At 27.8% G+C, this 526,622-nt stretch overlaps 2 protein-coding genes across 3 annotated transcripts; both read left to right on the top strand.

Annotated features, from left to right (window-relative positions):
• The first annotated feature begins 78,370 nt into the window (after positions 1-78,370).
• On the top strand, positions 78,371-78,961 carry LOC139426479 (uncharacterized). The gene has a single exon (XM_071185538.2). It carries the CDS (start codon positions 78,371-78,373, stop codon positions 78,959-78,961), a length of 591 nt encoding a protein of 196 aa, XP_071041639.2.
• Positions 78,962-149,277: 70,316 nt separating this feature from the next.
• Positions 149,278-472,381, top strand: LOC107454174 (complexin). 2 transcript variants are annotated; one of them, XM_016071265.5, is made up of 5 exons: positions 149,278-149,558; positions 363,520-363,693; positions 451,844-452,013; positions 460,721-460,859; positions 462,232-463,178. In XM_016071265.5, the coding sequence occupies exons 2-5, from the start codon at positions 363,639-363,641 to the stop codon at positions 462,303-462,305; spliced, it is 438 nt and encodes a 145-aa protein (XP_015926751.1). In that variant the 5' UTR covers positions 149,278-149,558; positions 363,520-363,638; the 3' UTR covers positions 462,306-463,178. The 2 variants fall into 2 exon arrangements, with proteins under 2 accessions (XP_015926751.1, XP_015926750.1); XM_016071264.5 differs by lacking the exon at positions 149,278-149,558 and adding an exon at positions 273,962-274,207 and having other exon boundaries at positions 462,232-472,381.
• Positions 472,382-526,622: the final 54,241 nt, after the last annotated feature.

Here is a 526,622-nt window from a genome sequence, read left to right as displayed (position 1 = left end):
TTTACTGTATTTGAATAGATAACACTGGGGAAATTTTTTTTTGTTAGCTGCTGCATAAGAAAAAATAAACAGATTTTGGATATTTTTATGTCATTGATTTCAAATCTGCAATCGGTTTCTTTCTCCAAGCTGCAGTTTCTTTTTAACTGACTTTTTTTTTTGTGGAAATGCACAAGTTCTTATCTTATATGTGGGTTTCATAAATGTTGGGACAAACTTCTAGGGGAGTTGGGACTCATTATCAGGATTGAAATCATATAAGAACCCATGCCCATAAACATCATCGCACGTGACTTGGGGGTGTTTCCCTATTGTCACCTATTCAGAAGCGCATGAGGGAACAGTTCATAATTGGGAAGCGTCCCTAGCTGCGTATGGCGACATTTCAAGGCATGGGTTCTTGTTCAATTTTAATCCTGATGAAGTGCCCTAACTCCCCTAAAAGTTAGTCGCAACATTTATGTGACCCCCTATTATATATAACGCAGTTAAACTTGCACATTTCGACAAAAAATAGACTTAAAATGTAATTAAAAAAAAAGGAAGCTTTAGAGGAAAACTAATTTCAGATTTGATACTACCACTTCTAAATTAATCAAGCTGAAGTATTTGTATAAATGCAACGAAAAAATTTATTCCACAATTTAATTTAACAGTATGAACACTGTAGAAATTCTCAAGACTTGGTTTCCAAATAGGCTCACCTTTTCTTCTGGATAGGTACAAGTTTCTGCAAGATGAACGATTTTATAGGTTAGCTTTCTACCACTAAAAAAAAAAAAATAGCAGCTATGTAGCACAATTAACTTACAAGTTAATATTAAATGGTAGAAACATTTCATAAACGTTAAAGGGGTCCAAACGTTCGGTCGCTCCTTGAACCAAATTATGTATGGATTGGGACCAAATTTTCTGCGACTTATCACCTCCCCATATCAAGAATTCGTCCTCACAATGTTCATTCAGAATAGTATATTTTTAAGTCTTATTTCGTAACTTTAAATATCGTGTGCAATAATTAATTAGTATATTTAAGGTTAAGCACTCGAAACATTAAGACGCCATATCGGTAAGTGTTAAATTACTAAGCTATTCCGTTTTTTATTTTACACGCTGTATGTCAAACATTGGGTTTTCTTAAATGCGCAATTAATTTAATATTTTCAAAAAAAGGAAAAAGAGAAAAAAAATCAACACTTTAACGTGATTTATGTAACTAAAAATAGATTGTTGAAATTTTTTCTTACGCTTCGTTTGCTAATTTTAAAGGCGTAAGTTTTTGTGTCTGACTTCGTATTTTAAATTATCATTGGTAATGAATAATTATCGTATTTATGGTAAAAATTTCGAACTACTCAGTATGCAAAATTACCCTTGCGGATCGATCATTAGACCGAAAGTTATTGAGTATGATTCATTTCTGTTATGAACAATTGTTTGACTTCAAAAAGTTAAATTTGTTGATTCGAATTAAAAAAAAAAAAAAAATAAATAAAGCATATTCAGGGGAAGCGAGTTTTGGTGTCTGATTTTGTAGCCTAAATTATCATGGGAAATAATTAATTATCATTTTTAAGATAAGCCTTTCGTTCTATAAAGATTCAAACTTTTTAAACTTCAAAAAGAAAAATTTATTGACTGGGACTCTTTTAACTATGGCAGATTCAATTCTCCCCTTATTTTTTATTTCTTTTATTTCAATTTGATTCTATATTTAATATATTCGTTTAAATTTCTTTTAATTTTGGAGCGATACGGGGAAAATTGGTATGGGATAACCATATAAAAGATTAATTATACATATTGATTTTAGATTTTGTGGACGACATTTAGCCTTTTCAAATAGCAGCATAGAAAATGCATTATAAAAAGATATGTCTTGAATCGCTCGAACAAATACGGAAGGAAAAAATACGTATCAGTTTTTCTTAACTATAACTTAAGATGAAGAAAGAGAAAAAAAAAAAAAACCAAAACCCAGCTCCGTTGGGCCGGGATAAACGGATACGACCAAGAGCAATGCTTTGAAAGAAAGAAATATGGCGTAATGACTGTAAATTTCCAGGCTTAACTCGAATCATTAATCATAAAAACTCAAAAGAAGTGTCTTAAAGTGCTTTATGCTGCACTTTTTTGTTATATTGATAAATGATGTGTATTTGTGAGGAATAATAATTTTCGGCACAATTTCATTCTCTTTTTTAAAAGATAGTATTTTGTATTCGGAAATTCTGAAAAATTGTTCTATTGCAGAGAACAATAAAAATAGCTCGCGCCTAAAACAATGAAATTTTACCTGCTTTGAAATATTTTATAAATATGCCATTTTATATTATAGATGCAAAAAAATAAAATTCTCTGCGCTCTTTTGAATTGAGGTTAAAGAGAAATTTATTAACAATAACATATAACTCCATAAACAATAAACTGTAAGCTAGGATTTTTGTTGAACTTCAAAATTATAATATGTTCTCCTTTCATATTTGAAAAATGACATTTAAGGACCATTGAAATTTATTTTAAATTAAAGAAATTATTAAAATGATATAGAAAACATTCAAAATGTAATTACAAAATATGTTGCAATACACTAATTACAGTGAGGAGAGGAAAATGTTATGCCATTTGCAACTTAGATGCAGAAAAATTCTTTTATATATTTAAAATTCATACATAATGAATGAGTAAATTTTTTTTCCTTCTTTTTTTCTGATTTAGTTTTTTATTTTTAAATACATTCAAATTGAAATCGATGCCATGTCTTGGCAAGTTAAAGCAACGTTTTTTTGTAAATCAAAACTGTAGTATTTTTTAAAGTCTTTATAATAAGTTTTTACAATTAAAACTATCAAATGAACAAGATGATTGATACAGGATTCTCAAAAGGTGTATCACCAGCTTTCTTCAAGTCCATTACAAATTTTTTTTTATTTTTAAAAATTGAATAGAATTTAGGGTATGCCCACAGAAAGTAATAATAATATAGTGTAAAAAGTATAGTTAACAAAGAAATTTTTAAGAAACAAAGTCGTGAAACAGTGATTCAAGTTTTAAAGCTACTGTAGCTGGATGTGATATGAATTTTATAAGTTTTACAAGTTAGTTACTAGTGCGGGGCGCTGTAATTTTTAAATTATTAGTAACTATTATAAAAAAGTAGTTACTAATAATTTGAAACAACAGCAGAGCCTCTTAGTCTTAAACTCAGTTATATGCATTTTAACGGTGGATTTGATGAATAATAATTGCACCTATGGATACTTTTTTAAACAAATTCCTGCTTCTTTCAAAATTTAATGCACTTTAAAATTTTATTTATATTATATTTCTGGTTGATTGATAATAATTATTTAACTTATATCAATTTTAATTTACTGCCTATGACTTCCGGCGTGTTGTACTTCTTATTACCTTTTAACTATTTCGAAATTGACAATAATACTTTCACATAATACCACGATATTTTCGAATCTTAATTATTTTGTGTCCCTTAAACCATTAAGACTGAGTCTTAGTGCATGTATAATCCGATCATTAGGTAAAAAGTTATTCATGGTGTTCCGTTTTTTCTTTCTTTTTTTGTGTACCTTGTTCGTTTAAAAGACGAACGCTTAAAGATATCCTATCACGCTATCTCATCCTTACGCAAACAGTTCAAACGTGGGGGGTGGGCATAAACTTGATTTTTTCCGAAAATAAAAATTATCTTCTTTGAATCTTCTAATCGATTATTATTTGCAAAACAATGTATTAAGAAAATTTTTTGAAGTTTGAGCTATTGGAAGAATTGCAGCGATCGATATAGAGTTGTGTTGCGTATTATAGCCACATGAATCTCTGAAATTTGATCGCGTTTTGCGGAACAACTATATTTTTTAACATCATTCTATCTTTCAACAATAGAATCAACAACTTGAAACTTTAAAACATAAACATTCGACTATAATTTTTAGGGAATTTAAATTTTGTTAAGATTTTGATATCCAAGAAATGTTTTAAAAAAATTAAACTGAATATTTTCTTCAAAATAAAGTAAAAAAAAAGAAGAACAAGTTTTTTTTATTAAAATATAATCTTAGATGTAATTTCAACAATTTAACATCAATTTTTAAATTTTTTTTATATTTAAAAAAAAAAGAAATGTGAAATGTTTCTCAAGATTTCTAACCAAACTTGTGTTCTTAGCAAATTTTGAAAATTTAATTTGTGTTTTTAGAAATGGATTTTGTTCAATTGTAAGTATAAGTAAGGTATTCATATATATTTATATAAAATCCAAGCATACAGTATTTTTAAACATTCTTCAAGTATTCTTAAAATTTCAATAACACTTATGGAAAAACCTGAAGCCCAAACTTATTCTTTTTAGGAAATAAAATCGTAAAATCTTCAAAATGAACTTCAATTATCTTACGTTTCTGGTAAAAAGTTATGAGCTCAAAGTAAAAAGAATTGCTAAGAAAAAAAAATTGTGTTTTTATTATTAGAAATTGTCTGATTTAAAGTATAAGTAAAGCATAGATAAATATTTATATAAAATCCAAGTATTCATAGAAGATAAAAAAATTTATTGAAAAATATACAGCATCTTCAAACTTTCTTCAGCTTTTTTTGAAATTTCAATAACATTTCTGAAAAGAGCCTTAAACCTAAACTTTTTCTTTTTGAGAAATAAATTCAAAAATCTTTCAAAATAAACATTATCTAATGTTTATGGTAAAAAATTAAAGACTTAAAATTAAATTATAGATAAGTATAAAATTTTATATTTTTAATATTTGAAATCTAAAAACTTAATGAAGTAAGTTACATTATTAAACATGATTCCTGTATTTTTAAAATTTTAATAATCTTAAAAATACGAAAAAAAAACTTCTCAGGTAGGATGAAACCTAAATTTATTAGTTTTAAAAAATAAAATGGAAAAATCTTGAGAGTAAACTTTAATTATCTAATGTTTACGGTAAAAAGTTATAAGCTCAAAGTAAAAAGAATAGATAAGAATTTACGTAAAAGGGGCATTTTGTCTATCGAATCCTTAATACAATTATCAGAAATGACAGTTAAGTAAATATATGTACTAAGAACAAAATAAGCTAATCTTCTTACGCAGAAAAGAATAATAATATGCTTTGTAAAAAGAAAGATGAGAAAAAATGTCGGCAATATTGGAGACTGCAACTTTTGGATTAAATTAATTAAACTGTGTTGCTTTTTCCTGTCTTTTAAAAGCTTGCCTAATTTCGTCTTTATTCCTCTTAGACAAAAATTTGTTTATCTTTAGGTCATAATATATTCTCATTTAAAAAAATTATTTCGTTAAAAAAGTTGAAAATGTTTTTCGTGTTCACAGATATCGCCTTTTTTTATTCCCCACAAAAACTTTTTAATAAAGAATAATGACTTATGAATCTAATACTCTAATGGGTTCTTAAATTCCATTGAAAAAACTTCTTATCGCAATAATTTTTTCAAGCTATGAAAAAAATCATGATTTTAAACAAAGCAAGTGAAAAAAAAAGTCTTTTTAAGTACATTGAATTCTTTAATGATATGCCTTGTAAAAAGTATATATTTTTTTCGTTCGAAAAATGCATTAACTAAGAGCTTTTCTTTATGAAATGAGTTCATATGAAGAGCTTCTTATCATGTGTTTTTTATCCTTTATTTCACAAGTATGAGCACATATTGATGCTATTTTTTTAAAAAAAATATTTGGCAAGTTTTCTTTGTTATTTTGTCAATAAGATAATTTCCCAAGCTTCCTTGTTTATTTTATTTTTTGTTTATTATTATTTTTTATAAATAATTTAGTTTGAAAGAGTTATTTTTCCAATCTAATAGCTTATAAATAGAAACCTAAAAAACGCGTTTTCAAACTGTTTTTTTTTATAATTATTTTTTATTTAAAGTGCTTTCGATATTGGTTTAAATAAGATTTTTTTTTAAATTTTGAAATATGTAATGAAATGGAAATATATGTTTCACATAATTTAATCATTTCAGTTAGGAAAAAATAATTTCGATTGAGAAGACAATGATGTAACTTTTTTTCGTAACGGATTCTGACCCATGATCCGTCTATTATTGAGGATATTTTACATCAGCACTGCAGTTGATGCAAGCCGGGAGCGGAATTCGTATCGACTAGGCAATGTTGGGATTCGAACCTGGTTCACTTTATTGGGTGGCGAGCGCTCTATACCCTGAAACACAGCGGCTCTCTACAAAATATTGTCAAAAAGTTTCGATTTGGGTATTAATGAGCAAGTATATAATAAACAAAATTATAAGGAATCATGGAATGGAAACAAGCAATAGCCGTGCCTATAAATGTTAGTAGAAAAACACTTAAATAGTGAAATTAAATGAAAATGACAAGAACTATGTATTAAGTAGATTTGGGAAGTGAAAATAATTCATTTTTGTCAGATCTGAAACGAAAAACCTAGGGCTCATAGCTTTCAAAATAGATGAGTGAATTTTCGGTTATTACAAAAGCATTGAGTCCTACTTTTCTTGTTTTAGGTCAGAAAAAATATCATTATTCTCTCCTTTCTCAATTAGTCTATTTGAATTATTAATAAAATTACTAGTATGTTAATAAAATACTAATAATTTTATATTAATAAAATTAGTCTATTTGAAAAACGCAATTTTTAACTTTTTTTTATTTTGCTTCATTATTTTTTTTCTTCACTTTTTGGTCTTTAAAAGGCTGCTAAGTTGGAGAGTGTTCAAAATTTCTATTATCTATAAATTACAATGCAAGTTTATACATTGTCTATAAATATAAATTTTGCTTTCACCATTTTGCATTACTGCCAGGCCATTCTAAAAGCACTGTTCAAATTCGGCTCACCACTGGAGGATATCCTATATAGTTCTCAGGCTCCAGAACTTGCAAATTTCATCCTCCAAAGTTTAAGAAATATTTAGCACTGATATAGACAAGACAACAACAACCATTTTACAAATTTTATTGTCATCAAACACAACATTTCAGTTGAAATTAGAGTATCCTAGATAGTTAAAAATTTCAGTTGACAATAAATTTTACTTGGCAGTATAATAGTGAGATAAAATTTGCCTGTAGTGGTCAGGAAATGATTAAAACTTGAGTCATCAAGCACAGAGCTTGAGATTGGATCTCTACTTAACCGGAAATGGATCGAGATTGTGATTATATGGAATTAAAAGCGAGTTAACGAATATAATTTAATAATAATTTAGAACAGAAAATAGTCATTTAAAAAAGAAAAAGAATTTTGTACGTTTATAAATTTCTCTAAAATCAATAAATTTTGATAGATCGCAATTATTTTTTTGTACTTTTATTGTTAAAGATGCATGTGTTTACATTTGTAAATAAATGATGAAGAATCAATAGAATTGATCAAAATAGGAGCATTTTTCAATTTTTTTTAAAATTTACAATTTTGTCCTTTTATTTTAGCTTCAATTATCAGTCTCCTCAAAAGTTATGGATTAGATTTTTAATTAAAAACTATACAATTTAGGATTGTTTTTGCTTCGAAGGAAATATTATGGTTATTACTATTATGAGCTTTATAATTTTTGATGAAAATGAAAGATTATACAGTAAACTTTCTATTTATCACAAAACTTAATATTAGAGCAACTCATTATATATTTTCTCAACTAATAAACTCATTCCAAATGTCTTCCCAGAGACTCAAAGCTGAAGCTAATTTCTTTCAGGATGAGTTTTTTTCTTTTCATGTCCATTAAATGGAAGAAGAGCTAAATTTAGTTTGCGTGGTTGGCTAGTATTAAGCTTTTGTTATAGTAGCTATAGCTAATAAAATTTTATCTCCCTCTTCCAATATTTACCAATGTATTCAAATATAAAAGAGTAATAAAATCATCAAAACCTCTTCATTGCTTAATGAGATATGAAAGGAGCACGCAATATAAGTTAAAAAGAGGACTCCATCTCTGTTTACGATGTAATAATGATCTTCACTTGTATGGGATATAATGGGAAAAAAAAACAAAATTTTTAAACATCTTTTTTATCATTAGTTAATGTAGTGAAATTTTAGTATCCAAGTTTCAGATGAACATGAATTGAAGAATTTATTTTTCCTTTTTATTATAATTCTTTTACGGTGGATGGCATTTTATTGCTCCATTTGCAAATTTGTTGTATCTGATGAAGTAATAAATGTTTAAGAGTTTATAGTTCTTAGCACTGGATCCGATTTATGAGAAAATGGGTTCAAGTCAAATTGAGATTTTAGCGCTTTTACTTATTTTTTTCCTCATTTTCTATTTCAACTCATTAACATACATAAATTTGCTGTCTCCCCATAAAATATTAGTTTATTTTTAGAAAAGTTATAAAATTAGAAATATGATTTATCGTAAAATTGCAAAGTATTGAAATAAAGCAAAAAGAATTTGTTAAAAAATATCAGCTGGTTATTATTTATTATTACCGGCGTTGAACAGCCAACTCATTTTTGAATTTACGAATCCGATCTAGAAGACAAGGAAGCTCCTCGATTAAGCATTAGGACAAACTAGTCTTCGAGGTAGACTTTTTAATGAAATTAACTCACATTTGCATAACATGGGGAGGAAAAACACGAAAATTTCCCACAGTGAGTGTGACGGCACGGGGATTCTAACCCATGATCAGTCCAAAACTGAGAATATTTTATGTCAACGCTGTGGCTGATGCTATCTGGGAGCAGAATTCGTTTCGATTAGCCATCGCTGGGATTTGAACCCGCTTCACCTTTTGAGGCGAGTGCTCTATTCCCTGAGCCACCACGGCTCTAGATAGTTGTATATTATATTATATTATTTTATAACCGTCGTTGAACAGCCGAGCCAATTTTCAAGTTTATTACTAATGCTCAACTATATAGTGTTGCAATTTTGAAATCAATCCAGAAGACAAGGGAACTCCTGAATCAAGTATTGACTGAAATTTGTCTTTGTGGAGAACTTTTTGATGGAACTAACTCGCATTTGCGTTACATGGAGAGGAAAACCATGAAATCCTCCCATAGTTAGCTTGACGGAAAAGTGGACTATCACCCATTATCCGTCTACCACTGAAGATATTTTACGTCAGTACTGTGGTCGGTGCGAGCCGGGTGATGAATTCGTTTTGACCAGCTATTGCTGAGTTTCGAACCCGGGTGAGTGCTCTAAATTAGTCAATTTTGTACGTTTTTCCAATTCTATGCATATAACAGTAGCCTCTCTTGTCATAGCCTTACTACTCCACTGTGAAACTTCAATAGTCTACTGATTTCTCCAATAGTCTACTGAAAATATATGTAGTGAAAATGAGCGTCATTACTAAATCTCCAAAGTCAGTTTTTTTAAATCCTGTAATATAAAATATCAAATGAATTTGAAACTTTTACAACCAAGCATGTACAACCTTAAGTTGTGTATGTATGCAACAATCGTAAAAATCCGCGTAATTTTTTAAAATTTCTGTTGGAATTGGATTAGATATTGTTCCCAGAACAGAAAACTAGATTTTCTATGTAGAGTTCTCGTGATAGCTGGATTGCACATAATATAATCTCTGTAGATTTCAATTCTTCCTATGCTGCTTATTTCAACTTCGATAATGATTCACCAGAGTTTGAAAACGTTTTGGTTTTTCTCTTACTAAATATTAATTTCCGACCTCTAATAAGATATTTTTATAAAAGACTTGAAAAATGCGTAGATTAATGTATGTATATTTTTTAACTTAAAATTAACTTACAGCTTACAATATTATTTACAAAGAGATTCCCTTACATTGTGTTAAAAGTGAGTTTAAGTTTTCTATTAGACTTTACTGTCTTAAAACGAACTATTTATTCTAAAATAATTTTCTTTACGATCTTGGCGGTGTTCCTGTGAGCCTATGGTAATCTATTGTGGGCTGCCAAACCAAATACAATTGCAATTTATCGCAGAGCTAGCATTAACTCTAAAGAATACAGGTTTCAAAATTTTTTTTTCTCCTTGAAGAGAATCCTGGTGGAAAAGAACCGATCACTTCAGATTGATGTCTTCACATGAGAAAAGTGCAAAAGGGAGCGGAATTTTGAAGATGGTGTGTCATTCATTTTCTCCCTAGCTTAGCGAAATTTTCGAGGCATACGACAAAAAACGCTCCAGAGGAAGGAAAAAAAATAAAAATAGAAGAAACAGGAAAGATAGATTGATGAGAGTTTAAAAGGCTTTTTTTTTAGCCTTTTCTTTTTTTGCATTAGAAAAGAAGTGAAGCGAAGTCAACAAACGTTACACACTTTATAGGACATATGAAGAACTTGTTTTGTTTGATTTAGTACGATGATATTAATTCAAATTGTGTTTAACTAGTTGATGTAACATTGATGGATGTTTTAAGATTTCTATGGAATTTAATAAAAAATTATGTTTCAAAGAATATTGATTTGAAGTTAACTTAGTTTAATGCTCACACGGTATCATATTTAAGGGAAAAAAATCAATCAATAATTCTCAAATTTTGATGCTTGGTTAATATTGAGATTATTGAGTTATGCAGGATATAGTGCTAGAAGGAAAGTACCAGTTCAAAAGTAATAAAATTTACTAGCAATAGCCTGTAATGTTTTTTTTAAAAAAATATATTCAATTTCATTAATTAAAAAACTATTTTTATTATAAAATATAATAATTTTACCTTATTCTGGTAGTTTTGACCATACTTTTTTTTCTGTGTATAATTCGAGGGTTCAACCTTATATAATTAATATGTGCAGACGACATTTTTAGTTACGCTATCAGCAAAAAAGTAATTTTCTCTGAATTATTTGGCTTTTGAGTTTTTTTAACCCTCAAACTATGGGGAATACCCGTTTAATAGGTTTAGGCAAGAGAGTGGTAAGTAAGTTTGATATTCTTCTAACTTCAAACTTGTATAAAAACCAGAGCTTAAGAAAACTATCCAGCTTTTCCTTAATTATTTCCGTATTCAACAACTTATAACTTGAAACTGGTCTATTAGCTATTTCTTTTGATTAAAATTATTAAAAATAATAAATTTTTCACACTTGTTTCTTAATAATATCTTTACAAAATTTAGTTTCTTCAATAAATTATTCTTAAAGTTCTCAGTTATTTTCATCAAGACAATTCACTTAGAAATTTTTATTTATTTACCCTCCGACTAGATAGATTTAAATTAAATCTTCAAGAAATAAAATGTTTTATTTCCTTTGAAGTAGTTTAAAATTAAACTACAGTATTAATAAACTCATTAGTCTCATGCATCCGAAAGACCTTTTTCAATTACATATCACTAAAACGAGGAACCGATGTAATCACACACGACTAACGAGTCTGCACGTCAAAGTAAATTGCAGAAAACATAATTTACAAATCAAAGTAATTACGATCAAGTCTGAAATTTACAAGAGTTTCATCCCAGCGATGAATATGACTGGGGGCGATAAATGGTCGTCGTGTTATTAAGCTTTTAAATTAAACACCAGACAGCTGTTGGAAAATGCTAAACTACTGCTTTATGAATCTAATTAAATACTAATGGTTGGCCTTAAATAGTTAGCTGTAGAAGCAAAGTTTTCTTCGCAATGTTTCTGATAGTCTAAGAATCATTTCCAAGAGAACTAATTTTGAGAATTGAGGAGTTGCTTTTAGTTGATGAAAATCAATATCTTAGTTGACACATTTAGCATCATTTTAAATTATGCTCGGGAAGTTCAGTCTACAAAAGGCGAGATTAAACTGAGTGATTTTTATTAGCTATTTCATTATTAATAGTTGATTATTTGCTGTATGTCATTTTGATTTAGTCATTCAAAATAAAATTTTAATCTAAATCTCCTAATTTTATTAATAAGAATTTTCAATAAAGAAATATAAATAAATCAATAAGCATCTACTTGTAAAACAGGCCCTATAAAGCCTATCAAAGATATAAATTAACGCCTTAGTGAACTTGATAAAACTCAGTCTTCTAAGTTCCAGTTTTGAATGTATTATGACGCATTAAATTATTTCAAAAACTTCTCGGCCAACGAAAAAACTACTTTTCTTATTTAAGGAGATTTAGATTAAGGGAACTGATGAATCCGCCATTAAGAATTCAATGACTCATCTCTTGCCACATATTGTTGATACCTTGGACACACATTTTATTTCAGTAATGTCGAAATTCTTCCTACCCTGGTCACATCAGTTCATCTTGATGCCCTGGAATCTTTTTTTATTCATATCGATGTCAAATCCACAGTTAAAGCCATGAGATCTTCTCTATCTCCTCATAGCGTTTGGAAATTGATTTGCCTCTAAATTACGGTTTTTCTATATCTGTTTTTCAAAATTATTTTATTTCTATTTTTTAGTTGAAAACTTTGTGGTCCGTTTTTCAAATCTGTTTCATTCTCCTCATTCACACCGGGTGAGTTTAAAGAATGGGTGCCTATTATCGAGAGCTCGAAACATGCCAACTTTTTCCGTCTTTATAATTTTGGGAGAAAAGAAGTCTTAACATTTTCAAATGATATAAATTATTTTAACGCGTTTCCCATTTCTTAAATTATGTTATAATCAATTTGGGGAGTGGATGGCTCAAATATTAGTTTGTGATATTTAATGCGAGATTTTTGTGACCATACTTTTGACAAGAATTTTAAAAGCAAGTATTCAAGACTGAATACACATTTTGTACACTAGTTATAAAAATACTCTTGTTTTGTTTATTTATTGCATTTATCATTAATACATAAAAAGGTTATTTCCATAAATTTTATGAAACGATTTGAAGGCATTTCCAAAAACAAAAATCTGATAATTGAATATTTTCTCCCCATTTTATAACGAGATAAAACTAAATTTTTCCTGACTGCAACAACTTAATAAGATTTATTACATTTTCATTTGCATAGTCTTGCATTCATAAGAAATTTCAAGATGAATAGTTCATGGAGAAAGAAATTATGGCAAAATTACCAATCTGTATGGTAAAGACATTTCTAAAAAAATAAAAAAAAGTACAATTCTGAATGATAAAACCAAAATTTACGGTATTTAAAGCATTCGTTTGGTATTTTTTTAAATTTAAATGGCAACAGATTTTAGGAAATTCTGGTTTTTGAAATTATAATTCTTATTACCACACATTTAGTAAAAAAAAAACAAGCAAAAAACAAAACAAATCTGAAAATAAACTTAACGGAGTAAATGGTTTTCATGTCATGCTTTCAGATTTCATGATAAAATAACTAAATTTTACTACATTAACCGAATTTTATCACATGTTATAAAAGTATCTTTTCTTTTCCAATTTAAACAAAATGATTATCAAAGTGCTTCGGTAAAAATGACCGAGTTTTTTGGTGTTTCCGGAGAGTCAGAAACATGGTAAATTTTATCATATTCTGGTAGTTTTGACCATCCATTTTTCTTAGAGTAGACCTGTGATAGTGACCCTCGGCAGTATTACCGCTGGTCAGAGTGATTAGAGTTAATTATCCGTTCATCTTTAAAACAACTTTATGGTTGCTAAATAAAAACTTTCATGAGGAAATTTATAAGTTTTCATATGAAAATATTATTTTAACCTACAAATAAAAGTTTTATGTCTTGTAGAATCTGAATTCAAAACCACCTTGCAAATGTGTAAAATACTGATAGAGTAAATATTGAAGTCAAATATCAGATTCAAGTATAAAAAGGTAACGGAACTGAGAATGCCATTTCATAAGATAAAAAGAATGATTTTATTTTTTCATTCTCAAACAACATCAAAGCTAAAGTTGGCGTCAAATCTAAATCTGGCATTTGATTGACGAAAATAACAACTCGATGAAAGAAAATTGTAGAATCTAAATTCAAAACCATTGCAAATACTTGCGACGAATACTGATAGAGTAAATATTGAAGTCAAATACCAGATTCAAGTATAAAAAGGTAACGGAACTGAGAATGCCATTTCATAAGATGAAAAGAATTATTTTATTTTTTCATTCTTAAACAACATCAAAGCTAAAGTTGGCATCAAATCTAACTCTGACATATTATTGACGAAAATAACAACTCGATGAACGAAAATGAAAGAAAATTGTAGAATCTAAATTCAAAACCATTGCAAATACTTGTGACGAATACTGATAGAGTAAATATTGAAATCAAATACCAGATTCAAGTATAAAAAGGTAACGGAACTGAGAATGCCATTTCATAAGATGAAAAGAATTATTTTATTTTTTCATTCTTAAACAACATCAAAGCTAAAGTTGGCATCAAATCTAAATCTGACATATTATTGACGAAAATAACAACTCGATGAAAGAAAATGAACATTGCGAGGCTTAAGTCAATAGCTCGCAATAATGAAAAAACCCACAAACAAATCAGAGATATTATTGATTACACGATATGGCATTATCTCAAGAAAGTGGATTTAAAATACGGAAACTTTTTGAACTTATTTTTAGTATACGTGACATAGCCTCCGTGTATTTCATAGACAGTTACGAAAATAAAAATGTTGTTTTATTCAATAAAAATCGATATTGGTCTTCGTGCCATTTCGTCTGAATCGGCTTAACAATAGACAAGAAACATTTCCCTTTGCGTAAAGGGCACTGGGGCATGGTATGCATTCTAAATCGATACCCACCCGTATCTTAGCTTGCTCTAGTACTGAAATATCGGTATTCATATTGGCAGGCCTATAATTGTATTTTCGGTCACAAAATGTAAATAAAAAAGTCAGTTAAGTATTTTTATTTATTCATGTCTTCCATTTATAAATACTAGTATATTTTTTTTGTTCGGAACATAAACAGCTTTTATGGAAATAAATTATTGAAATATTAGACATGCGTTCCTCCGTTCTTTTTTCATGGATTTACAAATGCGTCTGGAATATTGTTTTTTCTTTAGTAACTTTTAGCTTTATATAGAATAGGATTTTTATTTTACCCTTTGCTATTTTTATGCCTTATAATTATTTTAGCAAGAATTATCGTTTGTGAAATTTTTAGATTTTTTTTTATTTATAGCAAAAAAAAAAAAAAAAAAAAAAAGCAGTTGAGTGCTTTTTATTTGTTTGTTCCTCTTTTCTGAAAAGTATAATTTTTTGACTTAATAAATGTTTTAAATATTAGACTCGTGACTTTTTTACAGGTTTACAAATGAGCGTAGAATATTATTTTCTTATAACTCTTAGCTTTATACAATGTAAAGATTTTCCTTTTACCTAAATTTTATTTTATCAGTTTCTTACTTATATTTATTTTATTTAGGAAATATGAATAATGATGATCTTTTTTAGCTCTTTTTATTTCCTGAAAAAAGACAACTCTGCATTTTTAAATTATCTATGCTTTATATTAATAAATAGTATACTTTTATGTTTAGAACATATATTGAGAATTAAATTATTTAAGGATTAGTCATGCATCCTACTGTCTTTTTTTCTTCAGTTTGACAAATGTCCCAAAAATTGTTTCACGGAACCATAGGGTTTGGTTAAAGGGTCTCAGAGGTTTCGAGAGTTATTAATTTTTTTCAAACCAATAATGATTTTGTAAACATACAATTATTAACCAATCATCAATCCATCATCATTATCTTGTTATTTTTATGAAATTTTTTAATAAAAATGTAAAAAAATGCTATTTTTAAACAAATACTTTTTTAATAACAATATATTGAATAAATTAATAAGAAATTGGCATTATAAAAAGGAATTGCATTAGTATTTCCTATCTACTTTTTCAATTCAAGAAAAATAACGAAATTCTACCATAAAGAAATGTGTTTCGTTGATTAACAATCTCAACTTTTATAACAGATAATTAAACCTTCGGAATTTATTTACATTTCAACGAAAAGCATAATCCAGCTTATTTTATTCCTTTTCATCTAATGCATATACCAAAAACAAATTTATTACTAGACCAGATGCCGCTTCAGTCGAAACTGTCTAATATAAAGCCGAATTTTTAGAATATTATTGACAAAAGATGAAAAAATTAACATTAATATTTTCAAAATGAATATTAATGTTTCTTAAGTTCAAATGTTTACGATTGCTAATAAACTTTATTTGTTAAGTCGGAGTTCCTTTGAAAGTAAGAGAATAATTTGGGGTTCCGTAGACAGAAAAAATAGAGAACCGCTGGTCTAGACTATTATTATTTTATGAACCCATGCAATTTTTTATTTTACTTCAATTTTTCTTTGCTATTTTCCTACTTTACATTTATTTTAACATGAATTGTTGCATTATGTTTATTTATTTTTGTTGAAAAGGCGCAGTATTAAAAATAGAAATTTTTTCTTGTCGACTGGTGGTTTCAAATCATTTGAGTAGTAGTGAATTTAGTAATAGCTTACTTAAATGAAAAAAAAAACCGAACCTTGAACGATGGAAGGGATTTTAGTTCCAAAACGCTTTCATGCGTTAAAGCGAGAGTTTGTTATACTGTCAAACATAAATTGCAAATATTACCAACAACATGTAAAAATGTTTAGCTGTGTTAGTTACAATTGTTAACCAATTCTTAAATGGTGAATTACGTAGTTAAATCAGTTGTGCGTATATTTCAGTGAATATCACACGGAGAATAAAATCCTGGTAAACTTAATGTACCAAATGGTGCTGACATTTCTGGTAAAAAAGGACTATAATTGGTAAATAAATCAAATTATACAATATTTCAACCATTTATTTGATCATTTTTCCATTCAAATGGTAAAAGTCTTTTGCAAATTCTAGTTTTTAAAATAGTTCTTATTACCATACATTTAGTAAAAAATACAAAACTCGATAAATGCAAGCAAATAAATGATTTTTATGCACGCTCTAAGGTATCATGATGAAATACCAAATTTTACCACGTTTACCAAATTTTATAAGGTATTATATAATCGCATGTTATAAAGTTTACCAAAATCATTACCAAAGTTTTGTGGTAAAAATTACCGAGCTTTTTAGTGTTCCTATAGAGCCAGAACGCAAAAAGGGATCAACCTGAATATTTTTTGATTTAATGATAGAATATTCACATTCTAGGACTCAATATTAATGGTTCGAGGGGTTGACCTCAAATAGGCTAATTAATTAGTTGATGTGATATTTTAAGTTACAAGGTCGGACCCAAAAACGTACTGTCTCTGAATAAACATACCTTTTCTTGACAGATTCAAATTTTTGACCCTCTAAAATATAGGTGGTAGTCACAATCTGATAAATATGTCTCCGATGGTTTGGTCAGGAGGGTGGTTTAAGGTTAGGATCCATTAATGTTAATTTTGCTTTTTGCGTATTTATTAAATAAAATAATAAAAAAATAAAAATATTCAGTGAAAGTTATTTTTTGCATGGAATTATCTTTGAATCAAGGAATTTTCGAACTGAGTTTAATGATTGAAAAATTTGAATTGAATTTTATAATTGAAAATTTTTTTGCTCACTATTATAAAATTAATTTATGGAAAGATAGTTTCAAGCGAAAAATAAGTTTTGATAAGTAATAATTATTTTATTTAATATTAGTGAAAAAATGTTAAATTTTAATGTATGAAATTTTTTGCATCGTTTTCAAGAAAGTAACTTTACATAGCAAAATAGAAAATTTTAGTGAAATCGGTTTAATAGTTCCTGAGAAATCAAACTTTAAATATACGACTTTTTTAAAATTTGATTTCCCAGGAATTAATCCATCGATTTCTTCAAATTCTGCATTTCGCTGTGGAAAATTACATTCTTTAAAATTACATTCTTTAAAATGATGCTTACATAATTTTAACATTTGTAATTTTAAATGGCAAAATGCAAAACTGGAACCAAATTGGTCGAATAGTTCTAAAGAAAAAAAAAGCATAAACATACGACTTTTAGAAATTAAATAACTCAGCAATTGTTCGACCGATTTCTTTCTAGTTTGTTTTTTATAGCTGCATACGTGAAAATAATGTTAAAGTTTGCGTATTCATATTGATGTTAAATTTGCACTTCAAAATTATTCTAACTGCTATTAAATAAAATAATAAAGAACAATAAATATTTATAATTTTTTTTGCATGGAATTATCTTTGAATAAACGTATTTCATGATAATTGCGAGACATAACTTTTTGATTCTTAAAAAAGGTTTCTGCAATATGGTGAAATACACACAAAAAATTAACATTAAGGGCGAAGTACACAGAAAAAAAATTAACATTAACAGATTGAGGTTACCCATTATATGCCCAGACAAAAATCGAAATCCATCAGAAAAGGTATGTTTATTAAGAGAAAGTACGTGTTTGGGTCTTATTTCTTAACGTAAATTATCGTCTGCACTAATTAATTAGAATATTTAAGGTAAAGCGCTCAAACTATAGTGAGATTGAATCCTAGTATGTGAAAATCTGATCATTAGATCGAAAGTTATTCAGGGTATTCACTTTTTTATTTTAAACATTGTGCACTAAAATGGTCATTTTTAAACAATATGCATATTTTTCCATAAAGATATTAAATTTAGAAAAATATAAGAAAATTCAACTGTAGGAGCTTTCGAGTTCGAACAGTTCAACACATTTTCTTGCTACCAAACCACTAAGTGTATCGACATTTCGACATTATTAAACATTTCGTCAAGTAGATAATTCATAGTTTGGCAAGCAACTGCAACTGATTATTATTAATATTATGGTTCTTCTTACAAGCTTAAAAATTTCAAATGTGCTGATGGTCAAAAGTTAAGAACAACCATTTGATAAAATTGAAATATTATATCTACCATTTAACAGTTATAGAATATTCATCGTAATGTTTTCGACAGTTGTAGAAAAATAATATGGTCTACAACAGAATTTGATTTCCACTCAAATGCGATTACATTGAGAAAAAGCTATGAAAAATATTTATCGAAATTCAAATTTAATTGTTAAACATAAAAATATACTATCTTTTTATTTTGGCATGAAAGCAAAATATCTTATTTCAAACTTACATATTTTTAGACCTTAATGGCTACTCTATATTATATTTCAAATAAAAATTTATTATTTGAAAGTTTTAGTCCTTTAAAAATTATTTTTGGAGAAATATGAGGCATAAGATGTTTTTATTTTGTTAGAGTTTCTTGCTGACTTAATTTTTCGAATGTCATATAGTTTTAAAAATAAAGTAAAGAACGCATTAAGATAATGACATTTGTACATACAGCATAAAACTATTTAAAAGCATAAGCCATAAATTGTGGCTCCAAATCGATACATAAACTATTTTCTCCAAATATAATTTATAAATTCGGAGAGACTCCATGAAGACGTTTGAATTTTTATTGCTTTAAGTAAAATAGATAATGGAGAAAAATGACCTGTTATTAGTAGCTGGCACTGTTGACAATTTAATGAAGACAAAGATATAAATTTTGATTAGGCTAATTTATTTTTTAAAATGAATTATTTGAAAGGATTTATTGTCTTAAGGGTATAACTTAAAAAGATTAAGGAGCTTTCGTTGCAAGTCATCTATAAATGCAAACTTAAGAAAGTGATTTAGATCGAAAGATATTAACTATACTTTCATAAACGAATTGTACGGGTTCAAATTTTTTTTAAAATTTTATGCGATGACTTTTTAATAATAACATCGCTGATTATAGATAAAGTAATAACTATCATTCTGAATTCATATTGGCAATTCTGTAATACATAAATTATTTCATTTCAAGTTTTGAATTGATCCTTTTTTTGTTTCATTTTTCATGGCGAGGTAATTTGGCATTTTTTTAAACTTTCGCCATAAATATAAATCTCTATTGCGACCCAATTTTTTCGAAATTTTTTGTCTACCCCACTATTTCAAGGGTCAGGATTCCAAATATGGAAAAAAAAATCTGTTTATTCAGAGAAAGTGCGTTTTTGTGTCTTATTTTGAATCTTACTTAATAACTAGCATTAATTAATTAGCATATTTAAGGTCATCCCCAGGAACCATTAAGATTGACACCTAGTTCGTGAAAATCCGATCATTGCAGCAAATGTTATTCAGGGTGATACCTTTTTTTTGCCGACTGTACAACTTCATAAATATAATTTTATGAAGTTCTGCAAGTAGCGTATTACATGTATTTAAAGTTGTTTTATATGCTTTCAAAGTTGTTACTTGTAGCATAGACTTAACGATTTCCTTCTGTCTGCTTTTATAATCAAATAATGTGTTTTTAGCTTTTTTTTCCTCAGTGAAGTACGTATAATTATGTAAAGGGTTCTATTTTGAAGTAATAAATAATGTATAAAATCAAATTTTTGAACAATGAATTGCACATTCGTTTTAACATTTTCATAAGCTAAACAAATATCAATATATTTTTTAAAACCTAGGGTTCTTTTAGGGTATCCAGTGACTAAATTTTATTTTTGTTTCAAGTAATCATATGTTATTTTATTTCCCAGTTATGATCTAGTTATTGTTATGAGATCAGTAGCTGTTTGCTTCTTTGGTAGTATTGATATTATATAGAAAAAGATGATTATAAAAAAAATATGAGAAAAAGAAATATGGTCAAAACCACAAAAATATGGCATAATTTCACGTGCTTTTGCTCTATGGCAACTCCAAAAAGCTCGGTAACTTTTACCAATGTGCTTTGGTAATGATATTGGAAACATTATGACTAAAATATAGTTTAATAATATGCGATAAAAATAGGTAAATGTGGTAAAATTTGATAATTTTATCAGGATAAATTAGAGCATGGCATGGAAACCATTTATTTGGTTAAATTTACTGTTGAAGTTTTGTATTTTTTACTAAATGTGTTGTAATTAAAACTAAAATTTTGAAAACCGGAATTTCTGGTAAACCATTACTATATGAGCAGAAAAATTCCTAACTGATTGATTTGCTCCGTATATTTTGTGTTTTATAAAAGACATTATCATCCCCCCCCCAGAAATGTTAGTACCATACAGTACGGAAATTTTACTGAATTTTTTTTCTCCGTGTAGTAATTCTCATACATCTCTGACTCATGGGTTCAATGACGTATTAAAAACTTCACTAGCGATAAAAAAAGTATTGTACCTTATGTATGTTTCGTATGCTTAACCAAATGGAATCAAACACCTGACGATGGAACTGATTGCTTTGAACTTGCAAGGATTTTTATGTATAATAAGTGCTATTTTTGATTTGTGCTTAGATCAATTCTAAATCTCAAACTTTTCCATTCTATTCAATAGAAAAAATGCATCGAAAACTATTTCAAAGCTGCCTAGATATTTAAATTTCTCCCTCTTTATCTTATTTCTCCAATGAATGAATATTAAATATTAAAATGTACATTATTAAATATTAAAATGTAGGAGGTATGGAGCTTCTTAGAACTATGATGATTTTTCATAATTAGTGAAGCAACTTTTTGAATGTAAAATCGACAGTTGAATTGGAATTTGGGAAGTGTAGTTTTGGTTTTTTCCTTAATTTTCACTAGTAAAGATTTTTAACAACAACGACAAGATAATTAATTAAAATAATTATTTTGCGTAGATAAAATTTGACATTTACTATTGATTTAATATGCAAGTGATTTAGATTAAGGATTAGTATTAATATTTAAATCATAAAAAATATTACTTTTGTTATGTATTTATAAAACAAGTTTACAGTAAATCTGTTTGAAAGTGCTATAAAAAGTGTTATGCTAATTTTTTCAATTTCAAAATTAAAAGCTTGCTAGACTTAAAAGTTTTGGACCACATATATGCATGATTTATTTAAATGAAATCATTTTCTTCTTTTCTTTAGTATAAAAATAAAAATAAACCACAAACCGGTGAAAACATTCAACGTATTTTAATATGAAAATGATCGAAACTTGACGACGACAAATTTGTTATTCAAATAAGTTGGATATAAAAGAAAGTAAAGGAAGGAAGGGCGAGATTAAAATATTTTCTTATATTCTACTTTTACTGGATAAAAAAAAATGATTAACTTGTTTTTAACTGTGACTGGAAAAAAATAAAAATTAGATTAGAAGAGTATAAAGAAAATCTTTAAACATAAATATTTATTTTATTTCAAAGTTCTTATTTTGATAAAAAAGTTTAGTCTTTCTCTGAAACTTGTTTAGTTATTAATTAAAAATAACTTTTTAACTATCTTTAGTAACCTAATTTATTCTGATCATTTTCTATATGGAATAAGTTCCTAAACTTTTGCTATTCTAAATACAGATGATGTTTTCATGTATTTTTTTCATGTATATTTCATATATATTTTGGACATACTTTTTTTAAGCGTATTGAAAGATGTTTTTAAATTCACTACCACATTTACTTTTATAATCTTATTTTATGCTTAATTTGGAAATAAAAATAAGCAGCCACAAATAAAAATGTACATTTATATTGGAAATTATAGGTATTATGCATATTTTTTGCAAACTTTTTGACCACAATAATCCATTTTATTGTTTCTACACTGATAAAAAAAGTATGGTCAAAACTAAATAAATATGGTAAAATTTACTGTGTTTTTGGCTGTATGGGAACAACAAAAAGTTTTTAATTTTTGTCGAAGCTCTTCAGTAATGATTTTGGTAAAGTTAACAGCAAGATATGGCTTTATAATCTGTGATAAAATTTGGTAAATGTAGTAAAATTTGGTAATTTTATCATGGTATCTTACAGCATGGCCTAATAACTTTTTTCATTCGGAAAAAAATTACTTTTCAGTTATGTATTAATTATTGGATGTGTGGTAACAAAAAGTATAATTTTGAAAACCGGAATTTTCGATATAAGCTATTGCCATATGAATGGAAAATTTACCAAATGAAGGATTTTAATTCCGTTTATTATAGCTTTTATTACCAGAATTAGGATTTTTTTTCCAGAACTACACACTGCGTTAATTTTACCAGAATTTATTTCTCTTTACGATATGAGTCTAAAGCTCAAAGGATTAAAATTTTCATCTGTGGTTGACTTTTTGTTCTATGTTAGTTAGAGCACAGCTTAGAACAATTTTTTTAAACAAGTAATAAAAATAGTTGTTCGTATAAGTTAAATGTTTAAATCCGCATATTATACACTGTATAAAAATGTATACACGAGAATCTACTGGAAACCATTTATCAGGAGTCTCTTTCAAAATTAAAAATAATTAAAAAGAAGAAGCTTTTGTAAAAATTCAGAAAATTTCACACGAGGCACGGGAAATTAAAATGAGTACTTTAATTTAATTCATTTCCGGGATCCTTAGAAATTAAGCCTTTCTCAGTTATCCAATCGCCGGGACGTTACATTGGAGTGAAATCAGATCCTCTAAGACACTATCGGATAACGTGAAATAAGAAATTAAGCCTTTTTTTAGTTCTGAAATCGACAGGGCATTACATTAGACTGAATGAGAACTACTAAAACACGATCGGATGAAGTAAAATAAGAAATTGATCCTTTTTCTAGTTCTGAAATCACCGGGGCATTATATCAGAATGGAATCAAAGCCACTAAGATATGATCGGGTAAATTGAAATAAGAAATTAAGTCTGCTGCTTTAGTTTTGAAATTGACAGGATATTACATTAGAGTGAATCAGAACCTCTAAGGCATGATCGGATAAGGTGAAACTCGCTCAGACATACAATTTTCAACTAGGGGAGTTGATCTCCGTCCGAAGCCCTGATAGGCGAAACTCTACCCACCACATCGAGTGGGGGGCTAATTATGTATGAAATAAATAACGGTATTTCAAAATAACAGAGAAAAAAGTCCCGTTATAGAAATGCACTGGTATTTCCAGTAATTCTGTGAAGGAAAAACTTGTTTATAAGCAGAAGTCGGTTTGATCAAGAACTTATGTAATTTGACAGAGATCTTTGTTTTCACTAGCTATCGAATTTCTAACTACCAAATTTATGAGTGGCCGTCCTACTTTATACTAGATTCATTCAGACAATTGTGATAGTTCCTGTGCTCCTTCACTCTTTTTACTTTGATTTAAATATATATTTTTTCGTTCCATTAATAAAAAGTATTATCAGTCAGACAGATTACAACATAACAGGACACTTAGACGTAATCTGATAAAAAAAAATAATTCCCTTTAATAACTTTTAATCTAATGATTGAATTTTCACATTTTAACTAAAAATTTTAACTTCTTAAAACAGATATTGAAAATTCTAATTTATTAATACAGACGTTAATTTACGTATAAGACTCGTTAGCGCATAAAAAATTCATACAAAAAATCATTTTGAATCTTATTTACTTCTTATTACTGAGTTGAAAATCAACTACACACATCATTTTTGACAAATAGGATAGGATTAAATGGGTACAAGTTTGATTTAAGCAATATGAAATTTGATAATGTAGTTGATAAATGACTTTCGTAAGAGATAAAAATGCTTGCTCTTTTATCGTTGTCCATAAAGACAAGAAAGATTTAGTCTTATCCCTTGACTCTCGAAATATGGAAAGAGTCAATCATTAAACAGCATTTCAAAATCTTTCTGATAAAATTCCTCTATTTTAAACTTTTTAAGGGGAGTCTAAGGGGAGTCTAAGGGGGGAAAATAATTTTTAAAAATATACATTCAATTGAAAATAACTGTGAACAATTTTAAACAAGGAGTGAAAGAACAGCTATTGTGTTGGCGAGTTTTTAAGCGAGAAAGCGAACAGAATTTTGTAACTGTAAAATATCATCTACGAGTATAAAGAAAATAGATCTGGATAATATTTGTACTTCAAAAAATATTATTTGACTTACTGCCATAAAGTTGGTAATCTAACATTGCAGAAGATGTTCAACTTCTTTTTTACTTATTATTTATTTTTACTATTCAAAGTTTAAGTAATTGCTTGCGCCTACATTTAAAACTTCTTTTTTAATTGTCAGGATCTATGAAAAAATTGAGAACTTCAGTGCTTTGAAACGAAATTAAACGCGATTGCTTTAAAGCAAAAGAAATTTAAAATAACGCAATTGCAGTCATACAAATTTTTACGAATAACTTAAAAGCCATTAAAACTGATTAATTTTCATTAACATTGAAAAAAATCCTGATTGGCTTGCTAGTATCGATAGAAAAATAAGCTTTGAGATGCTGAAAAAAATGCTAATTTAATAAGTTAATTTAAATTAAAACTATACTAAATGTACTGAAGAATGTAAATTGGCTCGATGAAAATTCTTTAAAAGCGAAAAAGAACATAAAATGTTCTTTATAGGGCTTAAGACATTCTTTCAAAGAATATTCGAATTCTTTACAATATTGTTTTTTCAAATTAATTTTGATAAAAATTGTTTTTCATCAATTACTGCATTTTTTTATCCCACTTCCGCAACCGAAGATTATATCTTTAAACAATTACATTTGGTCAAAACAGTTAAACATATTAATGTTAACCGTTCCTCCGAAGTTCACGGGTGGATACCTTTCGATGTTTAATTAATTTTTTTTGGAATAAACGCTCCACTTTCCAAAGGAAATCTAATTTAAGAATTCTTTCAATTAATTAAATGTTCACGCAGATATCTACAAAAGGAAAAGAATTAAAAACAAATAGGAAGAGAGAAAAAGTTGCTATTTAAATATTGAAAGAAAAGGATTTAATCGTACTTTGCCAAAATTTGCACGCAATTAAACTCTTTGCTCACATTTTTGTTCTGATAAAGAATAAAATTTAACAACATTGTAGGATCTAACCAAAAGGAAGATAATCCTTTAATATGATTAATGGAAGTTATGATAATACTTTGTGGAAGTTTGACTTTTGTAGCGATGCTAGTTTTTATTTATACAGTTAAATTCTTCGAGTCTGATAAGAAAAGAAAAACTCCGCGGAAGCTTTTGGAGAATTGGTAATTACTTTAGGCATATTTTCTTTAGAAAAAACATTAATGTAGATTCTCTTATTAGAAATAGTGTAATTTCTTAAAATTAAATATTTAAAGAACAGAAAAAAGACTTTTATAATTTTTAATACAACACCGATGGTACAGTCAATGCTGTGGAATACCGGCATTTTATTAAAAGCCTAGAGTTATTGTGACAAATGTTCTTTAGAATAAGTATGAGCTATGAAAACTTAATATTTAAAGAACAGAAAAAGGACCTTTATAATTTATTTTAATACAACACCAATGGTACAGTCAATGTTGTGGAATACCGGTATTTTATTAAAAGCCTAGAGTTATTGTGACAAATGTTCTTTAGAATAAGTATGAGCTATGAAAACTTAATATTTAAAGAACAGAAAAAAAGACTTTTACAATTTATTTTAATACAACACCGATGGTACAGTCAATGCTGTGGAATACCCGCATTTTATTAAGAGAATCGAGTTATTGTATAGAATGACAAATGTTCTTTAGAATAAGTATGAGCTATGAAAACTTAATATTTAAAGAACAGAAAAAAGACTTTTATAATTTATTTTAATACAACACCGATGGTACAGTCAATGTTGTGGAATACCGGCATTTTATTAAAAGCCTAAAGTTATTGTGACAAATGTTCTTTAGAATAAGTATGAGCTATGAAAACTTATGTATACTCTTTCTATTCATTGCATAAAATGCTTGTAAGTTTGTCTTAAATCATATTACACGGAGAAAATATGGCTTAAACTACCAGAATATTGTAAAATTTACCATGTTTCTGGCTCGACGAGAACACCAAGAAGCTCATAACATTGTAGGATCTAACCCAGGGGTTTCTAACTTACATGAGGTCGGGGGCCACAATTAAAAACACAAATCAAACGGCGGGCCGCAACTTTATCAAAATCTTATGTAGGACTCTTTTATGTTTGAAGGAACATTATATATTACTGTCAGATTTTTACCAAGTTGTACAAGACAAAAGTATTGAATTACAAATTAAAATAAGAAGTAGATTTCTTAAAATATTTATTTGCATATTAAGAAATTCGGGCTACAATAACTTTAATGTGCACCTGTGCATTAAACAATTAATGTGCAACAGATATCTAATTGTTAAGATATAAAACTTTAAAAAGGTTGGTATTAAAATTTACATAGTAGCACACAAAATGTTCAATGAGAAAATTGAGGTTTCTCTGCTGCAACCAACAGAGAATAGATATTTACATTTTAAATTTAAAACTTACAAATGCGTGTGTAAATATTTTCGTCGAAAATGAGTGGTTTCAAAAAGTTAAATAGGAGAATTTCTTCGAGAAAATTTCTGATACACACATGCTAAATTATATTCACAAAATACAAAAAAAAAATGAAATAAAAAAGAGCAACATACACGATTATTTTTGAATTTCAATAAATATTTTGTTGGATGCAAGACCCGAGAAATTTCTTTTTTTGCACCGTTGGTATTTTAAATTTCACAGAAACCAAGAAATTAGGTTTTTATTAGCGAGAAAAGTATTTTAAACCCATACAGATTTTTTACGAAAATTGTCCTCCAAAAAATGACAACTAATATATTTTAGTTCGCGGGTCACAAAAAAAAGCTTCGTGGGCCGGATGCGGCCCCGGGCCGCCAGTTGGAAACCACTGACCTAACCAAAAAGAAGATAATCCTTTAATATGATTAATGGAACTTTTCTGGTTACTATAATACTTTGTGGGAGTTTGATTTTTGCAGCAATGCTAGTTTTTATTTCCACAGTTAAATTCTTCGAGCATGATAAGAAAAGAACTCTTGGAGCATTGAGGAAGCTCTTGGAGCATTGGTAATTACTTCCCGCATATTTTCTTAAGAAAACATATTAATGTAGATTCTCTTATTGAAAATAGGGTAATTTTTCTAAATTCAATATTTAACGATCAACAAAAGGCTTTTATAATTTATTTTAATACAATACTCATGTTACCGTCGATGTTGCGAAATACCAGCATTAAATGGTTTTATAACCCTAGAATATAATATAATATAGTTTTATAATGCCTAGAGTTATTGCATAGAATAACAAAAGCTCTTTAGAATAAATATAATGTAGGAAAATTAATATATACTTTTCCTACTCATTGTATGGAATGCTTGTTCGAAAGACAGACTACACTGAGAAAAAGGTGTGGTCAAAATTACCAGAATATGGTAAAATTTATCTTGCTTCTGGTTCTACGGGAGCAGCAAAAAGCTCTTTAATTTTTACAAAAGCACTTTAGTAATGATTTTGGTTAAATTAACAATTAAATATGATTTTTATAAAAAATGATAAAATTTAGTATATGTGGTAAAATTTGGTAATTTTAAAATTATACCTTAGAACATGCATAAAAACCGTTTATTCGGTTAAATATACCTTTCAGTTTTGTATTCTGTTACCAAATGCGTAGTTAAAAGAACTGTAATTTTGAATACCAAAATATCCGGTAAAACATTACTAATTATGTGAATGGAAAATTTTTCAAATGAATGGTTTAAATACCGTATATTTTGGTTTTAACCAAAAGTGTGGTAATTTTACCAAAATATCTTTTTCTGCGTATGATAGTCTAGACAATGTGTGAAATGATAGTCTCTTCATTTTCATTCGTTAAGATTTTAGGGAATCTAAACAATAAAAAGGTAAACAAAAGGCAATGTGCATTAATCAAAAATATATAAATTTGTTTTTAAACTATGATGCTAAGAATTCAATAGTTAAAAGATTAAAATTTCAATTTTATGGAAGTAAAACATAAAACAAAAAAGAACACGCAATTTTGCATAAACCACACAGAATGTAAGATGACAAATTAAAAAAAAAATAATCCTATTTTCTTCATAAAGAATTTTCCAAAAATAATTATTTAATAAAAAAGAAAATTTATAAAAATTTAATGAAAAACTAATTATTTAGAAAATAAATCTTATGAAACCGAGTTTTTATTTTTAAACCATGACATCACACTGAATTTGTGTATGACATGTTAAAATATTTATCATGCAAAATTATTGTATTTCATACAGTTAATCATTAAAATAAATATTTCCATGCTATTATTGACAACTTTCTACCTTGCACAGAAATAACTTATTACCTCAAGTTAAAATATATCTCAAGCTTGACCGATTTTTAAAAGTTTAAGAGAATAATAGCTTCATGTAAAGATATTCAAAAATTTGTTCCATCGCAGAAATTTGGGACCGTAAATTATAGGTAGTTTCAGTTTCATAATTTTATTCATCCATGAAAAATCAATAATTAATGGTAAGCTTAACGGATATATAAGTTTAATTTTATTACTTTTTCAAAGATGAAAAATGTAGATTTTCTTGATTGTTTGCGTTTTAGACAAAAAAAATCGTAGATTGATTTATGTAAAATGAAGCAATATGATGAAGAAAGTTTTAAAGTTAAATTAATTTCGGATGTTTACTTTTGTTAACAGGTACAGAACCCCTTACCTATTAAGTTAATTGGAGCAGTTCTTAACGCATTTGGGTTAATTGGTATAGAAAACTTCTCCCCAAAAATCATTTTCTTTGGGTAAAATCAAGGGGTAGTGGTGATTAAGCTGGAAAAATAACAATCCAAAAAATGTTTTTTAACAGTAGCAAGTACTTAATAAAAAATCGAAAATAGTAATAGAACTTTTCTGTTTCTTAATTTCAATTTTCTAATTTAATTTTTATTACTTATAAATTTTTTAATTCCATTTTTCTAAAATTGACAAGCTTTTTGGTGTTTTCATAGAACAAGAAACGCGGTAAATTTTACCATATTCGGTAGTTTCCTCAGTAAATTAAAGTATTTATATAAAAAGCCAATAAAAATATTTTTCTATAATAACAACACAATGGAAAAACTTTACAAAAATTATGTATTTACAAAAACTTGCAAAGATATTTTCCGTCGAAATTTTAATTTTTAAAATTAAATAAATAAACTTAAATATAAAATGTGCTTTACTGATAACCATTTCTCAAGTTTATAATATTTCCCTCAAATTTCTTTCAACGAAAAAAATTTAATTTATTCATTTCAACATGTACTAAAAACAAATAAAGAATTCGAATAAATGCTGCTCTTGACGTGAGATTTGAAGACTATTCTTGATAAAACGATAAAAAAATATTCAGTTCTTTACATTAGATATTTTTAAAATAATTAATAATGAAATCACAATTCAAAAAATAGTTAATGATTGATAATGGATTAATAGCCTGTCTTTCTTTGGTTGAATATTTAAAAGGATAATGAACTTGATAAATCGGGATTTTCTGTTAAAAGAAACGTCGATCATTAAGGGTTTAATAGCCGAATAAATTTGGGAACTGCTGAAATAAATTGGTAAAAAATATTCTCTAAAAATTAAGTTGAAATCAATGATGCTGTAGATTATAACTATTGGGTTGTTCGGAAAATAATTTTTTTTTCCAACGGAAGACTTAATTATATTTTTTCACAGCCAACTTCACACTTAAGCCGCATAATCATTGTATATTTTGACAGCTGATACAGTGCAGCTTGCTTGCGAAAAAATTTCGATTGATTATATGCACTAGTTTCTGGTTGGTGCCCTTTTAAATATGGAAATCGAAAAGCAGCATTTTCGGCATATTTTTCTTAAAAATGTTTTTAAAAATGCTGTTCAAGTAAGAAAAAAAATTATCCAATTCTTATGGAGAAAATGTATTGGCATTACGCCAATGCCAAAAATGGTTTGTAGAATTTCGATTAAGATGCGCGAATATGCACAATACAGGTTAAGCTGATAAAGACACAATAAAGTCATTAATTGGTACAAATCAGCTTATAACAATTCATAAGATCCCTGAGACATTAGATTTTTGAATTTGATCGTTCATGATCATTTGAAAAACTTAAGGTTTAGTCTCAAAGCTCTGCATATGAGTTCCTTTGTGGAATGTTGCAGATGAGTTCCTCATGGAAACCAATTTGTGCCGTCGCATTGACGTCGATTGTGATTTGCTTCTCAAACGTCAATAAAATTATTCATTTTTGAAGTTCATCATCACTGAGGACGAGTAAATGAGCTGTCTGCAACTCTGCTCATGTCTCTACAATTTTTTTAACTGTCAAACCTTCACTCCAAATCCCCTGGATCATTTTTCTGCCAGCAAAAAACAAAAATTTTATGCGCGTGGCATCATGCTACAGCCAGAAAAATGGTCAAAGGTATTGTTCCAGAATTGACAATATATGAATCAATGAAATATTTATTCACTTAAGGAAAATCGCCTTTCACTTTCAGAAAAAAATTATATTACTTTCCGAACAACAAACTACATTAAATTGAGTAATTAAACAATGAATTGACTGATTACACATGTTTGAAGAACAAAATGTCTAGCTTTAATGACAATTTAAATACAAAAAGAGCAACAAAATTTTTCTTTGCAATATTTTTTTCTAATTCAAACAATTTGACAATAAAATATGTCAGCTAGTTAAAGAAGAAGTTTCAAATTGCCTCCAGGTACAAAACCGTGTAGTACTTTAAACTCCGCAAATTAAAAAAAATGTATGAGGCAGTTGAAATACAAAAAATGCAAGTTAAGACTAAGGTAAAACACTATTCCCATTTACACCCCTGTTATTTAGTATTTTTTAAAACCAAAAACATGTTAATTTTTGTGACAGGCCAGTATCAGTCTATTGATACTCACCTATAACAAGTTATTATGTTGATAATTTGTTTTGTAACTGTTCTGTTTGAAGCAGAATCTCAACTTAAAGACGTTGTGCTATTATATTAATCCCAATTTAAAATTTAAATCAAAATCATAGAAACTATAATGACATTTTCTTTTAATTTTCTACTTAAGTCTTTTCTAAGACTGATACCATTACTCTTTACAATTGTAAAATATATAGCGAAATATCTTCAGTAACTCGTAAAGTTTTGCAGCAGATATTGCTGATTGGAATTAGTTAATCACTGAATTTTTAAAATTGAACCTATTTCATTCTTCCTTAAAATAGGACTAACAGTTGCTATGTAACATTTAGCCATTTCAATGAAGAAGCACATATACTCATTAGATAAATATATATAGACATTATATTACTTGAAACTTACCCAATGCACATCGAGAAAGAAAGTATTTTATTTTATTTTATAACCGTCGTCGAACAGCCGATCCAATTTTTGGGCTTACGACTACTAATGTTCAACTCCGTAGCCTTGTAATTTTGTACCCAATCCAGAAGACAAGGGAACTCCTGGATCAAGTAATGGAAGAAATTTGCCTTTTCGGAGGACTTTTTGATGGAACTAACCCACATTTGCGTTACATGGAGAGGACGACCACGAGAACCTCCCACGGTTAGCCTGACGTCAAGGGAGCTCTATCCCATGATCCGTCTACCACTGAGAATATTTTACGTCATCGCTGTAGTCGGTGCCAGTCGGATGCGGAATTCGTATCGACCAGCCATCGCCGGGATCAAACCCCGGTTTACCTCATTGGAAGGCAAACGCTCTATCCCCTGAGCCATCGCGATTCGAGAGAGAAAGTATGGTCAAAACAACCAGGATATGGTAAAATTTGCCATGTTTCTGGCTGTATGGGAGCACCAAAAAGCTCGGAAAATTTTTATCCAGGCACTTTGGTACCGATTTTGCTAAAATTAACAATAAAATATGGTTTTATAATATGTATTAAAATTTTAAATGTGGTAAAATGTAGCAATTTTATGATGACACCTCAGAGCAGGGCATAAAAACCATTTATTCGGTTGCATTTACTTTTTAATTTTGTATATCATACGAAATATGTGGTAATAAGAACCATAATTTGGAATAACAGAATTTCCTGTAAACCATTACCATATGAACGGAAAAATTACCAAATGAATGGTTTAAATACCACGTATTTTGGTTTTATTAACTAGAATTGTGTCTTCTTTACTAAAACTAATTTTATTACCTAGAATTACGTTTTCTGTACTTTGTTAAATGTATTGGTAATTTTACTAGAATCGCGCAGCTGAAATATAAACGCTTTGGATAATTTATTATTAAAAATTCGTGGTGCTCAAAATTTTAACAAAAAATGTCTTGAAAACAGCAGCTCTTATTAAAAAGTGTAAATAGTAAAATAATAAAATAGTAAAATAATAAAATTAACTAAGAGGAAAATTTTTTCTTTCTTTAGTTAAGCTGAAATTTTCTTCTCTTCAATTACTTTCAGTTTTTAATAACTATAATAAGTAAAAACTGTTTTATCTGAACTTTTTAATGAACTGAAATCCTTTACAAATGTTACAAATAAATCAGAAATCATTTTGAAGACGAAATTTCTTCCGTAGCTATTTCATTTAATGATCTGTCCAGAGAATTGTCGAGTTTGCAAAGAGAAAAGAAAATGTTTCTTTTGAAAAATACATGGATCTTAACTGGGGAGAAGTTCTCTGTTAAGTTTATAATTACATCCGTTTGAAAGGACTTGTCTCGTTAAATGACTTTTCTTACCGTTATCAGTTCGTAAATGGAGAAAGTCATATTTGATCTGTCTTGGGGAAAAAAAACGAAATAAATTTTATATTTAAATTTCTCTAGAGAGAGTAAAAAATAAATAAGTGCGCTGATAAGAGATGGCAAAAAAAGTGAAGTTGATGCTCAAAATAAAGTTGATGGTGTGACTAAAAAAGTAAAGAAAAAATTAAAATTCTAATTCTGGTCTATTTTTGTTATTATTTCAAAATTTTAGATTTAAATCATTAAGGATTATAGAATTTTAGATTTGCTAGAAATTGGAATAAAATATTTAACAGAAGAACTTTTAAATATTCTTTAAAAAGAGTAAAGAAAAACTTATGTTAACAAAAAAAGCGTAGTAATTTTGTATTTATATGTAAATATCCAAGTAATTAAAAACAAAACACTTTTTTAACTTACACAGTGAAATCTCTCAACTTTATCACTTTTGTAAGATGATCAGCTATCAAAGGTGATCTGAAACAACAAGAATAGAATTCATCCTATTTAATAAAAGAGAGTCGACCGCTGCAGTTGAGAAAAAAGTGTGGTAAAAATTACTACTAGGATATGGTAAAATTTACCGCGTTTCTGGCTTTATGCGAACACCAAAAAGCACTGCAATTTTTACTGAAGAGCTTTGGTTATGATTTTGGTAAAATTAATACTAAAATATGGTTTTATTGTATGTAATAAAATTTGGTAATTTTTTATACCTAGGTATGACAAAAAAGCCATTTATTCGGTAAAATTTGCTTTTCAATATTTCGTTTTTTACTAAATGTGTGGTAATAAAAATCTAATTTTAGATACCAGAATTTCCAGTTAACCGTTAATATATGAACGGGCAACTGAGAAAAAAAGTATAGTTAAAAAGTAAAAAAAATGCTCTGTAAGGTAATGCACTGTGTAATGCACGTCATCAAGCTAAATGCACTGTAGGCTAAAGCAATGCACTGTAAGGTAATAACTTTCACAGGTTTTATTGTATTAGAATATGTTATTTCTTAAAACAAATGTAGAACAAAATTATGAAATTATTTTGTTTTGTTATAATGTAATATTAAAAGCTAATTATCACATTAAAAGCATATTAGCACTTTAATACCAAATATCCTAATTTTAAGCAATTTTTATAAATTTTACAATCCATTTAGTGAAATATTTGCTATTTAAGCTTGTTTAAAAACAAATTTTGATGAAAATACAAAATTATTCAAAAGTTAATGATTTTTCCACCACTTTCAATTTTTAGTGCAAAAATTGAGAGATTCGAAAAACGTTTCCATCCCATTAATAAGAGAATTATTATTATTTTTTTAATTTTAATTAACAAATCACAAGTCATTGGCTCACTCTTATTTCCTTTTGATAGATAACTATCGTCTTTTATTTTAAGTGTAGGTTTTTATGTTATGTACAGATATTATATTATTTTCATTATTTGGTTGCAAAAGATTTTTTGACAAGAAAAGCCATTCAAAAGTCAATGTCAATGTCGAGGAAAAGTACCTACACTGAGAAAAAAAGTAGGGTCAAAACTACCAGAATATGGTGAAATTTACCGAAATTTCGGTTCTGTGGGAGCACCAAAAATCTCAGTAATTTTAATCAATCATTTTTTTAGTGATTTTGGTAAAATTAACAATAAAATGCAGATTTCTAAAATGTAATAAAATTTGGTAAATGTGGAAAAATGTGATAATTTTATCATGATACTTCACAGCATTGCATACAAACTCTTTGGTTGGTTAATTTTACTTTTTAGTTTTTTATTTATTTTACTAAATGTGTGGTAATTAGAGTTATAATTTTGAAAATCAGAATAACTGGTAAACCGTTATTATATGAATGGAAAACTACCAAATGAATCGTTGAATTAAAAACTGTATATTTCGGTTTTATTAGCTAGAATTATTATTTTTTTTAGCCAGAAATGTCATTACCATATATCAGAATTTCTTTTGCCGTGTAATATGAGATGGTTATTTTATATGTGACACTTTTATTTCAGCCTAAGGTAATGGCGGACTCATCCAAAAACAGTCTAAAACACATTTGTAGTGGTATGCAAAAACATCAGTAAAAAAATTGCTCGTAGTGCGAGGAATGATGGTGGATTAAAAATTCTCTTTTTGAGACTTTAAGTTCATAATTGATTTATATGTTTTAAGACAAATGTGAGTGAATACTTCGTTACGTTTTATTTATACATTTTTAATTAAAAAAAATCAATAAATGATAGATTATTAATAAAGTTTACGTATTTTATTTTTATTATTATCCCAAAAGACTTATTTTCTTTATTGTTAGAGTGTTAGGAATTGATTTTGGTTAGTTAAGACAATTAGGAAAAATTACATTATTTGATGTAGGGAAGATTAAACATTTAAAGTAAAAGTGAGTATTAAACATAACAAAAAAAAAGGACTGAAAAGTAAAAGTTAATATTTTCTAAATAATTAAGGAAAAAACAAGTGAAAAGTATTATTAAATAAAGATAGTAGTTAGTACATGGTTCGACAATAACCATGGAAGGATCTTGTAGATCAAGAAATCGTTAGACGGAAGTAAAAAAAAAAAGAAATTAAATTAAATTAGGGATGAGGCATAATTGTTTGATTAGAGAACTAAAATCACGTGGTTAAGGGAAAAAAAGGAACACAAAAAAATGAAATTAAAAAAATTTGGTTTGTTCAGTAGTAAATATGTGCAATAGAAAACAGAAAAATCTATGACAAGATTTGTCCGAGGTTAAGATCTGAGACAAATACACAAAAAATCAAGAACACTTGATTACTCACCCTCGTTGGAGAGACATTTCCTTTGGTTACGTCACATTAATTTTGGCTATGTAGACAACAAGGAAATAGAGTATAATCTTGGCGAGTAACAATTGTTTTGTTTTATTCAATAGGCTGTAAACATTTTTCACATTCGTTATCACATCTTAAGAGACTCACACTTCATATTCGAAGATGTTCATAGAATCCAAATAAAATACACCTTCCTAATCGTTATCGAGACAATTTCACTATTACAACTTAATACACCGGCAAATACATAGTCAGTGTTGTTAATTTAATCAAAAAATTAATTCATAGAGAGGAAATAAAAGGTATACTTGCACAAAAGGCGAAACAGGTATGGAATATCCTGGAAAATTATTGAAAGCTTATTATAAAAAAATCGTGAATACAAACTTTAAAGAAGAAATTCTAAATAAGAAAATAATTAAATGAAATAAAAGAAGTAGAATAAGGCAGAAAAAATGCAATACGAATAAGTTAAAATGTCGCAGGTCACTGTGATATACATATTTCAGGTTTATAGTTCTTTCATTTCTTCGAAAAAAAAACTCTGAGGTACTTTTGATCCCTTATGATTCGCACCAGAAATTTGCACATTAGATACAATAACTTTAAAAAAGAATATGTCACATTAGGAACTTTTCAACTTTAATAATCCAAATTTGTAATTCGTGTTGGTAATTATAAAATTGACGCCCAGTGGCTGAGCGGTAGCGCTTTGCGCTGGAACATCTGCTCCTGCACCCCAGAGCCCAAGGTCAAGACAACTGAGATGGGTACAGAAGGCCTTGGCCCTCTATGGGCTGTCGCGCCACTGAGTATAGTAATTATAAAATTAATTCTTAAAAACAGTAATAACAGTTTTAGTTAAAATTAAAATCCATATTAGTAAAAATTAGGTATTTATATAATTGCTACTTGTTTTGTTTCACTATTATTATGAAATTTTTTTTTACTGTATTTTGAAACCAAAAATAAGACACCGAGGATAGTTCTGGGCGCAATGAAACAATACAAATATTCCGGAACACTTCTTTTGATGTAAAGCAGTTTCAAATAATGTTTAGTAACAACAAAACATGCGACAATGAAACCTGAAAATGAGATAGAATTCCTTTTAAAGTCAGTAGAATTATTTTTAGGATATAATTTAGTGCAAAAAATATCAATTTAAAATGCATACATCCTATGGTTTTTGTAATAAAATGAATTTGCTTATCTACCCTACATATGTCATTTAGAGAACATTAAAACAAATCAGAATTAGGCTTAATGGATCTTAGGCACATAGAAATTAAATGCTTAACATATTTAACTTGACTGACAAATTCAAGCAAGCATTCTTAAGAGAACATAATTAACTTTATCATACACATCAAACGTACATATTTTTTGTAACAACGAACTTCTCTTTCTCTGGATTGTTTAGTAGAGTGCGAGTCGACAATAAACGTTCTACAAAACCTTTTCGTGCATGATAGTAAACAATCTATTGTTTTTTGCTTGGCGATTTTCAAATTGAGCCGAAATTGGCGTTTTTGGAAGCAAAAAAAATTATGAATAGTGTAAGGTGTGATTGGTATAAGCATTTAACAATCTAGGTGTAGATATAAACACACCCTTTAAAATGTAAACAAACGCTCGATTCAGTGTTAATTCAAAATAAAGTATTCGTTCACGCAATTGTTTTTAGCACCAAATGTGGGGAAGTATTGCATCACAGTTTTTAAAGGGAAATAACTAATGCTCAAATATAAAATAAAGTTTTAATGCTAAAATATTCTTGAAAAAGAAAACTAGAGCCCAATTTTTTAAAGCCAGTTTTGACGTTTCGAGTTCGAAGCTTAAAAATGTTATAACAGAACTATATTTTAAGTCAAACATTTCGTTTTTTATTCAAATAAAACTTTTTAATGCCTTTTCTTACCTGAGCTTCAAGCGAATAAAGTATGTAGTTTCCAATTGAGCGGTTTCTAAAAAAATACCGAAAAAAGGTATGTTTACCTAATGTCCAAAATTTTCTTTTAGCTTTGTAAAGTCCAAGTTTTTATTTCGTGCTAATCCTAACATGAAGACTTTTTAAACGGTCTATTATTTTCAGGTCAGTTGCGTTGTCATGTCCAAAAGTGCAAAAAAAGAAAAGGAAAAAAAAATTACAGGAACAGTTTCTTCTTTTTTTCTTCTCTTGGAAGTTTAGTTTTTCTGGCGCGGCTTAAAAGCTCACGGCAATATTCAAAGAGCTTTAAGACTTTTGAAACTTCAAAGAACGTTTTTCTAGATTTTTAAAGAGTAAGTTAAAATAAAAATAAAAACTCTTCCCTATTTACAATTCTTTCTTATTGTTGTAATGAATTTGTTCAAACATTCTTTTTTTTTTCCTTGAAAACACTTGCAGGGTATTAACCGAATTTCATTTCAATCAAGAATGAATTCAAATTTAAGTAAAAAGGAATTTAAGAATGAATGATTACACTGTAATTTTTCAAAAAAGGAATTAAAGATATAAAAGTTGGAGCATTTGGAAATATATTTTTGAATGCCAAGTTTAGAATTAGTTTTTTTTTTAAAGTCATGAGTACATATTTTTTATTTTTACTATTCAATTGCTCTGAAATTCCAATTTACTGAAAGGGAATTCTTTCAAAAATCACTGTTTCATTAATTTAAAAGCTTATAATAGGCAGTAATGAATTTTTAGAAGCCTAATTTAGTTTTTATTGAAAGTTGAAGAAATATTGAAATATTTTACTAAGATTTAGCGCTAAGTTCAGTACGTCATTTGCAGGAAAAATATCGACGTAAAAAGTTTTCTTGTTCTGGAATTAGGATCAAGGATATTTTATTTTATGTTTAATAACCACTGTTGGACAGCCGACCCAATTTTTGATTTACGACTATTAATGTTCAACTCTTTAGCCTTGTAATTCTGAACCTAATCCAGAAGACAAGGAAACTCTTGGATCAAGTAGTGGGAGAAATTTGCCTTCGTGGAGGACTTTTTCATGGAACTAATCCGCATTTGCGTTACGTTGAAAGGAAAACCATGATAACCTTTCATGGCAAGCTTGATTGCAAGTGGACTCTAACCCGTGATACATCTAACACTGAGAATATTTTATGGTAGCACTGTAGTCGGTGCTATCCGGGTGCGAAATTCGTGTAGACCAGCCATCGCTGGGATTCGAACCCGGCCACCTCATTGGAAGGCAAAAGCTCTATCCTTTGAGCCAACACGGCACTGGGTCAATATATAAGATATATAAAGAAAGATTTTTAAATATATGATCAAATAGGCTTTTCAATGAATGGAATGTTTTCTAGTAGAAATAGCCTCGAGTTCTACTGTTCCGTGCAAAAACAGAGCGACCGATTTCATCAGGGCAGGGTTCGAATCTCTACAAAGAATGAGTGGCATGAATTTAATTTTGTTTCATTCTTTGAACACATTTGTAATTTTTATGATGCCTTTTCGAAACTTAAATAAAGATACTTTAATGCAAAATAATATTAATAATTAATAATAATTATTATTGAAATAAATTAAATTAATAATAATTAATATTGAAATAAATTAAATTAATAATAATTAATATTAAAATAAATTAAATTGATATTAATTAATAATTAATAATAATTAATATTAAAATAAATTAAATTGATATTAATTAATAATTAATAATAATTAATATTAAAATAAATTAAATTGATATTAATTAATAATTAATAATAATTAATATTAAAATAAACTAAATTGATATTAATTAATAATTAATAATAATTAATATTAAAATAAGCGAGCATTTCTTTATTTAGAGGAGAAAATAAAAATGTTTTCGGAAATTTATAAATGATGTTCAAAAGTTATGAAGTATTATTGCTAATATTACAAATGTGAAGTATGATAAACTTAAAGCAAAATTTTTATTTATTCAGATTTTTAGTTATTTTGCTTTGTATTTGATTATGCCTTTTATCTTACTTAAAATGAAATAAAGGACATATTCCAAATATTTGTTAATAAAACTGAAATAAAGAACTATGCTACTTTTTACTATGATTTTGTTAAATTTCTAGTTTTTTAAAAATTTAACACGACTGAACTTTTGCAGTTTTTTGTAAGAAATAGTTGTCTAGAATTAAAAACAGTTCTTAAAGGATAGTTTTTAAGAGAATAAAAACTCAATGTGAGCTCTCAAAACTCACGTTTTTAAATGCTTAGAAATGTAATAAAATTTTTTGTATTTCGATGAGAATTATGCAGTTAAAAAAAGGAAAAAGAAAATATACGTTTCTTCTAATTTTTTTTAGAATTCATTTAGTTCTTATTAATTGAATTAATGAGTCATTTGAAAAAAATTTATATCTTTTACACATCAGCACACATAATCACCAAGAAAACTACTTCCTAAAACATAGTAATTTTTCTCGATTAATATTTGACAAGTTTTGAGACTCATTTACAAGCTCTATAAAAAGCTTTACACGATGATCGATGAGAATGTTATAAAAAGACTTGTCTATTAGACTATCGTAAAAACTTTGTTTTTGATTCGAGGCAAATGTTTTGGAGATACATGAAAAAAGAAAACTTCACAATTTGCAACTTTGTGATACTTTGTAAAACTTTACGAAGTATTGCAAAAAAGAACATTTTTAATCTTTTATTGCTTTAAAAATATTTCACGTTGTGAAACAATTGTACTTTTATTTTTCTATAGTTAAATTAGTTTTGATCGTTATTTATCTTAATTAAATATATTTTGAAAGTTCTTAGAATTCAAAAATGGAATAAATTGATTCATCGTAAATAAATGGACATGATATGCTTAATAAATGATTGTTAATTAAAATAAAACTGAAAACAAAAAATAGCATTTTTTTTTGTAATAAGAAAATATACAACATTAGTAGTTTTGGAACTGTAGTGGCTGATTGATACGAATTCTGCACCCTGTTCACACCGACCAGAATGCTGACATAAAATATTCTTAGTGGTAGACGGATCATGGGTTAGAATAATCTAGCAGTCGAACTAACCATGTGAGGTTTTCGTAATTTTCCTCTTCATGTAACTCAAATGCGGGTTAGTTACATCAAAAAGTTCTGGAAGGCTAGTTTATCTCAATGCTTGATCCAAGAGTTCCCATGTCTTCTGGGTTGGGCTCAAAATTTATAATGGTATAAACGCAATAATTAAATACCCATAAATGTATGTATAGAGTTTGTTGGATTTATTAATGTCACTGTAGAGCTGCACAAATGGGCGACTGGCGATGGTTTCGGATTCATCTTACAGTATATATTTAAACGTTAGTATATTACCATTAGTATACAACCATTAAAAATAATTTTTATTAACTGTGATAACAAATGTTTTAGAGCTATTTAGGTTGCTTAGAAATAACATTTAGTTTTTAAATAATTTTTTTCCTTAGGTTAGTGAGAATGTAAGTACATTATCATAAAATTATATCGAATTAAGCAAATTTTAAAATAAAAAATTTAAAAACAAAAAAGGGAAATTTAAAAAAATATTATTCAACAAGTATAGATACTTTTTTCCCATGGAATATTGAGAAGAAGATAATGTTTCTAAAGGATTTTTTTTCAATCTGTTTTTCTAACTACCTTTTCCCCACACAAAAACATCACGACACGCATGCTTAATTATTTACTTTTTGAGTATGATTGCTATTTTTTTTATACGAATCAATTCAAATTCTGTATTTCTTGTTGTAGGGTTTCTTTTATGATGCATTATTTTAGATTTAGCTACTCCTTTTTATTTCGATCATGAAAAAAAAAAAAATTCTTCGTCTCCCGAAGAGAAATTCCCGATATGAATTTATTTTTAATTGAAAAAAAAACTAAACATTTTTTTCTCATTTAATGAACTAAGCAGTTATTTATTTGTTTCATATTAAAATGTAAGCAAAGTTGAGTTGATAGAAGTAAACAATGCTGTGTTTTTAATGACTGCAACAATTTTTTATTCTATTACAATGATTGCGTTTTTTGTTAAATATATCGCTAAATTTTTTTTATTGAAAATAAGTAACAGCAACAGTAGCTGCATAAATTTTCAGTTTCTCTTCGCGTAGAACAAACATTTGAATCCATAGTAAAATGAAATATAATAAAAAATAATGGCAAATTAATACAGAATAAGTTTATCGTAAAAAATATCAAAAAATAAGGCAGAGCTTTGGGCAATTTTACAAGCCATTTTCTGGATTAAAGAAAATGAAATTAAGGACACAATAAGAATATACTCAGACTCATTTTCAGGAATACAAGCCTTAACTAAACCTGCCGATAGTGACTACATGACTACTATAATCAAAAACAATTACACACAAAATATAGTCTTACACTGGATTAAAGGAAAAAGGCATGTGAAAAGGAAAAAATAGACATATTCAATCTCCCTTCCAAAAGATCGTTCAGACTAGAATGTCGAAACCAAGACGTGATAACATGGCAGAATAGATGGGACAGCTCAACCTCACAGGGCAGACATACTCATAATTTAATACCTGAGGTCTCTTATAAAGTTCAATATAGCGACTTCTATATAAACCAATTTTTAACCAATCACGGCACACAAAAAGACTATCAACGAAGATTTCATAATAAACCTTTAAATTGCGATCAATGCAGAGTTACAGACGACTTGGAACACATTCTACTAAAATGCCCAACTTATGAACATAAAAGAAAATTATACTTTCCCAAAAATCTTAGCTACGAAAATTTAAAGAAATACTGGAACCAAAAAAAGATAAAAGAGGGTATAAGGGAAATCATCAAAGATCACTTTGAAAATAATACACCAGAAATAATATAGTTAAGATGAAAACCAACTAATTCCCTAAATAGAAGTCAATGGAAACGTGTGCAAATAATAGAGTGAAATATATGACGAACGCAATATACCTCATCATGTTCATCTTTTCATCTGTATAAAGAACATTTTAGCTCATCATGTTATAATTTTTGTAAATATTAATACCCGGATGCCCCCATAGGGGGCGGGACGGGGTATAGCAATATGTAAAAAATATCAATATTTCTTAACTTTTTCAACTTACTTTGTATAGAATTTAAAGCATTTCGCTATGCATAGCAATATGGTGCTGTTAGAAATTATGGCAATGTACCACATTATCTTATTTGTAGGGAAGTGTTTCGATTTTGTAACAATGGCTTAAATGTGTTTTCATTGAATCTGATAGTAAAGATTTAATATTATGTATGATGGTGATTCGGGAAGATTTTTTATGCTCGCTAAAACGTGAATATTAATTAATTCGAGCAATATAAAAATTCAACGTACATAAATGCAAAATGTTGTTTTGTTGCTTAAAAAACTTAATATCATTATCATTAACATTTGCAAATAGTTTACTTTTGCTTATCACTGGTACCTTTTGCACCACTCATTTGTGGTGCAAAATTTGCATTCATAACAATGACCTAAACGCATTTTCATTGAATCTGATTGCAATTAGTATTACGTATGACTGAAACAATTAATATTATGTATGATGATGATTGATGAGGATTTCTTATGCTGCTAAAACTTGAATATTAATTAATTTAATCAATATGAAAATTCACATACATAAATGCAAATTTTTTTCCGCTTAAATGTCCAACTTACTTATAATTTTCCAACTTAAATATCATTATCATTTATGAATAGTTTATATTTACTTATCACCGACACTTTTTGCACCACTTATTTGGGGTACAAAAGTTACATTTATAACAATGACCTAAAGGTATTTTTATTGAATCTGATAGCAAAGACTTAATATTATGTATGATAATAATTAGTGAAGATTTTTTATACCGGAAAAACTTGAATATTAATTAATTTAAGCAATATAAAAATTCAACGAACTTAAATTCAAAATTTGTTTTTGTTAAAAATGTTTTCGAAGTTTAACATAATTATCATTTGTAAATAGCTTATTTTTTCTTATCTCTGGTAAATAATTCGAAATATTGAATTGCATTAGTTCAATAGCTGAGTTTCCAAGTTTCATTTTCTTTCAATTGAAACTCAATCAAGTTAAATGAATAAGATATTGTCTTTACGTTTCAATAAAGTATTTTATATCTCTTCTTTATAATCTAGCTTCGTTGCTTTTGAAAATGTTTATCTAAAAAATAATGAAATGAAAGAGGTTTACTGAAAAAATATCTATTGTGAAATCATGAAACGGAAAATAAAATATTTATTTAATATAATTGTTTATTTAAGGATTCTGTAGTTTGTTTGAGTTTCAAGATTCTTCCTCGATTTCTGAAATGAAAAGAAAGTTCAGTTTGCGAAATATTTGTTTTAAAAAATAAGTGCTTACTTTTGAGACAAAATAAATTTATAAATAATACGCAACGACACTATCTTATCTTAATTTATAAAAGTGTCTTTTAACTAGTGAACTGAATATAAAACGTGGTAATTAATTCTCAAGCATAATGAATATTTTCTTCAAACAATGGTTATAACAAACAAAACATAATAACTATTTATTTAATTATGGATAATAAAAGAATGAAGTGTGAATGTCAATTACTTTTTTCAATGACTGGAATAATCTATTATAATTTTTCACTTTCCGTTTCAGATATTTTTGTAATGAAACACATTTTAAATAGGCTTGTGTATAACAAAGAAATTAAGCAAATGAAAATTGCCATTCCAAGAAAAAAATGCAAATACAAAAGTTTTAATAGTTTAAGCATAATTATTCTACCATAGTATGAAAAATTAATTTTAATATGGTCGAAATAATTAAAACATATTTGTACTTAATGTTTTTATTAAAGCTAATGATAAATGTATATTTTTTTATTGCATACAATCTTCAATGATAAAAATATTGAAAGAGCTTTCGCCACTGCCGCTGCTTTGGTCGTTTATTTTTACATTTCATTTTGCTTTAATGCGCGAGATATATGAGACTTACAAACTTGAAATTGCAAAGGAGTGTAGAAAATTGCCTAGGGACAACGGAAAAAAAATTAAAACTGGCTAATTGAAGACCACGCAGAGTTGGAACTGCTTATATTTACAATAGCAGATTCGGATTTTGCCAGCTGCAAGGAAGGCTTTACGGTACGGCCCATCTTCACTGTGTAATAACTCTCGAAGCGAACTGATATTCATGAATTGAAGAAAAGATTTTTTGATACTTATTTCTGTTGACGTAATATTATTGTAATTAAATTATTTTTGTATATGAGTGTTAGTAAGATAACTCGTCCGATACAATTGTTAGAAAATGTTATTGTTCTTAGTATGCACTGAAGAGCCAAGAAAAAAAAACTGGTATACCTGCCTAATATCGTGTAGGGCCCCCGCGAGCACGCAGAAGTGCCGCAACACGACGTGGCACACGCAACACGACGTGGCAGATAATTGACACCATGAATCCTGCAGGGCTGTCCATAATCCAGTGGAAGTAAGAGGGGGTGGGGATATCTTCTGAACATCACGTTGCAAGGCATCCCAAATATGCTCAACAATGTTCAATAATGATGTTTTACCGGATTTCCGATACTCACGGTATACTCGTAAAATGGTCGTACGTGAAAATCCAAATTTCATTGCTATCTCGGAGACGGTATGTCTCATCTCCCATGCGCCGACTATAACACCACGTTCAACCTCACTTAAATCTGTATAACCTGGAAATTGTAGCAGCAGTAACCGATCTAAGAACTGTGCTAGACACTCGTTGTCTTATATACGCGTTGCCGATCGCAGCGCTGTACTTTGATTGGCTCCATTATTTGCATACTCATTCCTGTACCAGTTTTTTTTTGTGGCTCTTCAGTGTAAATGAATAAAAAGTGTAAGTTGCTTTGGTTTTCTTAATATGAACGTAGAATATTCTAAAGCAATTAGCAATACATTTTAAACAATGCAAATAGTAATTGAAATTTTTAATATTTAATCGATATTTTGTTACATGATTAGGGCTTCATTTTAGAACATTCATTAATGCTAATGGTTTCGATAAGTATTCTGGCCCTTTGAATCATTGTTTAAAATTAACTCGCCGAATGTCGATGGCACAGTAATTAAGAATAAACCATTAATAAATTTGGCGAGAAGTATCCAGAAGTACAAAACCCTTTGGTTTTGCCTTCTTTTCCTCGTAAAACCTTTGAGACCACATTCCACTTACATTCAAAATGAATTCAATGAAACCCTCGTCTTCCAGATTAAGCAACGTATTAACGTTATTTAGAGAACAGTTTTTCGGGAATGGTTCGTCAAGTCTAACCTTGGATTAAATCAATTCCTATTTTTGGCTAATTTTTCTCTCTCGATTAAACTTGTATTAGAATTAATGTTATTGCTTTAGATAAAAGGCCGTTGATGTGTATATTCTCCAGTTGATCTGCGGATTAGCGAAAACGATCTGTTGAAGCGCGGAATTAATAGTTTTTCCCATTTTACCCAGGTAATGTGCATATTTACTTTTAGGTACCGTTAAAGTTCAAAACTTATTTCTCTAATTTTATCAACTAATTTGTTGAATGTTTAAACTTAATGTAATCGATAGCAAAAGAATAAATAAATTATAATATGTTAATTTCTTGAATTGTAATAATATCTTAACAGGTTGACTCTTTGTATCATAGAGTTTAAATTAATTGATTATTGATTAAATCCGATTATTTTTTGGTTGTTTTATTGTATTAAATTGATTCTTAATGTCTTAAAAAATAAATAGGTATTTAGATTTAAGCGTGCAGAAACATTGCTGTTGTCCTGGTAAAGATTTTATTTTTATATTAACAAGTGACTAGTAGGAAAGGAGCAGATTATCTAGGTAATTCACAAATTACGAAAGTAATTAGAGAAATAAAACGATTTTCGATACTACACTTTAAGAAATTACCCTAGATAATCTGAACATTACCAAGATAATCTAAAGAAAATATGATTAGCGGATTTACATTAGCATAAAAATATATATCATTGTATTATATCCAATTAATTTTTCAGTTTCCCAATTCTTTTTGAAACATATCATGTTTTTGTCTTAATTGTTTCAGAATTTGCTATTTATCTGTAAGTATTTGTGATATATTTGTACATAACTAAAAATTCTGGTTTAAATTCCGTACTGACATTTCTGGTTAAAAAATCATAATTCTGGTTATTAAATAAAAATGTTTGAAATGTAAACCATTCATATGTTAATTTTTCTTTCCTTATAATGACACTTTACCGGAATTCTGGTTTACAAAATTCATAGTTCTTAATACTTAGTAAAAATTACAAAACTGAAAAGTACATTTAACCGAACCAAATTAGTTAAAATCATTGCAAGTTAAATTTAATTAATCAAAATAAAACAGTAAAGCCTAAATTGTACTACCTTTTTATTTAAATTATTCAAGAAATTTACCCCGCTTAAAGCAAGAGTAATTGTCTTAACCCTTACAAAAAAATATTTAAAAATTTTTATTTAGCGCTAAATACAAAAAGACGAGCAACTATTAATACGAACATGAAACCTTATGAACAGTTAATTATATACTTTAAATAACGTAAATTCTGGCTTTAACCTTTATTATTTATTTTAAATTTTATTCCACAAATGGTAGTTTGTTTCATTACATTCATTAACGCTAATGATTTTAAATACAATTTCCAAAAGCAAGGTTTTTATTGTTTAAAATGAAAGGAAAATCAATGCGCACAGTGTTTATTGAGCAGTAATTGAGAATAAAATCAATTATCCATAAATATTTATCCATTATTTATTGTATGTAGTAGTAACCAAGACCACTGCAAATTATATTTAATCAGAAATAAAATGGTAAAGTCTAAAATTTATTAACACTTTAAATATTCAAGAAAAATCAGCGGCCAAAAGTTGGAAAAATTGGTAAATATAAGTTAGCAATTATCAAAACAAAATTTTAAAAATTTTACTTAGCATTAAGCAAATAATAACAAGTAACTTTGCAACCATTAGAACGAATGTGAAACTTTATATGCCATTAATTATATACATTAAATAACGCAATTTCCAACTTTAACTTTTATTTAATTAAAATTTTGTTCCACGAATGCTAGTTAATTTCATTACATTCATTAACGCTAATGATTTTGAACACAATTTCAGGCAGTATTCATTGTTTAAACTGAATAGAGAACTAATGCGTACAGTATTGATTGCTCATCAATTAAGAATAAAACCAATTAACCATTAGGCGAAAAGTAGCATAAAAACCCAACCATGAATAATTTGTTCGTCAAGCTATTTTGTCTCTTTTTCGTATGAAAACCACTAAGACCACATACCACTTATATTCCAAACGCTTTCAACGAAACACACATTTCCTAGATTGAGCAACGTTATAACATGGTATTTAGAGAACAGTTTTTCGGGAATGATTCGTAAGGCTTTACCTTGATTAAATCAGATCCTCTCTTTGGCTCATTTTTTTCTTCTTTTCTCGATTCAGCTCGGATGAATGATTAAAATAAAACACCGCTTTGATTTGAATAATGGCTGGAGCATAAATGTTGAATAGAGAAAACAACAAGGAAATTTAATTATGTGTAATTCTATTTAGAATTCTTTTCTTGGCGAATAAAATCGCAGGATTTACGGAAACAAATTATTGCTTTCAAAGAGAAGACCATCTCTTTCATCATTTATGGGTAAAATCGTTAATTGTTTTGGAAGAAACATTTATAATCCTTGGTTGGAATAGGTTTATAATGGTACAATTTGTTTAAGTTATTTTTATGGTAGAATGATTTAAAGCGGCTGCATATGTGCAGTTACTATTTTAAACAATGTAGGGAAGCGTCTAAGGATATCTGAAAATTATTTCATGCAATAACAAATGTGATTAAATTGGTAATGAATTAAATTTTGAAAATAAAATTTCATTTAAACTAGTATTCCATTCAACGCTTTTCAGTGTACAACAATTTAAAAGCCTTTTTTTTAAAAAAAAAAAAATCATGTAAAGTAGCTATAATAGTAATTTTGTTTTTCAGCTCATTCCTTTTTTAAATTTTTTTTGTTGAAATCATTATCCTCGGGTAATCAAACTCTATCCGAAGCTCCGTCATAAAAGAAGCTACAGTCCACCATAACAACTGAGGGTCTACACTGTAAAACATGGATACTCAAATTTCACGAACTTTTTTGTTTTTAATGAAACTGTTTCCTGGTATATGCTCCCAGCGAAAATTGCGTCAAAGTGAAGAAACAAGTTACTGCTCCAAGGAAACGAATTCAAAATTAAAGAAATTTTTTGCCATTCCATTTTTTTTCCAACGAAAAAACCTCTTAGTGCAAAATCTATCTAACTTTCCTCACAATCACTTTATCGTGGGGACCATATAGGTGGATCAATGTCGCAACAGAGACTGATGGATAAATAACAGCTATGCCCAGACCGAGATTCGAACCCAGAATCTTCTAGGTTCGAGGCGAATTTCTTAACAATCATGCAAGACGGTCGACATTTATCGTCCCGTCTTTTTCAATAGTCTAGTCTTTATTCTGGTTTTGTCATTCTAGACAATTATCTCCCACAATGCACTGCCAGGAATTTGCGTAATTGAGGAAACATTTTCGTCATATATTTGAGAGTTCGTGTTTTGCCCCAAATCACGATTTTTCGCAGACGGAATTATTCTCAAGTTTTTCATAACTGCAAATTCGGGTGCATATGTTTGAACAAGGAGTTAAGTCATTTAACAGAGATTCTTGTTCTTCTTTTTAAACTTTTACAGAAAGTTTTTACAGTTTATGATTAAATTTCAACTTGTTTCTCTGAGAGTGTAGGAATAAATCCGTAAAATGAGTTTAAAGGGTGAAATAAGCTAAAAACTTAGTTAATATGTCTCGCTGGGAACAAGTGAGGCAATGTCTTTAATGTTTAATCTTACTCCACATTTTCGGGAGATGCCGAAAGTCAAAACATAAATATCTTTTATGCAACTAAAAACATACATGCAGCTTCTAACAGTTTCTATGAGTAGTTTGTCAAATCAATCCATTAAAAAGAATGAGATTATTTATCAAATAATAGACCAGAATCAATATTTTTTATTAATCATTGTGTAGGATTGATAATTACTTGACTGTTACCAGTTTTTCACTAAAATCCGACAAAAAGTACTCATATTCCAACAATTGACTTGGTGTAAACAAACCGCTTCTTTCAACCATATTGACAGTATCTTGAAGTTCCACAATTATGAGCCCTTAATTTGTAGTAGTGGTCAAAAAGCATTTGTTGAAAGTTAAAAAAATTCCAGACAAAATTCCGGTAAAAATTACTGGCATTCAAAAATTGCCGATTGCCGGTATTTTTTACAGTAAAATCCATTTTTACTGGAACATGTTACGAAACAAAAATTTGATATACCGTAATTTGTTTAATAATAATTACAGTAAAATCACTGATTCACTTTAATCAAATAAATATTAATGTAAAAATTACTGTATAATATTTTACATTACAAATGGAAGTTACGTTAAATAGAATTTTATGCATGATGCATCCAAAGTAATACTTTATACCGTAATTTGATTCGGAATTATTTACAGTGTTTAGTTAACGTTTGCTGCAAATAACTAAAAAATAAAGGATCTTGCTCAATGAAAGGTCAACCCAATGGTCATCCTTCCTCAAATTAGCATATTTTAGATTGTGCCTTTGAACCATTTTACAACCATTGTTGAACAACCGATCCAATTTAGAGTTTACGACTACAAATGTTCAAGTAAGTAGCCTTGTAATTTTGAACCCAATCCAGAAGACAAGGGAACTCCTGGATCAAGTATTGGGAGAAATTTGCCTTCGTGGAGGACTTTTTGATGGAACCAACCCGCATTTGCGTCACAAGGAGAGGAGGACCACGATAACCTCTCATGGTTAGCCTGACGGAACAGGGACTCTAACCCATGATCCGTCTACCACAGGATATTTCACGTCAGCACTGTGGTCGGTGTGAGCCGGAAGCGGGATTCGTATTGACCAGCCATCGCTGGGATTCGAACTCGGTTCACCTCAGTGGAAGACGAACTCTCTATCACCGCTCATGAACCATTAAGAAAGCATGCTAGTTCATGCTAATCTGATGATTTAAAAAAAAGTTATTTAAATATAAGTTTTGTTATAAATGTTATGTTTTACGCAGGAAGTTATAAGTTCATATTTTAAAAGTTAAAAATTATAAGTTTTATATTTTAAAAGTTAAGAATTATAAGTTTTATATTTTAAAAGTTAAAAATTATAAGTTTTATATTTTGGTCATATTAAATAAATATTTGTGTATTAAAATTGTATAAATGTACATAGATGGTGAATTTTTAGCGTTTTCGACTTATACTTTGCACTTTATGTAATCAATAAATAATGTAATATATTTTTCTTTAATATATCATGTACAATTCTTGTTACAGGGTAAAATCAGTTTTCCATTTAGACTTTCAATTTAGTCAAACAATTTCAACAAAACAATTTCAATTTAGACTTTCCAATGTTTTAAACATTTCTTTTTATTTTAGAAAAATGGACAAGAATACCGCGTATTTTTGAACATATTAAAAAGAGCATTGTTTATTTTGTAAAGATAAAAAAAGTTTAATTTAACTACTTCTTCCAGATAAAAAGCTCATTATTTTTTATTATTATGGTAAAAGTGATGATTAAATGATAAAAGATTATGAAAGTCCTTAATGATGTGGTTCATAAAAAGTGAGTTAATGGTTTGGATTATTTTAATGATTCTTGTGAATCTCTTTCAAGAAAAGTAATTTAATGAGGGCATATTTTTGTAAAATATGACATTTGTACTGTGAATTTTTTTAAAAAAAGTATTTCTTAAGATGAAAGAAGTTTCAGCCCAAAACAGTTATTTAAATTGAAAATATTTTTTCAAGTTATACATATCTTTAGAAATTTTTTTCCAATGAGAATCGCGTAATTTATTTCTTAAGAAATTATAATCTAAAAGTGCAACATTAGCTTTTTTTAATCAAATTATATGCAGTTTTAGAATTTTTACTTTATTTTATTACGCTACATGCTGGTTTTCGAAATTTATCTTTTTTCAATTTATATGTAATCCTTTTATTTGTCATTTTACCAAGTTCAATGCAGTTATAAAATTTTTTTACATAAATTTATATGTAGTTAGAGAAATTCCTTTTTTTTTTTATCAATTTATATAGTTTCAAAAAACATTTTTTACTGACTAAGTTGATTATTTTAACTTTGTTTATGATTAAATCTTTGTTGAAACTGAATAATTATTTAGACTTGATTAAAATTTTTTTTTAAGTCATGCTTTATACCTAGTATTAGGCAATTAGTATTAGTACCTGAATGAAGACTCTCATTGACTCACGTTTTCTCATCGGAACTGCATTTCATGTAGATTTTGTCGTGTTACCTACTCTTTCAAAAGAAAACTTCAGGCTGATATTCAAGAAGAGTATAACGAATAGTTCATAAAATACTTAATACTGAAAAAAATTAATATTATTAACAAATTAGAAACTTTGGTCTTTATCATAAATGCGAAAAACGTTTCTTGAAGTTTTATGAAGATTTTTATCAGAAAATGAAATATTTGTTGCATATGTACTTATGAGTGCCTCACTAAGTTTCAGGAAGACATAAGATTAAAGAAAAGGAAAATATATATTCATTTTCAAAAGCTGCAAAACCAAATTCTATACAGAATGAAAATGAATATATTTCTGAAACGTATAACAATAGTTCAGCAAAGCTATTATTTTGATGTTAAGCTAAGACAAACTTTTCTGTTGGCATGAAGACAAAAGATAAGAATAAGTTTGAATTCTCCAGAAAAGTTCCATCCATAATCTTTTGACACGAATCGCTTACTCTTCTAGTTCCATATATCCTGCTTTTGTTTCCCTTTCTAAAGAACATACGAATTCTAGTTTATTATTTGGAGGATGGAGAAAGCAAATTTGAATAGATATAAGCAACTATTTGTCTGCGTCACAAAAACGGAGACATGATTTCTTCAGGCTGCACACAATCTTTCATTTCACTAAACTAAGTTATTATTATTAATATTGTTTTGGTTCGCATAATGCATACCAAGCACACAATTACTATGAAAAACATGACCTGAATGTTTTAAAATATTTGATTCCACACATTCAAAATTAATGTGATATTTTTTTATAGTATCAATATTCTTAAAACTATTTGCGAATTTTATGCTGTGGATGTTTGATTTTTATGTTACATTAAAATTGTATGTTTGTAGATTACGGGTTTGGAGAGGATTTCAACAAATTTCGCTTTTTAAAAAAGTTTATGCTTGTTGAAAAAAAATATACCTTAAGTTTAAATATGATAAAAGCTGCCTTCTGAATTAATTTTATTTAAAACGATGTAAGTCTGTCTCTCAAAACAATAAATAAATTATATATATATATCTGTTACGCTTTGAAAGCCTAAACATTGTAAGTTCGTAGTGTGGCCGGTGCTTCTTGAAAAAGATACAGGAAAATACAGGAATCATAATATAATTTTATTAAAGTAAGGGCCAGAGCCCCAGAATGACAACCTTACATGCTGGTGGATAGGTATAGAATAGCACATTTGACCTTGGAAAGAGGGTTTTTATATCTTTCTGGACAATATATTTAAATGTTAATGGGTCTCAGTAGCGTGGGACTGATCAATTTCCCAAGCTGCTAAAGCCACATCATCACATTTTTTGAGATAATTAGATCAATATTATTACTTTCTTGTGGGAAAGGTTTTTAAACGTTTGCGCGTTGGATAAATGCTCTATTTATGGATTATATTTAATATATAATTGTTTTAACATTACATAATATTCCCCCCCTCTGAAGAAAGGTCTGATCAATATGCTAGCCTATTGGTCAGAACTTCCCTTTCACGCGATTTCAAATTAAAATTTGTTATTTTTGGTATATTGTCCAATATTATACATTTATAAGTAAAGTATTACAACAATAACATTTATATAAAAGTAACTAAATATTTCTGCATAATTTTGAATAACAATAATTAATAACTTTATAATAATTAATAATGATTATGTACATTTTTCCTTTTCCTGTTGAAAAGAATAAGAAATATCAAAACAACTCTAGAATATCTAAAACAAAATATACCATGACATATATAAAATAAAAATAAATCAAACCACAATTTCACAACTTGTGAAAAGTTCTTTTCTTGAAATAAACTGGATCCATTGTTCGGGCCTAAATTTATTAAGTTATTCATCCATTTCAGAAGAAAAAAAAAGTTTATGTTCTTAATCATCATTGTTTCATTTTCGAAACAATTATTATTCATAAAGTCATTTAAATTCACTTATCATTTACACAGTTTTTCTTACTTTCTCATTAGTAATTATGTATTTTCACAAATATTGTGTAGAATTATTCACAACATATGACATACACTTGAAGAAATCAATACAAATAAAATAATACAAATAATATAAGTAATCTAATTTAAAATGTTTACTTTTCCACATGATAATTAAGTTCTTCGATAGCATAAAAATTTACATACAAAGTGCATTATAAATCTTTGTAGAAAATGATATGCTTTATTCCAAAATAATAAAAATATAAGCGTTATCCATTGATAACAATTGATATTCTAAGTTGGGTAAAATATTCCCAACTAGATGGAAAAAAATAGGGTTTTAAGTTTGTTTACTCATGCTTGATCCTTAATTGAGGAGAAAACATCAGTAAAGAAACATTCTATGTGAGGAGTCCCACGGTTCTAAAAACCATTTCTATATATTTCATTTGCAAAATAAAATTTAGGAAATTTACCTAAATCTTCCGAAGTAACTCTCAAACATCATGTAATAAAAAATTCAGACATAGATGCATTAAAAAAAATAACGGGACTCCAAAAATAGGGGCAGAAAATAAAAATGAAAAACATATGAAAATACCAGCATTGAAAAGCTATTGTGAATTTTTTACATACAATTGAAACTGTTGACTTGGATAAAATTTCCTTAATTTGTTTACATGTACTATTTCTGATTCTTTCTTAGTGAGAAAATTAGGTTTATCAATTTCAAATGACACCTCAGATAATTTCTTTAAAATTTTGTATGGACCAGAATATGGTGAACTTAATTTCCTTGTGTTAGGATAATGGAATTCTTCGTAAATTACTAAATCATTAACTTTAAAATTAGGTTCCAAAAAATGAGTGTCATAACGAATTTTGGTTTTCTTAAAAAACTCTTATTTTGAACAGCTATTTTTCTTGCTTCATCAACTGGAGGATAAATATTTTGATTTACAAGAGAATCACAAGGTAATTTTCCATACATTAAATAAGCAGGAGGAAATTGTGTTACAGAATGAGGGGTGTAATTATATTCATGTGTTACTTCTTCTAATAACTTTGTCCACGGAATTTTTTTACAGTTTTCGTTGATTTTACATCTTAACCTAGAGATTATTGTCGCATTAGATTTTTCAACTTTTCCATTTGTTTGCGGATGATGAGCTGAAGTCAATAATTGTTTAACATTATAGTTTCTAAGAAATCTTCTAAATCTAGATGCTGTAAATGCAGCATTACGATCACTTAAAATTTTATCTGGAACTTGAATTTGAAAAATTTGTTTTAAGCAATTTGTATATGTTTCAGTTGTTACACTTTTTGAAGGAAAAGTCCAAAGATATCGAGTAGCATGATCAATAACTAAATGCAAATATTTTTTAGTTGAGTTGTAATAGTTGAGCCCTCCGACAGTATCAATTGATAAAATTTCAAATGGTTGCTCTGTAGGGGGCATACTTTGTAACAACCCAAATCTTTTTTGGTGAGATTTTTTGTTAATTTGGCAAGTTTCACAACATTTAACATAGTTAGAGATATCAATTATTATATTAGGCCAATAGTAGAAGGGTGAGATTAAAGCAATCATTTTTTTAATACCAACATGACCAAATTGAAAATGAGTTTTTTCTAATATTTTTGTTCTCAAAGAAAATGGTATTACTATTTTATGCAAACCTTTTTTCTTAATCGTTAACAAATCGTTAATTGTTATGAATTTAGGATTACTTAAATTTTCATTTAGTTGTGCTTCTTTAATTTCATCATGAGTCACAACTGGATTATTATCAAATAAACTAAAAAATACAGAATATCTAGAAAGCATATCAGCTTCATGATTATTTTGACCCTTAATATATTTCACTTCACAATCATACATTGATAGTTTTAAAGACCATCTAAAAAGTCTACCTGTAGGATTTTTTATTTTCTTTAACCAAGTTAACGCGGAATGATCACTATAAATGATAAATTTATTTCCATGCAAATAACAGTGATATTTATCTAAAGCATTAATTATAGCTAAGCATTCCAATTCAGTAATAGAATAATTTCTTTCATGTTGAGATAAACATCTGGAGTGAAAAGCTATTGGATGCAATGAGCCATCGGGATGTTTTTGTTTTAAAACAGCAGCAATTGCTTCTTTTGAGGCATCAACAAACAAATGACATGGATAATTAGGATTATACAAAGTTAAAACAGGTTTAGAAATTAAAGACGATTTTAATTGATTAAATGAGGTATTGCATTCTATTGTCCAATTCCATTTAACATTTTTCTTAAGAAGATTATTAAGTGGCAATCTAAGTTCTGCATAATTCTTAATAAATTTATGGTATACATTAATACTACCAAGAAATCGTTGTAGCTCTTTAACATTTTTTGGAGGTTTTAACTGTCTAATAGTTTCGATATTAGCATTTGCAGGTGAATATTGACCTTTTTCTATTTCATATCCTAAAAATTTTATTTTAGTTTTATCAAATTGACATTTTGAAAATTTAAGTTTTAAATTTTCAGTTTCACATATTTTAAAAATTTTCTCTAAATGATCTAAATGTTCTAAATAATTATCAGAATATATGATAATATCATCAAAATAGTTTAAATCAAAATCAACTTTATGTTTCTGTAAAATTTGACGAATAGCTCTTTGAAAAATAGCGGGTGAATTTTTCCAACCAAACGGTAAACGTAAAAATTCATAAAGGCCAAAATTGGTTGTAAATGCTAATTTTTCAGTATCATTTGGATCTATTGTTAAATTCCAGTAACCACATTTTAAATCTATAGTTGAAAAATATTTAGCATTAGACAATTTATCAATTAAATCATCAATTCTAGGTACAGGTTCAGAGTCAGTTTTGGTTATCTGATTAAGTTTTCTAAAATCTACACACAATCTGGTTTTATTACCTTCATCTTTTTTGTAAACAAGAGTAACTGGGGAAGAGTATGGACTATAGGAGGGTTTAATTATGTTAGCTTGTGATAAATTATCTATTTGATTTTTAATTTCTGCATTATCTTTAACAGATGCTCGATATGGACGCAATGATATGGGCAGTTCAGAAGTTAACTTTACTTTAACAGGTTGAAGATTTAAGTTGCCAATATCAAAATTATTTTTGGAAAATACATGATCATAACTAGATAAAAGATAATTTAACTTTACCCTATCCTCTTCAGAAGTTACAGGTATTTTACCCTGAAATTCTGAGGGTGGGTTGAGCCTATGCTCCTGAATATTTAAACTATTGACATTTCTTTCATCATAAAAATTATTAGTTTCTATATTTCTAGTATTAACACAATCATTTACATTACAATTCACATTTTTAAGAACAATTTTTTGTTTATTGTTGTAAAATATATTAGCATGATATTTATTTTTAGCACTATAATAATTATTAGACTGAGAAAATTTATCATATGTAACATCTTTAAATTTTTGAAAAACTCTAAAATTTTCAAAATCAATATGTAACTTAAATAATGAAATTTCATTAAGACCAAGTATTGCATAATTAAGAGGGGTGTCTATAAAGGCGCATGTTATTACTTTTGTAATGTTTCCTATTTTAACACTTACCTTTTGGAGGTTTCCTTTGATATTTCCTTGAAATTGCGAAATTAAAATCCTAGTAGAGTTCGAATGTTTTTTTGATTGTCGTATAAAATGTTTTGGAATTATAGTGATGTTGGATCCTGTGTCCAATATAGTTAGTAAGTTCTTATTGTTTACTCGCGATGTCACACATAAATAGTCATTTGATGGTCAGCTGTTGTTATTGCTGTGCTGCGGAGGCTGGGAATCATGCTGAGGTACACCATAGCGATTAAGAGAATTCACAAACCTTGGCTGCTGCACTCTGTACTGATTTTGGGGAATCCACTGCCTTGGCTGCTCCATTCTGTACCGATGCTGGGGAATCCACTGCCTTGGTTGCTCATAGTATCTTGGATTATCATTCCAATTGTGTCGTTGGGGAGTAGGTCTATTGATGGCACTCTTTTCATTTTTTTCTAACTTTGAACACAACTTAATTAGTTCTTCAACAGTAGAAGGAGATGCTATACTCAGAAAATTACGAAATTTTTCTGGTACGTCAGCTTTGATGGATTCTAGCAACAGCTCCTCGTCTATGCTTAGATCCTTCGACGCTCTCCACTTCTCTGTAGCATATTCAGAAAATGTCTTTTTTGGAGATGGCCTCATAGATAGAAAAAGTTCATACTTATCTTCTCTAGAAAGAGAAAATTTTTCTTGTAGTTTTTCCTCGAGTTCAGTCCATTTTTCAATTTCTATGCATTCATTAATGTAGAAGGTAAATAAGTCTCTTTTCAGGTATTCAGATATGTTATTTATTTTCCAGTTTTCTTCCAAATGTAGGTTTTCACATTTTTTATTGAAATACTTGATCCAGTTGGGAAAATTATTTTTATCCTCACACGGAGAAATATTAACGCGTGCTGGAGCATCCACCTGTTTTTCTTCTGAATCAGACATTATTCGTTTAATTTTTCTGTTTCTTAATTCCAAAGTCATCAAAATAAAGTTCTAATCGGTGATTAAAGCGAGAAGAAGACAAAACAAAGAGAGAAATAACAGTCCTCGTTCTTCTTTACCACACCCACGCATTCGAATTTCTAATCCAAGGTTACGAATCATTTAAGAAGCGAAAGTCGATTATCAAAAGATGTATTCCATTATTAAATTAAATATCATTTTCAGTTTTCAATAATAATTTTTCGCGACAGGAAACTATCCTGCCGACTTATCTGTTACGCTTTGAAAGCCTAAACATTGTAAGTTCGTAGTGTGGCCGGTGCTTCTTGAAAAAGATACAGGAAAATACAGGAATCATAATATAATTTTATTAAAGTAAGGGCCAGAGCCCCAGAATGACAACCTTACATGCTGGTGGATAGGTATAGAATAGCACATTTGACCTTGGAAAGAGGGTTTTTATATCTTTCTGGACAATATATTTAAATGTTAATGGGTCTCAGTAGCGTGGGACTGATCAATTTCCCAAGCTGCTAAAGCCACATCATCACATTTTTTGAGATAATTAGATCAATATTATTACTTTCTTGTGGGAAAGGTTTTTAAACGTTTGCGCGTTGGATAAATGCTCTATTTATGGATTATATTTAATATATAATTGTTTTAACATTACATAATATATATATATATATATATGCTTTGTATATATATATATATATATATATACAAAGGCATGGTATTTATGATTTCAAATTTTTTATTTCATCATATGTACTGTACTTTAAAAACTTAGCTTCTTATAAAAGTAATTTATATGAAATCCTTTAATTTACTTATTTATTTAATTAAACCTCTTAAGCTTTATAGTTTTTTACATTTCTAAATTTCGCATTTTTACTTTAAATATTCAAAAAAGTTATAGCTCTTAAGGAGCATTTAATAAATTTTTTTGTTAAAAATATTTATCTTTTGCATCGAATATTTTTTTCAATAAACTAGCTAAAAATATAAAGATTACTTATGCATAAGTTGGAGAACATAAATTAAAAATCAAAATATTAAATTTAAGCTAAAAAATGAGTGCAACTATTTAACCAACGTTTTTGAAACTTTTTATTTATTGCAATGAATTTATTTTTCCTTCTTGAACTAAAATAAATGAATTATTCAGGAGGATTATAATAAAATGAAACTGCTTCATTCAAAATTAATTTAAAATTATTTTTAATATTTTATGATGAAATGTTTTCCTTATTATTTCATAAGGAAAAAATAACGAATTGAGTATTCCAATTAAATTTTTCATTCAATTGTTATGTTCAGATTTTTTGTTTGGAGATATATAAAGTTTTTGTTAAATAAATATAATAATTTAATTACATTTTAATTGATTAATCGAATCGAGGAAATAAATGCTATACATTTTACTTTATTTACCAAGCATTTTATAGAAATTTCTGAATTACTTTACATTAAAAATGCTCTCACTTTCGATTAATTTACACAAAACAACAATTTTTTTCAAGAACCAGTTTCCAATTTCCTTTTTCCATGAAAATAAAAGGAATTTATTCCACTGATGTACTACAAAAGGAATTTGCACTACTTTCAATTTATTAATGTTGTAAATTAATATGTATTATTGTTGCAGATAACTGTCATTTAAATTTTTTTTTGAACAATACAAAAGTATTTATGAGGAAGGTAAGAAAATCCTTTGTGAACTGATTAGTTAATTGATTGTGTACAACTATTAATTTACACTTGTAATTAATATTATCTAGAACAATATAATTAGACGTGAAAAGCGTTCTGCTAATTTTAACTGTTATCGATATGCTTATCATCAAAGTTTCGCTTTCAAAGAAGCCTTTCTTTTTCTCATAATGTCGAATTGTATTTGTTGACTTTAAATTTATCTCGGATATACCGTAAATTTCTTTTAGTTAATTGCATTTTCCCCCTAAATCAAACTTCAGAGCAATTTTTTATTGCAAAACTCTCAAAAACTGAGTGAAGCAATCTTGTTAAAACTCCTATTTTGAAAGATTTACAATATCATAAAAATAGCTGCCAAGGTAAAATGGGCAACCTTTCTTTCACTGAAATTCCCAAGCTAAAATTATGTATAAACTAAAATTTATCATTATTGGATAGTGTATAAGAACAACTTTTATTTTCCACCATTTAAAATTGAAATGAGCAAAAGTAGGGAGAGATGTTCTATACTTAAGTTTCAGTATTAAATTCATTAACATTTGTCGCGCAGACCACTTAAAATGTCGTAAACACTTGTAGCTTTTACGTTGAAAGAGCTTTTAGACTTGGCACAAAGAAATGAACTTTTTAGTGTCTTCCTAGCTCGTTTATAAAAGTTAATAGCGTATCTGTCGTGCATGTTTCTAAATCTAAAGTTAATTTAATTCAAAAAATAGATATGAAATAACAATATATTTTCTGCATCGAAACATCTTATCCAAGACATAAACATTTTTAACTGTTTCTTTTCGTGTATTAGGCAATCTTCACGTATCGATAAAAATTCTATTAGTGAGAAGTATTTTATTCTACTTAAACCTTAGGGAAACTTACTATTATGTTAATTATTATAAAAATCAGGAAAAATGTAATTCAAGCATAGAAAATAGTTCACACAGCAATTTATTTTTGTTATAAAATTGTAACCTTTTGCAATTTCGCATCACGATCTTCATAAAAATTATCCGCCTGTTTGTACAATGCTTATAGTTAAATCTTGTAACTCCTAAAATTAAAAACGAGATAAATTTTAAGGACTGATCGATATTTATTGCAAATCTAATGAGCCTTGCGGTTTTCGCACTATTTGAGACAAAACTGTTTTGTAAACTTGTAAGGCGTAGTTTTATTAAATTTTTTAAAAATCTAGTTATTGTTTTATTTTTATTGTAAGCGTGTTAGTTAGTTTATGTTGAAAAACGAAAATTCAATTCATGATAAGTTGTATTTGGGATAAAATATCTATATATTTCGCTCATTGCGGGTCGAAACAGATTTTAATTTGTACTGTCATTCTGCACAAAATTTCAATTTATATCGAAACACAGCCAGCAATAAAATAGTCCTATGATCTCCCTATTATTATTACAAGAACAAAAATACATGAAAGATAGTATGCTCCGATTTCGTAGTAAAATAATTATGTATGAATGAATTATACAGGATGGAATTTCTTCTTTTGAAATTGAACAATGTTTAAACTATTATTTGTTACCTTAAGATTATCCATTCGAACAATAATTTCGTAGGAGTTTTCTTTTAGTTCTTTTCCTTTTAGTGTACTCATACATGTCTTTTCTTGTTTCTAAGTGCAAAACCGTGCATAAAAGAAAAACTGCTGTTTAATTCCTCCCAAGGGCAAAAGGCTGAAAGGTTTTTAACAAACATCTAACTTTCTTCAACTTTCTTCCATCTTTGCACTTAAAGATCTGGAATTGTGGTAATGGAATTTCTTAGCAACTATAATTAACTTAGTGAAGACAAGTAGATGTAGAATCCTCATGCTTTTCAATGCGAAATTTCATGAAGTTGTGCTGTTCATAGCACTGTAATTTACGATGAAAATATTAGTTCACTCAGTCTTCTTGATGGAAAATATGGTATATAGAATCAGGTAGTTTTTGTATTTGTTGATGTTGAGCGGCATTTAGGAATTATAATACATTCGAAATGTCTATCATTTTCCATAGAAATACATTAAATTTTTGTTTAAAAGAAATCAAATGCCTTATATTAGACGTTCCCAGAGCCATGGTTGATCAAGGGATGGAGCACTCGCTTAACATTGAGGTGACCCGAATTCGAATCCCAGCGATGGCTGCTTGCTTCAAATTCCGCATCCAGCTTGCATCGACCGTAAAGCTGCTGACGTAAAATATCCTAGTCGGCAGATGGATCATGCGTTAGAGTCTCCTTACCATCAGACTAACCATGGAAGGTTTTCGTGGTTTTCCTGAAAAACTAGTTGCACAGAGAGGATGTTACTGTCATCAGAGAAGTCTTCCACGAAGGCAAATTTCTCCCAATACTAGATCCAGGAGTTCCTTTGTCTTCTGGATTGGGTTCAAAATTACAATGCTACGGAGTTGAACATTGGTAGTTGCAAACTTGAAATAGGGCCTGCTGTTCAACGACGGTTATAAAATAATATTAAACGTTGTTAAATATAATTAAAAAAAAGGTATTTTTTTTTTCATCACATGTCACTCAGAAGATACTGAAATAACTTTGAAAGAGAAATCAAATGTATTTACCTGATTTTTTTAAACTTAGATTTCGTGTATTTTGATCCCGAAAAAAAAACTATGACTACGAGGGGAAGAAATTATAATTCTTATTACGGCATTTTGTGAAGGAAAAGCCTCGTAATTTCTGTGCAGAAAAGAATTTAAACATTTTAGACACTGTTATAGAAAATTATAAAGAGTTTATTATTAACAAATAAATATTTGTTAAATGATGAAAAAGTATTTAGTTTCTAATCGGGAACGAACTTAATTATTTATTAAACAAAATAAAATTATTCATTTTATATGGGAAAATGGAAAGCTTCTGCTCCCCAATAAAAATCAAATTTTATTTTAATACCACATGAATAAGTATGATATTAACCTTTTTAATTCATCGCATACTTTGTATATGGTTGATACTTAAAAAAAGGAAGCACGAAGGAAGGCGTCGAATTATAATAAATAATATAGTTCATAGATAAAAATAAATTATTAGAGTAATAAACGTAAATAAACTAATAGTTAAAAAAACTCAACAGTAAGTAGTAGTTAACTACAAGCATGTCGAAATAAATGCACAACTTTTTAAAATAATCGTATAAAATTTTATGTGTTGTTCTAAAAATTATATTATGTTAATATTATAGTTTTATGTTGAGGATATTGGGGTTAGACCGGTTAACTAAGATTCGAAGGTAGGTTGGAACAAAATTATTCGACATAGAAACTATCAGATTTAATCAAGATACTCATTGCATAGTAATGCACATTCTTGAAAAATCTGCGATGTACGATACTGTTAAAAATTCCTGATCAAATTACGTTACAAAGTACCGGCACTTTGGGCCCTTTATCAGTAAAATTCATTTTTATCGTAAAATATTATGCCGTTATTTTTACAGTAATAGTTATTTAATTAGAGTGATTCGGTGAATTATTACTGTAAACATTAAGGTATATTAGATTTTTTTTGTTCAGTAACATGTTCCACTAAAAATGGATTTTTCGATAAAAAGTACCAGCAACCTAAGTGCCGGTACTTTTTACCGCAATTTGATCCGGAGTTTTATTACAACGTACCTTTCTTACAGGTAATTTGTTAAAGAAAAAAAATCCAATCTTCCGGTTTTACCCCATTTGTAGGAAAAGACCGGGTACACATGCATAACTCTATGAAAACTTGTCTCTTATAAATGCTAGAGTTTCAATTCCTATTGTCATTGCTCGGCCATCGATTATCCATCTTATCTTTTGGATTGCATTGGTGCCTCTGTGAGGCAACAGATGAGTGATGGAGAGACTGTCTATGACTTGCTGATGCGACATGATCTTCTGGACTTGGTCTAGGGCTCTAGACCAAGGGGATAAGCAACAACAACAACAGAATTTCAATAAAAAAGTAGCAGACACTTCTACTTTATACCATAATTTATGTATGATGTAGCAAGTAGTCATCTTCTTCTTCCACTTTACTGCAACTTTCGTGGGTTCAGCATAGACACATATCAAGGGGGGAGGGAGTCATGTAGTTCCCGGTTTTACCCGGAGAACAGAGGTTATCGAAACATAACAGAACATCGCAACTGTTGGATCCTTATTGTTGTTTGGGTATGAATTTTTAATAAGCGTACATTAAACTTACGTAACTGTAATGCCCAATGAATAAGTTAAGTTTAAAAACAAAGGAAGTTTAGAAAATTGACATATTAAGACAAACTTACATACACACACTGTTCGAATTTTCATTCTAAAATTATGGTAAAATAACTGGCAGCTGTCAGTCCATCCGATTAACTATAAAGTTTACGGTAAAGATAGTTTTTTATCTTTATGGTTTTGTAACCGTTTACAAATAGTATGGTTGTGAATACAAAACTATACTGTTTTTTAACCATTTACAACTAGCATTTTTCAAAAACGTAAAAGAAAATTTAGCTAAGCCTAGGAGCTCGGCTTTTCGTAAGGTAATAGGTATTGGATAGTGCTGAACACTGGAAATTCTTCGTGTGTTGAAGGGAATGGAGGAAATATTGTGGTGCCAATACTGCGACTCGAATCCCAGTTCCGTCGGTCATGAGATTGACAGATTATCCAGCTTGGCTATGATAAGTACGCAGTTGCAAAGAACTAAGTGGCTTTATTAAGTGGTCCTTGTTGGTGAGATAAAATTCTGGCAACAAAACAACACTCCAATATGATATGTCCTTCTTCTAGACTAATAAAGCGTAATTCAGAGTTTTTTTTGGGCTTAAATTGCCATAATGGAGATATACAGTTTCACTTTATTGCCCAGTCTTATACCACTCTCCCTAACATGTTTAGTGAACTTTAGAAGTTAGAGCAGAGAAAGAGACAGCTTGGTTTTTTTAAGGGTAAGAAAAAATTTCTCTTTAAGTCGCGCATATTATTAACGTTTTTATTTCAAATTAGTTAAGCATTTCGATATTAGATGCAAGAAAGTTTAGAAAAAGCTCTCATATAAAAAATTATTTCAAGACTTTCGTATTCCTCATAAAAATGCAAGAATGGTAGCGCTTTTGTTTTTTCTCCAGAAGTGTATTCCTTCACTTTTTATAGAATGAACTAATTTCAAGCTTTTTAATCAAAATAATTTTATTTCTAAGTAGATTTTTATTTACATTAATTTGAATTAAACAGCCTTTTTTCAGATAATTTAAGTCTTTTAAAAAAATCTTAAGAGAAAGTACTTTAGTCGAATTCCTTAAAAATTGAGACTTATTGAAATATTTTTTTTTAAATTTCACATTGAAAAAACCTACTAAAATGCTTCCCATTAAAAGAATCTTTAATAAAAGAGGCCGAAGAGAATTATAGCTGGTAGGGCAGGTTTTCAATGAGATTTAGTTTAATTAGGAGAAATCAATGACCATTTTAAGGATTTCGCTTGAGAAAAACTTTCTTTTTGTGAAAACTAATGACTTGCAAATTTATAGGATTTAATTAGTGAATTTAAAAGACTTTTATAAAGAGCAGCGAACAAAGCTTAAAAATTTAAAATATCACCTATGCTAAAAAGAAAAGAAAAGAAAGAGGGATAAAATAAAGGAAAAAAAAATAATCATAATGCAGTAAAGATCCATAAACTATATAAAAGATAACTTTGAATTAGCTGCTAGAAATTAAATTTAATATTAAAACTAACCTTTTATGAAACGTAATTAGTATTAACACTAATCTTGAGTTTTTTTGTAGTTTATAGTTATCTTGATTGGAATTTAATTATCTTAAACGAAATTAGAAAAGTATAATTTAAAAAAAAACAACCCATTATTATCATTTATACACGAAGAAAAAATTCAGGTAAAATTACTCTACTGTATGGTTAGTGACATTTCTGGAAAAAAGCGCATAATTCTGATAAATGAAACCGAAATATACGGCATTTTAACCATTCATTTGGAAATTTTTCCATTAGTATGGTAATGGTTTACCGGAAATTCTGGTTTATAAACTTGAATCATAAAGTTTTTACGAATGTTTAATTCAAATTAAAGAACTTTATCTGAATTCAAGAATACGCTTTTGAACTCTAGTTTACTTGCATTTTAAAATTTTATGGACAAAGCCTTAAGCTTTACATTTATTATAACGTTTAACAAGTTTCTGTTTTGTTTTGCTTTTGGACGTAATTTGGCTCTGGCTCTTACAGGTTTTTCTCTGCCCTTTTCACAGACAAGATTAAAAAAAAAACTCTTGCTTTTTCCACAATTTCCTCGGCAGATGTTTTTTTTTTATTACCGATAAATAATTTGTTAAATATAAATAAACACTATTCATATGATTCATTTTTTAAACATTGACTTGGTTTCACAGATTTGGATCCCGATTTTGTTGAGACATTATGCAGTACCACTTTTTGTGCATCTGTTACCACTGCAACTTTTTTTTTTATAAAATTTTGCTTTATAAATTCCCATTTAATTTTAGGCTACTATACAATTTAGACAATGATATTAGAGTTTTTTCCCCAGAAGAGATTATTTAGTAATAGTGTAATCTCTTTAATGAGCATAGTTAATGAAACAAACTAGTTATTAGCTAAATTACCACAAATATTATTTTAAACATATTTTTGCGTCTTTTTCTCATAATATTCATTGTATGTCTTATTTTAGGTAATGCGAAGGCACAATTGTTTGAACTTACATAAAAAAAAAAAGGAAAAAAGATTTCCGAAGTAATAGAAGATTTAATTTTATTACAAATATTATTATAAAAATTATTATTACAAAAAATATATTAATATAATTCTAAAAATATTAATATAATTCTAAAAATATTAATATAATTCTAAAAATATTAATATAATTCTAAAAATATTATTATAAAAATTAAATCAATAACGCGCACTTGAAGAAGAACATAAAGTATGTATATAGAAGAAGAAATGCATCGAAAACATGCATATTGTAATTTCACCAAAGCTCTTTGGAAATGACTTTGGTAAATTCAACAATAAAATAAAGTTTTAAAATAAATGATCAAATTTGTTATATTCCGTTCCAAGTTAAGAAAAGACTATTGCGTTAGTGGATTTAAGTAATCATCCGCCACTGGATATAGTTCCGTTTTATTTCGTTTTTAAATTATACAAATATGCTTTCAAAACAATATAAGAGCTTTAAAAAGTTAAGTGTGTCAGACATAAATTTAACACATGCTATCTTTTATGATATATATTAAATAATTATTAAAAAATAATTTCTTTTCCTTAGTCCTACTGGAATCCTAGACTTGGTGACATATTTTGATAAATTAGGAAAAACAACAACTATGTGACGTTGCAAAAGCATTGGATTTGAATGGACAACTAAAAATGGCGCGTCTTATGCTAACATGCTCGTAACAAATCAAATTTTACTTTCGTTTCGCTATCGAAGAACCGTTTTTGTAAGAAACAATTTTCATTATTTTTCATCAGTTTCAATAAATGCCAACAGATTTACGTATATTTGTTACGATTTTTAGGTATCATTTTTATTAATTCTTAATACTTGTCAATTGATTTTCATTATTAATAACTCTAATTTGTGCGTTATCGTTAACAATTTTTGATTTGAATTTTCAGATTTTGAATTGATCAAGCAAAAAGACGCAACTTTGTATCAAAAGTTGGCGATGTTGATTTACGTTCCCGGTGAGAGCTTGGCATTCACTTGGTTTGTTCTTAGATGAAAACAGGCTCTCTCTATAGGGATAATGGTTTTTCTTAACCCGCAGGGGATAAATTTGGTAATTTTGTCATGTTACTTTAGATCATGACATAAAACCATTTGTCTGGTTAAATTGATCTTTTAGTTTTATATTTTTCTCTAAATATGTGGTATTAAGAACTTTAATTTTGAAAAGCAGAATTTACGGAAAAATTGAACCTTACGAATGGAAAAAATTCCATATGAATTGTTTAAATATCGTATATATTTGTGGGGATAGTAGCTTTTGATCGGTCATGGTCGATCCTGTGTTGCCTTTGGCAGTCGAGTGTGTACAAGCCGACGTTGTGTATGATCGAGACTAGACGGAGCAACGGTGCGAAGAGTTGGTTAATGTCGCAGTCACAAGTAGCTAGTCAACAGTTCAATGTGGGCCATCCACTGAAGTAGGCGTTACTGCCAAGGTAGGCGTGTTCATATCGCAGTAGGAGTTTCGGTCAAGTAAGGCTACTATCCCCAGATCGCTTCCGGCTCACCAAAGTGGGAAGAATAGCTTCTGACAATGTCAACCTTCATCTATAAAAAGGTACCCCACCATAGAATCGAGTTAACATGCCTTATATACTAGTGAATTGTAGTTGCATTTTCGTAGTGGTAGATACGCTACATATTTAAAAAAAAAAAAAAAAAAAAAAAAAAACAGAATACTTTTAATTTTCTCTCCGGAAATGCCTCTACCATACAGTAAGGTGAAATTTCACCTTACTGTATGGTAGAATCATTGGTATGGTAGGAATGTATGGTAGAATCACTGTATGGTAGAATCACGGTATGGTAGGAAATTTCACCTGAGGTGAAATTTCATACACTACGTGAAATTTTTCCTCTGTGTATGATATCAAAAGAATGGAGAAGAATAAATGAAATAGATTTCAGTTGCGACGTAGTACTTTTTCTTTTCGAAAGAATAAGAAAACATCTTTTTTATAAATCGGAAGAAAGAAGAAAGGCCAAACATTTCATCCATTCCAAATAGAAACTGGATAGTTGATTTTGGAGTGAATTGAACCCAGTCCAGTTATTTATCTCCATCTTGAAAGATGCTAACATCTAAGAAAATAGAAATACATAAAATACAATTTGCATAAAAATAACAGCAAATTTCATGGAAGATATTATAAAGTTTCACTGTCCATAGGTAGCTGGAGGCTCATTTGCAAAAAAATATCATTACTGGGTGGAGCTACTTTCCTCGGTATGTGGCAGCAGTGATCTTAGAATTGATAGTACTTAGTCCTTAATCACTTTTGATACAATTGAAAAGTTTTCTTGTTTTATTAGTAGATTTGTCAGTTTGTCTTCAATGGGAAATTTATTGATCCGAGTTTTTGCTGGAGAGTCATGGATGCGGTGGGAACATTCAGCAGGTATAGATCTATTCTTAGGGCTGGAGTCTGTAAAATAGGAGCATATTAGAGTCATCTTGGTTGGAAAAGTGATAACGAGTTTTTATTTTCTGAGCATGATGGAACATTAATTAAAAAAAAGCGAAATAAAAAAATTACCGTTCATAGGAATGTTTGAATAAAATTAAAAAAAATTATATTAGCTTAATATCGTACAATAAAAAATATTTACTTGCAGATGACAAGCTATTTGAAGATATTAAGAACTGAGAAAACAGGATAAATTTATTCTATTAAGTGCTTTAAATCTAGGAATAATTTAAATGATTATTTTATTTAGTAAACAATCTATATAACTTTTAATTATTTAACTGTTTAATTTCTGTTTACTATACTTTGTATATGTGGCTACTTAGTTTTCGATAAAAACTCTCCTTTAGCGAATATTTATTCATTTGTTTGTAAGGTGCAGCAGATTTGTTCAACCCATATTGCACCTTTAAACAATAGTTTTTTAAATAATTCATTCAGGATTGATTAGTCAGAAAACTTTCAGATTTAGTTTTATTAGTTAAAAAATGCATAAATAATTTTAATGCAATGTTTTATTTACACTGTATTAAGTTCGAAAATTCAAAAGATTTATCTTCCGATAAATTTGTTCTAGGTACTCCCCACAAGAGAGCAACTTCGAACTAAAATTTAAAAGTCTTTAAAAACTTTTATTTTTTTTAATCATTCAGAAAAGTTTTAGCATTAGTATTATGAGTTAGGTAATATATTAGTAATTTTAATGTGCTGTTTAATTTAAACTATATTATAACTTTAATTACATAAAATCTGACTCTTTTAGCATTTTATACAGAGACACCACTTTTTTTCCAAAACATTGGTTCAACTTGCACAAAACCACGGTTCATTTAAACACTATATTTTACAATAATTCAGTTGGAAATACTCATTTCATGGCTTAATAATGAACGATTTTTCTGAAATTATTCTTTTTTAACCTTTTGCTATCTCTCACTGAAGATATGGAAACTTTATTTTCTGTTCTTAAAGTTTACTAATTACGCATTGAAAGTAATTTATTACAATGGTATTACACTTTTATTAATATTTGTTAAAATGTCCATCATGATTTAAATGTGCACAAATCTTGAAAAGTTTCCGGCAAAATTTTTAAAATGATACCATTAAAAGATATAGTATTTTAGAGCCAACTTTAAAATACATTACTCTAAAATTGTGATCGTAGATATATACTTTCATTTAAAGTTAGGTAAAATATATATATTAAAACTCTTCATATATAAGGTTTCGTTTAAGTTATTATAATTGTTTAAATATACAATAGAATTTTTTAAGACACTTTTTCAAGAATTAGGTTTCGAAAATCCGAATTTTGATTTAAATTTTTGTAGAATATCTTCTGAAGTTATTCGTCTTTTACAAAAGTTAAAAATCAAAACTTTATCTTTTGAAAGACATTATTCTTATACGTGATAATATTCTGAATTCTGATGAATTCGCGAGAGTTACATTAAATATTGACGAGCACTGCATGAAATTTTATATTCTGCACATAAGGAAGAGCTTCAGGGTCTATATATTCAGATTTATCTTTTGATAATGCTGTCATATAATTTCCATACTTTTGTAATATTATGCATTGGATGCTTTCAAAGTAGTCCACACATTATCATAGATTTTTATAACCTATTGTTGGCAATAGGAATATACTTTCTTAAAAAAACTAGCTTTCTATTGATAAATTTCTCCTTTAAAGCATTTACGAAAGGAGTAAAGGAATACTTATTCTTTAAATATAAAAATTAAGGGTTTTTATGGTGTTTATTGAAACAGTGACATTTTATATTCTACTATAACAGTGAAATCTTTGTTTTGTAAAACATAAGTCGTTGTTTTATAATCCATAAACCCTTGTTTTATAATTCTTGTTTCAAGTAATATTGTTTTATTTAGTAAAATAAATGCATAACTCATTACTACTCATAAATAGTTTTATTATCAAGCGGAAGAGACTGACCTTAAAATTGCATGCTTTCATGATGTTGGATGGGGTATTGTATTCTACATCTTTAAATTGAATCCATATACACTGAGAAAAAAAGAATGAGTAAAACCCCTGGAATATGGTTAAATTTACCGTGTTTCCGGTTTTACGGGAGCACCAAAAAGTACGTAAACTTTTCCGAAGCGAGAAGCGATTTGGCAATGGTTTTAGTAAAATTAAAAATAAAATATCGGGTTGAGTAAAAAGTTTTCCACCAAGGGGAGATACCTCCGTGCCAGCAGCAGCCATTCCCGCGGTAGTTAACCTTTTCTGAAATGGGCTTTTGCATTTTAAAGCTGAAAGTTGGAACTACACAACTGTGTAATTTGTTTGACAAAACTTTATCATCTTGTGCTCCAGAAAAGTGTTTGAAATGGAGCTATCACATAAGCAGATCAGAACAATTATGTACTATGAGTTCCGAAATCAACTCAGTGTAACTGAATGCCACAAGAAAATGTGTGAAAGTTTAGGTTTCAATACTGTTTCTTATAATACAGTAAGAGTTTGGTTTCGAAAGTTTAATAGTGGAAATTTCAGCATTGAAGATGAACCACGTTCCGGTCGCCCTATTGAGATTGATTGCGACCAATTAAAGCAAATTATTGATCAAGGGAGAAATGTTTCAACACGAACCATTGCGTTTGAGCTTGACGTTTGCCAAAAAACAATAGTAAATGCCCTCAAACGTATAAATTTAACATTTAAGTTTAACCGCTGGGTGCCTCACGAATTGACTGCTGAAGACAAGAGCAAAAGAAAAGCGACCTGTTTGGTTCTGCTCAGAGATCAAAGGAAAGAGAACATTCTGGGCAGAATTGTGACCTGTGATGAAAAATGGGTATACTACAACAATACTAGACGTAAAGGAGGATGGTCAGCACTCGGGGAATCAGCAGGTTCGTTTGCAAGACGAACGCTAACTAACAAGAAGGTCCTTCGCTGTATCTGGTGGGATTGTCGTGGAATTATCTACAAGGAGAACCTGAAAAGCGGTCAGGCTATCAACAGTACAATATACAGCAATATGCTAATCAATGTTAGCGATGCCATTCGCGAAAAACGAAAAATCGAGTTCAGAAGGAAGGTGGTTCTCTTTCATCAAGATAACGCCCGGCCACATGTCAGTGCAGTGACCGGCTGGATCCTCTACACACTGGAGTGGGATTTGATGTAACATCCACCATACAGTTCAGACATGGCACCTTCGGATTACTATCTGTTTTCACATCTGCAGCTGCATCTTGATGGCACAATCTTCCGTTCAAATGACGAGGTGATAAATGAGGTTGATCGCTTTCTGGACTCGCGCACCCCCCAGTTCTTCGCAGAAGGGATTGAAAAGTTGCCAAAACGTTGACAGACTATTGTTGATTTGAATGGAGATTACTATCCTCATTAACTTTGCTGATTTTCTATCTATTTATCATTTTACAGGATTGTTTTTTTTGGCGGAAAACTTTTTACTCAACCTGATATTATTTTTAATGTGTGTTAAAATTTAGTAAATGTGGTAAAATCTCGTAATTTTATTACGATTCCTTAGAATTTGGCATAAAATAGCCATTTGTTCGGTTAAAATTATTTTTCAGTTTTATATTTTTAACTAAATGTGCGGTAATAAAAACTATAATTTTCAAAATCAGAATTTTTAGAAAACTGTTACCATATTAACAGGAAAAATGCCAAACCAATGATTTAAATATCGTATATTTTGATTTTATTATCTCTCTCTCTCTCTCTAATATATATATATATATATATATATATATATATATATATATATATATATATATATATATATATATATATATATATATATATATATATATATATATATATATATATATATATATATATATATATATATATATATATATATATATATATATATATATATATATATATATATATATATATATATATATATATATATAAATCTCTTGTCACAGTTTTAGTGGTTAAACTCCTCCTAAACGGCTCGACCGATTTTGGCGAAATTTTATACGTATATTCAGTAGGTCTGAGAATAGGTTTATAACTAATTTTTTTTTCATTTTTTGGACAAATTTAACGTATATTTTAAATATATCTTTATTTAATCGTATTCGGATCCAAACTAGACATAGAAACATAATAAATCAAAAGTAATATTCACGCACGTTGCAACAAGTCATATTAAACTTTAATACTTATGCTCACCCTTAAAAGAAGAGCATCAAACATATTTGCAAGTATGTGAATGAAGGCAGTGATATGGCAGTATTTCGAATCGAAAATACTGCTCTTCCAGTGAATAACAACGGCGAAATAACGCTGTACCAAATTGGCCGGTACATCAGCTCCAATGAAGCTGCTTGGCGTAACTTTGGATTCCCAATTCATGATCCAACCGTTAGTCATTTAGCCGTCCATCTTGAAAACGGTCAGAGCGTATATTTCACGAACGAGACTACGATTGACCGAGCTATAAATCCACCAAAAACTACACTAACCGAATTTTTTTGAATTGTGTAATCGTGCGGATGCTTTTGGTGCCTTTGCACGGACATTACTCTACTCAGAAATACCACACTATTTCACATGGTCTCAAACAAAAAAATGGACACCCTGCAAGCAAGGCACACCGATTGATGCATGTCCCGGTTTATTCAAATCAAACACCGTAGGGGAGAGTATTTACAGTCAATCCAAGGCAGACTGAGTGCTTTTATTTTCGACTGTTGTTGGCTAATGTCACCGGCTCATTGTCATTTCAATTTAATAGTTGAAATCCTCCCCCCCCCAAATCTAACCTGAAAATTTACGTCTCCAGTTAGTAATCAATGACCGGTAGACTCTGATAACTTAGTAGCTACTTTTTCCTCAAACCTAATAAGTCGATAGGTCCTTTTCCTTTAATAGCCACTTTTTGAAAACTTTTTTAGTTGCTTGGATTGAATAATTTTTTTTTAAAAATCACATTTGAAATAATCTGTGGCTATAAAAAATTAATTCAGTTATAAATATAATATAAATATAATATAAATATAGTACAAAAGTTAGTTAAACTTATAATTTTATGGAACTTTACTTAAAAATATTTGTGAGGAAAAATACTTTCAATGTATACATTACAACTTTTGAAATATTCGGATTGTTAAGGAACTCTCCTTTCACATGAATTTTTTTTAACCTTAAATTGATGGATACTGAAGTATCATAATTTTCATCGATGTAATTTTTTAAATTAATTATGAAAATAATTGCTAAATTTTCTTTCTTCATTGATGTACTTTTATCATTAAACAATCTTAATTAGAAAAATAAAAAGAAGTGATAGGAAAAGTGACTGTTTGCTTATTCTTTTGTTGATTCGCCATGTGGCGAGTGGCGAGCGGTTGCTTGCATGTCTAGCAGAATTATATTTCAAAAGTATATTATGACAATTTTTTTACTACTTTTATTTAGATAATTTGTATAAATATCTGAATATAAGTCATGATTTGAGTTTTATAAAATATTATATCTGCATTAAACCTTAATCAGTAAAGAGGAACGAATCTAGTATAAAAGTGCCCACAACATCCAAACTTGATGAAAATAAATGAATCTAAAGTCATGTCCTGAAAACGACTCAAACGCAATCATTAATCTCTAAGAGAGATTGTTATTCACCGACTTTGAAAAAATAAACAAAAAAAAACTTTATATTTATAAGAAAAAGTTTAAAAGTACTTTCACGTCAAAACATTTATACTCTATTCATTTTTTATTCATGGATTTTTGTCTTTGTTTTTAAATGCCATCTAAAGAAATAATCGAAATTCTCTAATGATTTGAATTGGTAGTCAGGCTAAAGTCGCTTTTTCTCCTCCTTTTAGATATGCCTCGTAAATCAAAGTTAAAATATTGACTTCTTTTTTTAACCACTTAATAGATAATTTTTTTTCCCACATGAAAATTTAAAAAAAATGTTAGTTGCGAGTTTAAATTTTTTTCCTTTATTTAACTTTGCGGTACATAAATCATTCCTTAAAAAGGAGTTTTTTTAATGATATAAATAATGAGATATTCAAGAAAATTTTTGTCTTCGCAGCATTTTTTTCAAATATATAATTAAAATTATCGAGTCAGTATGTTTGTTATTGCCATTTATAAAATGTATTTCTTTCAGTAAAAATTTAATTTAATATTTTGAAAATTTGTTTTGGTTTAAATATATTTTTTGGTAATAAATATCCAAATCATAAAAAAGAATTATTAAATATTAACTAATGTTTGAGTAAGTTTTATTAAGTAATCTACTTATATTGCACCGTTAAAGAATCTGTCTATAATTTAACTAATGAATAATAATGATTAAATAGAAATTACTGGACCAATGGAATCATTAGGGTTAAATGTGTACTTTTATAGTACAAGAACCTTATTATAAATTACTGCATCGTCAAAAGTAAGCGATATCACTACATCAAGGGAAGATGATCAAATGGTGCTTCAAACTATGTTTGATTCGAAAATGGTTTGGTGGTAGAAGCAAGTTAAATGAACTATCACTGGGTTATGGGTATTGATTTAACATAAAGAAAGTCAACTACGTAGAGAAGTAGTGGTGTTATCACTAAAATAATTTAATGAACTATAGACTGGAGGTTCTGGCTTGGTTTGGCTGTTAACGTTGTACTAGAGCATTGCATAAAAATAATTTATTTGGTAAAATTTACTTTTCTGTTTTGCCTTTTTTTTCCACCTAAGTGGTAATAAGAGCTATAATTTTGAAAACCAGAATTTTCTCTAAACTGCTACCATATGAACTGAAAAATTGCAAAATTAATATTTTCAAAATCACATATTTTGGTTTTATTAACTAGAAATGATTGATTTTTTCTGCCAGAAATGTCATTACAGTGCGGTACAGTAATTTTACTAGAATTTTTCCTCCGTGTACATAAAAAATGAAGTACTGAAAATTAAAAGTCTAAAATAATATTTTTAGCTAAAGTTAAATATATGAATTGTGTATAGTTTAGCTTAATTCAAGTTAATCTTCCATTGTTATCAAACAAATAAGGAAAGCGAAAAATATTTAGTTTTTGAGAACAAAAAGGCCACTGTTACGATCATATGATTGTTATAGTTTAGTAAATTCAAGATATTGGGCAGCAAACGAAATATTTTACTTTTATAAAAAATAAAGCTTCCTTATTACAGAGGAATTCTTTCGATGATGTTGAGGAACTAGAACTTTATATTTCAAAAAGTTGAAATAATATTATATTTCAAATAGTTGAAATAATAAACGGATCAAAGTTTTTCTTTTTTGATTGTTAGTGCACTTAAAGTTTTCATAGTATGCTGTTGTTGTAAACACTAGTACATATACTTTTTTAGGAAACTATTTATTCGCATATTACTAAATGCGTAATTCAAAATTTAAAATAACAGTTTTGAAATCTACTTTTTAAGTTGGCATAGTGGAGATAAATAAATTATCTTAAATTTTCACTCTTTTTTTAATACAATTTGCATGTTGGATGCAGCTGAAGAAGGAAAATCTGGTAAAAATACCGTACTATATCGTAATGATATTAAAAAAAAATCATAATTGTGGTATAAAAAACTGAAATATACGGTATATAAACCATTCTTTTTGTAATATTTCCTTTCTTATTGTAACGGTTTACCAGAAATTCTGGCTTTTAAAATTATAGTTCTTATTGCCACATATTTAGGGAAAAATACAAAACTGAAAAGTAAATTTAACCAAATAAATAGCTTTTATGTCATGCTTTAAGGTGTCGTGATAAAATTACCAGATTGTCTCACATTTATAAAATTTCATCCCTTGTTATAAAATTATACTTTATTGTAAATTTTACCAAAGCGCTTTGGAAAAAATTACCAAGCTTTTGAGTGTTCCCATAGAGCCAAAAACTCGGTACATTTTGCAACATTTTGGAAGGTTTGACCATGCTTTTTGTTTCTTAGTGTACATATCAAAAAATTTGATTTTAAACGAAATTGTTCTTACACATACCAGTATTAATAGTGATTACAAGGGCCTATTCAACAACTAGCACTGAGGCTCTCCAGATACTGGCGGGGGTGAAACCCATTCATTTAAGAATTATTGAGAATACTTGTATAAAGAGGTTAAGATGGAATTACAGAATTGAGGAATACGACCGTAATATTCAAGAAATTCTAAGAGCAACGATACTCGAGAAACCAGTTATTAATATTCACCCTTCTCTTTATAAATCCGTCCCCTTTGGTGGATTGACCCCAACTAACAAGGGAATTGAGATTTTTACGGACGGCTCGCGGATGGAGGTTGCCGATGCTATGAATAATACCTCTGAACATAGAACAGGAATGGGAATGATAGTCAGGAGAGATGGAAAACTCATTCTGGCAACCTCCATCAGACTGAGCAATAACTGCAGTGTTTACAAGGCCGAGATGATGGCGATTAACACTGCTTTACAATGGCTTGCAAATAACCAATATCCCAATGCAACTATTTACTCTAATTCGCTCTCCTCGTTGCAAGCTTTAAAAAATCCTAAACCCGATTCCGAATTGGTAGAAAACACCAAACAAATCTGGAAAAATAATATTCTTCTCGGATGGGTAAAAGCCCACATTGGTATTGAAGGCAACGAGGAGGCGGATCGAGTTGCTAAAAACGCCATCAGTCTCGGCAATGTTGACATTGAGGTCCCGAGCTCCACCGCCCAAGTGAAAACATTGGTCAAAGGCTATAATCTCATGCGTTGGAAACAGGAGTGGCGGGATTCCGAGAAAGGCAGACAAACGTATAAGTTTATTAAGGATCCTAATATTAGTAGACTTCAGGCGAATTTTTATTTTAATCAATTTCTTACGGAGTGTTCGGTGAGTATCAGAATAGATTAGAGCCCTTGATTGCAATTATTGTGGAGAAATTCAAAGCATTGATCATTTAATTTTATACTGTCCACGCTTCCGAACGCTCCGTGGAGAACATTTTAAAAATTTCTATCAAATTCAATGTTTTGCTAATTCGACCTGCAGGGGTATTATTAAATGTATCATAAAAAAGACACTTGAAGATATTTTGGGTGGTGACACTTAAGGATTCGGAACCCCGCCCTCCAAATTGGGTGTCTCAAGCTTTTTTATGTACGTTTATTGTTAATTTGATTGGTTTTATACCTGTGTGACTTGGTTTTGAGTCATGTTTTTAACTGCTAGTTTTTTTTTCTCCCCAAATTTGTTCTTAATGTAATATTTCACTTTTACTTATTCCTCTTATATGATCGGTTTTATTCATGTTTGACTTGGTTTTGGGTCATGTTTGTAAATTTTGCTGTAAATTTTATTCCAGTTTGTTCCTTATGTAATCTTTTACTTTTATGCATTGCTTTTACCACGCGCGATATGGATGTTTTATTCACTTTTATGTATATATTGTTTTTACTCTTTTAATTATGATCTTTGCGATTTTCAATGTGTTGGCTGGATTTGGGGTCATGTTTTTAACTGTTGTTCGCTTGTGTTTTATTCTTTTTCTTCTTGTTGTTGATATAATTTCTGATGTTTTGTGTAAGTTTTATGTATGTTGTATGTATCTACTCTCGCATGCCCTTAAATAGGGCGGGGCGAGATACAAATAAACAACAACAACAATTACACATACCAGTAGTATATTCAGTTTCTCATTCACATATCTTAAACCAGTGTGTTTTTTTCCTAGTGTTAAGCTATAGGAAAACTTCGGATTTACTTTTAAAATAGTTTCACATTTATGAAATTCATAAATACAATAAGTATCCACTTATAATAATGTAGTATTTTTTATTTAAATTAAATTTCCAAACAGTTTTTTGCTTTGTCCAGCAGAAAAAGGTAAATTTTCTTTAGTTTCCAATATTAATTTCTTTTTAATCATAAAGGGCTCCACAACTTGCTCCCTGTTTTCCCCGATTTTCCACTATGCATTTCCTGTATGGAGTTTTACCCTCTGATAATAAAATGCTTAATAACTAAATCGTGGATGCTTTATCTTCAAAAGCTTTTAATGCTTTCAACAAAATGGTTTGTTCGATTGCAAAGACAAGTTCCCAATTTTTTTCGTCATAACAAAACCAGCCTTACAGAAACAATCCATTATTAAAATTTATTTAAAATGAACATAATATCTGGAAAACTAGACCGGACTATATAAATTCGATTTTTCTAAGTTACATGAGACAATTTATGTATAATTTTTTTCTAGACCCATAGAAAAGACCCAATTTTTGAAAATTATTCCATTTCATACTTTTTTGTCTTAGGATTGAGTTTTTTTTTTAAAAGAAAATTTGCATATCTTCTAGGTATCATATAGTAGTTTTAGTTAATTTTGTGATACCTTGATAATTTATTTGGCATTAATGAATTAAAAAAAACACTCCAAAACGCATGCCTCAGATTTTTTTTAAATTATAAAAAAAAATATCGATCAGAAAAAAAAATTGCAAAATGAAATTCTTATCAAGTGCATTTTTCATATTCGAGTCAATGCAGTTAAGGCCTTATTACCGCAATGGCAGAAAGGTCACTTGAGCTGGACTCCAAAATTTTAGGGACTCCTAAATATCATTTTTTTAAAAAAAATTTGAGTTTACGGTTATCAATCTTGCACTTTATTCAAGGTTATACCTCGCTGATTCATCACAATATTAGAATAATTTAGTTTTTATCTAAAAATACCAATTAAATTATTGACACATATTTGCAAATACATACTTTTGCTTCTTTAAAAAAGTAATTACGCATCGTATTTTTATTTAACTAAAAATTTAAGACTGTCTTTCAACCTGGTGCGTAGAATATCGTCCATACTACTCGTATATATCATATGCGTATTATGTGCGTTGAAACAATGTATCAATATACGTCTCAATCATTGGGGTTTATCAGACAAATTTAGAATCTGATTAGTGTAGCACTGAGGCGTATGATGCATATAGGTAGTATTAAGTGGAATGGGGACATAGTGATAGACGTGAAAAAAATTTTGGTAAGATAAAAAAAGTAAAAATTTTAGTCAGTAAAAATATTAATTTGTATTTGTCACGGGTCTCAGCTTGTCTTAATCGAGACTTTTCGATTATTAAATAACGCTAGTATTTTATATATTAATCATTACATTTTAATAATATATGAAATTATTTTGAGTTGCTTCATAAATGAAATGGTACAGAAAGTTTTCTATTTATTGTTGTCTTTTTAAATTTACACTGAGAAAAAAGTATGGTAAAAGATACCAGAATAAAGTAAGAAAAATATAGAATATCTGCATTTATGGAAACATCAAAATCATGGTAAATTTTTGATAAGCTGCTTATAAAAGATGATGTAAGAAATTTCATATTTTTTCGTCTCATTCTTGTATGCAATTATATGTTTGCGAAAATTTAATTTAGATGAACCATAATATTTACTTTTTTTTGATTTTGAAATTGAATGTTTCGTAAATTTCATGGCTAAGATTGTTGGTTTAGTACATAGCGCCCTTAAATAATTATATAACTGTAGAAAATTTCTGATGTGCCTATGTAAAGTTAGTTTTGCATTATAAAAAATAACTGGCAATTTTCATAATATTAGATGCTTTCCTGGTTTCACTCCCTTGAAAAATTACTACGTTGCGTTTGGGTTTTGTTTCAGGTATTTTGTTAAGTAAAAATTCAGATACTAAAAAAATAAAGTTATATGAGTATTTAGCCATTTAATTTCAGCGAAAAAAGAAGTTTAAGAAAATATTTGTTTAAATAAGTAATTTGTATATTTTTAAATTATATTATTTATTGCGTCAATTATTACAAAAAGAACTAAAATTTGATCAATTTTATTTCAGGATTTTAAAGAAAAAAATTTAAAGTTAAAATTTCCACTGAATTCAAATGCATTATAATTATATAATGTTATTTTTATTATATAATTTTAGAATATGAATAATGTATGATAATTGTGAAATTATAAATTGACAGAGGAAAATGAGAAGTGACTAAAGTTAATAAAATTGACAGAGTGATTAAATTGGTTTGTTTCCAAAGAAAAAAAAAATAAAGAATTCATCTGAAATTAAAAATGAACACTTGGAAATGACTAATGTTATAAAATGTTTCAAAAAACTCTTTGTAGAAGGAACAGAAAAAAAAGATCAATAAAAGTTTAGCAACTCAAGTATTATTTCCTAATTAATTTTTAAATATTCATTCCAAAAAATTAACTGGACACAAAATATACTTTGGAACAATAGAGAGAAAAATGGATGGTAGAAGAATTTGGTAATGTAATTTTATTTAGTATTTCTGTATTGCTAAGTAAATAATGAGTTTAATGACATAATAAAACTATTGTTCCATTAACTATTGTGTAGCTATTGTTTCACTGCTTCACAACATTACAGGAAATTATGTCAAATTATATTGCCAAATGATTCTACTGTCATCCAAATCTTCCCCTTGCTAACTCCAAAAATATAATGCTTCGCAAGATAATATCAGAAAATGCGAAATTTAATATTATATAGCATCCAAACCAATGCAAAATAATGTAATGGCGAACGCCAGATAATATTAGTTCGTATAGAGTCTAATGCCGTTGATTAATTTGCGCTTATGATTTAGATACATCATTTATAAGCTGAATTTTGTTTTTCATTTTGAGAGTTAAGAATTTTTATTATATTTTTTCAAGAAATATTTCATTACTGTTTAGTGATGAGAAATTTCCACGCCGGTGTTGAGACTATTTTATGATGGAATTAAATATATTTTAACTTTATACGTAGAATAGGAGTTTTTTTTGCTGATATTATTGTTCGTTTTCAAAATGATGCATAAAATAACAGCTGCTCCTTAAATTATTAGTATTTTTCCCCCTATTAAATTTTTTGCTACTGGATAAGTCCAGGAAAAATGCTCTTTTGTTTCTAGAAAGGAACACCAAAAGCTACCAATAAAAAAGAACTACTTTTAGATCTTTTAGATATTTGACTTTAAGATTTGGTTAAAGAGTAGATAGTTCTAATATTAATTTATAAAACTAATGACAAAGAAACATATCTGTATGCTTTTTTTATTCTTGATTTACTTGCCCAATAAGAATAATGACTGGGAAAGACCGAGATAAGGTGATCCCGAAATTGGAGTCATAGTTTCATTTTCTTCGAAATTCATATTTAAAATTGTCAAAATAAACCAAAACTCTCATTCATATTTTGTTCTTTCTATTAGGATTATATGAAAACTTTTTTTAAGAAAGAATTTAAAAACTGTCAATAGTCTAGAAATATTTCAAACATAGCTGACGATAATAATTGAGTGGCGCCACCTAGTTATAGGGAGAGAAAATTTAGCTAATAAAAAGTCTGAAACATTGTAATAAACTGCTAAAAATCTTATTAGCGACCGTGAATAAATATATGAGGAAGATGCGTCGAATCACTAAGGAGGAAGGAGTTGTTAGTTAGGCTCCTATAGTTTTCAGCATGCAAATAAGTTTGCGACACCTAATCAGTTCATTTTTTAAAAATTTTATTTTTTGAAGGATGAAAAAAAAACTGTATAAAAGATGGTTATTAAGAAATACCTTGCATAAATAGGACCGTTTGTGACAGGAAAATTTTAACTAATAGCTGGGATATTGTAATTAAATTTCTAATCTTTAAAAATCATGATAAGCAAAATCTAGAAGTTGAAGTAAAATATAAAAGTGTTAAATCTATGATGTCTTTAATAACAAAATACGAAACTCAATAAATAGTCTTTATTTAAATTTGAATTTAAATTATCTTGAAAACAGCATTTAATTTTTATAAGAATAAGCCGATTATCTATTTAAAATTTTCAGAACGGAAAACTTTTATTCTAAACGTGTTTTTATTTTAACGAAATAAGCCGTCTGAATACATAAATAATAACAAGTGAAAGTTACAATGCTCAATTTATTTTTAAACGCATATTATCTAGAATAAAACTTGCAATTTATAGTAATTATGAAAATAAGCGAAGCAAGATGTTATTTTATTAATGCGAAAGTATTAGGAATCTTAGTTCTTTGTCGCTACTTTTGACGCTTTTTATTAATCATTAAAAATAGCTTATCTCACTTCGTGTTATTCCGAGATAAGAATTCTCAAGAGTCTTAATTAAAATTTAAAAGCAAAACTTCTTGTATCTCTAATTTGCACTTGAAGAGAAAGCTCTGTTTATTTTCATGTTTATGTGAGATTTTACATTCCTCTTTTCATTCTTTTTAAATTGTTTTCAGAGAAATATTTTAAAAATATTTCTGAAGTTTTTAGTAACATATAGTGAGATTATGTTATTGAATTTATTTTGTTTCTTAAAATTTCAAGTTTTAAGTTTATCTTAATAAAAATTTTATGTAAACAATTTTATAATCTAATATGAATAAGAAATTCGGTAATAAAGACCAAAACTAAAAGTAAAAAAAGTTTAAAAATATTTTGTTCGTTACAAGAGCGTCAGGAAAAGCATGACAAAAATATAAATTACATAGAAAACGTTAAATTATTTTAAAAACTACATTTTTGAATTCTATTAAAATGGAAATAATAATTCTATTTTTGTCACGCTTAAAGGAAAAACGTTAGAACACGAAAACATCACGAAGTCTATTACGAAAGTGAAGCTCTCCAATGTTATTTATTTCAGATCTGACATAAATAAAATTATTTTCTCTTTTTATATCTACTTGAAAAACACACCTCTTTATTTTACTATTTCGTTTAGGTCGAAAGAGATTTTGGTTGACCATTAACTGAAAACGCATGTAGCAAAATAACTTACTTCCATTAGCATCAAACATAGATTTTCTGTTGAAACTTGAGCCCTTTAGTTAGTTTGAAAATGACCGAAATTATTTTTTTAATTATAAATTATACACGGTGATAAAACCTAAATTTATTCTTCTTGTAGCATTTATAAAATAATTTGAGTATATATTGTCACTGTTAACAATTTTGAGTTTCCCCAGCTTATCAGAAAGTGGTCAGAAACTTAATTTCAAGTAATATTTGATTACATTTGGTACATGATAGTCAATTTTTTTTATAATCAAACCAGTTTTTTTGATGAATTTGCAATTTCAATATTTAGTTTTTTTATTTTTATTTCAGTTGCTCTTTAACTTATTAAGGTTTATCTAATCACGTTTCAAATCATAGTTTAAAAAAAAATTCAACGCAGGGCTTTTAAAAAACGTCAACGACACATGCCACCCACATTGATTTATCAGTACTTAAATCAACGATAAATCTGAACTTAAATCAACGACTTATTAAAGGATGCATTATTATCTCTCAGCAAAATAAAAATTACTGTATGATTTAGAGCTGGAAAATATCGCTTAGTTTAAATAATTTAAGAGAAAGAAAGCTTACAAAGAGCAATTAAGTTTGGCCTTAAATAATTTAAGTAATTTCAATTTGTAAACAGCAAAGCGTATAGCTAATTCTATTGAAAAAATTTCTTTTTCACAGATTACCTTGGAAAGGACTAAATTAAAATTTTAGAGCTACTTTTTTTATTGCTGTCCAAATTTCTGAGTCTCAACACAAGCAGCTGGAGTTATATGAATGTAGCACAGATATACAAATTCGCTTTTTTTAAATATTATGGATTTATTGTTAAGCACATAATTATGTTTTATACACTGAGAAAAAAAAGTAAGAACAGAGCTACTAGATTGTGGTAAAATTTACCGTGTTTCTAGTTGAACGCATAAAAATTAGTAATTCTTACCGAAGCGCTTTGGTAAGGATTTTGGTAAAGTTAACAATGAAATATGGCTTTTATAATGTGTGATAAAATTCGGTAAATGGTAAATTTGGTTATTTCATAGTGATACCTTAGCTCATGGTATAAAACTCATTTATATTCGCTTAAATTTGCGTTTTAGTTATATATTTCTTGTTGCTAAATGCGTGGTAATAAGAGCTATAATTTTGAAAGCAAAAATATCTGGTGAACCGTTACCATATGAATGGAAAAACTATCAAATGAATGGTTTAAACATCGCATATTTTAGTTTTGTAAACCAAAATTATTATTTTTACTAGAAATGTTATTAGCAAACAAAACGGAAATTTTAGTAGAATTATTTTCTCTCTGCATATATTGTTTTAGTGTTTCCATTAGATATTCTACCTAAAAGTTAAATATGACAAAAATATATTTTTTCATTAGAGCTTTTTGTTTATGTTTCTTTTTTTAAAACATAATGAAGCATTTTACATTTATTAAATATATTTCATTTTATGTGTCAATTACGATTAAGAAATCAATAATCGGAGTTTGTCAGTAACATAAATTTATTCCATAAACTTCCTTTTTTCCAAAATGGCTCTAACAATGTGAAATACTACGTGAAATGTAATGTAAAGTCTGTAGATGGTTTCAATCATAATGTGTAGAAAGCATTAAATTAAATTAGATATTTCTGTTTTTTAAATTTTAATATTTGTGAAGATATCTCAATTCTAATAATCTATTGAATGCAAGTAGGCTATTATATCTTGATTTTTCCAATATAAATATGCTATAATGATAGTAGAAAAATACAATCTTTCATGCGTTCTATTAATTTAGATTTCTTCTTGTGTATTATTGAAGTCATTAGCTAAAATATTTAATTATCAACCTCATAGCGTGAAGCAGGTCGTTAAGAAAGTCGTTAAATATATTGAAAGGGAAAAATTATTATTTTGTTGAGAAAGGATTCATGAAATTAGTTGTATTTTATTGGAGAGTTAATATTTTAGCCTTTAGGAGTAATAAAAACTTTTTCCTCCTTAACTATTTGAGAAAAGATTTTTCTTTTCATTTTTTTACAAAGTGCCTCGAGAACTTGCTAAAAGTAAAATTTAATCTATTCTATAAGATTAAGACTAGTTAAAAGGATTTTTGAAAACAAGAAGAAAAAAAAAACAATAAAGCACAGTATTATGTTACGTAATTTTTTAATTTATATTTTTTAATTTTTATTTTTAGTGCAATAGCACTTTAATATTTAAATTTTAAATTTACATTTTAATTTTGTTTTAGAACAAGTTTCGTTCTCCAAAAGGAAGAAAAAACTTTTTTTTAAAAAAAATATTAGTTTGAATTTTAAAGCTATTTCATAACGATAGCTAGGAAAAAAAATCTAATACTTAAATTACTAATCAAATTTACGAAAAATAAGCTTAATGTTTCTTATTTAAATGATGACATTAATGTTTTATAATGTTTGCAAAAGATTCAATAAATCTCTTCCTGTCTTTAGTTTTATCTAAAAGAACTTATTTAATCCAATTTTGATAAGTAAAAAATATATTACAAAAGTATTAAATGGTTATTTTATAAATTATAATACACTTTATTAATAACTAAAATTATATATTTTTATTACCCTTCGTAACTGCTGATTTAATTTGAAAACTAAAATATAAATATGTGAGGTGTGTTCAGTTAAGACAAATTAATTAATTAATTTATAAAATAAATATCACATGATGAATTAAACGTTTGATTCATCCATTTTTCTTTGGAATTTAAGAAATTCTAAAAATGAAAAAAAATATTCTTTAAACAAATATCCCTCGTCTGAGATAATTTATCAACAATATATTCAAAAAGAGCAAACAATGGAATGGGATTAGAAAATAAATGAAGTGAGTATTTATTTTAAAACTTTGTTTAAACTTATAATTTGCGAATTAACAAAGCTTGATCGCAATTAGTCACGCCTTCGCGTCAGCAGTCAAATATTTACAATTTCTTTTGCATTTAAATATTGTGACTGTTATCTGTCATCCTTTCCTTTTACTGCTTTTCTTGCAATTAAAACTTATCTGGAATAAAAGCCGGCTGAATGCAAGGCAATCGAAGCGACTTAAAATAATTATCGGTTTCGTTAATTAATTTTTCTCGCTATTTGAGCCATCTATTGCAGTAATTGGTAATACAGAATACTTGAATTTTGTCTTGAAACCACAGGAGGCAGCATTTACCTTAAAATCAATAAATCTGGGGAGATCATATCAGCAGGGAACAATAATCTAACTAATTTCGGTTTTATTTTTCTCACTGTAAATTTAATTAATGAAAATTCCGAAGTGTTATTGTCGTCGTTCTATTTACCGATGGAAGCAATAGAAATTCCAGCTCAAGTAAAGCTGAACAATATATGAAATAATATTAGTTGCAAATACTTATACACAATTACTATTATACATTTAAAGGTATTATTCATTTGATGATTTTAAACGACATTTTAATTTGTATAGATTTACGTAAATTTATTATGTTTGTAACTGAGAAGTTTTATTTGCTAACGTTGTTTCGCGTTTTAATATAAAATAACGTGATAGTTTAAATACTTTTAATTTTGTAACTATATTTTAATTTTTGCATTCAAGGAAACAATTTAACTTCTTTAATGTGGTGAAATTAAATTAGTTAAATTGAAAAAAAAAGAAATACCATCTTTCTTGCCCGATGGATCTTCTTTAGAGTTTGATCTGATCAAGCAATATGCACTTCCGTATAAATTCAGTATAAAATTACGGTACAATGTACCGGCGTTCCAGCAGTCGATATTCTTTACTAGAAAGCGTTACGGGACAAAAAAATGTGACATACCGTAGTTTTTACAGTAATATAATTACCGCAAAATCAGTGAATTACTCTAATTAATTAAATAAGTAAAATTTACTGTATAATATTTTACTGATTATATTTGACTATTATTTTTATATTATATTTTATTACTTTTTTATATTATTTTTACTATTATTTACTACTATTACTATTATTAATATTTTACTATTAAAGTGGATTTTATGGATGATGTGATGGTAAGTACTGGTACTTTAAGACGTAATTTTTGACGAAATTTTATGCAGTGTGCTCGCTTTGTAGTGTTTCAAAAAACAATGGAAAAATCCTCTCATAAGTTTTTAAAACCTGCCATTGATATTTTAGATGTGATGTGGGTCAAAGAAAAGTTGATGACAGAAACATGTTAAAAGATTGATGGTAGAATTTATTTTTATTGACCATACCATACACTGAAACATAACACACACTGAGAGTAAAAAGTGGGGTCAGAACTACCTGAAGTTGGTAAAACTTACCCTTTTTTTGGCTCTATGGGAATGTGCAAAAGTTCCATGATTTTTAACAAAGCGTTTTGGTAAAATAATTAATAAAATATGGTTCTATAATGTGTTATAAAATTTGGCAAATGTGGTAATTCAATCACGATATCTTAACGCAAGGCATAAAAACCATTAATTCGGTGAAATGTGCTTTTCTGTTTCTTTCTTTTTTTTTTTTTTACTAAGTATGTGGTAATAAGAAATATAATTTTGAAAGTCAGAATTTCCGGGGAAACCGTTACCGCATGAACGGAAAATTTACAAACTGGAATGGTTTAAACACCGAGTATTTGTTTTTTTTTAAAATTATAATTATGCTTTTTCTTGCTTTTTTATTATCAGAAACGACATTACCATACAGTACGGTAATTGTAAAAGAATTTTTTTTCGTGAAGACACCTCTGAATCAAAAAATAATAAAAAAGCAGTCGTATCCACTAAAGAAGTCTCTATAAGTTAATGCTTTATATTAAATATAATTTCAGTAAATATAAGAAAACTGTCCGTAATATTACATTCTACTGTATAACACATAATCAGTAAATGTAAAAGGACTGTAAATTAAAGTGCACTTTTAAAAAAAATTCCGATTCAAATTGCGGTAAAAGTACCAGTACTCAGGGTGTCAATATTTTTAACGTAAAATCCATTTTCAGTGTAAAATTTTATGGAACGAAAACTGTGATTTAGCATGATTTTTGCAGCAACAGTTACTCCAAAATTACTGAATCACTGTAAAAACTAAGGTAAAAATGGATTTTGAGGCTGCAGTAGTCAGGGTGCCAGTACTTTTTACCATAATTAATCCTGAATTTTTTATCGTATAGCTTCTTAACTAATAATACTCAATTGAAGACACAACAATCTGATCAGAAGCATGGCCTTAATCACCTGTACTGCTAACTAGAAAAATTATAAAACACTATTTTACTGCATGTTAGACCTTTATAAATGAAATATTTACTCAAGAGTCTTTTCATTTTGCCTTCATATTATTCTAAGTTGTTGCTACAATATTTTGAAACACTGTATTATAGTTAATGCTGGTGCATAAATTTAGAAACACTGTTTTATAGCTTTTAGTAGTTAACAGTGCCATCTCTTGATTAAATTTGAACTTAGCTCTTAAACTTGGCGGGAATAATGAATAGTTTTTTAAACAAAACTTAGCAAATTATAAATTTTTATATAAATTTTTATATTTTTAAAACGTCTATAATTTTTCAAGCACCTGGTTTATATATATTTATTATTGTAATTTCAAGTCTTTTGTTATTTATTAAACTGAACGACTGGCTTTTGAAAACTAAATAATTAAACTTATGCATTTGAGAAATTCCTTTATCCGTTCTTCATATGACATCCGAGCTTTCAGCATTATTTCTTTGAAAAATAATGGTCCTTTTCATCACATGGTGCATGTTACAAAGTGAACTACATTTAAATAAAATGTTATTAAAATGAAAATCTTAAAATATATGCTTTAATTTATTTTCTTTCAATGAATTTCCCTCAAGCAAACTAAATGTTATCAAAAGATTCAAACTACAAAACATCACAGAATTGCATTTGAAAGTTTTCGTTTTTGCATAAATCTCATTTCGTAATTCTTTCAACAATGATATTTCATAGAGACATCTACTCAAACTCTCTTTGTCATATTCAAAATACTTTTCTTCAAAGGAATTTCAAACAAAAATCAAGAGCTATGCTTCTTAAAATGAAACATAAAGTGAAAAGTTTTATTTTCAAAAAGAACTTACTCTCTTCGCGTTGCGTATTAGAAGTAAAGATGAATATGCTTTTTAAATTTAATTAAGACTCGAGGAAATATTTATCTCTTAGCAACAGGATGTATGATAAGCGCATTTTTAAAATCCATTTAGGGGAGCGTGAACAATTGCTAGGAGGTATATTTTGTTAATGCCACATAGTTTTATTTAAGCCATGCTTTTCATTTAAAAGCGCATCTGCTTTTCGTTTTCCTATTTTGTTGAAACTAAAACAGCAGCTTTAACAAAACATCTAAATAAAGAGATGCTTTCAACCAACCCTGCAGTAATCTGCATTTCGGTTTTCAGAAACGTTCTGTTTAGTTAAAAATGTTCAGTTTTATTTACCAATTAATCCCAAAGGGAATCAGAATTGTTGATATGACAATCAAAGGTAAACATTGAATTTATAATATTTAAATCTTTTCTAAGCTGATAAACCCTAAGGGGAATTAGGAAAGTAAACTCCTTGCTTAATGTTTATTTTCGCATTTATGTAATGTAAAACTAATTAGTTAACAAAATATTTTGGGAAACCAAATAACACATTATTTTTAAGAAATCTTAGTTAAACATAACAACTTTCGCAGAATAAGTTTGTGTCAATAGTGATGTGATATTTTTATTAAGTTTGGGTATTAAAAATATTCTGTAAAGTAAGCAAGTAGGAATTCTTTAACCTTAGTAAAACTCTCATTTTCGTCGATTCAGCAATCTTCGTTATTTTTGACGATTAACGAAATCGTGAGATTTTTGACGAAATGTAAACTTTGAAATATTTATTGATTAATTTCTGAGCATTCTGAGAGTTCTTTAATACTTTTTACTTGAGTTTAAAATTTTGTAAGCTATATGAGAGGAAGGTGCAGAGGTTAGTGCTCCTGCTTGTAAAGAAGGCTTCCCGGGTTCGTTTCCTGACGATGACGGTGTATATTCATATTTATTTAATTTCATGTTTTATTTTACTTTTATTTTTTACTGAATTGTGTGGAACGATATGTTTTATTAAGCTTAACGTTGTTGACGAAGTTTGAAATTTTAATCAAATAAAGGTAAAACTTTCTCTTAAATGATTGAATATTCACTCGTTTTTGCCAAAACAATGAAAATTTTGTGAATTTTGAGAACATGAACTTGTAAAATTATTAGTTGCTCTCAAGGAATTTCATTTCAAGTTATTTATATTTATCGAACTTTGTTGCTCTAAATTTTATCTAACTTCCTTGCAATCTAAAAGTTTTTAATTGATCTACCTGAAAATAAAGTATTTTGTTTCTTTAATTTTCTCTTTTAGTCTGATGTAGTGATGAACACATAAGTAAAGTAATGCTCTGAGTACACTGCGAAAAATTCCGGATTAAATTACTGTATAATGTAGCGGTACTTTGCATCACACGTAAAATCCATTTTTGTGTAAAATATTATTTTACATCAGTATTAGAGTAATATTTATTTAATAAGAGTGATTCATTCGTTTCACTGCAATATTATTACCGTAAAAATTACTGTATATCAGATTTTTTGTTCCGTAACATTTTCCGGTAAAAATGGATTTTACGATCCGGCATTTTAAAATGGATTTAAGAACTGGCACTCTGATTTTTTACCGTAATTTAATTCAAAATTTTTCATAGTGTATTTCAATATTTGATAATATTTTATTAATCAACTTACTAAAATCCAACATGTTATTCATTTAATTTTGCATCATAATACATCAGATGCAGATGCATCATAAAGGTCTTTTGATTAACAAAAAAGTTGCCCTTCGAAAAATTTCTTCGAAAAAGTGCATGAAAATGTCCTAAAGAATGATAAGAAGAGGTTGCTTGTTGCTAAACCCCCTCATTTTTTTAATAGAATTTGCAATGAATATAGAATTTAAACAAAATATTTGTAATACTATGATTTTGATGTAGTACTTTACTAACTATGACTATTTTAATAATAATGACTATAGTATTTGAATAAAAAGACAACATGGTAAGTCTTTATGCGATAAAAAGTATTAAAAATTGTTTTTCTAAAAAATATTTAAAAACATTGATAAAAAAAATTGAAGGTATAAAACGAAATAGAAATGTTATTATTTTTTTAAAGTACTCCACGAATAAAATTATTATTAAAGTATCCCCAAATAAATCAATTTCTTTCATAAAACAGTGTAAATGTTAGTTTTAATTCCTAAAAACTCCTAATTTACAATTAAGATTTTATTCTCTTTTGACTTAATTAATTTAGTATTTAAAACTACGTTGCGTAGAAAACAAAACAATTAGTGAATTGAGAAAAATAATTGGCATGATTCTGAGATTTTAAAAAATGGACTCGTGAATTAATTGCCTTTATAAATGATTGATTCAAGCATTCGAGTTTAAGATTTTCTAATTATTCGTTCTTTTTTTTTTTAACGAATATCATAAAGTTAGATTTGTTGAAGTGTGAAATTTCTCCAGGGAAGTGTAAGTTACCTAAATGAAAATTTTCATTTGTTTTAATCCTTGTTATTATTTTTTAGTTACCCTCTTTTAATGAAAAAGTTCATTTTATCAGTCCCTTAGTACAAATTGATTATGGTTACCTAAATATTGATTGTTTCAACGAATTTCTTTGCTAAAAGTATAATTTTTATTTTCCAAATAAAAAAAGTATTAATAATATTTGATTCAATTATATTTAAAATGCTTTTTAACTGTAGCCTTATTAATAAATTTTTTTTTAGTGAATAAGATGATACTTTGTTAAATGCCAATTAAAATATGTTTAATTTAAATGTTTTTAAAAGTTTAAGTTTCACTAGAGTGTAATATTGGGAGTTTAATGTAGTCGAAAAGGAAAATAATTTCGGTAAATATCTGTAATTTTTAATGAATTCCTTGTTTATTTGAATTAATTTTAATCATTATTATAATCTTAATATGGATACCTGTGATACATATAATTCTCTTTTAAACATTTAATTCATAACTCAAGTACTTTAGTTCAAAGTTTTATTTATCTATTGTTCTTTTTTAAACTTAAGTATGTCATTTGAAAAAAAATAACATAAAGCTAATTGGTATAACTATATAAACACTTAAGTAACAGAGCTCAATATTAAATTTACAGACTCTTATGAACAAGAACTATTCTTATCATCAAAGTACATTATTTAATGTGGTATTCTTTTACATACAGAGTGCTTTAGAATAACGTTACCAAGATTGAAGAGCAAAGAATGTACATAAATATTAAAAAAGTCATATAGAAATAGGGTGTCACGAACGTTACACTTAAAAATTCCGTATCGAATTACTGTAAAAAGTACTAGCAACCTGGGTGCATCAACCGTAAGATCCATATTACCGTAAAGTCCAACTCTACTATATTTTTTTACTGTTTTTACAGTGATATTTATTTAATTACAATGAATTAGAGATTTTACAGTACCGATTGTTTGTAAAATCACAAATTGTAAAAATTACGGATTTTAAGAGTTTGTATTCCGTAAAACTTCACGGTAAAAGATATCGGCACCCAGAGTACCGATTTTTTTACGGTTTTAAATTAACGTTAATTGTAAAATATGATAATAATGCGAACATTACCGGAATAAGTAATGAAAATGATATCATAAATGCTAATATTTTTCTTTAGTTACAATAAGATAATGTAGATTAGTTTACATAGAAAATATCGTGAAATGTACTATTGATATTTCTCGACGATATATCATATTATAAAGTTCCAATGTTACCTAAATCTTAAATCTTTACGCAAATTTTGATTACATTTACAATTTTTGGTTTACAAAATTTGAGTGAATTCAGTCGATTAGTTCTTGAGAAATCTAAATTTTGAAATATGACATTTTTAAAATATGATTCCTCAGGAACTATTTGACCAATATTCCTCAAATTTTGCATTTTACTATTTAAAATTGCATTCTTTAAACTGTTCTAAAAACATTTATACCCTACAATTCACAATTTTCGCGACTATTATTTAATTAAATAATAATAAATATTTAATGAAAGTTATATTTTGCTTATTTATCTTTAAATGAACGGATTTAATAATTTTGCGCAAAAATTCTTGAATTCTTTTAAAAAGTTCTCGAGATATTGTGAAGTACGCAAAAAGTAAAAATAACATAAGGTTCCAAACTTAGGATCACTCTCCTGACCATACTGTCGAGACCATTGCTTAGCAATATTTGAGATCATCCCCTTGAACATTTAAGATTGAGTCCTAAAACGTGAAGATCCGATCATTAGATCAAAAATTATTCAGGATGAACTATTTTTCATTTTGCACACTGTCAATTAAAGAATTCATAGAATCTTCTTAAATATTTATTTTACTTTTATTTGTATTCTCAATAAAATCTATGTGATTTGATAAAAAAATAATAGTTTGTTTTAATAGGCTGAAAAGGAAATATTTTATTTTAAAAGTTCATTACTTGGTTTATTTAACAAATTTTAAAGAAAATTCTTTCCTTATTTTTTATGATCCAAAATACTTTTTTTCCATAACTAAAACCATATTTCATTTGCTAATAAAAAATAAGTACACATATCTAACACTTCAATCCTTGACATTTAGTGTTTTTCTTTTGAGAGAATTCCAGAACAAATTATTCATGATATCTAATTTTGTATTCTTTAAGCGATAAATTTGCGTAATTATTGTTGTTACAATCTTCCTTGCCGTACTGAACATGAAAATAGCATGATTTGTCTCTTTAATTGGATTTGTTAATTACATCTTATGAATCGGAGATAAGCTTTCAGTTGTTATTTAAGGATTTTTTCAGTCATCTTTCTGTTTACTCTCATTAGGTTGTTAGGCTCAAATGGAACTGTTTATTTTCTTTGTTAAATATCAAGTGCATAAATTTTTTTTTGTAGTTATGGAATTTCCTAGCAAATGTGTGTTGGTAATTCGTAAATTATAGATAGTAGATTATTTGAAGTAAATGGAACTATTTATCTTTTTTGTTAAATATAGGGTACAATTTCTTTCCTTTTTCCCTTTAAGTCATGACATTTTCTAGTAAACATGTCCATATAACTCACAAATTAAAGAGTGTTCTATTTTCTTTTAGTTTAACATCTTCAACTAAACTAATAATAGAGAAGAGTAAAACTATTTGGAATTGCTTCTAGTTTTTGATTTTTTTCCTCGATAATACTTGCACCAAATATAACAAATGCTGCAACTATGTGGCTATTCAAAAATTTGACAACAAACTAAAGAGGTTTCGAGAACTTAATGTTTTTATACATTAAAATAAAACTAATTCAACCCTTTTCATTTCCGGTTTGTAAAGTGAGTTGGCATAGCATAATTACTACAATAAAAACACTAAGTACTTATTTTTCATCTCAAATTAAATATACGCATATACTTTTTTTACTTGTACATTAAAATTGCAGTATAAATGCATATATGACTTTTTGATTTGTATAGTAAAAATAATTCAATCGTTGAATGGTTGTTCCTTAATAGTATTTCAGTGGAATCAGAACATTTTGAGTAAAACAAATTATTTTTAATTTCAATTCAATAATTTTAAAGAAAACTTGATAAAATTCATACAAAAATAAAAATTATTTATTTGAAAAAAAGTTAATTCATGACTTTACATTCAGAACTACAGAGCTTTCATACCCTTTTCATTTATTTTGAAAGTTCGGAAAAATATGAAAAAAGTCACCAATTTTTTTTAAATAATAAAATTTGGCATATGACAACATGCTCTTGTTTCTTAAGGCCAACTTGTTCCATCATTACTGTTTCCAAAACAGAAGCCTCATTTTTCCATAAAAGGTTTTTTGAAATATTTCAGAAGGATCACAAAAGGATTCCTATAAAATAAATTAAAAAAATATATTTAATTTATTTTAGAGCTTGAAAGAATAATAAAACACTCAATTCAATAATTTTTATGAAGCTTTTATTTTCACTGGAAAAAAAGTATGGTCAAAACTACCAGAATATGGTAAAATGTACCGTGTTTCTGACTCTATAGGAACAGCAAAAAGCTCAATAACTTTTACCGAACAGCTATGGTAATGAGTTTAGTAAAATTAACAATAAAATATGATTTTATAATAGGTGATAAAAATTGGTGAATATGGTAATTTTTCCATTATACCGTAGAGCATGACATAAAAACTATTTGTTCGGTTAAATTTACTTTTCAACTTTGTATTTGTAATTAAATGTGTGTTAATCAAAACTAAAATTTTGAAAACCAGAATTTCTAGTTAACTGTTACCATATAAACCAAAAAATTGCGTTTTTTAAAAGTACCGTTTTTATAAGTTTCGATGCTAGTATTGTATTTAATATTTTAATGGCTAAATTAAGAATAGTTGAAATAAAATGTAAGATTCATAGTACATTAGTTTAGAATGTTGTTGTTGTTGTTGACGTATGTCTGCTTAGGCACAAGGGGTGCGATTGTTCTTGTTTTCCAGTAGCGCCATCTATGGCCAAGAATTCGATTTCAGTTATTTCAGTTACAATTATTTTACTTCAATTAATTAAGAATAAAGAATATATTTCGATTCATAAGGTTACACATTTTTTAAGCTTATCGATATTAAATTTGCTTGACTTTTGAAATTTTTTTCTAGAGAGAAGTTGTGAAATTTACAAAAAACATGTTTTATAAATGTACAGTGCACCAAAAGAAATCTGACCACCCTGAATAACTTTTGATCTAATGATCCAAGATTCAATGCGTTCTAGGATTCAATCTTAATGGTTCGAGCGAGTGATCTCAAATATGGTAATTAATTTATAGAAGATATTTTAAGCTACGAAATTAGACACGAAAGCGTACTTTCTCTGAATTAACACACCTTCTTTTCAACGGATTCGGATTTATGACCCCTAAAATATAGGGGGTAGCCGCAATTTGGGAAATATGGTTTCCGTAGTTATGTCAGGTGAGGATTCAAAGTTTGGAGCCCTTAATGTTAATTTTACTTTTTGCGTATTTCAACAAATCTCGCGAACTTTTTAAGCGAATTTAAAAATTTTTGCACGCAATTATAAAATTCGTTGAGCAAAAAATAACTTGATTCAAAAAATAACTTACACATAGAGTATTTACTATTTTTTATTATTTTACATAATAAGGGTCGAAAAATTTGAATTGTATGGTATACAATTTTCTATGTCATTCTGAAGTATTTAATTTTACAAATCAAAATACAAAATTTAATCGAAATTAGTTGAATAGCTCCTGAGAAATCGAATTTTAAGGAAGTCGAACGTAGAAGTCGTATCGTAACTTAAAATATCGTCTGCATTAATTAATTAGCATATTTGAGGTTACCCCCTCGAATCGTTAAGATTTTGTCCTAAAACGTGAAGATCCCATGATTAGATAAAAAGTTATTCAGAGTGGTTCATTTTTTTGACACACTATAAGGTACACTTGCACAATGAAACATCTAATTTGCATTATTACATAAATTCAAGCATTGATGCAATGCGTCGTATACCATTAACCACTATTACTAGGTTTGAATATTTTTCAAAAAGAAGCAAGTTAATCACAATAAATAAGAATAAACATGAATGATAAAAAGTTTTTAATATTAAAACCTTTACGAGCAACAGGAAACTGTGCATTTCAGGAAAATGTGAATTGCATGAAAATGTTAACGTATATTAATTTAAACATTTATACTCAGTAAAAAATTTTCTTTGAAATACATTTATTTTCATGAAAACTTTTATTTCCCAAATTAAATATTTCAAACAAAAATATTTTACAAAATATAATAATTCAAAACCTTTTATTAAATTAAAATTATCGAAATTATTTAATTAAATATATTTTGATATAAAATGAAGTAAAACGTGTTTTAACGATACTGTTGTTATACAATTGATTTAGTTTGTTTATCGAAACTTTTGTAAGCTATTATTGACTTGATTCTTTTATATATAAACTACTTTTATGTATTTTTTATGTTACATCCTTAGACGATGAGCAAAACAATTATATATATACTACTTTTATGTATGTTTTATGTTACATCCTTAGACGATGAGCAAAACAATTATATATATACTACTTTTATGTATGTTTTATGTATGTTTTATGTTACATCCTTAGACGTTGAGCAAAACAAATGTGTTGATTAAGTTTTACCAAGATTATTTAAATTAAGAAAAGGCTAAGTAAAAAAAGTAAAGTTTTTTCTTGAAAATGATAAGACTGAGTGTTTTAAATAAAATTAAATAAACAAAAATAGCTTTAATAAAAGCACATTTTTCAAACTGAGAGATTAAACAACTAATACTACCCATAAATTAAAAAACGAAGGAGTATTAACTTCTCATTAATTATTGTAATAACTTTTATTATTTACATCCAAAGAGTCAACGAGAAAAAAATAAATAATGAGCACAAAGTATAAATTATCACAGTTTCTTTAATAATGAAAGCGAATTTAAAAAGAAGCAAAATTATTTTAAGGAAATATATCTTAAGAAAATTTAAAACTAAGCAAATATTGTTTAAGCTTAGATATATGTTTCACTTTAGAATCATACCAACGGATAAAATTTATTAAGCAAACAGGATCTTTTTCTCATTGCAACTATATGCCCTTAATGGAAGTGAAATTTTTAATGCTTTTTTTGCGTTAAGTTAAAAATTTTGAAGCATAAAAGTCAAAACTGTTAATGTATTCAAAAATAAGACTATAATATAATAAGTGCTAATTGCTTCAGTTATTTTTCTTATCTTATTATAATAACAATTTTTGTACAAAATATTATTTAGATCAAGTGTATATAAAAAATTGTGAATTTTAACATAAGCCCTTTCAAAAGAGGAGCTCTCAAAAGATTTATTTTAAAAATTTAATCTCTGAACCGAGAATGAATTTTTTCAAACCTTCAAGCTTTCTTAAAATGGTTTGCTTAATTAGTTTGAGCTAATAGTTGAACATTATAAGTTAAAATTATCTTTTCTTAAAAGTATTGGAGTCTGGTTAAAACATTATTTTAGTTAAGTGAATAAGTATAAAAACTTTTTTTATGAATTTTCAATGTGTTATATATTTTAGTGATACTTGTATATTTTTTATGGTTTTCATCACTATATTTCGGCAGAAAAATTAGATTTTAGGATAACTTTTTCAACTGTTTTTTTTTCTGTTTCAGGATAAAACATGCTATTAAGTAATTATTTGTCAAGGTTAAGCAAGATTAAACAAGATTAAGCACGAAATTATCCGCTTTTAAACTTTTTTTAAAACTTTTATTTTTAACTTTTGTCTAAAAATCACTGATTGAAATGTGGCTTTTGGATTTTAAAAAAAGTCAAATTATGCAAAAAAGATCTGAAAAAATTTTTGAACTATAATTTTTAAATGACCAGGATTTAAGGAATTCAGCTAAATTTGTTACAAAAACTTCAGTATAATATTTGAAAGATAATAAAAAAAATTCCGTTAAAGGATATTAAGAAATGTGAATATTTGAACATTAAATTACATTCTACACTGTACTGAATCATAATAATTTGGAATAAAAACCTATTGAAACATATTAAACAATCGAAAGAAAACAACTTTAAAATAAACTTTAATTTACCCGGAGAAAAAAAATTCCGTCAAAATTTCCGTATTTTAAGGAACTTTTAGGTTAAAAGAACCCCGGTAGTTTAGGCAATAAAATCAAAATATACGATATTTAACCCATTTATTTTTAATTTCTTCCGTTTATATAGAAACGGTTTACCGGTAATTCTGTTTTACAAAATTATAGTTCCCATTAATACACATTTAAAAAAATACAAAATTGAAAAGCAAATTCAACCGAATAAATGGTTTTTTTTGCCATATTCTAAGGTATCATAAAAAATTGCAAAATTTTATCAAATATTATAAAAACTTATTTTTTTGTGGCTAATTTTTCCAAAATAGTTACCAAAGTGTTCGGTAAAAGTTTACCCAGCTTTTACATGTTCCCACAGAGCCAGAAACGCTGTAAATCCATACCACTTTTGACCATACTCTTTTTCTCAGTGTAGAGAAGAAAAAAAAATCATAAGGGAATCAAGCTAAGCAAAAATGAAAATCCAAAAAGTTTTTCCTATAGAGTTGGATAGGATAGTTAGGAACGTATAATATACTAAAATAGTATTTGGTTTAAAACTATGGTATTTGTTCAATTATTTATTCAAAGTCAAAAAAATTCGAATACTATTTGTTAAATAAGGTTTGAAATTTTTATATTATCAAAATAAGTAGTAAAATTTATTTTCTTCCTTTTAAAAAATAAGCATGTTATTTTAATATTGTAATTTTATATTTTGTATAGAGTAAAAATGAGTTTTTTTACAATCGAAATATCCAAACATCCAAAAAAGTTAGCGTTTATGAAGGTTAAGGTCCATGATAAGGTTGAATTAACAATATTATGGTTCAATATTCATTTTTTACTATATGTTTGATAAAGTACCCCTTAAACATCCTAAACAGTTAACATTCCTGAAGGTTAAGGTCCTTGATAAAGTTGCATCACCAATATTATGATTCAACATTCTATTGATTTTCTTACAATATGTTTGATAAAGTACCCCTTAAACATCTAAAACAGTTAACATTCCCGGAGGTTAAGGTCCTTGATAAGGTTGCATCAGTAATATTATGGTTCAACATTCTGCGAAATTTTAAGAATCTGTGTGATATCTAACAAAGAATTATAGAAAATAGTGCCTTTTCATATTTCAAAATATTAATACTTTTGTGATATTGAAAAGGAGCTATAATTTTAGAGTGATATGATACAAGTAAGATAAAAAATATTTTAAAGTAAAATGAAATTTGAAATATATAAATATTTAAATGCAAATTCAAAATATTAAAACTAAAGATTATATCTCACAACTTATTTTTACTTCGCACTAATGATTAAATGTCTACCACTTGGGAACAAGTAATTTAAACCTACAATGTCAAGTAAATATATATTTAAGATATAGTATTTTCAAAATAATATTGCTGATATTAGTTTGTTGCTTTTTATTTGCAGTAACTTTGATTAATAAAATTATATTTTTTCAAACGAAAGTAATAGTCCAGCATTAAATTTTCAATTTTAATATTTCTTACCTAACATTAAGAAAATCAATATTTTTGATGTAATATTTAATAAAAGGATTCAATATTTTGAAAAGCAAACTATAATCTATTAATAATGTTTATTGCATTTTTTATTTACTTGTACTTATAATTCTCGCAAATAAAATTATATTTTATGCATTATAAAAAATCATTTCGCTTTTCAATCAACCAGCTTGTTAGTTCAAATATTATTTATCGAAGAATTATTTTTTCACTATTACCTTGTGTTGTTGAACTTTATCTGCACTTTATTATTAACTCATAAATAATAGGTAATTCTGTATTTATGTTTAGATCAATAATTACCATGAATATCCAGTAAAAAAACATACTACAAAATATCAAAGTTTACGATGGTTGCATTTTTTACTTAAGACTCCGTATGATATGATTAATTAGGTTTCTAAATGTAAGTCCTTCTGACGTTAAATTAAAAATTAAAATAAAATAACTCTCGATAAAATATTTTGATATTTATGCAAAAATATTAAACCTATTTGTATATGCAATTAAGGACATTTCTTTATGATGTTATAATTAATATTTAAATAAATTTATTGTTCTTTTTTTAAAAAAAACCTCAATGTAAGCATTGCTTCTATTTGAGAAGTTATTGAAATCTTAATCAAAAAATTGATAAATTAGATAAAATTTATGATCAGTTTTGAGTACCTGTTTAAACAAATTGTGTTTTTTTAAACAGTATATTTATCTTATTATTATCTTATTCTTATTTCTCATTACTTTTAAAGCAAAATAAATATACGAAAAATTAAGTAAATGAAAAAAAAATATTTATATCTCAAAAAGTTTCAATTCTTATTCATCATATTTAAATAATAATGAACTGTATGAATTTTAAATTTGAATAATAATATATCAAATGAAAAATATGATACGTTAAAAAATATCTTAGACACGAAACGTTAAACATTTTTCTCGATTTTTCAAATAAATATTGTAAATATTTAAAGAATCATGATGTTAAGTTTTATTTTGAGTTTTATAGAAATGATTAGTGTACAATTTAAACTAGCTAATAGAGTTGCTTCATATTTTCTTTTAATAAAAAGGTTATTTTGGATTTAAAAAATCTATGCACCCAACCATTTAATTAAATTACTTTTCTTTGTACTAGAAATAATAGAATGGAAACGTATGTAGTTTGGGAACTTTTGAAATTTTAAAGCATTGTGTCATGATAAAGAGGAAATTTTTTTTAATTTACATTAAAAAAAACTTTCGAAACTGTTAATTTGCAATTTTTTTTAGAAAAATTGAATTTAAAATATTCGGTTTTAACCAGACTCACTAACAAATATTACACATGCATTGAAGAATTGTATATATTCAAAAGCAAGTATCATTTAATTTTTGTTTCTTACATAATATGAAATAAAATCATAAATATAATTTTTTTCTTTACCTGTCATTATTCATATTTTATGTAATTCTTTTTTATAGTGCGGCTGTGATTATGTGATTTTACTTTTCTTTACAATCATTATCATTGCTATTGTCTCCAGTTCTTTTATCCTGAAAACTATTATAATATTTCTTCCTTATCTTGAAAATACTTTCCCTTTAGACATAATTCTAACCCAATGAAACTACTTAAAAAATAAGATTATAACGAAAATTGTAGCTGATTTTCTAGTCTAAAACGCAAATAAATTTCTGAAAACATATAGGAAGACTCAAAAAATAAGTAAAATATATCTATAATTTCTTTTTGCAAACCTAAATCGGTTTTCTTTCTCTAAGCGTTACTAAAATAATTGAGTTGTAATTTACTACAGATTTTCAGAAGTTTCTTTATTAGACCTTTTCATGTAAAAACCTGAGGTAAGGAATGTTTTTTTTTTTTTTTTGCTTTTTCTCAATTTTTAAAGCTTGGAATAATGTTTGTTTTAGTTTTATCTGAGAAGCCTACCACAAAAATGTTATTGCCTTGAGGGTAGACGAGGTAATTAATTTAATGTAAGTAAAGTCGTGTAATGAAACTTATTATTAATTGTTTAATGTCTGAAGAGCTAATATTAATTTTCATGAGCAAGTGAAAATGTTATTGGTGAAATGTTGTATCAAGTAGATTTTTTTTCCAAATTCTTGATTTTTAGCTTAAAATTTAGGAAGTTTTTACATGGCCACTTTTATTATGTATTTTAGAAACCTAGTCAAAATTAAGTCAACAAAGTATATTGATCAAGGGTCCCAAATTAATATTTAAACGAGGAAAAGCAAATATGCTATCAAAATCTAAGAGATCATTTTCTTCTTTTTATTCTGAGAAAGGTGGTATTAAAAACATTTAAACTTGTTTGATTGCCTGATGAAACTTGGAGGTTTTTTTTGAAATTTATTTTTGTTTTCCATGGCAATCAAACAGATCATGTTTTCGTCACCACATCAGTAAGCAGTTATTTATGACAATTTTATGTCCCTTTGGTGAAATATTAAATTACAGTTTCTTATGGGCATATTTTATTTATTTATAATTAGACGAGAATTTACAAAAAAATATAAAGGCTGTAAGTGTGGAACATGTTGTATACGTATTTTGACCTTTAAAAACTGTTTGATTTTATTTTAATTTGGAGTACATTATGCAACGTATAGAGGAATGAAAATATGCAAAACTAGTCAATTTTTTTTAACCTAGCTGTAGAAATAAAAGCACCCCAACGAAATACATACAGTAATTCAAAGGTTTTAAATCGAAATTTTAGTTTGAAGCATAGTACTATTTAATGTAATATTTTTGCGAATGTCGCCAATAAGAAGAATGATGTTGGAGGCGGGAGGCGATATGTTTACATTATAAATACTTGAAATATTTAACGAAAAGAAAAACGTGTGAAATAAATGTTTGGTTTCCAGCGAGGTTGGAGGAAGTAAGAGATATGGTTGAATCATAATAACCATCTGGAATATTCAAAGTAAAAATACGTATTTGGCTTCCAACGTTGCTGGAGGCGATATGGTCTAATATTAGCCGCCTGGAATATTTATAGAAAAAATGAATAGCTATGCATGTGATGTTTAAAAAATACATATTTGATTTCTGAACTAAGTTTGAGGAAGGAAGCGATATGGCTGTATAACAACGACCTGGAATATTTATGGGATAAAAATGTTGGGACAATTTAAATAGAACATGATTGACTTCCAACGATGAAAGACGTAGGAGACGATATGGTTGCATTTAAATAATTAAGAAAAAACGTATTTGTCTTCCAACAATGATGGAGGCGATATGGCTGTACAGTTATCACCAGGAATGGAATATTAAAAAAATGGAATATTAAAAAAATACATTCGACTTACAGCGATTAGGGTGAGGGGAGATATTGTTGTATAACAATTACCTGAAATATTTATTAAGAATTACATGAACTATTTAAAAAACGTATTTGACTTCCAGCGATGTTGGAGGTGGGAGGCGATATATACTAAACTAAACTAAACTCAGTGGCACGACAGCCCATAGAGGGCCAAGGCCTACTGTGCCCATCTCAGTTTTCTTGACCTTGGGCTCTGGTGTGCAGGAGCAGATGTTCCGGTCAGGTGGTCAGCCGAACGCGGAACCCCCAGTGTTTAGTTCCCAAGCATGCTTGGTACTCACTTATCGACCCACTGAAGGGATGAAAGGCTGAGTCAACCTTGCCCGGCCCCAGGATCGAACCAGGGACCTGTGGCACGACAGCGAGGGAGGCGATATAGTTTTATAATAATCATAGTTAAGAAAAAAGTTTATGTTTACTAAAAAAAAAGGGTATTTGACTTTCAGTGATGCCTGAGTTCGAAATCTACAGGTTTTTATAATAAATACTTAAAATACTTAGCGAAAGAAAACAAATAGAACATAATGAATAGAATATTAAAAAATTGTTTTTCATTTCCTGCGATAATGAAGGTGGGAGGTGATATGGGCTTATAATAAAGACATGGAATATTAAAAAAAGACTTCAAGAGAAGCTGGAGATTATATGGTTGCCCAATAACTACTTGAGATATTAAAGAAATGTATTTGATTTTTATTTAAAATTTAAATTAACAAGATTCAAGAGTTGTTATTTCTGTTATTAAGCCTTTTTGTACAATGTTCACTGAACAGTTTTTTTTTTATAGCGCAGTAAAACATTTTTATATAAGCCTAAATGTTTTCTATACTGTTCTATAATTTAAAATGAAATATTAACTACATAATGCTAGTAAACAAAACTCTTTCCATTACTGAAATAAAAGACAATTAATACCTGTTCACCGTCTATTTCTGCAACTCTTTGTTAAAATTATTTTTTCGCAGTCTGTTTAATTGTTAAATATTTTCTAAAAAATTCAATTAGGTTGAAACGATTTTACGGACACTGATTGTGCTAATTATAACAATGCCTCTTATAAATTTTGCATCAATCTGGATACTTTTCTTCTGTATAAAAACAATCTATCATGTAGAAATCTTTTATTTTACTTATTAAAAGCAATGAATAAAAAGTAATTTTAATAACAAATATGAAGGTAATAATTTTGTATTGAATTGGGATAAAAATATTGTATGTTTTAAATTAATTTCGATAGTAATTGCTTCAAAGAAAAAATATTCTTTTGTCTTCATTGTTTTCTCAGAGCTTCCAATTATTATAATTAAACAAAAGTTCTGAGAAAAGATAATTTTTTTTATAACAAAGGACGAGTTTTTGTAACAAAGTTAAAGTAATTGGAGCCTGAAAAGGTTCCAGAAGGCGAATGGATTTCTATGAAAAGATAAAAAAAAATATTTACGTAAGTTTTTTTTATTTTTTTTTATCAGGAAATAAAGTTTTGTTCCCTAGCGAGGATAACCTTTGTTATTGCAGAAATGCAATGCTAAATAAGATAGAATTTCAAATAATTCTCGCAGTTCTCGTTAATTAGACTTCTTTGAAAATAAGGTCGGATTTTCTTTTATTTTATTTTGAACATCAATGCGATATTTTAACTTAAGTATAGTCTTATAGATTATTTAAGAACTATTATAATTTTAAAAAAAAATTTCTTGCTTCCTTAGAAACCTGTTGTATAGTTCAAAAAAAAAACAATTGCATAATGAAAATTTTTTTGTTTAATATTTTCAATTATTTTTTTTAATGATGAAAATGAAAGTTTCATAATTAGAAGAAACCATCAAAGATATGTTGATTCATGTCGTTGCGCATGCACCAAACGGTTTTATTGGAAGATCACAGATAGTTCTTTAGTCAGTTATATTTTACCGAAAACCACATTAGAGAGAGACACAGTTGAAACCAAAGTATAGAAAACCACAGTAGAGCTTTTTTATAAACTTATGTCATTTCTTTTTTTCTTGGATCACTCCTTAACTCTGGTTAACAATTTTTTCTGCAAAAATAATTCTGCAAAAATAATTCTTAATTGCTACAAAATTAAAAAAAATAGAGATTGAAAAATTCTAGAAGGAGAAAGTTCTTCAATAAAAATATAAAAAGTATTATACAGAGGTGTTTGTTATTGTTTTCATCATAAAATGAAGTTCTGTTTCCTCACAGGGGTAACTTTAGTTATTGCATAAATGCAATGCTAATTGGGACAAAATTTCAAATCTTTCTCAGAGATCTCCTTAACTTATTTTTAATGTGGTTTTCTTTCACTCCATTTCGAATATCAATACGATATTTGAACTAAGATACATCTTTATTGAATATTGAAAAATTACTTTTCTTCCAGTTTCTAGAGTTTTTAGAAGTTTGTTAAAAAATACAAAATGTTAAAATAAAAATCAAATAATATTGAAAATATCTACCCATTGAAAGACTTTTCACCTGATGATCAATTTTTTAAAGATTAATATTAAGATTCTTTCTACGTTATAATCATGATTAGAGAGAGGCATTTATGATATATGTATCATATATCATTAGATAAAATTTTCCTGTTATCTTTTAATGGTTTTGAGTAATTATGTAAATGTATTAACAGTCAAACACAGAGAATATTATTTTATACATTCTCTGTGGATATTTTTATCTCTGTGGTTTTATATGTTCTCTATATAGTTTTTGATTTCAGGTACCAGCTTTTTCTGAGGAAAGTTTTAATGGATATTTATATGAAATGTAATAGCATTAGATGCAAATCTAATTTTTAATGATAAGAAGCATATATATTACGCCTAATTTGGAATTCTCGTAAGGGTTAGAACAGAGAAGGCGAAATTTTTTCGATCAGTGTGCCAGTTATGTTACTGTTTGTTATTTTCAGTAGTCGAATGCAATAATTAATCTTTCAAAAAATGTGCGAATCACTGCTTTGATTTCAAACTGCAGAGCTATAATAAATAAATATATTTTCTGTTTAATTATTAATTTGCTTTGAATTTGAAACAAGTCGATTTCTTGCCATCAATTAGATAGAATTTATCCCTTAGAAATTTCTAGGTAAAATTGGTTAAATAGCTATTTCTTTAATTATTATTTCACCATGTTCAACCTAAACAGTCAAAACAAACTGTTCAGTGGGAGAAAAAACTTTATTGATTGCTTTTATCTAACATGGTTTAACAACCAGAATTCTTTCCTCGCCAATAAGACCAGCTTATGAAGCCATTTTGTGCCTTGCAGCTGGGTTTATACTGTAGCTGTCAGGGCTAATCAGTCAATCTCATGACCAGCTGAACGGGGGCTCGACCCCCAACATTTATACAACAATATATCTTCCATTCTATCAATGCATAAGAAGTTTCTAGTGACTTGTACTCTTCGATTGGTGACTCTAGACTACTGGAATACGAAATTATCATTCACGCAGAAATGGCGCAGCACCCACAGAGCTCCAATGTCCGTTTAAGTTTCATTTTAGCAACTATGCTAGATGTTGATGGTTAAAAAACCGTTTAGTTTTAAATTCAAGGATTTTTTAACTGTACCAGCTGTTATGATCAATCGAATGCAAGCATCTCTTTCTGAAGGTGAAAACTAAGTGTCGGGACGAGGTCTCGGACGCTGCAACAACCACGATGGCAAAATATCCACTCCTTAAATTTCGGACAGCAGAATGTTCATTCCTAGCCGCGGTAATCGGTTGTGTTCATCTGCAAGTATCCTTCCACTCAGGAATTATTCTGTTTGTCTTCCTACCTTCGGCCTTCGACCTGAACCTCGATCCTTCTACCCCGGAATTCCATGATTTCCTAGCTGTCACAATTAACAGCCTCTACAAACATTTTTTCATAATTTGTAATTTAGATTCATTCCTTCTTAACTCGCATTCACATATTTTGCAAGAAAAAGCCAGTCTTCCTTGAGACATGGTTACTAGTCTCTTGAGTACTGGAAAATTGCAGAATGGTGTTGAAATAATCGTACAAATCAAATAATCGTATTTCTGAATAAACTTGACTGATTTTTTATTGTCTTCTGTGAGTATGATTGAATAAAAGTTATTTAAAAATGGTTGTGTGCCACCAAAATACTTGTGACGTTACACCAAGTGATACGTCAACTAACTCTGTACTAGAATATAAAAAAAGATCATTATGAAATCGGAAGAGGGAGTTGAGTTGTTAATAGCTGCTTGCAAGGCTAGAACAAATTCAGATAAGATCTATAACTTTTGTAATAATACTTTCTTGATCATGTAGGAATAAAAAAAAGGAGACAAAATATTATTTCGAAAATTATTATTCTTCCTATCTAGTATTAGTCATAAAAATATGAATATTTCAAAAACAAGAACTAAATGTAAAGAACTTTATTAAAATAATTTAAAAGACACATACCGTAATCATAACGCTGCAGAATATTTTTTAAAGGTTTGAAAATGATATTTCAGTTTTAACAGAAGAGTGAATGCGAAATTGAATGAAAATAATATGTTATACATCAGGAGAAAATTATAATTTTCACTGATATATGATTTCCCGATAACAATATTTCTTTCGAAAGTAGAAGATCAGATGTTTTGAGCTTAAGAAAATATAAAATTATTATTTTTTCATCTCATCGACGATCAACGAACACAAGGAATACATTTTTCATCTAAAAGTGCTATTTCTTTACGAAGTGAAAAGATAATTGGATTTTTACTCTGAAGATAGTTTAAAGAATGTAGAAAATAATTTTGAAACAAATATCCTCAGGCAAATTGAGTAATAAATGATGGAGTTTTCTTTTGAGTATCAAATTAGAAATTTTTAAAGTGCCGTTGCAATATAAATTTTATATTTTGTTAAATTAAGTGTTAAATTATATCTTTCATGAAAATTTGCTTAATAACTGAAAAACCATAACTTTGAAAATATTTTAATTATTTTTTCAAATTATATAAATTTTGACTCAAGTTGTCAATCCGTTACTCTTATTAACATTGATAACATTGTTCAAGATAATTTATGTGCTGAAGATATTACTCGTTTAGACTTGTCAGAACGTTCTTTGAGATATGCTGGTCAGTTTATAAGATGCATGGATATGTATCTACAATATATGCTTGTTTGAAAATTTGCAGGACATCGAGAAATTGATTGGCAAAACTACTAAACGAAGAAACGTTTGTCCATGAAGAAGAGGAGGAGAGATTTGTATCAATAGCCTTTAGATCCAGTTATTGTGGCATAACGTGTTGAAAGTTATCTTGCAGTGAATGGTACCTTATGTCTATGTTTAATGATTATAACATTTGTTTCTAACTATATTTTTGTGTTCAATGAATATAAAAAATGGGTTTCATTATTATGTTTAATGATAACAAATTTTGATTTTTAATTAAATCAAAATTTAGGTACGGTTGGATGATATTTCCAAACTTATCATATCACAAAAGTTATAAGCATAATACTATTATGAATATAGAACTGCTCATGATTACTGCCCAAAGTGCCGGTTCTTTATACCGTAATTTTTTATGGTGTAAACTTTCCAACACCTTAACCTTTGTGCTTTCTGTTTTATTTTTGTCTGGCTACCGTGGCAGATGATGCTCTTTAAACTTTAACTGCAAAAGGCTTTTTTTTAAACTATTGTTTAGCTGATTTTATCTGATCCTTTGAAAAATTGCACCATTTTTGCTTGTTCTGTTTTGTTAATAACTACGCGCTACGTGCTAAAATTGTACAAAACGTATCTCATTATAGGAATTGCTCATTTTTTTAACCTATTGTCCACTTATTTTGCATTTGCCTTCATTACTCTCTTTGATGACTGGGTGTATGCTTGTCATTTCTTATTGAAACTAAAGCGAAAACTTCGGAAAACCTTTTTGCTGCTCGAAAAAAAAATCTTTCTACTAACAAAGAAAGTGTCATCCACGAAGATTTACACGAAAGGGACGATTTGTCTTAATAGATCATCGATCAATTTATTGTAAGCATAAGTATGCCATATTGTTTTGAAAGTTATTTTAAATTATTAAGTTGTCAAATTCATTTTTGACGGGATGTTGATGATTGTTTGTTAATTTTATTTTAGAGCTATGAATTTTTGTATACGAATATGTATCTCTCATATCAACAAGATCTTGTAGCAATCTGTAATCCTTTAGAAATGATATTTTTTGATATTGTGTTGAGCATACTATCAGTGAAAATTATATACCTTTTTATCTACATCCACGTGTGTGCCCATTTCTTTTTCGTCTCTTAACTATTTTATTTTTATTATTGACTTATTAAGTTTTCAAATGTAATTTAAGCGGTATTAGTTCTGTTTGAGAATATTTGTAAACATTTATTAGATAATTTAATGGATACCATTGTAGTACGAGATTAACTGAAAATCATACAGTAACTCTAGAATGTCTAAATTATACTTTGTAAAATTGTTTTCCAACTGTAGCATGAAATAAAATGAAATTCCTTAATTGTTAACCATAATTACAGATATCGCATTGAAATCTATAGAAAACAATGTTATCTTTAGAAGAAATATTTGCATTGTTGATTGTCTTGCTTATTTCACTTGTTATTTGTTCAGTAAACAAAGTACAATAATTCTAGTTCATTTGAATAAGAACAACGATCTTATTATCAAAGTTACTAAATGAAAATGAAGCTCTATTGGCACTGATTAAAATCAATTATAGAAGTAAGTTTATGAGCTTTATCAATCTAATGATATACATTAATTTTTAATATCGGTTCTTAGTAATTTATTAAGGTAAAAGTACAATTAATTTATTTGATAGATTTGTATTTTAATTATTTCTGATAGTATCGTGATATATCAGAATTATTGATATACAGAATATTGGAAATTAAATTTTCAAATTTTTCGAAAATTTATAGTAATAAATAAGTTTTTATTTATGCTGTGGAATCGGTGTTTTGCCAGTTGACGTTGAAATCAGCTAGAATTAATAATACTCTGTTTTGCATTCAATCTTGTTCAGCAAGGAGAATATTTTACATATTTGTCTTTGTAACTCGCCAGTAAAAGAGCTAATTTTTTTATGCGTTCGTATTTTTGTTTAAAAGGAATGTACTTTTGTTTAAACAGGTATATAAATTTTCGCCATCAATTTGTATACATAAAGCATTAATGTGTGGAGTTTAAGTGTTTTCTTAATTAAATTGACGTTTTTCAAAATAAATTATGTCTGGAGAACCGTCAAGATTAAAAAAAAACATTCTTACAGCAAATTTATGTCACAGACAATAAATTTACCTCTTAGAACTCTTGTTTTTGTTCAAAAACTTACCAACAGATGACTCTGTAAATCTTTTTGATAATTGTTTTGTTGCGATGGAAGTTTTTTTTTTCTTCTTTTTTTCTATAATATGAATTCTTGCGATGAATGATTCGAATACAGTAGGAATTTTTCTTTTGTTAACGGAATTTTATTTGGTTTATGGCGGAATTTTTTAATTTATTAAAAGATCTGAAACTTTTTAAGCATGGGACTTCAAAGTATTTTTCTTTGATTTGAATGCTAACTATCTAGTGTGCTATCTGTTTAAAAATGTACGAATCTAGGCCAGGAATTCCATTCGAAAAATATGAGTTCTTTGTCACGAATGTTTAGCAAGAATTATTTTAATTATTTTTTTAATATTAACAAATTTGTTGCTATAAATTTTTTCAATGTTATGATTCTGAGTTGAACAAAGGATACTCTTTCACAAATTATTATGAAAGAAAAACGTTAAAATTTTTAACACGATGTTTCTAAGGTAATTATTTTATAAAAAAAACTCTTACATTATATTTCTTTCCTTTAATGGTATTTTATTTTAAGCAATAATTGATTTATATTACTTTTCACTTAGTTTCTACAAAAAAACACAACAAAAAACTTCTTCTTTGGTTGAGGGATCTAAAATGAAATTGCTTTTCTACTCATCCATGGTATTTTTCTGCAAAATATCTCGCAATTCTATTGGAATGTTTACGTAAAATATTTTTTTCTTCATAAAAAAAATCATTTATCCATCCCAAATGTTATTTTTTTCTCTTTATTTCAACATCCAGAAGCTACGCTTGCGGCATCTAGAGTGAAAAGTGAAAAAAATTTCAAGCAAAAAATTTCAAATCCATTTTAACAACCACTTTGAAGAATACCTTCGTATGATGAAACACAGAAAAATTCTCGGGAAAAATATAAAAAGGCAGCATAAAAATGAAATAGAGAAGGAGTTCTCAACCTGTTTTGACGCTTCGTCGCCAAATCTCATTTCCCGCCTATATCCCCAAAAGCGAAAGATCCGAAGAAGTCATTTTATACCCTTGAAGTTCTATTAAAGACATAAAAAAAGAAGCTAAAAAAGTTCTTAGAAAAAAAATACAACCTGAACGATGATTGGATACGTGTCAGCCTATTTCACTACACATTTTTGCAAGAGGAATCTCACCAGATTATCGATAAAGAGTGCTACGTGTGTATATACATATATTCCGTCAGCTTATCTGGTTTTTTTTTTTATCAAACCAAATTATCTTCGAATTCTGGATCGGAAATTCAGGAGGAATACAGAGGGAAGACTTTTCAGATGAATTCGCACTGGTGAAATGGAATATTTTCATAGCACTTCAACTGGGCTTAAAGCCTTCCAGTAAAGTTCCGGATGATACTTTTATGTGATTAAAAAACAATCTTTTGAATCATATTTTTTTGTTCAGTTTTGTACCCAATTTAAGGATGGACTTTTAGAAATTTGTAATTAAAGGAAACTTGTTTAGAACTTTCATGAACTGAAAAAAATTTAATCATGAATTGAAAAAAAAATTCAGATGCACTTTTATTAATACATGTTTAGTTTAAATATTTTATACATAAAAAAAACATGAACAATGATTGGATTCATGTAAGCCGATTCAATCATGCAGTTTTTCAAGAAAAGTATAAAGGCTGGTTTGCAAGGCTGATTGCAAATTGTTATTTGGTAATTTTGAAGGAATTCTATACTTTCCCTTTGAATTTACAGGCATAAGATGGGATAGTTTCATAGCTCATATATTATATAATTTTTTTTGTATCATTTCTCTCTCTCTTTATTTATATATATATATATATATATATATATATATATATATATATATATATATATATATATATATATATATATATATATATATATATATATATATATATATATATATATATATATATATATATATATATATATATATACAAATTAACATGAAAAACATGAATAAAATAAAAATAAAAAACTAAATGGTAGAGAAACAAGAATGGTATAAGCAAATAGTCGTTGTCAAGACACATCTAATTGCCATAAATAATGCGATATTTCTGAATAAAGAATAATTATCCTAAGATGAAAATTATTCTTTATATGTGTCGATATCGCAAAAAACCTTATTTTGAAAAAAATCATGAAATAAAAGCAAAATGTAAAAGGAAATCAAACTTACCGGCGTGAATTAAAACGCGGTTTAGGTTTAAAAGTACAATAATAAAACAGTTAACAAAAATCGCGAAGATGTAAAATATTGCTGGCACTATATATATATATATATATATATATATATATATATATATATATATATATATATATATATATATATATATATATATATATATATATATATATATATATATATATATATATATATATATATATATATATATATATATATATATATATATATATATATATATATATATATATATGTAGTGCCAGTTCCTATCTGTAGTGCCAGTTCCAATCTATAGTACCAGTTCCTGTGCTGTAAGCTGATCTAGCTAGAAATCCAACCAGATTATGTAAGCTGCAAGTTAGACCCCGTGCGAATTTCCCTAAGACACGAGAGACACTGGAGCGCGTAATGGAACTAACCAAAAAGGAGACGCTGATGAATTCCAGAGAGGAGTAGCTATGATGATTTTCTTTTAACTTCACTATGACGAACTCATTTATTTTGTGTTATTTCTGTGTTTGTTTATCGTCCATCTTTATGTAAATTTAGCGTTTAATATATGTTTTGTTAAAGTACAGTGTCTCTCATTTTCAAAGACGACCACTCATGCCGTCCCCACAAAATCAGAAGTGGTTTCAAGAACAAATAACAAATTGATGGTGAAGAAATTAGATTGAGAAAAAATTGCTAGTAAAAAAAAAAAAAATTATTGGCGATAAAATTGGATGCCGAATGGTTTCATTCTTGTGAAAGTAAGTGACGGAATGGCGTTGTGATGAAACTTTCGTTTCTTTTTTGAATTTCATCTCTGCAACTACAATTGGGGTACGTATTGTACATTTGTGACATCTACATTTATTATTAGACTTTTATTTATTAATCAAAAAATGATTCTTAACGATATTAAGCAAGTAAGCAAAGCATTGAAAAATTTTAAGAAAGACAAAATAAGACTTTTACATAAATTTATTTTCGATGTAGAAGGCGATCGTTCAAACAGAAAACGATTAAGAAATTGAAACAGACGTTAAAGAAAAAAAAAGGACGAAAGATGTTAAGGAAAAGTTGTTGAAGAAGAAACAAAAGACTTGTAAAGACAGAAGAGTGAACGTGCCTGAACCGATTGACTCTTACTCGAAAGATTTTTTTAATGAAAGATACTAACCTAAAACATTTATTTTTCAGTTATCAATTTTATTTGTCAGTCTGTTCTGCTTTTTCTTTTTTATTCTTTTTAGAGTCGCTGGAGGACCAGCCGAAATGCAGGACGGCCGATTCTGTAGTGCCAGTTCCTATCTGTAGTGTCAGTTTCAATCTATAGTACCAGTTGCTGTGCTGTAAGCTGATCTAGCTAGAAATCCAACCAGATTATGACAGATTATGTAAGCTGCAAGTTAGACCCCGTGCGAATTTCCCTAAGACACGAGAGACACGGGAGCGCGTCATGGAACTAACCAAAAAGGAGACGCTGATGAATTCCAGAGAGGAGTAGCAATGATGATTTTCTTTTAACTTCACGATGACGAACTCATTTATTTTGTGTTATTTCTGTGTTTGTTTATCGTCCATTTTAATGTAAATTTAGCGTTTAATATATGTTTTGTTAAAGTACAGTGTCTCTCATTTTCAAAGACGACCACTCATGCCGTCCCCCCCACACACATATATATATATATATCCATATTTGATATTTGCTTCTCAGGAGCGTGCGGGCCTATTCACCATCCTGAACCTATCTCTTTTTAGACAGATTGAGAGGCCAAGAAATAGGCTTGCAAATGGTGGCATAATATTCTTTTTGGCCTTTGCTTTGCGACTCCACATTGTGTTCATTTAAATTCTATACCCCCTTAGATATGGGGCGATTAGTTCTGTTTCTCTCAGTGAAATTTTAATAAGGAATAATCGATATTTAGCAACAAAAAAAATTACTCCCTTATCAGTAACTTAAATTTTTTGCTCTACATTCAAAAACCTAACTTAAAATTTTTTGAAAAAAGTAAACCCCTTAAATTCAATCTGTTTTTTAAACCTGAAAGAAACTTTAAATCAGTATTATCTTTCCATAAAAGGAGCGATGATGAGCAGAGTTACAATTCCAATGGATGGTGACTTTATTTTTACAAAATAAACACAAGCCATTATGATTTTCTTTACAAAGATAACCATTTCTTTACCACGAAAATCTTTCTTTGCCCATTGGAAGAAAATATTTACCAGCTTAAACTGCACTCGAGCGTAAGTTATATCGTCAAGAGAAAACAGCTTGCTCACGATAAGGCTGTATATCACATCTAACTGCATTCACACATGATCTCAAGACCCATCTTGAATGGTCCCAGTTGGTAAGAATAGTCTTGTAACAAAGCTTCAAGCCCCACTGGATCACAGGATTAGGATAGAAGACATTCTCAACATTTGATGATGATCCAGGAGTCAAGACTTCTTTGCTCTAAAGTTCCAAAGTGCTCCTTTGTTCGTATATCTGACAAAAGAATGAGTTTTGTCCCTAAAAAATTGTTTTGAGGTTTTAGCCTCAGTGGCATTTATGTTTAGACTTAGAATATGTCTACATTTTTATATTTTTTTACTATATTCTATGTGTGATGTCATTATAGGAATACATATTTCCCAGCACTTAAATTTTCTTAAATTTAATAAATTAAAATTTTAATCAATCTTAATCCTGTTAGGATTAAATTAAACCAATTACTTACTTTTTATTTATTTTTATAAAAAGTGGATATAAAATTTTTTATTCTTTTCTTAGTAATCAATGATACTTTTTTTCTTAATTACCAATGATTTTTTTTTTCAATGCCCACCTGGAGAATGTCCTACGTCATACAGGCATCCGAAGGGCAGATTTGTTGGTCACTCTTTCAGGGGCACCATATTAGGTGGGCCAATGTTGCTTCCACAGTAAGGACAGATAGTACTGAGAAGGAAAGAACATCCATGCCTTGCCCGGGATTCGAACCCAGGACCTTTCAGATGCAAGAGTAGTTCCCCAACCCTTACACAGGCCGGTCGGCTAATTACCAATGATATAATCAATGATACTTTTTCCCCCTAAGAATCAATGATCTATACTTTTATTCTTTTCTTTTCTTAATGCCATAAGTTTTAATAAACCCGATGAAATTTTAAGCAACTACTAACTTGCTTGTTACATGCCGCATCATTTGTCATTATGTATACTTCTTTACTGCTTAATTTATTTATTTATGGATAAATAGCACACTCTCTTATTATTTTAGCCACGTCATCACTTACTAAAACTTGGCATTCGATGGTCATTCTTAGAAAACTAGAGTTTGAATCCAAAGTGTATGGCATCATGTTAAGCATAATAATTACTTAAACCGTAAAATATATGTTTTTCGAATGCAAATACGCGAAGCAAATTTCTGAAGTTTATTATTGAAGTTAAAATTAATCCCCGTTTTCATCTTTTTGAAAGTAATTACTAAACTTCTTCGTTGTGCAATATTTTTTAACTTAAATAACTTTTTCACTTTTATAACTGTCCTAAAAATACAGCCTTTGAGTTTGCAATTGGTAAAATCAATTTGTAAAGTATTCTTTGTGACTTTATTTTTTGCTTCTTCATTTAGGAAATTCAACTGTCGACAGCAGATTTTACAAAAAAATATTACAACTTAAACTGAAAGTGTGGGACGCAATTTTGAGGAACGACACTTGTAAGGAATTATGTCATATTAAAAACATAAGTTTCACAGTACAAGTTTTTGAAATTAATTTCTTAATTGATATGGCAGTGGTGCAATTTTTTAAATTAAATTTTCAAATTTGTGAAAATGGTATTTTTTACAAAAATATACAGCTTAAGTGTAGATTATTAATGCATAAATTTAGAGACACTTTTAAAAATATGTATGTCTCTTAAATAGTAAAAGTTTTTCATTTTGTCTCTGTTTTGACAATTTTTTGAATTTCCTTATAAAATGTAATAAATTATGCTATACATTACTGATTATTAACTTTAAAAGTTTATGACATTTTGAAAATTAACTTTCTTTCGCATTGTTGTAAATATTATAGGTTGAAAATAAAGAATGTTTTAATTCGTAAGAAATTGGAATTTTTTTTTCTTTTAGTGGAACTAAATGTTTTTGGTTTTACTTTTAGACTTCAAAACGATAGTATAATAAACCATTTTAGTACATTTTCATCATAAATAATATTTAAACATTGGTTTTCAACTTTTACTACCAATAATGGTGCATGTCATTAATACTCTTTAAATTTAAAAAAAAAAACTTTTTTAATGTATTATACCTAAATTTAAAAAGACTTTTAAATATTTACTCTTTATTACTTTCTAAGATTACGATTTATGTTTCTTTGCTTTTCTCGAAAGATCTAAAATATTAGTAAAAATATTTTTCAGCATATTATTCTCCCGAATTAATAAATAATATTTATTCTGCTTTATTTTCTTTCTACTCAAAATAATAATTCATTGGAGACTTATTTATTATTAACGAATCTTATATTTATTTCAACCATTTAGTTGTCAGTTTTACAATAATTTCGCTTTTGAATGTTTATTAGTTTTTAGAAAAAAACATTCCTTTTATTTTTACCTTTCGTTGAAGTGATAAATATGCGTTATTTGTCAAGATATATTTTTTCTTTCTGACTAAACTTTGTAGAATGACAATTTCAATTCCCAAAGTTTTACCATTTTAAGAAAAAAATTAAATAAAAATGATGCATTCGTTGCATAATTATGATTTATTCTTTGGCAGTTTATATTTATTTATTTTATGTTTGAAGGAATTCCTTTTATGTAAAACCATAATGAGGAGTATGAAACTATATATTTCATTAGTTTTTCATCACTTATCTTATTAATTATATTAAACTGAAAAAAATCTGAGTAACGAAATTGAGGTGTAAATTAAAAGAGAAATAAATTCATAAAAAGCAAAAGAAAAAAAAAAAACCCAACAAAAATAAGGGTATCTTAGGAAAGTACGACAGACTGAATTACTGTTTTTTTTTATTAAACATAATGAACTTATTTCAAAGGACATAAGTTTAATATTTTATTCTTAAATTTCATACTTCGTAAATTGAATTTCGTACAAAATTTTTGAAATTGAATTTTATAATAAATTTAAACTTAGAATTTTATAATAATGAAACTTAACTTATTTATAATTATTTTATAAGTATAAAACTTAGAATTTTGATAATAATATCTTTCTAAAATTACTTTACTTTTGATTGTACTCTAAATATTTGATAAGTTATAGTAATTTTCGCGCAAGGTAATAAAGAGGGTAGACTAATGATTTTGAGTCTTTAAATGAGTTTATCTCAAAATCAGATTTTTTCACGTTTTTCACCACCTATAACACGATATCTCATGTTGTTTTTAAAATAATTGTCTGCAATTTTTCATGAGTGTTTATGATTATAGCACATATGCTTTAAAGTACAGACTAAGAAAAAAATGAGGAATTTTACTTTTTATGTATGTTTTTTCTCAAAGAGAAGTGAGGAATTTTTTTAAAAAATACTCTTTTTTAACTACATTGATCCCTAACTCAGTAGTATATGCACTGATTTTTAAAATAACAGTTCAAAACACAGTTGATAGCCATCTAAATAATATCGTCAATGTATTTTTTGTTTTAAGAGAGAAATTTTTTTGTGTTTAGCGTATATATATAAAAAAGTGCTTTATTTTTACCTAAAAATGATATTTTATGAAACAAGAATGATCATAATAATATGTTTTTTGCTAGTTACATGAGTTTTTGCACATAGTAAAACAAATAAAGCAGTTTTTAAGAACTTATATTAATATTTTGAAAAAAGTTGGTGAAACTAGTTAGATACCTTTGAAAGCAACAAAAAAATTATTTTGAATTATTTCAATTTGATTTTAATTATAAAATTCATTATTTTTTAAATATTGAATTACATTTGCGTCTTTAAACGTAAATTAAAATAATGCAATTAAATGTATGAAAAGAAAATTATTTTACTCAATGCTGTCAAAGAAAGTAAAAATATTACTTTTAGTATAAAAATTTATTATATTATCCTGAAAGTAAATTTATTATATTATTTACTGTATTATCTTACCTTATATTGAATGTGAGTTGAACTAATAAGGAAAATAATAATGTCCTGAAACAATTTCGATATTGAACTTTAATTTATTTCTTTTTATTAATTTCGTTCTACATACTTCTGCTTAAATTGCTGTGTAAAATAAAACTGGTTTGTATCAGATATTCACAGTAAAATAATTATAAAAATAAAAAATATGATTAGGGATATAAATCTTAAGTGAAATTGCAACGTATTTAAAAAGATATATTTTTAAATAATGATAAGTTGAAAAATGAAATTAAATTTAATATATAACAATTAAAATTAAATATATCTGCAAAGATGAGATAGTTAAACAAATTAGTGTTTCCAACGTTCTTTCTTGTACATTCAGAGTAACCTGGAAGTTGGAATAAACATAATGGACCAATTCAGATGGTTGGATAGAGATGCAAAGCGGAGGTGCGTTAACTGATTACCCCAGAATATAAATGAGCCTATAGTATGATATCGCTATTTTTACCAAGTGTTCCAAAACTGATGAAATATTTGACAAATGCAAAAATGCAAACAGATAGAAATGTACGCTTCCATTTGTGTTTGCCTAAATAACCAGACTTTCCCACAAATCTTCGAAATTTGTCTTTAAGTTTGTTAACACATGGCGCTGCTAACGGAGAAAAATTGTTCTCAAAGCCACCAATTATAAAAACAGCCTTTTTTTTTTAGTCGGAAGCTTCTGTAACTAATTTTAAACTTCATGGTAATAAATTTTCTGGACCTATGAAGACAGCAGCAAACTATATATTTCTGCCATATTCAGTTTTTTTTTAATGGTTTTTTTATTCACAATAAATATAATATTATACACGGAGAAAAAAATTCTGGTAAAATTACCCTACTGTAAGGCATTGATTTTTCTGGTAATAAAACAAAATCTGCGGTAATTAGGTAATTTTTCCTGTTCACATGATAACGGTTTACCGGAAATTCTTAATAAAAATTCAAAACTGGAAGTAAATTCAACTAAATAAATGTTTTTTTATACCATGTTCTAAGGTTTCCGGATAAAAATATCAAAATATTCAAAATTTACCAACTCTTTTAACATGTCATTACATTATACTTTATTGCTAGATTTACCAAAACCATAATCAACTCGCTTCGGTAAAAATTACCAAGCTTTTTGGTGATCACATGGAGCCAATTACCACGTCATATTATCTACCATATTATTAATAAACATGATTTTACCATATTATTAATAAGCATGATAGTTTTCAATTAAATATTTATGTACTAAAAATAAATTAAGGTTGATGAAAATATTTTATGCATGGTAACAGATATGCATGTTAGTCTGCAACCAGAATAAGCCTAAAAATATTTGAATATTATAAAAAAAGTAAAATTAAGTAAAATGAAAAAAATATAGTTACATAAATTTCAAATTTGGAATGTTGATTCTTGTTATTTATTTTTTCCAATATAACTAGCCTGCTGTACAAATAGAGCTAGCCCGTTGTTGATTTTCCTTATCTATGTTCGTCTCAGAATCCCCTCTGTTATGCGTTCCCTCTCTTTTGACGATTTTGGCGGAGAAAGAAGAGTATCGTGTTATAGTTGAGTTAAGTTGTTTTTTTTCCCTGGTAGATTCGAGTTTTGTGTTAATACAAAGAACGGAGGAAAGTTAAAAGATTCAGGAGTGTTAAGATTAGCAGGACAGTAAAATATTTTATTAGTTTTCGACAAGTCTTAACTATATAAAAAAATATTTTAGAGTTTTAATTTTTTAATCGGAATAAATTGTACAAAATTGTTTACATTTTACAAAATAATGAAAATATTAATTTTTGATTAATTTTGAAGACGGTAAAAATGTATCTCTTAATAAAAATTATTATATTTTGATTCAATAGTTTCGGTAAACTTCTCGTCTTATAACAGGCCCATATAATAATTTATTCATTGATTTATCAGTTTTGAAGTATAAATTTTAATCTTACATAGATAAGTAAGATTTAAAATTTAAGATGAAAAAATTATGAATATATTTTTGATGTATTTAGAATTTTTTAAAATGTTTATAAGAAATAGTTTTAAGCATGCTAGAAAATAGAAAAATAAAACAAAAACTGAGAATAGAAACTGCTGCCTAGCTTTAAGACTTTAAGAAAATCCACTTCACTCTCTGAAACTTTCCAATTTTATTTAAACTTTACACTGGCGTTGATAAAGTTAACCAATTTTAATACCCCGGCTGGTACTCTTAATTTTTTTCATGTGTTATTTCAAAGTAATAAGATTAGACAATTTTATTTTAAAAGACAAAATTTCATCAGAGAACTTATAATTACGTGTTGAAAAAACTTTATCCTATTTATCGAATGGTTTTCTCTCGGACTAAATTGTAGAATTTATTCTTTTAAAACCATTGTAGAGAGTAAAACTTACAACATTAATAAACGAAGAAGGAAATAAACAACAATGTTGCCAAAGCTTCGCCTACTACATTTCAGCACAAAAATTTTAAAAAAAAGAAAGATGTATTTGGTAAGAATAATTTATGTAATTATTACTTTATGGCTAAGTTGGGGTTTTGTTTGGTACATTTACAGTGATAAGATTGTTTTAAAAGGATAAATTTCGGTTTTATCCTTTTAAAACAATCTTATAAAAAGGTTTTAAATGAATAAAATGGAATAATCGGGGTTGATATGATGTTTTTAGGAAAATGAGAACTTGCTAGAGTTCATTTATATTGTAAATAAAACATTTGTAATTCTAAAAAGGGATAACCCAATTTACAGCATTTGTACAGTATTATATTTTGGCAAAATTTCAAAGTGTTACGGAAATATACTAAATAATGTTTGTTTAGCAAAATTCTTTTCCTGCAAAATTAAACAAGTAAATAAAGATAGAAAATGTTTTGTACTAATTATTTGTATAAGTATAAAATAGTTACTAAAAATAAAAAATATATTAGGTTAATTTCGCGTTTAACCAAAGATGAAATCTAGGTGACAGATTCATTTCATTCTGTCAAATAATAAAAATTGAATATAACAGAGAAATGCGAAAAAAAATAATAATAATAAATTTCTATTTCTGTCATATTGTTAAATTGTTGTTTAAGATCAAATTAAAGTAATTTTCTGTACACCAACATTTCGATTTCGATTGTACATGGCTAGCAAAACATATAAATGAATAATAAAAAGCTGAATGGGAATTAATGTTAGAAATGTAGGGAATAAGACATCCACCAAAAGGCAACCAGTAATTTCCTCTTCATCTTAACCTGAAAAAGATACATTTTTATCCTTTATTTTGTTATAAAAAAGGAGTCGAAGAGACAATTTCCTAGAAGAAGGATTTCTTTCTGTACTGTATTTTTATGGAAGATTCGCTTCCTTTGTCATATTTTCCTTCGTGATCAAAACGACAAGAACTTTACGATCGGAAATTATTTTCACGTTTTCCCTCCCCCAATAGTATCAGTGACAGAGGAATTTGAGGATGAATAAACATTGTCAAAAAAGCTTAAGGCGTTTCAAATTTATCTTGAGGTTGAATGAGGTTTTTCTCCTTTTTTTTATCTTAAAAAATGGAATTTTCGAAAGATAAAACAGAGATAAAAAACGACGTAAATGCATTTTAAAAACTCCATCGACCGGCAAATTTTGTTTTGATAAGTGTCATGAACTACTGTTTTGTATTTCATATGCAAAGTCTTTTGCATCTTATCAGAGTTTGTGGCTTTTTTCCCCTGCAGATTGAAAGGAAAAAAAAAGTTTTTTGCTGAGTTATGAATTCGTTTTGTAGTTTCTTTTCACTATTTCAAAATTCGTAATAGTTAGCTGTATTTTTTAGTTAAGGTAATAGGATCACTCGTTTTTTAGTGTACTCAGTTCTATGTAGTTTTTATGATATAATCAAGGAGTTAATATGATGGTCAGAATTGTTTATATAAATACAACAAAAATATATTACTGTCTTCAACTATTAAAATATTGTAAAATAATTTGGTTAAACATTAATTATATCGTTTTTTTCGACACACTTTCAGAAATAAAACTTTCACTTTTGACGTTTTAATAATCCTCCACTAGTAGTTCGTTAATTTTGAACATTCTTCACGAATATTTTTTTTTACGAAATCATGCGATTTTTGACGAAACGCGAACTCTTAAATATATAATGAAAATGTTTCCTCAATTCGAAACCTCATCGAAGTGCATTGTGGGAGATTGTTAACTCAAATGACGAAACTAGAATAAAGACTAGGCAATCAAAAATATAGTGACGAATGAAGTCGCCTAGGCTGTATGGTGGTCAAAGAGTTGGCCTCATACCAAAAAGATCCACGGTTTGAATCACGTTTCGTGAGCATAGATGAAAATTTTCCTTCCTTGTTATGTTGTGTCACTTATATGGTCTCCCCCGCTAAAGTCATCTTTAGAAAATTTAGATACATTAGATGCTACGAGTTTCCTTTTGAAGAAAAAATAGAATGACGAGATATTTCTTTAATTTTAACGAAATTTGTATCCTTGAAGATGTGTGACGATATTTATTTCGATAATTTGACGAAGTTTGTACTCGGATCATATACCAGGGAATGGTTTCGTCAAAAACGAAGAAAGTTTCTTGATATTTGAGTAGCCATTTTTTTTACCATACAATGCATATTTGTATTAACACGTTGTGGATTTTCTTATGCTACACCACACCGTATAAAAACAAATTAAAACTCATTGTGGTATGCCAAAAATCAATATCCATCAATATTTGGAATCCTTGCAGCTATAAAAATATTAAGTTAAACTGAATTATTTTTCGTGTGGTAAAGCATAGTAAAATTACATAGGAGAAAGCAATTTCCATTATTTTGTCGTTATTGTCAACAACTGCTTCCTGTAGACTGATTAATATACTTCATGAAATTTGAAAATGTCCTTCTTGACAGAGAACCAATTTACGACTAAACAAATTTCTATTACAAAGAAGTACAAGTTTCGTACTTTTTTCCTAACTTTTCAATGTACGAAAATCATGGATAACAGAGAGATGCTAAAAATGTTTCGAATATTACTGATAATGCTTATAACTGTGCTTAGTCAATGCTGTTTCGAAAATTAACAATAATGAGAGCCGACCGGCCTGTGTAGGGGGCAGGGAACTGTCCTTGCATCAGAAAGATCCTGGGTTCGAATCCCGGGCAAGGCATGGGTGTTTCTTTCTCTCTCTTTGTGTTCTATGTCCTGTCTCCTTTGTGTGCGAATGTCTGTGAATGTGACCGGCCCTATAAACGGGTTGTGTGAATGGCGTGGCAGAAGTCGAATTCGTGGCCATAGATGGCGCCACTGAAAAACAGGACCAATCGCACCCCCACTGCCTAAACAGGCACACGACAAAAAACAAAACAAAAACAATAATGTCAACATTGCAATAGTGAAAGTCAATTTTAACTGTAATTAAAGGAGAGAAAATGATTTTCTTAATTAGATTAAAAGTTATACCAATTTATAACTTTATTATTTTATAATGAATGTAACTTATATAACGAGTATTTATACGAGAGATGTATTTTTTTTAAAATCCAGAAATAGTTTTATAAGTTGCAAAAAACTGGACGTAAATTTTTTGAACTGTAATGTATGCAAGTATACGTCCCTATCATTATAAATATTCGTTAGATGTTTCCTTTTTTCAAACTGTAAAACTAATGCAAATAAAAAGTTTCGTAAATTTAAAATATTTGAAAATAAATTTTAATGCCAGCTGCATTTTATCAGTTTTGTGTTTTCATTTATTGCTTTTAAAATAAGAAACATATTTCATTTTTGAAAAGATATTAAAAGTTATTTCTTTCGAAACATTTTGCTTGTTTATTACATTTTATTCCTTTTTTACATTTTCAACAAAGGAATAATAATAAAAAAAGAAAAATACTTTTCAGAATTTTTTTTTTTTTACATTTTCATACTTTTTGATAAATGATTTATTCAAAACTTTTGAAGTAAAATAGATAATAACCAAACTTGCAGTTGTTACAGTGCTAAAAGGAAGTGTTTGTATATTCCTTATTTAATAAAATTTTATTAATATTTCATTGCACGATTCAGGAATATTAATAAATAAATGCAAGTTAAAAATTGAACAATGTACGAAAGAAACTATTTCAAATTATTAAATAGTTATTTCTTCTTAATACAATTTTTTACCAAAAAATATTGTTAAAATTAAATGTTGTATAAAAACTCTGGGATTTCATTATATTACTTTCTTTGTGTTAAGATTATATTAACTTTTTGATAAATCTCATTGTTAAAGAAGAAACTTAAGTAGTATTAAAAGCATTTTCTTAAACTTTAAGTCAAATATTTTTAATTATTTCAATTTGAATAATTATTTGAATGATAAAAGTAATAACTATTTAATTTATTTCATAATACTGTTAAATAATACTGATTTTTAATACTGATTTTAATTTTTTTACACTAAATTGAAATGAATAAAAGTTTTTAATGTAGTTTTAAAATGCAAAATATTTTTTTAATTATTGCTTTTTGATAATTAATAAACGTGTTTAACAATTTTGAATATAATTCTTAAAATATGTATTTAATTCAAAGAATCGTATTGTAATTTATTAAAATAAATAAATTAATGAGCTTTTAAGAAATAAACTATCAATTATACATTACATCAATGGTACATTATTTTTTAAACTCTTTCTTGTCTTCTTTCTGCAACTAAACAGCTTATAAGCTTTATTTTACTAAAAAAACGTCATTTCTTTTCTATATAATAATTATAGTACAACAATTGTGTAAACAAATTAACATATTTCTTGCATAAAAACTCCTAGTATATTTAATAGTGTTTCCAAATATATTAGCAATTAGCCAAACCAAATATATTAGCAATTAGCATTCTACGACATTTCAAAATATGCATAACAGTTAACTTATCTTTCCGGAGTCTCATATTTTTATAAGGCTTTTATAAAATTTAGAAAATGCATGCAAAATTCTATCGAATAAAAAAAGACAGAAACTATTTTGGTATCAGTTAATTCTGCTGTATATATTAATTTCATTTCAGGTTGCTCAGTCAGAATGATGGGTAACGTCATCATCTACCATGGTTTGGACTGGGTATTAATTCCCCTTACTAAAGAATGAATTTCTGATCGCATATAAAACTCTCTGATCATTCCTTTGTGGCTTGAAATCTCTTCTAACGTTGGTTGGTTGGTTCTAATGCCACTTGCCATACTAGCAAGCCTGCTTGGTGAAACCGAGGAGATTCAAGGCAGAGGGAGCGCTTCTTGTTTTTCACTGGGGCCATCTATGGCCAAGAATTCGACTTGTGCCACATCATACGTCACACCTGTCTGTAAGGCGGACATATTCATACATCCATTCATTCATCCACAGATCGTAATTTTGACCCGAATCAGAGAACGATCGATCTCCAATCCAGTACCCCCGGAGGTATTGATTTGTTATGGGAACATGGAGGACTTTGCGACTCGGCAGAATTTTTACGTGCATCAGTCACCAACTACACGGGGAGTCTTCGGCCGGCGGGGCTCGAACCCACGAACTCTCGGACATAGGCCCAGCTCCCTACCGACCAGGCTATCCTGGTAGGGCGCTGGTAATGTCCCCACGCGCTTCTAATGTAATGTCCCCGACAGTTTCAGAGCCGGAAATATCCACGCACAGTTGGGTGTTGAGGAAGTGTGGTGCGTAGACAAAGTTCGATCTAAACAGTGTACTTACAGAGTGTGTCTTTGGATAGTTATTAAGGATAAATCCCAGACCATGGCCAATAATCACTTAGTTTAGCAACATTAATACTCAAATAAAGACAAACCAATTTTAAAAAAAAATTATATCCTAAAATTTGATTTTTTAATAACTAAGTATACGTAAAAATAAACGGTCAAAAACTTTTTTCTCCGATGAATTCTAACAATAACCTAACTTGCGGGTATCAAACCACAAGCATAAGTAAACAGTAAAAAGCAAAAATTAAAGTGAAACCATTCCATCTAAATTCATAAATGTTATGCTATCTCTCATGTTTAAACCCCTTTTATAATTAACTACATACAACTACAATCCAGTTAACCCACCTCCCTGGAGCTGAGCGCAGTCGAGTCTAACAACTACGTTCTTCATGTTAATATTCGCGACACAATGGCAAGTTGCTTCATCGATTCTATCATCATTTCCTTGACACACGTCTTCGGCCACTATTAGATCTTGAGGACATTATCCGCCTTGGGATAAACACGCTTTTAGAATGCGGTAGTTTCAGCAAGTTCTATGTTATTCTATGAAGAGAAGAATCTGTTTCTACTGAAAGCCTTTAAGGTTTGTGTGTCCTATCAATTCTCATATTTAATTTCCCTGATGTTGGTAGCTGTCGCATTTCATCTAAACTAATGCTTGCCCCTTCTTTATTCGATTTTAAGTTTGAAAAGTTTTCTGTAAGTCGACAAACTCAGTTTTGTAATCACCACTGGAAGATCTACACTGAGAAGAATTTTCCTTCTAAAATTATGGTAAAATTACCGGTAGCAGTCTGTAGCAATTCACAGTAAAGTTTACGGTAAAGAGCGTTTTTTTATGATAACGGTTTTGAAATTGTTTACAACTAATATGGTTAAAAAATCAATAATACGAAACTATAAGGCTTTTTAACCATTTACTACTAGCATGGTTTCAAAGCCATAGAGAGGAAATTCATTCAACCATTAGAGTTGGGTTATGTAAGGCATTTGTAGATTGGTGTTAGGTTACGGTTGTGTTGTGTTTTGTCAAATGAGCCGTGGAATGCAGCTTATTTAATGTATCATCTTATTTATGGCTATTTCACTGTTTTGTTGGAATACGCTAATATAACAATTAAAAAAATTGTTATTGAACCATTTTTCAGAGAAATTTCTAGCAGTGTAAGCAATTCGGTGAAGGAATTAATGCAATTTGTTTTAATATTCTCTATCAAAGATACATGCAGCATTTGCTACATTTTAAATTTTATTGCTTTTCTTAATTATTTTATATCCATCGTTTTATTAGCCATTTTGATAATATAGTTTTATAATTTAATTTATTGGTCTTTTCATTACCTTTTTTTCATTTATATTAGGTGTTTACCACCCCTTTGTTTGCTATTGCACGCAAATGCTCGGAACCATCATTTATCAGATTCTATCTGTAAGTCTGAATTGAAATCTGTCAGTCTGTATTCTCATTTAGGGAATATGTTTCTAAACAGTTGCTAAACAGTTGAAAATTGTCGGGCATATTTATAAAGGACTCAAGCAACGAAATTATGCATTTTAAATAATTAATTACAGTAATGCGCACAATAAACATAAGTGTCGATATTTCTTCTTTTTTTTTAATAAAAAGTTGCTTACTAAATAAAAAGATCCTAAATAAAATATTTGAGTAAAAATATTTATAGATAAAACTACTATCGATTAAAATGTTATCGTTTTTATCCAGAACGACGAGAAAAGCTAGAGAATTCGATCACCTCGTAACTTATAACTAAACACACTAATTATTTAAGTTTTTTAATAAAATTTTGGCAGAGTTTTTTTTAAATGTGCGAAAACAAATTCTGCTCGGTTACATTAACCTTTTATTATAATAATTTAGATGTGTTTATTAATAGCAAAAGTTTTTCATGCAAGAACATTGAACAGAGCATATAATGTGGAAGTAAATGAAAAGTATTAGTGCTAATTTGTGCTCACGTACAGAGAATCTGTTTAATTTCATCAAATAATTAAGAATTCAGGACTTAAAGTGAAGATTTTTAATAAAAATTTAAAGGAAATGTTTTAAGCAAAAATTGATTTAATGAATCATAAAATATTTTTAAATAAATAGCTTAAACTTCATTTCGAAACAAAAATTAAACATCTTGTATTTAGTATAATTTAATTAGAAAAGAAAACAAATTAAATTGATATTCATATTTTTTAAAATAATGCATATATGTTTTCCTTATACATAATTTGATTCGGGAGTTTTAATTTAAGTTTAAATTTATTCGGCTATGTTTAATACCCTTCTGTAAAATTAATTATTCATATAAATTTTTGAATAATCACTTCATTAGTAAATCTTAAATCTTTTAAATCTATTTAGCATCTCATTAAAATACGATGAAAATTTACAAATATTCAAGAGTAATATTTATTCTGGTAGCTAAGATAAATAATCCTACCAGCAACACCTGAAGGCAAATATATCATTAGAAATATGCTTAATGCGATAATTTGCAAATCAAAATACTTCATTTATAAATACGAAATAATTATTCCCATTAGCTGTAACGAAGAAATTCATAGTGAATTAGAATTTAACTTAATTGTAACCATCGGTTTTTCTTGTGATACATGAAGGCAAGTATGTTTTATTTGATAATGGAAATTCAGTTTTAAAAGCTATTATTTATCTAAAATACCTTCTGGAAACAATGTGCTTCCTTCATCTTCTTAACTCACTTAACTTGTTTTATGTGGGTTGGCGTAGACACGCGATATTTACGAGAGTATTAAAACATGTCAACTCACCTTTCAGCAACTGACGCTTAACATATGACTCGTAAAATAATCACTGGCACTATGTATTGTAAAGAGCGGAACATAAATTAATACACATAATTCCATCGTTAGGCGACTTGACATAGACTATTAAATTTTTATTTTAGTCTATTTCCATAACAAATTGTGACTGTCAAGTAGCAGCGTCAAATAGAGAAGTATTTTTATGAAACAAAAGTGCCTTATTTCTATCATTATTTGTGTAGTTTGAAGGGTATAGCATTCCTGATTTATTTTCTGTTTTAAATTTAATCGCATTTAAATGTTTGTGCAAACACAATGCAGCAAGAAATAAAATGGGCAAACAAAATAAAGAAAAAAGTACACATAATAGTACACAAAAGTAAAAGTCAAATGAAAAAGTGCTTTTTTATCAAACAAAAGTGCCTTATTTTAATCATTTGCTGTGTAGTTTGAAGGGTATAGCATTTCTGATTTATTTTCTGTTCTAAATTTAATCACATTTAAATGTTTGTGCAAACACAATGCAGCAAGAAATAAATTGGATAAACAAAATAAAGAAAAAAGTACACAAAAGTACAATTCAAATGAAAAAGTACTTTTTAATGAAGCAAAAGTGCCTTATTTTAAACATTACCTGTGTAGTTTGAAGGGTATAACATTTCTGATTTATTTTCTGTTTTAAATTTAGCCTCTTTTAAATGTTTGTGCAAACACAATGGGACAAGCAGTAAGTTGGATGCTCAAAATAAAAATGCGTAGTTAAATATAACTTCAATAATTCAAATTAACATGAAAATATTCTGATCTGTAACTTATTTAAAGTGAACACCTTAAGTTAAATGCTGAGATGTAAATGCATTACTAAACTTTTTGTTGCAGACTTCAACTGATCTAATCTTTATTTTTTTGAGCCAGTAGATTTTTTCAGATACGGAAAACTTTCAGGAGGTTTAACACAAGTTTTGGCCGAAGATAGAGCAAACGGAAAAACCTATTGAATTCAAGTCTTGTGAATAAGGTGGCCATTCTTCTACTGGATAAAAGTAAGAAAAACGTGATTTTACTATGCTTGAAGGAATTAATCCTATGGGTCAAACCAGAATCCCGTTAAAAGGTCAATTTTGGTTTACAAAAATTACCTTGGACGTATAGTATTCTTTATAACGAGGCGATACTTTTCAATTAAAAATATTTGGTTTGTTTCATGTAAGCATTATTTCAAAAGTAAATTTTATTTCTATATCATCGTTGAGGTTTAAAAAATAGACATGGCTAGAAATACGAATTGAATGAATATGTATACGTATAAAATGAATGTATACGCATAAAATGAACAAAGCTCAAAATGTGTGTTTACGAAAGACAAAGCTCAAAATGTGTGTATAAAAAATGGACATGGCAAGAAATGTGCATTTGCGAAAATGGACAAAACTGAAAATGTTTATTTACGAAAATGAATACTGCTCAAAATGTACTTTTACAATGATAAGCAATGAGGTCAGAACTTTGACGTCATATCGTATGTATTGTAGATTGGTACATTTTGTACATATTTACATTTAACATACGCACTTATGTGTCAAATTGAAATGTATAAGCATTTGCATTTGCCAAAAATATATGTACGTATGTATATACCTGAAATTTAAGTGCGTATGTATGTGAAAACAATATAAACAAGTATGGGTGTATTTACATATCATGACTTTACAGTGCTAAAAGGAAAACGAACCTGTCTAAATAACTTTTGCTCTAATTACTGGATATTCACGTTCTAGGACTCAATGGTTCAAGAGGGTGATCTCAAATATGTTAATTATTTAGCTCAGACGATATTTTATGCTACAAAATTAGACACAAAAGCATACGTACTCTAAACAAACATGCATTTTCTTTTGCTATTTCGCTATTTCTCGAGAACTTTTAAGGTGAATTAAAAAATTCTAACTCGTAATTAGGAAGTTCGTTAATCCAATTATAATTCCTTGCAAATATAACTTTTAGTAAATAATTATTATCTTATTTAATAATAGTTGAAAAAAGTGGAATCATAAGGTGTAAAATTTCTTATATCATTTAAAAAAAATGCAATTTTAGATGGGAAAATACAAAATTTGAGAGATGGTTCCTGAGAAATCAAATTTTAAACGTATGAATTATTTAAAATTCAATTTCGTTGGAGGGATTCAAAAGATATCACTCAAAATCTGTATTTTATCATGTAAAATTAGTCTTAAAAATGATTAAAAAAACAGTAAAAATTTCGTTTTGGCATTATCGGAGTAAAATTCATGCTTAAGGTCACAATACAAGATTTATTGACATTTGTGGCAGCAATACAAGATTTATTGAACTCGTAAAGAAGGACATATCTCTCGGCTCCCTTATCTAAATTTTAAACTTAAAAGCAACACAATTTGACATATTACCAGCTATTATTAAGGGACTTAAATTTAATTTTGCAGCCTGAAAACTTTAAGACTGAAATGGGACAGGATATTTAAATTTTTTTTGCCAAATATTAAACTTACTGTTTCTCTGTAATGATTAGAGCAAGAGACCTGTTTGGGTTCAGTTCCAATCTTTCTAATCTAAGTTTCGCATGAGTCTAATCTAAGTTTCGCACTATAGAAGGGTTAAACCCACGCTTAGCAAGCAAGTGGAATAAAAATTAAGTTCGAAATTTCAAAAGGAAGAATCGAAGCAGATGTTAAGTTTGTGGGAAATATTAATATGCAATGAAGAAATATTTCACTAATTAAGATGATTTGAAACAAAATATCCAGGATAAACATGCACGTTAAAAATTATCGGAGTGTTCAATTACCAGGAATTCTAGTGATTATCTCGGTGAAAGTGCACAGTAATACCTCATTGAGAGCCAAAAATATTGAAATTGGAAAAGGAGTCGTCCAAAGAAAAGAAATTAGACTAAAATATTTAAAATGTATAAAGTTACATAATAAAATTATTTTGCAATGCATTTTTAGAGTGAGAAATAATATTTTGCCAATTTCTTAAGCAACTATTAAAAGAGTTACAATTTTATAGTTAACGCTTTCAAATATTTTCTCCAAGAGGCCTATATTTAAAATTAAGCACAAATACAATCAAAATTATATTTGAATCTCTTGAGCTGGTAATTTTCTTTGGTTAAAAAGAGCCAAAAATCTGTCAAATAAATATATCTTAACTTATTAATTGATTAAAAACTTCATTTCCTTAAATAATCGCTTCAGTCGCCAAAAACATGCAAATTGGGAAAAACAAACAAACAGTCGACTTGTTTCTTGTGCTTGGAAATATGCACCCATTTTAAGGATTTGCCAAACTTGAGTGCGAAGAAAATTTGAAATATTACGCATTAGGAATTGCTAACGTAAAATTGCCAAGGGAAAATGGAAAAATAAAGATGAGAAACAAAACTAGAAAAACCACAGTAGCCGAGGAGGAAAAAGAGATGAAAACAAAACAGAGAAATAGAATTCTTTTACTCTCCCTTGGCTTCTATGGTTCTTTTTGTTTTGCTTTCACCTTTATTATTCCATTTTTTTGTACGCAATTTTATGTTTTATACTTCAAATCACTTTTGTTTCTTTTCATTCACGTCTGGCAATTGACGTCTATTTTTGAGAGATTGAAACATGCCGACTATTATTTCTAATTTGCATGTTTTTGAAGTGAATGAATTTCTTAATAAAGTAATATTTTACTAATTCAGTTTCTTGGAATTACTTATTCAATATTTATAATTTAACTTTTAAATTAGAACTAAAATTAAAAGGAAATGTAACATCAAACGTATCCAACAGTATGAAAAGAAATAAATACTTTTTTAGTACTTTCGTTGCTAACTTAAATTGCATTCGTTATTTCCCTGAAGGTACGTATTAATAATCTAGTTATAATTCTCTTCAATGCTTTCTCCACATCGATGACAGTAGAAGCCGAATAAATCCCTCTTTTGTTGCATTACAACGGAGGCTTCTTTGCTTAGAGCTCCGCAAAATTAAATAAGCTCAACTCACGGCGTCACCTACAAGAGAATGGCAAAATAATTACCAGATATGATTTCATCTAAATTGTAATGAGGTCTTCCTCCAAAACACCCTCTTAATTACATCGTATAAATGCTGATACGTAGAGTTTCATTTGACACTTCGAATCGCTCTGAATATTAAACTTTCCATTGTTCCTTACTCTCTGATAAGTTTGCCCACCCATTGATATTCGAATTTATCCCAGTTTTCTTCCTGTCTGTAACTAGTTATTGCTTGAAGAATGTCAGCTTCTGGATACTTATTTGGAATTCTCATCCCATGGCACGGTTGTATGGATTCTACAAGTATTTTCTCGTCTTTTGTAACTATATGTAACTCTTTAAATGAGAGAGCCCGCAGACATGTTTTGACATATTTTATGAAAGTCACGGAAATGATTGTTTCAGCATCATTTATACAAGAATTATTGTTTCAATTTGAATATGCATTTAAATATATGTTGTATGTTATATTGTTGTAGATTTTGAAAAGTAAAGATAAATTTAGAAATAAGTTGAAGTAATTGTTTTATTTATTTAATTTTCTAGTATCATACTTGATTTTTTACGAATATTTATTTGAAAACGCTGAATATTTAAATTTATATTATGGTTTCTCTTGAATAAAAATTACGCTTTCTCTCGGTATTAAAAAATTATAAGAGCCACTGCCTTCGCCACTGTTTTGGATGCTCTGTCTTAGAAACTGAAAATTCCAATAGTGTATAGAAAAATATGCTCGTCCATTAGTGTCAAAAAATATAATAAGAAAATTAATTTTAATAATTAGTTCGAGAATTATTAACTATTAAACTTGAAGTAAAAAATAACTTTTCGAGCCTCTCAGTAGCCAACTCATAGACAACTACAGAATTGAAACTTGACAGGTTGAAAGAGCCATTACATTTGTAAATTTAATGAGAGTTCTTTCAAACTTCAAATTTGTTTGAAAGTTATTATAATTTTAAGTGCTTTTTTAGGGAATTTTTTTCTGGTTCTTTTTTTTGTTTCTTTAAATAATGATCTATTGAAGTGAAAAATTTTACTTTTCTCTTTCTCTCTCTGCAAAACTTTACATTATAAGCTCGCCCTTGGATTGGTATCAAAAATAACAAAATATGAGAGAGAGGAAGAGAGAGAGAGAGAGAGAGAGAGGAAGAGAGAGAGAGAAAGAGGAAGAGAGAGAGAGAAAGAGGAAGAGAGAGAGAGAGAGAGAGAGAGAGAGAGGGGAGAGAGAGGGGAGAGAGAGAGGGGAGAGAGAGAGAGGGAGAGAGAGGGAGAGAGAGTTAGAGATTGACAGATAGAGGGGCAGAGAGAGAGGGGGGCAGAGAGAGGGGGACAGAGAGAGATGGGGCAGATAGAGAGGGGGACTGAGATAGAGAGGAGGACAGAGAGAGAGAGGGGGACAGAGAGAGAGAGGGGGACCGAGAGAGAGGGGGACAGAGAGAGAGGGGGACAGAGAGAGAGGGGGACAGAGAGAGAGGGGGCAGAGAGAGAGGGGGCAGAGAGAGAGAGGGGAAGAGTGAGAGGGACAGAGTGAGAGGGACAGAGTGAGAGGGACAGAGTGAGAGAGGGACAGAGAGAGAGAGAGGGGCAGAGAGAGAGAGAGAGAGGGGCAGAGAGAGAGAGGGACAGAGAGCGAGAGAGGGACAGAGAGCGAGAGAGGGACAGAGAGCGAGAGAGGGACAGAGAGCGAGAGAGGGACAGAGAGCGAGAGAGGGACAGAGAGCGAGAGAGGGACAGAGAGCGAGAGAGGGACAGAGAGCGAGAGAGGGACAGAGAGCGAGAGAGGGACAGAGAGCGAGAGAGGGACAGAGAGCGAGAGAGGGACAGAGAGCGAGAGAGGGACAGAGAAACTCGATGCTGCTATATAAAAATATACCTTAAAATTTAATTTAATTTAATATATTTTTTATAAAAAGTTCAAATCAAGCTAGATAAAAACCCTTTGTTACATAAAAGTATGGTTAACGAGTAAAATTACTTCTTTTTTTTTCTGAATGATTCTCACCATCTATATTCTTAGCTAATTTTTTTTCAAATGCAGTTGACTATTTCTTTTTAAATTCAGGTAAGCGTTCATCGCGTTTCAATTAACATATAAAAAAATGTTCTTTCTAAAAATTACATTGATTATGCATATTTTTTTAACAAAGTGTTCTTTGTCCAAAATGTAGTAAATAATTTCTATAAAGAAAAACAAAAATGAATGAGAAGCAAAAATGGCATAAATGAGAAAAAAAGTAGGTGAGCAGACGGAACTAGAGATTGAACCTCCTAATTACTTAAAACGATGAATAATTATCATGGAATTTATCAATGGTTAAAAATGAATAATGAATATTAATGAATATAACAACATGCAAATTTTTTTCTGTTTAGGATTATGGAAATATTGTTTTAGCATCATCTCTATAGAATTTATGTTTTATATCAAATCTGTAGTTTTAAGAAAGTTCCTTAAAATGCTGTGAAACGGAGGAATAAGTAAATAGCTATTGTTCTTCAATGTCACAACTTATTTGATAATTTTTGAAAAATATTCGTTTATAGTTGAATTGACTAATACTGCGATTCTTCACTATTAAAACTTAATTTCTCGCTTTAAAAAAATAAGAAATGTATCCTGAATAGGAAATAGTTATTTTATTTGTAATTTTGAAATCAAACTAATGAAAAGTTTTGTTAAAAGGATATCTTTTATACATCACGAGAAAAAAGAGAGAGCAACTTAAAATAATATTGGGCTCAATTTAAACGGAAAAAACTTAAATGGATGTAAGAATTGTCGCAAGAAGATATATACGATTCGCGATCGCAACGCTCGAGTACGCCGTCTAGCGGGAGCCTGTAAATATCGGACATTAATTTATCACGTTTTCATTTAGTTCCATCGAAATCATTGACTGAATCAGACGCCATTTTTTAGCAGCAAATAAGAAACAAAATTTCCCTAAGGAAAAGGCCGAAGAACTTGAAAAAAATCTCCAGAATATTAGTAAATCCTTCAGGAACAGAACACGCCAAACATTTGAAGAAAAATTCCGCAATAATTTTTAATTTCTATTATCAACAAACTTGCAACTGATGACTTCCGATTTCGGATACTGTTACAGATGTGTGTATTAAGGTAAAATGCATTTCTTCTGTCTTCAATTCATTACGAATTAAAGTGAAGTCAACATTGCTTTCGTCATTCCAGTGAATAAATATGAATTCAGAACATACAAAATTTTAATAGTTATAACATATTCTTCTTCGTTATAGAATAGTATATATTTCTGTATCCATATAATTCGGAAAACAACAATAAAAAATTATCCAAGTTACTTGAAATAGTGCCATTTGTGCTGATTCTTAATTAAATTTAATCGCTTTCTTGGTAAGTATTTTTTAGTTTTGAAAGAATAAGTTCAACTAGAATTCAGCTATTCTGTTTTTAGCTACATATTCAATTTCATATCTATTATAAAATTTTGCTGTGTAGTATGTTATCTAAAAGTAATGAAGGGATAAACTATGTATCTATTATTTGAGAATAAAGTTTTCAAACAAGGAACTTATCATTTTGGAATTCTCCGGGAATTATAAATCAGGTAAGTGCAATGATTTTTACAATAAAAAATTTGACTGTAAATATTTTTTTTTCATTTGATGATGGTTCTCTACAGAATGGTTTTTTACGTCTGATTAAGAACTATAAGAATAATAAAAAAAGAAACAATATGAAAGTTTTTATTTCAATGTAAAGAATTCTTGAAATCGTTTTTTTATCCTAAGAATTCCTTATTTTCCGTTTTTTAGTTTATAATTTTTTGATAAAAATTGTTCTCAAGATACTTTTTTTGAAAAATTAAATGGTATAACATTATGTGTTTATGTATACTTCTTGTATATTCCAATGTTTGAAGTAATATGATTCAGAAAAGTATGGAATAAAAATTCGGTACTTACTTATTAACGCCACCGCCGCTACAGATTTGGCGGTTTTTAAGTGCCACTAATCTACACTTAAAATTTTTGTGACAATTCATAAAATAAAACACTTTATTTGAAATCAAAATAGTCAATCGGATTTCGGTGGAAAATGAGCCGATACAGAGTTTAGCAAAGATTCAAAACAATCATATCGCCATATGAACTCTGATAAATAAGATTCCAAATGAAATAACATTTCCAAAACGTACGTTTACCAAGATAAAGTTTCATGTTGTGGGAATTGGTACATTTTCGTTTTTTCGGTAAAATATTTCCCTCCTAAAAAATACAATTGCATCTTGTTTTGTTTTTGGCAAATCCCAAAGACGAATTTTCGTAGCACTAAAAATGGCGACAAAAAAGAATTGTTCAATTGTTTTTGTTTCGTCAGCATTCTTTATTTTACGTTTATTAGTTTCTAAATAATGATTTTTATTGAAACTTGAAATTTTTTGATAAAAATTGTTGTCAGAAAACTTTGTTTACAAAATTAAATTTCATAAAATTATGAGGCTTATGTATACTTTTTGTTCATTTTAATTTTTGAAGTAATATGATTCTTAAAACTATAGAATGTAAAGTTTAAATAGGCCTTTCATGTTATATCATTAAATTTAGTAAAACTATTTCTCGGGCATTAGGTTTTAACTCTTATAAGAATATGCATATTTTTTTCTGTTAATGTACAAATATTTTTCCGATGTGTTTTGGATATTCCTTCTCTAATAAAAAGAGATACCATTTTGTTTTCGTTTGCATAAGAAAGAATATCAAGCATTTTTCTTTTTTAAATTTAATTAGTCACAATAAAGAAGGAACGTTGCAATGCTACATGCTACATTAACGACGTCTCTAGAGTAACTGAATGACGGTTCATGTAGAAATCGCAGGTATGCGTCTCATACAACAACGCCCCCTATAGTTCGTTGCGATCGCGAATTACGTTTAAGATTTATTTTATTTGAACCAGATTTAATTAAGCTCCAAACTGTAGAACTGGAAATCAGTTCTAGTTCCTGTTTGCTTTCCCGCCCAGAAAACAGAAATTTTGCACTTTGTTTCGTCATAAACTGCGTTTCATAAAAAAAAAGTTTTGTACAAATTTTCCCTAATACGCTAATGTTAGAAGAATAAACCTAAAAACACATTTTTTTATTAATTTAATATTCTATTTGTACTAAAATATTAAAAAATATGCAATTTGCAGGTCGCAGACGATTTAAAATATGTTAACGGTAGCTATAGCAACCGCTTATTTAAAAATTGAAAACGATTTCTTTCATTAAGTTTATTTTGAAGAATGATCTTGTTATTCTTCGAGCAAACATTTAAAATTTGGAAACAAAATGATTCTATAAAATATTCTTTGAGATGTAAATAAAAGTAATCCATGAAGTTTTCACCAATTTTCTTCAGTCATGTAGTTCATCATGTCTTCAATCATGTTCTTCATCAATGATTATTTCTTCAATCATTTATTGATTTCAGTTCTCACAATTCGTCGAAATCTGAGTTTGCTTTTATGGCCAAGGTGAGTTCTGCTTTTCTTCTTTAAGTGATACTGGACATTGATTTTACGTAATGAAGAATTTTTAAAATAAATCGTGGCTTATAGATAAAATAATGCAGATTCAGCATAACTTAAAATTTTTGATACGAAGATAAAAGAAATATCAAGGTATTTTGATATTTTACATTTTTTCAAATCTGAAGATCTAATCTGTTATGTAAATAAAGAATGAAGGTTCGCTTGATAAAATGGTTTAGTTTAGATACTCTATGTTCCTCGGATTATCACCAAGTTGTTCGCCGGAATGAACGATGTTTTTTTTTATTTATGGTAACCTGAGTATTTAATTGTACATCTCGCTTTTTATGTTCTTTTGTGTTCTTATGTTATGCCATGTTTTATATAATGGGATACCTGTAAGTGATGTAGTATAGGGTATCTAGATCTTGATTAGTTGTTAAAATGTGGCATTTGTTTGCGTTGGCAACTTTTCTTTCCATACTATTTCGAGTAAGCTAAACCCACCAAGCATCAATTCCTTTAAGTGACACATTCTATATTCTTTCGCAAAGATTTCAATTCTTTCACTATACATTCCCTACTTAACACAAAGACAGGCATGAAGCCATGTGGAACATAAACAAACTAATTATGTATCGAATTTGTCAGGTACACAAAACAAAAATATATCATGGTTAATTTTCGTTTCATTGCTTATTATTGGATTTATAAAATAAATAAGGATTGAAATTTAATTTTAATTATCTAATTTATTTATTTGTAAAATAAATAAATTTGATTTAAAAAGTAAATAAATCTAAGTAAGACGTTGATGAGATTGAATATTATTTCAATAAATTCGATGTGCGATACCGGCACTGTACTTAATTAACTTCACTTAAATTAACAATCAAACATATGAGGAGAAACTCGACTCAACTTTAACACGCCATTTTGCTTATTGTTTATAAGCAATCAGCTGGTGCTGACGTCATAGGTCACATGTGAGAGTATCCGGTGGTCTTATTCCTCTTGAAGTGCAAATACCAAATTATGTTTTATTACATTATATTTTCGGCAGCTTCACGTTAACACAATTAACTAAAAAAAACTCCACCAATTTTTGCCTAAGGGTGCCTACAAATGTGCATTTCTCTATGAGTTAATGATAATGAATGATAGTAAATAAGTTCAAACTCCAAATGATACTCAAAATAAAGAACTTCAGTTGCCTACAATCTCAAAATTAGCAGTGAAATTGATGAATTGGGTAATTTTAAAAATATATTTATAGCTAGTGTGATAAAGAATATTGCCACTTTAACTGCCATGGAGTTGGGTTTTATTGCAATGTGTTAAGGCCAACTGTGTATATGAAGTCCTGAAAGTAATACAGTGATTTCTGCATTGGATGCTAGTTTTGAAATTAAGTGTAAATTTTTAGAAGACAGGTACTTAAATAAACGAAACTTTTAAATATTATTATTTTGAGCTAATCAAATATAGTGAAGCACATATTTCTAATTTAAATTTATTTGATTTAAAAGTCAGTGCTCTTGAGTTTGACGCTTACATAAGTTTAAAATAGTAAATTAATTTAAAAATATGCCTGTATTTTTAATATTTGAAAAATGGAATTGTTAGGCTATTATTAGGGTGAAAAAAATCTTAAGGGGAGTCGCTTGGGCATGCAATAGGGCATATATTAATAATGCTATAACTGACCTATTTTATGTACTTTTTCTAAGAAACTACTTTATGGCGTTGAAGTGCTTTGGGGATATTTGAGATTATATCAGCTGTATGCAGTGACAGTGTCTTACCGTTAACAGGAATACTTTTTGGGTTATGAAAGTTTTTTTTAAAGATGGTGAAGCTTTTAAAAAAATTACAGTTCTCAGTTCATAATTTAAAAAAAAATCTGTTAAAGATATTAGTTAGCAGTTATCTCAGTGCAAATATGTATATGTAAATATTCAGTGAAAAAAACTGAAGCAATATCTTGTTTGGATGCTAACAAAAGGTACATCGAAAAAGGTCAGTTTTAGCATTATTGGTATATGCCTTACCGACTCCTCATAAAAATTTTACGAAACTTTTACTTTGGAGCCAATGTTTTTATTTATATAAGAATCACTTCAAAAATTCAACATTTAAAATTACTTCAAAATAGTGTTATGATTTTGTCAATAACACTTTTGGCTGCTCCATAACACTACTGTACAATTCACATGATTTCGAAATAATTATTATATTAGTTAGATTACTATATAATCAATGAAATACTGAAAGCTATTACTCGAGTTTGATGATAAGAATTGATAATCACTAAAGTTGCAATTCAAATGTGGTGATTGTTTTGCAATTATATCTAATTGTTTGCAAATAAGTTAATTTTTTTTAAAAACAAAATATATTTTAGTAAAGGAATTAGATATTTTTGAAATTTTGATTACCATTACTATTACATCAGGTAAATCAGGCTATGGATAACAATTACATGGATTGCCATTAAAGAAAAGACTAAGTTTTACGTTTTAAACTGATTTTTGATTGCAAATCCACTTTTGATTTCTGCACATTTATGCCGAATGCAGTCTACTTTGATTACAAAGCAATACTAAAGAAATTGACATACAAAGTATCTTTCAAATCTTTTTGACAGCCAGAAGAAACAAATCTTTTTTTGCACTTTTGACCATATTACTTTTCCTATTTATATTCAACAAAAAAGTATTATTAGAATGGTAACATTTGTAGTTTGATAAAAGAAGTTAATATTTCTGAGTAGATATTTCGAATCATACTGGGTAATATTCCTTTATTGAAAAAATAAACATGTGAAGTACTTCGCACATTTTAAAAGGTGTTTGAAGAAATACATAGAAATTACGCAATTTTTTACTAAAATGCACATAAGCAAATTTATTGTTAACAGAGTTACGGAAAATATCAGTTTTTACAAGCACATTTCTCTAATGGGACTCTATTTCAAATTATTTATTCAAAGTTATTTATTTTAAAGGTAAGTAACAATCCATTTGGTTGAGTAGAAGTTTCGTCTATTATGACTCCGATCAGGGTTCGATTCCCAGTACTAAAAATTAGAGTGTCTGATTAATTGACACTTTCTCTGATCAAATCTTGGTGGATTGGATTCCACTCAAATGTAACGCCCGTTACATTTTCAAAACTGTGAAATAAATTTACAGAGTTTTAATTATCTTTTCTATAAAATGACTGATTATCTTTTGAGTATTACGTATGTATTATACAGAACATTTGAGTTTTTAATTCTCCGCTATTTTATAAAAGAGTCATGATAAGGGATCCCCGGTAGATTCTCATATTAAAAATATTTGCTTTTTACTCTTGAAATTTGGGAAAAACTCTGCTCAAAACAAAATTAATATGATGAGATAAATGAAATGATAAAAGCAAAAAGCTCCAAAAAATAACTCTTGAAATTTCAGTAACCATAGATTCCAATTAAATGTTATAAGAACTTTGCTGCATTCAGACCAGAAAATTACTCATTTTAATTTTGCTAAATTTCACAACTCTATCAAGAGCTGTCCCTTACAAAGCATCTGTAATGTCTATCAACTTTTACGTCATGATTTCAAAAACATCTAATTTTAAACTTTAGAAATTATTAAAAAAAATAAATTTAAAAATGTAGAACTAGTTCGAAATTCCAAGTATTTTTCAAGTACTGGACACTTTAAAATTTTTTACGATTGTTATTATTCAGTTTTAAAAGTCGAAATATTCAAACAGAGGTTTTTTAAATAGAACTTAAAGATTTAAAATTCTTATGGAAAAGAATATTTGCTTCTTGATTTTATAGAAATAGCACAATTTAAATGTATATGTAAATCATAAAAGATGTTTTCTTTATAAAAGCGCTTGCTTTATCAACATGTCTTATAACATACTTCATATTTCAATTCTTTTATTTAATTATAAAGTAAAGACTTCTTGGGGCTTTCGACGCATTTGATAAGGGACTACTTCTTAATAAAATAAAGCACTGTCTCAACTACAAACACTTCCTTCTATTAACACTTCCTTTGTGACTAGACGCATACTATTATCATAACTATTACTTAAAAAAAGGATTTAAACTCTTCGGCATAAGCTTTTATCATATATTAGTCATTTAATGTTTATTTATGAGATTTTAATAAAAAATTTAAGCAACCGTGTACTTTTAAAGTAGATTCTAATATTGAATTTATTCTACATAGAGTATTGATGCATAGTATTAAATTAAATTTTATATCCTTCTTCATTATTTCTTGAGAAATATCAATTTTTTTAAAATAACCTATCATTTTAAGAATTCCTGGTAGGGTAAACCACCCAGTGAAGGAACAATTCATATATACTGATTAAAAATAAGAATTTGAAAGTTTTTCTTCAGATTGATTGGTAACAATAGCTTACTGCCAAAAAATAGGAAGTCTTCTAACAATGTTTTGGATTACCTGGTCAAATAGACTTCTCTGGAAAAATTTTTGAATTTGTTATTATCTCTACAACACCTTGTTTCTTTGAAAGAATTATAAGGTGAGTGTTTGTATTTATATGTTTGAAGTGGAATTAATTGCATGTAATAGTTTTATTTTTCTCTCTGTGAAAAAGAGAAATCAAAATATAGTTATTGAAGTTAAGTTTTATTTTTTTTAAGCATCATAGCATAATAAATTACTGAGATAAGGGGGGTGTTTATTCACTGGATCATCAAAGAATGAAAAACCAGCGAAGGAAGTGTTCCTTTACTGGTTTTTTTCTAAGTTAATGAAAATAAAATATAAACTTTAATTTCCTTGTACCTTTAGTGATGTTCCGCATCAAACGTATGTTAAAAATACAAAAAACAACTTCTAACCAGTGAGGGAACAGGCATGTTCCTTTACAGGGCATAGATTTCCCAGTAAATGAACAGTATGCGTTAATATGTTTACGCTTTAATTTTCAATTCATGATTACAAAAAAAGTTAACATTTTCCAAGTATTTATATGTTATAATTTCAAGAATAGGCCTGTTTTTAAATATTTGTATGGCTTATAAATTCATAAAGAGCATTAAAAAATAACCAAAATTAAGTGTTCCTTTACTGGGTAATTTTATGTTCCTTCACTGGTAAGAGCTGTTTCTTCACTTGGTCCTCTTACTACTAGTTATTTGAACCTCCAAGACTTTAAAACAATATTATGCAAGTTCTCTACAATATTTTTACATAATTTGCAATTAGTAACAAATGTGTTGACACTGTCATTTAACTAAAATTACGAATTTTGAAATTAATATGATTTTTTAAAAGGCAAGTGAAGGTTAAGTGTTCCTTCACTGGTTAGTTTACCCTATGCACATATAGGTTCTTACTTTTTTTTATATACATGTGAAAAAGAAATTTTTACTTGAATTAATTCTCATAATTTATGCCTACTTATAAAATTAAAGCAAACAGCATTTTACGCTGATGGCAAGAATTGTCTGGACAGTTTTGTGATAAAATTAAATGAAATATTTTATTAAGTAATAAAAATAATGAATATGAAGTGATAACAATTTTGTGCTCAGAACTACGGTTACATAACATTCGGAATACATACTAAACATCACCCATATACTTTTTCTGTCAATCCATTTGGTTTACTGAAGCATTGTTTAAAATACACGATTGTTTGGAAAGATAAGAATAATCTATGCAATTGAGCATATTTAAATTCTTTTTTAACACTTTGGTTAAAGTTAATGTTAATGAAAAAAATGCCCTGACATCCGAAATATGAAATGACGATTTATCACTTAATACTTAACGCGATAGAAATTATGTTCAAACACTGAAACTGAAACTTTTTCGAAGCGATCTCTTAATTTTAACAGATATAAATATGCCTAGGTTTTTTAGCAACATTTGGAGCTGTGAATCTAAATGTGAACTCGAATTTTTAAGATACATTTATTTATCGATCAACGAATTTTTTTCCTATTAAGTCAAGAACGCATTCAAGCATACGTATTGCACAATCAATACCCATTTCAACACACTGTTTAGTATCTGAGATTTTTTATATTTGATTTTGGCTATGGTTAGAGTGCTGATTTCAAATGTGCAAACATCCTTTGTCTATCAGCTTTACTTTCAGAAATTTAGATTTGCAGAAAATGTAAATTTCATAGCTTTACTAAATATGTTCATAGAATTATTAAACGAATTTTGACCATATTTTGTATGCTGATTTCGAACACTTAATTCATTGTAAATGTCTGTAAAAATATTAATGTTTAAGGACGTTTTTCTTTTAAATTCAAACTTTATGATTTTAGCTTCGCTACTGAATTTGCCCCAAAATCTGATGTATTTAAAAAAGTTACAATGATTCATTAAAAAGAGAATTTACTGAGAAAAATTGTTGTTTTGTAATTTGAAATTAAACGTAAAAACATTAGGGTTCCCAGCATAAAACTTGTGTATATAGTAAAGCTGATAGAAGAAAAATGTGTACATTTACGCAGTTATCAATTTAGATAAATCAGTTAAGATAATCAGACAATTCAGATAGATCAGAAAATTTAGATAGATCAGCTTATATCTATCAGACAATTTAGATAGATCTGTTAAAGCTTTCTATTCATCAAATCGCGTTGGACAGAGTAATAATTTTATGTCCATTTTATAGTTATTATAGACGTTCGAAATCCAATTGTTTTTAAATTAAATTATGAAACTAAGGAAGTAAAAATGTAAATAGTGACAAGATGAGGAGTTATTTCAATGTCATAAGAAGACGCTTCATAGATTTAAGACAGAGGACATAATATCTTATTGCTTTTTTAATATTTTTTCTATAAGATTTAGCATAACTAGAATAATAATTGCTTTCTGGAAACGAAAATTCTAACATTCAAAACATTTCAGTTAGGTTAAAAATATTCACATGCAATGAAAATTTTGATTTTTAACTCTTAAAAATAACTGAATAAGTAAAAAGAAGATATTATTTTAAAATATAAATAAATCAGTCAATTTAGTCTTTTTAGAAGTGATTTTGATTAAACAGAAGTTAAATTTAAAATTTTTGTTTAAAAAATCACTTTAATTGCATTTATACTCTTGCTTTATTATGAAATATAATTTTAATGAATTTACAATTTATTAATGCATTGTCAACTTATAAAAATTGTTACAGACTGAAACTTAAAAAATGATATAGTTTAAAATATTGGAAAATTTCTAATAAGTTCTCGGAATTGACTTTAGAAAAATTAAACCATGATAAAAAAAATCCTTAATTCTGTACAAGATACTTTTTCTTTAAATCTTGTTGGTACGACTTAATATTTAAATGCTGTTTCAACAATCACTAATATTTTTATAAAAAAAGCGAAAAAATCTAATATGATCTAATATCTAAACTAAATTTAATTTAATATGAACATATATGATCTTTATTTTTATTAGTTATGTTAAAACATTGTTAAAACTTTACTATTGTCAAAGTAATTTCCAATAGTTAAGGATAAAATTAATAAAACGAAAACTAACATTAAGATTTTTAATTGTTTGATATGGAATTGAGTTGCCGGATTAATTTTTATCCCATCATATTTAAATTTAATAGTTTCAGGAGAAAAAAAAACCTTTCTAGTTTTTATTAAAAAATAAATGTTGAAGACAAACAAAATGTATATTTTTTATAAGCAAATCTAATTTGTTTTAAATCAGAAACAGAATCGATGTAACCTTCGAAAAATAAATTTTTATTTCACTTTATAAATCCACTCATTCAAAACAGTTCTCGATATTCTTTTTGTTCCAAATTATCGGTTTTTCCCTCAACGTTGTTCTTTTAAGTCCTTTGCCCTTTTTCCTAATTTCGCTTCTCAGCAATTCCCTTTCAACGATCCCTACCTACAACTCGGCTTTCCCGCTACACGTGATATTTATTGAACTTCTAAACTCCTCTGACTGCCGATAGATGGCAGGGTTTAATCCAAAACATTGCTGTGTCGGGGTAGATGTCGGAGGTAAAAATCGATGCTCGATTCTCTGAGTCAAGCCAATGTACTGGTAGGGCGACGGTTATAAACGGTTAACTACAACTGCCGGTTCCTCCTCCCCCCATAACGACAAAAACTTACGAAAAAGTGAGCGATCGCAAACAACCGCCTACACATCTTTAACTCTCCACGTTGCTTATTTGAATCAAACACACAAAAAGCAGCATTCTCCTAGAATCGTGAAAATTCCAACTTAAAGGGCCGTCCACTTATTTCCAAAAAAAAAGGTAAGCACACAAAAAATCGACTTTTTCTGTAGTTTAGTGTAAATGTAGAATAGTTACTCTTTTATAATTGCTCTTGATCTTCCGAAATGATCAGTTATATATCACGATGCCCTGGCTAAAGATGAGGATGCGATGACATTATTAAGACGTTGAAGAGGAGGATCACGGTCTTGACCTAAGAAAACAAAAATTATAATGGGATTGGGGTGATAATATCTTTGTTAACTGGTGGTGGGTTTGTTCACAACTGACATGCTTTACTTAGTCATTGGGCGTTTTGGGGGAAGAGGAAGAGTTGGCGCAATGCCTTGTGGGAATAATACTAACAGCTGATGCTGTCGGAATGATTTGTAGCGGTCTGTTTGAAGTTTGGGTGACAAAAGCAAGTAAAGGTATTGCGACAGTTTTGTTAGTTTCCATCCAATTTCTCATAGATAAAATTGTGGAGTTTAATAACATATAACAAATTTACTTAAATATTAATTACCTACTTTTGGTTTCGTGATTTTGAAGCTACAGAATAGTCGAGGATCAAGTTTCAAAGTAAAATGCTACCTGATCTGCATTAAAGTCAAAAACATAAACATGATATACATATTAACATCAAAGATTAGCATGAAATCCGACTATCTAAAACCAGTGCTTATTTATTTTTTGAAACTCAATTTAGCATAGAAATTTTTACTATTCCCTTAATTAATATTATGTAGCAATTTATATCGATGCATTAAGCAATCTCTTTACTTCTCTAATGAGTAACTTTTAGATCTTGTTGATCTACTTCTGCAACTATAGTAAGTTGACATAAATAAAATGAGAGAGTTCATTGGTTTAAAACAATAAGAGCTATTGATTTAAAACGTAAAAAAAAATCGGTTAAAAAGTAAGTTTAAAAGTTTCAAAGTTATATATACTTTAAGTCAAAATTAGATTTAATACATAAATATTTTTCTAAGTTGTACATACTTGGTGAAATTATGGAGAATATTATGTACAAGAGAGTGGCGTTGTAATAATATAGGAAGTTTGAAAAAAAAAACATTAAAAAAAAGAATTTGTTGATTTCAAAAGTTAAAAGTTATTGGTTTAAAACATTTAAATATATTTCTTTAAAGTTGATGTAAAGGTTATATAAATAGCTTAGCATTAAGTCAATATTAGATTTAAGATAATTTTAAAGAAAATCATTATTTTCGGAAGGATTTAAAGGAAACATTATCTTAATCTTTCAATAATTGAAATAAGCTTTTAAATTTTGGATGGTTTCAACAATTCGTTGAATTATTTTATCATTTTATACACTTTCGATCTTTTTTAAACTTTCTACTTTAAAATAACAGTAATTTGATTAGTTATTGAAGTTGCAATGTTTAATAGGTATAAGTTAAAATTGTAAAATTACTGAAACAAGCATACTTAGTTTGTCAATTATAACATATCTCGAAATCATATTATCAACGAATATTTTATTTCTATTTTTCAGTTTACTCTACATTAAAGAAATTTGATTCCAAAATAACTTTTTCAGAGTTATATTATAAAATTTGATTTTTTTAATGTAATTTGATAACAATTATCAAAAAATTAAATAAAAATACTATTGCCATATTTTACAGCATCACACAATTCCAAAACTTATTTTGAAATCCCACAATTCCAAGCAGTTTTTTCCTGAGGAAATAATGATTGACAAAATAGTTATTCAACAAACTAAAACAATCAATTAATTTTTTGTATATTTTCAATAGACAAAGGGGCTTTACCCTCTGTTTTCTCCTTATATCAAACACCATAATTGCTCCGAAATAATCATAGTTTCTCCATAAAATATTGAAAATTTTCCTTGAGGACAAACAAATGTTTGTTAATTTAATATAGTTATTAAGCAAAAAATAAAATATATCATTCTGTAGAAATTTTTTTAAAATCTTTTAATACTTTTAATTACAACTCTAATTTAATGTAGATCTTATTTCATACAAGTCTGAATCCAATTATAAAGACAAGTATTAAGACAAACTTATCTTCCAGAGAGTTGCCAAAACGTGAAAACCTCCTGTATTTTTCTAACGGAAACATGATTCTAACCATTGATTTAACTACCTCTGAGGATAGTTTTTGTCAGCAGAGTAGTTTTATATGAATTAAATGTTACCTTTTATAGTAGCACAAATTCTTTTTGCAATAAAAAAACAGTTACATAATTGAATGGAAATATTTGCTATTCTCACAAATGATGTACTTAATCTTGGCAAAAAAATGTGGGCTTAATCTTGGAAGAAAAATAACTTGTTTTAATATATAAATTGCGCATCTTTTAAAAGAAGAGAAAAAAAAGCAACCCGTCTTTGTAAGTTCATAAGCGAAGACCTTTTAGAAGGTCAAACAGCAATTCTGTGTTTGAAAATTCTCTGGACTGCACGGCTCTTGTGGTATTTTTTTAAAACTATAATTATATTTGTTTATAATTCTCGAAATAACTACCGATTGTTAAGGGCTTTTATTCCATCCCATTTTTGATAAATTTTTCTGCCTGCAGTTATACTCTCACGCTTCCAAGTTTTACAGCTTTTTACTGCGAAACAAAATCAGAGAGTAACGCAAAGTTGATCATTCGAAACAACGGAGGCTCTTATGAATTTTTAACATAGAGAAAATTTAAATTGCTTAGATTGTAACAACTTCATGGATTTTAAGTGGTTTAAAGATGATTATAGAATTACTATAAAATATAAACAATAAAAAGTTCTCTATAAGCAATGTAATATACTAGATAATTATGACTCTTAAATATATTAGTAAAATTTCTAAACATTCTAATTCATAAATATGGTTTAACATTCTAAGAGTCGTGTTCCTGATTAAAATTAAACCAAAATCATGTTAAATGTATATTTTTGCACCTAATTGACCAGAAAATTGCTTTTTGTTTATCCCATTTGATGTGCAGTGACAATTTTAAATATTAAAAAAAAAAACTATGTCACATTATATTTGTGCAAAATCACAAAAGTATTTCACTTATTACAATTTTCTTAACGAAAGGAGAGCTGTAGTAAAAATAAGGCTCATGAAAATACGATTTATATGGATAGTTCTACTTATTGAATATATAGAGGTTAAGGTAAATGGAGTAAAATGGACTAAGGTAAACGAAATATTAATTCAGGTTTAATGCTAATCGGTGGAGAAAGTTTGTAAGGTAACCGTCTAGTCACATATGCAATATTTTATGTAAAATAATTAAAAAATTTAACTATAAAGGATTTCAAAGACACCTTTACACACCTAAAAAAATTTAATTGAAGATTCTTTGTATAAACATTGCTTTAGGGAAAAAAGATCACTTTAAATGGCGTAATTATAATAAAATTAGAGATTCATGCTCTGGCAAAGAGTTTTTCGACATGCACAATTGTTTCACATGTGCTAAATTTGAAATGCATGACTTTAAAATGTGCTATCCTTATCGATATCAATGATCTCAAAACTACAGTAAGAGACATATTACTATTAAAGTTCAAAATCTGACAAATATCTGTTAGAAACTGCATTGTTGCATTCGCTAACGTGGGGTTTTATATATCAATGTTTTTTACTTTTGCCAACATGCATTATTGTAAATGTTGCATACAAGCTTTTTACATCTCTACCATTACTGAAAACTAAATGCTGACTTATGCTAATATAAAGAAGAGATTTTGATATTGATTAAAATTTTTTATTCAACTCAGTAAATGCTAATTGTCAGCATTTGCAGATGTGTGCGAGAAATAATCATATTTAAGAAAATTTCGTTTTTAACACTTATTTGGGATGTTCGTTAATTGTCCATATTTACCTTTTTCAATAGAAAGTGAAACAAAACGTAATGACGAAATTTGATGATATAAATGGGAAATAACGATATTAAAGAAATTTTATTTTTTACCACCCGTAACTATTAGTACTTGTCAATATCTACAATTGAACATAAGTAGGAAACTAGACAAATGAACTGATTCAACATTAGCTCTCAGAGCCTGATGAATGTCAATATTTATTTATGGGAGTAAGAATTAATGACATTAAAAAAAGCATTATTTTCTTATCATTCAATGTAAGTGCTTGCTGAATATCAATTTTTGCCAACGTGAGTACGCAATGAAAGAGACAGAAAGGGAGAGAGGGAGGGAGAGAAAGGGAGGGAGGGAGAGAGAGAGAGTAAGAGAGATAGAGAGAGAGAGAGAGACTGAGAGGGGGGGGTGTTTTATTAGTACATTTAGGCTAAAAGTACTAATATAACATGTCGCCTAAGTGAATGCTTAATGTGAAAATTTCTTGATGTAAAAGTGAAATCAGGCTAATTTAATTCTCATGATTCAATGTTAGTGTATGTTGAATATCGACATTTATCAATGTAAGGGAAAAAAGAAAACAAATGATTAAATTTTCCCTATCAGTGCATGTTGAATGTCGAGATTTCCTAGTGTACGTGTACGTAAGAAATTATGATATTTAGCACACATGTAGGACATTCATTGGACCTCCAATTTTTGCTTTTCACAGAAATATATCTGCAAACTAATTCAGTATCCATCTATATAAGGTGTAGCGCATGATTATTTTCACAACCAAGAAATCTGCTTTTCCTTGTTAGGACTTCCACTGCAAAGAAACACACTTTACACACTTATGAGTGGTTTCAGCTTAGTTAAAAATGCTTAATCACCAGAGTTGCGTTGAATTTTTAAGCTTCTATACTATTGCAAGCAAAGCATGAATGTTCCTAATTGTATAAAACTAGGGGATTGGGTTCCTTGCTAGCATTACTTACTAATATACGCGATTGCTGCAATTTTATTTCTTGATAATAAACATATTGCTATTGTTAAATTAAAAAAAATCAATTAAAATTTTAAAAAAATATATTTTATTGCATTCACATAAATTTGATTTTACAGATTTAGGTCATGATATTATTGGGATAAAATTTATTTCTAATCATTTTGCTTGGTTACCGTTGCAACTTAATAAGAAAATTGGTCTTTAAAAATTCTATTTAATTTCTGTATATAAGAACTCGTTAAATGTTTTTCATCAATGAGATAATATGGTAATATAGCGAAAAGTTAATTCCAAATCACGTTTAATAACTGCAAAAAAGTTATTATACAGTAGATTTAGATATATATTTAAAATTGTCTATCATAAAATATTTCGTACTTAGTTAATATCATAGGATTGCTTAACAATAAAGAAAAACCCAATTTAATTTTAAGTATTATGGTATATGAATTAAAATTACAAGTGTAATATTTAGAAAATATGATAAATAAACATACAGCTACTACTGTTAAATTTAGGATAAAGAAATGTTTTACTGGTAAACAATATCTCAATAACTATTTTAGAGTTTTATACTGATAACAATCAAACAAATCTGAGGATTCACCTGGGAAAACTGAATCATGCCTAGTAATTTTCTGGTCAATATAAATGCACAGATATCATTAGAAAACCATTCATTCTTCATTATATTGAAATATATGATCATTAAATATAGAATGTGCATCAGCACATGAATATTTCGGGGAGTTACCTATTTAAGTGTTTCATAGTAGAAAATTGAATTTCCCTGTTCTATTTTGCTATGATTATAGAAATACTTTTTATATTTGTTAATAGCTGCATTATATTTTAAAAATTAACGTTTCGTATCGTAAATTTGGTTTTCAAATCATGTTTTTTTCGGTTCGTTATATGCAATTTAGCTTCATAAATTTCAGTTAAAAGCAGAACAAAATCATACTGAAATAATGCAAGCTGATTTTAAAGCAGGAAGTTCTAAAATTTTAATTCATTCCATATGGATTTATTTGCATTTATTATGAAATATGACATGTTAACTCAAATTTCAATTTATTTTAATGATTAAGATGCGTTATTCTGCTGAAATGTCATAATTATTCATGATATAATTTAATAATATTTGCTATTGATTCTTTTAGTTTAAACACTTTACTCAATCTATAAAATTTGTTATTGTTATAGAAAATTGTTATAGAAATTTATTACGCAAAAGCGTAGTTCACAAAGTCTGCATCTATGTTTTGTGAAAAGTTCTTTTTAATGAATTTCCAAAAAATATAATTTTTAAAAAAATATTTTTTAGTAAAGATGCATAAAAACTTTCTATAAATAAACTTTCTTTGAATACAGATTAGGTATTTATTGAACTTAAAAGGTGTTTTCAATTTTTATGAAAAGTTATTTTTTATTATTTTTATGACAAGTTATTTTTTATAAGACAAAATGTGTAAACAATATCATAAAATAAAATATAAGCTAACTCGAAAATAAATGCATCTTATTTCGCTGCAATCTGTACTTTTTAATGCCTTTTGTGAAAAGGCAAATTGATAGCCTAAAACTTAATTATTATTAAAAAACAGTTTGAAAATGCAAATTTTTAAAGAATAAAACAATAATCAGCTTTTTTTGCGGATATTCTAAGTAAATAATTTAAAAATAATATAATTAAAATGGGCAACTTCGACAAAATAAAAAAATCTTTAAATAACTGTATATAGCGATGGATTAATTTCTTACAAAAATTACTAAATTACTTAAATATTAAAATTTTTTTGAAATGAAATGTATGTATGATTTACTTTCTGATAGAAATATACTGTAGGTCAAGAAAATTAATAAAATATTTTGGGATGTATTTATTATAAAATGTGTTGGAATAATGCATGATCATAAATATTGTTTTCTTATTTTCGAGCAGTTTTTGTATTGTATAGTCAAAACTTTTGCTATAAATTTAGATTAAAATTTTAATACTTTTTAGGTATAATAAAAATAAGCACTAAACTTTTTTGGAGTGCATGTTCACTTTTGAAATATTTATTTAGTTATACGGTAAATTTTTACTTAGATTACTTTCGCATTTTCATAGAAATTAAACTAAAGAAATGATTGAAATTAAGTAATGTTTAGATTTAGTTTTGTGTTCCAAAATTGTAAAGAATTGTAACATAAAAGCTGTTATGGTGCTGTAAGTTGATTTAACAATATAACGATATAGGAGCTCTTGTAGTGTTTAAGCAATAGTAAATATTTATTATACGATACTCACGTTATGTATTGAGAGGAGAACGAGAAGGTCTTGAAAAACTAGAATATTTAAATACAGTGTGTTGTACATTTGAATAAATAACGATTGAAATTTAAATGTTGTACAAAATACTTTTGAAGGTTATTAAGTTGGCTGCTAGAAGTGACTAGTTGAATGGAAAAGTTTGGTATAAAATACATATTAAATTTTCTTCAATGTGGGAGAAAAAAAACCTGAAGTTGAATATTTTGTCCGTGCATTAATTTTAACATTTGTGTTCCTCTTGATACACGAGAAAGGATCTAGAACCAAGGATTAAAACACACAATAAATACTTTAGTAATATTATTTTTGGAATTCAATTTTTATGAACTTTTATTAAGTAAACCATTTAAAAAATTCGTGTATAATCTACCTTGCAAAAATACTCTATAGAGATTAGAAACTTTATCTATTGAATTACAGTTTCTGAATTTTTTTTATATGAAATTGTAATTGAGTTACGAATTTATATGAAAAAGTGATGTGAAAAAAACTATTCAATATCTATTTGCTTACATCTATAATAAATGTTGGTTGAATCAATAATTCAAAACCGTTTTTTATTACTAAATAATAGCACTTGGAGAAAAAAATTAAATAAAAAATAATATCGTTCTGAGTTTTAATCTTCACTACTCGAACGCTTTACTAACAGAGACTAAAAAACAAATAAATTAATTCACTTTTCTATTTCCTTCTTTTTTAAACACAGTTGCCTATACAGAAACTCAAATTTAGTAAAAAAATCTTAATCCAGTTTTAAGAATTTATTATCTTATTGATTATTAAAATTTCAACAATCCCTTCCCAGAAAGATTTTAAAATGCCATATACTTTTAAATATTATTTTTTGCTCGTTTTTTTTAAATTTGTTTTAGATAGACGCTTCGAATGCTACTTTGTATTTACTATTAAACTACAATTGATCATTTTGTGGTCCTGTTAGGAAACTTATTTCAACTAAAATTCCGTAATTATGCATTTATTTGAGAGGTAACGAAGGCTAAAGAAAATAGTAATTAATGTATATATATATATATATATATATATATATATATATATATATATATATATATATATATATATATATATATATATATATATATATATATATATATATATATATATATATATATATATATATATATATATATATCATAAAAAAAATATGGAGAAGTACCGTGAGCAATTCACTTAATTGTGAAAGTCAAGTAAAATGTTTACATTTTCTTGATGGGAAAGGAATCTTCTTTTCCCTCCTGTCACATCACAGATAAAAGATGTCAAATAGAAAAAAACCTCTGTATTAATAAATTCACTTACTCATGGCAAAAAATATGGATACTATGAAAATAAATAAATAAGTTTGTTAAAAAGATAAAAAATAAGGCAAAACTTATGAAATAAATTATAATAAATATGTAAAAGTTTAAGAGAACGTTATAAAAATGCTTAAAAATATAATACAGGGTTAGACTAAATGACTCATTTAGTTTCAAAGGACAAGGTTTTTAGTACAAAGATGGATGATGTATGGAAAGTCGCCCACAGACACCTACCATCTGGTACAAGAGCCACGGTGACCTACGGGATAGAGCAGTTGTCTCCCAAAGAGGTGACCAAAGTTCGAATCTGAAACGAATTCTGCTTCCAGCTCACACTAACCGTTGTGGAAGCAGAAAAAATATCCTCAGTAGTAGACGGGTCATGAGTAAGAATCTCCTTGCCATCGGAGAGGTTTTCGTGGTTTTCCTCGTCATGTAAAGCAGATGCGGGTTAGTTCCATCAAAAAATCCCCCAAGAAAGCTAGTTTGTTCCGATGCTTGATACATGAGTTCTCTTGTCTTCTGGGTTGGGTTCAAAATTACAAGACTACGGAGGTGAACATTGATAAGTCGTAAATTAAGAATAGGGTCTGGTGTTCAACGCTCACTATAAATAAATATATGGTATAAATTACAAATGCTCAATGATCACCCTTGATCATCAGACACTCATCCCTACCGTAATGCAATTCTCATTTTTGCTCAATGCTATGCTTCTATCAATGTTCCTCACAAGAAAAGATGTGCTCATCTTCAGTGTTGTTAGCGTCTGAGGCACATAAGTTTACCCATTGCAACTTTGCATTCGGGGTACATATACACTTTTCCTTAACAAGTTAATGTACCGTGAATGCTAACAACATTAAAGATACGAGTCACTGCTCAATTGATGGATATTGATAGAAACCTGTTATTTAGCGAATGGCCAAAACTGTATTATTGTTACATCGGATGTTCAAGGGTGTAAGCATTGAATATGTATCACAGAGTAGCTGAGTGTGCACATATCTTCATAAACCACCCTTTTTTGCTTGTCATATATTTATAAAAAAAACATTCCCTTTAAACCGAATGTGTTATTTAGACTAACCCTGTATTATAGAGAATATATACTTCCCTTTAAAAAAATACTTGGTTCTATTTTAATTCGAAATTCAGCACAATTTTTTTCTATCACCTGATGATTAATTGCAATGAATCGTAATTGTTATTAAATTAAAATAATCTTCTTTATAACAATTATTAATCCTCTTATAAAATAATCTTCTTATATCTTCAATCTTCTTACAATAAAATAAACAGCTTATAATCTTCTTATAAAACAATCACCTTTAAGTTATTTTTTAAAAAGAAATGAAACAAACGACGAAAATCTGGAAATCAGAATTATTTCAATTTTAACAAAATTACTTTTAGGTATCTTTTTTACAATAAGTGAAAAATAAGTTTTGCATAGAAATGAACAGTTTTCGTGAAAAGCAAAATGTTTGAATCTAAATTTAGGAGAGAAAGTGGGAAAATCTTGCAATTGAGTAATCAGACCTATCCATTTTCTCATGACCGTATGTTTTATATACGTTATGGTATTATAGATATTTTAATGAATAGTAATTATTTCAAAAATTTAGAGGAAATATTTATTTTTAATCTTCCCGCATAAAGTGAAAAAACAGCTCTAATTGTGTTTAATTATTATAGTTTAGAGTAGCATAAATATATGAATCTTCTTTATAAAGGTTGTTATACATGAATTGTATATTGTTTTTTAACAATAGAAATATTGGGTTGTTTTCTTAACCATATTAAATATATTAAACAGTTTAAATTCTGCCTATAAACTTTCAACTGTTATGATCGAATATTTTGTTTTTAAACATTTCATTTTTAGAAGCTCTTTCAAACTGAAATAACTTTTGCAATTAGATCTTAAATCATTTTTATGTATTATTTTTATGTATTATTTTTTTTGTTTTACTTGTCACCGTTATAGCTACATGTTACATTTTTGCACATTATTCTGAGTAAATTATAAAACTGAAATTAAATCTGAAAACAGCACAGTATAGAAACGTCTCGCTTTTAGACAATGAATGTAATTTTTATAGTCACAGTTTCGCCTCAACTGATTAAATGTAAGGTGTTAAAATAAATTTTCTAATAAGAGATTACTTTAATAATATTAAAGAAAACAACACCATTTTTTACGATAAAATAAGTTACAACATGATACATTTAAAAAAAATAACGCTTTTATAATTATGTCTTTATTTTTAAATGTTTTTAGTTTAAGCTAGTTATTAGTATTAAATATATTAATAACCATTATTTCAATTGTATTGGTAATTTGTCATAAAATAGGAAGAATTCGCATATTTACGTTAGATTCCTTACGCGTCCATACGTAAGATTTGAAGCAACCACGCATGTGCTTACGTTTTTAGATTCTACGTATCGTTACGTTTTGTCGGCGTGGTTTTACAAAGCTACAAGCACGCTGTACATAACTGCTGAATACTGTTTTCTGTTGAACCCTACATTCAAGTTAACAACATGGATATGTTACCGAGAAACTCCAGCATAAAATGAATATGGAGGATTCATTATAATAAAATACTAAAATGAATCGTGTGATTACATAGATATTGGCGAATTTAATAAAAATATAACTTTCATTTCTTTTAGTTTAAATTTAAGGTTGTATAAATGTTTTAGGACATAAGAAGCTAAATATGCTTTATTACTTACAATTATAGAATATATTTATTTTAATTATACAGTTTAGGTGGTAGAAGTTTAATTTACATAATATACACGTCCATTGTATGTGTTTGTTTAGGTTTTGTGGTCGATGGCAGGATAATAATTCACTACGGTACTGTTTTTAACTGATGGGTTTTGGAAAAATCGGTTATTTTGATTCATGTGAGTGATATATTGTTTCATGGGCGTATGCACATTTCACCAAAATTGACGCATCGCACTTGAAGTGCGCATACACAATTACTTCAAAGCTTACACACAAAAACGTATGGAATTTAATGTAAGATTGAGAATTCTTCCAAATGAATACGCAATAAAAGGTTTCCTGATTTTATTTTTTCATTTAAATAAAAATGTGAATTTCATTTGACATTCGCATTTGATCTTATGAGTGTGGATTCAGATTTCATTTGGATTTGACCTTATGAGTATCTTTGGCTATGCATTCTGGTAAAAAATACCACCTCAATAATTTAAACATTAAGAGTGACTTTTTCCACGCATATTTCAAAATTAGTAAAATAAATTTAGTTCTCATGCTGTAAAATATTTTCCTGTATCTTAATACCATAGTAAAATACCATGATAATAGTAAAAAAAATAATTATAACGTATACAAATACTTACATCATTTTGAAGAATAATTTTATGTGGAAGAATACAAAATTTGAATGAAATTTGTTCCTGTGAAATCGAACCTTAAAAAAAGTCAGATATTTAAAACTCGATTTTTCCGAAACTATTCAACCGATTTTATAAAAATTTTGGTCCAAACTTTCGATCACTCCCTTGATCATATTTTGGTCCATATTTATTATTTGGGACCATATTTTCAGACCAAAACAATAGGATCTAGAATGTGGATACACCTTATATTTTGGGAGTCTGAAATTATAATGCGTCGAAAAACAGGTATATTACTCAGAGAAAGTAGTGATTTCGTAAATTAAAATTTCGTCTACACTAATTAATTAGCATATTTGTGAAATACACCTTTGAACTCGATGATTGAGCTGAAATATATGAAAATTTGATCATTAGATCAAAGGTATTCCGGATATTATTTTTTTTGTGCTTAATTTACCAGTGACCCTGATTGCAACCCTGCAAAGCAACCCTGATTTACATGTTCACAGTGACACTACTATCGCCAAATTCATGCACCAAGCGTGAAATTTGAATAGGCATCATCCCTTAGTTGTATAAACAAGCATACTAAATTTAGTTTATCTAGCACAACTCGTTCGTGCGGTGTTGGAATTTTTTTTCTGTCAGTGTATAAATTCACAGTAATATCCATCCTTTATCTAATATTATTTGACTTGGATAAAATAAATGGAGCTAAATTTGTTCAGCACTTTTTGTGCTGCTCAGAGTGAATTGTTGCGTTTTCTTACGACTTTTTAGAACTGGTATATGTATGAGTTACTTATCTTCACTTGTTTTAACCACTATGTTGATTATGAAATATAGAAACTGTTAGGGTGTCTGTCCATCCTTCTTCGCATTTCTATTTTCTCCAATTCATCATATCTTTGGAGTGTACAATGCGCAAAAATATAAATACCATAAATAATTTTAGACTTAGTGATTGTAAAGTCACAAAATAGGGCTCAATTTTAGTGATTTAAAAACCAAATTTTAAATGCGCTTTAATGCTAACGACATAGTCAGACGCAAAAGTATTTTCCAAAAATAAAATAAAAATGCATTTGGATTTTCCTCAAAATGTGTGGGGAGAAGGGGCAGTTGCATTCTAAAAATAGTCCAAATGGTTTAGATAGGAAAGTATTTGAATGTTTCGACCCTTTAACATAAATTTCTCCTCTTGCGCATTCTCAAAAAAAAGGAAAAAAAATCAAATGAAAAAAAAAAGAAAAGCTATACACAATTATAGAAATTGTTTATCCGAATGTAATATCCATGTAAAACATTGTTTTTTACTATAATTTATAATATTTTTTTATTAAATGTTCTATCTTTAAATAGTTTTTTAGAAATGAATATTTGAAAATACTACTTTTTTGATACTATTCAGTGACCGAGTGTTCTGCCTTGACTATTAGGACCATATTCCAAATAACGGCTACCTCTATATTTTGCATATTTATTAAGGGAAAGTATGTTTTTGTGTCTGATTTCGTAATTAAAAATATCATCTGCACTAATTAAATAGCATATTTCAGGTTAGACAACTTGGATATGCGATTGTTAGACCAAAAGTTTGAGGTTTTTATTTTTTATTTTTTTACAATTATTTGTGTAACTTATCACCAAATAAATGTTTATTTTTCGTTTTTAATTTTGATTAGTTTTAGATTGCAGTATTTAAAGAATAAAGTGAAAAATACTTTAATTTATTGCAGCAGAAAAATGAAAATTGTTAAACTGCCTAATATAACACCATAAGAACAGAAAATTCAAGTTAATTAATGTGTCAAATACTTAAACCTTATGACACATTCTTATTTTTATATTGATTCTTTTTGCGAAGTTGATGGATCGGTTCTATAAGTTTAATATTTTAACATAAAAAAGAGGAAAAATGATTCACCTTTCCGATCATTTTCACAAGACTAATTTTTGTTATGCAAATTTGGAAGAAATGATTAACAAAGTTCAAAATCAAATTATGTTGCTAAAGATATGAGTCTTTAAAGTTGACTGGCATGCAATAATGAATGTTCAGCATTTCATTCATTATTGCACAAGCATTCAAAACTATCAATTTTAAAGGATTATAGATTTATCACAATTTTTATCTCGAATTAAGTGCAAAAGTGTTAAAATTAAGTTCAAGTGAATGAAGTAACATTATCACATCGGGCAAAAAAATAGTCAACTTCTAGGTAATCATGAAAAGCATTATTAAATACTTCTTTTGAGTGATATTTTGGGGTAGTTTTCTTTTTTAAAGATTAAGAACCGCTCTTTGTAATGGCGACTAAAATGAGGCATTATATTTATTTTAACATTACTAGGTGTTTCCTTTCTCAGTAAACATTTTCATGATTAATATGAAGTTATGCCCAGATTTTTCAAGATGGCATCAGTAAAGTTAAAATCCACAGAGCTGGAAGAATATGTAACCCGTTTTATGAATATTCAGATCCTATTACATTTCGATTGATCTACAAAATCGCCTGATTTGATTACCATTGGACATCTTTTTAGGAAAATTGTCAAATTCAACATCACCCTAATTTAGGCAATTTCGGATTAAAGCCTAAGATGGGAGATTTCGTGATCAAGACCTAAACAAGTGAACTGTATTTATAGCAGGTCTAGAGGTAACGTAACATTGTATTAAATAATATTTTGGTTATAATATTTTTCAGGAGGGAGAATTTCTTTGCCCAGTAAACTTAAGTATCAGAAATATTAAAAAACTCGAAAACATAATTTAATGCTAAGTAGGTTTTTTTGGAAAAAGAAATATGGTTTTAGAAAGCATAATTATTCCCAGAATTTTTACCTCCTTTGAAAATCGGATACATCATTATTATTTAATTCTGACTCATTTGCCGAAAAAGCTAAGCAATGTAATTTCATATAAATCTAAATACTTTATTCAAATCATTTCGCGTATTCTAAATAAAATGCTATATAAGAAAAATACAGAGCTCTTTCGATTTATCCCATTATTATACAAAAAATTCCAAGGAAACCAAGTTAGGATCATTCTCTATTTTTAAGCATGCTAATCATTATACGAATCCTTATGCTTTTCAATAAAGATTTAGTTAGGAAAAAATTTAGGGAACTAGTAATATTTTTAAGGTACAAAAATTACCTTTTAAGGAAATATGCCTAAATAATTAGAAATCAGCCTGTAACCTTATGCATTTGGTTACGTTAACATTTACCACAATTAACGTTGATGTTCAGAATGTATTTTTTTTTAAAGAAAAAAGTGGAAAAAAAGTTACTCTAAACGTTGTCGCAAAACTCTCTTAATTTTAGAGAAATTTCGTTAATTATATTTGACCAAAATATCTTACATTCGCGTCTAATACGGAGGATTCTACTAGAACTATGTCAACTATTTAGTGCTAAATATGAATGCACACAAAGAAGATCACAAAATTTTTTTTGAAGTAAATTTATCTTGTTGGTGGAATTTGAATTTTGGTATGTATGACATGAGAAGGGCGATAATTTTTTTACATTTGTTCTTTGGAACTTTTAATGACTCTAAAATTTACAACACATAATAAAAGTCTTTAGATAAATATAAAAAATCATAAATAGGAAAATCATAATTATGAATACATATGAGAGTTTTACATAAAAAATAATTTTTAATGTTTAAAATTTTTATTATAATTTAAGTAAATGGCAACAAAATATTAGTTAAGATTGATTTATATAATTTTTGAATACTAAAGTTAAAAATTTTAAATGAATAGGTTGAATTACTTCTAAAAATTATTAATTTGATGTAAAACTTTTTCATTAGAAACATAATTTTTATAAAAAAGAATAAACATTGGAATACGTATATTTTTAGCAGCAACAGAATTCAATATGATGGAAATGCAAATCAAAATAGTTTTATTTAATTTATTACATTTGAGGAAATTAAATGAGCTAAAATTGTCATTTTAAGCTAAAATTTTTTTTTATTTCGTTGGATTTTGACGCACAAGTGTAATTCTGAATGAAGAACGTTTTCTTATTAGCAAGCATATTTTTATACTTTCAATTTGACATTGTTTAAAAGCGTTTATGAATTTTATTAAATGTTTGCATTTCCTATTTTGTCCATGACAGGTAAATTATTATTGAATTTAGTGGCTTACTACAAGCTTATATAAATGTTGGAAAGAATGAATGTTCAGATTTTGATTATGATTTATGCTTCAACTAATTGTACTTTTTTAAATTTCAAATCATGCTCAAACAAATAATATTCGATACATTGACTGCTATTAAAGTAACTTCTAACTCTCACGTGTTTTAGTCAAAACTAGGATGTGCATTCTAAAGATATGCAGATTTAATAATGATTCTGGAAATTAAGACTAATCTGATTAAATTATCTTCATTTAAAAGTCTTTATGACAAATGTGTTTCATTTTAAATTTAGTACCATTTTTAAATTTATTCAATTATTTAATCTTAGAAACCGAATTTGGTAGAAATGTTTAAACATGCATTGTTTCTTTGTGACATAAAGTAATTAAAATCAAAATATTGATATTCAGACAAGTCAAAATAAAGATTCTTAAAGCCTCAATTATGTTTTCTTTTATCGTATAATTAGTTTTAAGATGTTTGAAGTTTGTAAAAGAAAAAAGAGATTCAAATCATAATAATTTGCAATTTAATAAAATGTGACAAAAAGCTAATTTATGCAAAATTTTGTTGTCACATTATATATTATTTGCTTTACTTTCAAGAGCTAAGTAAAGCCACTGTGAGGTAACGAAGCTTAAAACTAAAAAAATTAAATTTCCTATTTATAATTTTTTTCAAATTATATGTTTCAAAAATAATTAAAACTTAAATCAATGCAGAATTACATTTGCAGTTAGTATAAATTAAAACTATATTTAAATTTATAAGGTTTTTAGATAGTTGAATGCAGGAGAAATTTATATTTTTATTTAAATGAGCTTTTAAGTTGTAAAGTCTTGAATATATCAGCAAAAGCTTGCTAATTACAATTATAATTGAATATGCATAAGCCCTTAACTTCCATAAAAAAATAAAATAACTTTGTTTAATTGAGAGCTCTAATGTAGCTGATTTCACAAAATAATTTGCAAAATATGTTTAAAATAGCTAAACAATTTGAATTAAATATAATAAAGTTTAATATCATAATTAGAAAATAGGTTCTAATTAAGAGGAAATACATAGTGAAAATTTTATCTTAAAATAAATTAAAAACTGATTTTAATTTTTATATAATATTTTGTCATTTTAATTATCATACTGCTAGTAAACATATGAAGCTCTCATAAAAAATAAGTGAGGTATTTTATTTTAAATTCTGCTTATTTTATTGTTTATCCTTTTTGTGTGCTTTTTTGAGTGAATTTAATTAAATTATCTTCATTGAATATTTCCAAGAAGTTAGAAAAATGCATGTGTGTGAAACATAATATAAGAAAAGTTGATTAAAATTTTAATTAATATATTTATCGCTACACAGGGTGTTTCATAATGACCATTCTTAACATATAATTTTAGAATTTCTGTTGAAACAGAAGTAAAAATGCGTCTACATTAGGGCTGCAGTTCAACATTTAAGTTATGAAAATACACAATCTCAAAATCTAATGAATCAGTACAAAGAAAGGTGTAACTGAAAACAACAAAAACAACATGATCGTTTAATGCAAGTTTTTGGTACTTCTAATTAATAATTTTACCTTTCAACACCCTCCTTTTTTTCTGGAACTTCTTCGGACAGGTTTCCTTGCATTACTTCTGTTTACCTCACTTAAAATTCAGTAGAATTTGATAGCATTTTTTCTCACTTATACATTTTTGACTCCTCTTCTGAAGTGTATTTTAAGACGACACATAAAGAAATGTCATTACTCCTTCCTTTTAGAAGTGCAAAGCTTCAGTATTCTCGCAGCTAATTTTCTTAAATCGTTGAACGAAATAGTAATTTTTCCAAAGTAGTAGTTGTTTTGAAAATCCAGTTTAATAAAATAAATGAAAAATACATATTTAATAAAAGTGTTTTATATTACTTATTAAAAAATGATGGACCTTTTCAATAGACCTTAAAAGTTTCATACATTTTTAAAAAAAATTATTTAATTTTATAAGCTTATTTGTATTTAATTTCTCATGAACGTACGGTTATATAAATATCTGAAAAATAAATTTCATTGAGTTTTCCTATTTTCCTACGTTAAAAAATTAATTTGCTTCATAGTTTAGTTTGTTTGCTCAATTGATGAATAATACTGCCTCGAGATAGTGGATTCAAATCCACTTTTTCATGTTATATTTGCCAAATGAAATAGCAATGAGAGAAACACGCGATCGTTTAATACCGTATAAAAATTTCAGCAATTTAATTTTTGTTGCTTCTTGATTAAAAAGAAGAGTTGATGAATGCATTTAATTTTTCTTTTGTACATAAAAAAAGCAATAATTCTACATATGTCTATTTACACAATATGTTTTCGTATTTTTCGTAAAAATTCGTCATTTAGAACTTTTATTTTACTTTTTAACGACTCTTTGCAATTTAAAACTCAATTGCATTAAACTCAAGGAGGTAACATGCATTAATGAGTTTGTCTAGTTTTGTTTTGTTCTGTGTTTATTTAATTCGAGACGATGCAATTATTTAATATATTTTAGAAAATATGATTAGTAAAATTTTTTTTTATTTGTTTATAATTAATGAAAAAAGCATAACTACATATCTGTTTTATGCAATATTAAGTTACTATATTTTATTATTTTTTCCTCGTTAAATTAAAATTAGTATTTGAATCATACTTTTCAAAGCTCGAATTAATTCTGTTTTAGTAGAAAACTAAAGCAGAGATACAAGTTTGAGAAAATAATCTCCTGGTTAGAAAATTTAGTTGCAAACGATGTATTCTATTTATACATTTATTCAACTGAAATAATAATTATTTTGTGTAAATATCCTTGTAGTGAGTTTAATATTATTTTAAACTATAAAGATTTATATCAGTTAATATAGATTATAAGGAATTATAGTAGTTCATTTCTTTTTAAAATTAGATTGCATTAAGACAAAAAATTTAATAATAAATTTAATAATTTAATAATATAAAATTTAATAATAATTAGTAATTTTAATGAAAAGAATACTTTTTATGAAATTAATAGTTTCACTGGAAACCATTTGAAGTAACAAAATGAACATTGAAATTGAATTTGCATTGTAACTCGATATAAATTCTGTTATAGAATAAATTTAAAATAAAAATTTTTAATGTTTAATCTTTTAAATTTTCATATAACTAATCAGTAATCAGATATATCAAAAGTTGACGCACAATTTTTTACACATGAATTTTTTAAGATATGACTAATTGCTTGATTTATCTATTATATATAATAGAGTAAGTCTAGTATAGATTGAGATAGTCTTTTCAAATTGAAATAAAAATTACTGAGATTTGAGATACATGAAATTTTCATGCATATTTTAAATTTTCAAACTATTTCAAACTATAACACTTTCAACATATTTTGAGAGAAACAATGATGAAATATTAAGAACAAAATATGAAAAAATTTGTTTGAAATAAAACAAATGGCCATATTTTCTTTATGTTAATGTTGGATTTCATCAAATGCAAGTTAAGGAAATGTGAATTTAAAATGTGGACAATAACACATTTCGTACAGTTAACCATGGAAAACCTACAATATGCAGTAAGGAATGAATTTTATCCTGGAAAATAAGTAAAATCTAGTGTACAGATTTAATCAATAACTTTCAAAAAAATCTTTAGCACACAATTTTGGCAAAGTTTTTAAAAGTTTGTATACTCTTCATAGAGCCATTGCATGCACAGATTTAATCGCTTTTAGTTGTGGTATAGCATTCCTCTCCACAGCTAACACATTCAACAAATTCTGAATCTCTAGATTAAGATACTATGCACGGTTGAGTAGCTTATAGGGCGCTATCGGATAATATTTTAGGTCTGTATTATGCAGGGTTAGAGCTATCTTCCAAAATTTAAAAAAAATGGCTTCAATATTGTAATAAATAAACCAAATATTTCTTTTTATTAGCTTACATCATAAAATTACGAAACGAAATAAAAACCATTAACAAAAAAAAAAAAATCCGTACTTAGATTTATTAATTTATTTAGAGATATTAAGAGCGTTGGGGAAGACTAGTCTAATAAAGTACACCTTATTTTCTTACTTTTGCAATATATTTTTTAATTTTATTAAGGTCCCTACAATTCTTAATGTCTGAATACATATTAATGAAATGTGGCCTTTTTTCTTAAAGTTGATGAGGATAAGGAGTCAATAAAATGTAAGGTATTCTTATTTCTACTATTCAAGTGGATGAAAGGCAGTTAGAGTTGTTTTAATAGTAGTACTGTCGTAACATTTAACACTAATGATAGCAATAACAATTTATTTTCTTTGAAACATTAATACTAATCCAAAGACTTAAGAGAAAAGTCTCGTCATTGTTAGTTTTCACAATAAAGGTAATTTTTAATTTCTTTTTATGTGAGGGTTTAATTTGCAACTTAATCTTGTTGTCTATAGAACACGACTTAATGAAAAAAATCCAGATAGATTTCGAACTGAATAACAAGTTCATTGCATAAAAGTTAATTTCCATTTTATTTCATAGCAGTTAGACACCTATCCTTTAATCTATATCGAGAGAAAGTTATGGTAAGGACTAATTTTTTCATTAAACTGAGATTTATGTTAAAAAAGCATTTAAAAATTTGTATTCATAAAATTCAGCCATTCTATATGTTTTTGTTTTTTACATTTTTCTTTCAATTCTAAGTTTTTTTACTATAAAGATTTTTCATACTATTTTGTTCCACATGTGGAGTAAAAGAATAAAGTGATTTAAATTTTATGGATTTAAGGCTAATGAATATAATTGATTTATAATCGTTCTTATTAAGCGTCAACTTACGTATTTATAAGTTAATAATTCTAAAACTATTCGCTAAATATGACAAACTTTTTAAATTATTATTTAAGAAATTTTTAAAGAAATTTTCAAAAATCACATACTATTTTAAATTTAAAAAAAATTACTTACATTTTAAGAAAATGTCTGAAACGTTTAGAAAATATTAACATTTTCAAACTTAGTTTTTTTCTATTTTTACATGATTTAAGATTCAATCGAATTAGCCAAGTCATTAAAAAATCAAATTTGATTATCGTCAATGCTTAAAAAATGTTGAAGGTTTATAAAGCATTTCTTTGAAATTTTTAAAGAAGAAAAACAACTTTATTAAAAGAATAACATATTTTGAATTTTGTGGTGGTTTTACCATTTTATACCACTAACTAACAAGGCAAGTTCCCTTCTTAAACTTCAAATAAAAATTTATCTAAAAGATTACTTAAAATAACGTTGTGTTTCAATGTATAATAACTATTCTGTCATTTTGTTTTAAAAATTATATTTTCTCTATTTCAAACACTTAATAAATGCATTTTGTAAATTATTTCGCTCTAATAGTGTAATCAACCGTAATAACATATTATTCAGTTCAGATTTTTGTTCAAGTTTTGGCACTTACGTTACATTATTTTGTTGGGTTAATATTTGTTTTCTAATTATGTTACTGAGCTAAAAGTATTTAAATTTAGTTATGTATTTTTCAACATTGTTTCATTTCTCCATTTAAGATAATTTGAATACATTATTCATTTGGCTTTTCATTTGACTCTTAATTGTGTTTCTGTATTAGAATTTAAATTTAATAATGCATATTTTAATCTTATTTTATTTTTCAGCTTATAATATAGTAAAGATTATTACATTAATAAATATTAGTAAAGATTCATCTTATATAAACGGTTTATTCTCTAAATTCATGTAATTTGTTTATTTGTGTTGCAAAAATAAATATACTAAATTAAAATGATATATATATTTTAATGGAGAGGGAATTATTTCCATCAATATATTTATTATGATGTAGTTATCACAAAAGACCAACAAAAAGTTTGTTCTGTAAAAGTTTTTTTTTTTATTCTTATTATTCTTTTGTCGACTATTTTTCCGTGGAAGTCTTTATCTCACTGCGCAAACTTTATTTTCGAAAAAAAGAAGTGTTAGGAAAAAATTGTCTTTTTCCCTCTAATATATTTCTTATTGATTTCGAATGAAGCTAGTGTTCCGTCATAAGCTCCTTCACACATTTTTCTGTGGAAAAACGCCAAAAAAGCGTAGCAGACGGTGCGAAAAATATTTCTACTCTCCGAAAAAAAGGAAGCCAAATAAAAGAAAATGCAAGAGAAAAGAAAGGGAAAAAAAGAGAAAAGGCGCAAAGAACGAAATAGAGCAAGACATCGATATTTTGCGCCCCTGTAAGACTTGCTTCGCTTTACTACAACGGAATAGAGTATTGGTGCGCCTGACCCACTTTCTTGAAGTCTGAGTTCTTTGGAGTGAAGCCAAAAGCAGTGGCTCAGTCGGTCAAAAAGGCTTTTAGCATCCGAAGTACGCGTGGAAGTATTCACAGCAGCGCCATCTGCTGGATGGAAGACTTGGTATCACACAGTATTAAAAAGTACCGCACCAGATGGCGTGGGGGATTTATGAAACTTTTTGTGGTTTGAAACTCTTATATTAGATACGATATATAAAGTTTTATTTATTTATTTATTTTAAGATATTTTCCAAATTATGAGGAAAAAAAAGCTCTGTCTTATATGAAATGCAAATAAATAGCCTTTACTTTATATTAGAAATAATTTCGCTTTTAGTTTTAGCATACTGATTAATGTACAATATTTTTGATTAAAATATTTTCATATTATTTTAAACAGAAACTTAGAATAATAATTATAATATTTTATAGTATTTAATTATAATATTATAATATTTAATTATAAGTAATTTCAAATGACTTTTCTTTCTGAACTAGATTTTCTTTCATCATAAACTAAAACTTAAAATCTTTATTAAAAGTTGATTAGGTAAACAAAAATATGGAATTTAATTTGCTTCAAAAAATCTGTGATAAATCTGTGAAAGTTGTTAAAAAATTTTATTACTTGCTGACTAATAAATTTTTAAGATCAATTTTTTGTTTGACTGATATTTCTAATGTAATATGGAGTTAAAAGGGAGCTCTTGATTCTAAAAACCAATTAAGCAATCTTTTTTTTAATAAAATCAGCAACTTTGCATATTATAACCAAATGCGCTTAATTAAATTTTTTACGACATAGTCCATTAGATTGTCGGAAAGAAAATGCAATAAAAATTTGAATCTGCTTATAAGAAGCAAAAAGAAAGAAAGAAGTATTAAAAAAAATGCTTAACTTAAAGTTAATTTTATAATATATTGTATAAATATATTTAAGTGTAATTATAGAATTTATCCAATTATAAAAAAAATATGAGAGAAATCACATTCTTTTTATGATTTTTAATAGAATTTTTAACTATCTAATGCATTTACCTGAATGATATTATAAAAAACTAATCACTGTTATGAAAAAATACATTACTGTTTTAGATAAATAGTTGTGTAAATTAAAATAGTTTTTTTTTCAAAAATAAAAGTCTTCGTAATTCAGCACAAGCATTGATAAATATATTCCGCATTATAAAAGCATTTATTTCTTGTCGTCGACAAATAAAGTGTATTTTTTAGTGAAACATTCGCCATTGCATGAAAAACTTTTATTGGTAGGAAAACTCAGAAACTACACCATATGCTATTTTACAATAACATTTCTCTACGCATTAAATATAATATCAAATTTTAAGCCAAAATAATAGCGTAAAAAGTTTTACTGTAATAAGCATATAAAGAGAACGCAATTGAATTTTAATTTTTATTGTGAAGATACATAAGTCTTCATTAAATATTGAGAGAAAATTAATAAGAAAAATTTCAAGCGTTTAGAATTTAATATTAGTTGAATTGTTTAAGAGACTTCTATTTTAAGCATAATTTATTTATTACACTATATGATACACTATTATTATAATTAGCAAATACTTTTTCCAATGTTTCACAAAACAAAATCGGTATTTAATAGAATTCAGCTAATTAAAAGTTCTTTCATGAAATATAAGCATCAAATACTTATCGTGAAAATAATTTCAAATATGTATTTTGCTTTATTAAAGTTCCGCATTCTACGCATAGTGCTCAAATTTTCAAAGCTAAATAATGATTCTTTTATTGTATACCATGCCGATAAAAAAGTAAATTATATCATTTCTGAATTATGAGCAATTTTTAAAGCCGATGATATTTAAAGCAAATTAATTATAAATCAAAGAAGAAAAGCTAAAAAGTGAATTTTTGAAAGATTTCAATTAAATGCCTTTTAGTAAGAGCCATTAGTTTTATAAAAGAGCATGCCAGTTATTTCTGCTTCTAATTAATCATTCTCAGTGTTGTTCACAATTTCAAATCTTGTATTTTACTTTTTATTTAAGCATAGGAAACCTTATTTAAACAAATTTCATAAAAAGAGAATGTAAAAAAAATTGGAAATTGTGATTTTTATAATCAAAAATGTTATTTTTGAAAAATAAAAAAAAATTAATGCATTGAATGCATTATTAAATTTTTTTTTCTGACAAACTAAATAATCAATGTAATTCTATATGCGTTATCTTAAATGTCTAATAATTTAAAAGTAGTTTATTATTACATTCGTACCTTATTTATTTTTATTTTAAATTATGTACTAAAGTTTATCAAAAATTATATACTTTTTTTTAAAGAAAGGGCTTTAGTCTCTTTATAGTATTACCTTCCGAATTTTCTCTATCCACTATGTTGAATGCCTATTTTGTCTTGATAAACTATTTTTTTTAAATAAAGAAAAAATTATTTCGAGTAAAAGGCACAATATGCTTAATACGCATTATAATTTTGAAAATGCCTTTAAAAGACTTTCTACGTTTACTGAATTGACTTAAAAAGGGACTTTTTAATACATCCAGGTATATACGCTGGAAGGACTAAGAGAATTGTTTCCCTCTTAAATAGCAATTGGACTAGCTGCATAGTTTTAGATAATTTAATCAAATATATGTAATTTTATTTTACTTGCTGAAGTATTTTACAACGAAATATTATTTATTATTATCTGCAATAAACAGCTCATAATTTAATGACTATTCCCTTAAAAAGGATTGTATGTTTGGTTTCAACTTACAAATAAAAGGAGATTTTGGGGTCAAGAATTGAAACTCATCTCCCTAAAGTAGAAATGTTTTTAAGTAAATCTATTATGCATTCGCCTTACAAAAAAAAAAAAATAAAAAAAAAAAAATCACAAAATCTCTCAAGATAAGACCCCTCCCCCCTCATGTGGACTCTAACCTTTGATCCATCTGCCGCTGGGTTATTTGTTTTCAAGTTTATAGCAGCATAGGATCAAACTAGCTAGATTTGAATTTTACTCCTTCTAAATAGGAAACAAAAACTCTTTTCTCCAATTTATTCTGGCTTAATTATAATTAAAAGTTTTAGGTAATTTTTATTCAAGCAGTTATTATTCATTCGAACATTGCTTGTTTCATTTGTTGAATTAAAATTAATTCCTAATCTTAAATTATTGTTTCTTTTGTTAACTATCAAATTAATATAGCTTTTTATAATATGTGAGTTTACTTTCTCGGTAGTTTTCTTTTTTTTTATGGATGATTCAATCTCTCAATACCTATTACATAAATTAAATCCAGGACAGTTTTTCTTTATAAAAAGAAATGTTTAATTTAGTTTTTGAAAAAATATCATGCTATAAGTTATTTTTTTCTTCAATAGGAGTAAGCAAAGAACTAAAGGAACATGCATTTTTTTATAACACAAACTCAGCGCCTCGGTGATGCCATTCAATCCAGAAACTTTTATAAGTTCTCGTTTGCATTAGAATTTAAAACTCCACATTTAGCTATCGATTCTGGGAAGTGTTCTTTTTCTGTTGTCAATTTAATCCTTTAGGAGCCATTTCCAGGACGCCAGAAGGTCGTTCGTGTACAAGTAGCTTTTTGGCAGGGGTCCAAAGACGAAGGAGAAGGGGGGCAAAATCACTCCAACCCTCAGGACATTCGAGATCCTTACTTTATATGTCCGGCCGAGTATTCATTAAAGGATTCTATGTCCGGATTCGCCGCTTCCTGCACTTACCAATATCCTTTACAATGGCTTCAGATTCTGATTGTATATCGGGTATTAAATTTCTTCTTGAACTCCGCCTTCTGCATGTATCGTTTTTTGAAGCCTTTATTTTGGCCGACCCTCCTAAGAAAAACTAAACAAATTGGAGATATTTCATTTAAGACAAACAGTGGAACGCAGATTATAGTTTAATGATATCCAAGGGAGACGTTAAAGTTGCGCTTTTGCTACGGGGATATTAATGATTCAGTGCTTGCAAACTTAACTTTCATTCTTTATGCTCGTTTCGACACCGATAAAGACAATTAACTCACTTTGCTATCTCACTTTTTGCTTTTTTCTTTGTAGGATTATGTCTTTTCAATAAAATAGCTCAGGAAATTTAAATTTACGAAATCATCTTGTTGAGTCAAATTCTTCCTTGTTTAATTAAAGTTTAACGATGTGTTTTGTACATTAAGCATGGGGAGAAATTTAATTTTCCTTTACCAGCTCCTTCTTAGTTTGGCTATCTGGATTATTGAGAAATGTATAAAGTACATCTTTTAAGAAATAGTAATTAAGCAAAAATACTATTTGCTGCTGTTTGTGTTTAACTTGGATAAAATACGATGTTTTGTAAATGTTGACGATGAAGTTATTGCCCAATATTAGTTCTGTCTAATTTAAGGTGTAATTATAAGTATACATGACCATAGATTCATTTTTCCTTTAGTCCTCTGTGGTGAGATATTTTACACAAATGCTTTAAAACATGTCATAGCGTTTTATAAATATAATCAATTTTCAATTAATTCATACCATGTTATAAAAAAATTCATTTTTATTTGAATTACTGCCTTAAGGAACTTAAATGTACAAACGAATATCAGAAATAGCAAATGTAGAGTAAAATTAAATAAACATTCCTTAGCATCTAAATTGCATAACATAAAAAATATTTTTAAATTATTTGTAAATTTTTTGACAAGCATCTATAAGGCTAAAACTCAGATGGAAATGATACCGGTGCATTCTCATCACGCAAGTAAATCACAGGTTAATATACAGTTTGTGGGAAAATCCAACTTTCTTGGACAGTCATCAGTAAAAATTTAGTAAAAATTATAAAGGTATTTTTACTTCTCTTTATCCCTAATTTAGAAAAGGTGTTTCCCTGCAATGTTTACTTATCATCCTTAGTTGTTTATGCTATTTTATTTTTTACCGTTGCTGAACAGCCGATCCAATTATTTTGAGTTTACGACTAATAATGTTCCGTAGCCTTGTCATTTTGAACCCAATCCAGAAGACAAGGAAGCTCCTGGATCAAGCATTGAGAGAAATTTATCTTCGCTGAGGACTTTTATGTTGGAACTAACCCACATTTGCATTACATGGGGAGGAAAATCACGAAAACCTCTCACGGCTAGCCCGATGGCAAGGAGACTCTAACCCATGATCAGTCTACTACTGAGGCTAATTTTACGTCAGCACTGTGGTCAGTGCAAACCGGATGCCTACCGACCAGCCATCGCTGGGATTTAAGCCCGGTTCACCTCATTGGAAGGCGAACGCTTTATTTCCTGAGTCATCATGGCTCTGTATATGCTATTATCATGTTTTTGAATTTGTGCAATAATCCAAATACGAATCAGCATTTCTTTATAATAATGTATTCCTATAATATCACTTTTTAAGCCGATGGTGTCATTTTAGTATTCACTTAGCTAAATCGGGATCTTATATTATCTGTTTTACAATTATTAAACAATAAATAAATTAGATTTGTTGTTATAATTTTTGCAAAAAACTATGTCTAGTCAACAACATGTGCAAATGAAATATGAACAAAAAATTGTAATACAATATTTCTGCCGTGTAATTGAAAAAACAACCTAAGTGTCTTGCGGTAGATGATTTTAAGAAAAATTGCTTGGCTGGTAATTTTCTTCTATTGTTAATGCTATGAACTTTAAAATAGAATTAAAGAAAAAATCTTATGGAACAAAATTTGATTTTGAAAGAAAATGTTTTGAAGTAAATAACTTATCGTTCAAAATTGCCAGATGTGTAAGAACCTCAATTTTGAATTTGTCACTTGCGCTGATATTTCTATTGTACGTCAGATAAGGAATTAGACTAAAGCACCATTATTTCTTTACGAAAAATATTGAATGATTTTTTTAGTAAGCAAGAAGCAAATAGAGATTAAAAAAAAAAACAAATTTGTGAGGGAAGTTGAAATGATTATTGAGCATAATGATAAGTTTGATTATCCTAAGACAATTAGATAATAATGGAAAAAAATAATGGAACATTTTAATTGAATAATTTGTAATTATGTAAAATAAGTTTATGGTTTCAATCAAAAATAACTGTGTAGTGATCAAGGGGCATGTGAGCAAAGCAAGCAAGCGATAGGATTTCCCGGTTTATGAATAATTCATTTTTATGATTATATCAAATGTATTTTCAATTAAACTAAAATTGTTAATTACAGAAAATATTGAGCACTTATTAAGAAATAACATTTTCTATCAAAACTTATTGCTTTCTTGTCATACAAAATCTTTTTTTCTGTCTTTTAGTAACAGTATTATTTTGTAAAGGTAATATAATACTGATTTTGAATTTTCTCGCTTTATTATTGTCGACTCACTGTCTAGTTACGTATCTGCTTTCTCTTTCTTTTTCTTACTTTTTTTGCATATTGAATTTATATCTTTCCGCTTTTAGAGCTATAAAGATATACATGATGCATTTTGCAATAATTATCATGTTGTCCACAAAAACAATTAATAGCACCATATTTTGGATATAAAACGTATATCTGAAGTATGAAGCATATACTTAAGGTTCTACTTCCGCGATCACTAACTCGTTGGAAATAATAATAAGACTAAAAAATCGTTTTCATCTAAAACATTACATGCAATTTTTGGTACAAGTGAAAAGATAGGTTTTTAATATTTTTTCACTTTTTCCCGTTATTAAGCTGCGTTAATTTACTGTATCAACCAGTAAGTCTATTTTTTAAAAAAAAACATTCTTTAAATAAGGTTTCTACCCATATATCTATCAAAGCATCAATCGATCATACTTTAATATGCCGTTTTCTTCACATTTTCAGCTTAATCTATCATAAACTAAATCACCAGGAACATAAAACAAGCATTTTACGAAGAACATTGCAGATTAACTTTCAAAAAAGTAACGTCACTAACTTCCCATTCATTTTATATTCGGAAACACCAATGATATATCCTCAGTTTTCTCATCAGTTAGTTGCCACTCTAAAAGCACTATGCGGAAAAGATTAAAAACATAAACCTGTCGGAAAAGCAAAGCAGCCAGATATCCACCCATGAACAGTGCGTCGTTATTTGGAGTGACAAAAGCTTCCTCAATGGCCTCGATATCAGCATAAATTTTTAAATGATTTGGGTGTGGTTCACTGTTTTTTTTTTACACCCACTATAGATTAGAGATACTAAACATGTATGATACTAAAGACTGTTTTGCGAAGAAATATTTATTTCCGTTCATTTGTGAAATTTGGCATTAATGAGGACTAAAATATGTAAATTGATTAATTCACTACACGAAGTAATCGTAGAAATTTACTTAGAATTCATATATTTATGGATGTGTGCACTGTATTTGTAATGATACATATACACCCATACTAATTTTAAAATAGTATGTTTAATTTGCTGGATGAAGGAAGTGTATATATATATATATATATATATATATATATATATATATATATATATATATATATATATATATATATATATATATATATATATATATATATATATATATATATATATCTTTTTACCCCGAAACATGTTACAGAAATAAAAGTCTGAATTATGTACCGTAATTTTACAGTAATAATTACCGTAAAGTCACTGAATCACTCTAATTAAATAAATCTGTAATAATTATAGCATAATATTTTACGGTGAAAATGGATTTTGCTGTAAAATGGATTCTATGAATGTCCAAAAGTGCCAGTACTTTGTATCGTAATTTGATCCGGAACAATGATTTGTAGTGCATATCATTGAGATAAATTAGGCGGAGTATTTTTACTGGTTTAAACAGAATAGTCAGATTACCAGAATAAAGACGACGGTCTACAAAACAATGTTGTTTGTTTTAATTATAAAAACCAGCGAGTGAAAGTATTTTAGTATGAATGGAAATAGGAATACAATTTTATTTCTTAATAAATATCTATATATTTGATCATAAGCATGAGATCTTTGACAAAATGCCAAAATAAGGATTATTTTAAATCTCTAGGATATTTTGAATTCAAAAGGTATTCACCAATAACATGCAAGCATAGTACTAAGTATTATGGAAAAGGCTTGCTTCAACATGAACAATGCACAAAATTCAGTTTCATTTCTAAGCTATCCCCTTGTTATTCAATTTATTAAGAGGCATAATTGCAGCAAAAATCAGGATTCCACATTATTTTATCACTTTTGGAAATATAAATGTATTTCGTAATGTATAATAAGAAATCTAAATGTATTAAAGTAAAAATACTAAATTCTTATCTTTTGATTCCAAAAACTTGTAAGTGGCGCCATGCCGTTGCTGCTTTAGGTGTTCTACTTTACATTAACTTTAGTTCGGCTTCGCAAGACCATAAAACTTGGAATCATGAAATTATAAATGTGTGTAGAAAAATGCACAGGATGTACGAGGGAATTTATTATTGGACAATTAGTTCGAGAATTTTTTACTGCTTAACTTGTAAAAAATACCATTTCAGTTGCTCTGCAAACCACGGAAATGCAACTGCAAAGTTTGAAATTTGAATGCTTAAAGATTATTATTATTCATTATGGTTATTCTTATCCTATTTATTTATTTTTTTTTCTTCAAAATTCTAATTTGTTCGAAAATTAGTGCGAACTTAAATGCAAAGTCACGTTCTTCCTTCATATAACTGTACTTTTCATTTTGGTTTGCTACGCAAAAGCTATATGACAAGGGGGGGGGGAGACAAAGAAAAGGGGAAAGAAAAACATGTATTGAGTAATGAATGATTGAAATAAAATACCATGTGATAATTACTTTCAAAATTATTTACATTTAAACTTGTAGTGAAAAATACATCGCAATAATACTCTGCATCTCACAGGAATTCAATAAAAGCCATTTTTATTTGTGATTTTAAGTCAAGTTATTTTTAAGTTATTTGATAAGTTATTTTTTCGAAATTTCAATTTGTTTTAAAGTTATTGCAATTTCAAATGCATTTTTTGCTAATCTTTTCTCTTTTTCTTTTTGTTTTTTAATAATGACTATTCATCCATTGTTGTAGGAAAATTAATTTATCGCTCTCAAGATAAATGTTTTATATGCTCGTACTTGAGTTGATGTCAAACGCACCAGTAAAACATGAAAATAGGGGGGTTACATATTGTCATATATAAATCTAAACATTTAAAACGAATTTTTGAAAAGCATTAAATATCTTTATTTCTTCATTAAGCCACATAGACTGCAATCCTACGTTTAATATTTTATTTATAATACATATATAGCTTTCCCAACTAAATCTCGTTAATGTTGCGGAAAATATCGCCTTTCTTGAAAATAAGAAACAATAATGAGTGAGATGTATATACGGAGGTTGGTGAGCGGAGCCTTCTAGTTTTGATACATTTATTTTATTATTGAAAAGACTGCTAATATACTTTTTCTGACATATTCCAGTCTCTTCAATGCTTCATGCGATAAAAGATCCAATGAAATTTTCATTGAGATAAATTTTTTTCAATATATTTTTATTAGAACTCACGATTTTTCCAATAATATTCATAGATATGATAGTTTCTTACATGACACATATTTAGGAGAAGACGTCCAATTTTCTTATATATTATTAGTGAATTTTATGCCATCAGAACAACTAAACGTTCGACGCTAGTGGAATTCTTGCTTCTGCATTATTCTCCGGGTTTTTTTAAATTGTTATTTAATAATTCAAAATATTACGACTTGTTTTTCTAGAAAATGTAATAACTCAATTTGAGATTTTTTTAAGAAATTTTAGTATTGGTCATTTTCAATTATTACTTAAAGAAAATTAATTACTGTTAAAAATAACATTCAAGATTAATTAAAAAAAACAACAACAACAACAAAATAAAGCTACCAGTGAGTTATTCGATTTATGGTACTGCATTTAATATCTTTTTTTTGCATTTGTGCATTGATTTATTTATGAAAAACTTATAAATTTTTTGTACAATAATTTCAATTTTGAGCACGTCAAAACAATTTTCATCCCAGTTGCATCAGCTTATCTTGATACCCTGGAATCTTGTTTTATTCATATAAAGGCTTACTACCTTGTTAACTACATTAGTTCCTCATTAACTCACCATAGAGCGTGGAAATGCATTTTACCATGATTTTACCCTTTTGGCTAATTTTGCTTTTATTATTATGCTTGTAATATTTTTTCTTTCTCGACTGCTGTGGTTTTTCTAGTTTTGTTTCTCACCTTTATGTTTCCAATTACCGTTGGTAATTGTGCGTTTTATAATATTATTTTTGTCTTATCTCATCCACGTCTTGCAAGTCTTGAAAATGGGTTCCTGTTTTTGAGATCTTGAAACATGCCCAACTGTTGTTTCGGATTTGTATATTTTTGAAGGGAAGGACATTTTCAATCAAGTAATATCTCACAGCTTCAATTTCTTGGAATTGTTTACTTAAGTCATTGTTATTGCTGCGAAAATTATATTGTCGCTATTTTTATAGCAAATAAATAAACAAACAAAAATAAAATCGAAACAAACAAACAAAAAAAACACTTCTTTTACTCGAAAATTATTGTGCCTTTATGGTAAAAACTTCTTACAATAAGTTCATTATAAAAAAGATAAAAATATGGAAAATGAGTGTGCATTTTATATAGCAGAATAAAATACAAAAATTGTTAAATAAAAGAACACATTCCAATTCCTAAAGACAGAATTTGAAAGCCCTTCACTTAACATTGTTATTTTTATCGGATAAAAGTCTAAAAACTTTGAAAACAGATAATATTTTAGAAGAGAATTACAAATCTTCATTACTTAGACAATTTTAATCCTTTTTCAATTTATTATACAATTATTCTATATTCACTTATTTTTGGAAAAGATAAAACTTACGTTAGACAAAAATGAAATTTAATTTGCTGCTTTTTAATTCCCAGTTCCGTTGCCTAATTTTTATTCATAATTTTGATTATTTGTTACTTAATAGATAGTTTCATTGGATTTAAATCTCAAAACATTCTACGGAGTTCTTATTTTAAATCGGAAACTTAAATCTCCATTCTATGAAACCTCTATTTATCTCCAATGAAGCACACTAATCTTCATTAAATACAATGTTTTATCCAACTTTAGTAGATAAATCTGATTTATATTAAAGTTTCTCGAAGATCCTTACACACAATCCTCCATCGGTATTGGCTGCTTTTATTTGTTTAGTTCCCTCCAGTAAAATCTTTGTACTATTCACGTGATAGAAGAGAAACTCAACTAGGGACCTTCGTATAACATACTATAATCAGTGGGTTAAAACCGAGTACAAATCCAGCTAATTAGAACTGCGATCCCTGGAGATCCGTTCCGCCTGCCTTAGCACAGCCCCTAATTAAACTGCTCCCATAACAGATTCTCTATTTCTCTAATTCTGAGAATAACAGAGGAAAACTTTTGATAAACAGGGTACTGGATTCATGCTAAGGGAATAATAGACCTCTTTTAAGTTTGCAACCTGATTTACGTGAATAGTACAGATATGTAAAATTCAAAATTTTATTGCAGCACGAGATTGTTAGAGAATAGATGTTAAAGCTGAATACTATACATGTTTTGAATTTATCAGTTTCGAAGGATGAATTTAAAGTTTTTGATGTTGTTCTTAATGTAAAGTTGCTTAATTTTCAAGCAGATTATATCCCTTAATAAATTCTACCGGGAATTAGGAAGTTGTTCAAGAAAGTTTGAGAAAGTTATTTATAGATTTTCTAAAATATATAGTGTTCTGTAATCTCGTTTAATGCAACAAATAAAAAAATGAAAATTTAGTTTAAGTATATATTGATAAAATATATTTCGATAAGTACTTTTATATTTTGACATGATTTTGCTTTCCTTAAACCGAAATTTTATTTTTTTACCGAAATTTTATTTAGGCAAATTTTACTTTTAATTTTGGTGGTCTCTGATAAGCAATAAAGTTGGTTTCAGATAAGTAATGAAATCACCAGAAAATGACAGTTGACATGATGATAGTCAGTTGTTGTATTATGCCATTGACATATTTCAAATCATATTAAAGTATTTTTCATTGTTTATTCCTTTACAAAATTTAGAAAAAAATATTTCAACAAAATATATAAAATGAAATAACAATTTTTTTCGTATAAATTCATGCAATCATTTTTAGAACAAATTTTTCTCGTTTTTTAAGTTTGTAAGAGTTTTCTTATTGTATTTTTATGTCTAATAACTTTTACTCTAAACCCCTCTGACTAGACAAAGCAATGTTATTGTTAAGAAAATTATATCACCGTTATATTTTTATCAAATATTTAAGGTTTTAAACACTTCTCTTACCTAAAAATTCTTAACATTTTATTGTAAGATTTTCTCACAATAAGTTCGTTATCAAAAGATAAAAGTATAGAAATACATTTTATATAAAAGAATAAAGAATTGTTGAGGGAATTGAACACATTCAAACTCCCATAGACAGAATTAAAACGGATTTCCCCAGCATTGTTAGTTTCATCGGATAAAAGTGTGAATACTTTAAAAGAAGATGCTATTTTTGAACAGAAATATAAATCTATAACATTTAAATCTTTAATCTTTTCGGAAATTTATTATAGGATTATAGTTTAATGAAGAAAACGAACAAAAGAACGCTTAGAAACGAAAAAAAAAAATACATTAGGCAAAAATAGATTTTTAGTGAATTCTGTATGATTCCCATTTTCGCAGCCAAACTTTTGTTTCAATATTTCTATTATTTGTTATTTTATAGTTAGTTTCCTCGGATGTCAATCTCAAAACATTCTAAGGAGCTATTGTTTCAAATCAAAACACTAAATCTACATTTTACGAAACTCCTACTCCACTAAACCCCTGAAAAATTATAGCTCGGAGAGAGAAACTGATAACAGATTTAAAATCAGTGATGCTAAAGTATTTAAAGTCTGTTAAAGAATCTCATTCAACAGGAAAAAAGTATTCTCCAGTGTAATTGGAGTAAAGATTTACCTTTAAAGTGTATATGAACACTCGATTCGGTAACTTAAAATAAAGTAATCATCCTCGCAATTTGCAGAGTATTTCCAAATACGAATAAACATTGCACCACAGTTTTTACAGTGTAGAAGCAAGATGGTTCAGTGGTTGAAGCTCTGTGCTGTCATTTGAGATCGATCAGCTATGGCTTTTTTAAGTCCACCCATAATAAGGTCGACGAGTATCAGCTTTTCTGAGACGCAAACGCGGTTGGTGCGCAATTTTAACCACATTTCCACTCTTATCCCGATTATCCCGAAATTCAGTCTTATCTTCCAAGACCCTTCAGGTTCTGAATTGGCTGTTACGGGAATGCTTTACTTTCACATATATGCGACTCATCATTTTGTGTCTTAACTCACAAATTTAAGTAAACATAATAGCCACATCAATCGATTTTAAAAACATTATAATATTTTATAAGGAAATACTAATACACAATAAGGGATAATTCTAGAGTATTTTTTTAATCCTTTTTTAAGTTGTAATTTCCAATATCTAAAGAAGCATGTCCATTATAGACGAAATTAATGAATAAATGATATTGCTTCCAGAGCGCTATAAATATTTGATCTTACAGAAATATCCTATAAGTAAAATAATGATTAAAAGCAAATAGCTCGATAAAAGAGCTTTAATGATATTACTGTGCACTTATTATCGCTGTAAGAGCCCAATTATGCTACTAATTTTTGCCACTTTGTTATAATATCAAAAGATCGCTTTGTTCCAGTCAAAGAACAACCTTTCATTAAACCATTCGTTTAATGAAAGGTTTAACATTAAACCATTCGTCGCTTCATATAATCCATTTTATGCATTGTCACAAAATATTTTATTATTGCTTAGTACGTACTAGTTGAATAAACAAAGTGTTGTATGCATTTGACAACTGTGGCGTTTAGTTTTCTTTTTGTTTTCGATGGAAATGGAAAGTGTAAGGTTACACATGCTAGAGAAACGCATTTTCTCATGGATAATAATCTTAGTTGATCTTTTTTGGGCGTAGACCAAGAAAGAAAGAAAATTGAAGATGATATCTGTGTGCTTTTGACAGTTTTCACAATTGTACTAGAAATAAAATTAAACACCCTTTAGAAAATTTCCTACTTCAGAATCAGCTGTCTGAGTGTGAAGTTTCATTTATTTTTCTTGTCCAGGGGCTGCAGACTCAATTTCTGAAGCAAAATGTTCTCGTGTTTCGTTACCCGCCTCTATCACGTTGTTTAAAATAGAAAAGGATATGAAAGCGATAAATATGGAAAGTTTGAGATTTAATTCTTGTTTCAAGATATAAATTTCTTTATTTTTCAGTTAAGTTTATTATGCTGTAATCACAGTTTTCAAAATATTTCATGGTATATTTTAATTTATAGTACTTCCGTCAAAATTAATATAATTTTTTTTAAATTCTGTAACACCTGATGCCTAGAATACAAAATCTAATTTTCATGAGCTATTATTTATGTAAATTTTGCTTTGTACCTATTAAGAACACAAATGTACATTTCTTTATATGTTTCTTTTTTACCGAAGACGTTATTACAGTTTCAATAATTTAATTTAAAATTATACTTTGGAAATGATTAGTGGTTTTATCAAAAGAATTTAATGATAACTATTTCTGGACCTTAGTTTTCTGAAATAATATAAGATTATCATGATGCTACATTATCATACTCAACAAACATTCTTATGAACATATTATCATAATTCTCAAACTGGATTATACGACGCTATGATTTAACATGAAGCAAAAAATGGTAAAATTTGATACTTTATTAAGGGTACAGCAACAAATGCACATTCTGTTGAGATGGAAGGTACTGATTTTATGTTTACAACATCAGCATGTTATGTTACAGCATGATTTTAGGTTATGTTTATGTTTTATATCAACATTAATCTGAGTTTTCCGAAAATGCTTCTATAAACTATGTTTCGTGATCTTAAGATTGCAAATTCTTATTAAAATTTGCATAAAAACTTTTGAATTTTCTTATATTTATATATTGGGTTGTTAGTAAAGTTCTTAGTTGGGTTGTTTCTCATGAAAATCAATTTCTCATGAAGTTTTTTTTCTTATGAAAATGAAAGATAATTTTTTTGCAGTGAATAAATGCTTATTTCATTGAATTTTATATTGTCTTTTTTAGTCAATACCTTCTGCCTTCTTCCTGGTAGTAGCATGAATGCTCACTCGTAAAATTTTTGTTATGTAACAAACTGATCCAAGTGATATTTGATGTCCTTGTCTGAAGTAAAGGTCTTACCTTTACTTTAATTATTTCTAATCTCTTTAGAGAATCGAAATATTTCCGTAGAGAATCGAACAAATATTGAACTTATTTCTCGTCCCCAGTGATGATTCAGCTCAAAAGTGGATAATTTGCTTGACGTTTGAGAAGCAAATCATAGACATGTAATGCGGAGGTATACATTTCTCTACGTAGGAACGGAATCTACATGCGGAACTTTGAGAATACACCTAGGTGTCATGGAGCGTCAAATTCGACAAATTTAATCTCTCAGAGGTTTGCATTAATTAATTCCCTTATTGTATCTTCATCATTTTAAACTGGCACACGATATCTTCAGGCATCTCAATCGAAAATTTGCAAACTTAGTTTTGGCACTGGCGTACTGTCAATACATTTTTTCCATACTCATCGGATATTTTTTTCTTGCTTGAACAGCTCTTTTATCTTTTCGATAATAAAAAAGTAAGTTATGCCGAAAATGTTGCTTTTCCATTTCGATATTTGAAAGGGCACCTACCAAAAACTACTGCCTAGAGTTAAACGCACTTTTTCATAAGTAATCCTTCCTATATCAGTTTTTAAAATTAGTATTGATTTACGACTTGCATGTGAAGTTTACTGTAAAAAAAAATTAAGTCATTTGTAAAGAAAAAAAATTTCTTTCCGAACAACTCACTAGATTGGGGAAAAACCATAATTTACTTCAACTCTATGCTTATATTACTTATTAGTTATATATGCAATGATTTGTTACCGAAACAAAAAGTAAGTTATTGTTATTAAAAATAAACTTATAATAGTATTTAAGTTAAGAACAGATTTATAACTGCAATTAAAAGTATAACTCGTGAAAAATAAAATCCCAGAAAAAAGTTATAATCAATAAAAACTTGTTATAGTTTTTCAATAATTGCATTCCTGTTTTATTAAATTGTGAGATGGTTTTGAAAATGACCTTGTAAGGATCATTCTACTATAAATTCTCAAAATGAAAAACTAATCTCTTACACATATAAAAAAAAACAATATTAAAACTATTCACCACTGATGTAAGAATGAAAACGGAAAAATATAGTGTAGATTAATTTTAAAGGAAACTCCATTTCTAAAAGAAACGAAATGAGTTTAATCCTCGGTAGGGGAGGATTAAGGTCAGTACAGAACGGATAGGTACAAATTGGTCTTCTACATTCGATTGTTCTGCGTGTCGAATGATACTTTTTTTTATTATTTTCATTTATTTTTTTTCGCAGCGTCATCTCAACCTAAAGTAATTGTAGGGTGGACAACTTTTCTGTTGAACTTCCATTATTTTCAGTACTCCTGGGGATTTTCTCCAGCTAGTAAATGGGTGTCAGTTTTTCTGGAAGAGGATTAATCGGAGACATCTTCTGATAGTGTTTACTTTTGCTCCACCCTCCCTTGCCAACTTGGAATGAGTAAGAATGTTTCTAAATTTTTTTTTTATTTTCAGTTGATTACAAGAATGTCTCCCATTGCTTATCAAATATTTCTTTTAGGGTATTCCGTGTAGGATTATTTGATGATCCTAAAAAATCATTAGATAAATCGCTCGATACTTTGGGAAATTCCCGTAAGAGTTTTTTCATTTCACATTCCACCACGTTTAAGTAAATAAGAAAACAGTTTTACATTAGTAATGTGCACTGGTAAAATTGTTGTACTATAGGGTAATGCTATTTTTGGTAAAGAAAACAATAATTATGATTAATAAAAACAAAACATATTATGGTATTTAAATCATTAATTTGGTAATTTTTCCGTTAAAATGGTAACTGTTTGCAATTCACTGTATAGTTATGCCATTTCAGAAGTAAATATAAATGCTATTTCAGAAGTAAATATACTGTACCTAAGACAAGAAATTAAACGATGTTTTAAACTGTGTTTGATATAAGGAGAAGACGAAGATTACTAGGTTACCCCAATATCGTGGGTTCTGTTTTTTCTTCTTCTTTTTTTTAAAGGTAAAACCATTCTATTTACATTCAAGATATCCTAACGATGGATCTTTGAAATTCTAAAAATAGATTTCAAAGATCCTAATGAAGAACATTTGAAATCCAAAAAAATAAATCTCGGACATCATATTTATGGTTCTTTGAAATCCAAAAAACGTATCTTAGACATCCTAATGATGGATCTTTATTTATTTTCAGTTAACTACAGGAAGTAAAACCACTAAGTTTACATTCAAGATATTCTAATGATGGATCCTCGAAATTGCGAAAAAAAAAAAAAAAATTCCGAAAGATAAAAATGAAGCATAGTCGAAGCCCAAAAAATGCCTCGTAAGAGGACGCCATACCACGGGAGAAACTTTTCGTCGCAAATTCTCTCTCACCTCTATTATTAATTTAATATTCCAAAGGAAGAAAAAGCTAGTTCAGGAAAACCTAGAGCAAGCCATACAGTTTCAATTGCAGAATTGATTCATGGATTACTCTAGATATTACTCTAAATATTTATATTTTAAATTAGTTATGGAGGAGAAAGATAATTTTCGACGAAAATTTTCTCCCGTGGTATGGCATCCACTTAACGATCCCACTGATGAATCTTTGATATCCGAAAAATTAATCTCAGCCATCGTATTGATGGATCTCTGAAGCCCAAAAAATGTCTCTTAGTCATCATAATGATGTATCTTGGAAATACGAAAATGGATCTTAAGCATCAAAATGACTGAATATTATGATTTGAAATCAATTATGAACTTTTTATACTATCACTTAATAGATGTCACTACAAATATACTTAATATTTAGATTTTAGTTTCCATATTCTTTTCATTATTGGTTTATGAAGCTTAAGGAGGGTGGAAAATCAAATAAAGTTAATAAGTGCTTGTTGATTCTTCACCAAAATATATTGTAGCAGGAATACCATTATTCTGAATTTGAAACCCCATTAATGATGAGATTATAAGTTTTCAAAGTAAATTTTCAAAGTTTAAAATAATGAAAAATTTGTTAACCAGGGAATTAAAATTTTTTTCTAATGATTGCTAAATTAAATAATAATAATGTTTAACAATTTTTAGAAAATCAGGCTTTATAATCATGCTGAAGCCTTATGAATTTTGTGCATTCTCTGTAACAGTTTCAGAGAATACATAAAAATTAAAGTTATCTTTAAATTGCTTTAATTTTCAACCATTATCCTGATTAAACTATGGCCACATTATTTTCCACATTGCAACTACCTGTCATATTTTTAATGTCAGAAATCGAAAATTTTTGAAAAAAGTTACGCATATTTAGTAAAAGTGCTTTTTTGGTTCATTAATTAGGCCATTTAATATCTAGCCCGCAATCTATCAAGATTGTATATTGTGACGAGTACTAGCATATTAAAGTTTATTCAAGTATTTTGTTTTCAATTATATTTTGTAGAGCTTCTAAGTTGTATATAACTATATGTGCAAATAATTGAAAATATTATGTACAAATAATTCTCGCGTTTTATAATACATATTACATAATTATTTCCGTACCCAAAAATATTGAGGAATAAACAAAAATTAAAAGTAGCAAAAAACCTCATATGTAATGTTTATACTAAGTTAAAAAGTAATTTATCATATTTGTTATAAAATAATTTGTAGTAAATTGTCACTTTAACACTTTTTTTAATATAAAACTTTAACAGCATATCACTTTAACAAGACTTTTAAACTTAAAACCATGTACTTTTCATTCAGAATATTTTGAGGTAATCTAGTGTTGAATGACATTTATTTTTCTGAGAATATAATTAAAATAAAAGCCACTTTGTAATTCATTTTAAAAACATATAAAGCTTAGGTTTCTAAGCTTTTCTCAGAAGCATAGATTTTTATAATAAGACAAATGAGAATTTGAGTTGCTTTGCAAACAATCGAGAGTTCAATCAAAAATATATATTACATCATTGAAAATTAAAAATTTTAGTTAACGTAAAAAAGCATTTACCTTTTTTTTTCAATACAGGAATATCTTTATTCTCCCATTATCAAGTAATTTAAAAGTGCTTGATATTAAGTCCCTTTAGTTTCACAAATAAACATTTCTCATAAGAAACTACATCACGACTATCTTAAAAATTGCATATTTTGAGCTGTTTTATAATAAATGGTGCCCTGCATCGAAAAGAATATAACATTTCGAGGGAAATTATATTATATTGCTAACCATTGTATTAGAAAAGCGAGAAAAGTATTTCAGCTATAAGAAAAATCTTTGAATCCTGAGAACCAACTGACAAGTCAATGGGTTGAGAAAGTTTAGGAGACGTAAATGAAATTACGAGACGGGAAATTTTATCACAAATTAGACACTTAAAAGTTTACGCCAAAACAATTCAAAGAGTCGGTTTCGATTTTATCCCAAGCTTCAGATAGACCTTTGTTTTACCAGGAAAAGAAATGACGTTAGCGGAGTTAAAGGAAACTTGGGAAAAGTTTAATCGGTATGGAAGAAAAATGGCTTAGTTCATTTAAGTTAAATTGAGAATATTGAAGATTTATAGGAATAGAAATTAGCGACCGTTGAGAGTCTTTTAATCATTTAAGCTTTAGATCATTTACTCTAATGGATTATCTTGGAAAAGGTTTCATACTGATATAGGTTAAAGTTTTTAAATAAAAGATTCTTTTGTTGCTGAAGCTACATTAAAAAATATTATCATGAAATTGATAACATTTATAAAGAGCCATGAAATACAAGACTAGACAACAAATAATACTACTAGACCACAAAAAGACTGTAGTATAAATCTACTAATAAATAGCTAAAAAAGGCTCTGTCTCTTGATCTCTGACGCTGACCTTTGGAGGATTGCTTTTTAGCTTTATTTCGATTTTTTTCAGTGATTTGATTACAATATTTATTCTTGGGCACCATCGTAGGTAGGCCAATGTTGTTGCCACAGTAAGAACATACAGTACAGAAAAGAGAAGGAAGCAACATCCATGTCTTTTCAGGAATTCGACTTCTGACTTGATATTTTATTCTTATTAAGTTTTTCTTTATATAGTGACTCTCTGTTACGTAGGGAAAACTTTAAACTCCAAATTAAGCTTACTATCATTTTCATCCCTGAAATCAAATTATATTTTGCCAAACTTGAAGATGTTCTCGCTGATATCATTAACTGGGGTATTAAGCAGTTTTCTTCCTAGTCTGATTTTCTGAACTCTAAACTTTAGCTGATGTATAAAAAACTAACAACTCCACAAACTAAACGTACTCTTACGCCTCGACTTGAAGAACTTGAAAGACATGTTCAAATTCAGGATATTATATGATCGTCTTTTGCCGAACATATTGAGTTTTCTTCTGTTAACGTCATTTAACACTGCTCTTCAGCAACTACCTTTGAATTCTGGAAATAATTTCAAATTGCACAAAATTCTAACGAATTAGCTAAGAATCTTTTAGCATCCCATGTCTTCTTAATGTTTTTAAATCTATTTTAATTTAACCTTTGCATCTTTCACTCCTCAGATTCTCCTCCTTCCTTCAAGCATGTTCTCAAGCATGTTTCTTCATTTGTTTAACTCCAAATTTATTCTTTTTCCTCTATTAACTGAAACACTTTTTTCTTTATTCAACTTTTTTGTCCAGAGTTTTTTCTATCATTTCGTGACATTGAGAAAGGTTTTTATTTAAACGGCATGCTTATGTCTATTTTTGTACAATTATTCGAGGTTTATGCTTTGGCTTTACCTCTCTTATGCTTTAGCTTTATTAAGAAACTAAAGCATAAGAGAGGTAAAGCCAAAGAAATTAAAGACTTATTTGCTGTTTTTTATTACACTTAACTTTTTTTTTCAAAATTTTAGTAAAAGGTTAATAAATTTAGTAAATTTGGGAAAAAAAATTCAATTTTATTATTTTAAGTGATATTATATATCAGAAATTCATATGGAAACTGTATAATTCTGCTCCCTCTTATTTGATTGAGTTTTCTTTTTTGATTTCTTTAAATTATCGTTTTTTTAATATCCGGTAACTAAAATTGTTTTTCAGTTAGATCCATGTAAGTTGACTACTAGCGGTTAATAGCTGTAGTCGTCAAATTAGCGGGTTGTCACTTTATGGAGGAATATTGTTTCTTTTATCATTTATCTTTTATCTGAGTCATTGTTTTTAATATAGAATTTGATCATATGTTATTAACGATTTTATTAAGTATTAAATTAATAAGATTTTTTTCATTGTTGAACCAGATTATAAGGGATTTTACAAACTATCATTGTGTAGAATTATCGTATAGTATCATTGTATAATATTTATTGTCATTTATTGATACTCGATTGTAGACGGGTGATAAACTTAAAATAGTGGACATATTTCACTATTATTCAATTACAAAAATATTTTATATACGCAAAAATCCTACTTCAAAATTAATCTCAGCTATTTTTCATAAAATATTATATTATAAGCTTCAACGCTCTATATTTTTCAAATAAGAATTTAAATTCGATTTTTATTCTTACCTATTCATTTTACCACCAAAATTCAAATGAAATTAAACCTTAAAGTAATCCTTTCAAGAGTTGCTTTTCAGCAGGAATGAAATAAACTCTGAAAAGGAAAGGATTAATTTCGGGAAGAATCATCAGTTCAAGATCTAATGCTGTATTTTGTGGGTAAAAAGCTAAGAAAATTGATTCACTTATTATTCAACTTGTACTTTCTCTCCTCCATACTTTTGCCATTAGAAATCAACCTTCAATTTTGGTTAGGGGAACAAATGAATAATGCATGAAAAATCTAAGGGGAATGAAAAATCCTCGCTTGATTCTGCAGATTTTTCTTTTTGCAATTATTTGCATAAGCGGTTTTCTGAAATTCTTTATGAGAAAAATCTAAACTCGGCTGAGTTTGGGATAGGATTCATTAATGGTTCACTGTTAAGCTTTATTTCCTGATTGGATCTTTGTTAAGCAGAAAATTTGCTACTTTGTAAAACTTATATGATTGTATTGTATTGCATACAAATGCTAATGTATTTTAAAACTTGCTTTGGTGTTTCGGAATAATATATAAGGAAATATTTTATAAAAGGAAAAAATTAACATATAAAGTGGACAATATTTTGATTTGAAATATCAAATATTTACACTTAAATCAAATTTTCTTCATATATTTTTTTTCTAAGAGAAATGCATTTGTTTATCCAGTTACTAAATTTAAATTTTGATCTTTAGAGGGAAACTTCATTTTTATCATGCGTAACATTCTTCATATAATATTTTTATATAACAAATAGTAAAAGCTGAAATTATTTTATTATAAAAATTAAGAATTAGATTTGATAAAATTCGGCGATTGGGGTTCAACGATGTCAACAGAAGCAAATATTTTTTAAGACATCCACATACATTGTAAACTAGTTTATTAGTTATTTATATAAAGCTGAACATAATTAGTACAAAAAAGTGTATGTCATAACTTGTTGTTAATAAACGAATTTTCTAAGAGCATCTATATGAACACGAACTATTTCTGAACACAACGATTAGTTTTAATATAGTTATATAAAATACATACTAAGTGGTTCAAGAACAAAGGGCAAGATCAAAAATCATTTAAGAGAAGCGGAAGAAAGCTTGATAATGTTCTGCTTTTTGCTTATGAAATCATAACCATTTATAATAATCATAATCATTTTTTATTATAAACAGGTTTGAAAATTAGTTATGTAATACAATTAGTCAACAGTTGACTGAAAATTCCGTATATTTTGACTGCATATAAAATTATACGAATTGAAAAATTTATAACGTGTATCTCTTAAATTTGATCTAAAACTGGGGTCAGGCGTTCATAAGAAAATATGTTTATTATTTTTCTTTTAGTATTGATAAATTGTTTCTATCAGTTGAGAATCCAACGTAACTATTTGACGAATTTAGAAACTAATTTGAAAGCCTTTCAGAATAAATTAATTGTTTTCTAAGCCGAAAGATTTAAACTATACATTTTTATATCCTTGCATTATCTAAATGCTATTCAAACTCAAATTGCCAGTTTGGAGCATAAGTTATAAAAAATAAGTAGTTCGGTGTTTAGTTTTTGTGTGCCCTTAATTACTAAAGTTCGCATTATATGTACTCCAATATTTTCGTGTAGAAACTCCAATATATTGTGATAAACAACAATTATTTAATATTTTGTATAAAAACTCCAATATTTTATATCGCCATTTATTATTTTATATTTTCACTGGCTTTTAAGCTTGAAGAAATGCTATGTACATGGAGTAAAACGTTTTAATTAAATGTTTACATTAGGTAATGTTTAAAAATAGCAAAAACTTCCTTAAGTGTTAGTAAAGTTTTATTGACAGTTGAGTTATATTGTCAAAATGTTAAAAAAATCGAAGATAAATAGTCAGAGCTAAAATAAAAATTTCTTATTTTATACCTAAACGATGAATATTAATTGACATGAAGCCATTGTTAATTTACAAAATATGTTTTTTAAAATTTTTTTAAATATTTGCGATTATAGTGAGAATAAAAATGTAGTATGTATCTAAACATATTATTTATGTGTTTTCCGAATATTTACAGTTGTTAACTAAAATGAAATATACAAATGTGCAAAGGAATACTAATTTATTGTTCTAAAAATAAATTCTGAAATATTTTAGTGTAGCTCAGGTTTAGTTTTCTACTAACCATAAACATTTTCAAAAACTTTCCATTGAAAATGTTTAATTTAAGAAACGGAAAACTTTCGTTTTGCAGCCAAACCTCTAGGGCGTTTAGTAGAGCCTTGCACGAAAATGTTTTTAAGGGTGTGATTTCCCAAGAGGAATTTTTATTCTCTCGTCATCCTTACATATTTTGTTATGATGTACTTGCATTTCAGAAATTCAGATATATTTTATATTTTCTTACGGTTTACATGAAACTGTTCATATATAGCTATAATATTTAAATGTTGACTATTTCAGAGAAATTAATCTAAATCTTTAATGATAAAAGTACATCATATTTGCCATTATCTACTGCTGATTTTGAAATCAAGCGAGAAAGTTTCGTTTCGTTATGTGAATAAATATAATGTTATAGTAGTACAAATTACCATATGAAAGTTTGTGAATATGCTTTCCTCATATTGCTCAGTGTGCTGTATTTATTCTTGTATGAGATGGATGTTATTCAAACAATATGCTTTATTTAAAATAACAAGATTATAAACAGTTATAGATATGTGTTTGGCAAGATTTTTGCGTTTAGATCTTTAGCGAGATCCCTTATTGCCACCGTTCAATTATTTTCTTTTAGCTATGGAACTCTAAATCTTCGAGATTCTTATGATGGAATACAACCTTTATAATTAAAGCTCTAGCAGCATCTGTGAATATGCTAACCAAAGAAAGATGAATTATTTTGAAATCATTTAATGTGAAGAATGAAACTTTTAAAAATTATTTTATCAATGATAGTCGCAAAATTAAGTTTTATGTCCAACAGTTAAATTCACTGGTTTGCAGTGGCAACTGAATTTATTTTTGATGGGGTATTCGAACATTGTATTTTTTTAAGAAATGCACATACTGTGAAAAATTGAGGATCAAGTTACGGCATAAAATACAATGTTACAATAAAATACAAATACAATGTTTTGGGAGCATTGTTTTTAAAATCTATTTTTGAAACAAAATATTATACTGTATACTTTTGCCATAAAATATTATAATTTTATAGTAATATTTATTCAATTAGAGTGATTTAGTTATTTTACGGCGATTATTACTGAAAAAATTAAAGTATATCAGATTTATTTATCTGTAACATGTTCCGATGAAAATGGATATTTTGGTTCAAAGTACTGGCACTTTGAGTGCCGGTACTTTTTACCGTAATTTGATTCTGAATTTTTTACAGTTTAGGCAAGCATATGAATAATCAAACACTGAATATAATAAGCTAAATTATAGTTTTCGAAAAGAAACTGTTATAAATGTTGAGATAGCTTTTAAAAAACATGATTCTTTATTCATAAATCGTGTAATTTTATTTTGAATTGAAAATTTTAATGAGAAACACTGACGGAATTTTTTATAAATGCATATCCTTTTAATAATTTATACAAATATAATTCATGTAAATAATATTAATTTCATAATTTTATTCATAATTTATTATTAAAAATATAAGTATACTTCTTAATTTTCGAATTTCTTTTTTTATTGGTTGTTTAATTAATCAATTTTATAAAAGGAACTGAAATATTAAATTACTTATGATTGGATATAAATATAGTTTCTGGCTTTAAAAATCATTATTGGTTAAAGAATAAAATCTTTGAGCTCTTGTGACCCTTCCGGGAATCCTAGAAAACCATATAACATCTTTCCGAAACAGTCTTTCGATACTCATCCTGAAAATGGTGCAAAATGTTAGTATAACAAAGCGACTGTTTTGTGATAAGGAAAAGCCTTTGTAATCTGATAATGGTATTTGAAAATTACACTTATGATACATTGTTTTATTCCATGAAAATATGCAAAAATTTAAAAAAAAACAATTTTGCCTTATTTATTTTCATCTGATTTGAAAAACTACCAAATTAGCACATTTTTAAGAAGTTTATTGAAATTTTAAATTACTAAAATGTTTTCAGTTTTTAAGTCTCGAAATTCTTTTCAGCAAGATAGTATTCATAGTTAAATTTTAAAACTTCTCACTCACATAGTGGCTTTTAATTACTCTCTTATGTGAAAAAAATTTGAAGAAAACTCTTTAAATATTTTAAATTGATTTAATGTAAAATTTGTTGACAGTGTGGAAAAGCAATGCTTTTCCACACTGTCAACACAGATATCTGTAATTGAATTTAACTTCGGTCTATTAGACACAACGTTCGAGGAAAAAAAATTAGATATTTTTTCATCGAAAATTAATATTTTTCTCATATAATAATCTCCATGACTTGATAAAATTACCAAGTATTGAAATTTGGTTCTGTTACAAAAAATGAATATTTATAACATATATCTCTAGTCAGAGCAAGTTCTTTTGCATTGAATAAGAGCTGGTGTAGAAGCCTTAAGTTGTTTTGCAAGTAAAATACTACCAAGGAAATTTAATCTATTCTATTCAACAAACATTCGTGTTTGAGTTTAGCTTCATTCTACTTCCTTACAGTTTTAATGCATTTTAGAGAAATAGAATTACAAAATTAAATTTTACTTATTAAATTACAGAATACAGAGCTAAAAATGAAATCAGATTAAAAAAAATGCATACTTTTCGAAATGAAAATGTTGTGGAATGAAAAGCTAGATTTTGTAATACTACACTTTAATTACAAAAATATTACTTTGAACTAAGAATTAAAATATGTTTTTATTGTAGCAGGAAATTTAATTAAAATTAGCATTTTAACGAGTGATACATAATGTGTATGTAAGTAATTCATGTTTTATAGTGAATTGTTTATGCATGAAAAATTTTAATTTAACTTTAAATGAATTTTGGATATAAAATTATCGTTTACTGCGTATTTTTTTGCTATAAATTATATTTTGTAATTAAATTTTCTAATGTAAGTTGTTTCTTAGTGAAAATACTGTAATGAATCTTCACTCAAAATTTTAAATTGATTAATAACTTACTTTCAAAACGTATAATTTCTGAACCAAACGACTGTGAGCAGTTATTTTAGCTAACTAACAGTGTTTCTTTTTATTAAATTTCCTTGTTTTTTTTCATAAATCAAAGAGAAAGCAAGATCAATAATTAAACACTTACCCTTTTATGCATTTTCGTCACAATTAAAAAAAAATAAAAATAATCACTTAGACGGTTATTTTATTTTAATAACAGAATGATGTAATTCTAATTTTCAAGAATTTTTTTTTTGTTTTGTTGTGTAAGTGAAGAATTTCTAAGAAGTTGCGTGGAGGTAAATATACTTTAATTGTTATTTCTTTAAAATTATAATTTTAGTTACTTAACTTTCAGTTCAGTCACTTAACTAAGAAGGATCGATAATTAGACGCCTATCTTTTTATGTATTTTTGTCTCAATCAGCAGAAAGTATAAAAGATTTACTATAGAATAATATTTTATTTCCATAAAAGAATCGGGTAATTCTGAGCTTCATCATTTTCAATTTATGAATGTTTGTTAATGTTTTTTGAACTCAAATATTGACGATACAAATTTAAAAATGACTATTCATGTGATAAGTGCATATTTCAAACGCATGACTGCTTTATTCTTCAATGAAAAAAGAGTCACAAGTTAAATTTATATATTTTAGTTTGAAAAAAAATTACTGAAATGTTTTGTAATTTTTTATGATGAAGAGGAGCTGAAGCAGTAAAAAAAACTGCATTTTACCACCAGATCGTGATCTGATATTCGAAAATCATTCTTTGGGCCACAACTGCGCGACATACTATTTTTATTATATGAAAAAAAATTACATTTCCTAATGATTTCATTACTTCTACAATTAAGAAACATATCATTTCAACCTATTCTTCAGGATAACGTTAGCTTTCATGCATATAGATTACAAATAAATAAAAAAATCTTAATTTTAAAATTCTAAGGGGAAAATTTGAACCTCAATATAAATTTCACGGTATTTTAAGAACATTTTAATCCGTTTACGATCTAAAGGAAATGTCCTATTGGTATACGATTCTCAAATTTTTTACTTAATGTTAATTACTGTTTTTAAAATATCGTTAATTAAATTAATCACATAATGATGCTTCTTACTTGATAAGATTAATAATTCAGAATTTTTTAACTTGAGAACAGAGCTCGTCAACGAGTAAATGAAATGTTTTTAACAAAGAACGCTAAAATAATGATGTATTGTGACTAACTATTCTAATGAAAGTTTTGATGTTTATTGCATTTAAATATTTAAATATCCATCTTATAAATTTAAACTTTACCATGTATGCGATGTTACTAAAAAGTAAAAAAGAATATACTCGAAAAATAAACTATATATACTCGAATTTAATTACCAAAATCTTATAATATAAGTAAAAAAGGAAAATTTCAAAATTTCAAAATAAACATAACGTAACGGATTATAAAGAACAATTAAATTTTGAAAGAGATATTCTGTTTGAATACAATTAGCAAATTTCCTCCGTATGTTAACTTCCCGGTTCTGAAATATCATAAAATATATCAATTTTACTAACCACCTTTATAAGGCTTCCTACACATTGAGATTAGTATGCTTAAGAATTGCAGATCAACATACAGTAAAATATAGCAAAAGTAGAGTAATAATTCATCAAGCATTACAATTAAAAAGCATTTATTTTCATTGCTTTTAAATATCGAGTATACCAAGCAATGTAACTAAAAAAAAAAAAACGCATTGCCAGAAATAAAAACTCGTCATGTTCATAGGTATTTATATAGCATTACAATTAAATCAACAAATTTTCATTACAAATCCATGTATTCAAAGGAGAAATTTCTAAATTCCGAAAATAAATTTCACGGAATTCTAAGAACTTTTTAATCCAGTTACACTCTGAAAGAACTATCCTGTTTGTATACGCGATGCGCAATTTTCTGCCTGATGCTAGCTGCCTGTCTCTGGAATATCGTAAAATATGTTAATCGTATTAGCCACCTTATAACGTTTCCTACACGCAAAGATCAGTAATTTAGAATTGTTTACCTTGAGGAAGGGAGAAGGAGGGAGCAGTGTTATGTTTATTACCCCTCTGGGATTGCTCCGTTATAAATAATGGCAGGTTGACAGCAAGTCGTAGAATTTAATTGTTCCCTCGGAATTTTCCATTAACATTCTTTTAGTACGGGGGCTTTTAATATACCTCGTTTAAAATTGGATGTAAAATAGAAAGGTGAATCTTAAGAAATGTTCATGAAAATAAAATATACCTAGTCTGTATGCGTAACATTTCTCATTTTATGCATTAAGTATAATTTAGAATCAGAGTTAAGTATTTTTTATTTATGCTTAATTTTTCACATTTTAATTTATTTCACTTTGATACTATTATTGTCTTTAAAAAAACAACTTTTTTTGTTTTCACAGCTTTTTAACCGAAAATCATAATAATCATCTTAAATATATAATGTAGAAAGCACTGTTCTGCTATAGTTTTAACAAGTTCATTTTTTTAACAATTTCGTTAAATTTAGATTTATTAAATTATTTTTGTGGTAGCTCAGTGAGAGATGGTTCAACTTCAATAAGTGAGAAATATGAAAATGTTTGAAGAACATTAATCATTTCGTTGCAAAAATATAATTTCAATAGGAGCAAACCTCGGCTCGAGAGTTAATTATAGTTGGCATGGTGTTTAAAGTTTCTTGAGTTTAAAATTGAATACTGCTGCCTCAAATTTGCCTCTAAGATATTATTTGTCATCCTTAGTAATAGTAAAAAATAAATTGAACAATATTTGGTTTTGATGAGAAAATATATTTTGCTTCAGAAGATAAAAATTGTTACTACGATTATCTACTACGGTGATAGTTTGTTACTAAGGTAGTTGTGGTTGAAGCAAGCAGATACAGTAATGAGTGAAGACAATATTGCAAGTACTAATAGTAAGTTAATCTGTATCTGTATAAACCAACATTCTGAATTATATCGATTGATAATTCAAATTATATCGATTGATAATTAGATCAAAGATTAATGGAATTCTGTTATTGTTTATTGTTGGGCAGAAGATTCTGTAGCCTTCTCTCCATATAATTGTCTTGGCTTTTGTTAGTCTCTATGATGTCGGTGCTGGTTATAATTATAGTTGTTTCGAAGTTAAATTTAAACAGATGGAATAAATTTCACATTCACTTAGGAAAAATGTATGGCCAAAATTAATCCAATATAGTAAAATGCATGATGCTTCAGAATCTATTTCAACAGCAAAAAGTTCGGTAATTTTTACCGATCGTAATGATTTTGGTAAAACAATGCAATTAAATAAAATTATATAATATATCATAAAATTTGGTAAATGTGGTAAAATTTGGCAATTTTATCAAGATACCTTAGAGCATGACATAAAAATAATTTATTCCGTTAAATTTACTTTTCAGTTTTTTCATTTATTACTGAATGCGAGGGTAATAAGATCAATAATTTTGAAAACAAGAATTTTCCGTAAACCATTAGCATAAGAATGGAATAAATTACCATATGAATGGTTTAAATACAATATATTTTGATTTTATTACCAGAATTATGATTTTCCTTACCAGAAATGTTACTACCATAAAATGCAGTACTTTCCTGTTGTATACATAAAATCTTCACGAATTTAAGCGAATTAAACATCTCATGTTTTCTGGAAAAACTTGAACACCTTATAGATAAATAAATGTTAAACAAGTTAAGTATTTTTTATACAAATAAAAAAATAAAAACAATGCCTACTTTATGAATTACTTTCGTAAAAAATCCCTATCTTTTATTTTTATCGATGGGAAATTTAATAAGCAGTTGTAAACCTAAACAAGTTTTTTAATTTAATATGAGCTTTGTTACAACTTTTAACGTGAAATACTTTGGTGTAAAATATATACTTTTCTTTTAAAAGTAATAAAACTTCCCCTAAAACATTTTCAACTAACTTTGTTCTGCTAAAACATTAATCTGAATGTCATAACCATATGAAAACTTTCTTTGTTATAAGCTATTAATTACTTTAAATTAGTTTCTGACTCTAGGAACGCCTTTCTGTTTCAGTTTTAATCTAGGAAGCAATTTTTAATATTATACACGTTACATATTCAATTGTTTACGTCTACAACACATATTAACATTTGTTTTAGTAGTATTAAACGGAAAAAAATTATTTGTGATTAATGAGTGATATGTATCAACTCTAAAGCATTGTACTAGGACACAAAAACAAATTTTATAAAATAATCTAAAGTTATGACTTTATACAATTAAAGAACCTTTTTCTAATTTCTGAGAATAAGATATGTATAATCAAATAAAGGTCTGAAACTATAGCCTTTATTTTGGTGTTTGTAATAGTAGGTTGATATAAATAATAATTCTTAATTATGTAATATTGTTTAAATAAATTTTAGTAGAAAAACAAGATTTAATACTCGCTATAAATAACGATAGTCTCTTCATTGCATGTAATATGAATGAATACATTGGGGAAGAATTTTTTTTCCATTTATATAATTACTTGATATTGCCTGATTTGGTTATGAGGATTACAAATCAGAAATTAGTTTTGTTTCTAAAGCTACATATTGTTTTTAAAGTGCCGTTTTAAATCTATTTTATGTCGTATTAAAACGTTTAAAAACATATAACCGGTTATATGTAGCTGATATTTGCGTAAAAATTGGGACAAACATCTTGACGACTTCTCACATCATTATGATTAGCATTGCCTTTGGAACCCATGCCTGAAAAAGTTATCTTGAGGTACTTTCCAATTGTGACCTGTTTAGAAACACATGAAGTAACAGTCCTTAATAGGAGCGAGCCCCTTGCCACCTACAACGAAATTTCCGGGCATGGGTTCATATGCAATTTTAACCCTGATGATTTGCCTAACCCTTCTTGAAATGAACAACTTTGCGATCCCCAGTTATATTTAACGTTTTTAAACCCTTATATTTCAATAAAAACTGAACTGAAAATGTAATTAAAAAAAACTGTTGACTGGAGGGAGAAACTGATTGCAGATTTAAAGTCAATGATACGAAAGTATCTAAGATCAGACAAAAAATTTATGCAACAGGAAACAGTGCTATTCATAAGTATTTTGATTACGTAATTTATTACTTTATTTTAAAACATATTACTTAATACATAAACGTAATGTGAAAGTTTGATGTAATACAGTACGTTGATAAGTATTAAATCACATACCAGTTTCTTCAGACTAGGTAGCTATTGTTCCTCTGTACGGAGAAGAAAATTTCTGGTAAAATTACCGTACTGTATGGTAATGATACTCCTGGTAAAAATAAATATAATTCCGGTTAATAAAACAAAATATATGGTATTTGAAACGCCGATTGGTAATTTTCATTTCATATGGTAATGGTTTACCGGAAATTCTTGCTTTCAAAATTTTAGCTTTTATTACCACACATTCAGTAACAAATACAGAACTAAAAAGTAAATTTAAAAGAATAAATTGTTTTTATGCCATGCTCTAAAGTATCATGCTAATTATTGAATTTTATCCCATATAATTAATTTTATTGCATATTACAGAACCATATTTTACTCTAAATTTTATCAAAACCATTACTAAATCGTTTCGGTAAAAATTATCGGGGTTTTTGGAGTTTTTATAGAACCAGGAACACGGTAAATTTTACCATATTCCTGTAGTTTTTATCATGTGTTTTTAGGCCTATAATATCTTCCAGGTTTAAATATCACTCTCTTAGAACAATCGATTCAACGTTGAGTTTATAATATGGGTGATTTGTAGGTTGATTATGTGGGTGCCAAATTTGGTTTAAACTTAATTTTTTGTTCTAAAAAATCATGATTCAGTTTAAGTTGAACCATAGTTCCGTGTAATTCATTTTAAGAGGCATGATTTTACAGTTCAATTTAGCACATTATTAAAGCTACTTCAAACTTGAACAACAGTGTGTTTCAAATTTTCTAACATGGTAACAATTATAATTATATCATTTACATTATTTATAAGATTTTGTGACAAAAATTGGATTTATTGAATATAAAAAGTCCCAAAAAAAGTTTCGTTTCACAGTAACTGAATGTTCCTTAGTTTAATATCTTGCCATTTTAAATAAAACTAAAATAACACCGCATATTTGTACTTTTTTAACACTCCTTACCAATTGAAATTAAAAGAATTCAGAAATAAAAATAAAAATATGAACGTATGAATAAAGCAAAAATTAAACAAATTAAGCGCTTAAATTTATAACTGTTCTTAGTACGTAGAATTTCAAAGAAAAAGATTCATGTAAAATATAATTTCAAAATAAGAATAGAACGTGGAATGCGCAGCAAAATTAAATCTAACACGGCAGGGAACTTTATTATACTTATGAAAACAATCGTGCTTATAATTAGGTTTTATTATTCTCCATATCTCTGGGTAGAGTTTTAATTTAATTAAAACTGAAAAAAAAAACTTTGCTAAAGAAAAAGCATGAAATGTAATTAAAATTTTAGTTTACTCAGCAAAATTAGAAAAATAATTTCTGTCTTCTGTCTCGTTTTGACCACATGCGAAGAACTTTCTGAAATGGTTAAATAGAGAAAATATTTTCTTAAATTTTCCTTTTCCATTAAATTTTAAGTTCATATTAAAATACAAATTTATTAATGTGCTTAAAAAATGTTTTAAAAAGCGTTTCAGAAATGACACGCTTTGCTAAGTTATGTAATTAAATATGTTAGTATAAAAATAACTTAAGCAGGACTTAAGTTTATTGATGCTGACGGGTGACTATAAAAATAAATTTTTAATTTGTAATTAAATTTTATATCAGAGCACTATAACATAATAAAAATATTTACCAACAAGAAAAAGATTATGTCTATGAAACTGTAAAAAATTCCGAATAAAATTACGACAAAAAGTACCGTAATTTTTGTCGTGAAATCCATTTTTAACGGAACATGTTTCGGAACAAATAATCTGATATACCGGAAATTTTAGAGTAATAATTCTCGTAAAATCTCGTAAAATCTTTTGGATTACGAAATCAGATATGAAAAAAGTGACAAACTTTCTTTGAATAATAAATCTTTTTTTCATTCTTTTGACCTTTAAATGTAAGTGTTAACTGAGAAATATCTAGCAACTTAAAGAAGATAGTGATCGAAAGTTTTATATCCTTAATGCTATTAATAGTGCCAAACTGTGTAAATTTTCTGTAAAAATAAGGTAAGAAAACAAATTTTTTTTTAAAAATTGCTAAGTTCTTGTTCATGCGTATATAAACGAGTTTCTGGTTAAGAGCTTGTAGATTTTCTTGTGCATTTCTCTAAAGAAACTTGGACATTTCATTATGATGTTATTTATTCAGAAGCTTGGTAATTCGGACGTTTTATTATAATGTTAGTTATTTCGTATGTCAATATAACCCAAGTGGTGTAATGGGCAAAGCCTATATCTACTAAAACACAGTTATAGGTTTGACTTCCTTTGACAAAAGCAGAATGTTGCACTTTCTCCGATCCTGTTTTAATGGTTTGGATTCGACTTTCATTTAATGTCTCTGGTTGCTTCAGAGTGTAAAGGCTTAAATCTCAAGAACCAGGCAACTTACTCTGTTACTGAGTTTCCTGAGAATATTGTTCTGTATTTTTACATAAATTTTCCATTTTATTCTTTGTAATTTTGCAATGGAGTAATGAAAAATGTTTTCTAATGGATTCTCGAACATTTTAACCGGTTTGTTTTACATTGCTTGCATGTTTTACGTACATAAAAAAACTTTCATACATTTTGATACTAGAACAAAGCACCTTTTAATAGCGTCAAAACACAGAGTGATATAAGTTAGAATTTGATTAAATTAGATTATATGTTTTATTTATTTTTAGATAAATGTTACTAAGAAACACATTAAGTTGTTCTACAAAGTCGTTACCGTATTTATTTCTCTTTCAAAATATGTCTCCAAAAAACGCTGAAAAATATTCAAAATGTTAATTTTATTTTTGAATAACAAAGCATTTTTTATAATAACAATATATTTCTTCATCCGTATTTAATAATAATATTTAAAAAAATACTGTTTAGCAATTAAAGTTTATCGTTGATTTTAACATTCAGAAACCGATAACTTCAATAGAATGTTCATACGAATCTACAGATTAACTGTTTCAAATCTCTGATTTGAAGCAAAATATCCCAGACAGATTCATTTTATACATGAGTAAATGAGCTGTCCGCTTATTGGTTGACTGAATTTTATCCTCATTAAAATTTTTCAAAGAAAATTTCAGAGAACTGATATGTCACTCTAGTATTCGTTAGAGAAAATGCCCAGGGGTTACGAGTAATTCAAAACTTTTCAGTTTTTTTCTCTATCTATCCATTTTCTTTGAACCATAGGTTCCATATACTTATTTAAGTGCAGGATGTCATTTGAAATAGAACGTCTCTGGAAGGATAATGAAGTGCATACAGAATAGTTTTCATTCTTTTCTTTGGATAATTTGAAGGGATCGATAACTCCAAGTTATATATTCGTTCTTTGGAACATGTCTGTCAAGATAATTTGTTTAATTTTTTTCCTTCTAAATTCCGAATTCTTAGAACATTTTTGGAAACGAATAATTGATTATAGCAGCATAAAGTGGATCAAGTTAACAAGCAATAGTTAATATTTTTTTTCAAATATTTAATGAAAAATTCTATTTTTTGGTATTACAAAAAATAGAACTTTCTGAAATCATTTTTAACCTTTTCAATTACGATTTTAATAAATTTATACAGTGAGACTTTGAACTGATGAAACTCCATTTATCTTGAAAAATGAATAAAACTCTGTTTTAATTTACAAATCCTAAGAGGCTTTTGCTCTAACGACGGAATTCAACTGTTAAAGGACTGGAGATGGGAAGAGATACTCCCAAATATGCTTTATTTTCTCTTTATTTAATTTTCACATATAATTTGATATTTACCCTATTTGGCAACATTCTTCGATGCATGTAAAATACCAGGGGACCATCCAGTCACATACAATTTTGCCAATACAATTTGGCAATTAACAAGTTTTTATGGATAGTTAAATAGTTCATAGTTGCTTTCTTTGATATTTTTAAAAGAATTTCGCAGCGTTATCCAAACCGGTTTTCATCAGTTTAAACTGTAATAAAATTAGAATTGAAAAAAAATTGAACTGAAAAATGTGTAGTTTTGAATTACTTACTTCAAACGAATGGGAGGCTGAGAAAAAAAATGATCAAAACTACCAGAATATGATAATATTTGCTGTGTTATTGGCTCTCAGGTAATACCAAAAAGTAATGATTTTGGTGAAATTTACAATATTTTTTTAAATAATATGTGATAAAATTTGGTAATTTTATGACAATAATTTATAGCATAGCGTAATTGGCTAAATTTAAATTTCAGTTTTGTATTTTTCACTAAATGTATGGTAATAGGAAATATAATTTTGGAAACTAGAATTTCCGGTAAACCGTTACCATAAGAAATCTAAAAATTACCAAATGAATGCTTTAATACCGCATATTTTGGTTTTATTAACATGATTTATTTATAATTTTTTTTATTAAAGATGTCATTACCATATAGTATGGTTATTTGATCAGATTTTTTTCTCCTTGCACAAATCGCACCATTTTTTTGCTTTAAAGTTTTGAGGAAAAATTTGGAGAAGTTATGAAAATTATCAAGGGCCATTTTTCCTAATCTAATTAAGTGACTCTTTTATTTTCGACCACTTTTTGAAAAGTATTGTACTGCCTAATAGAATAAAAAATATGTATGTACAGGGTAACAAAAAAGTATAGGGATCACTTTTGTGGTTATCTACCACTAAAGTTTTAAAACCTTTTTACATATATAGCATACTGATCTAAAGCTCTGCTTTTAGACTTTCAATTGCAATACTATTTCATAAAATCACAAAAATGCCTTTGAAGAAATTTGACAAAAAGCTAACTGGTCAAGTACAAGCATTTTTAGAATTTCAATGGAGCCACAGGATTATGCAAACTCATTTTAAAAAGAAAGGTATTGCGATTTCATCAGTCACATCAAGAATTTAAAACTGGGATAGATGCAAAATAATGCAAAACCAAAAAGAAGTGGACTGTCAAGCAAATTGAAGAAATCGTATTTGCAGAAGCTTGATAGGATGACATCAAAACCGGATCCACCAACACAGGCAAGCATGGCTAAAGCTCTTAACGTGAGTCAGCAAGTTGTATGCTATCAACTAAAACAGAAGTTGAAGAAAAAATGCCATAAAAAACCTAAATGTCATCATTTAAGTGAGAGATTGGTGCAGATTAGGAGGCAGCGTTCATGGCCCCTCTACAAGCTTCTCCGTAAGGACAGATGGCGAAAGTTCATTACGACTGATGAAGCTTGGATCTATCTATCTGATACCAATGCTAAATCTAAAGTTCAATATCTTAGCCGTGGGTAGAACAGGCGAGATTTGACACCATCAACCACGGTGCCTCATCCCAAAGGCGTAATGGTTTGGATGGGCATTGGATTGGGACCAAATCTCGGTTTGTGAAAGCTGGGGCCGAAATGAATTCTGAGTATTACATACAGAAGATATTAAAACCCTTTCTTAAGGATGATTACTGAAGAGTGTACCCTGATTTTGATACTATGTTCCATCAGGACTCTGCCCAATCGCAAGCATCTAAGGTCACCCAGAAATTCCTAACAGATCAGCAAGTGCAATTCCTGAGACCAGTACAATGGATTCCAAACAGTCCTGATGCTGCACCATGCGACTATTTCTTTTGGGAACATCTGAAAAACAAACTAAATAAGCGAAGAATTTCTACATTGAGAGGCCTTCAAAGAGCTATTAGAGAAGAGGTGAAGAAAATCCCCCAGGAAATCATTTTGCGGGCTTTAAAATCATGGCCGAAGGGTTGTAGACAAATCTACTATTCCGGAGGTCGACATATTGAGAAGCATCGCTGAATTTATGTTATAAATTTCGGAAATAAAAACATTCAAAAATGATCCCTATATTTTTTTGTTACCCTGTAAATATGTATAAAAAGGAAATTAAAATTTTTACCTAAAATCAACGATGGCGATAGCAGAGACATCTTCATTTTATGCATTTCCGTGGTATACACTACATACAATAGTGATGGCATTTTTTATCTGCATAGTATCTTAACAATATACTAGGAGATTCTCGATATACCAACTCATATTTCCATTGTATATGCACAGTTGATTTTCTTTTGCAAATTATGTTAATTTCCTTTCATTCATAGCCTGTTTAATCTTGCAATACGCGTTAGAAAATGGACAAATTCTTTTGTAAGTTGGAATTTACAACCTTGTTTTCCTAAATTTAAGTAGCATATTTTTACAATTTTCTCTTTATAGTACTTTATAGAGTAATTTTAGAAAGAGAAAATCCCGTTATTTGCTGCAGTGCTACTTCAGTTAAAGATTGACCTTTTGATCAAATTGACATCATTGAAGAAGCTAACGCTGTTTTTGTATGTCTGCACCGTAAAAAAAGTTTATGTTAGATCTATTGGTAATCCATTATCAGGAGTCTCATGAAAAATTGCAGAAAATTAGTAGCTGAAAGTTTCTGTAAAAATACATAAAAAAAATTTACTTACTCTGTTAACTCATAGAAATAAAATACATAAAACTCTATGAACTCTATACTAATCGCTTGATTTACAATTGATTATAACTTAATTTACAGTTAATAATCATTTGATTCTGTACTTTTTTGCCTTTAATTTTCACACCAGAAACAGCTGCTATTTCTTGTGAGTGTAAGTTGCACATAAACAGTAATTCTACGTTAATATAATTTTAAAAAAATATTTTTATCTCAAAATTTTATTTCAAAAATAGAATGGGAGTGGGGTTCAAAAATAGAGAGTGAATTAAAATAGTGTATGATTTAGATCACAGTTCTCGATCATAAATTACGATCCTAACAAAGTTACAAATCACTTCATTAAAATAATCATGAGTGTATCAGCCTCATCAAGTAGCGATATATTCATGAAACTCTACAACATAATTTTACGTCTAAAATTATTACTTATGCGCATCTACTTCTAACACTTACTGATTAGTAAAATCTCGAGATTTCGAGAAAATAAATAACTAAAACATTTGTTAAAGTAAGATCTGCTTTTTGTTTACTTCTAGAAAAATCTCGAAGGGCTTAGAGACGAGAAGTTATAAAAATGAATAAATTAGTTTATAGCTGGCATACAATGAATTAACCAAAAAATTCAAATTGAAATTAAAATGAAAATAAAAACGCTAAAATAAGGTAAAGAGAGAAAATGTGGGACGAGCAATATCACAATTCTTTTACAATAATTTGATTGGGATTTTTATGTATTTTTTTCAAGAAAGTTTTAGATTAAGCAGAAAACTTATCTGGGATTACGTTTGTAATACCTATTTATTCTTGATAAATGTCTAAAAATGTAGCAACTTAAACACAAATTTTAATATTAAATAAATAGTCCTATGAAACTTGAAGCAGTAAGAAATTACTTGATTAAAATCCTCATTTGCTTTAAAATTATATAAATTGGAAATAAAGTCACTGAAGTGCTCAAAAACAAGCAACCATTTTCGAGACTTGCTAGAACTTTTCGATTTATATTACAAATCAGTTCTGTTTCTTCTTATTCATGTCTGACAAGTCTTGAAAATAGGCGACTGTTTTTGAAAGCTTGAAACATGTCGACTTTTACTATTAATTTTCATAATTTTGAAATGAGCAATTAAGGAATTTTAAAAGTTTGAGTATCATGCAATAAAACGTTTCTCCTAAAACTAGAGTAAATCATGGAAAAACTTAACAATAAATATTGTTTTTAGTATTTACTATACCTTGCTGATAAAGTAATAATAATTTTAATACTAAAATGTGAGTAAAATATTTTAAACAAGGTTAAGCAGAAAAAACACATAAAAACTATGAAAGCAATTTAGAGCAATAATTCAATTATAACAGACGGTAGAACTCGTCAACTGTGCAATTTTCGAGTTAATTTTAAGTGACATATAAAATGTACAGTAGCTGAAGACTTTAGCGAAAACACAAAGTTTATGACAGTTTGACGTTTTTCGTTCATTTCCTTAAAGACGCTGTAAGGCATTATGACATAGGTTTTTATAAATATTTTTAAATAATTTCGTAACATTTTTAGAGTAAATGTTAAGCTTAAACTTGAGTTCAATTGATTTAACTTCAGCTTTTTTGATTAAATGATTAAATTACAATATTTCATTTAATTACTGAATTGATATAATACGTTATGGCATGTTATAAAAATTTCCTTGATAAATAACATTTTTGTAATTTCTGTTTTAAAAACAAGACAAAATAAGGCAACTATTATTTCATTTCAACTCTTTCATTAGCTTAATATTTTATTTTTATTTTATAACCGTCGTTGAACAGCTGGCCCAATTTTGAGAGTACGATTATCAATGTTTAACTCAATAGCCTTGTAATTTTGAACTTAACCCAGACGACAAGGGAACTCCTGAATCCAACATAGGAACAAACTAGACTTCGTGAAGGACTTTTTAATGGAAAAACTAGCATTTGCTTTACATGGAGAGAAAAACCACTGAAACTCCCACGCTTAACCGGATATACTTAATGAAATTCCAGCAAGAAATTTCAACTTGTTCTGCAATTACCTGCTAATAATCTTTAAAAAAACATCATTAATTGTGGTCAATTGCCCACGAATCTCAACTGGATTAATATTCCGCTTATTATAATTATAATAGCATCGTCTTTTGGTAAACTTAATGGAAAGTCCAGCATTTGCGTTACATGGAGAGCAAAACCAATGAAACTCCCACTGTTATCCCGATATACTTAATGAAATTCAAGCAAGAAATTTTAACTCCTTCTACAATTACCTGCCAAAAACATCATTGATTGTCGTCAAAAGCTCACGAATATCAGTATTCCGCTTATTATAATAATAATAGCTTCGTCATTTGGTAAACTTGTACAAAAACGTGCATTAATTAGTTAATCAGATTGACCAGTATACACTTAATAATGACCAATAACAAATATTCTGGATAAAGGACAAAATTAGAACGTCAATGCGGAGTCTCCAATTTCACTTAACTTTCACCAATTTTGATCTTTTATCGTAATACATAAAAAAAATTCCAAAAAATATTACTTTCTTATACAATTTGGCCACATTAGTATTGTTAAAAACCTAAACAGTACTGAAAAAGTACATTTTGTTTCAAAATAATTTAGCCAGTTTTCATTTTTCAATTTCCAGTGAAGCTTCTTTGGAGCATTGATTTCATTCAAAAACTCTCCCGAGACAGTCGTGGTAAAGTTCTTTCTTTTACCATTAAGGTCGGCGGAAGTAAAAGCAAATATTTTGAAGCCGTTTCGTCTCCAAAAAAAATAGATGGGTGCAGGAAGGATGTATACTCTAGTGTCTTGTTTTTCTTTTGTAATGTTTCCTACTATTTTATATTTATATACAGTATATTTTGTTGGAACTGATCTCAACGATATGACTGGCTCAGTTCCAGTTGCTGGACTTGTTTCTACCTTAGGATTTGTTCTCTACGTTTATTTTCACTCAGAAAGAGGAAAATACATTACGTTTGGTACATATCTCTGGGATATAAAAATAAAAAAAGGAAATTCGTCATGATTGATAATGATTGCTTCAGGAGGATATGCTGTTAAACAAAGAAAAGTAAAGTTTCTTTTTAAAAATGTTTTTTTGAGTTATCTGGGGAAGCATTGTTGAGATGTATGTTTCATAACAAATAAATAAATAAATAAACTTATAAAAACGTCTAAACTTATTCCTGAAAACTTTATTTTGTACAAGAATGCAATTAACATAATATAAATGTGTTGAAACCAACTTATTGCAATCGTATATTAATATTCGCATTATAATCAGCTTATTTGCATTTTTAAGCAAAATTAAACATATTAAACGGTTTCTTATAGCTCCAAATTTTGAAATGCTTATTCACAATATAAAGCACGTTCTTTGAATCTCGTAATTATTATGATAGTTATTATTATAATTGCATATTAATCACTATTATGAATAAGAGTATAATTGTTATAATAATTGTAACTACAATTAAAAAATTAAATCACTAATATACGATGAACAGTAAAAATATTACAATGTTTATGATATATTAGTTGTTTAAAAGTCTTTTCAATTGGGCATGGAAATAGAACATGTTTTTAAGCTGGATTAATTGTTACTTTTTCAAAAAATGTAAGTTGAAAATATACTTACTTCTTTACTAAAAGTCATGGACTAAAACTGAAAAATACTTACTTCTTTAATAAAAGCCAAAAAGCTTGGCAAAAGATCTTTGTTGTCCTCTTTTGCTTTAATAGTAATGGAATTTCAAATTACTATTAACGCGAAATTAAATTATAAATTGTTTGAAAAATTTCTGTTTTGTATTTGTTTTCCTTGTATATCATTTGACTGTAAATGTTCTGTCCTAGCCTGATACCGAATGAGCCACATCACATCCTTCTGGAAAAAATATCAATTCATCAATTGTGTATTTTTTTGTCAATTTTTAAACTTGCCTCTGAACGGTTCACACTTTTCAGTATTACTTTTAGTATAGAAATTCTATTCAGTACGAATGGTTTTGAATTTCCTCACAAACTGCATAATATGTTTCTGCTATCTGAATTATTGTTTAAAAAAAATTGAAATGAGTGATTAATCGGAATCAACGTAATCAACTATATATGAAGTCTTTTTTTATTTTCAGAGGTCTAGCTTATTGCAATACTCACTGAATAGTGTGTGGTTAAGAAAATATTATTTAGATTTATGAAATCTGATTGTTTTACTTGGGTTTTAAGGTTAAATTAAAAAAAGTCCCTTGTTTTAGTGAATCTCCACTCCTTAGTGAGTCGATCCCATTCGAATGCAAACTCATCACCTGAGTAATTATAAAGCACTTATTGACTTTAAATTGAAAATTGGAATTTATTAATTTGTTTTCTAAGTAAATAATACAAAAATAGTTTCAATTCACGTATGTAAATTTTATTAGAAATTTTCATGGCGAAAAAGTTTTTCTATAGATTTTTAAAAAATAAAAATCCTCCATATCTTTATTCGTTTTTTAGAATGCAAAACAATCTAAATAATGCAAATATGTATATAATCATTTTTTTTAATCAAATAGTTTTTTTTCTTGATAATATCATCGCTGCATAAAGAAGTTACTTGGTTACCGAAACTAGATAAAGTAATTCAATTTAAGGGAGAACATATTTTCTAATAAGAATATCTTCAAGACAAAGTAGTAAAAAATACAAATTACTCACTTCTTGCAGATTTGTTCCGTAAAAACAGACTCCAGAAATAGCTTTTTTTTCATTTCATTTTATCCTGGATCCGCATCACTTGTTTGCTGTTTGTAGATTGAAACGAACACGGATATGTAGCCTGTGGGGGATTCAGTAAAAAAAGAAGAAAGAAAAATAACTTAAAAAATAAGATTTAATTTCAGAAAGCGGAACAGAATAAATAGTTTTTTTAGAGCAAAGTGTTTTATTCCTTCTTACTTCATTTCGCAATTTTCTTCTCAGCTTGAGGTACGAAGCCGACTTTTAAATTAAATCAACTTTGCTTATCTTCTTTTTTTTCAAATCCACAAGAATTTCTAGTCATGTCGTACAGTTATCACAAGTCCTGCATAAATAACCCCAAGCAACGTTAAGAAAACGTTGCTTTTAGATTTTGAGGTAACTTGTTATTTCAAGATAAATTGAAAATATTTAATAAGACCAATAAATAGATTCGATATGCAATAAGAGCAATTTAGCTTTAAGGCAATACATAGATTAATCTTATTAAATATGGAATAAAAATAGACATGCATATTTACAAAAGTCTCTTATTCTTCTATACTATATAAGCATTTATAAATTTATAAAATTATTATTAGATCATTTAAAAACAGTAATCAAATTATTACAAATGCCTTCAAAATTTGTGTTAAAAAATATTTGCAAAAGTGTTTATGTCTAATTTCCATATTGTTTGACGAGTGGATTTAAAATATGGTAACGCTTTTTTTAATTACACATAAGAATTCTTCTAGCATGTAAGGAGGAATTTTATATTTTTTGTATTATATTTAGTTATATTATATTTTGGGATGGGGGAAAAATTAAACCATAGATATATAGACAGACGAGGTGTCTTGTCTTATGCATATTTTTACGTTGAATTGAATACGATTAAACTCTATGTTGATAGTAATATTAGTTTAGAAATTATTAAGAAAACACAGTTTTGTGTTTATGCCTATTAACGTGTCTGACGTTGCTATATATATTATGCATATTTTCTCGCAGAATAAGACGTAAACAGTGTCGATGTCATTAATAGTTTAAAAAGTTTTATGCATTAAAAGTATGATTTTGAACTTATACCTATTTACACATTTCACATTTTATATAGACAAGTGAAGCAACGTGTCTTAAGAATTTTTTATGCTCAATTAAATGGAATATAAATAAAAGCAATGCAACTAATAATTTTGATGTTATAAGTTATTTTTACGTAGACGGGTATAAATCAAAAATTATAATTTTTATACCTAATTTATTCTAAACTATTAGAACTACTGACTTAATTTTGATTTTATTGTACTTTGCAGAAAAAAAACATGAACAATATTTTTATTTTCTTGATATTGCATAATAGAATATGATTCATAAATAGATCGAAGTAAACTGGACTGGAATATAAGAACGTTCTACGTCTTATACAAAATTAACTTCTTAAATATTAACGTTATAGAATTGCGATTGGTTATATTCAATTCAGCGTAATAAAATACAATCGAAACAATGCCTCGCTTACGTAGATTAGATTATTCAAATTTTACCTCTCTTATATCTGAATGACAAATCATTAATTAAAAATGTTATGCAGAGTATGAGATTTGAAAATGCGAAATTGTAAATTTTCTATGAGTGAAATGGATGTATGCTGGCAGCAAAAAAAATTTATGAGTTTCCAGATTTTGTCTTAAACTAGAAAAAAGTCAACACTTTAGTATTAAAATGTATTTTTCAGAAAAGTTGCGTGGTCAATAATAAACGTGGAAACTGAGAAAAGTGCTATAAATTGAAACTCACTATAGCAAATAATAGAGGAAAAAGTCTAGCTATGCCAACTATGCAGGAAAGTACTCGAAGTACTTAGCGCATCGATGCAATCTTTAAAAAACCTTTTATAAGGGAAAGAATATACTCAGAAATCGCGCACTCATTTAAAAATCTTGTTAAGCTGTGAAAACACATAGTTATTATTAAGTACGGAGCAACACCATATGTATTTGTGCTTTATTGAGGATGTCTGTATTATTAGCATACAACATGACTAGCTAAACTCAGCAAACATTTTTATATGAATACTATCATGGATGGCTTTGATGGCAGATTTCATCAAATTACCACTTACTTTAATATATATATATATATATATATATATATATATATATATATATATATATATATATATATATATATACATAATCGTCCCACAAATCTAACGGTAAAAAAGGGTTGCTTAGGTAAACCTGTTTCAAGATATAACTGAGAGCTGTTGTGCACCAAAATAAGGCTTCAAAAATCAGTACACACTCAGTCATGAGTGTTCGGTTTACAATATGTTTATAAAATCTGGTCTTTTACACTAATTCTTATTATTGATTTTAAAACTAGGAGGATCTAGTTTTATTTTCAATTACTTAGAAACTGATCAGGCTGGACTTAAATAGCGACTAGTTAATATTTATTTAAACATCCATACACCATACACAAGAACTTTCCTATTGCTTTAAAATTATGCTCTTTCCTATACATATATTAATAATTCTTCATTCAATTTATTAGCTATAATAAATTGATTTCAAAGCTTAGAAAAGTAAAATATAAGTACTATTACATTAGAATATGGTAATTGCAATTTTTCCGAACCAACAAACTCTCCTATGTACTAGAGCCATTACCCTTTGGTGCAGTAAAGAGCGCTTCATTTGTGCAAAGTATGATGGGAAGTTGCTAAGCTATATTAAGAGACTAATTTGCTTTGTAGATGAGTCTCTTAACTACTTTCGCTTTTCTATGAAAAGGAACAAATTATCCCTTACGACTTCTTCCAGATTCATGAAATAGATTATGATGGCAGATGAAGCAAGATTCTCCCAAAGGGAAAGATCTCTGGAGGCAATTGTTGCCTTTATTGCTGTGCTATCTGTCATGTACAAAAAATATTTTTCCTACTGATTATTGAAGAGTTTGGATAAAGTAAACTAGATTAACGGGATTCTCGATATTAATGGAATGAATAAGCTTTGCAATGGTACAATTTTGTTAGACATGAACTATTTTTATAGTTTGGAGACCTTCTTGATCTACAAGAAATTTTAGCAAATTTGGTCGAACAGTGTAAATGTTTTTTCTTCTCTGCTTTATGAAATATTTGTTCTACTTATATGCATATTTTTTCAAGGAATTTTTCATCTGTCTCAGCTGTAACTGCTTTTTAAATCTCTATTGTATTTAATTGATACAAGTTTAAAAACTCGTTAAAATGTTTCAAAATTTTCTTTGGAATAAAGTTTTGTAGGGAGATATTTTAAATTGAAAAAAGACTGTTAAGCAAAAGGAAACAATAAATCAATGTATTAAATATGGATAAAAAATACTATACAAGTTAATAATGTCAAATGTTGACAAAAAGGAAAAAAACAAAGATATCATTTAAAAATGAACGTTTTTCGAAATAAAAATAGTTGTATAAAAAAAAAAAAATAATGCACGTAAATCACATGTATACTTATCGAATGATTAAAAATTAAATCCTGTTAATTAAAATGTTTTTTTTTTATTTAATGTACCATTATTTTAGTAAAATATTTTTAAAATATCCTACATTTGTCAAATCTATATTAATAAAGGTTATCGAAAGTTTAAATACGCCTAATGAAAGATTATTTAATTATAAAACGCACAATTAGAAGGTCCCACCACTTCACGCAAAGTTCTATATTAATCATTCTACGTCAGAACAATCATCCCAAATTTCTTCTAGAAAAATTTTTTAAAATTTGTTTTCTCTAAAAATAAAAGCAAATCTAAAAATAAATAAGTTTTATTCACATAGGTGCGCTATGAATTTCCTTAAATCTATATCACGTAAAATATTTCTCCAATAGAAAATTATACGATACGCATAATGTCTTATGAAAATATTTTACCTGGCCAGGTAATAAATTCAAGTTTTACAGAGGATACCCGGACCCGGTGAAATTTTAGAACCTGGTTTGAAAGTCTTACGTGGTGTCATAAATATGCATCTTATATAATCGCTATTTCTGCCTTCCGCATCAATATTAGGTTCCTCAGAAGATCTTAAATTTATTATCTTAAGTAGTGCGTAGTGCTCAGTTCTGTTTTAATGACACTTCAACTTAGCTGCAAATCTTTTTACAGATTGAATCTTCCTTTTGGAATGAATCATGTTTATGCTCTGCTCTCTGCAGATTCTAAACAACGAATGAGTTTGTGAACTAATCTGTTTCAATGTTTCCACGGAATATGAAAGCAAATTTGTTTTAGCGTTTGTATATCACAAGCATTCATATTTATTACCTGAAATGGTGCGTATCACCATTTTACTTTTATTTTACTTTTGTCTCAAATAGTTTCACTAATTTAAAACTTTTTTTCTGAATGAAGAATCGTGCTATCAGTAAATTTTCAGCGCCACAAGAATTTGAAAAACAATCAAAAAAATAAAAATTTGCTTAAAGCTTTTACAAAATTCAAATCAAATTTCATATTATATTTAATGCAACACACTGCTGAACAAACAACATAGCTGAATAACTTACTTTTATCCCCCTGATTCGTCTAAGTAAATTAGAAGTGTAAAATAAACTAATGACATTAATGGCATGTTCAGCCAAAAAAGAAATACGCCTTTGGGACATTTTTCCTTTTCAAGATTACCAGCATCTAGAGACATTAACCAAATTTTTTTTGTTCCGAATCCCTTGCAGCATTAATTCTCGGGAACGTTAATTAATGAGCTAGAGTTGGACTGTCACATTGCAATTCCTTTTCCAAAAGCAATTTTTATCTTCTTTTTGGAGTGGTAACCATCTCTCTGTCCATAGCTATGATTAAGCTGCTTCTACGAGTTGGTCAATTTGTAGCTTTTAGGGAAATTAAACTGAAAACCAATAAAGTATATATATTTTTTGTTTCTTTTTATTGCGCGATCCATTACTCCAGAGCTTAATTAGAGGGACTAATGAGCTCTTTGGCTGTTCAGTGTTGGACGAAATGGAAAAGTGTTTGTTTATTTTAATCGGTTTATATGCTCTATTTTTTGCATTCTTCTTAAAGATTTTCTGCTGAAAGAAACTAATTAACTAATTGATATATAAATAAAAAAATGTTTTTATAATAGTATTCTTTGAACTTTAATTATCACCCATGATGGTGTTTAATGATGATTAATTTAATTTGTATAACATAGTGCATTTGTTTAGAGTATTTTTAGTGCATTTTAAAAAGATACATTTTGAAAAGATGAAATACGAAATAAAAAGCTATTTTTATAAATCAGAATTTTTTATTTCAAATAAAAAAGCTTACTGTTTTTTTTTAATTCTTAGCGAATCTTATATCCTGCAATTAAAGTTACTTTTTTATGAATAATAATTACATATTGGTATATACTACTCTAACTTTTTACTTATATATAAATATATAAAAGAATAACAATAAATGAACATCTTTTTTTGAAAAAAACCCTGTTATGAATTTTCCCCCCAAATATTTTAACTTATTTCTTTAATATCAAAAAACATATCTAATTAGCTTAAAAGGAAAACTCGTTTTTATTACAATCTGCGAAATAAAATTGCTACATAAATAAAAAGAGATGAACCAGATCATTATAGTAAGTAAAACATTTTAAGTAATCAGTTTTTACTACAGAATAATTTATGAATATTTTTATAAAAATTCGAATGTTCTAAAGTTAATACATTCTCAAGTTGTTAAAAATGGAAGTAATTGCAAAATTATCTGAGTAAATTTCTATGAAAAGAAAAATAATTCATGTTTTTGGAATTACGAACTGTTTTTTTATAAATAAAGTTTGATAGATTAAAATATAGTGCGAATTTTATTTTTCTTAGGAATGTGAAAATAAATTTAAAGTCTTACAAGATTAATGACAAATTACCTCTCATTTTTGGGATTTCTTTGTGGTATTTCAAATTTATCCTGTGAGCACTAGTTTTGCATTTTTGAGGCTTTCAACGTGTGTTGTTTGTTAAGATATAAATTTTTTGGAATTTTCCATCATACAGGCTACTGGAATAGTCAGTACAACATGCAATAGAATTAATACTTAGAATAGGAGTTTCCAGAAATTTCAGCTTGAAAGTCAATCAACATTTCATCTAAGCTTTTTAAGAATCAAAAAAAGTAATCTAAATCTCTATTTAAGGTTAGTAGGTCTTATTTCCCTTTAGCTTTGAAATTTAAAAAAATGAAGACTGCAAAGAATTTGATGGTTTTGAAACTACAATTTTTCTTAATTAAAACCTTTTTAACATTTGTATCATTGCTGACTATAGTTATCTCATTATACTAACGTTTCATAGATTTAAAATGATGGCATTTTTTGCTCGAAAAAACAAGGGAGTAAGACATGACGTTGGAATACTTCATTGCAAGTTTTGTAGCAAATTTCATATCAATCATTCAAATTAAGATTTCCAATTTCATCAGTTATTGTCATTCTTCTGATCATTTGTTTGCAAGATTTACTGACGCTGTAACTTTTAGAATGTAATGAAAACAAAGCGCGATGTCTGCCTTGTATGTTCTGCCAATGTGGGCAGATTAGTAATACTAGTGGGCCTTAGTTTCAAGATTTCTCTTATAAAAAAAACGCATATCCACAGGCTTCACTTTATCTAAGAATGAAAATATTTTCTTTTATAAATATACACTAACTTAATCCCACACAAACACTACAAGATTTTTCTGCCCGTCAAATCTTCCATAATATTACATCTTTTTTCCACTAGTATTTTATGGAGCAAGTTGCGTATAAAATTTTGTAAGATCATTTTAATTATTGCTGAACTATTATAATATTAAATCACTTTCTAATTAGTAAGTAATGCAATAACTTTCCGTTAGTGTCAATGATTAGAAGTATAAGTGTCACAATCAATATGTCAAAATTTGTGTTTTATCATAGATGTCACTTAACTGTTCCATCGATAAACTCTATCCATATCCAGTAGCCAGAGTTGGCCGTTGATTACAGTAATCGATTACAACTGTAATTGATTACAGATAATTACAGCCATGTAATCAATTACTTGTAATCACGATTACAAGTAATCAATTACTTGTAATCGTGATTACAACTTTCAAAAAATTTTGATTACAGCTGTAATCATGATTACAATTTTGATTACAGTAATCAATTACTTGTAATCACGATTACAAGTAATCAATTACTTGTAATCGTGATTACAACTTTCAAAAAATTTTGATTACAGCTGTAATCATGATTACAATTTTGATTACAGTAATCAATTACTTGTAATCATGATTACAAGTAATTGCGATTACAAGTAATCACAACAAAAACGATTACAAGTAATTATGATTACAAGTAATCAAAATATATGATTACATGGAATCATGATTACATGTAATTTGATTACATGTAATTGTGATTACTTGTAATCTAACTATACGATTACAAGTTATTACGATTGTATACTATAGTCAAATTTTTTATGTAAGTATTCATGTGCTTACATATTTTTATGTACATAGAATGTACGCACGCATGAACGTACAATTTGCGATTCCTATACATACAATGTATGCACAAACGTTGTTTGTACGTACAATATTCATGATTATATTGTAATATACTTAATGCAATGCGCATATGCTTAGTACATATAATTATACATTTATGATACATGTACGCATGTATGTTAGTTCGTACAAAAAAGCAATGCTTTGTATCTTTGTATACATAGACAATGTATGTATGAACGTATATGAAAATAATGTTTATGCGTTTGCATGCTTTTATGTACTTAAGTGCATATATTGTATAAATTTACGATAATAGCACGTATATACAATGTACGTTTGTATATAAAATTGTACGTATTTGCGTACAATATGTAAAAATGTTATTTAAAGGTACAATATATGCACATAGTTATGTAAATAAAATGCGTACATGTATACATGCATATTTATATGTACATCGATATATGTGCACGCAAAGTACGTACTTATGTACAACTTACGTATGTACTTGTATAACTACATGCTTTGTTAATACTTATGCGCATGTAATGCATGGATGTACAAAAAAATAGTTATATGCACAATGTATGCATGTGCATACAACGTATACATGTATATAATTACAAGAAATGTACAAATACGTGCGTACATTTAAATATATGTAATTACAATATACACATACATTGTGCATACATTAAAAAAATTTATATGAGTAAAGTTATTAAAATTTGTTTTAAAATTATTCTAAGGTATATGAAACTCGACCTCATATTTTTAAGAAAGCAAACGACAATTTTATTTGGAATTTCTAAATATTAATTCCACACATAAAATTTACCGTTTTTCTTACCATTTAAAAAATTTCTATGAATCATGCATTATGTTATTAAAAAAATAAATCTGTATTGTCAAACATTTCATGTAAATACCTGAAAATAATTTTTTATTCAGAGAATTTCAAAATGATCTAGAACAATTAAAGCTGAAAACTAAATTTAAATATCGTTTGATTTTGTCATTTAACTTGCTTGAGTCATGTTAACTTACATGCATTTTATTTATTGCATTGTAAACATATTTAGACATAAATGTAATGTACATATGTATACGTGTAATGTATGTACGCATGTACAATATATGTACATACATTCATGTATTGTACGTGCATATATAGTACATATGGATGTGCATACATGGAACATAGGTGTATTGTACATGTGTGGATACATTCATTGTACATATATACATTGCACCATATGCATAGATAGGGATAGCATGCATGTACACATGTAAAATTTGTACGAAAGAATTATGACCAATATATTTATGCACATACGTACTGTATATGTACACACATATGTACATTATATGAACATTATATGTTCATTTCATAATATGTACATTATATGAATATACATCTGTACGCTATATGTATATACATCTGTACGCTATATGTATATGCATCTGTACAATATATGCATCTCAAATGTGTGTATGTACGTACGTTATGCATGTCGAATGCATGTATGAATATATGTGAAATATAATGTACGTACAATGTACGTACAATAGTTCACTAATGTATTATGCATATTTGGATACTTACATTGAGCATGAACATATTATGTACATGTACATAAATACACTGGACATGTATATCATGTACATGTATACATACATATATTGTACATCCTACAGATATACCTATATTGTACATGCATACATATATTGTACTGTTCATAAATAAATTGCACATATATGCATGGGACATACATTGTACAGACAATGTATGTATGTTCGTACAAACACAAGTACTTGTATATACATGCGTACATGAACATAGATATACATTTTACATACACAAATATTTGCATAAAATGCATATATTCATTGTGCATAAATGTACATGCCTACATTGTTTGCACATACATACGTAATTATTATCTATATACATACGTACATATATTTTATACCTACAATATAAGTGTATGTACATGTGTGTGATACTAAAATGTCTGAACATATGCACTAGATAAAATCATATGTACATACATTTCAGTTACATTCATTTGTATACAAATACGTACAAAATGCAGTACATGCTAATACGTGCAAAATGTATCATTATAAAATACATTCTACTATCTACTATAAAATATAATCCTTTATAAGAATACAATAGTCTTGTAATCGTGTAATTAGATTACATGTAATCATAATTACATGTAATCAAATTACATGTAATCAAATTACATGTAATCAAATTACATGTAATCAAATTACATGTAATCATATATTTTGATTACTTGTAATCATAATTACTTGTAATCGTTTTTGTTGTGATTACTTGTAATCGCAATTACTTGTAATCATGATTACAAGTAATTGATTACTGTAATCAAAATTGTAATCATGATTACAGCTGTAATCAAAATTTTTTGAAAATTGTAATCATGATTACAAGTAATTGATTACTGTTATCGACTATGTAATCATGATTACAGCTGTAATCAAACTTTGTAATCACGATTACAAGTAATTGATTACTGTAATCAATATTGTAATCATGATTACAGCTGTAATCAAAATTTTTGAAAATTGTAATCATGATTACAAGTAATTGATTACTGTAATCAAAAAATGTAATCGATTACATTTTTGGCCAACTCTGCCAGTAGCTATATACAGATAACACTTTTATGACTGTAAATATGAGTCTTCAAATTTTTATGATAAAAGAAAATATGCTGAAAACCATGCATAGAATATTTATAAACACTTATCTTAAGACTCCGGGGTTTTATCTCTGATAATGCACTGTAAAAAATTCCTGATTGAATTACGATAAGAAGTACTGGCACTCAGGATGCAGTACTTTTCACTGTAAAATCCATTTTTACCGGAACATGCTACAGAACAAAAAAATCTGATATACCGTAATTTTTACAATAATAATCACAGTAAAACCACTGAATCAGTGTAATTAAATAAATATTACAGTAGAAATTACGGTATAATTTTTACAGTTAAAATGGAGTTTCACGATAAAATAAATTTTACTGATGATGTACCCAAAGTGCCTGCCAATGTACCCAGATTAGTATTGCTGATTAGCATTAGTTACGAGATTTATTCTTTTAATTAACATATATGCCTAAGGCTCGAGTTTATCTAATAGCTAAAATCTTTTTTAATAAATTACGAAAAAAAGTACTTAAAAGAGGAAGTTGGAGGCGCAAAGTGACACAAGATTTTTATGGCTGTCAAAACTTCCATAATATTCATCTCTTTTTTCCAGTATTCTATCGAATAAGTCCTGCGTAAAAGTTTTTTAATTGCTGCCAAATTATTATATCTAATCACTTTTTAATTATAAGTAATCTATTTCCTTTCCATTAGTGTCAATGGTTAGAAGTAGTGTCAAAATCGTTTTGTGTTTTCTCATATGCATCACTAAAGTGGATGCTAATAAACTGTATCCACATTAATTAGTTATATGTAGATACCACTTTTATGACAGTAAATATGAGTGCTTAATTTTTTCATGATAAGAGATCTATACTGAAAACCACGCGTAAAATATTTATTATCGCTTATTTTTAAACTCTGGGGTTTTGTCCGTGATGAAACAGTTGCAAAAAATTCCGGATCATATTCCAAATCAAGTTGTAACAACTTCAGATGAGATGAAAAAATTCCGGATTAAATTATGGGATAAAGTACTGGCAGTCAGGATGCCGGTACTTTCTACCGTAATGGAACAAATCTCGTTATAGTTACACACGTAACACAAGTTGGGGAACAAAAATTCTGATAAACTATAATTTTTACAGTAATAATTACAATAAACTCTCTGAATCAGTCTAATTAAATAAATATCACTGAAAAATTGGCGGTATAATATTAGACGGGAAAATTGGTTTTAAAGTGAAATAGATTTTACGGATGGTTCACCCAAGGTGGCGTCACTTTCTACCGTAATTTGATCCGGAATTTTTTCGCAATGTGGTTTGAAACCTATCTAGTATCAAATCAACAGCTTGTATAGAAAGTAAAAATAACTAGGGTACATCACTTATCAAATTGACACCCCCAACACGACAGTCGTCTCGAAATTATGAAACCTTAGCCTCCATTACTCTCTAGGTTTACGACTGGTTATTGCAAGAGTAGTTTACTTCTTTATGTCACGCATTACAATTGAAAATTTTGAAGTGTTGTGTTGCAGAAAATGTTTTGAAAAATTTGTAACAATAAAAGTGGAATTATAGATTTTTAAAAAGTGAAGTAAATTAAAAAAATAAGGTGTTAGTAAGTTCCGAAAAGAGTAGATTAAGAGAAAGAAGAAAAAAGTATGGTTAAAACGACCACAATATAATAAAATATACTATGATTCTGGCTCTATGTGAACACAACTCAGTAAAATTCACAGAAGCACTTGGGTAATGATTTTGGTAAAATTAAAAATACTATATGGTTTCAAAATATGTGATGAGGTAAATAAGGCAAAATTTGATAATTTTCTTTTATTACCTTAGTACATGTCATACAAATCTTCAGTAAAATTTGCCTTTGAATTTTGTATTTTTTACTAAATGTGTGGAAAAAAGAACTATTATTTTGAAAACCGGAATTTCTGTTAAGCCATTACAAATGAATCGTTAGCAAATGAATTGTTTAAATACCACATTTTGATTTTATGACCAAATTTAGTGTTTTTTTTTAACCAAAAATGTCATTGCAGTATAAGAAATTTTCGAGAATTTATTTCTCAGTGTTTAAAGCTTTACATTAAATTTGCGTTAACTTTATCTAACACAAAAGTAGAAGATATTTTCGAAAATTACCTTCTCTAAAAACAATGGTTACTAAACATGTTTCATAGCCGAAACAATTTTTAATGCTCCAAAATTTCCTGAATTATGGATTTAATAAGGTGACCCCTACCCCAAATATGAGTCGAATTGGCGCTGAATTTCAGATAAGAACAAAATTTAAAAGCAATAAAAAAGCTCAAGTTGATTCCCGACATCCCTCTGTAGATTAAATTGAAAATGTTTTATTCATGATTTTACCTCATTTGTAGAGAAGTTATCTCTTCAAAATGAAACTAGAAAGTCTTATGAATAGTAAAATATTTATTCTCAAACTTATTTGAAAAGTCTTTTGTGATAGATAAAACTATTCCGAATTTTATTGATGTTATTTAAGTGTAATATTTTAGAGAATATTTTTTAAATTTCAATATAACTTGTACATGAATTTTAGATAAGTTTCAAAGCTTAAATTTATGACATATATTTTGAGATGATTCATAAATTTATTTCGAATAAGCGTGTGCGTGTGTACAATAATAAACAGAATATATGATTTGTACTAAAAAAAGGAAAATCTTAATAAATTTTTTCTGTATTCATATTTGTATAAATGCTTAATTTATAATCTTCTTTGAGTATTTGAATATCGCTTTCTAATTTGAAAGTAATGCAACAGTTAAATTCGAAAACATATGCGTGCTTTTGGTAAAAAAATTCGTTTAAAAAGAGTTTGCATTAAATATTGTACAATATTTTTCACTCGATTCGACAATCTAATAATTACGAAGGTCTTAGATTAAACAGTGTAAGGGTACTAATTTTTTCTAATGCCCACCCGGAGAATGAACTTTGGTCATACATGCATCTGAAGGGCAAATTTGTTGGCCACTCATTCGGGGCACCCTATTAGGTGGGCCAACGTTGCTCCCACAGTAAGGACAGACAGTACAGGGAAGAAAATAACATCCATGCCTTTCCCGGGATTCGAACCCGAAACCTTTCTGATTCAAGATTAGCTTCCTGCCTCATGCACAATCCAGTCGGCAGGGTATCAATATAAACTTTAATAATTCATTATGTTGATATGATAAGCAAATAAATTTTAAATAAAAACTATAATAGTTATGTAATGTTTGAAGTAATTATAAGAAGAATTATAAATTATTTAATTTGCTATTTAAATCACCCTGGAATCCAAAACTTTGTTGCATGAAGAATAATTTAGCTTATGATAAATATAAGCGACAAATCTTAGAATAAATAATGATAGCTAATTACAAATATAAACATTATGACAAAACATTATGACGTGTTTAATAATATATCTCTTCTTTAAAGAAAAAGAAGTTAAAGAAACGCAAATGACTAATTTTAAAAATTAAAAAAATGTCTTTACATTAAATTGGTTTCGACACTGTTTTCAAATAATTATTAAAGGCTATATTATAAAAATGTGCAGAGAGCAAAATAAAAAGCAGACTATCCTGAATAACTTTTGATCTAATGAACGAATTCCAGGATTAATTAGGGTAGACGATATTTTAAGTTGCGAAATCAAACACTAAAACGCACTTTCTCTGAATAAACGTACCCTTTTTTCGACGGATCTGGATTTTTAACGCCCAAAATATAGGGGATAACCGCAATCTGGGAAATATGGTCTCGATAGCTTAGTCATATAAGAGCGGTTTAAAGATTAGACCCCTTAAGGTTAATTTCACCTTTTCCGTATTTCGCCTAATCTCGAGAACTTCTTGAAACTTTTTTTGCATGCAATTCTAAAATTCGTTTATTTAAAGATAATTCCAAGCAAAAAATATTTTTAGTATTTATTTAATATTTTTAATACATTATTTAATAGTAGTCGTAAAAATTTTGAATGATAAGAATGATAAGATAAATAGTCTTTTAAATCATTTTAATGATTATAATTTTGAATAGAAATGCAAAATATTTGGGAAATCGGCCGGTAGTTTCTAAGAAATTGAATTTTAAAAATACGATTTCTTTTAAGGTATGTTTATTCGAAGAATAACTTTTTTGTATCTGATTTTATAACTTAAAATAACGTCTGCTCTAATTCATTAGCACATTTGAAGTCACACCCTATAACCATTAATTTTGAGTCCTAGAACGTGAAAATCCGATAGTTAAATCCAAAGTTATACTGGGTAGTCTGTTATTTTTTCTTTATTCAGGGCTTTTAAAATGCATTAAACACTTAAAGTATACAGAGATGATTTTAGGAACAAAAACCTCAATTTAAACAATATGATAATTTTAACTGCAACCTTCAATTTTGTTGTAAATTGTCATTACCGTGAAATATATGAAAGTGGTATAATGTATCATAAATTTGAAAATGATTAGAAACATTTCCCATTGGACGTTAGATTAGAAATCTGCCAGAGCAAAATCTCTCATTCACGACAATTTTGATCGCATTACTTCCGACGTATCGTAATTTCAAATTATCTGCTTCAGCTCACCATCAATCAATGGAAGTTAAACTAATTAAAATATTTATTCACGAGTAATATAATTTATACGGTAAACAAATGGCAGTTAAGCTTGAAATTCCAAAAATATTCTATATAATCATTTAACCTTCAATACCAGGCTTTTATTTAAAGCAATAATATGGAACCTTATTAAATGAAACATTAATTCGAATATTGTTAAAAGCTGGATGATTTTGTTTTCTCTCGCCTATGCAACAAAGTGTTTAAAACTGAAATATCAAGCAAGTAAGCTGTCATAAGCCTGAAAAAATAACATCTATTAAGTAAGACATCAGCCAAACAACATGCTTTTGCTAAAAAAAGTATCAGCATCTAATTTCAGAGTAAATTATTTCCTTGTAAACTTGCGTTTTCAATTACCTTAAGTAAAACTTTAAGACATGTCTTTCTGGAAGAAAAAATACTAATTCATTACTTACCTTGATTACTTCTAAATGACAAAGTTGCAATTGTGCATTTAAATGTTTGGAATAGCCGAATTTTTTCTACTTATTTTGATTGACGTTGATTAAAATCACTATTTTTGTTTAATTTTTTTAATTTACATACATTATACAAGAGAAATGTAGATTTGATTCCAATTTGGAATGTTCTAAAGCATCGAATGTTCATTAGGAATGTTCTAAAGCACTGTTATGAATTCCAGTGAAAACTAATTACTTATATTAACATGTACTACATGCATTTTGCTTGCAGGTACTTAATATACTAATAGAGGTATTGTGTTTATAGGCTTTTGCAGCCCACTGACGTGTAATAGTACCGAATGAAAGGTTTTCACAAACTGCACACGTTTCATATTTTTCAAAATCCTTTAAAAAGGAGTATCAGCATAAGTACAATGATGGATTAAAATACAGCAATCTAATGATCAAGTGAAGTGAATTCGAAAGAGCTGTGAAAGCAGTATTTGGAGTTGGCGAGCACAGCGAACATGCGATACCTATGGAAGTGAAACAGAATTTGTCATGGAAAGTTTCTTTCGTGGTATAGCGTCCACTTGAACACTGTAAAGCGATGTTTTGATTATGTAAATCGATAATTTAAGATTATAATTAATAATAAATAATAGTAAAAAGATCATAAATAATAGTAAAAATATTCAAATTCTTGATATGTAAGCAACCTTTATTTATAAAAAAATACATATTAAATTCAAAGCACGTGCATTATGATTTATTGGTAATTTTATCACCAATTTATTAGTTCACAACTTTCTTAACATGACAGAAAAAAATGAAACTAAGCTTCAAACAGTCTATGAAAAAGGGAGAAGACATTAAAACGAGAGATCTGTTCTTAAGCTTAACTATTAAAACACTTTTTGTTTTGTTTAGAAAATTTAGCTACAATAGTTTAAACTCAAAACACGTTGCTCAAAAACAAGCTTTCTCGAGATTGATTCACCCTTTCATCCCACCAGCTAAACTCTGCGTTTTAGATTTTTTTTAAGAAACGCTATAAGATAGGTATTCTGTGTGCTAAAAGTTAGATTAAGCTTTGAGGCCCATTGTTAAAAGTGTTTTAAAACATCCATAGCTCGTGGTCTCGAGAAATTCATATTTGTACCTGTAAGCTACGTAAGAAAGTCGTCGAAGAATTCAATCTTAGTAATGTGTTGTTTTCCAGAAGCTATAATAGTATCACGTTCCCAATTAAGGAAGAATGTATCTTAAACTGGATTCTTGTGGACCACCTTGAACTCTGGAGTGGCAGATTACATCAAAGTTAAGAGGCCGACAGACCACGGGAGAAAAACTCCATGGCATTTTTTTTTCACTCAACATAATTGATTTAAAATTTAAACTATAGAAAAAGTGGAACTTAGACAAATCTACAATAAACCAAGAAGTTTTAAATGCTGAATTTTTTTTTTTTAAAATCTGAACATACAAGCAAATTATTCAGAGTTTCGCAGCGGAGAAATAATTGTGCAATAATTTACTTAAATAATGACTTCAATCACTTCAAAAGTATACGAATACGAAATAACATTCTATATGTTTCAAGCGCTCAAAAATAAGCACCCATTTTCAAGATTTGCCAGACGCGCATGAAAGAAGTAAAAGTGATTTGAAATATAGAAAGTAAATTTTCTCTCCTCAGTACTTGTGTTATTTTTTCATCCTTTTCCTCTCTCGTTCATTGTGGATTTTCTTGTTCTGTTTCCTTTTTTCATTCTTACATTAACAACTTAATGTTTTATATTTAAAATCACTTCTGTTTCTTCTCATTCACGTCTGGCAAGTCTTGAAAATGGGCAACTATTTTTGAGTGCTTGAAACATGTCGACTGTTATTTCTAATTTGCATATTTTTGAAGTGAATGAAGTTTTTGATCAAGTAAATTATTGCATGATTACTTGCATTTTGAATTTTTTTTTAAATTTTTTCAGTATTCGAACTTTTATGGTTTACTTAAGGTTTGCTTACCTGAATTTGCTATTTTTTAGACTTAAAACTTTGAAATGCCTGAGGAGGGGACACAGAATTGCCATAATAAATTTCTCCAGTGGTATAACGTCCTCTGGAACACTGAAATATTGTAAATGATTTTCCCATGGAGGTAAAACACTAAATAGAACAAATATTTATTAAATGGAAAGAAAATAATTAAATAATGAAATATCGGTTCTTGAAAATCAATTTATTTTAACAGTTAAGATTCTTCAAACAGTTATTTTTATTAAATTAATATAAAGCTATCGCATAAATTACATATAAAACAACAATTTTCCTCGTAATACATTATATAAAATATTCATAATGTATCTCAAACTTAAAATCTATAAACTATTTCAAATGTTAATCTATTTAACCCAATGTATCTATTTAAATTCACCTCAAAATGCAGCAAATTAAAGTAACTAAATATGTGATTAAAATCTTCTAAATTTCCTATACAGAAATTGTCTTACACAATTTGACGGAAGAGTAATTCCGAATTTCATGCAATTAAAAAGCAGACCAAGCTTTAGATCAACAATCTTCTATCTTCTAAATTTTTCTCCATCAAGGCAGCAGAAACATTGATTACTCCGGGCATCTTTCCTAGTTTTAAAACTTATCTCTAACTCGTCATCACCAAATCTTATTAGAAGATCCTGATTAAGTTAGGGCGTCTGAAATTGGGTATCCAATCAGGGTATTAGAAGCGGAGTCATGGCTGATAAATAAATCAACTTTCCCTTAAAGCCTTAAGCCCCTGTGCCGGTATCATGACCAAATGACAAAATTTGCTCGAGTGTGTGTAATCAGGACAGCGAATACGGAGAATTCATTAAAATGAGATATTGTTGAAAGCAAATCATTTTTCTGTAATTAATGAGTTACAGAAAGTAGTATTTCTGTTCCAGAAAAGTGGAAGTAGTCGAATCTGGTTGCTTATGGTAAAAGAAATTCTGACTTAGGAAATAAATATAGTTTTGCGAGTATTTTTATTAATATAGAACACAGAAATGTGTATTTGGTTTTCTGTTGAGTAGGAAATTAGAGTAATAAATTCTGTGTGTTCCTGATCAATTGTCAATCAATCACAGAAAATTGATTTTTAAAATGGTGGTGAGGTTATTGAGTTATATATTTTGAAGTGTCTTCTCGTAAAATTAATTGTAGCAGATGTAAGAATTCTAGTCTTTTTAAGAAGTATTAAGTAGCTTGACAGATTTATTAACTAAGTATTACTATTTGTTAAACATTGTTTAGCCATTATTTTAAACTTAACTATGATATCTAGCGATCCATAAGTGATATTTACTAGCTTGTAGCTCTGTTTGATCAGAAAAGTTAATAACAAATTTGTGCCGTATATACTGTGCCATCGAATATATTGATATATAATTCTTTCAATTCTACGTGTTTTATTCAACTTGGATTTATTATTTGTTTATGAATTTTATTGTAACTGTGATATATTTTTGTTTTGTGTAAATGGCAATTTCGATGCATAATTAGTTTGTTCATGTTCTACATGGATTCGTGCCTGTCTTTGTGAGTAAGAAATATATAGTGAAAGAACTGAAATGTTTAAGAAAGAATTTTTGCGAAAGAATGCAGAATGAGTCATTTAAGAGAATTGATATTTAAATGGCTTGGCATACTCGAAATAGAATGCAAAGAGCATTTGCTAACGTAAACAAATGTTCAACATCCAATCAGGATTGAGATACCCAAACACGTCATTTGCCACATATTGCATTAATTTGGTAGCATGGGACGATTGCGTCACCCTATTTATAAGTTTATCTGAAACCGCGTGTTACTTTGTTTATAGTAATGGGGCTAAAACGTGTTACTATAAAAGTAAATAATTTAAAATCAACCATAGTTGAAATGAAAAAAAAAAATAGTTACGTATTGAAAGACAAAAATTAATGGGAAAGTGGTACTAATTCGTTTTGATAAAACGTAAAAATTCGCAATAGCATTATTGCAGCCAAGATTTCCGTATTAATTTAAGTAATAGAGGCTCAGTAAAATTAAAAAATAAGCTCACATATAGTAAAGAGCGAAATTTAAGAAGTGAAGGTACTTATACGTTCAGGAAAACCCTAAGAAAGAGCCAAACTATTATTGGCAGCACTGAAGTTTAATTACTGACGGTAATATGTATTAATAGAAATGAAGAAAACCTATACACTAAAAATCAAAGATAACGGTGAAATGATATTTATTCGTTTTGAGAAACCGTAAAAAATCGTCATATTATTATTGACACCAATGCCTAATTAATATTGGTAATGTGTATTAATTGAAATTAAAACTAGAATTAGCTATGTACTTAAAAATTGAAAGTTGATGAAGAAAATGTACTTATACTCGTTTAGGAGAACTGTATATATATATATATATATATATATATATATATATATATATATATATATATATATATATATATATATACACAAATTAACATGAAAAACATGAATAAAATAAATAGAGAAACAAGAATGGTAAAAGCAAATAGTCGTTATCAAGACACATCTATTGCTATAAATGCGATATTTCTGAATAAAGAATAATTATCCTAAGATAAAAATTATTCTTTATATGTGTCGATATCGCAAAAAACCTTATGTTGTAAAAAATCATGAAATAAAAGAAAAATGTAAAAAGAAATCAAACTTACCGGCGTGAATTAAAACGCGGTTTAGGTTTAAAAGTACAATAATAAAACAGTTAACAAAAATCGCGAAGATGTAAAATATTGGAAGTTGTGCTTATAGCTTGAATCGAATAAAATAAAATTAAAAAAATATATTTGATCGAAGAAGAAGAAAAAAAAATTTTTTTTAGGAAAATATTAGTGCTGCCATCTATGAGAAACAATTAGTAAAAATGTAATAAAATTGAAATAATAATAAAAATATTTGACGGATTAATTAAATTAGCAGACTAAAAAAAAAAAAAAAATAAATAAATAAATCATTTATAGGGAAATTAATTTAAAAGTCAGTCTGTCAGGATAGAAAGCCGTTTATAGACTTATCCTTCATTCATAAATCCTTACATAATTTTACAGAATACACATATCCAACTTTCATAGGGTGACTTATTTAAAAATCAGAGCCTGCATACAGGGATAGAAAATCGTTTATAGGTTTTATCCGTCATTCATACAACCTTACATAATTTTAAAGTATACACGTATCACCTGCATTCATTTGGGATGGTTCTTTACGAACCAGAGCCCATTCCACTTATACAAAATTAATAAATAAATAAATAAATAAATATATAAATAAATAAACTGTTTATTATACTGGACAATTAAAATTAAATTAATTTTAAGAGGCTACAAATATTAAAAAGTAACTAAAAAATATTTAACTAATCCAGTATAAAAGGTCATACATCCAAACTATACCGTTATATATATATATATATATATATATATATATATATATATATATATATATATATATTGTTATATTGTAATATTGTAATTGTAAGTAGTAGTATTAAATCTTTCCTTTTATCAACAATAGTTACATTTATGAACGTTTACGACACTTCAACGTTCTTCAGCTTTAATGCATTTAAATAAACAGAATTGAATTTAGTTCGAAATATAATTATTTGTTCCCATAGCTTGCAATTTTAATATCTGATAATATATTTTGCAATAAAAATAAGAGTTAATAACATTCAAATTCAGATTGCCTATTGTCTAACTGAAATTACTTATTTTTCAAGAAATTTTAAGTTATTACATTACGCATAAATCAAACATTTATATGCTGCTCAAATATTTATATTTAATGCAATGAATTTTAATAAATCCTTATTTTAACAGACGTTTGTTGTATTCCGTAATTGTAAAACTATTAGTACGAATTTTGTGAGATACTTTTACTTACAGAGCGTGATTTTAAATAATTTATTGTTCGCTTTTTCTATCAATTTATTTTGTTATAAAATTTATATTAAAATGCTATTTTAAGCATGTTTCCTTATATAAAAAAATATAATAAACACTTTTAATAAAGTCTACTTAATTTATACTACTTTTGTATTTCAGTGAATTTATATTTAATTTGTAAAATAAAGTCTTTTTGGACACCCTCAGCATTATTATTTGACATCTATTTAATACTTGCTTTAAGATGGATGATTTGTTATAATTAATATTTATAAAAGTTAGGCAATACACTCATTTTTAAAAATATCTGAAATGTTAATAGTCAAATATGTTATTTCAAGTATTTAAAATGTACACGTTGTTATAAAGCATGCTTGTATGAATATGAATTTTAATAATAAAATATGCACATTAAATAAAATGGAATGCGTTCTCAAGTTATAGAGCCAAATATAAAAACAAGATTATAGTCACAAAACAATTTCATTCTAAAAAATAGAGCCATTTTCTTAATAAACATTCCATTGAAAAGAAAAACTATCTAGTTGTAGAAATAGGCTGCATAAAATATGTTATATCAAGTATATAAAATGTACACGTTGTTATAAAGCATGCTTGTATGAATATGAATATTAATATTAAAATATGCACATTAAATAAAATGGAATGCGTTCTCAAGTTATAGAGCCAAATATAAAAACAAAATTATAGTCATAAAACAATTTCATTCTAAAAAATAGAGCCATTTTCTTAATAAACATTCCATTGAAAAGAAAAACTATCTAGTTGTAGAAATAGGCTGCATAAAATATGTTATATCAAGTATATAAAATGTACACGTTGTTATAAAGAATGCTTGTATGAATATGAATATTAATATTAAAATATGCACATTAAATAAAATAGAATGCGTTCTCAAGTTATAGAGCCAAATATAAAAACAAAATTATAGTCATAAAACAATTTCATTCTAAAAAATAGAGCCATTTTCTTAATAAACATTCCATTGAAAAGAAAAACTATCTAGTTGCAGAAATAGGCTGCATGAAATATGTTATATCAAGTATATAAAATGTACACGTTGTTATAAAGCATGCTTGTATGAATATGAATATTAATATTAAAATATGCACATTAAATAAAATAGAATGCGTTCTCAAGTTATAGAGCAAAATATAAAAACAAAATTATAGTTATAAAACAATTACATTCTTAAAAAATAAAGCCATTTTCTTAATAAACATTCCATTGAAAAAAAACTATCTAATTTAGAAATAGGTTGCATAAAATATGTTATTATGAAAAAAATTTAAATTTTTATTTTGTTTTCGGAGCCTTTGCATGTTACATTACTACGATAAAGCTATAATTAATAATGAATTACTCATGCTAATTACAAAGACGATTGTGATTCATCATTCTACTGCTGCGACATTAATATTAATTGCTTGGAATTTCCGTTAGAATATCGATAAGTATTCTTTTCCATCACATAATGCAATAACGTTAAATGGTAATTCTAATTTTAGAATAGAAAGTTTTATCGAAATCATTTGCTGTGACCGTATAATAGGCACTCTATTTCCAACGTGATTGATCTCTATTCAATTGCTGAGCAAAGATTTGCTATGATGATGAAAAAAGAATAATATTTAAACAAAATTAACGCAAATTATAAATATAACTTATATTTCAACTTAGGTTTTTAACTTTTTTGTGGTATGCATAATTCATGAAAATAAAAATTTGAAGTAAAAATTACCAATATTTCACAAATTCCAAGACGATTTAATGTATATTTTTTTGTAATACGTGTTGGAATAAATTAAGTACTTTTTCTATAATTCGATAATCAATTCTCTATGAGTAAAAATGCATATTTTTTTAATTGTCTAATATTGTTTATATATTTTAACTTAAATGTAAAAAAGAACTTAGAGTTTTTTTAATAAGGCTCTAAAAATATCTAATTAAACGCTTGTTTTTTTAGTTATTTTAAATGCTCTTATCTATACACAAATAATATATTTAATGCATTTCAAAATGAATTTAAAAAATGAAATCATATGTTAATTAATTTTAATTTAATGAAATTATAAATAAAAATGAAATGGATTAAGGATGTCTTTTTCAGAAAAGTAAAGACTATAAAATATGATCTCTACTTAATTTCTAGAGTAATGAAAACTTTATTCTCATCCGCTAAGACGTTGCGACTGATTTTTGTTAATATTTTGTCGACTTTTTTAAGAACATCTATACTATGTGCACTGCAAAAAATTCTAAATCAAATTACTGTATAAAGTACCGGCCTTTTGGGTGCATCATCCGTACAATCTATTTTTATCGTAAAATAGTATGTTAATTTTTACAGTAATGTTTATTTAATTAGAATCATTTAACGGTAGCTATTATTGTAAAAATTACGATCTATTAGATTTTTTATTTCATAACATGTTCCGTTCCGTAAAAGTGTACGGTTGTCGGTTTTTTACCGTCATTTGATCCTGGAATTTTTACAGTGCGACGGGATAGTTCAGGTATAAATGTGCTAGTTAGGCTCCCGTGTTCAAACTCTGGTTATGAATGAGTTGTCTTGCACCTAGGAAGCAAAAGGAAGTATTTTTCTTCTATAATATTTTGGGTATGTATTCAAGTTCGAGTTCTGGGAACTTAACAGATTTTAAGAGGGAAGTATAAAATCAGTTATAGCCAAACAAAGTTACATTTTTTGTTGGGTTTTCGTCGCAATGCGTGTCTACGAATTCGTGTGTACAATGTTACAAATTCACTGAAACATGTCACAACATGTAAATGCAAACAATATAATCAATGTAAACAATGAGCAGTCACTGCTAACAGAATGTAAACAAGGACTATGAAGTTCCACTCTCTAAAGGTGGTATGTCAGGAATTGTAATTTATTTTAAGGATATTTAGTTCAGAATAACAATTATCCCTCTTATTGAAATAGCAGTATGTAGCCAAAAAGAAACAGCATGGACTTTAGCTTTGAAATTAGCACAGACTGGTGATCAATACTTTCCCCTTATAAAGACAAGTATCTTATAAAGCAATGTTAAATTATAAAAGGCAGTAGTGATAATCCAATTCAAACTCTGCTTTGCAGATACGCAAAAGGGCTCAGTGAAGGGTTAATTGCTCTTATTTAAGAATACATTTTCAAAATTTAACTTAATAATATTTTGTTCTTAATATTTGCAGATTTTTATCATAATTTTTTTTAATTACTTAACTTAATGTTATATTAACAAGCAGGCTTATCAGTTTTTTTAATTTACTATTTTTACTCAAAACATGAAATCTATTCCTATATCATAATATTTTATATAATACCTATGCATACTACGGAATGATCTTTTTATTCAAACATATTTTTTGCGAGTACGATTTCGTTTAAAAAAAGTTATTTAAATAGAACCCCATCAGAAAAAACCCCAGGAAATAACGTATACCATACTTGAGTTTTTCATTTCCTTTTTTGCGCTTAAAGCTTCATTTCTATTGTACCTTATTGAACATCTCTTTTTCGGTTACTTGCAATCACGGTGATCTACTTCTCCCTTGAATTGCGTCAGAAAATGACCACGATCAACAGACAGTAATCAAAACAAGCGACGCGAGAAACTGTGAAGGTAGTAGGGATTTGAGATAGAAGATAGCTTCCAGACGCAACCGTTAATGCCTGTTCGAGTATTGTACCAGAAAATCTTTTCCTGGCCTTGGGGAAAAACATCGTCAACTCTGTTTTCTGCTCAAATGTAGGACGGGAAATAGCTTTTACAATACTGAAATGTTGACGATGATGTTGCAGGAAATGCAAAATAGAGTTCTTAGAAATAGATGTTATGTGATGCTTAGAAATGATTAGATTTTGGAATGGATATGAGGTCATTTGGCTTTATGTAGTGCAGTTTTTTATTTGTGAGATTCATGTTTTATTCTTCAAAAATAAGAACTGTCTAGTCTATAGATTTAAATAACAAGAAAGATATACGTTCAATTAAGATACTAGAGTTATTAAAATTCTTTTCTTTGCTTAAAAAATTACGGATAGTTAAAGAGCGTAACGATCATTGATAATGTATTTATTGTTTTTTTAAATAATTCGAACTTTAAAAATTGAAATGGTAAGAAATTTGAAAAATTATGTTTATAGCAATAATTTATATTATACATAGAACAAACTTAAAGAAAAAATGCTCTTAAAGAAAAAAAAGTATTATTCTAGGCACTTTTTACCTAATTATTTTTAAATACTGAATATTTGAATTTTTTTCTGTTGATCAACATTTATGTAAAGTTGTAAAGATTTTCAAGACATAAGGATAAATATGGGATGTTACTTTAACATTACAAATAAGAGAATTTGTTTCATTTCTATAAATCATCTTTGTATCGTACATTCTGAAACAAAAAAAAAAGAGATTTCTGTTGATACTAAAAAAATATTTCACTTTTAATCTATAAAATTTCTTATATTGAATTTCTTATATTAAATTTCTTATTCTAAATTATATACATTAACAATTTCTGTTGTAAAATACTAAACATATAAGTAAAAATTTAAGACACAAAATAACGTTTCGTATAATATATCACGTAAACATATTTAATAAAAATATGTTTTTCTTTGCAGAAAAATGTTTGTAATAGAAAAAGAAATATTTCTATAGAAAGTGTTAGAAAATAAAAAAATATGAAGATAAAACTGTTTTTTAATTAATTATTTTTCTTTTGTTTTATTTCTTTATAAAACCACTTTTTAATATTCTAAGTACTTTTTTTGCTTTTTACAAATAAGAAAGGACCGAAAGATCAGACAATGCATAAAAACAAGTATTTTATTGCACAATAACTAAATAAAGTAAAAATTTAAACATTTTTGAAGTAAAATTTTCATCAACTAAATTAAAAGACTGATTTGAAGATTTTTACTTGCAAAAATTATTTTAAATCTAAAAAAGCATTTAATAATCATAACTTTATTTGAAATGCAAAATATGAAATTTAATATTCGACATATCATGTAATTTAAAATAAAAATTAAATTTCATTGTTCGTATAAAGAAAATATGATTCTGATTTTTATATTTTTGCAATTTTTAAGAGAATATTTGGGAGATTTGAAATTCTATATTAAACCTCCTGATAGAATTCATGTAGATTTATAATTTGATATTAAGAGAAGATATTCTCAAGTATAATCATTGAAATCTTGTTCATTTCGTTTATTGTTGTTTGCAATCACTAATTCTGAAAATCAGTTAAATAATCTTTTACTCAAATGGATATTTTTTCTTGCAGGTAAGAATTTACTTTCTTGTATTGTTTCTGAAGCTTTGGTAAGATATGAAATGTTTCTTTTATGTATGTTTATAAGAGGTGTTCAGATCAAAATATGACTGCTTTGTATGTATATGTTAAGGTTAATATTTTTTACTTGTCTGTTTTTCCATTATCTGATGAATAAAATTTCTTCTATGCATTATTTCAACTTAAAATAGCACAAGAATGATTGAATATTAGTATTTTACCCAATTTGTACGATAAGAATCTTATAGCATATTCTCATTTTTGAAAATAAACAAAAATTTTACATTATTAATAAAAATATATTAGCTTTATTGTCAAACTTATGGGCTATTTTCAGAATTTTTTTGTGAATTTATGTATAATTAAAGATATTTGTGAAAGCAATTTTAAAACCTAATTCTTAAGCTTTATTTATTTTTCAATAAAATACTTGTTTTTATGTATTTTCCGATCTTTTTGTCCTTTTTTATTTTTTAAAAAGCAAAAGAAAGTATTTAGAATATTAAAAAGCGGTTTTATAAAGAAATAAAACAAAAGGAAAATAATTAATTAAAAAATACTTTTATCTTCATATTCTTTTATTCTTTAACACTTTCCATAAAATACTTTTTTTCAATTACAGAATAAAAAATTAAACATGATAAAAAATTGAAATGTTGAGTTTACCTTTCAAAAAATCTTTATTTCAAGTTCCATTTTCTGATTTTTTAAATGATTTATATTAAATATTTCTATTTGCCGCTTTTACTATTTCAGATAGTTAAAATTTAAAGCATTGTAATACTAATATATCATAATAGATAAGTAATGCTACTTCGTCAAATTAAAAACAAATAATTAAATAGTTCTACTCCCTACATTAATATTTTTTGAAAAATGAACTGGTAAATGAACTGGAAAAATGAAGTTTTCTTGCCAAACAGCTGCAATAGGCTAATAAGAATATTTCTTTATTGTGAATTTTAATTACAAGTTCAAATAACTATTAATAAATCTTTCTTAGGTTGAGTGAATGAAAAAAAATTAGTTAAAAAAAAAAGAAGATAGAAAGTAAAATTTTCAACTTGCCTATTTAACAAAAGTTCAAAGTCCTAGCAATCAATCGATACAAAATATTCTTTTTTTCCTTTTTTTTAAAAATTTAAATGAGTAGTTTTTGTGTTCCATTTAGAAGACCAAAAAAAATCACATTTTTCAAAAATTTTCCTGCTTTCGAAGTGGGAGCTCACTGAATTCAACTAAATCGAGAAAAAAAAGTATTATCGAAGATACCAGAATATGGTTATACTTAAGAAGTTACTCATATGATGCATAGTTTCGATTCATAAAAAAGTGCAAAAATGAAATTAATAATTAATTAGCATCAACAATAAATTAGCATGTTTGAAGACACACCTTCGAATCATAAAAGTCGAGTTCTAGAACGTGAAGATTCATTTTTGAGATCAAATATTATTCCGGCTGGTCTGTTTTTTTTAGCGCACTATGCACAGTGAAAAAAAGTATGGTCAAAACTGCCAGAATATGGTAACTTTTACTATGTTTCTAGCTTTTTATTAACACTAAAGAAACTCGGTAATTTTTACCGCAGTGCTTTGGTTAGGATTTTGGTAAAAATAGCCATAAAATATGGTTTTATAACATAGGACAAAATTTGGTAAATGTGGTAAAATTTTATATTTTTATTATGATAACTTTGTGCATTGCGTAAAAAATATTTATTTGGTTAAATATACTTTTTAGTTTCGTATTTCTGTACTGAATGAGTGGTAATAACAACTATAATTTTGAAAACCAAAACTTTTGATAGTCCATTACCATATGAATAAAAAATTACGCAAATGAATGGTTTAGAAAACAAATATTTTAGTTTTAATGCCAAAATTATGTTTTTGTTTCACTTTTACTAGAATTGTCATTATCTTACAGTGCGGTAATTGCACCAGAATTTTCCCAACGTGTTAGTAGACAGGAATACCGTTTAAGTTATTTCATTTAGAAGTAAAACAAAGTGGCAAAAGTAATTTCTAGCTTCCCTCAAATTTTTTCCAAGCTCGTTCCTTTTTTGAGCTAATTTTACTGGACTATATACCAAAACTTTAGTTTTTATATTTAACCTTATTTTAAGGAAAACTTAAACAGAATATAAAATCAGCACAATTGCATCAACATTAAATTGTTTAAATCTCACGCTATGCAATTAAAGAGTAAACTGTGTTCCTATGGTTTCTTAAACAACGTTTTTGAAAGTCAGTCACGTAGCTCCTTATAATGCGTTGACATGTGTACATCACGCATGTGTTTAAATTTTTTCTTCAATTAAACACGCTACATAAAAATAGCATAGTTTTTTCTCACTATTTTTTAATATTTCAAACATTTTTTCCTTTGTTGCGCATCTTTGTATTATGCACAAGCTTTAGCTTTTGAAATTCTCAACTAAGCTATGGTTTTTTAAATAAGAACATTCAAAAAATGCTCACGTTTCAAATGATTATAGACAAATAGAATCAATCAGTCTTTTCCGCATCATATATCGGAACAAAAATAAATAACATATTTTTTTTAATAATACTTTAATGTAAAAACATTGTATAAAGCATACTGTTATTTGTAATCGCAAACGATCCCGGATTTATTTTTATTTTGCAAAACATATTTCTTTTATGAACTATATAACACATCAACGTATATCGTCTAATCATTCCAAAACTTTGATTCTTTTATTTTATATTTTACTTAGTATTGTCTAAAATTTTTACTTTTATATTGTTTGTTAGAGTCCCAAAAATGGTTAGTTTGACTCACATTTATTTATTACAGCAATTACGCTCACAATAGCGTATCTTTTCAAGAAAAACTATTTTAAATAACTTGATAATCAGTCATCATATTTTAAATTTTCTAAGCATAATTTCCATTTAAATACTAGATTGTTATATCAAAACCCTGTTTCTATATCCAGGCTCTGCTCATCATAAAATTATAAATCATATATTATTATAATTAAATTATTAATCTTTTAAAATGTTTTTAAAAAATTAAATTTTTTAAAAAATAATTGTGTGAATTTATTCTGAAAATGTTATTTTAAATACGTTTGATGCTGAGGATATTTTCAGAACTTTACGTAGACATTTCTGTAGATACATAATTGTAATTTAATTGTTATAACATTCTTGACTATTATTATTATCGATTTGTTTCCTATTGGTAGTCAAAAGTGAGTACACGATTAAAATGCTTTATCTGCATTAGATTCCATCAATCATTAGCAGTTAGAATATTACTAAGTTGTCTGGAGTAAAACAGTTGATTGATAAGGAGAGATATAGTTCAAATCACTATGGTTTGTCGTACATATTGTTTGAATTAATGCAATCTGCGAATTAGCATGACATTATAACATGCATATGAGAGTCCAAAATATATTCCAACCGTCTAAATTTGGCATAAAAGTACTTATACATTAGGAACTGCTCATTGCTAATTTGTTGCACTGATATAATTTCTGTTATTATATATTTTATTATAAAACTTCAAAAAATCTCAAAATAACTTTTTCATAGTAAATTTGTTTATATTATAAACGTTTAAAATGAAAGTACTTTGTTTTCAAAAATATTTTATAGACTATAAAATTTTTTTTGAAGTGGCTATTAATATTTAAATGGGTAAAGTAATAAAAATTTTAACTTAAAATATTTTAAAAGTAACTGTAAGAAATTTTGAAGCACAGTGAACTATAGCATTGCTCTAATTTAATACAATTTTAATATGGTACGGAGTTGAAATATATTATTTTATTTTCAAATAAGAACACAGGAAATTATGTTTTTTAAAAATAAAATGAATATATGTTTAACACACATTGCGGCATATAGTTCAACTCTGAACCCATTTAAGCTTAAATAGTCTAAGTTCAATAAATATAATATAATAAATAAAATATAATAAATATAATATAATAAATATAATATAATAAATATAATATAATAAATATAATGTAATAAATATAATATAATAAATATAATATAGTGAATTTAATAATTGCTTCACAGGAAAATGGTTGCTTTATATCTCAAATAGCTTTAGAAAACTCCTTTTAAGCATAACCGTACTTTTTGCATAACCGTACTTTAGCAAATAAATTGTGTATCTGAACTTCAAAAACAGTGAAAAGCACACAAACAGACAAGTGGGCCCGTTACGTCACATGACTGGTTAAAAAAATTTTCTGGCTTCGAATATCAACAAAAGTTCACGCAAATATATACGTAGAAAATGAGACATTCTAAGACTCTCCACCCATCACGCATTGTGCATTAGATAAATAACTAGTGTACTGTTTGACTTCTCCTTTTCTTGGGATCTCTTAATTTGTCTAATTGTGGTATTTCACAATTGTTATAAGCGAGCCGCAATGGCTCAGGGAATAGAGCGTTCCCTGAAACCGCTCAAACCGCTCCGGTTCCGGAGAAACCGCTCCGGTTCAATGAAGTGAACCGGATTCGAATCCCAGCGATGGCTGGTCGAAATGAATTCCGCATCCATCTTGCACCAACCACATTGCTGAATTAAAATTTCATCAGTGGTTGACGGAACTTGGGTTTGAGTCCCCTTACCGTCAGGCTAAACGTGGGAAGTTTTCGTTGTTTTCCTCTACATGTAACGCAAATGTGGGTTAGTTCCATCAAATAGTCCTTCAAAAAGGCTAGTTTGTCCCAATGCTTGAGCCAGTAGTTTCTTTGTCTTCCGGGTTTGACACAAAATTACAAAGTTACGAGGTTGTCTCAGAATTGTGTGGGCTGTTCATCGTGATTATAAAATTTTAAAAAAATAGTTTCGTTGCAAGAAATGCAATCTATGCCACATTTCCAAACGTCTGACATAAAAGATTTAGAGGAAGGAAAGCAAAATTTATTCATGGATTCAAAAATGTAATGGAATTCAGATATTTGTAAAATCTAAGTTATTTTAAGACATTATGTGGTTCTTTACTTCAGCGCATACAATGTCAATTAATATTTATTAAAATAATTCTTTTTTAATTTAAATAAACATTATAACGATATCGACGAATTTATCATTTCGTAGAAATTTTATTTTGCAACAAAGAATTATAGAAATTTTATTTTGCAACAGAGAAGTATTCGTAAGTGGTTTCACATACTTCATTTATCGTGAGGCTGAGACAAAAATTAAATTTAGAAATCGATTTTCGACTTCTCACCTGATCGAACATCGATTTTTCTTTCCGCCCTCATATTTCATCCTAGAGGAATTTCGTATCATTTGTCTCTTTTATTTACTTTTTGTACCTTTTTTATTAATTCTTGTTACACTCAATATCTGATTTATTTTACAAAGATAGCACTATTGACCCAAGAAAAAAATATTTCTTTTGAGATAAACATTGAGGTTGATTGAATTCCAAGCAAAAGTTTAAATAAAGTGCTCAAAATGGGAATTAAATATGAAAGGAATTATATATAATGGGGATTAATTATGAAAGGAATATATGAAATTAAATATGAAATATGAATAATTAAATATGAAAGGAATTATATAGTGGGAATAAATTATGAAAGGAATTATAAAATGGTGAATGGTATTTTCAAAACTTTTCTAAATATGAGCTTTAATTATTGTTCATAAACATGAAGATATTGTTTTTATTTAAGTTCTTGTTTTATTTCTTAAGCAAAATAATTTATTTATTTTAAAAGTACTTAACATAGTTATATTTTTTGTTTTGGATAACGTAAAAATCATGTGTACATTTGCAATTAATGTAATCAGTTAAATTCTATAACGCATTTCAAATTTTTAGGTAATCTAAGTATAATCAGGAAGATTTGTTGTGATGTGCATAAAAGAGATGTGTGGCAAAGAGAACTATAATTTCGAAAACCAGTATTTCTGATAAACCGTTACCATATGAACGGAAATATTACCACATCAATGGTTTAAATACCGTATATTTTAGTTTTATTAACCAGAAGTATAGTTTTTGTTTCTACCAGAAATGTCATTAACCATACACTATTTTAGTTTCACTAAAATTTTTCACTCCGTTTAGTATTATCAACTTTTTCGAAAAAGATATATATGTTTCAGTTTAGAGAGTTTCCTTGCAATTTTGCTGTATTTATGTCCAATGATATATCGTGCCATTGAAGTTTTATTATATATAATTTGTTAATTTTTCTGCGTTTCAAAAAATATGGATTTAAAAAGATATTTCGACGATAATGTAAATATAAATGACATTAATTAATTTTCAATTATACGAGTAGTCATTGTAGTCTTATTTATTTACACAAAGACATTTGCTACATTATAAATTTAAGCGACACCTGATTCCTTCATTATGTAAAATTTTAAGTGCATTTCTATTATATATAATTATATATAATTTATATTATTATGCATAACATTATATATGTAATATAAAATGAATAATATAATTATGTATATAATATAAGATTATATATATAAAATTAATAAATTATATATTATTGTATATATTTTATTAATTTATCTGCATTTCAGAAAATATAGATTTAAAAAGATATTTCGATGATAATGCAAATATAACTGACATTAATTAATTTTTAATTATACGAGTAGTCGTTGTAGTCATATTTATTTATTTACATAAGGACATTTGCTACATTTTAAATTTAAGTAACGTATGATTCATTCATTATGTAAAATTTTAAGTGCATTTTTAATCTTGTAGTAATTCATGCAGTATCAAAATTATGTTATTAGAATTTATAGAATCAAATTGCCATTTTCATGCTCAACAGGAAGGTGAAAGAAAGAATTTTAAATGAATCACTAAATCAAAGTAATTTAATTTAAAAGCACTATAATAATTATTTTCTATTTTATTATTTAATGTTTTGAAACAAATTACCTCTGCTGTTTTATTTATATTTTTAAAAATGAGAAAAAATTAATAAAGTTAATAAATCAGAATTTTTAAAATAAAGCTTGAGAAATAAAAATATAAAATGAAACGATATGATAAAAAGTTAATAAAATAAACAACTTCGAGAAGAAAAGGAAGTTAATGAAGGAAAGTAATACAATCGAAAATAAATCAATAAAATAAAGCATTGCAAGGAAATAAAGTTATTAAAATTGAAGCAAATATAGCAAAAGAAAATTCCTAAATTAAGAGTTTACTTTCTTTTATTTTAAGGAGAAAAAAAATAGAAGCATATGGAGAAAATGAACTTTTCTAAAGAAAGTAACAAAATAAAAGAAAGTTAAGAAATTAATCTAACCATGGAAAGTTAAGCCTAATGAGATATATTTGGAACAATTTAAAATACAAAACGACATTACCCAGAACCAATCGATTTGAAATCTTCTCTTCTGCCTTGCGTTTCCTTCAGTTCAGGATTCATTTTTTTTTATATCTTCATTTTTATCAACAAAAAAAAAAGTTCTCCCATTTTTCACCCGTTTTAAAATTATGAATGCATGAAAGAACATGTTTCTGACTAAAAATTGATAACCGTTGCTGTCGTATAAATTGCGCAGCGACTGTTCTTGATTTTGAACAGGAAACAGATACAAGCAACTTAAGCTTCTTTAGTAGAATATAAAACTCTGCAGCGTCATAAGACTTTATGGAGAGTTTTATAAAGTTCCATTTTTTATTTTTATTTTTATATTCTTTTCAAAATAACTTCAGACTACTTTATTTGCGATTACTGTTTTCTGGAGATAGCTTGTGTCGAAGTTGTAGTTGTTGTAATATTGAAGCGCTTCCAAGCGAAATAGGAAATATTTGGAAGCATGTAGGACTATTTTTGCTCGAAATATCAAATATTTCATTATTTTTTTTGCTTTATTTTCATGGATGCCATTTTCTTTGTGCTGCTATTTCTTTTCAATAGAGAAAGAAAAAAAATAGTATTCGACAAGATATTCAATGCCATCTACTCGAAAACAAATTGAAATATTTTTTGCAAGCACTGTGCAGTAATTTTTTCAGCAATATCCGTAATTAATTTGCTAAACTATTAAAGATATCTTTTTAACATTATTAAGATTCTTTTAAATAGCTGTGAAATTTTATACCTTTTTAGTTATTAACTATTCATATTTTCTGTTGTTTAATTATTCTAGGGAACAATTTTTTCTTGCTTTTATACAAATAATTTTAGAAATCTATAGTATTGCTTAATTCAAGGTGCGGGGATTTCAAACTTGAAATTAGTTTTGCCCTCATAGCTCAAGATTTTTTAATGATGTTTTAGTCTATTTTTGTCAAAATGTGCAAGATTAAAAATGTTACATATAAAGGGAATCTCGTAAATGATGCGACAATTTTTTGGGGGTATTAGGGCACATCATCAGGATTAAAAATGCATAGAAACCCAATTCCGGAAAGGTACGCAGCAAGGGGCGTTAACCTATTATGATCTCTTATAAAGTAACTAAAGAAACAAGTCATAATAGGGAAGTGCCCTTAGCTGCACATGACGACATTTCCTGGCAAGTGATCCTATTCGTAACTCCCATAACTCCCCTGAAAGTTTGTCGCAACATTTATGCGACCTTCTTTTATACATAAAATTTTCAAACTTGTTCATTTTGACAAAAAATAAACTATAAACATTTAAAATACAATTCGTAGCTTGGAGAGAGAAATCAATTGTAGAAATTTAAAATCAGAGCATCAAAAGTATATACGATTTGTTAAAAAAATCTAATGCAACAGAAAAAAAATTACCCTGTGTTATTTATTTGTTAGGCTGTAGTCGCCATGTAGTCGCCACTTGAGAATATTGGTTTGAGATATTTTAATCGTTTCTTTTTGTTAAATATTTTAATATTTTTTTCTTTTTCTTTTTCTTTTCTCCGGGATGTGTCGTTTATATCAAATCTTGTATTTGATATACCCCTTTTAACCGTTACTTTAAAGTATCCAATATTCTACCTAAATTTAAGTATAATTCATTTTCAATTGCTAAGATTCAGTAGTTTTCAAAAATTTAAATATTTTGCTTTATTTTATGTATTACTAAGAGTTTTACCTGTGTATTTAAATTTTTTGCGCTTTTAACCATATTTAATAAACATTATTTCGATAAATTTCTATAGTATTTTCCCCGTAATCAGAAATCCTTATCAGATTAAATTGCACTTTTTTTCGTTTTTCTTGCCATTAAGCTCCAAACTCTGACCTTTAGGTAAAACCATTTTCAATTTAACTCTGAGTTATGAGGCGTGAGGATTTTTTTTTACCTCAAAGTAATAACTTCTTTTTCTGGAGGTAAATAAATATATTGAGACGCCTTTGTTCTTAGCAGCTAACTTTCTTAGTGAAGTTGCAGCAATGCTAATTCAGAAATGTTTCGAGGTATTTCAAATTTCTTTTAGAAGTATCAATGAAACTTCCTATCAGTCTTAATTTATTTATTTTTATTGCTGCTTTATTATCCTGTTTTCAGCATTGCATGTCTTTTTTTTAATAATAATTTGCTTAGTATAGCATAAAGACCACTCTAAATGTATTATTTTATTATTTTTCATGACATAAAATGCATTATGTCAAAAATTCGGTTATTATGAAAATATTAACTACATAGTCATAAAATATTCCATTAGCGAACTTCTAAAATAATTTTATTTTTCAAATTATTGTTGAAACATTTTAAATGTCTATCTCGTGTTAAAATATTGTGTATTACATTTTTAAAGAAAATTATCCATTTATGTTAGCAAACATAATGGATATTGATTGGCTACTTTAATTGCCTAAATTTCTAATAATTTAACTTAAGACATTTTTTCATTTTGATAAAAAAAAACCATGGGTCAAGCTTCCAAAGGCCAAAGGAGATGAAAAGAAGGTATTTTTTTAGCAATATTGTTTTTGATAAAGTGTTGTCATTCCTTTATGAAAAATATTATGTCTACATCAGGGAGAATTAATGTTAAGCGATTACAAAGAGTTTTCTTTAAAAACTTTAATGCAATTAAGCTGCAGTTTTGTGAATTGTTATTTTTACATCAAACACAATTCTTTCTTTGTGCTTTTTGCTATAGATAATTGGAATTATCGCTGTATAACAGCACAATACAGAAAAAATTATACTGCTGACATAGAAATTGTGGACATTGAAATAACCAAATTGATGAAATAGTTTTCTAAAGGTTCTAAAGGTAAAATAGTTTTCTAATTCAAGCCTTCCACTTATGTATGGCAAATAATGAGTGTGAAATAAAACAAAGTTATTAAAAAAACAATTAAAGAGATTCATAAATTATGGGAATCAATTTTAGTAGTTCACATAATTGCTACAAAAAGACTAATTGTCATTTTTTGAAAATGAGTTTCTTCAAACGTGTGAACTTATTTCTTTGTTTTTAATTTTATTCTCTTTCTATTGTTTTCTGTAACGCTTACATTTAGTAAAATGCAAAGATGAATTTTTAGTTGATTTCAATAGTGGGTTAATTAAGTTAAGTAATATAAGGCCACATAAATGCATACGATAAATTTATATATGTCGATATTATTATGTGTTGTTCAGATTTTGTTTAGTTTTTCAAAGTAAAATTGTGCAAAATAAAATCTATTTAGTTACATTAATTATAAACTCTTAAGTAATTGCTAAATGTAGTTTAATTTAGTTGTCAATAGCATTTTCAATTCTGTGGTATGAACTTGTTTTCAATTATTAGTCAGAACCATTTTTAGTACTCTGATTCTTTGCAATAGTTGAATTTTTTTTTCCAATGGCGGTCACTTGGGGTTTCTCCCATTGGCCACAGAAATGCCAGAACTGTTACTCTCTTCTCGTTACCAAGTGGGCACCTGTGGTGGAGCAGCGTCCCCACGTCACACAACCACAAACCCGTTTATAGGGCGGGTCACATTCTCACAAAGAGGAAAGGACATAGAACACAGAGAGAGAAAGAAACATCCATGCCCCGAGCAGGATTCGAACCCGCGGCATTGTTTGTATTTTATGCATTGTTTGTATTTTATGGTGTTACTAAATTATAAAATTAAGTAAAGTTTATTGTAAAAAACTCTGTATTTTATGTAGTATGCAATGTTCATAAGTATTGCAAAAGCAACCCTAAATGCTAAATAAATGGCTTCATATCAATTCGTAGTCTACAACCCATCATAAGATACTGTTCTGCCTAAATTCCGTCATATATATATATATATATACTATGAATTATCACAATTATTCATTAAAAAGCACTTTAAAACTTTAAGACAAATAATAAAAAGAAGTGGCATTAATAAGTAAATATTTATAAATTGTAACTGAAATATTAATGTTTTACTTTAATATTATCTCACGATATATTCTTAGAAATTTCTCGGAAAAATTGCGAAATAAAAATTTACTTAATTGTTATTTCACCATATTCAACCAAAGCAAAAGCATTACCAAAGATGGTATTCAAACTGTTAGTTGTGAAATAATTGCTTGTTAATTGTTTCCACCTATTACTTTTCAACAACCAGAATTTTAATCACGCCAACTAGGCCCATTTAGTGAAGCCATTTTTTTTCCTGCATACTATTGTTGAGAATGCCTATCTCTTAATCTCATGACCAGCTGAACAGAAGTTGAATCCCAGCATTGAGTGCAAAATATTTCTTTCATTGCGTCAACTCATGAAGAGTTTCCAGCACACATAGGATAATTAGAATACTCAACTCTCATTCACGCACAGATGGCAGCACCACAGAGCAGCTCAACACAAAAAAGTCTACAATTTTCAATCCCACATGACAGATGGATTCATCATCTAAACTATTTAAGCCTTATCTCACGGTTATTTTCACAAAACACAACATAACCTAATTTCAATTTCCTATTGAAATTAAAGTTCATGGTTTTTTTAACCATGCTAGTTGTAAATGGTTTTAAAATAGCATAATTTTGCATTCACTGGTTTTTAATCATAAAGGTGAAGAAGTGTTCCTAACTTTAAAGTATATTTTTAATATAATAAGCAAACTGCTGTTGGCTCTTAATCGTAATTTTAGAATGAAACTTCTAACAGTATACAGCTAAATCTACGAAGAATAACTTTATAAATAGGTGTACTTTAATGGCGTATTTTCAAAACGAATTGTCTACTATGTCCTTAGAAGAATTTTCTTGTGCAAGAAAACTTATAAATAATCAAAACAGCTTTTGAATTTTTGCAGTGATTAACAACTTTCGTTAAGACTGATCGTTAAGACACGGTTCCCAGCAGATCATCGAAGTCAAGCATCACTGGCTACGGTTAGTGTGCGGGTGGGTGACCACTTGGATCAGTCTGCGTAGAGACCGAGGATGTGCTGCATTGGTCCTCGTTAAACTGTGCTATCGCTAGTGCTCGACTTCGCGCGCAGGTCGTCGGGCTACCGAAGCGGGGGTGCCATCCCCTCCGCAGAGGATCAAAATTGTGATGGCATGTCTTCGGATCATCCTCCGGGACGTTTCCCTGACCGTCGCCAATAGCCCATTGTTCTGCTCTAGTGCGTCGTAAATTAACAACAACAAAATAAATAAGTGATTATAAATGCATGATATTTTTATTCTGATTAAAAAAAATTTTAATTTTTTTTATACTTAATTTCAATGATCAATTTTTTAATTAATTAAAATTTTTTTATTAAAAAAATTATAATTAATTAATTATAATTTTTAAGAGCTAATTTAAAAAAAAAACCGTATTAAAAGCTACTTAATTTACGTCTTAGAACAAAGTTGATAACATGAATTTGAAATGTACATAGGGATGTAATACTCATTAGGATAAAACTTGGGTAGCGTTCCTCAAATAAATAACAAGTCGAACGAAATGGACTAAAAGATTAGGCTTAGGGAAGAATGAATGGCGCATCACTTGTAATTCGTTTGCCGATATTGAGGAAATCCCCAAGGAGCCATGAAGAAAATAAGCATCGGGAATCTAGGGATTTATTGTGGCTAAAGGGAATCGAAATCACCAATATGAGAAAAAGAATACCTGCTGACAAAGGAACGAACACAGAGAATAGAAACGCTCATATCTAAGTTAAGAAGAAAAACATAAGGAAAGCATTACTTTCTTATCACAATGAATTGCTTATAAACTAGCAAGAATACGTAAGCGCATAAACTTGTTTATGCACTGAATAACTCATATAAATAATTATAATAAACGATTAAATGAATTTTTTAAAAGAAACTAATTGCGAAAATAATTTCAAGATAAGATGGAGATGTAATTGAATTTTATGATAAAAAATCAGGACCAATAGATTTGCACAGTGATTGTTAATGAAAGTTTAAATACATAGTAAATTTGTTCTTAAATTCGGTTAGGTTTTGTCCTTAAAATCACTATCACCAAAGAAATGTTTTTTTCTTAACTAAAAAATGTATAGGGCATGGTAGTGATATGTAGTTCCTGTTAGACATACGAGTAAAATTAGACATAGTGCTTGACTGCAAATGGCAAATTAGTGCTGGATGCAAAGTTTGTGAGAATTCTGATAATACCGATAGCTTATAAGACCACATCTTAAAAATATAGGGTAACATGCAAAATATGCAGGCTGTCCTATATTAGAATGATTCTTTTCGAAAGTTTATGGCCAAATGGTTAAAGTTAAAACTAAAAATTCTTAAAGAAAATTTCAGTGCCAGAAACTAATTCAATCCCAGAGTTTTTGATTTTATTTCAAAATGCTTCCGTCAGTTGACATTAAAATTCTTTTCTAGTGGTCTTTCCGTTACCTTTTCTAATTTTGTCCTTTGATTACAATAAGTAATTGCGGCTAATGATAGACATTTCCAAATCTGTAAGTTGATTTTTATTTATTAAAACTTTTAAAACATTTCACTTTTCAATTGTTTCTTCCACTGGCTGTTGCAAAACAATTCAACTAAAATCAAAAACTTTGGGAATAAAAATGTTTTCCCTTCTCAGTTATTACAACAGCTTATCTTTTTCTATTCCATGCAACACGCAACAGCTACTGGATGCTAAATTCTACATTTAGATTTATTTTCTTTGACTTCTTACACATTAGCCAAAAAAAATTTCAGTTACTTGCTTGCATTAATTTTCTTAGATCTTTTGAGTTTTTCTTCTTTCGCTAAATTGATTGAAATAAACTGTTTCTTATTTTAAAAATTTTTTTTGGATACCTTCACATCATAGACTGTCTGGATCTTGTGTGCCTTGAAATTACATTTATGGTATAAAAATAATTTTTTGTTGATTTAAAATCACTAATTGATTTATATTGATTATTGATTTAAATTGATTTAGAATTTTCTGTAATAGTTATAGCTCATTTCTAAATATATATGAAAAATCAATGATGGTGTCTCGGTTTTTCCTTGTTTTCGGTACATTTTTAATAACCGAAAAACCACATAATAGAATCCAGTTTTTGGAAATTAATTACCCTATTTTTTGGTTGTCATCAGCATAAAATTATAAAGCTATTACGTTCCTGTAAATTTTTTATGTGTCCCATATTTTAAGATATGTACCAGTGAAATTCATTTTACTCAATTTATTCTGCTATTTTTATGTTTTTAATTTTTTTTTAAATTTTAAATTTAAATAAGAGAATATTTTCTTAATTGTAACGTAATTTTATAATATATCACTTTTATGTTGCGTAATGTATTACCTTCCTACGCAACATTTTAAGACGGATTTATTTGAATTATCATTAGTAAAGCAAAAATATAAACTCTTGGATGTGAACTCACTAAATTTGTTATTAGAATGTACTTTAATTTTAAATTTAAATTTAAAAAAAATACTGAGTAAATTTATTTAAGTTCTCTAATGGATCTTAGTAAAATCATAAGAAGAATTGAATCACATGAAATCTTTCAAGCCAATTTATCAATCACAATTGATCAAAAGTAAACATTTAATTTAAAGAAATGAATGTCGAACTTTATTTCTTCATTCAGGGATGAGAGGGCACTATAGTAAGCAAATAAATTTCTTTGTAGTGCATACGTTACGGTGAACGTGATAAATCCGGTTATTATTATTATTGACGGGTAATTATTAATAATAACTGGTTATATATCTCCAGGGAATATCGGACAAAAGTATTCTGGCCAGTTGCACGTAATCTTAAAAAAAAATTATAATAATAACAACATCAATCTAGGGCATATCGGGAAAAGGTATTTTGGCCAGTTGCACTTAATCTATAAAAAAACATCAGTGTACAGTATACCGGGCAGTGGCACTTAACTTTAAAAAAACACATCAGTGTAGGATATACCGAGCAAATGTATTCCGGGCAGTGGCACTTAATCTAGAAAAAAAAACTAGAAAAAAGGGTATAAATATTTATTTTTAATCACATCATATTTCAAGAAAATATTAGAAATACATAACTGCTTTGAACTAAAATATTACTTATTTTGGCAAGAAAAGTTACTGCAACATTCGGAATTTCAAAGTGTTTTCGACTTCTTACAGTTGCAATAATTCAAGTTGGACTTGCTTCTGCAATTGCAATATTGAAATCCTTGACCACCTAAGTTTGATTCCTTATGGGAGCACTTATTTCATTACTTACTTCATTACTTACACTTATTTCATACACTGGAACTTCATTCGCTGATAAAAAAAAAAACTCCTTCACAGACAGTAAAATCATTCCTTGTGTAGAGGTGTTTTAAAGTGCCATATTTTGTACAGAGTTTATATAAGTTTTCATTCTACCCTTTTTTGTTTTGAGCATGTCTAAGTTATCGTTAAAAAGTGATTTCATGGTTTCTAACACATCATCTGTAGTGTCGTTGCAAAATCTGTAAAAATAATTATCTTGTAAAAATCTGTACAATGAAAGAATCGGGAGCTTAAATTCTAAAATAAACGATTAGTTTATTTTGTCATGCTGGAGCCAACACATAAAAAATACGTAAAAGAGTTACATTTACCAAATTTAATTGACTATTATTAATGATTACTGGTAAATGAGATAAATTCGCTTAAATTAATCCCTTTCACCATCTTCTTTAGTTATTATTAGTAATAACCACTTAAATAATATTGACCGTGACATATTTTAAGGGAATTATTTCCACTTTCGTAGAAAAAACAAACAAACTGTACCAACAATTAATGCGAAGCAATCCTCGAGGTTGGTAAGAGGTACCATACAAGAGACTAAGCTTCCTATTTTTTTTGGGGGGGGGCTGAAACTTCTCACGTATTACATAAAAAACAGTTTTTGAGAAAATCTGCTTGACAGAAAGTACGAAGAAGCATGAAAATATTTTATTGGTATATTACGACATACATAACCTAAATTAACATTAAAATTAAATAGTTTTTTTAATATTTTTTACTTATTTTCAGTTTATTTTATTCTTTATTTATATTTTCTTTCACTTTCAAATTCTCAAGCAATTCTTCCTTTTTTGAAAATTCATAGGGATTTACCCAAAAATCGATAAAAGAGATCGCACATTAATTTAAATTTGATCATGTTTTTTATGAAAATATAACACAATTTTGTCCAAACTTAATTTCAAAAACAATTTACCCTATTCGCGAATTTCTTTTCGCTTATGAATCCTTTTTTTATATGATTATTGATAATCAAGCTATGAAATCATAATTAACTTTCCCAAGAATTTTAAAATACATTCCTTTCTAAGCTCAATATCATATATAGAACTTAACTTCATCAGTTTTAAAAGGCAATGTTAAATTTAATTTCGCAGCACTTTAGAGGGACATTTTTAAAATGTCAACAAGTAACTTCAACTCAAAGAATAAAAGATTTTAGAGTCCACGGTAGATCGCAAAGTTATGCTTTTACAGAAAAGGGGGGAAAAAAGCTCAAATATCTCCGCCGACTTTTAAAACTCTGTTCCCAACTTTTCTTTAAAGTAGTCGCAGTGGAAGGTAACATTTTCAATTGATCATTAGTGAAGAACTTGTCGTACCTCTCAAATCAAGTTGTTTCGCTTCCGGCTGAGAGAGAAAAAGAATTTCTCGCTCTGCTGCAACAATAGTGGACCCCACATTTAGTTGGAAGTTAAAGCTTTACTATGTTCAGCCTCAAGGGATGGCAATTCAATTTGTCATCAAAACTTTTAAAAGGAATCATGTTTTTAATTTGGAAGGTGTATTTAATTTCCTGGATAAAGATTTTAATCACTTAGTTTGGATTTCATGAAATTCTTCACCGGTTGGTATAAATAAAAAGATATTATTGAATTCAGTTGCAGATGCTTTCTAAGAATAAATCTTGACATTCTTAAATAAAGTTAAACCTTAGTTTGTGAGTGGATAGGCTTATAAAAGGACTTATGTAAATGACATTACTTGATACAACGATGCATGTTTTTGGTGAATGTTACCATCATATGATTATTTAATACTAAAAAAGGAAAAGATTTCAATTCGATGGAAATTCATTCAAAACTCTTGTTGTGTTTCATATCCAATTAATTAATATATAAAATATATTCAATTAATTAATTTCAAATTTCAATACTCTCTAGTAAATTGGTTTTACGTTGAATCGTAATGTGCGTAAGTGTCCCCTCGATATCATGTAAGTTGTGAAGAACATGTAGTTACTCTTAAATCCAGTTGTCCACTATAGTGAACCTTAGTAAAGCTTTAATAGTGGAAGTAAAGCTTTAATAAGTTCATCTTTAAAGGATGGCTATTCAATTTGTCATCAAAACTTTTAAAATGAATTTTTTGTTTTAATTTAAAAGGTGCATTTAATTGCCTGAAAAAAGATTTTCATCATTTAATTTGAATTTGATAAAGTTCTTCACCGATGATTGATATAAATAAAAATACATCATTTAATTTATTTTCAGAAGTATTAAAGAAATTATTCGTACAATTGTTAAATAAATTAAAATTGAGTTTTGTAAGTGGATAGGGATAGGTTATATGAAGAAAAAGGCAAATTATGCTGTTGTTGTCACAGGCCATTAAAGCAAGGAGTGAGGTTGTTATTGTTTTCCAGTGGTTCAATTTATGGTCAAGAATTTGACTTCTGGCACATCCATAAGTCACTACCGTTTATTAGCCGGATCCATTCATACATCTATTCATTCACCTACAGATCGTAATTTTGATCTGAACTAGAGAACAATTAATTTCCAATTCAGTACCCCCAGAGGTTGAATTTTTTTTATTTATGGGAACAAGGAGTACTTTGTGACCCGACAGATTTTACGTGCACAAGTTACCATTTACTACACAGGGAGTCTTCGGAGGGCTGGATTCGAACTCTCACTCACTCTCGCCAACGTGAGTCCAGCTCCCTGCCAACGAGGCTATCCCGACTCCTATGTATATATATATATATATATATATATATATATATATATATATATATATATATATATATATATATATATATATATATATATATATATATATATATATATATATATATATATATATATATATATATATATATATATATATATATATATATATATATATATATATATATATATATATATATATATATATATATATATATATATATATATATATATATATATATATACTTAATTAAGGAAATGACGTAAATGATTAAAAAGTTTATTAAATGAATGAACGAAAAAAATAGTATCATAAAGACATTGCTGTTTAGATCAAATAGTTATATTGACTTTTTAAAAGTTATAAAAAGTAAATAATTAATATTATTAATGACAAAATAATCAACTTGTTTTTAATAATTAAAATTATTTAAAAATAAGTCATTTATCACTGTTTAATATCAACTTAAAATGAAACAGTGAAATATACTTATAAAAATATTCCTCCACAATGTAGCACGAAAAACCGTATCATTTCATAGTAATTTTCATACATCTTAAACTTACTAAGCTAACTCAAAGAGAAACATTTATATTCTTTAGAATTATTTTATACAAAACTTCTTCTCTGTCACACATTTAATGGAGCTCTATCTCGTTTCCATCAAATCACTTGGGGCTTTATTCAAACAAATTCGACCTGGACCTGAAACTTTACTCATCTTCATTAAATATCAAGGGACTAAAAAGAGACTTACCTGCGGTTGACACTATCTCCATTTGTTGGCCGTTTCTCATTTTTTTTTTGTTCATCTTAAAACAGAACCTTAATTTAAGGCTGACTTTCTTTTCATGACAAGGATAAAGTAAAACATTTTTTTTCCTCTTTTAAATATATTTTTTGTTCTTTGAATAAAACTCTTCGAGAGACTTATGTTGCCTAAATGAAGAGTCTGCAGAAATTTCTATTTAGAATGTCTTAGAATTGAAAAGAGCTTTTCTTTGAGCTTATTTAAAACTGTCAGATTTGTTCTTTTTTGTGTTTAAATATTTATTTAATGAGTTTTATTCGAAGTTTTATTTTTTAAGTAACAGAAATAAGTATTTGATTAATACTTTATAACTCTTAGAAGGACTCTCTTAAGAAATAAGAAATTTTAAGTTTTAAGAATATTTTTTGTTGCGATGTGTTTTTATAAATTAAAATAAAATGTTTAAAAACTACTGCATGTAAAAGAGGGTTGCAAACGTTAATAACAGAGAAAATGTCAAAAATTGCAAAAAGGTAATCTTTAGGGATATTTTCGTACTTAATTTTATTGGAATTGTTATTATTATATTGAATTCAGAATCCAAATAAAACTTATATCAATCGATTTTTTAACTAAGCATAAAAATAAGATCGCCAAGGCTATTTTTACCAAAAAATTTACACCAGGCTAAATTTTTCAAGACACAAGATATTTATTAATTCTTTCGTTTTAGGCCACTTAATAGATGAAGATTTGTTGTTAAATTTTTGAATTACCAATACATTGAATCTTTGTTTTCAAAATATCATCATTATAAGTGAAGAAAATTAAAAAAAGAAAAATTAAAAGCACAAATTTATCGTTAAACTATTTTTATATACGTCTGAATATAAATATTCGTCAAAGCACATTTCAAGTAGTATACTAACTTCTTTCAAAGCTCCATCGTTATTAGATCTGCTCTTCCTATTACTTATTTATTTTATTTTTAAGACATTAAACAATTTTTTCAATTATTACAATTACAAACGTATAATGATACGTATAATGTAGTAAAAACGTATAATGATACGTATAATGTAGTAAAAACGTATAATGATATGTAGTTACTGCTTGTTAACTACATATCTTCCGTAACACGGCTTCACGATAATTCTATACTTCTTTACTATGATTGTTATTTGTTAAATTTATCACTCTCAAGATATCCTTTTTTCACTGGTTTATTCCTCAACTTCTTAAGCTGAATAAAATAGATTCTAAATTTGATTAGTCTTGGATTAGAACTTGTTAATATGTATTAAATGAAATTTAAAAAAAATGTGTACTGAAAAGCAAAATAAATAGAAAAATAGTATACTAATCTTATTAAGAGAAACATAAAAAAGCAACACTATTATTGTTGCCAATAATGCTTGGTTAATTTTAGTAAATGTGTCTAATTGAAACAAAAAAGAATGAGTTACTAGAAATCAGATTCAATGGATATACGTTACGAATTCGATTAGGAAAAACTTAAAAAATCGCCAACTAATTATGAAACTACTTTTCAAACATTTTAGAAAAGAAGGAGGGACAAATCTGGAAAAATAAGTACTTAACTTTCGATATTTTAATTTTATTGAACAAGTGAATATAAACTTTAAATAAAGTTTATTGTAATTTCAACATATATTGCATTCTTATTCCATTTAAGCGATTCTATTCTTCCATTAAGCGATTGCATTCTTATTCCACATGAAGCAATAATTTCCAAAAAAGAGTGCAGCAGAAGGAAAATGCTAATTTTATACTAAGTATATTATTTCTATACTCGATTCAGCGAGAGCTGATAGCGCATAGCGAAAATAAATGAAGCCACTTGATACTTGACATTAATTTTAACTGATTAACAAGGTTATGATAAGCAATGCTGCTGATAAGCTTATTAGAATTAGCAAGGCTGAATGGAATTAGCTGAATTAAACAACGTTAAACGGACTAATAGTTAATAAATGACGAATTGACGACTCAGGCAGGAATCGACAGAAATCGGTAATGTTGGTAGTCCAATATCAGTTCACGTTAAACAAAATTTTAGTAGTTGTAGTATTTTTATTAGGAAATTAAAATTTGCACACTGTTACACTTTTTTTTAAAACTCGAGCACTCTGCAGTCATTTACAATTACATACAGTATACTTATATTGCAACTGGAGATAGTAAGTAAAGTAAATATAGGAGTACATATAGCAAATATCAATAGAAGGGAATAAATATAGGAGTACATATAGCAAGGAGTACATATGCAAATTATATTGTATATTATATAAGCTCCATTAAAGATTTGTATTAACAATTTCAATAAAATTAAGAAAATATAAGGAGTTAAGCACTTATTTTATCAAACTCAACCCGTTTTCTCATTTAAAATGTTTCAGATGTAATTCTACTTGTTCTCATACATTCAACGATGAATATTTATATTTAGTATCATTGACTTAATTTTTTTGTACATCCCTCTAACGCTCCTGATCTCCAAAAGGATCCGAAGCTAAACCCTCTCTGAGGATAAATATTTCGTTGGATATACAGCAGCTTAGTCATGGTTTGGGCTTCATTTTTAAAATACGAACATTAAAATTAAGGTAAATTGCACCAAAAAAATATATCCAAACCAGCTTGTTTAACTATTAATCTAATGATCGGACTATCATGATGGCTTAGTCATGGTTTGGGCTTCATTTTTAAAATACAAACATTAAAATTAAGGTAAATTGCACCAAAAAAATATATCCGAACCAGCTAGTTTAACTATTAATCTAATGATCGGACTATCATGATGGCTTAGTCATGGTTTGGGCTTCATTTTTAAAATACAAACATTAAAATTAAGGTAAATTGCACCAAAAAAATATATCCGAACCAGCTTGTTTAACTATTAATCTAATGATCGGACTATCATGATTAGAACTCAATCTTAATGGAACGAGGGGGTGACCTCAAATATACTAATTGATAAGTTCACATAATATTTTGCGTTAAGAAACCATAAAAACAAAAAACGCACTTTCTCTGAATAAATATACCATACCTTTTATTTCAAAGAATTCAGGTTTGTGACCTCCAAAATATAGGATGTCTCTAAACCACAAAATAAAGGGGATAGCCGTAATGTATGGTACTCATAGTTTAGTCAAGAAAGCGATCCAAAGCTTGAACCCCTTAATGCTTCTGAACCCCTTACTGTTGATTTTAATTTTTGCATTTTTCGCCTGATCTCGAAAACTATTTAAGCGAATTGAAAACTTTTTGCACACAATTCGTTCATCCAAATTTAAATCATCGTTCATCCAAGAAAAAAATAAATTGTAGTAAATATTTATTTTTTGATTTAATAATAGTGAGAAAGGTATGTAATTTTTTACATTATTTCAAAGTATGTAAATTAACATAGCAAAATACAAAATTTGAACTAAATCTGTCGAACAGTTTCTGAGAAATCGAAGTTCAAGAAAGTCGTATATTTAAAATTCAATCTCTCAAGAACTTTACTACCGATTTTGCTCACGTTTTGGATTTTGCCATGCAAATGATGCAAAATATTGTATCTCTTACAATTCAAAAGGTTTTCGACTATCATTAAAAAATCTGATAAAAATATTTACTTAAATTTATTCTTTACTGGAATTATCTTTAGATAAACGAATTTTATAATTGTGCTAAATTTTTTTTTATTTAGCTAAAACAATTTTAGAGATATGGTGAAATACGCAAAAAGTAAAATTAATATTAATGGGTCCCAACTTCTGATAGTTTTTTTGACCAACATATGGGGACCATATTTCCCGAATTGTGGCTAACCCCTATATTTTGGAGGTCAGAAACTCAAGTCCGACAAAAAAGGTATGGTTATTCAGTGAAAGTACGTTTTTGTGTCTAATTTCGAAACCTAAAATAACATTTGCACTAATTAATTGGCATATTTAAGGTTACCCTTTCGAACCATTAAGATTGAGTTCAAGTATGTGAAGATTCGATCATTAGGATCAAAAGTTGTGCGTACGATATTTGTACGTACTGTAGGCATTTGTACGCACTGTAGGTATTTGTGAGATTCAATACGTTATTTCTGAGGGTGCGCAGTAGCGCTAAGGAGTGTAAAATACGGTTAAAGTTACCGAGTAATAAGGTTAACACGGATTAAGATTAATGTATAGACAGTTTCAATATTTTAAAACAGTAATTCTGTTCAACTCGATTCATATCGATACATTTGCGTTTTATCAATAAAACTATGTTTAGGAAGATTTTAAAATCATTTCTGCGAATTTACGCATGGTGCCATAAACCAATAATAAATGGGTTCATGTTAAAATCAAGACCCTAAAATAATATAACTTAAAATAAACATTATAGACCAAGTCAAAAGAAGCAAAGCTGTCTAAATCTTCAGAAGAAAAAGAGATACTTTAAAACTCCTCTTTTCTTTGCATTCTCTTTATATAAATATAATAAAAAATTCAGAATGTTTAAAAAAAAAGTCGTATGCCACTAATTTAATTACACATTGTTTTCAGTGTATTAACGTTGGTTTTAAACAGCGCTTAGATAAATAGTAGGTGACAAGAAAGAATTAGGAATCGCGTCTGTACTTAGCGAAGCCCAAAGAATACATTTTAACCAAGAAAACTCCTGGTAAGGAAAAGCTAACTTTCCATCAGCTCTAATGTATTTACCCCTCTAAGATGGAGAAATGGGGGTGCGGAGGAGAGCTCTTTGTCGAGTTTCCCAGGAAAAGCTTTTCGTTTAAAGAATCACCAGTGTTTCATGGTATCAATATTTGAGTTTCTGTCGACATTGTGTGTACATCTTTGAATTACTTTTACCACTCGAAAAATTGAAGTAAAAATATCTGAAGCGAATTATTGGATTGTATTTTATCTTTTTATGTCGCTTTATCTATAATGTCTTCCAGCAATTTCTTGATTAGTCTTTTAGTTGAATAAAATAATACTGAATTCTTTAAATATAATCTTTGATTTATGAAGATGTATTTCATAATAAAATGGATAAATTAATATTTGCTGATTTATAAATGTTAATTTAACTTTTTTAAAACACTTTATATAGTCAAGTTAAACTACAGGCTTCAATAAAGACGAACTTACCCTTTCCAGAAGGTTTATTTATATTGTATTGTGTTCATAACTGTATAGCTACATTATATTTCATTTCTATTGAAAGTAAGATCATTTTTCTAAATATGGATTTATTTTAAGCGACATGGTGATTTAAGAGGTTTTAATAACTATCTATGGGAGTTACCCTTCGATAATTACTTTATTAAATTTATTTTTTAATTTTTACATTTGTACAAATTAAAGTTTGCAAAATTATATCAACTTAAACATATTAATTTGAGAATACTGGATCATTTAGACTACTGCAAAATATGTGGAGTTATATCTATGGCAACCTATCTGAATCTTTTCATAAAAAAATATGTGTGATCAGCTAAAGTTGGTCTTTATTTTAATCCAAGAGTAATAAAATAAAATTTAAAAGGAATGGACAAAATCTTTTTAATTCATTGAACTATCACTACGCCAAAAACTTGACGTCAATACTTTGAAATGTTGATAACGACGGTTCTTTCATCAAGCAGCCACCTGTAAAAATATTCCATCAGTATTATTTTCTTTGATCCATGTCATTTTAGTTATTTACATTAACATGCAAGGTTTTATACAGCAGTTAAATTAGAAAGCAAATCTTAATATGGAATACGTCTTATTAAGTCATACACAAACTGCTAATTGAACTGGTTTTCTTTAAAGTACATTAAAATAATTTTTTTTCTATATCTTATGATACTTGTTTCTATGTTTATGTGTAAGGTACAATTTTTGGAATAAAAAGTTTGACTACTTTCCGTCTAGCTAGATTGCTTAAATTTCAACAAGAGCTTTGTGGCAGATTTATTTATTTTGTTTTTTAACCATTAAAATCACATTGATTTTCCACTCTATCGTCAAATAGAATTGATTAGCAATAGAAGTTTTGATCATACAAATTAAGAGAAATGGCACACTAAAATAGAGAAAACAATTAAGTTTAAGTTTAAGTTTTCGAAGTTGACTAAAAATGAAAAATAAAATGTTGCTTCTCCACCCTAAAGGAAAATAGAATGCGACGCATAATTTTTCTTAACAAATTTTTCTTTGCCATTTTTCAAGAATAAAGCACGCTGCATTTTTTTCTTGAGGAGTAAGAAAAGTAATTGTTTTATCATTTTAACAGTTTCTTTTATGTATTATTACTGATGGTTTTCTATATGTTGATCAAGGGTTTAAATATTGAAACTTTAAGTACAGTCAATTAATTAGCAAGCTAATAAAATATGCAAATTAAATAAGTTAATGAAATTAGCTAACAGAACATGTTTATAAAACAAGCTTATTAAATAAGCTAATAAAATAATGCTTTTAAAATAAACTAATAAAATAATGCATGCATATTATCAGTTTATTTAGCAATCGATTATAACAGTAATGAAACGAAATTTTAATTAATTAATTGCTTGAAAATCTACAGACAAAGCTATTACCACCTGCCTTAAAATGCATTTGACATGCTTTAATCTTGTTTAATTTCAGATTTATTAAGTATCGAGTATGCATTAAAATAATAAAATAAACTTTGTTCAATTTATTTTGTTAGTGCATTAACCTTCAAGCTTAAATATGTGGTAATGTGGCAGAATTCTGCCACATTGCGTTTTCGAAAATACTTTAAGATGTATTAAAAATAAGTTATTTTATATAAACTCAACGAAATTGTTGAATATTGCTGTCATGTTGGTTTTCACTTTCTTACTTTCCTTTTGAACATTTCTACTTTTAAAATGAATACACAACGACTATAAAGAATGTTAATTTGTTCAAAATATTTAATGAAATTAAGGAGGCTGAAAAGCATTAAACTTAATTAAATATTCCTTTAAAGCAGGGTTCGTGATTTTTTTGATTTTTTTAAAAAAAAATCAAAAAAGTCAGATTTTTTTGATTTAAATCGGATTTTTTTGATTTAAATCAGATTTTTTTGATTTTTATTCAAATACACTGTAAGAACTTTCATTTGTGATTAAAAAAACTTTGTAAATGTCAAAATTAAATTAATATTAAAACTATATTATAACAATATTTTAGAAGCTCCAAGTTACTAAAATAATTTTTCATTATAATAGATAGCTTTGAATGCATAGCAACCATTCTGAAATAAATGCATAATTGAAATTTAAAGAGTAAATGAAATAGAAAATTTAAAGAATTCTTCAGGGGTCTGTCTAGGTTTTTCTGAGAGGTATACCTATTTTCTGAAAATTTAGACATAACTTGTGAAAATTAAAAATCATATAAAAAAATCAAAACAAATATGGTAAAAATATGGATTTATCGTTTCTTACGGGACACAAAAATAAAATTTTAAGAAAAAAGTATTTTGTCAAATTATTCTACCGTTTTTCCTAAAGTTGAATTTGTGAAGGTACCGCTAACTATTAAAACAAAGTTTCAATTAGTAAACCATAATTTTAATTTAAAATTGCGATTTCTTATCCTTTTTTCTTGATTTTTAAAAAGACGAAATAAATGTAACAGATTGTGTTTACAAATGTAGACATTCATAAAAAAATAAATAAATATTTAATCTATATATTTTTATATTAAAATAATTATTTTTAATTCTATATCAAAATAGATAAGTTAAGCTAAAAAATTTTTTTTTAAATTCTATTTACTCATTGGAATTTTTTTTAAAAAATTTCTTTATAGAAAATCAGATAATGTCAAAGATACTGTAAACATATTATAACCCTACTGCTAACATAACCCTACTGCTTCAAATAGGCTTTGAAGAGAAGAATGACACTATATCAGGAGAAAAATATCTGAATTCATCAGCCTTTTTTTTTCTTTTTCTACTCTTGGCATATTAGGGTAATTTCTTTTTAATGTAACCTCAAGCTTCAGAAATATACATTTTCCACCAATAAAATATAATGTAGATTTTAATTCCTAGCTTTTTCATTCTAAAGGTGGAATTTTAATTAACATTATTTGCATTATTTTTTGAAAAAAATCATGCTTATTAATTACTTTCTACAGCTATGCAAGTCTATATTAAGACAACATTAAATGTTTACTTTAATCTGTACTTTCAATCTCAAGAATCAAAACATTTTTAAAAATGTAATTTCAAATGTGTTGGGATTTAACAAACACCAAGAACGAAAGTAATTTCGTTAACTAAAATTAATTAATGCAGCAATTTATTTAAAATAAATTTTAAAACTAAGAAAACAAAATAATAGAAGTATCAATAATTTAAAACACTGATTTTTAACTTTTAAAATCAATATATATATTTAAAAAGAAATAATTGATTTAAATCAATGATTTTTTTAAAAAAATCATTTGATTTAAATCATGATTTAAATCGTGATTTAAATCAAGCTGATTTAAATCAACAAACCCTGCTTTAAAGATAAGTTTTTTGCGTTTTATACTATTTACATTACGCAAAAAAAATAAAATGAACCACCCTCAATAACTTTTGATCAAGTGATCACATTTTAGGGCTTCACGTTCTCAATTTTAATGGCTCAAAAGGGTTACTTTAAATATGCTTATTAATTAGTGCAAACGATATTTTAAATTACGAAATTAGACATAAAAACGTACTTTCTATGAAAAAAGATAACTTTTTTTCGACGGATTCAAATGTCTGACCTTCAAAATATAGGGGGTAGTCACAATTTAGGAAATATGATCCAAATAGTTTGGTCAGGATCACTACCGGAAATTTAGGCCCTCTATGATTAATTTTACTTTTTGTATATTTCATCATATCTCGCGAATTTTTCAAGAGAATTATATAAATTTTGCACACATTTACACACTTCATTTATTTAAAGATAATTCCATACAAAATATAACTTTTTAGTAAATATTTATTACTTTATTTAGCAATTTGCCGAAAAACTTTTGAATCGTAAGGTATAAATTGAATTGTAAGGTATGTATTTTGCCATTCCAAATTGCAGTCTTTAAAATGAGGTAAAAAACAATTGTATTTTTTCGTTTGAACAATTTTAACAATTGTATAAACAGTTGTATAAAATAATAAATAACTACAGCAAATTATATTTTGCATGAACTTTTTTCTCCGATAAATGTGTTTTATAACTGTGTACAAACTGTGTGTGTATAAAATTAAGATTAAGGGGCCAAAACTTTAGATCCCTCTCCTGACCAAACTATTGGGATCATATTTTCCAGATTATGGCTATCCCCTTTATTTTGGGGTGTGGAAATCAGACAAAAAAAGGCCAGTAGAGAGTAAGAGAGTATTCAGAGAAAGTACGTTTTTGTGTCTGATTTCGCTAATTAAAACACCGTCTGCACCAATTAATTAGCATATTTGAGGTTACTTCATTGACCTGCTAATACTGAGTAGTAGAGAATAAAGATCCGATCATTAAATTAAAAGTTATTCAGAATGGTCTGTTTTTTATTTTACGAATTTTACACGTTCAGAGATACCAAATTTCTTTTACTAACCTTTTTCAATACTTTATTCTGTGTAAAATAATGAAAATAAATAAATAAGTAGGTTTAAATGTTTTTGCAATTACTAAAGTACTTTGATGTTTACATTAAGTCTAATAATTCAATTTAATTTAACTTTCGAGATGTTTTATGCTATTTAGTTTTAGTAATAAATTAGATTTAATGAACGCCAACGACCAACACTAGACATTACTTTGCATAGGTCACAAGTTGCCGTATTTAACTGAATTTGTTTTGAAATAAAATTTATAATCTTCAATTTAATAGCACCAGTTGCTATTTTGTAGTTTCTGGTTATACAATAAAGAAATACTATCGTGTATTATAATATAAAAACTGCTCTTTTATAACTTTAAACCATTAAAATGTAGATTTCTTTTTGCTGAGATATTTTCCTTAAAACAACTTTATTCAAAAAAACGTAAGAATCGATGAGAAAATTGTATGATCACCGAGAAAAGCAGTTGTTGCTTTGAGACTAACATGAAGGGTGAGAAATTCTATGCATAAAGTTTAGAATTTTTAGTCAATGGTTATATTTTTACTTAAAATGTAGAGATAAAAATTATTTGATTTTTTTACATTTAATTTTAGCATAATTTCTCAAATCGTAACTTTGTTCCTTAAAAATTACTTTTTTAATCAAATAATATTAAATTTAATTAACGTTAACAAGAACACACAGTAATAAATAAAATAAATCAATGTAAATAAAATCAATATGAAGATTTTAGTAGTACATACTACGTTTGCATTACTTACAACGTTTAAATATAACTGACTATAATAATTTTGTTATGCATAATTAAAAGCTATATAAACGCATTTTTTATTATATTTATATTTTTATATTCATATTTTTTATATTTATATTTTTTGTACTTATATTTTTAGATTTAATTTTGCTATATTTGTATTTATTATATTTATGTTTATTATATTCATTTTTATTATATTTTTAATAATTTCCTCCAGTTCTCGCTATTGTGTTTTTCCTCTGAATTGCTGAAATCTTTTCTTCCTTCTCTGAATCACTGAAATTAAATATATTAGTGCGTTTAATTCCCACTTCGTATATGCCAACTAGTGATGAAGGAGCTTATACTGGCAAAAAAAGTCGTCTTTAAATTTGACTATTAGACCGATTTCACTCAAATTTAATGTTTTGTCATATAAAATTACAAAAATACTTTAGGCATTTACAATTCAATTTGCTTTCGATTATTCTTAAATAAAATAATAAAAAATAATAAATATTTACCAAACGTTATTTTTGCATGGAATTATCATTGGACAAACCAATTTTATTAAAGTATGCAAAAAAATTTCAATTCACTTAAAAAGTTCTCGAGATATAGTGCAATACGCAAAAAGCAAAATTATCATTAATGGGTGTAAGCTTTGCATCTCGCTCCTACCTAAAATATTAGGATCATAGTTCCCTGATTGCAAATACTCAAGTTAAGAATACGAATCCGGCGAAAAAAAAGATCTAAAGCTGTTTGTTCCATTAAGCTGCTGTATTGGATTTTAAAGATCATAAGAATTAGAAGAAAAACTGGTTTTAAGATCTCATAAACTTGAAAGCTTCGATATTTTTAAAGCAAAACCTTCAAATTTAAGTAACACACAACGATAGAGTGCAAGGCCATGCTTAAACTATGGATACTTACTGAATATGTAGTTTCCTCTCGATATTTCGTGTAATGCTATATTAATGGTCTCTGGTAAACTAGTAGCCATATCCATAATTGTAGATGGCTCGCATACCATTCTACACTGGTTATTTAGTCGTAAATAACAAAAGCATAGTTTCAGTGATATTATAATGCCGACATATAGTATCATATTATTATGTTCAACTAACTGCATTTTATAATGACCCTTATTCCACTAGCGAGATACAAATTAGAAATTATAGCGCTGAATATATTTGACATGTTTTAGTTACTCTCAAAGTATGATGGTGTTTTAAAAAAAATCATCATTGCTCTTTTGTTTATTAAAATTCTGGATTACTTAATCACTGGATTACTATATCATGATATTATTCTTAATTTCTTACTGATTTCAAGAATGAAATTTATCAAGTATGCATATAAAAATGTATTTAATTTTCAAGTTTTAGTTTTTAAGAAATTTATTTAAAAAACGTATCCTATTCTTACACTGTTGTGAAATCTCTCAATGATTTCTTTCTTTTATTTTTTCACTAGAAAAATCCTATATTTCAATCCAATTTTGTTTTTCATTGTTTCAATAGACTTCCTTTTTTATCGAATTTATTGTATTTAAAATACAATGTTTTTGAGTTAAATTTCCTAAAAGAGAGAGATGAAATTTTAAATTTGAATAGAAGTTGGTCATATCAGTTGGTCATATTGATCTACGGCACATTTTTTTACTTTTTTAAAGCGTGTCCAACTAACATCTCTTTTTTACGAAAATTATGTTTTGATTTGCGTTCTGAAATGTTTATAATTGTTTTTAAATGTTGTACATATCCCTAGCAGCCTATAAACTTTTCGTTTCTCTCTCAATGTAGTATTATTAATGAAGAATCTTAATAATGCAACTTGTCAATAAGCTGGTTAAATTTTAAATTTTTGTGGTTATCTTTAAATCTTGAAGTTAGAAACTGAATGATATTATTTGCTTTATTTAGTCTTTCCTTTAATTAACATTTCGATTGCATATAATTGGTTTGTTTTCAAGATCATCTGATTGTTGATATTTCTTCATAATAATAATGAAGGCACAATTTTTTTTTCACAATGCAAACTCTCGTGGTTGCTTGGAATACAGCTGATACTCTACTTGGCTTCAAAGAAACGAGACAGTTAGTTTATTTTTTAATTTGACTAAATGTAAACATAAACAAAAATGCACTTTGAAATTAATCGAGATTTAAAACTCTTCTATTATTAGCATACCAGTTCAAACTAGAAGGGGATACCAGTTTGATACATAGCAAATAATTTGATCGTATTCGAAATATGTCATTATGGCAATATGGCATATTAAAAAAAAACCTTACTAAAACAGCTTAGTACTTAATCCAAGACTATGTATGATGCTAAACTTTAAAAATGAGTTATTATAATTTTATTAACAGTTTTCTGCCTTTAATAGTTTTATTTAAGTTCTTCATGTTAAGATTAAAATTTTTCATTCCAATTATGATCACGTATACAAATATTTCAAGAGAAAAAATGAATTTTTCATTAATATTTTGATGTTGTGCAATGTTAAAGAAAATTATTCCGTATAATATTTCGAGCAAAATTTAAATACTAGGGAGGAAAAGATTATACTACACCTTTAAATTTTCCATAAAAACACTTTTAAATTATATTCTTCGTTAACAATGCGCCTTGAAAACTTTTGATCCCACTCAATGTTTGGCAGGAAAGCCGACCATTGGCGACGTTCCTCCCGAGTTGCTAAGCAACCCTGGAAGGCAAGCTGCGCGCTCTCCGGCGGCTTTTCGTCAAAAGGGGTTCGGCGAGACGAGCCGGAACAGAAGAGAAACCGAGTGTTCATCCGCCAGCAAGTCCTGAGCAGGTGTGCAGACCTTTCGTCTGTGTGTCTGTCTACCCCCACCTCCTCCACAACACCCTCCAGATGATGTAGATACTGAATCCTTCAGAAAACGTAAGTTGCAACATACTCATTGCTTTAGATAATTTCATGGTACGTAGTGACCTACTTTCGAGGCCTCTGCAGTAACTCCAAGAGTGAATGAGAGAAAGGGGAAAACTAACTTCGGGAAAAACTGTCCGGTCCGCGGACGGAACTTTTGCGCAAAGTTTCCGCGACGAAAAGTTTCGAAGAAAGTTATCTTAGATGATTGGAGAGCTTTTTACAATTCAGATGTTTTCATTTTGAGTTTTAATTAATTAAGATGAATATTGATATTGAAAAAATTGCAAGCTTTGAAATGAATTAAACATAAGTAAAATTGATAATTAAAAATAAAGGTTCTTCGCGTTATGTTAAATTACAATGCCCTATGATATTATTATTTTGGAAGAGTATATCATGCATAATTACAACCATAAATTACTATATATATTTTCATAAGTGCATTGGAGTTGGTTTATGTTTTTTTGTAAAGTCTCTTTAGAATCAAAATGTATAAAACATGTTTAGATCAATTGTGTATTTATTGCTATAAATATAGAAATAATTTTCAATCAAACTTAGATAGAAGTTAAGTTTATATTTTTTTCCGAATATTTTTTGCTTGATCTTATCTTTTACTTTTACTTTAATATCTTTTTACTTGATTCCTATATCTTGCTGTATTCACATTTATAATTAAATAAAGCAAAAACAAACCTGAATAAAACAGAAATGAAAGCACATAAATGGTGCATGAACGTAATTTACATAGTGTTCTCTGAGAAATAATCTACAAAATTGTATTTAAATGCCTAAAAATAATTTAAGTTTTAAAACAATCTAAAAATAATTTTTTTTTACTATGCAAAACTTTGATAAACATTGTGAAAGCGATACAATGATCTCATTTCAGTGGCACATTGATTTTTTAATGTTCTTAATAATTATATTATTTATTTACGTTTGGATTAACTTAAAACGTCACAGCTATTTCACAAGAAAACAGATAATACTTACATTAAAATTCTCCTTAAACAGTAGGCATTGTTATAGATAAGTATTTATTTGCAAAAGTGTCCCTACATTATTTTTAATAACTTACACGCAACATATTTAGTAATTCAAATTATACTTAATATACAAGTTTAGGAAATAATTGTAAGACTTACTAATTAGTGTTGAAATTTTATTAATATTATTGTAAAATAAAAATATCTATAAAACAGTGAAATAGTATTCTCTCAATGGTCTAACTCTTCAATGGTTCAGTATTTAATAAATTTATTTCATTAATATATTCAAATACTTACCCTTTATAATATCATTAAAAGTGTAAAAAATATATAAATCTTTAATAGCATAATCAGAGTTTATTAACATTTGAATTCTATGCAAAGTTCTTATGGCAAATTTTTCATGTTGAGGAACTAACAAGAGAAAAATAAATTTTAGTAGAACTTACAAACAAATACTTTAATAGATCTTCACTAGATGGTGCATTCTTATTTAGAAAATTATCTTTTCAATTTTCCACAGGCAGTAGTTCATTGTATAAAAGATCGTGATAAGATTTGTTGCTTCCATAAAACTCATATTTAGTAATGCAAACATCATATTTAGTAATGCAAAATATACTTAATATACAAGTTTACAAGATAATTGTAAGACTTACTAATCAGCTTTCAAGTATTATTAATATTATTATAAAATAAAAATATCTATAAAGCAGCGAAATAGTATTCTCTCAATGGTCTAACTCTTCAAGGGTTTAGTATTTAATAAATTTATTTCATTAATATATTCAAATACTTACCCTTTATATTATCATTAAAAGTGAAAAAATATATAAATCTTTAAGGGAAGCAAGACGTTTTCGATGTCGAAAAAATGATTTTTTCAACCTTATAGACAAGCCATTTTTTCTTAATATTAAATACATTTTAAAACATTAAACTTTACAGTTATGACAGCTACATACTAATCTAATTCAATAACATTAAAAAGGAATAGGAGAATGTTTATAAATTTAATTTTTATAAGAATTTGAAAATTTAATGTAAATATAATTTTTTTTTTACCAGACATAACTTTCGGTACGCTTGTACAAAAAACAAATCATTGTAAAGTTATGAAAATTTCTATGCTTGTACATATACCTTATTTACATTTAATCAACTATATAAAGTTTATTTTTTTCATTATAATTTTGTTATACAGGGGAAAGTTTTCAAAATTTGAACGAAATTTTGCATTTTTTTTCTGAAATACTACATTTATTTTGCTTACATATAATATATTCTGTACATATTATGATACAAACTATTTCACCTGATTTTTCAAACATATTTACATGAGTGTGTGCCAATTTTTTGCTGATATTTCATGTAGAAAATTTTTTAAGCGTACCGAAAGCTATGTCTAATAAAAAAAAAATTATATATACATTAAATTTTCAAATATTTATAAAAATTAAATTTATAAACATTTTAAATTCCTTTTTATTGTTGATGAATGATATTAATATTTAGTTTTCATAAATGTAAAGTTTAAAGTTTTAAAATGTATTTAATATTAAGAAAAAATGGCTAGTCGATATGGTTGAAAAAATCATTTTTTCCACATCGAAAACGTCTTGCTTCCCTTAATAGCATAATCAGAGTTTATTAACATTTGAATTCTATGCAAATTTATTATGGCAAATTTTTCATGTTGAGGAACTAACAAGTGAAAAATAAATTTTAGTAGAACTTACAAACATATACTTTAATAGATCTTCACTAGATGGTGCATTCTTATTTAGAAAATTATCTTTTCAATTTTCCACACGCAGTAATTAATTGTATAAAAGATTGTGATAATATTTGTTGCTTGCATTAAACTCAGTATACCTTATAGAAGTTTTAAAATGTGTTGAAACATACTAACGTTCAGATTTTATGCAACAGTAATATGGTGCAAAGTTAATCATGTTTTCTTAAACTTGATTACGCCATACTATGGTTAATTTAACATATTCTTAAAGTTTTGGCAAATTTGCTACATTTTATAGCTTAAGGGACCTGTATATTTCGTCCAATGTTAAGCCAATTTTTCTTGCAATGTAAAAAAAAAATATTACAAGATAATGTAAGTGGCACTTTTGTGAAGTCCTTTTGGTTTATTGGAGTGCTCTTGGAAATAATTGATCTAGGGCTTTTATACTTGAAAAAAACTTTATTTGGTACTTAAACATGGAGAAGCAAAAACATATATAGCTACGTAGCTATTACACTTATAGCACGTAAGGAAGACCGAATATTTTTGAGAAAAAGATAATTTTCAGGCCGTAAGTCAGCTTCATGTAAAACACAGTATCGTAAAATAGAAGTATTTTGACTGAGTTTTGTATTGAGGAACTCTATATTTTTGAATCACAATTTTTTGAGGATATTCTTCAACTGTTTTATGCAATCGAAAAACAAAACGTTTTCATGTTTTTACATACGCAATATTTTTCTGCAATTTGAGAAAAATATTCCCATCTACCTCTATATTGAATAAATTAGACTAGTAGTAAAATGGGTTAAATAATAAGAATAACTAACATTTAATACAAAAATATTTCAAACTTTAGAGTTTAAAAATAATAAGAGAAGCAAAAAATGAAATATTTTAATTTAATGAACTCAATTTTAGGATAAATGTTTTATTTTAATCAAAATAAAAGTATCGATACTTGAACAGCGGTAAGTAGTTTAAATAATTCAAGACTGCTTAATTTTTTCAACACGTTTGCATGAAAAAAGAAGCCATCAGCCTCTAAAGAAGAATATTTTGCTAACAAGAAATTTTTATTGAAGTAAAACGTTAGTTTCATTCTAAATAAATAGTAATACGATTTAAAATCAAATGCTTTGAAATAAATATGCAAAAAATATAGTTTGCTTAGTTTTTAAGTAATATTATATTTAAATAAAATGTTTTCATTTAAAATATTTTAAAGGGAACATTTTAAAACATGAAACATTTTAAAGGAAAATATTTTTTCAGCGTTTAAACATAACAACATCTATTATGAATAACATTGTGAATTATTTATGACATTTTCCTTAATGTAATTATATCTTCGTTTATTTCAACATAGAATTTCAAGAACTAACGTAATTTACCGTATATTTAAATAGCTTACTTTAAAATTTATTTTTACTCGCAAAAACTAATTTTCTACATTATGGCAATTTTTATACATTTTTCATTATTTATTTGACGATTGTATTAAATTATGCGTTGAAATGTTAAATTTTATATTAATATCTTTTTTGAGTAAAATAATTTATTGATGATTTTAAATCTCTAAAAAAATAAAGATTGTATACTTATAGTTTTATACTTTTAAAAATCAAATAATTATTAGTAAATGACTGGATGTTTTATTTAATTAATTTATGTATTTTTATTTCCACAGTGTTCTGTAAAAATTATAATTCGAAACATTTAATTGGAAATTGCATAATTAGAGGCTAAAGAGAAATATTAAACAGTGTTTTATGCAGTTTCTTTTTTTCTTTAATTCCGCTTATAATCTTCATTACTTTATTCTTCTTCTTTTAATATTGTTTAAATTAAATTGCTAGTTAAAGCTAAGTTCAGTAAGTTTTCCGTCCTTTGTAAAATGATATTTGAGCTCAATTTTCAATTGTGTAATGTTCCGCAAATATATGTCTTAGGTTAATCAAAATATGTTTTTTTTTTGCAAATCACCATTATATTTTTGCAACGAACTTGGCTAATTGGAAATTTTCCATTATTTTCTAACCAGTTTGATAGAGCAGCTGTGGCTGAAAGGATAAAGTGCTCGCCATCTGATGAGAGGACCCAGGTTCTAATCTTCGCGGTAACTGGTTGATATGAATTCAGCTCCAAGCTCTCACCGATCACAGTGCTGACGTAAAATATCCTCAGTAGTGGACGGATCGTGGCTTAGAAACCCCTTTTTGTCATTATAACCGTGGGAGGTTTCTATAGTTTTCCTTCCTTGTAACACAAATGCGGATTATTTCCATCAGAATGTCCTCCAAGGCTAGCTTGAACTTTTGCTTGATGCATATGTTCCTTTGTCTTCTGGGTTGGATTCAAAATTTCAATGTTACGTAGTTTACTATTGATAGTCATTAAGTCAGATTTGGGTAGTCTGTTCAACATCGTTTATAATGGACAGACTGAATTTATCTGAAATACCTGTAGGCCGAGTAATAAACTATTACTCAGCTAGTTTGATTTATTTTAAACCATTTGTAATGAGCGAAAGGAAGAAATCCTTATTAGAAAGAATTAAAACTAAAATGGAAGGTATTCAATCGAAAAAGCTAGTTCTGGCTCTTTATTCAAAACACTGGCAGAGGACAAAGCTTCATGAAATACGTTTCACAGAATTCAGGCTGATAAAGTAATTGTGGCTGCACTTTCTAATGATCCTGAATTCATGTAGACTAGTTGTAATAAGCATAAAAACATAACTAGAACACTGGAATCTTTTCCTTTTAGCCGGGATCGTTACAAAACAGTGTCGATGTCTGCAAAGGGGGGAATTTTCAATTAATATAGGACTTTATTCCAATTAATTATGACACTAACTAACTCGGTATCCGTTAGAGTAAAGATAGTAAACATCAGGTGCTTCTCTTCCGAGAAACCAGTTTTTCCTTGCTAAGAGTGTCAGGGCGGGGAAGCATGCTTTACTCAAATCTTCGGGCCAGTTAGGAAAACTATTTTTTAACAGTGCCAAAGTCGCATAGGTTAAATTGATGTCAAATTGATGATGTTAAATTGATGATTTAACGAGAGCAGTACATTAATATTTATTAATTAAATGAAAGTTCAAGAAAGTTTTTCTTTATTTTAAAGCATAAGAAAATTCCAGAATAACATTTATAACGGGAAAGTATTAGTTTTTCATTTTCAAAATTTTGTTCCATTATAAAAAAATTTTTTTAAATATTATTTTGTGTGTAATTATGCTGAAAAGAGTAGGTTTCAATGTTAATAACTGGAAAAAAGAATTTTTGATAAAGTAAAAAAATACTTTTCCTTAATAAATCTATTGTATTCCTTAAAAGGAAAAATTATAAGTTTAAATTTCCTTCGCTTTAAGCGAAAATGAAATTTTTTCGTAATATTTATAATATTTTGGGACTTAATTCTGAAAGATGCAACAACCTAAAGATGTTTCTATTGATAAATACTTTTAGGTTGTATAAAATATGTAACAATTAAAGACAAAAAACTCCCTCTCATCTTAAATCGCAACGAAAACCTTCCAACTTTGTCATTTGATTCTTAAAAGGAATAAAAATCAGCATATGGATCAGTTTTTGATCGTTTATAAAGTTTTATTAAAAATTATTTTAATTCTTTTTTTATCCTATGAGTTTTGGGAAATTTGAACCATAAAAAATTATTTTGAATGCCCATTTTTTCAAAGTTATGCCTAGCAAAGTTTTCACTAGTTACACAGAATTAAAGCACAAAAATTCATAAAAATTGAAACGTTAGGAATAGCAAAATAAAGGAGAAAAATTTTAAATTACTCTATATGGCGAACTTGAATACAAACTAATGAAAATTTTGCGGCATCATTGTTATAATATTTTAATGAAACTTATTTATTGATAAAAAAGTAATTACCAATTAGCATTATAATTAGTTATAGCAAATTTCTCTAAAGGAACAATTTAAATACGTAAAAGATCTCAATTTAGAATTTTCTTTTTGTCTTATTCCTTAGATTATATTTTACTTTTGTAGTAAATGAAGGATTGCTCCTAAATATAAATAAGTAAATAAATAAATAGTTATCTTAAAATTTCAATCCCAGAACAAATAAATAAAATTTTATGTGCTTATTAAGTTTAAACGGTATTTTGTGTAAGATATATATTACGGTAAACATATTTGATAAACTATATCCTAAGGAATATAATTCAAACCACGGATTACAAATGAAATAGCTGTTCGTTTCATTACAAGTGAAAATATTTTTAAGGAATGATATTCTAATGATATAAACTTTTAGAAATATTTTAAAAATTATCTAGAATTACAATTTTTATTAAATTAAAGATTATCGTATTAAAATGAGATATTTAATGAAGTATTTAAGAAATTTTTAGTTTGTGCAATGGTATGATATTATTTTTATCACAAATGTAAGTTTCAAAAGATGAAATAGTTTCAAAAGATGAAATAGTTTCAAAAGATGAAATAGTTTCAAAAGATGAAATAGTTTCGAAACAGATTTGTAAATACTTTTAAGATTTTGACTTTAAAATTTTGATAGAACATTATAATTCATACGTTTAAATTTTTGGATAAAATGAATACAATAAAGTTTTCTATTAAAGCTTTATTTAAAATTTAAGATTGGTGCTTAAATTTTTTCACCATTTAATATTCAACATAATCATTGCGTTTCATATATATATATATATATATATATATATATATATATATATATATATATATATATATATATATATATATATATATATATATATATATATATATATATATATATATAGTTGCAGGAAAAATATATATTTTATGTTTGATATATCTATTATATAATATATTTTTTATATCTATAATATATATCTTTTAGTTGTCAAAATGTTGTTCAGTACAGTTTTCATTCTAAGTATATTTTAAGAATGATATATTATTCTGAAGTTTTGAGTTTTTTCTGTAAATTATTCTTACCAACTATTTTTATTTTAAATTTATTTAGTTTCTAGATGAAGCAATTGTAACACAGAAAATTTTTTTATTTTTAGCAAATGTTTTCATTACTTAGCTCACGTTGATCTATTTTGATAATTATTTTATTATTCACGTTGATCTATTTACTGAAAACTGTTTTCCAATTTTCCAGCAAAATTATTTTATACACGTACTGAATCTGACTACATTTTTTATTGTGAGAAAAGGCTGTCTTTTTTTTATTTTATTAAAGTGTTTTTCTCTTGCAAGAGTGAAAAAAATATATAATCGTCAAGTTCAATTCTCTAGTTTTCTTATCCCAAGTAGAAGTTATTCTGAAACATTTTAGAGCACATTCTTTCATCATAAGTTATTTAAAATAATAACGATGCAATATTTTTATAATATAATTTCTTTAACATTTTATTTATTATTTACTTATTATTATATTAAAATATTATCTATTGAGATATATGAAAATGTATAACAATTTTTATTAATAAATGCCTAAAAAAACATTATATTGCACTATGAGCAAATATGTTTCCTCCTTTCATGCTATATTTTTTTAATCTTTATCAAATTGTGTTATTTTTTTCTACATCGTGAGGATATAATTAACATTTTTATATTACAGAATTAATTAACATACTTTATGAAAAAGGAAGTTAATATGCATTTGTTTCGAAGTAGTTTTACACAAGTTAATTTTTCTTCGAATTTAATAATTTTACTATCAAATAAAACACGATAATGTATATGGATGCAGATTGTTAAAAAATTCGATTAAATTTCTTTTTCGCTTTGGAAATAAAGAACTGAAAACTGAAATATCAAGCAATTGAGGAAACAAAAGCATGAACACTTGAACATATATATTTGCAAAATTTTATTTCTTGCTTAGCAACAAAAATGTAAAAAAATGATTTAAATGAGTGGCAGAAATTAAAGATTAAAAAATAACAGTTCATTTAAGCTAACTGTTAAAAAATTTTGTTTCGATTATTTTATTTCGTTATGCAGGTTTAATAACAATAAAGAGCTTAGTTCTAGTTGCTTTATTATTAACAGAAGGTAAGAGGTGCATTTAATAAAGAACAGCCTGATTTGCTTTTTTAAGTCTTTCTTTGTAGTTAATACATTTTAGGAGTTTCCGTTGTGATTCTAAATACAACAGTTTTTAATTGTTCAGGAAGAGAAATTCTATGAATTAGTTGTTCGAATTAAATGTGGAATTTCAATGCATATAAATCAACTAGTAATGCATATAAATTGAATGAAGTGTTTTTAAATCAAAAGATTCAGGAATGGAATATGCAAAATATTTTAAAAACTCGTCGGAGAGCTTTTAAATCTGAACATAGCTCGAAATGCGCGTTTTCGAAAGTGGACATAGTTCAAAACGCTCATTGACAAAAATGCATACAGCGCGTTTACAAAAATGGATGCGGATCGAAATTCGTGCTTATAAAAAAGGATACATACCGAAATGCGTGTTCACGAAATTGGACATAGTATGCAATATATTACATTTTTAAGCCACTCTGTTTAATATTAATGCACTTAATCATTAGGACATCATCACAGTACCTTAAAATCTCATTATTATATCAAAAGTTATTACGATGTCCTGTTTCTTTTAATTTTTCGCACTGAATTATAAATATTAATTTTTCTAGGAAGTTATATTACGTTTATAAGTTGCAGTAGTCTAACATTCAAAGGATTTGGTATTTAACTTGTAGTTGACAATTTCTACTTATTGAAATTTGAAATTTTAAAACACCTTCCCCACAATTCCCCAGTTACGTTACGGATTTTGATACGGAGTAAAAATTCTGGGTTCATTGCTTAACATTGTAAATACTCATTTTTAACCGTGTCCAGTTTTGTAAACGTGCATTTTGAGTCGTGTCCATTTTTATAAATAAGCATTTTGAGCTTTATCAATTTTTGTAAACACACATTTTGAGTTTTGTCCATCTTCGAAAACGCTCATTTCGAGCTATGACCAGATTTAATGGCACACCGACAACATTTATTTTTAAAAAGAGCACCACCATATGTACAAAGCTGGACGAAAATACCTTGATATTCAATAATACTCAAATCAGGACGCAATTCGAAAAAAAAATGTGAAAGAAATTTCACTGGGAAAGTTAGCTTTCGCAACAAACAAAAAGTGGGCTACTAGTTTCAAAAATATTTCACTAATTTGCGGTATGTAGTTTTTCTCAATTTTTTATTAATCCTAAAATAAAAAAAAAATATTTTCAATAAACGCTCTACCCTGCACAAAAGAAAAAAACCTTTTTATATTAAATAATATGATTTTAGGGAATTTACTTCCTAAAATTCCATCGGCTTATGGCATTTAAATTTTCTATGCTAAATTACATATCTTAAAAGGATGTTAAAGGTGTATAAATTGCTTGAAATTCCCAAGAATAGACTCGAGACAATGAAGAATGCTTCTCGTTCCGATAACTAAATACAAAATTATTAGCTTTTTTTGCATACTCTGCATGGTTAGAAATCTCGAAGTGTATTGAATCATATTGTAAACCTGATTTCAAGATACTATAGATTAATTGTATCTTAAATATGGTTCAGATTACCACCTTATTAAAGTTGATTTTAACCATATTATTTATAATTTTTTAAAGTACTGATACTTTTTTAACCATAACATTGTTTAAATTCTGATATATGGTTTGCGTTGAACCACTTTTTTAAGATAGTTAATAAAAGTTAAACAAAAATTTTAAGTTCATCAAATAGGAAGTATTTCCGAAAAATATGCTATTGAAATATGAAAAACATTCTTAGCTAATTCTAAGAATTGTGTAAAGGAAAATTTTGACTTGTAGTTCATTTTTGACAACCAATTCATTTCAGTTTTATCACGCGAAATATCGTGACTACACGAGAACTTGCAAATGAGTTCTGTATTTTTTATGCATTTAGATAAAACTGTATTTCGTTATCGAGGAACTAGAAGTATTTTGGTACTGTATGGTACTAGAGATTAAAGAAAGGGGTTGTGTTGATTTTCGTGAGGAAAATTCAAATCATTAAATCTATTATGAAAGAATAAATTGCTGTTTGCATTATTGAGAAAAAAAGCTCATTTAAAGTACCATACAATATTGATGAAGTTTCAGCTTGAATAATATGGCATAAAGAGTTAATGGGAAATCAATATAATAAATTAAAAATGTGTATTATTCATTCATTTAAATAATTTTTTTAACTGAGTCATAAACGCTTAAAAGTGGCATTTTTGAGCAGCTTAAGAAAAAATTATATTTTTAATATTCATCAATAGGTACTCAGTTCTCTTAATAGGTACTGAAGTTATATTGCGTTTAATAAAAACGTATCCGGAAAGAACGTTTTATGGCAAAGACGTAAGTTACGCATTACTTTTTATTTTATTTTTGTTTTGGGTATAAAACGTCTTATTCTTATTTAAAAAAAAAGCAAATTGTTGATATCAATCATTTCTTTTTATTTTTAAACTTCATTTCTACTATTGTTATCAGGATATCTACGAATTGATAACAATGCTCCAAATTATTTTATTAGTATTATTAATTTATAACATATTATCATAAGCAATTGTCGTATTGATCTGAATCTCAAAACAGTTTATCAAATTGATTTGATTGATTTTCCATCAGGGCTTTCTTTGAAATTATATGATTTACTGTACAGCAATAATTTTATCTTGATGAATTGAAAATAATGATTTCATTGCCATGCTTCAAATGAGGAAAGCTTTTAAGCACTTTAACTTTTAAGCATTTAGCTAGAACTTTTGTATAATATGCAAGATTTGCAGTTTAATGATATTACTCAATATGTAAGAATTTATTTAAAAAAATTAAATTGTTATGTTTGGTTAACCTGCTTTTAGCGCAACTTTATGTTTTCCAGCCAATTACACTGGATCTTTCATAGATTTTTTCATGTTTATTTATTATTGTAAAAAAGATCATTAATTTCATACTGCAGTTTTATATTCTTATTGCAAGCATAATTTTTGTCAATTTGAGATGGCTTGAATATATAAGGATTTTATCATTTGTTTTTTATCATACATCATTCATTGCAAACTCTTTAGTAAGTTTTATTAAATGAAGCGTCCTCCAAACATCATGTTATGATGTGCTTAACTCAAAGGTTTTATTGGTAATTATGTTCTAGTTTAATACTTAGTATTGTGAAATTGTAAATCCTCTTTGTATATTAGTGTTCTTTTAACAGAAAAGAAATTATTATGATGTTCTATCTATCAAACTAAATATGCGGCTTTATTTTATTTATTAAAAACTTATACCTATGCTGTAAACATTTGATAATGTACATTTCAGATGTCACTTAATACTGTTTTCAATTAAGCTGCGAAATAATTAGTGTGCACATTTGTATTGCTATGTATAGGGTAAATAAAAATCTACCCATTAATATTATGATTATTTTATACCAGTAATGATATTATAATTATTACGAGAGCTTTGTCTCTACTACAAAAAGGGCTATTTATAGTATATATTCATATTTTCCATATTCATTATTTTCCATATCCATATTATTTATATTCTCATATTTAATTTAAAAGGTTAACAAAAATCGAAACAATATCGTTGCCAATACATAATTCATAGCAAGGGGTGAATAATTTTGTATCAAAGTTAAAAATGGAGAAGTATCTTTCTAATAGTTACATTTTATTGAAGACGTGATGTATGATTGCATAATGTTTACTTTTTTATTTTCATAGGAATAATACATTTTTTAAAAATTTTCTCTTAACTGAATTTAATACGTCCTACTTGTATTGCGATATCTTCAAAAAAAGAAAAAGAAAATACAAAGCAGTAATTTAATTGTTAATGTTTTAGTTCAATTTAACTCGATGTTGAAATCGTTAATACTTAAATAATTTTATTGGAAATTCCCCCAATTAAGATATGAGAATGATATAAGATGAGATATATAAAAATAAACAAATTTCCAATTCTTTTAATATATGCTACTAGTGAATGACAATTAAGAAAATTTACATTATGATATAATTTTACACTTTTTTACATAATATAAATTAATTTTTGCCACTCCTTAAGAGATGGTAATTAGAAATGTATCATGTATTAAAAATCTTTTAAATATAATTCATTAAAATAAATATGCAGGGATTTGCACTGTATATAATTATATGATTGGCATATAATCATTAACTTTAATTTAGATTTCTTTGGTAATTATTTAAATTTCAAAATTTCATTAAATTCATAATGGCTCTAGATACTTAAACTATAACTGGATACCGTAATATCTTGCACTATTAATCAATCCTGATTTAGGTTGAGTTTAAATAGTCCTAATCTTGCTTACTGTATATTATTCAAATGTAACTTAATACTTAGGAGTAAGATTTAATTTAAATAGGAAAATTTGCAATAATAATCAAGCTGTGTTTAAATCGACTTTTAAATCTCCCTTTAATCTCATTTACTTTATATTTAGACGTAATTGCATGCTTAAATTAATGGTTTAAATTTGCAGCGATAATCAAGATATTCTTTAGTCGATCTTAAACACTCGTTCCCATTTCTTTTACTTTACAATTAAAATATAACTTTATGCTTAAACGTAATGTTTTACTCACAATCTATCCTCATGCAAAACCTTAAGGTTTAGCTGCGATATGAAATTATTTACCTATACTCAAATCTATGTTATTCTAGTATTACGATTTGTTTTGACTTTATCTCAGTATTAAGGGCACGTAAATATACTTTATTATCCTCGATATTGCTATCTTAGGAGACAAATAGAACCCATGGCATTTATTCCCATAAACAAACAGAAGACAAAGAATTGCTACCAATTGCTATACCCTAAAGGGTATTTAATCCGTAAAGATTAATCCTAAGCAGTTGCAATATATCACAGAATCCTTAGACGACTTATATAATCGTTATTCGTAATCCGTCGCTTCTCTCATTTCCAGTGTTTGGTTTACGCTAGCGTTTAAACCTTTTAACCACAGACGTAGGAAGTAAGAGTTTTCTCATATGGTCTTAAAAGGCTTGAGTTGATCCGCTGAAAATTGGATTAAAGCACGTTTGGCTAAATCCCATTTGTCTTTCTTTTACAAAATAAAAAATAAATGACAATATTTGCTGTGCTTTGTTTTAAAAGTTATATTTGAACTGTCTCAACTCATAAATCGATTTATGGGATTCCAGAAATAGCAAAGAAATAGTTTGTTACTTTGTAACAATAGTAACTAACAAAGAAGACTTTCTCGTGTTAACGGTTTGATTTAATGCTTTAAATCATTTTCTTTTCATTTAAAAATTCGATTTCATGTTTTGTATTTTTTTTTAAATTATAATTTGCTTTACTATTTATTACATATGTAATTTCATCCAAATTTATGCATTACTGATTTTATATAATGTCATCCAAATTTATGCATTACAGATTTTCAAATTTATTTAGAGTATATTTTGAGGAAATTTTAGAAGCAACACAGAATTTGGAATTCCTTTTGCAAGTTTTATTATTAATGGGTTCAGTTTTAAAAAATTAAATTTATTTGGTATTTTTTCCAATTGCGTTTGAATAAGCAAAAAAAAGGTTATATCACACCCCGGCAACAGCACTCTAAATGCAGCATTGGAGAAAAATTAACTTAAAGAATACTTTTAACATTATTCTGAATTAGACACAAAACTGACACAACTGCCTTCAGCTGGATAAATTGCGAGTTAGAGATGTGACATTTTTTGAGCTTGAGGGGACACTTAATACATATTTTTTATTGACGTAATCTCAAAATTGCTGGGTTTTTTTTACTTGTGTCACTTTTCTTGACAAGGTGAGGTATGTTTTAGCATTTAAATCAGTATTTAATAATTTTTACCTCTTAACATTTAACATTTTCTATAAGTATTAAGAATTGCTTCACAGAAACTATAACTAGATTTATTGAAAGAAACAGTGGAATGCTTTTTTCTTAATATTGAAGATTGACATTAAAAAATTTATTTGATAAATAATAAAAAAACAACAAAATAAGAAAATCTTTACACTGATTAGTGTAGGTTTTTCTACACAGCTCACTACACACTTGGTAATTTTTACATAGTTAATCACCACCACCTAAAAAGATTCAAACGATACATTTTTACGATTATTAATTTATTCGCTTTTCTGCCATGAAAGCTTCCAATTAAAATTCTTTTAATTAGAAGCCTTCATGGTCATTAGTGTTTTATCTAATTTAATTAATTAGATAAAACACTAATTTTATGAAAAACTGAATTTGAATTTAAATTTAAACCTATCACTTAACATAAAGCAAGCAAATATTTTGACTGAAAATAGTCATATCGGAAGCATGTTATTCTTTTTATCTATGCTGTGTAGCATGATTGATATGCATGTTCTTTAAATGAAAACATCCTTAATCTACGAACAAACAAAACTGAAATATAGGATTTTGAAGAAAGGTTTTAAAATTCGTCTTCACTGCCTAATCCCTATCATAAAAAGCATCTATTTTAAATTACTTTTACTTCCTTGAAGAAACGTTCCAAGAAAAAATATATATTTTTAATCCATTACTTTCAGAGTGATAGATCATCTCAAATTTCAATCACGTAATAAATCGAATTATTTATTCGGCATATACTATACCCTCACGTTAAAAGATAATTGATAGCTCAAAACTAAAACAACAGCCATAACTCAACAAACAACAAGAAAACGAATACAACTTTTATTTATTGTTCATTTTTATTTTCCTTGGAGAGTAATAGCAAGAAAATAGTAAAAGACTTATATAATTCATTGCTTTGTCTTTCTGTTTCGAAATTCTGGAGTTTGCGTTACATCACACTTTTTTTGGGAGAAAAAAAGAAGAATTTTTGTTTCTGAGACAGTAAATACTTTATCATTCATAAAAGTTTTATTTGATGTGAGCTAAAAAAACGTGTAAAGTCTTCATATTACATTTTATCTTGGACCTGATTGCAAAGATTGGGAAGCTTTGTAATAAATCTTCATTTACTCTGAAACTGAAAACAATATTTTACAAATATATTATTTACCGCTGCCGAGAAGTTTTGCCGAAATATGCTGAATGAAACATCCAGAAACGTATTTTAGGTCGGGAAAAATGATTTTATGCAGCCGAAAGTTAATCAAATGCCAAAATTGTATCAGTCTCAAAAGTAAAACTGACATTTTTCATTGCCTTTTCATGAAAAAAGAGTTCGAGCAATCTTAGCAATGTCATTAAAAGTTTAGCATGTTAATTTAAAGAAACATTTAAAAAAAATTGTATTTACATGTTTAAATCAAAGACTATATAAATATAATTCATATAATTAACTATAAAGGAGGGAATTTTTGTGCCACTAAAATAATAATAAAATTGTATTAATAGTAAAATTGTAATATGTTTTGTTGCATTAAGAAAAATATCTTTGTTAGAATTGTCATTATTATAGAAGGGTTATCACTGACTGTTTTAATAATTTAATTTTTTTATATTTAAATTGAAGAATTTATTAATATAGCTAAAAATTTTAAAACTAAAAGTTTGAGGTTTTCTTAAAATTTTCTCAATGAAATATCAAGAATATAATTATTTATGTCGTGATTACGATTGTGTTAACGATTGTGTAACGAGTCTCAATAATTAAATCGAAACTTTTTTTAAATTATAAATATGCATCTGTTTACATCATTATTAAACATTTATCTTGAAATTTTTAAAAGCTGTAAAGTTGAAGAAAAGCTTTTATCGTCAGAACATGTTCAATTAAAAAGAATTGCTATTAATATCAAAGTAATGATTCTCCAATTCTTTGAAGTTTAACATAATAGTGCATCTCAAAAAAATAATTAAATGTATTCAGTATTTAAGTCCTAATTGCTTAAAGTTTTGTCTATTAATTAATTGAAATGTTTGTAAAAAAATATCAACAGTTCAATATGTGTCTTACAAAAATAATCCATTTTTAAAACTACAAAAATGAACAATTAAACGATGTGTTTCACTTCAGATCTATAATTGTCAATGTTTCATATTAAACTAAAGTGGCGTTATGATATTTTTTTTAAAAAATTAGTTCAACATACATTATCTTTTTAGTAGAAAAATTATTCTTAGAAATCGCAATCTTTATTGCGATTTAAGGAAGCGTGCCAGCTCTTAAGAATTACGCTTCTTTAGGAATTTCCTATTTCCTATTAAAGAAAAAATATTAATCAAAAAGCGAATTTTATTCTTAAACTACATTTCTGTGCATTATCTAATTTTAAGTATGATGTAAAAAATTTTATGTTGTAATAATTCATGCTTTATTTTCTAAAGCTTTATTTGCCACTATTTTGACTACGTCAGAAATTTTAATATTTGAAAACTAATGCTCTAGTCTATTTGAAATATTCAGAAATGTTTAAAAGAAATAAATTTTTAAAAAAAAAATATTGAAAATATCTTAAATTTCAAAATTTGATTAAATGCACTTTTTAAATAATTTTAGAGCATCTGAACAGAAAAAAATAGATTACAAGTAAATTTTTCACTACGTAGATTTGTTCAGAAATAAAAAGATTATATTACAAAGATTGTATTACATATACGTTGAATAAACGGCGATTTAGTAATCGAAATATAAGATGATTTATTTAAATTATTACTCAGAATATAGATAAATCTAATTATAAGTAGTATATTTTGTAGAAAAATAATATTTCTAAGAATTTATTTTCTCGTTTGGAAAATTATCATTTACAAATAATATATTTTCTTCTCATTTTTATTAGTTAAAGGAGCTAATAATCTGAAACCGTCCTTTTAGAAATATAAAGAATACAGTCTTAAAAAAATACGATTGGCAAATACTTGCCTTTAAAATACATATTTATTAGTAATTTTATTAAATTTAACATTACGCAACGCTATATATCATATTTTTTACTATATAACATTTTAAATTCTGTATAGCAGCGCCCTAACCAATATTCATTCGCTAGTACTCATGTTGCCACATTACGTTACATCTATTCTTCACTAACTACATAGTAAAAAAAAGAAATATTTTACTTTTTTATAAAAATTTAATTTATTTAGTTTTTAACTTTTGTGAAATTTATATTTTAAGTTAAGCAAAAGCATAAATAAATATTATCCGTAAAAACATTATTCAAATAATATAGGTTTTCCCAAATCCATTTTAACCTATTACAACCACAAACTTTGTAATAAAAAATAAGCTTGAAAATCTAGTGATAATTTAATTTTATGTGATAGATTAATTGACTTTCTCGGAAAATAACAAATTCTTCCGGTTGATTCAATCTAATCCAAGAAAGCTTGTTTATTTTAGAGGAAAGAAATTAGAGTATCAGATTTTTTTCATAGTCGATATGTACTTATATGTACTATCATCTTCTCTAAACAAAACATATTTTTTCTATTGGATACATAATTTTAAGTATTGATATTTATTCCTAAATTTTGATTAAAGATTAAATTAAATTTGTTAAAACTATAGAAACTTAAAAATTTGAGAAAAAAAAACTTTTTTATATCTGAAATTGATCTAGGCCAGGATAACATGGCTGGTAGGGCATTGAGATCGTGTTCGAGATGTCATCAGTTCAATTTCCGCCGGCTGTAGACTCTCCATTTGCAAAATGGTGACTGGTGCACTCTAAATCTACCAGGGTTACAAAGTTACCATTGCAAATCAATATCTCTGAATGTACTTGATAGGAGATTTTCGTGCTTTGGTTCAGCTCAAAATTAGTATCTGCGGATAGATGGATGGTGCGTGAGCACTGACCTCACTGCAAAACGGGATGCTACGTATGTATGTTGTCATTGGTTATTGGCGACAGTCAGGGATGTTTCCCAGACTGTCGCCAATAGTCTATTGTGCACATCTAATGCAGCGTAATTAAACGTACTGTACTGTATATCTGAAATTACTGAAAAAAGTTAAAGAATACGCGCATGAATTTATAGTTATTTTAAAAATTATGTACCTAAAATTAATTAAAGCATTTTTAAAATGCGCCTCTCAGACTTAAGTTAATATTTCTCTCTCTTTAGTAATAACAATTTTATATGCGTTTTAGAAGCAAAAAGAAGTTCAAACTGCAACTTACAATCTAGTTAAAACAAATTACAAATAAAAAGGGAAAAAAATGTCACTTGTAGTTATAATATTTCAGAGATATTTTTCTCTTTTCTCTCGTTTGAAAAATTCTTCAGGGATGGAAAGTCTTTTCCCATTTCACTCTTTCATTCTAAAAGAGCTGACATTCTGACTCCTCCTTCTTTGAAATATAAAAGGGTAAAAGTTGGTTGCCGTACTCTTTTAACAATAAGAATCGCAAACACCTGCGTTTTAATCACATTTTCATTAGTAGGTTATTACCGAGCAATTACCCTTCATATTTAGTTAAGCATTCAAAGGAAAAATATTCACTCGCGGATTTTTCTTTTGTGTATTTGTTGCCGTAAAACGTTTGTTGCACATCTTAATTAAGTTGAGAAAAGGGATGTAGGAAAATTTTGAGGTGTAGTTGGAAAGGAGGGAAATTTAATTGCCTTTTTCGACCTTTGTTTATTGTTGGTACCTTAAGTGTTCGAAAATTATTTGTCAAAAGCAGACTCTTTTTAAATACATTTTACTAACTAAAATAAAAACTGTAGTAAAATACTTTGCTCAGTAATGTATTCAATATATGTTGCTAATGAATATAAAGAAATAAAACAAAATTATTTTGAATTACTTCCTAATTAGAGACGATAAGTAAAAATTAGCGAACATGTTATATAATACAATTACGTGTTTGTATTCGTTCAGATTCCATTTTTATTTTTATCGATTAAACAAAAGGTTTGATTGTGATAGGCATTTTCAATTTTCATATTATATATTTTACTTATATACTATGCTTTTGATGATTTAAATTCTTCTTTTGAATCTATCTATCTATCTATCTATCTATCTATCTATCTATCTATCTATATCTATATATATATATATATATATATATATATATATATATATGTGTGTGTGTGTGTGTGTGTGTGAGTTCAAAATGAAATTAAAACAAAGGATAATTATAGACATAAGCAAATGGGGGGGGAAATAATATTGAAAAATGTAACAAACAACTGATTAAATAAAAAAAAATAAAAAAAAGGATGAAATTTTTAAAAAAAACCGGAAAATAAAAATAATCTTTTCATCAGCCCACACGATTATATCAGCAAAAGAGAGTGCTTTCTGATATTGTATCAATATAGCCAAAGCAAAATATATTAATAGAATAGTGTGAGGAGCACTCAAAAAAACTTTTTTACAAAAATTACAACAAATAGAATAGAACACAATAAGTAAAAGTAACACGTAAAAACAGAAAATAAAATAAAGAAAAAAGAAAAAACAGTATAAAACAAAACAAAAACTATAAAGCGAGTAGCGAAATCAGATGTACTTACATGAGCGGGAATTTTTTCAAGAATGATCTAAAAGTATTTTCGCAATATATATATATATATATATATATATATATATATATATATATATATATATATATATATATATATATATATATATATATATATATATATATATATATATGTATGTATATATATATATATATATATATATATATATATATATATATATATATATATATATATATATATATGTATATATATATATATGTATATATATATATATGTATATATATATATATCTATATATATATATATATATATGTATATGTATATATATATGTATATGTATATATATATATATATATATATATATATATATATATATATATATATATATATATATATATATATATATATATATATATATATATATATATATATATATATATATATATACAAATAAGTCCCAGAAAAAAATTTTTAATCTCTTGACTTGTGCGCAAAATAATAGATCTAAGGATTTAGAGCAATGCTGTTGAAAGGCAACAGGAACTAAATAGTAAAACGTAGTGTAAAATTCGTATAGGTGAAGGTCAATGTGGAACAGCGAAACACTAAGTTTATACACCTGCTAGTTGCCGTAGACGGCTAGTTCAAAATATAAATTAAATAAGAAAGGGTTTTAATTTCTTATAATGTCTTAAATAATCTTTTTCAAACTCTTATTAAATTTATAATTGAATACAATATTCTTTTTGTGACTTCTGCGAAAAATTTTCAATATCCATGAAATTTTTTTTTTCATTTTTCTTGAAAACCTAAACAGAAATGATAAAAATTAATTTTTTAAGGAATCATTTGATTTATTTTCTCACCAAAATTAACTAATTATTTAATGTATGTTTCCATTATTAATTTCACTTCCATATATAGTTTAATTACTCTTAAAGTGTATCCTCACAACTTCAATGAATTACAATATTTTTCTAATTTAAAATATAAAGATTTATTAGCATTTTTTTGCTGTTTGACTCTTTCGTAAATAAGATGAAAGAATACATCGATTTGAAAAATTACTTCATTAATATTTATAATGCAATGCATTATTAATATTTATTATGACTTATTTAATTAACTAAAAAATAGTTATGAAATGTTTTTAATCTACATAAAGTGGTTTTACTCAAAATAATGCATGATTTAAATTTCACTCTTAAACAACATTACTTTAAATTTAATAACGCAGAAAGAATATAATGTATAAGGAAAAGATTCGAGAAAATAACTATTTCTCTAGGGGCTTTAAATTATTAAACCAATTCTGTAGATAAAGGATTTTTTGAGTCAACAGCAAGCAAAAACACACCTTCATTCTCAATTAGTTACTAATCTGCTGCTGCAAATATTACAGAAACCACGCAAAATAAAATCATCCATGCCCACTGTGGTTAATCTGCTTATAAAATTTGTCTATTTAGTGTTCATTTTATCAAATTAATGTTTTATTCAATTCATTTATTCAATTATTTTACAAAATACCGATGACTTTACAAAATACTGAATAAACTTATTCAAGAGTTACTTTTTTATTTCAATTGTACTTTAACCGCACATTAAAATTCATTTGTTAGATCTATGGATGGTTTAGTTCAACTGACATAAATAAAAATGAAGCTTCACTCTGTAAATATGGTCGTGACAATTTCAATCTTAAAATACTATAGAATCGCACTCTTCAAACAAAATATTGCTTTTTTACCCATTTAATTTGTATTTAAATACAAACTAATTACATACTATGCTTAATGCAAGAATCAAAATTCACAATTACTTTTTCAAAAATTTTCACGGCGTTATAATTAATTACAACGCTTTTCAAAGACTCTAAAATATTTAATAACAAAACTTATCAAGATAAATAGTTTTCGTTCGAAAATGTAAATAAGTCTTTCAATAGATTTGAATAAAAAACAACAGACTGAATGCATAATTTATATGGAGGCCAAATAACTTTTCCCAAAAGTAGACATGCAATCTTTTAGCGTTAAGACTCCGTACCATCTGTTTCTAACCCGGAGCATAAAAACAACTTTGTTTACCCCGCTGTTTTTCTTTTTCCGGATAAGACTATCTTTTAGTGCTGTCATTCGATATTGTCCTGGCGTCACTTGGCGGTCCGAAGGGCGCCAGTCGGCTAGAATTTTTACTTAACCCAAGAAAGCCTTGACTGTAGGGACATGTTATGGCGCCTTGGCCATTTTATGTTGTAGTATATAGTCCTCTACTTGAATGGCAGCATTGAATAACATTTTTATTTATCACTTTGATGAAAGTAATATTAGACTAGAACTTGGCAGGTTTATTCAGGAATAGGAGGCTTTCAAACTGACAGATTCTAATGAAGTTCAGAAGTGTATTTGATAAATCTGGCCGTATTGTAAATATAACCTTGATTTTATGTAGGTAGATGAGAATGGTGGGTATTTATGATTTCGAAATACAATTTCATGAAAACGAAGCAACCTTCAGAAGATAGGTTTTTTTATTTATAGCTTGCTTATTTTCATTTGTAGAGAACTTACGGTTCTAAATTTCAAATAAATTAAAACATACACAAGAGTTTAAGTCCATAAGATTTTTATGATTATACACAGTGAAAAATTCCTGTAAATAGTACTGGCATCTGAATGCAGCATCCACGAAATCCGTTTTTTCCTAATACGCATTTTTGCCGTTAAATTTTATACCATAAATTTTACAGTCATATATATTTTTAATAAGAGTTATTTAACAGTAAATATTGCTGTGAAAATACGTTGCATCAGATTTTTGTTCCATAAAATTTTACGGTTAAAATGGAATTTTACAGTAAAAAATACTGGTGCTAAGTGTGCCAGCACTTCTTATCGCAATTTGATCCGGAATTTTTTACAGTATTAATGTGTCTTATGATTCTATAATGCATAAGTGTTCTATGATTTTATAGTGTTAAATGATTTGGAGAGATCCGCGGTGACTCAGGGGATAGAGAGTTTGCATGAAAATTAGATGACCCAAGTTCGAACCCGAGTGGGGGTTGTTTGATATAAATTCTGCTTCCAGCTCGCACCGACTAGAGTGCTAAGGTAAAAATATCGTTATAGGTAGACGGATCATGGGTTAGAATCCCCTTACCACCGGGCAAATGGTGTGAGGTTTATATGGTTTTCCTCACCATGCATGGCAAATGCTTGCTAATTTCATCAAAAAGTTCTCCACAAAGGCTAGTTTGCAACAATGCTTAATAAAATAGTTCTCTTGCCTTCTGAGTTGGGTAAAAAATTATAAGGCTACTGAGTCGATATTCGTAAACTCTGATTTGGGTTGGCTGATTAAGGCTGATTATAAAATGATTCGGAGAATATAATTTTGTTTCATAAATCTGAAATATGAATGAAGAGTCATGACGTAAGTATAAATGCTTGTTAAACGTTAATCGAAGATTAGTTTATCCCTTAAATAAAATTCTGGTTTATAAATGATTATAAATCATTGTACAGCATATAAAGAGTAAAGAGTGTTCACAAACAGGAAAGTTTAAAGCAATTAATGCATCATATTTATCTATTTTAATTACTGAATTAGCGTTTCAAAATACATAAAGCAAAATAGCTTTTTTTTAAATAATGTTTAGAACGCTCCATTCTAAATTGATTAAAACCAACTTTTTTTAATTTATCTTTTTTTTCTACTAAATTCTTAAAGCCTTTAAGAAGAATACAATCAATTAGGGTAAAAAAAGGATATTTTTTTATGTGATGGGGCATTTATCTCTCAACTGCAAAATATATTTCTTTTAAAATACTGGCAACAGGTGTTGTTGAAGCAAAAGGATATCAAGAAGACTTTTGAATAATTTATGAAGTAAGACTCGATATTCTAAAAAAATCTCCGTATAGCTCTTTACATCAGAATTGATCACTTGCTCACTTCAGAAGTTGCTTGAAATTCGATACTGAAAAATCCAACCACGAGGAAATAAATGCTTGTTGAACAGAGTATTTTGAAATTTCGAAAAACGACTAGACTCCCTAACGTGAGAATTTTATGAATCAAACTTATTGGTATCAGTTTTATAATCTTTCGCTTAAAAGTTTTCTAAAAAAATTTGTTCTCTTTCCTGATAGAGACTTTATATATTAATCTTAAAATCATTCTTAAAAAATAAATAAATAAAAATATATAACAGCAAAAACTGAAATAACAAAAACTTACCGTTTAATGTTACTAAAATGTTTTAAATATGCACATCAAATTCAGTCTTTAAGTATCAGCCGTACTAAAAGCATGTTTAATAAAATTAGTTATTATTAGAATTGCATTAAAATGTAGCTTTAATCATTAAAAATAAAAATAATAATAGGTATCAGTAATTTTTTAGACTTTTATTACTACACTTTCAGAAACATTTTAACTTTTCTATAATATTGGCCAAAATACTTGCAGATTAACTGGAATATTAATAAGATTTAAAACTGAGTCTTGCTTTTGTCATAAAGGGAAACAAAGATCACGCAATCTCGTTTATGTACTATTAGGTGGTTCAAATTTTTAATGCTAACACATATCCAACAAAACTTTTAGCAAGAATCTTTTAAAATACGCATGCAACATATACAGATGGATGACAAAATAATACGAACAGCTGTGAAAAAGTGTGACTTATTTCACACCTACAGTACAGCCGCGCCACCTGCAACAGAAGTCTGCCACCTAGTGAGCGTGAAGAGGAAGCTATCAGTCTCTCAACATTAGTCACCTGTGTTGCATGAGTTTATCTAACTAGCTTTTATAAGGTGAAATGTCTGACCTGTCAGAATTCCAAAGAGGGATGATTGTTGGGGCGCGTTTAAGTGGAGCATCGGTGACAGAAACAGCAAACCTTTAGGGGTTTGCAAGAAGTACTGTATAAGCCGTTATGACAGCATACATGAAAGAAGGTAAGACGAAGTCTTCAAAGCAAAACAGTGGCCGAAAGTCAAAGCTTGATGATAGAGATAGACGTATCTCGCAGCGCGTAGTAGCTCGAAAACACAAGCAATCGTTATCCGAGATAACATCAGACATGAACAGTCATCTTCAGGACCCCGTTTCAACAAGAACTGTTCAAAGAGAACTTCATGCAGCTAACATTTATGAGAGAGGAGCAATTCGTAGACCTTTGGTGACAGCAAACAGTGCTTTCAAGCACCGTCAGTGGTGCAGAGGTCATAAAGGCTGGTCCCCACAGCAGTGGCAGCAGGTAATATGGTCCGATGAATCATCCTTCACCTTATTTCAGACCACCGGACGCGTTTATGTCTGGAGATCACCCAAAGAAGCGTTTGATCCTGAATGCCTCTTACCAACTGTGAAACATTGAGGTGGCTCCATTATGGTTTGGGGTGCGATATCTGGGCGTGGTCTTAGGCCACTAGTACGTCTGCGTGGGAGAATCAAATCTAATGACTATCTAAGCGTTCTAGCGGATCATGTTCATCCTTTTGTACAGACTGTATTCCCTGGAGAGCGACCGACTTTTCAAGACGACAACGCCCCTATCCATACCGCTAGGTGCGTTCAAACATGGTTCGAAGAGAATGACAATGAAGTTGAGCATCTCGCCTGGCCCCCTCAGTCTCCGGACTTAAATATTATTGAACATTTGTGACAATATTTGGAGTCTAAACTTCGTTCCCGATTCTCACCTCCATCAAATCTTTTGGAATTAGGGGCAGCTTTGCAAGAGGAATGGCTTAATATTCCCTTAAATGTTGTCCATGACCTTTATGCATCGATCCCACGTCGTATTAAATCTGTAATTCAGTCAAAGGGTGGTCCAACTCCCTATTAATAAAGATTTTCTGATATTTCACAGGTGTTCGTATTATTTTGTCACCCATCTGTATAAGTAATCATTAATAATAAATATATAATATATCAGTTATTCTTAAAAATAAGTGACAATATCAACAAATAACATGCGTTAAAAGTTCAATCGTGAGGAAAAAAAGTGCATGTTCAGAGAGTGACCTTTCTTACGTAGATTTACGCAAAGAAATTCCTCGTAAAATGTTATTATTAATGTAACTCCAAATTAAAACAAGTATTTTGTATTAAAATATTACTGTGTTAATTTCAATTGAAGTTCTAGTAAAGTCATTTGTTATAAGTTATATGCTAGGGGTGGCCAAGCTCATTGATAATCGAGCCATTTTTCAAAATGTGAAATTTTTCGCGAGCCGCAATTAAATACGTATTTAAAAGGTATGCAAAAAGGGTATTAAAAAAAGTTTCTTTACAGAAATTATATTTATTGAAAGTATATAAATAAAAGTGCAAAATATGTGTATTGAATTTAAATATTATAAATTAAACACATTTATTTTACTTCTCTTGATAATTCTGGTGATAATTCTTCTCTGACAATTCTGAAATAATTGGTGACAGCACTTCTAAGTAATTTTTAGAGATGCTGGTTAGTTAAAACTGATAGGTGGTTGGATTTCATGACTTTTAAAGTGGAATAAAATTATTCACGTAAGTACGTTGTCCCGAATATTGAAATAGTTCGACAAGCAGCCTTTTATAATTCAGGATACTTCGATTCTGAAATTTCCAAAATTCAGTAATCGACGTCGACTTATTTTTTAATTGTAGAGCTTGATCGTTTTGCATCTCTATTAATTCTAATTCTTCAGATGCTTTTTGGGTCGTAATTATATTGGAAATGGAAAACTCACCTTGAATTATGTTAATTTCAAATGGATTCAGAAAAATATTAAAATATAATAGCACAAAAATGAAAAGGGAACTTGGGTACATTTATCGAGAGCCACAAATAATCCTTCAAAGAGCCGCATGTGGTCGCGAGCCGCAGGTTGGCCACCCCTGTTATATGCAGTTGAAAGTTATTATATTTATAAAAAATATTCACTAAATTTATTTGTCTGGAATTTATTTAAATGATTTGTTTTATAATAGAAGTTACTAAAACAAGCGATTTCGTACTTAGATTTCAAACTATAAAATAGTTTGGGATTTAGATAATATACAATCATTTTATGGCTTTGTTGTCATATCGTCTTTTCATAATTTCGTCCACCAAATCGGTATGATTATTTTTTAAAAATAATATACTGAATTTTACAGAGATTTAAGCAATAAGCAACCGTTTCTTTCTTTAAGGAAAATAATGTTTAAGATTTTTCCTGTTTCCAGCTTTTCCACTCAGTAGTTAGAAGGATATCTCCTTTCTGCGGAGTACTTCGGAGAAATTTATTTCTTTGCTCTACAAAATTACTCCTCTAATTTGTTTTTATATCTCCCTTAATTCTACCATTTGCATTTATGGCATCTACTTTGATGTTCTATCTTCTGCAGAAGGATTGACTAAGTGTGCTACAAAATTAGTATGCAAATGCCTCATCAACTGATAGTTTAACAACACTTTTGTTAACTTTAAAACACATAAGAGCTCTTCTCGTAAAAGTGCCCTCGTTTTCAGTTACTGCGTTAAGGATAAAAAGATAGAAACTTGAGGCGAGTTTTAAGGTGAAACTTTAAAGCAGGCTCGGTTTTATAGGGACATTCTTTTGACAGAGAACAAGGCTAAAAGTTTACTATGGAACAAGAATTTACTAAAGAATTTTAGATTTTGTAGTTAAAGCTTTGCAAAGTTACAAAACATGTCTATAAACTATAAAGCATACAGCTACTGGCATGGTATGTTTCTTGTGCGCAATGTTTTGTTATGATTATTCATGTTCTGGTTAATTTATGTTCCAGTTTATAAGTTCTGATAAATTTGTGTTCTGGCTTATATTATTGTTTTATATTCTGGTTAATTAATATCATAATTTTTATTTTCTGATAAAAGCGTGTTCTTGTACATCCATGTTCTTGTTTTGATAGTAATGATCTATTTTTTATGCTTTGGCTAATTTGTATTCTAGTTTTTATGTTCTGGTTAATCATATTCTAGTTTTTATGCTCTAGTCGATTAATGATTTTCTGCTTTGTGTACTTTGCGTTTTAATCTATTTATGTTTTAGCTTTTAAATAGTTTAAAAATGTAGAAAAAGAAATAATTTAGCACTACAACATATTTGTCTTAAAACCACTAACTTAAAGTGGGTGATGTCATGTGCTTGCGATTGTTTTCCAAACGTTGTAACGTTGAAATAATTCGCCAATATTGCTTGAACCTTTTTTCTAACGAAACATAATTAAAACATAAATAAAACTTTTGTACCATGTGAGCAATAATAAAACACACCTATTAAAAATTTACAATCATGTTGACAATTTATTTTTATAAAAAGTTGTGAACTCAAAATTTTTAATGTCTTAACTTCGCACGTGCATGATAAATATTTTTTAATTCATTTGTTACAAAACAGAAGTTTTGTGGAATTTCTGAACTTTTAAATTTGAAAATTAAAACTGCTGTTAAATATTCTTTAATGAATTATAAATCATTGAATTGATATCAGGATAAGATCAATCTGGGAACATCAAATCAGTTGTGCAAAGGATTGATGAAGTAGTATATATTTTAAGAGACATTAAAACTAATAAAAATATCATTTTAATGATAGTAATTTTCCTCACTGAAGTAGGCAGCTATAAGAATAAAAATATCGATTTTAAGACTTTTAAAATATTTATTTTTACAATGAATGCAAAACCTCCTCTTGCTACCATATTCAAATGCCAATTTACTGGGTTACTTTGTGCTTATTTTTAAAGCAACAAAGCTTATCGACATAGAAACTACATATTCAAATCCAGAGAAATTCAAATTTCAATTTCAAGCTTTTGTTCGTGAAATTGAAAGATTCGTATGCCCGAAAGCACAAAGCATAATGTTTTGTTCGTAAGTGATGCGTTTTGCTCGAAAAATTGCATCATAATCTTTGTGCTTTTGTTGCGACAAATCGAAGCGTAGAAAAATCACATCTACCATAAAAGCTAAGGAATAAAAAGATTTGAATACATTTAAATCTCGCTGGATTACGGAGATTTATTTTCACGAAAAAAAGCTCTTATAAACAATTCCCTATGATTTAACATCCTAAATTTATTTTTATAAATTTCATATATTCTAGCAAATATTTATATCTTAAATATCTCAAAGGACTTTTGTCTCATTTGAACGCAAATCAAATATATACACCTGGGAATAAGCATTTGCGAATAAATGTATGGAAATCCCATTTGAGACAGAGGTTTAAGTGCTATGATAACGCTGGTTCTTCAGAAAATACACTGCATTAATTTAAATGATAAATATGCACTTCACTAATAGCGAAAGAATGTAGAATTTTTCTTTCATTTTCGGTATGCAAGTAACAAAAGATATTCTGTTTTGAATTGAAAAAATGCCTTGAAAATGTCTTTCTTGAAGAAAACAGATCTAGAGTTTTTAAAAACTCCAGATCTTTGGAAAATACACTATTCTACGTTGTTTTATTAGTCAGTAATGAAATAGAAGTGAAATAATTTATACATACACTTAACAGCTGTGTTACGTTTTCTGGTATATCATATATATCTGGTATATCTGGAATGTTTCCGCCTTAGGTATTATGTTCTGGTTAATTCATGTTCAATTTTTATTCTCTAGTTGTTTCATGTTCTTATTTTTATGCTCTGGTGGATTCATGGTTTTGTTTGATTTTGAGTAGGGCTTGTATAGTTTGGTAAGTAGGAAGTTGGGCTCGTGTTCGTGAGAACGGAAGTTTGAATTCCGCCGGTTGAAGAACCCCATGTATTAATTGGTTACTGGTGCCCATTAAATCTGCTGTGATCACAAAGTCCTTCAAGCTCCCATAACAACTCGGCACCTCTAAGGGTAATGAATTGGAGATTGATAGCGCAGGTCAAAATAACGATCTGTGAATGAAGGAAATATGATTGAGGCCTCCCTGTGAAACTGACTGTGACGTATGCGTGGTTGATGTCGTATTCTGGCCCATAAGTTACGCCATTAAAGAAACAAGAAATACGTCCTCTGTCTAAAAAATTAGCTAGATTCCCTAACAGGCTGCTTGCTTTCCCTAACAGGCTAGTGGAATACGTAACAACAAGAATAACAGATTTCGTGTTCTGGCTATTTTAATTTTAGTTTTGGTTTTTAAACAATTTATAAGCTGATAGAGAAAATCGAAGGAACACTGTTTGTTTGAAAAAATTCTAACTTGAAACAGGTGACTCAAGGCTATTGATCAAAAAGAAATGTTTTAATTTGGAAAGAAAATATTTTTTTCCCAAATTTTTATTTATAAAATCGACTTACAGATATATATTTTGCTTTCGTCTAATTTATAGGTTCCACAAATATTTGTATTAATCTAAATTGCATTACGAGAGAAGTTTTTCTTTCGGTTTGAATTTGAGAAGTAACAAAGGTTTTGTTTGATTTACTCAACATTAGGAATAGTTAAAGCTTAACTTATAAATGTAAATAGTATAGCGAACGCCTTCTTATGTAGTTTAAAAGAAGGTTTACTACATTCAAATTGTTGTTTTAAACATGACTTTGTGTTACAAGTCTGTTTCAAGTAAAAAGTAAAATTTGCTTCAATAAATAAAGTTTTAAAACATTTTTTAAATTCTTTTGTACGAGGTAAGAAATTTTGATTTTTAATGCAAAACTACACTTTAAATAATTCCAGGTCAAATTACTGTAAAAAGTACAGGAACTTTTAAGCCAGTACATTTAACCGTAAAATTTATTTTTATGTATTTTAAATATTTTTACATATTTTCAATATTTTTTTATATTTTGATCTTATTCCGATTTGTTTAGCTAAGCTAAACATAAAATGATGTAACATAACATATCGTTTAACATAATTACATGAAAAAATAAGAAATAGTTATTTTAAAATTCTAAGTCGATGAATAGAATTCTAAGTGAGAGAGTAACACTGAATCATTACATCAGTTAAAAATTGTATGCATTTTAACCTTATTCAAATATTTTTCATTTAGAAATATTTTAGATTATTGATATTAGTTGAAGCAAGTGTGTATTACTTGGGAATCAAGAATGCGTTTTTAAATTAACATGCACAACTGAAGCCTGCCATTTCATACAAACTATTTATTTGTTTTGCAGTTTTTAAAAATTGAGGAATCAAATTAATGAATTAAATTTAAATTCAAAGCTGGTTGTTCAACAATGAAGAAAAATCAAACATTTATCTTAGTAAACAAAACATAAATCAATTTAAATGCAGAAAATGAGTAACATAAAAATTCTGTTTATCGCAATCTATTACACGACAGAGAATGAAATGTTTCGAAGAAGAATATTAAAAAGAATGAGATTGAATTGCTTAAAAGAAAATAAACAAATGTTCTTGATAGATATTTTCGTAACGTACGATTTAATCACTTATGTTTGATGTTTATTTCATATTTCGTTAGTAATTTATTTGCTTGTAGCATGCTTACATGCAGCATACATTTAATCCAATTTGAATATATTTATTTAATACTTAGTTTAATACAACTTCAGAAATAAAGACGGTTAATTTCAATTTATTGAAATTTTGGGGGGGGGGAGGATTATGCAGTATTATGATGAAAGTATTAATTTTTTCTTTGTTCTTTTTTAATAATGTAACTAAAATTGTGACAACACTTGTTTCAAAGTATTTAATTATATTTAAATTTGAAATAGTTAAGCTTAATTGTCATAAAACTCTTCATTATAAGGAATTAATAAATTTTTATTGCAAAATTGTATAACCAATTCAAATAATTATATTTCTAATCAGTTTCTCTTATAACCGACATAATCTTTTAAATTTCAAAATTAATGTTCAAATGTTTTGATATGTTAGTACAGGTGCAATGAATTAAACTATTAACGGTTAATTATTAAATATTATATTAATCACTTAAAGACAAAATTTCAATTACAAATTTATGAATGGTAAAGTAAAATACATTTAATGGTGAAAATATGTTTTTTACAGCCAATCTAGTGAATTTCTATTTAAAAATGAATTAAGTTAACTTCAATTAACTTGAAAAGTTTATTATAAAATAATACAAATAATGATATGTAATTGAACAATACTGTAACATTTTCTTATAATAGTATAATATTCGTTACATCGATAAGATTAAAAGAAAAGTTATGTAGCTTAGTATTTTTAAAATTCATATATTCAAGCATCTATCACATTCGCATGGCCTTTTTGCTACATTATTCTAAGAAGTATTGTATATAGAATATTGAATAAAACTTTATTTGTAGTACTTACTGTTGTATATTTTCCGTTTTATGTGTCAAACGTATGATTATAACTGTTTCCAATTTTTTTTATTTTTATAATCAATTCAGTAACGCAAGTATTTCTTAAGATATAATGGTATTTAAATACATAAGTCTGATTATATTTGACTCAAATTTGGTTTACTTGCCATTGTGTATTTTTCATTTAAGTGATTTATGGAATAAAGTGTTATATATATATATATATATATATATATATATATATATATATATATATATATATATATATATATATATATATATATATATATATATATATATATATATATATATTTCTTTTTTAAGGACTCGGGTATTCTTATTCTAACTTTAATTATTTTTTCTGCATTTATATTAAATAAAGCTGTTACTTGCCTTTTAATTTATGTAGAAATGATATTTTTATTTAAATTAGTTTGCAAGATGAGACATTTTTATTTCCTGTATAGTGAAAGTCTGAATGTTGTTTAATCTATTTTTATATAAAAAATTCATACAAATTTTGGAAAAAAAATAAGTGTAAAGATTTATAGTTTTAACTGATTGAACGCTGATGTCAAAACATGCGCGGGATAAAATAAAATATGGATATATTTTATTTAAACGTTTAATAAAAAACGTACTATAAAAACACACTGATTTAACTATATTTAAAATTATAATTAATTTAACTATAAATATTTTAATTTTTTTACTTTTAATTTAATTTGTTAAAAAGATCAAAGAAGATAAATTTTTATAAAAAATTATTAGCCGTTAAATAAACACACGAAAAAAAATATGGTAAAATTACTGTACAGTGCAATAATAACACTTTTAGTAAAAAAAACAAACTACAATTCTGTTTAATAAATTCAAATAATACGGTATTTAACTATTTATTTGAGAAATTTTCAGTTCACATGGTAACGTTTTATCGGAAATTCTCGTTTTAAAAATTATAGTTCTTACTATCAAGCATTTAATAAAAAATACAAAACTGAAAAATAAATGTAACTTAATAAATTATTTTTATGACACTCTCGTAGTAACTACGATTAAATTACCGCATATTACCACATTTACCAAATTTTTTTCACACATTATAAGACCGTATTTAATTGTTAATGCTTCCAAAATGTTCTTAGAGTGCTTCCGTAAAAATTTCTGAGCTCTTTAGTGTTTAGTGAGCTCTCCATAGAGCCAGAAACACAATTAATTTTACCATATTCTGATTGTTTCAATAATACTTTCTTTCTCAATGTTCAATTTAAATAAATAAAAAAATAAATGCATTTTTTTAGTGCTAAATTTGTTCCGAATCCCTTAAAAATGTATGGAGATGCACGAATCCTCCTTATTGATTGGTTGGTTTACCATTCATATTTTTTTTTGTAATTGTCTCTGCAATTAAGATTAATGAATGCAGTCTCTTTTAAAAAACACCATCATAAAATGTATTACTTGTCACGCGCACGAAAGAAAAAACAAGTGTTTTATTTTTTATTTTTTTATTGTAAATTGTTTTTTTAAGTATACTCTTTACGACCAAATTTTGCGTTATCACCAGTTTGTTTATCAGCACAATTCAAAAAAATCCAATGCGAATTAAAAGAAATAAATATGCCTTTATCCTACTATCCCATTGGTTTATTCATTATTTATCGTTTATGCAATTGCCTGTTTAAATAAATGCTTAAAATAACTCTTTAGAACAACATCGTGAAAGATAAAGTGATTTATATGGTTAAAACAAAATAATACAACGAGTCTTATTCTTAGCAAAGGATTTCAAACCGAGTTAAGAAAAAGCAAATATCTGCATACCATCAATTTAAATAAAGCAAATAAGAGTATCTGCACGTATGATCATTCGGGAATTCCAAATACGCAATACCTTTACAAAATGAGCTCACAGAGTGGTCCACATTTCATTCTACAATTTCTATACATTTCTTAGTGAAAAAAAAATGAAGAAGTAAAGAGAAAGAAAAGCCCTCAAAAGTACAGAGTAGTACAGCTTACTTGGTCATTACTAGAAGTTGGGAATTTCAAATGAAAATATATTTCCAGTCACGTACATTTAGGGAAAAAGACAAGGAAAGTAATAACTATGCGTTCTAATACTATTTTGGGGATTTCCAAACATGGAAAGGGGGATGAAAATTACCCAGGATAATGGATCCCTACACCACACCCTCAATAGCTTCAGGAAGTGACCGGAAGCCCGAAAGATGTTAGTAGGGATTATATCCAAAGTGAAATGTTTGTTTTTGAAAAGTTTTTCATGGAATTAAATTATGCTATACTAGGTAATTAGTTTTAAAGTAAATAGTGTCTAAAGTACTGCCCAAAAAAACATAAAAAAGTGTTTAATGTCTTTTGGAGAGTGATTATTTTTGTTCGAGATTTCACGTTTAAAACTAAAACATCGATCGATTTTTGTAAAGTTTTTCACATCCTATTTTTTACTGAAATTTAAGTAAGAAAATTGCTTTTTTACCTATAAATTAAAACTTATCTTATAACTTAATAAAAACAAACCGTATATTTAAAGAAATTCGACACTGAATTGTGGAAATATATAATAGAATAATAGAAACTATAATTCCAATGCACTTGTCTCTTTTACTCTAGTGCAATTTATTTAAATTCTGTTTCATTCGGGCTGTATCTGAGCAAATGATTCTTCTATTTTAAATACTTAATATTTTTCATAATTCTGAAGTGACAGTGCTACACTAAATAATTTGACTAATACGCTGTAAAAAATTTTGGATCAAATCACGGTCGAATGTACTGGCATTTTGGGTGCATCATCCGCGAAGTTCATTTTATACCCTAAAATATTGTACTGTAATTTTTACAGAAATATTTATTTAATTTAAGTGATTCAGTAATTTTACTGTGATTATCCTTTCAAAAATTATTTTATATCAGATTTTTTGTTCTGTAACATGTTCCAGTAAAAATGGATTTTACGGTAAAAAGTAACGGGACCTTGAGTGCCGATACTTTATACCGTAATTTGATCCGGAAAATTTTACAGTGTACGCTAACTGGTGAAACACAAGTATTACTGAATATCTATTTCCTAAAAATGTTTCTTTTTTGCGAAAAAAATCCAATTCAGTAGTTTTAAATTAAAAACTCACAAAAAATACAATGTCTTACTGCAAGGCATGTAATTACTATAATTCAATGTACTTTAAACTTTGTGACTGTATTTGAGTTTATCCAACTAGATCAATAAAAGAATATAAATTCATATTTTTTTTTATATCACCTCTAATAAATGTTTTTTTAGTTCAAAGCTAAATATGTAAGGGTTTAATATGATACAACTCACCCTACTGATAAATCAATGCAATTCTCATGGCATGTATTTAATGTTTTTTTAAATTTAATATCTTAAGTTTTTTTTAAATATTAAAATTATTAGATTCTTTAAAATTAATTCTTAAAATTGAATAAACTTTTTTAACAAAAATATATTCTTTTGGGAAGTTATTTTGAGTGCTGAAATACAATAGTTTTTATGATATGAATCAAAAGCAAACTTTTCAGAAACTTTTTGTTTGTCTTATGCAATTCTCGAAAATCTGAAAAGCAACAAAGTAGTTTTTTTTTTCAAAGTTTCTTATTACCGAAATATTCTAGAACAAAATAACTGAAGACTTTGAATTTCTAGTTGTTACGAACGGTGTTCTTTGTCCACAAAAATCGTCTTAAAATTAAATAAAGTTAATAATTATTATTTTTTTAAACAAAACTATATTCTTTTGGGAAGTTATTTTGATTGCAGAAATACAATAGTTTTATGATATGAATCAGAAGCAAACTTTTTCAAAAACTTTTTGTTTGTCTTATGCAATTCTCGAAAATCTGAAAAGCAACAAAGTAGTTTTTTTTTATCCTAAGTTTCTTATTACCGAAATATTCTAGAACAAAATAACTGAAGACTTTGAATTTCTAGTTGTTTGGAACGGTGTTCTTTGTCCACAAAATACGATTCGGGGAAGGAGTCTCACCGGGAATGGGGCCGCTTGATTCCTTCATGGGACCCAAGAGAGACGAGATAGAAATTTTGCCAGATCAAAGAGATTCTTTTGCTGTTTTCTGTCTTTCATTTTGTATTCGAGTTTCAAGTCCAAATTTACATTTGGAACAGCAGAACTGCGATTTCTTCTTCCGTCTTCTCAATTTTGTTCGAAAGCTTTCTTTGTCTTTCTGGTTATGCATGGTTTTTTGTGTCGTCAGGAAATTCCATTTGAAGTTTTTTTCGTTGAGCTTGTGGGAATATTTTAAAATAGTTCTTGAGTCTTTGCAGGAATAAGAGATTGTGATGATGAAAAAAGAAAGAAAATGTGGAAAAAAGTAAATTTGAAAAGTAAATATTTAATTTCGAATTTAAAATCTTAAATTATATTATATTAAAATATAAATTTATAAAAAGGAATATATAAAAATGCGTTTAAAAATTCATTTCAATTAAATACAATAAATTTTAACATATATTTTTAAAAATATAAGAATTATGGAATTAATCACTAAAAAAGTATTGTTCAAAATATTGTTTTGTATTTAGCAATCACTTTTAATTTTCAGATTATGCATGTATTCTTTCAAAAACAATTTGACATGGTGCTTTTTGGAAACATATATGAAAATACTTTGCAAGAAATAAATGAATAAAAGGAATAAATTTAAAATATTATTGAAAAACTTATTTCAGCGTAGTTAAAATTTAAATTTTTTGCTTTTTAAAACTAAGTTAATGTTTGAACAGAATGAATAATTCAATTTTCTTTTTAACTTGTGGAAAGCAAATTAAAAATGCTTCATAGAATACTGAATAATGGCTGAATAACAATAAAATTTCTGTAAATTATTTAACTGAAATTGGAATGCCTTAATTTTACTAATATCGTAATTTTAACTATCTTAATTTTAACAAAAGGTCGTGGGTTCGATCTCCGCCGCCCGAAGACTCTGCGTGTAGTAAATGGTGACTGATGCACGTTAAATTTGTCTACTCCATGAGCCCATAACCGATCACACCTCTGGGGGTACTGATCCAGGAGTTTCCTTGTCTTCTGGATTGGTTCAAAATTACAAAGCAACGGAGTTGAGCATTAGTAGTCGCAAACCCAAAATTGGGTCGGGAGCTCAACGACGGTTATAAAGTAAAACAAAATAAAATAGGTACTAAGTAAAGCAAAAAAAGCTATGTACTAAAAAGCAGTAGGTACTATTTCCTTTAGAAGAAAAGTAAAAAAGAATTATAATAGTATTATAGAAGACAATGATGCTTAATTAATTTTGGTAACAGACACTACTGCTATTATAATTATTTCTCCGGTTTTAATAGGTATCAAATATAATATAAGTACAAAGTATTATATTAGTATATTTGATATCGATTAAAATGCATCAGCACAGTGCAATTTTAATATAGATATCGTGGAAAGAAGTTTTCACGTCCCTTCCGAAACGGATAAGAGCAGAATAAAAATGCTTAACTGTGATAAGTTTTGACTATTATGAGTTAGTCTCGAGAAAATAATGATTGCAGTTAATCTTTATTTTGATGGTATAGACTATTAAAACGTGTTTTTCTTAATCTAATAGCATAAATTAAGCAAGAAGTTGAAATATTAATAATAAGTAAATAAAAGTTAAATCAATTTGCTTATTGTGTTGGCAGATGTCTTTCAGTTTTTGGGTATCATTTTGTAGTGTTATTCAAAACTGATTTTTTGATTATTTACTTTTTGACGAGAACTACTTTTTATGAAGAGCGGGTATTCAGCTAGTATTAAAATAATGATAACTAAAAATAGATTTTATTCCAGTTGTATGTGAGAGATAATTTAATTTCAAGGATTAAATGAGTTTATATTTTTCTTTTACATTTTTAATGTCTTGGTATCTAGACTGATTAAGGAAATTCATATCAAACTGGATAAAATATTTTTTGAGCAATAATTTTATAAGAAATTCAGTGTTAGCAGCAATAAACCGTACTTATATTTTTGTTAACCTTTTTAATTTTGTTACCGAACTAGAACAATTCAGTCACTCAAATTGTATTTTATTTATTTTAACTCCACTCTGCATTTAAAAAAGAAACATTTGTACAATACTAGAGTCATTATTCACTACAAATTCCTTAAAACTGGGTTTCAATCGCACACATTTCCTATCCCACCCATAGTTCTTATCCTCAAAGCTATTGAATTTCCAGTCCCTACGTTTTTCTTTGACGACGTCTCGAAGCTTTTAATGTTTTTAAATTCGAAACGAGTCGACTAAATTTTTTCTTCTGTTCATTTTGCACCACTTTGTTCGGTGTTTAGAACGCCTAAACACCTGCTACAGGTCTCAAGAGACAAGGGGAGGGCGTATAAAAGTCCGCTTTAACTGTAATGAAACAGCATCGGGGATTTTCACGAAAAGTAACAAAACGGTAAAGTAATCCAGAATAAAAAAAGGAAAAACTAGAAAAGAATTCATGGAATAGTACACACCCTTTATCGATTTAGAGCTCAAATTCGTTCTATCTTGAAGCCAAGTGAGTAATGTAATTACAATATTGACCACTTTCTTAACTTGTCATCATAAATCGGATAGGTCATTTAAAGAAGAAGTTTCACACCAGGGTATGCATTTAACTCTCTTTTTTTTCAAAAGGTTGGTACTATTTATCAGAGTGAATGGATAGATCTTCTTAATGAAATAGCAGTTGTTGTTTATGGAGCTTGGTTAATAACTTATTATGTCTATTTTGGGAAGGGGATGTTTATACCTTCAGGCTGGGTGTTTAATCGCGAAAGAAAATAATATAGCTCATGGCAAAAATGGGAAAACTTTGTGAATAATGAATGCTTTATAAAGTATTTAGAAACATCTGGAAATTTCTCTTTGGTTTGTAAAATTCTGTAATTTTGATATTAGATCTCTGTATATATCTTTTAGTTCCGAATAATAGCATCAAGGTTTTTATGTGAAAGAAAGAATATAATTTTAACGATTGTGTAGCATTAATTATTTAAAAGAAACCTATTTTAACAATGGGATCTACTTTTTCTCTTAATAAACTATATTAACGTATCAAAAACGTCATTCATGAATCAGTTTTTTTATCATCTAAACTACTGAGGTCAATAATATCTTTAAAATATTAAAATTTATCTTCTAAAAATATTCTTAATCTCTGAATTTTGCTCATGAAATATTCAAAAATAAAATTGCTGAAATCTCCAAAAATAAAAACATGTATTTAAAAAAATTATGTATTTACTGCGTTTTGATTCTCTGAAGATCAAACTGATAACACATGAATCAAAAGCACTGTACGTGTCAAACTAGAAACCAGGTGTATTTTTTTAAACATTTAAACAAAAAGAAGCAATTGTTAAAACGAAAATAGTTCCTGGAAATGATGAATGGATTAAAAAATGGGTTATTTTGTTGGACATCAAACATAACTATTTCGGATAGTTAAAAATGTTTTAGGTTTTGCAACTATTTTGCAAAAACAGTTTATAAAATTCCTTAATCAATAGATTTTAGATATTTAAACCACAAAATGAAGTAAAAAAAGGAAAATATGTCTTAATTAATATATGCATTTATTTTCAATGTGAGACTAAGGAGTTGCTATTGGGCAATAATAAAGAAAGGATAATCAATAAAAAATAAAAGAGTTGATGTAAGAAATGATGACTCATTTCAGTTTAAAATAAACCATTTAAGTATAGAACAAATACTTACATATCAGTAAATAACTAAATGATTATCCAAGATGATTATAACATTTCATTTCACAATCCGTCTTGGTTATAGGAGGCGAAAAAGGCTAAACCAAACAAACTGATGTAAGATGCTTAGATCATTGCAAAATGCTGTTTTGTTCTTGCAGTTCATTTCATATTAAAATAGATACCCGAATGTGCAGTAGATAACTATAAAATTTCATTTTTACAATTTTTGTTGGTTAAAGGTTTATTATACAATGAAAATTAGCGTGATTTAAAATAATACAATGAAATAAAACTTCTGCATTATCATAATGAATATATTAAATTTAAGCATAAGTTTATAAAAAATTGTTGATTTTGCTAGAATGGAAGTTGTGTGCTTGTACATTCTATCCATAAACAAATTATTTGATCTAAATATTGATAGCTCACTTTTTCAAAACCGAAACACGCACATTTTAATTTTCAATTCCTATATTTAATTGCGATTGTTTTGTAATCTACAGATTTTTAATGATTTCCACTTGAACAATTTGAAGTTGAAAATAAATCATTATTTCCTGTTATATGTCATGATAAATCTCTTTTCTTGCTTAAACTAATTATTATTATTTTTTATTTTTCAGGTAAGTCATCTATTTAAATAATTGTAAGAACTGGTAAGCTTGAACATTTTATTTAAATCATATTTGCCAATTGCTAAACTAAAAAAAAAATTTCAACTGCTGTAAAAGATTTGCTTATCTGTGTTATTTGTTACTCATTTTATTTGTTAGCTTCTTTACTTCTAAACTATTTTATCCTTATTGCATAATATTTTGCTATTATACATACAACTCATAATTGATAGTTCTATAATTTGTATCATACTCCTAAATTTTATAATTCAGTTAAATTCTTTTTATGGCAAGTACACTCGACAGAAAGATATTGATATTTCGATTATAACCTTATAAAAGCGTATTCAATTTACTGAAGTTCAAAAAAAATTGTAAGCAATGTTTCGCATTTTATCTACAAATTTCAGAATATTCAATTGTAAAGAAAATAAAGCTTAATTTTTTTGAAAAATAAAACTTGCATATTTTATTTTTTTAAAAAAATAATTACAAAAATAATATATCTAAAATTACATACTTTATTTATAACAAATAAAGTTCATTTAAATAATTTTAAAAAATAGTTTTATCCCTATAAATTAAAAATAAATCAAATTTCTAATAAATTAGAAATTTCACTTATTTCTTATTTATTAGAATAATTTCTTTAAAGTTTTATTTAGCATGTTTTTGTTTCAATTGAGTCAAAATGTATGAACAAATGTATTTTTTAACAATTATCTCATTTGTATGACATGTTACAGCAGAAAATAGCTTCTATATAAATTTTAAATCGCATGAAACAAAATATTAAGTGTGTTTAATGGTTTTGTATTAAATGGGAAATTATGAAATTCAAATTAGTTTAAAATTCATTAAGGGGGTCGGTAGAGCATATACCAATAATGCTAAAACTGACCTTTATTGAAGTACCTTTTCTCAACATCTAAACAAGATATTGTTTCAGTTTCTTTCACCGAATATCTACATATATATGTTTTTTATACTGTGATAACTATAATTTTCGTAGAATTTCTCTAAAAAAATTATGTACTGGAAACTTTTTATTTTTTTAAAAGTTTCATCATTTTTGAACAAATATTTTTCATAACTCAAAAAGTATTTTTGTTAACGCTAAAATATTATAACATCATATAACTGATATAATCTCAAATATCCCCAAAAGTTTTCAAAGCGATATCATAAGTAGTTTCTTAGAAAAGGTGCATTGAAAAAGGTCCGTTTTAGTATTATTAATATATATTCTACCGACTGCCCTTAAAGTAAATAATGGGCACGTCTATTTTTAATATGATTCATATATAATTTAAATGTGAAAAACATTTCTATATATATATTAAAAATATAAAGCTATACGCAAAAATAATTTGTTAAAAACATAATAATCATAAATATTTTATGTAGCATTATTTATCGGTTATGTTTTAGAAAATATCTAAATGTCAGCCTTAACCCAACTTATATCGCCTGAGAGACATGAAAAGTCACTCTGTCAAGATTATTATCAAATGTTTGGATTTTAGGTCTATAACACAATAAGAGTTTTTTATGTGAATTCTCTGCCCCTGGTTATTTCTGAAAATATTAGCTTTGTTGCGTGCTTAGTAAGTTTGATAGTGGGGAATATCGAGATAAGAAGTAAATAGAGAGAGAGGGAGCAGTGGATAAGATGAGAAAATGAAAGTTCGGGAAAAAAAGGAGCTTATCAAATCCCCAGGGTAATACTTTCATTAAATACTTCAAATAAGGGCTTTTGAGAAGGATACATTTTTTTTATTTCTGAATAGGGACAGATTAAGGAACAAAATAAGAAATAAATATGACATGAATAGTAGTTATGACCATAAATAAAAAAATATCTTTAGAAGAATTAAAAAAATTATATATTGATCTGCTTTGGCAAGCTAATATATTTAAAACTACACTGTAAGAAATGGAAAATTTTTACAGTGTTCTGATTTCACGAAATTTCATGAAAATTTCATGTTATATGAACCGAGCAAACAACTCGTCAAAGTGAGAAAATAAGTCTCACTTCTCCGAGGTAGCAAATTTCGTCAAATTTAACAAAAGTAATTTTTTCCCCTAATGCACACTCAAATATATTGATGTTCGTCAAACGGGTATCGGAGAGACAGATGTTGACCAATCTTTCAGAGGCACCATATTTGGTGGGCCAACCATGCTCCCACAGTAAGAAAGACTGATGGAACAGGGAGAAAAACATCCCTGCCTCTGACTGGCATTCGAACCCGGGACCTTCTGGACATGAAATCAGTTCTTTGACCACCGTGCAGTCGGCCGACTGAGCAAGGAAAGTAAAACAAGTAGGAAACAAGTAGGAATTTTCATTATATGTTTGAGAGTTCACGCTTCTTCTCAAATCTCATGATTTCGCGACGAAATGTTTCACAAAATTAACGAAATACAGTTCAACGATTACTGAATGGTCAAAAATTAGAGTTTTATTTCTGAGAATGTTAGAAATAGTATGTACTAATTAAAAAAATGTATTCGTAGTGTTGCACTCTCAGACTTGGGGGGTTTCACAATAATAGCTAAAGCAATAATAATTCCTCTAAGGACTTTATTGATACGACTGAAATAGTTTTCTAGACTGAGCACCTCAAATGTGAAGTCTTTGCGTTTAACATATAATGAGATAGTAAGTTCGTAGCCCAACATTCTATTCAAATTCAAAAAGTGCACAGCAATATCATCTTCATTAGTTTTAACAAGATTTAAACAATTTGGATGAATTGAGGGATGCAAAAATTGAAATTCAGGAAAGTTAATGAAGAAAATATCATCAATTTATTTGCAACATAAAAAAACTATCAATCAGTTCTTTGTAAAGTTGCTTTTTAAAGAAAATTAAAGAAATGTTAGCCATAGTTGAGCTAAATTTGGTTCCCATAGAAATACTATTAATTTCTAAGAGTATAAAACAATTATTATTATTAAAGTTGTTATAAAGGCAACATTTTAAAAGTGATAGTAGTTTACCGATACAAAGCTTAATTTTCGTAGATTCACTAATTTCGTAATTTCACTATATTCGAAAAAGTTTAAAATAAAAATTCGAATTTCAAGGTAGTAAAAAGATTTGAAAAATCAAAGGTACTAATTGAAATTATATTATTACAAATTTTAAGTTTAGCTATAACGTCACCACTATTTTATAGTTTATACTCCTAAAACCAGAAATAGTTTCTTGAATTTTCCAACATAAAAAATATGATTAATTTCGTTATGCAGTATCATTTCAAAGTAAAATAGTAAAAAGCCAAAGTCGAGCAAATTTATGGCTCTCGTGAAAATACTATTTTAAAGAGTATAAAACAATCATTGTTACTATAGTTTTAATAAGATCAAACATTTTAAGAGTGACAGAAATTTATTAATAATTCACTTCAGCTAGTTTATTATAAGATATTCTTCTGTATACTGAATTACTGAATAAACACGAAAGTATAAAATCTTAATTCAGCTATCATAGTTTAGCCAAGCAAGAATTTAAATCTTTTCGGCAGCGTTCTAATCTCAAGCATTTTATTCATATTGACATTACCTTCCTCTTATCTCTCATGATCGACCACTTTGACACTGGCGTTATTCCCAGATGCCTGGCATCTCTTTATTCATTACACTTTGGCGATGTACCATTCTCATAAATCATCGTCACTTTGGCGAGCATCTTTCAAGGTTTACATACATTTGACATCGAAAGAGTTCCGGATGCTATATCTAAATTATGAAAAGAGTACACTAAGTAATCCTCCTAGTTCAGGGGGGAAATGGGAAAAAAGAATAAAAACTAGAAAATGCGTGATGCAATGTGAATTAGGATGCAAACATTTAGCGTACATCATTATTTTTCGTAAATTCACTCTATGGCAACACTAATGGTTTTGAAGATAAAGTACTCTCTGATTCTGTTCATAAGGTGATGATAGAAATAGAGACATTTCTTCGGCGCACTCTTTCTGATTTTAGAAACAAACGCAAAAATGCCGGAAATAAGTTTAGTTTAAATGGAATACATTGTAAGTAATAAAGTTAATAGATGCGTATTTGCCGAATTGTTTTTTTTTTGATGCAACACAATTTTTAATAGATAGAATGTATCTTATTTTGTGACTAACATTAAATCCATTTCTAGTCTTGGAAATATAAACTTATTTGAATCTGTGCACATAAAATGAAAAGATTTTTTTCTACGAGGGCTTCTTAACGTGAGACATTTTATAAATTTGTATTCATTTTAAATTTTAATTTTTGTTTTTATTTAATTAAGTTTGTTATGATGTTAAATAAAAAAAAACTTAAATTAGGGTGAGATAAAATAAAAAATAACTAAATCAAATTACGAAAATATTCTATTTCTTTTAAGAATGTATTGTAACTCCTATGTTTTATTTTTTTTTAAAAATACAATTGCATTTAAATTTTTTAAAAAAAACAAGTCTTTATGATTTTTGTCCATTTTATTTATCCATGTTTAATATTAAGACATCAAGAGAGTAAATGTTTATACTATATGGTTGTATGGATATATTTTATTTTATGAAACAAATAGGCTTGAATTTTGATTTGAATAAAAATGAAGGACACGTTAACTGCAATTTTAGGTTTCACGGGAAAATGTGCAAAAATAATATTTTAAATAAATACATTAGCAAGGATGTAGTCATGCAATACCATTTACGTTTTAAAATAAAAATAGCTAAAACTTTTAGAATATTAATAGTTAAAAAAAATCCTTTAAAATCCAATTTCTGATCACTGCAAAAAACGAGTACTCAAAATTCACGAAATTTCTTTCATGAAAATCAAAATTTCTAGTAAATGCTCTTAGTGAACATTTCGTCAAACTTAGAAAATTGCTTTTTGCATACTTGAGGATAGTGATTTCGTGAAAAGGATAAGGTTTAGTACTTCATGACGATAAGGTTTAGTACTTCATCACTGAGATGATATAAGAGTGAGAAAGTAGTTTCACCAAACATTTGGGAGATTACGTTTCGTCATATCTAACGCGATTTTGTGACAGAATTTTTGCCAAAAATGAAAGCTTTATTTTTAATAATTTGTAAAATGAAAAAGAAATCTAAAAATAAACTCTCTATGTATAAAAATTATTTAAAGGAGTCTGAACTTCCGATTCTTTCAAAAACTATACTCATTCTTTTGAAATTTTTGTGCATTTACATTTGAAGGAATTTTATATAATAATAAAATGTTTTTGAAATTTTATTAAATACAAAATTTGTCAATATTTGTTTAATTGATTATATGTTTATTATTTTTGAAAATATTCTGATTTAGTATTAACGATATTTTATTCATTTTGAGTTAAAATATCCACTAAAAATGCACTTTCTACATAAAAATGCACTTTACATATGTTTTGCAGTACTAATTAGGTGTTAGTACTATTATCGATATGTTTGGAAAAAAACAGGATCAAGTCAAATAAGTGTTTTTCAAGATGGATAGTAGTACACACAAAGTTCGTGAAAATTCGAAAACTTGATTTTTCAATCACAGTACCATCCCTGAAAACAGATTTAAAAAATAACTACCCTAATTTTGGCAACCATTCATGTTAATTTGACTGGACTATTAAAGTTGCATTAGTCTGTTTAAATTGCTTTAAACTTGTGAAATAACAAAAAGTCATCATGACAAATAACGTTAATTTTCATCGAATATTATTTGAAGATAATGATGAAAATAATGATTTACATTATTCGAAAATATCAATTGCCTCTTCTAGTTTCGGTTCTAATCACGTTAGGTAAATGACGTTAAACAATATATAAATAAACATATTATCAAATATAAATTGAAAATATTTTATTTCTTGATTTAATAATATCTTAAACTTAAACTTATTTTGAAATATTAACTTTTTAGTTAAGATTACATGATTTTTAATATTGTAAGTGACTCATCAAATAAGGAAGGAATATTTAGGTTGTAGGTTGTAAACATTGCTCCATTTAATTTGCAACATAAACCTCATCGCTGTAACAATTTCCATTTAACTTCGAAAACGATGGGAAACAAGGAAGACACTCTGTCAAGATAGCTTCGCTGTATTATTAGACAGATTGAGAAATCTCCTTAATTAATTGCAATATGGTATGCAACTCGAGTTCTATGGTCTTCATTAGTATATAACTTCCTTTTCTCACTTATGCGAGTTCTATATCTTTGAGATAACAATAGTGATTTGATGTTATATACTTTAGTGTCCAGGATAACAAGGGTCATTGAGAGAAGTCCGGTGTATTATTATGTATATTGGTTAAAACTTATTGTATTGCGAACATATTGCTGAGTTGGAAAGATTTTAAATGTATGGTTATGGTGATTTACGGGTCCTGCATACTTTATTAAATGAATAAAAATAACTAGTATATCAGGGTAAGACTTCATGACCTCACAGTTATAGTTTTTAAATTAAGTGAGGAATGCGTATATTTAATGTTTATTCGATTGCAACATTTTAATTAGCTTCAAAACTATTAAAGCGGAAAAACTCGACATGTTTAGAACATTCAATAGAAATAAAAATAAATGCTCATTCATAAGTTTTTCAAGACGTGGATGTGGAAAAAATGGTGAATTGGGATTTGAAAAGCAAATGGAAATAAATTAAAGGTGAAAAGTAATCCAAGAAAAATTGTGGTTATGAGGGAAAGTATTGCGGTAGCCAAAAGAGGCAAATCTGGACAGAATACATTTCTAAATAGTAAAGGAGGAATGTGAGGTGAAGGAGGGTAAGTGAGAAATGAGCACTCAAAGGACGGGGAAATTTCACCTTATATTTTTTTCATTAAGTATATCTCTCCATTTTAGATTTTTGGGATCATTAATTCAGTAAGTCATTGAACAGAATTATAAAATAGAATGATTCTTTTGAATACGATCTATCCTGAACATTGTGACTATCTAAAATGCCTTTTAACATTCAAAGCTTTTTAGTTATTTAAGTGCTTCAGACTAATATCTCTGTTGTTTACGCTACCTTAAAAACGTTTTTAAGGTACAAAAATATTTTTAATGACAAAATTTATAAAAGATTTAGTTTTTAGAAGCCTTTATTAATGCCCATCATTTAAGTTTCTGAAAACCACATATAAGTTACTGAAAGATGGCAAAAGGATTAACTTCTTAGATTATGGCGCAACCTTCTGTTGCATTACCTATTTATCTAACAGCAATTTCAGAATATTTAAAAAGTGCATTTTTGATTGTTTGATAAGGTTAGTTTCATACTTAATGAATGAATTATTTTCTTTACACCACAATCTTTTCCACAAGAAACCTGGTCTAAGCGGCTACATTCCATGAGCAGTTAGTGCCACTATACAGAGGAAGTAATTTTTAAAAGTCACAAAAAACCTCCAAGAGTTTAATTTTAGGGCGAAACTGTACCGAAGTTATCTAGCTAGATGGAGCATTTCCCAAGATAAGTTTTCTACTCCTATGCATATAGTTTAGTGTTTTGAAGAAAACCATGGTTGACTTTTCTGACTAGTATGAATGCTGAACAATTTGACACTGAGTATAAGATGATTTCCAAAGTTGCGGATAAAAATCTCTTTAAGTTACTGGAAAAATTTACAACCTACAAACTGAAAACAGAAATATGACACATCCGTTTTCTAAACTACAATAGTTCGCAGATTCATGCATCTGTTTAGAGTTATTTATATAATGCTTTGTCTCTCTTGATTTTCTTAACTAAACCTGATGCACATCTTCAAACTTGGTAACTAGTTTTTCTATGGAATGTTGCTTGAATCCATACCAGGAAATTAATATTTTGTGCATATATAAAGTAGGGATTAAAAGTTTTTAGACGATATGCTTTTCTCTTCTAATTTTGCTCTTTATGCAAAATTCTTAGCAATGCAAATTGGTAATTTGTAACTTTAGTCATCTTACATAGGGAGAATATAATAATAGACTTGAAAATACTCAATTTAACTAACAACAAAACGAGAATATTAAAGTGAAAAATTGACATCAAAAGATTTGAGATGATTCAGTTTTTCTGAGCTTTTAATAAAATTGATTATTTTAAGGTTTAGAATGGCTCAGTACAAGGGTTTAATCTTTAGAGCTTTAAACCATTCAATTGTCATAATTTCGAAGGTGTTTGTAGGATCATTATCCTGGCGAAACACTTTTTTTTTTAATTTAAGAATGATTCTGTATTTCATTCCTTCAAGGCATGGTTTTCAAATTCTGCTTCTTTGAGTTACTATTTAAAGTTGCTTTGCATCATTACACTGTTAGAATTTGTATTATAAAATTATGATAAAATAACTGGCAGCAGTCTGTCCAACCAATTAAATGTAAAATTTACGGCAAAGAACATTTTTTACCTTCGCGTGCTGAAGAGAATATTGTGGTGTCAACGATGGGATTCGTACCTCAGTTCGGTTGGTTATGGGACTGACAGATTAGCCTTCTCGGTTATAATATGTTCGGTGTTGCAAGTAGCTAAGTAGCTTCATTAGGTGTGTTTAGTTGGTACGAAGAAAACCGTATTAGGTGAAGGCAGTTGATAAACGTTTTTCTCCCAGTTAACAGTTTGATTACCATCTCATTGATTGTCATTTGATTATTTAGTACGAATATAGTAAAATGACAATCAAATAAATATTTAAACATTTTATTTTTTCCTAGAAATTTCAAATAGTGTAGCATGATTTTTATGACTTTTATCTGGTACACTAAATGACAAAAAAAATATTCCTCAAAGTTTAATTACAAAGAAAATTAAATTATAGAAATTTTTAAAATTGCTTAAAAAAAGTTTTATTTTCAAGTAATGACATTGCTTAGTTTAAACTCCTTTGACAAATTCAGAATATTAAATTAAATTTCAGATCATTTATTTAAAGTTAAAAAAAAGTGTGAAATGAACAGTTTTTTGATGTTTATTGATTTAGTTGTACATTTTTTCAAGGAATTAAAATCCACTTAAGTTAAGATTTGATTCTTTCAATGCAAACTATCATTAATATTATATCTTTAATCAAAATAAATTATTTTAAAATAAACAGTTCAGTTGTTTATCGCAATATGAACTTATAATTGTTTCAGCACTGAAACATATAATGTATATTTTTAGAGAAATGAAAAATATAACTTTGTATACAAGACATAAAGTGACCATGAAGACTCTACTAGTAATTCATCTTTTTCTTCTTTGATCATTGGAAAGTAATAAGAGTCATCCAATGTTTGGACGCTATTTTCTCACTTTTTCGCCACTGTCATTTTCCTGTTGACCATAAAGCTAAAACTAACACACTTTCCATGTTGTTCATTCTTCCTAAAGAAGGAATGATCACTTCGCACTCCATTTCTCATAAAATATTGTATATGACGCGTCAGAACATACATGATAAGTTGTTTGAGCAACGGAAATATCAACGTAATAAAGTTTCAGATTAGTTGAGAAAGTTGGTTGACTGCAGTTTGATAAATTAGACATACCTGTTTTGATCTATATTAAATCGTTCAATTAGTTTTACTTTATTGAAAAGATACATTTAGTAAAAGTATTCGATTAGTTTTTGAATAGTAATACCTTTTACCAAATAATAATCACCAACAATTTTCTTTTTTGATATTTGATGAAATTGTGATAATTTTGATGATGAATTTTACAGTGATACAATTATAGTGATGATGATATGATAGTATGGGGATGAAAAAATATACCAATAATATGGTGATGAAATAGTTTAATGGCTTAAAATTTTTCGCGAGACATTTCAAAATATCGCGAATCTACAAACAATCCTGATTTTCTATAGTTATAAAATTTTTAGATGACTTATAAGTGTCACATTTCTTAAGTACATTCAGTAAACAAATGGAGCATAATAAAATTGATACAACTAGATACTTTTCTATTTTATTTACGTCAAAGTTAGTTAACACACGTTGCATGAGTACTAAGAAATCTTCATTTCATTTTATTTTCTGTGTTATTTTAATATGCAAGAAGAAAAAACGAAATTATTATATTCAACTTTAAAAATATTATGATATGTTAACCTGAAGGCATAATTTTAATGAATGTGGAAATTAAGTTAGATAAATATGGGTTGTGACATTTATTTTAATGAGAAGTATACGTCTACCATCTCTATTCTACCGACCATTTATTAATTAAAAACAATTACTTTATTACCATTTATTCAAAATTTTATTTTATTTATTCAACTTTTTATTTCTTGTGAAATATAATTATCAAAAGAACAAAAGAAGTAAATTCAGGAAAGGTAAAAAATAATTTTTAAGATAAAAAGGATTCAAAATTGCATATATTTATCTACTTTTCTCTATTTCGTATGTTTTTAATTAGAATAAATGCTTCGCTGGATTTACTTAATTATTTTGTTGTCCAAAGCTTATTATTTCGCAAAGTACGCATCAAAATAAAAAAAAATCTTTTACATAAAAAAATTACTATAATATTTTGCAGATGGACAGATGTTCGGGTAAGAAGAATATTTTTAATTAAATGAAAACTTCATGCGGTCTTAATGAGCTTAAATTAGAAAGACAGAACATTAATTAATTTTATATATTAATTATGTTTATCGTCTTGAAATCTAATCACAATACTTATGCCCAATAGTTTCATGCCTATTAAACTAAAGTAACTTTCATAATAAGTTTCTAATATATAATAAAAAAATTCTAATCTCAAACTAAGTTGAGAAATCTTCTCATGATTGCCAAAATTTAGTGAAATTTAGCTTTGTTAAAAAGTTTTTCGAGTTTTTATTTCGCCGAAATTCAGTTATTAAAGAACGCTGAAGTTGTCCTCCAATGACGCATGCTTCATTGGTGAAAGATTTAGTGATCTAGCAGGCCAATGTAACATGTCGACATTCTGAAGAGCATGTTGGGTCACAATGCCAGTATGAGGGCGATCGCTATCCTGTTAGAAAATACCTCTTTGAATGCTGCTCAAAAATGGCAACAAAAACATGCTGAATCACCAAGTTGACGCACAAATTTTCAACCAAGGTGCGGGGAATAAACACGAGAGTGCTCCTGTTGTCATAGGAAAAAGCTTCACCCAACATAACTCTGGGTGTAGGCCCAGTGTGTTAAGATCGAAGACAGGTCGACAGGTTCTAACCAATATATGGATATCACTGTCATCAAGGCAGAAATAACTTATATTAGAAAACAGAATAGATCTCCAGTCTGTCTTCCAGGGAGCTCTAACTCGACCCCACTCATGCGCGAGTGAGTGGAATGCAAGCTACAAAGCGTTTTGCACGGAGTTGTACATGAAGTATGTAATTTGAAACAGTTTTTTATGTCACTGCAGTGCCACCAGAAGCTTGAATATCTGATGCAGACGCAGTAAGATGCGTCACAGCCATACGCCGTACACGGCGGTTTTTTTTCTCTGAGTAGTGACGCTTGGCTGCCTAGAATCTGGTCTTATTGAGGCAACACCTTTTGACCACTACTGCCAGCAACCATGCACAGCATCGCACCGACCGCAGTGCTGACGTAAAATATCCTCAGTGTTCATGAGTTAGAGTCCCCTTGCCTTGGAGGATCTCGTCGTCTTGGAGGAACCGTGGGAGGTTCTCGTCGTCTACCTCTCCATGAAACGCAAAAGTGGTCAGTTCCATCAAAAAACAAAGAAGTTCCATTAAAAACCACGAAGGCAAAATTACTCCCAATACCTGTTCCAAGAGTTCCCTTGTCTTCTGGATTGGGTTCAAAATTACAAGGCTGCGCAGTTGAATATTAGTAGTCATAAACCCGAAAATTGGGTCAGCTGTTCAAAGACGGTTATAGAATAAAAAATCAAGCATAGTGGAGCCGTGATGACTCAGGGGAAAGAGCGTTTGCCTTCCAATGAGGTGAACCGGGCTAGAATCCCAGCGATGGCCGGTTGATACGAATTCCGCATCCAGTTCACACAGACCATAGTACTGATATGAAATATCCTCAGTCATTGAGGGATCCTGGGTTAGAATCCCCTTACCATCAAGTTAGCCGTGAGAGATTTACGTGGTTTTCTTTCCCATGTAACGCTAATGCGGATTAGTTCCATTAAAAAAATCCTCCACGACGGAAATTTTTCCCAATACGTGATCCAGGAGTTCCTTTTCTTCTAGATGGGGTTCAAAGTTACAAGGCTACGGAGTTGAACATTAGTAGTCGTAAGCTCTCTGCTGTTCAAAGACGGTTATAAAATAAAATAAATCATGCACAGTGGATACAATTCACCGGAAAGAAAATCCCTTCTCGTGGTTCTATTACACGACCACGTAAAAAGTCAGTGAGTTGTTGATAGTGGCTTTTTCGTCTTCTTAAAGGCATTCTTGATTAACTGCAACTCACTGTGTTAAAATTTGACGAAAAATAACGCTTACGGACTGTAGAACAAGTATTTAAAGCAACACTGATTTGTATAAACAAGTCTACCAAATTTAGTTTATCCTTTCTGTTGAGCTTTTTTTTTCGTTTGTATTTTTTGATCGTTATTGAGATATTTTTTGTTTGAGTAAATAAAAATAAAATGAATTTACTAAGACTTAATAGGACTTCCTTGATCTGAAACTATAACTGAATTTCTTAATGGTATTTTAGAAATATAATCTCTATTTTAACGGGTACTAATACTAATAATGATACACGTTCTATAAACACTGTTACAATCTATTGTTGTTGTCACATATCCTTCATACATGTCTAGCGACATCTAGACTAGTTCCATGAAATACCATGATATACACTTTTCCTGGAAATTAAACTTGTGAAATGTCCTCTAGTTAGCCCTTCATGAATAAAATGTAAGCATTCCCAAATTTAGTCCGGGAAGTAACTTCAGATACACATTTATTGTAACGGAATATGCAATCAATTAATTCTAACTGAATATGCAATAAATTCTATCTAACATCAAGTGTTTTGTAGATTATTTCTCTTTATTTTGTTATTGCTGCATTTCTTTGCGATATGATAAATGAATTAACTTTTGAACTAAAATACAAATAATAGAAAATAGTGTTTAGTGAATTTAAAGTTCACATATAAATACAGGAATATCTCCTAATTATGGGATTTTATTTTAGTTTATTATAATATTTTCTCGTTCCAAATTTATTTTTAAAAATCAGTATTGAATCTCGATGCACTCCAGTGAACTCAGAGAAATGTTCGAAAATAAATGTTTGTTATAAGTGTAACAAGACTGTAAAATCTTTGATTCCTATGAAATGAAAAAGAATTTTTATCTGCTGACATATAATTTTGGCACATCATATCAGAGATCAATATTTTTTAAAACAAATAATTTATCAATAAAATTTCTGTTGTCGATAGCTGTTTTGATGTATGTTAATGTTTATGTTAATAATTTCGAGCATTCATTTCTATTTTCTCCACGGCCAATTTTCTGACATCTTATTATATTCAATTTCAAAACCATCTACTTTTTCTAACAGGATGGTATAGGGGTTAGTGGTTTATCTCGTAAGACAGGTTCCACTTGATTAAATCCTGATGAACATTAAGAAATTGCTTACTTTTACTTATTCAAATTTTTTTTCCCGTCATAAATATAGAATTTACGATAAAAAGTACTGACAACCGAAGTACTGGTACTTTTTGAACTCTTATTTGTGTTTCTACACAATGTACCCATAAGGTTTTTTTTCGCATAGTTTTCTTGCCTTAAAAAACTTTGCGCAATTTTTCATTAAAAAATCTTGACATGTTTTCGTTTCAATAATAACAATTAAGTTTATTCCTTATGGTGTTTTTCCTCCCCCCCCCCCAAAAAAAAAAACATGAAGACGCTTTTTAAAATACATTTCTATTTTGGTTGCAGATACTGGAAGAACTACTTGACGGATAAATTATTAAATGAACTTTAGTTTCAGGGCATTAAGGAAAATCAAACGCCGGAAATAAAATCCTTCAAACAATTACTTAGAGGAAAAAAGGAAGTTAAAATGTATCTGAATAAAACCGTAAAACGGAAATTGAAAAAAGTAAAAGAACATAAAACAAAAATGGTGTTAAGTTCTTTTTCAAAGTAGTATAATATTGCTATGCCGATACGTTAAATAAATTAATTTCGAAAAGTTTGACTCTGTAATAAAAAAACAAAAGCTTTCTTTTACGAAAAGTGTAATTTCATGCTTTCTAATCACTTTTTTATGCAGCCTATGCAGCATATTTTTTTCATATGAGAAAAATTCACTGAATGGTTGTAAATAAAAATATAGAAATACATAAAAGCTTTAGCATGAAAGCTTTGTGAAGTTTTGGTGAATATTATTTGTAAATATTTCATGGAGGAACTTTGAATTGCAGATAATGTATAGAATATATATATATATATATATATATATATATATATATATATATATATATATATATATATATATATATATATATATATATATATATATATATATATATATATATATATATATATATATATATATATATATATATATATATATATATAAAGAGAGAGAGAGAGAGAAAATTCTATTTTCTATTTGATCTAAAAACTCCATAAACTGAAAAATTTGATGATAACGCAACCAGATTCTTAATATTCTTAATGCAAGCAATATAATTAAATTCACAATAATTTCTTTTTAGAAAATATTTTCCTATCATTATCGCTAGTACGAACGTCACTTAAAATAAAAGGACTGATAGAATTTAATTGTATCAGTTATGCTAATTACCAGGCAAATTTCATTTTGGGAAAAAATATATTGGCTTTTGCTATCATTAATTACATTTTTATCGAATTCTTGCCCCATCCTCACCTTGATTCAAGTAACTTATCAAATATAAACTCCTTCTCCTGATTTCCCAGATTCGGGCAAAAGTACTTTTTTTTGCTTCTTTCAGGAAATTAAAATTGAACTCAACATCTGCTTATAGTTTATTTAAGCAATTAAGGAAAATGCATACTAAATGCAGATTCGTAATGTATGTAGATTCGCTAATGGATGTTTTGCATGCGTTGAACAGAATTACGGATATCAGAATTTGCCCTTTTTTGAAAGATGAAAACTTTCTGTTCCTTTTTATGAATTTAATTAGTTATTAATTCAGTTTTTTACTGCACTCATGTTTAAAATATTTTTTGCGTTTCAGAAATACGGTAAACACATAATAATTTATTAATGAATTCATGACAATATGTTACTTTTACTTTCCTAGTTTTCCTTTTGAGGAGAAGATCTAATAAAATTATTACGTTTTTTTATTGAGCTTGTTTGATTTATTTATTTTTAATTAACAGCCTAAATTTTCCGCGTATAAATAGTTAAAACTGTTTTGAAGATTTAATTATATGCAGTTACAATAATTTGACATATAGTTGAAACATTAAAATTATGAAATTATACTATCATTAGCCATCAATCATATTTGCGTAGTGAAAATTCTTAGATTTCTTTTCCTCATGTCATTCATTTTTATTAAACTTTATAAAACCATTTCAATTAACTGTGATGTAAATGCTCAAAAAACAATAATTTCTGATCTTATGATAGGGATTTCACGTACGATCACTCGATCTTAATGGTTTTTAAGGGTCTGATCTTAAGTATGCAGATTAGTGCAAGCGATATTTTGAGTTACGAAATATTTTTATCTATATATTTTTCTAACGGATTTTCTTCGTGGCTCTCGGAATACGGGATTGTGGCCGTAATCCTCTTAATACTTTTTGTGTTTCATAATCTCAAAGAATTTTCATTTTTAATCCTTAAGTTATCAAGAACTATTCACAGGATTCCCTTCAAATTTTGTCATTTAATATTGCGTAGATAATTTTTTTTTTGCATTTGTATATTTCTTATCATTGAATTTTTACAACAACTAGAAAACTGAACATTAAAAACAGCAAAGCAATTAAAAATAATAATTTTTATAAGGAATTATCTTTAGATAAATAAGCTTTATATTCGTGGACAAAATGGTTTTCATTCGCTTGATTAGTTCCGGAAGTGTGTTAATATACGTAAAACGTAAAATTAAAATTAAAGGACCCAAACTTTAGACCTAAATTTTTCTCAGATTACGGCTACACCCATATTTTGAAGGTCAAAAATCAGAATCTGTCAATAAGAGACCATGCTTATTTAACAAATAAATGTTTCTATGTCAGATTTCTTAACGTAAATCACTAACTGCACCAAATAATTAGCATCTTTAAGGTAAGGAAATCAAATTATTAGGACTGATCCTAGTATGTGTTTATCCAATCATTAGATCAAAACTTAATCGGTGTGTAAACTTTTTTTTATTTTGCTTAGTGAACATTTAGACACATTTTAAACAGGTAAGGCAAATACTATGGTCCACACACTATTACAAATTTCTCGGAAAAATGGTTAAATAACTATAATGTCAATACTGACAAGTCTATTTTCAAGGCAGAGTGATGCCTTTATTCTTGCTCTCCAGTGGTGCCATCTATGGTCAGGAATTCAACTTTCTACTCCCACACATACGTCACAGCACGTCTTATAGTTAGGACGCATTCACACTCCACTTATCCACTTGCAGATCGTAATTTTGACCTAAACCAGGCCATGATCAATCTTAGATCTCGTACCTCCAGAGGTATTGATTTGTTATCGTGAACTTGGTACGCATTCTGACCCAGGAAGGTTTAGCGTGCACCAGTCACCATTTTGTACGCCTGTCTTTGGCAGGCGGGGATCAAACTCACGACCTCTTGGACATGGGCCCAACACCTTACCAGCCAGGCTATTCCATCCCACTGTTTTCACCTAATACGGTTAAACAACCAGAATCTTATCGAACAGCTAGACCTACCTCATGAAGTCACTTAGTTCTTTGCAGACGGGTACATATTATAGCCGAGAGGGGTAATCTATCCCCTCAAGTCCCAACGTTGACACCACAATATTTCTTCCATTCCTTGTAAGGCAAGAAAAGTTTTCAATGTCATACACGCGACGTTTTCGTTCCTATAACTTTTAGTAAAGTAACTGTATACCAGTAAATTTGAATTTCTTTTATGTAGCATGGAACACTATATTTTTTACTTAATGTATTTTTGATTATCATTTCAGAGAAAATTGCGATTTTTGATATTTATTGTTACAGTTTTAATAGATTAAATTGTACATTCCAAATAATTGCATGGCTATAAACATTGCAATTTAATTTCTTTGTAGCCTATATAAAACTTCAACGAAATTTTTTTTACTCATTTTAAGCTTAAAGGGCAATAAATCAAAATATAATCTGTACCATCTATTCTTTTTAACGATTTTTGAAGTTTATTAAATTTCTTTTATTATCTGATGAGACACAATTGGATTGAAAATTTATCTTAGGCCTCAAAGCTGAATTATTTCGTTCAAAACCAAATTATAAAACATTAAATCCGTTCATAAATCACTGTTTTTGTTGCTATCTTTTATTAAATCATATACAAAATTTCAGAACATTCTTAGAATAAAATTTTAATGCATATTACTTTAAGCACTCTATTTACATTCAGAAAAGCGGCCTTGCATATCTAATAAGCGCTTTATCCGTCTCTCAAAATTGAGCGAAGCAGTGAATATCTAAACTTACTTATTCCTGAGCATTTCCTTCAAGTGGGGCATAGATTCACATAATCTAATATATTCGAGGAAACTGAAATCTCCCTCTTATTCATAGACCTTAGCAAAAGCAAAGTCACTCTGCTTTAACCAGATAAATGCAAATGTTTCCAAGTTTCCACGAAAGTTAACACTCCAGTACAAAATATGCACCAATACCCTACATGCATCTCAGAGGAAAAGGAGGGTGGGGAGGGGGGCAGCTGACGTGACTTCTCTGTGCCCAACTCACCCCGTCCCCCCCTAAGTTGCAATCGAAGGATAAGTTCGTTAAGATGAGCAAATAGCGGAGTGCTGTGCCTAATGCCTTAGCTGGCGTGTTCGGTCCACTGAATTGGCTGTATTGGCTTCGTTTGTTTAGCGTTCAGGCGTGTAATCGAAGCCATCGATTCATTTAGGGTTGTTTTGGATGGACATTCCTGATGCCGTAGATAAATAAATATGTCCTCTTGTGTGGAAATCGTCAGAGGATTTTGTTGAGGATGCACATATCAATTACTGAAGTTGAAAATAAAGAAAAGAATTGTAAAGGATACTAATAATGCTGACTTTTATGCAAATATTTGTTATATTAAGAGAAGGCAATGGAAATACGCAAGGCAATGCATAGATTAATAAACATGCTGCAGCTGATATCGATACAGAATATTCAGTATTTGCATGTTTTAGTCCTGATTTAATAAGACAATGCTATAAATTTGGACAAAGTTTTATCTGACTATGAGCTGAGTGGAAAAAGGTTTTGATTGATTAAAAAATAGGATCTTTTTAAAGCAAATCATTATTATAGTCTTATTTAACTGTACAGCATTGGATTTATTTTGAAAGTCGCTAAATTTTGCAAGAAAATCTTAGTGGTTAAAGGAAAAAATGACAATCTTTGTAAGCTTTAGGAAAGGAAGGTTCTATGTGCAACCTTTGAAAATCTTTCTAGCGTCAGCTAATAGAAATGTTAAAAATGCAAACGCTATGCTGCAAAAAGTTTGAATGATCGACAATGATTTATATTTTTTGCTAATTGAAGTCTTTCGAAATGAAATAAAAGGAAAGAAAAATTTTAGGAAATGGCATTTAGGATGTCCATCTACTAGCTTCTATATCGTACTAAATTTCAAGCAGTTATTTCAAATCAATTAGCAAATAACATTTTATTTAGTTTCCCTTTTTATTTTTTAATGAAAAACATAAATTTTATTCTACTTCTTTACTATACATTTAAGCAATATCTGATAGTATTATTTTGCATTTATAATATTGGGGATGAAACTTTATTAATAAAGTTATATTTTAAAAATACTCGTAACGCTTTCCGTAGCGAGTATAATAAATAATAATTTTCAACGTGTAATGGCATTGATGAAAGATTTCTTAGTTTCATTTTATCATTTACTTATTTTTTGTTCCTAAAACTCTTAGTTTCTAAAGCTTAAAAAATCATTTTACCTACTGTGATAAGTCAATAATTCAAAGACGTTATATCTGTGAGTTAGGCAGTCACGTGCTAACTTAACCATTGGATAACTCTGCCTACTTTTCTTTTAGAACCACTTTGTAATATATTTTCCTATGACCACATAAGTTGGAGCACTCTAAAGAATTTCCGCTAAAGTTTCAAAGATAACCGTCAATGTATACGACCAGTTAGCAATCTGTTTTGAGAAGAAAAAGAAACAGTATCCTTAATGGTAATTAATTGTAGATGACACCTACAAGCATAACGTTAATTTATTGTTAATAACCATACAGTTTGCGCGTAAAATTATGGGCTGACCAGTATTTTTATTGTCGTAATAGTTTTAAGGGCATAAATTTATTTTTACGTTCAGTGACTGGACTACATTTTATTTCTAACTTACGGAGACATTTATTTAGCGTGCAAATTGGGGAAAAACAACAGATGATTTTACAAACTACTATTTTATAATAGTTCAATCAAATTCTTTACAATCAATCGGAAAATCAGAATATAAAATCTCTACTTTTGAAAGGTTTTATTTTATTACCACGTAAGTCAAATTCACACACTAATTGAAGGGCACAATTGGGCGCAGTATGCTTTGGCCCTCGATGGGCTGTCGTGCCACTGAGTTTAGTTTAGGTCAAATTCATTTTTAACAACATATAAAAATAAACGATATATTAATTTCATGACTTTAAAACCACGGATTCTTACATTATAAATACATTCTTAAGGGAAAGTGATAGGAGAAAATAATATTTGTGCCTCCATTTTGTAGTTTCAATGATTTTTTTTCATTTTCAGTAATATTTAATGGTTTAATAAATTTAATATATTTCCTCCCACAATACTGAAATTCGTTGAACTGATAATGAGTTGTTGACATCTTTATCAACTTTTTACGGAGTAAATCTTTATCCTGAGAAATTTGTTAATATTTACAGTTTTTTTGTGATGAGATATTTAAGATTTTTTATCACTTTCTTACGTTAAAAAAATTCAGGGAGTAATCTAAAGCAAAATATATTGTTACATAATTAAATGAAAATTAATTAAAGAAACACCTTTGAGAAAAAGTATTTCAAGGATAATTTGCGTAATAATTTCAAATAAAAAAATCAGTGATGAATAATGAGCGTTATATTTTTTAATCATAAAAAATATGTGAAAAGAATTTTGTAGCAGGTAAATCATTAATTACAGTTAAAAGAAATTTTGTGTTGAGGTACATAAATAAAATAATTTTATGCTTAAAAAATATTCCCATTTTTCAATTTAGAATTTAAAATACACTTTTTTTCGATATTGTCATAGAAAAAAGTACTTTACATTCAAATTCATTTTTATAATCCTTATAGGTGTTTTAAATAAACTGGGAAAATTAAGAATTTAATTAAATTATAATTTTTGTTTTACATCTTTTCATTTAAAACAATAGTTTAAAATTTGTGTGTGAAGTTTAAATAAATATAAATATTTTCCCTGTGTTTTAGATTAAATGGTATATGGTTTGGGTTAGTGTATCAATTGTAAAGCAATAATTGATTTTTTATTTCTATTTATGCATGAAAAACTGTTTTCTGAAGAGTTTAGTAGATCAAACCTTTACCTCTTTCCATTTTCTTCTCATTGTTTGATTTCAAAATGGTGACAATAGAGCAATATTAAATAATAAAAATATTGCATTTTTTTTCTTTCAAGCCCAAAGGATTTAAAACCTCAATGAGTGTTAATTTACCTTGGTATTAATACTCCCTTTGTGTTATCATGTTATCACAGTCAACGCATATATTAAGATACTTACTCAAAAATGCCTACAAATAGTATTTGCATTTCTTTTATTTTCACAAAGCGGCTATTTTTTTTCTTTGTACGCATGTTTTAAATCTACTGTGTTTCAGAGCACAATAAATTATCTTTTTTTAATGTCGTAACATTTTGGCATTTCTTATTTCACTTGACATTTAACCAAACCTAATTTTTTATGTGCTAGACAGCCATTTGTAGTCCGTCCTTAGAAATCAACCAGCAGTGTATATACATACATATTTCAATAATTCTTAAAAATTTTTAGTTTTTCCTTTTAAAAGAAATTTTCAATGCACAGCATCTGCAATCAGAAACATTTATTTCTAAATTTTGCTTAGTTTTTTCTTTAATTTTTATTTATTTATTTATTTATTTGCATTTAACAATAACTCGGGAAGTGGAAATGGAGATAATATTGAGCAATATTTGAGGTAGGTAGATATAATATTCATTTTCTTTGAACATTTTTCATGTCTTTATCATTTTTCATTATTCCTTTAATTTTAGAATGTTTTTTCATTTTTTTTACCAATTAAACATAATGCATTTTCTGACATGAATTTGTTTCTCAATTTTCTTGTTGTATTTACGACATTTAGTATCTGTTTGCAGATTTATTAATTTATTACAGTTATACTATATAGATTCTTATACATATTTAATATCTTTAGACAGCATTAAATAAATGCAACTCAAGCAATTGTTGGTTGATATTTTATCAATCATTCTCCTAGAAAATTGTTAAAAATATCATTTGTAGACAGTTAAAAAAATAAATAATCATGCTGATTCGATAATGATGCTTACAAAAATAGGACTAAAACATTTTTTTCCTTAGTAATAGAAGAAAAACTCTAGCTTTAAAAAGTACCTAAGTATTAATATGTTGCCAAAAAAGTCCGAAGCTGTCGTAAATAACGATCCCGAAAAATCGAAACTGTTGTACTGAATGCAACATTTCACCAGCGTTTAAATTGATTGATACAAAAAATAATATAAAAAAATAAAACTTTGAACGGCAGGATTGGTCATCAGGTACACTTCAAACAAAAAAGAATTAAAAAAAAGTTAGGAAAAAGAAAGATATTAGCTTTTAGCACACATAAAAAAAGTAAAGGAAATATTTTTTCACATCATTAGAAAGGATTATAATGGTTGCCTTGGAAACAAAAAAAAAAATCTCGAACTTTCTTATGACCAGTTTAGAAATGCATTAATGATTGGGGGTTAGCAAAAAATAAATGTGTGGACTTAACAGTAACAATGGATTTTTCTCCTATAAATCAGAAATAATAAGTTCCTAAGATATAAAACTTTTCTTTGCATAATAGAATTTCGAGTGGAAACTTGTTCTAAGTATTTCTGAGGACATAATTTATCGACTACATCGAGAACAATTCCTTGCTTTTACAATTTATTAGAAAAATTGTTTTTTTTTCTTTTCCTTTTTTAATATCTGCTTTTTTTCATAGCTTTTTTATGTATTTGCATAAAGTATAAGCTTTGTTCGAGGTTCCCCAAATTAATTGTTTATGTGGAGTTTCTTATTTCTCGTTTTTGTAAGTTTGATTTTAATGCCTGATTTGGATAAAATATCGATGCCTTCTTCGATTTCTAAGAAAAATATTACAATTTATAGTTTTAAGAACTTTGCAAGAATCACATGTCTTAAGTCATGTATTTCTTTTAATTGGAGACATAGCGTTATACTATAACAGATTTTCACACATTTGAAGTTTCCTGGAGCTATGAGTTTTATTTGTTCAATATTTTTAATTTGTTCGAAACTGTTTTATTTAAGGTAATATACTATATGTAAATTGTATAATTTGATGTAAAGGCTTGTTCTAAGTATTTCTGAGAATATAATATATTGAATGAAGCGAGAACAATTTCTTCGTTTTACAATTTATCAGAAAATCTGTTTATTTTTTTACTTTTCTGATATATGCAAAAGTTTTCGTTTTTTTTAAATTTGTACATTAAGAATAATCTTTCTTTGTAATTATGTTTATGCAGAATTTTATCTTTTTTAGTTACTGTTGGATTTTTTTTAAGATTTACTTTTCGTAAAATATTGATGATTCTTTCTATTTTTTTTTATAAATATGAAAGGAATGCTATTAAAATATCTTGAAAGAATCATCTACTTAAAAAATTTATTTAAAATATTTTAGAGCTGATAAATTAAGTTTTAAAATGTTCTGGGGAACTATTAAATTTCTTTTCCATTACTAAATATTGAATTTTAATCCTTTAATAATTAGACATTCTGTCCATATTTTTTTAAAAGATTCGGGTAAAAGATTTATACTCCGTTTCAAGTTAAGAAAAACCATTGCGGTATGGAATTTAAGTAATCATCCGCGACTACATATAGTTTCGTTTTATTTCGTTATCAAATTATACAAATATACTTTCAAAACAATATAAAAGCTTTTAAATGTTTAATACGTCAGATAGAAATTAAATTCGTGCTATCTCTTATGATATATACCATAGAAATATTAAAAAAGGATATGGTTTTGTAGTCTTACTGGAATCCTGGATTTAGCGACATATTTCGATATATAAGGATAACATTCGTTCTTGAAAAAGAAACAACTATATGACGTTGCAAGAGCATTTTTATTGATTGGATTGCTAAAAACGGCACACCTTACGCCTACTTTCCCTTAAATAAAAGGCGAGATAATTATTTTGATTGGCTTTAAAGGAAAATCGTCTGCAAAAAACAATGGGCCAGGTGATAGAACGTTTGTCTTCCAATGAGGTGAACCGGGTTCAAATTTTAGCAATTGCTGGTCGATATGAATCCCACACCCGACTCGCACCGACCACAGTGCTGATGTAAAAATATCCTCAGTGATAAACTGATTTTGGGTCAGAATCCCCTTGCCACCAGGCAAACCGTGGGATGTTTTCGTGGTTTCCCTCTCCATGTCACGCAAGTGCTGTTTTGTTCCATTAAAAGTCCTCCATAAAGGTGAAATTTTCTCCCGATAATTGATCCAGTAGTTCTTTTGTCTTCTGGATTGGGTTCAAAATAACAAATCCACGGAGTTGTAAACCCAAAATAATAAAACACGTTACGTTAAAGTTTTGAACTATGTGTGAAAGTGTTGTAATTGTTTTTACACCGCATATGTGTGAATTTTTCTCCATGTATAATAGAATTGACGTACTGTAAAGCAAAGACATTTTGTATTAAAAAAAAACAGTAATTCTTATTAATAAAACCAAAACTGTGGGGTATTTAAAAGATTCATTTGGTAGTTCTTCCATTCATATGGTAACACTTTACCGGAAATTCTGGTTTTCAAAAATATAGCCCTTATTACCACACGCTTAGAAAATAATACAAAACTGAAGAGTAAGTTTAGCTAACAAAGGGGTTTTATATCATGCTCTAAGGTATAAGGAAAAAATTTCAAAATTTTGCCACTTTTATCAAATTTTATCGCAAGTTATTAAACTATATTGTATTGTTAATTTTATCAAAATCATTACTAAAGAGCTTCAGTATAAATTATTGAACTTTTTGGTATTCCCATAGATCCAGGAACACGTAAGTTTTATATTCTGATAGTTTTGACCGCCATACTCTTTTCTTATTGTATAACTATTCATATTTCGGTTAAAATTTGAAACGAGTAAACTTAACAAAGTAGGTGCTTTTATTTTGAAGAGCACTGGTGCGATATACTTTAAAGTTAATCATTTTTAGCATGATCCATTTATTAATGTAGCTTTTTTTTGGTTTGTTGACTTTAAAAAAAATAACAAAAATGAAGTTTAAGGATTTTTTTGTAGTTTCTATAGCGATTACCACAAGCTTTTGAACTTTATCATTTAATTCATTATCAATGACCATAAATTCAATAATAGAAATCCATCTATATAGCAAAACTCAGTTATTTGTAAGTAAATCTGTTGAATACAAAAGAAGTTTCAGCAATTCGTAACTGCTTTTAGAAAAAGCTATTTAAAGCTGGTACAGGTTTATTCAATCTATTCATAAATACTGGAAATATACATGTAGATAAAAGGAAATTTGTGTAATTATTATAATTTCAGATTTAATTTTAACTTTCAGAGCGCTATGCATCGTGGTAATATTTTTTATTAATTTTCGTTCACGCACACTATATTCCCACTTATAAATGTAGGGCTTTACAATTCCACAGCTTGCTCATTTAATAAACTGTTTGTTTTCCAGAAAATAAAATCTGAAATACAAAAGTGCAAAGAATTAAGTGCTACAAAAATATTATTGGAGTGAAATATAGCCGTATATTAATTTCAGTAAACATTTATTTTTTAATTCTTTATTAAAAGCTAGCAAAATCTTGCATTTTACTTTAATACTTGCGTAACTGTTATTTGTAAAGCTACATTATTATTTGCAAAGTATCATTAATTATTCATGGGACTAGATCCATTTATTGTTTCAAATCTTGATCATAAAAAGGGTAAAAATACTTTTCGGGTATGTTGCTATTAAATGAAACTATTGCATCGTATGTTGCCAAAAATGAAGCCATTATATAAAGTGTACTATAATTCATCACTTTTATTTAAGATACTCATGGGATCAGAATACGTTTTGATTTTCTCAGAGACATGACTGTAACCCTATTAAATTGTTCAAGATCAATATTGAAAGTCAAAATCTTCCTTGAAAGGAAATTCATTGCAGTTGGAATAACAATCAATGAACATGAGAAGCTGAGAAAATAAGCAAATAGAATGCTCTAAATGTGTTGGTTGGTAATTTTATTCAAAGGATACAATGCTAATTTCTGCAATGAAAAATTTCTTTCATCTGAAAAAACTGTATTTCATTATAAGCCACAAGTCAAATTTGATGTAATGCTTTATACATTATCTCAGCCAAAACTATTAAAAAATATTTTATAACAAATGCAGAATTAAACAAATGAATTAAGAATTTGCTTGCTTGAAAATGGAAAGCACTGAAAAATGTCCCTTAGAAAGGGAAACAAATCAAATCAATCTTAAATTCCTTAACTTATCGAAGTATTCAGTAAGCGTGCCAACATTCTGACGAGTTGAAGTAAAAATCTATCAGCATATTGAAGAACACTCTGCAATCTGTACTTTTTTCTAAGCATCCCTACCCGAGCAACCCGTGGTTTTTTACCGCCTTAGACTTAATGTTCCATGAACATAAGAGGCAAACAAGATTTCTGCATTTGCCAAATTACTTTGCCATGGTAACATGGATGGTTTTAGAAGGGTTTCGATAGGCTTAAGGCATCGATTTGTTGAAGAAAAAGGACGCTGCCTTTGCTACTTTTATTAAGAAAATTAGAACAAATGTTAGTTACAAGAGAGATCAGGAGAAAGATAGGTTCGTTTGTTTCGGAGACTTTCTTCGAAGTTTTTCTAATTTGTTTGACATGTGGTAATTGCTTGTAGGTTTTGTTTCGATTTCTGGAATGTAACATGATAAAATAGATATATTAGAAATAAATTAATAGTATTATAACTACTGTTGCAGATAATTTAGATTTGATTTTGAGAGATATTGGAACGCATTGACAGTCCTTTGAACAATAATTCTCTCTAAATTTATTACGATATTGAAAAACATTTCTTAACTTTAATGCAAATCTATGGCTCAAGTTGAATTGAAACATGGTTAGATTTAACATTGTGGTTGCATCAAATTTTCATCTAATGGTGGTTGAATCTTCTGATAACAATATATTGAGAAGGAAGTAGTATCTTTCTATATTAAAAATCATACAGGCAGCCGACGTAGACACTGTTTTGGGTGTTTGCCTGTTACATTTTGATTCGTTGTGCAAAAACTGGAAAACTTCGAAACTTGAAATTATAAATGTACGTAGAAAACTGTTAAGGAATTACATTCAACTAAAAAAATTGTCATCAGATAATTTGTTAGAGAATAATCAACTATTAAAATTGTAGGAAATATACCATACAAGCAGTTCTACAAAACATAGGAATGGAATTTCAGAGTATGCTGAAAATACCATATTTTTTAAAGAATTTAATGCAGCTTTTTTCTTTTAAAATTCCAATTTAATTGAAACTTATTAAAATTTTCAGCACTCTTTTTCTATTTTTTGCATTTTTTTTTGTTTTACTTTTTGCTTTGCTGCGCAATATCTATAAAACTTGGAAACTTCAAAATTATGAAGAAAAAAATTAAGATTCGACAATTAGTTCGACTATAAACAATTAAATTTGGTGAAAAATAATTTGCTTGGAAAATAATTGTCGATCTGTAGCTCGCTGAGATGCAACTAAGGTTTAACATATTGAAACAGCAGTTTCTGTTTGTGAACTTAACGAAAATTTTGTTTCGAAATTCCAATTTGTTCAAAACTTATTGCAAGAAATGCTTTTTCAGGATTTTTCCTGCTGTTTTGCGTTAAATATTGACTGTTTGTCAATTGTTGAAGAAAATTTCTTTTTCCATTACGAGATTTTTATTTCTTTACTTTATAAGCTTGCGCTCGAGTAGTTGTAAATCAAAGAAGCAAAACAGAGAGATCACTTGCTACCATATATAAATCTTAACATTTATAGTGGAATTTTTAAAATTATACGAAAACTTTGTAAAGTCTTATTAAATCTGTTCCCTGTTTTAATTGTTACTTGCCTCATCAACTTGTACAATTATTTCTAAATTATGTTTTTTTGCTGTTGAATCCTAAAATCTGTATTCTTTAGGTTAAAGTATTGTTTTTTTCATGTTAAGATGCTTATTTTCAAGTCCAGGTAACCGTCCATTTTGTTATGATTAACACGCTGACAAAAGGTTCTTGCATAAAGCTACAATAATTGTGAAGCTTGAAAACTGTATATTCTTATCTGCATTTGTGTGGAAAATATTGACATTTAAAGGATGATAAATAGGAAGCAATTACGGGGGTTTGTGAGCGAAGCGAGAAGGAGGTGAAGCCTCTTAATGCTTTTAAAAATTGCGAAAAAAGTCTAAGTTGTAGAAGTTTACAAAAAAATAATAATAATGGAGTAAAAAGTGTTTGGCTGAGTATTTCAAATATAATAACGATAAAAATAGTTGCTGATTTGTATTGCCTTTTAATTAGCGTTTTCGTAAATTGCAATAATTTTCATATAATGCTATTAAACATTTACAATTTTATCCCGTACAGTCTGCTTGATCACTGTCTAGCGTTAATTATAGCTTTGGTATCAAATCTTTATGGATAGATCGTGGTAAAAACTAGGCAAGCGACAAAATTTAATGCAAGTAAACGGATATTTGCTATTGGTTAGTTTTTTTAAAATTTAAACCGTGTTACTGAGATAAGCGATATTGAACTGGGTGATGCTCTTAGCTTTAAGGGGTTTTTTACGATAGGGTTATGCATTATTTAAGCTATAGTTATTAAGCATAAGAGTTTGTAGTTGATTAAATAAGTTTCCTAATTTTGAACTTAAATTCAAAATATTGATTTAGAAAACATGTCAAGTTCTCCAATGTAATAGTTAATTTGGCGCAATATGCCCTTAACTGTTTAATAATGTAAACAATGTGAGCTCAGGCATTGAAAACTACTACACAACCCTATAGTTATGCTATGGCTGTTAAATGCTTAAAAGTACAATATTGAATGTCGCAACTCTGAGACATTTAGAAAACATCCACTTTTTGGATAGCATGTAGCTGTTTAAAAGTGACTGAAATTATTTTTTTACTAAAAAGAGCTAATTTTTAACTTCGCTTCAACTGCATTGGTATTAGAGTAAAAATATCTGTTGCTGCTTTACTTTGTCCAAAATGGTGCAAGCAAAAAAGAAAATGGCATATATTTTTTTCTACCAACAATGAGCAAACAACTCATAACGAATTTTCGACTCTTAATGTTTAACTCAGCAGATCTAGATGCTAGTTATAATTATGCATTATCAATTATATTTGTAGCTTCCAAAAAATTTTAATCGCAAAAAATTATATACATAAGACGCAACAGAATAAGACAGATAAAAAAAATGCCACAGTTATGAAATATCTTCTTATATCACCCCAATTCCATCAACGACGCAATAATATTTTTTGTTTGAGAATTATAAGCACCAATTTATATTTGATATATGTCTTTGACTACTTTTACCGCGATTTACTCACTCTAATACTATCCCTGCCATTTTATTTATTCATCACACAAGAGCGATTCAACTGCTTGAACGAGAATGGCAAAGTTCTCTGCGCAAGAACATTGAATTGAAGTCGGCTATACCAAATACAACAGGGGCCACAAAATGGCACACGTTTCTTCACGCCAACAAACGTATCCAAAACTTTTACGAATACCACTTCCTAGTGATAAAAAAAGAAAATATATAGAGTTATCTATTAAACATATGTCTCCGTTGCTTTCACAAACCTTTAAACGCAAAATGACTTCTTCCCAGGAAAGCACAAAAGAAAATAACCCCGAAAAACTTTTCCGAAGTTTTCATTTTTTTTTTCTTTCGAAAAAAAAAGAGATTTTTTTTCCTTTGTTCCCTCTTTATCTGCACCGAAACAAAAGGGTTTTAGCTCGCTATCTGAAGCCTGTAACTACTTCAAAGAAGAAGAAAAAAAAATAATGTTTCATGGAAAGAAACAGAAAATGTTTGAGGGATAAATGCTGGGTAAGAAAAAGTTACGCATTTTAAACGGTCTTCAATGTGGAAGGTTGTTTTTGTGCAGTTAAACTCTTATGCTATGAATTTTAGTGACATGTCCTGATGACGTTGTTACTGGAAGTACTTGCTAAAAAATATAAGAAAAGAAATTTTGGAAGTTCTTTAAGACACGTTTATTTATTTTATGTCTGTTTAATTTTCTCTAAAAAAAGAAAGGCTTCATACTTAAAGCCTTTTTAAGTCAGTCTTCGTCAATATGGCCCTGTATAAGTTTTTGAAGTACTATTTTACTCTTCTCGAAAAATTTATAAAACTTCAATATTTTTTAATTGTTTTTTTTTTCTTGTTTTGTTGAAAAAAGAGGTTTTATATGAAAAATGTATGTGATTAAGAGCTTGATCAAAATGTGATTGTTAACATTTGAACTCCTTTGTAAACTTGAAAATATGTATTGTTTAAAAACTTTCCACTTATCATATAATTTTGAAGCGTGTTGGAACACAATATCCTTTAAATTACTGCAGCCTTAAAATTTTTAGAGTTAAATTTTATTGTAAGGGATATGTCATATTATGATTCAGGGCCAGTAGAAAAGTGTTTTAATTTTACATATAATGTAAAATATATAATTTAAAATATATAATATTAAATATATAATATAAAATATATATTATAATAATATTATTTAAATATTATAAGGTTATAGTAAAGATAATTAGGTCTAATAACCACTATTATTCAACGAAGTCACAAAATTTCTCTAAAATTCGGGACCAGATGGGGGGAATCTGTTATAAAAGGGATGGGGGATGTTGGATAAATGAACCCTCCCTCCGAAAGAGCATTCTTTTCATTGATTATTGACTATTAATATGCAAATCGGTACACATAAATTTGAAAAACTGGCTATAGTATCACAATTAGGTTAAACAGTCGTAAGTAATGATAGAATCAAAACATGGTAGACATATACTACTCGATATACTATATTTAGATTAAGCCGAAGACAATAATGGAGGACGTTCAAAATGGCGATCTCTAAAAATTTTTGCCGAGCTCTTTTTAATTGTTTTTGACCATTTTAAATGATATGTACTCGTAGTTTTATATTTTATACCCTTCGTTGAACAGCCGACCCAATTTTGGTTTTATGACTACTAATGTTCAACTTTGTAGCCTTGTAATTTTGAACCCAATCCAGAAAACAGGGGAACTCCTGGATCAAGTATTGGGTAACTTTTGCCTTCGTGGAGGATTTTTGATGGAACTAACCTGCATTTGCCTTACATATAGATGAAAACCATAAAAATCTCTGACGGTTAGCCTGATGGCAAGAGAACTTTAGCCTATAATCCGTCTATAACTGATGATATTTTACGTCAGCACTGTGATCTTTGCGAGCCGGGTACGGAATTCGTATCGACCAGCCATTGCTGGGAGAATGATGTAAGTTAAAGAAATGAACGTTTGAAATTTTATGCATGCAGTTTTCTATTATAATCAAAATATATATCACTTGGGGCAATATATGCCAATTGCCTCTTTGCTCAGCGACCCCCTCTATTACTTCTCAATCATTTTGGTTTCTCGGCAATGAACGGATTGTTACATTAAAAGTATTTTGTAATATACCATTTATATTCATGTATGCTTTTGTCAATAATATACAATTAATAATATATTTATTTAAAATTTTATCGAGCAATTAATAGTAAAGTATTTAAAGCATTTAATTAAAAATATATATATGATATATCATTGAAAATTGTATAATACATTGATAGTATTAATCTAACAATTTTTATATTTAAGATACTAAAATGATTGGTAGCAATTGTGTGTGTGTGTGGGGGGGTGCGTTGAGAGTAGTCGTCGCATATTTCCCCAAGTGACTCTATTAAAAATTACAGTCACTTGGGGAACTATAATAATAGAATTGATTAGAAACTATAATAATAGAATTGATTATAATAGAAAAAAATTGCATGCCCAAGATAGAACTATTGTTCGTCATTTCTGCAATACATATCATTTAAATTGTCAACAAAAATATTAAAAAGAACGCAGAAAAAGTTTTGAGAGGCTTCTAATTTGAGCTACCGCCATTATTGCTATGGACAAAATGTGAGATGGTCTCTCATACAAAATGAATAACCCATAAGTGTGGTATATGTGTATCACGTTTTATTCTTATATCATTAAATATGTGATACATCTGATTATTTCCCCAATATGCTATGCTGATAGTTTCATCCGAAGTTAACATTAGCAACTACATCACTATTTATCTCTAAAATAGCTCACAGTTACAGTGGCTGTAACTTAAATATGTTGAATTCCTGCTGTGTACAAATGCTTCTAAGTTGGAAAGTTTTATTTACGTTTCTGCCAGTAAAAAAATTTAAAAAAATATCCATTTTTTCCTTCAGACAACTCACAATTATAGTTTTTGCTTCTTGAACCCGAAGAATATTTTAAAAATTGATTTTCTGTTAAGATGTTCTAAGCTTTTGAATTTTTGCTCTTTTTTCTGCAAATTGCATGAGCGTTAACATTATTCTGTTCCCTTAAAACAACTTTCAGAAGTTCATAAAGTGGCTGTCTATTAAACGTGACAAATATTTTAAATAATGTTTTAAGTTTAAAAAAGAAATTTCATTCATTTTTAATTTGGCATATATCTGGATGAAAAAAGAAGTAATATTTTTCGCTTTAGCAACTGCTATCACAGTGTCTATTTCTTGAACGAGATGGAAATTTCATGAAATATTTTAAGCTTTATATTTCCTGTCTAGAAAAGCTGAAACATCTTTCATGGCCACAGACATTGTGAAGTGTTATCCTAGTCAGTTCTAAATGCAAAAAAAAAAAAAAATTTTTTTTTTGGCTAATTTAAAAAAAGTGAATATTTTTTCTGTAAAATAGATTACATTTCACTTGTGATATTAAAGAACATACCAGCAAAATATTTATTCATCAAAATTCTCCAATTCATTGTTGGAAAAAAAAACACAAATGTATTGAATCTTAACATTTAAAATAAAATAAAATGTTTATTGTTATTTTGTAGAAAAATAATGAAACCATATTTTATTTTCGATTGATCAAAACTTCTAATTTTGTTTATATATTACACTATTTCTTATATTTTATTATTATATAGCATTATTAATATTACATTTTTCAATACAAAATTTAATCATTTTTTATATACATTAAAATAAATAATTCATTTATAAAGATAAAATATGTTTCCCAAGTATAAGAGAGTGGAGTAAAAAGAAAAGTATTCAGGCAATTATTTCCATTCAAAAAAGTAAAAAGAAAGACTTGGAAATTAAATTTTCTTCAATCTAACACTTACATTGTTCAGAAAAATCAATGTCTGCAAAAATTCCACTCATTCCATTGAAAGAATGTTTTTACATTTTTACAACCGATGAAACTTTTTCCTATAAATCAATGCATCTTACAAGACGAAAAAATCGATTTATTGTTTGAAGTGCAATATAGGTTTCCAAATTACTCAATGCCTTCCACTTCCTTATCGCACCTGGCTCGTACTCTTTCTAATCCCTTTCACTGTTGCTCATCCTCCAACTCTTCCTCATCCTTCTATCTCAGCATCTAGAAGCCGATAATGATGCCTGGTAGAGGTTGAAGAGGGGAGAATGGGATGTAGAAGTCGTAATTTCGAAATAATGTTGATCAATAACGAAAAGAAGGCTCATTGGAAAAGGAAATAATATTAAAGGATTTCTGGGTAATTTAAACTCATATGTATGCAAGTATTGATTTTTGATTCCTATTGTAAACAATATTGGAAATTATGTAATTAGAAGAAGAGTATGTATGAACAATGAAGTAAAATTGAAATTTTTCTGTTGCGTTGCACATAGAATACAGTATTTATTAATATCTCGGAAAAATCGGTTCATCACTGAACTATAAAATTGCTACCTCAAACCGTAATTTTCTGGATTGGTTAATTTACGCAAAATTGAACTGGATTGTCGTAGCTGGAGTAAAACATACTCGCTCCTTTCAGCGATCAAGTCAACTTTCTCACATGAATGACGCATGCATATGATGGTTTTTATTCGTTTGTCTTATGCATGTGATACTTCTCCTTAAGCATGCCATTAGGTTATGGTATCTCACCATATAAAACAATACAAACTTCTATGGTTACCTTAGGCTAATGGTGTTTTGCCATGTGAATGTCAAATTTTTATGATAACCATAGGCTTATGGTGTCTTGCCATATAAATTTCGGTGGTTACCTTAGATTACCATAGAAGTAACTATGGCCAATTTTTCTCAGGGAACATTCTATTCTAATTTCGCTACCTCAAACTGTAGTATTCTGGATTGGTTTAATTTACGCAAAATTGAATAGGATTGTCGTAGCTGGAGTAAAACATACTAGTTCCTTTCGGCGATCAAGTCAACTTTCTCACATGAATGACGCATGCGTATGATGGTTTTTATTCGTTTGTCTTATGCATGTGATACTTCTCCTTAAGCATGCCATTAGGTTAAGGTATCTCGCCATATAATACAATTCAAACTTCTATGGTTACCTTAGGCTTATGGTGTTTTGCTATATGAATGTAATATAAATTTTTCTGGTTACCATAGGCTTATGGTATCTTGGCATATGAATGCTATACAAATTTTTATGATAACCATAGGCTTATGATGTCTTGCCATATACATTTCGGTGGTTACCATTGGTTACCTTAGATTACCACAGAAGTAACTATGACGAATTTTTCTTAGGGAACACTCTATTTTAATTATCATTAACACAATTTAAGAACATATATTATAGTTGGCTTTTAGAATTGTAAAGTAATAACCCAAATGGCTTTACTCTAAAAAAAATCGAGGTGATAAAGTTTTTTCTGAACTATTTCCTTAGAAAATAACTAATAATCAACAAGTTGATATCGGGAGTATAGATAGCTTAAACTGATTTTCTCAGTTACCCTACCTAAATGAAAAGATAAATCTGTGATTTTAAAACAACAATAAACTCATAATGAAACGGGAATAATATACCCCACGAGTGATATATTGTAAAACTTACGATAAGTGTCGAATAATATAACATCTCGATTATTTTTAAAACTGATAGCTGTGCAATGTGGTAATATTGTGGGTATTTTTAAGAATCTGAAGAATCACATACAACTAAATCGAAATTATCGTTGAAATCTATGAATGCAAAAATTGGTATCGCACGCATTATTTATGGAAATAACTATTGAATGTAAAGTTATCTTGAGTGTTGATGAATTTAATTAAAGTAAAGAAAATATTGACCAATGCAAAAGTAATATAAATAAGTTAATCTGGAAAAAATTATTGCTATAAATCATGAAATATCTTTATTTCCTAATTAATCGCGTTATAAAAAGCCAGTATCACACTTCCTTCGAATTTATATGACTGCGAACAAAATTAGTTAATTTTACTTGTTAATTAAAAAGAATCTAATTAGTTATAATTAATATTAAATTGGTTTGTTACAAATTTTGTTTCAACTAAGAGAATAAGTTATCAAAATAAAGGTTTTAAGGAACACAATATTAGTTTTTATTTATTTATCAGACTGTCTCTTTCTTATAAAAATTCTTAGAAGAGTAAATTAAGTCGATTTCTTCCAGGTAATTGCTACTATAACAAAGTTTCCCAACAATTATACTACTTTTAATTCTTCTTTCTGTTGCGTTTTTACTTAAATCCACATTTTATCAAGGAAAATTTCAAGAACTATTCTTTTTATCTATAGTACCATTCAAATTGGATATAATTAAGCTTGACAATTAAAAGCTCCGTCCTATTCGACTGGATGGGCACAATTTGAAGCTTAGTCACTGATGAATTCTCCCGTTTCTTAAAAAGGTTTTAAAAAGAGTCTATCTCTTATTTTCAGAATTCGAAAGCGGAGAAGCGGTATTAGAAAAAAAGAAAACTCTTGAAACAATGAAATAGAATAGCTTAATTGCGGAAACTTGTGATTTATTTCGTAATGAAGTCACTCAAAGCGAAAGGCTAATTAACGAGGATTTATTGTTATCGTCAACTATGAAAGGAGTAGGTATGCTTTTAATCAGCGAAAGAGTCTTGTAAGACGATTAATAAGATTTTAACCGAAGGACTTAGAAAGAGAAACTATAGATTTTGATTTTTTTTTCACCATTTCATTTCTCTGTGGAGGGGCAGTTATAATGAGATGTACTAATATTTTCTTTAAATGCAACACGTAATTAGATCGAATAATAAATTGAATTGTGTTCTATTTAATAAGATATGAAACAAAAGTTCATTAGAGTTAATTAGTCTTATATCTATGATAGCTCACGCACTATATACTGAGAATGTATTTATAATAAATATCGAATTAAAAGAAACATTTTGAAATTTTGTATCGTGCTAAACATCGAGTTACTAAAATGTAACAAAATCTAATAAATTTAAGTGATTGTATACCGTCTTTAATGCTCAAAATGTTGAGTTCATTCTCTGTAGAAACCACATTTTCTAAATATCATATGTCTATTCTCAGTGGTAAATTTAGTATGTGTCTTATAACAACCTGGTTTTTGATGATTTTAATACGTGGCCTTATTTTTCTCCGAGACATGAATTATGGAAATAATATATCCTCTATAAATAAAGAATAATTTCACTAAATAAAATTTAATAGTTACGCAAAACTGCTCACTTGAATCAGAAAAGTAGTACGCATTTTGTGGTTTAGATAGTGATTAACATATAGGCTATGGGGAGGATAGAGCTTTGAATTTGATTGTTTTAAATTTGAACAAAATTATTTCGCTTTACATTTTTTGAAACAAATTTGTAATAAATGATATTTGCTTTGAAACAAACTATATTCAAACAAAATTCAATCATTCAAATTCTCACAGTTAATCAGCTTCAGCGAAATATTCTAGATTCGATTCCAGAAATTCCAGAAATTTCCCTAATATAAATTACAGAATGCAAACAACTCGCATATAACTTATAATGCAAACATTCTAGCATATAAATTCTAAGAAGAAAAATTCATATCGTTTACCCTAGTTCTTTCTAATCAGTAACAAGAAGTTCTGAAGCGAAGCATCTGTCTCTTTACATTTTCCTTACATTACAAAAACAGAAAACAAAACTTATTACTTTTAATTTAAATGAATTGATGTCTCTTTTGGATGTTCAATTATTTTACAGCTTTTTAAGCACAAAATTCTCAAAGCGAAACTTTTTCAAGATACAAGCAAACTTTCAACATAACATCACTGCAATTTTGTTTTAAGAATCCTAATTCTAAAAGAGACGGCAGACGAATTAAAAAAAAAATATTCGAAACGAGTTGCATCCAGGATGGAGAAGAACAAAGTTCATTCTCACAGCTAATTAGCATCAGCGAACCATGATGAGATAAAGTCGCGGTGAAGAGGAAAATAATTCTCGCGAAAAAGTGGAAGTTCATTAGCAAAACGACTACAAAAGCCGGACTTCTTTTCAAGTACCTTCTTGGCGACTTGCACTTCACTCTTGATTATTCAGCTTTTTCATATTCCGTCGAGATCTTCACTTCAAAAGACTAATTCCAGCAAATTTTTACAATGAGAAGAAAATCCTTTTTTCAACATTTTTCTCGAGCACTCATAATAAGATGAACGAAAGGGAATGACAAATGTCCCGAAGTTAGTGCCTCTTATCGCAACCATGCTCGGGACATAATTTTTTTCCTGCATTCTAGAAAAGAGTGTAGAGTGATTACATTATCTGTCTTGAATATTTTTCATGCATTAGAAATTAATTTAGATATTGTTTTGTCATTTACAATAAAAAAAGAATTCGAAAAGGCCTGGTTTTAACTCGGTCACTACTTGTTTAAAGGACAAAGCTTATTTAAAAATTTTGAATTAATTTTTTCTGCCAAAAGCAGGTTAAATTTAAGCGTCAAATTCACCGCATTTCCAAACAGTTTTGTCCGTGAAAAGACAGTGTAGTCCAGTTAATTTGTCGATTCATATATTGCTTTCGGGTTTTACCAATTGCTATGCTGACGAAATATATTATCAATCGTAATGAATCGTAGTATCGTGGGTGGATCATACTTTATTGACATAGCGACTACAAAAGACGTACTTATTTTCAAATACCTTCATAAAGACTTTCACTTAACCCTTGATTATCCAGCTTTTCTACATTCCGTCGAGATCTTCATTTTAAAAATACACTTTAACAAATTTTTACAATTATGCAAAAAATTATTTTTTAGAATATTTTTCTTGAGCTCTAGCAATAACATAAGCAAAAAGTAATGATGAATATGCCTCAGTTTGTTACTTTTATTCTAGCCATGCGTAGAATATTTTTTTAATTTAATGTTCTAGCAAAGAGCCTGGAGCTACAGCCGAAAGATTCAATCGAAATAATGACTACAATTTTAATTCCGTTGAAGTACAAAAAATATTCGGAGAAAAAAATTCTTGATTTCAAAAACAGCAAGTTCAAAAAAAAGTTTCAAATGTTTTTAAAACTGCACATTTAGTAAAAAGTACAAAACTCAAAAGTAAATTTAATTGAATTAAGATTTTTCGTAATATACTTTAAGGTATAATGATAATATTGCAATGATAATACATTAATAATGATAATATACTTTAAGGTATAATTTTAACACATTCTCTTAATTTTATCACATAAAACCAAATTTTATTGTCAATTTTACAAAAATCTATGAAATTACTGGGTGTCGTCGTGTTCCCATAGAGCCAAAAACACGGTAAATTTTGTTATATTCTGATAGTTTTGGTCATACTTTATCCTCAGTGCTCGACTACAAAGGCATATTTTGATAACAACTCGCTTCTCAACAAAATTACGTAATTTTCGCAGAAACTTAATAATTTTAAATTTGCAATTTTAAAACAATTCGAAATACAAAATAACATAGGTCTAACTTTTTACTTATTCTCCTTATGAAAATAACCTGACGAATTTGGTATGTAAGTGATATTAATCGACTTCATCCGAGATGAAAAAGAACTTATAAATTTTTACAATGCTGATTTTTAAAGTAAAAGTCTTAATTAATTGTGTAAAATTTTCATTGAATGAACAATTTCTTGTTATAAATGTTGAAGCATGTTCTAAATAAATTAAAACTTTTTTTTTAATTTCCTATGAGCTGCGCAATCAGTCTTCCCGATGAGCAGACCTAGTGCGTTCTCCAGAAGTGGTATCCACTCTTTCAGGACCACCACAATGGGTGAGATACCGTTGGCCATGTTAATTTGGACGTCTAGTTTCTGCCGCACTAGATGGCAGCACCGAGACTCTATATGGATGCTAAAATGCACTAGGAATTTAATTTTGCCGGAAATGCCAAGAGCCAATAAGGCACTCCAGGGGTCTTTTACATGCCGCATAATCATACGACATGGCGGCTGAGGATTTTCTGCACCCCGAAAATCCGGTGTCTGGGACGGGGATCGAACCCGCAGACTTAGGCTCAGAAGGCCGACGACAAACTAACTGCGCCACCCAGCCAAAAATAAATTGAAACTATAATTTATTACATCATTTTTACCTTGTGTAGTTCTGTGTACATTTATTTTTTGCCTTAATTTTTATTTATGTGGTTATTTTAATTGTGACGATTTAAAAAACAAAAAAAGCATGTCTATTCATTGTCTAGTTACAAAATAATACCCATCTGTACTATTCGGCTCTACGAGTTCCAATAGTACGAGTACTGCACCCGCAAGTAATGTATTCTTTGGTATAATATTATTTTCATGATTTTGAAAAGCGTAGGGAAATATGATAAGGCGCATTTTTACATTTACTACTTCTTAACGTCGTCTTGTGGGAAGAACACAATTTTCTTGTGAACTTTGTGGTGTTTCTCTGTATTGTGCTGCCATCTATAAACTTGTAAAGAACCTATTTGGTAACAATACTAAAGAAAAGTTGACATAAAAATATCATATTCAAAACAGTGTGGTTATCCTGAAATTTCTTCGGGTTTTTTAATTACAATTTATCATTAGATAACATTTTCCTTCTTTAATTAGATAACAAATTTTTTTTAAAATTATATATAATACAAGGGACAAAAAATACTTAAGTAATGTATTCTTAAACAATGTTATGCAGCAAAAACCCTTTTTAAAATACATTTTTCTCGTAACTCGCATCAATAAATCTATTTCAACATTCTCTAAAAAATATCGAATCGTTAACGATTGGATGTTCCGTTGAAAATCACTTGTCAGCTCGAATGTCAGATATATTGGACAACTCTAAAAGTAAAGAAAGGAATTGTAACGATCAGAAATAGTTTTTTTCTTAAGTTGGCAGTTTTCTTATTTTTGAGATCGAGATTTTCTTTACGGAAACACTAGCCAAATAAGAACAATCACGGTTTTTCTTAGTTATAAAAAGAACAATATTTTCGCTTCAGGGTAAGAAAAGACAATCAATAGCCCGTTTTTCTTGCTGATATTATAAAGAACCACGTAACAATTTCACAGATTATTTGCTTTTTGTTTGAAATTAATTGTTTGGTTCTCAATCTTGATTGATGGCATTTAAGAATATCAATAAAAAACGACAGATTAATAAAACAGTATTTGGCATTATGGGTTTGTAATGATCATTTTATCTTATACATCTAGAAAACAAAATGAAAGACGGTGACATTTCAAAAAAATAATAATGCGAATAACTCCATTTTAAAGCTATATTTTTAAAATGATGCACAGTGGTTAAAACCGAAAAAAAGGACACCCTGAATAACCTTTAATCTAATGAACGGATTTTCCGTTTCTAGGACTCAATCTTTAAAGGCCGAAAGGGTGACCTCAGATATGCTAATTAGTTAGTGCACACGATATTTTAAGTTGCGAAATCAGACACAAAAACGTACTTTTTCTGATTAAACATACTTTTTTTTCAATGTCTTTGGATTCTCGACCCTCAAATTAAAAGGGGTGGGGGCTATCTGGTTAATATGGTCCCAATAGTTTGCTCGGGAGGAGAGTCAAAAGTTTGGACCCCTTATTATTACTTTTATTTTTAGTGTATTTTACAATATATCGAGAACCTTTCAAGAGAATTAAAAAAATTTTTGCACATAATCATGAAATACAAAGCAGATGTTTAGCAAAAATTTTAGTAAGCACTATTATAATTTTTTTAATAAAAGTCGAAAAAGTTTCAAGGTATTAAAATTTTTTAAATCATTTTATAGAATGCAATTATGTATGTCTATGCTAAAATACAAAATTTGAACAAAATCAGTCGGTTAGCTCCTGGTTAATCAAATTTAAAAAAAAGATGTTTAAAGTTTTGCCTGCCCCGGCTTCGTATGGAGTTCAAATTCTCGTGCTAAAAATTGAGCTTTTGCTCAATTTGCCCTTCGATCTTCTATTCTTCGATCTTACTTAGCGATAGAAACTCCACGTTAATGAAAAGGATTAATCTTGGTCTATCTCAATACGTACCACGGTACACCTCAACGTAGAAGTGAAACTGATAGATGGCTGAACCTGAGATAGACGACTCGGCTTCTACATTCGTCAATTATGCATTTCTCATGGCATTTATCCAAGCAGCAACAGCTACGTCAAAATAGATTAAGCTATCTTTTAGTTTTAAAAATGATTTGTTTGTCATTTATCATTGTAAATGTCAATTCTGCACTAATTTTCTTTACCTTATCTTGTTCCTGTTTTTTTTCTGATTTTACTACATTAAAAAGCACTGCTCGTCAGGGAAAGTTTCGTATTAATTTCCATCAAGACATGATGGCCTAGATAAGCGTTTCTATAATTACCATAAGTAATTAATAGCAGCAAACGAGTTGCAAATATTTATTTCTTCCAAATCATTGCAATTTGCGCCTGCTTTGAAGATTTTACTTTATTTACTGATTTTCGAGTACTGATTACCAACTTAAGCTCGTGAACACTCTCTTAAATTCTTAACGTTGCTAAAATTTAAAAAGGGTTCGTATTTATCTAAAAATTATTGCAGTTATAGTGAAGGAGTTTCTTAATAAGGGTATCTGGCAGCAACCAGTCATTCCTTCCTTCCCGAAATTCTTACATTGTCACTGCGTAGGAAATTCCAAGCACACATACATTTGATTTTTCTTAGCATAATATTCAAAAAGTGTTGTTCATACTAAATCAAAAAGTTTTTCAACCTATCTTGAATCGTGCCACAAGATAAAAACACAAAATCCGAAGTTTTCCACTAAGTAATTCTTCTAGCCATCGCGCAGCCCATGGCCACTTCACCAAACTTAGACACGCCAACTTTTGCAACTATGGATGCTGCCTTTCGAAAGTTAAGATAGTGGTTACTGACTTTTCAAGCCCATCATATACAAGAAAAAGAAACAAAGGTTTCAACTCATAAGGATTTTTTAAATTCTTACTTTCCTGTACGATTTAATGGGAAGTTACTGAACTTTAGACATATATCATGTTTTGAATTTCGTATCCTAAAACAATTGAGTTCAAAGTACTTTCAATATATTCTTTGTTAAGTATTCAGTTTACAAATTTAATGTTACCTATCAGGCGTATAGAGAGTGACAGACTGCATTTGAACCATTAGAGATACGGACATATGCATGTAGGACTGTAGATATGAGTATGATACTTGATTCACCAGCTGTGAATGATGGTATAGTAGTGTTGAGATAATGGTGATTAGTATACAGTGTTTACAAAGGAGGGTTATGAAAGCGTCAATCAAGAATGATACCAATTATAGTGAGTTCCTTGAAACGCCATGCATTTACTTGAAGGTATTCAATTAGGCAGCAGTTTGGCGCAAAATATTATTTGGCTAAGATTTTCATGTGAAAAGGCAATTCCTATCACTATTCTATTATGGAATGGAGTTTTTATTTCAATTAATTTTTTTTTAATATTTACGCAGCGCATTATCGGGGAGAATTTTTTACTGCTTTGATAAATATTTGTAATTATAAAAGATATGTTGTCCGATTAAAAGCTAGAGTTAGAGATTTAAACCATCCATTGCGTTCTATATTGACAAATGGATTTTCTTAGTATGCTTTTATTTGATATTTTGACTTTTTTTTCTTAACGAACAGTCGGAAAATTAATATTTTTTGTATCATCATTTTTCAAAACTTTATGAATCTTCGTGTGGCAATTACTTACCTTCAATGAGGCATTTATAAGTTATTTACAAACACAAAATAATGTTGAATCTCCTTTTTTATTTATAAATTAAATATAAGCTATGTCGAAAAATATCTTAACCTTACATTTACATTGGCTGAAAAAATTTTTTATTGGTAATTTACAAAACATTTTCTACTCAAGTGCCATAAAATAATTTTTTTACTAAAAATTAGTTTTGATACGTTTTTTTTTATTAAATAACAAAGTAAACTATTTTAAAAGGAGACATACATAAAATGTTTAGTAGCTTCAAGTCACGTTGTGTGAAATAAGTAATTCTGCAAAATTAGCTTATATATTGTACAAAAGTTGAAAGACAATATTTTCACGAAAATTGTGCAAAAGTTTCAACATATGCTGTTGAGTCAACGTTCTTTGAATTCATAATACTATATTTATTCAAATATCATTAGCATTCAACAAAGACTTCCGATCCCGTTTAATTTATTTTTCAAAACTTTGGTTACTTTTAAGATACCCGTTATATTTATATGATGAATTGTTTTATTTATAAAAAATACATGCGTTTTAATGATATAAAAACCATACGTTTTGTAAAAATATATTGCACTTTATCAAATATTTTTATGTATGGAAGCAAGCAAAGATTATGTGATATTATGGCATCTAAAAGATGTTTACTTATCAAAAGATGTCAAGCAAGTGGCGTAATATTTGCACTTTCCGCAATCATGAGCTTTGTTATTCCATCTGGAAGCTATGCAGTAAATAAACCGTCTCCTTACGGTCCTTTTACATTATTCTAGCAATCTTAGACAATATTGCAATTAATTTGTCAGAGCGAAGACTTATTTCTCCCACCCCTTACACACACTCATACTTATCATTCTTTACGTTGTTATATAACTCGAAGAAGAAAGAACTTATTACCATTATTACGATTCTTTTGTATCCCGAAAGATTTGTTATTTACCGTTGTTCTGTTACATTGTTTAAGTATTTCTTGAAATAATCTGATTTGGTGAAACCCCATCGTTTCATGTGTTACATTCTCTCTAATATTTTAGTGCATATAATTAAATACCTTTTAATGAGGCAAAATTGAAATTAGAATAGAATTTACTTTACATATAAGATGTGATTTTATATTAATTATGAAAAGAATAGAAATTAGTTTATCACATTTTTTACTTGCAATTAAAAGTTTTTTTCCTACGTTTTAACTGTTTCGGACAAATTTTTCAGCATGCAATATACTTTTCCATACACCACACTTTTTTTTTAAATTTTCCAACTAAAGCATTAAAAAATATGATATTCTTCCATTCATTTTTGCCTACAAAATTGGACATAATGAATAGTAACAATATCTGCTCCTCATTTTCCCATAACAAGAATTTTTAATCATCATTACCACTATGCTATACAAATACGCATTGTTTTAGGTGATTCTTTTCAAACAAGCTGATCAAAGAACTAAACATTTGAAACCGAAATAATTTGTGATATGATTTAATGCAATAGCATAATATTAGATCCGGAATTTCTGAATGGTGTTATGTTTATTTGGAAGAGATTTGAGGTTTCTGAATTATACTGTGAAATATGTTTCTTTACCGAAAGCTCCTTTAACGAAAGGTTACATTCAAATAAGAGTATATTTCCTAGTGCATTTTTGGAAAACTTAAAAGGCCATGAGGCTTTTAAAATTAATTAAAGATATTGAGAATTTTTAAACCTGTTATTCATTATTGTTTATGCTTACTATCATACTTGTACATACATTGTACATACGCACATACATTGTACTATCATATGTACATACATTGATATGTACTTATGTACATACATTGATACAATACAAAACAAATAACCATTCACCACTTTCATGATCGAGCGTAACACTAGTTATAACCGGAAGATATGAAACAGCTGTTGCAGAATAAAATAAAAATGGGTTAATAGGGGGTATAGTCCCCTCTTACAGATATGCAGGCCTTGCAACGTACGTGATTCCATACTTGAAATAAGGCAATTTATCATTTTCTATGGCAATTGATTCCACTCGCTCAGCAACTCTGTTTTCTTTACCTGAATGGTTCTCGGAGGTGGTAACGAGTTGAAATTGACTTCACCAGAGCGTTCCAGACATGCTCTATAGAATTGAAGTCTAGAGATCTGTCTGGCCAATCTATACGGCGAATGTCCTCACTCTTTTAAATTTCGTCGACCAGAAGAGCTTTATGTGGCCTCGCGTTGTCGTCCATTAAAATGAACTCAGGGCCAACTGCAGCCCTGAAAAAGTGAACATAGGGCTCCAAGACCTCATTCCTATACCTCACACCAGTGACAGAGCCTCTTTCAAAGACATGGGGAGGTGTGTGATCATTCAACATGATGCCTGCTCAAACTATTAAACCTGCTCTGCCATGATGGTCGACTTCGCTGACATTGGAGGGTAGTTAGCGGGTCCCTGGTTTTCTCCATATGAACGTACGGCGAGAATTTTTAATTAGGCGGAACCGGGACTCATCAGTGATGAGAACGGTAGCCCATCGATCCATACTCCAATCTCTATGCTCTCTGCACCATGCTGAACGAACTCTCCTGTTAGTAGAAAAGAGCGAGATGCAAACAGATGGTCTTCTTGCAAACAACTCTCTCATGAAGTCGTTTGGAAAAAGTCACCCTTGATGTCCGGGTTCTTGTTGCTGCATACAAGTCACGAGATAGCTGAGGAGCTGTAGCCCCTGTATTACGCCTCGATATAATGGACAAATGGCGATCTTCTTTGGTCGTCGTGTTTCTTCGACGACCGTTCCTGGGCTTTCTATCCGGTATCCTGGAACTGTTTCCATAAGTTGCACACGATGCTTGGCGTTAAATTGAACTCTCTACAAATCTGGACCTGAGATTGGCATGCCTCTAGCCTCCTCCCAATTCACCACTTCATTCCATCATCTAAACGTTGGTGGTTACTAATTTTTACTGTTACAATTTGAATTTAACCTATCCCTGCAAAATAACACCAAAAAATTCGCCGAGGTGTACTAGCTAACGCAATGCGTCTTAACTTACACGCACTTATAAAGCCTGTTTCTCTACTGGCTCCGCCTACACACGCGTGCACGCTTACGTATTTGATGTACAAGCTTTGAATTTTTATCTAGAAGCAGTGGTTTTATATTCAGTTCAGTTCTTTTCATAATATGAAAATTCTCTTAATTTATTTCACCAGTGTAGATCTAAAACTGTAAATAAATAATCACAAGAAACTGAAGCGGTAAGGTATTACTTGATTATTAAAAAATTCATTCTCCTCATAAATATGCATACTAGAAATAGCAGTCGGCATATTTCAAGCTCAAAAACGGGCACCCATTCTCAAGATTTGCCTGACGTGAATGAAGCATTTTTAATCGAGTAAGATGAAAGAAGTGTTTAAAGATTCTAGAATATCCCTTTAGTTGATTTTTTAAAAAAAAAATGCACATCTATTTTCTTAAATTAGAATATTATCATTCCATTAAAATATCAAGCTTAAAAACCTTGATTACAACAGAATCAATTTCACAGTAGTTTATATTAGCCTGCATAAAAAGGCAAACATATATTAATTTTTCTCTCTCTTCTATTATCTATTTCTCCCCTATTTGCTTAAAATATTTCCATTTCTGTCGCAATTTTGTGAACATTAAAATGACAAACGACGCCCAATCGAATTCATGCCTCGTATCTTCTCTTCGTCGTGAGTTACTTCACTATACCATCTTCACCTCTTTTCCACTTATTACAGAAGATCTGGAGGAATGAAGGCAGAAAGGAATTTTCCAATTATTAGAAAGGCGGTTTGCTTTCGAATAAATATGTTATAGAAGGTGAGTCGCAGAAGAAGGAAATTGAAGGTTTCTCCTTCCTTAGGGTCTCTAAGCAGCAGGATTTAAATTGCACTTAGCAGATGTCTTCGGATGTTTTATTTTGTCGCGAGCCAGATAATTGGTTTGCAACGACAACTATGCCTTATGTTTGCGTCACCAAGGTTCTTTTTAGCACCTTCTTCAATTAGATTAAATATCACGTTCTCGCATATTTGGGTAAACATCACGAGACTTCAAGGCTTTTAGTGCTGGGATATAAATTTACCGAGTAAGACCTTTTCAAAGAGGCTGGCATTTAAAATATTTTAATGTGATATTTCTGAACTCACGCTGTCTCTTTGAATAATTAAATTTGTAAGTAAACAGCCGAGAGCATTTTTAATTTTATTTCCAGAGCCTTCGGAATTCGAAACATTTCTTAATTTTAATTTGCTTTCGAGATTTTTCAATCTCTTATGTTGAATCTTTAAATGTTGCATTGAATGTTTATTTAACGTATTCCGCAGTTAATTTCAAATAGAGTTAGGCTGAATGTATGTAAACAAAAATAAGTTGAAATTGTGTCTATCAAGCACATAAATTGAAATATCTGGTTTGCTGCTTGAAATTTGTTAGTCACTATGCTACTTATCTCTTAATACTGAAATTCCTTACATTTAAATCAATCCCTTACGTTTTAAATGAATTCAATGAACTTTTATACTTTTACTGCATATCATACACTATAAAGACGTTGGCAAATTTAGATTTTAAGTAATTTTTATCAATACTTTGATTATTTTATCAATACTTGTATTAGATTTTAACGATTCTTTTCGTGAAAATTGCTATTAGTTTTTAAATGTAATTTTTATAGTATTTTAAGTTTCAATTTAAAACGAATATAGACTGTTTTTATAGTTATTATGTTTTCTTAACTATTTGCAGACGAAAATCATCGCATTATCTTATACTGATCAGGTATTCTAACACAAATCAGATTTGTTAATACCGATTACACTTTGCAGTCGTAGTATACGGATACGCATATGTATACGGATTAATTTTGTTAATTCAATAATCTGTTTTATTCGTAAACTGTTGTTTTCCCAAAACAGTAAAATGTTGAAATAAATTTTCGTATATTATCGTTTTCTCATGTTATAAATTTTTGCATATTATCAATTCGCTTATTCTTTGGAGTACATTATGTTTTGTTACTGCAATTTTAGACTATATATGAGCACTGTTAAGCTATACTTATTCATTGAATTATTATCAGTTTCGTTGCTCTTAATATTTAAATAAATGAAAAAAATTGGTTCTGCATTTTAAATCTGCATTAAATTTGCATTGGTTTATTTTATTCTTTTGAAGTTTATTCATTAATTTTACTTTTTCATAGAGTATACGCAAATTTAAATCTCAAATTAAGAATACAATTTGCCATTCATCATTCAGTTCTAAATAACATCAAAACCTTTCTAATTACAAGTGTTTTTTCTAGAGAAAGAGATGCGTTTACTAATGGTTTATTAAATTAATTTTTCCCTTTCAACGGTTTAATTTTCTAAGGAAGATAATAAAATCATTTACCCATTAATACTTCTTAACAGAAAATGAGAATTTTAATTAAAGAATTTAAAATAACTTAAATTTAATTTATTTTAACATGTTAATGTATACATAATTTTTCATAGTTTATTTTATATAAGAAAATGTGTAAGACTTATTTAACAATTTGAATTTATTTCAGCTCTAGAACGTAACTTGTAGTTCGTGTGGCCCCTCCTGTCCCGTTTTTGCTTCTTTTGGTCTACGCTCATCGTCTACCTTAATCTTCTCAACTAATAGACAACATCTAATTGAGCAGTCATGGCTGCGTTTGTGGCGAAACAGATGATTGGGAGCAAACTCAATGCTGCTAAAGGTAGAGTTTTATTCTTTTCTATTTAACGATAAACATCAAATCATGCATATAATAATAATAGTGCTTTAAACCCACAGTAAAACGTTTTTAGATACATATGTTCGCCAAGAAATTTATCAATTGAAAGATCTCTTGAAAGCATTCCTCCTTTTCCTGAAAAAAATAGGTGGCTCTGTTATTTAGTTCTAATTAACTGTCATACACCAACCAACCTAAACAGTACTCGTCGTCTGAGCTGGCAACGTGTCGTCGGATAATACAGAGAACTTTCATCCAGGATGGATTTAACGCCAATCTTGTCACATATATCTACCAGTTATTTAGTCCGATGACAGTGAATGACAATGTTACATCTTCAGAAAATGTCTATTTTTCAAAACAAGTAAAATTCATTACCTCAATAACTTCAGTGTTAGCATTTATTTTAAATAAATACGACATTAGTACTCACCTAAATATTTTTATGGTAATTAAATTTATAAATTTCATCCCTGTGTTATATTTTTACACCCATTTCGTAGCTAAATGAATACTTTAGCGATAAAAAATTTCCCCTCATTATTAGATGTGTTAGACTGGAGAAAAAAATGACTTAGCCATTATTTTTTTCTTGGGAACATTTAGAATGAATAAAATGCTTTTAAATAAAATTAAAAATTAAACCTCGAGCGTGTAAAAGAACATAGGCCGTTTAATGTTGAGTAACCTCAAATAGATAAATTTTCATTACGCTGAAAGAATTTTCTTTCTGAAATTACGGTAAAATAACCGACAGCAGTCTCTCCATCCGATTTACTATAAAGTTTATGGCTGGAAACATTTCCTTAACTTTAAGGTCTCAAAACCATTTTTTACTAGTGCGGTTAATAAACCATAAATGCAATAGATGGTTCGCTAACCATTTACCACTAGTATGGATTCTAGAGCATAAAAAGGAAACTTGAATGGATAATAGAGCTCTGTGGGTGATGCGCCATTTATGCCTGAAAAATAGCTTTGATTTCTGATCAACCAGGTTCACCAATTGAAAAGTGCAGGAAATTAGAAACTGTTCACGTACTAAAGAAGTGGAGGAAATATTTTTGTATCCATGCTGGGATTCAAACTACTCTTCCACCGATATTACGATTGACTGAATAGCCTTCTCGGCTACAGCATTCACTCTGCTGCATGGAACTAAATAGCTTTTTAAGGTGGACCTAGTTGGCGTAGATAAAATCCTGGTTGTTAAACCATATTAAGAAAAAAGAATCAATCAAAATTGTTTTTCTCACCTATAACAGTTTGAATATTATCATTTTATGGTTATTTGATTGTTTTGTTTGAATATAATAAGATAATAATTAAATCAATCGCTATTTAATCATTTTTACAGATAAACTTCTAACAGTATATGGCGAAAAAGACGAAAACATGTCTCAATGTTAAAATTACTTTTTTTTAATTTCTTAGTTCAGTTCATCTCAGTTGTTTTCATCAAATGCAAATAAGAATGAAACAAAGAGAGGTAAATAGGGAAAAAATCTAACTGGATATAGACAGAGAAAATCTGGATATAGACAGAGAGGAGCTATAAATTATTGAAAAATGTTTTGCATATTCAATTTATTTATGCAGTATTGCAGAAAATGAACGAAAGTCATTTGGATCAACTAAATCATTTTGAATATTCAAGTTAAAATTTACTTTAAATATATTTCCTAACACACACGATTTATTGTGAAAAAAAGTAGATGTGTTTTACACTTATATAACGTTCATTTAATTATAAATAAATTTATTTTTATCAGTAGTGTATTTCTATCAGTATTAATTAGAAGGCAATTAACATAATTTTAATAGGTAATTATTGTTAAATAATTTATTTAATTATGGATTGTTAAAAAAATTTAATATTTGGAAAATTTTAATGGTTTAAACTGTTTCCAGATACATCTACTTAAACTGTGCATTGTTTTGTAACATTAATTAAATTGAAGAAGCCACGCTTATAATCAAAAAATGCAACTGGCGTAAGAGATGACCTTTAAAAATAGCTGATAATGATTATTTCTAAATAACTGCAGATTTCGTTGCAATTTTAGAGATTATTGTTTAAATCTTGCAGATGAATTGAAACAGTAAGAAAAATTTCCAAAAAAGGGTAACGTGAATATAATTGAAAAAATACCCTTTTTTAGTGTCGATGCTACTGCTTAAATAATTTAAATGATAAATTTGGTCTTATTATTCCCATTACAAATGTAGTCGCAGTAAACATTTTTGTTAATATAATATTCTGTTTCATCTGTATAATGTAAATAATTTTTTTCTTCTTTTTTCAACTTTTTAGAGGCAAATTAAGAAACTATTTGAAAAATAAGAAGTATGCAAAAAATTATGGAAAAGCAGATTATATAAATAGTCAGTTTATATTTAAAAATATTGGGTAGTTCGGGAAGTAATTTCAGTTTTTTCTTAGAAAACTTTTAAACAGCCAACTTCAGCCTTAAGCCAAAAAATCGTTATACATTTGACAGCTGACGTGTAAAAATTTCGATTGATTCTATGCTGTAGTGTTTAGTTGGTGCCTTTTTAAATGTGGAAAGTCAAAAGCAGCATATTTCGCATATTTTAATTTTTTTGCTATCGAAAAGGAGGTAAAAATGGAATCCAAAAAAGGGAAAAAAATTATCCGATGTGTATGGAAGAGATTTTTTGGCAGCAAGCCTGGTTTGTAAAATTTAAACGCGGCAATTAAGGATGCACCACGTTCTGGAAAGCTGGATAAAACTGATGAACACACAATACAGCCATGATCGGACTCAAACCGGAAGAAAAAAAAAACTCTTGATATCGAGAGATTAAATTTATCGAATTTGATAGTTTAATTATCATTTGAAACGCCTAGGTTTAACCTCAAAACTCGACTTATGGGTTCCTCATGTTTTTACGCAAATCTGCGCCTTCGCGTTTGCATCATTAATTTGCTTCTGAAACCTTAAGGAAATAATCCATTTTCGAAGTGCGTCAGCACTGAGAACGAGAAATGGGTTGGCATACAGCAATGTACGGAGCTCTGCAAATGTTTTTTGGACTGTGAAACCGTTTTTTTTTTAAAAAGGGAGGTAAAAAAATGACCTTGAATAGCTTTTTGCCTGTAAAGAACTTTTATGAGCGTGGAATCATGCTGCTGTCAGATAGATGGCAAAATTCCTTGAATCATATTGGACAGATTATAATTCAATAAAATATTACATGCCATATTATTTAATTTGTTATTTCAAATTTCGTAATTTAAACTAGTCTTATGATAAAACTTCGACAAAAAGTATTACACCATTTAAAAAGAAATTTTATTTTTACACATATATTTAACTATTATTAAAGCAAGGTAACAAAAAATGTGCATTGTGTACTTTTAAAATGTCTTAAAAGTAATTGCAAATTCATAACTGTTTTTTGTCAGTTAATCTATAATTTCTTGAACACGGTAAAAAATATTGGAGCATTTAATGGAATCGTTTTTTTAAAGTTAACAGTTTCACGACAGCTAATTGAAATAATAATTTGAGCTGATAGTTTTTATCAATAACTGTGACTATTTTTTTTTATTGTAAAACGATTCCTTCAATAAAATTTCTCACTATATCTACAATCATTTTTCTCAAATTTCAACTTTTCAGAGTTATATATTTAAGAAAAAAATATTCTCCAGTTATCAATTTAGTTAACACGCGAAACATCAATTTGAAGGAATCCAATTTTGAAAACAAAAAAAGAAGTCTACAAGTTATTCCCCTTGAAGCAACTTTGAAGAACAAAAACAAGAAACCATTACTTTTGTTACAATAGCCGTACTGTAGTTTTTTTTCTCCTTTTTTTTTATTTTAGATCACTTTTTTGGTTTTTTTCCTTACATATTTTTAAAGAATTGCATTTTGAGAAAGAAACACGCAAACTATGTATTATTTTGAAAAATCTTGCACTCCTGAACAAAATTCAATTCTCTTTTTTATATTAAGAAACGTACTTTCTATGCGTGTAAAAAACACAGTTTTTAGATTTGTAACGTCTTTTAAAATTCTACACGTCATTTCTGAATAAAATAATTAACTTAACGTTTAGATGTTTCTTTTTGAACTTATTAAGTAGCCATTAAACCTTCCATAGCAATTATTCAATATTTTTTAATGAAAATTGGAAGAAAAATTATTTTATTTATCGGTAGTATACAAGAGCATTAGATAATATTTTAAATTTCAGATTAACGTTTACAATTTATTCGTATAGGTATGGTAATAAAATAATTTCTATTTGTGCTATACACATAGTATTTTAAATATTCAATACATTTCTGAAGTTTTATAATTAGCTACGAAATTATTCTAACATTTAATATTCTAAATACAACTTAATGTTTAATATTTAAAATTTATTATGAAGTTTAAATTATTATCGTTTCTTTCGTATTTTTATTAAATTGTTCATGAAATTCTCACGGTCATGAAAAAGCCTATTCTTTATTACGATAGCAATTTTAAACAAGGCGTTTAAAGAAAGTTCTATTTCTTTCTTTTCTTAAAATATTTTTTTATATGTAATTAGGTTAAGTTACAAAAAAGAATTGACTTCTGACTTTTTTACTGATGTTTCTTATCGCCATACAACTACTTTTTTATATAATATTTATCACTGTAATTGTCACTATTTTCTTTACTTATCTATTACCCGTTGTCCATTTTTGTTAAATTTGAAAATAAATTTGGAAATGGTTCATATTTAAATATTATCTTAATGTGCGCGGTAAGTTATATCTGTATTTTGTCAATTTCTTTATAAACAATTACTACACTAAAATAAATTTGAAACATACCAAAATAACTTTGGCTCAATGATGGCGAAAAATTTCGAAAAATAATACGTGAAATTTTTTTTTTCTCTGGAAATCTAAAATCGAGACAATTTATGATTTTCTTTTAGCAATTATGATGGTAATTATCGTTATATAATGATCAATATGAGTGTGAAAAAAATAATAAATTTTGAAATATTTCTTATTAAAAAGTAATTTATTTTCTAACTGATGTTTAAAGCGCAGCTTTTTTTAATTGAATTCTCTCCACTGTTCCTGAAAAAGGCATGATTACTGTTTTATTCATTTTTTTATGCAGTAGCTAAAATAAAATGATTTCCTTATCGATTTTTACATTACAAGAACTTTCAGAGTTTGAAAATATAAATATTTCTATCGAAATTCGAACTTTGGATGCTATTTTTAGAACTAAAAAAAATCGCTTTTGATGTTTACATACGTTTTTTTTTAAATGACATATGATATCAATTGCTTTCTGCACGCAAAAATATAATTTCGTATTTCTCATGAAGGTAAAAAAAAGTTTTTCTTCTTATCTTAAAAAGTAAAATTTTTTGCTTAATTTTCTCTCTTCTCTATTACAATAGTTTCTTTTCTATTACAATCTATATTTCTATTTCTTTTTCTGTTACAATAATTTAAATTTTAAAATTACAGCCTTTTCTTTAATCCAATGTCTAATGGATATTGTAAAAACAGATGTTGGAAATTCCATTTGGTTCTATGTACGATATAACACGAAGAATACCTACTTAGTACCAATTTTCTTTGGATTGTTTCATTTGTTTCAGTGCAATTTTTGCGTTTTAGAAATGTTTCAAAAATTTGAAGTTTGCTTATATTTTGATAATTGAGACATGGGAAAGAGATAAAAAAGGTTAAAATATAGTTTCAAAACTAAAAAATTGAATAATAATAAATCAAAAATTATTTATTGTTTGCGTAACAATATTATGTAGCATTAAAAGTTTTTTTCAGACATATTGCGATGAGAAAATTTATTGCTAAAAACATGAATAATACAACAATAAAAATTCTATCGAAAAATCATTTAGCTTTTAAAGAGTTTCGAATTAGTTTCGATCCTTGAAGCTAATATATTTCAATTTTTGGTGTCTTTCAAAAAATACAATTAATAAATTTAAATTTATCTAACAATAATCATTCGAATAATAATTTTAAACGCGTTGATTATATCCACCACATTCTCAAGCGTATATTTACTAAGTATGTATGTTTAGGTCACAACATATATTAACAATATTTCTGTTAAGGAAAAATTTGTCCTTAGCAGCAATTTCAAATTCGATAGGAATTGGAATATTTAGAAACAATTAATTTTAAAAATGCCTTATTTTCTCTACTCGCAATTAAAAGAGAAATTTTAATGTCATAATTGAAGGAGTTCAATCATTTCCAAGCATTTTTAAATCCCAATTTTAGGTTATTATTGGGAAATCAATTTCAATTCGTTATTTTTCTTATCAGTTATACTTAACATTTTGTTAATATATTACGGAAATTTCAAATATCTTTGGAATATTATATGCATTATTAAAAAGAATTAATAACTTTCAAATTTATTAAAGGCATTTCACACTTATTTCAGAGAATGAATTAAAAGCAAACAGTAATATTTTTCAGAAGTATTAGATTTAAGGCTACATATGAATAATGATCACGTCGATTTACAAGCTTCAACTTAAAATAGATATTTATAATTATAAGACAATTTAACTGCATTCCCTCTTGTCATAGAAATAAATTTCTTTAACTCTTTTGTAAGACTATAATTCCAGAATTTATTATTCTTTTGCAAGACTATAATTCTTCCAAGGCTATAATTTTGCAAGACTATAATTAACTTATTGATATTTTGAAAATCAAAATTATGAAAATTTGTATAAATGAAAATTTCAAAAGTAATTATGCATCAGAAACCAAATATACATTCAATAATCAATATATAATAGTATAAATGAAAGTGTCATTAATAATTTATGCAAAGTTACTGAATTAAGAGGAATTATTTTAACTAGGGCTTCTTAATAAAATTACGTTCTCTTAGATATGATTACGGATACATGCAGTATATGGGAAAACGATAGATAGAGTGAGATATTTTTTAGAACTGAAACACTAATCAACAGAATTTTATTTCATCATGAATATTATAATCAATAGAATTTAAAAAGTAGTCTTATAAAAATGTATTTGTTGTCGATCTTTAAAATAACTCATCAATTGTGTTTGAATTATACTATTTCTAAAATAGCTACCCAATACAGTATTCGTCTTTTTCATTGGTTAATCTTAACATGATACTATTTTGCTTGGCAAAATCATTTTATGATTATTTCAAAAGCTCATATATTTAAAAATAATTATTTGTTCGAAATCTTTAAAAGCATATTTATCGTTTCATTTTTACCACGCCATTCAATGTCAGATCAATCACTATTTCGCTTTCGAGATTTACCCACCAAACGAACTTATTTTTTTCACATAATACAAAAAATTTTTTTCTTCATTTCAGTGTCATGGAAACGACATTTCAAAATGCAATCTCCCTGAATATGAAATTTAGATACTTTATTGTTTAATATAAGAGAAATATTATGCATGATTTGAATTCTTTTTCTCAACCGCTGGTGCAAAAATTTACTCTGAGTAAGCATTTTCAAAATATATTTGAAAATATCTTTATTTTCATTGCCACAAAACTGGTAAAAGCAGCTTGATTGCATTTTGAAGCTTTTCAGGAATATTGTGCGTATTTATTTTAATACCCGTATTTTTTCATGCCATCGTCAGCATTTGATAAAAATAATAGATACGTGGTATATGTCAAGTAATTGAGTTATTTTATTATCTGTTTATATACACTGGATTTAGGGTATTTAATTACTTTCAAATGTAATATTCAATGTCACTGGAAAATGGAGATAAATCTACCTGACATTTTACACACATGACACATGATATTATTTAATCTTAGTTTACAGATTTAGGGATCAGAAATTTTAAAACATGTTGCATATTTTTAACTAAGCAAATTTAAATTATACCTTTCCAGATGGTGACAGCTGCCTTTAAGGAATTTAAATTTTACCTTTGAAATTAAACCCAAAGCTAGAATTTATTTGCATGAATGATTTATTAAATTCCAACTAAAATAATAAAGATAGTAGTCAGAAGAAAAAGACCTCCTAAGGAGTTTTCTTAAAGAGATACAACGTCAGTATAATGAAATAGGAGAATTATTTTTGCAATTAAAATTTTCTAAAACTTCCTGCTAAGTAAAATTAAATTTAACATTGAAGCTTATATGTTTTTTTAAAATAGTTCAATCCATCTCTTCTCCTCATGAATTTCATTCCTATTTCTTTTGGAGTATAATCTATTTGGTATTCTTAGTTTGTTACAGCTTCAATTCTTTTTTTTTCTTTTTCTTTTAGTTAAAAACTTTTATTGGCTATTAGTATATTCGTAGCAAAATTAGAATATAACTATCAGGAAATATAACTAGTACATCAATATAACTGGCATAAAAGCATTTCTGTCTACAAATTTATTGCACAAGCCATATAAATAGAGAGTTTTAACACATTAAAATGGAATTTTTAAATTGATTTTAACTTGAAAATAGTGTTGTTATTTATGTATAAATAAAGATCTGAATTTCAGACATTTAATATAAATGTAGATTGTAATAATGTCACTTAACTATTCCATTTATTCTATGTGGAAATAATATATTTATTTATGAATAAATCTAAATTCCAGTTTTTAAATATAAATACATACTCGTTAAGTGTTCCATTGGCACATACTTTATAAAGAGATTATTTTTAATATAAGCTATATTACTCCCTTATTTGTAGCTTTAAAATTCAAAAAAGTTTTTTTTTTCCACTTTGCTCTCATGACTTTAATTTCAAATAATGAACATGTTATTTTTCTAATTTTATTATCGTTGATTACTCTTTCAATATTTTTATTATTTTTATTTTTCAGGAAGTTTTTCTTCTCGTTATTTTCGGAAGTTTTTATTAACTGATCTAATTACCTACAGACTTACTTGAATGAATTGCAAATTTAATCACGTCAGGCGATCAAAAAAAAAACATCGTATTAATTAACGTTGCATTCTAATGAAAAATAAAGATTTTTCTATATAATTACACTCACATGTTAGCAACTTAATAATTTTTTTCTATCCGTATCTTTAATAAACATCTAAGTTTATAGAATTTTAAGATCAAAATTTTCAGACCTTTTTAAATTATCGTAAGTAATATATTAACTTTCTTTTCTGTTGTTTAATAAAAACTATTCATTATCTTCATATTATTGATTATAGTTTTTAAAATGACTGTATAAAACCCTGTGAAACTCTGGTACTTGGTATCTCATTAATATTCACATTAATTATGATCTTAAAGAAATGATTTTATTTCAAGTAAAGACATTAATAAATTTGGAGGAATAGTTTCGGAAAAATTAAGCAATACATTTGAATATCAATACACTAAGATCTTTCTTTAAAAATCTTTTTCAAAATTGATATGCGTTGACGCAACTGATTATTGAAATGATCTTCGTCTATTTAATTTTACTGAAATATAAAAGAATAATGTTTTTTACACTTTTAAGTTGAGAAGGGGGCTAGTGTGGACATTGTTCGGAAAATTTGTAAAAAAAACACATTTAGTATAATTTTTAATTCAAAAAGTATTTTTAATAGTGATTTGGACATTGACTTGCACTTTGATTTATATCTGGAATAACAAAGTTGCTTTGTTTTTTTCATAATATGATTTTTAAATAACAGTTTTTGTCCATGAGTTAGAAGGGATAAACTATATAACTTATTAAGTAGTCACTTATTACAAAAGTATATCTAGAGTTAAAATGAAATTAACGTCAATCTAAAGCTTCTAGTCGAATAGATATTGACATATTTTAATTAAAATATTAATTCGTAAGACAGCGTTTCACTAAACTAAGAAAGGCAATTTGAACAACAATTAATACATATGAAAAATATTTTTCAATCTGATTTATTTGAAAGCACAGAACCAATTTTTTGCTAAACCAGCTTTTATAATCATAATTTCATCTTAATGATGAAATGATCCAAATAGAAAACATGTGTTATGTTTTTATTTACTGTGTGATGACATATAAATATTTATTAAAAACTTTGTTTTCTTCTTTTATTCATCTATATTGAAATATATCCTTTCAGAAAACATTACAACCTTTTAAATTTGTAAAACCTTTTATAAAGTGGATTAATATAATGGTTTGTTAATATTTAAAGACTTGGATTAAAACTTTATTTGTAAGGGTGTATCATTAAAAAAATAACATTCAAATTTAGAAAATAACATCTAGTAATTTAGATTTGTAACCAATTTATATTTCTTCCATTAGAAGTTGAATGAGGTCGTTGTGGACATGTCTACAAACTATACAGATCGATTGAAATCTTAATTTTTAATTGAAACTATATGGCGTGAAAGCTTACATCAGAATAAGTTGACAAGCAAAAATTTTATTAAAAAGATGTACGGTTTTATTTATCACTAATACAGAATTTTTACAAAAACATTTCATAAGCCTTATGTTTTACTGGATTTCTGACACCATATCAGTGAAAGTATTGAGACTTACAGTGAAATAAAAGAAAAATATTTTTTTTTTCTAAATCAGAAATAACGAAGAACATTCTTAAGAGAAAAGAAATACGAAAACTTTATCGAAAAAAGTTCTACAATATTGACGTTCTAGATGGAAGGATCTGGAAGCTCAATCTTTGTAAAGAATAGGGAGAACTTTCCCTCTGGGCTAAAGGAAGAACAAAATGTAATTGATTCTGGTCTTTGAGAAAGGGTGACAAGTGGTGCGATAGACCCTTCAAATGACTCTTCTAGCATCCCTGATTCTTGAGGGATCATTCGATATCTTTTCCATAAAAATCGTAATTCAACCCCCATCGGAAAGCGCTCAAAGATTCAAAAGTAAATTTTTTTAAAGCAATAACGTATCTCGTCTAATTTGTATTAAACATTTGGATTTGACGTAACAACCATAAATTTTATTAAATTATATTTTGATATGTTTTTACTTCATATGCAGCAATTTGAATATTTTTGTTTTTGACCCGGGAGGGAGAGCAGAGGTCATTTTATAACCTCAGGTATTCCATTTGTTCTGATTCCCAATCTTATTTTAGTAACAGAGTTTTCCATCCTTATTTGTCTTTTATGAAAGATTAGAAGAAGTTTCCGTCTTTTTTCCTCCCCCAATAGACGTTATATCAGTTAATGGGGTTATAGAATGTCCCCGTGCGTCTTTCAGTTTTTTCTACAAATCATTTTCTCTCTGGTAGCTGCGAAGCTCAGGGAGTTAATTTTCGCTCCCAATTAAAATTATTTCTACTTGTTTACAATACTTTTTTTATTTTATTTCCAATGGCACATTAAAAGAAAATTGAACATTAAAAAGATAACAATAAATGAGAGCGAGCAGTCCAGTAGCGTTCCTAGATAGATTTCCGAGGGAGTGCAGGGCACCTAGGCAGGTGAGACAAGTCCATTACCTCGTGGAGGTCACACAATGTCGAAAAGGGATCATGAACCACATTGATGCGACATGGATGTTTTTTCAGACAATCGTGGCCAGTTATTAGACGAAACATGGCAACAGATTTCATCCTAGGCCACTGAGGGATATTGAGAATCTGTTTAAGCCATTGTTTATTGGAATTTTTGTTTACAATATTCATGAAAGTTTTTCCTCAATATGTGTCAGAATTGCTTAGCTATCTAACGAAAATCCACTAACTGTGCATAAAAATCAAAGACCCTGGTAAGTTACTTGTTAGTGATCAACGCTAGTAAGCTAACGGTTAATCTGCGTTTGAATCATGAACAACAAGTTTAAATATCACCCGTTTAACTTTTTTTACAAAAAACCATAATTAATAATATTCAAAACAAATTGTATTACACTTAAATACTAGTGCTAAATTTAATATTCTAATTTTAAAACCTACAGGGCTTTGCACAATGATAATAATTAAAGAAATTCCTATTAAATAATAAATAATATTAAAATAAAAATAATTTTATTTCTGACTAAAACTTAATAGTGTGATCCAATAGTATAACAATTTTTTGTTCATTTTTATTTAGTAATAAAAACTCTTTATCTGAAACTCTAGTGTTTCATACCGTCACTCAAAGAAACAAGCTTAGATGAGATGAGTGCAATTTTAAAACAAATCAATTTGATTCAACTAAATGGGTCTCCATCCGAAATTCCATTTAAATAAAACACTATTTATTTTTAAATTTGAAAACCGATATAGGGGTAGGTAATTCACCTATAAACGTATAAATGTTATTATTTCTTAACTGCTTGAAAGTATCGTAAAAGAAATAACTGCCAAATCAAATCGTCGTTCGTGAAATCGAGAGGGTAGTTCTTAAATGTTCCAGAAACATAACCTAAATGCACGGAAAGAATAAATGAGCAGCTTAGACATGTCTTTTAATATCGTCATTTGTATGACAAAAGGGAATGCAGATATATTTTCCAGGGGAAACTCATTTAAATAATACGGTTGTATTCTTTTCCTTATTCTTTTAACTGCTGTTCGAAAACGAGAAAAACTTGTCGTTAAAAGCGATCATAAATATTACTAGTTCATTTTCTAAATCAGTATTTAATAAAAGGAAAAGAACCTTTTTATTTCATTTTAAAGCAGTTGTCTATGGATAGTTTCTAGAATGAGCCACTTGTTTTAACGATCTATTTTTCGTTTTGCTAAGCAATAAAAAGTTTTATTATTACTTATCATTCTAATATAAACTGCTGTTTGTAGAAAATGCAACACCATGAAGGAATCATCAGAATCAAATGAAATTCGCAGCAAATGTCAATTATAGGATATTATGCAAATTAATAAAGTTTCAGAGCCATCGCGCGTGCGTGGCGCGCGCAGCGCCCTCTGAATTGATGCTGAAAGCGTATAAATAAAGTGCTGTAGCGGGACGTTGAAAATAGTCTATGATTATTTGTTAGTGGCAAACGTTTAGTGAGACCTGAGTATGCCTCCACGACGGAAGAATAAGAAATTCAAGCAACTTACGGAGTTTGAACGAGGGAGGATAATCGGCCTTCGAGAAGGAGGATTTTCCTATCGCGCAATAGCAGCTCGTATGCAGCGGAACAGTTCCACAGTGATGCGAGTTTGGAAGCAGTGGACCGACGAGCACCGAACAACTCGAAAAACAGGCACTGGACGACAGAAGGTGACGTCAGAGCGCGATGATCGACACCTGCTCCGCATGGCGGTGAATGATCGCACAGCTTCCTCCAGGCAGCTGGCAGCACATTGGTCTACTGCTACAGGTGTACAATTGTCGGCTTCGTCAATTCGTCGTCGTCTGCTGCGCCGTGGATTGCGTGCAAGGGTGCCATTATACAGGATTCCCCTCACGGCGGATCATCGACGGCTGCGTCGGCAGTGGGCTCTTGAGCACAGAGACTGGCGAGCTGATTGGCACCAAGTTGTCTTTTCAGATGAATCACGCTTCAATTTGTGGACCCATGATGGCCGTGTTCGTGTTAGACGTTATGCCGGTCAACGCTGCCTTCCTGAGTGTATTATTGAACGACATAGTGGTCGAACACCCGGAGTTATGGTCTGGGGTGCGATTTCGTATCATGGACGATCCAATTTGATACGAATTGAGGGTAATCTCAATAGCAACAGATACGTCCGTGAAGTGCTACAGCCCGAAGTCGTTCCTTTCCTTCAAGGCATCCCTGGAGCTATCTTTCAGCAGGATAATGCACGCCCACATGTTGCGCGGACTGTTAGAGACTTCTGTTCAGCACAACGCATGCAACTTCTTCCTTGGCCTGCTTATTCGCCGGATATGTCGCCTATTGAGCACGTGTGGGATATGGTTGGTCGGCGTCTCACTCGTGATCCCCGTCCTGCAGTTTCCAAAGACGAACGTTGGTTGCGCATACAAGCGATATGGAATTCTCTTCCTCAAGCAGATATTCAACATCTGTTTGACTCCATGCCACGTCGTATAGCAGCACTTATTGCAGCGCGTGGTGGCTGCACCAAATACTGATTTCGGACGCTTAATTTGTTTCTTTTGTTTTGAAAATTTCATCATTTATTTGTATCAGTACAAGTCGTTTCTGCATTAAATTTCATTTGATTCTGATGATTCTTTCATGGTGTTGCATTTTCTACAAACAGCAGTTTATGTATATTTATAATATTTTAACGTTTTATATTTGAATACTTTATCGTACTATACATAATATTGTAGTTTGATTGGAGAAGTGCAATCTGTTTTGTAAAACTTAAGTCCATCAATTTTTTTACACATTCTGAATCCAATGGAAGTTAATTTTATATTCGATTATAAGGACATCATGAAATCGCTAGTGATTTTAAATTAAACATGTGGCAGTTTTAGAAACGCCAATCGAATATTAATTTCTATATACATTTAGTTATGTGTGTTAAGATCTGAAAGATGAATAATTTTATTTTTGTTAAATAGTATAAATTGTAAAGTAATGTGCCATACATTTATTAATATAATTATTAATAATGCATTTAAAAAATGCAATATAATATGGAAAAAATGCATTCTGTTATAATTATATACAGTGTTTACATTAAGACATAATTTTATTCTTAGAAGCTTACAAGGAGAAAAAAAAATGCTTTAAAACTATCGTATTATGGTAATGGCATTTCCGGTAAATGATACTATAAAAGATAAAATATACGGTATCAAACTATTCATTTGGTAATTTTTCCATTCATGTGGCGACGTTTCACCGGAAATTCTAGTTTTTAAATTTATAGTTCATATTACATCACATTTAGTAAAAAATACAAAATTAAAATGTAAATTTAACCAAATAGATGGCTTCTGTGCCATGTTGTGCCATGCAAGGTGTCATTATAAAATTACCAATTTTTTTCACATATTATAGGACTCTAATTTAATGTTAAATTTACCAAATTCATTGCTAATGAGTTTTAAAAATAAATTAGCTTTTTGTTGCTCTCAAAGAACCAGAAACAATAAATATTTTGATATTCTGATAGTTTTCACCATTTTTTTCTCATTGTAGTGAAGTAAAATTGGAGTAAATATACTCTGTTTCAATTAAGACTAACCTACAATCTAAATGTGAAAGTAACAAATAAGAATCAATAACAAAGAATCCATTTATTATTTAGACTAGCTAAATTGGAAATAAGTATAACGCAAAAATAAAGGAAAACTTCAAAGAATATCTTTTGAAGTAGGAATAGTTTTCTTCTCTTTTCAATACTCTTTTTAGTTTATTTTCTTTTAGGTGTTGCATTATTAATGGTTTCCATTAAGCTGAAAATATCACACTATTTAAAAGAACGAACAATTTTCTCTCTTAATGGACTGGTAATGGCCTTAATTGCAAAGGTCACAGGTTAATATCCGTTAAATATGGGTTTATTTTAGGGTACGTAAAGCCTTTAAATAAAGGAAAATTATGTAAAAATCAGTTGAGATAAGAGAAAGTCAGGTAAAATGATGAATTACTTGATGTTGACTCTTTACTTTGAGTTCTTTCGTTACACTAACTGGCATTTTGAAGTGATTAATAAAATAACTCCAATAACAAACGAAAATAAAATTCCGATAGTTAAAAAAACTTTTTTATTCAGGATATTCTTATTTCATATTTTTAAAGTGGTTTTACGTTATGGTAATAATTAATGTTCAGAGAGATATCTAAATTGAAATGTCAAAAGCTTGAAAGGAAAATATTAGAATAAATTCATTTTGACAGTATAATTATAACTCATTATAACGTTTTTGAAATTTTGCAGATTTAAAATTGTAATGAGTGCTAGTTGTGTCATACATTCATTAATATGTATGACACATTTTCATGAAAATATCATGAGATTTAGTTTATTTACGAAAGTTTCGTGACGTTTTCAATTAAATTTTTATATATAAGAAACAGAGTGAAGTCATATTCGTTCAGAAATGAAAATATTAAAGAAACGATTTTTACATTATATTTTATATACATTTATTTAACTTAGAAATAAAACATGGATTGGGATTTAAATAAACTCAGTAACTATTTTATGATGTATTTAGTTACATAACAAGGAAATTTGAAATCAAAATCGTAGTAATAACATTCAAATACGTATTTTGTCAATTTTGGGGGGAAATGGAAAGTAATAAGAAACTGTAATGAATCCATAGATTATTATACAACTCAAAAACTATTTTAAGAACCATTAATAATATCATCATGAAAGCTGAAGCAGACAAGTACAAGAGTGGTTGTTTCAACGGTTTTTCTTCCATTCTTCAAATCTGTATGATTAGTGAACCAAAACATATACCATGCTGGATTATTTTACACATGCTGATCAGATTTTAAGGTACCAAATCGAAAATTCTCTTCTCGTGGGACAGACTATAAATATGTTTTATAACATATAATTACTAATAGATTGAGTTACGAAACGCAAAAACGTTTTTTCTTTTAGCAAACATACCTTTGTTCGATGAATTTAGATTTTTTTAGTACTCAATATACGGTATTAGTAGGCAGTTTTTACGATTTGGTCGCAATACTTTAGTTAGGCAAATAATTGAAAATTTAATATAGTTTTTTTTTCTTTCTTTTTTAAGCTATATTTTGAATGATTTATTCAAGTTAAAAAATTTGTATCTATTTCTGAAACCCGTTAATCTAAAGTTAATTTTATGCAAAAAATGATTTAACAAGCATAAATTGCCTTTAACATAATGGCTAAAATATTTTTGTCATTTCTATTTTTTTACATAATGTAATTTTTGATACAAAAATTCGAAACCTAAACGATTTTTTTTAACGAATTCTGATTATCCGATCATCGAAATACTCGATTATCCGATTATCGAATTCCGATTAACGATTTTTTTAACAAAACGATTCCTAAACGAATTTTACCATAATAAATATGTAATTTTAAAGGTTATGAAAGTATGTAGATCTTTTATAGCTCAATCTGAAAATAACAAGAGAAATATTTTATAATTATAATTCCCTGCTTATCTCATGAAATTTACTTCAAGTTATGGAACAAATTTTAGAGGTAGTGCAAGAAAAGTTGTTTATGCGAATACTTAAAATTCTAAAATCAGCATAAAAATAACAGTCAGGTGACCAAGCTTTCAATGAATCACCTAAATAAACTACAAGGATCATGTTCACCAAGTTGCAGCTTCCGAATTACATCTGAGATTTATTTTAAATTATAATTTTTTTGTTTTAATTTTTGTTATATTTATATTTTCCTTTACAGATGTAAGCCTTTCGACACATAATGACTTTTGATATTTATATTTAACAACATACAAATAAATGAATAAATTTAGGACTAATTTAGAACAGGATTTCACAAACACATTTATCTTAAAAATTTCGCCTTCTTAATCAAGTGTCAAACATTCTCATTTCTATTATTACCACACTTGATAATAGAATCGTTATCTTAAATGATTTATCGAGCACGTATAGGTTTTATTATTTCCATGAAAACGAATGAATATCCCTACCCGATAATAACCTTTTATAGCCGAGGTCATAGCAATGCTTCAAAATCCCATCGCATAGTAAACTCCTCCATCCTTAATCGGGTATTTACACATTACAGTGGCAAAGTGATAGCAACTTTCCTCATTTTGGAAAGATTTATTCCCTTACTGAGCTCCCGGCTCAGAGAGTGGACAGACTTATCTCCATCCTCAATTGAGTGTTGCTTCAGAGGATGGACAGTAAAGGAGGAAAGGAAAAGTGGACAAGCTTTAGTCTTAAATCCTGTCCACCCCTCTCTCTAGCAGTTGAGGATGAAGGATGTAGCCTGGAGAAGGGTCAACTTCTTGATCTTTCGGATTTATGAACTCTTCATCGTTTTCTCTTAATGATGACTTTCTGCAGAGATTGATGTATTAGATGATCGCTTAGGAAGACTTAATCGTTTGAATAATCTACCTTATTTGGCGAAAGAACTGCTTATAACTCAGATTTGGCTCACAAAAGATTAGATTTTAAGTTGATGTCGTCTCACTAGTTTGTATGGTTTAAGTAAAACATCTACGAGTATTAAAAAGAGTTTTCCTAATACCAACTTAGATTATGGCTTTCAGGATGTAGTTTTCATAAAACATGTAAGATTTAGTTTCCCGGTTCAAGAGGGAATATATCTACTAAATTTAGTTCTATGACCGATTCTTCGAATTTCAATTCGGTGATAAAAAAGTTTACGAACTTTGCCAGCGTAATACTTTTTAGCGATTTATTACTTATTCCACCCTCATATTGCTTAGTGTATGATTTCGCTCCAAATCATACACTGAGAAAAATGTTCGGCCGAATCTGCCAGAATATGGTAAAATTTACCGTGCTTCTGACTCTATTGGAACACCAAAGAGCTATGTAGTTTTCCCCAAAACGCTTTGGTAATGTTTTTGATAAAATTAATAATAAAATGAAATTTTATAATATGTGATAAAATTAAGTGAATGTGTTAATGTTTAGCAGTTCTTATGATGATATCTTAGAACATGGAATAAAACCATTCATTTGGTTAAATTTAATTTTCAGTTTTGTATTTTTTACTAGATGCGTGATAATAAGAACTGTAATTTTGAAAACCAGAATTTCTGGAATGAATGGAAAAATTATCGAATGAATGGTTTAAATACCATGCATTGTGGTTTTTAATAACAGAATCCAAAATTTTGAACGTCAAAATTTGCACAAAAAGTCATTTATTTTTTAAACAGTAGTTTAAGCAGAATTGTTTCTCCGTGTACATTAAACAAAACAGTACAGTACAATAATGTGATAAATTACTGTTGTACAGTGCAAGAAAAAAAAAAGAGTAATTTTATAACTCTGATTATATTATCAAATATTCAAACATTAAGAGTCTGAATACACACTTTGGGTTCAAGAATTGGAAATTACTATTTAATTACCGGAGGCAATATTTCAAATTAAACTTAATTTTATTCACTCGATTTAATATATTTTTAACAGAGTAGGATTCCTCACTTTCAAAGTCCCAGAAATTGTTATTCAGGGAACTCCAAAGTTTATTCAAGTCAGCTGTCTATTCAGACCTCTTAAAGTTAGTTTCACTTTATACGTATTTTGCTTTATTTCCAGAAATATTTATATAAATAAAAAGAAGCCACAAAAATGTTCTTTTTTTATTTAGTAACTTCTCCATGCGCTATGAAATCAGTTTACGTTTAAAATTTTATTAGTTTTTTATTTGATTATTGTAATAAAAATGTAGTAAAAACATTTTTTAACTTTGTTTCTATTCCGACTTCTGTTTTAATATGCATTAGAATTGTTAATCTCATTATAACAACAGAAAAACTTACTTTTTAAATCAATCAATACTTTTACCAAATGTTATTAACTTAATTCTGCTTATTTCTTGTAGTGGAATATCGCATTTTATAAAGCTGCTAATTAGTTTTCATTGCTAAGTTCAATTCCATGTGCTTAAGGAAACTTTTATTTTTGGATCTTTCTTAATAGTTCTTTGCAATAGTTGAAGCGTAATGCAAGATTCATCGTAACATTAAACAAAAGAAGTTTTATAAACACAGCTGATGCGAACATATGTCGCTACGTTAATTGGTATCGGAAGTTGGGAAGCTCTAGTTTTAAAACTACAACAATTTTCATTTTTAACAGCATGATAAAAGTTTTACGCGTAACTCTTATATAATTAAATTCTGCTATTTGGCTCAAAAACAATAATTAAACTTTAATATACTTATTTATTATTCGATTTCATTTTTTTGTTGAATAAATATTGGAAAATTAAAGCAAGCAATAACTTTTAAATATAAATTAAATTTTTATTTACTTAGGTATTTGTAAATAGCATAGTGGTTTAGTCATAGTAAATCATTGCTAAGTACTATCTCAAAAGGAGAGGGGAGGTTACTATCTCAAAAGGAGAAGGGAGTAGCTTTAACCTTATCCACCGTCAGATACATGTGTACCAGGGTGCTTGGGAAGATAAAGCAGCTGGTATGCAGTGTTGATCAGATTATGTTGCCACAATCGGGTAGGCGATCACAAATTCGGGAAGCCATAACCTCCACAATCCTCTTGATTTGACTTTCAGCAGCAATTCCCATCTATATATATATATATATATATATATATATATATATATATATATATATATATATATATATATATATATATATATATATATATATATATATATATATATATATCTTTTTAACTTTTTACGTGTAAATTTGCTTATTTTTAATTAATAATATATGCTAAATAAATTTTAAAAATAAAACATCTATCACAGAAATTGTCAGGTCTAGGAAACAAAAATTCTAATAAATAAATTTATGATTAAATTCGCAGCAAGTTTAAATTTTTATTAAACAGCATAGTACAACTTTTTTTTTAGAAAATAAACTCAGAAAGAACGAGAATTAAAAAAGGATGCTATTAATTCTTCGAATTTTTACTCTGCATGAAAAAGAGTATCAAAAGAAAATGTTAGAATTAAAACTGAACGGAATTTTTCTGTTTGAAATACATTTCGGAATCTCTATGCACCGAGTTCACTTATTCTTTTAACCATTCAGTTCTTTCTCTCCTTTTACTCAGCGCATTAGAGGAAAAAGATAGAAAGTTTTCATTAGTCAAGTGATTCCCTTGATTCGTAAAAAAAGGTAGAAACTGAGAGAACGAGAGAGTGAGCATTGACTAAAAAAACTAAATTATCTTTAATCGTTTGCTTGCACACATGTGGCATTCAGTCTCTTAGGAACATTTCTTTTTCGATCGTAAAATGAACTACAGAAAGGTTAAAGAAGATGATTGCTATCAAAGCTTTAAGAAGTGAAAAAAACTGATAGTTTGCATATTTTAATGAAAAGTTATAAAGATATTTCTTTAAAGATACAACTAAAATTTCTTTTCTGGTAAAAGAAATTTCTGTACTTTAAAACACATCGAGTATTCAGTGAATCCTTTTTTTTCTCATTTAAACTCTTTTAGATAGATTACAAAGTTCGTTTTATTCCTTTCTTTAATCGAATTGAATATAAAGAAATTATCATTTAAAAAATTATTGGAAATTAGTTGATAAAAATTGAGTCTGAATAGTTTTAAAATTAAGAAGAAAGGTTTTTGCACTCTTTGAAACAGTTAAAAATGCTAAAAGGTCTGATGATCTAAAAAAAAAAGAAACGTTTGATACATTGCACATAAAAATTATCCATACCCAATCTATGAATTATACTAGGTAGTGAAAAATGTGTACTCATTTTGGGAACAAGCATGAGATTATACAAAAGTAATAATGTTAATATAAATACGCAATCTTTTCTTTGTTCAGATTACTAAATTAATGGTAAACCTAATTCTACGTTTTTTATTTAAAATAAATTAAAATAAATAATTTAAACTGTATTCAATATGTATGGTTAAATCTTTTAAAATATGTAATTGAGTTTTTTAATATGTAAAAGTGAATCTCTAAAAGGCAGTGATTAAATCTCTTCGAATATATGTTTCACCCATTCAAAATATATTTGAGTCTTCTAAAATTAATTACGGATTAATTACGGATTAATATATGGAATTTCTAGACTGATATTTAAAGTTTATATCGCTTATAAATACTAGCACAATTAACTTTAAACGTTTCATCAAATGTAGCCATTTTTCACCAAACAAACAAAAACTATTCTTGTTTGCTTAAATTTGAAAGAAAGCAACAAAATTAAAATTTCCTAACAAATTCTCTCTAGAAAATTTCCTTTTTTTCAATTAGATATTTTTTTAATTGGATATGGATCACCTAATTTTATTTTAATAAATAATTAATCAATTTTAAAATTAAGTTCCATGTAAATGGCATATTCTTTTACAAATATCACTTGGCATCTACTGAAACTTGAACTTTATCCGCAATATTTTAAAAATCCTTAGCTGACGTACACTTATTGAATAAACAAGCTGATTAAACATATTGAACATGCACGTTTATTGAACAGGCAATTAATGTACCTGAATAAACCTGAGAAGGAAAAACCTAAAACTATATTGCGTGTTAATGGCATGGTTTTCTAAAAATGTTAGTTAGCATCTGTTGACACTAGTAGGCAATATTTTAGCTGATAAAAAATACATAAAATACAGTTAGTGTTTAAAAAGCATGATTATAACTAAATATCGATATATAATCACAATATATTTATAAGGGAACATTAACAATAGTAATTTTCCTACATTCATAATAGTCCTGCTATCAAATAATAATAATAATTTTTTGTTCTACATAGATTTTTAAGATGAAATCGATTGATAGGCAAATGTTGTTGTTCATAAAGATTTTCATTTCTCACATAAGCCATTTATATATTATTTGACAAATTCTAAAGTCTTGTAAACGTAGTAAAACAAAAATTACGAAGCAGGCATTGTTTAAATAATTTAATGGATAGATAAGCTTTTATTAAGTAATATTTCTATTCCATTACAATTAAATGTAACGCTTTTTTGATTGAACATTTTGCTAAAAGCTTTTAATAATAATGCTTAGAAACTGTTATATAAATTAATAATTGAAATCGAATTTGAAGTATTTTTAGTTTAATTAGCATACAAAGGTAATTACTTTTAAGTCACGCATCAATTTATCATCAAAGGACTTTTAAAGATCAAAAGAAAAGTTCTAACCATGGATAAAAGAAAAACATTACGAGAAAATTACGATTCTAGACGTGGACAATCTTTTTAAAAGAAAAATGCATTCAATTGAACACAGCATTTTTCATTTTAAGGAAAAATAGCGTGAGGAAAAAAATCAATGCGTCTTTCTAGTTCAGTTGCAAATTAATTTAAAATTTAATTAATGACTAAATAAGGTATAAATGGAGGGAAATAATTAAAAAACGCGTTTTGAATAATTTAAAAAATTATAAACTCTCAATATCTAGAATGCAAAGCATTTTTTATTTAATTACTAAAGCTCATAAATTTCTACACATGTTTTTTATATCCAATTTACTTTTCAAAAAATCTTATTTTCTAGAATTCATAATAAATAGTTGCAAATTTCGAACAAAGGTTTATAAATTAAGGAACTTTATTTTATATTTTCTCTTTACATGCAAGTGTATTATACAGTTTCTATCTATTGTTTAACATATCTTACTTAATATTTAAGCAATTAGCTGTATTATTGAATTCAGAATTGAATTCTAAAACTTTTCTTATAATTTCATACTTAAGTGCAAGTTAAAAATTCTTTTTGAATTAAATTTCAATGTTAATTCTGCTATCTAGCCAAGTAGACGTAAGTTTACCGGAACTATTTTGTACTGCATTTTTAAAAATAAGTCGGAAATAAATGAATAAATTTCATTAATTATTAAAGATATTATCATTATCTACAGCTAAATACATAGTTTACTGATACCACAAGTTGCGTGCAAAAATTTCGAGCAAAAATCCTTTTTCTATGCTTGTATTTAAGTATGCTTCTAAGCTTAGTTTTTAACGTCTATTTAAATTTTTTGATTCTAATTATTAAAAAAATAAAATACAAGTGCAAAATATGAAAAATAAGAAAAATACATAACTTAAATTTCTCTCTCTCAATACTTAAATTTAATTTTCCAATCGAATTATATATTTCGAAAGTTTATTTCAATTTAAAACTAATTCAGAAAATCAGTTATAAATCTATGCAAGTAATGAATTATATTATAATCATAATGAATTATATCATGATGAATTATATTATTTTTTTATAATCATTAAAATTTTATTGAAAAGCACTTTTTAAAATAAATTATTCTTAGCATTATTAAATTTTTTTTAAAACTCACTGTTCTATAAACAAATCTTTTTTATATTCATCAGTATGGGACTTTTGTTCTTATAATCTTTTGTTTCAGATATAATATCTTTTAATATATGTTCAGCAGATTTTTTCAATTAACAAATTCTTAAATTTAATATTAAAAATTTTGAAAAATACCGCTGAAGAAGACAAAAATAAATGCTGTTTGTCCGCATTTCAAATATTCTGAAATAATTTTACTAGGTTTAACAGAGATAATTTTATATAAATAATTTTTATTAAAATAATCTAAAGTATAGTTAATTATTTATGTATTACTCAGTGAAGAATCTTTCCTTCTAAGTTCCTAGATCTATCCTTGCGGATAAGTACTCTATAATAAGAAAATTGAAAGTAATTGGATGAATTCAATACACTATTTCTTTTCTATTACTTTTTATATTTTGTAAATACTTGAAATTAAATGAAAAATCACATCTCTTCTATTTGATAAAGTATAATAGCTGATAATTAAGAAGTGAAATCAACTATAAAAAGCGATGTAGAAGAATTAAATAAATTTTCATATTTTGAAACCAAAATGTATTTTTCCTGCAAAAACTTCGGACGTTATGAAGTTGCTTACATTTTAAATGGAAATCAAAACAACAAATTATCTAAAAGTTTAAAGTGTTATAAAAATATGAAATACATTTTAACGTTTAGTTTTCAAACTGCTTTATTCCATTATAAAAGCTGTAAAATTAATTTAAAAAAATGTTTTATTTAATAAAAAAGAAATCATGGCTTTTTGAAATACTTAATGGAGGAGGTTTGCCTCTAAATTCTTACTACAAATAATTTATTTTATCGATAAAATTTAAGGCAGTGAAATATGAAACGTAATGAAGAAGATGGAAATAAATTCGAATACCGCACTCATATTTTTCAGGAAGGAACTAACCATGTTTTTCACATGCAGTCTTTTATTCAGAAACATTGACGCTCTTCGAATACATTATTTCTCATTGCAATAGTGAAATTCAAATTCTGTATCATGACTTACATACTGATGCATTTTGGCGGCCAATAAATTCAAAAAGGGTGGAGAATACTAAAGCACGCGAGCATCGAAAACGAAACTTATACTATACTCAGATATTCTTTGCTTACGCTAACACGAACGTGCGTCAAATCCCGATTTTTTCCACATTTGGGGAAAGCGAAGATTTTTTGCATCAAGTCTTTGTCTAAGTCTTTTTAACAGGGTTAAAAATCTAGAGTTTACTATATTAAATGTACCAAGGAAAATTTGTTCACGTTGAACAAATGTTCATGTTCATTTTCATCAGTAAAGCGTGTAACATTAAATAGTGATTAAAAAAATTTGAAATTAAAAAAAACATTTAATTGCAATTACGAAACATTTAGTTTTTTAAAACTTTTGCTATATTAAGAAAATTCTCAAAAGTTACATCATTTGTCTGAAAATATTGTGCAGTAAAATACATTATTTTATTGATAATAAACTATTTTCTAAATTTGGGCTAACTAGAATTAGTAATAACTTTCCTTACTTCAATTTTTTTTCTTATTTTTAAATTAAGCTTTCATTTCTTATTAATAATTTTTTAACAGGAATTTTGTTTAATAATTTTTTTTTCTTGGAATGTGAGATAATATTCGTTTACAAAAACATATATCAATTGACAAACTTTAATTAATTAATTGACAAAATTTGTTTAATAATTTAGTTACAAATTTTCTTAGCTTTTTAAACAGTTACATATTGCAAAAAACTTAAAAAGTGTCTAAGGTCAAAAATTATTCGTCTTTCTCTTGTTTCAATAAAGTTGGCGCTATTTTTCCCTTATACTTTTAATTTTTGTTTTTAAAAATGAAACAAGTTTTTATATTTCATTTTTTCCCCTTACTTTTTGCTTGAAATTTGAAAATATTTGGTAAAACACATAGAAAAAGAAATTTAAAGATAAAATACGTAAAATATTATAAAATTATATATTTCAACGAAACAAAATTACGAAGCACTCTTTACAACAAAACGTGGTCTTTTTCCATTTTTCCAATTGAACTAAAAATAGAAGCATGCAAAACAATTACAAATTTCCTCTAGTGTTGTTGATGTCGTCGGCCATTAAGGCAGAGGGGGTGCGATTGTTCTTGATCTCCAGTGGCGCTATCTATGTCCCAGAATTCGACTTATGCCACACCCATACGTCACATCCGTTTATAAAACGAACCCATTCATACATCCATTCCTTCATCCGCAGATCGTAATTTTGATCTGGACCGGAGAACGATCAATCTCCAATTTACCCCGGTGGTATTGATTTGTTACGGGAACATGAACAACTTGTGACCCGACAGATTTAACGTGCACCAGTCACCATATACTACACTGGGAGTCTTCGGCTGGCTGAATTCTCCCAAACGTGAGTCCATTGCCCTGCCAGTCAGGTTATCCCGGCCTGAACTTCCTCTACTAATTTATAAATATATATTTAGATATGAGAATGGATAAGTGTGTTAAAATGTTATCAAAAATGTTTTGCTAATGAATAAAGTGACGTGACTAAAATTTGATGCTAAGATGACAGCGAGGATTAATTACTAACTTGATTTCAAAGGAGGAGTAAATTAGTTAAGCATTTTAAAATCCTCTTACAAATTCTGAATATTTTTTTTATTTGTAAATATATTCATGTATAGTGCGCAAAGATATAAGCGAAACACCAGGAATAACTTTCTTCTAATGTTCGGGTTTTAAGCTACTAGTTTCAATCTTAATGTACAATCTTAATTTAGTTAGTACAGACTAACTAAATAGGACACAAAAACGTACTTCCTCAGGATAAACATATTCCTTTTCAACGAATTTCTATCCCAAAAATATAGTGGGTAGTCGCAATCTGTGAAAAATTATTAAAATAGTTTGGTCTAGAGAATGGTCGAAAGTTTGGACCCCTTATTGTTAATTATACTTTTTGCGAACTTCGCCTTATCTCAAGAAATTTTTAAGCAAATTGAAGAAAATTTACACAATTTAAAAAGTCTTTTATTCACAAATAATCCCCATTAAAAAGTAATTCTTAATAATAATTTATTAATTTTTGTTTTATTTTATAGCGAATGTGATATGTAAGCTGAAAAAATGTTGATATGTAAGCTATACAAAATTTTACATAATTTTAAAGAGTAAAATTTGATGCAACAAAATAGAACATTTGAATGGAATCGGTCGAATAGTTCTCGAGAAACCGAATTTTAAAAAAATATAGATATTTAAAATTCGATTTCTAAGGAACTATTTGATTGATTTCATCCAAATTTTTCATTTTGCCGTATAAAACCACCTTTCCAACTATGGGAAACCAATGGGACCTAATGGAAAACCAACTATCCACCTTTTTTTCATCATTATTAAACAAAATAAATAATAATAAATTTACCACTATTAAACAAAATAATAAATAATAGTTATTAAGAAAACTTTTTTCATAGAATTATCCATAGATAAACGAATTTTTATAATTGTATGCAAAAATTTTGAAATCGCTTAAATGGTTCTCAAATATAGCAAAATACCCAAAAAGTAAAATTACCATTAAGGGGTTCAAGCTTTCGACTGCTTTCCTGACCAAACTATTAGGACCATAGTTCCCAGATTCCGGCTGTAACCTATATATTTTGAGTCAGAAATCTAATCCGTAAAAAAAGAGGTTTGTTTATTCAGAGAGAATTGCGTCTCATTTTGCAACTGAAAATATCGTCTTTATTAACTAATTAGCATATCTGAGGACATTCCTTCAAACTAATAATATTGAGTTCTCGTGAAAATCCGATCATTCGATTAAAAGTTTTTCAGGGTGTTTTTTTTCTATTCCTTTGTGCACTGAATTATAAAATAATAAGAGCTGTGATTATTCCAAATAAATTGTAGATTCATTATTCATTGAGTTTTTTATTATAAAATATATGCGGATGATTTTGAATATCAAAGATTTGTAGATGTGTATATTTTTCGAAGTGAAACAGATCTTGCATTTAGTTTTAAAAACTTATCCATTTTATAATCTGAAAAAGCTATTTTTTATATATCCGCACAGTTTTGGAAATAAACAGGTTCTGCGATATATTATAGTAATATTTACTTTCCTTTTTACTACCATCAAATTTCGAGCAATTCTTACGAGATGCGTGCAATTTCCAAAAAGTTTTGATATGGTTTATATTTCAAATACTGGTTACTGTTTCACAGTCAAGGGGCGAAAGAAAGGGATTGAAAGTGAAGAGGAGAAAAGGAAATTTCTCTTTTCGATATTGATTTCAAGAAAATACAAAAAATTCCTTCGAATCACGTTCGTACACCTCTACCACAAAATTGAAAAATGGAATTTTCGGACTCTTCTTTTTACTGTATTACTTATTTATCTCTGCCCCGAAGAAATGGGTGAAAGTCTACGGGTAAAAAACTACGTTCTGCTCTATGAAATGTCACGATTTGTGTACTCCTCTGGAATCAATCCTATCTTTTTTTTCTCTCAATTTTTTCAACTTTTGAGTGCTTCTCCGAGAAGAAAAGTTTAAAATAAGCAAAAGAAAAGTTTAAAATAAGCAATAGGAAAACTCTGCAAAAGGATAGAAAAATTTTCCTTTACCCTGTCTATGTTATTATTATTTTCAACGCCCTTAAGCTTCAAGTGGGATGTAGTTGCTTCTGAGTTATCCCATTTCTTGAGCGAGGAATTTAATCTTTCTGCCGCATTCGCAGCCTATTCTTCAGGGGCTGAAGATATTGGTTGGAGTGTTTCAATACTTTTTTTTCTGCCTTTTTTACCTTATGTTGTATATGAGAGAGGGCTTTGAAACACTATCTCACAATGATTCCAGTTATGTTTTCTTGGATGAAAGTGTTTGCTCAAGTCTCATGTCGAATGCTTTAGGCTTTTTGCAGTGCGTGTTGCATTAACGTTGATATAACATGAAGAAAGTTTGAAATACGCAATTATATTAGAAATTGAGAAAAAATAAAGCCGAGAACAAGTCAATAAAATAGTTCAGCAACTATTTGTTCCTAATGACTATTTTAGCGAATTGGATACGTTGATTTATTTTAAAACTTTATTCATCTTATTCTTTGTTTACTCACTGTTAATTACTCTTAGTTTACATTAACTACAGTGCCCAGAGTTGCGTAATTTAGAATGTTTAATTGTTACAATTTATTCATTAATTGTTCCGCAATTTATATTTAAAAAAGTAAAATAGCTTTGTATTTATGTTCTATTCCTAAGGAAATTGCTTGAATCTTAATTTCAAATGTCATGTCAAAAGGCTTCAATCTGCTTGCAATATTAGTTGCATTAAGTTTTGCATTGAGGGCAGTTTCTTCCAAGTTTTTAAATTTTTTGAAGGAAGAATTTAATAATTCCACTTCATTTTCAGACAATATCTTCAAGGATGAAGATATTGATTGAAGTGCGTTTCAATTCATGTTTCTGGTTTTTTCCTCATATTGTAAGTAAAAAGGGCTTTGAAATACTACTTCACATTGACTTCGGTTATGTTTGTGATGAAACTGGTGTAACTTAAATGAAATTATTTGTGCTAATCTCGAATCAAATGATTGAAGTATTTTGTGTTGTTTGTTGCATAAGCACTTTATCTAAATCTACTGTAAAGTATGAAAGATTGAGTTTGAAATATCCAGTCGTGATGTTACAAACATTAATTTCTCAGAATTTAAGAGGGAACAAAACTGAGAATAGTTAAGGAAATTATTAAATTGAAATGAGTTATTAAAATTTTTAAATTATAAAATTGAAGGAAGCAATATTCATATTCTAGGGAACTGAAATACGTCCTTTTCAGCTTTTATTACTTTTTCCTCTTATATTTATACTGAAATATAATGAAAACCATGCTTCCCACCACTTCTGTATGCATATACTAATTAGACTGATTCTGAAACTACCCCTAGAATTGCATGGAAAAAAGCATAGTGATTGTTTTTTTAATAAATGCTTGATAGTTTTTTAAAACGAAGGTGCAACAGTGCTGTCTTTACATTGACATTTTGACAGAAAAAGTGATATATAGAGATATTTAAATACAGAATAACTAAATTGTTCTTTCTAACTGCTAATAATTTTTTTTTAATTGTTGTTATTTTTTTCATACAAATTTCTTTTTTTTGATCACTGCCTTCTCATTATTATACTTATTTTCAGTCAAAACTGCTTTTTACTCTAAAGTTTCATTTTACTTTTTGCTTTTATTAATGAAAATTCATTTGCTTTGATTCATTAATTATTGTGTCTTACTGCGTTCACAATCTTTTATGATTCTTTTAATGATTTTTCCTTGTCTCATAAATGTTTCATTCAAATTTATTTAAGATCTTAAAACATGAGATCAAGGTAAGTGAAACCCGTCAAAAATCTAAAATCCTGCTTTGCTATTTGTAAATGTAATACTTTTCATTTTATAAAATTAATTTTTTATAATACACTATAAAAATGTAAAAAAACGTAAACGTTTAACGTGATAACGAAGTCTCATAGCGAACATATCAAAAATATCTGAAAAAATTCATTATATTTTTCATTTCATACTTATTTGAGGTAAAATGTTTCTTAATTCTTAATTAATATGCTTTGTAAGAACAAAAAGAAACACAAATTATTTAATCATTTTTATTGATCATCCGATTTAAAATGATCTCCGTAAATGAAGCTTGTGCATCAAGTGATCAAGCAACATGCTTGCTGATGTTGTTGCTACTTAAAACTCCTCATCTCATTAGGGAATCTAGAAGAATAAGTTCTGCTAGTGGGGGGAGGAATGTTTGAAAAGTATGGGGTGGGGGCCGTAATTCCTTCATCGGGTAAATTTGGGGCACCCTGTGCATTTGGAAATGTGCCAGGCCTTTGCAGTGGTTCCTGGATCTGTGACGTCACAGTCGCAACGTCCCGAATACGACCCGCATTGGCACACTTTCCAGAAAGTTTTTTTTCCACACTTTTATTGGCTGTAAATAACCAAAATTGTATTTTCATTCTTCCGACCTTATCATGACCCCTACGCTTTTGAAGCAACATCGGTTATCGCCCGAGAAATGCCTGATACGACTTCATGAACGAAAAATAACCGAAAAGTTTGTGACTTTATTCAAGAAAATGTCAAAAGTTGAGGCAGGTCGTAAAATAAAATTAATCTTTAAAAAGTATTCTCTTAGAACCTGCGTTTATCATTTATAAGTATAAATTACTTGGAGAAAAAACTTCAAGGCTTTATTTTAGGAAAAAGTGAAGTATAGCACATTTTTAACATAATAAAAAAATATCATTAGAGAATAATTTTTTTGTACATTTAAAATATTTTATTCTTTTAAATACATAAAATCTTCAATATTTAAAAAATGCAGTTTTAGGTTTCTATTTAAAAAATATATACATATAACATCAGCAATTGTCAATAATATAATTTTTTATTTATTTTAATTTATTCTTTGAAATTCATAAAATTTTTAATATTTAAAAAATGTAGTTTTAGGTTTCTATTAAAAAAATATATATATATAACATTAGCAATTTTCAATAATATAACTTTTTATTTATTTTATTTTATTCTTTTAAATTCATAAAATTTTCAATGTTTCAAAAATGTAGTTTTTGGTTCTTATTTAAAAAAATATATATACAACATCAGCAATTGTCAACAATGCAATTCTTTAAAATTCTAATATAAACATTTGAAAGTGGCTTAGTATACGTATTATCACGAATGTGTGTATACCCCGAATGTTACCACGAAAATTTAATGAAAAGAGCTGATAAAAAGCGTTTTATAATCAATCATTCATATATTTAACTGAATGTTTGAGATTCGATAAAAGTCATTTTTTTCCTGTGAATGTCGATATTCACTTTAACGCTTTCGCCATTCTTCGGATCTATTTTTTAAATTTCATTATTCCACTCTTGATCCAACAAATGTTGACATTCAATTTGCACTAATAGTGAACATTATCTTTATTTGTTTTCTTTAACGTGATTATTTTTAATTTACACTGACAACTATCTACTTTAAGCATTCACAAATATCTTATGCCAAAAATATTGTAAATGAAATATATTTTATCATCATTCACAAATAAATACCAGCAATTACTGCAGTAGTTGCAAAGTAATAATATTAGTTGAGACTGTATTGATTGAATTTCGGACATTCGCCAGAACAGCTATTAAATATCGACATACGAAAGGGAAAGTTAACTTTTAATGCATTTCAAACTTTCAGTGCAATCTATGAATGATAGATGGTAGAATTTCTTTTGCAATTCTTTTTATTAAGGTATAGAATTACTGTTCAATAACATAAGATAATAAATAAGTTTCTGATGATTAATAAATGATCATCTTAAATATTAATTTTAAGCTTACAATGCGTTAATAAAGGGCATTGAAAAAAGAATATAGCAGTTTCAATAATGTAACAGTAAAACCTTTTTTTTTTAAATTATTTGCAACAATCATGTACGCGGCATTAACTAGAGGAACCACTTCAAACCTAATATCCAATTATTTCTACTTTTGTTAACCAAAGTGAGGAATTCAAGCGTTGGAACTTGAGCTTGGATGCTTTTAGTTTAACTAATGGTAACATTTCTAATCAAATCTAGTTGAGTTTGATTTGTTGTAAATAGTCAAAAAAGGAACTTTTATGATACTCATTTGAAACTTGTGTATTGTTTTATGGGGTATATAAATACTGGGACTTTTAAAATCTTCCTCCCTTTGCTAGTTTTTACGAAAGTGTTCGATAATTTCTCTTCAAATAAATCCATAGTTGTAATTATATCTTGTTTTTTTTTCATTAATAACACAAAAACTGTTTTTCGACTTGTGTCTTTTTAGTTGTTGTGTTAAAGTAATGTCTGGTTATAAGAATTTCTTAAACAATCTACGTAAGACAGAAAACTTTGAGAAGAAATAGTGAAGGATTGATATTATGGGAAAAGGAGCATCAGGAAATTGACCATCTTCCATCTTCCTGTCTTCTTTGTAATTTGAGCTTCAGCGTCCTTTTTTTTTCTCTTCTCTTTTTTCTTTCTGAAGACTGTTTTCTGGAAGCGGAATTGTATCGTAGCGCGACCCTCCAAAGATACTATTTCTTATAAATATACAGCATTTGCTGTTTCATATATTTGATCAAAAAATCTGAACTTTTTTGTTTTTAAACTTACTTATCAAACAGCATTTCCCGCTTTGTTTGAAAAAAAATTTCACATAGAGGAAGAAAAATTCGGGAAAAATTATTCCATTATATAGTTATAATAATGTCATTTTTGGTTCAGAAAATAAATTAATTTTGGTTAAGAGAATCAACAATACGGTATTTAAGCAATTCGTTTGGCAATTTTCTGATCGTACGGTAATGATTGACTGGAAATTCTGAGTCTCAAAATTATAGTTCTTGTTAACAAACATTTAGTGAAAAATATAAAACAGAAAAGCAAATTTAACCAATTAAATGGTTTTCATGAATTGCTCTAAGGTACTATGATAAAATCACCAAACTTCCCCTCATGTACCAAATCTTATCAAATACAATAAAACCATATATCTTCTAATTTTACAAAAATATTTACCAAAATGCTTGGGAAGAATTTACCGAACTTTTTTCTCTTCCCATAGAGCCATAGAACGGCAAATTTTACCATATTCTGATAGTTTTGACCATACCTTTTTCTCAGTGTGCTTTATATTTAAACGATATTGTATTTTGAATTCTTAAGGTAAATCTGGCATTTTTGTATGCATTAAATAGATTCCTCATATAACTTCAATTGTACAGAATTATAAGAAGTTTAAATTTTGAAATGCTGAAAAAATATGTTGCGTATATTTTTAAAAATAATTGAAACAATCAGAGATAATCTCTATTTCGAAAGGTTTATGCATTTATTCTATAGTATTTGAATAATCATGTTTAGAAAATGGTCTGAAAAGGAATGCTTTCAACATATTTACTATAGAAGATTCAGAATAGTAATTTCAAAATTACAGTTATATATTAAATATGTTGAAAAATTTTGAAACTGTAATGCAATTTTTGGTTTATTTTACTTAAAATTGCAGTTTTCAAGGTACGAGAATTTAAAATAGTCCTCTCTTAATGCTCCTGCATGGAAAACAGTCTTTTTTTTCTACAATTTTGCTGTGAATCGTATTTTAAAACCTATGAAAAGAGTTCAATTTGTCAAACAAACAATTGGCAGCAATTAAGGCAATAATACTAAGAAATTTTTTACTACAGTGCAGAGTTAAAGTTAGTAAATAACATAGATATTTCTTACTGTTTTTTTGGTGAAATAAAGTACTAAATAAATGCCGTAAACAAGCTTTTTTAATCTACAATGAATTTTTACTAGAGAAGTTTTAGCGCTAACAGATTAAATGTACTTAAATGTGTAATTTAGCTCCAAACAAATCTTTAACTATTCAATTTAAAAATTAATATCTACACTCTCGTAAAAATTTCAACAATCAATCACAATATTCATAATTTGAATTATAACATGGCGCTAATTTAAATTGAATTAAACTTCCGTTCAAGTTAAAACATAAACATGTTTAAGGAAATATATTAATGCAGATCAACTTACGACAACTTTATCAACTTTATTAATGCGGATCAACAAGAGAAATTTGAATTTGTTACTACGTATTTTTTAAATAAATTGTCAAGAAATAAAGAAAGTAATAGCATAGAAGTAACAAAATAAATCTAACAAGTATCGGAAAGATTTATTAAAAATGTTCTTTGTATAATTAAAGCTATAAAAGTTTGAATAAAATTATTGAGTAGATTTTTATAAAATTGAGATGGATCAACGAAAGTGGGTACTTCGCAATATATTAAATTCGGAAGGAGCAATAGACGCTATACTCTGGAATTTATAATACATCCTTTGGATTTTATGCTAAATAAGCATTTATCCTTTGTTCCTTTAAAATTTTTGCGTCGGGGTGCTTTTTTCGTAAAATATATCTTCAGGCTTTAGCAAGTTTTATCAAGAAAAGCTTATCTATTTCATTTTTCTTTCGAGTTCGATACGCAAGATGATAAAGGTATTTATCTTTTGATAAATTCTTTTTTCTTGTATGTAGCATGCTGAGTTTAAAGAATGAGTTTTTTGTTTTATGTAAGATATTGATTTACATTTCATCATAGTATCAACTTTGTAAAATTTTCTACATGAAATGCTTGTAAATATTTTGTTTTATTAAACGATTAAATCTTAAAGAAAAGCACTTATGTCGAAGCAAAATCGTTTCACATTTTTTCGAGATTTTTGTAAACAAACTGCATAAGATTATGGAAAAATTTTAATTTCGTTGATAAATTGTTATCTGTACTCCAAAAACTATATATTTTAAGAATATATCCGTTCTTTCTAAACAGTAATTTAATCTTTTATGTTTGCTAAGAAAAATAGCATAAGTCTGAAAATACATGGTTCATATAGCTTTATTGTTTGTATAAGTAACAAAGATGCATTTATCTATATTTGACTATGAATAAATACAAATTAATTTTTTTAGTGTATTTTGGTTTCCAAGTGTTCATTAACCATCTAGTATTGAAAGAGTTTTAGTTTTAAGAATAAAAATTAGACAATTTTGCAGTGATATTCATGCCTAGCAAAAAATTGATTTTGCTAGTTAACTATGAATAATTTGTGAGTTATGCGAGTTTTGCATGTGAACTAAGAGGTATTTATTAAAATAGTGCTGATAAATATTATAGGTTTTTCATGTTAATTACTTAGCTGTTATTACAGTTCGCTCTCTTTTTATATTTCTGAGATTTTTATGTATCGACTTTAATATGATATATTTGAATTAGATTTTAATAATTGATAATATTTAAATTAAGGGATGGTTAATTAATAGTTTTTAAAACCATAATTTTTAAGAAGATAAGGATAAAAACTGGTACAATGTATGATTCAGTGTATCTTACAATTTTATTGAAAATTTCATTGCTCAAACTACCTTTTTAAAACAATATTGAGGCGTATAAAAAGGTTTTATATATATATATATATATATATATATATATATATATATATATATATATATATATATATATATATATATATATATATATATATATATATATATATATATATATATATATATATATATATATATATATATATATATATATATATATATATATATATATATATATATATATATATATATATATATATATATATATACATATTTTAATGTATGTGCTTATGTTAAACTCATGTAAATGATTTTCGAAGATTGATGATTTCCCTATGAAATCAAAACTACCTACACCCCTTAAAAACTTCATTCAGAATCTTTTTTTCAAACTTATTTGATGTAAATTTATAGTTTATCATGCTTCTAAAAAATGGTTAAAAAATTCCAAAGCGAGTATTTTTTTTCAAAAAATAATGTTTTTGTTTAAATTTATTTAAATAGATTCAATATTCTAAATATTATATATATCCATTTATTCTCCACACCAGCCCAGTTTCCAATATCTAAATAGGAGTTTGATTATGGGCAACCAAGAAACGCTGGAAACATACTGAATCCGCAGAAGCACGGTTACGGAAAATCGAAGGACTGATTACGTGTTCCGAAGTATCTAGGAAATGGCCAATATTGGTCGATCACTCTTATTTCCCCTTTGCATTCTGCCTCCCTGGGAATCGAAATCGGAATCGCAAAGAATTTCCAATGATCCCAATCGACCTGCTCTGGTAGCTTCAATCAAAATATTCTGGAAAAGTTTCGTAGATTCCTGGAACCATTAATTTCGCTTAGAGCGCGATACTACATTGTCGATACAGGCATGGTAAATTGCCAAATAATGCATGAATAATGAAAAGGTAATGGTAATGGTGTCATTCTCCGTAATTTATGGTCTAAAAGTTTTGTATGAGGGATTTATGTCAGAAAATGCTTCAGCTCTTGGTTTCCATGGTAAAAAGCGAATTGCAACATTTTAAATCAAACTTACACTCGTATATCTATTGCTTTAAATTCCCAATTGTATTAGTTAGTAACGTATGAATAAATTTTATTTATAATATGCTTCAGGAAACTCTATTGTTAAACAGTTTTCGAGGAGTATAATTATTCTAGATTGCATACTTAGTAGAGATGAATTATTAAATATTACAGGATTTTCCTCCTTACTGTAAATATTTCAAAAGAAAGTTTTAGATGTTAAATTGGACTTATAAATTTCAATTCTTCCTCTGAGTGAAACGTAAAGGAGTTTAGTTTATAATGGGAATTGATTAGTATAAAGTAGCATCTTTTAATGTGATTTTGGCATCTTGTTCCTGTCACATCTAATAATTATTTCCTAAAAATATGACGCGCATAACTGAAATTGAATTTATTAGGGAAAGTATATTATAGTAATGTTATGGTGGTTAATGAATATTTATTTAGTGCAGATACATTACTTTTAATACCCTTCTTCAAAGTAATTTTCAATTTATGCATTAAAATTATCTCTTATTGAATCACTCAAGTTGTATAAATATGTTTGATTCTAAATAATATATAATGATGTAAAACAAGCATTAAAAAATTATCTACTTTACCTTTAACCATCTGGATGACTATCTCAGGATTTTTTGTTTCTTTTTTCCCACGAAATACAATACAAATATAGTTTAATTTTACCCTGACAAAATCCTTTAGAAAACTGAATTCGATCTTTTGTTTCAACACGGAGTTCTTTTGACATCAGGATAAAGTCAAAATGATTAATCTATAAATTTGAACATTGATGTAGCCAGAATTTTGATTTGGTTTGACTTATCAACGCAGATTATAAAATATTAAAAAAAATGTTTCACATATTAATAATGCTTTATATATAAACCGTTCTTTTCAATCTATATATTGCAATCCTGTATTAAAATAATACTTTAGTTTTGATGTTTTATATACGTCGTTGGCCAATTAAGAAATCCGTGTCTTTTAAAGTTGCTGCCGTCCTTTTACTATGATCCAGGATTATTGGATAAACTCTCCTGAATTTTCTAAAAAGGCTGACACATTTTAGACTTATTGCTGTGAGACAAAATACCTTTACGCTAAATAAAATCTGTATCATTTATTATTCAGATGGATTTATTTCATCCAGTTTACAATAAGCCCTAAATAGTGATTACCTTTTCCAAATAGCCTTATTGAGGGTTTATTGCTATAAGTCTAAACAAACTCAGTCAGAAAGAGTAATTCATTGAACAATTTTCAATTAATATAAGCCTGAAAACCTATAGCGTGAAGGGACTATCATATATTTTTCCAATTAACCTGGCTTAAGGCAAAAGGTCGGAGACCTTTGCAAATCACTAATTCATCTAATTTAAGACACACATATATATATATATATATATATATATATATATATATATATATATGTCACGGATGTGTGAGCAGAACAAACAGGCCCAGGATTTAGCAAACAAATTTATTTTACTTTATCATTTTGAGATGTATTACCAGAGAGAATGAACCACAATTTCATTGTTCCTCCTCAGCCTAAATGTTAGGGAAAATCTAGTAAAGAAAATCCGTAAAAATGCTTCAAAATAGGGGAAAAGGGAAATCTTAGTAATTGCAATTGGTTTATTAAATAGGTCGAATGATTCGCACAAAGAGCAAGGGAAAAATATCTTGCTTTTAATTAATGCATACTTGACCCAAAATAGGACAGAAAAGGAATAACATATTTATATATATATATATATATATATATATATATATATATATATATATATATATATATATATATATATATATATATATAAGAATTTTAAAGAATTCTTTCTTCCTTTTTTTACTGGCAATAAAATGGAAATTCAATCCAAAGAATTTAAAATATTTCTATTATTATATAAAAAATCAAAAAAGCAATGTCTGAAACTTAGCAGAGCTTTAAAAAAGAAATGCTGTTGAGAAATGAATTGCAATACCTGTACTTGATGTTATCCAAAGTTCAAAAGCTACTGTTACTAGGTCCTATAATACTCAATATCTTCGGTCAAGATATGTGGACACTAGTTCAAGTGTCACGATTCATTCTTTTCTCCTTTTCCATTCCATCATTTATTATTTTTAGTCTTTTTTTTCCAAGCAGTTGTGCTCGGAATCGTTGACACTTTGATTTGGTCTTCCATATTTATTCGGGACCATGGGTGAAAAAGTTTAGTTTTATTTCATGTATTTCCTTATCCCCTATTTCAAGATATTTTTTCTTCATCCTTATTTATTGGCAGCAATAATAGCGAAACTTTTCTTGTTCATCATATTTTTGACGTTGCGAAAAATATGTATTGACGCACTTGAAGTATCAATGTAAGGTTTCTTCGGAAAAATGAAGAAGATGTAGTATTTTAATATTACATTTTCGGAAAATAGAAATGGTTGAATTATGCACAAATGTCGTATTTAAGTTCCTTAAAAATGTTTTTTCTCGTTTAATGTAACAAGAAATAAATTAATCATCAATAATAGAAAACATATTCTACAGCAATTTAGAGTTTTGACATTGAGAAATTTTTTATATTTGATGTTGCAAAAATATGAATAACATCACTTAATATTGGTGTTAACTTCTATCGGAAGGCTGTAAAACGTACTGTTTTGTACTAACACACTTTATAAAATAAGAATGGCTAAATTATTCACAAATATAGCAAATTAAGTATAAAAATAAGTTTTGTTAATGATGCATAATACAGCGTGTTCAGCAATATAGAGCTGATTCAAATCAATTTTATTTATTTAATTAAATAAAGCAACCTTTCTTCTACGCATTCAAATTTTTTTACTCATCATGTTAATGCATTAGTTAATGGCCTTTTTGGGATTCTTTTTTTTTACCAGTTTAGTTAAATTTTTGAAATGCTAAAATTGCAAATGGAAAAGCTAAAGTTGAAAGTGGAAAAGCTAAATTAACAACTCCTTAGTTAAATTTAAAGTTTAAGATCAAAACTCAGCTATTTGGTATACGCATATAACTGCAATTAAAAACCTTTAAGAGTAAAAACATATAAATCTGTGAATGCGATATGCAATTACAAAAGACTAAAATTTTGCACAGAGTGAGGAGGACAAGAGATCACATGCATGTGTCCTTAAAGGGAATTACAATTTCACGTAGTTCTAGACAAATTATGATTTAGAGAAAATAATTTCTTATAATAATTGCTTCTCCATTATTTTTCTTTTAAGTTTTTCTTTGGCACAAGGAAATGGAACATTATGTATTTCCTCCTTTTATTTCATTGTTTCCTTTGACTATTTTACTCTCCTTTACTATATAAATAATTCCTTTAATTAATATGCTCTTTTAATGCAAGGTTAGTAAACTTTTATGCCGGGATTAAGTTTGCAAATCAAATTTTGAACATCGCACTTTATGCAGTGACATATTTCCTCACTATTTGAGGTTTCATTATTCAAAGTATGAAGCAACCTTATAACACCCACAAAAATATCGAACTTTCTCTTGGCAGCAAGTGGTTTAATAACGTTGGTTATCAAAATAATCTAGTCTAAAAGTTACTTAAGGGGAGTCTGGTTTTAGCTTCAATACTCTGAACTATCAAAACTATAAAAATCGTACCATACTGAATGAGGGTAAAGTTTTTTAGATCTCATAAGTAATCCCAATTTATGACTTTCCTAACACCCCATAACATTTCCGGACATAAAATAGTTCCTCTTTTCTTCTTTTACTCTCTGCCTTTATGCTATTTTTATTTCTCAGTTATTTTATGGGCCAATCCACTTCCAGCTAGAGTCCTATGAAGAATTTCGAGTCTTCGCCATCAACCATATTGGTTTCTACGCTCTTATAGGAAAAAAAAACGCTGCAACGAAGAACCGTCATTACAGCTTATAATAAAGAAGAAATAAATTGTGATGAAAATGGCTCCAGAGAATATCAATAGTTTTTGTTCTCAGGGGGGAACTGGCTAGATTGGCTCGGGGTTGAGAAAGAAAAAAAAATTAGCATATATTACTCTGCTAAAAGGGTTTCATTTCCTGTGAAATTATATAGCATATCTTGTTTCTCTACGGGGAGTGATATGGTATAATTAACTATACTTCCATTGAGTTATTGTGCGAGTAAAAACATTGATAGTGTATATTAAGCCCAGATAATTCTACATGTTTTTTTTTTTTTTGAATCTTGAATATGAGTATGTATGAAACAATATATTAACAGCAAATGTATGTTTTAACTTTATAATAAGTATTTTTCTTGAAATTATTGCATTCAAATACGTTAAACATTTTAAATTAAAACATTATTACTTTCACAACATTTTTGTTTTTATATTTATATTTTGAAGCATTCAGTAAATGTTAAAAACATAAGAAACGTATTCGGCCAACAGTCCACTGTAAGCTAGGGGTAATGGAGATTAAGGCTCCCACAATTTTATGTTAAACAGTATGATGGTGGTAATATGGTCAGCGCTGTACATCGATTGCCTTTTTTCTCAAGCCCTGCTGGATGGACTCCAAGATGTAACCGGAAATGTAATTTTTTTGCTTTACTCGCATATATCAGTAATTTTAAGGGATTTGGAGTTCTTCTATCTGGAGTCCTACAAAAAATTTAAATCTTATCTTATAAGCATCATTGTTTTTTTCTCGCTCTTATAGAGCATAAGAAACGGACCAGTAAAAAACTATCATTGCAGCTAACATTAAAGAAGAAGCGTAAGAGGAAAACTCTCGTTCTGGATATTATCTCCTAAATAATTATCATATTTTTATAATATGCTTTTGAAGGAGATGAAAAAGAGTTCATTTATTCAAAACAATGCTTTTGATGCATTTATATCTTTTATTATCATATTTATTTAAATTCCAGAGACTAGAAATGATTTCAAAATCAAAAGGCACCTTTTATAACATAAATATACCTCAAAAAAATATTGTCTTTTTTTCAATTTTCAATTTAAAAATTGCAGTATTGATAAAGAAAATGTAAAATTAGTTTTAATCACTAAATTTATAAAATGATTTTTTTTAAAGGATATATTGTAAAAATGTTATCAGAAAGATAAGTATCTGAGATTTTATTCTTCAGTATTCGAGTTGAATTTTGCAAATAGACTTAAAGGTAAGGAACTAGTACGCGTAAATGAATCTATTTCAAAGTAGTTTTAAACTTTGATTGATTTAAACGCAAATTTATACCCGAAATGTGATGCCTGTTTTTACTTCTTAGATAAGAAAATTGCTATCAGAAAAATTTCTTACCTCGAAGCATATATCATAAAAACACGTTTATTTTATATCGTGTCTTGCTAAAAAGATTCAAATAATTTCATGCTTAATTTTCCTTTCATTGAATGAAGGATATTTATTTACTCACGTGATAATTATGTATATTTCATTATACGTTGAAAAAAGATGTATTAATGCTAAGGCATTCTTATAATTTTTTTAAAACTATTTATGCAACTTTTTTTAACTAATAAAATTCAAAAACGTTTCTTTGCAATTGAGGTTGTGATCCTTTAGGATAAATAAAAATATTGAAGAAAAACTGTGTTCAGAAATGTCTACTTTCAGAAATGTCTTTCTTTTACCGAAGCTTAGAATTTGATGGGTTGAAAAATAAAAAGGAACTCTCAACAAAAAAGAAATAAAACTGCTTCAGTCCGAGGTTTAAAGCTTAGCATCTCTGAAACCGATAAAAACACTTGTACTATTTTACGGTTTTCGGTAACCTTCAAAATTTATTGTGGCTATTTCTCTATATAAAGAAATAAATGTAAAAGTTAATGTTCGATGCTTTAGACAGATTTTAAATTCTGTTTTTTAGCAGACTGACATGATGGAAATATAACTTACACAGAATTCCAAATGCTAAGGCAAGATATTAAAACTCTCTAACATAAGAATTTTAAATTAAATATTTTTTTCTATTTTTCCTAAGAAATTATTAAAGTTATTTACAAATTATAGAATATATATTTCTAAAAACTATTTTATTATTAAAAAGCTTTATTTGCTTTAAATTAATGGAAACGAGATTGAATTTTAAAGAACTTAAAATAGAGAATAAATTAGTTAATTAAAATGTCTTAAATATCATGAATTTTCAAATAGAAATATTAACATGCAAATGCGATAAACTATCAATTTACTACAAATTTACTTATTTTTAATTTTTATGAGTAAATAGTCTAAATATCAAATGTTAAAAACATTTTCTGACAAGATTAATAGAACTATTGGATTAAAAAAAGCCATCACTGTAGCACAAATAAAAGTTTTGAGTAATAAATTATCACATGAATTAAACTTTTGGCACAAAATACAATTAATTAAACAATAAAAGATTAACATAATTCAAAGAAAACTCTACAGTCCATTTAGGTATCAGTAGACATTAAGTGAAATTTTTTTTGTACACTGGTCGACAAAATTAAGAGATGGAAGACATTTTCCCAAATATCTAAAAAAATACTGAATATAAATAAATGAAATTTGGTATAGATATAGCTTATTCCATGATAATAAAGTATGCAAAACAAAAATGAAAGTGCCATTCACTGGTAAGACCTATTGCCAATAAAGCCAATGTAGTCTGAACTTAAGGATAAAAGATGACAATAAAAGTGAGGCTTGTACAGTGTGTGTTGCCTCTAGTATGGTGTATGGTCACACCTGACAGACAGCATGCACAACGAGTATGCATGCTGTTAATAAGGGAGTTAAGGAGGACTTGCAGAAGACTCTCCCATTCTTCCATCAGAGCAATTTTTAACTCCAGAATGGTTCTGGGGGGGGGAGGTTGGCGCATCGCAATCGCGTTGGAGCATCCCAAGCATGCTCAATAGGATTCAGGTCAGGGGATTTGACTGGCCAATCCATTCGTTGAATATCCTCGCTTTCCAGATACTCATCAACCATGAGAACCCTATGTGGTCGCGCATTGTCGTCCATAAAAATGAACTCAGGGCCAACAGCGCCTCTGAAAAGACGCACATAGGACTCTAGGACCCCCTGCCTGTACCTCTGGGCATTCACGGAACCATTGTCAAACGCATGGAGTGGTGTGTGCGTATCTTGCATGATCCCTGCCCAAACCATGAGTCCTCCGCCTGCATAATGGCCCCTTTCGATAATGTTGCTGGGATGGTATCGGGATCCAGGTTCCCTCCATATCAATAACCGTCCTGAAATAGCGTCATAGCATCATAGAAATGTGCGTCACAGAAGAATATAGCGTCATAGAAATGTGCGAAAATGCTTTCCATCTCTTAATTTTGTCCACCAGTGTACTAGAAACCTAATTTTTGTAACAGCAATAAATATAAAATGGATGTAAAAAATCGAAAAATTATCCACAGTATACGGGAATTTTAATCAACATATTGCTTTAAGAACAAGTAATTAAATATTTCCATGTGCCAAAATTTAGTATCAAACAGTTTACGTTTCTTTTAAAGAAAATTTAGTTACGATTAAATTAGGTTACTTATAATACGATTTAGAATAACGTAGCATAAAATGTTTTTAAATATGTATAGGACATTCAGAACTCTTGAATAGGTCAATAGAAGTGAACTACTATCTGCCCATCGAAAGATATACTATCACCTTCATTGTAAGAAAGAAATGGCAGATGACTATCATCTCGTAATAGTCGAGTATTTTATGTTGAGGTTAACTTACGCATTGGTTTAAATAGATGGTAGAAATTAATTTGAATTGTGAAGAAATGGATTATGTTTACACATATATACGTAAAAAGATGAACTGAAAATAGATTAAAATTTTTAGATTTACCCGTTCTTACACTTTTGAAATAAAATATTTTAATAAAAAATCTTGTCATTCATTCAAATATTTATTTTAATTATATTTTATGTGGCTATATCTAAAAAAGACAAATATACAATAAACATATTAATAAAGACTTATAAAGACAAGCATATTAATAAATGCTATTTTTATATATTTATAGGTAAGTTGGCCTGAAGAAAGTATTGATGTTAAGCAACTTTTATTCAATTCTGAAACCGAGTGAAATGGTAATATATGCATTTAAAATATTCATGATGTATACAGTTGCTTAAAGTGGATTATATATATTGAATTATATATATTGAATTATATTTATTAGTACTAAATTATATACCATGCAATTGCAGTATAAATATATATAGAATAATTAAAATTCATGTCATTAAGAGATTAACAAAAATTCTAAAGATTGTCTACATTAATTATTTTGTATCGATAACGTACTAAATTAAATGATTTGGGAGCTCTTAAAGCTACCTTTTATTTTTTATATAAATTTAAACAATTCATGCAGATGTCAAAACTAAAAATAATCTTATTTACTAAATTATTTACTAAATCTACAAATGACTGTAATTTTACTCCTTCTCTTGCCATGTAGTTAATGAAAAGGTAGTAACAAAAACTCAACATTTCAATTTTTACTTAAATACGTCTTATTTCTTGCATCTAATACGAAGTGTACGAAATAAATTTAATGAATTTCATATTAAAATTAAAAAAATATATCTAGAAAAATGCATTTTAAGAGTTTTATATTGTAGGACTAATTAATGTAATGTTAACAATTTTTCCGAAGCAAAAATTATGTTGTTAATAAAAAAGTTGTACAAAAGTTGATTAAAACCTTTATTAGGATTGTTTTTAAATAATTTTTAAGTGTATGTGTGATTTACAAAGAATGCTTTATATCACGTCAGCTTAGAACAAGTCGTTAAACGATATTTAAAACATTTTCAAAACAATGTTTCATTAAAAACACTTTTAGGCTATTTTATACAATTGTAATGTTAAAACTAATTTATGTAATGATAATATTTGCGTTTTTATTAAAACTTAGAAATTTGTGCATGAAGTCATTAAAAAAAATCATGTTTTGCAATCAGTGTAAAAACATTTCTTATTTTGTGTATACTAAATCCTAAAACATTAATCTTATTTTTAATAAAGATTATTTTAATTTATATGCGACTAGAGCAAGTTATTAAACGCTATTATTAGCACGATGCCAAGTTAGAAACATTTCAAAACTATTTTAAGCATTTCCAGTCTTTAAACTAATGTATGCAAATTTAATATTTCATGTTTTTATTAAAGAAATTCAGGCATAAACTAATTATGAAACTATGTTTTATAACCAGTTCATACATATCTTGTTACGTAAGTTAGATCCTGAACATCTATAATATTATTTATAAAGGTTATTTTAATTTATATGAAGGTCGTAAAGGTTATTAAACGCTATTATTCCCAGTTTCCTAAATGATTTCAAAATAGATGTATTTACAAACCGTTTTAAGCACTTTTTCCTTTACGTTTAGGAAGAGTTTAAAACTCTTTTCCTACAATATTCTCTAGATCAAACCCTTTTGAATCTTTAAGTGCCGTTCTTGCGTGTCCATTCTTGCCAACGTCAGTTATAAAACACAACGCTTTCACGATAGAATTTCCATATAGATAGCTCTTTTCGTGTTTCGGAGTTTATGAACATCTCAAACATATCAATACATCAGCCGATCCGCTTCATCAAGTTTAAGCACAAAGCAGATGAGAAAATTTAATTGAAATTTCGGTGGTGTTTTACGATAGTATTAACGCTTTATGTTTTTATTTCACGCAAATTTTTACGGTTATAAACGGAATGTTCGGGAACATAATTTTGGTTCCTTTAATAGTTTTGCTATATTTTATTTCAAACTTTTGCTTATTCGCAAAAAAATATTTCGTCATAAAATTAAAGAATAAGTAAACTGCTCAAGTTAAAAATGTCAATCTTATATTCTTAGTTGCATAGAAGGAAAAACAAAACGTTGATGAGTTTTTAAATCTTGGCAGATCATGAAATGCGTATTAACGAAAAAGGATACAGCTCAAAATATATGTTTAAAAGAATGGAGACTGCTCAAAATTTACATTTACGAAAATGGACAAATTCAAAATACTTCTTTACGAAAATGGGCATAGCTCAAAATATATGTTTACGAAAATGAATTCAACACAAAATGTATGCTTAAATAAATCGACATAACTGTTTAAAAAATGAATATAGCATTTAATTCCATTTTTCTAACTTATTTTAAGAGTATTTTTCATCTTTTTTTAAAAAAAAACTAATGAATCTATGTGATTTCGTAGTGTGATATCATCTATTTGCTTTAGAGTCTTAAAACTCACTATGTCGTTTAGAGTTCTGAATTCGAAGCCATCTCTAGAAAAGTTACAACCGTGATATACATTGCCAACCCTACCCTGAAGTCGGGGACTTTTCCCCTTGAAGATTATGCATAGTGTTAAATAAGTAAGGAAAAGTAAGCATATATTTCATCTCTTTACTGTTAAATTTGAGTTGAAAATTTAAAAGACGCATTTTTTGCCGTGTCCATTTTTGTACAGACATCTTCTAATCTCTATAAACTTTCGTAAGAACGCATTTTGAGATGCGTCTATTTTCGTAAACATACATTTCGTGATTTGTCCATTTCTGCAAACACGCATTTTGAGCTGTGTCTAGATTTTAAAACTCACTGATAATAAGGTACATTGCATTTAAAAAGTAGTGTCAAATTCATCCCTGTTGTTTACAAGTACTAACTTATACATTAGCTATTTATTAATTAATCTTTAAGCTGAAATCGCATTAAAGTATTCCGCAGTTCGCATATATTTGAAAGAATATGTGTAATTTGTTTTTAATTATTTTGTGATATAGATAGATATTTATTTATATTTAAAAGATATAAATTTTTAACATAGTTATTTCGGAAGAAATTTTTCTTTATAATAAAATGTTTTTACGTTAAGATTTTTAAAACGCAATACATAGCAGAAGCAGTTATATTTATTTCCGTTAGGTTTAGTAAAATCATATTTTTAAGGAAATGAATTTTTTTGAATCACCCCAAATTCTGTAAGTAGCAACATAATAAATCAAAAGAACAATAAAAAATAAAATGAATAAAATTTTCTGTATAAATAGTGGGAATGTATTATTGATATTGTATGATTTAATTTCTATTGTTAGCTTATATATTTACTGCAGGCTTACCTCAAGAAATAAATAAATAAAATAGAAAATAGCGCCTACTTACATTATTCAAAAAAATTTCTGAAATACATATTCTAAATGTATGATTACTGATGAATGATTATGATTATGATTATGATCATAATCATAATCATACTAAATGTATGATTATGATTATGATGTTGATGCACTGCTAAGAATTTCCGGTAAAAGTCATAGAACAAATAATCTGATAAGCCATCGTTTTTACATACAATAGTATTACATACAATTAAATAGTTTTACATACAATTAAATATTACTCTAAAAATAACGGTATGTAACGGTAAAAAGGAATTTTTAGGTGAAATGAATTTTGCGGATGATGCACCCAAAGTTCTGGTACTTTTTACCGTACTTTAATCAGGAATTTTTTACTGTGTGCACAACTGACAAGTCATATAATCGAATTATAGAAAAAAGACTCTACAAATTTAACGAAAAAAAGGGAAAAATTTAGCAGAAAAAACTAGAAAGTTAGAACAATGAAATATATATTTTTCCGTTAGAAATTCTGATTTTAGCTTAAACATTTAATTATAAGCTTACTTTCAAAAAAATTACAAACTACAATTTTCTTCTTCAATGCTACATTAGAAACAAATCAATAAATTTATTGCGGGCAAGCAATAAAAATGAATTTGCTACATGAAAGTGAGATTGCATGATTAAATAGGAAGGAATAAAAGATGAAACTATTGAAGTATAATAATAATAAAATCTATATTTTTTGTTTTGTTTCTATACTGTAACTGCAATTTTTCACTAATTTTCTCACCGACAGAATAATTAAATAAGCACAATCTTAGATTCAATTCTTTATCATAACACGTATAATAGTTATCTATTATATTTTTAAACAATTAATATTCTTTTAAAATTACTTAATTGCATTAAGAAAACTATTTTAATGCATATTTTATTTTAAGAAAAATATTTATAAATCGGAGAATTTATTTTTCATTAATTTAGTTTGTTTTTATATCCCTGAAGGCTCAATCTTTCGGAAACAGTTTTCCCCTATTAACTGGCTTTCTAATCATTATCTTTTAGTTTCCCATTTTATTTTTACTTAATAAACGAAGGCAATTTCCTTTGCATTCCCTCCAATGAATATCGTCAGCATGTTACCATGAGAGTCATTACCCATTTCAAAAATTTGACTAAACCGCTTGACGCCATAATTACGTGCCCGCTTATGATTGATAATCAATAGCAAAAGCTTTTTATTTCTTTTAAATACAGTGATCGATAAGTAAATAAATTAAGTTTGCATATCGATTTTTCTAAACTTATATAATTTTTCTTTGTTGCGGGAAACGTTTTAAATTTAAAAAATTGTTCTCTTAACTACATAGTTGAACATTAAACTACATTGTTTTATACTATAGTTTATTATATCTAATTAGAATAGTATAGTATATTATCATGGTTTTAAAAAATTGATTTGAGAAAAAAAATTCTGCAAAAATATTGGTTATTTAAGCATTGAAAAAAACATACCATTTTAACGAAATTCATCGCATTTAACTTATAAAAGTTAAAACGGGTTTAATAATTTCTAAATTGAAATGACTGAGTCTTCTTGCAGTTCAGTTTCTTATTAAGAATTTCATTGTTAAATATTTAGAAAAAAATACCACTGTATTACAAGTTACAATGCAAAGTTAGTTTAGTGAAAGCTACAATTGCTACTATTTATTGCATTCATAAATACTAAAAGAATTAAACTAAGCCGCGAAAACTACGCTAAGTCAGCTACGTTAACAAAACATTTTGTCTTCGTAAAACGATTATCTTTGTAAGAAAATTATCTCTATGAATAGAATAAAAAATTTGCTTACAATATTAACCCCACCGGTATTATTTCAATAATATTTATAAACACTGTCAAAAACGAAAAAAACGACTTTTATGAAGTTTCAAATCTAAATTACATAAATATATTGGGCTGTCAAGAAAATGATTCCCGTTTTTTAGTGTCGCATAAAACTCAATGTTTTCTATACAAAAAATGTCCTTCAATCAGTCAAATAACTTTCATTCTGTTCTATGATTTTGATCATCTTGCTGGCAACCTATTAATGATATAATGACAGTGTTATACATTTAATCATCGTGATTATTTCCAATTATTGAGGTTGCTTTGCAAAGACTATCGGCATAAGAAATAACGCATTTTAGAAAAATATATAATATTTTTATTGCTATCGTGAATTTTTGAAATGGATTGTTAGGTCACTTTGTTCATTTTTGTCTTACTATACTAAAGAATTTAAAGCGCTCTACTATGTCATTTTATTTTCTCTGGCAAAAATGCTGCAATACCCTCAAAATCAGCCTTGATAAAAATCTCATAGAGCATCAAAGAAGCAACCGTTATCATCGCTTAGACAAACGAATTATTTTCATCACTTCAATTATCACTTCGACAATCGATCATTAAAAGTAATAAGTATTGCAAAATTCAAATCAGGTTTTAAAAAAATTTCTTAATTCAATTTCTGTTTTGACTTCCGGAATTGTCTTAATTCAAATCAATAGATTAAATATAAAATAAAATAAATACTTCACGTAGGAAAACAAATCTGGCAAAACTACCACAGTGACATTTTTGGTAGCGAAATCACAATTATGGTTAATAAAAGAAAATATATGGTATTTAAACTATTGATTGGTTGTTGTTGTTGTTGTTAATTTACGACGCACTAGTGCTGCACAATGGGCTATTGGCGACGGTCTGGGAAATATCCCGGAGGATGATCCGAAGACATGCCATCACAATTTTGATCCTCTGCGGAGGGGATGGCACCCCCGCTTCGGTAGCCCGACGACCTGCGCGCGAAGTCGAGCACTTTACGGTAGCACAGTTTAACGAGAACCAATACCGCACACCCTCGGTCCCTACGCAGACTGATCCAAGTAGTCACCCTCCCGCATACTGACCGTAGCGAGTGATGCTTGACTTCGGTGATCTGCTGGGAACCGTGTCTTAACGATCAGTCCACTGCGGGACAAACTATTGATTGGATAGTTTCAGATAGTTCCATTCGAATGGCAACGGTTACAGAAAAATCTGGTTATCAAAATTACAATTCTAACACATTAATACCACATATTTTGTAAGTATTACAAAACTAAAGATTAAATTTAACAGAATAAAGGGTTTCTAAGGTATCGTAATAAAATTATCAAATTTTACCAAATTTGATTACATATTATGAAACGATATTTCCTTGTTAATGTTTTCAAATCATTACCCAACCACATCGATAAAAATTGCCGAGCATTTTGGTGTTCCCATAGAGCCAGAAATGTGGAAAAATTTACCATATTCTGGTAGTTTTGGACATACTTTACTTTTTTTTCAGTGTTAATATAAGTTTATTGAAATAATGATTATCCTTCCATTCCACCTTCAATTTCAGAAAACTCGCTTGCTTTTTAAATGTACTTATTTACAAGAATCCTGATGCTTTCGTCAATTAGACGATTGTTATTGTTGTTGGCGTATGCCTGTTAAGATAGAGGGATGCGATTGTTCTTGTTTTCCAGTGGAGCCATCTATGGCCAAGACGATTGATTGATAATTAGATGATTCATAATAGAAATGAATTGTGTGGAGGAAATATCCTTCAAATATGCAAATTCTTCTTAAAGTTAAGACTGAAAGTATTAGGTATATTTAATTTATAAAAATGTCCTTTCTTCTGAATTTTCTGTGAAGAATATTGTAAAATACAATTCAGAATGCATAAAAATTTCTTGTTTCACCGCATTAGAAATAGTTACTCAAAATATATCCCCCTTGGTAAACACGTCTTTCATCAAGAAGTGGAAAATTGTTAACGTGAAAATTTGTCAATGTTGTGCTATTATTTAAAGGACAAATTTGAAAATTACACTTAAATGTTTGTAATAAATTCTTAAAATTATTTCGATTTCGTATTTTTTCTATTCTCTTTTTTATACTCATTCGTTCATTCTATTGTGTCTCATTTTAAATTATCTCTTTTTTTCAAAAAAATTTGCGTACATGAAACATGCTCCGAATTTGTACATTTTCGCCAAAAATATAATAACTTACACTTTAAGTTATATATTAAACAAATATTTTGCTATAACATACTTTTTAAGCATTAGTCTCGGTAGTTTCTATAGCTCTAAATAAGTAAAAACTCAGATTTATATATTTTAACTCTTTTCGAACTCATTAAACACTCTACCAACTATAAACTGAAAATCACTCCTTGTCATTTGCAGGAATCATTATCGAAGTATGACCAGTGTATAGAATTCCATCGCTTTTATAACAACCTCTCGATATCTTTCAAATGATGTCTCTCCGTGTAGCTCTTAAGAGTCTTATCCGTAACGATAAACGACATCGCCAAAGGGAGACACATTTTGCAAAACATACTTCGCCCTTTATTCAAGTATTTTCCAAAACATTCATCCATTTTCAAACCGAATATTGTGCTGGTCGCTGTCAACAGCAAGAACTTGACAAACGGCCTTCGCTTTTAGTGGTAGGCTGTAAAGGTTTCCGCGCAGGGAACCTATTCAATATTCCCATTCAATGCAGGGAGAGGCCACAAGTTCGAAATGTATGAGACCATTTATCAAATGGGGCTCTAGTGTCAACTCGTCGAAGAGTCATGCTATTTGCCGATTGTCGCCATGCGAGAGAATTTAAAATAAATTGCATAGTATAGGGTGATGGATAAGCAGAAACTATTAAATAATTGATTGGTTGAGAATTATATGTAATGTGTGGGTTTAAAAGTGAAGAAACATTTTGCTAGTTTTTCTTTAAAATTCTGATGTTTCAGATTTTATTTCGCTAAGAAATATCGTGATATTTTTCTTATGGGAATATAGTTGAGCAGGAACTTAATACTTTTTAACTTTCATTTTATTTTGTAGTATGTAATTGGAAAAAATCATTTGAATTTATTATATACTTTATATTTTTCAACCTATTAAAAGATGAACATTCGTTTTGAATTTGTATGCTTTGTTGTCTTTTTATAAGCAACATACACTATTAAAGCGAAATATTAATTTATGAAAAAGTTAGTAAAATTTTTATTTAACCACCAGCTTTTTTTCTTTGAGAAGGGAATTAAGAAATTGACCAAAAAAACGGAGGATTAATGGAGGGAGAAGTTTCTCGCATGACAAAAAATTTTTTTTTGACCAGGACTCAAGTGACAACTTGTCAAAGACTCATGGTTGATTATTGTTTGCTTTCGAGATAATTTAAAAATAATTGTCTTGTAAAGGAAAATGGATAAGCAGAAACTACTAAATAGTTTATTTTATAAGAACAGTGAGATGCAAGTTTAAGACTAAAAAGTTTTTGTTCTTTTTTTTTAATTTAGCATTTATATCTGTTGCATTTTTCCTACCAATCATTTTATTTGAAAAATGAATGGTACATAATTTTTTGCACATGGTTTTGCCTTTGCTCCCTCAAGTACTAATAACTTAGTTAATAGTCTCTTAAGCAAAAAATTTTTACATAACCGTCAAGTCTTTATTATTAAAACAAATATAAACTGAAGACTTCAGAAACATAGAAAAAATATTTTACTGTGAAGTTTTATTATGCAAAAACCTTCTATAATGTCCAAAAATTTATTTTATTTTTCATAAAAACGTAGAACTGTTGCTTTTACAAAACTACTCCTCATTTTTTTTAAAAATATCTAATACGTATTGCGTATAGGTTTAAAAAGTATTTAAAATTAATGAAGTGGGAAAGAAAGCTGTTGAAAAAAATTCTTTCAATCTTAATAGTTTACTATATACTGGCCAAAAATCTGTTGTTCGTAAAGAAAGAAGTAAATTGTCAAAACCTCCACGAATACATTCACAAAACTAAAAGATGTGTCCCGACACAATTAAAAAAGTCAAAAGAACAATTCCAAATTTATTTACTATTAATTGTTAGTCTTTTTGGTGACTTTAAGTTATTATGTTTAACAAAACACGTTTCTAATATTCAGCTCATCTAAATAAATATTAACTATACACAATATCATTATCATTTGGTATATTGCTTTCATATAGTCGGCTCATGATAGTCAAGATTTGCATCAAACGAGTGAATTTCTCGTGTATTTATCACTTTCAGGGGGCCATAAAATACCTATACCACATTAACAATAATAAACACCTATTAATAAAATTATTAAAGTATCATTTATGCCAACAAAAGTTTTTTTATGGTACTTCTTAACAAATAACTTTTTTCCCTTAATTTTTTTCTTGCAATTTCATTTGCGTACGCTTTAAAAGCGCATCAATAAAACAAAGAAAAAAATGGCTTCAAATAACATTTAAAAGATCAACTTGCTAACGTAGTCTGCATAAAAAACTACGTTCACGTTGGCCATTCAGCTATCTGCCATTAATCAATGCACGACATCAATTAATACACATTAGGGGAGAGTGGGGTCAATTGTAACATTTTTTACTTAACTATTTTTAACTAACAAAAAATGCAATATATTATTAGTATTTATTGGCAGTCGTGTAAAGTAGACTATCCTCTACTAGAAGAAAAATAAATACCTGATTTTAAATATTATTATATTAGTTATTAACAATTTTTGACAGTCGTGCACTTGTTACAATTGTCCCCACTTACGGGGTCAATTGTAACAGTTCATAAATTCAACATAGTTAAATATACATATTATCATAGTTGTGATATAGTTTTTTATTGATCAAAATAGTAGTGATATTTTAGGAGTAAAAATAATAATGAGCAGAGACCTAAAGGGTTAAACTTTTAACTTTAAGGGGTTAAAAATTTTAATTTATGCTGTGAAAGGTGACAAATAAAGTAATGCACATGCAACATAATATAAATGCTATAGGAAACTATTGGTGGTTCTTAAAGCGTTAAGTAATGGTTTGTAAACATAAGATTATTTATTTTCAACTGTTACAATCGTCCCTTTACTTATTGTTACAATTGTCCCAAAGACGCCATTTAAGCTTCATTTGTTAAAAACAATGCTAGTTATTTAGCAAAACTAATCTTTTTTTTTATTGAAATGTTAATTAAGGTGTCCACTTACATATTCGGTTACTAATTTTTATTTGTTTAAACAAAATTACTTTGTTACAATATAATATTCTAATACCAAAAAAAGTACTTGCGTGGCGTGAAAATATCTTTTGTGATGTAACTCTTTCAAAAGTACATAAAAACGGTTGCCATCAGGGGTGTACATGTAGATTTGTTAAATACACCTTGTGCGCCACCTAGGAACCAAATCTAGAACCCGACAGTCGAAATTTTTGCTCTGTTACAATCGTACCCTGTTACAATTGACCCCACTCTCCCCTACTGAAATTAATCCGTCATTGGTGCCAATAATAGTTACTATTTTTCCAATAGTTTTGTATTTTAGTTCATTCATAATATTTTCTATAAAAATCTCGTTGACTTTAAATTAGCTAGCTTTATAAAAACCCATTTTTAAACAATAAATATAAACAAAAAAAAACACGTAGCTTCAGATAAATTTAGGATTACTAATTTGTTGACGTAAAACGTTTATGCTACCATGTTCAAGTTGACCATTGGGTTTATCCTAACCAATAAAAATAATTAAATGCCAAAGAACTAGCAATAAACTCTTTTTTATAATGAAAATTATGGGCTATAAGACATCCCTGATGTAATCGTTAAAAGATATGGAAAAAAACAGGATCATCTGTTGTTTAAAATTTATCAATGCCTAGTTTTAAACCAATGGAAAAAAATCCGATTTTAAAGCTTCACTCAAACAATCTATTCGAACAATCCTATCAAATAATCTAAATTTTGAGTGGATTTTAGGGTTGGGGGCAGAACTTGCCCCTTTCCCCCACTGTCTAAATTTCAGGACGCTTACACAAATGGTTCTGGAGCTATAAGAGAAACACAAAAAAGCAGGCAAACTTGTCATTTTACTTTTATTGTTATTATTATTCTTATGTACAAATGTTTATTATGCTGTTTTAAAGTTTTAATTGATAGTATATTTTAAAATTAAACTTCACAGTTCATAAAGCTTATACTTTGAGTTTAAACTTCATACTCTCAGCACAAGTTCTATCCTCTTTTTAATAAAGGTATGGAGTTTTTATGATAAACTATATTAACACAAATATAATTTGTACACTCTTAAGATTTTCCGTATCTTTAACACAACCGAATTTTGCTAAGGTGTTAAACTAATCTTTTATGTCCCTATTCAAGATCCTAAAACTTCCCTGAGTGGTTAAATTGAAAGGTAAAGAAAGAGATGGAACACACTGTTTTCTTAGCTCTTGAGATAGGTTCTGTAACTCGAAAACAATTTCTACTGCCATTGTTGACTAAGAAGTAATTCTGGCATCAAAGCTCCGCATTATATTGATTAATGTAACTGCGATAAAATTGTATTAAATGAAACTAAAGAAATAGAATATTCTTAAGCTTTTTTCAATTTAACTTTATTTTGCATTTGAACATAAATCAGTCAAATTTTTAGCAGTTCCTGATGATTTCAAATCCTTATCAGAAGCAAAGATCATCATAGGTTAAGCAGAAAGGGAATTTATTTTTGGATCAAGTGAATTAGATTCACAATAGCTTCACCTAAAGTGGATTACTCAAAAATTCATCCGAAGTCGAGTCAATTCAGATTTACCATTATTCTCCTGACATTAATCTGTAATGTATGAAACGGATTCATGATGAATTCACTAGACATGGGTTTACTCTACGCGGGTACATCGTGGAACATATGAATTCATCTAAACTGAAATCTTAAGACTTCAAATATTTTCCAATTATGTTGAAGTGATTTGCGAAATATCAAGCGATACCACAAAAAGAACATGTGTTATCCAAATGATAAATAGAGAAAGAGAAAAAATTTTATTTCGATATTTTCCGTTTAATTGAAGGGTAAATTGACGATAATGCTAAATAGCAAGCTTTTAAAATTTTGACCATGTTTTCTTTATGGAATAGTTAGAGAAATTGAATAAATATTCATATACATTTTGCAATTTTTGGGGAAATTAGGGGTAATTAACCTAATTAACAGTATTGCCAAATTGGAATGTGTTTCAAAGATAGATGCATCAATCCTATTGAGGCTTGAAATACCACAATTAGCTTTACATATTTCCTACCTTTTGAAATATTTTTAATCACTTAAACTTACCTTTCTAATCATGTTAATCGAATTATATTTAAATTTTATCATTAATTTAATCTTTATCAATGTAACGGCAGACTTTTTATTTCAATAGTGATGTAGACTCATTAATTCACTGTCACACCTAATCGAAAACGAAAATCAATTTATAACTCCTTATTATTAATTTCTTACTGCAAATATATTTCATTTACATGGTTATAATAATTCTCACAGTCTTAGTTGGCTATTCGCGATCGCCAAGGTATTTTCACACTTAGTATTGATTATGCGGGGTTGGCTTCATTTTGGCTATGTTATCTTTAAATAATTCGCCAATTTGGGATATCCTCTGCATGTTTCAGTGTTCGTTAGGAATAAATTCACTTTCAATTTCAAAATTTGTGGTGACTTGGGGTTCCTTTGCGGCCCTCTAAATCCCAACCGTTAAAATATCATTCACGCTCTCGAGGTGGGAGAGTATTTAGATTTGATCCCTTTGGGGGATTTTCTTTTCTTTATGATTTGTGTATTTTAAATATGGCAATTTTAAAATTACTGATTCTTACTTTAATAAATCAATTTTTTTAAATAAACGATTTTATTCATTTTCCTGGAGACAAATACTTCAAACACCACTATATGACGATTACCGTCTCCATAAGACTTATGTCCTTTATCAGACCAAAAGAAAAATTAAAACCGTTTCTTTTAGATCATTATTATCAGTATTATATTATTCGATCATTTATTAACTAAGTAAATAGACGGGTATTAGCCAAATATTTTGTAATACTAAATCACACTCTTTTATCGAAATCGAAGTCTCAGATTAAAATTATTTGCTTTTTATGCGACAAATAGAAAAACTGAAAAGTTACATTTCGATATATTATTTCTTATTAAATGAATGATTAAGGGAAAGAGTGGAAAAATTAGAAATTATTACCATTTGAATTTACTTTTTAATTTGAAGAAAAGCTGCATATTTACTGATTATGTCTATTTGTTTTCAATTCATTTTTAACTATTCATATTTTGTACAAAGCAAAAAAAAGTCAAGTTTTTATCTGTCTGTTCAAATTCAAGCGTATTAAATTAAAAATTAAGATTTTAAATAGCTAAGACAAAACTACACAGGAAAAGAGATTTGTTATGATTTAAATGTTATGAACTAAAGTATCTAATGTTAGAGTAATGAAGAAAAAAAAATACTGAAAATGTAAATTATTATGTAACTGAGAAATGCTAATACTACATTACAAATTTTAAAATATAAAACATATATTAATGGAAATAATCTTACAAATAAACATCAGAAAGTAGCCTTAGAATGGTATTCATTATCTGCTGAGAATACATTGTTTGATTAGAATTACAATTTACATTGGGTAAAGTGCTTTTCTCCAGTACTTGCATTGATTAAATGTATCTTCAACAGCTTAAAACATATATTCCTAGTTTCCATTCATCGAAATTAGAACTTCTATAAGTTCAGGGAGTGCACAGAATGTAATTTATATAGAAGCTGATGATAAATTTAAATTTACATTTATTGAAAACTACGTAGCATTAAAATAGTGAAGTTTCAATTAAGCACATGACTATACGTTCCTATGTTTATCTAAATTTTTTTAACCAATAGTTCTGTATTTAAAATATTTTAATCTGTTCTAGTGTTACATTAACCTAACAGTAATCTATTCATGAAAGGTTACAAAAAACTTACATTTAATTACAAAATTTATTTTTTTAAATGTATGATTATTTTAAAGCATTTTTAAATGCACCAGGTTACTAAGATTTTCGTGAAGCTTTATAATAGAAAATAAAAGAAAGAAGAAAAGAAAAACTATCTAATGACGTAAGGCTTTCTCCTGTCTATTTAAGATAAGAAAATAGTTTCTTTTTTTATGTTAGCGTAAGAAATTCTAGTCTAATCAATCATTCAGAAATGTTGTCAAGATTAGAGCATACAGAAAAGGTCAACTATATAGACAAATTATATTTATTGATTGCGTCATAGCTCATTTTTTAATGTCAATTCTTTCTGTTAGAGTGCATGAAGAGCAGCTTATATATTTTGCTACATTTTATAAATAATAAATTACGAAGAATTATTGATTAATTTGAGGTAATCCGACACTTTCGACTATGTTTTTTTTTGCAAAAAATGACTAATAATTAAAATGTTATTTTGTTTGCGTTGTAGCATTAAAAATTGTTTTTCGATGAAATGTTTTCCTTTCCTGAAATTTTGAGAAAACATTCGGTTCAAATTGCCATTTTTTGAAACTACCCTTAACACTCTAAAAATATTTAAAATGAAATTTTTTATACACTTTTAAGTGTTATAATTGTGTACTAAAAACAAAGTAAAAGCTATGTTTTAAATTTAAGAAATGACCATGTTATTAGCGATATTTTAATATTTAAAAGAAAACGTATATTTCAGACTGAACGAAAATTGTTTATGCAAAAAAGTAGATAAACATGCCAAAGATTTATGTCGATATTTAAAAGTATATCATACGAAATGTGTATATAAAAATACAACACTGAGCGCCAAAAAACTTTTTAGTTACGAAGTATATCGCAACTTAAAAAGTGCAAAAGATTAAAACATTGGAAAATTCATTTAAGTAAAAACTTCTTTGGACCTTGAATAAGTAATATTTTTTTCAGACATTCATTATTGAGGAAAGTCACAAGATTTCGCTTCCAATCAAAAGTTACCACCTTAAATAACATTAAACACACAGTAAAAATTGAAATCTATTCTTACACAAAAGGAAATAACACCTACATCAGCTTTCCAAACTCCAATAAGGGTGCATTTAAGACTGAATTACGTCCTAAGACATTAAATATGAATTTGCATATCTATTGAAGACGACATCGAAAAGTAAAAAATAACAAAAGGAGTAAAAAAAAAATTATAAATAAAAAAATAAAAAACAGGAAGGAATAATTTATCGCTATGATTCGGAACACCGAACAAAAATCGAAATTGCTTTTAAGACAATAAAGCCTTAACTTTCGTTTTACTGTATGAAGTTATAATTTCCCGACTTGCAACAGACTAACATGATATTTTATACCATTAGATTTTGATATATGAAAGATAAAAAAAAGAATGCGTGTGAGAAATACCACTTCCTGTGATTTTGTACAGCAGCCGAAAATTGAATTTCTTATCAAAACTGATAGAATTTATTTTCATTGAAATTTATGGTTGTACAATATAATTCTGACTAATAAAATTGTTAAAAATTAATTTAAAAAAATTAATTTGAGAGAAAACCTGTTATTTATATATTTATTTCTACATTTATCTGACAAACGAATATACATCAGAAAAGGCAAACTGTTTTTGAATTGCATTCTTAAAAATAAAATATTTCTTCTACTTTATAAATCCACATAGCTCTGAGAAGAAAAAAAAAACTTGGAGTCCTCCAAACTCTCAAGCATTCACTTACTTTTATAGCGCAAAATTCATAAATTACGCAAATAAAGAAAGAGTAAATGTTAATCCTGAATCTGTATATCTTTTGAATACGATGTAGAAAAGCAAAGGAAGAGGAAAGAATCATCCATCGTCACGATTTAGAACACCAAACGAAAATCGAAATTGCTTTTAAAGCTGGCAAACCTTAACTTTCTCAGCATAGCCTGGGGCTGTACTTTCCCTACCCCACAACAGCTTATCGTAATATTATGGAAAATGGGCAAAATACTTATTTCACTCCCTTAGGGGTCGCACACGGATAAAGGAAAAGAAATGAGTCCATTTTCGGCAGTTCTTTTTCGTTACGAATTCCGTTTTCAGAATAAAAAAGACATTTCGAATGTTCAGATAAAAAGAAAAGAATAATGATCACTCTGTTTCCTACCCTAACCGAAACGTACATTTTGAATATACTTCGAGTTCTGGTCTGCTATGTATAAATACTTAAAATATTTATTTCCTGAGTCACGAGCAAAAATATGCGCCTTTAAGTTTCGAAATCGTGGAAAGAGTTAAAATAGCTTTCCCTGATAGCTTAGTAACCACTTAAATATATGCGATTTGCTGAAAGTCACCGTTGCAATGGATAATAATGGCTATTTGTTGAAAAGCCATAAAAGTAGTTTGATAATTTTTAGCATTGGAAACACTGTAAACACGCAATTCTAAAATCTCATGAATATAGAGATTAATCTGAAATGCCCCTGTTTTTGAGATTTATATTTGCTTGTTTTTCGTACTTTATTTATTTCATCACGGTATTGTAAGTCCAAAATACTGACAAATGTGCTAAGGAGTATGATGATTATTTGGGAAGGGTGGCTACGTTAAATGAAGAAAGAATACGTAAATTAGGCTTAAATTTGAACTTAGTTTCGGTAGGACTTTACGAATACTGGGAAAATTATTTAATGCCTTAAAGTATTTAATTTGTTTGTAAAGTAATTCATCGTGGAAAAGCTGTAAAATTATGTTTTTAAAATAGTCACCATTTTCAGTAATAATATGGCACAAGGTGAGAATAAAATTAATATTCACCTTAGCAAGTACTTCCAGTTGGAATGGTTTTATATAAAAGAAATATCAACTCGAAACTTTTCAGATAGTAGCTTTTTAATGAGCTTTGTAATTAACTTTGTAACTTGGTGAAAGAAAAATTTGTTTTGAGGCATTTTAGAGATATATTTTATTTCTCTAATTATACTTTCTTTTTATCACCCTACACTTTCTGTAAGCAATATAATACATTCAAGAAGTTTCTAAGCTTAAAATTAAAAACGTTTCTGTGGTCTAAATTTAAAACACTTCTGTGGTTTAGTTGTGTATTACAGGGTTTATTTTAAAATGTTGCACTATAAATTATAAATTTTGTAAATGCTGATAGTCAGTAGAACAGTCATTTGTGAAATTAAAGTTTTGTCTTCAATCAGCAACTTCAATGCAAATTAAAGAAAATGATGCAAACTTTTAACAAGCAGTAAAGCCACAGTTTGTGAAAATAGAAGTCAATCGAGCTCCAAAAGTTTCAAACGTCTTAGTGTTTGAAAAAAGTTATTCCAATGCCGCATTGTTATCTATCTATCTATCTATCTATCTATCTATCTATCTATCTATATATATATATATATATATATATATATATATATATATATATATATATATATATATATATATATATATATATATATATATATATATATATATATATATATATATATATATATATATATATATATATATATATATAACCTTTGATTTATTGAATTGAAAGTCATAAAAATATTTATTGAGAGTAATCTGACAAAGTAAATAACAATATTTTAAAAGGCGTTCATTCAAATGTGCTGATATACATGATTCAGTCAAAAATTGAGTGAATAAACGTTATGGTTTTGGTTGCGCACCGTATACTTCAAAATCTCATCCCGTATAATAAATGGAAAAAAAAGTCGTAAAATTTTTCTTTGCTTATTCTGATACTTTTTATGATACCCATAGAATGCGAAACTGTCCAAAATATATTTGCTTAACTTCCTTTTCGTTACATTTTTCCTAGAATATTTTCAAGCATAACAATTTTAAAGGAATTTATTGCAGTCACGTTGTTTAAAATTAAATGCAAAGTTGTGATATTCATGTAATATCACATTCTTTTGTGCTGCGTTCGGATTGTTTTTTTAAAAAAAATTATTCGATAAATTTATTTTAGATCACGATATTCTAGATAATGCATTTTAAAATTATTAAGGATTAGTGATGTGAAAACATATTTTCGTTCAAAAAAGCTCCCTTGTTTCTCAACTGATTTTATGTAAACTCTAACATAAAATATTTCTTTGTTTACTTTCTTGCAATAAAATTATTTATGAATATATATTTTAAACTTTTTCCAACCTTTCTTGAAAGCAATATATAAAGTTACATTTTTTTTAATTCAAAATAGTTGTTCATAGTTAAAACTAATTCATAATTCAATGCAATATTTTGATTAAATAGTAAATGGTTGCTAATTACAAATGTATGTTAGTTAATTACTGATAAACTCGTAGTTTTGATTAACTTAATATTTTCAGATTTAAAAACAATAACTTAGTGTTTTTATTTTTCAATAATTTCTCAATAAAACAATCACATTATTAACTTATAGGATTTTTCATCACTAAATATTAATATAACTGTTGTTGTGTTTTATGGTTTTTAGGTAGTTTCCTGTATCTTTTAAATAAATATATAATTTCGTTAAAAAATAGCAAAATGTTGAATATTTTGTGTATCCTTTTAGATCAATGAATTACTATGTTGAAAGTAAAAAAAAATTGAAGCTTAATCAGCAGATCCCTCACGTAATAAATTACAAACATAAGTAATAGACAAAACTTATAGATTCTTAATAAAATGTTTCAATAGGACTAACTTTATTGTAAGCTATTTCAATTTACCTCTCTGCATCTCATTACAATCAGTTAGAATAAATAGCACAATTAAGAAGTGAATGAACAATTAAATTAGAATGAACTACATTGTATAAATTGCTTCTATTTACCATTAAGGACCACCGCACTTCCAATTATAGATAGTCTTAAGTACAGGCACTAAGCTCCAAATTAATTCGTAAACAAATACGTTTCTATATTTAGCCGGTTTAAAACAAACAAAGCAGAATTATTAATTCATGTATTTTTTATGCTAAAAAATATTATGAATACATTAAATTATCTTGTAGAAATATTATGATAATGTAAGTTACTGTAAAAAGAGAAAAGGACGTATGACTTACCAGAAGATTCTAGATAAGGTAAGACGGTTTGTTCAGTTTTCTTAAAAATGTTGTATAATTATGAACTTGAATTTAATTCAATTCACTCTGAAATTGCTTTTCTATAATAAAGCGTTTCGCACGTTTTCTGCCTTATAACTCAGTGATTAAATGTAAAATTTCGTTATTTTCGTCTTATTTAAAACTTTTTTTTACTTAATGGTCTGTTAAGTTTAAAAATAATTGTCAGCATTTATTTTGATATTAATATCAGATTTATTTATTGTGTTCAAATTAAACATTCAGTCATTCTTAAAAAAATAAAAAGACTTTTTTATTATTAAAAGTTAAAAAAAAAAATTATTAATTTATTTTGAAGACATTTCTTTACGACTAAATGTTTCAAAAATTAATTTTTTCCAACAGCTTTAAGAAATAAACATTCCACAACACTTATATTTAGAAATTTAAATTAAATGCAACGCAGCAAAAGAAAACAAAATAATTTTAAATTACACTTTCTATACTTTCGCTTCAGATGTTTTTACAGAATTAAATTTCGTAAGACTCAAGCATTAAAGTTAATGGTGTGTAGAAGTTGCTTAGAAATGTTAGAATGTATAATAAAAATATCATTCGACGTTGAACCTTTAAAATTTAATAATACAAAATACAAAACTGAGTTCATGGTACATTTATTTAAAGTAGAAATTTAGCATTAATGTAAAAATAGAAACTGAAATAAGAGCACGAAAAAGAGTAAAAAAACTCATTAAGCATAGATGAAAATTCTTTCATTTCAGAGACACTTTTTACTTTTATGGAGGACAATTTTTTATTGGGATTTTTAGAATAAATTTTATTCCTGTTTCTATGAAATAAGTTTAAAGTTTATTGAATTCTCTTAAACAGAGTAAGTTGCAAACGTGATTCTTTTTAAAAAATATTTTTTTCTGAAAACATTACAATATTATTTTCATAAAATAAACTTATAAAAATCACAACAACAAAATATTTTGAAAAATTAAATATAATGTGTTTAATTTGTGTGTTATCTTTTTTATTTGAACTTTATACTTACTAACTTAAATAAACTTAATTTTTTCAATTTTATATATATATATATATATATATATATATATATATATATATATATATATATATATATATATTTATATAAGATATTTCTCTTTCTTATAAATTTATGCATGTGTAATCTACTTCAATTATTTGAAAGATTTGACCATTTCATAAGACCTAATGGGGTACAATTTTGTGATTATTCAAATTTTCATAGATGTGGTTTACACGTTAAAAAATTCTAGAACAATTTACAGTAAAAAATTGACACCCTGGGCGTATCATCCATGAAATCCATTTTATCATAAAATCTAATTTTACCTTTTTAATTCTAATTAAAATTTTATATCATAATTTATACAGTAATATTTATTTTATTTCAGTGATTCAGTGGTTTTATAGTAAATACTACTGTAAAAAATTATGGTTTATCAGATTCTTTGTTCCACAAAATTATAAAAAGTTTTTAATGGTTCCGTAAAATGGTCTATGGTAAAAAGTAGCAGCACCCAAAGTGTGGTACTTTTTACTATAGTTAGATCCGGGACTTTTTGTAGTGAAGAGAAAAACAAAATTAATAAATTAATTTAAAAAAATAGCTAAGAAAAAAATCTGGCAAAATTAAATTATGGTATTGACATTTCTAGTAAAAGAAATGGCAATTTCTGGTAATTGATATTAAAGCTTAAAATATACGGTATTTAAATCATTCATTTGGTAATTTATCTGTTTACATGGAAGGGAATACATGGTCTCAAAATTATATTTCTGGAAATTCTGGTTTTCAAAATTATAGTTCTTAGTAACACACACTTATTAAAAAATATGAAACTGTATAGCAAATTTGACCTGTTAAATGATTTTTTCTTGTCTTTAGGTAACACAAAATTACTAAATTTTATCACGTTTACTCAATTTTAACATATATTACAAGACTATATTTTGTTGTTAATTTTTCATATACCATTACCAAAGCACATTGAAAAAATTTAAAGAGATTTCTGTGAATATTTTGCAATAATTCTTTTTAAAATATAGAAAAAAGTACAAGAGAAAAATGACTCAGCCAACACTAAATTTCAAGTCCACATAAAGGATACCAACGCTCTAACCTCTTTACCATCCCGTAGCATATTGCGGACAGTTTCAAAATATATTAAATCATGTTAGAAAACCGTTCATGAAGTTATAATGAACGGCTTTTTAAATTTTTCCTCAGGGATAAGCATAATTTGAAATTAATAAGCGCTAACTTCACAGATAAGGTGTTGCGTTATACTTTAGATTTAGAGTCAATCCTGAGATAATTATAAAGAAAGACATACATATTTAAATTTGGTTACTAAAAATAATTATTTTTTTCGAATTCTGACTGATTCTATTACCAATCGTTTTACCTGCCACCCTTGATTGAAACTGTTACGAATAAAGCAGTTATTAGAATATGGTCTTAAAATCTTATTCTGCCAGTGGCATTTTAGTTGATCCAATTCGGCCCAGGACAAATTGACGTTTTACAATTACGAGTTAATAAGCACTTGCCTCGGGACAGGTTAAGTTGTACTGATGGACAGACGTATCCCTAAAACTATTCAAGCATATATTCGAAATTCCCAAAAGCGAATTCCGGATCCAATTTGCTTACCGAATATTTCATGCACAATTTTCTCCTTCATGAAGTCTCCGGAATAGAATGAGGCAGTTTCGGAAGGGGCGGAGTTTTATCAATGACGTCTTGCGTCGTAGAACTAAGCAACCAATCAGAAGTCAGAATTTCGCAAATGGCAGATTTTAGAACCTAGCTGGAGGAAAAGGTGCAGGGAAAGTTTAATTAAGGGGCGCAAGTGTTTGCGCAGAGGTCAAGACTTGTAATGAAATTTTAAACATTTGTTATAAAAGTAATGAGTCAGTTTTAAAAGCGGCCGATGTGATAACAGTTAAATGAGGTCTTTGTTTTAATTTAGCTCTGTCTCTCATTTGCAATAAATTTTGCTCTATATAATGGCACAGCCATTACTGCCAGTGATGAAATGTTTGTGTACTTTTATATGTTAATTAAAGCAGCACCCCAGATTAAAGGAAAATATGTTTAATGTTAAAACTTCACCTAAAGTTAAATTTTGATTTATGCTTGAAGAATATTAAATACTAGAATCACATTTGAATTAATGTTATGCAATGTTCTGAATTAAAATTTGGAAGAAGAAAAGTTTTATAATTTACTTAATTTGAGATTAAATATAATTTATTTAGTTGGAAAGACAATAATTTACAACAGTTGTATAAAATACATGTTTTATGTATACCCAGTTAGAATTAAAGTTTCATTTCTTATATTTATTAATTTTATTTTCAATATTCATTTCATTAATTTAATATATTTATTTTATTCATATATAGAATATTCTTGAACATTGATCTTAATGTCAACTTCTCACAATAATTTAAAAGTGAAAAAAAAAATATTTTAGTTAAAGTCATGTTAACATGGTTTTGTATCAGGGTTGAAGTTTCGACGTCATATAGTTAGACAGTGTCTTTGAAATAATGAGTTGCAAATAGAATTTGAAAAAAAAAATTCTTTATTATAAGTTACTTATTTTGTCTTAACACAGAAATAAAGGATATATTTTTTAAATATGCATGACCTACCAATTTTTGCTAGCATGTAATATTTCATAAATTTCCCATTTGTTTAAATTCTTTTGAGAAGGTCGTAATCCTGTCCTATTCAACTCTGGCTTTATTGCCTAGTGCAGAGAATAAGAGCTCTATCATCCAATAGTATAGGCATCTGCTTGCAAAGTTAAGTGTTTCTAGTTTTCTATTAATATAGTGACTGTTCATTCTTTCTGTACTAAATCCTAACCCTCAATACCAATTGTCATCTTCTTCCGGATGTATCCCGTGCGGCTGACTATTTTTAAGCTATTTAATGGACATAACTGCCTCTATGATTGTTTATATACATATAATAGTATAGATTCTTCTGTGTGTAGTTTGTTATTGTAGTTTTTAATGACACTTAAAAAGCCAAGCTTGCCAGTCATTAGCCTTTTTGTTAATTAAGTCAGGAAGGTGAACCTTTCGTTTGATGAGATAGCACTGCAAGGGTCAAAATGCGTCTTAGCTCAGGACCCTATGGATAGATGACAGCACTACTCAATCGTGAGGCTACTTCCTAAATTAAGACATCTGAATTAGAAGGAGTTTTTTCCCCAGATCTTTGTGCCTATGGTATTGCTCAACGACTGACCGCAGGACTTTCGATTCCGCAAATTTTACAAGCACATATTCGCATATATTCCGTGGGTCTTGGCAGAGTCGAGATTCGAATCCCGACCAGAGTCCTATTCTTTAACCCCTAGACTTCCACTGCCTACTAAATTTTGTGTTCAACTGGAGAAAATTTAGCTTCTGCTCTTTTCTTCCGTACTAAATAAAAATATTCAATGCCATTGTCATCTAATTGTGAATTATCTCCCTGCAGATGAAGCGAATACTTTAAGGCTGCTTAATGGACATGAATATCTCGGCGGAAATTAATATCGTTCTAATCGAGTCAATTCTTCTGATAGAATTTTGTGTTCAACTGTAGAAGATTCAGCTTCCGTTATTTTATTTTGTACTTTTTTCTTCATATAAAAATCCTCCAACACCAATTGCCATCTTATTCTGAAATTATCCTCCTGCTGTGGTCATTTTTAGGCAGTTCGATGAATATGATTGTATCCATTCCCATTCATATCACACAGATGTGCTTTGTATTCAACATGACACTTATGAAAGCGGTTCAAACTTACAAATGACTGTCATCATTGCCACTTTGACTCATTTCAAATGTCTAATCGAAAAATCTAGTGAGCACATTGACTAAATACATAGTGGCTGGCATTTAGAAAAAAATTCCGTAGTAATAACGGGCATATTAATTATTTTCTCGGTAGCAGACAAATTATAGAACAACTCTGTTAACACATTTATATATATATATATATATATATATATATATATATATATATATATATATATATATATATATATATATATATATATATATATATATATATATATATATATATATATATATATATATATATATATATATATATATATATACAGGTTCCCTCTCCGAAATCGAACCCTGATTCCTCGTTTCCCCTTTTGACCATGTTTGGCGCTTAACCTACCATCGACAATTGATAAGGCAGACACTTGAAAGATAAGTCTCGGGATAAGCCTGTGTGATCAGCACAAAGTTACACAGAATCACCTCATAAAACAGACACAAGCCCAATTGGTTTCAGTCCAATAAAAGCGCTCACCCGAAGATCGGAGCTCTGCTGTATTAGCCCGAAAATTACCTTAGTTATCCAACTAATATCAGACCTTTACTTAGAGCGCTAGCAGCGTGAACTTCTAGGCCTTATGCCACTTCTTCTGTGAAGGCAAAATGATAACAAGGTTGTTTACTAGGCATACTTTACATACAGACTTTAAATACCATCGTTTTCTAAAGCCTAAGTAAGAACCATTTTATATTCTTGATGAACGTGATTTCTAATAATTGTGTAAATAATATTCACGTAATTATTAAACAAATACTTTTTTTTATAAATATTACATATAGATTGAAATATAAAATTTGTAACAAATAAAATGATTAGTGTAATGGATTAATGAAAAACATCCCCCCCCCAAAATACTTAGAATGCATATTTAACAATCATAAGAATTTGTTAAATGATTTCGGCACTCTCATTTGGATTATTTAATTTCCATTTTGTTCCTTATGAGTACTGATCGTAAATTTCACTCCCCTGTGTATATATTTGATGCGTCTTTTAAACAAAATTGAAGGAGATAATGAGATATTTTCAATCTTCAATTTTCAATAGTAAATGCATACAGTCAAAGAGAAAGTAAGTAATTCATAAATGTCTGTTTACCATTATGATTCTTAGTTCTTTTTTTTCCTTGTACAAATTGGTTTACATATTATCGCCATAGATATCACGCTTAGGTTGCGTAGATATTACTAGGCTAACTTTAAGACAAAAGCTTTTGTGCATTCCACTTCTGGAATGAAGAGTATTCAATAAAAGTATGATAAGTTAGCTAATTGACAAATAAATTGCAATATTTAAATTAGCTTACCAGGGGAGGCAAGAAGACTAATCTCCCTTTAATGAAACAAAAATAGTTTCAAAATCGTAGTAAAATGAGTTTTACTTAAACTTATCTGGGTAACCCCCCCCTCTCATATATATCGCCCCTTCTGGCAAGTTTCTGTCCTTTGGGACTTAGTGACCCTTAGTGGGATCTTGACTTTTAGTGTGCTAAAAATTTTAATGATTCCTGATTAAAACAACGTTATATTTTTTTTATCATAATTCAATCAAGATTTTTGTTAAAATTCCTGAAATTTCATGCAATAACTACTTGATTTTTCAGCATTTTAAATTAGTAATAATAGTTTCTTTAATAATTTAGATTCTAAATTATCTAATTTAAGTAAAAAGAGTCTGGGGAAAAATATATCATTAAGAATGATTAAATAATTAAATTTACAATAATGTCAAAGAAATGTTAGATAACAGCATTTGGATTAGAAACGTGCGAGTAACTCATTTTGTCAGCGAAACTGCTTTTAAAATACATTTTTCAAATCGTATTCTACAATAAGACAAATTCAAAAATTATCATCAACTATAGAATTATAGAATATTAATTCTGCAGTAGCCGACAGAGGCTTCGAAGTGAATAGATTATAGGGGGAAAGAGCCTTTTCCCAAAAAGGGAACTTAATTAAAAGTGACGAAGGATACGTCGTTTGAGTCAAGATAATTGTAATGATGCTTTTTACTGCGTCGGCAGATCTTAGCCTTGCACGCCATATTTACCACACTTTCCGGTTAGCGCCGGGACTTCGGCGATCCGTGGTATACGCGCCAAAAGTGCGAGATAATTAAAGACTTTCCCGGATATTCTCATTTTACGAGATCGTTTTGCCAACTTTGTAACTAGTTTCCAACTCTTAATAGCCAAGAGGAGTAGTAATTTATATGGAGATTCGGTGAAAGTAGTTACTTGCCGAATGCTAGCCCATTTTGCTTCACAGTTCAACAAAGATGGGGATTTTGGGAACATTTATAAGCATGGTATCTTACTTAAAAAAATTAAATGTTTAAGGGTTTTTTTAAGAAATAAATTGTAAATTTTTAAATATTCATGGATTTTCCTTTTAGAATTAATTACTCAGTTCCGTAATTAAGTTTGTTATAATTTCAGGTAGAGTCTCAAAATTGTTCATTTGGGCGAAATGAAAAATACGAAAACAATATTGTTTTTTTTAAACGTTTGAAATAAGATTTTGGAATTCCATACATATATTGGATTATTTCTTGAACTTGGAATTTTTAAATATTTGTAGATTTTCCTTTAAGAATTAATGACTCAGTTACGTAATAAAGGTTGCAATAATTTTAGGTAGAGTTTCTGAATTGTATATTTGTGGCGAAATGAAAAATAAGAAAACAACAGTTTTTTTAAACATTTGAAAAAAGTTTTTAGAATTTTATACATGTACTGGATTGTTTCTTTAACTTGTAATTTTCAAATTTTTATAGATTTTCCTTTAAGAATTAATTACTCAGTTACGTAATTACGTTTGTAATAATTTCAGGGAGAGTTCTTAAATTGTATATTTTTGGCAAAATGAAAAATAAGAAAGCAATATTGTTTTCTTTTTCAACATTTGAAATAAGTTTTTAGAATTCTATATATATACTGGATTGTTCCTTTAACTTGTAATTTTCAAATATTTATAGATTTTCCTTTAAGAATTAATTACTCAGTTGCGTAATTAAGTTTGTAATAATTTCAGGGAGAGTTCTTAAATTGTATATTTTTGGCAAAATGAAAAATAAGAAAGCAATATTGTTTTCTTTTTCAACATTTGAAATAAGTTTTTAGAATTCTATATATGGGTCATTCTCACGAAAACTGTCATTTTTCAGTTCGTAAAATCTCAAAAAAGTAAAGTGAATAAAAAGCTCTGAAACTTTTTATATTAATAGAAATATGTAATGACATTATAAAGAAAGTATATATCCTATAAATTATACTTAATATTTAAATTAATTAATTTTTTAAATAATTAATTTATAATTAATTAATTTATAATAATTAATAATTAATTAATTAATTTAATAAATAAATTAATAAATTTAATAAATAAATTAATAAATTTAATAAATTAATTTCTTAATTTTTCAATTTCTTTTTCAAATTAATTAATAAGTAAATTAATTATTTTCACTATTTAAAAAGTGAGGGAATGACACTAATGGTGAGGGAATGATATTTTATTTTAATACATGTTTTTTATCTAAGTTACATCTACCTAAAGTTTGAAAATGATAACATACTAAGTATATCTAATATTTATTATAATTTAGTCTTATATATTTAATAGTTTTTACAGGTTTGGGAAATAAAATTGGCTGGCACGATTGAACAAAGAAAAATTTGATAATATACTCATCTTGAATCATTCCCTCACTTCAGCGTCATTCCCTCACTTTATACACTAGTGAGGGAATGACGAATTCAATAAAATTTAAAAATAATAGTTAGGCCTAATTAATTTCTGAAGCCAATCACATACAATTATATTCATACAAGAAAGCAACATATAATTATCCACTTTCTTGATGAAGTTGTATTTTATTTTTCTCTAAAAAATGACATGAGGCAATGACAAATGTAAAAAATTTTACCTGGTTTGATTCATTCAAATTTATTCCACAGCAAAGCTTCTTTAAGTTGAAGATGGAAACATACTGCAATTTTGTTCTATGATGCCAGTTGTTAACTTCTGAAGTTTTTATTAAAATATTTTTATTCTAAGAAGATTGCAGGTGATAAGAACATTGTTGTGAGGGAATGACGCGAAACACTGGGGACAAAGTTTAAAATAGTGCTGTGTTAATATTTTTATCAGAAATTAAATTTAAAATTGATTTTCTGAATTCTATATTACAGTATTCTGAAATAAAAAAACACGAATTTTTAAAAAAAAAATTTATTTCAGAAACAATTATTTTCTTTTTTTAAATCAGCAGTGGGGACAAGTGAGGGAATGACATATTGGTATATTTTAATTACCTAAAATAAATAAAAAATAAAAATTGATAATTTTATTTTTATTCTTTTGCTAGATTGCATTCTGAAGGACACTTTCCCTGAATTTTTTTTTTCGTAAGCTGTAAAACAAACATAAAATATACTGGGGACATGAAAATGACTGTTTTTGTGAGAATGACCCATATATACTGGATTGTTCCTTTAACTTGTAATTTTCAAATTTTTATAGATTTTCCTTTAAGAATTAATTACTCAGTTACGTAATTAAGTTTGCAATAATTTCAGGGAGAGTTCTTAAATTGTATATTTTTGGCAAAATGAAAAATAAGAAAGCAATATTGTTTTCTTTTTCAACATTTTAAATAAGTTTTTAGAATTCTATATACATACTGGATTGTTCTTTTAACTTAGTTTTTCAAGCTGTTAAAATCTGGGAAATTTGCATTCGTTATCAAAAGATCAATTTAGTTTTTATTGCATTAATCACGTATTATAAAAATGTAACCAATTAAAATTATTAATTCTATATCACAACTTTTGTATTTGTGTATGGGAGAGGTTTTCTTTTGACATAAAATTAAATTTACGAACTGTTTAATTCCCAATTACGATAGCTTATTGTAAACTTTATTAAAACGTAATGCTTCAAGAAAACTAATTAAGTTAGTTTACTTTTTAAAAGTAAACTAATGATTATAATTCTCGTTAAAGTTAGTAAAATTTACTATGCCTTGTTTAAGTAGTTTATATTATTTTTTTGCGTGTATTTTGTGTGTTAACAGAGAGTTTTTGAATAGCGTTACGTTTTCTCCCAACACTTACGTTGCTAAGGTCAACACTATTCTAGCTTCACAGCACATGCGCAACTCTCTCAAATGCTAAAGGGTAGCTAAAGGGTGGAAAAGGGTGCTAAAGGGTGGTTGCTAAAGGGTAGAAAATAAAGAAAGCGTCACAGTTAATGCAATACAAACTCTATGCAACTATATATAACAAACTGCATTTTAAATATTCCACTTTTAATAAAATACTTCAAATATATTTTTCAACATTTTTCATTTTAAACTTTCAGAAAAATCAAAACTCAAACTTTAACAATGAAATAAAACACGATAAAAGGAATAAAAAATTTTAAATCCAAGTTAAGCTAAGTAAAAAGATAAATCAATGAACAAAAGTCCTTTGAAAGAAAAATAAATGATATAATATTATACAAATATTTTCCAAAAAAATAATAATAACTCTGCTCTTAACCAAGTTGTGATGATTGAATTTTCGTTCTAAAGACGAGACACTATTTTATTCTTTCTTCACACCGCATATATATCACTCCTTAAAAAGCAGAAAGAAGATGAGATTTTCTGGAGAAAATACTTTCTTTTTAGTGCAAAATGGTTGTCACGTTCTATTACTAACTAAAATGAAAAGTTGGCACGTTTTATAGACACAATTTGTTACGCGTTAAAGCTTTGACCGAAACAAATTTTCAATTCTACGAACTATTTTTTGCTTAAATTTTCCTTGAATCGCATAAATATTTCACTTTATTCTTTAAAGCTTGAGTTTTATCAAGTTTGGATAATATCATGTCACTGAAATGAGAAATACCGAATGTATCTAAATATTATAGAATATTTCTTTTTAAATATAAAGAGAAAAAATGAAGAATAATATTTAACGGTTTAGACATAAAGTATTCTTACAACCATCACGGGCAAATATTTTTTTCTATTTTTTTGTTTTCATTCCAAATAAGCATTTTAGAAACAAACAAACTTTATTAAGGAATTTATTAATAAAAGAAATTAAAAATGTCATTAATCATTAATATATTCATGAAATTCTGCTTTATTGAATTAGATAAAAGCTAATTTTATATTTTGTGGTTTTAAATTAATGTAAGTAAAAACTAGTTTTCCAATATTTATCTTTTGAGCTTAAAGATTTTTGCAGAATTTGCTTTGTGATTAGCAAAAAAAAAAAAAAATCGGAATTGCAGAAAGAAGGATGGATGACGCAAAGTTTGATTTTAATGGAAATAGATTCTGTTCTGATTTGTTTACTCTGGCCTCCTCGCTAACTCAGCTACAATGGTTTCTTTGGTTTTTATCTTATTTCACTCAGCTACATTGGTTTCCTTTGTTTTTACATCCTTTCACTCAGCTACAATGATTTCTTTTGTTTTTACCCTATTTCCCCCAGTTACATTAGGTTCTATCGTTTTTATTCCATTTCACTCAGCTGCAGTGTTTTCTTTTGTGTTTTACCTCATTCCCTTCAACAACAGTGTTTTCTTTTGTGTTTACCTCATTCCACTCAGCTGCAGTGGTTGTTCTTTGTTTCTACCCCATTTCACTCAGCTACAATGGTTTCTATGGTTTTTACCCCATTTCACTCAGCTACAATTCTTTGGTTTTTGCCCTATTTCACTCCCTCCGTGTGGTTTATTTTGTTTTTACCTCATTTCTTTCAGCTACAGTGTTTTCTTCTGTTTTTACCCCATTTCCCTCAGCTTCAGTGCTTTCTTTTGTTTTTACCTCATTCCACTCAGTTGCAGTGGTTGTCTTTCTGTTTCTACCCCATTTCACTCAGCTACAATGGTTTCTTTGGTTTTTACCTCATTACTGCCCCGTTCAATTTTTCGTTGCAACTAAATCTGTCTTAGTACTTAAGCTGTTCGGTTTTTATCAGTTACATGGTGTCATTTTAACGAGAAGTGTTATTCTCAAACTCTCGATACACGTCAGCTTTTTTTCATTTTAATGATGAAGCTCTTAAAGTTTTTTATTTTTAAATAAATATAAAGGTAATAATTAATTAGCAGTAAACAGCGATGAATGCTAGAAATCGATGATACAAAAATATAAATTAAAATGAATAAAATTTTTGCTTACTATTCTGAAGATACATTTGATTCCTAGGGGTTAGTTTTGTTCATATAACAACACTATATGATTGAAAATTATTAGTTTTAATTTTCTTTCCATGGGGCATGATCGAGTCTTAGCTGAGTTGCTCCGGTTAAGCATTTCTAGTAATGATGGAAACAGCTTTCTTGCTCTTTTTCTTTTCTTTTTTCTTTCTTCTGCGCAATAAATTAGGGGGCGTTGTTTTTTCGTTAATTTCATTTTAGTTGAAGATTAGTAGTGTGTTGTGTTCTTTGGTTTTGGGATTTATTATTTTTAAGTAAGTTTTTGAACATTTGTTTTCTTTTGTAATTGTTTAAGTATTATACTTTTGTATTTGGTTTTTATAATTTGTATTTTATCTTCTCTCTACCTGGAATTTCGGCAAGACCTTTGGGGTACAGTGACAGCCACTTAGACATTTGTCGTGCTCTCTCGATATAAAAGGTTTTGCACTTGTGACTTCCGGGGATGATACCCCCTGAGGACGTCAGCTTCAGTTGAACATCCTTTCTCTTGCTTTCGTTGCTTTACCTGGCTTCTACCTGAAAGTTTGAAATCTAAATTTTATGGGCTTATTAATTAAAATAAATATTAAACCATTTTTAAAGCTTCTTTAAGTCTAATTCTGAATTTAAATTTTCTAAGAGTTTCTGAATATTAAATTATTATTACATCTTCAAAGCGTCACACCGTGACAGGGGAGAATTTCTATTATTATAAATTCAGGCTTTCTTTGATAAAAAATAAAATGTATATGAATTTATGCTTAAATACTTAGTTTTGTCTTTTATAAATAATTTATATTTACAACAGATAAACAGCGTATTACAATTGAAAAATACAATAAAAATAGCAACACGTATATTACTAATGACTGTTAATACTTTAAGATGAACTTTATACCTAATAAATTATGCATTAACTGAATATATGTGTTTAGTTTTTGAAGAAAACTTTTATTAGAATTTATTTATTTTTCAAGAAGGAGTTAAAAAAAATATATATGCAAGAGGTTGAATTGAAATTTTTTTTTATTCATTGATCGCACAAGGAACTATTCGTATTCATAATATTTCAGCAGTCAACAACGCGATCCTTGCTCTTAAAAAACGTACTATCACCCTGCAGCAAAGAACTGCTTTTGCTATATTTTTTAAGCATTCGTATTCTCAAGAAAAACATTATTTTTCGAAAGTCTTGGTATTTTTAACATACTTGAATGTATTATCACAAAAGAAAAATTTCTTTATAAGTATATAAGAAAATTCTGAAAAGTTAAATATAATAGTTTTTCTAAGGATAATGTATTAATTAATGAATAAAATTATAACAAAATGAGTTTAAAAAGTTCATGTTTTGATTCCGCGATAAAAGTAATTTCCGATTCAAAGATTTTCCCTGTTTGTTTAGTTATTTAGCTGCTTTGGTGAAAAACAATAACATAATAAATTTAAATGGCTAAAACAGCCATTTTTTCAGTACCAAAATTTCTGTATCATAAAAAAAAAATGTGTTTTTCTGTTCCCACTGGAAAGATTAATTTTGATTTTCGTCAAAAAAATCACTCTAAGTTAAAACATTCCTTATGCTAGTTTTTTGAAGAAAAAATTTGTTATTCCGAGCAGCCAATTTCCGTTTTTAAAATGTCGATAAGAAAATGAGAACAATAACGAAACCTAGTTATCAAAGTTTATTTTCAGCACGCGTCTAATCTTTGTGGAAAAAAAAGAAGAGAATTTTCATGCAAAGTATTTGGCGATGTGCATATTTTTTTTCTCCCATTTACCATTTTATTCCTTTTCAACTCACTGGCTTGAAGAAGATAAAGCAAATAAAACATAAGAAGAAGGAAACTGTTGTGGAAAGAAATGAAAATAAAGAAAAACGTCGAATATTTATTCGACTTTGCGTATCTGCATGTTTTCTCGGCTTGAGATGAGATAAAGTGTAGTTGGACCGTGCGAAAAAAATCGTTTTTGAGAATGTTTCTTCAAAGGCGTCAGCAAAATTTCGTTCTGGGAGGAATGTGTATTTTGAAAATTTGATTTTGTTCCTCCCTATTTCTTTGCCCATAAATTGTTCCTTTTTTATAAAAATCGATCCAAGAAAAATTACAAGCATTTCATTTATTTTCTAACAATGGGTTTTTAAAGTTCTTTTTTAATTTCGAATTCAATACTTTTTTTGAATGTGAAAGATTTATTTTCACATTTAATAAAATAAATATTTTGTATTGTTTTCTTAGATTTTTAACTTCTAACTAATACAATTGAATAATTTAAAAACATTTAGCCTCACAATTCTTAAATTTAACCCCTTAACGATCGGTTAATTTTCAAGAAAGCGGTCATAAAAGTGCCTATTTTGTCAAATACACGTATTTGATTAGTGCTGACATCTAGTTTAAAATTAACTAACTATCTACAATTACCTTAAAAATATCCTGGTACTACCATCTGGTGTGTGAAATGAGAAATAAAATGTTTTCCGGACAAAAGAAATGAATTAGTTTTATTCTTATTGGCGCGTAACTACTGAACACTCCAGCCCGGAAATTTCACGGGAGCGAGAAATAGAGGGCGAAACGTTCACCCCGTCATTTTCACGGGAGTGAGAAGGAAGGGGTTAAACAAAGAAAAATTAGGCAATTATTGAGTGAGGACAATATTATAAACGTCTAATTTTCAGAATGCTTCTTCATTTTTTAGTTTTTTCTGAATCAAAATATAGGATCTAACGTCTGATATATGGGACATCAAGTTTTATTTATGTTAATATAATTAATTATCATCAGAATTCCATTATTTGATAATGATGAAACTATTGCTTTCTAAAGAAGATATCTTAAAGCTATAGAGCATATTAAAAATGAAAGGAAGAGCTATAAGAATATTCAGTCTGAACGAGTACTTGTGAATGCAGTAATGTATCAACGAATTTATACTCCATTAATCACCTTATAATTGACATCACTGATCAAGGAGATTAAATGAAGTTTTTATTTCAAAGTTGTGAAATTTTGAATTTCATTTGTTTTAGAAAAAGTTTCAGTGAAGCATTGACATTTATCTCGTACTTTTGCAGTATTGTGAATGCTTCTTTTAATAAAAAAACTCTGATATAACCTTAATTTTGAACCTTAATTTTTTTAAAGAATTTCAGAAAAGTTATTGCATATAATTTTTTGGGTTTAATTAAAATTTCAAATTAAAAGAGATATTTTGAAAATATTTTAAAGAATTATTCATTACTGTGTTGTCAAATTTATTAAAGCGATAAAGCATGTTCAGAAACTTTTCACAAAAAATACAAAATTGTAATAAAACTTAGATTACCCTCTTTTTGAATGCTCACTTTTTTGTATTGTCATTTTTTATTGACCTTCTCTTTTATATCGCAAATTTTGTAATAACCAAAAATTCCAAGATAATTATCTTATATATTTTGTGACTTTCTGAAAAGTTAGTAATCATATTTTTTTCATTTAGGGTTGATTAAAATTTAAAATTAAAAAATATATTCTAAATATTTTATGTAAGTGATGAAACATATCCAGAACTTTCTCGCAAAAAATACAAAATCGTAATAAAACTTATATTACAGTTTTTTTTTATCACAGGTCAGAGAGATTATTAAAAAGTAACAACTTCTTAAATTAAAGGAAGATCATAAATAAATATTTTCAAACACCATATCTTACACACTCATAATAGAATACAAGAAATTAACTTACGCGTAACATGGTCTTAAGACTTTAATTAAAGCAATAATTTGCTTCCTAAATACGATAATTCCCAAACTTTAAGCGAAAGCTGTCAAACGCAGATTCAGCCGAAGCACAATTCCGCCTATCGTAGAAGATAAATGCAAGTTTGTTATTTCTTGAATTTATATATATAGCTACACCGGCGTTTAAGATGAAGAATGAAGCGATCGTTTATTAACTTTTCTTCAGAAGTTTTAGAAAGGCAGCCCAACTTTCAAGGAAACGACTAAGCTTTTGCTTATCAGGAAAGCCATAAGTCATCTTTGTAAAATAAGTTTTGGGTTCATTTATAAGTGTTGATGTAAGCAGAAGAAAAAAGGAAATGCTTAATGAATTATTAATCGGATGGAATATATTTTTTTGATAGTGCAGTTCTGATTTTTCAAGCATTTTATAAATTGAATACGGCTTTTAAGGAAGAATTATATTCAGACTAAAATCTTGTATGGATTTTACAACTAACGGGTTCTAAATTACTGCCAGGCTTAACTATTGTTAATATTTATTAAAATGAGTTATCGGTTAATCTATATAGTATTCAATTTGAAGTATTTATAACTAGTAGTTAGCAGTTAAATTACTGAAAGAAAAGTTGGGGTAAATATTCTGAAAAAAATGCTGTTTAATATTAATTTCTTTTCATACTAATTGATTCTTAGAAAGATACAGTTCTTTTTATAGTTTCATTTTTTAATTTGAGTAAACATAGCTTAAGATGAAGAATGATGCGACCTGTTATTAACTTTTTTTCAGAAGTTTTAAAAAAGAAGCTAATGTTTTAAGGAAACTATTAAACTTAGCTAATCGTGAAAGTCATAAGTCATCTTAGTTAATAAGTTTTTCGATCCATTTATAAGTGATGATGCACGGATAAAAAAAAATTCAATGAATAATTCGACGCAAGAATATACATATTGCTAGTTTTTATTTTATTATTTTTTATAGATTTTCACAAAGTCGAATGATGCCTTTAAAAACTATAAGCGTAATAACGATGTATTCATTTCTAAAAATACATGAAAAGAAAAATTGATAAAATTTCACTATTATTTAAGCAAAAAACGAAAAATGAATAAATACAATTTATAGGAACATATTTAGAATGTAACATTTGTGAGATTTATTTATTTTACTGTTTACTAGTCAGATGGTGTTAATCATCTGGCTCTTGGAAAATCAGATTAAATTTAAATTCCTTTTTTTTTTAAATAATATATGTATATATTTCTTCTCAATCAAAAATTTGATTATTCCTCTCAATCAAAAATTTGATTATTTTATTATTCACCTGTCAAAATCTTTCAGAGATAGTATATAAATAATAATAGAATTATAATGAATTAATAAGCAGAGTAACTAGTTGAAAGTCAAAGCTCTTAGGCTTCCAGAAAAATTGGTTCAAACTTGAACAACAATATCAATCTTGAAACACCATAAAGTGCCACATATTAATATTGTAATAAGCATCAAAATAAACTTTTTTTTTCAAATTTGACCATAGTATCGTGTAACCAACTCCAAAATGGTTGAATTTGCATGATAATATGATTAAACTAGACTTTAACAACTTGCAATATCAAGCTTTTAAATATATAAAGTGTAATACCTGATTTAAATCATTCTCTGGTGATAAAATAAAATTAACCAAAAAGATATCCCTTTGTTATTTTTTTTTGGAAAGTTTCAAATGTAAGCATCATAAAAAGTTAATTGTATTTCAGCTTGATTAAAAAGTGTTGCATCATAAAATATACCATTAAGAAAATTATTATCTAAGCTACCTTTTCAAAAAGGATGTGTTTTTACTTTTAAGAGGTAAGGACAACTTCAAATTTTATCTCCGAAAATGTAAGCAATTTGTATTCATTTTAAACCTCGGGAGTAAAATTTGATGTTTAAAGTGGTTGAAAGAATTCGAAGAATTTTGGATAGATGCCCCAACACTTTATCGTCCCTCTCAAGGGAAGAATCTAATGGAGAGTAGCAAGCTTATCGCTCTAAATTTCCCCTTATGGATCCATTGAGTCTAATTTATGAACTAGAGATTGCAGAGAACTTCAGTTGATCCATTAATGTTTGCAAATGTTGTGTATAAATTTAGAAGTCAATGACAGGGACAACATATTCGTGGCAAAATTTTTATTGTTATAATTATAACCTCTTCTACAGCTGAATAGTAGAATATTAATGGGCTTAATGTTGATTTACATTTTATTTGTATTGTTACTTAGTTATATTGATGTTAAAATTGCATCTTTAATTTAAGCTACAACAATGCATTTTTGATGTTTAATTAACTTCGAAAGTTTTGACTCATTGCTGATTGACTGAAGCAGCTTGTATTTCCTAACACCAACCTTTGTTTTGTTTATTATTGCATATTATGAAGAAGGAAAAGTAAACTATAAATCATTAATAGCTCATGGGCTGAATTTGCAACGTATTTCAACTGATCTAATAAGGTTTGTAAATGATGTGTATAAATTCAGAAGTCATTGACGGGAATACCATACTTAAGAAAAAAAAAGGTTTATTGGTATAATTTATATATGCTTCTGCTGTCTAAGTAAGATATTAATGAGTTTAATGTAGCATGTTTTGTACATTGATGATAGATTTTATTTTTTTAAATGTTAGATCATATATTGTATAAGATTATTATTTATCAGATTATATTTATTTTTGAGAGACAAAAAACTTCTTTTATAATGCTCATTATCCTCATTGATCAAAATTACTCTTCTTCTTTAAAGAATGATCCGGTGTTTATTTTAAAACTCTAAGCATATTTTCCATTATTGATGGTTATTATTAGATAGGTATTTTAAAGATTATATATGGTTACATATAGCTTATAAATAGTTATGTATAGTTAATAATTATATGTTTTTACAAGGTAAGAGTACCAAATCTTGATACTCCGAATCCTTTTAATTGTTCTATTATTTGCTTCAGTAATTAAAAATTTCAAATTTAGCTGATGTAATATTTCTGTAAGATTTATAAAAATTGAGAAAAATCATCAGTTCGTTGTAATGATTGACAGTGGCCACCTTGAAAACTTATGCTCATGTTAAAACTTTGGAGCCTAATGTGGGTATATTCTACTAATATGCAAATGAAATTGACGTAAATCAGATGGAATTTCATAACTTTCAAATTGGATCCGATACAGGATAAACTGACAAAAATACAAATTTTTTTTCTAATGTTATCCACCCAAAAACAGTACGCATTAGAGTATACAGTGTAATCACTGTATAATACTACTGCAGGATGGATGATCAGTAATGGTTCTTACTAATTCTGTAATTGTTCAGACTTAAGTGCTGATTTTAAATTTCGGTGCAGCTTTTACACAATAGTGATCACCACCACTGTCATTTGGCGAAATTTTACTGTAACTTTAGTTTTTAGAGAAATTTTATTGTAATAATTTTACTTTTATCTCCGTGTACCCCCCTGGGGTGGGTCGGAGTTCAACCTTACTTACACAATAGTAATATTGGAATTAATTTCAGTGCCTATAACCGGTACAAATATCATTTTTACTCAACTGTAAATGGACGGTCATTGAATAAAATTAAAAACTAGTGACAAGGCTATTTGAAAGATAATACATTTCTACATCAAATGCATGAGAACAATTTTTCCTATGAGCAAAATTCCTTCATTGCTTTTCTTCATTGTATTGAATTTCAAAAAAAAAAGAACTATTATGAATATTTCACCAGGTTTAAATTGTTTTTACCTTTAATATTACCATCGATAACCGAAATTCTGAGCTAAATATTCTTTTTACAGCAATTCCCATATTAAGGGCAGTGCCTATATTTAGATCTATTACCTTATACAGTTTTATTATTTAAATTTTGCGTGCGTATTTAATATTTCATTTAATACATATCATTTTTATATTTATAATTGTAATTTATCCTGGGTTTGAAAGTTGAACAATAATAACTTTAGTATTTATTTAGAATTTTTTTATTATTGTCACATCATATTTGAGTTTTAATGTTAGTACAGTTGCAAACTAAGAAATTATTATCCTATATTTGATGTTTTATTGATATTGAAAATTGCGTTTCGATGGGCGTGAATTTTAATATACCAATTTTCGTTTGTGCACATTATGTGATACCACCTTACTCAGATGATACCATCTTTTCATACCTAGGTGTTATTGGTTTCGAAATTTGTAATTCATTCGTTATAAGATGAATAAAAGTCAGTCTATTTTAATTTTTTAAATCATACTGGTGTAGTTGATTATTCTGCAGCATTTCATATTCATTTTCTAGGAAAATAAATTATTTCGTGTATTTTCTGTTTGTTTTTAAAATCTATTAAATATTAAAATAAAATCTTAAAACAATAGAATTTCTAATAACATTATTATTTAATTTGTTTTGCTAATGTTATTGCCATTGTTAATTTGTTTTTTTTCTTTTTTATTATTCTGGGACTTCTTACAAATTGTATAGTTAAAAGAACTTTTCAAATGTATTTTATTAATTATTGCGCAAATATAAATTAAATAATTGAAACTAATCTCTCAAGTGCTTATAAAGGTATGAGAATAACATAAAATTAAATAAAGTTAACTTAGAATATTGGATAAGGCTTAAATGGAGTTATTATTATTACTTCTTGAATGTAATACCTGACACTCAAGTGACAAATGAACTTAATCTCCAACTTAATGTTATATTGCTTTTTCGTTCGCCGATATTACAGAGTACCCATCCTAATGATTTTTGGTATATTAAATAAGTCATACTTTAAGATACATGTATATTAAATTCAAACAAGTAAAGTTTTTACAGCACAAGTAAAGGTTTTACTTGTCGTAACTGATAACTGACAAAAAAAAATTTTTATTAAAAAAATTAAACTTTTAGAATTTGGTTGTATATTTTCTCGATAGTCTTTTGTTTTCATTTATTAATTATTTAAATTTGCTTTTGGACTTTATAAGCAAAATTAAGCAACTTTTCTTCGAAAAAAATTTATTGATCAGAATTAAGAAGCGACTTTTTTCATCTTTCACTCCTCTTTTCTCAAAATTTCTTAAAAATATGCTTATTGTCTCAATTGTGTTTCACATGAATAATATAACAAATCAACAACTTTTTTAAAATCAAATTGTGTTCTTATTAGTGATAATTAATCATTTCAATCAATGAATTTCATTTGATGGGTTTTTTTCCGCCGAAACAAAACGAATTTTAATTGTTTCAAATGCCTTTGAAAAAGAATACTTAGATCTTAAGTTGAAGGAAGTTAAGATAATACTGAGATCTAAAACAGCAAGCACTTTAAATTTTTTATGCGTTAAACAAAAAATAAATTTACTACAAATCATTTAGCTTAAGTTCTAGAACTAAAAGACAGCATAACCAATTAAATGAGTACTTACGCTAAAAAGTCAATTTTCATATTAATAACACGACGCAATTACAAATAACTCAACGTAGAGGAATGGAAAGTATATTAAAGAGGTCTAAATATATTAGCAATCAGAAACGAAACTACCATTCAAATTGGTAAATCTATTCAAAAGATATAAAGGAAGGGATAATCTACAACAGTGGAATTTCATTTTTTCACTATTGAGCCCGTATTAAACGATGCTCGAAAGTGATTATTGGAAAGTAACATCCCTCCCCTATAAAATTTACTAACTGCAGTAAAAAACACGATCCAAATCATTGCTTCCGTCCTCGAATTATTAATGACCTCACATACAGATAAATTTTCGCTTTTATATATAGAGAGAGATTAATAAAAAAAATGTGACATTCTTGCCCAAATTCACATTTTGTTTCTTAACATATTTATGTCGAACCACATAATATTTTTATTTAATAAAACATAATTTAATTTTCTTGAATATTAAGGTTGAAAATATTTTTTTTAATTAAACTTAATTTATATCTAATTACGCTTTTTTACAGCGATTTAAATTTATAGTAATTAGTTATAATTAGTATATAGTTTTTATAACAATATGTTAATATTTTAAACACTGTTTCTAAGATTATTTTTTAAAAAACTGAAATTTTTTGAAAGTGCTTGAATTTCATGAAAAAAGCAAACAATTTGCGAAATTACCTTAAATGTTTCATTTTAAGCAAAATAGGAAAAGCAACTCTGATATCAGTTTATATTGATAAGTACCCAAAGTTACATCGTGCGAAAAGGAACAATTACAAGATACTAAAAACTTTTTTGTCTTGATAATGTTCACAATTTGTTAAGCGAAAGAGAAGAGAAATAAAATAAAATAAGGAAAAAAACTAAATAAACAATTTCAACAGTTTACTAAAACTAAATTTCACTCATTAAAGTGTATACACAACCGTTTGTTCATTATAGTATTTGTTCAACAAAGTGTTAGTTCATTAAAAAAATATTAAATGGATTTGTGAATAACTGATATCCAGTATCCTTAACAAATTAAAAGATTATCATTCTTTCACCTACTGGTATTTTTCCTTTTCACCTCCCATCTAAATATCCATCGACTTTATTGCAATTTTGTATTTTTTTAATAATACAGCTTCAAGAAAATGAATAATTTTCATTTCCGAAAAAAATTCGCCTAAGAGATATCAAGATATTTAATGCAAAAATAAAATAAAGTTAATGAGAGTTGGAGGTTTTATTAAAAAACATTAATGAATGGAAGGTAGAAAGAATATTATATTTTTACTTAGATAATAGACATTTTAAATTTGGATTGATTGCTTCATAAGTTTGATGAAACTTGGAGAACTATCCTCATTAAAAAGGACAATTTAGATTTTTTAAAAACTATTTTATAGAAACGAATTTAAAATTGTATCCTGTTCAGCGAATTCAGGATTTTTATTAAGAAGTATAATAACTGAACTGAGTTTGATGATATAGAAAAGTTTTTCTATTTCTTTTTAATAGCCTTTATTAAACTATTTTTAAAACTTTAATCAAAACCTAAATGAAGAGAAAATTAGAATTTTGCTTAATAATAAAGAGACCCCTTTGAAATTCACATGATGAATCATTATGTATTGTTCATATGTCTCATTATTATGTTTAGTTTGATTATATGCATTTAAATTGAACACATTTAACATTTAATTCTAAATTTGACACATGAATAGAAATTTTAGTTTAATAGTAACTTATTTCAACAACTATATCAATCATAACGTAACAACTATTTCTGTAAAATGAAATTGTTTTACATGAAGGTACTTGAAACAGCAGGTAGGATCAATATTAATATGAATCCTAATTTCGACATGATTGCCTCAATTATTAAAATTTAATGCCTAAATAAGAAAAGAAAATTCTTTTACAACTATCTTACATCATTTCTTAAATCTGCACTTTATTTCTAACTTAATGGCGTTCTTACAATTTAAAGCAAGTTTATATAACTACATTTTTAAATTATTATTTTTATCGCATTTTATATATTAAGTCAAATATAATTATTACTCTACATGATCTCCAGTTTAAATATTTGAATTTTAGTCAGCATAACTGGTTGAAAGGTATGCAGCCAATATGCTTATTTTAATAATCAGCATCGTCTCTTTTGTTCTTTGAAAATCTGTTTTTAATGGAATGCGTGGCATTTTTCTAATGCTTCAAAAGCAATTTGATTCTAAACATCATTACTTAGGAAATATGTTTGATAAAATTAACAATAAAATACAATTTTATAATGTGTGATAAAATTCAATGAATAATGTGGAAGAATTTTAATATTTTAACATGATACATGAGAACGCGGCGAAATAATCCTTTATTCTATTAAAATTGCTTTTAAGATCGGTATTTTTTAATAAATGTGGGGCAATAATAGCTATAGAATTTCCGGTGAACCATTACCAAATACCAATTACCGAAACGAATAGTTTAAATACCGTTTATTTTAGTTTTTCTACAAATATTATGATTTTCTTACCATGCTGTATGGTAAATTTGAAATAAATTTTTACTTCGAAAAGTTTTATAATATTTTTTTATTTAATAATGATTATTTCCTTAAGTGTATCTTTAAAGCGCTTGTGGCAAACTGAAACAAAAAAAATTAATTAAATCAGGAAGAAAAGAGTAGAAATTTCAGAGTTTTGGGTATCCACAGGCACAGAATGTAATATATGGAGCAACACGTATGAAAGATAGTTGCAATGTTATAGCAAAATTTATAAATTGTCATGATTTGGATTTGAAAAAAAAAAAACATATTGACGTTATTTGTTTTACGTAGGTGCGGTTGGAAATGACGAGGAAGGAGGCACTTCAGAAGATAAAGATGCTGCTGATGAGGAGGAACAGGAACGATTGGAAGCCTTACGTGAGGCCGAAGAACGGAGGAAAGAAAAACACAGAAAGATGGAAGAAGAACGAGAAAAGATGAGGCAAGAAATCAGAGATAAGGTAACGCATTCTTATAGTGTAAATATAAAATATAAGTAAATAATTAAAACACGGAAACTACAAACAAACAATGGTGTAGCACATTTAGTCTACAAAACTTCAATTTTGTAGTTAATTTAAACATTGTTGAGTTCCGAAGAAATGATGATAATTTTTTATATCCTTTTATTATATCCCTTTATATCTACGAATGTATAAAACAACGAGAATATTACCAGATCTAACGCTCAATGTATATTTACTTTTCGTATATATTTGAATCCATCGTTAGTTTACGACATTAAGCTTCTTTAAACCGGAACTTTAATTTGAGATATTAAGATACAAGATTTTTCTTAAAATAGCTATATTTTGATACATTTTTTTAAATTTAAAAGTAATTTAGGATATGTCATAGTTCAGTTATTTTTAATGATAGTTTATTCTTTTTTTATTATTTAAAGGAACGTAAAGGCATTCACATAAGAGCATTTATCCAGATAAGTATTTCCAGATAAGCATCCAGATCATATAAAAGTATTTATCCAAGTTTTCAAACTGTCGACTCTAAATATCTTTTCTTACTTAGAGTACCAACTGTTATACAAATTTTTCTCCTTACTAATTATTCTTTTATACTATAAATACGAGTATTAAAATTGTGTAACCTCAAATTTTAATCACTCTTTTTTTCCATTTACATTCTAAAACTAAAATTGTTTTATTTTTTACATAACTAATAAAGTTTAATATGCTATAACCATACGTTGAAAGCATTTTAGTTTTCGTCATGAGTAATTCTTTTTCCAAATATTATAGAAGAATCTATCGACATGCTGTAGAGCATTTTATAGAATTGGAACTAAGCCATCACTACTAGCTATAGAATTAGAATTAAAGTAAAAGATGCAACTATATAAATTAACAATAATTCATTCGACATACCATAGCCCATAGTTGAAAAGTCGTTCTTCTAATCTTGCAGAATGGCGAATTTGGCAGACCATTTAAATATCAAAGTCAAATCGCCAATGTCACGTGTTCTTTTTAATCTGTGAAATAAGTGTAAGAAAACATTGCTTTTAACAGCATATATGTCAAGCATGTGTCGCTTCCGTCCTGGTACAAGTAGTAACCGACTACTTACTTTTGTCGGGTAACTGATATATTTTCAAAAAACATTGATTTTTTTTAAAGATATTATTGTAATTGGATTTATTAAAATTAATTATATGACAGTGTATTTATTTTATTATGTATACCAATTGAATTAATTAAAATATTACTAAATACTGCAATACGATATTAGAAAATGGTAATAATATATTAAATAATCAATATTGTAGTACTATATTAGTAAAGAGTAATACCATATTAAAAATTATACCACAGTATTAAAAGTATTAATGACCTTTGCATAATACACGCAAAATTGCTAAAAAATTTATGTTGTAATATTTGTCTGCGGAAGTTATTATTTTCAGAAATCGATTGAAACAAAACAGAAAAAATCTTAGATTTACTAAACTAAAAAGTAATTAATAAATATCTATGTTTTTTTTAATATTAGCATACATTGCAATAATTATTTTTTTATCATTGTATCTCTCATACTCAACAAAAACTCTTTTTATTATCATTACCCTCTGTCTGCATTATAATATACATTTGTTTTTTTTCTTTAGATATGTTTATACTTATTTGGTATTTTACAATTGGAACTAAAAGTATGCAAAATTTGCATCTTTGGATTTTTATTCAAATTCTTTAAAATCCCCAAACATTTCTGCACAAAGTTTTAAATATTTAGCTATTTTCTTAATGACCAAGTTTAATTCATTTGCCATTAATACGCAGAAGCAGAAGTCACCGGAGACTCATTAACTTGGATGCATAAATTTGAATATGCTTTAAAAATATTCAACGGTAATTACGAAATAAACCATGTAAAAGCCAAAGAGGTCAGATAATTAGCTAAGCTACCATTCTTTAAATACTCTTTAATTTACGAACTTTCGATAAAACTTCATCAGTTATAGTTCATTAATTTCTGCTTTATGAACTCACAATGTATTGTGATTAATGGTAATTACCAAGAAGGCAATCAGGTATACATCAAATTTTGGAAACTTTCGTCTTATAAGAAAGATTTCGGACAGATAAAAAGGTACATTTTAACAAAAGTGAAGGAAAATAACGATATTTTTAGTTTATAAATTTAAAACAGTTTAAGACTTAAGTAAATAAAAGACATTCCATAACAAAGAGAAGACATTAAATTATGTTTGTCGGAAATATACACAATTAGCGAAATAGAATTCGCTCTGCCAATAATTTGAAAACTATTTGAATAATTATTACTTAAATTGTTCCTTAAAATAAATCCAATTGCTAAGAAACGTCCTTGAATTACCTTTCAAATTATATATTCCTTATTCAGACATGTTTTTTCTCCTTCTATTTAAAATATTGATTTAAAATTGATTTATGCTTATCTAAATCCTTTAAAATATGTATACTCGAGGTTTCTAACCATAATAAAAATGTAGCCCCCTTTCGAGATTTAAGATTGTCATTCAGCATTTCAAATAAATAATATTTGTTGCATTTCATATATATTCGCTTAATATACAGCGTGCAACTGCAACAACAACCAAAAAAAAAAAAAAAAGAGAGACAAAAAAGAAGAGAAAAAAACGGGCCAAACTGAATAATTTTTTTTCCAACGATCGGATCTTCAGACTCTTATGACTTCATCTTAATGATTCGGGGGGGGGACCTCAAATATGCTAATTAATAAGTGTAGACGATATTTTAAATTACGAAATCAGACACAAAAACGTACTTTCTCTGAATAAACATACCTTTTCTACGATGGATGCGAATTTCTACCCCTAGAATATAGGGGGTAACCGCAATCTGGGAAATATGGTCTCTATACTTTGATCAGAAGAGCGGTTCAAAGTTTTCACCCCTTAATATTAATTTTAATTTTTGCTTAATTTGCTATATCTCGAAAACTGTTTTAGCGAATCGAAACATTTTTGCACATAATTATAAAATTAGTTTCTCCAAAGATAATGCCATGCAGAAAATAAACCTTTATTAAATATTTATTATTTTTATCATTTTATTTGATAATGGTCAAACAATTTTGGAGTGTAAGGTATACAATTTGTTGCATCACTTTAAAGAATATATTGCATGCAAAATTTGATCAAAATCGGTCAAATTTTTCTGAGAAATGAAATTTTAAATATCTGACATTTTTGAAATTCAGTTTCTCAGGAACTATTCAACTGATTTTGCTCAAAATTTGTATTTTGCCACGCAAAATTATATTTTTTAAAGTCATGTGAAAAATTGTATACCTCGCAAATAAAATTTTTTTTCGATCATTATTAAATAAAATGATATAAAATAATAAATATTTACTAAAAGTTATTTTTTGTGCGAAATAATCTTTGCATAAACAAATTTTATAATTATGGGCAAAGATTTTTCAATTCGCTTAAAAGGATTTTCAATACATAGCGAAAAACGCAAAAAATGAAATTTACATTAAGGGGTCCAATCTTTGTCCAATCCCAGGTTGAGGCTGCCTCCTATATTTTGGGGGTCAGAAATCCAAATCCGTTGAAACAAAGGTATAAGGTAAAGGTTATTCAGAAAAAGTAGGCTTTTGTGCCTGATTTCGTAACTTAAAATGCCGTCTTCACTTAATAATAAGCATATTTACTATTAAAATTGAGTCCTGGAACATGAAGGTCCGATCATTTGATCAAACGTTATTCAGGGTAGTCCGAAGTGCTAACTATTTATGAAATAAATAGAAATAATGATCCATGCTCTGAATTATTAAGAATTCATTTAGTGCGATAGGTTAGTTTTCTGCTCATTATCCATTTTTTTAAATCGCTAGTATTATATAATCCACATTTGTTTCAATATTTATTTTTGAGCGATAATTGGAAACTTAACTTCGTACGGGAATGGAGTCTCATTGTAGCAAGAGAAACCTCATAACTTTTTGGTAACGGTACATGTTGCATCTTTCTTATATTAAACTAATCATTTCACCTTCTATTCGATGGTGTTTCAGACTGAAATGGTAAATTTTTCTCACCAGTCATTTTTTTTTGTCATATTGGTAAATTGGCAAATTGACTTAGTGACTCACACTAAATTCTAACTAATAGCCTGATATATATTCCCAGCATTAATACTAATAGCCTAATATAAATTGACAGTATCCCCTTTGACCCATGGAAGATTTAATTTATATCTACCTTTACGAAATTTAATTTTCGTTTTTTGAAAAAAAATAAAGTTTAAATATCAATTTTTGTTGCACTCCTTTTATCAGTTATAGTTTAATCATCCGTATTCAAAGAAAGATATGTTATAACAATTTTGTTTCTTTTAAGCAATTTCTTAGATTTTTCTTCCAGTTTGGCAAGTTTCAATGGCGATATCTGAACGTTGTTAGCTGAGATGCAGGAATTTTTTGTTTTTGTAGCAGCTGTGCACAAACTTTTCTTTGAATTAAACAGTTACTGCCCATATTGTATAATTTTAGTTGAGGAGCCAGATGTTGGAGATTGAGATGTATTGGGTGATTAGTTTGAAAATATTCAGCCTGAGCCAAGTTTCCGTATAAAGCTTTTTTATTATAAATTTAACGATAAGATGACAAACAAAAGACTAATGGGAAAAACTATGTCTCATTTTACTACCTTAAATGACGTATACGCTGCACCATGCATTGAAAAGTAAAATGATTAATGTTATAAAGGGGAAGACGCAACAATACTCATATCTTACGTACATACATCACTATATATATCAACTACATTTTGAAACTTATTCGATTTACTATAGTTTTCCAGTAAATGATAATAAAAGACACCGTATGGCACCTCTGAATTCAGCACCCTAGGGGGCTTTTGAAAAATCCTGATATATACTTAATGTCTTACTCCCAGAGGGCTTCTCGAGAAATCCAAATATATTCCAAATGCGAATTGTTATGTAAATAAATATTCTTTCTGAATGAAAAAAAAAACACTGCTTGTGGATTCATGATCATTGCCACTATGTAAAAAAGGATTTTGCAATTTGAGTAAAGTTTAGTCCAAATAGCTACGAAACAAATAATAGTCTAATTTGAAAACCTCAATGTATTTCAAATTTGTAGCAGAATGTCTCAATAGTGATGTGGATGGAGAAATTTGTCAGAGATATGTGCGTTGGCTGCCAGCAGGATTCAGACCTAGTACCTCTGGGTTCGTAGAGGATGCTCTAAATATCCCTGTACTCCAGGGAGAATTAAAAAGATTTATAAGGTATCTTCAGCAATTAAACATCGTGGCATACATTCCATTTACTTAAAATTTCTTGAAATAGCAAAATAAGTGAAAAGTAAAACCTCCCCTTGATTTTGTCGTTGACTACTTGGCATGCAAATTACATGCATAATTTTCATGTATAGTCATACAAAATAGATATATTTGATACTTTTCCACTGAAATTCTAGAATTTTTAAATAACTCGCAGATTTAACAAGTGTATCTAGAGTATCATACTGTTACTCTTTTTTCCCAAAAAAACATATATGAGAAAAATAGTACATTATGACTTTCAGGTATGCCATATTGTACACAACTAAACAACTAAATCTGACAGTTTAGCTCTATCAGTCCTCATAAACTTAGATAACTGGTCGCAATTCACCTTCCCCTAAATATACTCAAACTGTAGTTGTACTAACATGATAATATAGACAGTGAGTTTAATTCATGAATATCAACAAATAATATACGAAACTCAATGGGCTAGGAATGGGTATATTTTCTTTTCTTATGCATTTTATTTCACTTTTGTGACTTAAATCACAGTTTAATAAATTCTTATAATGTTAAATTTTATTTTTATACGCATTCTAATTTAATTTCAATCTGTAAAAAAAAAGATGCATTAAAGATTTTTTTTCTTTGCTTTGGAAAAAAGATATTGGCAGATTTAATTGTTTACAGTTATGGTAAAGTTATTTGTTTTACAAAAAAATGCGGGCAGTGTCTCTTGGAATTAATTTTTTAAATAAGTTATGGGAATCTATTTAAGTACAATAAAGAAACTTCATTAAAATTACTTCCACCTAAAGTCATTTATTTTTAGAACAAAAATGTTACCAACTTTTTTGAAACAGATATTTCATCTAGAAAAAGTTTTTTCATTGTATTTAATTAAAAACAAATTGTTTAATGCAGAATACATTAATATTTTAAAGTTATTTGATACAGCAAAACTCGTGAAATATTTTTTTTCATTTAGAGGAAGAATTTTAATAAAAAAATGTATGAGGGAAGGAATTATTGAAACAATTTCTGGTATTCCGAGTTCTTTCGCGTCTAAGAAAATCTAATAACTTGTTATGTTATTTTAATTTAAATAAATATCACTGCTTTGGAATGTCGCAGCCTGTTAAAAAATAAGAGTTTATTTTCATTTGCGACGATAAAAATATTAATTTATCTTTTTTTTAATAAAAATGGTTATGCTAATTTGGAAAATTATGTTGAATTTATTTCTTATTATATTTATATTTATTTCATCAAAATGTATATTTTTTAAGTAAGAAGGAAATGGAAAATTTAAAATGATTTTAGATGATGTAAATACTTATTTTTTGAAGTTGCTTGATGACAATGATATTTAAGTGCACAAAAAATTTATGTATTTAATTTTTGCTGATCCCTTTGAAATAAGTAAAATTCAATTTGCTTCAAAAAAATGCCATCTTGTATTTTTTTTCTTTATTTGAAAAAAGTAATTTAAAATTCTGTACAAAACCATCTTTATATCTCAAAACAGGAGGATTAACGTTATTTTTGTTAGTCGTGTTGCTGGTCACATAGATCTAAAATTATTATTATCTAACTTATTTAAAGAAAATTTACAGCTAAACTTTCAGATAAGCAATAGTCAGAGTTTGAATTTTTTTATTGTTAAGTTTGTCTGATCATTTTAATTGCATTCGATTCTACTAATCCTCGGCAAAATCAATTTTGTAAATAAAACACAATTATTTTTCCTATTATGCGTTCGCTATCTATCTAAATATACATAAATATGACTAAAAAATAGCACTGAATGTACATAAATATATAATTCTAAATCCATCCTATTACTGAATTTGCATATAGTGCTGTTAAGTGATTTTCTATCATCAACATTTTATGAACTGAAAATAAGAAAGCAAAAGTAAACAATTTAACTCAAAATACAAGAAGGAGTTTAACGAGGTATCTTAAGTAAATATTAGACTTTCTCTGAAATCTTCTCCAAAAGTTGATTCAAAATTTTCTGTAATCAGCTGTTTAAAACAATAATAGCCGATGCTATGCATTAAATTAATAGTCATTGGGTATTCTAGGTCAAGTTTATTTCATTTATCATTATTATATTATATGTATAGTTACTATACCAATTATTCACATATTTGTTTTGTTTCAAACACGTGCGAGCAAAGATACAAACTTAACGTTTCATACCAGAGCAAAAATTTAATACCAAATTTTTTTCAAACTGTTCAGTATTTACTTATAGTTCTTTATAAGTAAAAATATCGAAAAAATATTATATGCATAAAAAATATCAACTTCATTAAAAATTAATAACGCTGCTTTCAATACGACTGCGGGTTTGGTTATGTATTTATAAATATAAATTTAGAATTATGTATTTATACATATCTAGAGTACTTTAATTGATTAGTTGATGAACGCACATGAGAAAAAAATAACTAATTTTTTATTTACAGAGTAATATCTGAAGAGAATTTGTTGTAGAAAAAAATGCAATACAAAATTAACACGTCATAAGTTCTGCAATTAATGCCTCTATTTTTCTTATATAATGATTAAACATTTACATTTATTTGTAATTTTACTTCGCATTCAACTTATTTTGCCTTTGCAAATTTTTTCAATCCATTTATTTTTAATACATAGAATGGAAAATCTTCCCCATTTAAATAAATTGTAGCAAATAGTATGTGCCTGCAGTAAAGCATGTTTTTATAACCTTTACTTAAGACTATGAAAAAAATAGATTTTAAAAGTCAATAAAAATTGAAAGAAACAGCATTTATTTTACAAGATATTTAGGTATTTACTATCAAAAACTCTTTTTTAAAACTTCCATCCAAGTATCCCATATTTATTTTCATATATTTTCCTAAACCTTATAATGATTAAATTAAATGTTGAAACATTTTAAAGAATGTCAGATATTTAGTATAAGCTGAAATTTATATTTCTCCGAAATTCTATGTGAATATGTAGTAAAAATATTCTAACAGGAATTCTGCTTAAAATAATAGAGAATTAAAAATTGTAAGTTTCTCAAAAAAAAAACGGAAAATATTTGAAAGAGACTCTTTAGTTTTACGGAAACAAAGTAAGAAAACTATAGAAACTACTTCTTGGGACTTATGCACTAAGTTTTTCTATCCCTGAAACCCTCAGGCATTTTACATTAAAGTGTAATCTGAACCATTCATACACAGTTTAAGATATTGTGTTCCAATCAGACGCATGGTTAAAAGCAAGGGAAAAAGAACCCTAGCCTAAGACACATGTAGTATTTTCAAATTTTTATTTATTAATAATCTGAAGAAATTAAAAAAAGTTTTTGAAAGTCATAACTTTTGATATCTTTTATATAGTATGGTATTAAAAAGAAGGAAGAAGTCCAACAGGAAGATCCCTTTGCAGATATGGAAGGGAGCAGTCTGAACCGGAAACGGAAGACACCCGCCGAATTGGCTGCTGAGGCGGAAGCGGAAGATCAAGATGAATTCACTAGTGAGACATTGTTATTCTTATCATCACTCTTTCGATGATTTTGAATCAATAAGCTAATTGGATAAAATTATAGAGTAGAATTCAATGCACAATTTCTTTTGTTTCAAAGGCTACCTAATATATGATGATTAAAAATTTTTAAATTAAATAATGCGTGCATGTAAAAAAAGCACTAAAAATTTAGAATACAGGGTTATTCATAATTCCCTCCGGGGTTTCGTAGTGTTATAGTAAAAAAATGAAGACGAATATGACAAAAAAGAACATATGAAATTATTCCGAAAGTATTCAAGTTTTAATTTAAGCAGCTGCCGTTAGATGGCAGTAACATGTACCACTGAAGCCAGTTATAGTAAGCATAAGGTTGTAGTAAACAGAGGGAATTATGAATAACCCTGTATAAGAGTTATAAATTGAAGTAGACTCCAACTTGACAGAACTTATAATAAATTACAATATTATATTCTAATAGTCATATTAATACATTATTGTTAACACATTTTATGCATTATTTATGCCAGTCGGTCAGCAGGCCTGATTACGAAGCTAATGGTTGCGGGTTCAAATCCCGCTCAAGGCTTGAATGTTTTCCTCTGTGTGTTGATCTCTGTTGTTTGATTAATGAATGTGGCTCACCTTATTAAAGGGCCTATGGTAGTGTGGCGTGGGTAATGTTGCTCATTTCCGTGACTTAGGTTCGCAGGAGATCACCGAGTTAATTTAAATGAGCAACAGTTGCGTCATTTTCCAAGGATATAACATAATAAGCTTGTGCTTGCAGTTAGAATTTTTTTCTTTTTAATTATTAAAGATTCTTATTAAAATATTCAAGCTATGACCGTCTGAATTAATATCTAATACCTTATGCATTTATTTGAACAAAATATGTCACAAAACTAAACACTGTACATTAGGAGTTGTTGAAAATTTAATGTGAAATTTTAACGATATTAATAAGAAGTAATAAAAGTAAATTTATTAAGTATTTAAATCATCCAATTTTCAGTAAAACAGATGTTTAATAAGCAGATAATTATGTAATAAGATAATTATCTTATGAAAATTGGCTATTAATGCAAACGTTATCTGAAAAATTGAATAATATATTTTGAAGTGCCAATAATGCCATTATTATTGTAAGTAAAGTTCTTGCAAGATAACGTAATATAAACTTTTCTGAAGCTATAAATCGTAATTCTTTTTTGAAAGATACGTAAAATATATAATAAATAAGCTGAGCATAGTCCTTTAAACTGTCGTTGGCTACAATTGAATTAAATCTACTTATTTGAAATTAATGTTTACTTCATTTGTTTTGTTTATTTTAAATGTGCAATTTATAAAATATAACTTGTTTTCTTTTTCTTTTCAGAGTTGAAAAATTCTCTTGAATCGCAAGTAAGCGAGCTGAAGTCTTCTATAGAGGGAAAGTGTAACCTCCAATGAAGTGATTTCCTGCGTCTCCTTATATCCCGTTAACTGAAATATTTACTTTAACCACTTTGTTTTTTGAAACAGAAAAAAATAGTCACAAAATAGACATGCAATAAATTAATATTTAAAGAGGTCACGTTATAAAAATACAAGCGGCATAAATGTCTGGCATAAAAATTCAAGTAAATTTTTTAGCCTAAAACTAAGAACATACTTTTTACCAAATTAATAAATAAAAATTTGATAAACAAGAATTATATTTTTAAAAAGAAATAAGCAATCGTAAGTCACGTTTGTTTAATAAAATAAAAGAAAGTCATTGGATTTAAATACTGAATGTTCATTAATTTAAAAAAAATATCCCTTAATTATACTCGTATACAAATTTCTAGAAGTAGAAACTTAATAATTCCGGCCAATTATTTAGATGAAGTCGAAAATCTTCATGAAAATTGTTTGCCTTTTCGTTTCTTATACATTGCATGCTAAACACAGACTTTTATAAAATTAGAATTTACTATTTTCCGATACAGATTTCTTATGGAAAGCCATATAGTTAAAATTCTGCCCATTTTATATTACAGTTAGTTATTATAAAACTTTTTACAAAAACTCTTAACTTAAACGTTATTTAATGGCACATATCTTAATACCCGCATATCAATTTATTTTGATAAAAATCCCTTTTTATTTCACTGTTTTAAAAATATTCTCAGGCTTTTTTATGCTTCTATAAGCTTGAATGAAATACAAAGCAATAATATGAGACATATTTATATTTTTTGTAGAGTAAAAGTTCAAACTAAAAGGCAAACAAAGTTTGAAATTCCTGCAAAATAATTATAAAAAATAATGATAATCTAGTTCATTAAATCCTTCCACAAATTTAAAGTAAAACAATATAATAAAATATTTTGCTTTTTTTAAACATAATTTTATTTTTAAATTAAGATATTTAAGAGGCATTTTTGGTAACTCTCTAACTTATTTAAAATTTATGGTAATAACAAACTGTATTTCAGTAAATAACGGCCTCCAAAAATTATTGTAACTGGGAAACACAAAATAATCTCTTGTTGCAAGTACCGTGAAAAATAGTGCTTTTTAAATGCAAATATTAATTATTAAAATATGAACTTGTATTTTCAATAGGAAAATATTTATAATATCATTTATAAAAAAATAGGCTAAACTTATTTTACTCTGAGAAATTTTAATTCTAACTTAATGCAGTTCTGCTGCATTACAATATTTCACGGTAATTTTTCTTTTAGTATCAAATTTTATATGCAGGAGATATTTAATTTTTTTTGTTAATCTGAATAATTAGTTTCAGTTCGGATATTAAATAATCCCTTACCGTTTATAAACTATCCTATTATATCCTGAACTATTTGGAGATACACCGCTTGTTTAACCACCTATGATGAGAGCTCCTGTCAAAGCCAAAGAAGGAGTAGTTAGAGCTCTACGTCCGGCCAAGACATTCAATTCACTGTAGCTCCGAAAATCAAGTGTCATATCCTTAACAAATCCATGGATTAGAAAACGAGGCATTACGTGTATTAAATTGTTGATAAGCTAGCCTACTTGCGTATAAAGAATAATCAAAATGAATTCTGGGAAACGAGATTTTAAGAAAACTGATGAAGCATATATGGTTTTGAATCTAAAGTATGCTAAAGAGCATATATTGGAACTTTGTTTTGAAATTTGACTGAGGCATTGCCTGTAATGTTTACAATGGAAAAATGATGTTTTTTTAAACTATGTTTTATGACATGCTTGTTTTGAATTTTGAAAAATTTTTGTAAAGTCAAATTGACTGAATAATTGTGTAGTTTTACAGATCTAAAATCTTTAATGCGTCCTTCGAAGTATGGTGCTTTCTTATTGTAAAGTTAAAGTAGTAGTATTTGAAAAATGTTGCTATAAAAATTTGAAATTTCAAACTTTCATATGTTTAATCTAGTTAAGAATCGACGGCTGGTGTCTTTTTATCATAAATAGTACATAAAATGTTTTTAAGGTTTATTTAATACTTTAGTTGAAATTCTAATTGTTGATTTTTTATCTTCTAAAAAGCAATGAAATTAAAACTTCTCTAACAATTGCGCACGGTCTGTAAGGTGTAAAAACAAATACATCAAAGAAATAATTTTAAAAATGAATGTTTTTAATTTAGAAGAAGTTATCAATGTAATATCTAGCACTGAAATGTAATGCAAATGCCGTCTGTTGGTGATAAGTCTGACCTGAAAGAAAGTGATACCTGAAAGAAAGTGACCCATCCAGTGATAAAAATACTCATTTTTAAAATAAACCAATGATCATAAATTCCAGCTGGAATCTAAAAATATTATTTGAAAAAGTACTGAGGTGAAGCTGTAAAAAGTTTTATATTTTGACCAATGAAAGCGCATATGTTTTACGCATGATTTCGATTCATTTATGAATTAATTTTTTGTGATGTTTCTATTTTTGCATAAATTATTTTCACGAATAGTACATTAATAGAACACATTATTTTCTTAAGATCACAAAAGCTAATACCTACACGAGAAGGTAGCTATGACATGAAGAGAAGTACTTACTTTGTTATAATTAGTGCTATTTAATAGAAGTAACTTTACATTAGTCAACTACAGTTGTGATATTTTGTAATTTGATATCTTCACTATGATTTTCGGATATGCAGACAGAGAAGTGGGGAATTTTTGCTTCATTAACTGAACGTTTATCAGATTGAGGCGCTTCACCATTTCATGAAATTATAGCTTCATGAAGTGTAGCAGTAGAGAAGTCAAGGTGGATTAAAAGCCTCTAAGAAAACAACGAATATTAGTGTTCTTGTCATTAAGTTGTAGAACTAAACAATATATTATAGCAATTGTTTTTATGTGAATTGTGTACTTAACAGTAAAAGACGTATCCCATTCCTTAGCACTGTGGTGAAATGGTTTTGAATATTTGTTTAACAGTCAGAAAGTTAGATTACAATATGTGAGTGTCGTTTTCAACTATTATTCCTGTAACTAAAATATTTAATTTCCAGGAACACTGTGATGTTTCACTATACATAAGTATAACGTAGTTATTTTAAACTTTGTTTATTCTTATATTATTACAGTCGGAAAATATTACATTTTCTATCTAAAAGTTATTAAAGTAAATGGTAATTATTCGCTCTGATATCCTGAATAACCTATGTAGACATATTTTACAAACATAGTTTAATTTAGTCTTATTGCCATGAAATGTATTAAGCAATAATTTAAAAATCTTATGACATACTTAACAACTCATTCATTATCTGAGGATAAAACGTCTGGCAAATATACCGTCAAACTTTATTTGGGTTGAATTTGTGTTTATTTAAATATAATACAACATTTAAAGCTTTGTTTTAAAGTAAAAATATAGCCACCAGAATTCTTCTGAATATATTGTCTTCAAAAGTATAAAGAGAAGAGAAGATGAGCTACTAAGACTGTAGACACTATGATCAAGTTGCAAATCACTGAATGCTAAATATTATCACGTTCGATTAATGATAAATACTTATAAAACACGTTTCTTTAATACGTGAATTTGTAGAAAAGTTCAATGTGACATGTGATGGAATTTTAAAAAAACAAAACGTGCCATCAAGTTTTAAAAATATTCATCTGATAAAAGATAATCATTTCTTAGGAAATAATTAAAAAATATAAGGCATTAATCAACAAACTTCAAAAACCGTAAATATCATTGATTTGCAACTACTTAAGAGGCTTCTAAACGTGAAAACGTGTTTGATCGTAGCATAGACGTAAAAGAATCAAATCCTAACCTTGTGTGTATTCCCACCTGCTTATCCCTTTTAGCTGTATATACAATGATTGTAGAGTTCTCATATTATTCAAAAACGTTCACATAGATTTAGAGAATACGTTTTAAATTCCTGTGCGCCAACTCCGTACCTTTTCTTAATCAGGCTCCTTGCAAAGGATTGCTGGAACTGGAAAAAAGATATCGTTGAATGCTTGCTGCTGCCATTGATCCCTTTTTAGCCATTGTTTCAAGAATTAGACCTCCTTTCTTTAACGCTTACCTTTTACAAATCCTTAAAATTATTCGCTTATAAAAGACCTCATAGATTGGTATAGACTTTTAATTGATAGAGCCAAGTATATATACATAAATATTTTTTTAATTATAATCTACGCTATGTTCCTTTTTACTCATTTTTTAAACAACATTTCACTTAAGTGTTGTTTTTAGATAATTTTTTTCATTTTTATATCAGGTTTACTTATTTCTTTTAATTTTTAACTTAGTTTATTTTTACATCAGTTTTATTTTAACATTTTGATTTTTACATTGTTTTTACCTTTGTATCTTTTATTTTATTACTTTGATATATTTTTACACTATTCTTATTTTTCTATCTGTAAGTTAATTTATTTTACTCAATAATACGCCGAAATTATATATTTTTTAATATTATTTTGTATTTAGAAGTTTAATTTTGTAAAAAAATATAGTTTGAAATTCTAGAGTCGTGGCGTTTTTTTCATACAAAGATGTTCCATTTTCTATTTCAAAATGTAAAAGAAAACATTATTTATATGCTACGGAATTCATCATATATTTTGTTTTTAATCTCCTTTCTTCAGAAAACAAAATCGAAAATACGTGAACCATTCTTTCTGACCTTCATCTTGACCTAAACTCACATTGATTTAATTTTACAATCATGAGTTGAGATATAAGCTTAAGCTCTACCAGTTAAACGTCTTCCTTAGTAAAAACTTCCTTTGCACACTCCCTGCACATTTCTGCTAAAATTTATTTCATGCGCCCATCTCTTTCTGTTTAGTAAAGTGAAGAATCAGAAGGCTGAAAGAGTATAAAGCAAAGTAGAGCTTTACGAAGTGGATACAGAGAACTATAATATACAAACAAAATTTTAAGCAAGAGTCATGAGTGGTTCTTCGCTTAAATAAATAAAAGGTTCATACACATCGAAACGATTACCTTTCCTCTAGTGTTCACCTTTATTATCTATTTAAACTTAACTCTGCTTTGTGGTGTCCTTTATAGAATCACCATTTTTCTTTCCTCATCTCATAATAATATGGTTGAGGTGGCTTAATCTATACCCAGCAATTTGTAAGTGGTGTGCAGTTTCACTTAAATGATGATATAAATATTTAAGTTTACATTAAATTAAATGTAATCATGTAAAGTGTAATACGATTGAATGAAAAAAAATTGCGGTTACCTAATTTATTGATATTGGAGGATAACTTTAGTAGTCGAGACACATAAGGAACTATTGTGCGGCCCACAAAGTTGAGACTACTGTCCTCCTTTCCGTAGCTGCATACTCTTCCGTAGGAGGCCTGGATGAAATCGAACTCTTCTCCCACCTTAATTTGGTAAGGATTGAGATTCTGAAAAAAACAAAATTTACATGCAAATTACGCAAGGATTTTTCCTGAATTATAAAATTTGCCATTTTTAAAAAAGTCAAACATTAAGTGATATTTAGAACAAAAATGTGTAACGTTAAGTCATCTCAGCTATAACCGTAACCAATCCTCACACATTCTCATCATATTATAAATAGAATCAGAAAAGATCTGGAAAAATGCATTAAGTAAAAAAAATTTAAAAAATGCAATTGACAAAATATTATTATTGCATTTTTAAACATCAATTGAAATTTTCAATATTCAGTTCAATCGTTCAAAAATGAATTTCAATAATTTTCCACTATTCAACGATAAATTATATTAACCGATCCATAAAAGTGCATTACTATTGACTCGATTATACTTTCTTTAAGAAAAATAATGTTACTTAAAAACGCAAAATTAATGAATACAAAATAAAAACAAACATTTAGTTTTTTCAAATTTCAGTTTCTTAAGTTCATGGCAGTGATTTTCTGCCTTTGTGTGGATCTCGCCAGAAAACGCACTGCCCTTTCTGTAAATCCCTTGTTTGTACTTTAGAATAAACCTACTGTTGCTTCTGTAGCATGAGCAAGATGTTTTTTGGACAACATTGAAACTGCGTCATCGTAATGAAATAAAATGATTAAAAAAAAGTGCATGTGGTCCGGCGCTACCCTATCTCGCGAATGTACTATCACAATAAAACTCACCAATCACGTTATGGATGTACCCGAAATGCATGCTTGACCTTTACCTCTTGTTTACCCTGATGTCTCCATGTATGTTTTTCTACGCTTAATGTTAAATGTTAATTTATTAATATCTTAATAAGTGAAATCTCTTAGACTTTTCTCTGTGTAATAAAGCATCAGATCGATTAATATAAGTTCTAATAAATGTGCAGATAAAGGTGATAAATGTATATCTAAAATAATAATTAAAAAAGTGTAAATATTTGTTAATAATAGATAAACGGATTAAAAAAGTTTTAAAAAAAAGTATAACTTCTGAAATTTTACCTTAGAACTTTGCCTTAATATTTTCGACATAGCACAGTAGAAAAACTTGTGATTCCACAACGAAACTGCCTTTTTTCTAAAAGCAATAATATTTCTTAAGTATTAGAATATTTTAACAACGTTTTACCTTGCATGCTCAGATACCTTAAACAAAACAATTAGCTTAAGCTTCACTTAAAAACGCCTTAAAAGTAATTTTGAGTTTTTTTCCTTCTTAAACAAGCTATCAATTCCCATATATTTCTTTTAAAATACTTAAATTTAAAAATAGAAAACCCGTTTTAGACACTTTTCATAGTCATATTCCTGACCAGTAATCCTATAGAATCTCAATTTTTCCATACTAACTAAATGATTACCAGGATAAAGCTATTCGCAACTTTTTTTAAATGGTCATTTAATAATATCTTATATGACAATGAAATTTTGTAGAATTTGATTAAAATAATTGATAAAAGTATTTTTCGCAATAAACTAACGATTGAACTGATAAAACCCAACAACGACAAGATGTTGTTCAAATTTTCCAGACTTCTTTGTTCTCCTTGTTCAATGCATGTGAGCGTCTTTGTGATGTATATAGTCTGTCTCTCTAAAGACTGTGATTTAACTATTAGAGTGCGTGAAATATAGTGTTTTATTGCTTTTGTTTCCCGAAATGAATCAATATTTGCTTTTTAAGTATTTTATTAACTTGTAATAAAACACTAATTGTGTTAATGTTACTAATATTAATTGTTTTATATAAGTGTGTGTAAAGCTGTATTTCTGAATTGTATAATAATTGTTTGTCTGCAATTTTTTATGCTTAAAATTAACGGTCTAAAATTTTGTGAAAGGGCTTAAATGTCATCAGTTGATAATTATGTCATGATTATATTTATATGTAAATAAATAAGTTCATCTATGTGATATTGATGATAAGTCTAAAGTAAGCTAAATAATATTTTTCACATTCCTTTAAAAGTATATTAGTTGTTAAATCAAATTAATTAAGACAGTTTTCAAATTAAAAGCCATTTTAAATAAAATGCTGATTTTTTAAATGTAAATTTGATGTACAGAAAAGTAATAATATTGTTGTTCCACTTCCTCTACTAAATAATAATAAAATCTCAAAAATTAAATGATAAATAACTAATACAAATAATACTAATTAATAAATAAAAACAATATTAATTGATAAAAGTAAAATTAATTATTTAATTAATAATGAAATGATATTTTTTAATTCGTTTAAGTCTTGAAAATTTACGAAAATTATACTTGTTTCTGGTGGGACAATTTATGATTTTTGGGATTTAGATTTCTGACAATTGATCGTAAAGAAGGCTGATTTTTAATTGAAAGAAAAAGTTACGTTTTCCGGAAATTTTACAATTGATTATGACCAATTCTACAGCTAAAACAAATATTTTATGATAAATATCAAAGAATTTTTTTTTCCTTTTTCGGGAAACTGAAGCAGCTTTACGTGTGACATTCATCTATGCTTCTTGCTTATTGGTCACTTAGGTGAATTCCTCTGTCCCTACAGCATTTCATTGAAGAGTGATTTTGAAAGACAAATATTTCGAAGAAATTGTTTATTATACATGTATTAAGCAAAAAACTACGATGCCATTAATTATTCATTCTCAAAAAAATTTTCAAATGAGTTATTTTTGTTAATTTTATTCTCCATTCTTTAATTGTGTATTAACAGTTATATATTCTTCAGTTTTTGGTTTGTGTGTGCCATCATAGAATATAAGTTATTTTATACTTTTGTATATCACAGCACTTCTCAAATGTAAAAGTGAAATTTCGTGTATTTAGATTTAACCGCATCTCGGAGGAACTGAATCTTTTTCACTGTATATAGTTGACATGAATAAATAGACGATAGACATATATGTAGAATACTGCGATTAATTCTACTTAAATCTTGTACATAATAAACCGGTGTCTTGTGGTAGAAGCAATTACAGATACTTTAAATTAGAATAATGTATAAAATGTGTTATGTTATTCATCTACATCTTTTATTTATGAATATTTTTAAAAAAATTTCTTCTATTTTTTTCGCAACATTGCAAAACAATTAGTTTAATAAATTAATTAAAATATTCATAAATTCATTTAGAATAAAATATGATCTGGCAAGCATATTTATATATAATCTAATTCCATTTTTTAAAAAAATTCCTGCGAAATATCTTAAGAAATTGTCGAAACGTTTTTGCATAGAAATAACGTTGAATTCTGACATGAAGTTTTGTATATATTTTTATTACCTTCTTTTGTAAATAACACAAAATTGTAAATATTATCTTATGTTCTTATAATTAGATGAACCATTGGTCTGAAAAATGATTCACACCTATTAGTGGAGTTCAGGTTTGACTTTTGTTTATTTGATTGTCATAAATAGCGGTTTGAGATTAATTTAAATGCTTATTTTTAATCACATTTTTATTTTTTAAGGGTGTTATAAAATCAGAAAACTCTATAAAGCCATCTGTCAGAGCAATAACTTTTTAGTAAGTACTATTTACAATTGTACCAAATATTTGGGAAATAAAAATTATTGCTCTCTATAAATACTTGTAGAATGTATTATATTACATTTTTACATCAATGCTGCTGCATCTGTTTCATAGTAAATGCGGTGAGAGAAAGAGAGAGGCGATATTCAGTTTTATTTTAAAGTCTAACAAGCTTATCGAGCTTTCATTGCTTGAAGTAAGCTGTTGCTTTGCTTTACGTGGATTTACTATGAGTGATTTGAAAATCACTGCCTCAGCATGGCATTTAATTTTCATCTTTCATATAATATCGATGATCAACATCACAACTGTCCTAAAGGCAAATTTGACGTTTTGAGATAATTGAAGTTTACGTTTAATAAATAAACTATTAATAATAAGATTTTATACCTTTTACATGTGTTGAAGTAGAGTGACTATGTGAGGAAAATTAAAGAGCGAGACGAGATGAAAGAGATAGAGCGGCGAGGGGAAAGATTGTGACGAACTTATGTAAATAAGTGGGTATTAGTTCAGAATACTAATTCTACGAGCATGCTCATAACACGTATTATTCATTAAATAATATTTTATCTTTTCAACTCGAATTTGCATTTAAGACAGATGGGAAGTTTTTTATCCGTATAATACCCATTGCAGATCTTGAATATCTAATTGTGTGATAAAGTGATATAAAATGCTAAAAAAACAAACCTGTAGAGTTTTTTAAATGGCATACATCGTCTCTTATATGTAGATAAGATGAATATCAGAAAGATTTAAATAAATCATTGTACTTAATTATACTTTGTTGAAGTATTTATAGTTAACTTTTAGTAAGTATTTTCAGTAGAAAAATACTATATGAAAGAAATGATTATCTCTATCAAAGCCAAATGTGGTTTTTTGTGACTTAGTGAAACGTGTTGGACATAATGTTTAATTCTTATGAAATATATCTACAAATACCTACAAATATACAGAGAATTGAAACTAAATATTCCTCCGAAATGCAGGAATTGCGCTTTTCAGATATAGAATATTGGTGAAACTATATTATAGTGTGTACATTTCAAATGTTGATGTATGTGATTAAAATTATCTCAGGTTTTAAACAATGTTTGTATGTGTGTCTTCTTTCTATTTCTATCACATATTTCCCATATTAACATAAAAATGGGATTAAAAAAATTTCCCAAAAATTAATAGAAAAATAAATAAAAATCTCGGTCAATTATTATTAAAGGTAGACTATTCTTGTAAAAAAAGTGTAGTGCAAAATAGTGAATTGGCAAATGAGAAGTAGCAGTAATCTAGGCAAAGTAAAATGGTTGTTTACTACTCAATCAACACGTTTTAACGTTAAATAGAAGAACTGGTAATTTTCATTAAACTTCTTTACTAGGCTCAGATATTATTCATTCCAATTTTTAGTCTTAATTAATTTAGGAGACTGAGTGGTAAAGCCTGGGTAGAAGAATGCAGTTTGATGTTAATTAGAATAAAAAACTATAAGGACAAGTTGTTACCGAAACCTTCTTGAAATTTACTTAAACCTGAAATTAAAACGAATTTCCTAACGGACTATCGGAGAAAAATTTCAGCGAATATGTGGGTTCGGAAAAAAGTTTCTAACTGATGATGGAATTTTATTTTTCTCCAACTCACAACTCCTCAAGAGTCTTCGCAAACGGCTTCTACATATGTACAAAGAATCTCACCTGACAAAAATTATCATTCTTAAACTGACAATTTGACTGTTTAACTTATTAACCAAAAAAAAGTTTTAAACATTTTCTCAACTCAAATCAAAAATCAAGTTTCGAAGCCATAAATCTGTGCAAAAATCTACTGGGATTTCAATACACTACTATTCCACGCCTTTAAGTAACATCCTTAGCTCAAATTTGATCCACGTACTGATTTCTTATTTTACTACCATTTTATGGGTCATTCTCACAAAAAGGTGATTTTTTAAGTCCCTGAGTAATAAATATTAGGAAATACAGCAGATTTCTTAATATTTTTCTTTATCATTTTTCGTGAAGTTCTTAACTAACAAATCATATGCATTTCTGCTAAATGTATTTAATATTTCATTCTTATTTTTTAATAAACATGACTTCAAAATCCCCTCCGTGGACGTCCCTACGTCTGTGGCACAAAATAATTTTTAATGCCTGTTAAGCAATTTAAATGTTATTTTAATGATTTTTGTAGTTTTACCTAGTTAAATGTTCATAGTAACTTTTTATTTAATATTTTTTCAAAAAAAATTTATTTTTATAAAATAAATTACTAGTAAACTTTGTCAATCAAAAATTATGTCTCCCTCCGTGGACAATTAATATAGTTCTGTAAATATGCAATAAAGGGCAGCATATGCGAAATCCCTATAAGACAGCTGCTGGGAGGGGTAACCATTCCATTTTCTAATGTTAAATACCAGTTGTTTTTGTTCTCTTTGGTGTCAGTTTTGGATTGTTGTGTTCAACTGGGGTTTGGCAAAGTTCTCACCATATACTCCGTGGACATCATAAAGAAGGTAAGGGAAAATTATTTTATTTTTGATAGATGAATTTTAGATTGCAAAAATAGTATATTTAACAAAAAGAACTGCCCCATTTTTGTAACTTTAAAATTAAAAATCAGAAAAATTCAAGAACTAGTTTTTGTCTCCTCCGTGGAGAAGACACAGTCAATGTAAGAGACAATGTGTTAGATAACCATAATACAATTTTAATAATTAAAAAACTATTTTCTTTTAATTGATATTTTTTAAAATGGAACAAATGTGTTAATTTGTTTCTATTTTTAAAGAAAATCAATTAGGTTTAACTTTTTCTTATCGGAGAAGTAAATATTGGCAATTTTTCTAAATAATTTCTGTGATGTTTAACAATTTTTTTCTCTTCAAATTTTAGGAAAAAAATTGCAAAACCAAAATTTAAGAAAAGAAAGTAATCAAATGCTCAAATGCAAAAGAGAAGGGAACAGAAAAAACTTAGTAGGAGACAACCTAGACAGAAATTAAAAGAAAACCCTATATTGTTTGAAGAAAGTAAAAAAAAAAAAAAAAAAAAAGAGCAAGAAACTTTAAAATTTGTATCAGATAAAGATTTAACAGAAATATCGTGATTAAATGTACTTAAATTTCTAGAAATTGATAGAGCAAGCCGTTTGTGCCCAGGGAAAAAAGAAACAATAACAAGAAGAAAAGAGAAAAAACAAAAACGTTATTTGGATGACAGTATGTTTAACTTGCATAAAATGGTCACAAAAGAGTACCTTCAACACTCAACTTTCATGTGGAGTCTGAATTTTTATTTCAATGGTCTTTACATTTTAATTTATTAATATTCAGTAAGAGTTACTTAAGAAATTGTACACCTAGGTTAAAAATGGATGTTTCCTTTCATAGCAGCATGATTAATCGGAAGTAGCTCTATCTCTAATAATGAAATATTTTACTATTTACTTATTAATGTAAAACTCATATCAGTTGTGCCCAATAATTAATGAATTAGTCTTCATTGACATTTCATATTTTATGACATAAAATGTCTCCTCCGTTGACTATTACATCTCCTCCGTGGACAAGGCAGAATTTAAAATACTTTAAATCTTGTAAAAAATAAAATAGAAAACTTGACCATTATTATAGGGACATATAACAAAAATAAATAAAGGCATTTACGTAATTTTTATCACTTTTTTAATTACTTTAATTTAAAAAATTTTTTTAGTCTATTTATACCTTTGCAGTGAGAATGGCCCTTATACATTAATGCGTAGAAATTTTTTCAATTAAAATTTTACTTAGAGAATTAATAAAATATCTTAAATCAAATATAAATAATAACTCAAAAGCTACAGTATCTAAACGAAACAATGTCATATTTATACTTTTGAATAACAACAAAGAAAATAGCCTAAAATCGCAATCTAACTTAACATGAATAGCCGATTCAGTGATATACACAATTACTCTCATCAGTACCTGAATACAGTCTCAAACAACATGTATTACTGAAACAAATTTTTATTACTTCTTTTTATTTAAATCCGTTTCATTTTTTATTCAAGACAAGTTATTGTTTTTTATAAATTTTTAATACATTAAGAGGCTCTTTAACTTCTCTCTCCGGTCAACAATCCCCGTAAATTTTTTCTCATTCATCAATTTTTGCCTTAAAAGTAAATGTATGTCACATAAAAGCAAACAATATTTTGTTAACAGAATAAGCAATTACTAGAAGGCTTCGACCCCTGCTCGCTGGCGCTCGCCAACCCCCGGAACTGCTTTCGCAGTTCATTTCGGATTGCTGCGCAATCCCATGCTCGCTTTGCTCGCTCATTGGATGCGTTCTTAACGTCTAGCTTTTGTATACTTTTTTGAATACTGAAGTTCCGAAAACTTTTCACTGTAGAAAATTCTAAACCTGTACATTTCAATATTAATTTGAAATTGCAAACAGTTCACATACTAATCACACTATTCTAAATTTCAGTTGTTGTGAAAAGTAACTGTTGTAAGTTTTGTTTTAAAGTTTTTCCCACCAGAGGTCTAAGGCCATGTGTTGTAAAAAACAATATGAAATAGTAGTCTGCCACTGAACGCCGGATGTAAAGCATCGGCTTCGCTGAAGATAATTTTGTATTTTTAATTCTCTGAAGGAAGCCACCCTAATAATATGGAATTTGTAAAATAAATGTATATATTTTTGGTTGTTGATGAAGCCCATCATTTTTGTGTTTTCATCAGTGTTCAGAAGCAGAACAACTATAAGTTTTTTATTTTATCACGAAAATGTAAAATGTATAAAAAACAAAGAAAAGAGTAAGAAAATCAGTATAGTCATAGAAAAAGTTAAAATTATAATATAGTATTAGTCAGTTAAAATAAAACTTTTTGTTATGTCATTGTTAACAATTCAAATTTCTTCGAGGCAATTCTAAACCTTAATTTTGTTCTAAATGTCAGTATTCAGACACACAACAGAAGTTTAATTCAGTGTCAACAATTCAAATTTTTCTGAGGCAACTCTTAACCTCTAAATATTATTTTTATTATGTACACATTTCTGAATGTCAGTATTCAACCACAAAACAACTTGAAGTCCTCAAATTTAGCATGAAGTTGTAAAATGTAATGAAAGAGGGTCATAGCAATAATGTAAGTAGAAGTAAAGTTAGTACTGTAAAATTAAAACAATATTTTTAATCAAAGAGCCAAGTTCCTCAAGAAGCAGTTGTAGAAGTAGCTGGATAGAAGTTTTTTTATTTAAAACTTTTTATAGAATTTCTTTAAAAACACAATTGTTAATCTGGGCATTTGGCGATACAACACTTATAGAATTGAAGGATTTGTTACTTTGTTACGTCAAGCGCTCACGTATCGTAATTTTGATCTAGTTGCTCTTCTATGTCATTTTGATTTATGTTGCTAAGAAAACTTTCAAAAAATTCCATGGCTGGCAACAGCATTTATATTTTTTAAGTTGTTTATTTTTATTTCCTTTAGAATTCGCTCTTTTTTTAGGGAAATGTTTTTTTAACTTAACAGAATTCTTTGCCGACTGTTCTCAGTATATATGAAGAAAATAAAGTAAATATTTAAGTGTTGTGAAAAGAATCATACTTAGTTGTACAAAGTACTTCTTTAAAAATGAAAACTGTTGCCACCAGCGGAAAAGAAATGCAGCCAAAATTTGGGAGCCACGTAAGAGAATTGGGTATAATTTAACCCAACTAACTAAATTTAACCCATGAACGGCATTTTCTGCGAGCCTAACTTCAAGCCATAAATAAACAAACGAAGTGTTCGATCGTTTAAATAGCTGCTCGCCAGATTTTATTGCATTATAAAGAAAAGTTATTGAAACTAAATACAACTAAATAAACAACAACAACTAAAACAAATAACAACAACTACTAATAACAATAACCAAATAAACAACAACTAAATTCCATTCGTTTAGCATTGCGTCATATGTTGTTCCTACTAAATCGAAGTAGTTGTGTTTTTTTCATATTATACCCAATTATATATATTAGATTACAGTTTCATATAAGAATTTTTGCCTATGTATTAATCGTAACGAACTATCAAGAGACCTGGATTTCAAAAATAATCATTTTTATTTGAAGGAAATTTAAGCAATATGGAATGTGTGACTCAATTAAGAGAAATAAAAAAAATTTTTTTTATCGATAACGAGTTCGAATAAAAAAAGTTTTTCATCTAAAAAAATTTAAGTTATTTTTTCCTTCTAAATACTGATGTTAAGGTTGACATTTGGCAACAACTATTCTTTCTGTACGTCTGCCGCTTTTTTTCTTTTGTTATTTTTGACATTTATTTTTAAGCACGAGATTTTAAAATAAACATTTTGAGAGAGATAAATAAATTTTTCTGTAACAGTAGATACATAGTCAATATTTGAAACAAAATAACTGAGAACAAAATCACGAAAAAAAGAACTTAAAATCCCAATAACTTTCGAGAAACTTGGAATTTCGAGAAAAAAAACTCAAGAAAGAATGAAGTTATGAAGAATAAAAATGTTTCTTTCTGCTGTGTATCTCAATTTTCAACTGTGTATTTTTTGTTACAAATGTAAAAAAAATGATTATTTACGAAATAATTATCGAATCTTATTTTTTTTCCACCCTACTCTTGGTTTATTTTTCTACTGATCACCGTAAATTAAAGTTTTATAGTCTTTACGCAAAAATAACATGTATCGTAAAATAAAAATAAGCACTTAAAATTACAATAACTTTCAAACTAATTAGAATTTTGAAAACAGATTTGTGATTGTAAATTAAAGATGCCATTTTATTAAATATCAAACTAATTATCAAATATTATTTTTCTGCTTTGTCTTACTATTACTAATTACTGTTTATTTCTACTCTTAGTCATATTTTACTCTTCGTCTTACTAATTACTCTTTATTTTTCAACACACTGTTATTTTTTTGGTTTCTAAGTCTAATAGTTTTGTGCAACGAAACGTACGGTAACGAAAAGTTGAATACCCAAAACAGTAATGACAGTGGCGCTTACGATTCTTTAAATATAGAGAATATCAAACTAACTCATAGTTATAAGATTCTATACAATTTCTCACTTTTGCTGAATAATGTGAGGCTGTAATACAATAAACTGAAGTAAATATATACGCCTGATCCAAACTTGTTATGTTTGGTAAACGGAAATTAATATTATTTTATATAAACAGAAATTAATATAACACAAACCTGATTGGATTTCAGTCCAATAAAAGAGCTCGCCCGAAGGTCAGAACTCTGCTGTATTAGCTCGAAAATTGCCAGTTATCCAAGTAGTATCAAATCTTTACTTAGAGCATAAGATATAGCAGCATGAGCTACTACAGCTTATGCAACTTCTTCCATGAAGGCAAAATTATAACAAGGTTGTTTCCCAGGCACTTTTAAAAAATGTCTATCAGACTTTGAATACCATCGTTTTCTAAAGCCTACGTGAGAACCATATTATTTTTCTCGATGAACGTGATTTCTAATAATTATTTAAATAATATTCACGCTATTATTAAACAAATACTTTTCTTATAAATATTATATATAGATTGAAATATAAAATTTGTAACAAATAAAGTGATTAGTCTAAGGGATTAATGAAAAACACCCCTCCCAAAAAATACTTAGAATGCATATTTAACAATCATAAGAATTTGTTAAATGATTTCGGCACTCTTATTTGGATTATTGAATTTCCATTTTATTCCTTATGAATACTGGTCGTAAATTTCACACCTCTGTGTATATATTTGATGCGTCTTTTAAACAAAATTAAAGTTGATAATGAGATATTTGTAACCTTTACTTTTAAATAATAAATGCATGCAGTCAGAGAGAAAGTAAATAAGTCTAAAATGTCAGTTTACCGTTATGATTCCTGGTTCTTTTTTTTCCTCGTATATATATACAAATTAACATGAAAAACATGAATAAAAATAAAAATAAATGGTAGAGAAACAAGAATGGTAAAAGCAAATAGTCGTTATCAAGACACATCTAATTGCTATAAATGCGATATTTCCGAATAAAGAATAATTATCCTAAGATAAAAATTATTCTTTATATGTGTCGATATCGCAAAAAACCTTATGTTGTAAAAAATCATGAAATAAAAGAAAATGTAAAAAGAAATCGAACTTACCGGCGGGAATTAAAGCGCGGTTTAGGTTTAAAAGTACAATAATAAAACAGTTAACAAAAATCGCAAAGATGTAAAATATTGGAAGTTGTGCTTATAGCTTGAATCGAATAAAATAAAATTAAAAAATATATATATTTGATCGAAGAAGAAGAAAAAATTTTTTAGTAAAATATTAGTGCTGCCATCTATGAGAAAAAATTAAAAATTGAAATAATAATAAAAATGTTTAACGGATTGATTAAATTAGCAGACTAAAAAAATATCATTCATAGGGAAATTAATTTAAAAGTCAGTCTGTACAATTGGATAGAAAGCCGTTTATAGACTTTATCCTTCATTCATAAAACCTTACATAATTTTACAGATAACACATATCAATCTTTCATAGGGTGACTTATTTAAAAATCAGAGCCTGCATACAGGAATAGAAAACCGCTTATAGGTTTTATTCTTCATTCATACAACCTTACATAATTTTAAAGTATACACGTATCACCTGCATTCATTTGGGGTGGTTCTTTACGAACCAGAGCCCATTCCACTTATGCAAAAATAATAAATAAATAAATAAATAAACTGTTTATTATACTGGACAAGAAATGAACTAGGAAAATGGCTTTTAATTAAATTGTTTTTATATATATCAGTATCTAATAAAAACTCGTTATAGTTAGAATTATTGCTGTAAAATCTATGAATTTGATTGGCAATAATATTAGAAAAAACCTTATTGGCTAAGTTAGAGTTAAAATCAATGCATTTTTTAACTGGAAATTTAAAATCATTTCTTTTGTCAAAAAGTTCAAATGTAATATTTTTATCTACATTAATATTAAGAGTCAAATCTAAAAAATTTGCTGAAGAATTACTATTATTTGTTTTATTAAGAATTAATTCATTTGGATAAATATGTTTTGCTAGAATATCGAAATCATTAAAATTAATAACTTATAGATCATCAATGAGTCTGAGAAAGAGAGAATTAATTGGAAGATTAACATGTGATTTTACAAATCTATATTCTTGTAGAAAAAGAAAAATATTGCAGATGTTAGTACTAAAATTATTTCCCATGGGAATACCATTAATTTGTTGAAAAAGGTGGTCATTGAAAAGAATATAATTGTTGTTAAGGTTAATATGTACTAGAAAGTTCCAGTTATCTTCATTAATAATGTCACTGAGATTAAACATGCTCTGAATTTGAAGAAGGTCATCATGAATTTTATTAGTTTGAAGAGAAGTATATCGGTTTTCGAAATCAAAACAGTGAGTTGAATCAACATTTTTTAAAGTTTTTAGTGTATTTAAAACCTGAATGCTATTTTTAATATTCTAATTTAAACAGTTATTATTTTTAGTAAGTTTATTAATTTTGTTATAAACTTTTTTAAGAATATTCTCAAAGTAAATACCGATTTTTTTCATGTTACTATTAACGCCACTTGCAATAAACCTGAATTTGGTTGGAGTCTTATGGAATTTTGGATTGGCAAAAAGAAAAGGAAAATTGTTAATATTATTTGGTTTAATTTTAAGTCTTTTATAGATAGCATTAATTTTATTAATAATAATATCACTGTTGGTGTTAAGTTTTTTGTAGGTAATATTGCTATTAAATTCATTGGAAAGAAGTTGTTTGTAAAAAAATTTTCAAATAATTGCAAAATTATTACTATCTTTATCAACAGTGGTAATACAAAATTTATTTTGAATATTTTTAATATCTTGTCTTAGAACAGAGTTAAAAATTAAATCCTTATTAAAAACTAATTTGTCCCTTTTAATATTGACTTTAAAATCTTTAATGATATTCTCTCTCCATTCAATGAAACCTTCAATTGGGAAATTATGTTTGTAAGATAATTTTAAGATAATTTTAGTTTTGTTAAGGATATAATAATGTATATATATATATATATATATATATATATATATATATATATATATATATATATATATATATATATATATATATATATATATATATATATATATACATTATTATATCCTTAACAAAACTAATAAATTTACTTTGATGAAAATAGCATATTTTCTGTAACTGTCTCGTTTTCTACAAAATGGTATAAATATTTTCAATGCAAAAAGCTCAAAAGTTCTAGAAGCTCGTAAATAATTCCAAGTCTAAGTCTGGTTAAAAAAAGAACATGAGCTTCAAATTTTTTATATTTCGACGATCAAAAGAATTTTCTCCTAAACTCAATTTGGAAGACCATGCACGACTGATAAGCTAACTAAGTTCATTAGCTACAATTCTAATCTCGTTAAAAGATCCACTTTGAAATTCCATACTTATAATGAGCGTAAACCTACTTCTAGATTGCAAAAACGTAGAATCTAAATTAAGTTTTTGCAACACGAAAACTACTCTGATATAATAGTAAAACAACTTGATATATTTAAATGAAACATTTGAGCTTTGGTATATAGTATTAGTAAGATTAACTCACATTTAAAAAAAGTATGATATTTTTGCAATAGGATAATATTTCTATCTTGATTTTCTCCTTAAATTTTTAATTTTACTCGACACTTGATTTCAATAATTGCAATCAAATGAATCAAGAACTAAAAATTATGTTGTAAGTTTCGGTTATACTAAAAATTTCATTTATAGTTTATCATATCCTTTTTTGGACTATATTTCTGTAAATATATTTCAGTTTTTTTCCAAGCAAGGAAATACATTTTATTATTTGAAACTCCAGAATGAATATACAAAACTGTTGGTGACGTTTTCATGGTCCTATCTTCTATAAATTCTATTTCTTTCCAAATTAGTACGAAATAAATTTTAAATTTCTCGGAAAAATGGCTAGATAACAATTTAATTAATTGTTATTTTACCATAATTTAAACAAAACAAAAGAAATCATAAATAAGATGGTATTCAAGTTGTCAACTGTGACAAAAACTGTTTATTAACTGCTTTCGTCTAATACGGTTAAACGATCAGAATTTTATAGCATTAAGTCACTTAATTCCTTGCAGCTGGGTACATATTTTAGCCGAGAAGGCTAGTCTGTCAATCTCATGATCGACAGAACGGGGGTTCGAGTCCCAGCGCTGTCACCACAATATCTCCTCCATTCCCTTCCACGAAAAGCTTACAGTGCACTGTACTCAACAATTTGTGACACTGGACAATTAGAATACGATACTCTCATTCTCGCATAGACGGCAGCACTATAAAGCTGCTTAATGCAAAATAGCCTAGTATTCCCCGTTTCTTACAATAGGTGAAATAAACAGATAAACTAATTATATCACATTCCATGGTTAATTTGGTAAGACACAACTCAACCGCAACCTAACTTCACTGCACATTTTCTAATGAAAACTCCAACTTCAATGTCATCTTTTTCATCGTTTTAAAACCATTCTAGTTGTAAATAGTTAACAAACCGTATAGTTTTTTATTCATGGTCTTATTTCTCTTCAAGTTGTTAAGAGTTTAGAAACCGTAGAGGTGAAAATGTTCTTTACCATTAACTTTATCGTAAATTGGATGGACAGCCGATTATTTTACCGAAATATTACAATGAAAATTCTAATAGTGTATATACTGGGATAACCTAAACTTTAAGCATTGCATCTAGTACTGTATGTAATATTTCTCCATTATAGAACATTTAACACTAATATAGCTCAAAACCTTGTTAATGAGTTATTTATTAGATATTAATAATCTAGACAGTAATCTATTAATATAAATAGCAATAATTGGAAACAATACATTATGAAAAAACGTGAAAATTCTTTAATTTTTTACTATATCGTGCTTGTGAAAGTAAAAGAAAACCACCATTAACACGCTCATTGGCATAAGTTATTTCTTTTATATAACTATATTATTCTATAGCTTTTCTTCATAATTCTGCTTCTTATATTTGTGCCGTACACATTCCTATTTTTTGTACATTACCGTTACAGTAAAAACATTTATACACTTGAAAACTACCGAACATTGCATCAAGGATTGATATCATGCTCGTAAATATTCGATAACTATTTAATGAATATTATTCGAGGGAGGTTTTCTTGGTTTTTCCTCTTCATGTAAAGCAAATGTAGTTTAATTCCATCGGAAAAGTCCTCCACGAATCCAATTTTCTCCCCATACTTGATTCAGGAGTTCCTTTGTCTTCTGAATTGGGTTCAAAATTACAAGGCTACGAAGTTGTACACTAACAGTCGCAAACTCAAAAGAAAAAGAAAAAGGGTCGACTGTTCAACAACAGATGTAAAATAAAATAAAATTTCAGTTTTAGAATTTTTCTGAACTATTGAATCATATTACTACACTTTTACAACTGTTATAAGGGGAAGCTATGATACGTAGAGTAATTTTACTTTATATTCTTAAGTTTCATATAAATATACTCTTTATTTATCTGAAAAGGCTACAAAAAGTGCAGCTTCCAGTATAAATGTAGCTAGTGAATATTGATTTACATACTACAATTATTCAATCAAGTTGTTGTACTCTAATTAAGTAGTTATATTCCACATAAACTAAATTATTTTAAATATTCGCTAAATTTAAAGATAAAAATATCATTTGCAAAACCACTAGAAAATAATTTAAACAAGCTCTTGTAGTCTTTATAATGTTCAAAGCTAGTCTTGCCGAGAGTCTAAGTTACATTAGATATATATATTTTTCCATTTCAAACTGTTCTCCAATCTCGCAGGAGCTACAATGACATATACCTGATAAAAATAAGTGTACCGTTTTCAAACCATTACAACGCATCAAACCGCTTATGCGCTTATTATACGTTATTTAGGCTTCATAATAGACAAATAATTCAAATATTTTTGAAATTAATGAAGTTTCTATTTTTTTTTAAAAAAATCGCGAATTTGGCATAATTTCTGCTTTAGAGAAAATTATCAAGATCAATAAATAATTCTCCAGTTCTGCAAATTTTTATGAAAATTTTGTAGTGATGCAGTATTGGAGAAACTTTTTAAATATTTAAATTTACATGACAAACGCTTTTCATTTTCAGAGAATTTAGCTTTTCTTCTTTTACTTTAGGTTCCGAATTTTGATTTGCACTATTTTCAGAATGAACTTAGAGGGCTTTGGCTGAAGATAAACTAGCCTTCGCCTGAAAATCAAAAATAACTACACAAACTTCAGCATTTATTAAAATTTCTTATTATAAAATAGCAACAAAAAAAACATTATTTCACGTAACGACCAAGTCATCAAAAAACAAAATTAATGAATATGACTTGGTCTAAATGTAAAATTGATCTCTTTGCAAACGTCAGTGTCCAATTTGAAATGCATCAGAATAAATAGAAAATTCAAAAAAATTTTTAATTTACCTGTTTTTTTTTAGTTTGCATTATTATATGCTCTTTTAAGCTATTTAGAATTAAATGAGGATAAGGTATGCTTTGTGCTACATAGAATAAATCAAAAACCACATGAGTAAAGCGCAAATTAAGGTACTGAAAATGACGTACTATAGTTTCGGATCTATAAAAGATAATCTTCTTTAATGCAGAAAAACCAAATTACAATAGATATGTAACGAGACGAACAGGCGCATAGTAGTTTAACCAGTAAAGAAAGAGAAAGCAAAATTAAACAAAATAATAAAGGAGGGACGATAAGAAAATGGTTGGAGGGGATTTGGCAGAATTAACTTAGAAATGATTTTCAAATAATGGGGAAGAATGGAAAACTAGAAAAATCATTAACTAAATTGTTAGATATTACGAAATTATCAGAATGATTTCCAGAAATCAATGTAAGTAGATGAGGAAAGTGGTGAATTATTTTTATAACCGTCGTTGAAAAGCCGATCCAAATTTGAGCTTACGACTACTAATGTTCAACTCCGTAGCCTAGTAGTTTTGAACCCCATCCAGAAAACAAAGGAACTCTTGGACCCAAAAGATTTGGGAGAACTTTTTGATGGAACTAACTAATATTTCAGTTACATGGAGCGTAAAACCGCGAAAACTCCGAGGTTCCATAGTTAGCCTGACAGCAAGGGGACTGTAACCCATGATCCGTCTACCACTGAGGATATTTTAAGTCAGCACTGTGGTCTTTGCAAGCCGGTTGCGGAATTCGTATCGACCAACTATTTCTGGGATTCGAAATCTGTTCACCTCATTGGAAGGTGAACTCTCCTTCCCCTGAGCCATCATGGCTCGAATTAGTAAGGACTTAATTAGTGAGGACCATCTCTGAACTGTCAATCGAATTTATGAGTTTACTACTATTAATGTTCAACTACGCAGCCTTGTAGTTTTAAAGCCAATCCAGAAGAGAAGGAAACGCCTGGATCAAGCATTGGGAGAATTTGCCTTCGTGGAGGACTATTTGATGGGACTAAGCCGTATTTGCGTTACATGAAGAGGAAGACCACGAGAACCTCCCATGATTAGCCTGATGACAAGGGGCCTCTAACTCATGATCCGTATACCACTGGGGATATTTCACATCAGCACTGTGGTCGACGCAAGCCGAATTCGTATCAACCAACCATCGTTGGGATTCGAACCCGATTCACCCCATTTGACCATAGTTAAATGAACCGCACCATAGCTAAAAGAACCGCTCGTGATTCCATTAAAGAAGCGGCTCGTGCTCGCCAAGTTTAATTTTGAGTTGAAAGGGGAGGCCCGTTCTGGACGTGCAGTTGAGTTTAACGGAGTATGATTACGCCAACTTTTTGTTCGAAAATTAGCGCCAAACGACAAGGGTATTGGCAGAGAGAAAGTGGAAGCTCTCATAGAAGCATTTTTTCGATGGAAAGAGTTCAGAAGAAAAATAATGGTAACAAATATTATTAATTTCAGCAAAAAAATGGCAGCAAAACTAAACTATGTCTTATTTTACTAGACTTATAAACAAAACTAGATACTTTAAAAAAAGATCAAGAGACTGAGACTAAGATTTTAAAAGACGTAAAAAAAACTCATTTGTAATTTATTTAAAAACTTTCCCGTTAATTAAAACTTGTATTGTAGCAATAAAATATTTTCAATTGTCACAGACTATTGCAAAACAATAACCATGTTTTCAAAGACCTGAGATTTAATACATGGATTTCATGTATAATTTATATCACTAGAATTATTGAAAAAATGTGCTTTGGTGCCAAAATTATGCAATAATTAATTATCCTATCCCTATTAGAACCCTAATTTAATTATTTTCTTAAGGTTCAAATATACTTTTTTAAATAGTATTTTTGCATTGCTTCAATCAGCAGAGCTTTATTTTTTCATTTAATCGATTTAAAGTCCTTTCATGCTTCTTCTTTCTGATTTATGAAAAAGTCTTTCGATCTGTACTGTATTCATTCAAACTCGATCGACTTCTTTGATTGATCGACGTTTAACGCATAAATGAATAGAAATGGATGAATAACAATGGATGAGAAAAAATAGTTTATATGAAAGTATAAAAAGCTAAAATGTAAAAAAACGCAATCAGTAGAAAAATGATAAATGTCTTGGAATAAGCAGTTTAACTTTATCTTAAGGTTTAAAACTAAAATAGATTCCCGAGAATAAAACAAGATTTTTTGAAAAAAAACTCAAATTTTTGGAATTAAATTTTATATAGGAAAAAAATTACCCATTAAAAAAAGTCTTTTATTTTAATATTTACTAATTAAATGGAAATCATAACATAGATAAAATTATAGCCTATAAACAGAAATAAATGTTTGTCAAAAAAAATATAATTTTAAAAAACAATTTTTGGAAAATTCTAGCAAAACACTGGATATCATGGTTCAAGAGTTCTTTACTGTAAATTCAATGGCTGTAATGAATTAAGGCAAAAGTAGGAAAATAATGAATAAATGATCAATAAGTTTGTTTAATAATTCTTTAAAATATCCAGTGTGCTAAATTCTGTATAAGCCCGTCATACGTTGAGAATTGCTTTTTGTCTTAATTACTTTTTTCTGTATTATTTACTCTAAAAGTTGAATAGTAGTGTAGACTTAATTTTAAAATAATATTTGTATTAAAATTTTCCAAAATTTTGTGCAGTGTAGTATGAAGTTAAGAATTCATTATTCATAATTTCTGCCTGGATTTTGCTAATTGGATTAATTTTGAAACTGTTAATTTATAAGTCATCTTGTTCAGTCTATAATCCGTCGAATAGTATAATTTTCAATAGCTACTATTTTGTTCTACTTCATTAAACTCAGCCATTTTTTTATGTCTATTAGACATTTTGGAATTACTTTTTTAAACCATTAACTTGCGTAAAAAAATATTTCTACTTAAAATTGTAGAATCATATTTTCTCACTAAAACTTTAAATACTTTGAAAATCATCACTCGTAGCAGTAAAGTTCAGTTTTATTTTCTTGTATAGTTTTAGACTTCAACTGCAATTTCAAGTCAAAGTTAAAAGAGAACTACAAACTATATGCTGAGTTAGAATTAACGATTTCAGTAGAACCTATATTCCTAAAATGAAACCTTTGCTTGGATTTCTTTTAAAAATTATTTTCAGAATAATCTCTACTGAGTTAAAAGAAAATCTTAATTTAACTTAAATCTTGTGATTTCTACTGCCAAACTCAATATAATTTACAACACAAACTTGTCATTTTCTTTTTCAAACTAATTTCTAATCTGTTAATTTACGTTAAAATCCAGACACATTTTTAACAAAGAATTTAAAATTTCATTTGACATTTTCGGACACATTTAAAGTACAATAGGAAGGTAAAGTTAGGTAGGTAGTAAAAGATTTAGTTTAAGGCTTAAGAAATATAGTTAAAAAGTAACTTGAATATTCTAAATAATGAGGTACAGTAAAGTTATTTCAAGTATTTTAAATATTTTTATGCTTTCGAAATTGCTTGTATTGATTATAATATTCAGAAAAAAAATTTTGGAGGGCGAAAACCGAGACGTTGGGTAAAACTCAATTTTGGTGAGATCAGTTCTGTCTCAAAGCGGACAAACTCTGCGTCTACTACTAGTCAAACTACTAGTCAAGAGAGATCTACCATATTGGCATGTTAATTCACGGCGTTTGTGCAGATGAGTTCTAGTATGTCAACTCCCATATGTTTATTCTCATGTTTTTAAGATAACCTTATTTATTGGTTATTACAGTTATAAAACTCTCTTTTTTATTTCAGCCTATAATAAAACTACGTTTACTAAAGTTTAATACCTACAAGCAATAAGAACCCGATAAGTTAGCATTGTTTCGTTTCGATAAGCTCTGATCATGGGGTAAAATCGGATGCCACCCGTTCCGGTGTCCCCCATCTCTTTAATGTGTGTCTATGCTGGTCCCACGATAGAAGCGGAAGAAGAAGATACCTACGTTCAAGACAGAACATCTTTATGGGTACTAGGATAAAATTTATTATGAACCCCATACCCAAAGCAAAAAAAGCATTTTTTTTTCATATTTCATAGAATTTTTGAAGTCTCTTTTTAACGAAATTATATTTTTATATAGATGTTAGGAAATTCTGAGCCATTTTATTTTTAAAAAAAAACAGCATTAATAAACACTATATTTTTTGTAATGAATTTATCCTATCTCCCCCTTCCCCCTCCTTGAGTGCGATCTGGACTATATCACATGTAAATTATATGCAGAATTTTCCTAAATTGTCATATAATGTCTGCTAATTTTTCACTGAAATTCTAGTATTTATAAATTCCTAGCCAAGTTAACATATGTAACTGGTCTTACCTCACATGTGGGAAAAACCATTTAGCTTGACTTTTTCTAGAAATAAATCATTTATAAAAAATAGTAGTGTATCTTTGACTTTTTGGGAATGATATATTGTATAAAGTGAACAATAAATATGGTAGTTAAATCAGACAGTTTCTAGGTTGAACAGTTTAGTTCCATAATCCCTTCGAATCTTAACGACTCAGTATTACCCTGCTTTCCTTGATATTAATGTTCAGAAATTAAAACATTGCAGGCTCATAAATATTCTAAGCTACTGAACTCATAGAGAATGAACATTTGACTAAAACAATTTCATGCAGTTAAAGTATTTTTATACCGTTTTTCTCTAAAAGTAAATATCAATGCATTTATTTTATATACTAAATCCTAAAAAAAAAATTAATTAAAACAAAAACCAAGTTCATACCCTAAATATGAAAAAAATTGTTTCTACAATAAAAAGCTAATATTGTTAAACACGTATTAAAAATAATGTAATGTAATATTTTTGTAATTCTTATAATAACTAAATTAAAATTTTAAACTTGAGATATCATCGTGGTGATGTAAACTTGTGATATATATATATCACCACGAATTTCTATATTTATTCAACATTATATTTTTTGTCTGTATCATTTACCACTATGAAGAAGCCAAAAGAATAGTTGACAAAATCAGGAAATGTTAAGGGAAAAAATTAAACTTACTTTAATCTTATAAAGTACAATATAAATTCGATGAACTATCTCATCTGTTATCAAAAATGCTAGTAGCATGAAGGACGATAAAAGTTTAAAAATGTTCAAGGAAAATTCATGTTTTCATGTCGTGAAAGACGATTGAAGACCAAAAAGTAAGTACTAAGTTCACCTAAATTGGGTATACTATAGCCTACGTCACACGTTGTGTTATTCCTACTAAATTTAACCCATGAACGGCATTTTCTGCGAGCCTAACTTCAAGCCACAAATAAACAAACGAAGTGTTTGATCGTTTAAATAGCTGCTCGCCAGATTTTATTGCATTATAAAGAAAAGTAATTGATATTCGATTTTTGATTAATAATTGATTTATGTGGATAGTGGCATTTATGTGTATAGTGGCATAGAATTTAGCATTGCGTCATGGTAAATGTTATTCCTACTAAGTGGAAGTAGTTGTGTTTTTTTTATATTATACCCAATTACAACGTGTTACATTAAATTTAATAAAAAGAACTTTAAAGAACTCTTAATAATTTTCATTGATTTTCAAGGGGTTGCTATAACAACCGTTAACATATTTTAAATCGCTTGCGCCATCAAAAACATTACCATGAATTTGCCAACTATTTTTGTTTCAGATGGTCCATAATATTTACCAAAAATCATAAATTTGCAAGTTTTCGATTTAACAAAAATTTCCTTTATTCAAACATTAGAGAAAAAAATTCAATTCAAGCAATAAAAAAGTAATAATAAATTATTAATAAAGAATTAATAACAATATTAAAATAATAATAATGAAAATGAACGCTTTTTAAATCGTTTTCATTTTCTAAATCAAGAGGAAGTTATAGTAACTGTTTACGTATTATATATCGTTTGCGTCTTTCTAAACATTGCCATGATTTTTATGGCCATTCCTTAGTTGTCCCGTAAGACTTGCAAAAAATCATAAATTTTTAGTTTACAGTTTTACGAAATTTTTTTATCATAAATAATAAAAGAAAAGTGATTAATTTACGTTTATCATCATTTTCCAATTATAATTATTTCAATGCAAACACTTTATTCAAGGCATTGATGTAATAAGACGCATGTTTCGTGACTAATGCCGAAGCTCAGTAATTGAATAATTTACAATGTTTGACACTTCGTGCAAATGACGCATCCGTGCCCCGATATTATGCTCAAGGCATTAAACAGTAATCACTATACGTTAATATGCCTTAGATCACGTACGGTATAATGCTTCACTGCTTCATTTTATTAATATATTGTTTGATATAGCAATGTCACTGGTCTTATCGGTTTTGAATTGTAATTACATTTAACTGATTTACAAGAGGTCTAGCATAGAATAGATTTCCGATAACAAACGTTATTAATATCTGATATAAGAGGAAATGTTACATTTTTAATGATAATTTTTATAAATACAATAAACTCTTTGATTAACTCGTTGCATTAACTCTTGAATTTATCCAATTCCATAATATTGAAAGAAAATTAAATCTACTACAGAATAGAAAGGATTATAAGGAAACGCTTCCAAGTTCGACACTCAGAATTCGAGAAAAGATTTTCGAGGCATTCCAAGAATTCATACAAATTCCATTGCCTGAAAATTAGCTTCTTAATTACAAAGGTAAAGCTATGAAGAATTAATAAAACTTGAAATTTTTAACGCCAAATGCAACCTGACGGTAATAATAATAAATTCAAAATCAAGTAATTCAAGTTTTCATAGTGTAATTTTAAATTTGTTGGAAAGTGATTTTGCATTCGAAATGATTTGAAATCGGATTTAAATTGCGCTTTGTAGTGAATTTCACACATTTTGCGAATATTTTTTTCCAGGAATAATTTTACCAAAAAATAACAGTTTAGTCGGGATTTATTAACATAAATAACTTGATAAAAGTGACAAGTAGGGGAGTCATAACTTTTATAATCGGATTATTTTACGAACTACGTTTTCTTAACATTATGTTTGTGTACAAGAAAAATTAATTTTAAAAGCAACTAAAAGATATATACACTCTATAACAAAAAATCGACGCACCAAGAACGCACTAAGACGCGCAAAATCGACGCTCGATCAGGCTGGAATGGTGCCGATTGAGGACGTATATTCTTTAGAGACGAATTCTGCTTCCAACTGAGTCCTGACGATCATCGAAGACGTGTTTGGAGACTTACAGGGCAGAGGGGGAATCCTGTCTTCACTATTGCACGCCACACCGGCCCTCAACAAGGCATTATGGTCTGGGGTGCCAATTCCTTTGACAGCCGGACCCCTTTGGTCGTCATTAGAAGTATACTTACTGCACAGCGGTACGTCGACGACATCCGCTGACGACAAGATAAACCTTTTGAAAACAACCCTATTTTATTTTGAAAAATAATGAAGCTAACAGATGTGAAAAATAAAACCACTTGCACAAAGTTATGGACAATCTTTTTTTTAAAAAATAATATATTCATTGGCTGAAATTCATTGAAGATTTAAAATTTTTGGTTGCGAAATGAAATTTTAATATGCAAATAAAAAAGGTAAAAATTACGATATCGAAATAGTTTAAAATATAAGTTGTTTAAATCAATGATTTATATAATTTATTATTATGTATCACTATTAGTAAAAAAATTTATATTTTAATAAATAATAATTAATTATAAAAATGAATTGTTGAATTTTTTTTTCGTAAATTAGGAAGAAAAAAAATCTTAAAGTTTTTATAAAAGTATTAATTTAATTTGAATTTAAATAAAAACCAAAACTATTTAAATTTTAATTTAGAAATAAGTTAATATTTAATTGAGCAATCCTTTCCAAAAAGAAGATATTTATTAACTATGAAAATTGGCTAACTTTCGCACATTCAGTTGTTGGTCGCTGTAATTTTAGCACATAAAAATAAAAAATTAAAAAAGATGAAAGAAAATTGACACGTCAAAAGTTTATGGATATAAACTATATAGGAAAAATTCAAGCATATAAATTATGCAAATTAACTGTTATTTATTCTATTTATCGTTATTAATTATTGCTAACTAAAATATGTATTTTAGTTAATAATAACTTATTAGTGAAATGAATTATTGAAGTTCTGTTCTTAATCGACTGTGAAAGAAGAATTGTATTGCTTCAAATTATGCAGCTAACATTAAACATAACGTTAAATAAAATATTAAAAATTTTTTACTATCTACTTCTGATGAATGGTAAGTACAGAAAAAGACAATAAAAAATCATGTATGATGATCTTCAAAGTTATGGACATTAAACTTTGTTCCTTTCAGTTAAGTGGCGTTTGTTTAATTTTTTCAAAATTATAATTAATTTGGTATGTAAGAAATATGAGTTTAATGCCTTCACTTTCAATTAATTTATTTAAAATATAAATACGATGCATGTTATTTACGATATAAAATGCTCGATAGTAATAGTCTTATTCGTAGTCTTTTATTCTAACCAATATTAACGGCGGCAAAGCAACCGAAGTTAACTAACTTTTAACAATTTTCACAATATCTTCTCCCATTATGTTCGATCAGAACAACCCAAAACTCTACAAGTGAAGATGGCTGCAAATCAAGATTCACCTACATTATACCCAACCAACCATGAAATGTTTTGGTGTGGTATTTAAATTTTACTTACAACTACAAGCACAAAGAATTTCAATAGAGTAGAATTCTTTGGCTTATAGAATTTGACTTATAGTATATTATACTATACTAGATTGTTGCTTGCATAAATTCATCTAACCATTTTCCCATGTTTTACTCGAAGTTTGGGATACTTCTCTAATGAGTGAAATATAAGAATTAATGTGTAATTTAATATCACGTTCACTTAATTCGTACAGCATTGAAGAAGAATATTCGACACAAGAACTCTAATTAATCAAAGTAATCAAAAGATTGAAAGTTTATCTTCGGTAGTACGTAATTTTTAACAGTCGTTTTCTTTGATACGGTTTGTCATACTTTTAAGATTCTTTTTATATACAAAAGGACTCGGTTGACAGCAGTTATCTGTTTGAAATGGAACAAAAAACAGCTGTTTACTAAGTCTTCTAGAAAAAAAAATTTTTGGTTGATATTGTTGATTGACCGGAATTTGTTGAGAAAGATAAAATTTCTCACGTCCGAAGATAAACTTTCGAGCTACTGATTACTTTTAGGCATTTCCTTAAAATCATTAATTAAAATTCTGGTGTGGTATATTCTTCCCTAATGCTGCGAGATTAAGGTTAAAGTGGTCTTATCACTTATTAATTCTGGTCATCACTTATCAATAATGTGCATTAGAAAAGTACCAAAGCTTCCCTGTCCCTCCTAGGCTATATAAAGGTGTCTCAAACTTGCGTCAGAGGTTTCAAATAAAATATGTGAAAACAAGGCTAAAGATTGATATATCCGAGTAACACTAAGATCACTTAAATCTTATTTCTCCAAAAAATCAGACTTTAACGGTGCAGTAGATATAAAAAGGAAACTTTAACAATGCAATAATTCAAAGAATGGTACTCCGTTAACCAGTTGTGAATATAAAATTAATCATTGGATGGTTAATTGAATAGAATGTAGTTAAAACACAGCGTGCAACCGTCTTCACGTCTTAAGTTCCAGAGTTGCTTTGATTTAACATAATGAGAGAAATGAAAATTTAAAAAAATTGGTGAACTTGTGTTTTTAAATCTTCTAAAACGTAGTGTGAGAGCTAAAAATTAAGTTATTGGTCAAAAATTAATTTGTTTAGGATATTCAAACCATCAAACAAGCATAAAAAGCAAAAACTCGTATATTTCAAAACTTTTAGCTCACTTAAAAAAAAAACTTTGATTTTCGCATGTTTTTATTAAGTACGATGCGTGAGCTGAAGATATTAACCAATTTTAACAAATTTTATGCCGCTTTTATTTTTGATACTATAAGCAACTATTTCACACTAAAGCTTTCCGAAATTCAAATATTTCTTTTTCTTCGACCCATTCTACTTTCCAGTCTTTGAAATGCAACACCATATTATACAAATTAATTCCACACTTTTGACACTTGTCAAACTGTTTTCTTCACAACTGTTCACCACAAACAAACTAAACAACCTTTTTGCATACAAAATTCAACTCATGTTTGCAAAACCCATAAATCCGAAAACTGCAACCCGGGAAGACTACCAAACTCTTAATACCCAGCAAGATTACAGCAATATTCAAACGAGTCAATAACATTTAATCTACACTAGTCGAGTTTGTATCGCTAGCAGTATCAAACTAGTTTCCTAGCAAGTTTGATGATTATCAACGCTTGTTCTTGTTACCACAACCAGATTAAACAATTTATTTTATCATCCAAACTTTAACTCATGACTGCCGGATCCATGGCGGTAACTTAGGTAAAATATAATATGGAAAATATTCTTTTATTTTCAGAATTGCTAAGTCGTCCTTAACTTTAAAATTTATTTTTGAATTCTGTAATCTGCTTCAAATTCACTTTTTGTCTCTGCTTTACTTTTTTTTAATTATATGAAAGTCAATATGAATATAAATCTTATTATCTCTCTCGACATTTTTTCTTTTTTAAATATTTTCTCCTAATCATCTCAAAAAAGGTTCAATGCGAAACGGAAATATTTTCCAGAGATAAAATAACTATTGGAAATAAATTCGTTCTTTTGAGTATTTATAATAGTTTTTATTATATCATAATCTTAATCTTCATAATATTTTTAAACATTTATATTTAAGCATAGGAATAAGACCAGATTTTTTTCAATTTAATGGATTTTGCATTTTATCGAAGCTTTCAGAAACTGCCTAGTCAAATTCATAAAAATAATATTTCATTTTTTTATTAAATGAAGCGTATTTATAATCTTTTTATATATATTTTTGAGTTTTTTTAACACAGATTTGAGTTTTGTTACTTAGCTCGGTTTTTAATAATACTTATTCCCTTTAGAGTAAAAGAAGTTGAGAACGCAAATTTTTCTTACTTTTAATAGAATTTGCTAATTTTGGTTGATATTAGATAGTTTATAAGCAATTCAAATACCGTCGAAATAGAAAAAAAACACATTATTAACTTTTATGAAAAATTTTCTTTATCAATTTTCTCGTCATAGGCTCTTTTAAATTGCAACAATATTTCGTTTGACAATTCATTTTAAAATAAAAAGGGAAAAGAAGATTCAGCTTTTATCAAAATTTTCTATTTTTACTTGGTCTAATTACAGCCTCTTTAAAACTTCAATGCACTTTTTAGTAGTAAAAATTAAACAAAAAATGCTGAAATAGCGGAAATTTTTAAATAATATTTTTGAAAACAGTAAATCACAAGAAACTTTTATTCCAATAATTATTACATAAAAAGATTTTGAATAGGGTTTTCGGTGCATTAGTTGCATAATAATGAGGATATTTTTCAGGAAAACTAGTGTGATATTTTTTAGTTCTAAGATTTTTTCATGTAAAGTATATACGGTTTTATCACATAAAATACATGCGATCAGCAAGAAATCTGTTATCAATGAAAGCGTTAACTGGTATATTAACACGTCATTCATAAAAAAAAACTGTTTAGCCAATGCCATGTTTCTAGCTCTATGGAAACACCAAAAGCCTCGGTAATTTTTACCAAAATGCTTTAATAAGGATTTTGGTGATATTAACAATAAAATATGGCTTTATTATAGTTGGTAAAGCATGGTAAAGTTTGGTAATTTCATCATGATACCTTAGAGCATGGTCTAAATATCCCTTATTTGGTTAATTTTACTTTTCAGTTTTGTATTTTTTACTAAATGTGTGGTAATGAGAACTATAATTTTGAAAACCAGATTTTTCAATAAACCAATAATATGAATTGAAATAATAACAAATAAGTGGTTTAAATACCGTATATTTTTCTTTTATTAATCAGAATTTTGTGCGTTTTTTAGCAGAAATGTCATTACTAAACAGTATGATAATTGTACATAAAATGCTTCTCACCGCATGAAATATGTAATAAAGTTCCTCAAAAAAGTTAGTTTAGACCAGACAATGATTTCTTACCTATTTTAGTAGTTTACAGTTTATTATTAATAGATTTAAAATGTTTTTCTTTCCATATATACGGACTAAAATTAAACAAATCAACTGTATTTAAACATTTTACTAATATTGTATTGAAATGTGACGGTACAGCCAATTAATCTCACCTAATAAAGCAATACTAAGACATTTTATTTTGATATTTATATCGAAAAGCTCATAAAACAAAAAATTAAAAAACATATTTTTACCAAAAATCTTTACGTATTCTATTTATATTTGTTTTAATCGAATTGTTAATTCAAACATAAAATTGGTTTAATTTAAACACGCATTTTATTTCCATGAAATATAACTACCTAGAACTCATTCATTCCTCTGAAAATTTGCATAATAACATTCTGTAATGATATAATTATAAGGATAAACGTAGATTTTAGCGCTATGAAACCTTAAGCAGTAATCTCTAACTGTAAATACTGGTATTTGAAGCATTTCTACGCTTACAGTTCCATATAATTAATGTTTACGGATAAAGGGGGTTTGGAAATTAATAATGTTCCAATTGTAAGCTTGTGGCGAGTATAAATTACATTAATTTTCAAATTATTTAATGCTTATCTAATTGCAGTATCTACATAGCGGACAACTTTGAATCGACATAGAATAGTTCTTTCAAACATTTTTGGGAAACTTCAGAACTGCTTAGTAAATTAATTTTAAATAATTTCATAATCAAGCGACACCTTTATTTTATTTTTAAAACATAAAGGATATTTTTTTATATTTTATTAAAACACAGATTGCCTTTCTACTTTTATGATATTCATATTTACACAATTGAATAATTTTAAGACTTAAAATTAATTTTGTGCAATATTGCTCTGACTTAATTCGCATTAATCTATTGCTATCATTTCATTGACCTATGGATTAAAAAGAAATATTGAATAAAGAAAAACTGTAAAGAAGTATTGAATAAAGAGAAACTGTAAAGAAAAATTTACATACCATCTTTAGTAAATTTGTAGTATTAATTAGGTACATTTGTTTTGTAATGAGTGGCAACAATGAGCTTGTTGACAATAAAAGAAGAAATTTTATAAATGTTGCAAATAGTCAAAATTTATTTGGAAATAAATAAAAGCATCTTAAAAGTTCTTATTCATCACTGCATAAGAGTAGAGTACGGTTATAACTTAAAAATGAGAAATATTTTTTGTGGTAATCCTCAGTAAATTTAATATCATGAGGCGAGTATTAATTTCTTAACAACTTTTTGATACGATCTATTATTGACAGGATAGGTGGTATAATATTCATTTACTTCTTTCGGGCATTGCAAAATTTTCATTGTATTAAAATCAAATTATTTGAATTTATACAGAAAAAGAGTAAGCTTATAACTATATATTATGTTACAGAACATAAAATGGAATTGTAAGTGCATTATAAATATGCATGTTTTTTAATTTATGTATAAAGCTAAGAAAAATTGTATTAAAACATTAAAAAATTCATAATTTATCAACAAATGCATTTTTGGGGTTACTAAGTAAGCAAATATAGTTTGCTATTGTTAAAGTGATAATAATTTTTATTGGAAGACAACAAATAACGGGAACAACAATACATTTTCAAATAGGGTTTCATTCATCTGAAGAAATATAACAAAATAACAATATATAATAATATCGTGGATTTTTGCTAAAAATATTCTCAAGAGGTTTGGGTTATAAGTTACTTCCACTTGGTGGTGATACAGAGTGACAAATATGTCTTGGTACTTCAAGCAAAAGGTCGCAGTCTTTGTCAGTTCTATATATATATATATATATATATATATATATACATATATATATATATATATATATATATATATATATATATATATATATATATATATATATATATATACATATATATATATATACATATATATATATATATATATATATATATATATATACATATATATATATATATATATATATATATATATATATATATATATATATATATATATATATATATATATATACATATATATATATATACATATATATATATATATATATATATATATATATATATATATATACATATATATATATATATATATATATATATATATATATATATATATATATATATATATATATATATATATATATATATATATATATATATATATATATATATATATATATATATATATATATATATATATATATATATATATATATATATATATATATATATATATATATATATATATACAGGGTGGTCCCGAATTCATGGTACAAACTTTAATGGTAGGTACAGGACATTGTAACAATGATTTATTGTATAGGAATGTATAGTCGCAAGTGACGCGGTGAGGCGTAAACAGGAGAAATAACGGCTGAAAGGAAAAACAAAGATTTTATTGAAAGCGTTGTTGACAAGTGTCATGCTTACAGTAAGTGCTCAAAATTGCGTCCACTAGAAGCGATGCATGCTTGACAGCGTCGGTGGAGCGATTGGCGTACACGTTCAAAGATGCCTGGTATTTCACCCACACCTGCAGCAGCTACAGATATGCGAGCGACGAGATCCTCATCTGAGTCAACTGGAGTCTCATAAACAAGATGCTCTAGATGTCCCCATAAAAAGTAATCGAGGCTCGATAAATCGGCAGATCGGGGTGGCCAAGGGATTGGTCCACCACGCCCAATCCATCGAGCACCAAACGTGGCATTCAGGTAATTCCGTACATCAATGCTGAAGTTTGCTGGCGCCCCATCGTGCTGAAAGCACATGCGGTTACGAATGGCGATCGGAACATCATGCAGCAGTTGTGGTAACACTTCTTTCAGAAAAATAAGATAGCTTCCGCCACTGAGTCGCGTGAGTAGTAAGTATGGACCAATCAAAAAGTCGTTCACAATACCAGCCCACACATTAATACAGAAACGTTGTTGAAACGCATGTGGACGCGCTGCATGTGAATTATCGGTTGCCTACACATGGGAATTGTCCGCATTAAAGACACCCTCGCGTGAAAATGTCGCTTCATCTGTAAATAGCACATCACCTACGAAATCCGGCTGCAACGCACATTGCTGCATCACCCACAGGCAGAAGTTCACGCGGAGAGGATAATCTGCCGGATTCAATGCTTGCACTTTCTGAAAATGGAAGGGGTGTAAGCGATTTTCGTTTAACACTCTGCATGCAGTCTGATGACTCACACCTACGTCACGAGGAACAGTTCTTGTGCTTAACTCGGGTCTATCAGCCACAATGTTCAAGATGCTTTCTTCCAGCCTTGGAGTGCGTACAGCTCTTAATCGACCAGCGTCATATCTGTTGACGTCGAACTCACCTGTGTCACAAAGTTGACGATGTAACCGTTGAAAATTTCTATGATCCGGCATTCCTCGATCAGGATACTCCGCGCGATACATTCGTAACGCAGCTCTGCCGTTGCCATTTGCACGGCCGTAAATGTAATGCATGTCTGCTTTTTCTGCATACGTAAAGTCACCCATCGTCTACGGCAGCACAATTGGGAATAGCGCTTTTCCCTACTGCGATGCATCATTTTCAACGGCGGCTAGACACCTACTGTCCTCTACCGGCAATGATACCAACCGATCACTCCATTTCTCTTTCCTTTTATTTCTCCTGTTTACACCTCACCGCGTCACTTGCGACTATACATTCCTATACAATAAATCATTGTTACAATGTCCTGTACCTACCATTAAAGTTTGTACCATGAATTCGGGACCACCCTGTATATTTAAAGGCGAACTGTCAAAAACTATGCGAATTCATAAATGATTTAAAGCAGTTTTTTTTTATTATTCTTGTCTTTATATGTTATTCTTGGTACATATTCTTCTCGTATATTTAATGTTTAAATTACAGTATAGGGAAGAGTAATGAATTTCCTCTGTAACTTACATCTAAGTGCAAAAGTGTATCAATAACGAAAGGGAAAAAACTATTTTCTTTTGTAGGTAAATATTTGTTCAGGCTAGGCAAACATTTCTCTCGTATATTTCGTATTTAAATTACCGAATAAGCATGTTTGCATCTGTAATTACGTTTTTGCATCGAAGTACGCTTGCATATTAATAACGAAAGAGGAAAAATTACTTTCCTAATTCGCCTAAAAATCATTTAAGAAAAAAAAATTTATTTCCTTACAGTTCATTTTTTTCGTATGCATGTTGCTGTATATTTAGCTTTTGAAATTATGCGGATTGTGTTATGTTTTTAACTTAAGTGGAATTAATTTTTATTATGAACTTTCAGATTTATTATTTAACGTTGATTTACTTTCATACAAGAATCAAAAATATGCAACGCAATAAAAATACAAATTCCTTAGATGATACTAACTGCAATAAATACTACTTTCGAATCAATTTCACATTTTTTTTTTATTCATTTGGAGTAAAAAGGAAATAACCATTACATGTCGATTTCACACTTGTCTGCACATAGCAGAATTAAAATCACAATAATTCGTATCTTCGCTGTCACCCGCCATTTCCGGACAACGATCATTGCCCGGAGCGTTCGCAAATTCTCATCATTTCCTCGTCTGAGAGACAAGAACAATGAAAAAAGCAATTTAAATGATTCGGAACAAATAAGACAAGAACAAAAGGCGAGAAAGATAGAAAAAAAGTCCATGAAATCGATGTTAGAATGTGGAAGTAGACTTTTCTTACGGATGCTGTTGGACATGTGGACTTTCTCTCACGTTGATAGAGAAAGTAGTGATTTGCTACTAAATACAGGATGACAAAAAAGTTTCTTTTCTGATTTTTTTTCCTTTGTTTTTTATTGTTTTCTTCCGGACGGAAGCTCATTCGGAAGTTTGTCTGTGCATCTGTAATATAAGTTTCTTTATTGAAGATTTATCGTTTTTTTTCCATTCAAGCTAGAATCAATTATAATTACTCTGCTTTGTAATATAAACGGCACTGTTTTTCATGAACATTTCATATCGATAATCGTTAACGTAGCAAACTTTTTTAACCATAAATGTTTCAGGTGTCAGAATTTTGCAATGGAAATGAACATACCATTGTTTGGACATACAATAACCGTGGTTCGAATCCCAGCAATGGCTGGTCGTATTCTGCTCCCGACCACAGTACTGATGTAAAATATTCTCAGTGGTTGACGTATCATGAGTCAGAGTCCCCTTGGATAACAATAGAAGGTTTTCATGGTTTTCCCCACCATGTAAAGCAAAGATGATTAGTTCTACCTGAAAGTACTTAATGGAAGCAAATTTCTTCCAAGACTAGATCCAGAAGTTCCTTTGTCTTCTAGATTGGGTACAAAATTATAAGACAACAGAAACTCAAAATTGGTTCAGCTGTTTGACAACAGTTATAAAGTACAAAAATAACATGAATATAAATAAAATTAAAATAGGAATTAAAATAACGAATGATGTTTTTAATCAGATAGGGCAGTGTTTCCCAAAGTGTGGTAACCGTACCCCCAGGGGTACGGGAATAGTTTAGCGGGGGTACGAGTTCTCATGCGAAATATCTCACAATAAATGAAAATTTCAAAAATGTTTATTCTAAAACGAAGCTGGCTATGAAAATTTACGATTACGTATTTTTCGATTGGTTATTTTCTGCAGAGTTAGCAGTTAATAATCAGTGGTGTCAATGGCCAGTTGTGATTTTTAACTTTTGTGAAATTTTTTTTAGTAAAAAATGCATTCATTTTCTTATTAGTGGTACACAGCGCTACGAATAATTTAGAAAGGGTACACAAAAGTCATAAGTTTGGAAAACACTGAGATAGGGTAATTACCTGATTATAAACTATATTCGCTTCAAAAAACGTATAAATGAAAGAATATGTTTGAAGTGAAGGAAGTTTTTAGTTTGATAATATATTACTGATTCAATTTCTTGTGATTATTTATTTAAAAGGTGATGTTATACTCAAAATATATAGTATATAAAATCCTTAGAAACATTGATAAAGTAAAATATTGCCATGTAAAAATAAAGAAAGATAGCTTTGTGATTTCAGTTCCAATTGTTGAAAATATTTGTGAAATTTAACGTACTAAAACTGATAAATAAATATGTACTGAAAAGCAGCATAAAATGAGAAGTAATACTAGTTCGTTTAGGATAAACGTAAAAAATTGCTATATAATTATTGACGCTAATGATTCTTGATTACTTTTGATAATAGAAAATTGTTGAAATTAAAAGCAATGTACTAAAAAGGTCAAATTTAATGAAAAAATGGTTCTAATTCCTTCAGGAAAAGCATAAAAAACTACCTTATAATTATTAGCGCCAAAGTTGTTTGATTTATTTTAGGAATATGAAATACCTGAAATTAAAAAAGATAAGCAATGTACTAAAAACTAAAAGAAATGAAGAAATGGGACTAATTTAGCGTAAGAAATCGTCACACCATTTTTGGAACCATAGTTGCTTTAATAATTTTGATAATAAGTGGTTATAGAAATTTAAAAAAAATAGTAATAATTCATTTAGGAGAAATGAAAAAAAAACACTTACCATTATTGATGCCAATGATGTTTAATTATTTTTTGCACTACTCACATTAAGGTAATTGGTGCAGCTTTAATAGATACCAAATATACTAAGGTACAAATTATATGAGTAAACTAAGTACCCGTTAAAACTGCAAAAATACTCTGCATTTTTATTATAGATACTGTGGAAATAGGGTCATTACATCACTTATAAATTAAAAATAAAGTGTAATATTGCTTGATTAAGGAAATTTTTTTAAAAAAAAGCATGAATTGGCCTCGATTAACATTATCCAGGATGATTCTAATTAAAAATAATCTTTATTTTGATGGGATGAGTTACTAAAAACGGGTTTTGCTAGATTTAATAACGTAAAGTCACTGGAAAGGGTAACGAATAACAGTGAATAAAAAAGACATTGAAATTATTTTAGCTTTATTAATTGAGTCAGTATTTTTCTTTTAATATTGCGCATAATTTTGTTGTATTGCTAAGTACTGAATTTAATTATAGATTCTTTTCCCCCATATGACGAACGAGTATAAGATAAAACATGAAATTTCATTTTCAAAACAAAATAAGTATCAAATATAAAACGATGATGTACAACAAATACTCCAAACACGAATTACATTCTTAAAGTAATAAAATGCACTCTCTCTAAAACTCTTCTCTTTTGGTACACCGTAGATAAAAGAAATTCACCTGGAAGAAAAATAATCAATTAAGCTATAAAAATTTACAGCAATCATTGTTCTTGTTCTAAGTTTATTATTTTTACACCGTCCATCTACCACTTTCTTTAAAAGTGAAGTGTTTTTAAAAGTTTATATGATTTTATGGTTCATATTTTTTTTGCTTGTAAAGCAAAAATGTACTTAAATTACAAAATGGGATTCCATCAGAGAAAAATCAACGGCAATTTTCTCCTATATATTTCATCAGATTGTATTGTTTTATGAGTACTTTATTTTTCACAGAAGGCATTATCTTTTTTATTTTATGTTAGAAAAAATACTTTATGATGAAACACTCATGTCAAGGGAAGAGGCTAGTATCTTTCATGGTTTCAAAAATCATTTCTCTCCATTTCTCCATTCATTGTAGAGAAATATTTTATCAAATCAGTATTTCTTGTTTTGGTATTGATATAAAGCAGGAATTTTCTCATATATATATGTATATCATATATAAGAAATATATATATATATTTCTCATATATGATATATATATATATATATATATATGCCATTAATTGCTATTCATCTTATGTTTTTAAGAATTTTAATAAATATAATATGCTTCAAAAAATTTGTATTAAAGTTCAGAAAAATATAAGTAGATAAGTTTAATATTTTGGGGTTATAAAGAACAATTTTAGAATGGAATGAACATAAACAAAAATTATTGAACATATAAAATCCTCAATTTTATAACTATTGTAATTTTAAATTATTCCTGCATTTACTTAACTCTTTCAATGGTACTTGTTCAAATATACAATTCTCAAAAACTGATTCTTGGATACTTTAATAAATTCTTCACCGCGATTTTTTTTCAATTCTTGCATTGTCCCTTAGAAAATATTCAAAAGAATCCCACTAGAATCTTCGTTTTACTCTAAACATAAATTTTTTTTTAATTGAACATATTAAGGTTAAAAATGAACGTTATATATTTCTGTTTTAAACGTGTTTTTTCATTATCATCTTTAATATAGTTTTACTTGATAAAAATTCATCTTTACTCATACTGGAAGTTTGACTGAGGTTTTTGATCTGATGAATTTTGTTCTTGACCAATCAAAAGTTATGTACCCCTAGCAGCAAAGAATGCAAAAGTTGTTTTTGTCTGTTCGCTATTTTTCTTGATTCACTCTGTTCGTTATATCTAACGCAGCGAAAGGAAATTAATATACTAAAAGCAATAGTTTGAAATTTCTGAGAGATGATTGGTTGTCATGAAATTATTACAAAAGTATGAGAAATATACTAAAATTGGGAAAAACAATGCAAATAAAGATAAAACATTTGCGCCTTGTTTCATTATTGCATTAATAGAATACGGAGAAACTTACTTGAGAAATAAGTTAACAAGGAGATATATAATATTTATCGCACTAACTTATAAAATTAAAGTGAGACAGACTTAATACATTTTCTAGTCAAACTATGATGCTAAATTATTTTCTAAGATAAACTTAGAAGATGACATTTTATGTTAGAAATGGAATTGCTTGTGTTTCCAGCTAGGAGAAATAAATGGACAACTGAATATTTAAACGTCAAAAGACGTTTTGCAGAAAGCCAGCAAACTACATTGTCCTGTTTCTCTATCATATGTCGAAAATATTTATATTTATTTTGTCAAAACATGCCAAATGTGGTTTGGAGCCCATCATTAATTCTCATTCAATATTTATTTTATTCTTTTCTCGCCTTCGCGGTAAAGGGATATTTATGGCAGACGTTCTTTAAACACTTTATTCTGTAAAATCGGAAAGCGAATAGTACATTTGAACGGAAATAATTACTAGAAAATATGAAAATACTATTATTTAAACATTATTCTCACCATGTATTTTCTCACCTTAATGACTTGATTTTGTGGCAGTAGTGATTTTTATTTTATGAGCAAAATTTCAACAACAGGATGAAAGTTGAAATTGCATGTTAATAATTTTAAATGTATCGTAACTGAGACACATTGAAAATATAATATATTTTAATTTAAAGCTTTCATTATTGTATAGAGTCCAGACTAATAATAGGGAATATTTCAAAAGATTTTAACTAAATGATAAATATTTATTTTAAAATAACTTCCAAAATTGGTAAATTTAAAAATTTTAATAACATACGCATTTTATACATAGCAAACTTTTAGCTGTAATTGTTACAAATGCACGCAGAATTGATGCTAGTAATTGCGAATTAACATTTCAACAAAAATAAAATGAATTTTTGTTTCAATACACATAGGAATTTGTTCTGATACATTTCGCCTTTAAAATTTTTACTGCACTTCATCCTTTAACAACTATAAATTTCATGCCTGAGGCGAAAAAAATTATAATATATAGTTATTTCTTTACATTTTCTACTGAAATATGACAAATGAAAGTGAAGTTCTTTTTTCTTTAATGTTTAAAGTGCTATGAAATTAGTGCAAATAATAATAATTCATTAAAACAAATTCTATCTTTGATTAATTTTAAAAGTTTACTTCCAGCTTCACGAACATCATATATGCGTAATATTACATAAAAATTAAAAAAATTGGTTGTTTCATTTTAAAAACTTTCATTTATTTAAATACCGCAAACCACGAAAAGCATTTAAAAATCCACTTTGTAAAGCAAAATTATGATTTGTAAAAATAAAGTTGTAATTTAATAAAATATTATTGCGTTTGCATATATATTAAGAATATTCAAATTTCCAAGTACAGTATATTTATAATAAATAATGAATATTTCTTTGATTAATTAAATAAGAAGTTGTTTCTTTTCTCATGAACACGAACGCATTGTTTAAAAAACCAATTCAAAATAAGAAAATATCCATCTACCATTCCTTTTTATTCCTGAACGAAATGTCGCTCAGAAATTTTAAAACATAAATTTATTCATTTCATCTATTTTGCACATTTTGTCAAATTTTAGTTTCTCTTTTCCTTTTATTATAATTTGCTAAAATATTAGTATGTTTGCATATTTAGTAAAAATTAGTAATGCATATTTATAAAAAATAATGAAAAACAAAGAATATTGAAGGTTTCTTTCTTCAAGAACACGAAACCATTGTAAAAAAATTAATATAAAATAAGAAAATATCTGTGGTGAGAGTATTAAAAATTATTGAAAGAAGGTTACACATCAAATGGCCGAAAAGATAAAAAGGGAAAAAACGTTGGCAAAAAGTCTTATAATTTAGAACAATTAAACTTAAAGTCTAGTGAAGAAACAAAGCAATTGTCGCTGGATCAGGCAGAACACATCAGTTTGAAAGAAATTACAAATACTTAAATTTTAAAAAAATCATTACTCACCCATGTTACAGAAAAATGAAGGACTTTTTAAAAAATAATGACTGGAGATAACATTTTACAATAAGGAAAACATTTATGTGTTAAGCTTTACTGCTCACAAAATCACACAGCGGCATATACACAACAAGAAAGTTAAAGCAACATCAGTCGCCGATTGGGAAAAACCCAGAGAGGAAAATGAAATTATAGAGAAGAAAAAAATTTTGTAAATGGGGTGACATCATGTAGCCTCCTTTTTTATGTTAGCTTCATTGGCATCAAAACCAAAAATAGTTGGCTCGGGAAAACAACTGTGCATTCAATGAGTGCTTAAGATTTAATTTAAATAAGCCAAATTTGGCAGGAAAAGGGTAAAATTGATGAAAAAATTGGTTCAACCAAACCAGTGAAGCAGGACGAAAAAGAATGTTCTAGAAACCTCGGTTTTTGCCGACGAAGGGTTAAAGATACCTAAAGTTCAGAGATGGACAGCAGGTGTTATTCTTGGGTGAACTGTTGACAGCTAAATTATAGTTAGTCTTAAATATGTGCTCTGAAAATTGTCATACCTAAAAGAACACGCAGTTATTCTCACGAGAAAAGGACAGTTGGTTTAAGATGGCAACAATGCAAAAGCAACATCAAAAGAAACCACTTACAAACAAGGAAATGTCAGGGAAAAGTTGTGAAATAAATTTGGAATATTGTTGCATTTTCTTAATAAGAATTAAACTAAGAATTACTCAACCTAGATAATAACCATTCAAAATAAAATTAATATTCTAATATACAATTGTTTAAATAATAAACAATTATTTAAATAATAAACAATTATTTAAAATATTTTAACCCAATATTGTGGAAGTAATATATAAAGCAAATAGTTTCGTTGATACACAAACTAAATCACATCAAATAGGTAAGAATTAAAAGACAACCAACAAAAATACACGATATTAAAGTAACGTAATGGTATTAATTGTCAAATATTTGACATATGTATATTAAATTGCCAAGGTTATATGTAATTAAGCATTTTTACTTTATAAGCAAATATTCATATGTGGTATACAATATCACAACATCCGTCTAACATCCCTCTTTATTCCCCAAAGAAATATCGCTCATAAACTTTAACATATAAATCTATCCATTCAATCTATTTTAATACATTTTGCCAAATTTTAGTTTCGTTTTTCCTTTGATCATCATAATTTCAGAAAATATTAGTATTTTTGCATACTTAGTAAAAAATATAATTTCAGAAAATATAGTATTTTTGCATACTTAGTAAAAAATATGCAAAATCTTAGTAATGTAAAATAATGAATAATGAAAACGCATGCACGTGAACGTGAACGCATTGTTGAAAAACTAATTCAAATAAGAAAATATCCATCTACCATTCCTTTTTATTCCTCAATGAAATTGTGCTCAGAAACTTTAAAATATAAATTCCTCCATTTAATCTATTTTAATAAATTTTGCCAAATCACGAAGTTTTGTGAAATTCTGTAATATTTCTTTTTATCCCGGCACGCATTTTTATTTCCGGAACCATCATTACCTATATTTTATGGAACCCTTATCCAATTCAGACATTGAGTTTTCCATGCTTTTATTAATATAATTTTTATCTACGATCAGCATTTCTTCGCAGAACCTTTCGAAGAATGTGTGAGACTTGAATGAAGTCTCCGCCTCGAGCTGTCCTGTTATTGACAGCGCTTTGAGAATATGAAGAAAAGAGAAGGAGAAAAAAAAGCTCTCTACCATAATAGGAAGACGTGCATAGCTCGTCACCAATGCAATCACACACACACAGTGAGACGCTGGCTAGTGGCGTTGACAAATAGGAGCTCTCTAATTAAACTTGGCAGAGTCCAGGGATAACTTGGAGAGGTATGAAGCCGAATGCCCTCTCCGCTGAAATGAAGCGTAATGTGGAATGTCGACTATTCGAGAGATTTCCGAACTTTCTAGAAGCAGAACTATGCGGCCCTTTGAATAACCTTTGAAGCGATAGGCTTCCGATATAAGATTTTCTTGGAGATGAGAGGTACTATTGAGCAGGAGTAGTTTTTTTAGCACCTTTTGTTTTTCAAAGGTGTACAGACATTAATGATAGGAAAGGTGTTTTATTTATGTTTGAGAAGAGATCTCGTGAAAATATAATGATTTTAATGTTAAAATCCAATAAATACTAAAATTTAGTTAATATTTTTTTCAAATCTGTCCCCATATATTATATTTAACATTTGAAACAATTTGAACCTTATACTGTATATTGTATATTTTGAGAAAAGGTAAGGCTGTAATAAAAACATTTATTGTAGACTAACTATTACTGCACTGAGAATCAAGCAACCAGAAATGCTTTAAATCTATCAAATCTACCAGAATATGCCAAAATTTTCCGCTTTCAGAGACAACAAGAAGCTCAGTAATTTTTACTGAAGTGTTCTGGTAATAATTTTGGTAAAATTAACAACAAAATATGATTTTATAATTCATGATAAATGTACAAAATTCTTAATTTTATAATGATACCTTAGAGTATGGCATAAAAACTATTTATTTGATGAACTTTTCAGTTTTGCATTTTTTATTAAATGTGTGGTAATAGGAACTATTATTTTGAAAACCAGAAGTTCCGGTGAAACGCTACCATATGAATGGAAAAATTACCAAACAAATGGTTTAGTTACCACATATTTGTTTTATTATCAAAATTATGGTTTTTTTTTTACCAGAAATGTCTTTATTATACAGTACGGTAATTTTGCAAGAATTTTTTTCTCCGTATAATTGAAATTAAATTTCAGCTTTTAATTTCATAGACATAAGTAGATACTGCAAAAAGAAGACATTTTAAGATAACCACGCTGAATTTGCTTGTCACCACTGCAATCAAAGACTTCAAAATGCTGTCTAGTAGAGTTGACCAACTCAAGCTCTTTAATTATACTTGTCAGAGTGCAGGTATGACTTAAACTTTCTCTGCTGAAATGAAGGTCAATGCGGAGAGTTGCCTGACTATTAGAGAGATTTCTAAATTTTCTTGAAGCAGAACTGGAGAGTTTTCTGAGAAACCTTTGAACCGATAGTCTTCCAATGTAGGATTTTTTTACTCTGTGGAGAATTCTAGACCAAACTATAGTAAAATATACCGGCACTCAGTGTGCCACTACTTTTTATCCTAAAATTCACTTTTACCGTAACAAATTACGGAGCAAACTATTTGATATACCGTAATTTTTACAGTAATACTCACCATAAAATTACTTAATTACTCTATTTAAATAAATATTTCTGTAAAAATTTACGGTATAATATTTTGTGGTGAAAATGGATTTTACGGTGAAAGGAATTTTACGGATGAACCACACAAAATGCGCCTCATCACTCTTTTTATATCATAAGTTACTTTAGTTCTTTACATTATAATTTAATCCGGAATTTTTTGCAATGTGGGAATGGGAGGTATTATTAGTTTCACAGAACCTAGAAACGTTCATTAATAATCGGAAAGACGTTTTATTCATACTTGATGATAGATCTTTAATAATGAAGCTATTCTGGTGCTATAACTGATTAACAGAATTAAATTAGTATTTTTTAAATCTGTCCCATTTAAATATAATAACGTTATTTAATAACATTTGGAACAATTTATACATTTTGCGTAAAACTAGCTAGAACTATGTAAGAAAACACATGTTATTTTTTCCAATTAAAATTTTTCCTTAATAAAATTTTAAGTAATTTATTAATTTAAAGATTTTATATATTTTACTCAAAAGTACATAGCTTATGCTTAACAGTAAATAAATACAAACTAAATATTGCTAAACAAAAATTGATTTCGATTGTAATGCAAGTTGAGTTTGCAAGACTACAGAATTTTCATGGATAAGGCACTTTAACGTATCTATTACGGATTTGCCCTAATAAGAATTTGTTAAGTTTCATTGAAACTTTTTAATATACTTAATTCTCTTAATGCTCTTAATTGTTCTTGAGAAATCAAAGATAACAATAACTTGTCCAGTTGAAATAGTTTCTTAAATAAAATTTGAAATAATTTAAACCTATTTATATTTTTTATATTTTACCTAAAAGTTTCTCTCTTGCATTACAAAATAAAGATAAAATACCAAGTCGATACTACTATTCAAAAAGTAGTTTTTATTTAATTTTAAATTCAGTAGAATAAAGTTTGATTGCTCAGAGGATTCTTGTAAATGAGAAATTTTGAAGACGTCTACGATGAATTTGCTTCAATAAGTATTTATCAAGTACTATTGAAGACGCTCTTACGGAATTAAAACTAGGCTTAAGGGAGAAATATTTCCTGGTTCATTATGTAAATTAAAACGAAACATTTCTTGTCTGTGAATTTTGTTACTCAAAACTTCGAAAAAATATATCGATATAAAGATCACAGAAAATGTATTAACTCGATCAGGCACATCATTTGAAAGAAGAAATTAATGTGAGAATATTGGGAATGGAGTTGTTTAAAGGGTGAAAATCAGAGATTTTCATCAGCATCAGAGATTTTCTGTGCTGCTATTTTATCACTTTGCTACAATTAATACAGTTAATACTTTTTAATTTTGCTTGCAAAAATAAATTATTTACAAACGTACTATGGATGAAAAGAGAGATTTTTCTTGGAAAATATCGTAGTTATACGAATAATTAGTCTTAGTTCTCATTTTTTTGTCATATTTTTTGTGGTTACATCTGGTTTTAACTTCACGCAATCTTCGAGAATGAGTCATAAAATGTAAACCATTTCCTTACTACTCAAAATTTTTTTAAGCGTACTTTGAAATGTGTGCAAAACAGGATCAATAGCTTTTTGAAAAATCTAGAATATTTCGATTACAGAATGTCAATTAATTTTGAGCACTTTCATTTTTCTAATATTTGCTTAAATATAACAATTAAAGAATTTTCTGAAATTTAATTAATCAGTAATAAAAGATAAAATTTTAAGTAGATTTTAAGGTTTTGCTAAAAATAAGTTGTTAAAAATGTTAAATGAAAACCTGAGCTTTAAATATTTTTGGCTTAAAAAATAAGTACATTTTCACTAAATGTCTATTGCCGATAAAATGCCTTTTTTAGTATATTTAGTCAAAGAACTTCTGAATGGCTGTTAATTTATTGGCTCTGTGTTTAACGACTTTGAAATTACTGTAAAATTTGCCCTAAATTGATTGCCTCCTTAATTAAAATGTTTTTTAAAAAAATATGATTTGTGAAACTTTTCCCTTCGTACTTATGCAGACTTGGAACTCTTATTGAATTTGAATTAGGGGGTTTCAAAATTCCTTCTTTTATGAAAGGATTATATAGAATAACAAATACTGAAGCAAAATAGTACAGAATGGAATATTATGAGATAAAATATCAATCAATAAATAACAACTGCTGATTATTCCATAAAAATTGGGGGGTTTTTTAATTTTACAAAGCACAAAAAAATATAATAACGTTGTACAAAAATGAAATTTCATTTAATAAAAAAAATCAATTTTTGTTGTTTATTCCAATTGGGGTATCATTTTTTCAAATTTCTGAAAGCATTAAAAGAGCAATCATTCATTTTGGATGAGATAACATCTTCTTAAAACAACAATATCAGTATTTACATCTACATAAAAAGAGGCAGTGGTGACTCATCTTTTTTTAACTTTCCAAGCCACTTTCTGCTTCAACAATTTCACTTTATACTGTCTTCGTCACCTTTCAAATCAGTTATTAAAATGTCTTCATCGTAGTTGAAGAAATCTTATAACCGAACAACTTCAAAACCCAATTTAACCAAACTTATTTCCTCTAGCATAAAGTCAGCAATAAAAAAGTAACAGAAAATCTGCACATTTGTCTTTAAACAGAGATACAGTTTTCCTTGATTGGAGATTTTTCTATTATGAAAGAAATGGTACCAAAAGATATATCGTATTTAAATAGAGATTTTGGATAAAAAGTTCAAAAAATTGTAGACTTTTGTTTTATGTGAATTAGAAATACGCTGATTTTTTTTTAGCCTTGAATTTATTATTTACCCTTAAGTAATACTATTAAGTTTTTATTTGAGTGCATTTTCCGCAAACGTTTGCACATTTTAATTATTTTAATTAAATACATCATATAATATTATTACATATTATTATAGAATAAATATTGCTCATTGCAATTATTATCCTTTTGAAACTCTAAAATAGATCAGTATTAGTGAATAATGTAAGTTCCCAGAAACTCCCCTCTATATTGAAACTTCCTCTGACGTTGACAATTATTTTAAACCTTTACTCTCTAGTTTAATAAAAGGGTGCAAATTAATTTGAAGGTGCTTATTTGATCTCTCAGAGATCAAAGCATTTTCTCAGAGACGGGAGATGATAGATTTTCGCGATAGGTCTGAACAAAAAGTTTGTAATGAAAGCCGATTTAAAAGGTTAATCTCAAACAAATGATGTCAATTTAAAATCTATTTCTCAAGTATTAGATTTGGTAGCAGGTGTTAGCTTAAACTAAAGATTTGTTTTTATACTAAAACTGGAATAGTTTAAGTTTTAAATATGGATAGAATGGGATTAGTTTAATATTTAACATGTAACTATATATACTATTTTCCTCCGAAATTTCCTTATTTTCATTACTTAACTTCAATATTCATTATATTAGATAATGCTTTTATAATAGATATAACATAATAGATATAACAAATCTTCAGATATATGTGCCTAATGTCTTCACAATTTTTTTTCTTCATTTATTAACTCACAACCAATATTACGGGGTTTTCACGAAAACGGGTGTTGTTAAATGCAGTAAGCAAAATGTTTGTATAGATTTAAATATATTTAATATGTGATTTTGTGATCAATAAAGGGGTTCATGCCACTTATTATATATATATATATATATATATATATATATATATATATATATATATATATATATATATATATATATATATATATATATATATATATATATATATATATATATATATATATATATATATATATATATATACATCTAATAACCTAATTTTTTACATTGCACCACAAATGCCCAAATTTGTATTGTATTTATGTAAATGTAGCCACTTTTGACGAGATTTGTCTTTCTATTATATAGCAATATAAGGCTAGTTTCTCCTCCTTTATTTGAAACATTTTTTCTTGTTTCATGTTCATTCAAATATTGATGGTGCTTACCTGACTTAATCTTTTAACTTTATCATTGTCAACTAATCATCGTCCGGATGCTTTCAGTAGAATAAGTCTAAGCTCTTCACTCTCTTATATCTAATGTTTTATATCTAATACTCACTTTACGAAAAAAATTTAAAGTTAGTGAATAGAGAATGACATTGCATTAGTAATAGGACGCGCTTGCAAGAAAAATAACTTCTTTTACGTTATCAATAATATCTCTGAACAAAAACGGTTGAATAGGTATCAATTAATTGAATTTTCAACAAATAACTATCTCGAAATTTTATTATTCAGATAACATTCGACTATTCATTAAAATTTGTATTTTGTCATTTAAAATTACTTTCTTTAAAAATGATATAAAAATATGTCTATTTTACAATATAAATATTTTTAACTATCATTAAATAATTTAACAAAAATAATATATAATAATCATTTTTTTTTGTAATAGGATCGAAAATAATTTTTTCACGAATAATTCGAACGAAAAATAATTTTGTCAATAATTTAAACGCTTTCTAACGCGAAATACGTAAAAATTGAAATTAACATTAAGGTGTCCAAAATTCTTAATCCAAAGTCCTGTTCGCTTCCTAAACTATTATGAGCATATTTTTTTCAGATGACGGCTCCTTGCCTTGAGGGTCAAAAATCCAAATCCGTAAGAAAAGGAGCTCATTTTTTTAGCGAAAGTGTACATTTTTTAGTTTTATTGTGTGGCTTCATAACTTAAAATATCGTCGGCATTAGTTAATTAACATATTTAAAGAGACGCTTTCAAGATTAACAATTAAGATTTTGAGTCTTAGTACATAAAAATCTAATCAATAAATCAAAAGTTATTCGAGTTGTTCCTTTTTTTTGTTTTGCCTGCTGTACATTTGAAGCTTAAGCTACCGAAGCTCCTAAACTTTTTCTTTCCAATATGAAGTCACGAAGTAGAGTCAATATGTCTATAAAGCGAAATCATATCCGGTATTAAAAAATTTTCTGCTCGATTCTGAAATAATTGTTTCATACGGTCCGGCCCCGATGAGTGTAGAGCATCATCAAGCGTTAATATTGTATAAACATTTAATGCCATTTTCATTCCAACCAATCTGCCTTTATACGAAATTTAAATAAAATCTGCCTAGAAAATTTAGAGAAAATCAAAAAAAAATTTAAAAATTTTTTTTTTTAAGATTACAAGTGCCAGTGTTGCTTGTACATTTAACTTGGAAATTTAAGGTTTTGTATTAAAAAATTTGAATTGAATTTGCGAAACACTCGTAACAAATGAATAATTAAAATGTAACAAAAAGTAAATAAAATTGAGTTTTCCTATTTAAATATTCCTTGAAAACAAATATTGAATAATTTCAAATATTTAATAAACATCAGTATATATTAAAACTTCAATAATAAATTAAAATAAATCTATCATTTTATAACTTACCCTTAGAATAAAAATTTTTTAATCAAAATTCAGAAACTTCTTACAATGCAGATTTAAGACACAAAATCTCAACTAAATACACTTACGCTAAATAATGGTTTTGTAATAATACTCATTAATCATTTTCGGTTATAGTCATTCTCAAGTGCACCTTAAATGAACTTAATTATGAGAACAAAAAAAATATGTCTCAGAAAATAGCTAAGACCTTTTATGAAAAGCGAAGAAGAAAAAAAGTTAACATTCGAGCTTCAAAAAAGAATAACATGTTCCAGTTGAAAAGCGGACAATAGACCTTCTTTATGCTTCAAAAATTTGATGTACTTTAAAAGATTAAGTTAATTTTCTAATGTTAGTAACACAAAGTTGTCAGGTGCAACTTTCGCCTTTATCCTTGCAACTTCATCCCCGCTGAGCTTACGTGTCAAGCGAGTTTTTAACACAAAGTTCTATCATGTATTAAATCGCTGGATGATAAATAACCTTTAAATCATAAATTATAAGTATTTTAATAGTTTCTTAAAGTCTGTAATTTCTTTGCATTTGTAACTTTCTAATGCAAAGACTTTAAAATATATATATTTATTATTTCATGCCTTTCGAATTATTTTCTACTGTAACTTCTTTTAAATTAAATCGAGTTTCAAATTCGAGCTTTAAACTCAAAACTTTATAGTGTATTGTAGCGGAAAATTTGAAGCAAATCATGCATTTTAACTAAAATAATATTTTCATAATTTCTTTTTAGATATTTTGATCTAAATAACATTATGAATGTGCCAGAATATATTAGAAAAGTATTCGGATTTCAGACCCCTAAAATATAGAAGGTAGCCGCAATCTGGGAAATATGGTCCCACTAGTTTGGTTAGGAGAGTGCTAAACTTAGAAAAGTTTAGACTAAATTCGCTAACTTAACTTTTTGCGTGTTTCGCTATAGCTCAAGAACTTTCTAAGCGAATTGAAAAGCTTTGTACGCAATTATAAAGTCATTTATCCAAAGGCTTTATAATTGCGACTTGCTTACTAAAATATATCTCTTGCATGGAATTACCTTGAAAAAAACGGACTTTAAAATTGTGCACAAAAATTTTTCGATTCATTTAGACTTTTTTCGAAATATAATGAAATACGCAGAATTAAAATTAACATTAGGGAGTCCAAATTTTGTGCCACTCTTTTGACCAAACTATTGGGACCACGTTTTTTAGATTGTGTTTGCCCTCCATTTTTTGAGTGTCAGAAATCTGAATCCGTCGAAAAAAAAGGTATGTTTATTCGGGAGAAAGTACGTTTTTGTGTCTGATTTCGTAACTCCAAATAGCGTCTACACTTATATTAACTAGCACATTTATGAACCATACAAGGTGGTCTGCTCATTAGAACAAAAGTAATTTAAAACAGACACCATTTACCAATATCATTTCGTTATTAATAGTAATCAATCGATAAATAATCTAAGATTCAATCATTTTAGAATACATTATTTTGATGAAGTTAAAGATTTATTAATAGATTTTATACATTGTCAATGATATGGATTTAAGACTACAAAAATAAAGCTATTGAATGTTTTTACACCAAGCAAATTTGCCATTTGTGATAAATGAAACTTACTTTCCGTCGTACACAAATTAACCTATTACTAATAAGTTAATCTGCCTACTTATTAAACCTCTATTTTCTCACTTTCTCGTGTTAAAGAAAATATACAAATGGAGGTAAACGAGGTTCAGAGTGTTATAAAAACTTTCTTAAAAGTGATAATTTAAATGCAAATTCTATTTCGAATAAGGGAAAGGCTTTTTAGAAACATCACAAAATTAAACTAAAAGAAGATTTTGTTTATCTTCTTTTAAGATAATGGTATTTTTAGGCTTCGAGATTTAATGACTTATCTTTTTCTAAATTAGCTTAAATCTTTTCTATTCCTTTCTATCTTTTTCTAAATCAGTTTTAAAAATTTTATTTTAATCTTGTGAAAGCTAAATTTAGTAAAATTTCACCACATAAAAGGGAAAAATTTAGATTACTTATATTATTTTATTGGTAATCTAAACCCTGTTTCTTATAAGTTTAAATTTCATATTATGTTTAATAAAAAGTTTGTAGTATAATATAATTTGCCAATATTATAAAAATATTGGTAGAACTATTTTCAATTTGAATGATGTGAACAAAAATTTGAAAAAAGGAAAATATCTGATTATGAATGTCACTGTGAAGTAGAGAAATAACATAAAAGTATTGTTATTAAAATATTATAGAAAATTTTGAACGAAGAAATTTAATTTTACACTTCTCAAAATTTAATGTATTAATAAAATTATAAAAAATATTTCTATAGAATCTCAATAGTTATTGTCGAAAACTTTTCAATAGATTCTCTTATCTTTTAGGTCTTTTATAAAATGGAAATGCACAGTTAGTCATTGCTTTAAAAACTTTACTTACTAAAATTATGATAAATATCAGTAACAATTCAACTACTTTTTCTGAAATTGATCGTGATATTAAACACGAAAAAAGAACTTTATAAAAGAAAGAAGAATTTTTTAATCTATCTTATAGACAAGGCTAACAACAATTATATCTTCTGTAAAAAAATCTTTGTTGATCTTTTAAATAAATAATAAAATTTTTATCTTAGCAATTTAACAATATTATCATTAAAAAGTAATTTTCCATAAGAGATGAAAACTTAAAATCAATTAAGGAGAAAGCAATCAAAATATCATGAAATAGCTGTTAAATTTGGAACTTTCACTAACTAAACCTGTGGATCTAATATTTACTTAACTAAACCTGGCTATAAAATATGATTGTTAACTATATTATTAAGGAAGGATTTCATGTTTTTTTATGAGCTCATAATCAATCTATTTTACTAAACAGAAAACAATTAAGTATATTGCGACCTTTTATTTCAAAAATTTATTTAATAATATTCCACTTTCTAAACAAAAGTATGTTTTTTTAGTTATTACTATTATTATAAGAATATCATTAATTGCGAATTCAATTGCTGGAAAATTCTTATTAATCTGCTTTGTTTAAATAATTATCTTCATAATGGGAGATATTTTTTATTTAAATAAACAGAATATCACTAGAATCTAATTTTTTTTCATTCTGGCTAACTTATTTTTACTATCATGAAAAAAATATTATACAATAAATATCAAATTCATTTTTACATTTATTTCTGATTTAATTGTCTTAAATTTTCAAAAAATTACATTTTTGTTAAAAAATATTTACACCGAGAAATTCATCTTTCATCGTAATCATGACGATAATATTAATTTTAATTGTTTCGACTTAAATATTAGAAATAAAGAAAATATCTGTATTTGTTGACATATACGATAAACGAAAGCATTTTAATTTTTATAGAAATAAACTAATTACATAAAATTCTAATCTTTAGAAAAATATTTATTTAAATACTATTTTTGATCAAATAAATAAAATTCAAAAGGGAAATTACAGTAATATTTGCTTATCCAAAAAAATAGACACGTTTTTTAAAATTTGATTAAAAACAGCGATTATCAAAGAAATGAAACTAAATTCTTTACTATATAATTGAGTTAATTGTGTATTAAAATGAATAAAATAATGTATTTCCATAAGAAAATGTTAGTTATCTAGATTAATATTTTTGCCTTATGCAGATAAAATTCAGGAAAATAAATAGCAAACAAATAAATTGCATTGTTACTTTTTTAATAGTTTAAAAATTATATTGTTAGCAAACAACCCTCCCCCAATATTCAATTAAATAATTGATGCAATTAAATTAATGTTAATAATTTCTATAAAATCAGAGCATTAAAACGTCTTTCTAAAATTCAACATTTTATTAATAATAAATTTTGCATTATCAAGTTTCATAGCTTATTACCTTGTGGGCCAACCTAAGTTAATGGACTAATAAATTGTGGTTTTTAACTTCAGTATGAATGCTCCTTAAAAAATATATCCCACTACCTTCTGTATACCTTTAATTTCATACTTTCTAATCCTAACTATAGGGGGCTTCTAAAATACCTAGCATTCTGTCAATTTCGATTTTAAAATAATGCTAAATTACTAATTAACAGTCATTAATATATTTATTTCAAATTACATTTGTACTCCCATTGAAATTCTTTGCTCTGAATCCTGCTCAAAAGTCAAACAGAAAAACTTTTTATGCGTTACAATTAGATAAAAGCTTAAGGCATCTTTGTCCACAAAATCGATATTTAAAATTACGGTAGAGATGAAAATGCACACTTCACTGCAAGTAAGCTTTCAAATGTGATAAGTCAGTAGACTATGAGTATGCTTATTTTCTCAATACCCTTGTAATAATTACCAGCTACTTTATAGAGAAAATCATTTCAATAGTGCTTGGGAAAACTGGCATAATTTTAAGTGCTAAAAATCTCAAAAATATTGATTGAGGATAGAAATACTATTTACTTATCATGTAAACTGTAATAAATTTTGGTGTATAATTTCCACTGTTTTTGGTGTAGGAGTAAACTAAGTTTTTTTTCAGTAGATGGAGTCACATTTTGTAATTACTTTTTCTGGTATTCTAAGTTTATTTATTTATTTATTCTTATTTTGTTTGTTTGTTTGTTTGTTTAGCTATAGCACACACTTTCAAGCGCATTAGGATTAATTTATGCTTCATTGAAAAACCATTTCGTTTAAAAATAAGCACAATTTTAGTAATATATTTGCTTTAACTATTTTAAACAATTGTTATTGTGTCAATTTCATGTAATATTTCGCACGTTAACTGCGTTTCTGTATTTGACAGTGTATTCAGTTACACTCAACGCCAAAAGTGGTGGCAACTATACACCAAATGTTTTAAAGTGTATTGAAGATTCGATAAATGAGTACCAAGCATGCTTATGAACTAAACACTGGGGGTTTCACGTTCGGCTGACCACCTAACCGGAACATCTGCTCCTGCACCCCAGCACCTAAGGTCAAGAAAACTAAGATGGGCATAGTAGACCTTGGCCCTCTATGGGCTATCGCGCCACTGAGTTTAGTTTAGTTTTCTTTATTAAAGATTCGTTACTCAATTTCCACATTCAAATAGAAATTTAACATCTCTTCGGAATTTAATCAATTACGAAACCTAATAAAGCTTGTAAAACTCAAACTTAACAAACAACACAATGTAAAATTTTATCATGCAATATTTTATTATCATACAATATTTTATACGCATATGATTTTGTCATACGATACTTAATATGCAGGAGATTTTATTACACTATACTTTGTACTTGTGAGATTTTGTTCAAAGACGTTTCGCTTAAACAGGATCAAGTCTTGCAATACTTCGGTAAAAATCTGTCCTTTGCTAATTTGTCCGTCTGAGATGTCTGAGAATATGCCCCATGATGTTTTGTCTGCAATTGTCATTAGTCGTTTACTGTATCTTCTATAATTTTAGCCATTGTATTTTCAGTAGAATATCATCGATACTCTTAAAAAATGACTTTTTAAAAAAAAATCAGGGGGTGTTTTCCAATCATTTAACTTATTTGCTGCTGTTACGCTGCTAGTTTAGATAAATAATCATGACTTCACTATAAATGTTTTCTAGATTATTTATTTTCAAAAATATAAAAACATTTTTTGAGCTCAGATCAGAAAAGATCAATCTCTAAAATATATGGGTTTTAATCTTTGTTATTTTATTTAACTGTTTCGATAAATCATTATACGTACCAATGGATAAAAATTCTTATGTTATAATTCAAACTATAGTTATCAAAACAAATTGGGAGATTGCTTTAAAAAAAAAACAACAATGTTCGTTTTAAAAACATAAACTAAATCAGCTAAAACGAGAACTTTAAAAGCATATCAGATGCTGCAAACAACAAATCTGTTTTATTAGGTAACTTAATCCTTTTTAGGAAAATAAAAAATAGCATGCCATTAGAAGATAGTTAATACTGACATATCGTGGTCAGAAAGCTTTTCTAAGTGCTTAGATAAACAAAAAATGAACCTTTTAAAGCAAAAGTTGCTTTATAAAAATAATAAACTTTTTTTCGTCGTGAAAAAAATTCGCTTGTTTTCAACTACCGGAAACATTTTTAAAATTCTCTTAGATGAAAAAGTCTTAGCTATGATATCCTTTTTAGGGATTATTTTATATAGATTTTTAGAATTTTAGTCTTTAAAAAATGCCGAGATCAACACACATTACTAAGAGTTTAAAAAAAATGCTGTAAAAGAGTTTTCTATAGAATTCACGTTTAAAAAAAAGTTTTTTTTTTACTGTTTTGTTTTATACAAAGTGAAAGTAAGTAAGACTTTGAACATTTCCTTTCGGTCTCAAAACGTTCTTAAAATATCAAATTTATTTTTAAGAGGAAAAAAAGGGATAAATATCCCACAAACCAAAAATATTCCTGTTAAAATTCATGCAATGACTGCTTTTGACTTTTCTTTATACAAATAATAGGACTTAAACAATGAGATTAATATTAACTATTATAAAGAATCTACAATGTGCCATTTTCTTATGAAAATATTTTATTGAAGTAGTAGAAACAAAACATATATATTACTATTTAAATATCTATCATATCGATTTTCTTTGGCTAATAAAACATATGTCTCAATTTAATATTTAAATTCTAACAGAAATTTTCAATAAACATAAAAGAGAAGTTAAATTTTAAAACTCTTTAGTTTGTTTCTTTTTAAAAATAATTGAAGGGGAAATAATGGAAACTTAATAAAGCATGTGCATTTATGGTAAAGTGAAATCGTTGTCTATCTAAAATTACAAGTTTAGCATTGCAAAATTTAATTTTATTATACCCTTTAATTAGAATAATTAAATTATTAAATTAATAACATAAGTCACGTAAGGATCAATTGAAAATTTTTAAAAAAATCATTAAGCACACATACATGGAAAAAAAATATAATAAAAGTATTCTATTGCATTTAATGACATTTGTGCTATTGTTTTTTTTTTAAATCTGGATTCTGGTACCAAATTATACACCATTTAATCCATTTATTTGGTAACATTTCCGTTCATATGGTAACGGTTAACTTGAAATTATGGTTTTCAAAACTAAAATATTCGTCACCCAAAATTTAGTTTTTATAAAGCATAAAACTGAAAAGTAAATTTGACTGAATAAATAGTTTTCAGGTCATGGTCTAAGTTATCACAGTAAAATTACCAAATTTTATCTCATATTATAAAACAATATTTTATTGTTAATTTTACTAAAGTCATTATCAAAGCACTTCTGCACAAATTTCTGAGCTTTTTGATGTTGCCATGAAGCCAGACACATTGTAAATTTCGTCGTATTCTGGTAGCTTTACCCATACCTTTTATCCTGGTGCACTAACTACTATAATAATATTGTTTCAGGATCTTAGAATAGATCATTGTTCTTCATTTTTAGAAAGTGATTTATTAATACATATTATCAGTTTTATGTATTTTGATAAAAGCTGGTTAGTTGGATAATCATGCTTTATGTATTATATAATTCAGTAAATGCAGGTTTAATTTTATCAAGATTCAAATATATCTTACTTATTAAATCCAAATAATCACTCCTAAATAAACTTACTTTAACGGTTCATAGTAACGTAACGTAATTCGCTTTTTGAGAATCAAAATTTCAAGTAAACCGTTAACATACGGTCGGAACAAACTCCAAATGAGTAATTTAAATACCGTGCATTTCGTTTTTTTCCCTCGAGAATTATGATTTTTTACCATAAATGGCCTTAATATATTACACGGCACAATTTAAAAGAATTTTTTCCCAGCGTGAGATTCGAATCTTTGTATTTGAGAAATGACTGGGCTCTTTTAATAACTAAACCAGTTTGAGATGTAAAAACCATGATAATTTTACTTTACCTTTAGCATAGAAAGTTTAAACTTTTAACTAAATATAAAATATAATTTGCTGAAAACATCCTTTGGATATAGTTCTGCATACTTCATCATGTATATTTTAAATGTACAGATATAAAATTATGGAACAGTTTTAAAATTTTTACAAATTTACATAGCTATTTAGGAATTGTACAATGTAAAAAAATCTGTGAGTTTACGGAAACTGTCAGATGGTGGGGTAAAATAAAGCGGTTTATTTCGCAGAAAAAAACTCTATGAAACAACTATGTCAGCATTGAACGGAAAGCAGATTTAAATGACCTGTCGAGGCTGGGATTCGAACCTCAGTCATTTCATTGCAGGTGAGTGCTATCCTCAGAGCTGCTGCAGCTCTAGTGTCACAGTGTGGCGAAAATTTTTAATCTGATTTTATCTTAAAAGTCATTCTTATTGAAATAATATTCAAGTGTAAAAATGTTTAAAACTACAGTAGCCAACTAGTATAAAAATGTCATGTAGCTTAAATTACCAAAATTTCATTGCTAATGAAATATAAAAATCAGATGGAGTATCAATTTGACAATAAAATAAAATCACAGTTTTATTTATACAAAGATAAAAGCCACAAAATATTTTCTGAAAAATAAGAGCAAATATAGAAAATAATCGTAATCGTGGTTTTTAAAAAAAATAAAGTTTATCAAACGGTGAAGAAAACTACCGGACAAAAATTAGAATTTTAACTTATGGTCCAAGGTTTATGAAGATGAAGAACCGGGGAAAAGTTTTTTGTTAAGAAAAGGCTTTTAATGCGTCAAATATACGGAGAAAACTTATAAAAGGATTAAGGATTTTTAATCACCCTCGGATAACGGATAAAAGCAGAAAAAAATTTATGTATTTCATTAACTAGCTTTTTTCTGTGAAAAATTTGGTTTTCTTTCGTAGAATTTAAAAAAAAAAAAATTTCAATTTTTGTTAAGTAAATCAAAAAAAATTTTTACAATATTGCTTGAGATAAGAAAACATTCTTTAAAAGTTATTTCGAAAGTTTTCAATTATAATAATATTTGCCTTAATTGTTTTACAGATTTAATGTACAATGCGCTAGAAAAACGGCCCACTTTGAATAACTTTTGATCTATTAATCTGATCTTCACGGTCTAGGTCTCAATGTTTTGGTTCGAAGGGGTGAATTCAAATATGCTTACTAATAAGTGCAGAAGATATTTTAAGTTACGAAATCAGTCACAAAAACGTACTTTCCCTGAATAAACATATATTTTCTTTGGACAGATTCGGATTTCCGAACCCCAAAATATAGGGAATAGCCGCTTAGAATAGATCTTAGAAATATTGTTCCAATAGTTTGGTCACGAGAGGGCTCCAAACTTTTGACCCTTTAATGTTAATTTTACTTTTTGCGTATTTTGCTATATCTCGAGAACTTTTTAAGCGATTTGAAAAATTTTTGCACTTAGTTGTAAAATTCATTTATCTAAAAATAATTCTTTGCAAAAAATATCTTTTCCTAAATATTTATTATTTTATTTAAAATTTTGAGTTGTAAGGTATAAAATTTTTTGCATTATTTCTTACAAAATTTGAGCAAAATCGGTTGAATAGTTTTTGAGAAGTTAAATTTCAAAAATGTTAGATATTTAAAGTTCGATAAGACCATATTTCACAGATTGCGGCTATCCCCTATATTTTGGGGGTCAGAAATCTGAATCCGTTAAAAAAAATGGATGTTTATTCAGAGAAAGTATGTTTTTGTCTAATTTTGTAACTTCAAATATCGTCTACGTTTATTAATTAGCATATATGACGTCCCTCCCCTCGAACCATCAAAATTGAGTTCTAGAATGTGAAGATCCGATCATATTATCAAAAGTTATTTGGGGCGTTCCTTTTTTTTGACGCACTGCACAAATACAATTAATAATTCACTTATATCTGCAAATTTCCAAATCGAAAGTAATATTTATTCACATATACACGCAATCTAATATTTATTCTTCCCGATTTTACATTATACCACACATATCATTCTACGTGCTAGAAATATAAAACGTATAAAGCATTTGAGTAATAAATATCGGATTGCCGTTTTAAAATGTATAAACTATTCCAAAAACTACGAGAAAAGGAATGCTTCCAGAATACTGACGAAACAAACCAATTTTTTAGCAGTTAGAAAAATGCATAGGTTAATAAAAATTGAATTACTTTTACTGTTATCGTTTGTCTTACTGTTATACCCGTTTAAAAGGAATCCTAGACATTCCCTTTATTTTCAACTAATGTTTTATCAATTCAATTGAACACTATCGTTCAACTACATAGTTTGAAACGTTTTCAAAGGAATTCGGAAACTTTATTTCTAGTGGAACTTTTATTACTTTTAAAGAATTTCGCATTTAAGCGTTTACGAAGTAACATTATTTAATTCGATATGCTATTAAATTCAGGTTTAGAAAAAAAAATTATTCAGGCATTAAAAATGTAGGATACAGAG

The sequence above is a fragment of the Parasteatoda tepidariorum genome, chromosome 3 (genome assembly GCF_982258835.1).
Source record: "Parasteatoda tepidariorum strain Cologne lab strain chromosome 3, Ptep-v5.0, whole genome shotgun sequence".
NCBI classification, from domain to species: Eukaryota; Metazoa; Arthropoda; class Arachnida; order Araneae; family Theridiidae; genus Parasteatoda; species Parasteatoda tepidariorum.
This window is presented reverse-complemented; position numbering and strand designations above follow the sequence as displayed.

What these genes read in the sequence shown, in the direction of transcription:
- LOC139426479 (XM_071185538.2), top strand. Translation starts at nt 78,371, where the DNA reads ATGGAGGTTGCCGATGCTATGAATAATACCTCTGAACATAGAACAGGA.
- LOC107454174 (XM_016071264.5), top strand. Translation starts at nt 363,639, where the DNA reads ATGGCTGCGTTTGTGGCGAAACAGATGATTGGGAGCAAACTCAATGCT. An exon ending in CAAACTCAATGCTGCTAAAG is followed by an intron (nt 363,694 to 451,843) that starts GTAGAGTTTTAT and finishes TGTTTTACGTAG; the next exon opens with GTGCGGTTGGAAATGACGAG. An exon ending in AGATCAAGATGAATTCACTA is followed by an intron (nt 460,860 to 462,231) that starts GTGAGACATTGT and finishes TTTTCTTTTCAG; the next exon opens with AGTTGAAAAATTCTCTTGAA.